Source organism: Coregonus clupeaformis, chromosome 16 (genome assembly GCF_020615455.1).
Source record: "Coregonus clupeaformis isolate EN_2021a chromosome 16, ASM2061545v1, whole genome shotgun sequence".
Classification (NCBI taxonomy): domain Eukaryota; kingdom Metazoa; phylum Chordata; class Actinopteri; order Salmoniformes; family Salmonidae; genus Coregonus; species Coregonus clupeaformis.
In genome coordinates, this window is record NC_059207.1 from 17,033,964 (window position 1) to 17,610,679 (window position 576,716).

General features: G+C 43.2%; 13 protein-coding genes across 32 annotated transcripts; 6 read left to right on the forward strand and 7 right to left on the reverse strand.

Annotated features, from left to right (window-relative positions):
* The first annotated feature begins 56,188 nt into the window (after nt 1-56,188).
* LOC121584530 (protein FAM222A) lies at nt 56,189-138,681 on the forward strand. The gene is made up of 3 exons (XM_041900451.2): nt 56,189-57,147; nt 101,250-101,404; nt 136,541-138,681. The coding sequence occupies exons 2-3, from the start codon at nt 101,299-101,301 to the stop codon at nt 138,061-138,063; spliced, it is 1,629 nt and encodes a 542-aa protein (XP_041756385.1). The 5' UTR covers nt 56,189-57,147; nt 101,250-101,298; the 3' UTR covers nt 138,064-138,681.
* A 15,527-nt stretch (nt 138,682-154,208) lies between these two features.
* On the reverse strand, nt 154,209-183,857 carry LOC121584531 (transient receptor potential cation channel subfamily V member 4-like). Of its 2 annotated transcripts, XM_041900452.1 has the most exons (17): nt 181,661-183,857; nt 174,294-174,357; nt 172,336-172,814; nt 169,654-169,838; nt 168,316-168,468; nt 160,700-160,840; nt 158,273-158,571; nt 157,886-158,065; nt 157,479-157,637; nt 157,217-157,309; nt 156,815-156,888; nt 156,170-156,335; nt 155,995-156,061; nt 155,579-155,889; nt 155,162-155,289; nt 154,856-154,986; nt 154,209-154,706 (listed from the first exon to the last, which is right to left on the reverse strand). In XM_041900452.1, exons 2-17 carry the CDS (start codon nt 174,300-174,302, stop codon nt 154,606-154,608), a joined length of 2,676 nt encoding a protein of 891 aa, XP_041756386.1. In that variant the 5' UTR covers nt 174,303-174,357; nt 181,661-183,857; the 3' UTR covers nt 154,209-154,605. The 2 variants fall into 2 exon arrangements, with proteins under 2 accessions (XP_041756386.1, XP_041756387.1); XM_041900453.1 differs by lacking the exon at nt 174,294-174,357.
* A 4-nt stretch (nt 183,858-183,861) lies between these two features.
* On the reverse strand, nt 183,862-191,867 carry gltpa (glycolipid transfer protein a). Its single transcript, XM_041900454.1, has 5 exons — nt 191,667-191,867; nt 185,039-185,097; nt 184,802-184,935; nt 184,337-184,487; nt 183,862-184,082 (listed from the first exon to the last, which is right to left on the reverse strand). The coding sequence occupies exons 1-5, from the start codon at nt 191,767-191,769 to the stop codon at nt 183,900-183,902; spliced, it is 630 nt and encodes a 209-aa protein (XP_041756388.1). The 5' UTR covers nt 191,770-191,867; the 3' UTR covers nt 183,862-183,899.
* A 4,357-nt stretch (nt 191,868-196,224) lies between these two features.
* Nucleotides 196,225-202,540, forward strand: LOC121584536 (trichoplein, keratin filament binding). Of its 2 annotated transcripts, none has more exons than XM_041900469.1 (13): nt 196,225-196,330; nt 196,546-196,764; nt 197,050-197,260; nt 197,377-197,433; nt 197,831-197,899; nt 198,244-198,417; nt 198,950-199,062; nt 199,193-199,259; nt 199,367-199,539; nt 199,655-199,736; nt 199,846-200,031; nt 200,172-200,315; nt 201,667-202,540. In XM_041900469.1, the coding sequence occupies exons 2-13, from the start codon at nt 196,565-196,567 to the stop codon at nt 201,697-201,699; spliced, it is 1,509 nt and encodes a 502-aa protein (XP_041756403.1). In that variant the 5' UTR covers nt 196,225-196,330; nt 196,546-196,564; the 3' UTR covers nt 201,700-202,540. The 2 variants fall into 2 exon arrangements, with proteins under 2 accessions (XP_041756403.1, XP_041756402.1); XM_041900468.1 differs by having other exon boundaries at nt 196,559-196,764.
* Nucleotides 202,541-202,889: 349 nt separating this feature from the next.
* LOC121584533 (ARF GTPase-activating protein GIT2) lies at nt 202,890-243,675 on the reverse strand. Of its 10 annotated transcripts, none has more exons than XM_041900461.2 (22): nt 243,356-243,675; nt 224,660-224,793; nt 224,419-224,531; nt 224,000-224,105; nt 223,822-223,908; nt 223,369-223,499; nt 223,104-223,198; nt 222,651-222,696; nt 222,195-222,200; nt 222,057-222,108; nt 221,843-221,915; nt 221,475-221,572; nt 221,035-221,146; nt 219,180-219,319; nt 218,910-219,059; nt 215,892-216,164; nt 212,677-212,763; nt 209,088-209,170; nt 208,668-208,859; nt 206,484-206,615; nt 204,114-204,177; nt 202,890-203,912 (listed from the first exon to the last, which is right to left on the reverse strand). In XM_041900461.2, exons 3-22 carry the CDS (start codon nt 224,529-224,531, stop codon nt 203,700-203,702), a joined length of 2,253 nt encoding a protein of 750 aa, XP_041756395.1. In that variant the 5' UTR covers nt 224,660-224,793; nt 243,356-243,675; the 3' UTR covers nt 202,890-203,699. The 10 variants fall into 10 exon arrangements, with proteins under 10 accessions (XP_041756395.1, XP_041756390.2, XP_041756391.2 ...); XM_041900456.2 differs by lacking the exon at nt 243,356-243,675 and adding an exon at nt 241,958-242,683; XM_041900457.2 differs by lacking the exons at nt 222,195-222,200; nt 243,356-243,675 and adding an exon at nt 241,958-242,682.
* ankrd13a (ankyrin repeat domain 13A) lies at nt 243,029-259,418 on the forward strand. 2 transcript variants are annotated; one of them, XM_041900467.2, is made up of 15 exons: nt 243,029-243,313; nt 248,452-248,587; nt 252,831-252,955; nt 253,048-253,093; nt 253,186-253,329; nt 254,042-254,231; nt 254,332-254,398; nt 254,973-255,054; nt 255,370-255,431; nt 255,651-255,781; nt 256,235-256,392; nt 256,708-256,845; nt 257,252-257,421; nt 257,689-257,753; nt 258,684-259,418. In XM_041900467.2, exons 1-15 carry the CDS (start codon nt 243,215-243,217, stop codon nt 258,883-258,885), a joined length of 1,815 nt encoding a protein of 604 aa, XP_041756401.1. In that variant the 5' UTR covers nt 243,029-243,214; the 3' UTR covers nt 258,886-259,418. The 2 variants fall into 2 exon arrangements, with proteins under 2 accessions (XP_041756401.1, XP_041756400.1); XM_041900466.1 differs by having other exon boundaries at nt 243,031-243,313; nt 258,681-259,418.
* A 10,799-nt stretch (nt 259,419-270,217) lies between these two features.
* Nucleotides 270,218-295,980, reverse strand: LOC121584069 (sodium-dependent serotonin transporter-like). Its single transcript, XM_041899897.2, has 13 exons — nt 295,708-295,980; nt 294,358-294,492; nt 293,791-294,010; nt 292,967-293,105; nt 292,337-292,471; nt 277,731-277,834; nt 274,561-274,688; nt 274,345-274,457; nt 274,087-274,218; nt 273,731-273,830; nt 273,226-273,326; nt 271,946-272,113; nt 270,218-270,654 (listed from the first exon to the last, which is right to left on the reverse strand). The coding sequence occupies exons 1-13, from the start codon at nt 295,928-295,930 to the stop codon at nt 270,571-270,573; spliced, it is 1,782 nt and encodes a 593-aa protein (XP_041755831.1). The 5' UTR covers nt 295,931-295,980; the 3' UTR covers nt 270,218-270,570.
* Nucleotides 295,981-305,187: 9,207 nt separating this feature from the next.
* Nucleotides 305,188-420,976, forward strand: LOC121584289 (small G protein signaling modulator 1). Its single transcript, XM_045225953.1, has 27 exons — nt 305,188-305,300; nt 305,424-305,464; nt 330,665-330,740; nt 340,381-340,543; nt 340,808-340,960; nt 341,061-341,128; nt 341,296-341,441; nt 357,442-357,573; nt 382,717-382,841; nt 383,401-383,468; nt 383,701-383,864; nt 384,231-384,360; nt 384,458-384,613; nt 387,673-387,799; nt 388,377-388,441; nt 388,645-388,790; nt 392,546-392,674; nt 392,758-392,949; nt 393,239-393,310; nt 393,900-395,329; nt 395,372-395,519; nt 395,651-395,775; nt 395,944-396,026; nt 417,159-417,268; nt 417,533-417,629; nt 418,568-418,735; nt 419,542-420,976. The coding sequence occupies exons 1-27, from the start codon at nt 305,294-305,296 to the stop codon at nt 419,628-419,630; spliced, it is 4,410 nt and encodes a 1,469-aa protein (XP_045081888.1). The 5' UTR covers nt 305,188-305,293; the 3' UTR covers nt 419,631-420,976.
* A 3,189-nt stretch (nt 420,977-424,165) lies between these two features.
* On the reverse strand, nt 424,166-436,005 carry LOC121584537 (kinesin-like protein KIF27). Its single transcript, XM_041900470.2, has 14 exons — nt 435,151-436,005; nt 434,670-434,882; nt 433,582-434,510; nt 433,302-433,445; nt 432,980-433,162; nt 432,714-432,889; nt 432,114-432,244; nt 431,904-432,025; nt 431,080-431,142; nt 430,658-430,831; nt 426,658-426,873; nt 426,370-426,573; nt 425,554-425,752; nt 424,166-425,428 (listed from the first exon to the last, which is right to left on the reverse strand). The coding sequence occupies exons 1-13, from the start codon at nt 435,470-435,472 to the stop codon at nt 425,723-425,725; spliced, it is 2,907 nt and encodes a 968-aa protein (XP_041756404.2). The 5' UTR covers nt 435,473-436,005; the 3' UTR covers nt 424,166-425,428; nt 425,554-425,722.
* Nucleotides 436,006-436,301: 296 nt separating this feature from the next.
* Nucleotides 436,302-450,329, reverse strand: c16h9orf64 (chromosome 16 C9orf64 homolog). Of its 5 annotated transcripts, none has more exons than XM_041899903.1 (5): nt 450,311-450,329; nt 445,530-445,871; nt 442,995-443,251; nt 436,664-436,859; nt 436,302-436,589 (listed from the first exon to the last, which is right to left on the reverse strand). In XM_041899903.1, the coding sequence occupies exons 2-5, from the start codon at nt 445,864-445,866 to the stop codon at nt 436,360-436,362; spliced, it is 1,020 nt and encodes a 339-aa protein (XP_041755837.1). In that variant the 5' UTR covers nt 445,867-445,871; nt 450,311-450,329; the 3' UTR covers nt 436,302-436,359. The 5 variants fall into 5 exon arrangements, with proteins under 5 accessions (XP_041755837.1, XP_041755832.1, XP_041755835.1 ...); XM_041899898.1 differs by lacking the exon at nt 450,311-450,329 and adding an exon at nt 449,682-449,717; XM_041899901.1 differs by lacking the exon at nt 450,311-450,329 and adding an exon at nt 448,840-448,953.
* A 3,317-nt stretch (nt 450,330-453,646) lies between these two features.
* LOC121584538 (heterogeneous nuclear ribonucleoprotein K) lies at nt 453,647-463,370 on the reverse strand. 2 transcript variants are annotated; one of them, XM_041900471.2, is made up of 17 exons: nt 463,265-463,370; nt 462,102-462,169; nt 461,855-462,002; nt 461,380-461,477; nt 461,027-461,083; nt 460,032-460,075; nt 458,657-458,729; nt 458,352-458,465; nt 457,973-458,101; nt 457,523-457,866; nt 457,281-457,334; nt 456,856-456,901; nt 456,170-456,185; nt 455,716-455,748; nt 455,508-455,575; nt 454,924-455,093; nt 453,647-454,326 (listed from the first exon to the last, which is right to left on the reverse strand). In XM_041900471.2, the coding sequence occupies exons 3-17, from the start codon at nt 461,907-461,909 to the stop codon at nt 454,296-454,298; spliced, it is 1,332 nt and encodes a 443-aa protein (XP_041756405.1). In that variant the 5' UTR covers nt 461,910-462,002; nt 462,102-462,169; nt 463,265-463,370; the 3' UTR covers nt 453,647-454,295. The 2 variants fall into 2 exon arrangements, with proteins under 2 accessions (XP_041756405.1, XP_041756406.1); XM_041900472.2 differs by lacking the exon at nt 457,281-457,334.
* A 476-nt stretch (nt 463,371-463,846) lies between these two features.
* Nucleotides 463,847-466,746, forward strand: rmi1 (RMI1, RecQ mediated genome instability 1, homolog (S. cerevisiae)). The gene is made up of 3 exons (XM_041900473.2): nt 463,847-464,187; nt 464,456-464,671; nt 464,758-466,746. The coding sequence occupies exons 2-3, from the start codon at nt 464,522-464,524 to the stop codon at nt 466,387-466,389; spliced, it is 1,782 nt and encodes a 593-aa protein (XP_041756407.2). The 5' UTR covers nt 463,847-464,187; nt 464,456-464,521; the 3' UTR covers nt 466,390-466,746.
* Nucleotides 466,747-518,649: 51,903 nt separating this feature from the next.
* Nucleotides 518,650-561,516, forward strand: ntrk2a (neurotrophic tyrosine kinase, receptor, type 2a). 3 transcript variants are annotated; one of them, XM_041900474.2, is made up of 18 exons: nt 518,650-519,795; nt 520,760-520,834; nt 520,952-521,023; nt 521,215-521,283; nt 521,700-521,848; nt 522,997-523,133; nt 524,910-525,042; nt 525,361-525,663; nt 526,054-526,080; nt 526,319-526,330; nt 526,668-526,708; nt 527,012-527,111; nt 545,709-545,894; nt 548,712-548,842; nt 550,292-550,464; nt 553,261-553,507; nt 558,708-558,866; nt 561,075-561,516. In XM_041900474.2, the coding sequence occupies exons 1-18, from the start codon at nt 519,596-519,598 to the stop codon at nt 561,258-561,260; spliced, it is 2,400 nt and encodes a 799-aa protein (XP_041756408.1). In that variant the 5' UTR covers nt 518,650-519,595; the 3' UTR covers nt 561,261-561,516. The 3 variants fall into 3 exon arrangements, with proteins under 3 accessions (XP_041756408.1, XP_041756410.1, XP_041756409.1); XM_041900476.2 differs by having other exon boundaries at nt 553,261-553,501; XM_041900475.2 differs by having other exon boundaries at nt 526,671-526,708.
* Nucleotides 561,517-576,716: the final 15,200 nt, after the last annotated feature.

The following is a 576,716-nucleotide window of genomic DNA, read 5'->3' on the forward strand; positions in this document are numbered from 1 at the left end:
TGGATCTCCAGTTGGAACATAACTTGATCACCCGTACCATAGAAAAAAGGAGGGACAGTGTTTTGCTTGTCCATATGTATTCCCAAAGCTTTTGGTTGAATATGATCCTCCTCTTGGCAAGTGTTTATTTGTAGATTCTATAAGGGGGCAATATGATTTTGCCAATGGGTACTTGTGAGAATTGTATTGCATCTGATCCAGTCTCATGAGCCCCATATCCGACAGTATACCAATATACTCAAATCAAATCAAATTTCTAATCAAATCAAATGTTATTGGTCACATACAGATATTTAGCAGATGTTATTGCGGGTGTAGCGATTTTTTTATTTTATTTTTTTATTTAGGGGGTAGATCAGCTTTAGTATTGCAGATAGATTGTAGCTTCCATCAATGTCTGCATCACTTCCAATCCTCCATATATTTTTTTGCAAATACACTACCAGTCAAAATTTTGAACACACCTACTTATTCAATGGTTTTTCTTTATTTTTACTGTTTTTTACATGTATAATAATAGTGAAGACATCAAAACTATGAAATAACACATATGGAATCATGTAGTAACCAAAGAAGTGTTAAACAAATCAAAATATATTTTATATTTGAGATTCTTCAAATAGCCACCATTTGCCTTGATGATATCTCTGCATACTCTTGGCATTCTCTCAATCAGCTTCATGAGGTAGTCACCTGGAATGCATTTCAATTAACAGGTGTGCCTTCTTAAAAGTTAATTTGTGGAATTTCTTTCCTTCTTAATGCGTTTGAGCCAATCAGTTGTGTTGTGACAAGGTATACAGAAGATAGCCCTATTTGGTAAAAGTCCATATTATGGAAAGAACAGCTCAAATAAGCAAAGAGAAACAACAGTCCATCATTACTTTAAGACATGAAGGTCAGTCAATCCGGAAAATGTAAAGAACTTTTAAAGTTTCTTCAAGTGCAGTCGCAAAAAACATCAAGCGCTATGATGAAACTGGCTCTCATGAGGATTGCCACAGAATGAAGAATCTCAAATATAAAATATATTTTGATTTGTTTAACACTTTTTTGGTTACTACATGATTCCATATGTGTTATTTCATAGTTTTGAATTCTTTACTATTATTCTACAATGTAAAACATTTTAAAAATATAGAAAAACCCTTGAATGAGTAGGTGTGTCCAAACTTTTGACTGGTACTGTATATATATATATATATATATATATATATATAGAATATATATATATATATATATATATATATATATATATAGATATAGATATAGATATAGATATAGATATATATATATATATATATATATATATAGATATAGATATAGATATAGATATATATACATACATACATACACATACATACACACATATACATATAAATACATACATACATATACACATACATACATATAAATACATATACATACATATATATACATATCCTTAAAAAAATATATATTTTCCTTTATTACTTTCTAACACTACCACCCCTCCCCTAATTGGAATAAACTAGTGAACGACAACGCTTAGGCCTCTACTTCCATCTTATACATACTATGTACATTTTATGGACACAGTCTATTTAAAATAGTTCTATTTTGTTTGTTTTTACTCCTGTCCTTCCTCTACCCTCAACCTCTCCAATCTATTTCTGATGTCCATCTGGTTTGATTTCTATTTGCCATATCTTTCAAACTGTGCTCTTTCACAAAAGTTCTTAACCTATAACCTATATACGTTTTACGGATACAGTATGTTTTACATTAGTTATCATGTTATTAGTTGTTATTAGTCCCAACCTTCAGCTCCATTCAACCACTCCCATCTATCTCTTAACACCATCCATATTGGATTTCTATTTGCCATATATTTTTCAACTGTGCTGTGATGTTTCACAAAAGTTCTGAACCTTTCTATTCTCATTGTTTCTACAGATTGTAAATTGAAAATATTTTTTTTTGCTAAAAGTATTATTAGATTATTGATCGATTGACTATGACTTTTCAGATCACCCAGTAGTGCTATCTGCAGGGTTAGCTCCAGGTAAATATTACAATTCTTCAGCCATTCCTGGACCTGTGACCAAAAACAAGCTACATATGGACAGTACCAAAACAAATGATCAAATGATTTTGTCTCTTCGCAGCATAATCTGCAGAGCTGGGGAGGTTGTATCCCCCATATAAATAACATTCTATTGATTGCAATAATTTTTTATAATAATTTAAATTGAAAAATTCTAAGTTTTGAATCAGGCGTCGTTTTGCGTATCAGTTCATATGTATGCACACATGACTGTAAGTCGCTTTGGATAAAAGCGTCTGCTAAATGGCATATTATTATTATTATATTATTATAAACCATGTGCAATGGAATCGGTACGTCAAAAATCTCTTCCCAACTATTTTGCAATCTATGTAGCACGGCTGTAAATATTTTGGTCCTTAAATGAAACTGGTAGACTTTTTTATTTATCACAATTTTCTTTAACCAATTATGGTCTTTAATGCAGGGCCGACAGACAAGTTCCTTACTTTTTTCCACTTCCACTTTCCTCTTCTATTTTTGCGGTAATGCTGCAATTAATTGGTTGTAATTTTTGCAGACATTTCCATATGTTTTTGTTAGCTGCATATGCGACATAACTCCACCAGTCCTACCTATGATATTTTTTAATAATGTTTTTTTAAATAAATTAGTATATTTGAGTTTAACCACAATATTTGTTGCATTATTTGTTCTGTCCTTTCAGGTGGATTAAATTGAAATTGCAACCAACTTGGCTTGTTTTAAAAATAGTGATATTTGGGAGATTATTTACTTTTCAAATAACTGAAAGTGAGAGGTTGTAATCTGAATAAAGGGAAAAAGGCCATTCTTGAACATAGGGTGAGACATTCTTACTAATTTGCTAGAGAACCAGTTCGGATTTAAGTATAACTTTTGTATGACTGAAGCCTTTAGTAAGAGGTCTAATGCTTTAATATTTAATTATTTCTGCCCTACGAATTCATATTCATTATATAAATAGGCCCGTTTAATTTTGTCTGGCTTGCCGTTCCAAATACAGTGAAGGAAAAAAGTATTTGATCCGCTGCTGATTTTGTACGTTTGCCCACTGACAAAGAAATTATCAGTCTATAATTTTAATGGTAGGTTTATTTGAACAGTGAGAGACAGAATAACAACAAAAAAATCTAGAAAAACGCATGTCAAAAATGTTATAAATTGATTTGCATTTTAATGAGGGAAATAAGTATTTGACCCCCTCTCAATCAGAAAGATTTCTGGCTCCCAGGTGTATTTTATACAGGTAATGAGCTGAGATTAGGAGCACACTCTTAAAGGGAGTGCTCCTAATCTCAGCTTGTTACCTGTATAAAAGACAGCTGTCCACAGAAGCAATCAATCAATCAGATTCCAAACTCTCCACCATGGCCAAGACCAAAGAGCTCTCCAAGGATGTCAGGGACAAGATTGTAGACCTACACAAGGCTGGAATGGGCTACAAGACCATCGCCAAGCAGCTTGGTGAGAAGGTGACAACAGTTGGTGCGATAATTCGCAAATGGAAGAAACACAAAAGGACTGTCAATCTCCCTCGGCCTGGGGCTCCATGCAAGATCTCACCTCGTGGAGTTGCAATGATCATGAGAACGGTGAGGAATCAGCCCAGAACTACACGGGAGGATCTTGTCAATGATCTCAAGGCAGCTGGGACCATAGTCACCAAGAAAACAATTGGTAACACACTACGCCGTGAAGGACGGAAATCCTGCAGTGCCCGCAAGGTCCCCCTGCTCAAGAAAGCACATATACAGGCCCGTCTGAAGTTTGCCAATGAACATCTGAATGATTCAGAGGAGAACTGGGTGAAAGTGTTGTGGTCAGATGAGACCAAAATGGAGCTCTTTGGCATCAACTCAACTCGCCATGTTTGGAGGAGGAGGAATGCTGCCTATGACCCCAAGAACACCATCCCCACCGTCAAACATGGAGGTGGAAACATTATGCTTTGGGGGTGTTTTTATGCTAAGGACCAGGACAACTTCACCACATCAAAGGGACGATGGACGGGGCCATGTACCGTCAAATCTTGGGTGAGAACCTCCCTCCCTCAGCCAGGGCATTGAAAATGGGTCGTGGATGGGTATTCCAGCATGACAATGACCCAAAACACACGGCCAAGGCAACAAAGGAGTGACTCAAGAAGAAGCACAGTAAGGTCCTGGAGTGGCCTAGCCAGTCTCCAGACCTTAATCCCATAGAAAATCTGTAGAGGGAGCTGAAGGTTCGAGTTGCCAAACGTCAGGCTCGAAACCTTAATGACTTGGAGAAGATCTGCAAAGAGGAGTGAGACAAAATCTCTGCTGAGATGTGTGCAAACCTGGTGGCCAACTACAAGAAATGTCTGACCTCTGTGATTGCCAACAAGGGTTTTGCCACCAAGTACTAAGTCATGTTTTGCAGAAGGGTCAAATACTTATTTCCCTCATTAAAATGCAAATCAATTTCTAACATTTTTGACATGCGTTTTTCTGGATTTTTTGGTTGTTTTTCTGGCTCTCACTGTTCAAATAAACCTACCATTAAAATTATAGACTGATCATGTCTTTGTCAGTGGGCAAACGTACAAAATCAGCAGGGGATCAAATACTTTTTTCCCTCACTGTAAAATGGAATATTATTTTCTCATATAATTTAAAAAAAACTGTTCGCTAGGTGTAGGCAAGACCATAAGCAAATAAGTAAACTGGGATATTACTAAAGAGCTAATCAGGGTGATTTTTTCCACAAATAGACAGGTACAATTGAAGTCGGAAGTTTACATACACCTTAGCCAAATACATTTAAACTCAGTTTTTCACAATTCCTGACATTTAATCCTAGTAAAAATTCCCTGTTTTAGGTCAGTTAGGATCACCACTTTATTTTAAGAATGTGAAATGTCAGAATAATAGTAGAGAGAATGATTTATTTCAGCTTTTATTTCTATCATCACATTCCCAGTGGGTCAGAAGTTTACATACACTCAATTAGTATTTGGTAGCATTGCCTTTAAATTGTTTAACTTGGGTCAAACGTTTCGGGTAGCCTTCCACAAGCTTCCCACAATAAGTTGAGTGAATTTTGGCCCATTCCTCCTGACAGAGCTGGTGTAACTGAGTCAGGTTTGTAGGCCTCCTTGCTTGCACACACTTTTTCAGTTCTGCCCACACATTTTCAATAGGATTGAGGTCAGGGCTTTGTGATGGCCACTCCAATACCTTGACTTTGTTGTCCTTAAGCCATTTTGCCACAACTTTGGAAGTATGCTGATGAAATAAATAAAAGCTGAAATAAGTAATTCAACTGTATATATTTGCGAAAAATAATATATGGGGGATTGGAAGGGATGCAGACAATTACATTGATGGAAGTTACAATCTATCTGCAATATTAAAGCTGATCTACCCCCTAAAAAAAAAAAGAAGAAGAAAAGTGGCCTCCACTTTTTTAATGGACTGGATCTTTTTATTTCCCACTTGTATCCTGTTTCAGTAATAATGAAATCAGACCTTCTTGTTGAGTGTCTGATAATCTACCATTTACATAGGACTGGTTAAAACATGCTGATAACGTTCCTTTGAGTATATCAAAAAAGGTTTGGTATACCTCAACTGGTATGCCATCCAGCCCTGGAGTTTTCCCGGACTTAAAGGCTTTAATTGCATCAAGAAGTTCCTCCTCTGTAATTTCGCCTTCACATGAGTCTTTCTGTACTGCTATTAATTTTACATTATCAATAGAAAAACAATCCATACAATTAATTAGCTTCGGTTAAAAGAGATGGAGGAGACTGAAACGAAAACATATGCTTTAAGTACTTTGCTTCCTCCTTTAAAATATAATTTGGTGAATCATGGGTGACTCCGTCATTTGTTGTCACGCCCTGGCTCTTGGGACTCTGTTATGTTGAGCCAGGGTGTGTAGAGTCTATGTTTTGTGTTTCTATGTTCAGGATCTAGTTGATGTGTTTCTATGTTGGCCGGGGTGGTTCTCAATCAGAGGCAACGTGAATCAGCTGTTGCTTGTTGTCTCTGATTGGGAACCATACTTAGGTAGTCGTTTGGCATTTGTGTGGTGTGGTATCTTGTTCCGTGTATGGTTTGTGTTTTGTTACCAAGGACTTCACGTGTTGTTTTGTTCGTGTGGTGAATATAATAATGAAGTATGTTCGCATTCCACGCTGCGCATTGGTCCAATCCTTTTGACGATCGTGACATTTGTAACCAGTTTCAGTCAATTCTTTTTGGTAGCATTTCTATGTTGAAGATTTAAAAATAATTTCCCCATATTCCATCCAGTTTGCTTTATTTTTATAATATATTACACTTGATCTTTCTTGAATAAGTTCCTCCATTTCTTTTTGTTTTTCCTCTAACTTATTCTGAGCCTCTATGGGACAGTTTTAATTGCTATCTAATTTATATGTTCTGTTAGACCTTCTGGACTCTTTTGACCTAAATTGCTTTTGTTTTTGAGATGAGTACTGAATTGCATGGCCTCTAAAGGCACATTTTAAAAGTGTCCCATACAATAAGGGGATTTGCTGTACCTATATTATGTCGTTAAAAACAAGTTATCATCCAATAGGCTTTGATAAAATTTCCAATATCCTCGCCCACGTGGAAATTCAGTAAGAGTAATATATATGCCTATTATCTGATGGTCCGACCGCATTCTGTCCCCTATCAACACTTTTTAAACTTTTGGTGCCAACGAGAATAACATAAGAAAGAAGTCAAGACGAAAAGCTTGATTAAGCCTCTGCCATGTATATCTCACTAGGTCAGGATATTTAAGCCTCCATATATCCACTAGTTCCAATATATCCATTACATTCATGATTTCCTTAAGAGCATGAGGGTGATAGTTTGTAGTATGATTTCCTTTACTGTCCATTGAGGTATTTAAAACAGTATTATAATCTCCCACCATAATAATAGAGTCTTGTATTGCTTACAGGGTTGATAATTAATTATATATATTTTCAAAGAAGTGTGGATCATCAGTATTTGGTCTGTAAAGGTTAGTCAGCCATATCTGTTTATGGTCCAATAACATATTTAAAATAATCCATTTACCTTGCGAAATGCTTGTGTTCCTAGCTCCAACAGTTTAGTAGTATCTAACAATTCACAACAATACACACAAATCTAAAAGTAAAATAATGGAACTAAGAAATATATAAATATTAGAACGAGCAATGTCAGAGTGGCATTGACTAAAATACAGTAGAATAGAATATAGTATATAAATATGAAATGAGTAAAGTAGTATGTAAACATTATTAAAGTGACCAGTGATTCCATGTCTATGTATATAGGCCAGCAGCCTTTACGGTGCTGCAGGGTTGAGTAACCGGGTGGTAGCCAGCTAGTGATGGCTATTTAACAGTCTGATGGCCTTGAGATTGAAGATGATTTTCAGTCTTTCGTTCCCAGCTTTGATGCACCTGTACTGACCTCGCCTTCTGGATGGTAGCGGGGTGAACAGGCCGTGGCTCGGGTGGTTGATGTTCTTGATGATCTTTTTGGCCTTCCTGTGACATTGGGTGCTGTAGGTGTCCTGGAGGGCAGGCAGTGTGCCCCCGGTGATCCGACCGCACCACCCTCTGGAGAGCCCTGCGGTTGCGGGCGGTTCAGTTGCCGTAACAGGCGGTGATACAGCCCGACAGGATGCTCTCAATTGTGCATCTGTAAAAGTTTGTGAGGGTCTTAGTGGCCAAGCCGAATTTCTTCAGCCTCCTGAGGTTGAAGAGGTGCTGTTGTGCCTTATTCACCACCCTGTCTGCGTGGGTGGACCATTTCAGATTGTCAGTGACGTGTACAGCGAGGAACTTGAAGCTTTTCACCTTCTCCACTGTGGTCCCGTTGATGTGGATAGGGGCGTGCTCCCTCTGCTGTTTCCTGAAGTCCACTATCAGCTCCTTCGTTTTGTTGATGTTGAGGGAGAGGTTGTTTTCCTGACACCACTCCGCCAGGGCCCTCACCTCCTCCCTGTAGACTGTCTCGTCATTGTTGGTAATCAGGCCTACTACTGTTGTGTCGTCTGCAAACTTGATGATTGAGTTGGAGGCGTGCGTGGCCACGCAGTCATGGGTGAACATGGAGTACAGGAGGGGGCTGAGCACGCACCCTTCACCACCTGGGGGCGGCCCGTCAGGAAGTCCAGGACCCAGTTGCACAGGGCGGGGTTCAGACCCAGGGCCCTGAGCTTAATGATGAGCTTGGAGGGTACTATGGTGTTGTAGGCTGAGCTATAGTCAATGAACAGCATTCTTACATAGGTATTCCTCTTGCCCAGATGGGATAGGGCAGTGTGCAGTGCGATTGCGATTGCGTCGTCTGTGGATCTATTGGGGTGGAATGCAAATTGAAGTAGGTCTAAGGTGTCAGGTAAGGTTGAGGTGATATGATCCTTAACTAGCCTCTCAAAGCACTTAATGTTGACAGAAGTGAGTGCTATGGGGCGATAGTCATTTAGTTCAGTTACCTTTGCTTTCTTGGGTACAGGAACAATGGTGGACATCTTGAAGCAAGTGGGGACAGTAGACTGGGAAAGGGAGAGATTGAATATGTCCGTAAACATTCCAGCCAGCTGGTCTGCACATGCTCTGAGGACGCGGCTAGGGATGCCATCTGGGCCGGCAGCCTTGCGAGGGTTAACACGCTTAAATGTCTTACTCACGTCAGCCATGGAGAATGAGAGCCCACAGTCCTTGGGAGTGGGCCGCGTCGATGGCACTGTCTTATCCTCAAAGTGGGCGAAGAAGGTGTTTAGCTTGACCGGGAGCATTACGTCGGTGTCTGCGACGTGGCTGGTTTTCCCTTTGTAATCTGTGATTGTCTGTAGACCCTGCCACCTATGTCTCGTGTCTGAGCCGTTGAATTATGACTCCACTTTGTCTCTGTACTGACATTTTGCCTGTTTGATTGCCTTACGGAGGGAATAACTACTCTGTTTGTATTCGCCCATATTCCAAGTCACCTTGCCATGGTTAAATGCGGTGGTTCGCGCTTTCAGTTTTGCGCGAATGCTGCTATCTATCCACGGTTTCTGGTTTGGGTAGGTTTTAATAGTCACAGTGGGAACAACATCCCCTATACACTTCCTGGTGAACTCAGTCACCGTGTCCGTGTATACGTCAATGTTATTCTCAGAGGCTACTTGGAACATATCCCAGTCTGCGTGATCAAAACAATCTTGAAGCATTGGTCAGACCAGGGTTGTATAGACCTTAGCATGGGTACTTCCTGTTGGAATTTCTCAAATCAAATCAAATCAAATTTTATTGGTCACATGCGCCGAATACAACAGGTGCAGACATTACAGTGAAATGCTTACTTACAGCCCTTAACCAACAGTGCATTTATTTTAAAAATAAAACAACAACAACAACAAAAAAGTGTTGAGAAAAAAAAGAGCAGAAGTAAAATAAAGTGACAGTAGGGAGGCTATATATACAGGGGGGTACCGTTGCAGAGTCAATGTGTGGGGGCACCGGCTAGTTGAGGTAGTTGAGGTAATATGTACATGTGGGTAGAGTTAAAGTGACTATGCATAAATACTTAACAGAGTAGCAGCAGCGTAAAAAGGATGGGGTGGGGGGGCAGTGCAAATAGTCCGGGTAGCCATGATTAGCTGTTCAGGAGTCTTATGGCTTGGGGGTAGAAGCTGTTGAGAAGTCTTTTGGACCTAGACTTGGCACTCCGGTACCGCTTGCCGTGCGGTAGCAGAGAGAACAGTCTATGACTAGGGTGGCTGGAGTCTTTGACAATTTTGAGGGCCTTCCTCTGACACCGCCTGGTATAGAGGTCCTGGATGGCAGGAAGCTTTGCCCCAGTGATGTACTGGGCCGTACGCACTACCCTCTGTAGTGCCTTGCGGTCGGAGGCCAAACAGTTGCCATACCAGGCGGTGATGCAACCAGTGAGGATGCTCTCGATGGTGCAGCTGTAGAATTTTTTGAGGATCTGAGGACCCATGCCAAATCTTTTTAGTCTCCTGAGGGGGAATAGGCTTTGTCGTGCCCTCTTCACGACTGTCTTGGTGTGTTTGGACCATGATAGTTCGTTGGTGATGTGGACACCAAGGAACTTGAAGCTCTCAACCTGTTCCACTACAGCCCCGTCGATGAGAATGGGGGCGTGCTCAGTCCTCTTTTTTTTCCTGTAGTCCACAATCATCTCCTTTGTCTTGGTCACGTTGAGGGAGAGGTTGTTGTCCTGGCACCACACGGCCAGATCTCTGACCTCCTCCCTATAGGCTGTCTCATCGTTGTCGGTGATCAGGCCTACCACTGTTGTGTCGTCGGCAAACTTAATGATGGTGTTGGAGTCGTGCCTGGCCATGCAGTCATGGGTGAACAGAGAGTACAGGGGGGGACTGAGCACGCACCCCTGAGGGGCCCCCGTGTTGAGGATCAGTGTGGCAGATGTGTTGTTACCTACCCTTACCACCTGGGGGCGGCCCGTCAGGAAGTCCAGGATCCAGTTGCAGAGGGAGGTGTTTAGTCCCAGGATCCTTAGCTTAGTGATGAGCTTAGAGGGCACTATGGTGTTGAATGCTGAGCTGTAGTCAATGAATAGCATTCTCACGTAGGTGTTCCTCTTGTCCAGGTGGGAAAGGGCAGTGTGGAGTGCAATAGAGATTGCATCATCTGTGGATCTGTTGGGGCGGTATGCAAATTGGAGTGGGTCTAGGGTTTCTGGGATAATGCTGTTGATGTGAGCCATGACCAGCCTTTCAAAGCACTTCATGGCTACAGACGTCAGTGCTACGGGTCGGTAGTCATTTAGGCAGGTTATCTTAGAGTCCTTGGGCACGGGACTATGGTGGTCTGCTTGAAACATGTTGGTATTACAGACTCAGTCAGGGACATGTTGAAAATGTCAGTGAAGACACTTGCCAGTTGGTCAGCACATGCTCGGAGTACACGTCCTGTTAATCCGTCTGGCCCTGCGGCCTTGTGAATGTTGACCTGCTTAAAAGTCTTACTCACCTCGGCTACGGAGAGCGTGATCACATAGTCATCCGGAACAGCTGGTGCTCTCATGCATGCTTCAGTGTTGCTTGCCTCGAAGCGAGCATAGAAGTGGTTTAGGTCGTCTGGTAGGCTTGTGTCACTGGGCAGCTCGCGGCTGTGCTTCCCTTTGTAGTCTGTAATAGTTTTCAAGCCCTGCCACATCCGACGAGCGTCAGAGCCAGTGTAGTACGATTCAATCTTAGACCTGTATTGACTCTTTGCCTGTTTGATGGTTCGTCGGAGGTCATAGCGGGATTTCTTATAAGCGTCCGGGTTAGAGTCCCGTTCCTTGAAAGCGGCAGCTCTACCCTTTAGCTCAGTGCGGATGTTTCCTGTAATCCATGGCTTCTGGTTGGGGTATGTACGTACGGTCACTGTGGGGACGACATCATCGATGCACTTATTGATGAAGCCAGTGACTGATGTGGTGTACTCCTCAATGCTGTCTGAAGAATCCCGGAACATGTTCCAGTCTGTGCTAGCAAAACAGTCCTGTAGCTTAGCATCTGCGTCATCTGACCACTTTTTTATTAACCGAGTCACTGGTGCTTCCTGCTTTAGTTTTTGCTTATAAGCAGGAATCAGGAGGATAGAGTTATGGTCAGATTTGCCAAATGGAGGGCGAGGGAGAGCTTTGTATGCGTCTCTGTGTGTGGAGTAAAGGTGGTCTAGAGTTTTTTTCCCTCTGGTTGCACATTTAACATGCTGGTAGAAATTAGGTAGAACGGATTTAAGTTTCCCTGCATTAAAGTCCCCTGCCACTAGGAGCACTGCATCTGGATGAGCGTTTTCCTGTTGATTAATGGCCTTGTACAACTCATTCAGTGCAATCTTAATGCCAGCATTGGTTTGTGGTGGTAAATAGACAGCTATGAAAAATATAGATGAAAACTCTCTTGGTAAATAGTGTGGTCTACAGCTTATCATAAGATACTCTACCTCAGGCGAGCAAAACCTCGAGACTTCCTTAGTATTTGATTTTGTGCACCAGCTGTTGTTTACAAATATACACAGACCGCCACCCCTTGTCTTACCGGAGTCAGCCGTTTTGTCCTGCCGATGTAGCGTATAGCCTGCTAGCTGAATGTTATCATTGTCGTCGTTCAGCCACGACTCGGTGAAACATAATATATTACAGTTTTTAATGTCCCGTTGGTAGGATAACCGTAATCTTAAGTCGTCCACTTTATTTTCAAAAGATTGAACGTTGGCTAATAGGATTGATGGAAGAGGCAGTTTACTCGCTCGCCGTCGGATCCTTACAAGGCACCCCGATCTCCGTCCACGATATCTCCGTCTCTTCCTCACGCGAATGACAGGGATTTGGGCCTTGTCGGGTGTCTGTATGATATCCTTCGCGGCCGCCTCGTTGAAGAAAAAATCTTCGTCCAATACGAGGTGAGTAATCGCTGTTCTGATATCCAGAAGCTCTTTTTGGTTATAAGAGACGATGGCAGAAACATTATGTACAAAATAAATTACAAATAACGCGGAAAAACACACATAATAGTACAATTGGTTAGAGGGCTGTAAAACGGCAGCCATCTTCTCCAGCGCTGTTTCTGCCTATAAAATGGAGTCGTGATCTGATTTGCCGAAGGGAAGGCAGGGGAGGGCCTTGTAGGTGTTTCGAAAGGGGGAGTAGCAGTGGTCAAGTGTTTTACCAGAGCGAGTACTACAGTCAAAGTGTTGATAGGACTTCGGTAGCGTTTTCCTCAAATTTGCTTTGTTAAAATCCCCAGCTACAATAAATGCGGCCTCAGGATATGTGGTTTCCAGTTTGCATAAAGTCCAGTGTAGTTCCTTGAGGGCCGTCATGGTATCGGCTTGAGGGGGAATATACACGGCTGTGACTATAACCGAAGATAATTATCTTGTGAGGTAATATGGTCGGCATTTGATTGTGAGGTATTCTAGGTCGGGTGAACAAAAGGTCTTTAGTTTCTGTATGTTATCACAATCACACCATGAGTAGTTAATCATGAAACATATACCACCGCCCTTCTTCTTCCCGGAGAGTTCTTTATTCCTGTCTGATGTACTGAGAACCCAGCTGGCTGTATGGACGGGGACAGTATATCCCGAGAGAGCCATGATTCCGTGAAACAGAGTATGTTATAGTCCCTGATGTCTCTCTGGAAGGAAGCGGTGGATGGTGTGCACGCCTCCTGAGTCGGACTAGAAGTCCACTCCGAATACCTCTTCTCTGCCGGCGGCGTCTTGGAGCAGCCTCTGGTATAAGTTAAATTGCCCTGGGGGTACGAACAAAGGATCCAATTTGGGAAAGTCATATTGTAATGCTTATGAGTTACCGCCGCTCTGATATCCAAAAGAGATATAAAACACGGAGGAGTATTGAGATCAGCCAGCTCGACCCAGATCAAGGAAACACAGTTGGGGAAAAACAAACTTCTCCCAAGATGAAAAGAGTTGGTGTGTTGATGCAACCTCAAAATCAAAAGGCCACACCTACACTCTGTTCTTCCATCCATAGGATCATGTGATGTGATGACACCCGGGTAATGAAACTCATTTGTTTCCAATCAGAGAAACATGACTGGTGTTGAGCTCACGTCAAAGCTTCAAGGCCTCAGCACACACACATTGTCACATGATCTATTTCTGTCAAATCATCCCTCCCTTCCATGTTGCACTTTGTTCACAGTAAAAGACATCAAGCAGCGCCTCGTGTTTGGTTTTTAGAGCTACCCATGATGCATGTTTGTATATGGAGCATGTGTGTGTGTGTGGAGTATTTGTCTGCTTTTAGGCAAAAGTAGGGTGGATGAAGCCAGAGGACTCTCCATCTTAGCAGTGGCTTGATTTGTGTGTCTAGATTGAGAGAGGGTGTGTGTGTCCAAATGCAGCTCTTCAGGCTTGAGGCAACAGGTGAAGAGGTCTGTTTGTGGGACCTAGTCAGTAGGAGCCACCTGCTTTAGACAAATAGCTAGAACCTATGCTCTGTGAGTATTTGTGTTGTGTGTATGTGTGTGTGTGTGTGTCAATATGGTTGTTCAGACTCTAATGTTGACTTGGATTCCAAGCTCTGGAGCATATTGCACTGGGGCCTCATTTAGGACGCTTCTCTCCACTGTCTGACGCAGTTCCCTCTCAGTGCTTCAATCTGTTGGATCCTTGCTTTGGCTCGCCACTGAGGAGCTGCTTCCGGCCTCTCCTCTCCTCTCCCCTGTGCCTGTGGGATGGACATGCTGGCCTCCTCTCACCTCTCTTTCCTCGAGAGGGCCGTCAGTATCACTCTCCCTCTCTCAGTTCCCCCTCATCTGCCACATCAAAGGACCTCATTACGAGCTGTCATACCAGCCCCGCTCGAAGCTAACCTGCCTCTGCCGTCACATTTAAATAGCGACACATTGTATTTATAATAGGCAATGTCACGGCAACGTGCTCTCTGATGTCTCCCCCCAGCTCTCCCACGCTTTCTCCCCCACCCTTTCTCCCCCGTTCCCCCCACACCTCCACCCGGCCCTATGCACCCCGACAGACGCCCCTCTATAAAATTCTCTTTTATTTATCACTTGTTTGCTTTTTTATTAGGCGGCTGTGTAGAAGCCAAAGTCACTCGTCTAGTTTGATGCGCGTTGCGTCGTCTCTCGTCTGTGATTACGAATTGCGTCTTAAAAGAAAGGACGTTAAAAGAAACGACTAGAGTGGTGGTGCTTCCTGGGCCGTACATGATACTGGCGGTCGATTGGCCCTCCCCCCATCATATTCCTTATTGTCTCTCTTGCCCTGCTGTTTATATAAGACACCATGCAGGCATCTCACCTGGCCACCGTAGCCTACAGGGGGAGGGGCCTGCTTTGGCTTGACAAGGCCACCTGGAACCATTAGTTACCCTGGGCCCGCCTGTTGGTACCGGCTGCTGCAGCCAAGGGCATCGTTCACGGGAGTGGGGTTTCTGCTAGTGCTGCTCTCGGCCCTCATTTACCCACTTAATTTATTTACTGAAAGAACAGAGCAGTGCCACCGGCTCGGCTCAGCTCTGCTCAGGTTCCCGGCAGCACTCTCTATCCACACTGCAGCGGTGGCGGGGCCATTAAAGGAAAGGGCAGGGCCTTCAATGCGCCGTAAATTATCTCAATGGCTCACTTTGGCCGAAGCCAATGAGCACCGCCAATTATAAATATTAGGGTGATGACAGTGGGCTTTGGCGTAGGGGCCTTTTATCATGTCGCTTGTTTAAAGACTTTGGGTCCACAGTGGTTCCTGCTATGGAGTAGTGCAACTCTATGTGATGCATCTAAGATTGTCAAGGCCTTGGTTATTCCTCTCCTACTCTGTCCATGGCTCATACAGCCCTTCTAATGTATCTATCTCGCTGGCTGGACTGACATCATTCTCCCCATGCACAGACTGCCAATTAAATCAGCATGGTAGTGAAACCTGGAAGGCCAAGCGTTCGCTTGACTGACCCGGTCGCCTGTGGAGGTATGTGTGCCAGAGGAGTGTGTGATTGTGCAGGAGGTGTGTATGTGTGTGTGTGTGTGTGTGTGTGTGTGTGTATGTGGGGGCAGAAAGCACAACCACAACTCCTCCATCTGTCTCCAGACATGTATCTAAAAGTACATTAATAGATGGAGCAGTGTTTTTGGAAGGGGATGTTAAGAGGAATATTTATTTTTTCCTTGGAGGGCTTCTTTTGGCAGGGCTGTTACTCAGAGGCAGCACTCTTTCTTCTCTCTTCCTCTATTTCTTTCCCTCTCTCTTTTCATCTCCATTTTTGTCCCCCCTCTCTCTTGCACTCTCTCTTTCTGTTTGATAAACTATTGAGATTCTCAATTCCTATAACAAAGCACACAAGAAACCCCAGTAGCTGAGGAAAGGACAAGCGCATTCTCAAGGTGCTTTGAAGAGCAGAACAGAGCAGAGCAGAGCAGAGCAGTGCGCCGAGCCAGCAGATTAATGTCCTCGTAAAGCGGGGGAGCGGATTTTTGATGGAGGATTTTATGGATTTTGAGGTGGACCACCTCCTTCGGGGGATATTTATTTCCTCATTTGTTCTGCATACTTGAAGACATGAAAGGAAGAGAGGGAAAAGTGGGAAACACTCCTGGGTCATATTCATTTGTCACCAAACTGAACAGAAACAGAGAGGGACTACCTGGAGTTGTCCAATAAGAAACGCTTAATTTCGTTTTCTGTTGCATTTTCTTTTTTTTTTTTTTATTCTGTTACGTGCCTTAATGAACATTGCCCTGATTTGAGAGAACACAGGGGTTGACAAAGTAGGCTATAAAAACCATATCCACTAAATGACCACTCTTCTGCATGGAGCTCCCCCATGCACCTGTTGGGAGGGGGAGGATCCATGTCCTCTGCAACTCTTCTGCTTTGTCTACTGTGGTAGAGAGATTGGACACTGTCGTTGGGGTGGCCAAGCACATGCAAACAAACACACGCTGACACACCAGACAATGACCCTCTCATATCGCACCATAAAGGGGTAATCGTCCAGGAATGATTGGCCCAACAAACAATGAATCAATAGTTACTATGGAGATGGAGTAAAAAAACAGCCGTGGCCAATGACATGTGTAGGTAATGACATGATAATACTTCACAGATGGAACGGTTGTCAAGGAGTTACTGACCTTGATTCCTCCCACATTTCATTTCTGGCCTCTCATCTGGGAGTCTTGTGTTGACACAGAGGGAGTGAAGAGGGAGATCTCCTTCTGGCTCGCAACATCAACAGGCTAGTCTTTGGACATTTCATTTTAGATTTTGTGTGAGCGTTCCTTTAAACTTTATTTGAAAACATACTTAGGCCTACTGTTATTATAGCATTACTCTTCAGGCCAGAGCATTTGTTTATCAATATTGTTGGTACAGAAATATTTGTTAACACAGGTTTCACAGGTTTCACCTCTGAGGTTATTGTCACGCTAATATCATCAATACTGTCATAGTTAACATGGTCTCTTTCTTGAACAAACATGGACTCTTTCTTGAGTAAGGCAGCTCCAAAATGCAGGTGTTTCAGCCTAGCTCATTGCTTTCTGTGGTGGAGGGGCAGCCAGCAAAAGGACAGAGCGTAGGCGTTGGTAACCTTCTCTAGTTGCGCCGTGATTGGCTCAGTGTTCTGTCACTCATTGGGACACTACGTCACCGCAGAATCTACAAGGAGAGCTAGGCAGTTCAAGCCCCCTTGGGTGCTGCCATAGAAGTGCCCGTCCAAGAAGGTTCAAGGTTATTGGCCACAGATAAAAGGACGTCAAATCACGTTATATCTACCGTAGCTTTGATTGGACTGATCATGTCAACATCATACTTTCAAAATCTTAGCTAGAATGCTAACTAGCTAGAAAAGCAGTCATCATCATGAATCACGGCAACAATCTACTGGCAAATCCTTTTCAATCCTTGTCATATGAAGATAAATTATATACTGAACAAAAATATAAATGCAACATGGAACAATTTCAAAGATTTTACTGAGTTACATTTAAGGAAATCAGTCAATTGAAATAAATTCATTAGGCCCTAATCTACGGATTTCACATGACTGGGAATACAGATATGAATCTGTTGGTCACAGATACCTTTAAAAAAAAGTAGGGGCGTGGATCAGAAAACCAGTCAGTATATGGTTTGACCACCATTTACGTCATGCAGCGTGACACCTCTCCTTCGCATAGAGTCGATCGCTCTGTTGATTGTGGCCTGTGGAATGTTGTCCCACTCCTCTTCAATGGCTGTGCGAAGTTGCTGGATATTGGCGGTAACTGGAAAATGCTGTCGTACACGTCGATCCAGAGCATTCCAAACATGCTCAATGGGTGACATGTCTGGTGAGTATGCAGGCCATGGAAGAACTGGGACATTTTCAGCTTCCAGGAATTGTGTACAGATCCTTGTGACATTGTCACGCCCTGACTCTGGGGACTCGTATTTGTTGAGTCAGGGTGTGTATTTTCTGTGTTGTGTTTTGCTATGTTGATTTTCTATGTTTAGATCTAGCATGTGTAGATCTATGTTGGCCGGTGTGGTTCCCAATCAGAGGCAGCTGTAGCTCGTTGTCTCTGATTGGGGTCCATACTTAGGCAGCCTTTTAGCACTAGTTAGTTGTGGGATCTTGTTCCGTGTGAGGTTTGTTGTGTGTACCGTAGGACGTCACGTATCGTTAATTTGTTATTTTGTCGTGGTGTTTATTCAGCATATAAATAAACATGAATGCTTATCACGCTGCGCCTTGGTCCTTCTCGTTCGTCAACGATCGTGACAGACATGAGGCTGTGCATTATCATGCTGAAACATGAGGTGATGGCGGCGGATGAATGGCACAACAATGGGCCTCAGGATCTCGTCACGGTATCTCTGTGCATTCAAATTGCCATCGATAAAATGGCATTGTGTTCGTTGTCCGTAGCTTATGCCTGCTCATACCATAACTCCACCGCCACCATGGGGCACTCTGTTCACAACGTTGACATCAGCAAACCGCTCGCCCATATGACGCCATACACGTGGTCTGCGGTTGTGAGGCCAGTTGGGCGCACTGCCAAATTCTCTAAAACGATGTTGGAGGAGGTGGCTTATGGTAGAGAAATTAACATAAAATTATCTGGCAACATCTCTGGTGGACATTCCTGCAGTCAGCTTGCCAATTGCACACTCCCTCAAAACGTGAGACATCTGTGGCATTGTGTTGCGTGACAAAACTGCACATTTTAGAGTTGCCTTTTATTGTCCCCAGCACAAGGTGCTCCTGTGTAATGATCATGCTGTTTAATCAGCTTCTTGATATGCCACACCTGTCAGGTGGTAGGATTACCTTGGCAAAGGAGAAATGCTCACTAACAGGGATGTAAATACATTTTTGCACAACATTTGAGAGAAATGCTTTTTGTGTGCATGGAAAATGTATCTGATCTTTTATTTCAGCTCATTAAACATGGGACCAACACTTTACATGTTGCATTTTAATTTTTGTTAAGTGTAGATAAAACGGATCGGTACTCATCGGCCATAGGATATAAACGTTACACAAGTTGGAAATCGCAAATTCAACAATGAGTGCTTTGGAAGGAATCCGTGGCTAACCGCGATTGTCACAAATAACCGCGATTGTCGCAAAGCAATCACTATTTTGCTTCCCCTGCCTGCTATTTGGTGGAGAGGGTGTGTGGTCCAAGTCTGGATTTAAGGATTTAAAACATCTGTCTGATAGGGTCTCTTTTCCGAGCTTAAAAGGATAAACATTCATTCGCAAAACACCATGGGCCAGAAAAGGTTGAATATATTGGCCATGCTTTCAATCCAGCATGACTTCATCCAGAGAATGCCAGACTTTGATGAAAAAGTTTGATGACAAAGATTGCCCACAAGAAGGACCGCTGTGCTACCTTCCTGTTCAAATGAACACAGCACAACAACAGTGTCCAAAAATATGTATTGTATGCTGCTGCATAAATTATGTAATATGCCAGGGAGATATGTATACTGTAGCTAAGAAAGTAATACTAAGTGTATGTTGTGTAGTAAAATGTTAGTAGCCCATGTGTCTCACCCTAAGAATTTGGTCCCTCTCCCCCTCAGAACTTAGCCTACTGTTCTGACTTGGTGATGCACATGTAACCTATAGCCTGTTTTAGAGAAATGTAATCATTGAATATTGTAAGAGCTTTCATTGTCTGATTATATGCCCCCGTTATTATCCTACGGTTCTGACTTGGTGTACAGGGAGAATACTGTAAGAATGGCCCATGTTCTAAATTCTGTCGCTGTCCATTTCAAAAGTGCTGATCAAATAGGCATATTGACTACATCCGTCTTAGCTCGCTCATTAATGTCTTAATCGAAAATGTGGCTTGCCTCTTATCCGCTCATCTTTCCATTATGCCATAGTTTGTACATCTCAATTGTTATATTGCTTATATAGGTCTATATCATTAATATCTTATTCATCATTTTAGGCAGTTAGAATGATGCATTTCATTGTTTTGCTTACTTTGTGTATTATAATTAGCTCATGTGATTTTCTTCATGAGGAGGGGATACTATATAATGTTGTTGAGTCTGTAACCATGTTTGCCAGTGACAGTCTCTTCCATTCAAATATGATTTTTTTCAACAAAAAGTTCAGTAATAGACCCATGTAATTCCAGTTGATATTGCGAGGGTTGTTTAGTTTGCGCAAAGAACTGTCTGTGCGTCGGTATATTGTCTATAAAAGTGGATCCACGTGATTGTATTTTCCTTCCTTTTTAGACCACAAAGGCCTAGTTAAATACTTAAAATGGTAGTCTAACCAAATCTCTCTCTCTCTGTGTGGTGACTTAAAGAAGAGTAAAGTTAAGGCCTCAACATCTTGCTGAATTTATCTGAACTAACATCTATCTGAATTGCTGTCAGTGTCCATTTTGAAAGTGCAGAACGAATAGACCTACCTCATCCCAGCTCGTTTGCTTGCACTTGCTTATACTTAGAGCTAAGTGTTAATGATATAAAAACAAACGTTATGAATTTACTGAACATAAATGTAATAATGCTTGTGTATGGTTCAAAAGTCAAAACACATGTCGGCATTCGTTATTATTGAAGAAGAATGCGGTTCTTATCGAGTTCGACAAATCCACAAGGAGTCAGTAGAAACCATATTTATTAAGCAAGTCAGCCATATCAGCTATGGTTTTTAAAAAGGCAGTAAATTAGGCTGAATTAACTGTTTCGCTGCCAGACAAGGCTCCGCTAATAGCCAGGTGTAACGGTGGTAAGGATCAACTCCATGGTGCTGAAAGGAAAGCTCCGCTGTTGGGACAGCTTTATGTAGGCCCTAACAGTTTATGGGCACCATTTGTCACTGTCATGGTGTAATTCATGTATTGTTTAGTGTTGTCTTGTGTAGTGGCATTGGGGGTGTATGGTTGTGGAAAAACAAAAACCTGACTTTCTTTTTTTATTGCTGAAATTCAATGATGGAGGAGAGGCAAGTTGAAGCTGGGCAGGCGAGAAGGGGTAAGGAGAACTTCCTGTGGGCCTCGCAGCCCCAATTCAGTTATTGATTTTCTGTCCTCTCTTTCAATATCTGGAATGCGCCGTACCCAATAGATTATGACAAACGTGGCCGCGAGAGACCAGCAATCCTCTCTAATTGAACCTGATGGTGTACAGCTGAGGATCAAAGGTCGGGAAATTCAGTGACATAGCAGGTTTCTCTCCTTCTCTGAAAAACACTCCTCCAAGGTCCATAAAACAGGGGGAGAGGGAGAAAAGGTATTATCTCTCCCTCCATCCTTCCTCCCTTCCTTTCCTTTCCTCCGTTCCTCTCCTCAGACGAAGGCAAGCTAGACTCTTACTGCACCGCTGAGCACAATGGAGTCAGACTCAGGGCTTTACAATAACAACCTCCTGCCAAAAGTGCAACGGGAAAAAAACAAGGCAGAAGAAAAGCTCAGTGCTCTATTTTGATGAAAGTAACAAGCACAGCTTGTTGTAAATAGGCTTTCTGAAGCCCGAGGCAGCTTTTCTCCCCGGGGGACGTACTTTCTGCGTCTTTCCTGGGGTTGCTGTCGCCGAAAGGTTCTGTCTGGAAGCACAAACAAGAACTCGCTTCAGCTGTTTTGACAGGAGGAGGAAATCATCATTCAGTGGGACACGCTTGCTCGGAATTGCCATCCATTCAGGTTGGAAAACAAGATGTGCTGTTAAGGGAAATCCACAGCTTACCCTGTTGTTTAACGGCCGTGCGTGCACTTGGGCGGAGTCCTATTTTTTTAGCAACGTGCACCTTTTGGTAACATGATACCTCGCTGGTCCATGCGTTCCTAGACTCTTTTCTTGTTGTCTTGCTAGCTAGCTGGCTAAAAACAGCAAGCTAGCTAGCCTTTTAGCTTCCCCCATATGAAATAATCTGATTTATAATTAAATAATATGCACTGGCAGATATTCTTATACTTGCCAGTGTAACCTACAACATTATCCCAGTTTGATATGTTCCTTCAATGTATTTGCTCCCAAATCAGCTAAAAATAGAATGGCATCATGTTTGCTCACAGAGAAAAAGCACATTTTTACAGTTTAAGAATAGCCCATAATCACATAGTTATTCATTCTGAACAAATACCTTTTGGGGGGGATTCTAATAAGGCTAAAATGTTGGTTTGTTGTGTGAACAGTCGCTGAGATCATATTTTGTTATCAACGCAAAATAGGCTACGTACTTGATGCATAACAAATACCTTTTTTGGGGGGGATTCTAATAAGGCTACAATGTTGGTTTATTGTGTGAACAGTCGCTGAGATCATATTTCGTTACCAACGCAAAATAGGCTACTTACTTGATGCATAGCCTATCATAGTGCATTCAGAAAGTATTCAGACGGCCTTGACTATTTCCACATTTTGTTAAGTTACAGCCTTTTTCTAAAATGGATTAAACAGTTTTTTCCCCTCATCAATCTACACACAATACCCCATAATGACAAAGTAAAAACAGTTTTTTAGAAATGTTTGCTAATATAAAAAAATAAAAAAACGGAAATTCTACATTTACATAAGTATTCAGACCCTTTACTCAGTACTTTGTTGAAGCACCTTTATCAGCGATTACTGCCTCAGGTCTTCTTGGGTATGACGCTACAAGCTTGGCACACCTGTATTTGGGGAGTTTCTCCCAGTCTTCTCTGCAGATCCTCTCAAGCTCTGTCAGGTTGGATGGGGAGCGTCGCTGCACAGCTATTTTCATGTCAAGGACATTCAGAGACTTGTCCCAAAGCCATTCCTGCATTGTCTTGGCTGTGTGCTTAGGGTCGTTGTCCTGTTGGAAGTTGAACCTTCGCTCGCTCTGGAGCAGGTTTTCATCAAGGATCTCTCTGTACTTTGCTCCGTTCATCTTTCCCTTGATCCTAACTAGTCTCCCAGTCCCTGCCGCTGAAAAACATCCCCACAGCATGATGCTGCCACCACCATGCTTCACTGTAGGGATGGTGCCAGGTTTCCTCCAGATGTGACGCTTGACATTCAGGCCAAAGAGTTCAATCTCGGTTTCATCAGACCAGAATATCAAATGAGAAATGCCCATTTAGGGATTGAGGAGAGGTGCGGACTGTGGACCCACTCAGCAATGGGTTTCCTTTGATGTGGTGACTGCCTCCACACCTCCACAGGAAGACAGGGTCGACTGGACCATGTGACTCTCACCTCCATCCTGAGGGAAAAAAAGAGGGAGAGAAAAAAGTGATTGTCTCCAGTCAAGAGAGGGAGTAGTTGTTTTTTCTTTTAATAAATCTCCTCAAACCTCTCTCTTCAGTTACCTTTCTTCCCAGTGCCTATAAGCCCCTCTGATCCTTTCCAATAATAATGGCATTGCCAGCCAATCTCTCTGAAAATGGGTTCAGCACATGCCTAATCCCATTTAATTACTTAGACACACAAGGCTCAGGACACACTCCTCAGGTGGTGGCCCCCTCGGTAAGCATGGCCCCTGTTTGCAGCCCCCGTCCACCTCACTTCATGAATTATGGATCCCTGGCTGGCTGCAAGGCATAGGCGCCATCATTCCATCTGCACTGTCATAAGGCTCTGTATAAATGTGGTGTCTGTCTGGGGTTCGGGGTGCCTTATTGTGCGTGGTTATAAAAGCTTGCCACTCTCTCTCGCTCCCGGGAAGGGGGGGGGCACGGGTAATCACGTAGGCCTTCCAGCTCCCTGTCCCAGTGCAGCTGCGCCCGGCTCACGCTGGCCGGCATTATGGCTGACAGCCATCCTACCTAAACGAGAGGGGTAGAAATGAAAGGAAGATGGAAGCTGAAAGCAGGGGAAATAGGCTGAATCAGCCCAGCTTACTGGTGATTCATCAGCACAAATGTTGTTGCTTTTTTCCCTCAGTACGACAACAAAAAATAAAAAAAAAGTGGCCAGATGACAAAGTCCCCCCTGGTTTCTGTCTGGTAGCAGATGATGTAATGTTAATGTAACGTTGAGATGACTTCAAACAAACTTTCCCCAGGATGACAGACAGACAGGGATTTATTGGCCATTTCCGGAAAATACCAGACAGTGGCTTTTTGACTGCATTAATATAGATTCCTGGCATGCATGCCACGGCTATCTCATGCTATCTCTATGGCCTTTGTTGCTGCTGTTGATTCCCTCTGGCAGCCAGAGAAGCAGCAGGCTCAGAGCAGCAGAGTGGGCTGGATAAATCATGCTGTCTTCTCTTTATGAGCTCAGCTGAGTGGATCAGACCTCTCCTTTCCAGCTGCTATCAGATGGTCTCACTGCAGACAGGAACCTTTAGGAGCTTTACAGTGTGTGGATCCCATACCACATGCTCTCCGTCCAGTGAAGAAGAAGCAGATGGTCCTTGTTTATTTTTTTTATGAAAAAGAAGGTACTTTTTACACCTTTTTCTCATATAACGCGACCGAAGTCAGCATGCATGCGCCCGGCCCGCCACAGGAGTCGCTAGAGCGCGATGGGACAAGGACATCCCGGCCGGCGAAACCCTCCCCTAACCCAGACGACGCTGGGCCAATTGTGCGCCACCTCATGGGTCTCCCGGTCGTGACACAGCCTGGGACCGAACCCGGGTCTGTAGTGACGCCTCTAGCACTGCGATGCAGTGCCTTAGACCGCTGCGCCACTCGGGAGGCCACCTTGTTTATTTGAAAAGAAATTAAAACAACGAAACGTATGAAAAAATCTTCCTACTCACATGTTTCTTAAGGGTTATGCTGCATCTGTATTGTAATAGGCAACATGCTCTAAAGCTGTGGTAGTCACTAATATTTCTGAGGGAGCCACTTTTGTGAAACAACCCCACTGGGTGAGCCGCCATACCTATAGGAGAAGGGGGGTTGCGGGGTCACAAAGTCTAATTGATTCATACATGATATCAAATGGATTCACACATTATATTTAAGATACTATTAACATGGACCATCAAGCTATTTCATTATCTATTGTAGGACACTTGGGGGGTATCAGAAACACATTTCTAACAGTTAAAAAGAGTCTTCTAAATCTGAACTTATTGCCATTTATTTCAGTCAAAGATATAGCACAAAGATATGTCAAATCAGGTAATGGCACATTTCAGTCTGAAGGAAGTCTATGCTTTGGAGTGATTGAAATGCACCAGAAAGGTATTAGAAAGTTCAGGAAAACATCAGGGATGATGATGTTCATCAAGCAATCTTTGTGGAGAATGAATTCATTTCCCCAAGTCATCATGTGCAGATTCATCACTCTCCCTTCTAACGAGTCCGACAAAGCCTGTGTGCGTCGTAGATGGAAACCGACATGTGTTCATGAGAGGAATGGAATGGAGTCGCTAATAGCTCCAACCATTCAAAAGCTAGAGCCAAATTCATAGGATAACTTTTTTTCTAGATGCGCTAGAAACCGCTTTTACCGCTTCGTTTGTCCCAGGTGCTGATAGCGGATATCGAAAGGTTAGTCATGTAACCACGGTTCTATGAACTAAGCGGCTCATTCAGCTCACTGAGGAAAACAATTTGCACAACACATTCATTCAGATTATTGCCGCAAACTGCCAATTAAGTTGCCGAAAGATGCATGCGTCTCGCAAGGCGCGCAATGACTATGGCTGCTCTAAAGTAACGCAAGAGAGGGAATTTAATATCATCATTTGTATCCAGTCTGCTCCAACATCAGACGTATGCCAATTATATGTCTGTGTCTTATGTTAATATTTCTAATATTTCTACGCCCCAAGAAAATAAAAATAAAAGATGCTGACTGTTTTTTTGCTCTGAGATCGTCTGCTGCTTTCTTTTAGAGCCCTGAGTACATTTCATTGAGCCTGATACAGATGGGGGCTCCGGGCTCGTCTTGTTGCCCTCAGCAGCAGACAGACTTTGTCTTTGACTTTGACTTTATCTAATCTTTATCTCTCCAGATTTTGAACTAATCTGTTTCTCCCCCGTCGGCCTCTCATAAATTGTCATAAATCATCTCTGAACTCTGACCAAGTTCGCACAGAAGCTTTCATAAAGAAACAGGAAAAGGCTACAGACAAAAAACTGTCACATATCCAGAATTGCAGTTGCGAAACTAAAAGGAGTTTGATGTTTTATTTTTATTTCACATTTTAGTCATTTAGCACAGTGGTTCCCAACTTTTTTCAGTTATTGTACCACCAACTGAATTTTGCTCTGCCTGGAGTACCTCTGAAGTAGCCCCTCATGTGCATTTTACAAGTAAGCCTATGGTCTCATTAGTCTTCCAAAGTACCCCCTTTGGATAGGCCAAGTACCTAGTACCCCTGGTTGGGAACCACTGATTTAGCAGACGATCTTATCCAGAGCGACTTACAGTAGTGGGCAGGGGTTGGAACTGGTTCAGGGAACAGAACAGAAAACCGGAAAATACAAGTATTTCAAAAAATTGAAAATGGAACAAAAGTGATCCATACTGTTCCGGAACAGAACCGATATTTTGAAAGCATGGGAACCAGTTAATAACGTTCTTTTTTGTTCCAGGCTTTTTTTTGTGTGCCACAACAAAACGCAACAATGTGCCTATGCAAAGCCCTCACTCTGTCACTTAAAAATGTATTCCAGTGTCTGCCTGCAAGCTGAACATCTTTGCCTGTGCGTGTTTAGGTTTCCTGCCCCTCCCCCCTCCGAAGCAGAGGCTACTGTACTGATGTTACTTGATTCAGAAGATGGGGAGAGAGATTTGTAATTAGCTAGAGAAGAATGGATTAACTTTTTCAATGCTAGTTAAGGATACTATAGGCCTAGTTATCACGTTTCTTGTTGGATTTATTAACTACAAAAAGGTAAGACGTGTTTTTAATTCTGGTGCCGCTCTGCACACACCAGCTTGCTCAAGCTTGTTAGCTAGCTAGCTCCAAGGACATTCAAAGTTCCTCCATATAAGCCGCTCCTCCTAGGTATAATTCAGATAATGCATGTCAAAACAAGATGCAAAGCACTTCAAGCCTCCTCCTCAACCCTCTCTCGCTCTCTCCCCACCTGCAAAATTTCAGTCGCATTTTGCGCCATAGGCTACACTTGTCTGTCCATCACGCATGTAAACAACTAGCTTGCATGCTCTATCCGCACTGATTGGTGAAGTAATTTGATGAGCTAAATGTAAAAAACTGTTGATTTCACAGGTTAAAAAAGGAACAGAAAGGAAGGATATAAAGCGTTACTTTTTGGGGGTTGGAACCGGTTCTGAACTTGATTTTGCTGGTCGGAACAGTGGAACGAACCAACAAAAATAGTGGTTCTGTTCAGAACGAAACGTTTGGAAAATAGTTTTGTTACAACCCCTGGTAGTGAGTGCATACACTTTCATACTGGGCCGTGTGACTCGTTTTATCTCCCCCCATTCCCATATCTTTCTGTAGGTTTGTCACTTTAGTAGTTGTTTTTATTAGCCATAATACTCTCTTCTACCAAGTAGTAGTAAGAGCACAATAAGTCTGAGCCAGGAACAAGGACTTCTTATCTAAGTCACTGGTTCTCAGTATACCTCGCCTCTCCTTTTAGCTCAGATCCTTCAGCACTACACTCTTACAGGTTTTACAGTTCTCAACATCTAAGCTGGGACTATGAATAAATACAGGGAAGATGAAGTGGAAATATATGGAATAAATGGTTGATAATTCAGTGATGAGAACAGAAATCAGTAGACTTCAAAGCCTCTCTATGATCTTAGGTCGCAAAAGCATTCATGTTAGTCACAGGACATGCTTAAGCATAATAATAAATTATTCCACCATATCTATTTACATCAGGCTGTAATCCTACCACAGACCATGTCCATTAAAACTAGTCTGATTGCAATGAAGGAGCTTTGACTAATGGCTGCTTTCATGTCACCCACAGCAAGAGCCCTCCGCCACAGATGAGAGTTCAGCTTGTGGCTTGGATTCCATTGTCGGCCATTATTTGGAGCTAATTGCATTATTTGTTGGTTTGTTTTACCTTTACAACAATAAAACAAATCACGTTTATCACCGAAACTGATGATTATTATGTAGCAAAACCCATGTCTAATGGATGTAGCCTGCTACTGTAGCTGAAACAATCTCCTATTTTTTCAAGTGCTCTTCATTTTAACAAGTATCATCTAAAATGATTTTGTCATGGCAATGACAGACTCATTATGTTTTGTCCACTAGTTGCTTACTACCTCCACAATTGGTTGTAATTACGTTGGGGACACGGTTAACCCTTCGATTGGATGCAGAGCAGGCCTACTCCTCCCTTCATCGGACAAAGGACAGAAATACACAGAGCACTTAAAAATACCCCTCCAAAACACACACACATAAACATGCACGCACACGCACACACAAACCCATACCCTTTCTCTTAAAAAGGTCCATTGCGCTTCCCCAAAGCATCCAGTACTTTATTAACCAGGGTTGGTTGCCAGGGCAGTTAATCACTGCATTCTCTGTCAGCAGGTTTTAGTCAAATGGGCCCTGATGTTTGTTTGTTAATGGAGCAGTAAACAACTTATTTTATTACTTCCTCAGCAGCTCCCTCCCTCCACTCTGCTCTGCCAGCACCTGGACCATTCAACCAGCACACAAAGTGACATCAAAGGAAACAAATCTTCTCCGTTTAATAATACCAGAAATACTGTTCCCTTTAAAAATACATGTCTGGTTTTTCTAGCTGTAATAATCTGCTGGACTGTGCTGTTGGAGTGTAGATTGGAGTGTCATACAAAAGCAGTGCTATTGGCACAACAAAATGTATAGGGATGGTCAGTTTGGAGCAGCGAGCTGCGGTTAGCACCAACACAACTATACAATCATGGACACGTTATTGTGTGGTCAGACCAAATGTACAGTGACTACTGTGAAAACTCATGTCGGGTGTGAACGAGTACTTTGGAGGAGGCGTGTGCGTGCATGTGTGTCTGTCTATCTGTCTGTCTGTAACTGTGTGTGTGTGTGTGTGTCTGGGCCCAGAACCAACCAAACCCCTTTGAAGAGTGCACAGCTCAAAGGGCTGGAGAGGCAATCCGAGAACTTCACAGGCACAGGGGAAATTGCCTTGAACCTCGAGGTGTATGAAAGTGCAATTTGTGTCCCATCTGTTCTGCTTCGCTTCCATTAGGCAGGAGGGTGCTCTAAGAAAATGCCCACGGTAGGGTCCTCTGGGTACACAAAAGCACTCCTCCATTTCATTTGCCAAATATGGTATTGTCTTTTTTTATTTGCTATATTATTTTGAGCTTTATATGTTATTATTTCAATTCTCTTTGTAGTTTTCAAGATAAGAGTGCAGTGCATTTTTAGGTTGGGGAAATGTTTCAAGAGCTAGGCTCTGTTCCTTTGTGTGCGTGTCAAAAAGAGGAATTAATGGGGTTGTGGTATAAAAGTATTTCCTTACTCAATTGACCACCTATGGGGAGAGGTGAAGAGGAAGAAAAGAGAGAGACAGAGACAGACCCAAGGCCTCTATTGTGAAGAGTCCCTCCGCAACACAAAAAAATCCTGTCTGTTTCTCACAGGACAGTGCAAAGTGACTGGATTGGCTTCCTTAACTTTGTGCCCTTTCTTCAGATGGATTTGCATGACAGAAGTCAGGAGGGAAGTGTGTTGCCCGGGCAACGGATTGCCTCCATTTGCAGTTGGTTACTAGAGGAGGCTGAGGAGCTGAAGCCCATGGCATGCGGAAGGAGACAGGCCCCGAAGGGCCACATGTTTGTTAGAGCTCAGAGAATAGAGGACAAGCAGGCACAGATAGGACTCAACCAGTGCCCGAGCACCTGCTCTTTTGCCCTCCTATGAAAAAGTGCCCTCGCAGCTCGTGGATTGTAAAGATTTTATGATTTACTTTTACATTTTATTTTGAGTCACTTTTCACAATTTTAATTTGAAATGTAACGAAGTGCACATCAAACTAGCTAAGTTCATAAACTTGAATCTTCTGAAAATGTCCCCTCTCCCGCCCCAATCGCACACTCGTCTGACTTCTGCATGCAGTGGCCACTGGCTACGGACACCGGGTGGAGAGTTTGAATACTGGTAGGCTACGTTTGAGTTGTATCTGTCATGTGTGTCTCTCACTGTTAGGGGCATTTATAGGGCAATTCCACTGCTTGTTTGTAAGAGGCAGATGTCAGCAGCACCAGAACAAACTAAAATCAAGTAAAAACGAGACAGCTAGCTAGCAGATTCACATCCTCGTTCCATTCGCTCATTTTTTATTATTATTTATCAGCTGATAGCCACTCTTTTCCCGATGTCAATCATAGTCGTCTCTAGACTAGTTAGTAGGAGTCACTGGCACTTACTTGGTTACGTGTGATGAGTGATTGTGTTGTTGCAGAAAATTAAAAAGGCATATAAATGTTGACATTTTGGCTACAGAGACAGTTGGCATGGTATGAATTTAGAGTTATGAAAGTCGATTTTATTTTAGGGGGGAGGGGAACTGCGTTTAATGATATACAGTATTTATGTATTTTGGTACAATGTTCCACTTAGAGATAACCAGACCAACAGGCCCACTCAGGTTTAGTATATTAGTGAGTATCTTCTGTCACTATAGATACATTCAATTTAAAGGATATCAAAATGGAGAATCATGTTGCCCCTTGGATGCTCTCATACATAATCCAATCCAATTCTGTTGACTTCAGTGAGCTGTAACCAAAGATTTCCATACAATGTGATATATTCACCTTCATGCAGTAAATCAACATGTCTGAGCGAATCTAAAAATATTTCCTTGAGTCACACCCATCTGCATCTTCTCTTGCACCGTCATGGCATCGCAACAGAAACATAACCAACCTCTTTCTGTGGTCTGTGAGGTGAGACACGCTTTCCCGAAGAACCCAATTAAGAGGAGGTAGGGAGCGCATGCAGACCCCACGACCTCTGCACCGGGGGTATTAGCTAATCATAATAGCGCCTTTCAGGGAAACTCTCGTTTCGAGAAATTGATTTCCAGGTGTGAAACCCCGAGCTGCCCCAGGAGGCTGCAACACCTAAATCCCTCTTCACACACATATACCTGCCGCTAATTCAGAGGAAGATAGAAAATGGATGTGAAATAGAAATAGGGTTGCATGCATGGTAAGGGAGGAAGTGGAGTGGTAGAGTAAGTGTGTGTGTGTGTGTGTGTGCGTGTGCGTGTGTGTGTGTGGACGATTTAGCACCACAGTCTACATGGAGGAGAGTGCATACCGGCCCTCTCCTGCCAGCTGTGAAACAAATGGCTTCTAAATTGAATAATGCAGTCTGCGGGAGAAAGAAGTGGGATTTGCACACAAAGACTGACTGACAGATGGAGAGAGAGAGCGAGAGAGAGAGAGAGAGAGGGGAGGCAGCCAACCTTTAGCAGAGCCGGGGGGCAGTAAAATGGCAAGATAGATTAATAGATTGGCAGGGTCTCGCAGAAGACAGCATAATAATTCACCAGGAAAAGAAAGGAGAGATTTGGGGGTCAGAATTGAGCGGGAGGAGGTGGAATGATGTTGAAGATGGAGGTACAGGTAACTGCCAAAATAAAGGAAACACTTGCGTAAATGAGGGATACAAAGTGTATTGAAAGCAAGTGCTTCCACACAGGTGTGGTTCCTGAGCTAATTAAGCAATTAACATCCCATCATGCTTAGGGTCATGTATAAAAATACCCAGTTGCCCATTATTCTGGCTACCATGGCTAGAAGAAGAGATCTCAGTGACTTTAAAAGAGGGGTCTCAAAGGAGCATAGGGGGTTTAAAGAGTGTGTGTGTGTCTCAGTCACCAGATCTCAACCCAATTGAACACTAATGAGAGATTCTGGAGCGGCGCCTGAGACAACGTTTCCACAACCATCAACAAAGCACCAGTTTATGGAATTTCTCGTGGAAGAATGGTGTCACATCCCTCCAATAGACTTCCAGACACTTGTAGAATCTATGCCAAGGCGCATTGAAGCTGTTCTGGCGGCTCGTGGTGGCCCAACGCCCTATTAAGACACTTTATGTTGGTGTTTCCTTTATTTTTGCAGTTACCTGTATGTTTAAGTCAGGAAACACTTGTCAAGCACTAGTCAAGACCCAGTGCTGAGAAAAATAGATTAAAGAATGGCAGAAAATGTCAAGGGTGTAAAAAGATAGAAAAGAAGAGCAGGAAAGGAGAGGGGGACAGAGGGGAAATGAAGGTACATATGGAGAGCATGCGGATATTACGCAAATAAATATAGTTCCTGTTTCAGGGAGAAAGAAAAGTGAGGGAAAAGACCCCTCATTTTTCTCAGAGAGACAGATGCCAGTGAAGTTCTAAACTCCAGTGTTGTGTTCATTAGGCACCAAACGGAAGAAAACAGACTGAAACAGGGAAGGACTACCTGGACTTTCCTTTTCCATTTAAAAAATGTTTTTAAACATGTATACAGTGTGTCCTAATGAACATGACCCAGCTCACCACACAACAGAGGTGAACAGCGTTTTCTAGAGGATGTCTCCAAGATAGAGACAGTGGGATTAATGGAATGGAAATTAGCACCTGGCTCTCCGTTATTCAAAAAGCTCTCTTTTTTTTTAGGGCAACATCAGCTGAATAGCACAAAATTACTCTGGAAGTCAATTATATCCTGTGAAATGGGAAATTGACTATTTAATTGTACAGAGCTCTATCCTGTAACCATTTTTAATTTAATGTTGCTTGTTTCAACTGGGTTCCCCCTTGTGTGGTGATTGCATGTTTCTTTTCTGCTCCGGCTCTTTTGCGCTCCACCCCCAGGACCCAGATTCAAGCCCCGTTTCTCTGTCCTCATTCGTACTTTAAGTGCTTCATTTCCCGAAGTCCCACAGTGCTTGTTGCGCCGCTGCCAGAGCTGTTCATTGGGCACCAAATGGAAGAAAGAGGACTGAAACATGGACTATCTTGGACCAATAAGAAATGCCATTGCAAAATTATTTAAACGTTTTCCGTTGTACATGCTAATGAACACAATCCTGATGTATCTTTGGAGAGTATTTCTAGTGGCACAGTCATCTTAGATAATATTCCAAATGTTGTTTAATTTGTGAGCTTTCCATCAATTTAGCACGGAGCATCCGCTAGCATACCAAAGGAGCCACCGGAATCATTCTAGTCAGATTCTTCCGGCTTCATTCAGCATCATGGAAAAAGGCTGAAGAATAGATATGTCATCGGGGCATTGATGAGACTGCAACAATGTCTCCATCATCATCATCATCATACAAGGTTCCGTACTGAAAATGTTTCACACCCAGTGATGATGCTTTAGGAGCACATTTCACGCAAGCAATGTGGTCCAACCTAAAGGATAATACATTACTCTGCAGATATTTAGAAGTGTGGTCAGGGAGCCTAACCTTCATAGTTAGTCGTTCCACTCTAAACTAGGACAATTTGTGAGGATGTAGACTGAGGAGAAAGTATTAATTGGAGAGAGTGTTGGAGTGTTCTAGAGAGAGAGAGGTTGTCCCTAATGTGATTAGCTGTCTGGTTGAAATGAAACATGTGCCAATCATGAAACCAGGGACAAAGTAGCGCATTGTCCTCCGCATCCCCTGCAGATCTTTCTCTGTCTTTGACAGCTTTTGTTCCGCCTATCATCTCCAGCCCCGTCCTTTTTTAAAAGAAAGACAGAAGAGAGAGAGACGGGTGGGGGTGAGAGGGGGAGTGGAGAAAAGAGAGAGGGGTGGGGGTGAGAGGGGGAGTGGGTGAAAGGTGGGAGCACTCAAATACCAATGGCTCCGGGGGGCTGTCAGAACTGATAGTGCTCTATCACTTGCCAACGGAGGTACAAAATTGGGCAGAGCTGAGCGTTGCTCGAAGCAAAGGATGATGGAGCCTGACTGACGGAAATGGAGGAGAGGCAGAGGGAGGGTGGGAGTCTAAGCCCGACCACCTTTTTAACGGTTAACGAACAATTCGAAGCAATCCCAAAGACGGTAGTTTGATAAGATAACAATAACACTACTGAATAAAACACCTAGTTAATACAGAATAACACTACTGAATAAAACACCTAGTTAATACAGAATAACACTACTGAATAAAACACCTAGTTAATACAGAATAACACTACTGAATAAAACACCTAGTTAATACAGAATAACACTACTGAATAAAACACCTAGTTAATACAGAATAACACTACTGAATAAAACACCTAGTTAATACAGAATAACACTACTGAATAAAACACCAAGTTAATACAGAAACTCACTACTAATAAAAATGATATCTGGTAATGAATACTCAATATTCTATTCTGTTTATTATATTTATATTACATTCACTTTGGGCTTCTATGTTTTATCATATCCCACCATGACTGTGTTATTTTGGGAAGACAGCAAGAGTAACAACAGTAATTGGTGCCACTGTTTTGCCAGGTTTCTGTATGAAGAGAGCCCTCTCACCTGTCACATCCACCAGTGGCATGGATGTATCAGGGAACAATGGCCTTGTCTTAGAGGAGAGGGGCGAGCTGCTGCCACAGCTTTCACAATGAACAAACAATAGTTTTTTCTTTTTTTTGCGACAAAAACAGCTGTTGCTTTGGTAATAAAGTGCCAATTTGAGGGCTGTCTCTTACGACCCTGAGACAGTTCAGATTATTACGACCCTGAGACAGTTCAGATTCTTACGTGCAAAATACCCAAGACAAGTCCACTCCACCCCTACGTCTAAACATTTTACATGCTGACATAGCTTCCTGAATTGTTTCTTAAAGTAATTTACCTAATGCCTGTACAGTGTTTGCACATGATGTCTCTTTAGGTTATGTGTTCAACAATACAGACAGAGCGCTATGGAGAAAAGGTTGCATTTGAGCACCTATATAACCATATAAATTATGACTGATGTATCCTTTGCTTTGTATTCCACTCTCTCTCTGTGTAAAGCAGTAAACAGTTTTTAGCGCTATAGTACTGTGCATGAAGGAGGTTGACGTTTATTGGGATGAGTCTTGTCCTGGAGGCAGAACTGAGCAACTTCTTCTAGATGGGCTAGCTGCACCTTAGACACTGCTGCCCTATGTGAGGGAAAAAAGTATTTGATCCCCTGCTGATTTTGTACGTTTGCCCACTGACAAAGAAATGATCAGTCTATAATTTTAATGGTAGGTTTATTTGAACAGTGAGAGACAGAATAACAACAAAAAAATCCAGAAAAACGCATGTCAAAAATGTTATAAATTGATTTGCATTTTAATGAGGGAAATAAGTATTTGACCCCTCTCAATCAGAAAGATTTCTGGCTCCCAGGTGTCTTTTATACAGGTAACAAGCTGAGATTAGGAGCACACTCTTAAAGGGAGTGTTCCTAATCTCAGCTTGTTACCTGTATAAAAGACACCTGTCCACAGAAGCAATCAATCAATCAGATTCCAAACTCTCCGCCAAGACCAAAGAGCTCTCCAAGGATGTCAGGGACAAGATTCTAGACCTACACAAGGCTGGAATGGGCTACAAGACCATCGCCAAGCAGCTTGGTGAGAAGGTAACAACAGTTGGTGCGATTATTCGCAAATGGAAGAAACACAAAATAACTGTCAATCTCCCTCGGCCTGGGGCTCCATGCAAGATCTCACCTCGTGGAGTTGCAATGATCATGAGAACTGTGAGGAATCAGCCCAGAACTACACGGGAGGATCTTGTCAATGATCTCAAGGCAGCTGGGACCATAGTCACCAAGAAAACAATTGGTAACACACTACGCCGTGAAGAATTGAAATCCTGCAGCGCCCGCAAGGTCCCCCTGCTCAAGAAAGCACATATACAGGGCCGTCTGAAGTTTGCCAATGAACATCTGAATGATTCAGAAGAGAACTGGGTGAAAGTGTTGTGGTCAGATGAGACCAAAATCGAGCTATTTGGCATCAACTCAACTCGCCGTGTTTGGAGGAGGAGAAGGAATGCTGCCTATGACCCCAAGAACACCATCCCCAGCGTCAAACATGGAGGTGGAAACATTATGCTTTGGGGGTGTTTTTCTGCTAAGGGGACAGGACAACTTCACCGCATCAAAGGGACGATGGACGGGGCCATGTACCGTCAAATCTTGGGTGAGAACCTCCTTCCCTCAGCCAGGTCATTGAAAATGGGTCGTGGATGGGTATTCCAGCATGACAATGACCCAAAACACACGGCCAAGGCAACAAAGGAGTGGCTCAAGAAGAAGCACATTAAGGTCCTGGAGTGGCCTAGCCAGTCTCCAGTCCTTTATCCCATAGAAAATCTGTGGAGGGAGCTGAAGGTTTGAGTTGTCAAACATCAGCCTCGAAACCTTTAATGACTTGGAGAAGATCTGCAAAGAGGAGTGGAACAAAATCCCTCCTGAGATGTGTGCAAACCTGGTGGCCAACTACAAGAAACGTCTGACCTCTGTGATTGCCAACAAGGGTTTTGCCACCAAGTACTAAGTCATGTTTTGCAGAGGGGCCAAATACTTATTTCCCTCATTAAAATGCAAATTAATTTATAACATTTTTGACATGCCTTTTTCTGGATTTTTTTGTTGTTATTCTGTCTCTCACTGTTCAAATAAACCTACCATTAAAATTATAGACTGATCATTTCTTTGTCAGTGGGCAAACGTACAAAATCAGCAGGGGATCAAATACTTTTTTCCCTCACTGTACATAGACATTAAACACGGGTCACTTGAATAATGTTTACATACTGTTTTACCCACTTCATACTGTATTTTAGTCAAGGCTCATCCTATATAACTACTGCTGTACAAACCTTTTCTATTCACATACTGTCCATACTGTCTATACACACCATTATATACATATATATATTTATATTCCGTACTGTGACATTGCTCGTTCTGATATTTCTTAATTGAAATGTTTTGGGTTTATGTGTATTGTTTTATATTGTTAGGTATTACTGGAGCTAGAAACATAAGCATTTTGCTGCACCTGCGATAACATGCAAAATATGTGTTAACAACCAATCCAATTGTATTTTATTTGATATGCAAAGTCAAAATTGGCTATATTGTAAAATTCATAAAAACTAAAAATGGCTTTTTGGCCTTAATTTAGGGTTAGCAGTATGGTTAAGGTTAAGGTCAGATTGTATGACTTTGTGGCTGTGCCAGCTAGTGACCACTCTGCAGAGCTGCCTCCAGAACAAGATTCATGATGAAAAATGCTAACCTGCGTATATGACATCAATATGGCTATGCCTTGACAAAGATGAAAGCCCAGCTCCTGTTTTACGAGTGTAGAAAGGCCGTATGACATTTCACACCTCAGGCAAGAGGAGTCACACTCTGTCTGACTTTCCCATACCCTTTTGGTGTGCTACTGGTCACAAGTCAAGTCACAGGAAAGTCACTTAGGATACCAGACAAAAACATGTCAACAGTGTGTCATCATTAGTACATCTCAAATAAAAGTAATTCACACATTGCATGCATCTATCTATTAATTTACATGCAAGGGATCGCGTTGACGGACACAGGGATGTAATATCCTGGGACAATTCGACCGACTAGGTCAGTCAAAACCTTCATGAACAATTAGGCAAGACATTTCAAGTTGAATATTGCACTGGAATTAAATTATCTTTGAGAAATCTGTTACTATTGTGAGCACTGATGATAAAATAAGATTTTGCATTACTGAAGACTACATATTTGGATGTGATCTAATTCCAATGTAAGACAAATCTATTCAAATGTAAATGCATGTACACTAACACTGTACCCGACCTGCAATCAAGCATCCTGGATACAGCCATCACTCATATCATGGTGTGTACTTCCCATCAGTACTTAATAGTGGTGCTCTTGGTTTACAGGGAATCTGTAGTTGATTTACCCTGAGCACCCCCTAGCAATGTCACACAGGCATGGTCTGGAAACCTAAACGCATCACTGTTTCCAGAAACTGTCCCTTACCAGTCTTTACAGCTCACAAGTCATCTATAGCATACCTCATCCAGACTGATCCCACCCCCCCAACCAACCAACCTAATTTTCCACCTCTGTGTCCCCTAACCACTTGACACCTTTTCAGATTCATCCCCTTCAGTTGGCAGACAGCGTGTTTCACCCGGGGGCCACGATGCAGTGATCCCCGCCCAAATCAATGGCAGATAAATCAATGCTATCTCTTTCTTCCATGCCTCTGCCGCAATCGATTTTGTTGCTGTTACCTTGCTGTTTGTGGAGACTTGAACTTCGCTCAATTAAACTCCAGTTCACTTTGCCCGGGGAGCAAATTGTAACAGGGCAAGCCTTACATTTGAGTAACAGACAGAACATCTCAGCTAGAGCTTAGACTAACAGTATTTATGAGGTGTACCGTTAAAAAAAGGAACTGCACAACTTTAACTGTGGCTGGCCTGGGACGTGATGTCTTTGGGAGGTTAGCCCTACTCCCACTAATGTTATTGAAAAATTGATATACATTTACTGGGTCAACGATAAAGGTTATCTCTTGCGAAATAAGATCTCTTGCAAAATACATTGTATCTCAATGAGACTCATTTTTTTAAAATCTCATTTGTGGAGAAAACAACAATTGATAGCCTGGGTTACCAGTACATTGTATGGGGGAAGTTTTGTATTGCGTGTGGCACTGCTTTGTTGTGCAATACTTCCAGGTCTCTTGGCAGGACAATGTGATCTGCTAGGCCTATCATCATGCCTTTAGGTCACAGATTCAGGTATCATTGGGAATGATTTCCAGCCAATGCACAAGCTCAGACATGTATATATACATTAAAAAAAAAACAATGTTTAATATAGTCACAAAGAAAATTATTCACTGTGATATTGCCCTTGTCTCCTGCATAAATAATTAATTATTTTTATGTTCCCTCATGGTGCCTTGGGGGATTGGAACGGCTGAGTGTTTTCACAACGTATTTGTGTCCAATCTTCTCTGTATTGGGTGTACTCTAATCAAAGCAGATATTAAACATGCTTTTAATATTTGTTGAGACTCAATAATGTGGTCCTCTGTAGCTCAATTGGTAGAGCATGGCGCTTGTAACGCCAGGGTAGTGGGTTCGATCCCCGGGACCACCCATATGTAAAAATGTATGCACACATGACTGTAAGTCGCTTTGGATAAAAACGTCTGCTAAATGGCATATTATTATCTGCTAATCAAATGGCTTGTTTGCATGCCTCGCTCGGGCACAACAGTGCTCTGCTTGAATATTAATAAGATATTGAGTTGATTGGCTGCAGTGGTGGCCGCTGATTGGCTAAATACCCGGGGAGCGAGGTGGTTGAAGTTGTCAACAAAGTAGCATGGTATAAATATGATGCCAAGTTTTCAAACTACCGATAGTTTCTTTAAGATATATAAAGCGATCTGTGCATTTAAACAGCAGCATAAATCCTATTTTACTTTTGCATGTCAAAAACCGAATAACCAGTGCTGCAAATGCTGTCACTGTTTTGAACAGATTAGATTATAGTATTTAGAACGAGCAGCCAACTCGTGTCACGACAAACGAGTGCACCAGGGAGAACTCAACAAGCATGCAGATGCAATAAGTGAAAACACATTCTCTAACTGGGGATAGCTAGCTAACATAATGTCACAAAGCATGATGCGCTAGCCAGTTAACTTTCATTCTGAAATAACTTCCTATTTCCGAGTTAGTCAGATATTAGTTTAAAAAGACTTGGAATTGGCATGGGAGCTAACTAGTTAGCAAGCTACCAGCTAGCTATAGCTAGCTAGCTGCTTATCAAGGTACAGTTGTTGTCGGAAGTTTACATACACTTAGGTTGGAGTCATTAAAACTTGTTTTTCAACCACTCCACAAATTTTGGCAATTCCAGTGGGTCAGAAGTTTACATACACTAAGTTGACTGGGCCTTTAAACAGCTTGGAAAATTCCAGAAAATGATATCATGGCTTTAGAAGCTTCTGATAGGCTAATTGACATAATTTGAGTCAATTGGATGTGTACCTGTGGATGTATTTCAAGGCCTACCTTCAAACTCAGTGCCACTTTGCTTGACATCATGGGGGAAAAAATGGTGTAACTCCACAAGTCTGGTTCATCCTTGGGAGCAATTTCCAAACGCCTGAAGGTACCACGTTAATCTGTACAAACAATAGTACGCAAGTATAAACACCATGGGACCACGCAGCCGTCATACCGCTCAGGAAGGAGACGCGTTCTGTCTCCTAGAGATGAACGTACTTTGTTGCAAAAAGTGCAAATCAATCCCAGAACAACAGCAAAGGACCTTGTGAAGATGCTGGAGGAAACAGGTACGAAAGTATCTTTATCCACAGTAAAATGAGTCCTATATCGACATAACCTGAAAGGCCGCTCAGCAAGGAAGAAGCCACTGCTCCAAAACCGCCATAAAAAAGTCTGACTATGGTTTGCAACTGCACATGGGGACAAAGATCGTACTTTTGGGAGAAATGTCCTCTGGTCTGATGAAACAAAAATATAACTGTTTGGCCATAATGACCATCGTTATGTTTGGAGGAAAAAGGGGGTACTTGCAAGCTGAAGAACACCATCCCATCCGTGAAGTATGGGGGTGGCAGCATCATGCTGTGGGGGTGCTTTGCTGCAGGAGGGACTGGTGCACTTCACAAAATATTGTAATTTTTCCAACAATTGTTTACACATAGATTATTTCACTTATAATTCACTGTATCACAATTCCAGTGGGTCAGAAGTTTACATACACTAAGTTGATTGTGCCTTTAAACAGCTTGGACAATTCCAGAAAAGGATGTCATGGCTTTAGAAGCTTCTGATAGGCTAATTTACATAATTTGAGTCAATTGGAGATGTACCAGTGGATGTATTTCAAGGCCTCCCTTCAAACTCAGTGCCTCTTTGCTTGACATCATGGGAAAATCAAAAGAAATCAGCCAAAAGATTGTAGACCTCCACAAGTCTGGTTCATCCTTGGGAGCAATTTCCAAACGCCTGAAGGTACCATGTTCATCTGTATGTAATACCCTTGCTAAAACCAAGTATAGAGTTTATTTGTTATAATTAGATATATATTAGATTTAAAAGGTGATCAAATTACTCCTGATTTGTAATGTCGTTAATGCATTTCTTTTGAAGCAATGTTTCAAAAATATACAAGTGAATAGGTTGGTTTACTTTTAAGTTTAAGTTTCCCATGTATCTTGTTAAAGTTTTGACCAATAAGGTAACTTGTTAAGTTGTGGCCAATGGGAGAGTGGACTGGTTGCTGGGAGAGAAAAGAGAGGGAAAGGTTGAAAGAAGAGAGAGGAGAGACGTTAGTGGGGTTGGTGAAGGAAAATGACTAAAGGAAACAATACAGAGAACAAAACCATACCTACAGAGTTTTTAAGGGAAATCCTGATTTTATTTCTATAAGAGAGTGTTATTATTTCATTAAGAAAGACCTAGTGGAGACTGAAGCTGCCTTCGCATTGTGGAGACATTCGACATCCTAGAGGTTAGCCTAGCATCGTGCGAGACTTGGAGAGAATTGCTTGTGACGATCAACGAGTTCGGGTTTCCACGGGATGTCTGTTGCTGCTACGGAGTACTGGCTGCATTGATAGCTGTGTTTGCTGTGGATCTTGTGAGGACACCTGCACGGAATTGCTATACTTTGCTGAGGCATTACCTACGAGTAGTGAGTAACTACAAATGTGGGGTGGACTTCAGGACTTTATGTATGTCGTCATTTTTTTTGTTGCTCCAACACACCCAGGGTTTAAGCAAGCTTGCAAGTACTTTGGACATGGGTTGTGGAAAAATCATTGGGGTTTATTATTTTTATTTATTTTGATGTGGTACATTGAAAATGTGATAATATAGATCTTGAACCTTATGTCTGTTGTATTGGTGGAGTCATTTACTGTTTCAGTGTCATTTAATGCATGGGAAAGCATATCCTTATAATAATAACCAAGTCTATAATAATTTTATCTGAAGTTAATACCCTATTTGTCATTCACCCTAGCGAGTTTACAATAGGGATTCTTATTGGATATGTCCTTCTCACCTAATATCCCATGCTGTTCAAATATTCTAAGTAAGGTAATATCGTGAGAGTCAAATTCGAGCCTGGTGAGAGGGTTACATTTTTGGGGGCTTATCCGGGATCTTGGTTATTGTTGATGGATATTTTCAGAAAAGACTCTGGTGTCATTTTTTCTCCCACTGTTTTCACTGCTGACCTCTATACTAAGACTCTACACTGACTCACCATTTGACAATTTTGAATTGAAAATTTGGATTTCCTTCTGACATTGCTGTATAGGCATAAACCTACAACATGGATGTTGAAGAGATTGTTACCTGGTGTAGAGAGAAACAGCTAGTTACTAATCGTGCAGTTGTCCTTAGCAGTGTTACAGATGATGTGTCTGATGAGGTTCTGCTGGAAACGCTGACTTATGTTAAGGCTTTGGGTCAAATTAGACTGCGTGGTCGTTGTTCTTATTCAGCTGGTAAAAAGCGGTATGTTTTGGTAGAGATATCAAACAACCTTAATGAAATAGCTGTGCCAAGTGTTGTTGGGATACCTGGAGAGTTGGGTCCCTGGCCTGTACATGTAGTTTCACAAGTTGCATCTCCGCTGTCCTGGCGTCGTGAGGGATCTTGTTCCACCATTGGGGTGCCAGAGCAGCGAACAGTTTTGACTGGGCTGAGTGGGAACTGTGCTTCCGCAGAGGTAGGGGGTCCAGCAGGCCAGAGGTGGATGAACGCAATGCCCTCGTTTGGGTGTAGGGACTGATCAGAGCCTGAACATACGGAGGTGCCGTTCCCCTCACAGCTCCGTAGGCAAGCACCATGGTCTTGTAGCAGATGCGAGCTTCAACTGGAAGCCAGTGGAGTGTGCGGAGGAGCGGGGTGACGTGAGAGAACTTGGGAAGGTTGAACACCAGACGGGCTGCGGCATTCTGGATGAGTTGTAGGGGTTTAATGGCACAGGCAGGGAGCCCAGCCAACAGCGAGTTGCATTAATCCAGACGGGAGATGACAAGTGCCTGGATTAGGACCTGTGCCGCTTCCTGTGTAAGGCAGGGTCGTACTCTCCGAATGTTGTAGAGCATGAACCTACAGCATCGGGTCACCGCCTTGATCTCATGGTAAGGTTCAGAAACACATTCCAGAGTGAAGGAAGGAAGCTTTCAGCTTACCTGTTGAGACTTGACAAATTGCTGAACACTGTGTATCGAAAAGGAGGCATTGAGCTGTCAGAGATTAATCGCACACGCATTGGCCAAGTAGTGAGATGTGCATCCTCACATGACATGGTTGCGCTTCGTATTCACATGACCTATAAGCTGCGTGATCCACCAACCTTTACTGAGCTGCTGCAGGAAGTAAGGGAGGAGGAGGACATGATTCAAGACAGGAACACAACGAAGAGTGTTGTGAAGTCATCAGCTGTTGCTCCTGTTGCTACAGTTTGCGAAGAAGCTAATACCGAGATAGAAGTGCTGAGAAAAGAGCTAAAAGGTTTGAAAATTGAAATGACACGTCTCATGTTTGCTAACATCACAGCAGCTCAATCTGACACACAAAGGTCAGATGTTGCATTTAAAAGCAAAAAGAAAAGAGTAACTCCATCACAAGAACAGACACAGGCCGACAGTGTTCTGTTATAGATGTGGAGAACATGGCCATTTCAAGAGAAACTATGAAGGTGAAGAGAACTTGAGGAAAGTCAACACACGCCTGATCAAACAAAAGCGGTCTATGGGAAACTACAGAGGGACCCAGTAAAGGAACGGCCTGATGTCCCAGTGAAGATACGTTCCACAAAGTGCCACAAGTATGAAGACATGAAAGACATGCTACCTACAGGTGTAGTTGGTCCAAGTTCTGTCGTTTCTGTAGAGATTAAAGGTGTCTATGCTAAAGCTTTACTAGATAGTGGTTCTCAGATTACTCTACTTTACAGATCCTTTTATGACAAGTACCTGACACATTTGCCATTGATTCCTATAGGAAACTTAGAGATATGGGGCCTTAGCTCTGAGCAGTATCCATATGATGGCTATTTGTCGCTCAAGCTTGAGGTCTCGGGATCGGTTGTGGGCATAGCAGAGACCATTGAAGCACTTGTGTTGGTATGTCCAGATCCGGCCATGAAAGGTGACGTGTGTATTCTGGTCGGCACAAATATGTCTGTAGTGAAGAGACTTATGACTGCTTGCAGAGAAAAGGAAGGTGAAGGTTTCCTTAGCACACTAGAAGTTCATCCTGCTATCAAGGAGGCATATGAGAGGATGAGAGAAAGCTCAACTGATGATGATGAGAAGAGAAGAACGGTCTGGTTTGCACAGACAAAACCTTTCACCCTGCCACCTGGTGGGCAGGCGAGAGTTACTGGAATTCCAAAGTTTCCTGGGATACCTTCTACTCAAACCCTTCTGGTAGAGAGGCCTGAAGAACCCCGGTTCCCTGAAGAGCTACTAGTGAGGCCTGAAATCCAGACGGTTGCAGTTGTGTCGTCTAGAAGAATCACCCTTACTGTCAGGAATGTTTCGACAAAGGAGATCACCCTGAAACGAGGTATGCCTATTGCTCATCTGTTTCCTGTAGATGTTGCTCCTGGTGTTCCATTGAAAAGTAAGCAGGATTCATCTGAGAAATTGACGTCTTCTTCATTCAACTTTGGAGATTCTCCAGTGCCTGAGGGATGGAAGAAGAGGTTATGTGAAAAGATGATGGAACGGAAATAAGTGTTCTCAACACATGAGTTTGATGTGGGTTGTTCAAAGAGTACTCACCACACCATCAGAGTTACTGAAGACAAAACGTTTAGGGAGAGCTCTCACCGTTTGGCTACAGCTGATGTTGAAGATGTGAGGAAGCATCTTAATAACTTGAAAAGTTCTGGGATCATATCTAAGTCGAGAAGCCCTTATGCATCTCCTATTTTGGGGGTGAGGAAATATAATGGCACCATACGCATGAGTGTTGATTACAGGACCCTCAATAAGCGCACTGTTCCCGTACACAGTCCCACGTGTGGAGGATGCTCTGACATGTTTGTGTGGGAGCAAATGGTTCAGTGTGTTAGATCTCAGAAGCGGATACTATCAAATCCCAATGGGTGACGCAGATAAAGCGAAGACTGCATTTATCTGTCCAGTTGGATTTTACCAATTTGAGAGGATGCCACAGGGTGTGTCCGGAGCACCTGCAACATTTCAACGTGTCATGGAACAGACAGTTGGAGACATGAATCTACTCGAAGTTTACCTCAACGACATAATCGTGTTTGTAAGGATGCTGGAAGAACACGAGCAGAGGTTGCTCAAGGTGTTAGATCGCTTGAAAAGTGAAGGCCTAAAACTGTCCCTTGACAAATGTCAGTTTTGCCGCACATCTGTCAACTATGTTGGACATATCATATCCCAGAATGGAGTGGCCACAGACCCCTCAAAGATTGAAGCTGTCCCCACGTGGCCAAGGCCTGAAACTGTGACTGCTCTGCGTTCTTTCCTAGGATTTTGTGGATATTTACATTTTACATTTACATTTTAGTCATTTAGCAGACACTCTTATCCAGAGCATCTTACAGTTGGTGAGTACATACATTTTTTTTCTTCATATTACAGGAGATTTGTGAAAGACTACTCTAAAGTGAGTTACACCCTGAATCAGCTCTTATGTGGATATTTCCCCGCAGGCAAGAAAGGGAGAAAGTCCAAGGAAGAGGTGAAAGCCTACCTCAACCCCTCAGAACCATTTGGATCAAGGTGGAATGAGAAGTGTGAATTGGCATTCGAGACATTGAAGGAAAGCCTCACAAAATCTCCTGTGTTCTACATGTAGATGCTAGCCGCGAAGGGTTAGGTGGAGTACTGTACCAAGATCAAGGCGAGGGTCTGCGTCCTGTGGCATTTGTGAGTCGAAGCCTGACCACTTCTGAACGCAACTACCCAGCTCACAAGTTAGAGTTTCTTGCGTTGAAGTGGGCCGTGGTTGATAAACTACATGATTACCTGTACGGTGTCAAGTTTGAGATTAGAACAGACAACAACCCATTGACATATGTCCTCACGTCCGCAAAACTGGATGCCACTGGTTATCGTTGGCTGGCTGCATTGTCTACCTATGACTTTAGTTTCAAGTACAGGCCAGGCAGGCAGAACATAGATGCCGATGCTTTATCTCGCCGCCCTCATCAGCAATATGCAGTGGAACAAGATTTGAGAGACATTCCTGCATCCGGTGTTAGAGCCATGTGCCAGATGTCTAATGTTGTTAGAATAACTCCTGGATCATCTCATAGTAGAGTGATTGATCAGTTGGAAGCCTCTATGCATGATGTGCCTTAAGCATATTGTAACCTGAGCATGCTGACGTCTAACATGCCCAGATTGAGCACTATGGAACTTTCTGCATCGCAACAAGAAGACCCTTGCTTAGGAGAGATGTGGGTTGCTCTTAATAAACATGATATCCCTAGGGTGACCAAGACCAAACATCCACTCATCTCTTTGCTCCTGAGAGAGTGGGAGAAGCTAAAGATGGAAGATGGAGTTATGTACAGGATCACACATCCGCCAAACAAGACTCATCGTGCTCAGTTACGTATTTCAGAGAAGTTCAGAACTATGGTTCTCACATCGCTGCATGATGACTCGGGTCATTTAGGATTTGACAAGACGTATGGACTTGTCAGAGAGCGGTTCTACTGGCCACGCATTAAGATGGAAGTAGAAGAGTACTGTAAGTCCTGTGCTCGCTGTATACAGAGGAAAACACTTCCAAATATAGTTGCTCTGCTTGGTCATATGCAAAGTGATGGACCTATGGACCTTGTGTGTATGGATTTCCTGTCCATTGAGCCTGACTCCACTAACACAGCGAATGTTCTGGTCATTACGGATCATTACACGAGATACGTTCAAGCTTTTCCTATGAAGGATCAGAAAGCATCCACGGTCGCCAAGGTATTGTTGGAGAGGTACTTCATCCATTATGGTCTGCCCAAGAGGATGCATAGTGATCAAGGTAGCGATTTTGAAAGTCGGCTCTTCCATGAGCTACTGAATATGCTTGGAGTGGAGAAGTCAAGGACAACACCATATCATCCTCAGGAAGATCCGCAACCCGTGAGATTCAACCAAACTTTGTTGAACATGCTTGGTACTCCTACACTAAATAACAAATGGAGTCAGTATGTTGGGCATCTAGTGCACTCGTATAACTGTAGTCGGAATGAAGCGACTGGCTACTCGCCATATTTTTTACGTTTGGACGTGAAGCTAGATTGCCCATTGATATCTGTTTTGGAGTCTCGAGTGATAGCTCTTCAGAGAGAACTTACCTCAAGTATGTATCTGATATGAAGAAACAGTTACAAGCTACTTACAAACTTGCTGAGAGCACTGCTGGAAAGCAAAACCAAGAAAACAAACAGTGATATGATAAGAAGATTCGCTACACGCAACTTATGCCTGGAGACAGAGTCCTCATACGGAATCTAGGACTGCAAGGAAAACATAAGCATGCAGATCGCTGGGCCTCTATGCCATATGTGGTGGAAAGTCAGATGTCAAACTTACCTGTGTTTCGTTTGAAGCCTGAAATTGGAGATGGACCCATTAAGATTCTTCATCGGAATCACCTGCTACCACTGGGGCAGAAAGTGCTCATAGAACCTGTGGTTAACATAGAACCAACTCCTGGTAGAAGGACCCTGCAAAGAAGAGGAAGAGAAGGGGAAATTAAATGTTGCCTGGAAACTGTACTCCTCGGAATGATGAGAAAGTTGAAGAGGTTAAGAATCCAGAAGATGAGAAGGATTTTGACTCAGAAGATGAGGACATCGGAGTATGGTATGAAGTGCCTAATGCAAACTGTAGAAGCCGAGAAGTGGAAGAGATGTCGGAACCATTTAGCTTGGACTTAGACATAGTCTGGAATCAAATGACAAGGGAACCTGAAAGAGCAGACCAAGTTCTGGAAGTAAAAGAGTCCAGTCAAGAAGCTGAGGTCGCAACTGGAGTTGAAGCAGATGATAATGAGGCATCTAACTCAGTTGAAGATATTCCAGAAGAGGAACGAGAAGTTCAGGCAGAAGTGGACACTTCGAAGGAAATGGAAGGACCAGGGATAAGAAGATCTCAGAGAGTAAAGAAAGCTCCTGTACTACTTACCTATGATAAACCTGGAGTTCCAAGTATAGCCCCAGTTGTCAGATATTGTTCCACACTGTACAAGTGGATCGGATAAGGGAAACACAAATGTATCTCCTTTTAAATTATCTAACAAGTTTGTCTCAGCTGTAGGTTGTAGTTAAGAGTTGACACGTTTACTTGTTATTACATTTCACTTATGTTTACAAGTCATGAGGACATGCCTATTTTGGTGGGGGAAGAGTGTAATACCCTTGCTAAAACCAAGTATAGAGTTTATTTGTTATAATTAATTGGTATTAGATTTAAAAGGGGATCAAATTGCTCCTGATTTGTAATGTCGGTAATACATTTCTTTTGAAGTAATTTTTCAAAAATGTACAAGTGAATAGGTTGGTTTACTTTTAAGTTTCCCATGTATCTTGTTAAAGTTTTGACCAATGAGGTAACTTGTTAAGTTGTGGCCAATGGGCGAGTGGACTGGTTGCTGGGAAAGAAAAGAGAGGGAAAGGTTGAAAGAAAAGAGAGGAGAGACGTTAGTGGGGTTGGTGAAGGAAAACGACTAAAGGAAACAATACAGAGAACAAAACCATACCTACAGAGTTTTTAAGGGAAATCCTGATTTTATTTCTATGAGAGAGTGTTATTATTTCATTAAGAAAGACCTAGTGGAGACTGAAGCTGCCTTCGCATTGTGGAGACATTCGACATCCTAGATGTTAGCCTAGCATCGTGCGAGACTTGGAGAGAATTGCTTGTGACGATCAACGAGTTCGGGTTTCCACGGGATGTCTGTTGCTGCTACGGAGTACTGGCTGCATTGATAGCTGTGTTTGCTGTGGCTCTTGTGAGGACACCTGCACGGAACTGCTATACTTTGCTGAGGCATTACCTACGAGTAGTGAGTAACTACAAATGTGGGGTGGACTTCAGGACTTTATGTATGTCGTCATTTTTTTTGTTGCTCCAACACGCCCAGGGTTTAAGCAAGCTTGCAAGTACTTTGGACATGGGATGTGGAAAAAAGTATTGGGGTTTATTATTTTATTTTTATTTTGATGTGGTACATTGAAAATGTGATAATATAGATCTTGAACCTTATGTCTGTTGTATTGGTGGAGTAATTTACTGTTTCAGTTTCATTTAATGCATGGGAAGCATATCCTTACAATAATAACCAAGTCTATAATCATTTTATCTGAAGTTAATACCCTATTTGTCATTCACCCTAGCGAGTTTACAATAGAGATTCTTATTGGAGATGTCCTTCTCACCTAATATCCCATAATGTTCAGATATTCTAAGTAAGGTAATATCGCGAGAGTCAAATTCGAGCTTGGTGAGAGGGTTACATGTACAAACAATAGTACGCAAGTATAAACACCATGGGACCACGCAGCTGTCATACCGCTCAGGAAGGAGACGCGTTCTGTCTCCTAGAGATGAACGTACTTTGGTGCGAAAAGTGCAAATCAATCCCAGAACAACAGCAAATGACCTTGTGAAGATGCTGGAGGAAACAGGTACAAAAGTATCTATATCCACAGTAAAATGAGTCCTATATCGACATAACCTGAAAGGCCGCTCAGCAAGGAAGAAGCCACTGCTCCAAAACCGCCATAAAAAAAGCCAGACTACGGTTTGCAACTGCACATGGGGACAAAGATCGTACTTTTTGGAGAAATGTCCTCTGGTCTGATGAAACAAAAATAGAACTGTTTGGCCATAATGACCATTGTTATGTTTGGAGGAAAAAGGGGACGGCTTGCAAGCCGAAGAACACCATCCCAACCGTGAAGCACGGGGGTGGCAGCATCATGCTGTGGGGGTGCTTTGCTGCAGGAGGGACTGGTGCACTTCACAAAATAGATGGCATCATGAGGAAGGAAAATTATGTGGATATATTGAAGCAACATCTCAAGACATCAGTCAGGAAGTTAAAGCTTGGTCGCAAATGGGTCTTCCAAATCGACAATGACCCCAAGCATACTTCCAAAGTTGTGGCAAAATGGCTTAAGGACAACAAAGTCAAGGTATTGGAGTGGCCATCACAAAGCTCTGACCTCAATCCTATAGAACATTTGTGGGCAGAACTGAAAAAGCGTGTGCGAGCAAGGAGGCCTACAAACCTGACTCAGTTACACCAGCTCTGTCAGGAGGAATGGGCCAAAATTCACCCAACTTATTGTGGGAAGCTTGTGGAAGGCTACCCGCAATGTTTGACCCAAGTTAAACAATTTAAAGGCAATGCTACCAAATACTAATTGAGTGTATGTAAACTTCTGACCCACTGGGAATGTGATGAAAGAAATAAAAGCTGAAATAAATCATTCTCTCTACTATTATTCTGACATTTCACATTCTTAAAATAAAGTGGTTATCCTAACTGACCTAAGACAGGGAATTTTTACTAGGATGAAATGTCAGGAATTGTGAAAAACTGAGTTTAAATGTATTTGGCTAAGGTGTATGTAAACTTCCGACTGTAGATACACTACATGACCAAAAGTATGTGGACACCTGCTTGTCGAACATCTCATTCTAAAATCATGGGCATTTAATATGGAGTTGGTCCCCCCTTTGCAGCCCCCACTCTTCTGGAAAAGGATTTCCTCTAGATGTTGGAACATTGCTGCGGGAACTTGCGTCGATTCAGCCACAAGAGTATTAATGAGACCGGGCATTGATGTTGGGCGATTAGGCCTGGCTCGCAGTCGGCGTTCCAATTCACCCCAAAGGTATTCAATGGGGTTGAGATCAGAGCTCTGTGCAGGCCAGTCTGTATGTACCTCACTTTGTGCATGGGGGCATTGTCATGCTGAAACAGGAAAGGGCCTTCCCCAAACTGTTGCCACAAAGTTAGAAGCACATAATGGTCTAGAATGTCATTGTATGCTGTAGTGTTAAGATTTCCCTTCATTGGAACTAAGGGGCCAAAGACCATTATTCCTCCTCCACCAAACTTTACAGTTGCCACTATGCATTGGGGTAGGTAGCGTTCTCCTGGCATCCGCCAAACCCAGATTCATCCGTCGGACTGCCAGATGGTGAAGCGTGATTCATCATTCCAGAGAATGCGTTTCCACTGCTCCATGTGAGTCCAATGGCGGCGAGCTTTACACCACTCCAGCCGACGCTTGGCATTGTGCATGGTGATCTTATGCTTGTGTGCGGCTGCTCGGCCATGGAAACCCATTTCATGAAGCTCCCAACGAACAGTTCTTGGGCTGACGTTGCTTCCAGAGGCAGTTTGGAACTCGGTAGTGAGTGTTGCAACCGATGACAGACGACTTTTACGCGCTACGCGCTTCAGCTCTAGCAGGGCAAAATTTTTATGAACTGACTTGTTGGAAAGGTGGCATCCTATGACGGTGCCACGTAGAAAGTCACTGAGCTACTCAGTAAGGCCATTCTACTGCCAAAGTTTGTCTATGGAAATTGCATGGCTCTGTGCTTGATTTTATACACCTGTCAGCAACGGGTGTGGCTGAAATAGATGTAATTTGAAGGGGTGTTCACATACTTTTTTATATATAGTGTAACTGGTTAATTTGACCAAGAAAATCTACCAAACTATTTCTCAATGTTTCTAAAAATTACTGTAGCTGGCTAATACATTTTTATCATGTTTTGTGATACACCGGTTTTATGTTGTTTAAGTCCACACAACATGTCGCCCTGGCACCTACAGTAGAACTGATGAACAACATCGGGGGAAACAATCAAATTGGCCATGCTTTTTTGTCCTACAAGATCCTCGATGAGAAGGTTCTAGCTAGTGTATACCTCTGTCCTTCGACTCTTATTAGATGTAGTTGTCCGGTTTATCAGGTCCCAGGCTCCCATAACTGTTATGATTATTTATTTACAAGTTAATTAACATTTGCTTTAACGCCATCTGTACCTGATAGAGCAGATCTAGTCTCACGTGCGAAAGTAAGCCGTCTGGCGCGAGAGATTAATTTCTGTGAGGAAGACTAGAGCAGTCCCAGAAGTTTTGACTGAACAGACGCACATTTGAGCACCCCAGGATAGTCCATTTACTTTGTGCTGTTATAATTTATGCTATGAAATCCTGCAATTTCATTGGGGCAGTTCCTCCTAATAGCAAAGAGCTGGCAAAACAATCCAAGCAATGTTTGCACGGTGTCACGCCCTGGCTCTGGGGACTCTTGTATGTTGAGCCAGGGCGTTAGTTTTGTTGTGTAGTGTCTATGTTTCGTTTTCTATGTTCTGTTCTAGGTATTGTATTTCTATGTTGGCCGGGGTGGTTCTCAATCAGAGGCAACGAGAATCAGCTGTTGCTTGTTGTCTCTGATTGGGAACCATACTTAGGCAGCCTTTTGTGCACTTGTGTGTTGTGGGATCTTGTTCCGTGTTGGTTTGTGTTGTTAACCGAGGACTTCACGTTTCGTTTGGTTGTTTTGTATTTTGTATTCGTGTTGCCAGTACACTATTAAAAAGATGTACGCATATCACGCTGCGCCTTGGTCCAATCATTATGACGAGCGTGACACACGGCCTATGCACCCATGGAGGCGGAGCTGCTGCTGCTGGCAGGGCAAAGTAGTAAGTAACTGAACAGCTTGTTTTGAACAATATATTTTTGAAACTTTAAAAATGGACACATTTACCGCAATTTTATGAGCATTTATAACATAATTCATGAATTATGTAATATACAGTACCAGTCAAAAGTTTGAACACACCTACTCATTCAAGGGTTTTTCTTTATTTTTACTATTTTCTACATTGTAGAATAATAGTGAAGACATCAAAACTATGAAATAACACATATGGAATCATGTAGTAACCAAAAAAGTGTTAAACAAATATATATTATTTATTCTAGATTCTTCAAAGTAGCCACCCTTTGCCTTGATGACAGCTTTGCACACTCTTGGCATTCTCTCAACCAGCTTCATGAGGAATGCTTTTCCAACAGTCTTGAAGGAGTTCCCACATATGCTGAGCACTTGTTGGCTGCTTTTCCTTCACTCTGCGGTCCAACTCATCCCAAACCATCTCAATTGGGTTGAGGGCGGGTGATTATGGAGGCCAGGTCGTCTGATGCAGCACTCCATCACTCTCCTTATTGGTCAAATAGCCCTTACACAGCCTGGAGGTGTGTTTTGGGTCATTGTCCTGTTGAAAAAATGATAGTCCCACTAAGTGGAAACCAGTTGGGATGGCGTATCACTGCAGAATGCTGTGGTAGCCATGCTGGTTAAGTGTGCCTTGAATGCTAAATACATCACTGACAGTGTCACCAGCAAAGCACCCCCACACCATCACACCTCTTCATCCATTCTTCATGGTGGGAACCACACATGCGGAGATCATCCGTTCACCTACTCTGCGTCTCACAAAGACATGGCAGTTGGAACCAAAAATCTCAAATTTGGACTCATCAGACCAAAGGACAGATTTCCACCGGTCTAATGTCCATTGCTCGTGTTTCTTTGCCAAAGCAAGTCTCTTCTTCTTACTGGTGTCCTTTAGTAGTGGTTTGTTTGCAGCAATTCGACCATGAAGGCCTGATTCACGCAGTCTCCTCTGAACAGCTGATTTTGATATGTGTCTGTTACTTGAACTCTGTGAAGCATTTATTTGGGCTGCTATCTGAGGTGCAATTAACTCTAATGAACTTATCCTCTGCAGCAGAGGTAACGCTGGTTCTTCCTTTCCTGTGGCGGTCCTCATGAGAGCCAGTTTCATAATAGCGCTTGATGGTTTTTGCGACTGCACTTGAAGAAACTTTCAAAGTTCTTGAAATTTTCCGGATTGACTGACCTTCATAAAGTAATGATGGACTGTTGTTTCTCTTTGCTTATTTGAGCTGTTCTTGCCATAATATGGACTTGGTCTTTTATCAAATAGGACTATCTTCTGTATACCCCCCTACCTTGTCACAACACAACTGATTGGCTCAAACGCATTAAGAAGGAAAGAAATTCCACAAATGGACTTTTAACAAGGCACACCTGTTAATTGAAATGCATTCCAGGTGACTACCTCAGGAAGCTGGTTGAGAGAATGCCAAGAGTGTGCAAAGCTGTCATCAAGGCAAAGGGTGGCTACTTTGAAGAATCTCAAAAAAAAAAAATATTTAGATTTGTTTAACACTTTTTTGGTTACTACATGATTCCATATGTGTTATTTCATAGTTTTGATGTCTTCACTATTATTCTACAATGCAGAAAATAGTAAAAATAAAGAAAAACCCTTGAATGAGTCGGTGTGTCCAAACTTTTGACTGGTACTTAGGCCTCCTGTAGCTCAGTTGGTAGAGCATGGCGCTTGCAACGCCAGGGTTGTGGGTTCGATTCTCACGGGGGGCCAGTATGAAAAATGTATGCACTCACTAACTGTAAGTCGCTCTGGATAAGAGCGTCTGCTAAATGACTAAAATGTACTGTATGTTTTTTTTTTTTATAAATAAAAAATATATTTTGGTGGGGACCAATCACAAGTGGGGCAGGCTGCTGCTGATTGACTGGCTGGATTCAATGGACACAGTTAGTTGAGATAGGATTTTCTCTCACAACCCAGCCAGGTACGTCGATAAAGGAAAGGGCATGATAACTGGAGACTGACTAGAAGGGAGGAACTATCAGAGTGGTTTAACTAGAGGAGGATTCTCAGAGAGTAGGCTATTGTCCAGTTTCAGACCACATAAAATACCACATACCATATGTATCCTCCAGAGACCTGCTACTTTTTAGCCTACAGTGCTTTAAGAGGCTAGCATCAGTGAAAGTCATACCGAGTATTTTCAAAGGGAAGAGCCAGGACAGCCAGCAACATAACATGGAACTGCCTGTAGTAGGAGGATTGGTGAGGGATCAGATAGGGCAGAATTGATGACCTGGCTCAGGATGGATTTCTGGGAGAGCGGGCTGCCAGAGCTAGGTAATACTTTCAGGCTCTTATCGGCACTGGCATAAGCTGAGTGCTGCATCACCCACTTCCCAGCGTCAGCTTATTATGAGAGGCCATGATGTGATTGCCTTGTACTGCTTTTGTGTGTTCCAGCAGGGTCTGTGTGTGTGCCGGGTTGGCTGGACAGAGTGGGCTGGTGCTTGTGGAGATGGCCTCATGTCACTCATTGCAAACTCTATGGAGCTCCCTGCAATCAGTGTGGAAGGCATTTTCTGAAAGCAGAAATCCAATGACGGATAAAGTAGAAGGCCACGTCTCCTGAGTGGCGCAGTGGTCTAAGGCACTGCATCGCAGTGCTAACTGTGCCACTAAAGATCCTGGTTCGAATCCAGGCTCTGTCGCAGCCGGCCGCGACCGGGAGACTAATGGGCGGCGCACAAGTGGCCCAGCGTCGTCCAGGGTAGGGGAGGGAATGGCCGGCAGCTCAGTTGACAGAGCATGGCGTTTGCAACGCCAGGGTTGTGGGTTCGTTTCCCACGGGGGGCCAGTATAAAAAAATATATAAAAAAAAAAATACATGTATTCACTAACTGTAAGTCGCTCTGGATAAGAGCGTCTGCTAAATGACTAAAATGTAAAATGTAAATGTAGAAGCTGTTGGGGTCAGGAATAGAAGTTCAAAAATACAGAGTTGGTCAGGGAAAATGTATATAGTTAAGTAAAGTACAGAACCCCCCACTTTACACCACTGACTATACAAGGCACTGTACTGTAGCTTGCTACTGGATACAGAATTAGGAGTCCATTATTATGAGGGCTTTTATTATGAGGCCTATAATAAAGTAAGAAACGTCTATCCTTGTATTCCGTTTATTATAGGGCCTATAATACACGGATTGACATTTCTTACTTATAGTACAATGTTCAGTTGGGTCGGCTAGACTGAATTTCTCTGCTTTCTATGTAACTACTTATTTCACTGAGTGGGATAGACCTTTATTTTTCCGCGAAAAAATAATGTGGTTTCAAACTTGACGCCTGGACGCTGACAGCGTCACCGTGGTAACAACCTCAATTATCAATGATTGGCTAACCGGTGGGAACGTTTCAATTCCCTCAGTACAATGATTGGTTGGTGGGCGGTCTAAGGAGCGGTTAGAGTCTGCATCGTTCCGGGTTATTGTCAGTTTCGGCAGCTCTGCACAGGGAGAGGACCGCATCCCCAGGCGCAGTGAGCTGCCTTAAACAGACAAATATTTATTCGAACATTATCAATATCGCTTGGTATTTAGATCAAAGAGAGGAACAACGCAAATGAATGTTTGGAACTGGATTTGTCACCTCAATTGGAAATCAGAGTCTATAATCGGGAGGACAGAGGTTTCTGAGAGGCTGTAGACCAGACATCGTCGGAGAAAGTGTAGACCAACAGGGCTTCATCGCCAGGATTTAGTAGCACCTATTAATTTATTTCTCAAAACTGCATTTGTTTCAAAGTCTTGGAATCTGCACGGTTACTCGGTGCCATAGACAACGTTGAAACATTTTGTCTACTGGACAAATTCAGATTGATTAGACTAAGTAGGCGAACCACTGACCTATATGCGTAATTGCTTTGGGGAATCATTCGCATCCATCAATTATTTTGGATTGAGAATTCCGTTTTGTGACAAACCTTTTTTCGAGATATTCTCGGGGAAACGAGGAGAAGAAAAAACACGATAGCGGATAATTTTACAGGCTAGTTTCGGAGGGCGAAAGGTTGAGTGTAATATGCGTTAGGTGAGACCACAGTTTAACGGGAGAGATTGACACACAACACTCCTGGATTTGCCAACCTGTTATTTCTCGGGGTTTGAATTCACCGTGATTCAGCCCAGGAAACGAAACGCATCAGTTACAATAATATTGTTCATTGACGGAAAGAGCAATTATCTTAACCATTGGGTTTTCCAGTTTGGAATCTGATTCACTGTCTGAAAATGTGCATGACACTGGAAAGGGGAGAATAAACTGTATTGCAACAACGGGGGATTTTGGGATTTTGGAGAGCGGAATGAAACCTTTCTGATTTACCTCTGGACCGCAACGCTCTGAAGCAGACTACTCATCGCCAGCTAACCTGCATGGAATTCTAATTTGCACTACGAAACAATTTATGGTAAATATACTATTTTATCATCAGGTATCAAAACGGTAATCATAAATTCATTGCATGCGTAATTTGGGAATTGAGTTGCAGCTAATGGCAGCCAGGGTCATTCGGCGACATGTCTGCATATCATAATTGATGGATGGAGTGAAAGAAAGCTGGCACATTGTATAACAATTGATGGATAGTGTTGTAGGAAAATAGAATGAGGATGTAAAATGCTGGGTCTACGGTACAGAGATGTTGAAATGACTCTGGGGTAGGACAGGCTATAAAACCTCTGTTTTCATGCGTAGCCTAGGCTAACCTACAATAAAGGAAATGTTGTAAAATCGATGTCAGTTACTTAATAGCTTTAGGATCTGCTTTGACGTGTAGTATTTGTTCTTTTCAAGGATGAGGAGCAATTAAGTGTATTGTCGGAGGTATTCTACACAAGGAATTATTTTCTGTATGCCCCCATGCGTCATATTATTTTTAATGAGCGGTGGGGAAATAGTTTCAGCGGCAATTTAATGATTTTCACCCCCAAGTGTAACTGTCTCAGTTTCTTTAAATAGTTCATGACATTCACTGATGTTGATTAAGGGCACTCTTAGATGTTATCTTCCTCAAATAAAGTAGCATCACCAGTGCGTAATTCCTCAGAACTTTTCAGTTGGAGCTCGGCGTCATAGCCTATGTTCTATGTAGCCATTAAGTACAGGCTATACCCAAGTACATGTGCCACACACACACACACACACACACACACACCCACCATATCAGGCTACTGTAAACAGCAGGAGCTGACCTGAGAAAAAAAGTACATTTCTATCTGTTTAGGATGTAACATGGGGACCATTAGGCTACACACACACACCTCTTCATCGACCATAAGACACACACAGACACATGCACAGATAAGCAAAGGGATTTAATTTTTTCCTGTGTGACAATCCTGGAGTTTGTGGCTAGCTAACAGGCCTCGATAATCCATGTATTCATAGACCACTTCAGGCCTCTGCTTAAAGTATCTCTGCATTGTTTCAGTGACTGGATAGTGGAGTACAGTTGAGCACAGTGGACTTACCCTGGTCCCTTACTTGCTCATTGATAATCTTACATGGGACCCCTCTACATCCAGGGCCAGGCTCCTGGAGTCGCCAGCCCTGTACAGCACCTGCCATAGCATAGCACAGCGCCTGCTTGCTAGTATTGAATAAAACATTGGGTGATGTATGAGGCTTCACCCGAGGGGGAAGAGCCGCCTCATTTACTTCCTACACTTGGACCTATGACCTGCTGAGCAAATTGTGCTCATATTAGCTCTGAGACTGCTCCTCACCTTAACAAATAGTCTCCCTAGTATAATGCGTGCCTTAACTCAACATTATGGTTGGGGACAGGGGTTTGGGAGGATGGGGTTAGCTACTGGAGCTAGCAGGACCGCCTAATATGTAGACCAGTAAATTACCTCTTGGATTTAGTTTCAGCTCTGTTTTTCTTTTTTTGCCTAAATATTGTGACTCATAATACCTCTCTGAAGGCTGAATCAGTTTTACTTTGATTTGGGATTTTAATGCAAAGTAGGCCTAAGTAGCCTGAGAGTTTTTATTCAAAACAAAAATAAATCTACTATCTGATTTTAGTTTTTTTGGTCGCCTCATTTGCAGGATTCTAAATCCATACAGGAAATTATTAAAGCAAGGTTTTTATTGTTTAAAACGAAAGGCGGTTCCATCCAAACTCAACATTATGTAGGGTGAATGCAATAACACTAGCCTATTTTTCATTCTCCATCTTTGGTTAATTGCCTCCCAAAACCATCTAAAAAGCAGAACAAATGTGATACCGTTGCCTGAACTTTCAACAAGTATCCTTCTTAATGTGCAAAGAGTATTGGTTGAAGGACAGATTTAATTTGGGCTATAAGATATTAAAACGGAAGTAATATACTAAGCAAGCCCAGGCACTATATCAATTTCCAACACTGAAATCCTATTTCAATTTGATTGATTGATAGCATTGGGGTGAATGCACTGTACTCTTTGCTTATTAAAACTGCAGCCTTGAGTGAATAAGTAAGGTTTGCTCATGAATATCTTCATAATAGCTCAACTTTAATTTCCTGCTCTATGTATTAATATTTTTTGAATCCCAAAATGGTTTGATTGTCTTAATGCAGACCCAGAGGCAACAATACCTAACTACAGTGTGTGCAATGCCACTGAAAACATACCTTGGATGATATATATATATATATATATACAAAAAAATCTGCTCTGGCTTATCTTCAATAGATATTCATTTCTAAGATTACTGTGCCAGCTTGATTATTTGTGATTGAAAAAAATATATTTACAGAAATGTAATAGCACATTTGTTTTCCAGATAGAGGCATTTAGTTTATTCTGTATAGGATATATTTTCATTTAAAGTATGGAAAGCAGTGATCCTATCTTGTGGCTCAGCTTCAACAACCACTGACAATATTAAAAGTTGCTTCTTTCTTTCCAGGAAACACATTTAGGCAAAACATTTAGTGACACATGAACCTTTTCTCTCAAGGGCGTCCAAACAGCATCTCATTAAATATTGATCAAAGAGTTCCTCTTGCAGGGAAGTTACTGTTCTGTATATATTTGGTCCGACTACAGTGGGTACCATTGTTTGTGTTAACAATTTACATATGAATAAATACAAATGAAAGAAAGATGTTCACTTGAACATTTGTTTGTGTTTCGAGCAGTCCTGTATTGTTTGCCATTCTGAGGTACTAGTAGAGTACTATGCATATCCCCGTATGGTGGTAGTTAGGGGGTATGGAAGCTGAGTGTAGTCTGTCTCAAGTGGCTCTATAGCCCTCAAACTCAACTCTGGACCCCCAAGCCAGTTCCACTGCTTTTAATTTTTTTATTGTTCCCCTCTAATCAGAGACTGATTTAGACCTGGGACACCAGGTGGGTGCAATTAAGTATCAGGTAGAACAGAAAAGTAGCAGGCTCCGGACCTCGTAGTGTAAGAGTTGAGTACCCCTACTCTATAGCTTCTTCAGTGACACTTACTTCCCTGATCCTGTTGCCTTAGCACAACACAGCTTAAAGAGGGACTGGATCGATCGATGTGGCTGGTTTTATTTTCAAACAATGTGAGGACAAAAAAACTGAAGCGTGGTTTGTTTAAACCACTCTTGTGAAGTGCAAGGAACAATCATATGTCAGTTTACTTAGCTTCTTTTTCAGACATCCACACTTTGACATTCCTTAGGTCTTGAATGCAGTGGTTCTCAAACCTCTCCTCGGAGACCCCCAGACGTTTCACAATTTGGTTTTAGCTCTGGACTGATTCACCTAATCAAGGGCTTGATTATTAGTTGACAAGTTGAATCAGGTGTGTTAGTTCTGGAATAGATTAAATACATGAACTGGCTGGGGGTCCCTGAGGAGAGAGGTTTCAGAACCACTCCTTTGATGAGGCTCAAATTATTGTTGGTAAACGATAAGGTCGTCTTTGGACAAGAATGATGTACATGACTACATAAAAAAATAAAGAGATTTCTATTTTATTCATATTCTTTTTAATTTAGGTTTTTCTTTAACCCACCAGTCTATTATCACCCCCAATGTTGCCAATTGTTTTGGTCACTGATACCAGCCCTCTCCTTCCTACTGCCCTGTCTGATGGCACACATTTATTATTAATTTTATTTTAGAAATCTGGTGAGAGAAACATTGGATCTTTTTGGATTTAAGAGTGCAGAGAAAAGGAGTCCAGTCTTGATTGTTCTCAAAGCCATATTATATCTGTACCTTGAGGTAATCACCAGACATGATTTCCTTGACTTGGTCTGTGAGGACGAAGTGGTGATGTGCTGTATCCTAGCAGGCGTTCATCCACTGTAACCCATAGTGATGGCAGGCAGTGGGCTTTTCATCAGCCTCCACAAGAGTGGAACTATAACTTAGCCTGGTCCCCTAGCCTAGCTACTGCTTTAGGCAACTCTTCTATTGTTGTAATGTTTCATAATATGTGTGGCATGGCCACGATTTAAGAGTTGCCTACAGCACATCCAACAGTATGGGACCAGGCTAAGTTAAAACACTCCATTCCTCCTCATCATACGGAATGATTAAAATGCAGTTATGCATTTGAGATACAAGATGGTATCCCCAAGAGGACCTTGTCCCCATTGAAGATAGTTATTTGAATCCTATAAGGTTTCGGGTTTGCGCAGCGAAGATAAATATAGTGGAGGGGGCTTTTTTTTTTTACCTCTGGGGGTGCTACTGAGCCAAAAGGGTTCCCCTACCCCTCAGTAGTGTGTTAAAGCCTTCCCCCCCCTTAAGCCTGTGTGTGTATCATGGCCTCATCAACAATTATGCATGAAGGAAGTTTTGATTCGTTGTGGAGGCTTGGGTGCCGTTTGATTCTCTATTGTGTTTTCCCGTGTTTCTTATTATCTCCCAAACTCTTTATTGCCACTTGTTTCCATGCCAGAAGCAGCTAGGGATGTTTTTTATCTTGTGCGAGCGTCTGATTAATCTCTCTTCTCCCAATGCTGTTGTACTTTAATCTTGAATGGGCGCTATCTGATTCTCCTCGCCAATTGAGGAAGATCAAGCTTTAGTGGAACAAGGAACTGCACATCATCCTAATCTTCTCCTCTGCTGGATTTTGGTCGGCTACCCTCCCTTGGGGCTTTGTACTGTTTCTGCAAAAGCAGGAAATACATCAGCAAAATAAAGATGTTTTCTCTTTATGCTTTGGTCATTAATTCTCAGTTGACATTAGCCAGCACTTTACAGCTCTGCTGGTTCGTTCATTACCTGGCTGAAGGAGCTCTCAGCTCGAATTAACAGGGTCAATGATTGACAAAGTTGCAAATAGCCATATGACCTAAATGTGTTGAACATTTATTGGCCATTTTGAATTAATTTCCCTAATGATTATGTAGTTCTGGCAATGGGAGCCCAGTGCTCTTTACATATTGGCAGTTTTACATGGGATGGAGACCCTATGTGAATGACCTACAGTACCAGTCAAAAGTTTGGACACACCTACTCATTTAAGGGTTTTCTTTATTTTTACTATTTTCTACATGGTAGAAGACATCAAAACTATGAAAGAACACATATGGATTCATGTAGTAACCAAAAAAGTGTTAAACAAATCCAAATATATTTTAGATTCTTCAAAGTAGCCACCCTTTGCCTTGATGACAGCTTTGCACACTTGGCTTTCTCTCAACCAGCTTCATGAGGAATGCTTTTCCAACAGTCTTGAAGGAGTTCCCACATATGCTGAGCACTTGTTGGTTGCTTTTCCTTCACTCTGCGGTCCGACTCATCCCAAACCATCTCAATTGGGTTGAGATCAGGTGATTGTGGAGGCCAGGTCATCTGATGCAGCACTCCATCACTCACCTTCTTGGTCAAATAGCTTTACACAGCCTGGAGGTGTGTCGGGTCATTGTCCTGTTGAAAAATAAATGAAAGTCCCACTAAGCACAAACCAGATGGGATGGCGTATCGCTGCAGAATACTGTAGTAACCATGCTGGTTAAGTGTGCCTTGAGTTCTAAATAAATCCCCAAAAGTGTCACCAGCAAAGCACCCCACACCATCACTTCTCCTCCTCCATGCTTCACGGTGAGAACCACACAAGTGGAGATCATCCGTTCACATTCTCTGCGTCTTACAAAGACACGGCGGTTGGAACCAAAAATCTCATATTTGGACTCATCAGACCAAAGGATAGATTTCCACCGGTCTAATGTCCATTTCTCATTTTTTTGGCCCAAGCAAGTCTCTTATTCTTATTGGTGTCCTTTAGTAGTGGTTTCTTTGCTGCAATTCGACCATGAAGGCCTGATTCATGCAGTCTCCTCTGAACAGTTGATGTTGATATGTGTCTTACTTGAACTCTGTGAAGCATTTATTTGGGCTGCAATTTCTGAGGCTGGTATCTCTAATGAACTTGTCCTATGCAGCAGAGGTAACTCTGGTTCTTCCTTTCCTGTGGCGGTCCTCATGAGAGCCAGTTTCATCATAGTGCTTGATGGTTTTTGCATCTGCACTTGAAGAAACTTTCAAAGTTCTTGAAATGTTCCGTATTGACTGACCTTCATGTCTTAAAGTAATGATGGACTGTTGTTTCTCTTTGCTTATTTGAGCTGTTTTTGCAATAATATGGACTTGGTCTTTTACCAAATAGGGCTATCTTCTGTATACCACCCCTACCTTGTCATAACACAACTGATTGGCTGAAATGCATTAAGAAATGTACAAATTACCTCGACTAACCTGTACTCCCGCACATTGACTTGGTACCGGTACCCCCTTTATATAGCCTCGTTATTGTTATTTTATTGTTACTTTTTATTATTTTTTACTTTAGTTTATTTGGTAAATATTTTCTTAACTCTTTCTTGAACTGCATTGTTGGTTAAGGGCTTGTAAGTAAGCATTTCACGGTAAGGTCTACACCTGTTGTATTCGGCGCATGTGACAAATAAAGTTTGATTTGATTTGAAGGAAAGAAATTCCACAAATTAACTTTTAACAAGGCACACCTGTTAATTGAAATGCATTCCAGGTGACTACCTCATGAAGCTGGTTGAGAGAATGCCAAGTTTGCAAAGCAGTCATCAAGGCAAAGGGTGGCTATTTGAAGAATCTCAAATAGAAAATATATTTTGATTTGTTTAACACTTTTTTGGTTACTACATACCATATGTGTTATTGCATAGTTTTGATGTCTTCATTATTCTTCTACAATATAGAAAATAGTAAAAATAAAGAAAAACCCTTGAATGAGTAGGTGTGTCCAAACTTATGACTTGTACTGTATGTAATCCTATGTCCTTAGGGTCTAGATAGGCTTCAGCTGTATGGATGTCTTGTGGATTATTTTGTTTAATTAGAATGCAGTCGATTCAGACAAGCTACGGACTACAATTTGGCTAATCCAATTCTGTTATTATGTATCATTGAAAAACAATAGGCATTGTGTATGCTAGCCTGGCTTCGGGAGTGTGTGTGACAATGGCTACATTACTTTATTGTTGCCAATGGATACTACTTATATGGGGGTGACACAGCGACCGTTAGCTGTTGTGACAAAAGAAAAACATTCTGATGGCGTTGCTGTAAAGGTAATGACATTTCCACTGACTGGAGAAAACAATGTCGTCTGGTCGGCATGGTAATTGGAGAACACCCCTTTTCGTTTCCCCAGCTCAGCGTGAACGCAACACCCATTTAATAAAACTCTGGAGATTTGGATCTTTTATTGCCGGGCCTAGCAGTGGCGACACAGAATGGAAAGCCAAGGCGTGCACAGATAAAACTCAAATTTACCTGTTGAATTTTAACCAAGCTAGAGACTGATTTGTGAGAAGGCATGCGAGGAGGGTGGGGTGGGGGAGTTGGTACAGTGAGGGAAAAAAGTATTTGATCCCCTGCTGATTTTGTACGTTTGCCCACTGACAAAGAAATGATCAGTCTATAATTTTAATGATAGGTTTATTTGAAACGTGAGAGACAGAATAACAACAACAAAATCCAGAAAAACGCATGTAAAAATTTTTATCAATTGATTTGCATTTTAATGAGGGAAATAAGTATTTTACCCCCTCTCAATCAGAATGATTTCTGGCTCCCAGGTGTCTTTTATACAGGTAACAAGCTGAGATTAGGAGCACACTCTTAAAGGGAGTGCTCCTAATCTCAGCTTGTTACCTGTATTAAAGACACCTGTCCACAGAAGTAATCAATCAATCAGATTCCAAACTCTCCACCATGGCCAAGACCAAAGAGCTCTCCAAGGATGTCAGGGACAAGATTGTAGACCTACACAAGGCTGGAATGGGCTACAAGACCATCGCCAAGCAGCTTGGTGAGAAGGTGACAACAGTTGGTGCGATTATTCGCAAATGGAAGAAACACAAAATAACTGTCAATCTCCCTCGGCCTGGGGGAGATCTCACCTCATGGAGTTGCAATGATCATGAGAACGGTGAGGAATCAGCCCAGAACTACACGGGATGATCTTGTCAATGATCTCAAGGCAGCTGGGACCATAATCACCAAGAAAACAATTGGTAACACACTACGCCGTGAAGGACTGAAATGCTGCAGCGCCCGCAAGGTCCCCCTGCTCAAGAAAGCACATGTACAGGCCCGGTTGAAGATTGCCAATGAACATCTAAATGATTCAGAGGAGAACTGGGTGAAAGTGTTGTGGTCAGATGAGACCAAAATCGAGCTCTTTGGCATCAACTCAACTCGCTGTGTTTGGAGGAGGAGGAATGCTGTCTATGACCCCAAGAACACCATCCCCACCGTCAAACATGGAGGTGGAAACATTATGCTTTGGGGGTGTTTTTCTGCTAAGGGGATAGGACAACTTCACAGCATCAAAGGGACGATGGACAGGGTTATGTACCGTCAAATCTTGGGTGAGAACCTCCTTCCCTCAGCCAGGGCATTGAAAATGGGTCGTGGATGGGTATTCCAGCATGACAATGACCCAAAACACAAGGCCAAGGCAACAAAGGAGTGGCTCAAGAAGAAGCACATGAAGGTCCTGGAGTGGCCTAGCCAGTCTCCAGACCTTAATCCCATAGAAAATCTGTGGAGGGAGCTGAAGGTTCGAGTTGCCAAACGTCAGCCTCAAAACCTTAATGACTTGGAGAAGATCTGCAAAGAGGAGTGGGACAAAATCCCTCCTGAGATGTGTGCAAACCTGGTGGCCAACTACAAGAAACATCTGACCTCTGTGATTGCCAACAAGGGTTTTGCCACCAAGTACTAAGTCATGTTTTGCAGAGGGGTCAAATACTTATTTCCCTCATTAAAATGCAAATCAATTTCTAACATTTTTGAGATGCGTTTTTCTGGATTTTTTTTGTTGTTATTCTGTCTCTCACTGTTCAAATAAACCTACCATTAAAATTATAGACTGATCATGTCTTTGTCAGTGGGCAAACGTACAAAATCAGCAGGGGATCAAATACTTTTTTCCCTCACTGTATATGGGCAATTCGACTTTCCTTTCTACTCCTCTGCTCAGATCAGGGCAACAGTGGCTTTATGATAAACGTATGGGCAGTTCCACGGTAACAGAGTGATGTTGAGACTTTAAAATGAATGTCAAACACAAATCAATTATTGCAAAGTTAAACAAACCATACAACTCTATGCACAAGCACTACGTTTAACAATTTCCACTGAACATTTTACAAAAACACGTTTACTTGAAGTGTGCAGATGCAAAGTTTGGTAACAGAGTGACTGTTTGTGCTGTTTGCAGTCATTCGGTTACCAAACTTTGCATCTGCACACTTCAAGTAAATGTGTTTTTGTAAAATGTTCAGTGGAAATTGTTAAACGTAGTGCTTGTGCATAGAGTTGTATGGTTTGTTTAACTTTGCAATCAATGATTTTTTTTTACATACATTTTAAAGTCTCAACATCACTCTGTTACCGTGGAACTGCCCATACGTTTCTATCATAAACCCACTGTTGCCCTGATCTGAATTTCTGTAATTTTCTCCTGTGTTATTGCTTGTGTCAAGACAGGGTTGGAAATCCTTGTGATATTAGACCCTCAGGCCTCCTGGCTTCTCTGTGCCTGCTTCTACTCACATATAAAAAAACACTGGCATGAGGACACGTATGGACACACACACACACACACACACACTCTCCCTCTCTCTCCTAGCGCCTGTTTTATTACCTCCTGCCTGCTGCTGGAATTGCTTTCCTCCCCAGACTAAGCCAGGCAAAGCCGGCTTTATTGTGTTAACCTATTTGTGTGTCGAGAGCGATTGCCGCGTTCTTTATCTCTGTTTGTATTCTGACGGAGAGACGGCAACGAGGGAGGGGGGGGCAGTGGAGCCAGGCGAGCCACCAGAGTTAGACGGATGGCCGGTCACCTCGCTCCACTCCCGAGGATAATGACTAGTTGCTAAGCACTTCCCCCCCCCACCCGGCCCGACTGGCATCCAGAGTAATCACTTTTTATCTCTCAGAGATGTCATGTATAATTATAAACCCACCGCCATCCTTGGAAATCTGCCTAATGGATCTTTTCATTTATTTAGGTGAGTTGGGGTGGATATGGAATTAGAGATTTGGGTGGGGGTTGGAGCTCTATTGGTTTTCCTAGATTACAGAATGATGTAACAACCGTGTTTGGTGTGTGTTGATCCTTTTCTCTATATATAAGTTCAAACTGCCTGCTGTCGTATATCCGCTGAAGCATTATCTACTTGGTGGTCAGCAGTTGGTGGAGTTTGACCAGGATTATTCTACTGGCTAAATGCCATTCTCCGCATGAGATAGCTGTGCTGGGCATCCTCTCTCTCTTTCTCTCTCTCTTGCTCTTCAGAGACCAAATGGGATCAGGGTTCAGTTTTGTAGGCTCTTAGTTTTATTAACATTTTTATTGAGTTGAAGGAATTGCTGACCCTTGGTTGCATAATGAATTGCTGCTCTGCTTGGCAGAAATGACTGGCACGGCTCCAAGATTTTTTTAACCCAAGATTTTTTTCTTTGTCGATTGAGCAGGTAACTTGCTCTTTTGCTACATGTCAATACTTTTCCGGGGGGAAAACGTCATTCTCATTTCAACTCTCCATCACGGTTGACAACTCCACAGTGTCGCCCTCCCAGAGTGCAATGAACCTTGGCGTGACCCTGCAAACATCAAAGCAGTGACTCGCTCCTGCAGGTTCATGCTCTACAACACCCTACCTCACACAGGAAGTGCCGCAGGTCCTAATCCAGGCACTTGTCATCTCCCATCTGGACTACTGCAACTCGCTGTTGGCTGGGCTCCCCGCTTGTGCCATCAAACCCCTGCAACTTATCCAGAACGCTGTAGCCCACCTGGTTTTCAACCTTCCCAAGTTCTCCCATGTCGCCCCGCTCCTCTGCACACTCCACTGGCTTCCAGTCAAAGTTCGCATCCACTACAAGACCATGGTGCTTGCCTACGGAACAGCAAGAGGAACTGCCCCTTCCTACCTTCAGGCTATGCTGAAACTCTACACCCCAACCCGAGCACTCTGTTCTGCCACCTCTGGTCTCTTGGCCCTCCTACCCCTACGGGAGGGCATCTCCCGCTCAGCCCAGTCCAAGCTCTTCTCTGTCTTGGCACTGCAGTGGTGGAACCAGCTTCCCCTTGAAGCTAGGACAGCAGAGTACCTGGCCATCTTCCAAAGCACCTAAAACCATACCTCTTCAAAGAGTATCTTAAATAATCCCCCCCCCCCTTCCTGAACCAACACTTGCACTTTCTCACTTTCTAGCTCTGACTTTGCTGATAACTACTTAAAATTATTTACTATACCTGTGATATGTGGTTGTCCCACCAAGCTATCTGAAGATGAATGCACTGTAAGTCGCTCTGGATAAGAGCGTGTGCTAAATGACTAAAATCTAAATGTACAGTGGGGAAAAAAAGTATTTAGTCAGCCACCAATTGTGCAAGTTCTCCCACTTAAAAAGATGAGAGAGGCCTGTAATTTTCATCATAGGTACACGTCAACTATGACAGAAAAAATGAGAAAAAAAATTCCAGAAAATCACATTGTAGGATTTTTTATGAATTTATTTGCAAATTATGGTGGAAAGTAAGTATTTGGTCAATAACAAAAGTTTCTCAATACTTTGTTATATACCCTTTGTTGGCAATGACACAGGTCAAACGTTTTCTGTAAGTCTTCACAAGGTTTTCACACACTGTTGCTGGTATTTTGGCCCATTCCTCCATGCAGATCTCCTCTAGAGCAGTGATGTTTTGGGGCTGTCGCTGGGCAACACAGACTTTCAACTCCCTCCAAAGATTTTCTATGGGGTTGAGATCTGGAGACTCCAGGACCTTGAAATGCTTCTTACGAAGCCACTCCTTCATTGCCCGGGCGGTGTGTTTGGGATCATTGTCATGCTGAAAGACCCAGCCACGTTTCATCTTCAATGCCCTTGCTGATGGAAGGAGGTTTTCACTCAAAATCTCACGATACATGGCCCCATTCATTCTTTCCTTTACACGGATCAGTCGTCCTGGTCCCTTTGCAGAAAAACAGCCCCAAAGTATGATGTTTTCACTCCCATGCTTCACAGTAGGTATGGTGTTCTTTGGATGCAACTCAGCATTCTTTGTCCTCCAAACACGACGAGTTGAGTTTTTACCAAAAAGTTCTATTTTGGTTTCATCTGACCATATGACATTCTCCCAATCCTCTTCTGGATGCACTCTAGCAAACTTCAGACGGGCCTGGACATGTACTGGCTTAAGCAGGGGGACACGTCTAGCACTGCAGGATTTGAGTCCCTGGCGGCGTAGTGTGTTACTGATGGTAGGCTTTGTTACTTTGGTCCCAGCTCTCTGCAGGTCATTCACTAGGTCCCCCCGTGTGGTTCTGGGATTTTTGCTCACCGTTCTTGTGATCATTTTGACCCCACGGGGTGAGATCTTGCGTGGAGCCCCAGATCGAGGGGAGATTATCAGTGGTCTTGTATGTCTTCCATTTCCTAATAATTGCTCCCACAGTTGATTTCTTCAAACCAAGCTGCTTACCTATTGCAGATTCAGTCTTCCCAGCCTGGTGCAGGTCTACAATTTTGTTTCTGGTGTCCTTTGACAGCTCTTTGGTCTTGGCCATAGTGGAGTTTGGAGTGTGACTGTTTGAGGTTGTGGACAGGTGTCTTTTATACTGATAACAAGTTCAAACAGGTGCCATTAATACAGGTAACGAGTGGAGGACAGAGGAGCCTCTTAAAAAAGAAATTACAGGTCTGTGAGAGCCAGAAATCTTGCTTGTTTGTAGGTGACCAAATACTTATTTTCCACCATAATTTGCAAATAAATTCATAAAAAATCCTACAATGTGATTTTCTGGATTTTCTTTTCTCAATTTGTCTGTCATAGTTGACGTGTACCTATGATAAAAATTACAGGCCTCTCTCATCTTTTTAAGTGGGAGAACTTGCACAATTGGTGGCTGACTAAATACTTTTTTTCCCCACTGTATAGGCAGTTGGTGTTGCCTTAATAAAGCACACATTTGGATGAACAATTACGTCTTGAAGTATGTTCTTATTTGGGGGGGGCAGCAGAGTGGCCATCTCATCCACGTCTGTCTGGTGTTAGCTCAACTGTGAGCTGCTTCACTCAGTCTGGTTTCAGAGAGACGGTAGAGAGAGACTCAAGAAACCGTTACTACGTCTGTTGCTATGTTTTGACAGCTTCCCTCATCCGGGGAACTTCATACAGACATATGAAACATCCTCCCTCCCCCCGTGTGGTATGGTTCTGTGACTGCGTCTCCGGGAAGGAACAGCTGTCCAGCTGTCACCACAGCCAGCCAGTCAGCCAGCCAGTCAACCGCTCTCCGAGCTAGGCAACATCTGTAGAGGCTGAACATGCAAGGGGCACCGTGCCCCTAACCTAGTGTCTGAAGACCACCGTGCCCCTACTCTAGTGTCTGAAGACCACCGTGCCCCTACTCTAGTGTCTGAAGACCACCGTGCCCCTAACCTAGTGTCTGAAGACCACCGTGCCCCTACTCTAGTGTCTGAAGACCATCGTGCCCCTAACCTAGTGTCTGAAGACCACAGAAGTGTGTCAAGCATGTTCACCCTACATGACTACTGCACTGAGTCAGTAGACTTAACTACTGACTATAGAAATAGATTTACTAGAAGGGGGGAAAAGCACCTTGGACCACAGCAGTTTGACTGCACCCTCATGGGTACACTCAATATGGCGGACATGGTATTGACATATCGACGGGTTTTTCACATATAGTCTGTCACACTATACATTGCCACTGTAATACGCCCACCCTAGCAGACTTGTAGAGCGGATTGTTTGGCGACGCCTACATAGGCAACATCCATTCTGTACAGCATTAAAGAACCAAAATGAAAAATAGAATAGATCTGTGAACCTGTCATTTTGGTTGAGTCACGCATTGTAAATGAAACATTTTCATTTAAACCAACAACAACAATAAACTCCAATGCACCTTTTTTGAAGTGCCTACTATACGTATCATGTGTTCTTTATTTGATGGGTCTGTGTGTGATCCCTGTTTTTGACATAGCCAACGCTTGAGGAATTTGACAATGTGTCTGCAGCTCTTTCTGTTCACATTCCAAGCGGCATCCCTCCTAACAATTCTCAACCTGTGTGTGTGTGTGTGTGTGTGTGTGTAAACAAAGTCCCAGCGAGTGAGGTGTAATGGCCTGGAACTGACAAGAACCCACTGGGAGATTCTCTCCTTCGTGTAGCTACTCTCTCCCTCTCCCCTCCCTCGCTCCCAACCTCATGGCAGCATGGAGAGAGAGTGAGGACGAGGAGGCCCATAAAGCCGTCTGAGTGGGGAGAGCCGAGTGGCAGTCCCATCTGTCAGCCACAAAGCAAGATCTGAGAGGGAGAGCGCGCATAGGACTTCCTCCTGGGATGAGCCTGGGAGAAAGGGAGGAGAGCAGCAGTTCACTGAGCTTTCTTTCTATCTCTTCTTTCTATCACTGCCTCGCTTGCTTTTTGCTCTCCCCCTCTCTCTCTCTCCCTCTCTCTCATGCTGTCCGTCTTTAGCTTCTTTCATGCTGTTGGTGCAATGGCACATGGAAGAGGGACATCTTTTACAGATGTAGAATCTTAATTTGAGCCAGTTTGCTACAGCAGGAAAATAATCCTCAGGCAACAGGAAATGTGAATTATTATGTGGATTATAATTAATGGACATTTTTGTAAGGGTTGATATTTTTCTTAAGGGAAAATCAAGTCTGAAACTTCTATGTGGAAATTACAAACGTCAGAAAACATTGTAAACCTCAAATACACTACAAGTTGTAAATGTCCTGCATTGCAGGAAAGTTATCCTGCAACAGGGTGATCAAATTAAGATCCTACATCTGTATATCTATAGCACAGAATTCTATATGGACTGACTGAGAAGAGGTCAGTTCTAGGAGTGTCATGACACTGCCATCCACCTTCCTTGACTTGGACCGTTTTTGTTAGGAGCCAAAAGTAGTGGATGTACTATGGATGTACTATTTTAAAACAGGCTTTTCAGGCATAGACTGCTGGTTGTCTCCCTTTAGACAGACAGCTGCTGCTTAAACTGCGATGGATTTAACCAAAGTTTGATGGATACCGTTGACTGGAGCTGAGAGAGAGAATGCCTGGATGTCTCCAATTAAGTGTCACTTAAGGCTTGTCTCCAGTCCCATTTTCATTTTGTTCTCCATCTACGGTGATGAGGCCGTGCTGCCAATTGTCCCAGGGGATTGTGATTAAGATATTTGGTGATTACGCATCATTGTGCCGTGATTGAGGGGTGAATCTGGCATTTCAACATTCCATATGGCTGTGTAGTGGTGAAACCTCTCCTCTCTCCCTCCAGCCCCCATTCTCCACACTCCCCACCCAGCCCCTCGATGACAAGGAAATAGTCTGATCCTGACCTATGGTTTTAGCATTCAAATGTCTTCCATTGATGCTCCACTACTGTGATTGGCAGCTGGACCTGAAAGAACAATCGAGTGGTGGCGACGGAGGCAGCCAGTTGGTAACCTTGACAATGGTCTCTCGTTGCCTTGTTTTCACACTTTTTTTTCCTGCTGTCACAGAAACCCCTCCAACTGCATTTCTGCCACAACGACAGCATCCTATTAATATTTTAAAGAAGAGCAAAGGAGCAGTATTGTTTGCCGAGAACTGAGATGAGCTCATTCAGAGACCACACTGAAAAGGGAAAAAGAGAGGAAACAGGGGTGTGTTAGGTCTCATTTGTGGCAGGAACATTGAGCCTCGATATTAGAAATCTAATCTTGGTCTGCTGCTGTGGGGGCATGCTACTGTGGTCTGAGTGGAGTCAAAAGCAAACTGCCCCTACCTGATCCTCTAGTAAGGTCAACATTTTAGGACTCCCTCAGCCACTCCTCTCCTAAATGACTCCAGCAGGTGTCTGTACTCTGATCTGGAAGAAATCCCTGTATTTATAGCTAGTTCCAAGCATATATGGAATTGTTGATCAGTTTTCTTATAGGAGAATATAACTTTTGAAATAAACTGCTTTTGGATTGATACATTCTGTAGCAGCAGTATGTTTTAATATTTCTACAGTATATTCCGAAATGGCGGAGCATTGAGCCATCATGGTGTAGCCATCTCACTGAGACATGCAACAGTAACCAGGCCAACAAGTCATTTTGTGCATAACAGAACAGCGCATTTCTTGTAACCTACAATAAACTCTGTGGAGATCACAGCTGGTTCCATGTTGTCTACAACACAGTCCTTTTTTTTATTCTCAGAAGGAAGCTGTCTGGCTGGTGGTTACTAAGGGTTAGGTTTTTGTGTTTAATTGTTGCTATTACATGCAATTGGTGTTAATTTTCCTAACAGTGGGAAAACTGTTCTCTGAGTCCCAATTAATGCCCTTGTCAAAGAAAAGCCTTCTTGACACCTTCATTTGTCATGAAAGCCTCTGTGTGCACTGCTACTAAAGCCCCACTTCATTCAAGAATGGATGGTGTGAAAATATACAGAACAGAAATATACAGCAGCAAGAGTTATGCTGTTTTATCAGATATGGTGGCTCTAGTATGCTATCAGGGTACTTGTGTCCTTGTCTCCCCTGCTCTCCGCTCTCCCTGCTCTCCACTATCCCCTCTCCCCTCTCTGCTCTCCACTCTCCCCTCTCCCCTCTCTGCTCTCCCCTCTCCCCTGCTCTCCACTCTCCCCTCTCCCCTGCTCTCCACTATCCCCTCCCCTGCTCTCCCCTCTCCCCTGCTCTCCACTATCCCCTTCCCTGCTCTCCCCTCTCCCCTGCTCTCCACTATCCCCTCTCCCCTGCTCTCCGCTCTCCCTGCTCTCCACTCTCCCCTCTCCCCTCTCTGCTCTCCCCTCTCCCCTCTCTGCTCTCCCCTCTCCCCTGCTCTCCACTCTCCCCTCTCCCCTGCTCTCCCCTCTCCCCTGCTCTCCACTATCCCCTCTCCCCTGCCACTATCCCCTCTCCCCTCTCCCCTGCTCTCCACTCTCCCCTCTCCCCTGCTCTCCACTATCCCCTCCCCTGCTCTCCCCTCTCCCCTGCTCTCCACTATCCCCTCTCCCCTGCCACTATCCCCTCTCCCCTGCTCTCCGCTCTCCCTGCTCTCCACTATCCCCTCTCCCCTCTCTGCTCTCCCCTCTCCCCTGCTCTCCACTCTCCCCTCTCCCCTGCTCTCCACTATCCCCTCCCCTGCTCTCCCCCTCCCCTGCTCTCCACTATCCCCTCTCCCCTGCCACTATCCCCTCTCCCCTGCTCTCCCCTGCTCTCCACTATCCCCTCTCCCCTGCTCTACCCTCCAGGCCAGTTGGGTCGGGTACTCTCTGGTGGTAGTCTCATGGAAACCTGATCAGACCGGGATAGCTCAGCTCCAATCAGCCTGGCTGAGCTCCCTGAGACACCCAGGGCTGGGCCCAGCCAACCCCCCCACTGGAAATCACTGGAAATCAATACATTAATAATGAGGCACACAAAGCTCAAAACAATACAACCCACAACGTAAAGCTCTAGTGTGACACTGTTGCATCATTGCAGAATCCTACAGGACCTTAATCACTACTATAAATGAATCAATGCGGTATATGTGGTGTAAATGTTAACTTGTTATACACAAATATCCATGGTAGATTAACAGAATATAGGGTTGTTACGATGTTGTAATAATTGTTTGGTCCTCTCCTCCTGGAAAGTCTTTCTGTCTATTGGTTATTTCATGACTTCCAGAATCTAATGGACAGTTAATGCAAATCGAAATGCTTTGTGTGCACGTGTTGTTGTTATTATTAACACACGCTCGTTCTACTGGCGTTGGCTGCGGTGGCTCGCAGACGTTGGAAGACTGAAGAGAGGCTGTGTGAACACGGAATCTGGACAGCAGTGTTTCTGTTGAACCTTATCTCTGTGTGTGTGTGAATGTATACCAATGTGAGACTGCAAATGTGTTCGCTTGTGGTGAGGGGACCTCCTTTTTTGTTTTTCTGTTTGCAGTCGATAAGGTTCAATACAAACACTGCTGTCCCAGATTGTGTTCGCGAGCTGCTGCAGCCAGCGCCAGTAGAACACACTCACAATGCATGTGATCCCTCGACTCGAAAATATTCTCTCAGTTCTTTCCCTTTCAAAGGGTTTGCTATGCATAGCTCAACAATAGTTTGTGTAAAGGCATCTTCTACCTCCCTTTCTCTCCTGACCTCCCCATTGAGGCAGCACTCTTGTCCTGCCGCCCCATTGAGGCAGCACTCTTGTCCTGCCGCCCCATTGTTTCCACTGGGGATGGATGGGGGAGCCCATCCGCCACTCAATAGCCCCCCATCTGTCGGCTGCATGCCTGGGCGTCGTGAGCTGGGATTTGAGCCCATCTCGGGGGCTCTCTATCTCTGAATAAGGGTTTAAGACGGCTGCCGTGTGTGTGTGTGTGTGTGTGTGTGTGTATGTGGAGGATGAGAGGCTTTCATTGTGTCTGTTCACGGACCCCCCGAGCGACAGGGTCACCTTGTCCCCCAAACAAATGCTGCCCTCAGTGGCATTGTTGGCACTGTTTGTTTGTGCGTGCGTGCGTGCATGTGCGTGCGTGTGCCATCGGGAAGGGATAAAGTTGCCTTGGCTGTGTGCACATTTATCTAGCATCTCTCCCTTTAACATCACAGCCTATTCAGCTCAGGCTGTCTGGATCAAGCATTCAAAAGACATCTGAGATGTGAAGGGGGTGGTCCTCTGTAGCTCAGCTGGTAGAGCACGGCGCTTGTAACGCCAAGGTAGTGGGTTCGATCCCCGGGACCACCCATACACAAAATGTATGCACGCATGACTGTAAGTCGCTTTGGATAAAAGCGTCTGCTAAATGGCATATTATTATTATTATTATTATAAGGGGAAACACTCCTCCAAACTGATTTGCAGTTCAAACTGGTCTTAGTTAGCATTTAGGCTGCTGATGTCACTCTTTGTCTATTCACTGCTGATTTGAGGATCTATTGAAATGTATATTTGGTTTGTCTCTTCCGTGGGGCATGAGCAGCCTTATGCTGGGTTGTGGGAGGAAGAGAGAGAGTGTATCAGAAAGTGCAGGAGGCAGCCAGGGGGCAGGAGAGGCGGTCACCTGGTAAAAACAGGCTACCACAGAACTAGGTGTCCCTAGACACCAGCTGCCACCACTGTAAACTGACAAAAACAGCAAAGGCTACTTAGCAGGTTTACAGGTCCTCACCAATCCCCACAGTCACCAACCACTGTGCTGCTCCACTTTCAAACTGGGGTTAAACACCACCAACGGCACCCGCCTCCTCCACCCTTCTCGACACCCCCGCCGCACCCCCTGCCACACCTGCTGGTGGCAGCTCCACTGCATATACAGTGGGGAAAAAAAGTATTTAGTCAGCCACCAATTGTGCAAGTTCTCCCACTTAAAAATATGAGAGAGGCCTGTAATTTTCATCATAGGTACACGTCAACTATGACAGAAAAATTGAGGGAAAGAAATCCAGAAAATCACATTGTAGGATTTTTAATGAATTTATTTGCAAATTATGGTGGAAAATAAGTATTTGGTCACCTACAAACAAGCAAGATTTCTGGCTCTCACAGACCTGTAACTTCTTCTTTAAGAGGCTCCTCTGTCCTCCACTCGTTACCTGTATTAATGGCACCTGTTTGAACTTGTTATCAGTATAAAAGACACCTGTCCACAACCTCAAACAGTCACACTCCAAACTCCACTATGGCCAAGACCAAAGAGCTGTCAAAGGACACCAGAAACAAAATTGTAGACCTGCACCAGGCTGGGAAGACTGAATCTGCAATAGGTAAGCAGCTTGGTTTGAAGAAATCAACTGTGGGAGCAATTATTAGGAAATGGAAGACATACAAGATCACTGATAATCTCCCTCGATCTGGGGCTCCACGCAAGATCTCACCCCGTGGGGTCAAAATGATCACAAAAACGGTGAGCAAAAATCCCAGAACCACACGGGGGGACCTAGTGAATGACCTGCAGAGAGCTGGGACCAAAGTAACAAAGCCTACCATCAGTAACACACTACGCCGCCAGGGACACAAATCCTGCAGTGCCAGACGTGTCCCCCTGCTTAAGCCAGTACATGTCCAGGCCCATCTGAAGTTTGCTAGAGTGCATTTGGATGATCCAGAAGAGGATTGGGAGAATGTCATATGGTCAGATGAAACCAAAATATAACTTTTTGGTAAAAACTCAACTCGTCGTGTTTGGAGGACAAAGAATGCTGAGTTGCATCCAAAGAACACCATACCTACTGTGAAGCATGGGGGTGGAAACATCATGCTTTGGGGCTGTTTTTCTGCAAAGGGACCAGGACGACTGATCCGTGTAAAGGAAAGAATGAATGGGGCCATGTATCGTGAGATTTTGAGTGAAAACCTCCTTCCATCAGCAAGGGCATTGAAGATGAAACGTGGCTGGGTCTTTCAGCATGACAATGATCCCAAACACACCGCCCGGGCAACGAAGGAGTGGCTTCGTAAGAAGCATTTCAAGGTCCTGGAGTGGCCTAGCCAGTCTCCAGATCTCAACCCCATAGAACATTTTTGGAGGGAGTTGAAAGTCCGTGTTGCCCAGCGACAGCCCCAAAACATCACTGCTCTAGAGGAGATCTGCATGGAGGAATGGGCCAAAATACCAGCAACAGTGTGTGAAAACCTTGTGAAGACTTACAGAAAATGTTTGACCTGTGTCATTGCCAACAAAGGGTATATAACAAAGTATTGAGAAACTTTTGTTATTGACCAAATACTTATTTTCCACCATAATTTGCAAATAAATTCATTAAAAATCCTACAATGTGATTTTCTGGATTTTTTTCTTCTCATTTTGTCTGTCATAGTTGAAGTGTATCAATGATGAAAATTACAGGCCTCATCTTTTTAAGTAGGAGAACTTGCACAATTGGTGGCTGACTAAATACTTTTTTTCCCCACTGTATGAATATATACATATTTTCCACCATCGTATTATTAATTGTGCGGCGGGGCACAATAGATAGAGCTGTGAATAACCAGTCTATTGAGAACGAACGCATCGTCGGGAGAAACTCCCCCCTATCAGATCGTTTGTCATGAGCGATGGACAATTTACAACGAGAGCCTTTTTCTATTTATTCACTACTGTGATGTCACTGCTGTTTCCTACCTTCATCGCCATCCTCCCTATCCTCCCTCTCGCTCTCTCTCTCTCTCTCTCTCTCTCTCTCTCTCTCTCTCTCTCTCTTACCCCCTCGTCTGGTGGTGCTGCTCGACATTCCTTACTCTGTCTTATTCTCTGGGGGGCTGGCTAGCTTAAATCATCTTAATTGAATTGAAGGTGTGTCGGGGGAAACTTTGGTGAGCCAAGGAGGAAACGCATAAGCCACCTGGTTTCGCCCTGGCGCTGGGGAGGCTGTGGGCTGCTGTAATAAAATTGAGGAGGAGGAGTATGAGCGAAAAGGCTGTGTGTGTCTCACGATGCCTGGTCAGTACAGAGTGGAGCTGAGCTACTGGCTGGGGAAGATGGACCAGGAGGCCTCCATTACAGCAAAACAAAGGAGGCCGCTGCATTATGCTGCAGACTTCCTGACGCTGCGAAGAAAGGGGAAAGTGAGGGGGCTGTTGGGGCACAGTAGACGAGAGTTTGTGTGTGTGTGTGTACAGACGGTACTCTGTAGGCTTGGTCTGGATCGTTCCGGACCTCAGTCTTGTACAAACCGGGTTTTTATAGCTCGCATTCGGGGCCCTGATACCAATTATGCAAACTATAAAAAATGTAAGCAGGACAGTCTTTTTTAAATAATTTAATCCTAAAGTAATAGATTTTATAAAAAATGCATGAGAGGAGCTTTATAGATGAAACTAAAATGAGTGTCTATCAAAGACTCCAGTGAAGGATGCAGAGGGACTGGGCAGGAGGGAGCGGTGCTATCGCCTCATTATTCAAATAGGATGTGATTAGCATAGAGTGAAAGATGATTTATGGTCATTCCGGAGTCTGCATTGGCCGTACAACATTTACTGCGATGCGGCCTATGCAGAAGTCAGGGCATTCATACTACTTGCGCTGTGCAGAGCTGTTGCGACGGAAGTTGTCAAATAAGTTTGTTTATACAGGACTTACCGCCCCCACCTACCGTCAACCAATCATGTCAATGCAGAGCCATACGCATTGTTACAACATTTGGGAGGCGCACGGCGATGCGGTACGGAGCTTGATTTGGCCATGTTCGGTAGGGAAGGGGGGGGGGGGAATACATTTTCAACTTCCTGCCCGGGTGTTTGATTTAATATTGTTTGAAGTTAAGGGTCACTTTGCTTCACCCTGGGCGGTCTTTATCTAATGTGGAGTGGGTTGTGGGCAGGAGGCAGCAGCATCTGTGCAGTTGAAACAGGGCTCTCTCTAGCTAATCCTCTACCCAGGGATAACTCAGTGGGGTGAAGACAATTACCAGGCTGCTTTCTCATGCTAATGGATCTCCAACTAGATCTTCCAAAAAAGGGAAAAAATAGAAAAAATATGGGAGGGAGGCATGGTGGTGCAGGAACGACTGACCTAGCTATAATGGGTTTTTAGCTGACTGTGGATAGGGTCCCAGTTGTAATGCCTAGGGTCAGGAATCAGGAGTGAGGGTTTGTTTTGTTTCTGAGAGAGAAAAGAGATAGGTTGTCTATAGTATTTTGGTGTATGTGACGTCACAGACTTCAATGTTCAGAGCGGAGGTCACGCGTCAGACTGCCACTCACCCTTCCCATTATCTCCGCCCTCCAGCAAGGTGTCAGACTCAGGAGTGGTTTGAAATTAAATTAATATGCCGAAATTGATAGAATTCACTCCCTTGCCATTTCTGCTGGGAGGGGAAAAGAGTATTACAGTCTCCATCTGCACTAATTACTTGGTGTTGGCAGCACTACCTGTCTCCAGTGACGGACTAACCTGGGCGCAGAGCTGAAACTCACAGGGCTGCAGCCTGGAGTAGCAGCCACTATTCTGATGGAGAGGTGGCCACAGGAAGAAAGATGTCTCTGGGCTTTTTTACGCTGATGTTTTTGATGTGCCGGGAACACAGACTACCTTGAACTTCAGAAGTGACATCAATAAAGAGGATAACTTCAACCTAGTTCCTTCTATCTCTATCTCTCTCAATTCAATTCAATTTCAATGTAAGAGCTTTATTGGCATGGGAAACATATGTTTACATTTCCAAAGCAAGTGAAATAAACAATAAAAAATGTACAGTAAACATTACACTCACAAAAGAATAAAGACATTTCAAATGTCATATTATGTCTATATATACATTGTTATACTGATGTGCAAATAGTTAAATATAGGTTGTATTTACAATGGTGTTTTGTTCTTCACTGGTTGACCTTTTCTTGTGGCAACAGGTCACAAATCTTGCTGCTGTGATGGCACACTGGTATTTTACCCAATAGATACAGTGGGGAGAACAAGTATTTGATACACTGCCGATTTTGCAGGTTTTCCTACTTACAAAGCATGTAAAGGTCTGTAATTTGTATCATAGGTACACTTCAACTGTGAGAGACGGAATCTAAAACAAAAATCCAGAAAATAACATTGTATAATTTTTAAGTAATTAATTTGCATTTTATTGCATGACATAAGTATTTGATACATCAGAAAAGCAGAACTTAATATTTGGTACAGAAACCTTTGTTTGCAATTACAGAGATCATACGTTTCCTGTAGGTCTTGACCAGGTTTGCACACACTGCAGCAGGGAATTTGGCCCACTCCTCCATACAGACCTTCTCCAGATCCTTCAGGTTTCGGGGCTGTCGCTGGGCAATACGGACTTTCAGCTCCCTCCAAAGATTTTCTATTGGGTTCAGGTCTGGAGACTGGCTAGGCCAGTCCAGGACCTTGAGATGCTTCTTACGGAGCCACTCCTTAGTTGCCCTGGCTGTGTGTTTTGGGTCGTTGTCATGCTGGAAGACCCAGTCACGACCCATCTTCAATGCTCTTACTGAGGGAAGGAGGTTGTTGGCCAAGATCTCGCGATACATGGCCCCATCCATCCTCCCCTCAATACAGTGCAGTCATCCTGTCCCCTTTGCAGAAAAGCATCCCCAAAGAATGATGTTTCCACCTCCATGCTTCACGGTTGGGATGGTGTTCTTGGGGTTGTACTCATCCTTCTTCTTCCTCCAAACACGGCGAGTGGAGTTTAGACCAAAAAGCTATATTTTTGTCTCATCAGACCACATGACCTTCTCCCATTCCTCCTCTGGATCATCCAGATGGTCATTGGCAAACTTCAGACGGGCCTGGACATGCGCTGGCTTGAGCAGGGGGACCTTGCGTGCGCTGCAGGATTTTAATCCATGACGGCGTAGTGTGTTACTAATGGTTTTCTTTGAGACTGTGGTCCCAGCTCTCAGGTCATTGACCAGGTCCTGCCGTGTAGTTCTGGGCTGATCCCTCACCTTCCTCATGATCATTGATGCCCCACGAGGTGAGATCTTGCATGGAGCCCCAGACCGAGGGTGATTGACCGTCATCTTGAACTTCCATTTTCTAATAATTGCGCCAACAGTTGTTGCCTTCTCACCAAGCCGCTTGCCTATTCTCCTGTAGCCTATCCCAGCCTTGTGCAGGTCTACAATTTTATCCCTGATGTTCTTACACAGCTCTCTGGTCTTGGCCATTGTGGAGAGGTTGGAGTCTGTTTGATTGAGTGTGTGGACAGGTGTCTTTTATTCAGGTAATGAGTTCAAACAGGTGCAGTTAATACAGGTAATGAGTGGAGAACAGGAGGGCTTCTTAAAGAAAAACTAACAGGTCTGTGAGAGCCGGAATTCTTACTGGTTGGTAGGTGATCAAATACTTATGTCATGCAATAGAATGCTAATTAATTACTTAAAAATTATACAATGTGATTTTCTGGATTTTTGTTTTAGATTCCGTCTCTCACAGGTGAAGTGTACCTATGATAAAAATTACAGACCTCTACATGCTTTGTAAGTAGGAAAACCTGCAAAATCGGCAGTGTATCAAATACTTGTTCTCCCCACTGTATGGGAGTTTATCCATATTGGATTTGTTTTCAAATTCTTTGTGGGTCTGTGTGATCTGAGGGAAGTATGTGTTTCTAATATGGTCATACATTTGGCAGGAAGTTAGTAAGTGCAGCTCAGTTTCCACCTCATTTTGTTGGCAGTGTGCACATAGCCTGTCTTCTCTTGAGAGCCAGGTCTGCCTATGGTGGCCTTTCTCAATAGCAAGGCTATGTTCACTATTCTAGTTTGCTCTGTTTTTTTGTAAATTCTTTCCAATGTGTCAAGTAATTATCTTTTTGTTTTCTCATGATTTGGTTGGGTTTAATTGTGTTGCTGTCCTGGGGCTCTGTGGGGTCTGTTTGTGTTTGTGAACAGAGCCCCGGGACCAGCTTGCTTAGGGGACTCTTCTCCAGGTTAATCTCTCTGTAGGTGATGGCTTTGTTATGGAAGGTTTGGGAATCGCTTCCTTTTAGGTGGTTGTAGAATTGAACGTCTCTTTTCTGGATCTTGATAATTAGTGGGTATCGTACTAATTTTGCTCTGCATGCATTATTTGGTGTTTTACGTTGTACACAGAGGATATTTTTGGCAGAATTCTGCATGCAGAGTCTCAATTTGGTGTTTGTCCCATTTTGTGAATTCTTGGTTGGTGAGCGGACCCCAGACCTCACAACCATAAAGGGCAATGGGTTCTATAACTGATTCAAGTATTTTTAGCCAGATCCTAATTGGTATGTTGTATTTTATGTTCCTTTTGATGGCAAAGAAGGCCTTTCTTGCCTTGTCTCTCAGATCGTTCACAGCTTTGTGGAAGTTACCTGTGGTGCAGATGTTTAGGCCGAGGTATGTATAGTTTTTTGTGTGTTCTAGGGCAACGTTGTCTAGATGGAATTTGTATTTGTGGTCCTGGCAACTGGACCTTTTTTGGAACACCATTATTTTGTCTTACTGAGATTTACTGTCAGGGCCCAGGTCTGACAGAATCTGTGCAGAAGATCTATGTGCTGCTGTAGGCCCTCCTTGGTTGGGGACAGAAGCACCAGATCATCAGCAAAAAGTAGACATTTTACTTCAGATTCTAGTAGGGTGAGGCCGGGTGCTGCAGACTGTTCTAGTGCCCTCGCCAATTCGTTGATATCTATACAGCTGCGGTAAAAATTAAGAGACCACTGCAAAATTATCAGTTTCTCTAGTTTTACTATTTATAGGTATGTGTTTGGGTAAAAATAACATTTTTGTTTTATTCTATAAACTACTGACAACATTTTTCCCAAATTCCAAATACAAATATTGTCATTTAGAGCATTTATTTGCAGAAAATGACAACTGGTCAAAATAACAAAAAATACGCAGTGTTGTCAGACCTCGAATAATGCAAAGAAAATAATTTCATGTTCATTTTTAAACAACACAATAGTCATGTTTTAACTTAGGAAGAGTTCAGAAATCAATATTTAGTGGAATAACCCTGATTTTCAATCACAGCTTTCATGCGTCTTGGCATGCTCTCCACCAGTCTTTCACATTGATGTTGGGTGACTTTATGCCACTCCTGGCGCAAAATACAAGCAGCTCGGCTTTGTTTGATGGCTTGTGACCATCCATCTTCCTCTTGATCACACTCCAGAAGTTTTCAATGGGGTTCAGGTTTGGAGATTGGGCTGGCCATGACAGGGTCTTGATCTGGTGGTCCTCCATCCACACCTTGATTGACCTGGCTGTGTGGCATGGCGCATTATCCTGCTGGAAAAACCAATCCTCAGAGTTGGGGAACAATGTCAGAGCAAAAGGAAGCAAGTTTTCTTCCAGGACAACCTTGTCCGTGGCTTGATTCATGTGTCCTTCACAAAGACAAATCTGCCCGATTCCAGCCTTGCTGAAGCACCCCCAGATCATCACCGATCCTCCACCAAATTTCACAGTGAGTGCGAGACACTGTGGCTTGTAGGCCTCTCCAGGTCTCCGTCTAACCATTAGACAACCAGGTGTTGGGCAAAGCTGAAAATTGGACTCATCAGAGAAGATGACCTTACTCCAGTCCTCTACGGTCCAATCCTTATGGTCTTTTGCAAACCTCAGCCTGGCTCTTCTTTGCTTCTCATTGATGAAGGGCTTTTTTCTAGCTTTGCATGACTTCAGCCCTGCCCCTAGGAGCCTGTTTCGAACCATCCTCGCCGTGCACTTCACCCCAGCTGCCGTTTGCCATTCTTTTTGTAGGTCACTTGATGTCATCCTACGGTTGTTGAGTGACATTCGTATTAGTTGGCGGTCATCCCGGTCAATAGAGTCGTTTTCACCCTCTGCCGGTCTGTAGCTTTGTTGTCTCCAATGGCTGCTGCTTGACCTTGTTCTTATGAACCGCCGTCTTTGAAATTTTAAGGATGGAAGCAACCTGACGCTCACTGTATCCCTCAGCCAGTAAAGCCAGAATTGAACCCTTCTTTTCCTCACTCAAAACGTTCCTTTTCAACTCTTTTGGGATAGTCAATAGTTATTGTTTTATTAATATTACTTTTGAGGTACTATTAGCACTGTTTTTGCCATCCAGCTGGTCCTATTGCAAGGGGATAGTGATGACCACAGCAGTGTTTTTTATACTTTTCCTCGTTAAATAAGATTTGGTTCATGTGATCACCTAATCAGTACCTAATTCAGTAGAATGAGGTGTGCCTGTGTTGGAATTCGACAGACACTGGAATGGAATGGCTGTCATACATGTAGAGATGCTGAGGTCTCTTAATTTTTTCCACAGCTGTATATACAGTTGATGTCGGAAGTTTACATACACCTTCGCCAAATACATTTAAACTCAGTTTTTCACAATTCCTGACATTTAATCATAACGATGGTCATTATGGCCAAACAGTTCTATTTTTGTTTCATCAGACCAGAGGACATTTCTCCAAAAAGTACGATCTTTGTCCCCATGTGCAGTTGCAAACCGTAGTCTGGCTTTTTTATGGCGGTTTTGGAGCAGTGGCTTCTTCCTTGCTGAGCGGACTTTTAGGTTATGTTGATATAGGACTCGTTTTACTGTGGACATAGATACTTTTGTACCTGTTTCCTCCAGCATCTTCAAGGTCCTTTGCTGTTGTTCTGGGATTGATTTGCACTTTTCGCACCAAAGTACGTTAATCTCTAGGAGACAGAACGCGTCTCCTTCCTGAGCGGTATGACTGCTGCGTGGTCCCATGGTGTTTATACTTGCGTACTATTGTTTGTACAGAGGAAAGTGGTACCTTCAGGCGTTTGGAAATTGCTTCCAAGGATGAACCAGACTTGTGGAGGTCTACCATTTTTTCCCCTGAGGTCTTGGCTGATTTCTGTTGATTTTCCCATGATGTCAAGGAAAGAGGCACTGAGTTTGAAGGTAGGCCTTGAAATACATCCACAGCTACACCTCCAATTGACTCAAATTATGTCAATTAGCCTATCAGAAGCTTCTAAAGCCATGACATCATTTTCTGGAATTTCCCAAGCTGTTTAAAGGCACAGTCAACTTAGTGTACGTAAACTTCTGACCCACTGGAATTGTGATACAGTGAAATAATCTGTCTAAACAATTGTTGGAAAAATTACTTGTGTCATGCACAAAGTAGATGTCCTAACCGACAAGAATGGTTGAAAAACAAGTTTTAATGACTCCAACCGAAGTGTATGTAAACTTCCGACTTCAAGTGTGTGTGTGTGTGTGTGTACAGTGGGGGAAAAAAGTATTTAGTCAGCCACCAAAGAGCTGTCAAAGGACACCAGAAACAAAATTGTAGAGCTGCACCAGGCTGGGAAGACTGAATCTGCAATAGGTAAGCAGCTTGGTTTGAAGAAATCAACTGTGGGAGCAATTATTAGGAAATGGAAGACATACAAGACCACTGATAATCTCCCTCGATCTGGGGCTCCACGCAAGATCTCACCCCGTGGGGTCAAAATGATCACAAGAACGGTGAGCAAAAATCCCAGAACCACACGGGGGGACCTAGTGAATGACCTGCAGAGAGCTGGGACCAAAGTAACAAAGCCTACCATCAGTAACACACTACGCCGCCAGGGACTCAAATCCTGCAGTGCCAGACGTGTCCCCCTGCTTAAGCCAGTACATGTCCAGGCCCGTCTGAAGTTTGCTAGAGTGCATTTGGATGATCCAGAAGAGGATTGGGAGAATGTCATATGGTCAGATGAAACCAAAATATAACTTTTTGGTAAAAACTCAACTCGTCGTGTTTGGAGGACAAAGAATGCTGAGTTGCATCCAAAGAACACCATACCTACTGTGAAGCATGGGGGTGGAAACATCATGCTTTGGGGCTGTTTTTCTGCAAAGGGACCAGGACGACTGATCCGTGTAAAGGAAAGAATGAATGGGGCCATGTATCGTGAGATTTTGAGTGAAAACCTCCTTCCATCAGCAAGGGCATTGAAGATGATATGTGGCTGGGACTTTCAGCATGACAATGATCCCAAACACACCGCCCGGGCAACGAAGGAGTGGCTTCGTAAGAAGCATTTCAAGGTCCTGGAGTGGCCTAGCCAGTCTCCAGATCTCAACCCCATAGAAAATCTTTGGAGGGAGTTGAAAGTCCGTGTTGCCCAGTGACAGCCCCAAAACATCACTGCTCTAGAGGAGATCTGCATGGAGGAATGGGCCAAAATACCAGCAACAGTGTGTGTGAACCTTGTGAAGACTTACAGAAAACGTTTGACCTGTGTCATTGCCAACAAAGGGTACCAAATGCTTATTTTCCACCATAATTTGCAAATAAATTCATTAAAAATCCTACAATGTGATTTTCTGGATTTTTTTTTCTCATTTTGTCTGTCATAGTTGACGTGTACCTATGATGAAAATTACAGGCCTCTCTCATCTTTTTAAGTGGGAGAACTTGCACAATTGGTGGCTGACTAAATACTTTTTTCCCCCACTGTATGTGTGTGTGTGTGTGTATATATGTATATGTGTGTATGTTGAAGAGGGTGGGGCTTAAGCTGCATCCCTGTCTCAGCCCACAGCCCTGTGGAAAGAAATGTGTGTATTTTTTGCCAATTTTAACCGCACACTTGTTGTTTATGTACATTTTTTTTTTTTATAATGTCGTATGTTTTTCCCCCAACACCACTTTCCATCAATTTGTATAGCAGACCCTCATGCCAAATTGAGTCAAAAGCTTTTTTGAAATCAACAAAGCATGAGAAGACTTTGCCTTTGTTTTGGTTTGTTTGTTTGTCAATTAGGGTGTGCAGGGTGAATACGTGTTCTGTTGTACGGTAATTTGGTAAAAAGCCAATTTGACATTTGCTCAGTACATTGTTTTCACTGAGAAATGTACAAGTCTGCTGTTAATGATAATGCAGAGGATTTTCTCTCTCGCTCTCTCTCTCTAGCTTGCTTTCTCTCTCTCTAGCTCTCTCTCTAGCTGTCTCTCTCTAGCTCTCTGTCGCTCTCTCTTTCCTATCTCTCTCAAAGAAAGAGGCTAACTCTTTTCCAATCTGACATGCCCCCCTCTCCCCCAGGGAACAAAACTTCTCCAAATCCTTGAGAAGGAAGAGATGGACTAATAATCAGTCATCCCCAGCCGCTCTCACTCCACGATTGCTTACCCCAACGGTTAATCTTACCGCACACTCGTTCTCTTCGATTTGTCTTAGATCTCAGTGTTTTGTGAGTCTGAGACAGACAAGTCTACCGGTCATATTGGTCTCCATATCTCCTGGTTCCATGGGAACAGCTTGGTGGCGTTTCCGTGCCGTCTGTAGCCAGCAGGTGATTAAGATAAACGTGCATTAGGTCTCCCCTCCCTCACCGTCCAATAGGATTGTCTCTCGTAGCGCAAGCAGCTCGGCTTTGCTCGGTCAGGGCCAGCTTTGAGAAGGAGCACGATGACAACAGCTGGACACTTGAGCATTACAAGGTAGAGGGAGGACTGTTGAGATCCTTGGGTCTAAAAACGTGACTGAGTGTGTGTGTGTGTGTGTGTGCGTGCGTGGAGGAAAACACCTGCTAGGTTTCTGACTGTGTTTTGCTGTGTGCTCATTGCCACATAGTAGGGACCTGAAATCCAACAACACAAAAGTAAATTTGTCTGTCATCTGTCAGTTTTTTATTGAATGCAATCAGTGTCAATATTTAAACTGTGGACTGTTTGATTATCCCGAAGAGGGCCTCATCCCTGCACCACTGAACATTTGATATGTGACTCCCTCCAATCAGAGACCCTGCACTTGTGCTTTGTACCAATGAGAATTGGGGTCACCTTAGTACTAACACAGAGTTGTGTTGTTCAGATTTAAACATGAAGGAGAGAAGGAAAGGCATCACATTGTTTGTTTTTAATTATATTCCATTAATATATTGACCAACACACACATATTTCCAGACGTACATACAGTATTTTCAAACGGGAGCATTTTGTGTGCGTGTGACGTGTGGGTGCTCTTTAGGTCGTCCTCTGTTCATCTGCGTTTCATTTCTTCCTAAAATGACGTTGTCTTCTCTTTGATCTGTTGGAGCCAAGCTGAGAAACGACGGCACCAACGAACAAAACGGCGAAAGACGACGCTCTTTTCAAAATTCAAACGGAGCAGCGTGGGGGAGGTGGCAGTAGAATAGACCGTTGTTTGGTTGTTGTTGTTACTCCATGAATAGATCTATCTGTGACACAATTTCAGAGTGTGACCCTGGGATACACTCTGTGGGTTTTTTAAGACTAGGTTTGGAGACGAGGCCTTGAGAACAGTATGATAGGGTTTTACTGAAAGATAATCAGTTCCATAACTAAGTCTAGTAAAAGCCCTCTAGGCATAATTTTAAAGTTAGCTTAGCTTTAAACAAAAATCTAGCTATTTTTTTAAAATAATGTATTTTAAGAATAAAGAAAATGTAAGCTGATTTGGATGTTAAGTCCTACTTCAGGAGCGGCTGTCTTAGCATGTAGTCAGTTAGCGGTGTAGGCTATAGAGCAACCCAGTGACTCACTGACATGTCAAGAGCTGGAGACATCATGGGGGCCGTTACAGGAAAGTCACTTCTTTGCCGTGGACCACAGAGACTAAATGCAGACTTGCTCCGGTTTCCTCCGTTGTCTCTGACAGACTCCACTTTCGCTTTCATTTCCCACAGGGCAACAGCAGCATCTATAACTGTATTTATTTGTCATACATATACTGTAATACAGGGCTTGTTGCTTGGTCAGAGTGTCACAGTTGACTCATTTGGGTGGCCTTTTATTGGGCATTAATGACCACTAGCCCTGTGCTGATGCAGCAATTGGCCCAGAACTCAATTGCTATGACATGCGTGACATTAGATTAGTGTATGCAGGTGTGTAGATGACCGTCTACTCTCTGCGATTGGACTGACAGCATCTCGTGACTGATAAACTGAAGCTGACTGGAATATGGAACCAAAAGAGTACCGCTTTATTTTATTTGACAGCCCAGTTTTAGCTGGTACTTAGCATGGCATTAACTAACAAACTAGGCTGTGTGGTGACAATGGCTACTTTCTGGTAGGCATACTTACTTCAGAGGTAAGGTTTTCTAATTATTATCATACTGTACTACCATCAATAGTAACAATGAAGTTAATGCATCCTGCTGTGCCATCCTCCTTACATGTTATAGAAAATAATGTGTCGACTTCCAAATGGTTCCTGTAGCCTTTAGAACACAATGGCCTAATGTTGGTCTAGGGATTGGTTCTGCTGGTGTTTTGGGCTGTGTAGGACTGTTGGGTATAGACTGTGTTGTTATAGGGTCTCTTGTTTGTGGAGCTGTGGGGGTTTGTGAACAATGCTTTATTTAATGTCCCAGCGAGCCTGCCTGTCAGCAAATGTCCTCTCAGGATGTGTGTGTGTGTGTTTATACTTGTGTGTGTCTGTGATCTGTGGGAGTCTCTCCTTTTTCGTGTTTGTCTGTAGCTGTCCTATTGTGTGCTCTATCCACCGTAGAGTGTGTGTGTGTGTGTGTGTGTGTGTGTGTGTATAATTCTGTGTGTGGAGGAAAGTTAAGGGGAAGGGGGGTTACTGCCAGCCACTCCTAATGCGGCCTTTCATTCTCCGTCCATTCATGTGGCGGTATGGTGGGAGAGAGAAAGACAGAGGGGTTAGAAGGAGAGGGAGAGAGGGGAGCTAGGAGATTAGGGGGTAGAGGCAGTGCCTTGTTAAAGGAAAAGAAAGGGCTTTGAGTGTGTCTATTGGATTAACTTGTTTGGGCTGATTAACAGGGGAGACACAGCAGCTTGTTAAAAGCGCTGCATGGGGCGTCCCACAGTGAGCCGGTGGGTCACCATTCAATTAGGCCCCGCCCTGTTTAGTAAGCAGGCCCACTACCAGCCAGCCAGCCAGCCACTAGGCTCCCTGACCAGGCCTGCTATGGTGGATGAGGAGAGGGGTCACCACCAGGGCTGCACGCACACACACACACACAAACACACACACATGCACAGACAGATTGACAGAGAGACGCAAACACAAACTGACACACACACACACTACTCATACATTCCTACAATGGCTTCCACTGTTGGAGCGTGAGCGGCCCTTTTCTCGGATTGCTCTCCCCACCTGGCTGGATGCCTATCTAGACAGGGAGAGACATCTCCTGTGATCAATGCGCCACTTTAACAACCTTTAAACTGAGAGAATACCCCCTTTCCACCAGCACACAGTCTCTTTATTCCAGTTTATTCCCTCCTCTCCAGAGATGGATCTTCCACCCCCATTCCTAACCCTGTGGCAGTGGAGATGGCAGAAGGGGGTCAGGGGCCAATACTCCTGGCTTTGGACTTCTCCTCTCTTTGGTGTAATAAAATAACTGTGTGTGGACTTGATTAGCGAATAGGGTGCGGGTGGTTTCTGGGGGAGTATGTGCGTGTGCACTAGCAGTACCTTCAGGAGTGGTTAACCCAAACTTGCTCCCATGCAGACACAATCTGTTTTTAGGTTGTTAAAGGATGGGTCATTGTGAGTGCATAGATTTGTTTGGGTTTTTTGTTCAATTTTATTTCCTGCCACTGATGGACATCTGTTTAGGATTATAATAGGTGAAGAGGAGGGGATGAACGGACGGCGGGGACGTGACAAACAAGTCAGACTTCCTCCTCTCCTCTCAAAGTTAAGGCAGTAATAGGAGAAAATTGGTTCTTGGAATGGAATGGAAGAGGAAAGCGGTCTCTCTGAGAGCAAGATAATGACTCGGAATACATTTGGCAGAATAATGGAGGGGTAGTTACACAATTGTCTTTCATTTTAGGAGAGGGAGGGAGGGGGAGAGGAAATATGGAGGCATTCCCCATGAGGACGGTCTTTGGTCTCTATCTATGCTTTGTGCACCGCCCCCCCCCTACACCCCAACACCCCCCTGAACCACTAGCCTTTAAGAAATGGGCTGTGAGGGAGGCTTGTTGTGAAATTAGTATCCTCACAGAGAGGACACAGAGATAGGCTTTTAGCCTGTGAATGGCCAGTAATGAGCTCAAAGTGCCTGTGTGTTTGGGCCAGGCCTGCCTCTGTGTGAGTGGAAATTGTACTGCATACTAGTGGGCTTTTCTGGGGCACCTGGCGGGGATAAAGAGTGCTCTTCTTTTTCCAACCCCTTTTGTGTGTGTGCACATATTGAAATCAATAGGTCTTCTTTGACTATGCATACAGCACACGTTTGGCTTCAGTTGGTACACTATTTGTTAAAACAATTTGTCAAACAGATCCCCAGTAAGGTTCCATTTGAAATATTGATTAATTTGGTTGGTTGGATTGAGTGTTTTCAGAACTTTCTTTTTGTCTTTCAATCTGTGCATTTAAAATATATATTTTCTCTTAACTGTTTAGACCCCAATATAATTATAGAATGCTGCTGTAGATTACTGAGAATGTTCTAGATAAAGCAAATTCTCACATTTCAAACAAAGACATGGCTCAAAAACAACGAACAAATGACAATTACAAGTTAACTTAGTTTTTAAAGAGCACAACCTCTTCTTTAATGTGACCCCACATTCATGTCAATAGGAATAACACTCATTTTGTCTTCCATTGTGTAAAGACACTCACTATGACTGTAAGTCGCTTTGGATAAAAGCGTCTGCTAAATGGCATATTATTATATTATTATTATATTATTATTATATATTATATACTATCAAAAAACGACTAACACTCAACAAAAAAAAACTAAATTGGACTAAATTACTCACTCAAAATGTACCAAGTATAATATATTATACTTATAAATATTATTTACATAAATATTACATATTATCCAAAATGTTATAGTGGACAATATTCAGAAAGTATCTCAAACCCACACAAAGTAAGCTATTTGACTGACAACGATTCTTATTTCTGTAGAAATGCAAACAACTATTCAGAGACTATTTCAAAATGTAGGTAACCTCTCTCAATAAGATTTAGTACAGACCAGGCCTGACACAAAATGTAGAAATAGTAGCCTACTTTGACAACAATTCAGTGAATGCAACAAGTATTAGATAGAAACAGATGTAGAGAGAAGACACAAAACACAACTGTTCAGAGACTATTTTAAAAAGTACACAATTTCCCTAAAAGATTTGTAGGACAAATTCATATTTCACACTGTCACTTTAGTGTTTGCATTTAGCCTACAACATGTTATGGAACTTCGATGAGCACTGCCCCATCCTGAAAAGTTTCTATACATCTCCCACCCTTTGCCCTGCGTCCCCTCTGGATGCACACCCCACATCCTCTCTTCCACCATTTTCTGTCTGTGCGTCCAACATTGTAATAGCTCCTCAGTTGGTCAAGATGGTCAACCCCGCCCATTTTCTTGTTGTAATCCATTACAAGCTCTGGAACAGATATAAGTTCCAACCACTTTTAAAAACAATTTCAAAACCCCTGCCAATGTCAATTTAGTCACAGGTTGTGTGGTACAAGGGTGAATGGTGGGACTTGGGGCAGGTTCACTCCATGGAAACGTAGGCTCTGCTCTCAGGTGTGTTCTCCCTCTTCCCCTCCCTCTGCTTCCTCCACTCTCCTCTCCCTCCTCTTCACTCTCCTCTTCCTCTCTCCCTCCATTCTCCTCTCCCTCCTCTTCACTCTCCTCTTCCTCTCTCTCTCCTCTCTCCCTCTTCACTCTCCCTCTTCCTCTCTCCCTCCACTCTCCTCTTTCCGTCTTCACTCTCCTCTTCCTCTCTCCCTCCCTCCCTCCACTCCACTCTCCTCTCCTTCACTCTCCCTCCACTCTGCTCTCGCTCCACATCTCTATCCCTCCAATCATCTCTAACTCCTCTTCCTCCCTGCATTTTGCTGCTGAGCCCTGACTCTCCACATCACTTCCTTCGCTTTCACTGAACTAGAGGAACAGAGGGAGGGGAGAGGAGAGGAGCAACAAATAGGATATAATTGTGGTCAGGAACATAATCTCTCTCTCCCTCGCACACTGTCTCCCTCTTCCTTCCCCTCTTTTTTTCTCAACCATACACATACTCTCTTCCTAATGGGTTTTCCATAATAAATTGTGTGAAACAGTGACATGCCTCCCATTTCCTCTCGCTCTCTCTCAACTTGCTTTCTTGCCTGACAGACAAACTACGGAGTTTGCCAATGTTAGCTGATTAGTTACAAAGCTGGGACAGTTTCCAAATGAATTGCATCGATAGAAACAGGACAAAACAAGCAACTTGTTTGCTGGCTAACAAATATCCAACTCATCATATGAGCTCCACTGTGTGGGCATCTACCCTAACACAACGGCTAAGCTGTCAAATAATAGGAAAATTAGGCTTTGTAAAGCCTATGAATATCTGCTCCTAGCAAACATGACAAACCATAACCTAAGACCAACAGATAAACACAAATCACTCTAGCCTTCATTTCGGTGGCTAGTTAGATGGTGGTCTATATGGCTAGCTAGTGAAAGTGACAGCTGAGGTTGACGCTTCGTGAGTGCAGCCCAAATGTACCGCTACACAACTTTTGCATGAGACTAACTAGTTAGCGAGCTATAGCAAGCAGCTTGGGCCTTTTCCATATGAATTACATTGGTAGAAACAAGACAAAACAACAAACTAGTTAGCTGACTATATACAGCTAAACACACACTGCAACTATTTCATGAGACAGAGGGCAATCGTTGGAGCTCCACTGCTGATGTGCTCGCCTGTACCAACCAAGTTATCATGACAGGACTTGCTAATCTGAGAGCTATTCCCCAAGTTCAACAGCATCAAACATCGACAACACCAAACATATACAGTACCAGTCAAAAGTTTGGACACACCTACTCATTCAAGGGTTTTACTTTATTTTTACTATTTTCTACATTGTAGAATAATAGAGAAGACATCAAAACATTGAAATAACACATACAGTACCTTGCAAAAGTATTCATCCCCCGTGTTCATCCCCCATTACAACCTGTAATTTAAATGGATTTTTATTTGGATTTCATGTAATGGACATACACAAAATAGTCAAAATTGGTGAAGTGAAATGAAAAAAAGAACTTGTTTCAAAAAATAAAAAAAAATGAATAACGGAAAAGTGGTGCGTGCATATGTATTCACCCCCTTTGCTATGAAGCCCCTAAATAAGATCTGGGCAACCAATTACCTTCAGAAGTCACATAATTAGATTGCACACAAGTGGACTTTAAGTGTCACACCATCGAGAGCATCCTGACTGGTTGCATCACCGCCTGGTATGGCAACTGTTTGGCCTCCGACCGCAAGGCACTACAGAGGGTAGTGCGTACGGCCCAGTACATCACTGGGGCCAAGCTTCCTGCCATCCAGGACCTCTATACCAGGCGGTGTCAGAGGAAGGCCCTCAAAATTGTCAAAGACTCCAGCCACCCTAGTCATAGACTGTTCTCTCTGCTACCGCACGGCAAGCGGTACCGGAGTGCCAAGTCTAGGTCCAAAAGACTTCTCAACAGCTTCTACCCCCAAGCCATAAGACTCCTGAACAGCTAATCATGGTTACCCGGACTATTTGCACTGCCCCCCCACCCCATCCTTTTTACGCTGCTGCTACTCTGTTAATTATTTATGCATAGTCACTTTAACTCTACCCACATGTACATATTACTTCAACTACCTCAACTAGCCGGTGCCCCCGCACATTGACTCTGCACCGGTACCCCCCTGTATATATAGCCTCCCTACTGTTATTTTATTTTACTTCTGCTCTTTTTTTTTCTCAACACTTTTTTTGTTTTATTTTTACTTTTTTTGTTAAAAATAAATGCACTGTTGGTTAAGGGCTGTAAGTAAGCATTTCACTGTTGTATTCGGCGCATGTGACCAATACAATTTGATTTGATTTGATCTGTCACATGATCTCAGTATATATACACCTGTTCTGAAAGGCCCCAGAGTCTGCAACACCACTAAGCAAGGGGCACCACCAAGCAAGCGGCGCCATGAAGACCAAGGAGCTCTCCAAACAGGTCAGGGACAAAGTTGTGGAGAAGTACAGATCAGGGTTGGGTTATAAAAAAATATCAGAAACTTTGAACATCCCACGGAGCACCATTAAATCAATTGTAAAAAAATTGAAAGAATATGGCACCACAACAAACCTGCCAAGAGAGGGCCGCCCACCAAAACTCACAGACCAGGCAAGGAGGGCATTAATCAGAGAGACCAAAGATAACCCTGAAAGAGCTGCAAAGCTCTACAGCAGAGATTGTGGTATATATTTACATTTTAGTCATTTAGCAGACGCTCTTATCCAGAGCGACTTACAGTTAGTGAATGCATAATTTTTATTTATTTTTCATACTGGCCCCCCATGGGAATCGAACCCACAACCCTGGCATTGCAAACGCCATGCTCTACCAACTGAGCTACATCCCTGCCGGCCATTCCCTCCCCTCCCCTACCCTGGGCCAATTGTGCGCCACCCCATAGGTCTCCCGGTCACGGCCGGCTACGACAGAGCCTGGATTCGAACCAGGATCTCTAGTGGCACAGCTAGCACTGCGATGCAGTGCCTTAGACCACTGCGCCACTCGCCACTCGGGAGGTATGTGTCCATAGGACCACTTTAAGCCATATACTCCACAGAGCTGGGCTTTACTGAAGAGTAGCCAGATAAAAGCCATTGCTTAAAGAAAAAAATAAGCAAACACGTTTGGTGTTCGCCAAAAGGCATGTGGGAGACTCCCCAAACATATGGAAGAAGGTGCTCTGGTCAGATGAGACAAAAATTTAGCTTTTTGTCCAAGGAAAACGCAAGGTCTGGCGCAAACCCAAAACCTCTCATCACCCCGAGAACACCATCCCCACAGTGAAGCATGGTGTTGGCAGCATCATGCTGTGGGGATGTTTTTCATTGGCAGGGACTGGGAAACTGGTCAGAATTGAAGGAATGATGGATGGCGCTAAATACAGGGAAATTCTTGAGGGAAACCTGTTTCAGTCTTCCAAAGATTTGAGACTGGGACAGAGGTTCACCTTCCAGCAGGACAATTACCCTAAGCATACTGCTAAAGCAACACTTCAGTGGTTTAAGGGGAAACATTTTAAATGTCTTGGAATGGCCTAGTCTAAGCCCAGACCTCAATCCAATTGAGAATCTGTGGTATGACTTAAAGATTGCTGTACACCAGCGGAACCCATCCAACTTGAAGGAGCTGGAGCAGTTTTGCCTTGAAGAATGGGCAAAAGTCCCAGTGGCTAGATGTGCCAAACTTATAGAGACATACCCCAAGAGACTTGCAGCTGTAATTGCTGCAAAAGGTGGCTCTACAAAGTATTGACTTTGGGGGGGTGAATAGTTATGCACGCTCAAGTCTTCTGTTTTTTTGTCTTGTTTGTTTCACAAGAAAAAATATTTTGCATCTTCAAAGTGGTAGGCATGTTGTGCAAATGAAATTATACAAACCCCCAGAAAATCCATTTTAATTCCAGGTTGTAAGGCAACAAAATAGGAAAAATGCCAAGGGGGGTGAATACTTTCACAAGCCACTATATGGAATCATGTAGTAACCAAAAAAGTGTTAAACAAATCAAAATATATTTTATATTTGAGATTCTTCAAATAGCCACCCTTTGTCTTGATGACAGCTTTTCACACTCTTGGTATTCTCCCAACCACCTGGAATGCTTTTCCAACAGTCTTGAAGGAGTTCCCACATATGCTGAGCACTTGTTGGCTGCTTTTCCTTCACTCTGCGGTCCAACTCATCCCAAAAACATCTCAATTGTGTTGAGGTCGGGGGATTGTGGAGGCCAGGTCATCTGATGCAGCACTCCATCACTCTCCTTCTTGGTAAAATAGCCCTTACACAGCCTGGAGGTGTGTTGGGTCATTGTCCTGTTAAAAAACAAATGATAGTCCCACTAAGCCCAAACCAGATAGGATGGTGTATCGCTGCAGAATGCTGTGGTAGCCATGCTGGATAAGTGTGCCTTGAATTCAAAATAAATCACAGACAGTGTCACCAGCAAAGCACCCCCACACCATAACACCTCCTCCTCCATGCTTTACGGTGGGAACTACACATGCGGAGATCATCCGTTCACCCGCACAATGACACGGTGGTTGGAACCAAAAATCTCAGATTTGGACTCCAGACCAAAGGACTAATTTCCATCGGTCTAATGTTCATTGCTCGTGTTTCTTGGCCCAAGCTGGTCTCTTCTTTTTATTGGTGTCATTTAGTAGTGGTTTCTTTGCAGGAATTTGACCATGAAGGCCTGATTCACACAGTCCCCTCTGAACAGTTGATGTTGAGATGTGTATGTGACTTGAACTCTGTGAAGCATTTATTTGGGCTGCAATTTCTGAAGCTGGTAACTAATTAATTTATCCTCTGCAGCAGAGGTAACTCTGGGTCTTCCTTTCCTGTGGCGGTCCTCAGAGCCAGTTTCATCATAGCACTTGATGGTTTTTGCGACTGCACTTGAAGAAACGTTAAAAGTTCTTGAAATGTTCAGTATTGACTGACCTTCATGTCTTAAAGTAATGATGGACTGTCATTTCTCTTTGCTTATTTGAGCGGTTCTTGCCATAATATGGACTTGGTCTTTTACCAAATAGGGCTACCCCCCAACCTTGTCCCAACACAACTGATTGGCTCAAACACATTAAGAAGGAAAGCAATTCCACAAATTAACTTTTAACAAGGCACATATAACTTTTAACAAGGTATATATATATATATATATATATATATATATACAGTGCCAGTCAAAAGTTTGGACACACCTACTCATTCAAGGGTTTTTCTTTATTTTTACATTTTTTTACATTGTAGAATAATGGTAAAGAATTCAAAACTATGAAATAACACATGGAATCATGTAGTAACCAAAAAAGTGTTAAACAAATCAAAATATATTTGAGATTCTTCATTCTGTGGCAATCCTCATGAGAGCCAGTTTCATCATAGCGCTTGATGATTTTTGGGACTGCACTTGAAGAAACTTTCAAAGTTCTTTACATTTTCCGGATTGACTGACCTTCATGTCTTAAAGTAATGATGGACTGTTGTTTCTCTTTGCTTATTTGAGCTGTTCTTTCCATAATATGGACTTTTACCAAATAGGGCTATCTTCTGTATACCTTGTCACAACACAACTGATTGGCTCAAACGCATTAAGAAGGAAAGAAATTCGACAAAATAACTTTTAAGAAGGCACACCTGTTAATTGAAATGCATTCCAGGTGACTACCTCATGAAGCTGGTTGAGAGAATGCCAAGAGTGTGCAAAGCTGTCTATTTGAAGAATCTCAAATATAAAATATATTTTGATTTGTTTAACACTTTTTTGGGTTACTACACGATTCCATATGTGTTATTTCATAGTTTTGATGTCTTCACTATTATTCTACAATGTAGAAAATAGTAAAAATAAAGAAAAACCCTGGAATGAGTAGGTGTGTCCAAACTTTTGACTGGTACTGTATGTACTGTTTACTTACTTCACTGACCTCGACATCATCGCTTTTCAAAGTGCTAGGACATGTCAGAATCCATGTAGAAGGCTACCCAAAACGTTTGACCCAAGTTAAACAATTTAAAGGCAATGCTACCAAATACTAATTGAGTGCATGTAAACTTCTGACCCACTGGGAATGTGATGAAAGGAATAAAAGCTGAAATAAATCATTCTCTCTACTATTATTCTGACATTTCACATTCTTAAAATAAAGTGGTGATCCTAACTGACCTAAAACAGGGAATTTTTACTAGGAATTGTGAAAAACTGAGTTTAAATGTATTTGGCTAAGGTGTATGTAAACTTCCGACTTCAATTGTGTTATTGTTAGAAAAACAAGGCCCTTCGTGGCCGCTATAGTAATTTAAAGAAAGGCCTTCGGTGGCCGCTATGGGTTCTAAAGAGTTAACGGTAGTCATTTACTCATTTTAATTCCTTTCTTTCATATCACAATTCTAATCTATAAAGCTACGTACTGGAGCGAAGGTGGCTAAATGTTCATCTAGTGATTCACCGGGAAAATGAAGAACGGGGACAGGCATTTGACAGGCGTGTGAGAAATAATTGTTCAATAATCCGCTGTGCATCACGGCGGGAGATGGCAGCGTTGACAGCCCCGGTGAAATATTTGCCTGCGCTCTTTTGTTTTCATATGTGAGACTGGCCCTGATGGAAATGATACTGTTTTTCTCTCCATGCATTCCCGTCAGGAGACTCCAGCAGCACACACAGTCATAGAGAGAAGCGAGAAATAGCTTTAAAGATCATAGACAATACTGTTTTAGATCTGCTTGAGGTTCTGACCTACTGTTTTTACATTGTTTGGAAACTAAAAGGAGATGTGCAGAGTGTTAGTCTACATCTAATGAGAAGATGCAGTTTATACAGACAGTCAGTCTACATTATGTGAGGCATTTGCTTCTTTATGGTCATTAATTCAGCCCACGGTGCTTGTAATCACTCATCATTGTGTAATCCCTCATCATTGTGTAATCCCTCATTGTGTTGGGTGATAGCGATATGTGACTGATGAATTCAATGTAACCCAGTCTATGTGGATGAGGCTGCGCTGTGCTTGCTTGTGTGTGTTATGTGTCCTGTGTTTCCACTCTGATGGTCTTTTTGAGAGGCTCTGTTCCTCTAGCGGGGAGCTGGAGATTTCTAGCCTAGGGGGAGATTGATTGGTGCCATCACTGGACCTGATGCACTGTTGGCACTCCCAACCCATTTGCACACACACCACACACACACGTTTTGATCTTCTATCCTTGTGGGGACCTAAACATGTATTTCCATTCAAAATCCTATTTTCCCTGAACTTAACTCCTAACCCTAAAACTAACCCCTTACACAAACCCTAATTGTAACCCTAAACCTAACCCCTAAGCGTAAAATAGCCTTTGTCCTCATGGGGATGTGGGAAATGTCCCCAAGAGGGAGAATTTTCCTTGTTTTACTATCCCTTTTGGGGACTTTTGGGGACATTAGGTCTCCACAAGGATAGAAGAACCAACACACACACACACACACACACACACACACACACACTCATGAGTGCAATATGGCACACACATACAGACACATCTTGGTCCCCCAGGCCTTTGCTAACAGTCTCCCAGTGCGGTCCCATGTTAACTTGCTGCAGGTAGACTGCTGTTTTCTCAGCATTACCGTTTAGCTGTCTATAGATAATGCTATCAGTCACCACGGCACATGCTATGCACTGCTCTGGAAGGAGTATGTACATGTGTGTTAGTTAGACAGAGGTGTATATCATAGACAGAAGTCAGACTAGAGTAGATGTCCTATTTGTAAGTGGCAGAGTTTGGACTCTACTCTTCCCAACCTGTCAGAGGTTGGACTCTACTCCTCCCAACCTGTCAGAGGTTGGACTCTACTCCCAGTCCCAGTTGCTGGGCAGGCAGACAGTTGTAGGTGGCATAGAGCCAGTCCCAGCCCCAGTCCCAGTTGCTAGGCAGACAGTTGTAGGTGACATAGAGCCAGTCCCAGTCCGCCACTGAACTTCACAGACCTCCATGCCCATGGAGCTTTGCTTCTTCTAAATCCTCCTGCTTTTCTCACATTCTTTCTCCAACCATCTCTCTCTTTCTTCCCCAGGTTGGCCTTGGTATTCCCCCAGGTGTAGTTGTCTGCCCGCCCCCCCGCCATGCTGGCCTGCCTGCAGAGGAGGCAGAACCCTCCAATCCCATCCTCCCAGCACCCCCTGTGTGCCAGCAAGGCCCTGGAGCCGCCTCAAGCCCTCAGCCGAAAATGTGAGTCCACGACAAAGAAGGGTCAGGAGATTTGTAAGGTTGACGTTGTTGTTTCCCAGTGTATTTGATTTGGTAGAGAGAGACCTTGGGGTTGCCGTGTTATGTTGTTGCTCATTGTGAATAGAGGGACTGTTTAGCTGTGCTGACTGTGCAGTGTTTAACGTGCATCCCTGGCCCTGGGTGTGTGTGGGGTGGTGGTTGGTTCTTCTATCCTTGTGGGGTCCTAAAATTCCCAAAAGTCCCCATAAGGATAGTAAAACAAGGAAAATCCTCCCTCTTGGGGACATTTCCCACGTCCCATGTGGATAAAGGCTATTTTAAGCTTAGGGGTTAGGGTTACAATTAGGGTAAGTGGTTAGGGTTAGTAGGGGTTAAGGAAAATAGGATTTTGAATGGAAATTAATTTTAGGTCCACACGAGGATAAAATAACATAACGTGTGCGTGTGTGCGCGAGACCCTCAGTGTGTAAACATTTACAGTGTTTGGCCCCTGCCTCAGGCACCCAGTGGCCTGGCTGTAAAGCACCACAGCTGCTCTGTTTGAGCCCAGAACACAAACCTCCAACTTCCCTCTCATAAAACACTGTATATAATGGGACTGGCCATGGGAAGTTGTTATGGAAAACGGAAGGGGAAAGAAACTAGTTTGGACCAGCTAAGGATTAAAGAAAGCTGCCGCATTCCCCTGGAAGGTGACTTTCTGCCTAATTTCCCTGAAGCCTCGGGATTAGCCCTTTAGTGGAACGAGACTGTCTTGTGTGTCGGTGGTGGGGGGGCTGTTCTGCTTATAGAACGCTCCCAGAGTATTTAGTGGCATGGCAGTCCTACTACCTCACAAGCCGATTAAAAGGGAAGGCGGATGGAGAGAAGGAGTTAACCTAGCATTTTCAACCTCAGCTTACGAAAGCATAAACAAGCTACATGTTACAGTTCCACCTGCTAATAGCCCTAATTGTTAATAACATATCACTAGTAGTAAAACAAAAAAATCTACGAGAGAAAACATACATTTAGACATCCACATAACGCTATTTAACCGCGACTAGTGGGTCTGGCCTGCTTATGTACACATCTTCCTGTTGCATGTGTAACCCCTAGATTTTTGACTGTTGCTACTTTGCTGGACTGACACGCATACACAGGATCATCGGGTTCAGGCGAGTGCCCCGTTTATTGTAGTCTGGCAATAAAGCACACAATGTAGGTGTTTAAGTTAGAATCAGATGATTATGAATTTGCATTCCTCCAGCTCCGTCTTTGCCATAATCATAAATGAAAGGGTAAATATGGCTATAATAACAATGTGATCGTATAGTTTTACATAGAATAAATATCACAAGAACCAAAAAAAATTATTTTACAGTAACGTGAACCAACACTCAAGATAGGAGTACAACAACCAACTAGCTTCAGAGATGGCATTATAAAAATACATTTTCAACACAGTAAATAAATGACAACATACCTGGCGTGAACTCGGGACCTCTGCCTCACAAACTTACATGACCGCCCTCAAGCTAGCTAGTGAGGCGACGCAAGCGGGACACTTCAGCCCGAGGGGTAAGTATCACACATCCCCATGTACTACACATGATTGGTTCAACTGTCAAAGGGGAAAGCAAGGACAAGGTCACAGTGTTGCTTTTGTTTCAGATCTAAGTGTGTGTACGTTTTTCAAGTATGTGCCAAGGTTGAGAGCAAAGGTGTGTTTGTGTGTCCTGGTTCCATGGGGATGGAGCTGGTACTGTATGAGCTTCCAGTAATATATATATATATATATATATATATATATATATATATATATATATATATATATATATATATATATATATATATATATATATATATATATATATATATACACACACACACAGTGAGGGAAAAATGTATTTGATCCCCTGCTGATTTTGTACGTTTGCCCACTGACAAAGAAATGATCAGTCTATAATTTTAATGTTAGGTTTATTTGAACAGTGAGAGACAGAATAACAACAACAAAAATCCAGAAAACGTATGTCAAACATTTTATGAATTGATTTGCATTTTAATGATGGAAATAAGTATTTGACCCCCCTCTCAATCAGAAAGATTTCTGGCTCCCAGGTGTCTTTTATACAGGTAATGAGCTGAGATTAGGAGCACACTCTTAAAGGGAGTGCTCCTAATCTCAGTTTGTTACCTGTATAAACGACACCTGTCCACAGAAGCAATCAATCAATCAGATTCCAAACTCTCCACCATGGCCAAGACCAAAGACCTCTCCAAGGATGTCAGAGACAAGATTGTAGACCTACACAAGGCTGGAATGGGCTACAAGACCATCGCCAAGCAGCTTGGTGAGAAGGTGACAACAGTTGGTGCGATTATTCGCAAATGGAAGAAACACAAAATAACTGTCAATCTCCCTCGGCCTGGGGCTCCATGCAAGATCTCACCTCGTGGAGTTGCAATGACCATGAGAACGGTGAGGAATCAGCCCAGAACTACACGGGAGGATCTTATCAATGATCTCAAGGCAGCTGGGACCAAAGTCACCAAGAAAACAATTGGTAACACACTACACCGTGAAGGACTGAAATCCTGCAGCGCCCGCAAGGTCCCCCTGCTCAAGAACGCACATATACAGGGCCATCTGAAGTTCGCCAATGAACATCTGAATGATTCAGAGGAGAACTGGGTGAAAGTGTTGTGGTCAGATGAGACCAAAATGGAGCTATTTGGCATCAACTCAACTCGCCGTGTTTGGAGGAGGAGGAATGCTGCCTATGACCCCAAGAACACCATCCCCACCGTCAAACATGGAGGTGGAAACATTATGCTTTGGGGGTGTTTTTCTGCTAAGGGGACAGGACAACAACGCATCAAAGGGACGATGGACGGGGCCATGTACCATCAAATCTTGGGTGAGAACCTCCTTCCCTCAGCCAAGGCATTGAAAATGGGTCGTGGATGGGTATTCCAGCATGACAATGACCCAAAACACACGGCCAAGGCAACAAAGGAGTGGCTCAAGAAGAGGCACATTAAGGTCCTGGAGTGGCCTAGCCAGTCTCCAGACCTTAATCCCATAGAAAATCTGTGGAGGGAACTGAAGGTTCGAGTTGTCAAACGTCAGCCTCGAAACCTTAATGACTTGGAGAAGATCTGCAAAGAGGAGTGGGACAAAATCCCTCCTGAGATGTGTGCAAACCTGGTGGCCAACTACAAGAAACATCTGACCTCTGTGATTGTCAACAAGGGTTTTGCCACCAAGTACTAAGTAATGTTTTGCAGAGGGGTCAAATACTTCATTTAAAATGCAAATCAATTTCTAACATTTTTGACATATGTTTTTCTGGATTTTGTTGTTGTTTATCTGTCTCTCACTGTTCAAATAAACCTACCATTAAAATGATAGACTGATCATGTCTTTGTCAGTGGGCAAACGTACAAAATCAGCAGGGGATCAAATACTTTTTTCCCTCACTGTGTATATATATATATATATAAGAAAGGGGGGAGAAATGGAGAGTGAGAGAGAAAAAGAGGGAGGCCTCAATGGCTGTCTTAATCGATTCCCTCTCCCTCCAATTTGGACAGGATTAGCCCATTTCCTCCTCGGGCCTCTTATTGAAGAGCTGCCAATGGGAGTCAGAGCTGGAATCAATAGAGGAAAATAACAGTTTCTCCTTACCCTTCTCCCTCTCTCTCTCTCTCTCTCTCTCTCTCTCTCTCTCTCTCTCGCGCTCTGTCTCCGTCCACCTGTTAAACCCTTTGATTGAAAGATTACCACTGTGGCCATAATGAGTGGATTTGCGAAGAATGGCCTCCTTTCTGTCCCGCGGAGGTGAGACTGAGTGTTGGATTTCAGCATTGTACTGTACTCTACAGCCACTGGCCCTTCAATGAGAGAGGGGATTGTTCAGCCAGGCTCAAAAGGGGTTCGGAGAGGCAGATGTCAGCTTTGGCCAGAGGAACGTGGGCACACACACTGGGCTCCTTCGTGCAAAGCTAGGTCCCCGTCGATTGATCACCCGTGGCCCAGTTTGAGCTCAGGGAGGAGGAGTGGGAGTTGTGGGGTAAGGTGACCCTGGCTCTTAGTAGCCTGCTGATGCCTGTCTCTGCCTGCCAGACACCACCCCATCACAGAGAGAAAGAGGATGTGAGGGAGAGTATTACCTGGCAGTGGCAGGAGAGGTGAGCTGCTCTGCCATTTGCATCTGCTGTCCTTTGCAGAAAAGCAGTGAGTGGGGGGACAGTGAGGAGGTGGTGGTGGGTAGGAGGATGAGAGGGTGAGGGGGGCAGTGAGGTGGTGGTGGTGGTGGGTAGGAGGATGAGAGGGTGAGGGGGGCAGTGAGGTGGTGGTGGTGGGTAGGAGGATGAGAGGGTGAGGGGTCAGTGAGGGTACTAGAACCCCCCCTGCATGCCGAGCGGCTGCACAGTTCATTGATGCGACTCCCATTAAAAATCCCTCATACCCTCAATAAAAAAAAAGGACTTAACTGGCTTGGCCATCGGCGGGAAGAGTTCAGATGGGCTCGCCGAGAGAGAGAGAGAGAGAGAGATTTATTTCTCAAGCAAGAATTTGGCTAGGACTGTCTGAGTGGGGAGGGGAAAACAACTGAAAATTAGTCTATTAACTAATTTACTGCTTGGTGATGTCACCATGGAAGGCCAAAACTCCATCCCACCAAAACAGGCAAACATTTCAGGCGGTCTTTTCAAACAGCTCTTAAACTAAAAGGGCATTTTCACAGTATTATTCCAAACTCATAGTGTGGAAATAGTTTTTGATGGCACTGGGCCTTTAAAAATATCCTATTGAATTAGCCTCACTGGGGTGGCCTTTTGGATTTTTTTATCTCTTCTCTTGCTCTCTGGCCGTGGAATTAAAAGAGTGGGGAGGCATTACTTAAATTATAAATCATAGGCATTTGCTTTCAGCGTGCCCAAATTCCCCGCGTATGGGGCTGCACTCTCCCTGTGCCAGGACCTGTCATTTTTAATTAAATCTCCCCTTATGGGTGACATTTGTAGCGTGCCCCCCCCCCCCTCCCATCCTCCTCCCATCACGTCTGTCTGCTGCTATACGCTGCACTAGATGGATTCGTGAGAGGCAGGGGAGGACACGGCGGTGGAGCCAGGGTCTCTCTTCAAGCCATTCTCCTCCAGAGAGAGGGCACCCGGACCAGTCAGAGGAGAGGGAGGGAAGGCCCTGGGCCTGTAGGGGGAGAGGGATGCCACTGACCCTAGTTCCCTGTCTCCAGGCACCCAAGCTTGTTCCTCTCTCACCCATTCAGCCTTCAGGTCCCTACTGGTCTCTCTCCAGATAGGGATGTGTGGACAGAAAAGGGTGTTGAGGTTTGAGGGCTGAGAGAGAGCCTAAGAGGGCCCCAACTAAAGGCTGCTACTCACGCAAACGCAATGTCGTTTTCTACGTAGTTCTATGTACTTTTGTGCGGCTCAACTTTTGGAACGGACCGTATACGACACTCCGTAGCTCTGTTTGAAAGGGTGTGTAGGGCCCTTAAGTGGGCTGGGCAGCAGGGACCACAGCACATAAGCACTCAGCAGCCATTCAATTGAAGGAGAGGATAGCACTTCTTTATAGTCCCAGACAGAGGCTGCTGTACTCTCTCTACAGCAGGTCAACTTCACATCTCACCTAAATAAAAATGTAACAATTTGATGAGAATGTGAGAATGTAACAATTTGCTGAGAATGTAAGAATGTGTCCAGGTCATTTTATTTTCTTATTTCATCGTATGGTCTGTTTTGATGTCTGCAAGATCAGCAGGAGTGACCATGACGCTTGTGGCTATCCATATGGCGTGTTTGTGACAGCCCTGTCAAATCGGGTTCTGCACGTCGTGGGTTCTTCTTTTCCCCGGGCGGTCCGCCGTAGGTCCTGTCCTCATTAGACCGCACATGTCACAGCCGCTACTGTGTCTGCCCCGTGATTGGATCAGACCTCGGGCTCTGCCCCCGATTGGATCAGACTTTTGGCTCAATCTGTGTCGTGCCTCCAGTCAACAGCAGGCCCTGGCTCTAAACCCCATGTCCAGAAGGCATGCTGACATCATCCAGCAAGCCTCAAGAGCCAATCATGGAGGTGCATGGAGATGAATGTCCACAGAGAGTTTCTATGGCATCAGTAGAAATAGAACTAGAATGGGTCAAAATGAATGGGAATGTCTGTTCTAGTCATCTATTTCTATGCTGATATCCTAGGTTCACGACGTGCCTGTTATCCATAGACATAGAATGACTAGAACAGGAAATTAATGAATGGGAATCTATTTCTCTGTTGCTATTCTATGGGCCCTAGTCAAAAAGTAGTGCACTATATAGGGAATAGGGTGCTTTTTCAGACACAGCCTATCTACCACTCTCTCTCTGGTATTTGAGCCAGATGTAAACATGACAGTAGAATTACCCTTCCATATCCAATCGGAGCACTGTACCTCCACAGCCTGTTATGGGGAGAAAAAGGGAAAGGTTTTTTGTCTAATATTTAAATGTGGTCACGAGTGGCAGCAGAAATGACAACCTTTTCCCTGATTGCCTTTGAGCCCGGAGGGAGAGAGGACTGGAGTGGAAATGTAGAGAGGAGGAGAGAGAAAGAGAGGGAAGGAGCGAGAGAGGGAAGGAGCGGTGGACACGGGGAGAATCTGCATGCTCTTGACCTTTCCCCACTGATTGAACTGCCTCTTCCAGCTCCCGTTTGGAATTCCACAGACTCACTGCACATGGCCGGCCGCCATCATTATTCCACTTATTCCGCATTAGTGAACAGAGAGAGATGTCGGAAAGTGTCCTTTTCTCAAAGTGAGAGGTGATTGACAGCCAAGCGTTCCATGCCACATCCCCTCCCCCCACTTCCTTATATACTCTTGTCCGTCCCCTCCCTCAGTATCACTAAGTGTAACGGCCACTCACATAAATATATAGATATATATTTGTTTTATTCATGATGTAACTACTTCACCTGCGCTCGATTAAGCTTGCCTGGCGCCATTGAAACTAATGGGATAGTCCCAAAAGTGCAAACCGCGATCAAGCACTCAAATATGTTTGAAAGAAAATGACTATTTGAACCTGGGTCTGTGGTTTGGCAGATGGACACAGTCTGGGCATACAGTACACGCACCAGCAGCCTGTCTCATGCCCACTGGCACTCTGTTGTGCTAGGATGGTGGCGGGCATCTCAGCGCTGGCACTCAGAGGATAATTTCCGGCGGGCCGCATCCCACAGTGCCATGCCCCTTCGCTCTGCCTTCTGTTTATGGGGCACGGGAGTGGCGTGGGGGTGTGGAGTATTGTTTCTTCATAGGGCAGTGAGGCTCCAGGAAGCAGGCCACCACTCTAGTTTTGGCCACAGTGGGACTTGGTTTGGAAACGTACTGTAGGCTCCCCGTTCCGAGCTAGATGGCATTTGGGCATCGCAGGTGCACGGCAGTAACACATTCTATCGCCATGTGCTTGCTGTGAGATTCTGTTGTCGCTGAGATATGGCAGCCTATCACTGCTATGGGTAGGACTCTTTCTTCATCAAAATGTGGATCATAAACAATGCTGTAATACTCTTACTTCACTGCATTGTGTGTGCATGTGTAAGGGGGTTGGCCGTCCGAGGTATCAGGACTACAGCAGTGTACAGTAGCTGTGTCAGATGTGAGTGTTCTTGCTGACCCTGGCTGTCACTACTGCTCTGAGGATCCCTGAGGGCTAAAAGGAGTCATCCATCCAAACCACATTGTGCTTTTAAGTGACAGAAGGATTTATGTAGAGAAAACACTCATGAATCTCTCCTTAATCATATATCCAGACCAGTATCCATCCAGATCGGAAGTTTCCTTTCTGACCTGTATTGTCTCTCTCTCTGTCTGTCTGTGTCGCTCTCTTTCTCTATGTGTGTGTGTGTGTGTGTAACTCTCTGTGTCTCTGTCTCCTGCTTCTCGCTCCCTCTCTTTTGCCTCTGTTCTCTCTCCCCGGCTGTTCTCTCTCCCCGGCTGTTCTCTCTCCCCGGCTGTTCTCTCTCCCCGGCTGTTCTCTCTCCCCGGCTGCTGGTGTAGTGCAGAGAGTGGAGGGCCTTGTCTGTGCAGCGTTAAATATTAATTGGGAATCAGTGGAGGACTTGTCTCCTAAATGATAGAACAGAAGGGGCTTTTGCCTCAGGCAGCCTGCGGGCGCCTTTCTTCTCTCATTTACCTGCAGGCCAGCACCTTCTCCAGTCTGACAGCCCAGGCCTGCCCAGAGCCAGCCTCCCCTCCCCTCTTCTCCCTCTGCTGCTCTGCCTGCCTCCACTCTTATCTCTGGCTCTGTGTGCTCCTACATTCTCCAGTCCTCAGGTCCCGTACTCAAACTCTGGGTTATTTGTGTATGTGGAGGAGGGGTGTTGTGTGTTTGTGTCTGCAATCCGCTGGCTCTCTGCTCCCCTTGTGTAGGCTTTTGAGGAAATAGTGTAGCACAGTTGCAAATACTATTGAAGACAGCAGCCAGGACAGGAGAGGTGCTGTGTTGTCATCATAGATGATATAGCTGGTGTGTGTGTTTGTGTGTGTGTGTGTGGCTTTACACAGAGCTTCCTTTTGTCCCTCTTTATCAGGACTATCATCTGGAGAGGTGTGTTGTGATGAAACAAGTGCCCCAGTGCATGCTGGTCGTGGCCTGTGTGTGATCAGGGATCATTAGCGTATAAAAAGGCCATTACTACTGTTTTGGAAATGAAACCCAGTCTGGGTTGATGTTGAATGTTGGCTCTGTATCCCTCAGCACTGGAACGCAGCTTCTAACACAGGGCACTGGGGGCACATTGTGTTCGGGGGGGGGTGGGGGTGGAGTGGGAGTGGGGGGGTGGAGTGGGAGAAAAACAGACAGAGACGGGGAGGGAGAGATCAGGTGGCTAGGGTGACTTTGATGCCACAGGAATGAGTTCACAGGCTCGTGAGCACAGGCCTAATCACACATGACAATATCGGCTGGTGTGCCAGTCGCAACGCATAACAGCGCTGGTGCTGCTGACTCTGGTATTTGCTGATAAAGCTCTGCTTTCTAGACCATGCTGTGTGTACAATTAGGGTGGCTCAGGCTCGCCCCAGCCATACCACCCTGCCATACCCCCCCTCTCCTCCAGAACCATGCACTGTACCAGGCCCAGGCTCCCCTCGGGTAGACTCCATTTGAACCAAAGGACAGGCCGGTGGATAATATTCTATTATATCTAATCCATATTGCAAATGGAAAAAAAAAAGACTGGCATGTCTCGGTGCTTGAAATGAGGTCGGGGCTACAGGCTTTGCCGGCGGTGTGAGACTTTTTTTTCTAAAAGTTCGATTGGAACTCTGTTTTTGGGCATAGCTCTTCTTGTTTGGCCTGTTTTGTTTGTCGGGCGTCACGTGAAGTGTGGGGTTAAACATGTTGCCCCAGATTCTGTGTTTGGTGCACGGGCCTCCGTCCCACAATAGAGCCGACATGGCTACTGCTGACGGCCTGCATTCCTCCTCCCCAGCCAACACAAAGGGGGACCGACTCGGCCAGCTCTCTGTCTCTATCTGTTGGTCTAGCTAGCTGCTCAACCAGGGAGATGGAGGACTAGAATCACTGTTGAATATAGTCAGCAACCTCCATTTTTAATTGTGGGGAGTTTTTTTACTTTTTGGTTGCATGTGAAATTGCACCCTATACCCTATATAGTGCACTACTTTTGACCAGAGCCCTATTGGTGCCATTTCTGACACACCTCTGTCTATCCTCTATACAGTCTGTCCATGACATATGCTGCACAAACAACACTGAGCTAAGATGACCATCAACAAGAAATATCAATAAATATTTAGCAAGAAAAGCTTCATTTGAATATTCAGCCATAGGAATTTTCTGGTGGTGACATATGGATACGGCCTCTCTGGATAACAAAATCACTATTTAGGTACCATTATGACATGACCACCAGTGTTACTAGGACTACTCGTCCGTCTAATATTGAAAATGATAACTGCAGGGGCAGGAATGCTGGAGGATGTCTGCTTTCCCACGCTGTTGCTTTTCCTCTGCCGGCTTCGTTTGAGACAAGGCTCTACTCTGGGTTTGGCTGGGGCTCTGCTCTGGGTTTGGCTGGGGCTCTGCTCTGGGTTTGGCTAGGGCTCTGCTCTGGGTTTGGCTGGGGCTCTGCTCTGGGTTTGGCTAGGGCTCTGCTCTGGGTTTGGCTGGGGCTCTGCTCTGGGTTTGGCTAGGGCTCTGCTCTGGGTTTGGCTGGGGCTCTGCTCTGGGTTTGGCTAGGGCTCTGCTCTGGGTTTGGCTGGGGCTCTGCTCTGGGTTTGGCTGGGGCTCTGCTCTGGGTTTGGCTAGGGCTCTGCTCTGGGTTTGGCTGGGGCTCTGCTCTGGGTTTGGCTGGGGCTCTGCTCTGGGTTTGGCTGGGGCTCTGCTCTGGGTTTGGCTGGGGCTCTGCTCTGGGTTTGGCTGGGGCTCGGCTCTGGGCTCGGCTCTGGGTTTGGCTAGGGCTCTGCTCTGGGTTTGGCTGGGGCTCTGCTCTGGGTTTGGCTAGGGCTCTGCTCTGGGCTCGGCTGGGGCTCTGCTCTGGGTTTGGTTGGGGCTCTGTTCTGGGCTCTAATGCAGCCCGAGCGCAGACAAATGGAAAGTGACACTTGTGTGTGTAGAATGGTATTTGTGGTGACGCTTTGACTACAGATAATAAAGTGTTGGCCACAAGGTGATTTCCCTCTGCGAGCACCCTCAATGGAACTCAATTACTCTGGGTGAGGGAGAGAGAGGAGAGAGAGAGAGCGAGAGATAGGTAGAGAGAGGGAGAAAATCCAGACTCTTCTAAAATAATGCACAGTGTTAGCTACTAGAGGAAGTGAGGTTCAACTGGAGAGCGGAGGTTTGGATGATCTGTTCTAAACAGGATGGTGTGTGTGTGTTAGGCCTTCAATCCTCAGTCACTTCCCCTACAGCCCATAAAAGGCAGGTTGCTACATCAAACCAAAAAATTAGTTGTGATAGTTGATTCAGTAACATCTGGGTAAAGAGATGAATACCAAATAGAAAATAAAAACGATGGATGTAACTATATCGCTATATACAGAATATTCAGGAAGTATTTTATTCTAAAATGGATTAAATAAATAACAAATCCTCATTAATCTACACACAATACCCCATAATGACAAAGCAAAAACAGGTTTTTAGAAATGTTTGCAAATGTATTAAAAATAAAAAACAAAAATACCTTATTTACATAAGTATTCAGACCCTTTACTATGAGACTCGCAATTGAGCTCAGGTGCATCCTGTTTCAATTGATCATCCTTCAGATGTTTCTACAACCTGATTGGAGTCCACCTGTGGTAAATTCAATTGATTGGACATGATTTGGAAAGGCACACGCCTGTCTATATAAGGTCCCACAGTTGACAGTGCATGTCAGAGCAAAAACCAAGCCATGAGGTCGAAGGAATTGTCCGTAGAGCTCCGAGACAGGATTGTGTTGAGGCACAGATCTGGGGAAGGGTTCCAAAAATGTCTGCAACATTGAAGGTCCCCAAGAACAGTGGCCTCCATCATTCTTAAATTGAAGAAGTTTGGAACCACCAAGACTCTTCCTAGAGCTGGCCGCCGGCCAAACTGAGCAATCGGGAGAGAAGGGCCTTGATCAGGGAGGTGACCAAGAACCAGATGGTCACTCTGACAGAGCTCCAGAGTTCCTCTGTGTGGAGATGGGATAAACTTCCAGAAGGACAACCATCTCTGCAGCACCTCCACCAATCAGGCCTTTATGGTAGAGTGGCCAGACAGAAGCCACTCCTTAGTAAAAACCACATGACAGCCCGCTTGGAGTTTGCCAAATTGCACCTAAAGGACTCTGACCATGAGAAACAAGATTCTCTGGTCTGATGAAACCAAGATTGAACTCTTTGGCCTGAATGCCAAGCTTCACATCTAGAGGAAACCTGGCCCCATCCCTACGGTGAAGCATGGTGGTGGCAGCATCATGCTGTGTGTGTGGGGGGATGTTTTTCAGCGGCAGGGACTGGGAGACTTGTCAGGATCGAGGCAAAGATGAACGGAGCAAAGTACAGAGAGATCCTTGATGAAAACCTGCTCCAGAGCGCTCAGGACCTCAGACTGGGGCGAAGGTACACCTTCCAACAGGACAACAACCCTAAGCACACAGCCAAGACAACGCAGAAGTGGCTATGGGACAAGTCTCTGAATGTCCTGGAGTGGCCCAGCCAGAGCCTGGACTTGAACCCGATAGAACATCTCTGAAGAGACCTGAAAATAGCTGTGCAGCGACACTCCCCATCCAACCTGACTGGGAGAATGGGAGAAACTCCCCAAATACAGGTGTGCCAAGCATGTAGCGTCATACCCAAGAATACTCGAGGCTGTAATCGCTGCCAAAGGTGCTTCAACAAAGTACTGAGTAAAGGGTCTGAATACTAAATGTGATATCAGTTTTTCATTTTTAATAAATGTTCAAACATTTCTTAAAACCTGTTTTTGCTTTGTAATTATGGGTTATTGTATGTAGATTGATGAGGGGGGGGGGAAACAATTTAATCAATTTTAGAATAAGGCTGTAATGTAACAAAATGTGGAAAGAGTGAAGGGGTCTGAATACTTTCCAAATGCACTGTATGTAGCGATATGTATCAATGTTTTAGTGGAAAATAATGCAAAGATGAGGAGAAAATGATCTTGTCTACAGTTGTTAAAGCTAATCTATGACCGTGACGTTGATCTCATAGGCCTGAGCCTGAGAAGAGGAAATGTGATCAGTGCCAGGAGGTTGAAGGAAGGAAGCACAAATCCAACTTTTGCCAGGAAATTATTGGATTGGATCTGAGGCGCGATTGACTATAATGAAATAAAATATAACAATTAGGAGTCATGTTTGAGCTTTTTTACATTTTAATGTCTAAATCAATTTTTGACATAGCGCCATGGTTCTGTGGCTGGCTGTGATAGATCAGAGGGGCCTAAACAGGCTGTCAATAGAACACTCTAATTCCCCTCCAAAGCCTTTAAGGAAATATGTCTATATTTCTGTTACTAGTCAGGGTAGCCATCAGAGACCGGGAGTTCACAGATGGGGGTGGGGTGAGGCTGAAATGTCATTTTCTTGTATGTACTGTTTGTATGCCTATGCATCATCATAATCATCATCATAATTCAAGATATCTTTGTCGTCATGAACTTTGATACGAATCTGAACAATTATAGCTAGCCTACATACCAAATCTTTGAATGCATCTGATTTTTTCTGATGTCGTCTCCAAGCAAATAATCAACCAAATAATCAGCCATGCAATATAATACTCATCTTTAAAACAAAAACAATGTAGGTTAAAAGTGAAATAGAGGGACGAACAGTACAGATAGATAACAATAAAAACTGTAACATAGAGGCACGGAATAAGTTAGAGGAAAAACTAAAAGAAATGGAACATATTCAAGAAAAATCAAGTGTAATATAATATTGTAATATAGTCCCCTGTAGCTCAGTTGGTAGAGCATGGCGCTTGCAACGCCAGGGTTGTGGGTTCGTTTCCCACGGGGGGCCAGTATGGAAATGTATGCACTCACTAACTGTAAGTCGCTCTGGATAAGAGCGTCTGCTAAATGACTAAAGTGTAAAATGTAAATATAAAAAATAAAGCGAACTGGATTGAATATGGAGAAAAATGCACCAAATTATTTATTAATCTTCAAAAGCATCGTATTTTAAGCATATGTTTTCATTTCAGTCTCCTCTATCTCCACTAACTGAAGTTAATTGTAAGGATTTTTTTTCTATTAACAGTGTAAAATTAACGGCTGTACAGAAGACTCATGTGAAGGCCTAATTACAGATAAGGAACTTCAAGATGCAATTAAAGCCTTCAAGTCTGGGAAAACTCCAGGGCTGGATGACATACCAGTTGAGGTATATAAGATTTTTTTTCGATGTACTCAAAGGTCCATTATTAACATGTTTTAACCACTCCTAAAAAAATATTAGACTATCAGATTCTCACCAAGAAGGTCTGATTTCATTATTACTGAAACAGGACCCAGGTGGTAAATATAAAGATCCACTCCACCTAAAAAACCGGAGACCCCTTACACTTCAGTGTTGTGATGCCAAAATCTTAGTAAAATGCATAGCGCGTTGAAGGAAAAAGGTATTGTCGGATATTATTCATCCTAATCAGACAGTTTTTTTTTTTACATGGATGATACATTGGAGATAATATAAGACAAGTACTGGAAACTATTCTTTTTTTTTGCAATTTGGATCCCTGCACAGCCTCATAGAGGATCTAGATGATTTTTCGAACCTCTGGATTAAAACCGAATTATGATAAATGCACCATGTTCAGTATTGGATTGCTAAAAAATACAACTTTTACATTACCGTGTAGTTTACCAATAAGATGGTCAGACGGGGAAGTGGACATACTCGGTATTCATATCCCGAAATAAATTATCTCACTACAATACATTTTTATAGAAAGATAGCCAAACTAGATACGATTTTGCTACCATGGAAAGGACAACACCTGTCTATTTGTGGAAAAATCACCCTGATTAATTATTTTGTCATATCCCAGTTTACCTACAGTTAAGTCGGAAGTTTACATACACCTTAGCCAAATACATTTAAACTCAGTTTTTCACAATTCCTGACATTTAATCCTAGTAAAAATGCCCTGTCTTAGGTCAGTTAGGATCACCACTTTATTTTAAGAATGTGAAATGTCAGAATAATACTAGAGAGAATGATTTATTTAAGCTTTTAGTTCTTTCATCACATTCCCAGTGGGTCAGAAGTTTACATACACTCAATTAGTATTTGGTAGCATTGCTTTTAAATTGTTTAACTTGGGTCAAATGTTTCGGGCAGCCTTCCACAAGCTTCCCACAATAAGTAGGGTGAATTTTGGCCCATTCCTCCTGACAGAGCTGGTGTAACTGAGTCAGGTTTGTAGGCCTCCTTGCTCGCACACGCTTTTTCAGTTCTGGCCACACATGTTCTATAGGATTGAGGTCAGGGCTTTATGATGGCCACTCCAATACATTGACTTTGTTGTCCTTAAGCCATTTTGCCACAACTTTGGAAGTATGCTTGGGGTCATTGTCCATTTGGAAGACCCATTTGTGACCAAGCTTTAACTTCCTGACTGATGTCTTGAGATGTTGCTTCAATATATCCACATAATTTTCCTTCCTCATGATGCCATCTATTTTGTGAAGTGCACCAGTCCCTCCTGCAGAAAAGCACCCCCACAGCATGACGCTGCCACCCCCGTGCTTCACGGTTGGGATGGTGTTCTTCGGCTTGCAAGATATCCTCCAAACATAACGATGGTCATTATGGTCAAACAGTTCTATTTTTGTTTCATCAAACCAGAGGACATTTCTCCAAAAAGTACGATCTTTGTCCCCATGTGTAGTTGAAAACCGTAGTCTGGCTTTTTTCTGGCGGTTTTGGAGCAGTGGCTTCTTCTATGACATCATTTTCTGGCTTTTTCCAAGCTGTTTAAAGGCACAGTCAACTTAGTGTATGTAAACTTCTAACCCACTGGAATTGTGATACAGTGAATTATAAGTGAAATAATCTGTCTGTAAACAATTGTTGGAAAAATGACTTGTGTTATGCAGAAAGTAGATGTCCTAACTGACTTGCCAAAACTATAGTTTGTTAACAAGAAATTTGTGGAGTGGTTGAAAAACAAGTTTTAATGACTCCAACCTAAGTGTATGTAAACTTCCGACTTCAACTGTATATACTAGGCCCTGCCTACACCTAACGATATGTTTTTTAAATAATGTGAGCAAAAATATTCCACTTTATTTGGAACGGCAAGCCAGACAGATTTAAACGAGCATATTCATATCATTTATTAAATATCAAGAAATTATTAAATATTAAAGCATTGGACCTCTCACTGAAGGCTTCAGTCATACAAAAACTATTCTTAAATCCAAACGGGTTCTCTATCAGATTAGTGAGAATGCCTTACCCTGTGTTCAAGAATGGCCTTTTTCCCTTCATCCAGATTACAACCTCTCACTTATTTGAAAATGAAATAATCTCCTAAATATTGCTATTTTTAAAACAAGCAATAGAAAGCTGGTTGCAATTTCAGTTTAATCCACAAGAAAAGACAGAACAAATATTAGAAAAAATATTATGGTTAAACTCAAATTTACTAATTTAATTTAAAAAAAACATTTTTTTGGAAAGAAAAAACAAACGTTATAATCTTTGTAAATGATATCATAAATAGGACTGGTGGAGTTATGTCACACATGCAGTTAACAAAAATATACAGAAATGCCTGCTCAATCCAAAATTACAACCAACTGATTGCAGCATTACCTCAAAAATGGAGGAGGCAAGTGGAAAGGGGAGAAGGTAAGGAACTTGTCTGTCGGCCCAAAATTGGCAAAAGAAAATTGGGATAAATTAAAAAGTATACCAGTTTCATTTAAGGACCAAAAAATGGACAGCTGCGCCATACAGGTTGGAGAATAGTTGGGAGGAGATGTTCGATGTACCGATTCCATGGCATGAACTGATACACAAAATGACACAAAACGACGCCGAATTCAAAACAGTTTTTCAATTTAAATTATTATACAAAATTCTTGCTACCTATAGAATGCTAAACAGTGCCTTCAGAAAGTATTCACACCCCTTGACTTTTTCCACATTTTGTTGTGTTACAGCCTGAATTTAAAATAGATTAAATTGAGATGTTTTTGGTCAATGGCCTACAAACAATACCCCATAATGTCAAAGTGGAATTATGTTTTTCGAGATTTTCACAAATTAATTAAAAATGAAAAGCTGCAATGTCTTGAGTCAGTAATTATTCATCCCCTTTGTTATGGCAAGCATAAATAAGTTCACAAGTACAAATTTGCTGATCAAGTCACATAATAAGTTGCATGGACTCACTCTGTGTGCAATAATAATGTTTAACATTATTTTTGAATGACTAACTAATCTCTGTACCCCACACATACAATTATCTGTAAGGTCCCTCAGTTGAGCTGTGAATTTCAAACACACATTATCACAGCTCAGGCTAAGACCCAGATGCAGACACAGGAGGCGAATAGTACGAGTCTCAGAGTTTATTACAGTACAAGGGGCAGGCAATCGGTAGGTCAAGGCAGGCAGAGTAACCACAATACTAACCTAAATGACAGAGTGAAAAGAAGGAAGCCTGTTCAGAATAAAAATATTCCAAAACATGCATCCTGTTTGCAACAAGGCACTAAAGTAAAACTGCAAAAAATGTGGCAAAGCGATTCACTTTTTGTCTTGAATACAAGGTCTTATTTTTGGGGCAAATCCAATACAACACATTACTGAGTACCACTCTCCATATTTTTAAGCATAGTGGTGCCTGCATCATGATATGGGTATGCTTGTAATCGTTAAGGACTGGGGAGTTTTTCAGGATAAAAAATAAACGGAATGGAGCTAAGCACAGGCAAAATCCTAGAGGAAAACCTTGTTCAGTCTGCTTTCCACCAGACACTGGGAGACAAATTCACCTGTCAGCAGGACAATAACCTAAAACACAAGGCCAAATCTACACTGGAGTTGCTTACCAAGAAGAGTATGAATTTTCGAGTTAGTTTTGACTTTAACCTACTTGAAAATATATGGCAATACCTGAAAATGGTTGTCTAGCAATTATCAACAACCAATTTGAGTTGAAGAATTTCTAAAAGAATAGTGGGCAAATGTTGCACAATCATTTACATTACATTTACATTTACGTCATTTAGCAGACGCTCTTATCCAGAGCGACTTACAAATTGGTGCATTCACTTTATAGCCAGTGGGATAACCACTTTACAATATATATATATTTTTTTCTTTCTTTGGGGTGGGGTAAGGGGGGGGTAGAAGGATTACTTTATCCTATCCCAGGTATTCCTTAAAGAGGTGGGGTTTCAAGTGTCTCCGGAAGGTGGGTAGTGACTCCGCTGTCCTGGCGTCGTGAGGGAGCTTGTTCCACCATTGGGGTGCCAGAGCAGCGAACAGTTTTGACTGGGCTGAGTGGGAACTGTGCTTCCGCAGAGGTAGGGGGGCCAGCAGGCCAGAGGTGGATGAACGCAATGCCCTCGTTTGGGTGTAGGGACTGATGAGAGCCTGAAGGTACGGAGGTGCCGTTCCCCTCACAGCTCTGTAGGCAAGCACCATGGTCTTGTAGCAGATGCGAGCGTCAACTGGAAGCCAGTGGAGTGTGTGGAGGAGCGGGGTGACGTGAGAGAACTTGGGAAGGTTGAACACCAGACGGGCTGCGGCATTCTAGATGAGTTGTAGGGGTTTAATGGCACAGGCAGGGAGCCCAGCCAACAGCGAGTTGCAGTAATCCAGACTGGAGATGACAAGTGTCTGGATTAGGACCTGTGCCGCTTCCTGTGCAAGGCAGGGTCATACTCTCCAAATGTTGTAGAGCATGAACCTACAGGATCGGGTCACCGCCTTGATGTTAGCGGAGAACGACAGGGTGTTGTCCAGGGTCACGCCAAGGCTCTTTGCACTCTGGGAGGAGGACACAACGGAGTTGTCAACCGTGATGGCGAGATAATGGAACGGGCAGTCCTTCCCCGGGAGGAAGAGCAGCTCCGTCTTGCCGAGGTTCAGCTTGAGGTGGTGATCCGTCATCCACACTGATATGTCTGCCAGACATGCAGAGATGCGATTCGCCACCTGGTTATCAGAAGGAGGAAAGGAGAAGATTAGTTGTGTGTCGTCTGCGTAGCAATGATAGGAGAGGCCATGTGAGGATATGACAGAGCCAAGTGACTTGGTGTATAGCGAGAATAGGAGAGGGCCTAGAACTGAGCCCTGGCGGACACCAGTGGTGAGAGCACGTGGTGCGGAGACAGATTCTCGCCACGCCACTTGGTAGGAGCGTCCGGTCAGGTAGGACGCAATCCAAGAGTGAGCCGCCGGAGATGCCCAACTTGGAGAGGGTGGAGAGGAGGATCTGATGGTTCACAGTATCAAAGGCAGCAGACAGGTCTAGAAGGACAAGAGCAGAGGAGAGAGAGTTAGCTTTAGCAGTGCGGAGAGCCTCCGTGACACAGAGAAGAGCAGTCTCAGTTGAATGACCAGTCTTGAAACCTGACTGGTTTGGATCAAGAAGGTCATTCTGAGAGAGATAGCAAGAGAGTTGGCTAAAGACGGCACGCTCAAGAGTTTTGGAGAGAAAAGAAAGAAGGGATACTGGTCTGTAGTTGTTGACATCGGAGGGATCGAGTGTAGGTTTTTTGAGAAGGGGTGCAACTCTTGCTCTCTTGAAGACGGAAGGGACATAGCCAGCGGTCAAGGATGAGTTGATGAGCGAGGTGAGGTAAGGGAGAAGGTCACCGGAGATGGTCTGGAGAAGAGAGGAGGGGATAGGGTCAAGCGGGCAGGTTGTTGGGCGGCCGGCCGTCACAAGTCGCAAGATTTCATCTGGAGAGAGGGGGGAGAAAGAAGTCAAAGCATAGGGTAGGGCAGTGTGAGCAGGACCAGCAGTGTCATTTGACTTAACAAACGAGGATCGGATATCGTCAACCTTCTTTTCAAAATGGTTGACGAAGTCATCCACAGAGAGGAAGGAGGGGGGGGAGGAGGATTCAGCAGGGAGGAAAAGGTGGCAAAGAGCTTCCTAGGGTTAGAGGCAGATGCTTGGAATTTAGAGTGGTAGAAAGTGGCTTTAGCAGCAGAAACAGAGGAAGAAAATGTAGAGAGGAGGGAGTGAAAAGATGCCAGGTCCACAGGGTGTCTAGTTTTCCTCCATTTCCGCTCGGCTGCCCGGAGCCCTGTTCTGTGAGCTCGCAATGAGTCGTCAAGCCACGGAGCAGGAGGGGAGGACCGAGCAGGCCGGGAGGATAGGGGACATAGAGAGTCAAAGGATGCAGAAAGGGAGGAGAGGAGGGTTGAAGAGGCAGAATCAGGAGATTGGAGGGAGAAGGATTGAGCAGAGGGAAGAGATGATAGGATGGAAGAGGAGAGAGTAGCGGGAGAGAGAGAGCGAAGGTTGAGTAGGGGCAGAGTGAGTAGTGTTGGAGGAGAGCGAGAGAGAAAAGGATACAAAGTAGTGGTCGGAGACATGGAGGGGAGTTGCAGTGAGATTAGTAGAAGAACAGCATCTAGTAAAGATGAGGTCAAGCGTATTGCCTGCCTTGTGAGTAGAGGGGGACGGTGAGAGGGTAGAAAAAGGAAAGGAGTGGAAAGAAGGAGGCAGAGAGAAATGAGTCTAAGGTAGACGTAGGGAGGTTAAAGTCACCAAGAACTGTGAGGGGTGAGCCATTCTCAGGAAAGGAACTTATCAAGGCATCAAGCTCATTGATGAACTCTCCAAGGGAACCTGGAGGGCGATAAATGACAAGGATGTTAAGCTTGAATGGGCTAGTGACTGTGACAGCATGGAATTCAAATGAGGAGATAGACAGATGGGTCAGGGGAAAAAGAGAGAATGTCCACTTGGGAGAGATGAGTATTCCTGTGCCACCACCCCGCTGACCAGATGCTCTCGGGCTATGCGAGAACACATGGTCAGACGAGGAGAGAGCAGTAGGAGTAGCAGTGTTTTCAGTGGTAATCCATGTTTCCGTCAACGCCAAGAAGTCGAGGGACTGGAGGGTAGCATAGGCTGAGATGCTCTGCCTTGTTGGCCGCAGAACGGCAGTTCCAGAGGCTGCCGGAGACCTGGAACTCCACGTGGGTGGTGCGTGCAGGGACCACCAGGTTAGAGAGGCAGCAGCCACGCGGTGTGAGGCGTTTGTATAGCCTGTGCGGAGAGGAGAGAACAGGGATAGACAGAGGCATAGTTGACAGGCTACAGAAAATGGCTACAATAATGCAAAGGAGATCGGAATGAAATGAACTAAACATCTGGGAAAGCGAGAGAGCGGGGCCTCCCTCACTTACGTTTCACTGAAACACCCAAATATAACTCTCCCAACTTCCACCTAAGAAACTATAATTGTTGTAAACTACAGCGGTTCAATGTTTTCTAGGAATACACTAACTTTGTTTATTCAGCTAGCTAACAATCCAGGTTTGGAAAGCACTTAGAGGCTTAGAGACTTACCCAGAAAGACTGCCAAAGGTGCTTCTACAAAGTATTGACTCAGGGGTGTGAATAGTTATGTAAATTAGATATTTCTGTATTTCATTTTCAATAAATGTGCAAACATTTATAAAAACATGTTTTTACTTTGACATTATGGGGTGTTGTGTGTATATGGGTGAGATAAAAAATCTAATACATTTTGAATTCATGCTGTAACAACAAAATATGTAATAAGTCAAGGGGTATGAATATGTTTCAGCCTTATTCTAAATTGTTATTATTTCCTCACCAATCTACACACAATACCCCATAATGACAAAGCAAAAACAGGTTTTTAGAATTTAGCAAAGGTATTAAAAATAAAAAGCGGAAATATCACATTTACATAAGTATTCAGACCCTTTACTCTGGTGTTGAAGCCCCTTTGGCAGCGATTAGAGCCTTGAGTCTTCTTCGGTATGACTATACAAGCTTGGCACACCTGTATTTGGGGAGTTTCTCCCATTCTTCTCTGCAGATCCTCTCAATCTGCCAGGTTGGATGGGGAGCATCGCTGCACAGCTATTTTCAGGTCTCTCCAGAGATATTTGATTGGGTTCAAGTCTGGGCTCTGGCTGGGCCACTCAACAACATTCAGAGACTTGTCCCGAAGACACTCCTGCGTTGTCTTGGCTGTGTGCTTATGGTCACTGTCCTGTTGGAAGCTGAACCTTCGCCCCAGTCTGAGGTCCTGAGCGCTCTGGAGCAGGCTTCCATCAAGGATATATTTGTACTTTGCTCTGTTCATCTTTCCCTCCATCCTGACTAGTCTCCCAGTCACTGCCGCTGAAAAACATCCCCACAGCATGATGCTGACACCCCCATGCTTCACTGTAGGGATGGTGCTAGGTTTCCTCCAGACGTGACGCTTGGCATTCAGTTCAATCTTGTTTCTCATGGTCTGAGAGTCCTTTAGGTGCCTTTTGGCAAACTCCAAGCGGGCTGTCAGAGGAGTGGCCTCCGTCTGGGCACTCTATCGTAAAGGCCTAATTGGTGGAGTGCTGCAGAGATGGTTGTCTTTCTGGAAGGTTCTCCATCTCCACAGTGGAACTCTGCAGCTCTGTCAGAGTGACCATCGGGTTCTTGGTCACCTCCCTGACCAAGGCCATTCTCTCCCAATTGCTCAGTTTGGCCGGGCGGCCAGCTCTAGGAAGAGTCTTAGTGGTTCCAAACTTCTTCCATTTAAGAATGATGGAGGTCACAGTGTTCTTGGGGACCTTCAATGGTACCCTTCCCCAGATCTGTGCCTCAACACAATCCTGTCTCGGAGCTCTACGGACAATTCCTTCGACCTCATGGCTTGGTTTTTGCTCTGACATGCACTGTCAACTGTGGGACCTTATATAGACAGGTGTGTGCCTTTCCAAATCATGTTAGATGAATTGAATTTACCAGCCAATCAAATTGTAGAAACATCTCAAGCATGATCAATAGAAACAGGATGCACCTAAGCAATGTATGTCTGTTTTTTATTTTTAATACATGTGCTAAAATTTCTAAAAACCTGTTTTCACTTTGTCATTATGGGGTATTGTGTGTAGATTGATGAGGGAAATTTGTTTTTTTAATCCATTTTAGAATAAGGCTGTAACGTAACAAAGTGGAAAAAGTCAAGGGGTCTGAAAACTTTTTTGAATGCACTGTATGGGGGATACAACCATCCCATCTCTGCAGATTTTCTGCGAAAAGACCGAATTATTAGATTACTTGTTTTGGTACTGCCCATATTTTGCTTGTTTTTTTTGGTTCAGGAATGGCTGAAAAATTTCAACATTTACAGCTAACTCTTCAAAATCACCCAGCAGTGCTATTTGTAAAGTTATAGTCAATCGATCAATAATATAATAATACTCTTAGCAAAAAAATATATCTTTAATTTACAATCTGTAGAAATTATGAGAATAGAAAGGTTCAGAAATTTTGTGAAAGATCACAGCACAGTGGAAAAATATATGGCAGCTAGAAATAAAAACTGGATGGTCTTCAGAGATAGATGGGAGGGGTTGACGGTAGCTGAAGGCTGGGACTAAAAACAAACAAAAGATAACTAATGTAAAATATACTGTCCTTAAAATGTATATAGTATGTATAAGCTGGAAGTTGAAGCCTAAATGTTGTTGTCCATTCGTTTACCCCGATTAGGAGAGAGGTGGTAGGGTTAGGGGAAAATAATAAACCCAAAAAGTGCTAAACAAACCATCCTTTGCCTTGAGGACAGCTTTGCACACTCTTGGCATTCTCTCAACCAGCTTCATGAGGTAGTCACCTGGAATGCATTTCAATTAACAGGTGTGTCTTCTTAAAAGTTAATTTGTGGAATTTATTTCCTTCTTAATGCGTTTGAGCCAATCAGTTGTATTGTGACAAGGTAGGGGGGTGTACAGAAGACAGCCCTATTTGGTAAAAGACCAAGTACATATTATGGCAAGAACAGCTCAAATAAGCAAAGAGAAATGACAGTCCATCATTACTTTAAGACATGAAGGTCAGTCAATACGGAACATTTCAAGAACTTTGAAAGTTTCTTCAAGTGCAGTCGCAAAAATCATCAAGTGCTATGATGAAACTGGCTCTCATGAGGACCGCCACTGGAATGGAAGACCCAGAGTTACCTCTGCTGCAGAGGATAAGTTTATTAGAGTTACCAGCCTCAGAAATTGCAGCCCAAATAAATGCTTCACAGAGTTCAAGTAAGACACATCTCAATATCAACTGATCAGAGGAGACTGTTTGAATCAGGCCTTCATGGTCGAATTGCTGCAAAGAAACCACTACTAAAGGACACCAATAATAAGAAGAGACTTGCTTGGGCCAAGAAACACGAGCAATGGACATTAGACCGGTGGAAATGTGTCCTTTGGTCTGGAGTCCAAATTGGAGATTTTTGGTTCCAACCGCCGTGACTTTGTGAGACGCGGTGTGGGTGAACGGATTATCTCCGCATGTGTATTTCCCACTGTAAAGCATGGAGGTGTTATGGTGTGGGGGTACTTTGCTGGTGACATTGTCTGTGATTTATTTAGAATTCAAGGCACACTTAACCAGCATGGCTACCACAGCATTCTGCAGCGATACGTCATCCCACCTGGTTTGGGCTTAGTGGGACTATCATTTGTTTTTCAACAGGACGATGACCCAACACACCTCCAGGCTGTGTAAGGGCTATTTTACCAAGAAGGAGAGTGATGGAGTGCTGCATCAGATGACCTGGCCTCCACAATCCCCCGACCTCAACACAATTGAGATGTTTTTGGGATGAGTTGGACCGCATAGTGAAGGAAAAGCAGCCAACAAGTGCTCAGCATGTGTGGGAACTCCTTCAAGACCGTTGGAAAAGCATTCCAGGTGAAGCTGGTTGAGAGAATGCCAAGAGTGTGCAAAGCTGTCATCAAGGCAAAGGGTGGCTATTTGAAGAATTTCAAATATAAAATCTATTTTGATTTGTTTAACACTTTTTTGGTTACTACATGATTCCATATGTGTTATTTCATAGTTTTGATGTCTTCACTATTATTCTACAATGTAGAAAGTAGTAAAAATAAAAATAAACCCTTGAATGAGTGAGTAGGTGTGTCCAAACTTTTGACTTGTACTGTATATAAGGGGGATTGGAAATGATGCAGACAATTACATTGATAGAAGCCACAATCTATCTGCAATATTAAAGCTGATCTACCCCTTAAAATATATAAGAATAATATACTGAACAAAAATATATAAACGCAACATGCAACAATTTCAACAATTTTACTGAGTTACAGTTCATATAAGGAAATCAGTCAATTTTTTAAAAATCCATTAGGCCCTATGGATTTCACATGACTGGGCAGGGGTGCAGCCATGCGTGGGCCTGGGAGGGCAACGTCCCACCCACTTGGGAGCCAGGCCCACCCACTGGGGAGCCAGGCCCAATCAATTAGAATTAGTTTTCCCCACAAAATGGGTTTATTACAGCAGAAATACTCCTCAGTTAAATCAGCTGTCTGTGTGGCTGGTCTCAGACGATCCCGCAGGTGAAGAAGCCAGATGTGGAGGTCTTGGGCTGGCGTGGTTACACGTGGTCTGCAGTTGTGAGGCCGGTTGGACGTACTGACAAATTCTCTAAAACGACTTTGGAGGCAGTTTATGGTAGAGAAATGAACATTCAATTCTCAGGCAACAGCTCTGGTGGACATTCCTGCAGTCAGCATGTCAATTGCACACTCCCTTCAAAACTTGAGACATCTGTGGCATTGTGTTGTGTGACAAAACTGCACATTTTAGTGGCCTTTTATTGTCCCCAGCACAAGGTGCACCTGTGTAATGATCATGCTGTATAATCAGCTTCTTGATATACCACACCTGTCAGGTGGATGGATTATCTTGGCAAAGGAGAAATGCTCAATAACAGGGATATAAACAAATTTGTGCACAACATTTAAGAGAAATAAGCTTTTTGTGTGTATGGAACGTTTCTGGGATCTTTTATTTCAGCTCATGAAACATGGGAACAACACTTTACATGTTGCGTTTATATTTTTGTTCAGTATAATAATCAACCTTGTGATGAACTGCGATAGATGAGTGAACCTGGAATGTTTTTCCTTTTTCCTGATGCTGAGCAGAGAAAGCAGCAGGACTCTCATTTCCCCCCACATGCACTTGAATTGATTAGTTTCCCTGGCTGAGGGCATATTCAACATGTCACCCCCCCCACGCATGCTCCTCCATTCCGCTTTTTCACTCTCCAACTCTTTCTCCATCTCTCTCCTCCGGAAGCTCCTGCAGGGGAGCCAGACTTTTGATTGACTGGCGGCCGAGTATGTAGGACAGCTCTTATTATTGTTTTTACCTCTGGCAAGGAAGGGGGGGGGAGGGGTCTGGCCGACAGCCCCTGCTTTGTGTGCCCAATAGTCAATTAGAGGTGGCGCACCGCCGGAGACGACAGGGATGGGGGGTTAATTGCAGAGGACCTAACAGCTGGCTCTATCAGGTCCCATTGTGCGTTGCAGCAGTTGTCACGGCAATCGAGGACCGGCCTGTAATCGTTGACTAATCAGCCATGTGCCAGATGACACCTCCATTAGCACAAGGCAGGTATTGTTCAGCGAGCAAGCCGCCTCTGGCTCCCCCCTCCACCCCATCCCCCGGCCTGCGCTTCTTTTCACAGCCCCGCTTTTGTCTGGCGTTGGTAACAAGGGGGGGGGGGGGTGTCAGACCCTGATTCTATCTAGCCTAGGACCCAACAATAGGCACGGGTCAATTGTGTCCCCTTGCAACAATGCTTTTTCAAATCTGTCCATTCCCGAATGGCAATACGTTTGAACAAGTAAAACTTTTTCCAAAGTAAGTGATTCGGGCATGAGGGATTCGAAGGCCGTTCTAGCCATTAATTATTAACTTGAATAGCTCCATAACAATGAGGTGGAAAGGGCAAAGCGTTGCTTGCTTGCTCGCTCCGCGGAGGGAGGGAGGGAGGGAGGGAGGGAGGGAGGGAGGGAGGACAGATTTGAATATGCAGCAGCATGGTGGAAATGGAAAAAAGTAGATTAGCATGGCTTGGCCTAAAAGCTTTGTGGTTTATAGGGTGACAGGGCTGGGGCTGCAGCGGCTAATGTCCTCTGTGGCCCTCAATGGTGCTGACAGCTCATGCACATTTAACAGCAGCGACTCGTCTCTGGAGAACAGGTTCCCGCCAGTGAACCTGGTGGATGTTGCACTATGGCTGACCCTGTGTTTTCTTTCACCTTTCTCTCTCTCCCCCTACCTACCTACAGTGAGGGGGAAAAGTATTTGATCCCCTGCTGATTTTGTACGTTTGCCCACTGACAAAGACATGATCAGTCTATCATTTTAATGGTAGGTTTATTTGAACAGTGAGAGACAGAATAACAACAAAAAAATCCAGAAAAACGCATCTAAAAAATGTTATCAATTGATTTGCATTTTAATGAGGGAAATAAGTATTTGACCCCTCTGCAAAACATGACTTAGTACTTGGTGGCAAAATCCTTGTTGGCAATCACAGAGGTCAGACGTTTCTTGTAGTTGGCCACCAGGTTTGCACACATCTCAGGAGGGATTTTGTTCCACTCCTCTTTGCAGATCTTCTCCAAGTCATTAAGGTTTCGAGGCTGACGTTTGGCAACTCGAACCTTCAGCTCCCTCCACAGATTTTCTATGGGATTAAGGTCTGGAGACTGGCTAGGCCACTCCAGGACCTTAATGTGCTTCTTCTTGAGCCACTCCTTTGTTGCCTTGGCCGTGTGTTTTGGGTCATTGTCATGCTGGAATACCCCCATCCACGACCCATTTTCAATGCCCTGGCTGAGGGAAGGAGGTTCTCACCCAAGATTTGACGGTACATAGCCCCGTCCATCGTCCCTTTGATGCGGTGAAGTTGTCCTGACCCCTTAGCAGAAAAACACCCCCAAAGTATAATGTTTCCACCCCCATGTTTGACGGTGGGGATGGTGTTCTTGGGGTCATAGGCAGCATTCCTCCTCCTCCAAACACGGTGAGTTGAGTTGATGCCAAATAGCTCGATTTTGGTCTCATCTGACCACAACACTTTCACCCAGTTCTCCTCTGAATCATTCAGATGTTCATTGGCAAACTTCAGACGGCCCTGTATATGTGCTTTCTTGAGCAGGGGGACCTTGCGGGCGCTACAGGATTTCAGTCCTTCACAGCGTAGTGTGTTACCAATTGTTTTCTTGGTGACTATGGTCCCAGCTGCCTTGAGATCATTGACAAGATCCTCATGTGTAGTTCTGGGCTGATTCCTCACCGTTCTCATGATCATTGCAACTCCACGAGGTGAGATCTTGCATGGAGCCCCAGGCCGAGGGAGATTGACAGTTATTTTGTGTTTCTTCCATTTGCGAATAATCGCACCAACTGTTGTCACCTTCTCACCAAGCTGCTTGGCGATGGTCTTGTAGCCCATTCCAGCCTTGTGTAGGTCTACAATCTTGTCCCTGACATCTTTGGAGAGCTCTTTGGTCTTGGCCATGGTGGAGAGTTTGGAATCTGATTGATTGATTGCTTCCGTGGACAGGTGTCTTTTATACAGGTAACAAACTGAGATTAGGAGCACTCCCTTTAAGAGTGTGCTCCTAATCTCAGCTCGTTACCTGTATAAAAGACACCTGGGAGCCAGAAATCTTTCTGATTGAGAGGGGGTAAAATACTTATTTCCCTCATTAAAATGCAAATCAATGTATAACATTTTTGACATGTGTTATTCTGGATTTTTGTTGTTGTTATTCTGTCTCTCACTGTTCAAATAAACCTACCATTAAAATTATAGACTGATCATTTCTTTGTCAGTGGGCAAACGTACAAAATCAGCAGGGGATCAAATACTTTTGTCCCTCACTGTACCTACCTACCTACCTACAAATCAGCTTCTGTTGTAATTGCCCTAACCCTCTCGTCCTCACAGCCTCTTTTGATTTGGTTAAAGCTAATGCATGGTATGTGTTCATCGTTCTGTGAAGACATAATTGCAAACAGCCCAACCACAAAGTATTTTCCCCTCTTTTTTTAAACAAGGACATTTTCTTTTGCTTTGTTGGTGTAGAATAAAAGAGGGGATAGATGAATGTGTCTGAGAGTGAGAAAATACTGGATACTCTCATTTGATGTGTGACCCGTTGGCTTCTCATACTAACTAACTAGAAATGTCCCCAACCTGCTCATGATTTTAGAACGTTTGGAGCTCTGATAAATGGAAGCAAGGAAGGAGAGGATTTCAGCCAGTTCTTTCCGGCTTATTCCTTTGAATATTCAATTAAGCCACTAATTAGAATGCCAGACAGTTTTATGCTGCTCTGAATTTCATACTGCACTCTCTCTGACTCCCCATCTCTCTCATTTTCTCCTCTCCTATCTTTCTTCCCTCTCCCTCCATCCCTCCCTTTGCCTCCAACTCACCTAACTCCACGCTCTCCTGCTCACTCAGTCTGCCACTGCTTCTTGTGATCAACACAATTTGACCCCTCACTTGGAAGAAGTGCACCAAATTTGAGGGATTTTTTTTACAGTCTAATCCCGTTCCCAGTTCTCTCTTTATTGCTGTTTCATACCCAGTGGACCTCATCGTCAAAGAGTGGACCAACTCCATATTAATGCCCATGTGTCCACATACTTTTGGTCATGTAGTGTACCTAACTGCGCATTCGCATTCTCTGAAGATGCTGAAAGAAACAAATCATATTTCTCCACAAAAGATTTAGCCTGCATTTGGTGTATCATTTTACTGCAAGAAATGCTAAATTCTGCATGAGGTAATATTAAGGCTATGTGAGAGGTTATAGACTTACAGTCAGTTTTCAGATTTCAGTTTCCATTTAACCCATCTGAACAGTTCACTGATGTGCCATAGGCCTATTTGAAGTCCCCGTCTTGTGACTGTTGAATTTGTATAGTGCCTCACAATCATCACACGTAACATAAGCACTGCTCTTTTACAACTTCACCAAATCTTTATTTTCTTTTACTTTTCTGGCCTTATATTTTCAACTCTCCATTTCGCAGCTTTTCTCTTATTGAATTAAACCTTTTTGCCTCGTGGATTGACGTTAACGTTTTCTGCCCACTCCCAAAAGCATTTGATGATTGGGGTGTAGGCTATTTGGCGAGCATACAGTTATAGGCCCTAAAGATTAGGCTTAAGCACGAATGCCAGATAGCCTAAAATAACAAAGGAAAAACCTTAAAGTAGCCTATAGATATACACCTTGGAGTCAACATGGGCCAGCATTGGAGTCAACATGGGCCAGCATTGGAGTCAACATGGGCCAGCATCCCTGTGGAACACCTTCCTAATATTGAGTTGCACCCCCTTTTGCCCTCAGAACAGCCTCAGTTTGTCTGGGCATGGACTCTACAAGGTGTCAAAAGGGTTCCACAGGGATGCTGGCCCATGTTGACTCCAATGTTTCCCACAGTTGTGTCAAGTTGGCTGGATGTGCTTTGGGTGGTGGACCATTCTTGATACACACAGGAAACTGTTGAGCGTGAAAAACCCAGCCGCGTTGCAGTTCTTGACACACTCAAACCGGTGCGCCAGGCACCTACTACCAGACATATTTTTGTCTTGCCCATTCCCCCTCTGAGTGGCACACATACACAATCCAATCTCAATTGTTTCAAGGCTAAAAGAATCCTTCATTAACCTGTCTCCTCTCCTTCTTCCCCTTCATCTACACTGATTTGAATTTAATTTAACAAGTGACATCAATACGGGATCATCACTTTCAGCTGGATTCACCTGGTCAGTCTATGTCATGGAAGAGCAAGTGTTCTTGTTTTGTGTAAATTGCATGAGAATTATACATTTATGGATTTCTTAAAGGTATTGTTTTCTCTTTATTGAACCTGCCCGCGACCCACCTGCCCTTCATCCACACAATATTTAATGACCCTAAACCCGCCCGCCCTGCGGATATAACCATGGGGACTGCGGGTTATGAATCAACACGTGCATCAATCAATCAAATAAATGTATTTTTAAAGCCCTTTTTACATAAGCAGATACACTAACATACACACACACATAGCCTCTCTTACTCGGGTGCTTGGCGCTAATGAGCGATGGCATTTAGAGATGGCCCGCTCTGACACATGGGCATTGTGTGCCAGGCACTGGGTGATTAAGGGCGAAGGTCAGCCCATTAATTGCCTCCCTGCCATTTCCTCACCCTGTCGCGGGAGCCCAGCCCAGCTCTCACCACCACTAGCTGCACCCGGCAACGCCACTTTTCTCTTCACTTCAGGTAGTTTAATATTGTGGTATGGGGGTTGGATAGTCATTGAATTGAGGGTTTGGAGAGTGGTAGTTGTAGCATTTTGCTATAAAGCCGTGTTGGTCTTTCCAGTTTTTTCTCTGTTCAGTGATGCTGTTTCAGATGTACACGTGAGAGTGCCGGTCGTCGACTCATGCCTCGTTCTGAAGAAGAGAAAAAATAGTCTTCTTCCATCCCCAGGGGAAGTAATTCATCCATACAGGTCTGACGCGTGTTGAAATGAAGCGAGTGTGAAGCATTTAGCCCAGGAGGCATTGGAGGATGTCGCCCGCCCAGGCACCTGTTGTCGTCCCTGCCCTACATTTCAGCAGAGAGCACAAAGCATAAGATAGCAACATGCTCCAGTGATTGCAAGTGAAACACACAATCACAGCTGGAGGTGTGTGTGTGCAGGAAACCACTAGCCCTGTGGGGAGGCGGTAGGGGAGAGGATGCAGTGGAAGGGTGCCTCAGAGGGTGTTTATCAGCTAGTACCATCTGCACACTGCTGCTCAGCACTGTGAGAGCTGGCCTGAACACAGCCAGGCGCTCTCCTTTCTCCTCCTCCATGCCCTTAGTTTACTAATCCTGACATACTGCTCCTCCTGGGAGAAGACCGATGAAGATATCCTGGCAATGCACATCAAACATCATCAAAGTGTGTTTGTGTTTGTGGGCATGCGTGCGTGCGTGCGTACGAGTGTGTGCACAAACGAGAGGGGGAGAGAGAAACAGAGAAACCGAGAGAAAGGGAAAAAGGGAGAATGACTTGTGTGTGTCACAAACTGCAACAAATAAATTATTGTAGGCAACTAGAATTAGAAAGAGCACAGACACTAATTTACCTCATCCTCCTCCTCCTCGTTCTTCTACTCGTCCTCCTCCTCGTTCTTCTACTCGTCCTCCTCCTCGTTCTTCTACTCCCCCTCGTTCTTCTACTCCTCCTCCTCCTTGTTCTTCTACTCCTCCTCCTCCTTGTTCTTCTACTCCTCCTCCTCCTCATTCTTCTACTCCTCCTCATCCTCCTCCTCCTCCTCGTTCTTCTACTCCTCCTCATCCTCCTCCTCGTTCTTCTACTCCTCCTCATCCTCCTCTTCCTCCTCGTTCTTCTACTCCTCCTCATCCTCCTCCTCCTCCTTGTTCTTCTACTCCTCCTCCTCGTTCTTCTACTCCTCCTCCTCACCGTTCTTCTACTCCTCCTCCTCCTCCTCGTTCTTCTATTCCTCCTCTTCACCGTCCTTCTACTCCTCATCCTTCTACTCCTCATTCTTCTACACCTCCTCCTCGTCCTCCTCCTCCTCCTCATCCGTCTACTCCTCGTCCTTCTACTCCTCCTCCTCCTCATCCGTCTACTCCTCGTCCTTCTACTCCTCCTCGTCCTCCTCATCCTTCTACTCCTCCTCCTCATCCTACTCCTCCTCATTCTTCTACACCTCCTCCTCCTCATCCGTCTACTCCTCGTCCTTCTACTCCTCCTCATCCGTCTACTCCTCGTCCTTCTACTCCTCATCCATCTACTCCTCGTCCTTCTACTCCTCCTCGTCCTCCTCATCCTTCTACTCCTCCTCCTTCTTCTACTCCTCCGCCTTTGTGGGGCTGAGATGGGTTCTAATCCCTGTGGCCTGTGAAGTGTGAAACCCTTTGATGCCAGTTCGTTTGCCAAAGGCTCTGCCTGTTGACAAACAACGGGCGAGCCGGGGAGAGATGGAGGGAGACTGAGGAGGGAGGGAGGGAGTAGTGGGGCATTTCTCCGCGACCAGCTTGGTCTCATAGACTGAGTCCAGGTTTCTGTGGCAGGAAAAAAGACGGCACAGCAGTCAGGTGTGGAAAATATGGACTCGGTCACCGGGAAGGATTGGGAATTAGCCACCCTTTAATGAATTTCCTGGCTGTTTCTGGCAGGTTTTTTTGTTGTCTTTTTTTCCTCATGTGGCAGTAATTAGGAGGAATGATGGGGGTGCGAGGGGCAGCACAGGTCCTTGATATGCCAAAGCTGAGTATCTCTCCTCATTTAAACCATGTAATGATCAATTTATTTTCTTTTTTTATCCCGTGTTGTAAAGGAGATCAGAAAAAACTGCAGCTGTACCATTAGCATGTTTTTTTCTCTTTGGAGAAAATGAAATAAGACTTCTGTCAGTTTCCCCTACCTGTGGGAACATCAAAGTGTGGTGCCACCACTGCTGTCACCAGGGAGGGTTGGGTTGGGAGAGTTGTGCCCCAGTCAGGCAGCCTCGGTCCTGCTGCCCACTGATCTGGATGCCTATGGTCCTTTATGTACAAGTCCATATTCGGACATGTACAGTGTCCTTGTAATCTCTACGGTGTCTATATTAGGACATTCATACGTATGTACAGTGTCCTTATCAGGACACTCATACATGCTTGGTGATAGTCATACTTCATATTAGGAAGGTGTTCTTAATGTTTTGTTCTCTGTGTGTATGACACTTCCAACCCATTACATTGTGATCAGTTCATTTACAGCCATAAACATAGGATTGTATTTTTGTAATCCATTGTCTCTTGTCTTATTTAGGACCAATTGTGATGCTTGAGTCTGTTATTGCTGTCGTTGACTATTGAAAAGGTTGTGCTGTATAGGCCTAATATATTTGTCTTGAACCATCAATATGTTTTACTTTGACATACAGTATTTAATAGGCTCCTCCTGTCTTGTAGTCGGAGCAAAGGGACTGCGCTTAAAAAGCGTCTTCCATTTGGCATGGAAAATTCACAGACATGGAAAATTCACAGACAGGAATGCTATGCCCTCCCCCCCTCCCGCTTTTTAACTCCCAATTTATTTCCTTTATGATATGGATCTTGTAGATTGAATCATTTTCACAGTTGAAGGCCCATTGGATAGTAGAAATGAACTCCCCATGGTATCAGTAATGGGAGCGGAGAAATTAGAGATGTGACTGCTTGGCTGTGGAGTCTCTTTTTAAAATTACTTTGTGATAGGAAATGAAATGGAGTGATTACCGCTCACACAGCCCCTACCCTCGAAGCTCCTCAGGTTGCCACGACATTCACTGACTGGCACGGTTGTTTGGCGTCTAATTCTGGTGCTTTTTTTGTTCTCTTTTGCATAAAAAATACATTTTTGAAGGGGTAGCGAGTCATTGGTGGCAATTGATTTATCGTCGGTAAATTGAGTTATTTTCCCCAACACCCCTTTTTGTCGGACGTAGTTAAGTAGCCATGAAAATCCAATCTCGCCATGGCCCCTCACCTTGGTACCCCACCCCCCAACACTGACACGTTTTTTTTTTCTTTTCGGATGGACATTTTGCTGCTTGCCACCTCTACTCACGTCGGTTAAGCTCTTGCTACCTGAGTAAAGGCCAATAAAAGTATTCTTTGTGAGTGGACTCAGACATTGTGGAATTGAATTTTGGGGGTTGGAATGGCTGCAGGTACTTCAGGTAGCATACCACAACCACCATTTTCAATTGTGAGTGACACATGAGCTTGGTTATGAGAGTGGAATTCTGGTACTAGGCAGAATATCTAGCTAGTGTTACACCCATAGAGATGCATACGTATATGACTGTATATTAATGTGTTCAAATTAAATCTGTGGTTACTCCCCTATGCTACAACTTAGATCTAAACATTACAATTCAGAGATTTTAAAGCCAAACATTTTTGAGTTATGCTTTATCATGTTCATTCTTTAGCGTTTCGTAACCGCAGGGTTTGAGCACAAAACCAGGTTAAGAATTCCCTACAGATGGTTAATTGGGGTTTTAGTTAGGGTTTTCATCAGCCCAGCTACATGTAGTCGAATCACTGAGGAAGTTGCGTGGCCAAGGGCAAGACCCAGTAAGTGATACTACTTATAAATCTCAGCTGTGCCATGCTCCCCCCCCCTCCCCCAATATCCAAGGCTAACCCAATCACTGCTAAAGAGAGTCCAAATTAATTTGAAAAAGTACTAATTTAACAGAATTCATATACATTTCTTAAGATCGTCGATGGATATTCTTTCACAGGAAGGGGTGAAAATTAAATGAGGGAGGGAGGAGAGGAGGGATGGAACATTCAGTGGCTGTCAGTCCTTTCTTGGAGGGGGGGCGTATTAGTTTGATGTTACCTGTGCTGACGTATTAGTTTGATGTTACCTGTGGTGGCGTATTAGTTTGATGTTACCTGTGCTGACGTATTCGTTTGATGTTACCTGTGCTGATGTATTACTTGGTCACATGTTGGTTAGCTCTGTCCCTTGTTCTCACTCCCGTGTCTCTCTCTTTGTCTTACAGGTGAGCTGGTGGTTCCCATGCATTCTCCTCGCTACCCCAGCGTGGCTGAGCTGGATGCCTATGCCCAGAAGATGCAGAGCAGCCCGCTGTCCATCAAGATCTTCCCCACCAACATCAGGGTCCCCCAGCACAAGCACCTTAACCGGACTGTGAACGGCTTTGACACCACAGGTAGCCAGCGCTACAGCCCCTACCCACACCTCCACACTGGAGGCTACACAGGCCTCCTGGCCATTGTCAAGACCACTTCCTCCTCCTCTTCCTCCCCCTTCGCCCCCACTAAGGGCATCATCAAGAACTTGGAAGGCAGACGGACTAAGCTCTCCTCAGCCCAAATAGCTGTGGCCCCGTACCCACCCCCTAGCAGTAGCACTTTAGCCAATGGCCACGGCCAGATGTTGTACCACACTGGGCCCTCGAAGCCCCCTGAAGCCCCTGCCCTCTCCCGCTCGGTGCCCCCTAACGTCACTGTGGCCGGCTCTATGATCCCCGTGACAGGGGGGCGAGGCCTGGCCCAGCCCCTCTCCCAGTCCAATCTTCCCTCCATCCAGAGTATCATCTATCAGATAAACCAGCACTGCCAGGCCCAGGCTCTGCAGCAGGTGTGCCAGGGGGCCACCTCCTCCACCGCACCCTCCACCAACCCCAGCCCCTCCAAGCAGGGTGCGGGGGGTGTCATGGGGATCTCCTCCGCATCCTCAGGGGGCGGCTATGTGGGCGGCATGGCGCCCCAGCCTAACCTGGTGTACACAGGGGCGGGGCTGCCGCTGGCGGCCCACAGTGGCGAGGCCATGAAGGCCGGGGTGTACTCGGACAGTATGGACTACATCCTGTGGCAGAAACAACAGCCGCAACAACAACAACAGCAGCAGGCTGTGCTTCGCATGTACAGCGGGGGCAGCGGGGGAGGAGGGGCCATCAGTAAGTCCCCTGAAAGCTGTGGTGCCCCGGGGGGAGGGGGGATTATGGCTCAGGCCCAGGTGTTGTCGTCGTCGTCCTCCAGACCCTACCACCTGACGGGGGGCGTTGGCAGCGGAGGGGGCGCTGGTTGCCTGGACAAGGTCAGCTCCTCCCCTCTGAACTGCATGGGGATGCATGGCAACTTCTCTGTGGGCCAGTACTTTGCCCCGCCCTGGAACAGTGTGCTGGTCACCCCTGACAGTGACTGTTACAACCCCCACCAGGAGCTCCTGAGGACCACCACAGGAGGGCCAGCTACGGGGGGCCACAGGGAGATGGGCTACCCCCACCACCACCACCCCCACCATCACCACCACCATCACCATTACCCCGCCATAGACAGCGGGAGCGGGGGAGGCCTGTGCTGCAGCCTGCCCAGTAAGAGCCAGCTGTGCAACACGTCGGTGCTGAGCAGCAGCCTGCAGTCTCTGGAGTACCTGGTCAACGACATCCATCCGCCCTGCATCAAAGAGCAGATGCTGGGAAAAGGCTACGAGACTGTGTCGGTGCCGCGGCTGTTGGACCACCAGCATGCCCACATCCGCCTCCCGGTTTACAGATAGAGCGGGGGAGGAGAGGGCGAGTGCCAGGGCTCAATAATTAATTAATGATGTGAAATCTCAAAGGTGAGGGACAGAAGAGAAGATCTTGATTTCCTGGGGATGTACAAGTCTGTTGAGACTGGCACTGCTTGAAGCAGCTCGGGGACTCCAGGGAGGGAAGCGATGGTGTTAGACTGGATCCTGTGTTGGATGACAGGCTGGGGGGGTTTCTCCCTCCCAGCCAAGAGTGGTTATTTATCAGTAGGGGATAAAAGGGATTTCAGTGGTTTTGGTTATTGCCCGGATAGAAGATTCTCCAGATGTTCCGTTGTTTGGTTTGCCAACAGGAATTTGTGTTTGATTTTTTTTTGTTGTCTTTTTCTTTTCTTGTTTTGTTGTTAAGTTGACAAAACTTTTTGGTGAGAATCATAGCTTGATATGAAGTGCATACAGCCACCTCTGTTGTTCCCCCATCCAAATACAAAGCCAGTGGGGTGCGGTAGTCACATAGAAGGACCCAAAGGGCCAAGGTGTAGGGCTGCTTTCTAAACTCCAAAAGAAATACGCACACACATACAAACACACACATACATTTGCATAAACACGCATGCACACAAAAACGCATACACACCAGTACGCATACACAAACATACACATACACAAACATACACATACACAAACACACACATACACAAACACACACAATCTACTAAGAAGGTAAAAGAAAAACATGGAATCAATACTGTGCAAGAATCACAATATTGAATGGAAAATATATTACAATATTAGTAATTATTGTTGTTATAATTGATACTATAAATTGCACTGCTTGGAGTTTAAAACCCTTGTTAACTTTGGAGTTTGGAATTGGGTAGTTTCGATATGATATATTTAAGAAACTTGAAAACTTGAACCTATTTTTGTTGTTTTCTAGATTTGTGGGTATATTAAATGCATTGGCTGCTATGGGGGAAAGTGTCTCAATGCTTTTTATTGTTTCATTTGGGTTTTATTGGTTTATTTTGTTATTCCTCCTCGAGCTGACATGCCGTTTCTGATGTCCTGGTGTAAGGCATAGTCACTGCTTTGGTTCTATAAGAACCTAGCCAGAGAGCTCTCTTCTCTAACCAACACTGGAATCTGCAGTACATCTTGAAAACAAAAAATGTTGCAAAAAAAAGATGAGAAAAATGTCACTATTGAAGATTGTTATGATTGAGAGGTTGTCCACTATGACCTCTTGTGTGTGTTAGTTTATTTTTGTCCCCTAGACTCCCCCTCTGCCCCCCCTCCCTCCCTCCCCGCCCCCAACAAAGAAAACCCTAGTTTAGGTATCTGAAAATGAGGCTGAATCAGCTTTTTCCTATGAGAGGGCTTTTTACATCATTCCGTTATAGTGCTATTTCTCTCTTGCCTCACTTTTATAAGTAAGTATGGTAGAAGTGGGATATCCCTTTCACTATTGGGCCCTATCATTTTGAAGGAGTGTGAGCCGGGACCAAAGGTGAGTCTGTCCAGGGTACACCGATGTGCCCCATACCCCGAAAAACAAGAACAAAGTGAAACAATCATGCCCTGTCCTCTCGGGTGATGTGAGATGAGACAAGATTCACAGCTTTTTCCTAGTACGTTTCAGCCCATGGTTGAGATGAGTTGAGCACGGGTCATTCATTGACTTTAGGATTCAGAACATTTAAATATTTATTATGACTATGAGTTTCCCTTGAATGTGCTGCACTTAAATTACTGAGATGTCTAATGCCTTTTGGGACTCGAGTGAACTGAAGAAGAAGAAAAAAATTGGATCAGTGTAGCAGTCCTCTGGTCCTAAATTAGCATTTCCTTTGTCAGTCAAATTTAACTGGTAAATTGAATTTATTATCTGGAGAGAGAGCTGGGCTTTGTCATGGGGAAATACTGGCAACAGTGGAGATTTATGAAGTGCAATTATTATGACTGTATTAACGTTTCTCTGAGCTTACACCAAAAAATGTAAACTACAGTTGTGAATACATTCCCAATGTTCCCCAATCCCCATCCTTTTCTGTTTTCAGGTGTAAAATAAATCTCGTTTGAGAATATATTCAGAAGCCAAATCTTGGCTGTGAGAATTGTCATTATTTTGTTATTGTCCTAAAAAAATTGCCATGATTCTGGAGATGATCGTGTTTTTGGCAAGTTGTGGTGTGGCTAGATCTAAGGTTTATGTGTGTGGAATGTGTGTTAAAAAGGCTTCATAAATGCTTTTGTGGTCATTACAGAACTCAAACTAGCCTTTACATAAGGAATTTCTCTTTTAAATTTGCCACGTGTTCAAATAGCCTAGTATGAGTTGCATCCATTGTTCATATACTCTGAAAAATAACAATTATCGACCTAGTCTTTCTATCCCAGAATTTGAAGATATTCCAACACCATATCCCTAGATTTACTAGAGCCACAAAAAGGAGACAATTAAAAGTGAAACTGTGACTTTGTGATCGTTTGCGCCTCAACGCATGAGCAAACGTAATTGGCATTTTCCCATCAAGATAACCCGCTTTTTAATCAGATCCATGAGTCTCAATGTATACGCTCATAATGTTTGTGGAAGTCCCTGCAAGGCTGACAAAGCAAAGCTCTTAGACCAAAGAGTATCCCTTACTGTAAGTCACTCTGGATAAGAGCGTTTGCTAAATGACTAAAATGTAAATGTAATGTATCTGGACTTGCACTAGTAGTGTAAGTAATCCTCCTTAAAGGTCCAATGCAGCATTTCTGGGTAACAATTTAAGTACCTTACTGTGATTTGATTGTTTTAAATTAAAATGGTCAAAAAGAAACAAACATTTCTCAAGCAAGAATTTTGTTAACTGTCTGGGAGTGGTCTGAGTGGGGAGGGGAAAACAGAACATTCGCTGTTATTGGCAGAGAGGTTTAGAACGGTCTTTCTTATTGGTGTATTAACTAATTTAGCACATGGTGATGTCACCATGGAAGGCCAAAACTCCATCCCACCAAAACAGGCTGACATTTCAGGCGTTCTTTTCAAACAGCTCTTACACTAAAAGGGTAATAATTTTCACAATTTCACAGTATTATTCCAACCTCATAGTTTGCAAATGTATATAAAACACAGGAAAATCATGTTTTTGACTGCACTGGGCCTTTAACATTCCACAGTAAAATATTTTCATATTGTTTCAACAGCTTAGTACCCCCGCCACAGTTCTGTTTCTGGCATCGTTCTATTCAGTCTTGTTGAAATATTTTGACAGATTTACAGAAGATGCATCAGATCCCAAATCCCCTTCCCGTTGGCTTCTGCACCCATGCATTAAACCATGTCACATGATGTTGGAGGAGGGCTAGCGAGACTTCAGGCAGTGTGTGGAGCAGTTGGTGTCAGCGTTTTCCCACAAGGAAACGTTAGTGGTGATGGGCCTCCCATCTAATGGGAGTATTGGATAATGCCTGGGTGACGAACTGTGGGAGTGGGGGGAATTTGCCCACAGGATTGTAATGCACTAAACCCTGTTTTTCTGAGAGCAAGGGGATTATCTTGAGGGACAGAAGAATCCATAAAACCCTTTATCCATATTTTATTATATCTCTTATCCCATCGTGTATTTCTTCTCATGTTTTTTTTTTTTTTTAGATAATGACAAAATACAATCAAATCTACATTTTTTCCATATTGGAAAATTGAAAGGATATTTTAAGAAATAAACACCAACTGTGAGCTCACGCCTCTGCCCTCCGACGTCACTGTGGCAAACACTCAAGCTGACCACATGAGCCCCTGGGGACTTGGCATGCTGACGGATTGTATTTCTTCTTTTGGTATTTTCTGTCAGATCGTTGTCACCACAAAAGGAACATCTCAGAGCACCCTTCCAGACGGGTATCTCTTCGGGCCGGGCGTGTCATCTTCTGTCTGTCCCTTTTGGGAGGTTATTGTTGTGCATTGAAACGCAGATTGTCAACGTGCTTTTGAAACAGTGGATTACTCCTTAGCTCTCATCCTCTCTCCCGACTCCACAAAGACTTATATTGAGGCTTATATTATATTATATCCAAATATAAAGCTCTGCACTCCACAATGGCCGCTATCCTATCAAACTCTAGTCCTGTAGACGGTTAATTTCTTTAAACCATTTGCAACTCTCTGCTTTTTCAGAGTTGTACTTGTCATTATCTGAGGATAGAGAATAATACTGTGTTTGAGTTAAACATTCCAAAATAACGTTTCTTATCGTTCCATTCCATCGATAAAAATTGGGAGCATTTACCTTGGTCAATAAAGACGATTGTTTTAGATTGTTAGCATACAGTAATACTATTACAATGTATCTCTCATGCTTCATTGGGTGGGATAGGAGGCTTTATTTTGTGGTCACACACAGTCTCCAAACCATCTGTCCCACTGTCCCAGACTCTGGATAAAGGGGGGTTACTGTTGATGTAATATACCTTACCTTCTGTCGCACTGGCCCCTTTCTAGGATTTCTAGGCTCCCCACTTGGGACAATGGTTGCTCAGCCTATATTAGGATAATGGAATTACATTTTCAATAAGACTTGTGGGCGTCCATCCATGGGTCCATCCGTGCAGGGCCTCTCTCAGCTGCAGAGTGGCATATGGCATGTCATTATCTAAGCCCTAGCCCTCCCTCACCCTCATCCAGGGCCAACAGAGTTAACCAGTGCTTAAACAAACCCAATGTTAGGAGGACTGAAGGGATGGGGCAGTGTAAAGGGGGTGGGAGTCACTGAAACACAGCCACTGCAGCGTCGTCTCGGAGGGCCTTCCTCTTCCACAACACCCTGGGCTCTGAGGCGGTGAAGGCTCCTTTGAAATTTGAAAGATGACCTACTGTTTTTTATGTTTGAGGGGGATTTTTTTTCTGTTGGATTATGCATGGCTGTGGCTGCATGTGCCCTGGTCCTGGCTGGCTGAGGGGCTCTGGCCCTGGCTGGCTGAGGGGCTCTGGCCCTGGTCCTGGCCCTGGCCCTGGCTGGCTGAGGGGCTCTGGCCCTGGCCCTGGCTGGCTGAGGGGCTCTGGCCCTGGTCCTAGCTGTCTGGCTGAGGGGCTCTGATCCTGGCCCTGGCCCTGGCTGTCTGAGGGGCTCTGGCCCTGGCCCTGGCCCTGGCCCTGGCCCTGGCCCTGGCCCTGGCCCTGGCCCTGGCCCTGGCCCTGGACCTGGACCTGACTGGCTGAGGGGCTCTGGCCCTGGCCCTGGCTGGCTGAGGGGCTCTGGCCCTGGCCCTGGCTGGCTAAGGGGCTCTGGCCCTGGCCCTGGCCCTGGCCCTGCTGTGACAGATCTCACAAACAGAGAGAGAGAGATGGAGAGGCAGTGGGGGTCAGAGCAGGCCCCTGAAGCATTTAGTAATCAGGATAATTGCTACGTTGCCGCTGCTGCTGCTGGTTTCAGCCTCCCAGCCGGTGACTGTTCTCCCATATTCACATATGCTTTGTGAAACAGTAGTGTGTGTGTCTGGGGGTGTTATGATGCACACTGGATACTCACATCAAACCCCTTCTGCAAATCTATCAAGATCTCTGGCCAGGATTCCAACAAATCACACAACACCAATATCACACTGTCTTTTCACTGGTAAATTTCACTGGTAAATGCTGCAGATGTCGGCTCAAGCGTAAATTACCTTTATTAGTCAAGTGCAGTGTGATGTCGGTGCAGTTTGTTTGAATCCCGGCCTAGGACAGTCTTCAGTGAGGGGTATTGAAAGGTTTCCATTTGTATGAAGCACAAATGATATGTTCTTGTTTATCACCAGCCAGTTGTCCCTGGAAGGGCAGAGGTCAGTGGATATATAACAACCGCCTGCTCTTTTACTACAGAGAGAATGAACTCCACATCCTTTTTGCTATCTAACTGTGGCCAATGGATATAGAGAAAAGTTAATCTTACAGAATGTCTATTGATGCATTCCTCCAGTGCTCTGCATCTCAGGCATCTGAAGGGCACCGTGACACTGGCAGAGGGAAGATACTAAGTGTGAGACCAATGGGGGAGAGGTGGGGATTGAATCGCCCACAGATTTGGAGAAGAGTGCTTATGGACACTGGTGATACAGTTGACAGATTGGCATGTGAATATTCTGTTTGAATGTACAGTACTGTTGATTTTAGCATTCTCTTTCTTTAAATCATCAAAAAGCGATAAAACCATCCAAAAATAAACGTATAGCACAGATCAAAGATCAAATAAGTATAATGAGAGGGATGCCCTTATCCACGAGGCACAGCTTAGAAGCCCTTCTCTGCCAACGGAGTGTAGCTGGGCACAATTTTCAGGCGCCTACGAAGTAGCACTTTCCTCAATGTTACAACTGTTTGTAACAACATAAATGAATTCTAGAAGGGCCCCCAAATCTCTCATCTATTTCATGGGGTGGCTATATTGTTGTATCCAATCTAACATCTAAAAAGTGTTTGTTTGTTCTAATTGTATCTATTTATTGTTTGTGTGGCACTTTGTGTGGTTCCTGTAGACAAACAAGACAGATTCTAGAATGACCTCCAATGCGCCAGTGCTGCCAAAGTCTGAGGGTGCCACAACCTTGAGAAAATCATATACAGGGCATTCGGAAAGTATTCAGACCCCTTGCTCACTAACAGGGATGTAAACCAAATTGTGCACAAAATTTAAGAGAAATATGCTTTTTGCTCATGAAACCAACACTTTACATTTGCTTTAATATTTTTGCTCAGTGTATATGAATCTTGGATTTCGAATAAAATTCTGAATTCCAAAAAAATAAAAGCTGTAAAATCCTTTAGCCTTGGAATTTTCAACTTTTGAATGTGCCTACAGCAAAGCATCCCTGTGATTGCTTACCCCCCTCTATCCCAGCCCACATTTACAATCTCCCCCTAATCGCCCCTACATCCCCCCTCCCCACCCCACCTTTATCACATCCAATCTGCTGAGACTGCCGCTGTGTGCCCCCTCCCTCACTCACAATTCCACCCCCCAACACCCCCTCCTCCAGCCCAGGTACCATAGTGGATAATCTAATATGACTGTTCCCTGCTTTTTTGTCAATCTCAGGACTGAAATGTATTTATTTTGATGTAGATGGTAAATTTATTCTGTCCTCTGTTCTGTAATATTGTTTGACATTAAGTAAATAAAGTGGATGATGGCTTCTATGTCCACGGCTTTGGTTGTTTTTCCTCTCACAGTGGGTAGAAGGATATGTTATGATAATATGATTTCACTGCAATGTAGGCCCACTCATTTGAATATATAAAATACACACATTCTCTCTCTCTCTCTCTCTCTCTCTCTCTCTCTCTCTCTCTCTCTCTCTCTCTCTCTCTCTCTCTCTCTCTCTCTCTCTCTCTCTCTCTCTCTCTCTCTCTCTCTCTCTCTCTCTCTCTCTCTCTCTCTCTCTCTCTCTCTCTCTCTCTCTCTCTCTCTCTCTCTCTCTCTCTCTCTCTCTCTCTCTCTCTCTCTCTCTCTCTCTCTCTCTCTCTCTCTCTCTCTCTCTCTCTATGCCCCCTGTGTAAAGGTCTCTCCCATCAGGTCCTACTCAAGGGTGGGCAACACACGGATCCGGCCCGCAAGCCAATTCAATCTGACCCGCAAATTGCTTTTGACGAACAAATCGTTCCGGCAAAAAATCTATGCAGCCCTCCGCTGAATTTTGAAATCCTGATGTGGCCCTCGAGACAAAATTCTTGCCCACGCTTGTCCTAACTGATTACGGTAACCAAGGTAAGTCCATTAGTGGTGGGAGGCTGAAACTCCATGAACCACACTATGATCGCATACTGTTGACTGCTGCCCTCTGCAATCCACTGTGGCCTTTCACCTGATAGTCTGCAACTACACCTGAGGGACAGCATGTTGCTCTGTTTACAGGCAGGCAGCATTTGGGTGACTTTGGTACATCTACTGCTTCTCTCTCTCATCCATAGTTTGATCATTACTGTTGCATCATTAACCTTGGTGCCCTACGTGAGGAGAAAAGCAGTGTTGTAAAGTACTTAAGTAAAAATACTTTAAAGTACTACTTAAGTCGATTTTCGGGGGTATCTGTACGTTACTTTACTATTTATATTTTATTTTGCTTTTACTTCACTACATTCCTAAAGAAAATAATGTACTTTTTACTCCATACATTTTCCCTGACATCCAAAAGTACTCATTACATTTTGAATACTTAGCATGACAGGAAAATAGTCAAATTCGCGCACTTATCAAGAGAACATCCCTGGTCATCCCTACTGCCGCTGATCTGGCGGACTCACTAAACACACATGCTTGGTTTGTAAATGATGTCTGAGCGTTGGAGTGTGCCCCTGGCTATCCAAAAATAAAAATGGTGCTGTCTGGTTTGCTTAACATAAGGAATTAAAAATTATTTATACTTTTACTTTTACTTTTGTACTTAACTATACTTGAGCAATTACATTTACTTTTGATTCTTAAGTATATTTAAAACCAAATACTTTTAGACTTTTACTCAAGTAGTATTTTACTGGGTGACTTTCACTTTTACTTCAGTAATTTTCTATGAAGGTAACTTTGACTAAAGTATGACAATTGTGTACTTTTTCCACCGCTGGAGAAAAGTCCTGCAGTGGTTTGAGGTGAAAAGGGGGAAGCAAGAAAGTAGGAGTTTTATATAGTAGTGTGGTGGTTACAAAGGGAGGACAAAAAAATGAAGTGGGGAGGGGTACCTTTTTGATTGTGTAATGGGATAACATTCTTTCCTAGATGGGGATTTAAAGGGAGGGGGAAACAAATGACTTGGGAACGTCTAAAGATGGGCTTAGATAAAGAGAGGGCGAGATAAAGCAAGCTTTGGATTAAACTCTCTTTACACTCAATTTAGCAAGCTAGCCAAATGGAGGTGTCCTATAACTGATTATACAGTACATGATGGGGGGAGGGAGTGATTGGCAGAGGTTTTTCCAAACAAGGAATGACCCTGATTAGTTAGAGGTCAACTGAAAGCCATTGACCTCTCTCTTCCCTCGCCTCCTCTTGCCCTCACTTGCTCTCGCTCATACTATAAAGTAGCTTCCAGTAGAGAAAGTCAAATGTACGTGCATTTTTGTACTTGATTCTAGGCTTTGAGTTGGACAGAATTCTACACGCATGTTTATTACCTCTGGCTGTCAGGTGATAACTTGATCCAATCAAATAATGGTATTTCATCAGAGTGACCATGTTATAATTTCCCTTTCTTCTACTGTTGTTGGTGTGTACTGTATGTGAGAGCGTGTACAACATTAGGCCTATACGGTATGAGAGTGTTAGCGCATTTGGAAACACATCTACACCACAGAGTAGGGCCAGGATTAAATTCAAGACGCGTTAAAGAGCAGCGCTTTACACAGCGCATTGTACAGTGCCTTCGGAAAGTATTCAGACCCCTTGACTTTTTCCACTTTGTTATGTTACAGCCTTATTCTAAAATGGATTAAATAAAACATTTTCCTCAGCAATCTACACACAACACCCCATAACAACAAAGCGAAAACAGTATTCAGAACCTTTGCTATGAGACTCGATGTTGAGCTCAGGTGCATCCTGTTTCCATTGATCATCCTTGAGATGTTTCTACAACTTGATTGGAGTCCACCTGTGGTAAATTCAATTGATTGGACATGATTTGGAAAGGCACACACCTGTCTATGTAAAGTCCCACAGTTGACAGTGCATGTCAGAGCAAAAACCAAGCCATGAGGTCGAAGGAATTGTCCGTAGAGCTCCGAGACAGGATTGTGTCGAGGCACAGATCTGGGGAAGGGTAAAAAAAAAGCAGCATTGAAGGTCCCCAAGAACACAGTGGCCTCCATCATTCTTAAATGGAAGAAGTTTGGAACCACCAAGACTCTTCCTAGAGCTGGCCGCCCGGCCAAACTGAGCAATCGGGGGAGAAGGGCCTTGGTCAGGGAGGTGACCAAGAACCTGATGGTCACTCTGACAGAGCTCTAGAGTTCCTCTGTGGAGATGGGAGAACCTTCCAGAAGGACAACCATCTCTGCAGCTCTCCACCAATCAGGCCTTTATGGTAGAGTGGCCACTCGTCAGTAAAAGGCAACAGACAGCCTGCTTGGAGTTTGCTAAAAGGCACCTAAAGACTCTCAGACCATGAGAAACAAGATTCTGCGGTCTGATGAAACCAAGATTGAACTCTCTGGCCTGAATGCCAAGCGTCACTTCTGGAAGAAACCTGGCACCATCCCTACGGTGAAGCATGGTGGTGGCAGCATCATTCTGTGGGGATGTTTTTCAGCGGCAGGGACTGGGAGACTAGTCAGGATCGAGGGAAAGATGAACGGAGCAAAGTACAGAGAGATCCTTGATGAAAACCTGCTCCGGACCTCAGACTGGGGCGAAGGTTCACCTTCTAACAGGACAACGACCCTAAGCACACAGCCAAGACAACGCAGGAGTGGCTTCGGGATAAGTCTCTGAATGTCCTTGAGTGGCCCAGCCAGAGCCTGGACTTGAACCCGATCGACCATCTGGAGAGACCTGAACATAGCTGTGCAGCAACGATCCCCATCCAACCTGATAGAGCTTGAGAGCATCCGCAGAGAATAATTGGAGAAACTCCCCAAATACAGGTGTGCCAAGCTTGTAGTGTCATACCCAAGAAGACTCTAGGCTGTAATCGCTGCCAAAGGTTCTTCAACAAAGTACTGAGTAAAGGGTCTGAATACTTATGTAAATGTGATATTTCTGTAGTTTTTTTGTTTGTTTTTTATAAACTAGCAAACATTTATAAAAACCTGTTTTTACTTTGTTATTATGGGGTATTGTGTGTAGATTGATGAGGAAAATAACAATTTAATCAATTTTAGAATAAGGCTGTAACAAAATGTAGAAAAAGTCAAGGGGTCTGAATACTTTCCGAATGCACTGTATATGCCATTTAGCAGACGCTTTCATTCATAGCGTTTTGCAGTCATGCGTGCATTCATTTTGAGTACAGCTGGTCCCGGGAATTAAACCCACTATCTTGGCGTTGCAAGCGACATGCCAAGCTTGTAGCATCATACCCAAGACTCAATGCTGTAATCGCTGTCAACTGAACTATAATTTACGCTTGAGCCGACATTTGCAGCGTTTACCATGAATATGATATCAGCAAATGTTGAGGAAAATGCCTTTAAAAGGCTCATTGTCTGGCTGTCCAGTGCACTTCTCTATAAACGCGCCTTGGATTGAATCCCGGCCTCAAACTACAAACACTCCAGTTAAATGTTTAATGACACTGGCACCTCCAACCCTGAAAGTTGAGCTGTCGTTGTTTTTCTCCATTCCATCCTCCCCACCATCACTCCATTCCATCCTCCCCACCGTCACTCCATTCCATCCTCCCCACCATCACTCCATTCCATCCTCCCCACCATCACTCCATTCCATCCTCCTCACCGTCACTCCATTCCATCCTCCCCACCATCACTCCATTCCATCCTCCTCACCGTCACTCCATTCCATCCTCCCCACCATCACTCCATTCCATCCTCCTCACCGTCACTCCATTCCATCCTTCTCACCGTCACTCCATTCCATCCTCCTCACCGTCACTCCATTCCATCCTCCTCACCGTCACTCCATTCCATCCTCCCCACCATCACTCCATTCCATCCTCCCCACCATCACTCCATCCCATCCTCCTCACCGTCACTCCATTCCATCCTCCCCACCGTCACTCCATTCCATCCTCACCACCATCACTCCATTTCATCCTCCTCACCGTCACTCCATTCCATCCTCCCTACCGTCACTCCATTCCATCCTCCCCACCATCACTCCATTCCATCCTCCTCACCATCACTCCATTCCATCCTCCTCACCGTCACTCCATTCCATCCTCCCCACCATCACTCCATTCCATCCTCCCCACCGTCACTCCATTCCATCCTCCCCACCATCACTCCATTCCATCCTCCCCACCATCACTCCATTCCATCCTCCCCACCATCACTCCATTCCATCCTCCTCACGTCACTCCATTCCATCCTCCTCACCGTCACTCCATTCCATCCTCCCCACCATCACTCCATTCCATCCTCCCCACCATCACTCCATTCCATCCTCCCCACCATCACTCCATTCCATCCTCCTTACCGTCACTCCATTCCATCCTCCTCACCGTCACTCCATTCCATCCTCCCCACCGTCACTCCATTCCATCCTCCCCACCATCACTCCATTCCATCCTCCTCACGTCACTCCATTCCATCCTCCTCACCGTCACTCCATTCCATCCTCCTCACCGTTACTCCATTCCATCCTCCCCACCGTCACTCCATTCCACTCCACCCACCTAAACCCTCTGATAAGCTCCCAGACTGATGAGGCAGGCACAGGCAGCCGCCTCCACCAGAGCGTGTGGAGCTGGGAGACTCACTGCACACTGATTTCATGCACACTCACTCACACAGAAAAGAGGGGATCTGTGGAGCAGAAATGCTTCTCTTATTAGCAAAACTCATCCACCTGCACGCTACATTGAGTCCCTGGCAATTTCACAAGAAATCAAGAGGACAAACGCCCATAGCATGAGCCAATGGGCTGCTGTAGCTCTGCCGTCACTGTACCGTCAACCTGCCATTTAGACACTCTGAATCATCCCAAGTTTGGTCCTTCTCGGATTCGAGACGAAAGGTAATCTCACTAGCCACATTCCCCCATGATACCTGGGGCCGTATTCATTAGGCACCAAACGGAAGCAAACCGACTGAAACAGGGAGGGACTATCTGAACTTGTACAATAACAAACACTCAGTTTGTTTTCTGTTGCAAAGCCTTTTGCCACGGTGAGCCCTAATGAATACAGCCCTGGTCCCTGTTACTAACTCTCCCAATGGCTAGATTCATTCAGAAATGTCTGACCCGGGTGAGGTATTTCACATGTGCATATGAAAAGCTTTTCAGGGAATTACTTCAAAGGAAAGAGTAATTATGTTTGGCAAAAGAATATGTCTAAGTGACAATGAGTGATCCTGAAATAAACATGTCAGCATGGCTCTAAAAGGATCTGCTTTCTGGACTCTATCTATCTACCTTTAAAGATAGATACTCAGGTACTTTGGTGAATGGTAAGTATTTTTTAAACCTCCCACTTTGAGCTGGATGTGTCAATGTGTAGTTCATACATGCATAATCTATGATCAGAATTACTGTCTTATGTCAATTAGCCACGAAATCCCTAGTTTGAAAGCAACTGTTTTCTGGAAGCTTTGCGGCGCAATTTTCCATACATTTACTGTACCTCCACATGAGCCAGCCCCCTAGCAATTCGAGTGTCAGCCAATGACCTTCAGCCCCTTGCCATTTGAGTGACAGCTAGCAAGATGCACACACAGTAGAGCGAGAGAGAGTGCAATGACGTGGTGCACATATCTGCACATTTGTGACATACTACGCAATTTCCGGGGACTACTTTTGGCTTGTGGGCGCTACTTTCAGAACTGCTGGCTACATAGTATACAAAAGTACCAGACAATATCTTGGTGTGCGTGTATTACTATATTTATATGTGGGATATTGTTTTTCAACAGGAAAAGTAGCTGGAGTGTGTCTTTAAATGGCTATGAGGGATGTGGTAAATATCACGTTAGCCGTGGTTCATTTCATTGATGAAAGAATCACAGTACTCATTTCTTTCTCATTCTGTTCCCATAATGATCAGCATCTGTAGATATGTTGTGTTAGAGCTGAGTTGATGCCTTTAAAGCATGGCCTGATGTTGAGAGCTTTCATTTAACGTTGAGTGTCTTTAATTATAAATAAATGTTTGGCCATTTTTGACTGATATTCAATATTGAAAAAGTAATGAATGATCCAATGGCTGGGCAGGACACTTGATCTGAGTTGTATGCTGTCAATATCATGATGTACACAAACAAAAACACAAGAAAAGCAGCAGTGAGTGAGAAAGGCATGCGTGAGTGGAGTGGACTGAGCAAGACTGAAGCCCATATAATATAATCAAAGATAGTTTAGTATGAAGATATGTAGAAAGTGCTTCTCCAATAGAAATCCCCGATCACGATTGTAGGCGATGTCATGGCGACGTTGGCTAGCTAAACCCATGTACAGAAACACGTCATCGGGTCTAACGGTCATCTCACGCCAAACTGCGCATGTACAGGCTGTCAAATCAAAGGCACTCATTCGATGTAAAGCTGTTTTTGACAAACATGGAAATGTGTCAGTTTGTCACTTTCATGAGGTTGGAGTAATAACATGTTCAACTACTTAAGACATAGGCTCAAATCTAAGTTGTACCTTTAGATTTAGGGGAAATTAACAAGGAATAATTTTGTACTTCTCTCATTGACTTTTCAAACCCCAAACCCCGGTCTGGTCTACTTAGTCTGCTTCTCAAGTGTTCCCGGAAGGTGCCTCTGGGTTTAGATACTCTGTGATATCATCATCTTCAGACTCGTCAGGCTCTAATTCTAATGGCCTAATTGGCTAGGTGGCAATATCTGGACAAGGTGTGCTGCCAAAGCTACAGCTCAGTTGTATAAGAATGGCCCTATAACGACAGTGAACAATGTGTTACATACCGTCAACCAATAACAGGCCCAAACACAGGGACTGACCCCACTTATCTGCCACTTGTGGTGTTGCGTCAGAGACACAGTGACACATACGATGACGCAAGGCTAGTTCAGCATATGAGAGAAAACCACTTGCTTAACGGCTTCCTGTGCAAGTGTGTGGTTCCAGAGAGGGATATTGACGGTGACACTAGCAGGCCCTGGCCCTGGCCTAGATCATAAGAGGTGGCAGGGGGAGGGAGGAGGGCAGGCCAAGTTGTCAGCAGAGCTAGCTAGGTGCTCACACTGCTTAGATAAACCTGGAGGATTAGTGCCCCAGTTAAAGTTGGGGCAAAGAGGATTAGCCTCTCCTCCTGTGAGGTAGCAAGAGATTCCCTGTGTCCTTCAGCAAGGCTAGGGATGGAGGGATGGAGGGAGGGAGGGGAGGAAGGAAGAAAGGTGGGGAAGGAGATGGGAAAGAAATAGATGAGGCTCTGGGCCCATATTCACAAAGTGCAGCTATAGGTCAGATTTCCCTTTTTAGATCATAATGAATAAGAGTATATAGGAATGGGGGGTGGGCGGGGGGCGGGGACCTGATCCTATATTAGCACCCCTTATTGTGAATACAGGCCCTGCAGCACTTATGCCTACTACCTATCTGAGACATATGACTGTTTAACCAGACAACAGGAGAAGACATTGGAGCAAGGTGGATGGATAAAGGGGAAAAGCTTGGAGGTGCTTTGGAAGGTAGTAAGGCTTTGACTTATGTTGAAGAATGTGTGTTTAGATTGGAGAAGTAATTGGTCAGGGTCGTATTCATTTGGGCACACCGTAGCAAAACATTTTGCAGCTGAAAAACAGTGGTTCTTTATTGTTTCAGTTTGTTTTCTTCTGTTTGTTCCCTAATGAATACAACCTTTGTGCTATAGGGAAGTGAGGCCACTGAGCGTATTTAGGAATTTAGACTTCTGTTTCCATCTGCTGGCCAACATAAGGATTGCTGTTGATTGCAGATTCAGAACAGAAAGAAATCATATAGCTCATACAATGTGATAGTATGTCATATGAATAATTCATAAAAAGGCACTTTGTTGCAAAATTTACATTTACATTTTACATTTTAGTCATTTAGCAGACGCTCTTATCCAGAGCGACTTACAGTAAGTGAGTACATACATTTTCATACTTTTTCATTCTGGTAGGAATGTATAAAGAATTGTATAAAATAAAAACATTGAAACACATAGGAAGATATTCATCCAATAATGTCCCAAAAAGGCCTCAACAAAACACGATGGAAAAACTGTGTTCATTTACAATCTTAAATTTACATAACATATTCCTCACTGCAATAGCAATGCCTCCATCTTCAAAACCATTCCCTGGGTGATATTGGATCAGTAGCAAATATTCCGGTCTTAAATTAAGGTATATTTTCATTTTGGTAGAGCACCAAACTTCTAAAAAAAAACACATCTACATACACTCCCCAATGTATTTATTTGGACAGTGACGCTAAAACTTTTAATTTGGCTCTATACTCCAGCATTTTGGATTTGAGATCAAATGTTTTATATGAGGTGACAGTACAGAATGTCACCTTTTATTTTAGGGTATTTTCATACATCTGTTTTACCATTTAGAAATGAAAGCACTTTATGTATCTGGTCCGCCCAAGGGCACATCAACAGATTTTTCACCTAGTCGGCTAGGGGATTCGAATCAGAGACCAGGTAAAGATGCACCTTCCCCCTGGGTTAAAACCATCAAGTAGTATCCTCAGGTAGAGGAGACTGGTCATCACAGCAATTAATGGTTGGCTTTGAACATACACATTTTTTGAAAGATAGGAATCTAGCGTTAGATTGTCTTATAATACTTAAATACATATATTTGGCAACAGAGTTTTGTGCAAAGTGGCAAACTTTGTGGCCCAACACTTTTTTTGTCAGTCTGAGTATGATGACCTTCGATCTGCAGGTTCTTAACATTGGCCCTCCCTGGGGTGCTGGGCTCTAGCCCTCTGCACAGGGTCAGTGTCTGGAGGTCAGTGGCTCCATTTCCAGTACTAGGTCACGTGGTTGCTGCCCTTTATTCTGCTCCATAACCCGCGGCACCATCGTGGACCAACGATCTACAGGAGGTTGGGGAACAAAGGTCAAAGGTTGGCAAATGTGATTTACCTTGCCCTTATACACTGTACTGTATATTTGTCTTTGTAGACTGTGTATGTGCATTAGTGCACTTGAGCATTTATTAGAAAACAAAGTATTAGAGTGTCACCTCTCCTCAGGCCACGGACGGTTTGATGCACTGTACTGGAGCTTGGGAGGGTTTCTGTTATGTTCTTGCCCGGGTCTTCGTTGATTATGGCCAGGTTCTGATTCCAATGGCACCAGTTGACCTCGTCCACCCTGGGTGACCACAGAAGATGTTTGCATTTTGTGGAATTAATCTTTTTCACAAAATATAGCATATCACAAACGGCGTCCTATAAAGAAGACACTGGGCTGTCTGACTGACTGACCAATCAGACACGTTTCTCTAGTGCAGAGAGGGGTGAGAGTCCAGAGAAACGACTATGTGTACCTAAAGCACCAGCGGCAGTCGGGGGTGCCGTCCCAGTTCTTCCCCACTGTCACCATCTCCCCGGACCGAAAGGACTTCCGCAGACACACAGGGAAGGAGCGCTCAATGTCCAGGATGGTCGTAGCCCACTGTCATTAAAACATAACGGCAACTGACATGTAGTAGTGTTTTTCATAACATAGGCCTACTTAATGTGGCTCTGCCTAGATGATGCACTGTGCATAAGGCCATCAACAGAGGATAACAGGGTTGTGTTCATTAGTCACCAAAAATAAGACAGATTTTCTGCACTTTCTGTCCAATATGAAATGCTCGTTTTTTGTTTTCTATTGCAAAACATTTTCAACAATGTGCCCTAATGAATACAACCCAGGCGTTCACCAGGGAACCTGTCCATCAGCTGTCCTCCTCACTAACCTGCAGCTTCCAGATCTTCTTGCTCTCCTTGGACACCTGGCTCACCGTCTCTCCCATCAGAGCGATCAACATGTTGAGCAGTAGAACAAAGCTGAGGATGATGTAGGTGACCAGCAGGATGAGGAAGACAGCCGGGTACTGAGTCTTGCTGACCATGTCCAGATCGCCCATACCGATGGTCAGTTTGAACAGGTCCAGCAGGAATTTGCTGAAGGTGTTTGTGTCCCGGCACTGGGGGTAGGTGGGGCAGCCGCCTTTCTCCGGACACACCTCTTCCGGCCCGGGGCACACCGTCAGGAGGGACACAAGAGCTGGGGAGAAGATGGGAGACATAAGGAGATGAAAAGGGAGGTTCTCTTCTGTTTCAACTGGTCAACAGACTGCTGAGAAGAAGTGCTGATTAGAGGACACTGTACCTGACGCGTATCCAATCATGAAGAGCAGGTAGACCAGTAGAAACCGGAACAGATCTTTGAAGAGAATCTGAGAGCCAAAGAAGAAGGATAAATTGTGATCTGCCGTCTAGTGTCCAAATAGTCCATATTCATTTCATATTCAATGTGATGGATGAAAGAGTGAAAGAGTTGATACCTTCTGTATCATGATGCTGTAGGTGCCGGTGAGCTTCAGGCCTCTGGTGAAGTAGAGAGTGTTCATCCAGCCCAGGACCAACGCAAACACCATCACAGCCACATAGGCCTCCATACCCGACAGGTAGAGGGCCGCAGTCACTATCACCAGCAAAGAGTAGATGAAGCTAAAAAATATATAAGAGTTGGGCCATGTTCATTTGCCCCAAACGGAAGAAAACGGACCGAAATGGGGAGGTACTATCTGAACATGTCCAATAAGAAACACGTTGTACCCTAATGAATACGACCCTGATGTTAACATTCCAGGAAACAGCAATAATCATTCTCCTACCTACGTGATAGATACAGATAATATTTCTCGTACATGGGAGTGCCATTTGGCATTTAACGGGCACCATGTAGGCCCTCGCAGATGCAGTGCTAATGATGAAAACAAACATGCTTCGGAGCAGCGGTCAACATCCTCCGCTCTTTGTTGGGATCGTAGGTTTAATTAAAGAAGATGTCAACTATAAAACGTACCAGGGAAAGGGGGGCTTTAATGTGGAATTAATTAGACGACTCAATTAAAAAAGGATGAGAAATAAGCCTTGTGTACAAGTCAGAGGGAGCTACAGAGGGGGGAGGGGGGCTGGAGTCTTACTAGAGCAGCTGAAAGGATCCATTGACAAATATGGAGTTCACCGCAGGGCATTTCTTCAGTAAGAGGTCCTTAATCTACAAAGCAGAGAGAGAGAGAGAGAGAGAGAGAGAGAGAGAGAGAGAGAGAGAGAGAGAGAGAGAGAGAGAGAGAGAGAGAGAGAGAGAGAGAGAGAGAGAGAGAGAGAGAGAGAGAGAGAGAGAGAGATAGAACTATAGATTATTGCTTCAATGAATGTCAGAAAATAAACAAGATACATTTACAGGGGAGATCTAAGATTTATAGCAAAAGTGTGTGTTTGTGTACACATTTCGAGTCACCTTTGAAATAAGTTGTTTATTGTAGAGTCAACATTCAAAGCTGTCTGACTCTGATTGGATGCTTCAACCAGAAGAAAAAACTCACGTTGGTGAGGAAGAAGAAGACTCCAGAGCACAGGGTGACAATCTCCCCTACCAGACGCAGGTAGTCTGTGGAGGTGGTATAGGGGTACGGAGGCTGGGCAGGGACAAACAGAGTTAAAGCTTTGCTGGTGGTGACACCCATACTGTTTTCACAGTATACGTATAGTAATATAATAATAATGCTGACACTTTCATCCAAAGCGACTTTGTATAAGTACATACATTTTTTGTATTTGTATGTGAGTTGTTGGGAACATACGTACCGTTCCCTGGGATGGGCGGTAGTAGGCCACCAGGGTGAAGATGATCATGGTCACCAGGTAGGACACAACACTGATGTAGAAGGTGACGGCAGCAAACTTCTGCCACTTGGCTCTCAGCAGCTCGTTGATGGGCTCCACAGCCAGCATCTCATGGCGATTCTGTGGACAGTGCAGAAAGACATCCAGTAATGATAAGAAGAGAGTATGGTGTGAATGAGACATCATCTTATATCTTTCCTAGGACTATCTCAGTAAAACATCTATTACAGGTAGAAATAGAAAAACACACGTAGCCCCTGTCTATCACGCCCCATCTCATATGCTTAGGCACAAAACATGCACTGAAGACTTAAGTTAGCTCCCAGAGCTTTAAAGCCCAGGCTTTAGCTCAGCCTGCTATCACACACCTCAATGCGGCTGTTGTAGACCAGGATCTCTAGCACAGACACCTCCTCTCCACAGGTGTCCAGGGAGGAGAGGTCGTACAGGGAGGAGTACACGGGGCCGTATGCCCAGTCCTTAAACTTCCGCGAGAGGTGACGCGCTTCCTCGTCCTTGATCTCCCTGCGAATGATGTGCTGGAAAACCTGGGAGAAAATCATAATAACGAAGTTGACCTTTTTTGTCTGTTTTATAATGGATGTGATTATATTTTTCTGTCAATAATACAATACCTAACCCCTCGAAGCACCCCGCAATAGCATTCCCATTGGCGTTGCTAATGTTCCTCAAAATATCCCTTTAAGATTATAGTTCCACATACACGTGATATATGTGTTCGTTCTCAATCTCACCCCAATTTTTCCCAGCTTGGCCGCCATCATGAGGGGCGACATGCCATCATTGTTGAGCACGTCCTCCAGACTGCCTTCTGGGTAGAGCTTGGCACACTTGGTCAGCAGCACGTCGTACATCTTGGTGAGGAAGCGGGTGTTGTCCCGAGTGTTGTCGGCGATGTGCACAAGGGCGTGCAGCACTGTGTTGCCGCGTGAGTCCTGCCGTCGAAGGTCGGCCTTCTTGTGGGCATTCTCGGTCAGGTAGTGCACCATGTTTGGCTGGTTGGTGCACGCTGCCAGCGACAGAGGCAGCTCGCCTGGCCAAAGAGATACCGTCAGAGACACACAGCAACAAGCACATACATCAAAAGGATCCCCTTTTACGATGGAACCAATAGAAAAGTCCCAAATGTGCAACCCCGCCGACCTGGCAGTCAGGCAGTCTCTTTCCACTCTAGGAATTGATGCAAGTTCTTGTGGAACAGCAAAACACTTTAAGCATGTCTTTGTAAGGCTCTCTATACGTGGATCAAAGATTGGACTTAAATTCTTACACCGAAAAGAGCACAATTAAACACTACTTGTCTGAGGGAGGGGCCCATGTCTTGAAACTAGTGGGCCAAAAGCAGCTGCTGAAAACGAGCCGTTGCCATGGGTGACAGACTACCCTGTCACCTCTCATGGGAAACGCTCCTCTTCATGGATTTGCACGGGTGCTCGTGGAGTGTTAGCTAGCGCTAAATCACATTAGCTGTCGCCTCTCTGCCAGGTTTCCTGTTCACCTCAGCACAAAGCTCCGGTGCGGGATTTGGGAATGATTTGGGAATGACAGTCGCACTGGATATCATCCCTCGGGTGATGAGCATGGAATTTAATGCATTAATACATTAACAATGACAGTAGAGAATATTTTGGGGATATATTTGCGTACTAAAATATTCTCTCTTTCTACCTGTATCTCTATCTATGCCTCTCCCTCCATCTCCTTTATAACCCTTTCACATTCCTGAGCCAAGCAGAGCTGTAGGGTACTGCACTGGCCTGGTTACGCATCGACCATAGTTGCCGACAGTGCTTGAAAGGACTATGTCAAGGTAACGTATCCGAGCCAGCACAGTGCAGTTCGCACAGTGCAGTTCGGTTCGACAGGATAGTGTGAAAAGGGTATTTGTTTGTTGAACTTGAGGCTGGAAGGTCTAGTTGAGGTGAATGGGATGTAGTCTACTCTGGAAATAGTCGAATGTTGAGTTCAGGGTTGAGAGTTTCAGGGATACTGTCCAATCAGCAGAGGGCAGTATGGAGTGACATGTTTTATTTGGAGGCTTTCTGTCAATGTACTCTTGACCAGGAACCTCGGTGAAGTCAGCAAAGCATGGGCAGCCCACCCATCTGAAGTGGAGTGGGTATGTTTGCTTTTCTTCAGCAGCAAGACACAGACACCTTTCACCAAACTGCTCAGAAATACTTGTTGAACTTGTGACATGTTTTCTTTTCTTTTTTGGAGATGACTACTAATAATGATATTTTTGATGATATGACTTCAGACTAGTTTTGGATGATTATAGAAGTTTACCATTGGCCCATCAAACTATTCTGACTGTGTTTGCCCAGCCCAAAACGGCCACGTAAAAAGTAAAATGTCAGTTAATTTTACCATGGCAACTGAAAGCATTTTCCAAGAGAAACTAAGCACTACCTTAGCTGTGGTCCAGTAAGTATTTACTCCAAGTTATCCTACTGTGCAGCGATCCAGTCTTTATAGCACAAACCTTTGGGCATGTACAATAAAGGCACACTGAGATAGCTAGAAAATTACTTTTCAAGTGCACTACTTAAAGACACACTGACATGACCTCACAGTGTGGGGAACCAATGGCCCCCTGTCATGTAAAACATCAGACATATCATTGAAAACCATGAGAAATAGAATATAACTTTACTAGTATCGAAATACTGCCAAAGTTCAATAATAGACTAGGAGGGCATGAATGTTACTATACATAGCACCATATGGATACCTAAGAATTCTCATTATGTGATTAAACCATACTCCTGCAGTGTACTGTTACTTTAAGCATATTTAAAATAGATCTTAAAACACATATTTTTAGCTTTGCTATTCCTTAGGGTGCTTTTTAGTCGTTCAGTTTTTATTGTTATTCAATCGTTTTTATCCTCTAATGTTTGCTGTGTAGTAAATATTTAAGTTTTTATTTTCATTGTTTTTATTTATTTTTTAATTGTGAAGGACATTGTGTTGCATTCCATGACTGAAATGTGCTATATAAATAAAGCTTGATTTTATTTGATTAAGCTCCTGCTGACTGATAACTTTGGTTCTTGGTATGCCAATAAAATATTACCTCTTGAATCTGAATCTTACACAAAGAGTTTCTGTAGACAGTAGAATGGATCAGATCTGATTCTACCGTTGTGGTGTCTTACCAAAGTAGAAGTAGCCCCCCTCGTCCCTGGGTTGGAAGAAGCGTCCCCGGGCCTGAGCGTGGACATCCGCCCCTTTCTCCACAAGCAGCTCCACATACTGCTTACAGCGCCTCTCGATGGCGATGTGGAGCGCCGTCTGGCCTGGCGACACACACATTAGTCAGTCAACACCAGTGGCATGTATTCATGGATGCCAATGGAAGCCAGGCTTCCCCCAAAAAATTGACCAATAAAATAAAAAAATAAAAAATTATAATGTATCTTTCGTCTCTCTGTGTTTCATAATTTTCCTTCACTTCACAAGAGGCTGAATGTATCTCACAGGAGAACGCATCCGAGCGAGCGATACAGCGCCCCTCTGTCTCTCTAGATGTAGGCCATCTATCTGATGCTGTCTGGTCCAAACGAGTATGACATTGTTGCCGCCCGTAGCACTGAAGGCAAGGGAAGCCAGCGAGCATCTGGCCTCCCTTGACAATTTATTTTATTTTTTATAGCCAATCAGTGTTGAGCTCAACTGTTAATGGTCCTGGTGCACCAAAAAAAAGTGTCACGGGAAGCCAGCTTGGATTTGGCATCACTCCTATCAAATCCCATTGAGAGCATATGTCATTGACAGAAAAACTTGAATTGTTGCATCTCCGTTGTGTTGATGTCATTCGGTGACTAGCTAGCCAGCTAGCTAAAATGGGCCCTTTCGTAAATTAGCCATGGATGGAGATAGGGATTTGGACTTGTGGTTTTACTTAATTCTCTGTACTGGCCAATGATTATAACGATGATTCTGATCCAACCATTAATTCATACATTGTTGTGCCCCTGGCCTGAGAGGATGGAAGTTCAATATGTAGCTAGATGTAGAAGGCTAATGTTAACTTCACTGGACAGAGGTTGCTATCCGGTTTTGTGATAAAACAAAGGTGCGGTTGTGTCTTCTTATTGTCTCGGCCTTTAGGCCTATATATCACGGTTGCAAGGCATATTAATTAACAGGTTAAAGAGCAAACAACGATATTATCACAACACATAGGTTGCAATATGTCGTTTTCGGGAAGGGGGGCTTGGCTTCCCCAGTGATTTTACTCATGCACCGGTACTGGTCAACACATAGGGTAAAGGGGACAAGTGGTCGAATTGGGATAATTAGATAATTTGGTCTCTCACTGTCTACTGAGTCCCACCTTGAGCAATGAGGAAAGGTGCACTGACTAGCGGTGTCTGACAAAGACACAAACAACATCTCCATTCCAAGCCTGGAATGGAGATGTTCAACCGCTTACCTTTCCTATCCACGCTTCAGAGGACAAAGTTATTGTTGTAGCCAAGGTGATACCACATTCACTAACTCCCAGTATCATATAAATAAATGTGTATGTTTTTCTCTTAGGTTAACAAAGGAGACCCGAGTTCTTCTGCAGTGACCGAGCTGTAAATAGTCAGAGCACACAGGCATACAGCCATAAACACATTCCTTCTGGCTTGTGTATTCATTAAAGGGCCCCTGTGCCAACAGTAAGGAGACATATGGTTGCCATGGCCATCTGTCTACTACTTCAGTACTGTGTGGAGGTGGACTATGGCTGTGTCTAAAATGGCATCCTATTCCCTATATAGTGCACTACTTTTGACCAGACCACTATGGGGCATTTCAGACTCACGCAATGTGAGACATCCTGGCCAAATCCCATTTTAACAGAAAATCTTAACAACGCCAACATACTGAGGTGCTTCAGGACAGGACAGGTGGTCTGTGCATCTTGATTGGGGAGAATAGGGTGACAGTATTTTACACAGGAGGGCTAACGGGCTTAGACCTAAGACAGTGAATAGAAGAAACAGGTGTCCTGCACTACTGTTTCCAACAAATGCCAAAGCTGTAAGGGCACATCTTTGAGGTGTAACAGCCATATTATCCACCCTTCCTCTGTAAATAGAAGCCCCATAGAGAAGCCCTGTGTTGGGCCAGAGCCCAGGATGTGTGGGCTCTTTGTGCAGGAGGTGTCAGTGATGCTGTAGGTGGGTGTGGTGGTGGAATCAGGCGCAGGACGCAGAAGTACAGTCCAAAGACTTTAGTGAAATATCCACAAGAGAAACGCACAAACTAGCCCGAAGGCGAAAACTCCGCACGCAGGCAAAAACAAAACGGGCGCACTACACAGGTGCGACAAAACACTCCAACACAATGGAGAACAGCTCAACCGAGCAAACAGTAATACGTCCAGCAAAACGCACGACAGTAAAACAATCACACACAACACTAGACAAACACAACGAGAACTTATAGGACACTAATTACACTAAACGATAACAGGTGTAACAACAATCAGACAAAAGCAAACGAACATAGAAACATGCAACGGTGGCAGCTAGTATTCCGGAGACGACGAACGCCGAAGCCTGCCCGAGCAAGGAAGAGAGGCAGCCTCGGCCGAAACCGTGACAGTACCCCCCCCCCCCCTTGACGCGCGGCTCCAGACGTGCGCCGACTCCGGCCTCGGGGACGACCAGGAGGACGCGGAGCAGGGTGCGTCGGGTGCCCACGATGGAATTCCGTCAGGAGAGACGGGTCCAAAATGTCTCTCCTCGGCACCCAGCACCGTTCCTCCGGGCCGTACCCCTCCCACTCCACTAGATATTGGAGACCCCCCATCCGACGTCTCGAATCCAAGATGGACCGCACGGAGTACGCCGGTGCCCCCTCGATGTCCAATGGGGGCGGAGGAGTCTCCCTGATCTCACTTTCTTGGAGTGGGCCAGCTACCACCAGCCTGAGAAGAGACACATGGAACGAGGGGTTAATACTTTTATACTCAACAGGTAGTTGTAATTTGTAACACACCTTGTTCAATCTTCTCAGGACTTTAAATGGCCCTACAAACCGCCGACCCAGTTTCCGACAGGGCAGGCGGAGGGGCAGGTTTCTGGTAGAGAGCCAGACTCGATCACCAGGTGCGTACACCGGTCCCTCACTGCGGTGGAGATCGGCGCTCGCCTTATGACGACGGAGGGCCCGCTGCAGGTGGACGTGTGCAGCGTTCCATGTCTCCTCCGAGCGCCGCACCCACTCATCCACCGCAGGAGCCTCGATCTGGCTCTGCTGCCAAGGTGCCAGAACCGGCTGGTAACCTAACACACATTGGAAAGGGGTTAGGTTAGTGGAGGAATGGCGTAGGGAATTCTGGGCCATTTCGGCCCAGGGAACGTACCTTGCCCACTCCTCCGGCCGGTCCTGGCAGTATGTTCTAAGAAACCTACCCACATCCTGGTTCACACGTTCCACCTGCCCATTACTCTCCGGGTGGTAACCCGAGGTGAGGCTCACCGAGACCCCCAACCGCTCCATAAAAGCTCTCCAGACTCTGGAGGTAAATTGGGGACCTCGATCAGACACAATATCCTCGGGTACCCCGTAGTGCCGGAACACATGGGTGAATAGTGCTTCGGCAGTTTGCAGGGCAGTAGGAAGGCCCGGCATAGGGAGCAAACGACAGGCCTTAGAAAACCGGTCCACAACGACCAGTATAGTGGTATTCCCCTGTGAAGGAGGAAGGTCAGTGAGGAAATCCACCGAGAGGTGAGACCATGGTCGTTGTGGAACGGGCAGGGGTAGTAACTTACCCCTAGGCAGATGTCTAGGCGCCTTACACTGGGCGCAAACCGAGCAGGAGGAAACATAAACCCTCACATCCCTCGCCAACGTGGGCCACCAGTACTTGGCACTAAGACAGTGCACTGTCCGGCCGATACCAGGGTGTCCAGAGGAGGGTGACGTGTGAGCCCAATAGATCAATCGATCCCGAACCTCGAGCGGAACGTACTTCCGACCCTCCGGGCATTGAGGTGGACTAGGGTCGGTGCGTAACGCCCGCTCGAGTTCAGCATCGACCTCCCACACTTCCGGTGCCACCAGACAAGACTCCGGCAGTATAGGAGTGGGCTCCACGGACCTCTCCTCTGTGTCATACCGCCGAGACAGTGCGTCTGCCTTACCGTTCTGTGACCAAGGGATGTACGTGATCTTAAATGTGAACCGGGTCAAAAACATATTCCACCTCGCCTGGCGAGGGTTCAGCCTCCTCGCTGCCCGGATGTACTCCAGGTTACGGTGGTCCGTCAAAATGAGGAAAGGGTGTTGAGCCCCCTCAAGCCAGTGCCTCCACACCTTTAGGGCCTGTACCACGGCTAACAGCTCCCTGTCCCCTACGTCATAGTTTCGCTCCGCCGGACTGAGCTTCTTGGAATAAAAAGCACAGGGACGGAGTTTAGGTGGCGCGCCGGACCGTTGCGAAAGCACGGCTCCTATACCGGCCTCTGACGCGTCCACCTCTACCTGAAATGGTAAAGAGGGATCCGGATGCGCCAGCACCGGGGCCGAGGTAAACAGGTCCTTCAGCCTCCCAAACGCCCTGTCCGCCTCGGCTGACCACTGCAGACGCACCGGACCCCCCTTCAAAAGAGACGTTATGGGAGCTGCCACCTGTCCAAAACCCAGAATAAACCTCCGGTAGTAATTCGCAAACCCCAAAAACTGCTGCACCTCCTTCACAGTGGTTGGCGTTTGCCAATTACGCACGGCTGACACCCGGTCTACCTCCATCTTCACCCCTGACGCAGACAACTGATAACCCAAAAAGGAGACCGACTCCTGGAAAAACAGACACTTCTCTGCCTTGACATACAGGTCGTGCTCCAACAGCCTCCGCAACACTCGGCGCACCAGGGCCACATGCTCGACTCGGGTAGGCGAGTACACGAGAATGTCATCTATGTACACGACCACCCCCTGCCCCTGCATGTCCCTGAAGATCTCATCCACGAATGATTGGAAAACTGAAGGAGCGTTCATCAACCCGTATGGCATGACAAGATACTCGTAATGGCCCGAGGTGGTACTAAAGGCTGTCTTCCATTCATCGCCCCCCCCTAATGCGCACCAAGTTGTACGCGCTCCTGAGATCTAATTTAGTGAAGAAACGCGCCCTGTGCAATGACTCCGTCATGGTCGCAATCAGCGGGAGTGGATAACTGTACTTCACCGTGATCTGATTGAGACCACGGTAATCAATGCACGGGCGTAACCCACCATCCTTTTTCTTCACAAAAAAAGAAACTCGAGGACGCAGGGGAAGTGGAGGGCCGTATGTATCCTTGTCTCAGAGATTCGTCTATGTAAGTCTCCATAGCTCTCTTCTCCTCCTGAGACAGAGGATACACATGGCTCCGTGGGAGCGCAGCTCCTGCCTGGAGGTCTATCGCACAATCTCCCTGCCTATGGGGAGGCAACTGCGTCGCCCTCGACTTACTGAACACAATAGCCAAATCCCCATACTCAGGGGGAACGTGCAATGCGGGCACCTGGTTTGGACTCTCCACCGAGGTAGCCCCCTACGGAAACGCCTAAACATCGACCCACACACTGGGCAGACCACTCCATCAGAGCCCTCTCCTGCCACGAAATAGATGGGTTATGGGTACTCAACCAGGGCATGCCCAGCACCACCGGATACGCAGGCGAGTCGATCAGAAATAGCTGGATCATCTCCTGATGACCCCCCTGCGCACACATCCTAAGTGGCGCCGTGACCTCCCTGATCAAGCCCGCACCCAACGGACGGCTATCTAGGGCATGAACGGGGAAGGGGACGTCAACAGGGAGAAGGGGAATCCCTAAGGCTAAACAAAATGTCTTATCAACAAAATTCCCAGCCGCGCCTGAATCTACCAGCGCCTTATGCTGGGAATGAGGTGCTACCTGTGGAAAACGCACAGGTATACAGAAGTGTGCAACAGAGAGCTCTGGGTGAGTGGGGCGCCTACTCACCTGGAAGGACTCCCCAGTGCGGGACCTGTCGTCTTCTCCCCTAGGAGGCCATCCCCAGCACCTAGCCGCGGTGTGTCCTCCCCGACCACAGTTGGTGCAGGAGATGGACCCCCTCGTAATCCGACCCCTCCTCTCTCTAGCGCCAGCGCCCCCGAGCTCCATGGGGCACGGCTTGGAGGCGCTGGAGGGTGAAATGGACGGACCCCCCTCGGGACGTCCGCGGGTAGCTAGCAGGGTATCCAGCCTGATGGACATGTCGGCCAACTGGTCGAACGAGAGGCTGGTGTCCCTACAGGCCAGCTCCCTACGGACGTCCTCACGTAGACTACATCGGTAGTGATCGATGAGGGCCCGCTCATTCCACCCTGCATCCGCCGCTAGAGTACGGAATTCCAAGGCGAACTCCTGGGCACTCCTCTTCCCCTGCCGGAGGCAGGAACAGACGCTCCCCGCCGCTCCCCTCCGGGGGATGGTCAAACACCGCCCTGAAGCGGCGGGAGAACTCGTCGTACGTGATGGTGGTAGCGTCTATTCTCCTCCACTCTGCGTTGGCCCATTCCAACGCCTTGCCGGAAAGGCAGGAGATCAGGGCGGACACGCTCTCGTGTCCCGAGGGCGCCGGGTGCACGGTGGCCAGGTAAAGCTCCACCTGGAGAAGGAATCCCTGACACCCGGCAGCGGTCCCATCGTAGGCCCTCGGGAGCGAGAGTCGAACTCCTCTGGGTTCCGGAGCGGGAATGGGCTGACTTGCCGATGGTGAGCCTCGGATGGTGGTGATCACCTCCTGCAGGGCGGACCCCATCCGCAGGATCTGGTCATTCTGCTCGCGGACCCTGTCCTCCAGCATCGCCTGTGCTGCTGCGGCTCCTGCTGATTCCATTCGAGCAGGTGTGTGATTCTGTCAGTGATGCTGTAGGTGGGTGTGGTGGTGGAATCAGGCGCAGGACGCAGAAGTACAGTCCAAAGACTTTAGTGAAATATCCACAAGAGAAACGCACAAACTAGCCCGAAGGCGAAAACTCCGCACGCAGGCGAAAACAAAACGGGCGCACTACACAGGTGCGACAAAACACTCCAACACAATGGAGAACAGCTCAACCGAGCAAACAGTAATACGTCCAGCAAAACGCACGACAGTAAAACAATCACACACAACACTAGACAAACACAACGAGAACTTATAGGACACTAATTACACTAAACGATAACAGGTGTAACAACAATCAGACAAAAGCAAACGAACATAGAAACATGCAACGGTGGCAGCTAGTATTCCGGAGACGACGAACGCCGAAGCCTGCCCGAGCAAGGAAGAGAGGCAGCCTCGGCCGAAACCGTGACAGGAGGAGCAGCGCAGTGGAGGACTCAGCGTAGGTAAGGCGTCTCTATTAAGCCTGCTTGTATGGAGGTAATACTGGCTATGTGGGCATAGTAGGCCGTACAGTTCAGGTACATGGAGATCATATAGATACATTATTTAATTATATGATGGAGATACAGTACCTGTGATAATATCCAATTAGAAGGATAGGATCTACTTCAATCCTAGTCAAATGATCCTACAGTACTGGGTCATGTTCATTAGTGCACGCAACAGAAAACGTAAAAAAAAAAACATTTTGCAATGGAGACCGAAAGTGAGCATCTGTTATTGGCCAAGTCCAGATAGTAGTCCCTCCCTGTTTCAGTTCGTTTGGTGCCTAATGAACAGGACCCTGTTTTAGTGAAGCGCTAACATGAGTAGAGACTGGTGATGTGCAGTTCACAAACTTCCCATCACCAGTAGATAGCTCACCTCTGTAGTAGACATCTCTGAAGGGCGTGTTGATGAACTCATGGAGGTTGACTGTCTGCTCTGCGATGTTCATCAGCAGAGGGATGGTGTCATTCTGACCATTGTACAGGTTCAGGAGGGCTTTGGGCAGGCACGTCTTACCTGTAGAAGGTTCTGGAAGAAAATACAACCAAAAAAAGGATGGGTGGAGGGATACTCAGAGTGGACATGTACAGTTCTGGGCATTAATTTTTCGAAATACTTTGCTTCAGCAAAGTGCATTGTTAATGTGAAAAACTATCTTGCAGCCAGGGTGACACCAAGCGCCAAGTTCATAAGCAATCAGCTACTAAACTATTTCTGAAATATGCCCCTGACTGAGCAGTAACATCCACTTTGAAGGAAATGTTTTTTCACTGTGCGGCAGTACAGGTGAACTTTATGATGCACAGAACTGTACATAGAGAGAAACACAGCAGATACATATATTTAGAGAGTTAGGCCAACTTTTAGAATTTGTTTATATTGTTCTAAGTCTAGACATTCAGTAACATAGCACTGTTTAAATATTCCCCATGTAATGTTATTGGGGAGCTAACATGGCTGCCATAGAATGTTGAAGTGTCATGTAAATGTGTCATAATGCAGAAACCGCATTGCCCCAACTCTCTAAATACATGGCTCTGGTTCCCAGTTGAGAGAAGGGGAAGAGGTTAGGGACACAGAATACACAAAAATAGAGGAAGTAAAGAACGGTGATAAATCGTTAGCGATAAGATAACAAAGGAAAGGGAAGGGAAGCAAGCGTGACATTTCAATGAAAATGGAAACATCTCAAAATCATGAGAAACAGAACAGCCAAACCAAACGTTGAAGTACTGTAAGTTGTCTGCTTCTATTGTTGACTTTAGGTCTGTGAGTTTTTTAGCTAGTCTGTCAAGCCCACTTTAGTCCTTTTCTTCACCGAGGAGACAGTTTGCTGTGATTTCTCTCTGCTCTCTGTTATAAAGTCCCACCTCATCCACACACAAACACACAGCCGACAGGAAGCTGTCCTTGGACACGCCTCTGGCAGGACAAAAGCTCTGACATCACAGTAGCTTCATTCTCCCTACTGTTTGGAACCAAGAACAACAGGGAAGAGAGGAGGGGGGATACTGATAGGTCAGAGATAGATAACCGAGTCAGAGGACAGAGAGTTGAACCCCTAGGGGCAGAAAGAGAGGAGGTCTGTTTACTCTCTCTTTTCCTCCGACCTTTCTGCCTTTGGCTGTGAAAGCTGACATAGGCTCATTTGAGACAGGAGATATTTGGCACCAGAGGGCTCCACCCACCACACCACCACTGGGATCATCTCACCTTTGAATTCCTCGTCGGTGAGCCTCTTGTCGTGACCCTGCAGGTACTCCAGCAGGCCTGAGAGGGCCTCCGGGTCGGCCCGTGACACGCCATCGAAAAGCAGCGTGCGGTTAAACACTTTCATCACCTTGGGTGGATCTGAGCCCGGAGGGTCCACACCTTCATCGCAGGACATCTCAGTCTTACTGTGTAGGACCATAGACATACATACTGTATACTCACATATAACACATACATACTGTTTACTCACATATAACACATACAGTGGGGAGAACAAGTATTTGATACACTGCCGATTTTGCAGGTTTTCCTACTTACAAAGCATGTAGAGGTCTGTAATTTTTATCATAGGTACACTTCAACTGTGAGAGACGGAATCTAAAACAAAAATCCAGAAAATCACATTGTATGATTTTTAAGTAATGAATTTGCATTTTATTGCATGACATAAGTATTTGATACATCAGAAAAGCAGAACTTAATATTTGGTACAGAAACCTTTGTTTGCAATTACAGAGATCATACGTTTCCTGTAGTTCTTGACCAGGTTTGCACACACTGCAGCAGGGATTTTGGCCCACTCCTCCATACAGACCTTCTCCAGATCCTTCAGGTTTCGGGGGCTGTCGCTGGGCAATACGGACTTTCAGCTCCCTCCAAAGATGTTCTATTGGGTTCAGGTCTGGAGACTGGCTAGGCCACTCCAGGACCTTGAGATGCTTCTTACAGAGCCACTCCTTTGTTGCCCTGGCTGTGTGTTTCGGGTCGTTGTCATGCTGGAAGACCCAGCCACGACCCATCTTCAATGCTCTTACTGAGGGAAGGAGGTTGTTGGCCAAGATCTCGCGATACATGGCCCCATCCATCCTCCCCTCAATACGGTGCAGTCGTCCTGTCCCCTTTGCAGAAAAGCATCCCCAAAGAATGATGTTTCCACCTCCATTCTTCACGGTTGGGATGGTGTTCTTGGGGTTGTACTCATCCTTCTTCTTCCTCCAAACACGGCGAGTGGAGTTTAGACCAAAAGCTCTATTTTTGTCTCATCAGACCACATGACCTTCTCCCATTCCTCCTCTGGATCATCCAGATGGTCATTGGCAAACTTCAGACGGGCCTGGACATGCGCTGGCTTGAGCAGGGGGACCTTGCGTGCGCTGCAGGATTTTAATCCATGACGGCGTAGTGTGTTACTAATGATTTTCTTTGAGACTGTGGTCCCAGCTCTCTTCAGGTCATTGACCAGGTCCTGCCGTGTAGTTCTGGGCTGATCCCTCACCTTCCTCATGATCATTGATGCCCCACAAGGTGAGATCTTGCATGGAGTTCCAGACCGAGGGTGATTGACCGTCATCTTGAACTTCTTCCATTTTATAATAATTGCGCCAACAGTTGTTGCCTTCTCACCAAGCTGCTTGCCTATTGTCCTTTAGCCCATCCCAGCCTTGTGCAGGTCTACAATTTTATCCCTGATGTCCTTACACAGCTCTCTGGTCTTGGCCATTGTGGAGAGGTTGGAGTCTGTTTGATTGAGTGTGTGGACAGGTGTCTTTTATACAGGTAACGAATTCAAACAGGTGCAGTTAACACAGGTAATGAGTGGAGAACAGGAGGGCTTCTTAAAGAAAAACTAACAGGTCTGTGAGAGCCGGAATTCTTACTGGTTGGTAGGTGATCAAATACTTATGTCATGCAATAAAATGCAAATTAATTATTTAAAAATCATACAATGTGATTTTCTTGATTTTTGTTTTAGATTCCATCTCTCACAGTTGAAGTGTACCTATGATAAAAATTACAGACCACTACATGCTTTGTAAGTAGGAAAACCTGCAAAATCGGCAGTGTATCAAATACTTGTTCTCCCCACTGTACATACTGTTTACTCACATATAACACATACTTTAGGTGTTTATCTACAAGACGTTAGAAACATCTGCTCTTTCCATGACATAGACTGACCAGGTGAATCCAGGTGAAAGCTATGATATCTTATTGATGTCACCTTCTATCAGTGTAGATGAAGGGGAGGAGACAAGTTAAAGAAGGATTTTTAAGCCTTGAGACAATTGAGACATGGATTGTGTATGTGTGCCATTCAGAGGGCGAATGGGCAAGACAGGCGCACTGCTTTGTGTCAAGAACTGCAACACTGCTGAGTTTTTCATGCTCAACAGTTTCCCGTATGTATCAAGAATGTTCCACCACCCAAAGAACATCCAGCCAACTTGACACAATTGTGGGAAGCATTGGAGTCAACATGGGCCAGCATCCCTGTGGAACGCTTTCGACACCTTGTAGAATCCATGCCCCGACGAATTGAGGCTGTTCTGAGGGCAAAAGAGTTGGGTGCAACTCAATATTAATGTTTTGTACACTCAGTATATAGTTAGGTAAATTACATTTGTATGACGAACAACCTTGCCTGACACCTGAAGACTTGCGTTCGCTCCCCGAGCCGATATATAGGCTTTAAGCTCAGGGGGCTAACACAGTTTTGTGGTGTGCAGGAGACCAGGGTTCGAACCCAGTAGGTCACATCTGCACCCTGGAAGTGATCTACTATGCTCCTCCTAACTCTACATGTTGTTTAACAATCTATGCCTCTGCATGTGCTCATGAACCCCTGTGGCCACCATAACAAATAAGTTGCATTTTCAAACAGAAACAGAGGTACCTCCTCACCCTCGTAGGAGCTTCTTCCTGCGTGGCTTCTTGTTGTTGGTGGGACTGTAGGTACCATAGTCAAAGAGTGAGTCCATGGGGGCTTTCTTGGGGCCGGGCACCACGGGTGACTCATACATGGTAGACTCCAGCAAGTCCATGGGGTTGGCGATGCCCTTCTTAAAGGCACCGTGGAACTTCATGCGGAGGTTCTGTCGGCCGTCCCCTGGCTGCAGCTGGCCTGGCAGGGCTAGATCCTGAGCCGGGTCCTGGGGTAGGTCCGGAGTTGACTGGGAGCCCTCCTGACTCTCAAACAGGTTGGCCAAAGCCGATAGATCAGAGTAGGTACTATTTGCATCAGGCTGTCCCTCTCCAACTCCACCTCCTCCTCCCTCCTCTGAGCCCAAGGACGGGGCAGCCTTGGTCGCAGCCGAGGGAGGCGTGTCCTTCTCCGTCATGGCGACGTGATACCTTCTCAGTAGAGTGGCAGTGGAGCGGCCCTAAAACACATCACAGTAAAACACGCAGGTTATAACTCCACCCAGGCTATAGGTCAAAGACATGGGAGAGAAACAGTGGTCCAAACATATCCCTTGCATTTGGTCTCACTCAACTGTGAATGACCTGGGTCGTGAACATTAAGGCACGCAAGCAGAATTTTTTTTGCCATAGAAAACTAACAAGAAGGTCCAGTTAGTCCCTCCCTGTTTCAGTAAATGTTCTTCCATCTGGTGCTTCATGAACACAACCCTGAACAACTATCACTAATTACACTAAAAACAGTCACTTTAATAAAATAAGCCTTTGACCACAGCTGGTATAAGAGACTGAGAAAATATATGTCTAAAAGTGACTCTCCTGTATGTAGCCCTAATCCTGAAGTAACCAGGGCTATGTCCGAAGTGGCACACTATTCCCTATATAGTGCACAACAGGGATTCTACCCCAAGGGCCCTGGTCAAAGTTCACTGTAGCCCAGGTGTGTGTGGATAGAGCTCTGGCATCCTGCTCATCTTGTGGGCAACATTGATGGCACAGGATGTCCACCAGTCAGCCATTTGCAGCTGCTGGCAGCCTGGGAACATAATCTGTAAATACTGAGCACTGTATTGCCAGACACTTCCTGGCCCAAAGCTCATGTGAAGGAAGTGGTGCCGGAATTTTCAATTTGGGGTTGGAGAACAGAGTGGGATGATTCTGAATTTCCAACCAGCTTACTGACCAGAAAGAGAAGAGTTTACTGACCAGAAAGAGAAGAGATTACTGACAAGACAGAACAGCTTACTGACCAGACAGAGAACATGACAGAGGACCACTTCAAAGACACTATTGTCATGACAGAGTATTTTCTCCAAAGACCAAGGCACCACTTAATTTCCTATTACGAAATATGAAAATATAAAACAATGACATTCTTCTGCCATCATCAATATCTTTGGCAAAACTCTACATCACATTGTAATGCAAGAACCTTTGTTTTGAAATCATTATATTTTAAATAATTATAGGCTTATACATAAACAACTGTTTTGAAGTACCTTATGCAAGTAACCCATTACTCCATTCCAGTAATGTTACATAACATTACTCTTCCTCTTTGTTGCAGATGTTAATAAAAACTGTTGTGTTCATTAGGCACCAACGGAAAGAAAGAAAACTGACTGAAACAGGGAGGGACTCCCTGGACTGGTCCAATAAGAAACACTCATTTTCGTTTTCCATTGCAAAACATTTTAAAACGTTGAAATGTTTTAATGAACACGGCCCAGATTATTTTCCAAGCAGGGAAACAAACAATCACCACCTGACAGAGTCTGAATGGCTACACCCCAAAGAGTGCATTTTCTACTCAGGATGATAAGGAGATGACAGAAACAGAAAGCTGGTGAAGACCTTTGACTCTTCAATTAAGGGAATACCCAGGTGTGTTCTCTTGGGGTCCTGGGATCTATTCAGATGGACACTTAACCCCTCTGTACCTCATTCATCCCTTATGTCACACCGCGGTGCTGTATTCTTCTTCAGGGGAAACTCGAAGTGACGCTAAAAACAAAATCTGTGTTAGACCAAAAACTGAGGGCAACTGGCATTAATACAGACGGGTTGACTGGCAGGAGAGCATGACAGGGCAAACTGATGAAAGAGAAGGGTGTCACAGCGAGGTGAGGTTCTGGTCCACAGTCACTCCATAGACTGCTCTATTTGCCACTATGAGTGAAATGTGTCTTGTGGTTGGTGTTCTGGTTACCAAATATTGCTGTGGACAAAACCAGATTTATCCTGTGGGGGAATCATTGGAAACCCAAGTTAAGGTCTCCAGCCAAAATCAACCATACAGCTTGTCTTGTCATGTCTTCTGTATCAGGCCTTTACTATGCCACATCACCTTTTCTTTTCACAGACACATGTACGTGCGCAGGCATGCCCGCACAAATACACACACACACACACTTGTGATGTTCGGGTTGACTCATAACCCGCAGACCGGTTTATGGTCATTAAATATTGTGTGGATGAAGGGCGGGTGGATGGCGGTAGGGTTGAATAATTAATAAAGAAAAAAATACATATAATTTAATCTAGTGCAATTTATATCTAGGCCCAATGTTCCCTCGAGTGTGGGTGGCTCATATGACGGTGTCTGCAGTAACGTAGCAGGCATAAAAGAAAGCTACATCAAAGTTGATACTGTGATATTTCAAAACGTTTAAAACCATGATTTCAAAAGTCTCATTGAATGTAGGCCTACATTGAACACCACACATTAGCTGCTACTGTAGGCTGAATGATAGAACAGCTATTTCTATGTTAAAATGTTATGGGATGCATTTTCTCCATTGTTTTTTATGGTAGGCCACTCTGGTAGGCCTACATTATGATCAAATAGCCACAGTAACATAGATGGCCACTGTTAAAACTCTAACTTAAAGCGGGTACAGCCTCAGTGTTCACAGTAAACGTGCACTGGAATTTGCACAGAATTTTCACAATGTTCAAGTTTGCGCTCAGCAGACCTGAAATTTGCTCAGCGCCCCAAAAAATGTGAGGGAACATTGTCTAGGCCTATAGGCTACATTGAGGTTTTTCTTTCATTATTTTTAGGCTATCTGGCATTAGTGTGTAAGCCTAAACTTTAGGGCCTAACTTTACACCGGCAAATAGCCTACGCGCCAATCGCTAAAAGCTTTTGGGAACGGGCAGAAAAAGTTAATGTTGATCCACTGAGGCAAAAATGACAATGTCAGAGTCTAATTCAATAAGAGAAAAATGGAGAGTTGAAAATAATGAGAAGGGAGGGTCAGAAAAGTAATGTTTGGGAAAGAGTTGGTAAAGTGGTAAAAGAGGATGATAGCAGTGCCTATGTTATGTGTGACAGTCACAAGACATGGACTTCAAATAATCCTATGACACGTTAAGGGAACTGTAGCCTTCTGTTCAGATGGGTTAAATGGAAACTAAAATCTGGACACTGACTGTAGGTCTATAACCTCTCACATAGTCTTAATATTAACTCCTGCCTAATTAAGCATTTCTTGTAGTAAATTGATACACCAAATGTACATTTTGACTTGGGAACAGGAGTGGATAAATATGATTTATTTATTTCAGCATCTTGAGAGAATGCGAATGTGCAGTTAGGGACCCTCTGTTGAGGTGCTATCTTTATCAGCATCATAAAAGCTGATAGTATTTCAAACACAAAATATCCATCCAAGCTGAACTGAAATCTTATCAGAAACATGTTGGGTCGTTTTCACAGCTTTCTATTACCTTACAACCGTATTTCCTTACAACTGATCAAACTCTTTGGGACATTTTGCACAGAAAATCTTTCACGTTTTTTTTGTTATTGCATTTTCTCCCGTGTTCCTAAACGTCTTTGCTCCGCGAAAGAAGCACAGACGACAGAAAAAAACTACCGATGTCAACTAGATTGAAGCATTCATTCAATCATTTATGACATTATTCTGGTGAGCTGGGGTTTATTTAGTCTTCTGGGGCATGACAGAAGAGAAGCTACATGTATCTAATTATAGACAAGTTGACTAACAAATAGCCTACCAAAATGTCGGAAATTATAAGCAGAAACATATCTTAACTCTATTTTCTTAAAACTGCATTGATGGTTAAGGGCTTGTAAGTACGCATTTCACGGTAAGGTGAACACCTGTTGTATTTGGCGCATGTGACAAATAAAATGTGTTTTGATCTTATCTAAATTAGGCAAAAAACGATGCAGATGGGTTATTAGCAATTGCGGAGGGGTGCGGGTAAACAAACAGCTGACCCGTGCACCCCTAACACACACACACATACACACAGGACAGCAATGCTATGTCATCATTCTGGATTCTCCGGAATGTAGTCACCTTGTCTAGGCATGTCCTTTAACAGTGTGTTATACAGGATAACTGTATATTCTACCAGAAATTCCATCATTTGGTGTTTTGTTGATGGTGGTGGAAAACGCTGTCTCAGGCGCTGCTCCAGAATCTCCCATAATCGTTCAATTGGGTTGAGATCTGTTGACTGAGATATATATATACACACACACACACTTTAAACCCCCTATGCTTTTTATACATGATCCTAAGCATGATGGGATGTTAATTGCTTAATTAACTCAGGAACCACACTTGTGTGGAAGCACCTGCTTCCAATATACTTTGTATCTCTCATTTACTCAAGTGTTTCCTTTATTTTGTCCTCTGTAGCTCAGCTGGTAGAGCACGGCGCTTGTAACGCCAAGGTAGTGGGTTCGATCCCCGGGACCACCCATACACAAAAAAAAAAAAAAAAAAAATGTATGCACGCATGACTGTAAGTCGCTTTGGATAAAAGCGTCTGCTAAATGGCATATTATTATTTATTATTATTTTGGCAGTTAACTGTACATCCTTGGTATAAACCACAAACAAACTGTAGCATGTCCTTGACAGCACATTGGGTTGAAATGTAAACTAAGCAAAGCCAGACTCTTCCTCTGAGAGGAGCAACACAAACAGAGAGACTGGGGTCCAGTCAGGGAAAACAGAGGAGTGCCTCCAGGCCACCTCAACACAGGATTATCAGGCTTCTCCACTCCAATGGACTTCTACTGTGGAGGGTAAAAAGACAACAGGACGAAGAGAGGCTTTCGTTGATAAACTCTCTAAACATAGGGGTGACAAATGAATGAGTCATCCACCAGGCGTTTGAGACCATTCTCTAGAGTTCAAATGAAGAATGAGTCCGAAAACAGGCTAATACTATTGTGCTCACACCATTTGAGGCTGGTGTCACTTTAAATCAGAGAACTGTCTCATTAATGCAATGGAACTGTATCAAACACATCATTCATACCGTTCCATTCATTCCATTCCCGCCATTACTATGAGCCGTCCTCCCTTCACCAGCCTCCACTCGTTCACACAAACCAATGTATTGGTAATAGTAATGGTGAATGATTTGTGATGACATGTCAGCTGGGTCAGACTGAGGATAATGATCTCCTTAAAACCATGTGACTTCCTTAATCATCCTCATGGATTTAGTGCAGTGGTTCCCAACCTTTTTCAGTTACTGTACCACCAAGTACATTTTGCTCTGTCAAGAGTATCCCTGAAGTACCCCCTCATGTGCATTTTACCAGTTAACCTATGGTCTAATGAGTCTTCTCAAGTACCCCCTGTGGATAGGCCAATTACCCCCAGGGGTCCTAAATCAAATCAAATCAAATTTTGTTTCTAGATTGTAGGATAATAGTGAAGACATCAAAACTATGAAATAACACAAATGGAATCATGTAGTAACCAAAAAAGTGTTAAACAAATCAAAATAGATTTAATTTTAGAGTTTCTTCAAAGTAGCCACCCTTTGCCATGATGACAGCTTTGCACACTCTTGGCTTTCTCTCAACCAGCTTCATGAGGTAGTCACCTGGAATGCATTTCAATTAACAGTTGTGCCTTGTTAAAAGTTAATTTGTGGAATTTCTTTCCTTCTTAATGCGTTTGAGCCCATCAGTTGTGTTGTGACAAGGTAGGGGTGGTATACAGAAGATAGTCCTATTTGGTAAAAGACCAAGTCCATATTATGGCAAGAACAGCTCAAATAAGCAAAGAGAAACGACAGTCCATCATTACTTTAAGAAATGAAGGTCATCAATCCGGAACATTTCAAGAACTTTTAAAGTTTCTTCAAGTGCAGTCGCAAAAACCATCAAGCGCTATGATGAAACTGGCTCTCATGAGGACCGCCACAGGAAAGGAAGACCCAGAGTTACCTCTGCTGCAGAGGATAAGTTCATTAGAGTTACCAGCCTCAGAATGCAGCCCAAATAAATGCTTCACAGAGTTCAAGTAACAGACACATCTCAACATCAACTGTTCAGAGGAGACTGTGTGAATCAGGCCTTCATGGTCAAATTGTTGCAAAGAAACCACCACTAAAGGATACCAATAATAAGAAGAGACTTGCTTGGGCCAAGAAACATGAGCAATGGACATTAGACCGGTGGAAATCTGTCCTTTGGTCTGATAAGTCCAAATTTGAGATTTTTGATTCCAACCGCCGTGTCTTTGTGAGACGCAGAGTTCACCTTGTGAGACGCAGAGTAGGTGAACGGATGATCTCTGCATGTGTGGTTCCCACCGTGAAGCATGGAGGAGGAGGTGTGATGGTGTGGGGGTGCATTGCTGGTGACACTGTCTGTGATTTATTTAGAATTCAAGGCGCACTTAACCAGCATGGCTACCACAGCATTCTGCAGCGATACGCCATCCCATCTGGTTTGCACTTAGTGGGACTATCATTTGTTTTTCAACAGGACAATGACCCAACATACCTCCAGGATGTGTAAGGGCTATTTGACCAAGAAGGAGATTGATGGAATGCTGCATCAGATGACCTGGCCTCCAAAATCACCCGACCTCACCCCAATTGAGATGGTTTGGGATAAGTTGGACCACAGAGTGAAGGAAAAGCAGCCAACAAGTGCTCAGCAATTGTGGGAACTCCTTCAAGACTGTTGGAAAAGCATTCCAGGTGAAACTGGTTGAGAGAATGCCAAAAGTGTGCAAAGCTGTCATCAAGGCAAAGGGTGGCTACTTTGAAGAATATAAAATCTAAAATATATTTTGATTTGTTTAACCTCTTAAGGATCTGACCCTTTTTTTCAATTTTCGCCTAAAATGACATACCAAAATAAAACTGCCTGTAGCTCAGGACCTGAAGCAAGGATATGCATATTCTTGATACCATTTGAAAGGAAACACTTTCAAGTTTGTGGAAATTTGAAATTAATGTAGGAGAATATAACACATTAGATCTGGTAAAAGATAATACAAACAAAAAAACATGCATTTTCTATTTTTTGTTTTATCATCTTGGAAATGCAAGAGAAAGGCCACAATATAATATTGCAGTTAAGGCGCAACGTGTGTGTGCAAAGTTTCAGATTGATCCAGTGAAGCATTGCAATACTGGACTATTTTGTATCAAGTCTGCCCAAATGTACCGAAATGGTCAATTGATACATTTTCAAGTACATAACTATAGAGAACATACAAAAATGATATGGTAATACAAAATGTAAGTTTACACACTCCCAGGAATGTCATACACGAAGGATCATTAGCTTATACACTAACTTTCACACATCTAGATGGCCGGGCGGGGTGGGTGTGGAGCCAGAGACAGCAGGGGTTCAAACTGTAGAACCCAGTTCCTACATTTGAATATAAAAATGGATTTTATCAAACAAAACTATGCTACATTTTATCTCTAGGACCCTTAGGATGACAAATCAGAGCAAGATTACTGAATGTAAGTACATTACTTACCTTTAGAGGTAAATGTATCAAACCAGTTGCCGTGATAAGTTTTGTTGTTGTTGTGCACTCTCCTCAAACAATAGCATGGTATTTTTTCACTGTAATAGCTACTGTAAATTGGACAGTGCAGTTAGATTAACAAGAATTTAAACTTTCTGCCCATATAAGACATGTCGATGTCCTGGAAAGTTTGCTGTTACTTACAACAGTCATGCTAATCACATTAGCGCACGTTAGCTCAACCGTCCCGTATACGGGACACCGATCCCGTAGAGGTTAACACTTTTTTGGTTACTACATGATTCCATATGTATTTTCCATAGTTTTGATGTCTTCACTATTATTCTACAATGTAGAAAATAGTACAAATAAAGAAAAACCCTTGAATGAGTAGGTGTCCAAAATTTTGACTGGTACTGTATGTGATGGGATGTATAGACATTATGGACAGTATGTGGATAGAATATGTAGTATATCTGTAGAATACATAGGATAGAATAGTATATGTACAGCAATAGTTAAATAGGATAGGCCTTGACTAGAATACAGTATATACATATGAAATGAGTAAAACCGTTTGTAAACATTATTAAAGTGACCAGTGTTCCATTATTAAAGTGACCAGTGTTCCATGTCTATGTACATAGGGCAGCAGCCTCTAAGGTGCAGGGTTGAGTAACCGGGTGGTAACAGTCTAGTGACAGTGACTAAGTTCATGGCAGGTTACTGGGAGGAGGCCGGTTAGTGATGGCTATTTAACAGTCTGATGGCTTTGAGATATAAGCTGTTTTTCAGTCTCTCGGTCCCAGCTTTGATGCACCTGTACTGACCTCGCCTTCTGGATGATAGAGGGGTGAACAGGCCGTGGCTCGGGTGTTTCCCAACCTAGTACCCCAGATTAGGAAACACTGACTTAGTGGATATGACCCAGACCACTGGGGAAGGCAAGGGGGTCTGTCCGGGTGCAAATGGTTGTGGGAAAATGGGAGTTAGCCAAAACAGTTCCACTGTTGTTTCAACCACAGCCCCCAATTTAACAATAGGTTTCACATTCCCATTGATGCACGCCTGACTGTCAGGTTTCATCATAACAATAGATGAATGAGCTGAGAAGATGTTCACAACCGCAATGTCTTAATGTTATATTTTGGCTTCTTTGCCCATCTTTGAACAAAAAAGTTCCAATAACAAGCAATTAAAAGATGGTGTGGCATATTTTCCAGCAAGACCTTCAATATTTTTATAAATTAAATTCGACAGAAAAATTGCTCCGATTTGTCAAAAAAGTATTACATGCAGCTCAATGTTGGCTATTATAATCAATTAAAGATCTCTAGCATACGGACTCAAACATACAGCAACCAGACTATTATACTGTACAATATGGTTTCCAGAAATGTCCATCCGAAAATGGGCACAATAGGATAAATATCTCCATAAAGTGTTCTTCAAATACAGTTAAAAACACAAAATAGCCTACTCCCTGTTGAAAATAAATTAACCCTAAATTAGGTAAAACTTTTGATGCTTACCTTGTCCTATAATCAATGGACATTTTGTGCAGTGTAGTTGTTCATTCTTAACAATAGGAAAAGTTCAAAAACGTTTATGAACAAAACATTTGGATCGACTTCCTCCCGACTTTAGTAGTCTACTACACTAGCTACTTTTTTCTTCAACTATTTGGGAGAAAAAGTGATCTGATTTCACGTGTAGCCTAGTCCAATAATTATTCAGCCCTCCAGGCAGTGTGCCGAGTTACACTAAAGCAGCCTCTGTCCTCTGGTTTCCACCAAACGGTTTCCATGTCCGCGCATACAAGGTACGGTCGTATTTGGGTGGGGACTAACCGGACTAACCGGTACAGGGACTACTCCTAAAGTGGCAGTCCAGTCTCACTTTCACCTTATTTACTTTTTAAAAAGGCACAACTCAATAGGTGACGGGGGGATTTTCTATGTTCTCCTCTATTGCTCCTTTATTGTTTCTGCAAGAAAGGCTGAAGAGAACAACGACCTAAACAGCAAGGGGGGATGCCAATGACATCACATCAGACCAGCAACTCCTTGTCCTTGAAACTCTTTCAAGTTTTCAGTTGTGTCAAAAAAAACAAAAACACAATTATGATCAAAACATTAGTTTTTTTCTTCCCTTAAGTGTGTGTAAATTACTATATTTATACTTGGGATAAATCTGGAGTGCCTCAGTCAGTCCCACAAGAGGACTCCACCTTCTTTTACTTCTTTATGATATTGTGGTGTTTCTCTAAATGAATAATAAAATTCAATGAATTGGCTATAAATCACATGCATACAGATACAGCAATAAATCATCCTGGCTACCACCAAAAAGTAACACAGTAGCACCCCCAAGTGGATAATAAGACAAACTGCTCACCTGAACTGTTGAGTAGTCTGTAAACATTTCCGAACTGTTATTATTTTTTCATATTGAACGCTAAATTATGATTGTGAGATTACATTTGTATGATTACATAAATGATGTAGAAATGTCACCATCTGGTGGATTGATTTCAATGTGACTTAACAAGTAATGGTTATAAAACATTTCCTTTTCAACAAATTTTTTAACACTTAAAAATACTTATTTGAATCATGAAAAGTTTGAATCTATGAAACTTTTAAAACAAATCATCCTCTGACTTGACAGTAGTCTCTGATTGTGAGATTTATCATTTATGTAATCATACAAATGTAGACTGAGGAATCACGTTGCTGTACCAATGGAATTAGATCTTAGGATGGGGACTTAACAAAAACAAATAACACATGAAAAAATGACAGTTTACTTTCCTAATGATACAGAGTTGCATTACCAAAGTCAAATAATTAAAAGATATAAAAGAAAAAAATATATTTTCAAGTAGATGCTTTCAATAAATTACATACCAGAAGAGTTAAAAATTTTATCAATACAAAATAACTATTTGTATAATATTATTCAGATATCATGAGAAAACACAAAGATAAATAACACATTTTTGGTTTTGATTATTAATTTACCACAATCCTCTAAACTTTCTCAAAGTGCATAGGTTACTGATGTGACTGCAAACAATTACCAAAATCTAATCCTCCAGTTCTACTGTTAGTAGTTTTAAAAGAGTACTGTACAGTACTTTAAAACTGGCAGCTATGTAGTCGTGTTTAATAAACTCAATGAAAATGTACCTACAAAACAGAATAATACCCAAGTGACCTGGGTAAGATTAATATATATATAAAAAATTGTTTGGTGAAAAATAATAACAGTTCGGAAATGTTTACAGACTACTCAACAGTTCAGGTGAGCAGTTTTGTTCTATAAAATGGGGTCGTGTTCATTTGGGCAAGCAATGGCAGACATTTTATAACCTTTAGCAATGGGTCAGAAAACAAACATTTGCATTTCTTATTGGACAAGTCGAGGTAGTTCCTCCCTGTTTTCTTTCATTTTCTACCTAGTGACCACGACCCTGGTAACAATCAAACACAAATCACCATGTAAAGACTTGTGTCCTATTGAAAGCTATTCCCTGCAAGAAAGTTTGAGCCACAAAACAGTTGTCATAGAAACATACTGATTAAGAGCGGTAAGCAAAGGCACTCAAATGAGATCTTAAAAGAGCAGACTGGATGTGTGACAACACCGGATCACACACACACACACAACTCCCCCAGAAAGAAAACCATAGAGATCAATTATCACTGCTTGGAATTGTCCCAATGGGGGGGGCAGATCCTTAAGGAGATGGGGAGTTATCTGCTGTAGTCACACGGTGTAATCTAGCTCGGCATTCATCTTGGTGTACATCTCATAGATGGCATCATTAGTGGCAGTGAAGTTGACTAGAAATAGTCTGATTTTGTCCCGGCAGTCCTCTTCCTTGACTTCCTGCCCCTTGGACAGCGCCTTCAGGAAATCCACCTTGTAGGGCGCTGCGAACATAGCTGCCTACAGTGGAAGACATTCAAGTCACGTCAGTTCAAAAAGGCAGACTTGTCATAATCATAAACAAAGTTGACTTTTAGATCTAAGGGAGGTGACATCACTTGAACGATGGCCGCCACTGGCACAGCTAATTACCAAGTGATTTCAAATCGGCTAGACTATCACAGTTTCAGATAATGTGATAATAAACTGGCAATGGAGAAGCGGTGTAATCAAAGCAGTAACCTAAAGCAATCATGCTATGGTGAGACGCTTACCTTGAAGAGCTTCTGCACTAGCCAACCATGGTACTTCTTCAGGGCCAGCTCATAGGCTTTGGTGCAATTGACCCGGATGAGGTTGGGGTTGTTTTCGTCCTTCTCCCCATCCACCAGACTCTGCAGCAGGACCTGGATGAACCGGAGACCCCTGGTCAATGAAGAACAAGGAAACATACAAATCACATATCAGACAGTGGTACAGCTGCAGACAGACTCAACGGTAACACTTAAAGCCTTTCGGTAGATTGTTTTATTACCTGTTATAAGCAAGTATGAGGCTTTATAATGCCTTATAATAAGGATGATATAAATGTCCCTCCATTGAAATTGCAACTGAATCAAAATGTCTGGTACTTAATCAAGCTCATTATGAGATGCTAACGAGATGTTATAAGACAAGTCTTATAACGGCATCCTAAAGTGTTACCGACTCAAGCTCCAAAAATAAAACATTTGTCTGACCTCTTTAGCCACATAAGTGCCAGGGTGGCTCCCACTTTGGGCCAGTCTGCTCCATGCATCTCCTTCTCTACCTCCAGGATTTGTTGAAGGGTCTTGAACCTGCTAGGGTTGCTGTCATAAACTGCCTTGATTTTCTAAACAGGGATAGTACAGTAATATAGATGTTCGTTTCTTTATGGCTCCAAGGTTACCAGTTTGCACTTTGCCCATATGAAGAAGTTGCTGTAGGCTACTTACTGTGATGTTCCCTGCAATGTCAGCTTTAACTGGAGCAAAAACAGTAGAGCCAAGGCAGTCTGTAGAGAGATTTAAAAATACCATGTTTGCCCATACTGGAAAAGTAACATTCTGCACAATTCACATGTCAGCTTTGTCTACATTCCCAAGAGAATACAAGAGAGAGGGGTTAGGGAGAAATACATAGAAAGGTGTTAGGGAGAAATACATAGAGAGAGAGGGGTTAGGGAGAAATACATAGAGAGAGAGGGGTTAGGGAGAAATAAACTCAGCAAAAAAAGAAATGTCCTCTCACTGTCAACTGCGTTTATTTTAAGCAAACTTAACATGTGTCAATATTTGTATGAACATAACAAGATTCAACAACTGAGACAAACTGAAGAAGTTCCACAGACATGTGACTAACAGAAATTGAATAATGTGTCCCTGAACAAAGGGGGTGGTCAAAATCAAAAGTAACAGTCAGAATCTGGTGTGGCCACCAGCTGCATTAAGTACTGCAGTGCATCTACTCATGGACTGCAACAGATTTGCCCGTTCTTGCTGTGAGATGTTACCCCACTCTTCCACCAAGGCACCTGCAAGTTCCTGGACATTTCTGTGGGGAACGGCCCTAGCCCTCACCCTCCGATCCAGCAGGTCCCAGACGTGCTCAATGGGATTGAGATCCGGGCTCTTCGCTGGCCATGGCAGAACACTGACATTCCTGTCTTGCAGGAAATCACGCACAGAACGAGCAGTATGGCTGGTGGCATTGTCATGTTGGAGGGTCATGTCAGGATGAGCCTGCAGGAAGGGTACCACATGAGGGAGGAGGATGTCTTCCCTGTAACGCATGGCGTTGAGATTGCCTGCAATGACAACAAGATCAGTCCGATGATGCTGTGACACACCGCCCCAGACCATGACGGACCCTCCACCTTGATCCCACTCCTGAGTAGAGTACAGGCCTCTGTGTAACGCTCATTCCTTCAACGATAAACCTGAATCCGACCATCACCCCTGGTGAGACAAAACCGCGACTCGTCAGTGAAGAGCACTTTTTGCCAGTCCTGTCTGGTCCAGCGACGGTGGGTTTGTGCCCATAGGCGACGTTGTTGCTGGTGAGGACCTGCCTTACAACAGGCCTACAAGCCTTCAGTCCAGCCTCTCTCAGCCTATTGCGGACAGTAGGAGCACTGATGGAGGGATTGTGCGTTCCTGGTGTAACTCGGGCAGTTGTTGTTGCCATCATGTACCTGTCCCGCAGGTGTGATGTTTGGATGTACCGATCCTGTGCAGGTGTTGTTACACGTCGTCTGCCACTGCGAGGGCGATCAGCTGTCCGTCCTGTCTCCCTGTAGCGCTGTCTTAGGCGTCTCACAGTACGGACATTGCAATTTATTGCCCTGGCCACATCTGCAGTCCTCATGCCTCCTTGCAGCATGCCTAAGGCACGTTCACGCAGATGAGCAGGGACCCTGGGCATCTTTCTTTTGGTGTTTTTCAGAGTCAGTAGAAAGGCCTCTTTAGTGTCCTAAGTTTTCATAACTGTGACCTTAATTGCCTACCGTCTGTAAGCTGTTAGTGTCTTAACGACCGTTCCACAGGTGCATGTTCATTAATTGTTTATGGTTCATTGAACAAGCATGGGAAACATTCTTTAAACCCTTTACAATGAAGATCCGTGAAGTTATTTGGATTTTTACGAATAATCTTTGAAATACAGGGAGAGAGAGTTTGAATATGTCACGCAAAACTTACCCCCTGTAGTGTGGTGGTATTGGTCCTGTGAGATCTCTCCAAGGTACAAAAAGAGATGATTTTATGGATATACACTGAGTGTATATAAACATTCTTTCCATGACAGACTGACCAGTTGATTCCAGGTAAAAGCTATGATCCCTTATTGATGTCACTTGTTAAATCCACTTAAAATCAGTGTAGATTAAGAGGATGAGACAGGTTAAGAAGGATTTTTAAGCCTTGAGACATGGATTGTGTATGTGTGCCATTCAGAGGGTGAATGGGCAAGACAAAATATTTAAGTGCCTTTGAACGGGGCATGGTAGCAGGTGCCAGGCACACCAGTTTCCCATGTGTATCAAGAATGGTCCACCACCCAAAGGACATCCAGCCAACTTGACACAACTGTGGGAAGCATTGGAGTCAACATGGGCCAGGATCCCTTTGGAACGCTTTCAACACCTTGTAGAGTCCATGCCTCGACAAATTGAAGCTGTGCTGAGGGCAAAAAGGGGTGCAACTCAATATTAGGAAGGTGTTCCTAATGTTTTTTACACTCAGTGTATTTCCTTTTCCAGAGGCCTAGGGCCAATGGTGGGCCTAATTTCCTTAGCTATGTGATAGAGTAGATTAGAAACATTGCATTTGGCGTGATAGTAGGACCTACTGAAAGGGAGAAAGACAGACAGCGAGAGGGGGCTACTTGCTGTAGCCTTAATGAGCCATGTCTATTGAGGATTTTGTTTATAAAAAAGTATTTGTTTTATTGTCACATACACCAGATAGGTGCAGTGAAAAGTTTTGTTTTTTTACAGGGTCAACAATAGTAATACAGCGCCTCTGGAGCAAATTAGGATTAAGTGCCTTGCTCAAGGGCACAGAGATTTTTCACCTTGTCGGCTCGGGTATTCAAACCAGCGACCTTTCGGTTACTGGCCCACCGCTCTAACGGATAGGCTACCTTCTGCGGTAACAATGGGCCCCAACAATGCAGCCTAATAAGTCTGTATGCTTTGTCAAATATTTTTGAGAGCCATACATAGGCAAAAACAGCTTTTTCTTTAGGCCTACAAGACACACATGGTTTGAGACAAATAGTATATGAGCATTCTGAGCAGCATCCTGATCATGTCCTTGAATGCTTTTGAAATAAACTGGAAGGGTGACAGCAAACTCTTCTTGAACTTTAAAATCAATAAGATGCTAAATAATTCACTCTGCTCAGAGCATCTGACAGATTTCTGAAAGCATTTCCGAGACTCATTAAACTTTCAATAGGTCCTACTATCACGCCAAATGCAATGGTTCTAATCTACTCTATCACATAGCTAAGGAAATTAGGCCCACCATTGGCCCTAGGCCTCTGCAACAGGAAAAGGAAATATACTTAGTGTAAAAAACATTAGGAACATCTTCCTAATATTGAGTTGCACCCCGTTTTGCCCTCAGAACAGCCTCAATTCGTCAGGGCATGGACTACAAGGTGGCGAAAGCATTTCACAGGCCCATGTTGACTCCAATGCTTCCCACAGTTGTCAAGTTGGTTGATGTCCTTTGGGTGGTGGACCATTCTTGATACACACGGGAAACTGATGAGTGTGAAAAACCCAGCAGCAATGCAGTTCTTGACACACTCAAACCAGCGCGCCTGGCACCTACTACCATACCCCGTTCAAAGGCACTTCAATCTTTTGTCTTGCCAATTCACCCTCTGAACGGCACACATACATAATCCATGTCTCAATTGTCTGAACACTTAAATTATTCTTTACCTGGTCTCCTCCCCTTCATGTACACTGATTGAAGTGGATTTAACAGGTGACATCAATAAGGGATCATAGCTTTCACCTGGTCAGTCTATGTCATGGAAAGAGCAGGTGTTCCTAATGTTTTGTACACTCAGTGTATATACATAACATCATCGGTCTCTTTGTACCTTGGAGAGATCTCAAACAGGACCAATACCACCACACTACAGGGGGAAAGATTTGCACTGTTTTTTCTTCATAGCAAGGTGTAGGCTAGTTACTGTATAGTAACCTCCATAAGCACATTCCGTTTAAAGACTTCCAATGATCCAACAATTTGTAAGAATGTATTTTGCTTAGAAATGGGAGAAACTCCCAAAATATAGGTGTGTCAAGCTTGTAGTGTCATACCAAAGAAGACTTGAGGCTGTAATCGCTGCCAAAGGTGCTTCAACAAAGTACTGAGTAAAGGGTCTGAATACTTATGTAAATGTAATATTTCTGTTTTATATTTTTTATACATTTGCAAAAAAATCGAAATGCCTGTTTTTGCTTTGTCATTATGGGGTATTGTGTGTAGATTGATGAGGGGGGAACTATTTAATAAATTATAGAATAAGGCTGTAACGTAACAAAATGTGGAAAAAGTCAAGGGGTCTGAATAATTTCCAAAGGCACTGCACCTACATAATAGGGGGCTTGGCTAGGCCTGGCCAGTCATTTGGCGTAGACTAGTGGAGGACAGACATTCCAGCCATACATGGCTTAAAGTGAAGTACAACTGGGATCAGTTGTACTTCAGCCCCAGAAAATCACTTCTGACAAATTGCTGTCCATTGTGCTAGTGGTACCGATATCTTCTCTAGTTACAGAGAAGCTCTATGTACCCTTCTCCATTCACCAAAGATGCCCATCTCTCAGTTTTTACCACATTCAATGCAAAACTTTTCTCTCACTTGCTTCCACATAACGGTTTTGTGCTTGTGCCATGTCCAAACGGTGGCTTTGGAAGGTCCAGACTATGTAATAAAAAGCAGAAGTCATCAACTGTATTATCTTTTAATCATAGCATAATATGGAAATATAGAACTGAGTTAAGGGTGGTGGAAAAACAAAGATGAGATTTTAGGCCTATCCTCCAAAAGCTTTGAAATTCCAACATGATATGGGCTAGTCACAACTCAATATAGCAGTTATGCATAATTGATTTGTGACTGAGTATTACAACATTAAATAACACCAAATCCGTTACACCATAATAAAATAAAATAAAATAAATAGAAAACAAAAATTAATCATACAAAGACATATACTGTTTCTTGAGTTGAGGTCAAAAGGAAAGTTGGCTAAGAAATGTTAGGGTCAGTTTAAACAATGAGAACAAAATGGAAAGATATGAATATCAAAACCAAGGTTCTCAGGGGTTTCACATGGCTAATTCAATACTGTACCTTTGGTATATTAAAAACAGGATGAAGCCACACAAAGATGCCCCAATGCACCACACAGCCAGTGAATAGCCAAAGGAAACTCAACACTGTGCTAATCAATTTTCACAACTTCAAATCGAGGCCAGTTGATTAAATTAGGCATGCAAATGGTTTGTTGACTGCTTGATAAAGAGAAATACGATCCAAAAAAGATTGTCCCTTGTTTGGCCTCCCGAGTGGCGCAGCAGTCTAAGGAACTGCATCGCAGTGCTTGAGGCTTCACTACAGCCCCAGGTGCGGTCACAGCGGCCGTGACCAGGAGACCCATGAGGCGGCGCACAATTGGCCCAGCGTCGTCAGGGTTTGGCCGGCCGGGATATCCTTGTCCCATCGCGCTCTACCGACTCGTGGCGGGCCGGGCGCCTGCAAACTGACTTCGGTCACCAGTTGCACGGTGTTTCCTCCGACACATTGGTGCGGCTGGCTTCCGGGTTAAGAAGCAGTGCGGCTTGGCAGGGTGGTGTTTCGGAGGATGCATGGCTCTTGACCTTCGCCTCTCCTGAGTCCATACCGGAGTTGCAGCGATGGGATAATACTGTAACTACTAATTGGATATCACGAAAAGGGGGTAAAAATAATAAATACAAAATATAAAAATATTGTCCCTTGAGGCAGTTAATTGCTTGGGATTGACAGAGGTGTTTTGACAGATCACTACTCACATTCTGAAACCCCACAGGAAAATCAGACTACTGATTAATGAAACTAATGAAAGTCCCTTTTCTGGATACAGGAATCCCTCTTCGGACTCCTAGTATTGTCAGGTCAATGAAATGTTGACAACACTACCCTTGCATGCATTCAAAATATTCAGAGAACAGCAAGTAGCCTACTGACAAATGTATTGCCAACCACAATCTGATTATTCTGTCTTCAACCATGATGGGCTGTAGCAAATGGTGTGTTACTTTGTTGAAATAAATGCAACAGTGTAACGGGCAATATATTGTTTGTTGCAACAAAGTAGAGAGGAATTTGGGTAGTGGTCTATGCATAGGCTGTGGCTAGCCCAATATTGGACTAAAGGAGCCTAACATTACTCCTTAGTCCAAGGACCTTACATGTTCTGTTTAAAGGGCGAATTGTCTCTAAGCCAAAACAGCCAAATACTCCATATAAACGTGAATCGATTCTCAATTGCGGTATGGTTCTAGAAACATAAATAAATCCCTCTACTTTCATATCACATCAAAATAATTTCACAAATGCAAAATACACAACTACTGTAAATTGTTTTAACCGGTTTTAACACAGCCAACAGCATTTTTCAGTGACAACACCTTTGTGGCTTCTGTCTTCCGTTTACACACAGGTGTTCGGATACTCAGATAACTAATTAGCACAGGTATTCCACTCTTTCTTCGGTAAACAAGCGCTGTAACATTGAGATATGGCGGTGTGGGAACTCTAAACTTATAAAAGGTGTGTATCAATTTAACCTTTATTTGTATTATTATTATTATTGTTGTTGTTATTTCTCGCCGATATTAAAGATACGGTCAATGTTCAACCAATGTGTGTTAACCGAGTGCCGCGTGGCTCTTAACAAAACACCCCCTACAGAAGACGCCTTGGTCCAATGACTCTTGTGTAATGTAATGGAACTGAGTCATGATCAAGGGCTAGAATGTAACAAGCTAAAATCAGAGTTTGCAAACTACTTACCAAAGAATGGCGGAAGATATGACACCGACTCCAAGAATGATCTAGTGTCCACTTGTTTATCGGCTGGAAGCTGTTTAAATGGGTGCTCCATAAGAACAGCCATGGTCAACACTATAGGCTACACAAACCCTCTGACAACAACAGCGACTAGTGAAGTGATTTGTAAAACCCGGATCTGTCACCAGCGTGAGCTCTTGAGCATTTCCCAACACTGGTCTGAAAACTGCCTGGAAAGCACAGCAGCTGACCAGCGGTGCGTTCAGTGTGGCAGAACGGTGGGCAACGTTGAATTGAACGGACACGGTACTGCATGGGCGTAGGCCCATTCATTCCGCCAATTCTGTTGCAAAACGTTTCATAAACAGAAGCAAATGAAACGGTGAGGGACCTACCTGAATTGGTCTTATATCAACTCTAGTTTTTCTTTGTTTGCTTCCGTTTGGTTCTTAAATAGTAAATGGTTTCCTTAATGAATTCACCCCAGCTGATGACCAGTTTAAAAACATTGCAATTATAGTATAGTACGCTGCACAAGTTTTGCGATTTCAAATGGTCACACAGATATTGATCAGGCCACAGCTTGCCACACCCACTAAACGGGAGCAAACGTACCTGGGGTATATTCATTAGTCGGATTCCGTTGCAAAACGTTTTGTCTGTTGCACCCCACGCTGAATGCCCATTTCAACAGGTGGGTATCAGTGCACCAATCATGTGACAGAGGCGGGACAAAACACTACATGGCATTTTTCACAGATCTAAGGCTTTCACAGGCTAATCTGACAGCACTTTATATAAACACAACATTTCAAACGTGTACATTAACTGTTCTAATAATTGTGGTCCTCTGTAGCTCAGCTGGTAGAGCACGGCACTTGTAACGCCAGGATAGTGGGTTCGATCCCCAGGACCACCCATACACACACACAAAAAAAAATGTATGCACGCATGGCTGTAAGTCGCTTTGGATAAAAGCGTCTGCTAAATGGCATATTATTAAAGGCTGCCTTTTTAATTGCTGAATTGGTCAGATGGTTGGGTACTATCTCCCAAGAAAGCTTTAGTGAGGGTCACCCCCGGTGGTTGCTGCATTGGTGTCAGAAGATGGTTGACGCTCGCTCTTGTGGCCATCGAAAGGGACTTGTGAAAGTGAAGTACAGGGATACCTGCAACTGTCTAGCAATCAACAATACAATTAGGATAAAATTAGGATACTATAATCAAATTGAACTCATAGTGCACAATCTGTGCACTCTGTGACTTTTCATAGAGAAAGGAAGATAAAACCTTGTAGGCTACTTCTGGTAAATGTTCTTCTAAATCCTTGATTTAGCAGATACAGATGACAAAGGCCTACGATGATATGGTCACCATTAAAGATTTAGCCATGTATAAATAATTTCAGACAATGATGTGTCTCCACTTTAGGCCCAGGCCTGCTCCTTTCCCCCTTCTGATAACCAGGTGGCGAATCGCATCTCTGCATGTCTGGCCGACATATCAGTATGGATGACGGATCACCACCTCAAGCTGAACCCTGGCAAGACGGAGCTGCTCTTCCTCCCGGGGAAGGACTGCCCGTTCCATGATCTCGCCATCACGGTTGACAACTCCGTTGTGTCCTCCTCCCAGAGTGCGAAGAGCCTTGGCGTGACCCTGGACAACACCCTGTCGTTCTCCGCTAACATCAAGGCGGTGACCCGATCCTGCAGGTTCATGCTCTACAACATTCGGAGAGTACGACCCTGCCTTACACAGGAAGCGGCACAGGTCCTAATCCAGGCACTTGTCATCTCCCGTCTGGATTACTGCAACTCGCTGTTGACTGGGCTCCCTGCCTGTGCCATTAAACCCCTACAACTCATCCAGAATGCCGCAGCCCGTCTGGTGTTCAACCTTCCCAAGTTCTCTCACGTCACCCCCCTCCTCCGCACACTCCACTGGCTTCCAGTTGAAGCTCGCATCCGTTACAAGACCATGGTGCTTGCCTATGGAGCAGTGAGGGGAACGGCACCTCCGTACCTTCAGGCTCTGATCAGTCCCTACACCCAAACGAGGGCATTGCGTTCATCCACCTCTGGCCTGCTGGCTCCCCTTCCTCTGCGGAAGCATAGTTCCCGCTCAGCCCAGTCAAAACTGTTCGCTGCTCTGGCACCCCAATGGTGGAACAAGCTCCCTCACGACGCCAGGACAGCGGAGTCACTCACCACCTTCCGGAGACATTTGAAACCCCACCTCTTTAAGGAACACCTGGGATAGGATAAAGTGATCCTTCTACCCCCCACATTTTTTTTAAAAATAATAATTGTAAAGTGGTTATCCCACTGGCTATAGGGTGAATGCACCAATTTGTAAGTCGCTCTGGATAAGAGCGTCTGCTAAATGACGTAAATGTGCCCTTGAGCAAGGCACTTAACCCTAATTGCTCCTGTAAGTCGCTCTGGATAAGAGCGTCTGCTAAATGACTAAAATGTAAATGTAAAAAAATGATGCCCTTCTTTATGCAATGAGGAATCACAACCAGGTGACAGTGGGCCAAGAAAGGATTTGCATACTGCAGTAAATGTACTGTGGCATGTTCGGATGGGTTGCCCCAGCCGTGACTTGAACCCAGGTCACTGCTACTGTCAGTCCAACACCATACCTGTTGTACTCATAAGTGTATACACTGCCTGCCCTTGTCTTCAGAAAGATTGTCCCGTCCCACATTTCACTCTAACTTTAAGTCCTTTGATCGTGCTCCTACGTTGGGATATGCTGTCGAAGACTACCCCTGTACATTTCTCCCACTGAACCCTTTTAACTTGTTCTCGATGGCTGCAACCGAGGGTCATCCCTCTTCTGACACCAATGTAGGGAAGTCAGAGGGTTTATTCTAGGGTTGGGCGGTATACATATTTTCATACCATCGTTGCACACAAGGGGCGCTATTTCTTTTTTTAAAATACAATGTTTTTTTACGGTATTGAAAATCATAACATCAGTATGTCTAAATACCCCGGTATGCAGTGGAGGCTGCTGAGGGGAGGACGGCTCATAATAATGGCTGGAATGTAGTCAATGGAATGGTATCAAACACATCAAACATGGTTTCCATGTGGTGGATGCCATTCCATTGACTCCATTCCAGACATTATTATGAGCCGTCCTCGTCTCAGCAGCATCCACTGCTTATAGGTATATATGGTATATCGCCCAAGCCTAGTTTATTACCTTCAAATAAGGTATGAATTTGTTAGACCATTCCTGCCGAACAAGCAAACTATTAGGCTACAGCAGTTCTAATGGTTTCAATGTTATGTTCATCAAAGGGTAATGGTATTGGGCTGGGTTGGGTTTAATGGTAAATGTTACTAATCACACCTCATATAGAGATGTTTTCTAATAATTGTATTGAAAAATATACTACTGCCATGCAATGATTTATAATTGTATTATTTTATTAGGGTTGTCACAACATTTTTGTCACTAGCCCATTTCTCCATCAAAGTTTTGGGCTATTAGGAAAAGTCTTCATATGAGAATTGCACCATATGGATAGCCCTCTGAGAGCTGCCAATTGTTGGACTATTCAAGGAGAGTTGGGTTGAAGCATTAGGTTGCTAAGAGAAGGACAAACTGAATTGCTTTCATGGAGGACTGGCTTGACTACACAATTGACCACACAATTTATTTTCATCATGAGCAAAAGCTATTGGTTTCCACCCAAAGTTGCAAAGAAAATGTTGTGATCCATTTAATAAACACAAGAGACCAGCAACATGGATAAAATGATGTGGTGCCAGTAGCAGGAACAGGGGCATCTAGTGGGAAAAACCTGGTACTTTCACACTCATTTATGGTAAATAATGCAAGCAACTTCAATGGCTCATTTATCTAAACAGGGGGGAAAAAACCATCACCAGATTCACACGGAATACATTACAAAGGATGAAGAAGCAATACTCCAAACCGCATCTTTATACTCCTTGTCAAACATAGAGAACTGATACTGGTTGTTGGGGTGGGATTGGCATGGTGTGTGGGGGATCCGTGGGTGGCTTTTGACAATTTTATTGGATTCCTTATGTCTTACTCATTGTTAGGAAGAATTATGGTCCAAATCGGACATACTATATTTATTGAAGATGATATGAATCCTATAAAATTAAAAAATTGCCAATTTGGGTTCAATTAGCTTAATTTCTCAGAGATCTAATTACATTTCAACAAAATAATGTTTCAGGAATGCTAATCTTGTCTGTTTCTAACTACAGAAACGATTTCAGAACAATCTGAGATGGTGGGTGTCGAAATCCTCTTTCTTGTGCTTTTTGAGGAGGAATGACTCACCCATCACCTCACCAATCAATCAATCAGCAAATTAACCAATTTCAGTGGTTGGCAAAAATTCTATACACCCAGCTTGTCTAAAGCAAAAAAGTGGCATTCAAAACATGGACCTGGGTCAAGGTGCTGCTTGTATACTTGGCATACATTCATCAATCGCCAATCATTACAACGCCCTACTCGTCGCGCTGTTTGACCCTTGTGAGTCTCTGTAGTGTAACTAGGAAGTGAATTGGTTACTAAGCGAAACGGGAAGAGAAAGAAATCCAAGGATTTTCTACAGCCGCAAACTAACATAACTTTGAAATTATAGTTTGGAGCGGGAACGTTGACTGGTAAGCAATTTGATGCAAAAAGTATTTTTGTAAAGACAAATGTCGATTAGCACTTTACGCTAGCTAACGTTTGTTAGGACTTTACTGGTGGCGTCATCATATTTTGAATCTAGCTAGCTACGTTATCCACTGTAGCTAGCAAGTAACGGCTTTGTCCATTTCGATTGTCTAACAGAAACAGTTTTGTCAGTTTCTAAATAGCTAACTGAATATAGTTTTTCCGTCTAGATCTATATGGCTCTACCAACCCTCTCTGCCCACTGGCCGAGTCGAGTTCGTTCTCTGGAAAGCCAGATGGTGCGGCACTGCCGGCAGCGGGAACAGGAGGCACGGTGGCGGCAGCAATGGGAGATGCACTCGAAGTACTACAGACAACAGAACGTTGTAAGCAGTAAGCAGGCACACTGGAGTTCTCGTCAATCATACCAGCAGAGGTAGGCCTAATTCACAAGGGCTGTATTGTTCTTCCACTGTTTTGTTTGTACTTCGGAAATTGATCATTGACTGAGATACTATGATGGGAACTAGGATATGTTATAACTAATTTCATGCTTTAAAAATGTGCTGATTCTCCAGTCCTAACTAGTATTGATCCAACTTTTCTTGTAGTTGCAACAGTTCATCAATGATAACATAACACATCAGTAGATCAAATGGATGATACTTGAAAACCATTATCACTAGTTAATGGCGTATCTCCTTTCTCTCCCATTCATCAGTATGTCAGCATACCACAAAGAGAGACTGAAAGAGGAGCAGGTGGTGAGTCTGGAGCAGCGCAGGGAGCGTCTCAGGACCCTGCTCCAGGAGGAGCGGGACCAGCTTGAGGCTGAGTTACGGGATGTTGTCCCTGACAGGAGCACACTGACTAGGCAACTGGTGGACAAGACCGAAGACCTCCGCTCAGCCCGAGAGGAACGAAGGAAGAAGGTATAGAGGCATTAACCTCATCCGGTTTATTCCTCAAATATACTTAAGATACACAAGCACTGAGCTGGCAGAACGCATTACCATTGATTTTGTTGTTTTACTATTCTACCACACAGCTAGCAGAAGAGCTGTTGAAGGAGCACTGGAAGAAAAACAACCCTGAGTTGCGGAAGGTTAGTGGCCGATTGTATCTGTCTTTTAATGAGAACTGGAGGTTTAGGGATGCCATGTATAACCCTTGACAGTTCGTCTCAACAATTAGTGTTTCTTATTGGACAAGTCCTCCCTGTTTCAGTCCATTTGGTGCCTAATGAACACAACACTGGTGACGAAGTGCTGTCTGGTACATTTGAAGAGACCTGACACAGTTTTTTTGTCAAGAAGTAGACTTGATCTGGAAACCAATAGGGCTTGTGATGCAATTGTTCCATGTCTTTCTGTGAACCTGACTCCTGGATTGAGCTCAGAGTATAAAATAAACCCCACGGTATCCCTTCCCTTTAAGGTCAGGTTTATGTGTCAATGTCTCGTCTGTGTATCGAATCCTGATTGAACTGTTTGTGTCTACAGGTCGAGTCAACCTTACATAAAGATCATGTGGTGAGCCAATGGCAGACACAGACCTTGGAGAAAAAACAGGTATGCACTCTATGCTACAGCCAGTACTACCTTTCTGCCACAGGGTTTAGTTCACTTCTCAGTTAGTGCGCTTTAACTCAGAATTGAGTATTTCATTTCAAGATGGCTATTAGTATTTAAAGAGCATTCTTGAATCTGTGAGTACAGTATTTTATTACTGAAATAAAGTCGTGTTAGACTACTCTTTTCTCAGAGTGCAAAATAAGACCTTCCTTAAATGTGTGGATATCCACAATGCTTTTTAAAAATAAGACAAATAGTGTAGACATATCTTAAACTGATTCTCTATCATAGAAAGACAATGACGTATTAATCCAAAGTAATCCCTGCATTGAAACCTGCAGCACGAAGAGGCAGCCGAAGAGGAGAAGAGGCGCTTTGAGAACGAATACGAGAGGAGTCGACGGGAGGCGCTTGGGAGGATGAAGCAGGCGGAGGAGAGAAGAAGAGCAGAGGACAGGGAGAGAGCAGAGGAGCTCCGCAAACAGATGGAAGAGCTCAAGCTCCGGGAGGAAGAGGTAAGCAAGCAGCTGTCGTTCAGTCTCCGGACACTAGTTCTGCAGAGGAAGATAACGGTACTGTTACAAACCAGAAGAAGAAGCACCATACACGGTCTAGTGCACTGAGTAAAGCAAGACTATGGAGACCAGTCAGATGACATATTAATAATAATTTATTGTGTCCGTTTCAGAAAGTGTGTCTTGCATCTCATCTCAAACTCAACAGCACATCATCACCACATATACTGCATAAATACATACAATATAAATCATAAGCAAAATTACAACAACAAAAACAACACACGTATACAGTCCATGGGGTAAGCAACATTTCATACATTTCAGATTCATGGGGTGGTGGGCAGTTATTTGTTTAATTGTCTGATACTGGTGGGGACAAATTATTTCTGGGCTCTGGCGATTTTGTGTACATGAGATCTGTATCGGCAGCCTGTTGGTAAGACCTGGTCACCCTGCATAAGCCTAATTTGGAATTGCACTGTAAACGCTGGTAGTGTGACTGAGCCCCTTTGCTATCTCTGTTTTTCAGGCCAGGCATCTGAAGAAGGAGCAGGAGGCCCTGCTGTCCCAGCGCTGGGAGGTGGAGAAGCTGGAGGAGGAGAGAAGGAAGGTGGAGGAGTGCCACAAGAAATCTGAAATGGGGTAAGTGACTCTCCCATTGGAAGAGTTCAGTGAAGGATGATAACTATAAATAAACCAGCTAGACTGAAAAACTGCCTCAAGGCCAGTAGTAGTTGTTCTTGTGGTTTGATCGAATAGTTTCCTTACTCAGGCGATTCTTGACCCGCCAGTACCGCGCCCAACTGAAGAGGAGAGCCCAGCAGGTGCAGGAGGAGCTGGTATGTCTGCTTGTTTTTTTAATTGCTCAGCTGCATGTGAATTGACACGATGAGATCATCTCCCTTCACCAGTGACCACTGCTTGTAATGCCTGTGTCGTCCACCAGGAGGCGGATCGCAGGATTCTGGCAGCCCTGCTTGAGGGAGAGCAGGAGGACCAGCGTCTGGAAAGCGTTCGGCGGGAGAGGGCAGTGGCGGATGCCGCCTGGATGAAGCATGTCATCGAGGAGCAGCTCCAGCTGGAGAGGGAGAGGGAGGCAGAGTTTGACGTCCTGTACCGGTCAGTAGAACCACTCTTATCATGACTCCCCCTGCCAGTCTAGGTCTGACTATGGGGTGGAGATCTACGTTTTGTATTGCAAAGTTAAATGAATGGTCTTGTCCTGTCCTGTCAGGGAGGAGGCCCAGCGTGTTTGGGAGAAGCGGGAGGCGGAGTGGGAGAAGGAGAGGAGAGCCAGGGAGAGGCTCATGCAGGAGGTGAGTGGGCCTAGGACATGAGCAACACACCAAGGAGTGCCAAGCCTGCATCTTTGTATCTACAGAAGTCTAGAGAATCCAAGTGTCTCTCTCCTTTTCTCCCTGGAAGGTTCTGGCAGGGAGACAGCAGCAGCTGGAGGTCAAGATGCAGGAGAACCTTCAGGCTCAGGAGGAGTCTCTGAGGAGGCGCGAGGAGCTGATCGAAGAGCTGGAGCTGGAGCGGCAGACCAGACGCCAAGAGAGGGAGGAGGATGAGGGTCACAGGACGGCTCGGATGCAGGAGATCAATGCACAGGTTGGCTGGGGCCTTCAAACTCCAATTCTAAAAGGATGTATGAAAGGCTGTGAACAGCCTTTGTTGACCTGGGTCAGGTGTTGACCTGGGTTAGATGATGGAGCCGTCTGATGTGGCTCATTGTTGGCTCTCCCCTGCAGGTGGAGCAGCGGCGTCGGGAGCAGTGGGAGGAGCAGCGACGGAGGGAGCAGATGGAGGAGGAGGAGAGGGAGGCCCTGAGGCTGCAGGAGGAGGAGCTGAGGCTGGAGACCCATAGGATGGTCCAGCAGGGCTACCAGGACAAGGTACTGAACCACGGTCCTGTTCATTTGGGCACACAATGTCAACATTTTTACTTGGCAGCTATAGAGACAACAATCCATTTGGCAAATATACTGAACAAAAATAGAAACGCAACTGCAACAATTTCAAAGATTTTACTGAGTTACAGTTCATATAAGGAAATCAGTCAATTGAAATACATTCTTTAGGCCCTAATCTATGGATTTCACATGACTGGGAATACAGATATTAATCTGTTGGTCACAGATACAGTACATAAAAAAAAGATAGGGTTGTGGATCAGAAAACCAGTCAGTATCTGGTGTGACCACCATTTGCCTGATGCAGCGCAACACATCTCCTTCGCATAGAGTTGATCAAGCTGTTGATTGTGGCCTGTGGAATGTTGTCCCACTCCTCTTCAATGGCTTTGCGAAGTTGCTGGATATTGGCGGGAACTGGAACACGCTGTCGTACACGTCGATCCAGAGCATCCCAAACATGCTCAATTTGTGACATGTCTGGTGAGTATGCAGGCCATGGAACAACTGGGACATGTTCAGCTTCCAGGAATTGTGTTCAGATCCTTGCGACATGGGGCCGTGCATCATCATGCTGAAATATGAGGTGATGGCGGCAGATGAATGCCACGACAATGGGCCTTAGGATCTTGTCACGGTATCTCTGTACATTCAAATTGCCATCGATAAAATGCAATTGTGTTCATTGTCCGTAGCTTATGCCTGTCCATACCATAACCCCACCATGGGGCACTCTGTTCACAACGTTGACATCAGCAAACCGCTCGCCCACACGACTCCATACACGTGGTCTGCGGTTGTGAGGCCTGTTGGACGTACTGCCAAATTCTCTCAAACGACGGAGGCAGCTTATGGTAGAGAAATTAACATTAAATCCTCTGGCAACAGCTCTGGTGGACATTCCTGCAGTCAGCATGACAATTGCACGCTCCCTTAACTTGAGACATCTGTGGCATTGTGTTGTGACAAACCACATTTTTTAGTGGCAGCACCAGTGTAAATATCATGCTGTTTAACCAGCTTCTTGATATGCAACACCTGTAAGGTGGATGGATTATCTTGGCAAAGGAGAAATGCTCACTAACAGGGATTTAAACAAATTTGTGCCCCAAATTGTAGAGAAATAAGCTTTTTTATGCATATGGAACATTTCTGGCATTTTATTTCAGCTCATGAAACATGGGACCAACACTTTACATGTTGCATTTATATTTTTGTTCAGTGTATGTCTATTGCGGCCGATTTGGATTGATATTTCTTACCATGTTTGCTCTTAATTGCTAAAGCACTTGATTCATTTGTCCCATGTTCATACTCAGTCTTCCTCTAATAGATTCGTAGCAGACCCCGATCAGCCTGGACATGATGATCCTGTGAGGCCAAAAGACACTGCACAATCATATGTTTTTATACACATTTGTACAAAGAGTTAATCTTAAATACATCTCAAGTTTAAAATTGATCAAGTATTCCAATACCATGCTCGTCAGTTGCAGAAAGTGGTGGTTGTAGAGTTTGTTCCAAAATGGTGTGAGGGATAGCGTTACAATCTGGGGGCTGGTTTATGTTGATTATATTTTTAGGATTCTTCGAATTGTGACTTTTCATTAAAATAAATCACTGTTCCTTTCTTTGCACATTTCTCTGCACTCATGGACGAAGCACAACATCACACAAGAATATAACAAACAATTACTTGGTCATTAATAGACAGAATAATTACATTTTTACAAATACAACATGAGAAGGTTACAAGTATAAATTACATTTATTTTAAAAAAAGGCTCCCCCCCACTGCAGCTATGATAACTGCAGGACTGACACCTGTTGGAAGTCCATTCAGAACAAGTGAAGCACAGAGGGACGTTTCCTTGATCACATTTCAAGTATAACACAGCTCTGAACCATCTGCTGATGACGACGACCATCCGCTTGCAGAATTGTAGAGGAGATATCTACAATCCTATCCAATTAGTTGCACATTTAATAAAAACATAGCAGCATTACAAAACGGAGCACAAAAAACACACAGAAGAGGGGAAATGATGCATAAGCTGCAAATCTAGCTACAGTCACAGCACTAACACTGTTCTAGCACACAAGCAAATACAAGACCGGGTCTAGCATCTTAGATTGTTCAAAAAGATACATCACTAGAATTCAATACAAACAACATATTGCTGGTGAAAAGCATAATTTGCCCCCCTGAACAAGTGTTGATATGCAATAGTAGGCATAGATGGCTGTAGATGCATTTCGAAATGGAAGCAATAACACTTGGACAGGGGAGGCACATTTGCATTGCAGGGATACACAAATGTGCACAGATGAGAGATGGTTCAACATCAGTTCCAAATCTCCCAACATTACTTCCTACACTTGCTGGATTTTTATTAAATTATACATTACAATTCCATAGTTAGGTTACAGCAGGGATCATCAACTAGATTCAGTTGCGGGACAATATTTTTGTGAGCGGATGGTCAGGGGCCGGAACATAATTACTAATAATTTGTAGACTGCAAATTGACCGCAAGAAGCCCAAACAGATATGTTTGACTAAAGCATAATCATTTCAAACCTTGCTTACATTTGTATACGATCACGTGTCTCTCTATTATGCGTGGGAATACATAATGATATTACGTAGCTCCAATGTGTGTAAAGAGCATGTTATGCACTGATAACAGCATTATGGCTTATTCATAGTTTTCACAACATCCTCAACCACGTGAAATACTATAATGGGCTACTTAAATTCACTTCCAGGCCGCAGCTGGACCGGGGGCAGCCAGTTTGAGACTCCTGGTTCAGATAAGGAGCATCAAAGTGGATGACAAGCCTTTGTAAGAACGAGGGTATAGGCGATAGTTGGGAGTAAAACAACATGTCTTCTTTGTGGGCGACGGAGACATATCTAGAAGTATCTAGAACCACAAAAAAACTATCAAGAAGTGCGGTTTAGAAACTGCACATTAGCGACGAAGGATCTCCCTGGAACTCCACAATCATCTTGTCAGTTTTGGGCTGTACTGTGGATTCCTGTAGTAGATCACGACAAACCAAGTCCATAGAAACAAATCCACTAGTACAGCCTCTCCCTTCCAGTTAGTAGAGCTCCGGCCACTTTCCCATAGCTGAAGTTCAGTCATTTTGTCCAAATGTTTTCTTTAACTTTTAACACTCTTTATAATTTTGTACATTTGTCTTTAAATAAAAATTGACATGCAAATATCACCAACACTGATTTAAAAAAACAGAAAAAAACTACTTTTACAACAAAGTTAAAGGACGAACAATACGTGGAGACGTTTCGGGCCTTCAGATATCTAAAAGGCCTGCGACGGGTGGCGGTGGTTATGATGGTCAGTTGCTGTTCTCCTTGGTGGTAATGGTGACAAGCTGCTTGGCGGCCTTGGCGATGTCATAGGCACACTGGATAACCTGCTGGGTGACCAGCTGCATGTCGGGCCCTGGACCTCCCTCGGGGGGCGCTGCCTTCCGACACTCGCCCTGGAGACGGAAGGCGCTGGACGTCAACAGGCGCAGGGGGCCTCGCACTGTCTCTGAACGTGGTCTCTGAAAGGTGAGATGAGGTTACAGGTAACCAAGAAGGGGTTCAACACATCTGACCTGGGTTCAATCAAACTTTATTTCTATACCACATTTCTTACAGAGGATGCAATTCAAAGTGATAAACAAAATAAAAGGGGGAAAAAAGGGTTAAAAGCCCTTTGCATGTGTGTGATGGTGGTACCATGGAGTGTTCTGTGAGCTTACCTTGGGAAAGAGGGCGGCCATTTCCGTCACAGCCACATGTATTCTTTCGGAGCAGGGTATAAAGCTTTAAGAGGAAAGCACCAGGAGGAGATAGGTTAATAAGACAGACTTTTCATGTCATCATTATTTCATGAAAAAAAAAAAAAAAAAAACATACATTTAAATGTTTTGCAATCCCAAAACAACACTATTCAAAACAAGACAGAACTGAGTTTTTAGTCTAGGTGAGGAGGGGAGGCAAAACACAATTCAACACTCCCAGCTACATGCTGAAAAACTAACTGCCGTCCGTTTTTAGTGCTTGGCTAATCTATTATGCTATTCCAAATATTGCATTCTGGCACGGTCAAACTGCAGCTGCCATAATTTACATAGCCTGGGTGCCAATCTGTTTCTGCACTGAGGAGTTGGCAAGAGAGCAGAAACAGATTGGTACCCAGACTTTAAATCATGGGTAATATACAGTCGTGGTCAAAAGTTTTGAGAATTATTGGTCTTCACAAAGTTCGCTGCTTCAGTGTTATGAGATATTTTTGTCAGATGTTACTATGGTATACTGAAGTATAATTACAAGCATTCCATAAGTGTCTAAGGCTTTTATTGACAATTACATTACGTTTATGCAAAGAGTCAATATTTGCAGTGTTGACCCTTTTTCAAGACCTCTGCAATCCGCCCTGGCATGCTGTCAATTAACTTCTGGGCCGCATCCTGACTGATGGCAGCCCATTCTTGCATAATTAATGCTTGGAGTTTGTCAGAATTTGTGGGTTTTTGTTTGTCCACCCGCCTCTTGAGGATCGACCACAAGTTCTCAATGGGATTAAGGTCTGGGGAGTTTCCTGGCCATGGATCCAACATTTCGATGTTTTGTTCCCCGATCCACTTAGTTATCACTTTTGCCTTATGGCAAGGTGCTCCATCATGCTGGAAAAGGCACTGGTCATCACCAAGCTGTTCTTGGATGGTTGGGAGAAGTTGCTCTCGGAGGATGTGTTGGTACCATTCTTTATTCATGGCTGTGTTCCTAGGCAAAATTGTGAGTGAGCCCACTCCCTTGGCTGAGAAGCAACCCCACATGAGTGGTCTCAGGATGCTTTACTGTTGGCATGTTTTCCGGATGCCCCAAACAATCAGAAAGGGGATTCATCAGAGAAAATGACTTTACCCCAGTCCTCAGCAGTCCAATCCCTGTACCTTTTGCAGAATATCAGTCTGTCCCTGATGTTTTTCCTGGAGAGAAGTGGCTTCTTTGCTGCCCTTCTTGACACCAGGCCATCCTCCCAAAAGTATTCGCCTCACTGTGTGTGCAGATGCACTCACACCTGCCTGCTGCCATTCCTGAGCAAGCTCTGCTCTCCTTGAAGTTCTTGATGATCCGATAAATGGTTGATTTAGGTGCAATCTTACTAGCAGCAATATCCTTGCCTGTGAAGCCCTTTTTGTGCAAAGCAATGATGACGGCACGTGTCTCCTTGCAGGTAACCATGGTTAACAGAGGAAGAACAATGATTTCAAGCACCACCCTCCTTTTAAAGCTTCCAGTCTGTTATTCTAACTCAATCAGCATGACAGAGTGATCTCCAGCCTTGTCTTCGTCAACACTCTCACCTGTGTTAACGAGAGAATCACTGACATGATGGCAGCTAGTCCTTTTGTGGCAAGGCTGAAATGCAGTCAAAATGTTTTTGGGGGATTAAGTTCATTTTCATGGCAAGAGGGACTTTGCAATTAATTGCAATTCATCTGATCACTCTTCATGACATTCTGGAGTATATGCAAATTGCCATCATCAAAACTGAGGCAGCAGACTTTGTGAAAATTAGTATTTGTGTCATTCTCAAAACATTTGACCACGACTGTAGACAGGAGTGAGGATCAGAGCTGATCATGTGTGATGAACTATCAGCTATGACAAAACAAGAAAATTAAAAATAATAATAATGAGTCATTTTGATATTACACTACAGGGCACCATTCCCTAACATAAACACACAAGTTGATTAGCCCGCTTGTTATCATCTACTTTGGATGGACTACTAAAGATTCAACTATCTGCAGCTCTACTCTAACCACACGGAATACCAACTAAACAAACCGTGGGTACCTTGAATATCAAAAGTTTAGTTTTGAGGTAGTGGCGTTTGCAATGAAATAAATTAAGAGAGTAGGTGAGTGAGAGTTCTTTAGGATCAGCCTTTCACGTTAACGCCTAGCAGGCCACACATAGCAAAAAGAGGGAATCTGTCATCAGAATTGGGCAACAGAGGGGCAGGCAAGACAGAGAAGGTGTGTGAGAGAGAGAGAAGGTGTGTGAGAGAGAAATGAGACACTGTGCCTTTGAGGCAGGGACAGAGGCCAGTGAAGTACCAGGCGGCAGGATCGGGGGAGCGCAGGTTGAGGGGCTGCAGGGGAGAGGGGGCCTTCTCGGCCCAGGGAACCAGGCTGCTGAAACAGCCTAGACTGTGCCTGAGCCGGCGCACACTCTCACGCTCACAAGGTCTGCTTACAGGAATAGAGGGTGAGAGACCACAGGACCACAACACCCCCGAAAGAATGACACGCCGGAGAGGACACAGGGAGGAGGGGAGACAGGGAGGAGGGGAGACGGGGAGGAGAGGACAGGGGGAACGGGGAGGAGGGGAGACGGGGAGGAGGGGACATGGGGAGGAGAGGAGACGGGGAGGAGTGGACACGGGGAGACGGGGAGGAGTGGACACGGGAGACGGGGAGGAGTGGACACGGGAGACGGGAGGAGTGGACACGGGGAGACGGGGAGGAGTGGACACGGGGAGACGGGGAGGAGTGGACACGGGGAGACGGGGAGGAGTGGACACGGGGAGACGGGGAGGAGTGGACACGGGGAGACGGGGAGGAGTGGACACGGGGAGGAGAGGACACAGGGAGGAGGGGAGACGGGGAGGAGAGGACATGGGGAACGGGGAGGAGGGGACACGGGAGGAGAGGAGACGGGGAGGAGGGGAGACGGGGAGGAGGGACACGGGGAGGAGGACAGGGAGGGGAGGAGGGACACGGGGAGGAGAGGACACAGGGAGGAGGGGAGACGGGGAGGAGAGGACATGGGGAACGGGGAGGAGGGGACACGGGGAGGAGAGGAGACGGGGAGGAGGGGAGACGGGGAGGAGGGGACACGGGAGGAGGAGGACACGGGGAGACGGGGAGGAGAGGACACGGGGAGGAGAGGACACGGGGAGGAGGGGAGACGGGGAGGAGAGGAGAGGACATGGGGAACGGGGAGGAGGGGAGACGGGGAGGAGGGGAGACGGGGAGGAGGGGAGATGGGGAGGAGTGGACACGGGGAGACGGGGAGGAGTGGACACGGGGAGACGAGGACACAGGGAGGAGGGGAGACGGGGAGGAGTGGACACGGGGAGGAGGGGAGACGGGGAGGAGGGGAGACGGGGAGGAGAGGACATGGGGAACGGGAGGAGTGGACACGGGGAGGAGGGGAGACGGGGAGGAGTGGACACGGGGAGGAGAGGAGACGGGGAGGAGGGGAGACGGGAGGAGGGACACGGGAGACGGGGAGGAGTGGACACGGGGAGGAGAGGAGAGGGAGGAGGGGAGACGGGGAGGAGTGGACACGGGGAGACGGGGAGGAGTGGACACGGGAGACGAGGACACAGGGAGGAGGGGAGACGGGGAGGAGGGACACGGGGAGGAGGGGGAGACGGGGAGGAGGGGAGACGGGGAGGAGAGGACATGGGGAGGGGAGGAGTGGACACGGGAGAGGGGAGGAGTGGACAGGGAGAGGAGACGGGGAGGAGTGGACACGGGGAGACGGGGAGGAGTGGACACGGGGAGGAGAGGAGACGGGGAGGAGGGGAGACGGGGAGGAGTGGACACGGGGAGACGGGGAGGAGTGGACACGGGGAGGAGAGGAGACGGGGAGGAGGGGAGACGGGGAGGAGGGGAGACGGGGAGGAGAGGACACGGGGAGGAGAGGAGACGGGGAGGAGGGGAGACGGGGAGGAGTGGACACGGGGAGACGAGGACACAGGGAGGAGGGGAGACGGGGAGGAGTGGACACGGGGAGGAGGGGAGACGGGGAGGAGAGGACACGGGGAGACGGGGAGGAGAGGACACGGGGAGACGGGGAGGAGAGGACACGGGGAGACGGGGAGGAGAGGACACGGGGAGACGGGGAGGAGAGGACACGGGGAGACGGGGAGGAGAGGACACGGGGAGGAGGGGAGAGGACACGGGGAGAACACAGAAAAAGACGAAGAGGTGAAATCATAGAGGGAATAATAAAATAAGAGCACTGAACTGAGAAGAACACAAAATGCAGAGCTCCAGTAAACAAATCAGTGACAGCGGGGGAACTCAAGAAGAATCTAGGAAGTGGAGGTACTATGATGAATATACAAAAGGGAAAAGGTGAAGCTGTGATAATGAATTCTGTTAAACAAAAGGGGGATGACTATCTGGAACGTTTCAGTTGTATCTCCATAGAGATAGTTACAACATAGGAGTTGTATTTAATTTTGTTTTTTTCGATGTCGAGCTCATGGCCTGCCACTTCTTCCTCACCTGTCGTGCTTGTTCTCCTGCGCGGCGCGGAGCAGCTCCTGGATGTTCTTGGTGATCTGCTCTGTCTTGCGAATGACATCCTCGGTGCTGGGGAGCGCAGGGTCCGGCTCGGCTTCCAGATGGTCCAACTCAGGGATGGCGCTGCCCTCCCCGAGCCAGCCACTGCTCCTCAGCCTCCCCCTCCTGCCCACACTGCCAGGGGAATTAAGGACGTTACTACAATCTCTGCACCCCTACATCCAGACCTAACTTCCACCACCTGATGTGTAACACTGGACACTAACACTGGAAGCAGTGGTAACTTTGAAGTGAGAATTTCCAATCTGACAGTGTGACTTTGCTTTGTGTGGCTTGTATCAGTGAATTGGCTGTCCGTGCACACACAAGTGTGTGTGTGTGTGTGTGTGTGTGTGTTCCTACCCTGAGTCCTCCAACTCAGAGTCATTGGTTGTGTTGTCATAGTCACCGTCTGACATGCTGCTCTGTTTCTCCATCTTGGAGGCCTAACATGAGGGAGAGAAAGCAGAGTAAAACTTATTGTCACTGTGACATATGCCAATGAAAATGCAAGCAGGAAATGCCAATGCAATGCATCACAACATACAAAATAGTTTCTAGCGGTATAGCACAAACCATTACATCATACCTAGGGCTAAACGTAAATAGGAACTTTGACAGAAATGTTCTTAAACAGTTTCACTAACAACTTACAGTATAGTATGTATGGCAGTGACAAATTGAATGAACTAAAACCATGGGAAAGAAACAGAGAGACGACAATGCATGAAACAAGTCAATAACGAAAGCCTGGAAGCAAAACAGAGAATCATAGTGAAGCCTTTTGAATTTAATTGCCAGGGTTAGTAAAAAGAGGTTATCCGGGGTTCAAAGTGTTTTAGTTTTTTTGCCCTCAATACGAAACAACTGCACCAATTGGTAACATTTGCAAATTCAATGTCGATATGCTACTGTAATAGAAACCACACTGGACAAATGGAATGGTTGATTGATTGATTGGTACCATGCCAAGTTGGGATGTTAGGCTTGTTCAAGGTCTATGAAAACCTTTGAACTCCTGCGTGTAAAAGATGGAGACTAAACCATGGCGGAGAATGAAGGGCCAAATGCAGTCCAGGAAAAGCTTCAAACACTGCCGCCTTTTTAAATGCACATGCCAAGACAGATGAAGTCAGGGATGTTTGAGGAGAGAGAAATTACTGGATAGCTATCAGACACAGAGAAAACATCCTCCAATGAATTACATCAGAACCATGATCCATTCTTTTCCAGAGCTCTGATCCAAGACTTTCATTAAGAGTCATAATAACTTTCATGACATCATGGAATCAAGGTTCTGATTAATTCGGTCAAAAGCTTACACTGCACAAGTCTAGGGGGGGAAAGCACTGCGTCATCGACTAAGGCAATGCTGATGGAGATACTGGTTAACAAATGTGTATTTGACCATTTAAAGTCAGCTGTGGTCAATACGCCATACTACGTGCTCCATCCAGCCTGTAAGCATTGTGTGCTGCGTCACAAGACTGGAGGATAATAGCGTTGCTCTAGTATCAGATGGGAAGCTTGGGCGCACAGCACTGTCCCTGCACTGTCGTGTCCATGCACATCCCTCGCTCTTCCAGCAGAGAAGACAAACTATGTAGAAGAGGTGCGTTTCAAAGAAAAGATCAGAGACAAACACCCAAAGGGGGACACAGGCCACATACCGTAGTTACATACCCTTTCCAGCCTAGCCCAATAGACCCGCTCAAAAAACATCCTCTTCCTGTCTGCAGGGCAAGATGCCACGCCCCACACAAACACAATACAGCAAACTGCTGAAAGTGGGATTAGCTTATACAAGTGTTTTGTCAATTTCTTTACCACTGGGTTTGCAGTTCTGCACATAGGTCAGTCAAAGGCCCTGTCCAGAAACAACCCCTAGCCCCTACGCACTTGTGGAGATCTGAGAGCTCCCCCTTGCCCACTGATATGTTAACAATTCCATCTAACCTATTGCTTAAACCTTCACAAGATCTCCACAAGTGTCTAGGGGGTAGGGGCTATGGGTTGTTTGCTTCTGAACAGGTCCCACCTCTTAGTGCGGGACAGACTCCTGGATAACCGGTGAGTTTAGGTGTTACTAGAGGCGAGGGAGGGACTGGCGTGCTGGATGAAGCTTACTGGGCAACGGCCGTGTGCTGGTTAGAGATGGAGAAAAGAGGTCAAGTTTAAAAGTATAGCAAAATGTTGGCTTGGGAGGTGGAAGGAATTTGCATTAGGAATGAGGAATTTGGGAAAATGTCAAATGTGAAAATTCTCAATAGGCTGACTTTTTCAACTGTCCTCACGGAGGTGGGTGTGTGATCTTGGCGCATAGTGCTGCTTCAGTGAAAACCTTCTAGCTGATTGTAATAGGCATGAGGATGAGGACAGTGGTGGTGGAGATATGTATGGGTGGTGGTGGTGGAGATACACTATATATACAAAAGTATGTGGACACTCCTTCAAATTAGTGGATTCTGATATTTCAGCAACACCCGTTGCTGACAGGTGTATAAAATCGAGCACACCGCCATGCAATCTCCATAGACAAACATTGGCAGTAGAATGGCCTTACTGAAGTACTCAGTGACTTTCAACGTGGCACCGTCACAGGATGCCACCTTTCCAACAAGTCAGTTCGTCAAATTTCTGCCCTGCTAGAGCTGCCCCGGTCAATTGTAAGTGCTGTTATTGTGAAGTGGAAACGTCTAGGAGCAACAACGGCTCAGCCGCGAAGTGGTAGGCCACACAAGCTCACAGAACAGGACCGCCGAGTGCTGAAGCGAATAGCGCGTAAAAATCGTCGGTCCTCGGTTGCGACACTCACTACCGAGTTCCAAACTGCCTCTGGAGGCAAAGTCAGCACAATAATTGTTTGTCGGGAGCTTCATGAAATGGGTTTCCATGGCCGAGCAGCCGCACACACGCCTAGGATCACCATGCGTAATGCCAAGCGTCGGCTGGAGTGGTGTAAAGCCTGCCGCCATTGGACTCTGGAGCAGTGGAAACGCGTTCAGTGATGAATCTGGCAGTCCGACGGACAAATCTGGGTTTGCCGGATGCTAGGAAAACGCTACCTGCCTAATGCATAGTGCCAACTCCAAAGTTTGGTAGAGGAGGAATAATGGTCTGGGGCTGTTTTTCATGGTTCGGGCTAGGTCCCTTAGTTCCAGTGAAGGGAAATCTTAACGTTACAGTATACAATGACATTCTAGACGATTCTGTGCTTCCAACTTTGTGGCAACAGTTTGGGGAAGGCCCTTTCCTGTTTCAACATGACAATGCCCCCGTGCACAAAGCGAGTTCCATACAGAAATGGTTTGTCGAGATCGGTGTGGAAGAACTTGACTGGCCTGCACAGAGCCCTGACCTCCACCCCATCGAACACCTTTGGGATGAATTGGAACCGCGACTGCGAGCCAGGCCTAATCGCCCAACATCAGTGCCTGACCTCACTAATGCTCTTGTGGCTGAATGGAAGCAAGTCCCCACAGCAATGTTCCAACATCTAGTGGAAAGCCTTCCCAGAAGAGTGGAGGCAAAGGGGGGACCAACTCCATATTAATGCCCATGATTTTGGAATGAGATGTTCGACGAGCAGGTGTCCACATACTTTTGGTCATGTAGTGAATGTATGGGTGGTGGAGGTAGAGATATGTATGGGTGGTGGAGGTAGCGATACTTCACAACAGCTCTGCGAAGCGCAAGAAGTATGAATGTTCTGACTTCTGCGGAAGCCGCGTCGCAGCGTCACCAGGACCCTGAAAGCCGGGTCCTGGTGACGTCCCTGGAGACATATGGGTGGTGGTGGTCGTAGAGATATGTATGAGAGGTGGCTTGGCTCATGCAGCAGGACAGGGAGGGAGGGAGGGAGCAGTATACAGAGGACAAAGGGAGGGAGGACGGGGGCTCCCAGTGGATTTGCTGTGTCGAGAGGCACGGACCAAGTGAGGAAGTACTTAACCCTTTGAGCACTTTCGTCCCGTGACCAGGACAGGGTGGATGGGAAGGAGGGGAGGGATGAAGAGGTCACAAAAGCACCCCTTCCCATCTAGAAAGGGGTTCAAATTATACGTTTTAAAGAAAAATAAGAAAAATAAACAGTAGTTAGTGCTCCCAAAAACAAAGACTTCTTCAAACCACTTCATGCGAATAACAGTGTTTGGGAGCACTAAAATACAATTTTAATAAAACAAATATTTTAATAAAACAAATGAAGAGAACCATAAAATGTGATGATAAACAAGACTGTATGGCATGAAATTTGACTTTAACTGCATTACAATCATTGCCTCGTTGGATCTGGCAACACTGGACCTCAAATCCCATACCTAGAACATTTTAAACATCTAGACAATTAACATATTCTATCTTTGATACTGCATAGTACAATATTGTTTCATAGAGACAAGGGGAATTCCGGGATTTGAAAAACAACAAGGCAGTCACTCCACCACTTGTTCTGGTAAACACCTGAGGGATGGCGCTAGATAAATGCAACCATTCTCAAATTCTTAGACAGAGCTATATAATGGAAGGAAAGACCATCCATGAGGTCAAAAGTATAGTTTTAACCATGTTTTGAAGCTATAGGCTACAGCAGTGCTATTCAAATCTTACCCTACGAAGTCTGGAGTACTGCTGGTTTTCTGTTCTACCTAAACATTAAAATTGCACCCACCAGGTGTCCCAGGTCTAAATCACTCCCTTATTAAAAGGGATGAATGGAACTGGCTTCGACGGCCAGATTTGAATTTGAGGGGGCTACAGTGTTTGTTTACAATTACATTGTTCACAAACAACGGAGGAAAACAAACTTATATTTTGGGTTCTGATAGAGTAGGACAAATACACCACCCGGTTCATGAAAATGGTTGGCTCCACGTGGCCGTGGCTTGCTATATAAAGCAGGCAGACTGGCATTGAGGCATTCTATTACTGTTGGATTGAACATGAGAATGGTAAAAACGAGTGACCTAAGCGACTGAGCGTGGTATGGTTGTCTGTGCCAGGCGCGCAGGTTCCAGTATTTCAGAAACGGGCAGCCTCCTGGGCTGCAACAAACAAAAACATCCAGTCAGCGGCAGTCCTGTGGGCGAAAACAGCTCTTTGATGAGAGAGGTCGAAGAAGAATGGCAAGAATCATGCAAGTTAACAGGCGGGCCACAGACAGACAAATAACAGCGCAGTACAACAGTGGTGTACAGAACAGCATCTCGGAATGCCTCGTTGATCCTTGTCAGTCCTTAACCCAATAGAGCATCTTTGGGATGAGATGGAACAGGCTGTTCACAGCATGAATGAACCACTGTCCAATCTGCAGCAACTGCATGATGCCATCAGGTCAGCATGGACCAACATCCCTCTGGAACGTTTCAGATACCTTGTAGAACGCCTCAAAGAATTCAGGCTGTTCTGGAGGCAAAGGGGGGTCCGACCCGGTACTAGATGGGTGTACCTAATAAACTGGCAGGTGAGTGTAGATGTACCAATCCCGGAATGCCCCTCTTGAAATACCAGAACTAACAGATTAGTTCAATTTCAAAAACACCAAATTCTTTTCGTTTAAAAATAAATTAAAATAGACCAGGATTTAGAACCATAAATGATGTTGTTAGTTCAGGGGTTCAAACTTTTTTTTGCCCGCGACATCATTTCCATATAAATAAAGTGATGTAACCAACGGCCAATGTAAACTTTATTTAAACATTTTATTGGGGCTATGACAGTCTATTACAAATCAGTCTGACAGTACTTTTGACAGTATCTCAAGCTGAAAGAGGTATGGTTTGAAGTGACTGAAATGCATCAGAAAGGTATTGGGAAGTTCAGAAGATCATTAGGCAATGATTTTTTATGATCTTCTGTGTAGAAAAGAACACCATCATTGATGATGTTCTTCTCCCCCCAGTCTGATCTAGTGCCTGGTCTTGTCCACTCTGTTTTAATAAAGCTTGTGGGCATTGTAGAGGGAAACAGAAGACACATACATGAGTTTTATCTTTCAGTGATCGGGTCATAATATTTTGTAGCCTAAACAGTTCAAAAGATAGAGCCACATTTGTAGGAAGAAACAGAAACCACTCTGTTTATTACAACTACTGGAGGATACTGATGTAAACCCGGTTCTATCAACCAAGCGCAAGTTTCTCTCGCGACCCCATTTCCAAATCACCACATGGGGTCGCAAGCCTAGTTTGGGAAATGCTGTGTTAGTTTGTCATAGAGACATAAAAACAAAAAACTCTGAAAAAATGTGAATGGGATGTTAATGTTTAATGCTTATTTGAAATGACATTCAAATATTTCAGATTCAACCTAAAATAACAAGTGGGATTCTGACATCTTTCCTATTGTCTGAGACAATGTTTGAACAGAGAGTACTCCAAGGGCCCTGTTCGAATACCTTAAAATGCACCCATCCTTCAGTCTTTCCTTGAGGAAATCACTGATCTTACACAGGAAGATTGATAAAAGCAATTGAGTGGAAATGTTCACATATCTACTCACTTATAGGTCAGTGATTATCTTAAAAGGGATAGTTCACCCAAATTACAAAATGACACAGTTTCCTTACCCTGTAAGCAGTCTATGGACAAGGTATGACAGCAATCCATGCTTGGTTTGACTTGAATGGGATTTGTGCCACAAATGCTAACACATTAGCATTTGGAAACCGTGCCAGGGAAACTAAACCAAAGCATGGATTGCTGTCATACCTTGTCCATAGACTGCTTACAGGGTAAGAAAACCAATATGTAATTTTAGTGAACTATCCCTTTAAGGAAGGGAGAAGACAGATGCATTTTAAAGATCTTGGAACACGGCCCAGGAAACACTGTGGAAACCAACAGCCCTGACAATAATCCTATGAGATTGCAGCCATTCAGAGCAGACACCGAGTTGAGACTAGCTGTCTGTGACCTGTGTGCTTGGCATTGTATTGGCTGATTATCACAATCAGGTTCCAGGTGCCAAATAACAGCTACCGGCAAACACTACAGTACCCCAAAGAACAACAGAAAAATAAATTAAAAGCAGGAAGGAAATGGAACAGAGAAAAAAAAAGGCTGCAGGAAAAGATAGAATGAGAAAAAAGGTTGTGGTGGAAGAGACTACAAGAAGATGGAGATGGGAGAGCAAATGGCAAAGGAGGCTGGCTGGGGGATTTTTACTTACATGAGGTGGGAGGAAGGGTTGCAGGGTGGGGATACCTTCCTCTGGGTAGGGGGTCTCCCCCTTGGGGAGGTAGGGCTTCAGGCCTGAGCCAGTCTCATAAATAGACATGGACATGGGCCGGCTGGCCTGCGCTGATTGCCGGCGCTTCATGGCCGAGGGGCTGGAGGAAGAAGGGTCAGTGTACTCTGACCCGCTGCTGATGGGGACCTGATAGATATGGGTGGTTGGGCCCTGCCGCCTGAGAGACGTGTTCTCACTTTGCAGAGAATGTAGCTGGAAGAGACGGGTCAGCAAATACACTAAAAGGGCGCTTTTCTTATCAGCGAGCAAGGCGTTTCAGTTTTATAGCTTTAATGCATGCTTTATTCTCCACACGGCGAATCCTAACTTTCACTTAAGTTTAATTTCACTTGTCATAAATTGATGTCAATGGGAGACTAAGTGAAATTGTGACTAAAGTGGAAGTTAGGATTTGCCCCCATTTCTCTACCTCTAGATGGTTCACTTGAGGTGTTGGGAACAGTCAGCATCAATCTGTGCTAAACTAAGCCCAATGTTATAGGCTACTACTTATGTCTTTATAACATGCTTATTAACAGAGTTAATTGAATCAATCTTCTTGTTAAATCATGTCCCCCCTGGTGTTACTCATGCTAGGCATTCGAAAAACTCCACTCAAAAATCATAGCAAGAGGTAAGAGCAAGCAGAAAGGGCAGCAGGCAAGCCAGACAGTTCAGATCGCTCCAGTCTCTGTCTGAGATGATTGATAGATAAGATATATGAGCACCAGGGACAAAGATTGTGCGCCAGGGATGCCCAGGCAGTGGCAGAGAGGCATCCAGAAAATAGACCCTCTTAGATCTTGATAGTCAAAGAGGAAGAGATATGCCCCCATCAGTGTTTTGCATCTAATGCAATTGCATTATCTGGTTCATAGAGTTGGAAAGAGGGCACACCCCCACTTTTCCATTATTGCTCCTGTGACAGCACGAGGAGCACCATCGACTGGCTGATTCTGAATGGTCAGACAGCTAGCAACAATGACAAGAAGCTGCCTTGTGGGGAATCGTAGGTGGATCATTTCACCTTGTATCTTGTTGGTGATACCACGTCTTGTTTTGAGGTGTTTTGACTGATATCATGTCTATGCTAATATGGCTAAAATTCGCTAGCTAACCAACAACTGTAACAATGTATTTGAGAGACAAGTGCTCATTGTGCAAATGTATTTATGTTTTCAATAAACATTTGGAGACTAAATATAGTTTACATTTTGTCAACAGTCTAAGCCAACCCCATCCGTTTTGCCCCATAGTTGCACACGCGTGGGTATTGTTGCTAAACAACCAACCCGTCTATATTTTAAAGTAGCACATTTCTTATTCTTCTACTTCTGAGTTTACTCGTGGTTCATAAACAAAATGAAAAGAAGCATACCGCCACCTACTGTGCTGGAGTTTATATAGTCTGAACGGGCATAAACCCAAGTTTGGTGATTTACTGCCACCTGCCGTGCTGGAATGTTTGCTCAGGAGTATAATTCATTGGCTGATCCCTCCTACTGACCTGGATGGAATTCTGTGATCCATTTTAACCCATAGGAAGTCCCACCCAGTTGACTAGTTTAAAACAGTAAGCCCTCAACGGCGCTGCCCATTCCAAAACAGGCTTTTGCAAGTGTGCGCTCTATCCAACTCTATGGTCTGGTTGAAATCCAACAAAGTGTGCTATTTCATTCATAGAGGGCAAGGGGGAAGTTCTCTGACAGCTAATAAAGAGTATCCAATCAGTTAAAATAATGCCAGCCCACATGGCTAAATCACATACTGTACACGTCTACCACTAAGGAATGCCAGTTTGACTTGTACTGTTTGTCCCATAGAACAATAGTATTCACGACCCAGGGCAAAGGGGTTCAAAGCCACAATCCGGAGCCTGTATAGCTGCTGTGGCTACAAAAACAGCTATTCAAACAATAACAAAAACAGCTCACTACCTTGTAAAGGCATGCCCCATATTTCTATGGTTTCTCAAATCGGTCCTTTAAAGGCCGTTTGTCACAATATCTATGCTTTTTAGGTCGAACCGCGGCTGTTGATTTGGGGAAATTATAGTTTAGTCTACTCCAAATCAAGTGGTGGGGCTGCTGTTGAGCTGAAACACAAACTCCGGATTGTGGGATTTAGTATGATAAATTATCGGGGTCATAGAGGTAGGGAAGACTCCAGGTTAGAGCAAAACCATAGAAAAACATTTTGTTAACACCCACTGTGGAGCTGAACTCTGGAGTTGACTGTACTCCTGGGCTGTAAAGAATATTTTAAAAACCACAGCAGAGGACCAATGGGACCTTTTCGTTTGACAAGGCAAATGCTGCACCCGTGTAAAAGTAAGACGTGTTATCTCACAACTTCAAGTGGACTATTCTGATGAGCTAACATTTAAAAAAGTGTTTTAAAAATCCATTATTTAAAATGACCGATGCTATGCTTACTATGTTAGTCACTGTAGAAACGACGAGGGGATGGAAACTCACAGTGCGAGTGATGTCATGCTGATTACTTGAGCATGCCTGTTAGTCATACCATATGAAATAACACAGCTTTTACTGTATCAATCACTGTATACAGGGGCGGAGGGATATTTTTTCCACAATGTAGTGGAGCAAGAATGCATCTCTTTAACACAAGTAAAAAGAAAAAAAAGAAGAAGAATATGTCAAGCTATAGAAGCCATTGTCTGAACATGGACTGAAACATGCTGTCCCAAACGGTGGAGCAAGAGGGAGAGCAGTCTTGCCTTGCAGGAGAACCTCCCCAGCAGTCTGGTGGTTACTGGTTAGGACCCTCATTAGAACCCCAGTGTGTGAGGGGAGGTTACCGTGGGGGGAGGGACCAGAGCTCGGCTGACCAACCACAGTGCCGCCCCGAGTCCAGCCCTCCGTCTCATTGGCCAAGTGGCGGCCGGACCGGGCAGTGTTAGTGATCTGATTGGTGGATCTCTGCAGTGGGTGGTACCTTTTTCTGCATCAGCCGCAGTTCGTCGCTCAGGTTGCTGTTGACCTTCATCAACTGCTTGATCTTGGCCTCCGAGGCCGACAGGGCGTGCTTCACCTCCAGGAACTCCTGAACCATGACAGGCCCGTCTGACAGGTCCGAGTCCAGACTCTGTAGAGGAAAGTCAGCGATTGAAAAGCCAGACTGCAGGTGCTCATTTTCAGTACTACATACAGTACTGTACTTGAAATCCTTCACTTGGTTTGTGTGCAATGCCATCACGTTAGTTACCTTGGTTCGGTCCTTGCCCGAGGATGGCTCCTGATCTGTGTCCTCGTCAGAGGCCACGCTGTCGTAGTCCGGCTGGTCGTTGTCCAGACCCTCACTGCCGTGCAGGATGCTCACGCTTTTTAGGATAAGTTCAACGTTTTCTGTAACCACAAAGAAGCAAATGAGAAAAAAAAAAAAAAATGGGGCACTTTTCTCATTTCATATAAAGAACATTTGATTATGACCATAAGCCCTGTGTGTGAGAGAGAGCGGTAGTACAGTGAGGGAAAAAAGTATTTGATCCCCTGCTGATTTTGTACGTTTGCCCACTGACAAAGAAATGATCAGTCTATAATTTTAATGGTAGGTTTATTTGAACAGTGAGTGACAGAATAACAACAAAAAAATCCAGAAAAACACATGTCAAAAATGTTATAAATTGATTTGCATTTTAAATGAGGGAAATAAGTATTTGACCCCCTCTCAATCAGAAAAATGTCTGGCTCCCAGGTGTCTTTTATACAGGTAACGAGCTGAGATTAGGAGCACACTCTTAAAGGGAGTGCTCCTAATCTCAGTTTGTTACCTGTATAAAAAAGACTCCCGTCCACTGAAGCAATCAATCAGATTCCAAACTCTCCACCATGGCCAAGACCAAAGAGCTCTCCAAGGATGTCAGGGACAAGATTGTAGACCTACACAAGGCTGGAATGGGCTACAAGACCATCGCCAAGCAGCTTGGTGAGAAGGTAACAACAGTTGGTGCGATTATTCGCAAATGGAAGAAACACAAAAGAACTGTCAAGGTCCCTCGGCCTGGGGCTCCATGCAAGATCTCACCTCGTGGAGTTGCAATGATCATGAGAACGGTGAGGAATCAGCCCAGAACTACACGGGAGGATCTTGTCAATGATCTCAAGGCAGCTGGGAACATAGTCACCAAGAAAACAATTGGTAACACACTACGCTGTGAAGGACTGAAATCCTGTAGCGCCCGCAAGGTCCCCCTGCTCAAGAAAGCACATATACAGGCCCGTCTGAAGTTTGCCAATGAACATCTGAATGATTCAGAGGAGAACTGGGTGAAAGTGTTGTGGTCAGATGAGACCAAAATCGAGCTCTTTGGCATCAACTCAACTCGCCGTGTTTGGAGGAGGAGGAATGCTGCCTATGACCCCAAGAACACCATCCCCACCGTCAAACATGGAGGTGGAAACATTATGCTTTGGGGGTGTTTTTCTGCTAAGGGGACAGGACAACTTCACCGCATCAAAGGGACGATGGACGGGGCCATGTACCGTCAAATCTTGGGTGAGAACCTCATTCCCTCAGCCAGGGCATTGAAAATGGGTCGTGGATGGGTATTCCAGCATGACAATGACCTAAACACACGGCCAAGGCAACAAAGGAGTGGCTCAAGAAGAAGCACATTAAGGTCCTGGAGTGGCCTAGCCACATAGAAAATCTGTGGAGGGAGCTGAAGGTTCGAGTTGCCAAACGTCAGCCTCGAAACCTAACTGCAAAGAGGAGTGGGACAAAATCCCTCCTGAGATGTGTGCAAACCTGGTGGCCAACTACAAGAAACATCTGACCTCTGTGATTGCCAACAAGGGTTTTGCCACCAAGTACTATGTCATGTTTTGCAGAGGGGTCAAATACTTATTTCCCTCATTAAAATGCAAATCAATTTATAACATTTTTTACATGCGTCTTTCTGGATTTTTGTTGTTGTTATTCTGTGTCTCAGTGTTCAAATAAACCTACCATTAAAATTATAGACTGATCATGTCTTTGTCAGTGGGCAAACTTACAAAATCAGCAGGGGATCAAATACTTTTTTCCCTCACTGTAGGTCCATTATCGTCCAGTACTCTACCTTTGGGACTCGTCGTAGAGTTCCCCAGCTGTCGACGCTTCGCGTCACTTAATATGTCGATGACAAGAGTTGCAAATTCATGTGCATTGAATCTCGCAAGCTTTTGCCGTCCCTGGAGAAAAATAAAATAATGCATACTGTATCCTCTCCTACTGCATCTGATAACATTTCTTGATTTACATTTTATTTATTTATTATTCGTTTACTTGTTTGACATCTTACTGCATTGTTAAGAGCTAGTAACATTAGCATTTCACTGCACCCGCTATAACGTCTGCTAAACTGTGTACGCAACAAACCTTAATTTGAAACTGAGAACCGAGAATTTGTCATATTTAAAGGGGGAGAGAAAAACAGAGGGGGAAAATATGTAACTAAAGCTATATCAAGCAACAAAGTGTTTACTAGGGAGGGTGGTATACTGTGTGCAGCAGGCTTGCCTGGTTTCGTGTTGATGAGTACTCTGGGTTCACAGGAAGGAAAGGCACCACAGTGGTCTCTGTCACCAGCGTGCTGTGGTTCTGCGTTGCCAGCCATACTGTGCAGAACATAGGAGTGTTGCACATGGGCCGTGTTCATTAGTAAACGCAAACAGAAAACGTTCTGCATCGGGAAACAAAAATGTGTGTTTCTTATTGGATAAGTCAAGGTAGTCCCTCCCAGTTTCAGTCCGTTTTCTTCAGTTTGGTGCCTAATGAACACCATCCTGATGTTTAATTGGACATGGTGGACTGAATGCTAAGAAACATGCACTGATATTACTCCACTACTTCGCATCACTGTCTGTCTGTCCCTCAGTGTGTCTTACCTGCGTCCGTCTCCCGTCTGTCCACCTCGTCATACACATCCATCGCCAGCTCCTCAAACAAATGATTACTGAGCTGAAATGAAATTTGTGATTAGTGAGAAATCAAACCAGAACTAGTTTTATGAATATGCTTTCGTTACATTACATGGGTCTCTAGATTGCATTATGTAATGTATGATATTACAATCAAAACCTAAATCACAAGAACACTTACAGACTGGAGTTTCTTCTTTGCTGCCTTTGCCAGCTCTGATAAATCTAAACTGCTATAGATGGAAAGAATAAATATGCTTAGCCTCTGATTTTGAATGGGAGGGAAAATGCTCAAACCTCATCATGATCAAATACTTACATGTTCCTATCCATCAAAAGATAGCAATAAAAAAAGAGAACATGCTTAATTTGAGTTCAAATATCAGAACTATGCTATAATAGGTTAATACAATAATAAGACCAGAAAGGTCGATTTTTCTCAGATATGTATTTTTTATTATTATAACAACAATGATTTTGTTGTTTTAAATATGTAACAATGACTTTGGCCTATTTCCTCTCATGCTTGTTACAAAAAGCCACAGAACATGTCCTGGCAGGCCCTACAGTTGGATTGCACTGTCAAAGAAAAAAATCCTACAACAATCCCCATAAAGTGATATTTCATTTGTCTGGTCCCAGATCTGTTTAAACTTTTTTGCCAACTCCTATGGTTATTGTCATTTGCATGACAACATAGGGGTTGGCTATACAACACAAACAGTCTGGGATCAGAATACTATGTTATGCATTGAGCTACACAATGCTTCCTTACCTGTCGGCCATCTGTGGGACGATGAAGTGTTGGCCATTTTTATGATCTGAAAGCAAGCATGGACATAATATGGATTGTTGTGATTAGAACCCTCATGGGAGGTACCGTATGTGATGTTGAGTAACCCCCGAAACTAGGCTGCAAACGTTGAGTGTGTGTTGTTTTAGCAGGCAAAAAACAATGCCATAGAACAGAGTCAAAATTCTGAAGTGTGTGCCACTTCTGTGTATGTTTCACAGAGGTGCGTCTCTGCCCTAGAAACAGTCTTGAAGCATAAAAATAACTTTCAGAGACCCAAACTTCGCTTCACTGACGTGCTGCTTCTGTGGCTGGTGTAGCATGTATCATCGATTACAGTGGGTTTGTTTCAACTGCAGCTGACGGATGTTAGGAAAAATTAACAAGCAAGGCTTGCAGTCTAGTTTGAGAAGGCGAAGGACTTTCCTCACTTACCAGGCTTTCTCCCACAGAGATAGAAAGCCAGTCTGTCAGTAAGTTCATACTGAATCTCCACCAGCCTATCAGCCAGGTCATGGTAGCCAGTTTGCCTGAGAAACAGACACGATAGAAATCAGTTATGCCTCTTCTTGCCCATAAAGCCAGTAACAGCCAGCCTGGTCGCACAGCCACAATGTATTTAAATTTTTATGACTTGGATAAAATAAATTAAATATTCTGAATGGTGAACTATCCCTTTAAAGGATGGATGCTGCAGTACCTTGCATAGTCAATGGGGGTCTTGGCGCTGGTGTCGGGGGCGCCGGGGTCGGCCCCGTAGATTGTCAGCAGCTCAGCCTGAAACACCTGGCCTGCCTTGGCAGCCACATGCAGCGGCGTATTCCCTTTTTCCTGGAGGAAAGGTAAGACACCACCCACACGTGAACAATTAAAACTAGAGGGGGGAAAATACTTTATAGATAGGGTGTGAGAAAGGGTAAGGGTCTGTTCACACTGCTTGCGGCATAAACACTACGCCACAAAAGATTAAACCTATGAAAAGGCTTCCTTTATGGAATGTTTTTTTCCACGAGCAGTGTTCTATTAAGTTGCTCTCGTACCTCTGTAGCAAAACAGTAATTATGGTAGTAACAATGTTGTATTAACATGTTGTTAAGGATATGTTTTGAAGCTGGATGGGGGAGAAATTAGATGAGTGATCAGAGAGTCTTACTGGGTGAAAGAAGTTGGCCTGGGCTCCCAGAGAGAGTAGCCTCAGACATGTCTCCAGGTTACCAGTGCGGACGCTGGAGTGAAGTTGCTGAGGGAAAATAAAATCAACATCTATTAGTAAAATATTGCTAATTCAAGCCGGATAAACCTTCATTAGCACAGAGTGGCCGAGATCTCACCTTGCTTAAGTCCTTGGCTGTGAAGCTGTCGTCATCTCGACAAGGCATCCGGTGAACAAAAGCCAGCATTTGGTATTTGGCCTTTATGAACTCTGTCTTATTTGGGCTATGGGGATGACAAAAAGAGGACGGGGTAAACAGCAGAGAAATGGAGCAAAGAGCCTCGTGGGAGGATATTCAGCATTTCAATTTCAAGCAACACTCACTCTTAGGTTCCCATACCCTTGTCACGCTATTGTGCTGACCCAAACCAGCACTTTGGTGAATGTGTAACCAGGCCAATGCAGTTCAGCGTGATTGGTATCAGCTCAGTAGTGTGAAAAAGGTACTAGTGCAACTGGGCCAAAGGTCTCTCCTTCACTTGTGAACAAGTCTACACTCCTGGCTCACTTGGCAGCCATCAAACACTCATGACTCACTGTACTTTATCCTGAGGGTTGGCCTTGCGTTTCCCACTCATCACCGACGCTGGGTCCAGTAGAGAGTGCTCCCATATTGAATTTGCACTGTTGTTGTATAACATCTGAACCATCTGATTAAAAGACAAAGATATGATCAATTAAATGAAATATACCGACAGCCTGTTCTATCCCAAAAGCAGAAAAAGGGATACCTTTGACCACAGTAAAGGTGTGTGTGTGTGTGTGTTGGGGATCTTACTTGTAGCTGTGTAGGAGGCCATGGTGTGTGAGTCAGGTGACGCACTTGGGAGCTGTGTCTGCCCAGACTCCGATGAACACTACAGCACTCGTCGCAGATCAACACACCCCTGTTCACAGAGGCCCAGCGAGGCTCTAAGCAAAAAGGAAACAAATACATATAGTAAATAAATAAGACATTCATCTGAATATTTCCTCAATTGCAAAACCTCATTTGGCATTTGTAATGCCATGTAGTTGAATACACTGAGAAGGACCTGTGGGGCTAAATGCACTGAAACAGTGCTTGTCTGATTCTCATAACCTAGCCTTTAGCTTAATGATCACTCAACTGCCACTTTTCATATAATCTAGATTCTACATCAGCAGTCACTGTTTGAAATCCATCATCAAGCTAACACTTACACAGCTTTCCTTGGTTACTGGCACCTTCCTCATGACTAGGCCTTTCCACTGCTCCTCACATTCATTATTAAAATCTCTGGCATGCTGCCTTTGGCAGCCAGGCCACTTCACTTCTCACTCCGCTGCAAACTCACTCTGGCCCCAGCGTCTCCATTCTTGTGGCATCCCAGTTGGGCTACACTGACGGGACAGCCGTCCCAGATACACCCTTGGAATCTATACGCCTGAACTGATCCTGCTCAGATGCCTGTAGATAAAGGAAACCCTATTGAGGCTAACATGGAGACAACCTCAGGGCACATTATTCTGATAGCACTAACTTCTATTGACAGACATTTTTCAGAGCTGTCACATAATTACAATGCAAGTCATATAAGAAATAGCTCCTATAGGCCCATAGCCTTTATTTTTTTACGTTTTAACCCTAAACTTTCCGATCCCCAGTTCGTTACATTTTGGTAGTGAAGTCATGCAGAGCGCAAAGGTGAAGTTGAACCACACACTTCCATATATGGACAGTGTCAAAGAGACCGCTCCAAAATCTCATCCTTTTACGTGCTGTAGCCAATCATTGGTTGTAGCTGAGAGGGCAAAAGAGAAATTACTCTTTCACTAGCTAACTTCCGGCTAAACAACCACAAAATGTGTGTACATTACAGGATTGTGCACTTCACCGAGCAACGTATTGGGATTGTAGTCTCGTTCTAGGCTCATGGTGGGGTTATTGAAGGGGTCTGACGGGAAATAATGACAAAGGACTGAGCATGAGAGATTCATCGTACATCACACAGAGCTTCAAAGAGAACCGCTAACTGCAGAGAGAACTGAAACTTGTTTGAACTTGCACACCGTGCTATTGGTAAAGTAACAGCAAACACCCAGAGAGAGAGAGGGAGTGACAGGCCTACTGTGACAGACTGTATACAAACCATGGAACAAGACATAGCTCAGTTTTAGTCTCTTCAAAACACAGAAAAGTCAGTATTAAGGGCTGGTCGTTAGCTTTCTGACTTCCTACCTGAAGTATTTTCAGCAGCAGTCGTTTCCTTAGTTTAATTTCAAGGCGTGGCGCAAATGGCTCCAAAACATAGGCTAATTTAGACCCACGTTGTCAATTGAAACCAACAGGCCAGCTCTTTTAGGCAGGGGGCAACAGAAGAACCATGAGGACTTCCTCAATGCCCCTAGCCTGCATATCACGTGACCCGATAAGCACAAAGAGAGAAGTGATCAACTGATCTGCTGACCATTATCTCCATTAAGAGAACGTTCTGTTTTCTACAACTGAGCCCTGGAGTCAAAACTAAGTAGGCTAGGCTGTGTTTTTTCTAAACCCCTGTTTATAATGTTTGAGTTTGTTGAGATTTGAGAGTAGTAAGTCGCTTTGGATAAAAGCGTCTGCTGAATGGCATATATTATATATATTATTATATACGTTAACAACCCCCCCCCCCTACTGGCTACTTTGAAGAATCTAAAATATATTTTGATTTAACACTTTTTAGTTTACTACATGATTCCATAGTTTTGACATCTTCACTATTATTCTACAATGTAGAAAAAAAAACTTGAATGAGTAGGTATGTCCAAACTTTTGACTGGTACTGTAGGTTGACTGACAGCTTGACTGACAAACAAAACTGCAACCCATAAACAGACAAGCAAATTACAAAACTGATCGACTGGGTGACTGCCACTCTGAAATGATGAGTGGCAGTGGGGTTGTCACGTCTCTCTGGTGACAGCTGAAATGTGTGTGTGTTGGGGCTGCAGGCCAGTCACGCTCCGGCACCTGCTGTACCATTCTGCGTCTCTTCCTCTTCCTGCCCAGTGAGAGTTGGGTGCTGACAAGCCCACTCTTTCATCAACAAGTGTAAAGTGCTGCTAAATTAAAACTCACGCCTGTACCCGCTAAAAATATTCAGACCCCAACAACAACTGGTAACAGCCCCACAGAGGGGCAGTCCAGGCCAACTGGTGTCGGGAGGGAGGGACATTGACTAATTTTCAGTAGGACTGTCAGGGAATGGGATATAGGAATATGCTGGAATTGATAGAATGAACTGCAGTGAGTGGTAAGATACATTGGGTATGGGCTAGCCTACTTCAGAATGGCTCTAGGCTACTACAGAGCAATTCCACAATAAGAGATTTTTCACTTTAAAATGTGTGTCAAACTAAATCCAATAACTGCAAAGTTAAACAAACCATACAAATTTATGCACAAGCACTACCTTGAACAATTTCAACTGAAAATGTTACAAAAACACATTTCCTTGAAGAACAGTGCAGATGCAAAGTCTCAGCATAATTCTGTTACTGTGGAATTGCCCTACAGCTTAACCTCGTTGCTAAATTCAATTGCTAGAGAGAGAGCCGGCTGGAGGACGAGATTACATACAGCTAGGCCTACTTATTGTCACAATAATTAGGCTTATTTACTAACTAGGCTTTTCAATATTATTCTAACCAAGCAGCGTTCCTCTTTTAACTTGGTACATCAACAACTGACAATAGAAAGCCCCATCTACCACTATTTGTTATTTGCTTTGCTTTAGACAAACATTTTACAAAAAGGAAAAGTGCACATGCTTTAAGCCTAAACGGATTTAAAACTCCTTTCCTATGTACTGATAGAATAACTTAAATCAGAGCAGTGGAGGAAGATCATCAAATATGATTTGTCACATGCGTCAAATACAACAGGTGTAGACCTTACAGTGAAATGCTTACTTAACCAACAATGCAGTTAAGAAAAATAAGTGAAGTAAAAAATAGATAAGTAACATTTTTTATAACAAATAAAAAGAAATAACAAATAATTAAAGAGCAGCAGTCAAATAACAGTAGCGAGGCTATATACAGGGGGTACTGGTACAGAGTCAATGTGGGGGGGCACAGGTCACAAAGATGTGGAACATTTTATACAAAGTCAAATACAATAGCCACAATTCTCACTGCATCCTCAGCATCTAGTCAATTCACTCAACATCCTGTTTTTCTTCCTGTGCTAAATTGGACAACGTCATTCCAGTACGAAATGGACTAAACATTATGCAAAACAGCCCTCACAACACAGCAATGAAGCCATTAGACTCTCACAGAGAAACCGCATGGTACATGATTTCTACCCAATTCGGATGAGCTCTAAGGATGTTTCACGTATAGTCCTCCAAAAGAACCGATCTCAGTCCTCTTTAAAGAGAACTCTGGGGTAAAAAAATAAGCAAAAGAACTCAGTTCTCTTTGTATTCACACTGCCCTTGCATTTGAATGAGGACTCAACTCTTTTGCCAGTTCACTTTACCTATTTTGTGGTTCGAGTCCTCTTTGCATTCACATTGCTACGTTTAGAAAGGAACCAAGATCTTTTTACAACATTCACTCAATGCACTCTGGGTTTTTACAAAGTGCAGGACAAACCATTCCATCAGAACATGTTATTGGACAGCTAGATACCTACTTACATTTCGGAAGTTAATAGATTGCATTTAGTTAAAAGATTAGACATAATAATTGTAATCAGAAGATACTATTAACATGTAAATATTATTGGTAATGTCGTAGTAAATATATAATGTTATAGCTTGGTCTGACTAAAATCTTGTGCATGACCCATCTTGTGTTGGGCCTTTGTATTTAATACAATGCACAAAGACTTCTATCTTGTCGGCCTTATCAGCAGGTGGCTATGGACAACACCCACGCCATAGGTCTCTCAGTTCTCCCAACTCACGACTTCTTGCTCTGAGGACATACACACACACACCCCCACACACACACACATATACACACACACACACATCATCATTGTTAAACATACACACACATACACACACACACACACACACACACATATACACACACATCATCATTGTTAAACATACACACACATACACACACACACACACATACACACACGCACACACACACACACATCATCATTGTTAAACATACACACACATACACACACACACACACACACACACATACACACACGCACACACACACACACATCATCATTGTTAAACATACACACACATACACACACACACACACACACATACACACACGCACACACACACACACACACATCATCATTGTTAAGCACACACACACACAAAAACCCCCCTTCTCTTAGGCTGAACATCTGAAGACAGAGAACCCGACTCAGAGCCAATGCAATGGAGGTGACCTCGACCAACTCATCAGGACCAATCAGAAGATCAGAACTACTAGAATCAACCTACTTTATTTTATTGTATAAAATGTCAGCACACAATGTTTAGGGGCTCGCTCTCAGATATCTCCCTACGAGGTTGACGAACGGGTCCGTGCACGCGATTTACAGATATCTTTACCTCTGAATAAACTGCCTTATATTATACAATTATCCACCTTGTCCGAAAGTCTCTACTTGGTCTCCGTTCTCCAGTAAACTTGTGATCATCAACAAAATTGGTAGCAGAGGATGGTTTTCTAACTCTGAATTCGGTCCATAAAAGTTGATAGAGACAGGAGACAAGTAAGAGACGGATCTGAAAGGACGGGTGACCTGTCCGCAGGAGCAGCCGGAATCCAGCTCGCCTCAGGAAACTGATCTAAACCGACGTCAATACAAAGGTAAGCAGAACCTGTTAAAACAAAATCTGCATATTGTATTGTAGGATAAACCAAATTATGATCAGTAGTACTGGGCGTGAGTATGGATTACTGTTAAATTTATAACATATCTATTATGACTCAAAAGGCACATGTGTAAAGATATCTGAAATCTTAGGTTTTTACTGTTGAAATGTGACTCTAAGAGAAGAAGTCTAGTTACAGTGGTTTTATTTTCTGTTGAATTGTGATTCTCTAGTGAGGAGTCTATTTACAGAGGTTTGGTTCACTAGAAATGGACCCTTTTATTTTTACTGTTGATATCTGAAATCTTAGGTTTTTACTGTTGAAATGTGACTCTAAGAGAAGAAGTCTAGTTACAGTGGTTTTATTTTCTGTTGAATTGCGGCTTTCTAGTGAGGAGCCTATTACAGAGGTTTTGGTTCACAAGCGATGGACCCTTTTATTTGATCCACAAGAGAAGGATCTGGTGACTTGATAAAAAGATTCAGATAGTCGGGTTGAGTTAATTCCGTGAGAATCCAAGTCCAGAAAAGGTTCTCCCGACTAGACGCCAGTTGAATGGTTTAAACGACTGGGAGTCTCCTTGAGGAGAATCAAAAAAATAAAAATAAAAATACAAGTTCAGATAGTCGGGCAATTGGTTGACGTGGCACTCAACTATATGTACTGTGAGGAACTCAAACTGAATTCGTGTGTTGATGCTGATATGTAATGAAAAATGTAATTGTTGAAATGATAACCTGAATGTTGTGTAAGATTGGCCGTTTCATGAGACTAACTAGTGGATAACTTTTAAGAGGACCACCGAGTCCTATTTTGCCTGTTATGTAGCCGCTGCGCTAAAAGCTGACTTGAACTTTTTCCCTCTTGTGGTGTTGGTATTTTCATAATTCCTAAAATTAAATTGATAATTATTTTGGAAGCGCTCGAGTTTGTTAATATATTGTTCCAAAAGGGCGATTCTGATACCTTTTGGGAAAATATATAATAACTCGAATAACTGAAAAACAATAATAACTTTTGCTAAATAATTCCTAAAATTAAATTGATAATTATTTTGGGAGCGCTTGAGTTTGTTAATATATTGTTCCAAAAGGGCGATTCTGATACCTTTTGGGAAAATATATAATAACTCGAATAACTGAAAAACAATAATAACTTTTGCTAAATAATTCCTAAAATTAAATTGATAATTATTTTGGGAGCGCTTGAGTTTGTTAATATATTGTTCCAAAAGGGCGGTTCTGATACCTTTTGGGAAAATATATAATAATTCGAATAATTGAAAAACAATAATACCTTTTGCAAAATAATTCCTAATAATAAAGTATTGAACATTTTTTGTGTACGAGGGTGGGACATCAGAGATAAATCTCAGTCAGCGCCAAGAATACATTGCTGGATTCGGCCAGTGACGGGCTAAGAGCACCAAGATAGTCTAAAAAAACTGTATAACCATGGCAACCACTACCGTCCCAAAACTCAAGTTTAATGAATATCTAGATCAAAAAATACAGGATAGAGCGGGAGTGGTGCCGAATGGTTTTTTAATTCGATCTAAAAGTTGGTGCGAGAGGAAAAGGCAAATCATCGATCTAAAAACAGACGGAAGAGTGACCTGAAAATCCTGGAGAAATCAACTATTCGTCTTGGCTCAGGAAACCTGATCAGAGCGCGCTCTTCTAAAAAAGGTATGCAGAGCCTGTTAAAACGAAATCTTGCATATTGTATTATAGACCAATACCAAATTATGATCAGTAGTACTGAGCGTGAGTATGAATACTTGTTAAATAATTTTCCATCCTAATGAATTAAGGCATACATGAGATATCTGGTACTGTGTTTTATACTAAGGAATTAAGGAATAAGGAATAAGGAATAAGGAATAAAGATAAACGTATCCAGAATGTGTCGAACTACGGATTGACGCATTGGTGGATAAGATTTGACCCACAACTAGATTCCTAAAGGGACCCAGTTTGAACTGAGACCTTTTGCATAAATCCTATTAGGGGAGGTCCTACCCTATAGGTTGCGAGGAGGTAGAAGTTTAACTGTGGCAGAGTTCTAGACATTAGGTGGAGGGAGAGGTATGGTTTTGAGGGACGTCTGGACGCAGATAAACTCGAATCCATGCTTAAAACAGATACATAAGGTGTGTAAAGGAGAAATGAGCAGTGAGAGAGAAAGAGAGAGTTGCGAGGGAGGGGCTGGAGAGAGCGAAAGTGTGGCTTTTGGAGCGAGGAAAGACTGGAGTTGGCTGGGAACACCACGGGGTGATTATTTGAGAGGTGCCTGCGGGTTTCTGACGAGGGATGAGATGGGTGAGAAAGTAGAGAATATTTACATTTGCATTTTTGGTGATTTGGCAGACGCTCTTGTCCAGAGCGACTTGCAGGAGCGATTGGGGTTGAGTGCCTTGCTCGAGGGCACATCGGCAGATTTTTCGCCTGGTCGGCTCGGGGATTGGAACCGGCGACCTCTCGGTTCTTGGCGCGGCGCTACTGATCACTAAGCTGCCTGCCGCCCCATATGAGTTTAAGGTTGTGGCGTTGTTTGATCATGTGATAAGGTTTAATTTGTAATCGGACCATAACTAAAGTGGTTGTAGAAGTAATGTATAGGTAGGGGAGAGCCAATAGGGGGCTCCATTGAACTATTATGGTTTATTTGGCATTTCAATGGCATAAGGTGAAATCTGTATGCATGAGGGGAATTCGATTATGTATTATTATAGTATTATGGACACTCCGTAATAAATAAACTGAACCAAACAAGACGTTACTACAGCAATAGAGAATAGTTAATGTTGTTACGTTAGTTCTTAAACCCGATGATAGAGGAAAATGCAGAACGCTGTTAGAGTGTGTTTTATTTAGGCTACTAGGGTGTTTGAGACGGAAGGGCTGGCTAGACGGGGGTGATGACGTGGCTGGATGTGCGACGTGAAAGTATTTACTTTGTGAGAATCGTAGATGGTGTGGAGTGACTGGCGATGTCCCTGGTTCGAACACAGGTAGGGACAGTAGACAAAGCTTTCGCAGTGGGGCTATATACCTAGATTACTATGTGGATGTGAAAGGTTGAATTAGATAGCTTAAATAGAAGTATTCTAGAAAAGTCTATGAAAATATGTTATAAGGTTACCATGCGCTCTCCCCGAAGGAGCAAGGGGAGGGTGAGAGACAGTACAGTTCAGATGGTAGGAACATTATTAAATGTATGCTAATCAACGATAGCAAGTATTTGTTTTATTAATTAGGGCATAATCAGAGAGAACAGTTAAATAAATTGAATAGCGAACTGAAATGGTTTAGCGGGAAAATATAAATGTTTGGTACATTTAGCAGAGTTAGGGTAATCAATTAAATAATAATTGTATACTCGAGGAATTTTGAGTGGTTTTATAGATTAGTTATGAGGAATTAGATTGATACAAACAATTATTGATGGGTTAAGACTGGGGATAACCAGGAGAAAGAGATTAGCTCATCTCGTTGGAATGTTGCCAAGGGCTAGGGGAGCAGTAGTGAAGTTAGGCCGTATTTAGGTCATAAAAGTGAGCTACCAAATTAAGGCCTGGCTATTTGTGGTTGTTTTTCAAATTGGGTTTTCAAATAAAAAACAACACACCTAGTATGATGTTTATAAAGCCTTGTTTCAATTTTGGGGGGTTTTCAGCAGGTCAAGGGTTATAGGTCTTAAAGGTGCACACAGTGAATTTTATGGATTTTTTAGGTTTTGGCTGAGTTTGGGGTATATATGATTTCTTATGAGAATGAATGTCATGAGGACTTAATGAACACTTGGGATAACTAACATTTATGAAATATTTAGAATAATGGTAATTGTTTAGTATACTATGGGATTAAACAGTTCGTTAAATGATTTCAATGGCCTCTGAACTCTGTTTTAACATTCTGGTGTTAATTAATCATCCACACTAGTACATTCTAAAGGCATGAGAGGAAGACTTTAAGATAGTTTATTTTACTAAGTTGAGGGTAATTTATAGTACTGTGAAAATTGTGAAGAAGATTATAATTTGGTAATAATATATTTGATTTGAACCATAAATAACAGAAGAGAGAGTGGAGGAATCGCAATTGGATAATGAAATACCAATATTAACTAAAGTGATTGTTTAGGTAGGTGGTAATATTGACACATGGCCAAATCATGTGTCAAAGAGGGGGATGGTTGGATTAAATATTAAATATATACGAAGGAGAGGACAAAATACTTTATTAAATATATACGAAGGAGAGGACAAAATACTTAAAAAAAAAACAAACATGTATGATAGTTTATTAACCACACCTGTATGTCAGAGGTTTTGTGCCCCACAGGTGAACTAAAGGAGAAGGTGACCCACTCTATCTAACCAGGAGACTGAATCAGGCCTGGCGGGAAGGGCCCTACCAAGTACTGCCTTTGCCAGCAGAATAGCTGAGAGATCCATCTGGGTGCATGTCACACACTGTACAAAACCAGCTACACCTGACGAACAAACACAGAGTTAGGAGAAAGATCCGATCACCACTATGGTTCGGGGGTTGCCTCCTTAACGAAGATTCCCTTACCCTGTCTGATCATCCCTGTGTGAGTTCGATAGAAGGTAAAGCAATGGGTTGGCCTCTGGCATCTGACATGTTCTCAGGGCAAGGGTGGGGATTCACAGGTCTCCCGACGGTAGGTAGCTGTCTGATTGTGGGGGCCATATTCCTAACACACACACGGACCCTCCTGTTTCAGCCAGAAGTGGTAGTTAACCTAACACAAGTTGAAAAGGCATAGGAGACAGCTAGACGTAGGGAAAGGGGAAATTCTAGAGTAAACCTCTCTGAGGGAGGTAGTGAGACCGGGGCTGTGATAAAGATAGTGCAAAACTATGGACCTGGAGGAAGTAGTACAGGTGGAAACGGGGTATAGAAATCTTAACCTGTGGTTGGAATGGATTCAGTATACGGAAAAAAAAACTATGTCTAAAGAGGACTGTTTTGCCTGTAGGACAGCCAAACCAGGGATAACAACTACTCCGTTCCCCTTGACAGGCTTTAACTCTCTGTCAGGTTTTTCCTCCATGCAAGCCACCTGGGAATGTGGTGAAAGAGTCTTATGGTAACTTGCACTATCTGTTTCCCCCGATAACAAAGTCATCCCGACCTGGGTTGCCTCAGTTTGAAGTCACAGGGGATTCTTATTATTGTTTTTCTAGGACTAGTAAGGATAGGATACAGGGTAGGGCATCTTAGCTCCTGCTCCCACACAGAGAATGTCACACCTAAAGAGACCATGACTAAATCTCTCCTCTTTGTTGCAGCAAGAGGATTATAGGAGCCAAAACCAGGCCCGTGCTGACATCTGATGGATGTGTGGTGATAACTGATTGTGAACTCACCTACATACGCAAACAATCAAACGTGTCAGAGATTGGTGAGTTGTCACATAGAAAGTAGGACCTCCTCCCGGGATCCTTTGATGAAAGGATATATATTGATGGGATCCACAATCAGATCGCAGCTGGGTTTGAATCAAGTATTTTCTGGTGGTCAAACAATTAATAAAAATGTAGATTGGATAAATTATATTTAATATAACCAGCAAAAGATTTATTAACCACACTCGTGATGCAATAAAGGGATTAGCTGAGCAGACAGCGGCAACTAGCTTAATGACATGGCAGAATAGAATAGCTTTAGATATGCTTTTGGCTGAGCGGGACGGGGTTTGTGTTCTGTTTGGATATATGTGCTGTACTTTCATCTCCAACAATATAGCACCGGACGGGCCCGTGACCAAAGCGCTTGAGTGACCATCACCACGCTGGCGAACGAACTGGTTGAGAACTCTGGTATTGATAGCTCCATAAACGGTTGGTTTGATAACGTATTTGGTAAATGGAAAACTATTGTTGTGACTATTCTGGGTGAAGTTATGGCCTCTATGGGTATACTTGTTCTTTGTGGATGTTGCCTTATTTCCTGGCTGAGTGACTGGTTTGGTGAGTACTCTTCTATGGTGGTTACTGGATTTCTGACCCTAGTAATTGTGTTTTTGCTGTTAATGTGTTGTGCTGCTTGCATCGTCCCTTGTCTCAGGAGGTCAGTGGTAGGAGTGGTGCAGGCGTCAGGTATGATGCTGTTGTTACCGGCCCAGGATGATGCAGGTGACTCTGCTACTGACTCTGAGACCAAGCTGGATGATCCATGTTTTGCCTAGTAAAATACATACACGCATTTATTTTCAGTTCTTGCTCATTTATTACCTTACGTTTTTACTAACCACTGTGATTGTTTATTCTTCCTGATGTGAAGGTAAAGGATTCCTGGGTGGCTGGTAGCCAACTCAGTACATGTTAGGTGTAGGGGAGGAATAGAGGGTTAAAATTATTATTTTTATTTTCTATTAACATTAAATGTTGTGATTTAATTTCCATATCCTGTTATTCTTAAGGGTGATTATACTCTGTTTAGAGTGACACCATAAAATTGTTGGGTTTTATTTTTTGGATCTGTATGTGATGAATAGCTTGGAAGGAATGCATTAATGAGGAGCACTGTACTGATATGGATTGTTTCACATAACAGGCTGATAAGAACACTCTCTCTTTGTTGTCTGTGAAACTGTCCTTGAACATGGGTACATGGAGTACAGTTTTTGGGGGCTCGTCCTTTTGGGTGCTGACTGTTGTACTATTAATAAAAACGTCGATAGAATTAACTGCATACATTAATGTTAAAATTAGGCAATTGGACACAACAAGGTTTTGAGGCGGTGCATGGCCAGTTGGCTGCAACCTCTCTCATGGCTTTCCAAAATAGTATTGCTGTCGACATGCTCCTGGCTGAAAAAGGAGGAGTATGTGCTATGTTTGGTGAACAATGTTGTACCTTTATTCCCAACAATACAGCCACAGATGGCAGTTTGATAATTGCCCTGGAAGGGTTACGAACTCTTAATGGTAAGATGAAGAGCCACTCAGGGGTGGACACTTCAATGTGGGACTCTTGGATGGATGCGTTTGGTAAATATAAAACGCTTGTTTCTTCTATACTTGTATCCATCTCAATTTTGCTGCAATTCTAGTGCTTTGTGGATGCTGTTGCATTCCATGCATACGGACGCTGACAACCAGGATTATAACCACCGCTATTGATCCACATCCTGCAGATAACGGTCAGATGTTTCCTTTGCTTGCTATTGACGATGCTGACCAAGGATATCTGGATGATGAATAGCATTTAAGCTTTTTTGTCACGTCTCTTGTGAGACGTGAAGAGGGGGAATGTAAAACTTTATCTTCTGATAAAGTTTTCCCTATTTTGCCAAATTGCAGCATTTCAGCTTTATGTCACGTCTCTTGTGAGACGTGAGGAGGGGGGGAATCAAAACTTTATCTTCTGATAAAGTTTTCCCTATTTTGCCAATTACACTGTTAGCTTGTGTCACGTCTTAAGTTTTCCTTCTTTACTGTTACTTGGTCACGTCTCTGGGGAGACGTGAAGAGAGGGATTTGTCGTAGTAAATATATAATGTTATAGCTTGGTCTGACTAAAATCTTGTGCATGACCCATCTTGTGTTGGGCCTTTGTATTTAATACAATGCACAAAGACTTCTATCTTGTCGGCCTTATCAGCAGGTGGCTATGGACAACACCCACGCCATAGGTCTCTCAGTTCTCCCAACTCACGACTTCTTGCTCTGAGGACATACACACACACACCCCCACACACACACACATATACACACACACACACACACACACACATCATCATTGTTAAACATACACACACATACACACACACACACATATACACACACACACACACACATCATCATTGTTAAACATACACACACATACACACACACACACACACACACATACACACACACATCATCATTGTTAAACATACACACACATACACACACACACACATACACACACGCACACACACACACACATCATCATTGTTAAACATACACACACATACACACACACACACACACACACACGACACACACACACACACACACACATCATCATTGTTAAGCACACACACACACAAAAAAACCCTTCTCTTAGGCTGAACATCTGAAGACAGAGAACCCGACTCAGAGCCAATGCAATGGAGGTGACCTCGACCAACTCATCAGGACCAATCAGAAGATCAGAACTACTAGAATCAACCTACTTTATTTTATTGTATAAAATGTCAGCACACAATGTTTAGGGGCTCGCTCTCAGATATCTCCCTACGAGGTTGACGAACGGGTCCGTGCACGCGATTTACAGATATCTTTACCTCTGAATAAACTGCCTTATATTATACAATTATCCACCTTGTCCGAAAGTCTCTACTTGGTCTCCGTTCTCCAGTAAACTTGTGATCATCAACAGTAACATAATAAATAGGCCTAGCAGAAGAATAACTGCAGATTAAATAATGCTGTAATTTAAAATTGTACATCCAATGTAGGCTACTGTCCCTAGAATAGAAGTGAGCTAGAATAGATTTTGTACCCTGTTGTGATTCTCACCAAATACAGTGGGGAGAACAAGTATGATACACTGACGATTTTGCAGGTTTTCCTACTTACAAAGCATGTAGAGGTCTGTAATTTTTATCATAGGTACACTTCAACTGTGAGAGACAGAATCTAAAACATAAATCCAGAAAATCACATTGTATGATTTTTAAGTAATTAATTTGCATTTTATTGCATGACATAAGTATTTGATCACCAGTAAGAATTCCGGCTCTCACAGACCTGTTAGTTTTTCTTTAAGAAGCCCTCCTGTTCTCCACTCATTACCTGTATTAACTGCACCTGTTTGAACTCGATACCTGTATAAAAGACACCTGTCCACACACTCAATCAAACAGACTCCAACCTCTCCACAATGGCCAAGACCAGAGAGCTGTGTAAGGACATCAGGGATAAAATTGTAGACCTGCACAAGGCTGGGATGGGCTACAGGACAATAGGCAAGCAGCTTGGTGAGAAGGCAACAACTGTTGGCGCAATTATTAGAAAATGGGAGAAGTTCAAGATGACGGTCAATCACCCTCGGTCTGGGGCTCCATGCAAGATCTCACCTCGTGGGGCATCAATGATCATGAGGAAGGTGAGGGATCAGCCCAGAACTACACGGCAGGACCTACTCAATGACCTGAAGAGAGCTGGGACCACAGTCTCAAAGAAAACCATTAGTAACACACTACGCCGTCATGGATTAAAATCCTGCAGCGCACGCAAGGTCCCCCTGCTCAAGCCAGCGCATGTCCAGGCCCGTCTGAAGTTTGCCAATGACCATCTGGATGATCCAGAGGAGGAATATAGAAGGTCATGTGGTCTGATGAGATAAAAATATAGCTTTTTTGTCTAAACTCCACTCGCCGTGTTTGGAGGAAGAAGAAGGATGAGTACAACCCCAAGAAAACCATCCCAACCGTGAAGCATGGAGGTGGAAACATCATTCTTTGGGGATGCTTTTCTGCAAAGGGGACAGGACGACTGCACCGTATTGAGGGGAGGATGGATGGGGCCATGTATCGTGAGATCTTGGCCAACAACCTCCTTCCCTCAGTAAGAGCATTGAAGATTGGTCGTGGCTGGGTCTTCCAGCATGACAACGACCCGAAACACACAGCCAGGGCAACTAAGGAGTGGCTCCGTAAGAAGTATCTCAAGGTCCTGGAGTGGCCTAGCCAGTCTCCAGACCTGAACCCAATAGAAAATCTTTGGAGGGAGCTGAAAGTCCATATTGCCCAGCGACAGCCCCGAAACCTGAAGGATCTGGAGAAGGTCTGTATGGAGGAGTGGGCCAAAATCCCTGCTGCAGTGTGTGCAAACCTGGTCAAGACCTACAGGAAATGTATGATCTCTGTAATTGCAAACAAAGGTTTCTGTACCAAATATTAAGTTCTGCTTTTCTGATGTATCAAATACTTATGTCATGCAATAAAATGCAAATTAATTACTTAATCATACAATGTGATTTTCTGGATCTCTCACAGTTGAAGTGTACCTATGATAAAAATTACAGACTTCTACATGCTTTGTAAGTAGGAAAACCTGCAAAATCGGCAGTGTATCAAATACTTCTCCCCACTGTATGTTGTCGTCCTCACACTATTCAAACCCCACAACCGAATAAACAGTTTATATAGCTCTCTTAGCCGATAGAACAAATATGGAAAACAATTAATCTGAACTGAAAACTCCACAAATACTATAATTTCTGTGCATTCAAAAACAGCACACGTTTTTTTACGCGAACCTGCACATCATCTTCTCTCGTTTGTGGCACCAATGTGAGGGGTTATGGCAGGGAAAACGGTGTTGCAATAGTCTAGTGTGGTACGGGAATAATGACAAGTGAACCTGGGGAGCTTTGTGTTCACATTGCCCTAAAAAAAGAGAACCGCACCACGGAATTCAAGCGAACCGAACTCAGACCACCTCTCGAGATGGTCTCAGTTCGGTTCGCGGGCTCTTTTGAGGGATCTGTTCCTTTGGAGTGCTCACACACACTGCACAAAAAAATTATGCGAACCGCACTGAGTTCACAAAAATTATCTGAAAGGGACCAAGTGTGAAAGCACCCTAAATTGTTCGGATATTGTAATTATTCTATAAGATAACAATGTATGGTATTTGTAGTTTATTGTTTTGATAAAGAGAGCCTCTGAGTGAAGTGACAACACCATCATTCTTAATCTCAGGTTGACAGTCGGTTAATTTCCCCCAAAATTAACAGCAGAGATTGTAACTAGGGGACCCAACCACAGTTCAGATGTGGAAGAAGCGTGCACCTGGTCATCTGATCTTCTACTCATCATCATGAGTTTTGAAAACTTAAAAAGGTACTCAGCGATATGATGTAAATGCAGAAAATAAACAGCATAGTGTGTCAACTTCCGCAACAACTAAGAGCGTTGAAGCGCGAGGCTCAACTTCTCCGCTGTTTTGGTCCCGTGGCTACCACGCTGTAACAGCGTGAAGCGAACCTGTGCACATGTGTGACTGTGTGTGAGTGAAGTCTTGCATTAAGCTCATCTCAATAGCTGCAGTGCTGCTCGTGACAACATCATTTTGCTGAGTCTACCTTTAAGTTGTCAAAACTCATTCCGGAGGGCAATTAAAGGGAAGCACCTCTATCCAGGGTTTCCCAAACTCGGTCCTGGGGCCCCCCCTGGGTGCACGTTTTGGTTTTTGCCCTAGCACTACACAGCTGATTAAAATAATCAAAGCTTGATGAGTTGATTATTTGAGGACTGAGTTTGGGAAACCCTACTCTAAGGTAGTAGAATCTAAAACCATGACCATAGGGAAAATTCTTATCCTTTCTGGCATTATTCTTCAGAAATCTGCAGCCAGCCAGACACATGAAGACAATCAACACTAAACACCCACAGTCAGTGGTGTATTCATTACGTGAAAAACAAGAGTTTCTATTGGTCAAATTCATGAAGGTCCCGCCCCGTTTGGGTCCTAGAGTAAACTGTTTCTGTTGCAAAACGTTTAGCAACATACGAAACGTTTTGCAATGGAATCCACGTAATGAATAAACCCCTGGTGTGCAAAAATGCCAGGGCGAAACACACAACTACACCATATTGTAACAGTATTTTCTGATATTTGATAGAAAAGACACTTGATTGTTGTGTGTGTATCCCATGTCATACACTTACCTTGGCATATCAGTATCAGTATCATACCCAAATTTACACAATGGTGTGTCTGACACTGAACATAACTTCAACTGACAATCACATCAAATACATTGTCATTGTGGCAGCACTTTGATAGGAAATCATCTTTGAAATGGTTATGCCTGCAAAATCAAAAAAAAACACTGCATTGGAATAACCACACCATGATGACATCATGCAAACACTTGCATGACTCATGCACGGACTCAGGAGATAGCTCGGTGCATTATTTTACAACCAACGAACCAGCAGTAATTAACGTTACATTTTACACTGCTACATTGGGGGAAGACAATGCTTGTAACAAAACTGAAGGCCACAGTTGCCAACAACTCAACTATCCTAGTTACCTAGTTTATCTAACCTAATCTCATGCTTAATTTCAGCTCATATACGTGCTAACTTCAGAAACCAACACATCAGTCTATGTAGCTAGTTATAGCTAAATCTATTAGCCATGTTAATACTTGACAGGTATTCTGCCTGGATTATGTATGGTTTGGCTAGCTACAACTAGCTACTCACCTTTGAACAGTCAGTGACTTACCTGGCACACTGCAATCCGCGCAAACCTCACTATTCCTTAATCGTTTAGACATCCTTTGCAGAGATAAAAATGTCAATGGAATTGATGTGTATGTTTATTTACTCATTTGATGCAGTGGCAGAATTTAGCTAAGCGAATAACATAAAACCATGTGTTGAAAAAAGACAGATTAGTTGACTGGCGAGGAGCAAATAGAAAGTACAAAGAAATACTGTTTCCTCTTCTTAGTTTCTTGCTCCAACCACGCTACCGCTACTTAGCAGCTTGCAGACAACAAGCAGCTGCGATTGTCAGGACGGAAACTCTCTTGCCAAACTAGTCTGTAACAGCCAGAGAGGAAGAGGCGAGATGCGCTTTGCGTTAGCCGAGCCAGCTCGTCAAAGTACACTCTGGAATTACGAAACATATACAACGTGGACAGCGGACTGCAGCAAGACACTACGTAAAAATAATGTCTAATTCGGTGGCTGACAGAACGCAAACCGCTAGTGGATGATGATATAGCTACGGAGCGAACTACCGGTACATAATGTCAAATGGTCAGCCAAACGACTAGCTAGGTAGCTAGCTAGCTACTGACATCCCTTTAATTAAACAAATTGAGCAAACTAGCTAGCCGTCTGTCAAATATTTGTGTGCTAGTTACACTGAGCTATAATAAGAAGGCTAACTAGCTAGTTGTTGTTGTGGGGAACGGATGTGACGTTGTTGGTAAACGGGATTTTGGGAATTGTGTCATTGATTTGCAGTTTAATTGCGCAATATGCACAACTTACAGTATCAAAGCATATTTCTATATTTACCATACTTCATCAATTTATATTCACGAAAAAGTATTTGCCACAAATTAGTAAAGACCTGCTTCAGCTGGCCCCTTAGCGTAAATGGTCACGTCCTTGTTTGGAACAATCCATTTTTCAAGAAGGGGACTGTATTATTAGTAAATATTGAACTTAACTTGTCTTTAAGAAATATATACATGTACTTATATTTTCACAAATATAGTACAATATAGGTATTTATCCTCTGCCAAAATTAGCTTGTAGAACAAATAGTTTATTTAAAACACCCCCATCACAATAGTCTCAACTTGACACTTCCTTGTTTTTCGAAAGTTTTATTTTGTAGAAGTTGGCTAGCACAATTTGACATGAATTCTGTCGGAATATGGAGATTATTTGATTTACATTTCTTCAACTTTAAGGTTTAGCTTAGGTTGTCTGTGGCTCTACATTGAGAAGTTCGAACTAGGGGAAGATGTTATCCGAGGTCAACGAAGATTTTAGGGTGATGTTTCCACTACATTCCTTGGTCTGGGAAAATGATTACAGGAATTTGGAAAACGAGTCAACAAAGGTATGTCAAAATATGGACAATGAGTTAGCTATAACTACTCACCTGTTTGGCCGCCTTTAGCTAGCTACAGCTATATCTGCTTTAAAATGGCTGAAACCAACGTTAGCTACTTGGCTAACTTCTTGCTAGCTAACGCGTAAGCTACTTGGCCTGACATGCAGATCCATACAATTTGACTGGCGTAACTCCCAGGCTATGTATTCAATTGTATCCGTTCACGGAATGACACGTTGCATCAATGATCGTGATGATACACATTTATTTTAACATAACTAACTAGTCAGCCTTCTAGCTAATAAGTTTGACTTTTTGGTTTCACTTTGCATGGGCTATTTCCTGCTGTTCGACACGATACCAGGGGCGTGTTCATTAGTCGCAGACCGTTTCCGGAAACCGTTTCATTTAGGATCCAAAGATTATGGATATACTGACAAGATAAATGTCTCTCCGCCCTAACAATGGGAGTCGTTGTCCACAAAGTGGCACGGTGGGCTGTCTAGCTCCCTCCTGCCTATCCTTTCTTTGGATTGGTGGATACATCTTATTATTGTAATAATTTTTTGAATTTTCGATGAGGCTTGTTGACGTCAACCGCCTGTATTCAATGGAGAGAGATGCTACTACCTCATGCTATAGATATACATAGCCATCTCGAGACAACTCCGATAGTGTTTTTTTCTCAGATTTGCCGGGATGTCACGTGTCAAACTTATATCGGTACACTCGTAAAAAACGTAATCATTACGAAACTTCTATTCGATCAAATAAACACCACATAGCAATTAAGCCATTGTTTTATTTTTTTAAACCAAATTCGAAACTCTCATTGCCCTCCATACAAAAACTCCTTGCTTGGTGAGTGAAACTACAACAAAAAGCCTCCTGCTGGAGCGAGACAGATTTTCTGCCAAGTTGGGACTCTCTTTTCCTCTTCCTCTCCGGGCCTAATCATTACGCCAAACAGTTACAAAGCGTTCCTATTGGACAGGTTCAGCAAACAGGGCGGGACCTACGTAAATGTATCCAATAGAAACGCTAGTTTTTGTTGCATGGGGTAATGATTACGCCCAGAATTTGTCCCAATAGTAGGCAGGGAAACCCGTTTTTGTGATCTCGGGTCTACACTGAACAAAAATATAAATGCAACATGTAAAGTGTTGGTCCCATGTTTCATTAGCTGAAATAAAAGATCCCAGAAATGTTCCATATGCACAAAAAGCTTATTTCTCAAAAATGTTGTGCACAAATTTGTTTACATCCCTCTTAGTGAGCATTTCTTCTTTGCCAAAATAATCCATCCACCTGACAGCTTTGACATATCAAGAAGCTGATTAAACAGCATGATCATTACACACCTTGTGCTGGGGACAATAAAAGACCACTCTAAATTGTGCAGTTCTGTCACACAACACAATGCCACATATGTCTCAAGTTTTGAGGGAGCGTGCAATTGGCATGCTGACTGCAGCCATGTCCACCAGAGCTGTTGCCAGATAAATTAATGTTTTAGAGAATTTGACAGTACGTCCAACCGGCCTCAGAACCGCGAACTACGTGTAACCACGCAAGCCCAGGACCTCCACATCCGGCGTCTTCACCTGCGGGATCGTCTGAGACCAGCCACCCGGACAGCTGATGAAACTGGGTTTGCACAACCGAAGAATTTCATCACAAACTGTCAGAAACCTTCTCAGGGAAGCTCATCTGTTTTCTAGTCGTCCTCACCAGGGTGGTGACCTGACTGCAGTTCGGCGTCGTGACCGACTTCAGTGGGCAAATGCTCACCTTCAATGGCCACTGGCACGCTGGACAAGTGTGCTCTTCACGGATGAATCCCAATTCAAAAGTCAGTTAAGAACAAATTCTTACTTACAATGACGGCCTGCAGAAAGGCTGGGATTTAAAAAATAAATATAAATGTAGGACCAAACATATCACAACAGGCTCTGTCGTAGCCGGCCGCGACCGGGAGACCCATGGGGCGGTGCACAATTGGCCCAGCGTCGTCCAGGGTAGGGGTGGGAATGGCCGGCAGGGATGTAGCTCAGTTGGTAGAGCATGGCGTTTGCAACGCCAGGGTTGTGGGTTCGATTCCCACGGGGGGCCAGTATAAAAAAAAATAATAATAATGTATGCACTCACTAACTGTAAGTCGCCCTGGATAAGAGCGTCTGCTAAATGACTCAAATGTAAATTAATTTTTTTTTTAAAAATGAGACAACACTACATAAAGAGAGAACTAAGACAACATAGCATGGCAGCAACACACGACAACACAGCAAGGTAGCAACCCAACATGAAAACAACATGGTGGCAGCATTACAACATGGTAGCAGCACAAGACATGGTACAAACATTATTGGGCACAGACAACAGCACAGAGGGCAAGAAGGTAGAGACAACAATGCATCACGTAAAGCAGCTACAATGCACGGCCCCATGTCGCAAGGACCTGTACACAATTCCTGGAAGCCGAACATGTCCCAGTTCTTCCATGACCTGCATACTCACCAGACATGTAACCCATTAAGCATATTTGGGATGCTCTGGATTGACGTGTACGACAGCGTGTTCCACTTCCCACCAATATCCAGAAACTTCACACATTCATTGAAGAGGAGCGGGACAACATTCCACAGGCCACAATCAACATCCTGATCAACTCTATGTGAAGGAGATGTGTCACGCTGCATGAGACAAATCGTGGTCACACGGGATACTGACTGGTTTTCTGATCCACGTCCCTACCTTTTGGAAAAAAAGGTATCAGTGACCAACAGATGCATATATGTATTCCCAGTCGTGAAATCCATAGATTAATTTATTTCAATTGACTGATTCCCTTATGAACTGTAATTCAGTAAAATATTTGAAATTGTTGCATTTTATATTTTTGTTCACTTGTTCATCAAAATAAATAAATCACAGCACGTTTTTGTACTCATTCAGCAGTTTTTACCTGATTTAAGTACAATACCATTAGAAATTAATGTTGAAAGTTCAATTTATATTCCTAAAACTTAAGTTAAAAATGATGCTGTCGCTGCTTCCTGTTGACAAAACATTTTGATAAATAGCCCAATGTCAAAACTGTTTTAAAGTGTCCAAATCAATGACCAATATGCAGAAACAGATCGTTATATATTGAAAACATAAAATGTACTCTCTACACATACTGTGCCTTTAGAAAGTATTCATATCCCTTCACTTATTCCACATTTTGTTGTTACAACCTGAATTCAAAATGGATTAAATCGATTTTATTTTCTCACCCATCTACTACACACAATACCCCATAATGGTCCTGGATGTGAATACTTATGAAAATGAGATATTTCTGTATTTCATTTTCAATATATTTGCAAAAATTTCTAAAAACATGTTTTCACTTTGACATTATAATAATAATAATAATAATAATATGCCATTTAGCAGACGCTTTTATCCAAAGCGACTTACAGTCGTGCGTGCATGCATTTTTGTGTATGGGTGGTCCCGGGGATCGAACCCACTACCTTGGCGTTACAAGCGCCGTGCTCTACCAGCTGAGCTACAGAGGACCACTATTTCAAGGTCCTGGAGTGGCCTAGCCAGTCTCCAGATCTCAACCCCATAGAAAATCTTTGGAGGGAGTTGAATGTCCGTGTTGCCCAGCGACAGCCCCAAAACATCACTGCTCTAGAGGAGATCTGCATGGAGGAATGGGCCAAAATACAGAAAATGGGCCAAAATACAGAAAACGTTTGACCTGCGTCATTGCCAACAAAGGGTATATAACAAAGTATTGAGAAACTTTTGTTATTGACCAAATACTTATTTTTCACCATCATTTGCAAATAAATTCATAAAAAATCCTACAATGTGATTTTCTGGAATTTTTTTCCTCAATTTGTCTGTCATAGTTGACGTGTACCTATGATGAAAATTACAGGCCTCTCTCATCTTTTTAAGTGGGAGAACTTGCACAATTGGTGGCTGACTAAATACTTTTTTCCCCCCACTGTATGTGTGTGGCACAGAGGGAGAGAGTGAGAGAAAGTAGCCAAACTGACTCGCTACTTAACCTATGGCAGCAACAAGTTTGTTTATCTATCATACCATCGGTTAGTTCCTGTCTTGACTGCATCAAATCATTGTAAAGAAGTTAGTTAGCTACAGTAGCCAGCTAAGTTAGCCAGCTAGCTAGCTAAAGTAGTAAAGCTAATTGAGGCTATTTTGCTGTGCTCCCCAGTCCTTGTCTACAACAACTCCATCAGTGGAGGCTGGTGGGAAGAGCTATAGGAGGAGAGTAATGGAACGGTATCAAACCACATCAAACATATGGAAACCACATGTTTGACTCCGTTCCATTAATTCCATTCCAGCTATTACAATGAGCCATCCTCCTATAGCTCCTCCCACCAGCCTCCACTGAACTCCATTCATATGAAACAACAGCCTACCTGTTGGTTGATCATTGTAGCCTACTCCTCATTACTCCGCCAACTTAATTCCTTAATTTTTATTCCATTTTGCATTGATTAGAAATCTCTAACTACACAGAGAGCCTCTGACTGTAGCGCCGCTTTGATTGACCGACATAGATGCACTCATGAAAACTGTCATAAAACTGTTTTATTAAATTGTTGAATGTAATGGTCTATCCTTGTAAGCTATGTAGCAATGTCACATAGATAATTACATTTTAGACAAAGACTTTTCATTAAAAAAAAGTATAGGCCTATTCCTTTTCTCAAAATGAGTACTCTCCCAAGTAATCGAATACAAATGTCCATTCAGATATTCGAATAACCATGTCCATCCCTAGTTTAGAGTAAACTATTTCTGTTGCAAAACGTTTTGCAACCGACTAATGAATACACCCCAGGTACCCACTGATTCTTGAAGAATAGAAACGCCTCAAGCTTATAACTGTCTTTCCCTATCATAACCCAAATATATGGTGTTTTTACTCCATTGGAATTGTTTGAGTCTTTAACAGGCAATGTAGCTTCCAGCATAGAATTAGGAATGAGAAAACTAGCTAATAATTTAATAGGATCTCTATGCTTCCAGTGTGTATGACATCGATCTGATGTGCAATTCTCTTTAGGTAGCTTTTGAAGGCATTGCAATGTTTGTTTGTTTGTTTCTTTCAGAATGACATCGAGGCTGTGGATCCCAGGGGAAGAACACCGCTCCACCTGGCTGTGTCACTGGGACACCTGGAGTCAGTGAGAGTGCTTCTGAGACATGGCGCTGAAGTTACCAAAGAGAACACCAAGAATTGGACAGGTTGGGCAGGCTATTCTACATCACACACTACAGTTGTCCAAGTGTAAATGTTTATTATTAATATGATGAATTCCACATGCTATTTACAGTACCTTTTAGAAAGTATTCACACCCCTTTACTTTTTAGACATTTTGTTATGTTACAGCCTGAATTTAAGATTTTTATAAATTTTTACAAATTAGTTAAAAATTAAAAGCTGAAATGTCTTGAGTCAATAAGTATTCAACCCCTTTGTTATGACAAGCCTAAATTAGTTCAGGAGTAAACATGTGCTTAACAAGTCACATAATAAGATGCATGGACTTACTCTGTGTGCAATAATAGTGTTTAACATGATTTTTGAATGACTACCTCAACTCTGTACTCCACACATACAATTATCTGTAAGGTCCCTCAGTCAAGTAGTGAATTTCAAACACAGATTCAACCACAAAGACCAGGGAGGTTTTCCAATGCCTCGCAAAGAAGGGCACCTATTGGTAGATGGGTAAAGAAAAAGCAGACATTGAATATCCCTTTGAGCATGGTGAAGTTATTAATTACACTTTGGATGGTGTATCAATACACACAGTCACTACAAAGATACAGGGGTGCTTCCTAACTCAGCTGCCAGAGAGGAATGAAACCACTCTGGGATTTCACCATGAGGCCAATGGTGACTTTAAAACAGTTACAGAGTTTAATGGCTATGATTGGAGAAAACCAAGGATGGATCAACAACATTGTAGTTACTCCATAATACTAACCTAAATGACAGAGTGAAAAGAAGGAAGCCTGTAGAGAATAAAAATATGACAAAACATGCATCCTGCTTGCAACAAGGCACTAAAGTAAAACTGCAAAAAATGTGGCAAAGAAATTAGCTTTATGTCCTGAATACAAAGCGTTATGTTTGGGAGAAATCCAACACAACATTGAATGTTCCTGCGTGGCCTAGTTACAGTTTTGACTTAAATCGGCTTGAAAATCAATGTCAAGACTTGAAAATGGCTGTCTAGCAATGATCAACAACCAACTTAACAGAGCTTGAATAATTATTTTAAGAATAATGTGCAAATATTGTACAATCCAGGTGTATTTGTATTTATTATGCCAAGGCAGCAGCTACTGTTCCTGGGGTCCAGCAAAATTAAAAACATTACATTACATTTCACAACATATTAAGTGTGTGCCCTCAGGCCACTACTCTACAACACAAAATCCATGTGTACATCTGTGTATAGTGCGTATGCTATCGCGCGTGTGTGTGTCTCTTCACAATCCCCGCTGTTCCATAAGGTGTATTTTTTATCTGTTTTTTAAGTCTGATTTTACTGCTTGCAAGAGTTACTTGGTGTGGAATAGATGTCCATGTAGTCATTGCTCTATGTAGTACTGTGTGCCTCCCATAGTCTGTTCTGGACTTGGGGATTGTGAAGAGACCTCTGGTGGCATGTCTTGTGGGGTATGCATGGGTGTCTGAGCTGTGGGCTAGTAGTTTAAACAGACAGCTCGGTGCATTCAACATGTCAATAATTCTCACAAATACAAGTAGTGATTAAGTCAATCTCTCCTCTACTTTGAGCCAGGAGAGATTGACATGCATATTATTAATGTTAGCTCTCCGTGTACATTTAAGGGTCAGCCATGCTGCCCTGTTCTGGGCCAATTGTAATTTTCTTAAGTCCCTCTTTGTAGCACCTGACCACATGACTGGAAAGTAGTCCAGGTGCGACAAACTAGGGCCTGTAGGACCTGCTTTGTTGATAGTGTTGTTAAGAAGGCAGAGCAGCGCTTAATTATGGACATACTTCTCCCCATTTTAGCTACTGTTGCATCAATATGTTTTGACCATGACAGTTTACAATCCAGGGTTACTCCAAGCAGTTTAGTCTCCTCAACTTGCTCAATTTCCACATTATTAATTACAGGATTTAGTTGAGCTTTAGGGTTTGTGAATGATTTGTCCCAAATACAATGCTTTTAGTTTTTGAAATATTTAGAACAAACGTATTTCTTGCCACCCATTCTGAAACTGACTGCAGCTCTTTGTTATGTGTTGCAGTGATTTCACTTGCTGTGGTAGCTAACATGTATAGTGTTGAGTCATCAGCATACATAGACACACAGGCAGTTACTTAGAGCCAGTGGCAGGTCATTAGTAAAGATTGAAAAAAGTAAGGGGCCTAGACAGCTTCCCTAGGGAATGCCTGACTCTACCTGGGTTATGTTAGAGAAGCTTTCCATTAAAGAACACCCTCTGTGTTCTGTTAGACAGGTAACTCTCAATCTGTAGCTCAGCTGGTAGAGCACGGCGCTTGTAACGCCAAGGTAGTGGGTTCGATCCCCGGGACCACCCATACACAAAAAAATAAATAAATGTATGCACGCATGACTGTAAGTCGCTTTGGATAAAAGCGTCTGCTAAATGGCATATTATTATTATTATTATTATTATTACAATATAGCAGGGGATGTAAAGCCATAACACCTACGTTTTTCCAGCAGCAGATTATGATCGATAATGTCAAAAGCTGCACTGAAGTCTAACAAAACAGCTCCCACAATATTTATATGATCAATTTCTCTCACCCAATCATCAGTCATTTGTGTAAGTGCCGTACATGTTGAATGCCCTTCACTATAAGCGTGCTGAAAATCTGTTGTTAATTTGTTTACTGTGAAATAGCATTGTATCTGGTCAAACACCAATTTTCCAAAAGTTTACTAAGGGTTGGTAACAGTCTGATTAGTCGGCTGCTTGAGCCTGTAAAGGCTGGTTTGCTATTCTTGGGTAGCGGAATGACCTTTGCTTCCCTCCAGGCCTGAGGGCACACACTTTCCTGTAGGCTTAGATTGAAGAGATAGCCAATAGGAGTGGCAATATCGTCCGCTATCATCCTCAGTAATTTTCCATCTAAGTTGTCAGGCCCAGGTGGCTTGTCATTGTTGATAGACAACAATAATTATTTCACCCCTTCCACACTCACTTTACAGAATTCAAAATTACAATGCTTGTCTTTCATAATTTGGTCAGTTATGCATGGATGTGTAGGTTCAGAATTTGTTGTTGGCCTGTAATGCCTAAATTTGCTAATCTTGCCAATGAAAAAATCCTTAAAGTAGTTGGCAATATCAGTGGGTTTTGTTATGAATGAGCCATCTGATTCAATGAATGATGGAGCCGAGTTCGCCTTTTGGCCCAAAATTTCATTTAAGGTGCTCCAAAGCTTTTTACTATCGTTCTTTATATAATTTATCTTTGTTTCATAGTACAGTTTATTCTTCTTTTTGTTCAGTGTAGTCACATGGTTTCTCAATTTACAGTACGTTCGCCAATCTGCTGTGCAGCCAGACTTATTTCCCATTCCTTTTGCCTCATCCCTCTCAACCATAACATTTTTCAATTCCTCATCAATCCACCAGGATTTAACAATTTTTACAGTCATTTTGTTAATGGGTGCATGCTTATTAGTAACTGGAATAAGCAATTTCATAAATGTGTCAAGTACAGCATCTGGTTGTTCCTCATTACACACCACAGACCAGCAAATGTTCTTGAGTGGGCAGCTTGATGAAAGCCAGTCAATATTTAGGTCACCCAGAAATGGATTAAACAGATTTATTTTCTCACCCATCTACACACAAAACTCTTAGAGACTTACCCAGAAAGACACAGCTGTAATCACTGCCAAAGTTGATTGTAACATGTATTGACTCAGGGGTGTGAATACTTATGTAAATTGATATTTCTGTATTTCATTTTCAATAAATTTGCCAACATTTCGAAAAACATGTTTTCACATTGTCATTATGGGATATTGTGTGTAGATGGGTGAGAAATGTATTTATTTAATACATTTTGAATTCAGGCTGTAACACAACAAAATGTGGATTAAGTCAAGGGGTTTGAATACTTTCTGAAGGCACTGTATATGGCTATGCCTTCATCTGACACGCCTTGGTGTAGGTCTATTTGTTAGTTGTTAAATTGTGTGATCAAAATCACTTCCACATATGCACAGTGGGCGTTTCAGTAACAATTTCACACAACATGTATGCCTGAATCGGTAGGTGCCTCTATTCCAGTTGAAGTGAGACAGTATTTCTTTCCAGTGCTTCACACAATACCTCTTGTTACTACACACACAGCTTACTAGTTGATGCTGGCCAAAACAATTATTTATTTTGTATACATTTGTTATCACAGAAGTGTGTTATATGTTTAAAATAACTTCTCATCATAAACATGTTTGTGTGTAGTGCTGCAGGAGGCGGTCAGCACCGGCGACCCAGAGATGGTTCAGCTAGTGCTCCAGCGGAGAGACTACCTCAAAGCCTCTACAGCCCTGGGAGGAGTGCCTGAGCTTCTGAGCAAGATCCGTGAGGTGTTCTTACTCTCTCTGTTTGCTCCCCTCTCTGAAATGTTTTTCACTCATCACATTTAAGTAACTCATGCCTCTTTCCAATCCCCCCCCAGTCCCCGGATTTCTACATGGAAATGAAATGGGAGTTCACAAGTTGGAGTAAGTTCTAGTTGATAACCCCGCCATTAGATTGTGCTATGTGTGGATGTTTGAGACGTTGTTGTTTACATTGCTTTCCCATCTGTTCCCAGTCCCCCTCGTGTCCCGGGTTTGTCCCAGTGATGTGTGTCGGATCTGGAAGAGCGGAGCCAGCCTGCGTGTGGACGCCACTCTGCTGGGCTTCGAGAACATGACTTGGATCAGAGGTCGTCGGAGCTACATCTTCAGAGGAGATGGTAAGTCCCTTTTTCCCTGAGTAAGGCTTGCACACAACGGCGTCCTACTGACCACTGTTTCAGCAGGCCGTCTCATCTTTTACCTCGTCTTTTACCGTATTTTCCGCACTATAAGGCGCACCGAATTATAAGGCGCACATTCAATGAATGGCCTATTTTATAACTGTTTTCATAGATAGGGCGCACCGGATTATAAGGCGCATAGAATAGAAGATACTGCAGTCAAACGTTTGACTGGGGTTGCGTTATGCATCCACTAGATGGAGCTGTGCTAAAGGGAATGTCAACAAAACAGTCAGATAAAGTCAAACTTTATTAAGCGTTCTGACAACAATTTTGGGGTCTTTATACACACACAAGTGGTGTGGGACTGTGAGTAAGCACAGTACCGGTGTTTACTGACTACGGTAGCCGTAATGCTGCAAGCGGTGCGGCTTTGTAGTTTACCAGTCGTACTGAAACATTTCATTATTATTAAATTGTTTTTATTGGTTTTTCATACTGAAACATTTTGACAGAGCGCCTTGAGCGCCGTGTACAACCAGTATGGATCAACCAATTAACCAATTGATCCATATATAAGGCGCTCCGGATTATAAGGCGCACTGTTGTTATTTGAGAAAATTAAAGGCTTTTAAGTGCGCCTTATAGTGCGAAAATACGGTACTCTGTTAGCGTATGTTTCACAGTGTGTGCTTGTGCCCATTGGCAGATACCTGCACTGAGTTGTTGGAGGTGAACCATGACGAAGAGGTGGTGGACACGGAACGCTTTGACATCTCCCGGGAGATAGAGGATGTAACATTGGACTCCATGCAACCTGCCGAACAGGAAGTGGCCAAGCGGCTAACCACGCCCATCGTCAACACTTTTCTGGATACCAGGCACATTGCTTTTGAGAGGCAAGATTTTTTTGTTTGTTTTTTGTCATATGTCTTTGTTGAAGGACAAGTAAATTGTACAGGGTTTTATAGTAACAGGACTCTAAATTGTTTTCCACAGAAATAAGTCTGGGATTTGGGGTTGGAGGAGTGACAAAACAGAAGTTGTCAATGGTTTCGAGGCTAAGGTTTGTGCATTTATTATAGCATTCTTGCGCTGTTAATATTAAATTATTTTGTTGCTTGTCTAGGTTTGCTGACCTTACTCAAGTCCCTTTCTTTAAAGCTGCAATCAGCAGTAAAAACAATAACAAAGCATCCTCCTCACCCCTGTTTTGGTAAAAGGCTGAGGGATGGTGCTGGAGAGATGTAACCGATCTCAAATTCATAGACAGAGCTATAAATGTGTTGGACCGACCATCCATAATATCAAAATTATAGTTTTAATCATGTTTTGGGGCTATATAGTGTTTGTTTACATTTAAACAAGCTTATATTTTGGGTTCTGATGGGGTATGACAGTTGAACTAAGCTCATGAGGCATTTTTAAGTTATATTCTTCAAGAATCAATGGGTACATATAATTCATTTACAAATCCAAAAATTGATGTAGCAACTGCTTATTGCCCCTTTAATTTGACAATATCTACAGTAGATTGCCAGCTTTTTAAAAATGTTCAGTAGTGTTTTTTCCTTTTAGTAGCAGTAAAGGGAAGAATAGTATGCTGTATACTGCATGAGTTGTTTTTCTTTTCATTGCAGGTTTTCACTGTGAACAATGTAAACGTGGTGATCCGGACGAGGACAGAGCATCTCACCGATGAGGAGAAAACTAGAATAAAAAGTATGCACTCTATAATTCCTCTAGGTGGAGGTAGAGAGACAGAACAACAATTAGTCTGCGTCTGAAATGGCACTCTTTCGCTATGTAGTGCGCTACTTCTGGTCTACGAGAGATGGTCCTCATCTCAGTGTTTAATAAGCAGCAACTTTAGTCACAGTGTTACACTAGGAGACACTTGCACAGCTATAATAACCCAGAGAGAGTACACTGAACCAAAATGGCCTGGCTCGGTTTAGGAGGGGACTTGTTGGAGAACAGCCCTGTGTCTGACATCAATAACGCATCGTCTATATTGTCTCTTTTTTTGTCTTCTAGGTGAGAGGAATGTTCTGGAGTCTCTTCTTGGGACTGTGGAGCAGCAGATAAGCGCTCAAGGGGTAAGAGATCCGTAGACCAGGATTTGAGGTTATGGAGGATTATCTCATCTAATTGTTTTATTACTTAGCTACATAAACAGAATCGTACTTGCCTTTTTGACTTGTAACAGATTCAGTAAGAATGCTTCGTCTTGGTTCATATTGGCTTCAATGAGAACACTCAACTTGGTTTGTAATGGGTTCAATAAGAATGCGCGACTCTGTTCATATTGTGGATAGGACCTCACTCTGGAGTATGCAACAGCCACCAACCCCACCGCCATCACACCAGAGGAGTACTTTGACCCTGAGTTTGACCTTGAAGACAGAGACATTGGCCGGCCCATTGAACTCAGCATCCGAACCCAGAAGTAAGAAAATGATGCTGCAAAGCCTCCGAGAGAGCAAGGCTTTCTCATCAATATTCATGTCATCAGAAGTCTTGATTTTTTTTATAATGGTTTCCCTCAGTTCATATAAAGGTGTTGGTGTCTAGGTTTTAGCATAAGGGTGGTTGGATTGAGATGGGACTACATTGCAGTTCAGTTGGACTGCGCGTAATCTACAAATCACCCTGCATTCCAAATAACTACTCAAGATGTGATTAAGATTAGTGATTCTTCGCCTCCCGTTGCTCAAACTGATCCCTCAAACAGGATGACCGTATATTCTGGGTCGTATTCATTAGGCACCAAACTGAAGAAAACATACTGAAACAGGGAGAGACTACCTGAACTTGTCCAATAAGAAACGCATGTTTTTGTTTCCTTTGCAAAATGTTTTGCTCTGGTGTCCACTAATGAATATGGCCCTGATGTGTCCAGGTTCAAGGGCACATTGTGGATGAGCGAGGAACACCCTCTCTCCCTGGTGGAGCAGGTCACCCCTATCATCGATCTCATGGCCCGGACCAGCACCCACTTCGCCCGGCTACAGGATTTTGTCACCCTCAAGTTCCCTCCAGGGTTCCCTGTAAAAATAGGTACAGTTACACCTCCGTGGAAAAGAGTGACAAAATGAGAATGTTTACACAAAATGCTTGTGCCGCTCAGCTCATTCATCTCAGAGGAGCGCTGATCTAGGATCAGGCCCCCTGTCCATATAATCTTATTCTATGTGAACTATAAAGCAAAACTTACCCTAAATCAGCACTCATACTCTGACCCGCTTGATAAATACGGCCCCTGATTGAGAAAAACGGCACACACACATACTCACAAAGTACCACTATGAAAGGCATTTGCTTTTAAATAACGGGATCCATGAAGGTTACCCGTCTTTGTTTCCTCTCACACAGAGATTCCCCTGTTCCACGTGCTCAACGCCCGCATTTCATTTGGCGGTGTCAACAAATGCTGTACGGGCGAACCCCTGGACACGCCACCCTCGGCTGCCACGCCCACACCCTCGGAGGAGGAGGGCAGTGAAGATGCAGGTAGACACACTCATGCCTTTGACCCAGGTCAGGTGACTGCAGCATTCGTCCCCATGGGGTCATTATGAACAAAACAAATTACACATTTAGTAATTTCTCAAATTAATTTATTCAGTTGCTTCTGACAGCTAAACAACCAGTATGAATGTTTGTATGTTTGGGGGGCGGCAGGTAGCTTAGCGGTTAAGAGCGCCAGTAACCAAAAGTTTGCTGGTTCGAATCGCCAAGCCGACTAGGTGAAAACTCTGTCGATGTGCCCTTGTACAAGGCACTTAACCCTAATTGCTCCTGTAAGTCGCTCTGGATAAGAGTGTCTGCTAAGTGATGTATCCATATCAATTTCATTGGAAATGTCTATTGACAGCCTACCAATAATAACAACATTGTCTATTTCTGTTCCCTTCAGTTCCCCCGCTATTCCAGGTGTGTCCCTCTGTGTTTGAGGTGCCTGCACACTACCGCCACAGAGGAGGGGGCGGCAGCCGCCACATGCCCGTATCCAACCACGACGAGGAGTTACTGCAGTATGCCATCCACCAGAGTCTGCTGGAGTCCGGTGGTGGAGACCCGGGACAGGTCAGAGACGCCACACACACACACACACACCCCTCCTACTCATCTCGTTCACTCCCCGTCAGGTCCTCTTGCTCTCACGGCCTCCTCTGCCTCACTTCTCATCTTTTGACCTGGGGCCTGTGTCTGTTCAGGAGGCCACAATGTTACAAAACAGATTGTGTAGAACTGATATTATAGGGAATTATGTCCGTTACATTTCTACCAGTTCTATCTGCGATGTGCCAAGCATTTTACCTCACCTACTCCACCCTTTGTTCTGTCCTCTAGGAAGTGACCTGGGAAGATGCCAATGGGGACCTCACGGACCCTATGCTCAGTAGCCAGAGTGACAGGTAAATCAAATCAAATTGTATTGGTCGCGTACACATATTTTGCAGATGTTATCGCAGGTGCAGTGAAATGCTTATGTTTCTTGCTCCAACAATGCAGTATACCTAACAATATAAAACAATACACACAAATCCCCAAAATACAAAGAAAGAAATGAAGAAATATCAGAACGAGCAATGTCAGAGTCCTGCGTGTGTGTGTATGTGTGTGTGTAGTATAATGGTGTGTATAGACAGTATGGACAGTATGTGAATAGAAAAGGTGTGTACAGCAGTAGTTATATAGGATGAGCCTTGACTAGAATACAGTATATACATATGAAGTAAGTAAAACAGTATGTAAAGATTATTAAAGTGACCAGTGTTCAATGACTATGTACATAGGGCAGCATTCTGTGGTCCTCTGTAGCTCAGCTGGTAGAGCACGGCGCTTGTAACGCCAAGGTAGTGGGTTCGATCCCCGGGACCACCCATACACAAAATGTATGCACACATGACTGTAAGTCGCTTTGGATAAAAGCATCTGCTAAATGGCATATTATTTATTTATTTATTCTCTAAGGTGCAGGGTTGAGTACCGGGTGCTAGCTGAGTAGAACAGTCACTAAGGTTCAGGCCAGGTACACCAAGTATTCATGCACATCATTGGCTACGCTATTCAGTTGTCCAAAGTGACTTCCAATCAGCACATATATTTACAATATATCCACGGGCCCATGTTTTGGGAATCAAACCCACAGACCTGGTATTGCAAGCACGTGTCCAATCAACTTAGCATTAAAAGCATCATTTTCTCAGCTATGGCGTGTGTGCAGTATGTGGATAGGTGCATTTGAAAGGAAGTTAGTAGTTATTGACGATGGACAACTGTCGTCCAGGAAAGAAACATCCTTTCTTCTCTTTCTGATCCCTCCTCCACTGTTGTTCCAGAAGCAACCCAGAGGGGGCGCTGGTGGACTTGGGAGACACCACGTCGAGTCCGGCCAGCTCGGGCAACTCGGCCTCCAGCCCCGACACGGACCTCCGCATGGCCATGGAGCTGTCGGCCCGGGCCCAGGCGGAGGAGGAGAGGAGGAGGAAGGAGGAAGTGGAGGAGCTGGAGAGGATATTGCAGCTCTCGCTCACAGAGAAGTAAAAAGAGGAAAATATGAGAGAATGAAGGGTTATTAAGGCCATGTCTTGCCAGACCTGCATTAACTATTGATTGATCAAGAAGCAGCCACCACCACCACACCCCCTCCCAATCCACCATGACACCGGAAAAACCTCCATGTAACAACATTGTCATTAACACAACCATCTTTATTGAATACTTTAATACCTATTTTTGGTTAACAAAACAACATATGTTGCTATATTTTTTATTTCTATATAACACTTAGGCTCTGTCTCAAAAGTGTACACACTGTCAAATCCTTGATTCCTCCTGTCCTTTTAAGACAGAGTCATAGCCACTCCTCTCCTGAAGAGGGATCCATGTATTCTTTGAGATTATTTGGGGAAGGGTTTCATTTCACTGGAGTGTCAGGGTTGCAACCTGTGATTTGTATTAGTTGGGTGTTGCCAAGAGCGGGTTAAACCTGTGGCTGGTAGCACAGGAGGCTGGTGAGGGGGGGACAGATTACAATAATGGCTGGAATGGAATCAAAGACAAGGAAACCATGTTTGATGTGTTTAATACCGTTCCATTTATTCCATTCCAGCCATTGCTATGAGACTGTCCTCCCCAATTAAGGTGCCACCAGCCGCCTGCGACTGTTAGCTACTTTAGTTGTGGCTGTGGAAGGTTGTTCTTTCAGAGCTCTGGGTCATGTCCATGAGGCGTCAAACAGAAGCAAGCTGGACGAAACCGGGAGGGACTACCTGCACAATAAGACATGCAAATGTTCAGTTTGTCTTTGCAAAAGGTTTTAAAACATTTTCCATTATGTGCCCTATTATGAACAAGACCCTGGAAATGGCACTCCAGTGTTCACACAGCCATTTGACAGAGGTTCACAGCTAGACCGAAATATTTAATATCTCAGGGTTCTACAGTTCCTTTTCTTTGAAACTATAGTGAAAGTGCAGTATATTTGTTTATTGTAGACACATCGAACGCGGTTTTCTGGTCATCGATTTGGAATTGTTTCTACTTTGAACAGGATGGCATCAAACAATATCACTTGCTGGTGCTGCCGACCCTTTTACTTGTTTGCCTGACACTGCATAACTTGGGTCCTTTTCAATCAAAACGTGTAATTCCTGGGAAAAGATGAAAGTAAGATTCATCTTGCACTGCAAGAATTCATGTTTTGTATTCGTGTTGTAATTGACACAATATGAAAATGTGAAAGTCAACCTGACAATTCAAACATGCACAAGAAGACGGAGGTTCTTGACTTGCCCCAGAAACCACGTATTATTCAATTGGGTTTGTTATTTTGGAGGGGGTCCATCTTGTTGGCGATCACCAATGGTCACTGAGCACCATTAAGCATCAGCACCTCAACTCAACAAAGCAATAGCAGAAGCCACTGTTCCTGCCTGTGGATGATAAAGTAGCATACACACGGTTCAGAGGCACTCGCAAGCAACCAGGGTCGAAACATGGATCATTGTAGGCTATCCATTGGCGAGGAAATGTTTCCTTCCTTAAATGTTGAAGAATATGGCCATCAGACCTCAAACACAACAGGGTTCTAAGGACTGCTGTTAGGGCTCTCTTTTTTTATCTTGCAACTACAGACCAACCTATGGATGTGCAAGAGATCTGAGATCAAACATGGATGCCGGCTCAGTGTAGCATCATCATTTTGTACTGAAGGGAGCATTTCCTAGTCTGGGTACCAGTCTATTTAGCTATCATTCCACTCCTTGCCACTCCTGTCATATGCCAATGTCTTTGGCACATGACATAGAGTACAAAGAGTGGTATGTTAGCTAAACAGAGACTGGCAACCAGGCTAAGCATTCCCCTCTCACATGCCCAATCCTAAATGGACCCCTAGAACCTACCTATGCCCTATGCTCTTGCACAGATCTGATAAGAGCATTGTAGGGTCTAGTGATCCATTTGGGCTTAGGCCACAGACATGATTGGTTTGGGGGCGGAGTTGGGGGAGGGGGGATCAGTGTTATAATGCCACTCAGGCCAGACCTACTAAAGACACCAGAGAACATTTGAAATGTCTCATCTTTAAAGCTGTGATCCAGTAGTATTGCTGGACATAAAAGGAATTAACCAATGTAGTTAATTGCAATGATAACCAACAGCACTTTGGACATGTTTGTGATGCATCGTTTCATCTGTTTTCTGGCGGCTAGAGCTCAGAACAGCTAATGATCAAATTGCCAAACCGTAGGACGGTCTCTAATGTACAAGGGTTCGCTTTGATTAGATTTCTTGGGAACAGTCTTTGTACTGCTCTATTTGCTAGCAGGTAAGCTTATGTTTTAACATGTTAATAAGAATTTGTGAAAACATTTGTAAACTGTGATGTTGGTTTCAAAATGTTTTCCTTCTTAAATAAATGCACTTTATTTCAATTTGGGTGAACTGCGGCTCATTCTGTTACAAGTAAGTCTAATTCTTGCTAAGATAAACAGCAGATGGCACAAACCCATTCATTGTTCAGATCATAAAAGCACAATCCTGAATTAATTTTTCAGACAAATACCTGCCCTGATCATTAACCATTCAATGACCATAACTGTACATTTCACAAATTGTACTGTTAACTGACTTTAAACACTGGATTAATATGTCACAGCAATGCCCTGTGCATTGTTTCATCAATAATCATTGGTATATACTTTATGGTTGGATTATCCCATAGATCTATGAATTAATGGTATGTGTTGTTGGGCTAAATATAGTAACCGCCTTCATTCAAATCCTGACATCTGCTCAATGTATACCACACTGACCAATTAGAGCGTCTGAACTGTTTACAGTAATTCAATTGGATGCCATAAGAATATTATGGCGGATATACAGTACATGGGCACCATATTGTGTAGAAGGAATCAACTCTGAAAATGGAATTGAAAATTCTATTAGCCCTCTTCATGAATTGAGAGTGATTATTCATAATCAGACACCTGTCATCTTTCCAGATTTCACATGAAAAACCAAAATGATGGACACAAAATGAGCAACAAGGTATCTTCTCCAAATATTCCTATTCATTATGGATTTCATTACAATTTGACATTTCAGTCGAGGGATCTATGGTTTGGGGTAGATTTTCATTTTAGATGCTTATAGTAATGCTGTCACCTTTTGTGTCACCTAATGTGTTACTGATCCCTTCTAATTTTGACAGGCATGTGAGTGCCATTTGTGGGCGGCAGGTAGCTTAGTGGTAAAGAGCGTTGTGCCAGTAACCGAAAGGTCGCTGGTTCTAATCCCCGAGCCAACTAGGTGAAAAATATGTCGATGTGCCCTTGAGCAAGGCACTTAACCCTAATTGCTCATGTAAGTCACTCTGGATAAGAGCGTCTGCTAAATGTAAAATGTGAATCTCTTTGAAGCCAACAGCTACATCAGGGTGTCTTACATGTTTTCAGCATTATGCAACCGGTCTCACTTTTATGTCTGCTGCAACACTTAAAGATGTAGTCCGGGATCTTAAGCACAACAAATTCATAACATATTGTACGAATTGGATTATATATATTTTTTGTTGTTGCAGGAAGTAACATACACCATGGAAACCCATTTTATGAAGCTCCCGACGAACAGTTATTGTGCTGACGTTGCTTCCAGAGGCAGTTTGGAACTCGGTAGTGAGTGTTGCAATCGAGGACAGACGGCGGTCCCGTTCTGTGAGCTTGTGTGGCCTACCACTTCGCGGCTGAGCCGTTGTTGCTCCTAGACGTTTCCACTTCACAATAACAGCACTTACAGTTGACTGGGCAGCTCTAGCAGGGCAGAAGTTTGACGAACTGACTTGTTGGAAAGGTGGCATCCTATGACAGTGCCACATTTGAAAGTCACTGAGCTCTTCAGTAAGGCCATTCTACTGCCAATGTTTGCTCGATTTTATACACCTGTCAGCAAAGGGTGTGGCTGAAATAGCCGAATCCACTAATTTGAAGGGGTGTCCACATACTTTTATATATATAGTGTATCATACAAAATGGATGACGTAGTACACAAAAAAATGGGGACCCGTTTTGGCTCGTGAACACCACAACTACTGGCTGAAATTATGCAAAGGTTCTGGAGCATCAGAGGAAAAATAGGCTCATTCCTTGGAGATCCAGTACAAGTCAGATAATGTCATTTTTAAAGTTGGGGCATTTTTCATTTGAATATTTAAACAGTGCAGAGAAAATGAGACTACACACTGATGTAGCTCCCAAATGGTGAGAAGGTACTGTAGAAAATGGCACAATTTACCTTGTTTACCTTTTTGGCAGCTGTGAGAAGTCACTTTTTTTCAATTATCCATGTAAATGTATTTTATGTGTGTGCTAAAAGTAATTTGTTTCACTAATAATGGTGATAGATGGGTCAAAGAGCATTGACAACCTCTAGGCAAGCGGTCCCATTTTGTGAGATACGTCATGCTCTGTCACAGTTTGGTGTTCTTTTTCACGTGTTTATTCTTTAAAGGTCCTGAACAGTCATTCTGATTCCCATGTAAAATAGCCTTTTGAGTGACTAAAAAATCACACATAATATTTTGAGGCGATAGAAATGCTACAAAATTTAGAAAAAAATAACAATTTTTCTCTCATGGCTAACTTCCAGGAAGTTTAAAAAGACAGGCGGAATGGTCAGGCAGCTTATATGAGCTCGCCTTGACTGACTGCTCTTTTGAAACGCCTATGTCAAGAAAATTGGATGCAACTCAAACAACATGGAAATTGCATCAATGATGTAAAAAAAAATGTATACTTCTCCCGTTCGGCAACTCTCGTGATGCAGTTCACAGCAGCACTGCAAATTTTGGCACCAGTCGAGTAGCTTTATAAACCATGCCCCTCTGCAAACACACCTTTTCCAATGTTGGTTACAAGGCAGGACTTATTTAAATTAGGTAAGAGAATATCATGTTATCATTGATGTATTAAAATGAGCATTAGGGTGATGTATCCCCTCAATAGTCCTGCCTCCTGAATCCAAGTGTTTGACATGGGGAGGGGACCAGTAACTTTATGATCAAACTTTATCAGTGTAGAAGCAACAGTCATTTTTCATACTTTGGTCATCATACTTTGTTCTGGGGGTGTAGATCCCTCCCCTTCAGCATAAGGCACAAGCCCAAGTTAATTGGGCATGATCTTAGATCAGAACACCTACTCTGACAAGCTTTATAAATATGGGCCCAGATCCAGCAGAGCACTCTGTTTCCATGACTGTGGATTAAAGGGATGAGTTCAATCAACCTCCTTAACCTGTTTGTTTAATGAATGTAAGAACGAATATAAGTCTGATGCTCATTGATGAGTGTTCCCATCAAGAGCGCTAATGCACAACACACACATTTGTGTGGTGACCAAACAAAGAAGCTGTGTTGAGTGCCATGCCCCCAAGCTGTTTGTGTCTGTTGCTCTCTCTCATTCACATTTACACTGATTTGATTAGCCTTCTGATTATCAGTTTTTTTTGTACATTAGTAACTTTTTTTTTTTTTTTATGTATGCAATTTGGCAGAAGCTTTTATCCCAAACGCTTTGGCTCAATTATGCCTAACTCTTTGTGATAACCTTAATGAAAAAGCATTAAATTAACTATTTATAAACTATTATTAAATAACTTTAATTATTTGTTAACATTTAGAAACTTATAGCCGAAGCATTATTAATATTCATTAGCCATTAAAATATATAAAACACTTATAAACATTTATAATGGATTATTCATGAAATGTATTATAAAGTGTTGCTCAATCATTTGGGTCATTTGCACACAACACACCTGGAGAAATGGGAGACTGATAAATTAAGCTACACTATATATACAAAAGTATGTGGACACCCCTTCAAATTAGTGGATTTGGCTATTTCAGCCACCCCCGTCGCTGACAGGTGTATAAAATCGAGCACACAGACATGCAATCTCCATAGACAAACATTGGCAGTAGAATTGCCTTACTGAAGTGGAACCGTCATAGGATCCCACCTTTCCAACAACTCAGTTCGTCAAATTTCTGCCCTGCTACAGCTGCCACTGTCAACTGTAAGTAATGTTATTGTGAAGTGGAAACGTCTAGGAGCAACAACGGCTCAGCCGCGAAGTGGTAGGCCACACAAGCTCACAGAACGGGACCGCCGAGTGCTGAAGTGCCTCTGGAAGCAACGTCAGCACAAGAAATGGGTTTCCATGGCCGAGCAACCGCACACAAGCTTAAGATCACCATGCGCAATGCCAAGCGTCAGCTGGAGTGGTGTAAAGCTCGCCGCCGTTGAACTTTGGAGCAGTGGAAATGTAACAGTGTTGCTTCCGTCCTTCTCCTCGCCCCTACCTGGGCTTGAACCAGGGACCCTCTGCACACATAGACAACAGAAAACCCAATCTATGTTCGTTTTTTTTATCATGTTTTTTTCACTTCAGTAGTACCTTGTGGTGGGGCATTTAATACTCCAATATATCTGGTTAAATAAGCAAACATATAAATAATATAAGACAATATAAACAATACATTCAAATTCCATTAAATGATGACAGCAGCAGGAATATGAAGTCACCTTAACAAAAAAGATAAAATAATCATATCAATTACCATTTTATATGGCCTAATCAAGACACACAATAACATCCCACTGGGCACAGACAACAATTCAACATCTATTCCACGTTGGATCAATGTAATTTCATTGAAATTACGTGGAAACAACATTAATTCAACCAGTGTAGTCTATACTGGAGAGAAAAAAACTCAAATGAATAAGGTTTATATAAAAATGAGAGACCCCGTGGCTAATGTCTAACATTCCAGTTTATCACATCAGACAGATATGCGTAGACAATGGCTTTTTGATTGTTGATTCCCTTGATGATTTATTCCCTTGGATCCAGTCTGACAGTAGCTGCGCATGACGTCGCTGTACACTGCTTCACCGGCGATGCAATGGTTTATACACACAAACTGCCATGACAATCATCACCACCAGCAGGATAGATAAGACACTAATAAGTACAACTGCAATAGAAAAAAATACAATGTTACAAGCACATAAATGAAAAAGATTTTTGACCATTCGTTGCGGGCTCCGCCCTCTCACGAGAACACATTGCAACTACAGGTTAGGAGGTCATTGCAGAAAAAAAAACATGGCACTAATAGGCTACAATTAACATTAAAATAACAAAATAAAAGGTGCATACGTCTACACACGTTATTTAGAAGATAAGCCTACGTTCTTATTTTATTGTCATTCGTTGGACAACAATACGGCAGGTCGCTGTTGTCTAGGAACACGGGCCTACAATAGACTACACATTAAACCGCATAAAACCTTACCCAAATTTTGATTCTGTAGGACCACATACGGCCTTTCATTTAGTTTAGAGTCACCTAGTTGTCCGTTCCCGTTCACAAACACGCCAAAGGATAGACAATACAGAATAAGGCTTTGTCGACTAGGATACAACATGATCACGCGAGTGGGAAAATATGCTTCCACTTTCCCAGCATATACAATAATAGCAAAGACAGTACTGTATGAAGATAGACAGAAACGGCTTCTCCAATAGAAAATCCCTGATCACGCTTGTAGTTGACGTCATGGTGACGTTGGCTAGCTAAAATCATGCGCGTATGTGCAGACCGTCAAATCAAAGGTACTACTTTGATATAAAGTTTTTCACGAAAATGAATACGTGTCAGTTTATCACTTTCACAAGGTTGGAGTAATAACATGTTCAGCTACTTAAAACAACGAATCTAGGTTGTGCCTTTAGATTTTGAGAAAATGAACAACCAAGGAAGAACGTTTCACTTCTCAAACCCCAAACTCCGAACTGGTCTACCCATTGAGATGGGTCTGCAGAGTTTGATTCGCAAGCGTTCCCGGAAGTCTCGCGAAGCTCTCGTGATATCACATTAGCCTACACTGGGTCCTAAAGCCGCCAGGTAGGACTAAAATAAACAGTCTCTACTCCACAGTATTTCAGTTTCATAGCCTATCTATCGCTCAGTATCATCTAGTCCAGTGATTGTATTCAGTTACTTATTTAATTAGGCCTACAGTGTGACTTGCGGATAATATGTTTTTTAACTTCATTGTGATTTTAACTGGTACTGAATAGGAAATTGTGTAGAGGAGGGTTATCTCTGTTCTCTTATATTAGGAATTCTATAGCATAATAAACATCTGGTAAAGAAAGAAACCAATTCAGTTCTTATAATGCATATATAAGTGTGGACCCCCATCATTACATTCCCTACATTGCTGAAATGTCAAAGAGCAATGGGGTAAAGTTATAAAGGTTAAGATGCTCGGGGTTATAGAGACTTACATCATTACTGTGCATGACTGATGTATTTGGCCTTTACCTCATCATCTGTTGCCACGAGTAAAGCACATTCACCAGTACTAATACAAACACTATTTTCTTGTAATGAGCGCCAGAAGCGTAATGTGTTTCTGAAAAGTGTCTCTCTACCATATAGGGCTGGAAATAAATTTGGAGGCTTCCTGGCCCCATAAATCATCACTGCAACAAGGAACCTGTAGGAAACTGTAACGAAGCACTGTGGAACTAGACTTCTCCACCAGTGATTTTGTGCTAGGGGTAAGATGGGAGGGAGAAGATATTGTTCAGAGGCCAACGAGTTAGTGGGTTGATGTTACATTTTGCAAGGATGGGTGATTGTGGCAATTATACATTATGCTTGCTTGCTCTCTCTCTCTCTCGCTCCCTCCCTCTCTATGTTGTTTATTGTTGCTTAGGAGGTTTGACCGATGAGAAGGCATGCAATCAGGCTCTGGACCAAATGTCCATTTGTAAGCAATCACAGGCACATGTAGTAGGTTCCATCAATTGTCCAAACTCTGTTTTTGTCTTTAATGTTGTTATTTTTCTATCTTTGGAACATGAACTTAGATCTCAGGTTAATGTTGTATCTCTCTTCTTCCCTAAACACCAGATGGTTAATCTACTCTGTACTTGTGCCTCATATTGATTGATACCCTTGAAATGAAACATGACAGATTGTATAGGGTTAGCCTAGAGGTTAGAAAGGCAGGCCTGCAATCAGAGGGTTGCTACTTCGAATTCCAAGATCGAATCCCTGATCTGAAAATGACAAGAGACAAAATATTCCCCTTCATGTTATATATTATACACTGAGGGTGTCTGCCTTTTGTCTAACATTATGGCAAGCTGTGTAGATCCTCTGGTGACAGTGTAGTCCTTACATTTCTCCGCAGTGTTTCTTCACACAGTGAAGTAATAAGCAGATGGTAATATAGGAGCAGCCATTGAGCCAGCGCTCCTTTCATGTGTCTCTTCTGCAGGTCTGTTTGAGAGACAACTCTACTCCAACGGCCCACACAAAGGGGCTTTGATGTGTGGCGCTCAGCTCCCCTATGTAGAAATACCCAAATGAGGAATTGTGTAAACCCATTGATATTCTGTTCTCCTCATACCAGAGGTCCTTGACGCGATCAAGCCATGCTTAGCAGGGCTGTGTGTGTGTGTGTGTTTAATGTTTAATAAAACATTTCATTAAAACCATTTGAAGCTGTTCTATTTCGTTGTATGTTGATGATTTCTGGATATTGCAAATCAGGCTTTTAATTAGAATCGTTCATTAGGGGTGTACAGCGACGGCTACCACAATGACATGAGAGGGACAGCTATCAATAATGGACATCCCGGCTTCCGCACACGTTCAGCTCTGAACATTTACTTACATTTACTGTTTCAGTAAGTTGAACAGCAGCAAGCAATCAAATCAATGGCAAATAAAGTTCATTGAAATGTGGCACATTATTAAGATGGTTTTGTTGTTATAAAAATGAATAATTATAATATATAATAATGATAAGAAGAAGAAGAAGAAGAAGGATAAAAACACAAGGATGTAATACATATGTTTATATGTTTATTCTTTATTTTTTTACTTCTCATTACATGTATACGAGAAAGTTGCCGCCACATCCTACAAATACAGGGACCTGCTTCCTTTTCTATTTAGAAAGATGGACCGAAATCACAAAACGTTCCAAATATTATATAGCATAATTAAAACGGCGCATCACATTATTCTCTGGAGATAAATGAAACTAAGGTTGAGAATAAATGGAAACATGTTACAATCTCTGATAGGCTTTGATTTAAAAAAAAAAAAAACATTTGATTTGATTTGAGATTGAGTAACAGTTCAAACAGTCTTATCAAATAGAGAGACAAAAAAATGTTTTTTTGTTGTTGGTTTGTCTGGAGAGTCACAATATCAATACATATTATATAATGCTTTGACCTATCTACAATTTTTAGGCAGATTTAAGGCAGAAAACACTAGAAGTTGTTAATCCCAACAACAAACACTTGGGAGGAAATAAGTGAACACTATTTTGTAGTCCCTTTGCAACTGGTATTTACTAAGAAACTGGTAAAAATGGGTACCAACTGGTTCAAAACAATTGGGTAAGGCCCAGAAACCAAATACATAACAATAATTATGTAATTACCATTTCACCTTAATTTCCAAGTAAATTCCAAGTAAATAAAGGACTATGAAATAAAGCATAGCCAAAAAGGAAATACTTTTAGCAGCTTATTTGGTCTCATCTGCTAACTGCATTCTTTGAGGTAGGCCTAATCCTTTTAACTTGCATGTTGGTGAGGAACTATTGTTGATTAAAATCCACTGAAAAAATGTTTAAGACATCAACCATTCATCAGCCACACAGTATAACTTGTTTTACTTATCACACATAACAAATTACATTATCTTCTATACTTTGTATGAAAACCAGTTATTGACATGTATATTAATAAATATGTTCTGGTTATTAATCTTATTGAACTAATACTTCAACACACAAGATACTTCTCTTAAAAAATATGCGCTGCATTTTATGTTTTGGGATGTTGATGAGATATTTTCCAAAGCTGCTTCTCACTGTGGTTGCTTAAAAGGTTACACCATAAATAAATAAAAATACAATGGTAATTTAATGTGACTGGGTCATGTTTTGAACTCTTAATAATAACCTAGCAGAAATAAGTAATTGATGAGAAGTGACTGCATTGTGTCCTTCAGTCTTACAACCTTATCTTATTAAGATACTCTTAGTAAGATGATCTTTGTGATTGTGTGGTTTTCTCAAGCTGTAGAAACCTGTCTTGGGATCTTCATTTTTCTGTCCAAAATAAACTGACTGTATTTGAAGGATGCTTTCAGACTGAATATTCATTCATATTTCATTTTTTTTCTCTTTACATTAAAGTCCCCTGTTACACTTTATTTGGATAGCCATACTATCAACAAACTATCTGTTGATAAGCAACTGTCTGTTGATAAGCAACTGCTTGCTAAGGTTATGGTTAGGGTAAGGTTTAGAATAAGGGTTAAGGTAAGGCTGAAGGTGTTAGGGCTAGGTTTTAGGGTTAGGATAAGGGTTAAGATTAGTCTTAGGGTTAGGATTAGTAGATAGATAGTTGAAATGTTACTGATAGTCTGTAGATAGTCTGTAGGGCATCTACATATGTAATAACATACAATTTGTGTTTATTGTACTCATTGAGCTACAAAAAAAGGATTAGTTAAACGCTCCATGAGATTGATCTGTGTCTGCTGAGTTGGTTCTCGTTCAGGAGTCTGTTGGTAGCAACATAATGTGCCTGGCTGAGTTCTTGGCAACGTGGGTGCTTCTATGGAACAGGACTCATGTTGAGGGAGTCTGCGTGGATCTCTGGCATAATGGTCCTCTCAGGTCTCAGACACACAGCTAGGCGCTGGGGACAACAATGGGTAGACACCAAGGATGGGGGAACAAGAGAGTATGGTTAATTAAACCATTTGTCATCCACTTATCACATATTGATTCTGTATATATGAGATATATGCTGCTTTTTAGGACCACAACTTACACTGACCACACACTACACATCCATGTCTTGTCAATAGCCAGCACAGTGCATGACTGAACATACAACACCAGACTGTGTCAAGTCTTGTAGATTCCATTAGAGCAGTGCTTCTCAACTGGTTTACTCTCGGGACCCAAATTGAACCAGGTTGTCTCAGTCATGACCCAATATTCGCATCGCGAAAAATAATAGCCAAAATACAATTTGAGAAACTATTTGTAATGTAGTAAATGTAGCAATTATATGACAAGGGAACAACATTCCCACCTCTTTCATTGTCAATAATTAAATATTCAAATCAAATCAAATCAAATTTTATTGGTCACATGCGCCGAATACAACAGGTGCAGACATTACAGTGAAATGCTTACTTACAGCCCTTAACCAACAGTGCATTTATTTTAAACAAAAAAGTAAGAATAAAACAACAACAAAAAAGTGTTGAGAAAAAAAGAGCAGAAGTAAAATAAAGTGACAGTAGGGAGGCTATATATACAATAAAATAAAGTGACAGTAGGGAGGCTATATATACAGGGGGGTACCGTTGCATAGTCAATGTGCGGGGGCACCGGCTAGTTGAGGTAGTTGAGGTAATATGTACATGTGGGTAGAGTTAAAGTGACTATGCATAAATACTTAAATACTTAACAGAGTAGCAGCAGCGTAAAAAAAAAATATTGCCCATATTCTTGATGAAGAATGTTAATAAACTCACTGGTTTGAGACCACAAAATCAACCAAAATGGCGCTGCTAATAGCTCTATATTGAAAATACTGTGATTGAAGAAAAACATTTCAGAGATTAAATTATTTTAAAATGTAAGTTCATTATCATTTCTACCACAGAAGGTTGGTGGCACCTTAATTGGGGAGAACAGGCTCATGGTAATGGCTGGAGCAGAATCAGTGGAATGGTATCAAATACATCAAACACATGGTCTCCATGTGTTTGATGCAATTCCATTCACTCCATTCCAGCCTTTATTATGAGCTGACCCCTCAGCAGCCATCACTGATTTCTACACGGTTTCTATCTGGTTTAAGTCGTTTAAGTTCAGACAGGAGTATTTTTTGTTGTTGTAAGAAAACAAACACCTGCGACCCATTCAAAACCTCCCGCAACCCATTTGAGAATTGCTGCATTAGAGGGCCTGACCTGTTTCAGTGATCCGGGGGTCCACACCAGCTTGTAGACCATATAGATGGGGATCCACATGAAGGAGGAGGCACCGATGATGTAGCCCACCGTGATGCTCCAGTCTGGGTATTTGTAGTCAAAGAGTTGGAGTGGGGGAGGTTTGAGCAGGGAGCTCACTATTATATACTGTGAAAGCAGAGCAACAAAGACAAACAGTAATGTCAAGTCTCACACGCCACACTCATATTTTTCTCAATTAGAATTCACAGGTGACAATGGCATGCACCCTATTAGATGCCCGTTGTGCCACTAGAAATGTTACTCTTTATTTTGTGAGATGATCACAGACCATCTAGGGAGATGAGGGCAGAAACAATTTGGCCCATACAGAAAAGGGGGAATAATATAGAAAGCTAGCTCGGTGAAAATGTCAGCTCTTTCAGCAACGGAAGGCTAAGAGAGATTAGAGGAGATGTGTGCAAAGTGAAGGCAGGTATATTAAGTTATGCAGGTGAATGAAATTGACATTTACAGGAAAAGTATTGTAGAATATGAACAGGAGAAAACAAGATTTAAATAAGACATTGAGGCAGGAGGGAGTTGTGTGTCCCCTACTTCAGATTTAAGAATTGAAGGTGGAGAAGGGATCAATGCTGAAAAATATGGTCGATAACACTTTACTTAAATTCTGCAGGTATAACGCATTATGGTGTAGTTATAATACATTGTAATACTTGCCATGAGCATTTATGACCCTATTATAATGTCTTATAATAATCTCATAATGAGCCTGATTAAATAACAGCCATTTTGAGTCAGTTGAAATTATGATAGTACTTAGAGACATAGCATTTTACAAGCTGTATTTTAAGCCACTATAAATACATACATGCTTATTACAAGTTATAAAGCATTATACCTATAGGTTTTAAGCAAAGTGTTACCATACAGTCTCTGGCAAACGTCCAAATGAAATGTTAGCACATCTGATCCTACACTGACCATCCACCCATGTCATTTAACCTGCCATGTCCATTGGCAGGTTAGGGCAGGTTACCAGAAAGGGCCATGTGGAAGATTTGATGTTTGAGATCTTTGAGAGGTTTCCAAAAAACTGATAGGGAGCTGTAGGTCAGATTTGTGAACTAATGGATGGCTAACAATGTTAAATCAGTTTTAATTGTCTAGACTGACGGTATGATGACAATGCTTGCTTTAATGTGAATCCAGTAGTTCATTCTACAATATATTCCATCATTTCAAATCTTATCGGTTGTTTGCCCTCCGGTTGTGCTTACCGCTAGAAATGCAGGACTGATAGCCACCCAGCACACCTTCCAGAATAATCCCGGATAATAGCCTAACATGGATTTAATGTCATTGCTGAATCTTGTGATACCTGAAACAAATGAAAATTGAAGAGAGAGGGTTCAACAACACTATGATAAGAACTTGAAAAAATTACTCTAAAAATAACTTTGTCATGTGCAATCTGAAAAATGTATTGTCAGCAGGATGCATAATGCATTTCTTCAGATTTTACAACCACAACAAAACATGAATTTACATTTAAGTCATTTTAGCAGACACTCTTATCCAGAGAAATTTACAGTATAAATTAGGATTAAGTGCCTTGCTCAAGGGCACATCGACAGATTTTTCACCGGATCGGGGATTTGAACCAGCGACCGTTTGGTTACTGGCCCAAGGCAGTATGAATGAATATGTCTTTCTAATGCAAGATACTACTAGGGAGTATAGGAAGCGTAAACTGTAATATCACCATTAGTTCACCATTCTTACCATAGAACCAGGAAACGGCGATGGCCTCAAGAAAACCAACAGCAATGATGGAGGAACCCACCCCAAATTCCTCCAGCAGTTTCACCACATAGGCCCCACCCTGAGAGAAACACATGCTTGTTACTCGTGTGGCAAATGTATCATTCTAGACAAGTTACTCAAAGTAGTATGAATTGTTAATATACTATTAATTTATATTATATTATTTAGCCTGTATACAGTGCCATCTTGAAATGACAACTGTAGCATCAGCAGCTTCCACATCCTAGTCCTCAAGTGCCCTAAATAATATATTTTCTTAACCTGTTATAAAGTCTGTCTTCAAAGTGCTAAATTCTTATTTACATGTTACCTACATTGGTAAGGGTGCTGAGGGAGCCCAAAAAGCACACAACGACCAAGCCCAGTACAAATAGCTCCCGTCTGTGCGCCAAGTACTCAGGGTATTCATCCATCACAGCCGTAATGATAGCCTCCAGTCCTCCGAACTTGGACAGAAATTAGAGCGGGCCACGTCAATGAGAGTGATTACATACAACCAATAGAGATCACTTAATTTAGAGATAATCTGATACATCAAGTTAGGCACGTCTTCAACCTTCGTGTGGTCATACCGTGCTGTCAAGCCCAAGAGTGATCATCATCACGAAGAAGATGATGGCGAAGAACGTTGATCCTGTCATGTTGGCTATGGCCTCTGGATAGGTGATGAAGAGTAGGCTTGGACCTGGGGGGGGGTTACAGCAGTGTATAAAATATAACATACAAATACACTAAAAACAGGGAAAAACGTTTTAAATGGTTTATATAGAAGGGTTTTGACCACTTACCTTTGTCTCTGGCTACATCCTCCACATTCACATTTCTCTTCTCTGCCATGTACCCCAGCATAGTGAAGATCACAAACCCAGACATGAAGCTGGTCAGGCAGTTCACCAGGCTGGTCACTATGGCATCACTACAGCGTCACAACATAGAGGCAAATATGGTGCCTGTCTGATCATCACAAGTATTGTCATTCATATACCTTACTCTTGTTTGGTTGTGAACAGTCATTACATTGAGATTTTGTAAATGGGGCAACTGTCCACAAAATGGATTACCTTTGTCAGACATGTTCTTGACCAAGCTCGCTAGCCAGCAAGCAAACATAGACAGTGGACCATTGAGATACACAGTATTCTAAATGCCATTTTTTATTTCTATGGGGTGGGCATTCATTAGGATAACCCTGTCAGTAAGAGTAAGACCATTCACATTCTGTGTGATTCATGAATGTCTCTGAGAAGCAGCAGTGCCACTGTTTCCTCACTTGTACCACTTTTACACTATTAACCACATTAACCACGCACACGCCAGCCGTCTTACGGGGAGCTTACAATTCAATTTCTCCTTTTTAGAGCCCCGTCACCCATTCATCTCCCACGACGCTGGACTCACCACTCCCTCCTCCTAATTATAATGACATTGTCTTAAAGAGTTGCTGTGGGAAATCCGTTTGAGCCCATCTATTCAACACATCGTAAATAAATCCCTGTGATTGGCCGATGTTTCCTCCCTCCCCTCCTACACGGGGCTGATGTGTATAAAAGTGAGAGCTATAGTTAGCCTGCCCGAGACACATGTTTTTGTCACTGGATGTCAATGCATGACTGCCTTTTGTGAGAAAGATTGGAAACGCTATTGTGGAGATCCAGCCTTACAGTACAGGTCTACCTCACTGGTGTGTGGGGCATTCAGGAGGAGGAGCAACTACCTCTTCCACCCTGGACAAGCTTACCTCCTCTGAGTCATACTGGGTTTCACTTTTTAATTGTTTGGAGGTGATTGATGTGGTTGACAGTTTCATATGCTCTCACAGGTGTGGCTCGGTTGGTAGTGTGTGGTGCTAGCAATGGCAGGTTTGTGGGTTTGATTCCCAATTGGGCCACCCTTTTGTAAGTTGCCTCGAAGCGTCTGCTAAATGGCATATGTGAATACAAGCAGATATACTGTAGCTTAATTTATCAAAGTCTCCCATTTCTCCAGGTGTGTTGTGTGCAAATGACCCAAATGATTGAGTAACACTTTATATTACATTTAATGAATAATCCATTATACATGTTTATAAGTGGTTTATATATTTTAAATGCTTATGACTAATAAGGCTTAGGCTATATACGTTTCTAAATGTTAAAAAATAATTAAAGTTATTTAATAATAGTATATAAATATTTAATTTAATGCTTTTTCATGAAGGTTATCACAAAGAGTTAGGCATAATTGAGCCAAAGCGTTTGGGATAAAAGCTTCTGCCAAATTGCATACAGTGGGGAAAAAAAGTATTTAGTCAGCCACCAATTGTGCAAGTTCTCCCACTTAAAAAGATGACAGAGGCCTGTAATTTTCATCATAGGTATTCGTCAACTATGACAGACAAATTGAGAAAAACAATTCCAGAAAATCACATTGTAGGATTTTTAATGAATTTATTTGCAAATTATGGTGGAAAATAAGTATTTGGTCACCTACAAACAAGCAAGATTTCTGGCTCTCACCGACCTGTAACTTCTTCTTTAAGAGGCTCCTCTGTCCTCCACTGTTACCTGTATTAATGGCACCTGTTTGAACTTGTTATCAGTATAAAAGACACCTGTCCACAACCTCAAACAGTCACACTCCAAACTCCACTATGGCCAAGACCAAAGAGCTGTCAAAGGACACCAGAAACAAAATTGTAGACCTACACCAGGCTGGGAAGACTGAATCTGCAATAGGCAAGCAGCTTGGTTTGAAGAAATCAACTGTGGGAGCAATTATTAGGAAATGGAAGACATACAAGACCACTGATAATCTCCCTCGATCTGGGGCTCCACGCAAGATCTCACCCCGTGGGGTCAAAATGATCACAAGAACGGTGAGCAAAAATCCCAGAACCACACGGGGGGGACCTAGTGAATGACCTGCAGAGAGCTGGGACCAAAGTAACAAAGCCTACCATCAGTAACACACTACGCCGCCAGGGACTCAAATCCTGCAGTGTCAGACGTGTCCCCCCTGCTTAAGCCAGTACATGTCCAGGCCCGTCTGAAGTTTGCTAGAGTGCATTTGGATTATCCAGAAGAGGATTGGGGAGAATGTCATATGGTCAGGTGAAACCAAAATATAACTTTTTGGTAAAAACTCAACTCGTCGTGTTTGGAGGACAAAGAATGCTGAGTTGCATCCAAAGAACACCATACCTACTGTGAAGCATGGGGGTGGAAACATCATGCTTTGGGGCTGTTTTTCTGCAAAGGGACCAGGGACGACTGATCCGTGTAAAGGAAAGAATGAATGGGGCCATGTATCGTGAGATTTTGAGTGAAAACCTCCTTCCATTAGCAAGGGCATTGAAGATGAAACGTGGCTGGGTCTTTCAGCATGACAATGATCCCAAACACACCGCCCGGGCAACGAAGGAGTGGCTTCGTAAGAAGCATTTCAAGGTCCTGGAGTGGCCTAGCCAGTCTCCAGATCTCAACCCCATAGAAAATCTTTGGAGGGAGTTAAACGTCTGTGTTGCCCAGTGACAGCCCCAAAACATCACTGCTCTAGAGGAGATCTGCATGGAGGAATGGGCCAAAATACCAGCAACAGTGTGTGAAAACCTTGTGAAGACTTACAGAAAACGTTTGACCTGTGTCATTGCCAACAAAGGGTATATAACAAAGTATTGAGAAACTTTTGTTATTGACCAAATACTTATTTTCCACCATAATTTGCAAATAAATTCATAAAAAATCCTACAATGTGATTTTCTGGACTTGTTTTTCTCATTTTGTCTGTCATAGTTGACGTGTACCTATGATGAAAATTACAGACCTCTCTCATCTTTTTAAGTGGGAGAACTTGCACAATTGGTGGCTGACTAAATACTTTTTTCCCCCACTGTACATAAAAAAAAATATACTTCTGTACAAAAAAAATTCAGAAGTGTGTATTTACTATTATTCAAGGAAGTTTTAGTATTAGCGCTTACCGATAACAGTTGTTTGTGAAGGGGTTGTAGCTGGAGAGGGCAAGGAGCACCCCAAAGCCTGGCCCCAGGGAGAAGAAGATCTGAGCCGCAGCATCTACCCACACCTACAAAACACATGGAGATGAATTACACTCAAATGACCGAACCTGTGGGATTCTATCTCACTATATTCACTAAATAAGCACTTAGGAAATGTACCTGCAATCTCATACAGTTGAAGTCGGAAGTTTACATACACCTTAGCCAAATACAGTCTTACACAATTCCTGACATTTAATCCTAGTAAAAATTACCTGTCTTAGGTCAGTTAGGATCACCACTTTATTTTAAGAATGTGAAATGTCAGAATAATAGTAGAGAGAATGATTTATTTCAGCTTTAATTTCTTTCATCACATTCCCAGTGGGTCAGAAGATTACATACACTCAATTAGTATTTGGTAGCATTGCCTTTAAATTGTTTAACTTGGGTCAAACATTTCGGGTAGCCTACCACAAGCTTCCTACAATAAGTTGGGTGAATTTTGGCCCATTTCTCCTGACAGCTGGTGTAACTGAGTCAGGTTTGTAGGCCTCCTTGCTCGCACCCGTTTTTTCAGTTCTGCCGACACATTTTCTATAGGATTGAGGTCAGGGCTTTGTGATGGCCACTCCAATACCTTGACTTTGTTGTCCTTAAGCCATTTTGCCACAACTTTGGAAGTATGCTTGGGGTCATTGTCCATTTGGAAGGCCTATTTGCGACCAAGCTTTAACTTCCTGACTGATGTCTTGAGATGTTGCTTCAATATATCTACATAATCTTCCTTCCTCATGATGCCATCTATTTTGTTAAGTGCACCAGTCCCTCCTGCAGCAAAGCACCCCCACAGCATGATGCTGCCACCCCCGTGCTTCACGGTTGGGATGGTGTTCTTCGGCTCCCCTTTTTCCTCCAAACATAACGATGGTCATTATGGCCAAACAGTTATATTTTTGTTTCATCAGACCAGAGGAAATTTCTCCAAAAAGTACGATCTTTGTCCCCATGTGCAGTTGCAAACCGTAGTCTGGCTTTTTTATGGCGGTTTTGGAGCAGTGGCTTCTTCCTTGCTGATACTTTTGTACCTGTTTCCTCCAGCATCTTCACAAGGTCCTTTGCTGTTGTTCTGGGATTGATTTGCACTTTTCACACCAAAGTACGTTCATCTCTAGGAGACAGAACGCGTCTCCTTCCTGAGCGGTATGATGGCTGCGTGGTCCCATGGTGTTTATACTTGCGTACTATTGTTAGTACAGTTTAACGTGGTACTTTCAGGCATTTGGAAATTGCTCCTAAGGATAAACCAGACTTGTAGAGTACAATTTTGTATTTTTTTGATATATACAGTGGGGAGAACAAGTATTTGATACACTGCCGATTTTGCAGGTTTGCCTACTTACAAAGCATGTAGAGGTCAGTAATTTTTATCATAGGTACACTTCAACTGTGAGAGACGGAATCTAAAACAAAAATCCAGAAAATCACATTGTATGATTTTTAAGTAATTAATTTGCATTTTATTGCATGACATAAGTATTTGATACATCAGAAAAGCAGAACTTAATATTTGGTACAGAAATCTTTGTTTGCAATTACAGAGATCATACGTTTCCTGTAGGTCTTGACCAGGTTTGCACACACTGCAGCAGGGATTTTGGCCCACTCCTCCATACAGACCTTCTCCAGATCCTTCAGGTTTCGGGGGCTGTCGCTGGGCAATACAGACTTTCAGCTCCCTCCAAAGATGTTCTATTGGGTTCAGGTCTGGAGACTGGCTAGGCCACTCCAGGACCTTGAGATGCTTCTTACGGAGCCACTCCTTAGTTGCCCTGGCTGTGTGTTTCGGGTCATTGTCATGCTGGAAGACCCAGCCACGACCCATCTTCAATGCTCTTACTGAGGGAAGGAGGTTGTTGGCCAAGATCTCGCGATACATGGCCCCATCCATCCTCCCCTCAATACGGTGCAGTCGTCCTGTCCCCTTTGCAGAACAGCATCCCCAAAGAATGATGTTTCCACCTCCATGCTTCACGGTTGGGATGGTGTTGTTGGGGTTGTACTCATCCTTCTTTTTCCTCCAAACACGGCGAGTGGAGTTTAGACCAAAAAGCTCTATTTTTGTCTCATCAGACCACATGACCTTCTCCCATTCCTCCTCTGGATCATCCAGATGGTCATTGGCAAACTTCAGACGGGCCTGGAAATGCGCTGGCTTGAGCAGGGGGACCTTGCGTGCGCTGCAGGATTTTAATCCATGACGGCGTAGTGTGTTACTAATGGTTTTCTTTGAGACTGTGGTCCCAGCTCTCTTCAGATCATTGACCAGGTCCTGCTGTGTAGTTCTGGCCTGATCCCTCACCTTCCTCATGATCATTGATGCCCCACGAGGTGAGATCTTGCATGGAGCCCCAGACCGAGGGTGATTGACCGTAATCTTGAACTTCTTCCATTTTCTAATAATTGCGCCAACAGTTGTTGCCTTCTCACCAAGTTGCTTGCCTATTGTCCTGTAGCCCATCCCATCCTTGTGCAGGTCTACAATTTTATCCCTGATGTCCTTACACGGCTCTCTGGTCTTGGCCATTGTGGAGAGGTTGGAGTCTGTTTGATTGAGTGTGTGGACAGGTGTCTTTTATACAGGTAACGAGTTCAAACAGGTGCAGTTAATACAGGTAATGAGTGGAGAACAGGAGGGCTTCTTAAAGAAAAACTAACAGGTCTGTGAGAGCCGGAATTCTTACTGGTTGGTAGGTGATCAAATACTTATGTCATGCAATAAAATGCAAATTAATTACTTAAAAATCATACAATGTGATTTTCTGGATTTTTGTTTTAGATTCCGTCTCTCACAGTTGAAGTGTACCTATGATAAAAATTACAGACCTCTATATGCTTTGTAAGTAGGAAAACCTGCAAAATCGGCAGTGTATCAAATACTTGTTCTCCCCACTGTATATATAATATATATATATATATATATTTTTTTTTTGTCATTTAGCAGACGCTCTTATCCAGAGCAACTTACAGTTAGTGAGTGCATACATTTTTTTTTTTTATACTGGCCCCCGTGGGAATCGAACCCACAGCCCTGGCGTTGCAAACGCCATGCTCTACCAACTGAGCTACCTCCCTGCCAGCCATTTCCTCCCCTACCCTGGACCAATTGTGCGCCACCCCATGGATCTCCCGGTCGCGGCCGGCTACGACAGAGCCTGGATTCGAACCAGGATCTCTAGTGGCACAGCTAGCACTGCGATGCAGTGCCTTAGACCACTGCGCCACTCAGGAGAGTTTTTTCTGAGGTCTTGGCTGATTTCTTTTGATTTTCCCATGATGTCAAGCAAAGAGGCACTGAGTTTGAAGGTAGGCCTTGAAATACATCCACAGGTACACCTCCAATTGACTCAAATTATGTCAATTGGCCTATCAGAAGCTTCTAAAGCCATGTCATCATTTTCTGGAATTTTCCACGCTGTTTAAAGGCACAGTCAACTTAGTGTATGTAAACTTCTGACCCACTGGAATTGTGATACAGTGAATTAAAAGTGAAATAATCTGTCTGTAAGCAATTGTTGGAAAAATTACTTGTGTCATGCACAAAGTAGATGTCCTAACTGACTTACCAAAACTATAGTTTGTTCACAAGAAATTTGTGGAGTGGTTGGAAAACGAGTTTTAATGACTCCAACCTAAGTGTATGTAAACTTCCGACTTCAACTGTAATATCAGACTTGTGTTACAGGTGTGGGTCGCAGTTCCGGAGCGACCCACTAGGTGTCATCCTCTGACAACCATAGGCACCTCCTCACTCACAGTCGGGATTAATTATCTGCCAATTGGTGTTACCTGTGTCTATCTGATTCACTTGTGTATTTATGCCCTCACTTCCCTGTGTTCCCTTGCTCAGTTTTTTCTGTTAGTTCCTTGATGTCAAGCAGTACGTATCAGTGTTGGATCACATGACGGAGTTACAGGAGACCTATGTGCTCCTCATTTGTTTTCGTGAATAGTCCGTTGTTTTGTATCCTGGCTTTTGGACCACCAGTAAAGATCCTTGTTTCACCATCATTGCCTACTGCCTACTGTCTATCCTGCACCGCCAATATGGACCCAGCGGAGGCAGCACAGTATCATAGCGCATTGGCAGCGCAGGGAGCCATGCTGGATCAGGACGACCGCAGCCTGCAGCAGATCAACGAGAATCTCTGCCAGCTGACGATCGCCGTGCAGAGCCAGGTGGACACCCAACCAGCCCCGGCAGCCGGCGGAGCGGAAGCCGCGGCAGCCGGCAGAGCGGAAGCCTACAACCCTCCTCCTTCCCGACGGGGCAGGGCCGGGTGGCCTACATTATCACTCTGTTGACGGGTTGGGCCCTTTCCTAGGCTACCGCAGAGTGGGAGAGCCAAACTCCGGCGTGCTCCGACTCCTACCAGTTCACCCGGGAGCTACGCAAGGTGTTCGATACCCCTCGGGTGGTGTTGGGGCACGAGGCTGGGAGGCGGCTCACGGCTTGTCGGCAGGGTGACCGTTCGGTGGCGGACTACTCCATGGAGTTCCATACCTGGGCTCGAGAGGTAGGATGGGAGGCGGCCGCCCTGGTCGTACTGTACGCACAGGGGCTATCGGGGGGGGATGAAGGACAAACTCTCCTTCAGGGAGTTGCTTGAGCGAATGGACGGCCTCGTCAACCTTTTGGTGCGGGTGGACAATCGGTGTCGTGAGAGGGCGTACGAGAGAGGCATGACGCAAGGCTCGCCTCCGCGTCTCCCTATCACCCCGTAGGCTTTCCGCCGATTCAGGGAGGAGACGCCTCAGGAGGAGGCTATGCAGCTGGGTGTTGACCAGGATGGAGAGGCAGAGGCATCTACCCCAGGGACGTTGCCGGTACTGCGGCCACGCAGGTCACCACTGCGACTCATGCCCGGATAAGCCGGGGAAACGGGAGGGCTCGCTAGGATCGGGAGGGGTGCTAGCGAGCCGGAACTGAAACCCCAACCAAAGACTCCCAGACTTTTCTCCCCGTCAGGGTTCAATGGGCCCGCACTGCACGTCGGGCGCATGCACTGGTGGATTCTGGGACCGCAGGAAACTTGATGGACGCGGGGCTGGCCCAAGGGTGGAGCGTTCCATTACTCTCTCTCTCCGAGCCAGTTCTGGTCATGGGCCTGAACGGCCGGCCGTTGGGGTCGGGCTGCATCACCCGGTGCACTGTCCCCGTGCGTGTCCAGGTGGCGGGGGGGCTATGGGAGTATATCCAGTTTTTCATTGTGGACTCTCCGGAGTGTCCCCTCATCCTTGGGCACCCCTGGCTGGTTGCCCACAACCCCCGGATAGACTGGTCTACGGGGCGGCTCATCCTGGAGTGAGGCTCCGCCCCCGTCCTGTTCCTGTCGCCACCGACCACTCATCAGCCCAAACCACCATCCCAGACCACCTACCAGTCCTCACCTCTTCCCCAGGTCCCGTATTCCGTCACCGGTCCAGACCTGGCAGGCGTTCCCCGGGAGTATTGGGATCTGTGGGAGGTGTTTAGTAGGAGGCGTGCCAAGGGCCAACCTCCTCACAGGCCTTATGACTGTGCTATCGATCTCTTGCCGGGCGCCATTCCCACACGAGGGCGATTGCTTTCCTTGTCCCGGCCGGAGACGCTGGCCATGAGGGATGACCACATTGTCCCCAATGCCCTGATGGCTGCCCCAATTTCGTGGGGAATTGATAGGCTGGTCAGAGCAGCGCTACCGCGGGAGCCCGATCCGGGCATATTCCCATCGGGGAGGATGTACGTACCCAAGGCTGCGCGCTCGCGACTGCTTCAGTGGGCGCACGCGTCCGACCTCACCAGCCATCCAGGGAGCACCGGGACGTTGGAGTTCCTGCGTAGGAGGCTGTGGTGGCCATCTGCTGAGTGGGATACGCGTGCCTTCGTGGCTGCTTGCCCGGTGTGCTCTCGTCAGCCCAGGGCAGGGCTGCTCCGACCCCTGCCTATTCCCAAGTGCCCCTATTCCCCCGAGCAAGAGGAGGAGGTGGAGGTCCCGTCGGGCCATTTAGAGGGGTCCAGCAAGTCAACCCAGTGACCTACCACCTGCAACTTCCCCCCACCATTCGGGTGCATCCCACATTCCATGTGTCCCTCCTCTAGCCCGTTGCCACCTGTCCCCTGGCTCCCCCTCCTCGTCCTGTTCCCCCGCTGTGCCTCGTCTGAGGGCAGCCGGCTTTTACGGTGTACCGGATCCTGGACTGCCGGCGGGTGGGGAGGGGTCTCCTATTTCTGGTGGACTGGGAGGGTTATGGGCCGGAGGAGCGGTCCGGGGTGCCCAGGAGGGACATTCTGGACCCAGGGCTGATACAGCATTCCGTCACCTCCACCCGGAGGCGCCGAGGTGAACGGCTGAGGGACTAATTATCTACCTATTGGTGTCAGCTGTGTCTATCTGATTCACTTGTGTATTTATGCCCTCACTTCCCTGTGTTCCCTTGCTCAGTTAACTCTGCTAGTTCCATTATGTCAAGTAGTACGTATCAGTGTCGGATCACGTGAGTTACAGGTACTCGAGAAGTGTTCTCCCTGTGTCATTGTGTTTTTCCAGTCAGAGTTAGTATTTCGTATTGTTTGCTGTCAGCCTGTTTTTTGGAGACCTATGTGCTCCTCATTTGTTTTCGTAAATAGTCTGTTGTTTTGTATCCTGGCTTTTGGACCACCAGTAAAGATCCTTGTTTTACAATCCTTGCCTACTGCCTATCCTGCAGCACACCTGGGTCACACTTTACACCAACCCTTACAACTTGGTGCTTTGACCTGTATAGCATCCGTGTATTACTCAACGGAATAAAGACCTGTATCAAGCTACTGAAGCCTAACTTTAGTGCCTTGCAAAAGTATTCATCCCCCTTGGCGTTTTTCCTATTTTGTTGCATTACAACCTGTAATTTAAATTGATTTTTATTTGGATTTCATGTAATGGACATACACCAAAATAGTCCAAATTGGTGAAGTGAAATTAAAAAAAGAACTTGTTTAAAAAAAATCTAAAAAATCAATAACGGAGAAGTGGTGCGTGCATGTGTATTCACCCCCTTTGCTATGAAGCCCCTAAATAAGATCTGGTGCAACCAATTACCTTCAGAAGTCACATAATTAGTTAAATAAAGTCCACCTGTGTGCAATCTAAGTGTCACATGATCTGTCACATGATCTCAGTATATATACACCTGTTCTGAAAGGCCCCAGAGTCAGCAACACCACTAAGCAAGGGGCACTACCAAGCAAGCGGCACCATGAAGAACAAGGAGCTCTCCAAACAGGTCAGGGACAAAGTTGTGGAGAAGCACAGATCAGGGTTGGGTTATAAAAAAATATCAGAAACTTTGAACATCCCACGGAGCACCATTAAAATTATAAAAAAAATTGAAAGAATATGGCACCACAACAAACATGCCAAGAGAGGGCCGCCCACCAAAACTCACGGACCAGGCAAGGAGGACATTAATCAGAGAGGCAACAAAGAGACCAAAGATAACCCTGAAGGAGCTGCAAAGCTCCACAGCAGAGATTGGAGTATCTGTCCATAAGACCACTTTAAACCGTACACTCCACAGAGCTGGGCTTTACGGAAGAGTGGCTAGAAAAAAGCCATTGCTTAAAGAAAAAAAAAAAGAAAACTAGAAGGTACTCTGGTCAGATGAGACTAAAATTGAGCTTTTTGGCCATCAAGGAAAACGCTATGTCTGGCGCAAACACAACACCTCTCATCACCCCGAGAACACCATCCCCACAGTGAAGCATGGTGGTGGCAGCATCATGCTGTGGGGATGTTTTTCATCGGCAGGGACTGGGAAACTGGTCAGAATTGAAGGAATGATGGATGCCGCTAAATATAGGGAAATTCTTGAGGGAAACCTGTTTCAGTCTTCCAGAGATTTGACACTGGGACGGAGGTTCACCTTCCAGCAGGACAATGACCCTAAGCATACTGCTAAAGCAACACTTGAGTGGTTTATGGGGAAACATTTAAATGTCTTGGAATGGCCTAGTCAAAGCCCAGACCTCAATCCAATTGAGAATTTGTGGTATGACTTAAAGATTGCTGTACACCAGCGGAACCCATCCAACTTGAAGGAGCTGGAGCAGTTTTGCCTTGAAGAATGGACAAAAATCCCAGTGGCTAGATGTGCCAAGCTTATAGAGACATACCCCAAGATACTTGCAGCTGTAATTGCTGCAAAAGGTGGCTCTACAAAGTATTGACTTTGGGGGGTGAATAGTTATGCATGCTCATGTTTTCTGTTTTTTTGTCATATTTCTTCTTTGTTTCACAAAAAAAAATATTTTGCATCTTCAAAGTGTTAGGTATGTTGTGTAAATCAAATGATACAAACCCCCCAAAAATCAATTTTAATTCCAGGTTGTAAGGCAACAAAATAGGAAAAAAGCCAAGGGGGGTGAATACTTCCGCAAGCCACTGTATTCCTGTCTTTCTGTATGTCTCTCTGCCTGTCTTTCAGTCTGTCTGTCTGTCCAACCTGGACTCAGGGATCGACTAAACATAGTAAATGTACATTTGTATCCGATATGTTACCTTTCGTATGGTATGTATTAATTTGTGGATGTCCATCATCCATTTCGTATGATATGTTAAGTCCTGAAATTACTACAATATGTTACGAATTTGCAATATGTATGATATGTAACTAATTCCAATTTGTTCTGGCTAATGTTAGCTAGGTGCAGTGCCGTGCACAGACCGTTGGTGGAGCAGGTGCTTAAAGTGAAAAAAATACTCTGTGTGTACAAAACATTAAGCACACCTGCTCTTTCCATGACATAGACTGACCAGGTGAATCTAGGTGAAAGCTATGATCCCTTATTGATGTCACTTGTTAAATCCACTTCAATCAGTGTAGATGAAGTGGAGGAGACAAGTTAAAGAAGGAGTTTTAAGCCTTGAGACAATTGAGAGATGGATTGTGTATGTGTGTCATTCAGATGGTGAATGGGCAAAACAAAAGATTTAAGTGCCTTTGAATGGGGTATGGTAGTAGGTGCCAGGCACACCGGTTTGTGTCAAGAGCTGCTGGGTTTTCCACACTCAATAGTTTCCTGTGTGTATCAAGAATGGTCCACCACCCAAAGGACATCCAGCCAACTTGACACAACTGAGGGAAGCATTGGAGTCAACATGGGCCAGAATCCCTGTGGAACGCTTTCGACACCTTGTAGAGTCCATACCCCGATGAATTGAGGCTCTTCTGAGGGAAACTCAATATTAGGAAGATGTTCCTAATGTTTGGTGTACTCGGTGTATGAAGATTTTACTGAGTTACAATTCATATAAGGAAATCAGTAATTTGAAATAAATGCATTAGGCCCTAAGATAGGGGCATGGATCAGAAAACCAGTTAGTATCTGGTGTGACCACCATTTGCCTCATGCAGAGCGACACATCTCCTTCGCATAGAGTTGATCAGGCTGTTGATTGTGGCCTGTGGAATGTTGTCCCACTCCTCTTCAGTGGCTGTGAGAAGTTGCTGGATATTGGTGGGATTTGCTCAATGGGTGACATGTCTGGTTGGTTTGCAGGCCATGGAAGAACTGGGACATTTTCAGCTTCCAGGAATTGTGTACAGGTCCTTGCGACATGGGGCCGTGCATTATCATGCTGAAACATGAGGTGAATGGCGACAATGGGCCTCAGGATCTCGTCACGGTATCTCTGTGCATTCAAACTGCCATCGATAAAATGCAATTGTGTTCGTTGTCCGTAGCTTATGCCTGCCCATACCATAAACCCACCGCCACCATGGGGCACTCTGTTCACAACGTTGACATCAGCAAACCGTTCTCCCACACGACGCCATACACGTGGTCTGCGGTTGTAAGGCCGGTTGGAGGTACTGCCAAATTCTCTAAAACGACGTTGGAGGCGGCTTATGGTAGAGAAATAACATTCAATTGTCTGGCAACAGCTCTGGTGGACATTCCTGCAGTCAGCATGCCAATTGCACGCTCCCTCAAAACTTGAGACATCTGTGGTGTTGTGTTGTGTGACAAAACTGCACATTTTAGAGTGGCCTTTTATTGTCCCCACCACAAGGTGCACCTGTGTAATGATCATGCTGTTGAATCAGCTTCTTGATATGCCACAGCTGTCAGGTGGATGGATTATCTTGGGAAAGGACAAATGCTCACTAACAGGGATGTAAACAAATTTGTGCGTATGGAAAATCTCTGGGATCTTTTATTCAGCTCATGAAACATGGGACAAACACTTTACATGTTGCATTTATATTTTTGTTCAGTGTGTATATATATATATATTTACCTTAATTACGTTCATAGTTTTCTACTGCTCCTGTATCCAAATATTCCATGATTTGGTTTAACATAGTCCTTAATTTTCTGCAAAATCACACTCACTCATCACACATTGTAGGCTAAGCGAGCTAGAACCACAGATAGAGTTAGTTAACAGTAGGCTATATGCTAGAACCACTAGTGGGGTGGGCTATATCAGCTGATCATTGCGAATGTAGATGAATCAGCTAGTTAGCTAGGCTATGCTATCAAAACAACCTAGTCTTTATTTTATTTTAATTTGTTTTGCTACTAACAAACAGTCGAACTGCAGCTGCCCCTTTCCCTGTCCCTGACCATGAGACAACACATGCTAGCAACTCCAAAGTAACCTACTACTGGCGGTATTAATTTCAAACTCAATGCCTAGCACTAGAAGGGTGCAATTGCGGCCCGCAATGTGGGCATTCCTGCATCTGCGGGAACCCCTCTTTATACTTCTATTGGTCCATTTTTAAGCTAGGACTCCGGTACACAAATGGGGGGAGGAGGCGCTCCAGCACAGTATGTGGCGGTAATGCACCATAACGTTGGATGCCAACCACCGATAAACCCCACAGACTAAGAAGAAGAGGTTAGGGCGATAACGGTAGCTAGCTAGCTAGTACATCAGTAAACATTGTCCTTCACCCCCGCCTGTCGGTCACTGCTTTCCCGCAGTTCTGTTAATGACGGCGAAGGCAGCTGTTCGGCAGGCAGGAGCGAAGGACACTGGACTCCGGTACACAGCAGGCGGGAGGCGGAATAGGTAATGTTCGTTAACTAGCTAGCTAGGCCACCGGTAGACATTGTCCTTCACCCCTGCCTGTCGGGCACTGCTTTCCCACAGCTTTGTTAATGGCGGCGAGGGCAGGTTGTCACGACTTCCTCCGAAGCTACCTCCTCTCCTTGTTCCGGCGGGCTTCTGCGTTTGTCGTCACCGGCCTTCTAGCCACTGCCGCTCCTCATCATTCCATTTGTTTTGTCTTGTTTATTACACACATCTGGTTCATATCCCCTCATCAGTACCTGTATAAGTGTTCCCTCTGCCCCCCTTGTCTTTGTGTGTGATTGTTTATTGTGGAGGTTGCTTCTTACGGAGCCACTCCTTAGTTGCCCTGGCTGTGTGTTTCGGGTCGTTGTCATGCTGGAAGACCCAGCCACGACCCATCTTCAATGCTCTTACTGAGGAAGGAGGTTGTTGGCCAAGATCTCGCGATACATGGCCCCATCCATCCTCCCCTCAATACGGTGCAGTCGTCCTGTCCCCTTTGCAGAAAAGCATCCCCAAAAAATGATGTTTCCACCTCCATGCTTCACGGTTGGGATGGTGTTCTTGGGGTTGTACTCATCCTTCTTCTTCCTCCAAACACAGCGAGTGGAGTTTAGACCAAAAAGCTCTATTTTTGTCTCATCAGACCACATGACCTTCTATATTCCTCCTCTGGATCATCCAGATGGTCATTGGCAAACTTCAGACGGGCCTGGACATGCGCTGGCTTGAGCAGGGGGACCTTGCGTGCGCTGCAGGATTTTAATCCACGGTGGCGTAGTGTGTTACTAATGGTTTTCTTTGAGACTGTGGTCCCAGCTCTCTTCAGGTCATTGACCAGGTCCTGCCGTGTAGTTCTGGGCTGATCCCTCACCTTCCTCATGATCATTGATGCCCCACGAGGTGAGATCTTGCATGGAGCCCCAGACCGAGGGTGATTGACCGTCATCTTGAATTTCTTCAATTTTCTAATAATTGCGCCAACAGTTGTTGCTTTCTCACCAAGCTGCTTGCCTATTGTCCTGTAGCCCATCCCAGCCTTGTGCAGGTCTACAATTTTATCCCTGATGTCCTTACACAGCTCTCTGGTCTTGGCCATTGTGAAGAGGTTGGAGTCCGTTTGATTGAGTGTGTGGACAGGTGTCTTTTATACAGGTATCGAGTTCAAACAGGTGCAGTTAATACAGGTAATGAGTGGAGAACAGGAGGGCTTCTTAAAGAAAAACTAACAGGTCTGTGAGAGCCGGAATTCTTACTGGTTGGTAGGTGATCAAATACTTATGTCATGCAATAAAATGCAAATTAATTACTTAAAAATCATACAATGTGATTTTCTGGATTTTTGTTTTAGATTCCGTCTCTCACAGTTGAAGTGTACCTATGATAAAAATTACAGACCTCTATATGCTTTGTAAGTAGGAATACCTGCAAAATCGGCAGTGTATCAAATGCTTGTTCTCCCCACTGTAGCTAGTTAGGACACTGGTAGACAGTGTTGTTCGCCCCAAAAAACTCAGATAACATGTTTATTTCTCATTTGACCCCCATTTTATTCACATAAGCAATCAGGGGAAATCCAGAATATCAAAAGTGTCACACAAGCATGAAGATGTCATGCTCGAGGGGGGGTGTTCATGAAGGAACCAATGGGATGCTCGAGGGGGGGGGATGCTCTCACATGCCAGAACGCCCTGAATTGCGGGCCGCAATCACACACTATTGCCCGGTGCCGGTAGTTAGCTTGTGCTTGCAGGACAAGTGCATTAGAGCATTGCTGCACTCACGGTGGCAGAAGGGCTGGGAGGGGACTTCTTTCAAAATGTATGAGTTTATGAGAAATTATCTAATTTGATGGGGGGCAATTTGCTGCATTTAAAGTTACAAGAGAGAAAAGAGGCTAGAAATAAATGAAACATTTTTAAAAGGCCACCAATTAAAAGGGCACTTTTTTCATAGGAGGGTAAAATCAGGTGCTCCAGCACCCCTAGGGCTCTATCTGGGCACGTGCCTGGCAAGGTGGCTAGGTGGCTAACATTAGCTAGACTAGGGTTTAGGATTAGGGTTAGGGGTTAAGGTTATGTCTTTGAGGACAGGCTGGTCTGCCTGCCTGTCTGCCTGCCTGTCTGCCTGCCTGCCTGCCTGCCTGCCTGCCTGCCTGCCTGCCTGCCTGCCTGTGCCTGTCTGTCTGTCTGTCTGTCTGTCTGCCTGTCTGCGATAATCCTCTGCTATTCTAGAGATTTAAATGCTATGCAAATTATGTCCTCATTTTTAAATTGTTCCCTTTCGGACAGCTGATTCCCTCCAAGCATCAAATAATATCAAATCAAAACAAGCACAGTGTTTCTTGCTGAATACATAATAAGTACCAGGTAACACTTCAAATGAAAGTCTGCACATAATAATATATTACTTGTTATTAGCATGTATTTTATGTCTACGCACATTTTGCTGTTTTGTAGTCAGGATAATAATAAGATATTATAAAGGGGGTCATACATGCTGATGTCAAGTCTTGCAATGCATTGCACATCATAGTGCATTATACCTGCAGCATAAGCACAAATTAAAGGGTGTTTATTGAATTGAATTCCAAAATTGTAATCTTCTGTATTTTCCAATGGATTACTGTGACCTGTTGTGTCCAATGACACTTGTGCTGAATGATAGCCTCATACAAATCCTATTTCACAGCTGTACTGAGTGATCTGATGAGGAACATGCATTTGGAGAGGGAGAGGAGGACAAAAAGAGAAAGTGTATGTGTGATTGCGAGAGAATGGAGGGGGGGCTTTGTTAATGTAAAAAAAATCTCCACCAATTACGCATCTCATTATCGCGTGCTGTGGCTTATTTATGCATCTCATCTCATCATTATTCCCTTGAACCAAAGCACTCACTCATACTGAGCCAGCAACACAGCACTGGACCATCAGACACTAGAAATTAAAGGACATATGATATACTGTTCCCAATATACTAGTTGCAATGAACTCAGGCTGCCGTCCCCATCACCAGAAAGGCAAGTTTACAGATGCAGTATTTTTTGTGGCGCGCATGATGTGCATCACAGCACAGCATACTGCACTTGCCTGGGGAAAACCTTACTGCATTCAATTGAAATAACAAATGCAACACATCCTCTTCATCACCAGGGAAATTACATTATTTTGTATAGGGTTAACTGCGTTTGATCACTACTGTGCACTGCCTTTCTTTGACGGATTTTGACCCAGGCGGGTGCAGAATGCTGTGCTGTGACGTGCAAAAAAACGACTGCGTCTGTACAACCAAATAATGAAATAATTCTAACATCCCATGCCAAATTTTGCCCGCTCAGTCTAATATACCAACTCCCATTTGTAACAGTACCAAAATTATGAAACAATACTGTGAAATTCTTCAAGCTATTTGACAGTGTTTCCCGCTCCAAACAGATGATCATATGGAATTGATGTGATCATGTGGAATCCTCTCATAACTCACACTGGTCTCGAAGAGTTTCTCCCACTTGGGCTGGAGGTAGAAGACCACTCCCTTCCATGCACCTGGTAGGGTGGCACCACGGATCAACAGGATGAAGAGCACCACATAGGGCAAGGTGGCCGTCACCCACACTACCTGGCACAGGACGGGCAAAGCAGCAGCAGAGAGAGAGAGAGAGAGAGAGAGAGAGAGAGAGAGAGAGAGAGAGAGAGAGAGAGAGAGAGAGAGAGAGAGAGAGAGAGAGAGAGAGAGAGAGAGAGAGAGAGAGAGAGAGAGAGAGAGAGAGAGAGAGAGAGAGAGAGAGAGAGAGAGAGAGAGAGAGAGAGAGAGAGAGAGAGAGAGAGAGAGAGAGAGAGAGAGAGAGAGAGAGAGAGAGAGAGAGAGAGAGAGAGAGAGAGAAGAGAAGGGAAGAGAAAATGAGATTATAGCCTTGTGAATCACACTGGACATGGTATTGTAATGACCCTAGTCTATGAACGTCCCCAACTGAAATATCTCTCTGTGGCCAATGTGTTTACCTTTGGGTCGGATGACCCGGTACTAACCCCCACCTTTTTGCTATAGTATGCAACAATGCTCCGGTAATTGCCCCCACACCCCTTTCCCGGATGAGTGGCTTGGACTTGTTACCTTCCCTGATGTCTTCACTCCCTTCCAGAGACTGAAGTAAACAATAGTGAAGATGAGGAAGAGGCAGAGCATCAGCTGCCAGCGAACACCCCCCACGTTACGCAGCCCATCGGACTTGTGGATCTCCAGAACATTCCTCCTGTGTTGGAACAATATGTGAGTGGTGTATTTACAAGTACTACCTTTGGCTGTAGGCCTCGGCCTACCTACACTGCTAAAACTAAGGCTGCTTTGTGGATCGATATAGATCCTATTTGAGGGCCATTTAATACAGATATAGGATCTTAATTTGATCACCCTGTTGCATGAGGAAATGTAAAACTTGTAGTGTATTTGAGGTATAAAAATGCTTCTGAAGTTTGTAATTTCCACGTTGAAATTTCAGACCTAATTTTCCCTTATGGAAAATGTATCAAGCCCTACAAAAATATCCATTAATTATAATCCACATAATAATTCACATCCTATTGCTGCAGGATTATTTTCCTGCTGTAGCAAATTGGCTCAAATTAAGATCCTACATCTGTGTAAGCGAGCCGTTTAACTATTTTTGGTTAGCTAGATAGAGCACAATTTTTTCTAGCAGTGTGCTGAGTGCATTTCCAGTTTTCTATAAGCTTTACATAATCACAGCATGTTTCAACACTTGTAAGCAAGTGTTTGATTAAAAAACGAAAACTACAATGCACTATTATGAAATGTAAAAGATGTCGAAACATTTGAATGCAATGAAATGATAACAATGATGTCAACCCTTTGACGTGGCTTTTCAAGATCCAGGTAACAGTATTTCCCCGTGCTGTCTGCCACTTACATGCACTTACGTGTAAAATTCCTCAGCAGGTGACCTGGAGTAGTTGTTCCAGGTCACGTTGTCTTTCAGGAAGTAGTTGGTGCAGTTTTCAGTGTTCCAGGCATTGTCACAGTTGGTCCAGGGCAGGACACTGGCGAAGGAGGAGTAGAAGTAGAAGAGTGCCCAGGCGATGATGGTGTTGTAGTAGAAGGAGACATAGAGGGAGATGACACAGATCGCATACCCGATGCCTGAAACCATGGACAGATGGATCCGTGCCATCAGAGGTTAGAGGTGTCTCTCAGTGTAAACAGGCTTATTATGACATTTTGAAATGACCAATGACTTTGTAGTTATATGCCTAGTGTACATTTAATTTACTGTGGATTGTACTGTACTTTACCTTTCAATTGACCCACAAATAATTCCACAGTTACCTTGTGCTATAAATACATTGTTGAATAGTCAACAGTAAGGGTCCCCACGTGAATGTGAGAAGAAGATGTGTAGTATGCAGGTCATGTAAAGATGTGCGCTGGTGTGGGATCAGTGACTTGTGAGGTGGGTTGTGTATGAAGGTACATGATTCCAATCCTACCTTTGAAGATGGGGCATATGTGTTTCCATATGGATATGGCACCAGTTCTGTGGAACTGTCCCAGTGCCAGTTCCATGTAAAAGAGTGGCACCCCTCCAAAGATCGCCATTACAATGTAGGGGATTAGGAAAGCCCCTGTACCGAGACATAGAGGCAAAATCACAGGTCTGACTCATCACTTTAAGGAGATCACATTGTGTTGATGAAGATGTAGGCCTAAATAACAGCCAGTTTGAGACAGTTGAAATGTTATGCATAGAGATACATAACATTATTTATAAGCCTTGCTATAAGACATTATAAAGGCTCATACATTCTTATTAAACAGGTTATAAAGCATTATTTCTCTTTAGATACACTTGAACGACTTTTTTGTGTTTTATTCTAAGGGAAATCTTATTGCTCAAATATTTGGGTAACTTTATAGCGTCTACGTTATCATCGAAAGATGTGAAATGTCTTTACTTTTCAAACTGACCATCCGTCAAATGATTGGTAGTTTTTTTTTTTATAAACTGTATATCCCTACACATGTTATAACTTTAAACAAATATTTATTCAGAACAGAAGTTATACATGCAAATGGCTACATGGGCTACTTTTAGAGAAGCAGTTCTATCACTATGGTGGGTAAAATAACTGCATCAAGAAATACTCCCTCGAGTCAAACTGCAAACGGTATCCTTCTACAAATGTGGTGTAAACATAGCGGTAAATACAGATGAGAGACAAAAAAACACAGACAAATGTATTCAGCCAAATACATTAATCAGAGACTGTTTAATTCGTTTATAGGCTATAACCTCGATAGGATAGACATTTTCCACTTTCCGTTTTCCATAATAGTGATTAGATTAGAGGTAGGCCTATGTTTTGTAGCCTCATTCAGCGTCCAACAACATTTGGGACATCGAAACTCATCTCTGTTCGAACTAATCTTGGCGGATGAACTCTCCTAGCTAATATTCTAGGCTATATAGCTAATATTCTAGGCTATATTTCAATCAGAAACAGGAAAACCTATGGAATACATAGTTCAATATTTTACTTTTAAGATGAACTAAAATGTTTTATTTAAGTGTGTTTCAGTGAGTTTATTGGAGTGATTTTCAGGCTATAGAGCCTGTGAAGCTTATTTCAGCACCATGGACAGCACGCGGTATAGCCTGGCTACCCTGGTGCGCGCATAAGAGCAACTATCCTTTTCAAATCCTTCATTACAAACAGAATAATATTTATTAATGGCAGCCTATTATCATATCTAATATCAAGAAAGACGAGACCACATAAATGTAACTAAGGGCATCTAAAATATAAAGCAAATAATTAAATAATTAGAAAAACTCTTACCGCCTCCGTTTTGGTAACAAATGTATGGAAATCTCCACACATTTCCCAAGTCTACCGCGAAGCCAATGACTGATAAAAGAAAATCCATCTTTTTGCTCCATTTGTCTCGTGTGTCCGTCTGTGTGATCACAGGTACCGGCACAGGGTTGGTGTTGTAACCGGCGTTTGAGGGGCCCTGGGTGCTCAAGCTTCCCGCTGGGGCCGCTGAGTCTTGGCGGGTCATGGTTGGCGGATTATCAAAACTCAGTCCACCGTCTGAGCAGGTAAGTTTGAAAAAACTGACAAACTTCAGAGGCACTGAAGATTCTCGTATTGTGGGCGATGATAGGTCAGACTGGGAGGAGTAAATTGTCAATCACTAGGCTAGTGGAGTAGAACTCCCTCTGCGCACACTAATCAACAAAATGAGCTCCACTCCAACGTCGACGGTTTTAGGTACAATTTTGGAAACCTAGCCTCTTTAATGTTGAATTTAGAAGGCTTACTAGGCTATTTGATAAGCAGTTTGGTTGAATTAATGTTTTGTTTTAGGTTCCCTGAAGTCCAATATCATTTTTAGGTTACAACAAGTGTCTTGATGTATCTTGATTCATTTGAGAATGAATTTGAGTATTAGAGAAGGCTGTGGATCTAAATGGTGACTCATGATGGAGGGAAGGAGGAACTAGCTGGCTACTCAAACTCAATGTATGCAAATGTTATAATCTACAACATCTTTGAAGAGGTCCTGATGTTATGCAATGTCCCCTGTCAAAAGATTGGTAAAAGACGGCTAAAGAAGGTTGTGTGTGTTTGTAAATGCATGTGTGTACATGCATGTGTGTGTGTGTGTGTATGTGTGTGTGTGTGTATGTGTGTGAGAAATAAACCTTGACCATTTTGACCTCTTTAAGTAGACAAAGTCTCAAAAGGTCTTTGCTTCCTGAGTCTAGGGTAATGCTTTTGGAGAGGAGACAACAGCATAGACTAGAATCTCTGTGGTTTAACTGGACTAGTTAGGGAACCTAATTAAATGACCTTATAATTGAATCCACCGCTTTTAGCACTGGCCAATTTCAAAAGACCTGAAGAGTCCTAACCAAATGTACATATTGTTGTTATCTTGCAGGTCATTGAGTGGAGAGTGCACCAAACGAGGTTAGTTTGGAAAATGGATATGACAATGAGATAGGATGAGCGGCATTCAAAGCCATCATGAATTTGACATCTAAAGCCAAACGGTAGTTGTTGCTGTCTGACCTGTCATGCGGAGTTGTACTGTAGGCTACTGATGCTATACTATTGTTTTATACCATTCATAAAACAAATTATTTCATTTGAACATTTTGTAAATAATATTTTAGAGCTGAAAATACAATAATAATTCCAAGGCAACACAAATATTTACAGCAGGCCTACTGTATGTGTCAAACGCTGTCTTGTGTTTTGATAATCATTCATATCTCATGATGAGGACCTTTTCAACGGCTCCTGTAGCTCAAACATTATTCTATTTCAAACGTCAACTCACTGCCATCGCTGTGACAGGAGAATGAGGATAGGGTAAAGAGCCAGTCAAGGGGAAACATCATGGCTGCTCAGGCAAAGACTGGGGGGCCCTGAGGGTCAAAACACCACAGTCACAGATCCCACACTATATGGCACTGGCCATCTTCCACATACAGGCCTGTCAATCTGCGTTGGCACATGGTCAAAAGAACATCGGACTGACAGGGCCTCCCTGCACATGCCCTGGTGCCCATTAGAGACTGTCGACTCTGATCACACATGGACGTGTGCATGAGGGCGGCCTTACCCTCATATCTCAAGGGAGCTGTCACTGACATCGCCGCTCCCACAGTCCGAGTGATATGGATACGCACCATTGTTGTTTCTTTCTTATTATTTTTTGCATTTGTGGTTGCTGGCCTTGTTCTTGTTGGTCTTGGTACTCTTATACATGTATTGCTTCTTCTTCTTCTTCTTCTTCTTCTTCTTCTTCTTCTTCTTCTTCTTCTTTTCTGTCCCCATCCTCATTGGTGTCCACATTGTTTTTCTCAGATGCATCAGAAGCCCTGATTTTTAAAACAGTCTTCTGTGAACTCATCCCTTCTGATTCAGAGGAATGCCCTGTGTCTTGTTATCAATCTGAGCAGAGATTTCCAGCCATCTACTGGTGCTGTAGTCAGCCTGGATTTACAGGGGATTACAGACAGGTGATGGCATCATTTGGCTGCATTCCTATGAGTTTTAAGGGCATTAGGTACCAAACAGAAGAAAATGGACTGAAACATTCCAAACGCTTTAAAACATTTTCTCTTGTGTGCCTGAATGAATACAACCCTGTTGTGCTTTGTGTAATGTGCTGGTGTGAGCGCTGTGATGGCGTGATAATCAATGGGCCTCCAATCCATGAGTAAGCAGATGGGAGCTGGTACAATGTGTAGTCAGGCAGAAGTCCTGGCATGGTATTAAGGTTACTACATGATCTAAAGCAACAGTAATGAGTGAGTCATCCCAGGAAGGGAATCCCAGTTTTAAAGGCACACTACAGATGTTATGCTGTTGGTGGAAAAAGAGCAATCAAACAATAAGTTATTGTGATTACAACATGATAATAACTCTCATTATTATCGCATTCACCAGAATTCAGTGGAAGAAGAGCACTGTCCAAATCCTTTTGAGGCTGTGAAGAGGTATAATAATAATAATAATAATAATAATAATAATAATAATAATAATAATAATAATAATAATAATAATATTAGGGTAAGAAGAGGTATTCAATTTCATCGCCAGCATAGCCACTGACAGGAGCCCTTCAATGTCTATTAGATTTGTGAAATTTGAGTATCTAAGAGCATGGCTATTTCACATCCTTAGTTTCCTAGTTATCTAATGAAGCAAATAGTGTCAGGCTCACCAGAGAAGAGGGTTACAAAATCTCAGACAATATCGCTTTCCCCTGGCTTTATTTCAAAGTTCATTTCAAACTCAAGTGACCACACTTTGACCCTCTTCAAACGAGTATGTGAACATGTCTACATGTCATGATGTAAAGCATGTGTCTGCTCTTTGGTATTTTGACAGGCATCAGACTGTGGAAAGTCCAAGCTTTAGTGGGGGGATCAAACATCCTCAGAGGACAGGAAGGCAATGATAGAGAATGATGGTCCAGGCCCACAGAGTAGGAGGCCTGTGTCTGGCCTTGCTAAGCAATGTCCACTTCTTCCTCTGTCATCCTATATTACCTGCCTGCCCTTTCACCGCCTGATCTAGCTGACAGGTTGGCCCCCCTGGGCTCCACACCTGCAGCCAGGGGCCAGAGGGAACCCATGCTGCTTACACTCCAATGGGCTGCACCACCAAGGGTTTAGTCAAGTCCACACACATCAAATCTACTGTACTACCTGTCCTCATCCTTAGACAAGCCCAAACATAGAGTTTCACTTACCATGCTGTCAGTAAATTATATAAACTGAGTACACTAAACATTAGGAACACCGTAGTAAAAACCTCAATTCATCAGGGCATGGAGTCTACAAGGTATCGAAAGTGTTCCACAGGGATGCTAGCCCATGTTGACTCCCATTGCTTCCCACAGTTGTGTCAAGTTGGCTGGATGTCCTTTGGGTTGTGGACCATTCTTGATACACACAGGAAACTGTTGAGCATGAAAAACCCAGCAGCGTTGCAGTTCTTGACCCAAACCGGTGCGCCTGGCACCTACTACCATACACCGTTCAAAGGCACTTAAATATTTTGTCTTGCCCATTCACCCTCTGAATGGCACACATACACAATCCATATCTCAATTGTCTCAAGGCTTAAAAATCCTTCTTTAACATGTCTACTCCCCTTCATCTACACTGATTGAAGTTGATTTAACAAGTGACATCAATAAGGGATTATAGCTTTCACCTGGATTCACCTGGTCAGCCTATGTCATGGAAAGAGCAGGGGTTCTTAATGTTTTATATACTCTGTGTAATTATGGGCCCACCAATCAGAAGAAACTGCTGTAAAATAGTAGTGCCATCTAAAATTATGCAGTAGGAAATCATTGTAACATTCATTACTTTAGAATGACTCTAGCATAAACTACATACATTCAGGTTCTATTTTGGTCTAGAGAAAATCTCACTTTGACTCCTGAATAAATAATTTCCCATGACACTGTCACCATCTACTGGACAATGTCAACCCTGCAAGTTATTTCTCAAAAATGTCCATAACAAGTTTCAGGATTTCACCAATCAAAAGGTTCCAAAAAACAAAAAATAGAAAAAACATATTACCCTTAGTGCACAGACAATGCTGTAGCCTACAAAAGGAACTGATCTTAAGGAAATGCAGAAATAATCATGTTTTTAGTACTCTCAGATAGCATTTCAGTGCTTTTCCGTCCTGTATGTTTTTGCAGAACTCTTCCTTTTGAGACCATTGTTCCGTCGATACACTGAGGCTCAGCAGCTCCAGAAAATCTTTGAGGTGATTGGCTTGCCCAGCGAAGAGGACTGGCCCAGGGAGAGCCCCATCTCCTACTCCCATAGCTGGTGCCCCAGAGACCCCTACACCCAGCTCTTATCCAACCTGGGCCAGGAGGAGAACAACCTGCTCCTTCAATGTCTAGGGTTCAGCCCAACCAATCGCATCTCAGCTTCCAGAGCCCTCTCCCACCCTTTCCTGGTGTGCGCCTGGCAGGATGTGGAGAGAAGGGAGGAGAGCTGGGACAGAGGTTCATTTCCCTTGGAATCCTCTCACCTAGCCTATAGAACACTGAGGGTTCTCGTGCCGTAAGATCCAATGTACCTATATCGAAATGTAGAATTTTTGGAATGGAAATGGCCTCCTGTAGGTCAGTTGGTAGAGCATGGCGCTTGCAACGCCAGGGTTGTGGGTTCAATTTCCCACGGGGAGCCAGTATGAAAAATGTATGCACTCACTAAAAACTGTAAGTCGCTCTGGATAAGAGTGTCTGCTAAATTACTAAAATGTAAATGTATGTGAATAAATGGAGTTCAGAGGAGGCTGGTGGGAGGAACTATAGGAGGACGGGCTCATTGTAAAGAAGGAATGGAATATATGGAGCGATATAAAACACGTCAAACATATGGAAACCATATGTTTGACTCCATTCCATTGATCCCATTCCAGCCATTACAATGAGCCCGTCCTTCTATAGCTCCTCCTACCAGCCTCCTCTGGTGGTGTTGTATGTTCTGCACCCAGTGAAAACTTTATGGTATCAAAACATACAGTTGATGTCGGAAGTTTACATACACCTAGGTTGGAGTCATTAAAACTCATTTTTCAACCACTCCACAAATTTGTTGTTAACAAACTATAGTTTTGGCAAGTTGGTTAGGACATCTACTTTGTGCATTACACAAGTAATTTTTCCAACAATTGTTTACAGACAGATTATTTCACTTATAATTCACTGTATCACAATTCCAGCAGGTCAGAAGTTTACATACACTTAGTTGACTGTGCCTTTAAACTGCTTAGAAAATTCCAGAAAATGATGTCATGGCTTTAAAAGCTTCTGATAGACTAATGGACATCATTTGAGTCAATTGGAGGTGTACCTGTGGATGTATTTCAAGGCCGACCTTTGAACTCAGTGCCTCTTTGCTTGACATCATGGGAAAATCAAAAGAAATCAGCCAAGACCTCAGAAAAAAAATTGTAGACCTCCACAAGTCTGGTTCGTCCTTGGGAGCAATTTCCAAATGCCTGAAGGTACCACTTTCATCTGTACAAGCAATAGTACGCAAGTATAAACACCAATGGACCACGCAGCCGTCATACCGCTCAGGAAGGAGACGCGTTCTGTCTCCTAGAGATGAACATACTTTGGTGTGAAAAGTGTAAATCAATCCCAGAACAACAGCAAAGGACTTTGTGAAGATGCTGGAGGAAACAGGTACAATAGTATCTATATCCACAGTAAAACAAGTCCTATATCGACATAACCTGAAAGGCCGCTCAGCAAGGAAGAAGCCACTGCTCCAAAACCGCCATAAAAAAGCCAGACTACGGTTTGCGACTGCACATGGGGACAAAGATCGTACTTTTTGGAGAAATGTCCTCTGGTCTGATGAAACAAAAATAGAACTGTTTGGCCATAATGACCATCGTTATGTTTGGAGGAAAATGGGGTTATGTTTGGAGGAAAAAGGAGGTAATGGAGTGGCCATGGGTCTTCCTAATGGACAATGACCCCAAGCATACTTCCAAAGTTGAAGGACAACAAAGTCAAGGTATTGGAGTGGCCATCACAAAGCCCTGACCTCAATCCTATAGAAAATGTGTCGGCAGAACTGAAAAAGCGGGTGCGAGCAAGGAGGCCTACGAACCTGACTCAGTTACACCAGCTGTCAGGAGAAATGGCCCAAAATTCACCCAACTTATTGTGGGAAGCTTGTGGAAGGCTACCCGAAACGTTTGACCCAAGTTAAACAATTTAAAGGCAATGCTACCATATACTAATTGAGTGTATGTAAACTTCTGACCCACTGGGAATGTGATGAAATAAATAAAAGCTGAAATAAATAATTTTCTCTACTATTATTCTGACATTTCACATTCTTAAAATAAAGTGGTGATCCTAACTGACCTAAGACAGGGAATATTTACTGGGATTAAATGTCAGGAATTGTGAAAAAATTGAGTTTAAATGTATTTGGCTAAGGTGTATGTAAACTTCCGACTTAACTGTAGACTGTGTTTGCAGTAAACGCTAATCCAAATAGTTAGGCTATTTATAGCTCTGGATTCAACCAAACATTCAGTGGGTATACTAATGCTGCTCATGCTCCATTCCCCTTTGCTATATTATATCAAGAAGGGACTCTTTGTTTTTTCTGCCAGACATTGAAATTAAGACAACACATGGAATAAACACCACCACTTATGGGGCTTACTTTTCCCATCAAGGTACTCTTGAAGAAAAACAAAGGGATGAACTTCCTGATTAAAAAGCCTTCATTTTCTTGCCATTTCCTTCGAAAAAGTTACAAAACATGACAAACCAATGTCAACACGTTTCTGGCATTTACCAGCCTTCAACGGGGCATAAAAGTATTGTTTCTTCTTCATTTCAATGTGTTTGATTTAAGATGTTGGAAAAGGTACTGACTAGCCATGTACTCTAGGTCAGTGGTTTCCAAACTGAGGGATCGGCAGGGGAGGTGCGGGATCCTTGTCATGTCAGTCATTGCGTACCTTAGAGAGCTATTTACATCTTGTCAGAAATCAACTAGCCCATGTCAGCTAATGTTTTTTAGCTAGTTTTTTTAGCCCATAGATTTTGTTGTAATGTTTGAGTCACTCAAATATCACATGAATACATATTAGACATGGCAAAATGTATAGAATTGCAAGAAAATTAGCTTTAAAATGGCAACATTTTCTATGCAACCAATGATAAAATGTGTAGAATTGCAGGAAATAAGCTTTAAACCTGCAAAATTCTCTCCACCAACAAGAGGGGTGTGAACAGTTTGTGTCATGAACAGTGCTTGTACCCATAGAAATAGACGTGGTGTGTGCAGGGGGAGGGGGGATGTTCCCCAAAGCTGAAAGGGTTGCCTGAGTGAAAAAGTTTGGGAACATCTGCCTTGGTCTACCAAAATAACAGTTCAACATTTCACCACAAGATGGAGGAATAATAAAAGGAGAGGCTACTGAGTGTCTAAAACAAACACGTGGAAACCGCACAGTATAATCCTTATTATTCACTGAGTATACAAAACACTAAGAATACCTGCTCTTTCCATGATATAGACTGACCAGGTGAACCCAAGTGAAAGCTATGATCCCTTATTGATGTCAGTTGTTAAATCCACTTAAATCAGTTTAGATGGAAGGAAGGAGACAGGTTAAAGAAGGATTTTTAAGCCTTGAGAAAATTGAGACATGGATTGGGTATGTGTGCCATCCAGAGGGTGAATGGGCAAGACAAAATATTTAAGTGCCTTTGAAGAGGGTATGGTAGTAGATGCCAGATGTACCGATTTGTGTCAAGAACTTGTTTTTCATGCTTAACAGTTTCCTGTGTGTATCAAGAATGGTCCACAACCCAAAGGACATCCAGCCAACTTGACACAATTGTGGGAAGCATTGGGAGTCAACATTGGCTAGCATCCCTGTGGAACACTTTCGATACCTTGTAGACTCCATGCCCTGATGAATTGAGGTTGTAAAAAACTCAATTTTACTACGGTGTTCCTAATGTTTAGTGTACTCAGTGTATATCATTTACTGACAGCATGGTAAGTGAAACTCTATGTTTGGGCTTGTCTAAGGATGAGGACAGGTAGTACAGTAGATTTGATGTGTGTGGACTTGACTAAACCCTTGGTGGTGCAGCCCATTGGAGTGTAAGCAGCATGGGTTCCCTCTGGCCCCTGGTTACAGGTGGGGTTGTGTGTGTAAATGTTAATTTAGATATGGATATCCCCAGCGCTCAAGATTCTATTCACACCACTATATTTGTCCACAGCTTTTGGAACTCATCCTGACCACCACAGTTTTATTCAAGTCTAGAATAGACAACATGGTTCTGATTATTTTTATTGCAGTGTATAGTGCCCCGGGAACACTGTGGATTAATTCCCAGTGAGTCCAGATCAATATCTTTAAACAGGAATATTGATTTCTCATTATATGATGATGCCATTTACCCCCAGAGATAGAGGCTGTAAGACCAGGACACCAGATCTACTGGATCTGCTCAATTAGCTCTGCTAATATGTTTCAGGGGGTTGCTTAGCAACACATCTTATTGGTGAGGGAAGGCTTTTGTGTATTTTGTAACCAAATGTACTGCAGGCCAGGGCTCAGGATGTCTACATCTCTGCAGGATATGGTGAGGATGGATAAATGAGACATTTGAAAATGGTGGCCTAGAATTCTGTGTCCAAACAACTAGACACACATATAGGCCAAATGTACAAACATGTCCAATGCATATGATTAGGCCTATGCAGACAATACAGTATTTTCTGCTGTCTCTAGCTATTTTGACTTCTTCTCAGCTTTGTTATGGATGATGGTGCATCATCTGTAAAAACTGGCATGCATGTGAAAATGTGCATGAAGAATATGATGAGATCATGATAAAAGTTATAGGAATGCTTCATTATTATGGAAATGATTATAGAAATGAATGGTTCATGATATGCTGTTGACTTTATAAGGCCACGTGAAGAATACATGTCACCTGTTTGGAAAACATCAGGCTATTCAATAATGAATAGGCTACATTTAGCCTAAATGGTACTGTCTTTGACGTGTACTGTCACAGACAATGCAGAAGTAAATGTGAAACATCACGGCAAACATGTTTAAAATAGTCACTTATTCTTCTTGTGTATCATTTTTATTTTGCGTTTCTGGGAAAAGTCTATAGACTAAATTGAATTTAAGAGATTACTGTAGCTTTAAGAGGTGTGTGTAAAGTATCGACCTCTGGCTAGCTCTTTTGCGCCATACAGCCACATTGAGCTGATGGAAGCAGTGTGAAGGAGCTACGCAAAGTGGACCCGATTCCATAGCAACAACAACAACAACAACAACAACAATAGCAGCAGCAGCAGCAATGGCAGGTGAGAAAACACAGGACCGTATAAAACATAACCAAATATATATCATGTGCTGAAGATGTACATCTAAAAGGAAATGTGTTATAAAAGAAATGACATGACACCCTTTCTGTTATGTTTTACAAGCAGAGACGCGACAGAAGCTGCTGCGCACTGTCAAGAAGGAGGTGGGTTTTTTTTTGTTGCCATTCTGCAACAATTATCGAATAGGAAAAACAAACACTTTGGTTGTGCGTGTTGCTAAAATACACCCTCCCTGAGTAGATACGCTATGCTTGTTTTTTGTTCATTATTTTACTTTTGTGAGCACAGATTACATACTTCAAAAACTATTAAGATAGTAGGCTACTACATCCACTCGTGTATTTGCTGTCAATCTTTGCAAATAAAATGAACATTAGGACAAGGTATAATATCTATTTTGAAGTCGACCATATTCTTAGAAATAATTAAGTCTTTAATTAGGGGTTAGGGTATATAGTTTAACTATAAATCATCTATGAATAGAGTCCTGTCATGGAACTCCAGCTAGCCTATAGAATGCAGTCATGCAAAAAAAAAAACGCCCTCTAATGTCTTACTAGCATCTAATTATGATACTGACTAAATAAGCTATAGGTATGTTCAATCAATTGAAGAAGTGTTGCATAGAAATGTTTATAATCTTAAAGGTATAGTGCAGTTGTAGCTTATTTTCGACTTCCCAAAACCTTTTTTTAAACACAGAGCTCTTTCCCCATGCCTTTGAATGCACTGCTAACTGATACAATCCGTGTTAACTAGTATTGTTACATTCTACAAAAATGTCTAGCCAGAACGACTCGAGAAATGTAAAAATGGTTCAGAGGAAGATAAGCTAAAACTGCAAAATAAATGATTATCACTTTAATAATAACGGCTCATACATGTGATAACAAGTGCTACAGCATTATATGTGTCAGCTTTAAGTAAAGAGTTATCAACCCATTTGGATTAAAGAGTTCACTCTGACCTCATGATGCACAGTTGTGAAATCTTGTGAAGAACTTGCACTCAACTCTGAAGTGGAGGCTGAGGTTTCCCCTGTTGTATTTCTATTGTTATCATCAGCATCTTCTTCATCAAACAATTTCAATCTTTCCAGGATGTCTTTGGGTAAGATTGTTAAACGTCTCATACTTGGTGTAGTAGACCAATAATGGATCAGAGAAAGAAAGTTATTTTCACGGGTTCTTTGAGAAGTGATTGGTCGGTTTTGTCAGAGGACTCAGACTTTATCTTTATTGGTCTCATAGAAGCGCAGGACCTTGTGTCAAGCAAACAAAGACATCAAATTGTCCAAGTCTGGGTATGAGTGAAAGAGCGATTTAATCTCCCATAATTTACTCCTTCATAAAGGCCTGTCACCAGCCTTATCAGCAGAGCACAGACCAACCCTGTGATTAAACCTGCCTGTGTTAAGAGGGCCTACTGAGATTCACTTTCCCCAGGATCCCCCCAAGGTTTAGCTCCCTAGTGCTCAGCGCTTACAATGTAGCTGATTTTTTTATAAACTGCAGTGGAGCGGAGAGAGACCACAAGACCAGAGCAGTCTGTGTTTCTCCAATTATACAATATGATTGTTACACTCTCCAGCACACCTCTGAGGCACACAGAACAGCCTGAGCCAGTGATATGATTGCCCAGTAGCAACTATTGGAGTGAAAATGGAAGTAAACTGATCTAGATTAAAAAATAAAAAAGCACAGATGCCTCTGAAAAGCTATCTTTACGCCAGGGTGATATCCTCTGAAGAGAGCCTTTATGGTAGAAGGTAGAGCACCCTGCACAAGAGGTTGCTGAAAGGAAATGGAACTTGAATCACTAAAAGTGAGTTGATAAAAGCTTATTCTTTTGCCATTTCAATGCAAATAGTAGGCATAAAAGACAAAGGCAGTCTCCATCTGTTGAGCTTTTAGCTGAATGAACATTCAGCTGCTAGGCTACATGCATTGTAAGAAACTATGCCAAACGAAGGATACCACCAACAAATGTACATTTTAGTAATTTAGCAGACGCTCTCATCAAGAGCAATTTACAGGAGCAATTAGGGTTAAGTGCTTTACTCAAGGGCACATCAACAGATTTTTCACCTAGTCGTCTCAGGGATTCGAACCACCGACCTTTCAGTTACTGGCCCAACCGCTAGGCTACCTGCCGCATCACAAATGTGATGCAATAGGGAATGTTCACCTGGACATATAGGCCAGTACTCACTCTGTTTGTATTCATTCATTATTTCTCTCATGTCTTAGCTTGGGTACTGTTTGTCTGGTGGCTTGGCAGTGAATGCTGAAAAGCTCTCCCTCTCCAACTGGCTATGTGCCACTTTGTACAACGTCTACCTGGGTCTACACAAAAAAAAGGTGCTATATAGAACCTAAAAGGGTTCTTCGGCTGTCCCCATAGGAGAACCCTTTGCAGAAGGTTCCAGGTTCCAGGTAAAACCATGTTTCGTTCCAGGTAGAACCCTTTTCGGTTCCATGTAGAACCCTTCCACAGAGGGTTCTACATGGAACCCAAAAGGGTTATACCTGGAACCCAAAAGGGTTTCCTATGGGGACAGGCAAATAACCCTTTTTTCTAAGAGTGTAGGCCAGAACATTATGCTTCAGTGAAGGAAGCATGCTTAAGAATAGCCTATACTGGGCGTATCTCGGCGCTCTCTCTATCGCTCTCTCTTCCCCTCTGTCTCTCTCTTCCCCTCTCCTACACACATACACACATCACACACACCTGTGTTTACATAAGGAGAAAGGACAACGGCTCACCTTTCATTTGCTTTTCTCTATCAGTTACCTTTTTTAGCCTGGCTGCTTACTTAGGGACAGATCGAAATTGACTGGGGGGAGGAGCTGGACCATCAAGGTAGACTATGTCAATCTCGACAAACAGAAAATACATCCCTTCCTACCTTGTAGGCTTACCCAGTATCGAAGGCTTGGCTTGACAATCTCCGAATGTAATTAAACTTTTTGGTGTTTTGTAACAGATGTCTCTTTCCATTCATCAATTGGCCACTGCACAGTTTGGATTGATTGATTGATTTTATTTGTCAGTTAAAAAAATACATATATACACAAATATGTTTTTAAGTGACCAGGACTTATTTCCATTGTGGTTCCTATTTTTTACACAAATACAATTACAATTAGAGATGAAAAAATGCTCAACCTCCAGATGAGTATGAGGGGAGAGTTTAAGTACAATTCTTACAAGCTTGTTTGGCTGGTAGCTTATTCTTTAGATATTTGGGGCTGCTGGTGAATCATGATGTGCAGGCATAATCAAAGTGACACTGGACTAGCGCACTTGCCAGAGTCTTTAGGTGTCTATAGCTAGGTTTCCATCCAATTGGCTACAGATTTTCATGTGAATATTCTAAAATCTTCATAAAAACAATATGCCATTTCAGAGTTTCCTTTAGGAAACGCTGGACAACATGACAAGACTTTAATTTATCGGACATTTGAGAAATTCTACGGATATCCGTATTCAGATCCAACCTGGCGCAGCCATTACCATCAATGAATGAGGGATGTTGGCCAAATGAGCCACATTTATGTGTCCTTAAAAACAGCCTATAACTAATTACAAAACGTATGCAAAACTTAATAGCCAATTATTATTATTTTTGGCTACTTTCCTAAAACAAGAATTGTCCACCTCACGGTTCAGCTGTCAGAGATTTGAGCACTAAATGTATCAGGGCACTGCATGCATAGACCTATAGGCTAAGGTGTCCTCTGCATGATATTAATATATATACAGTACCAGTCAAAAGTTTGGACACACCTACTCATTCAAGGGTTTTTCTTTATTATTACTATTTTCTATGTTGAAGAATAATAGTGAAGATATCAAAACTATGAAATAACACATATGGAATCATGTAGTCACCTGGAATGCATTTAAATTAACAGGTGTGCCTTCTTAAAAGTTAATTTGTGGAATTGCTTTCCTTCTTAATGCGTTTGAGCCAATCAGTTGTGTTGTGACAAGGTAGGGGTGGTATACAGAAGATAGCCCTATTTGGTAAAAGACCAAGTCCATATTATGACAAGAACAGCTCAAATAAGCAAAGAGAAACGATAGTCCATCATTACTTTAATATAATAATAATTAGTCATTTAGCAGACGCTCTTATCCAGAGCGACTTACATGAGCAATTAGGGTTAAGTCAATCAATCAATCAATTTTATTTTATATAGCCCTTCTTACATCAGCTAATATCTCGAAGTGCTGTACAGAAACCCAGCCTAAAACCCCAAACAGCTAGTAATGCAGGTGTAGAAGCACGGTGGCTAGGAAAAACTCCCTAGAAAGGCGAAAGCCTAGGAAGAAACCTAGAGAGGAACCAGGCTATGAGGGGTGGCCAGTCCTCTTCTGGCTGTGCCGGGTGGAGATTATAACAGAACCATGCCAAGATGTTCAAAAATGTTCATAAGTGACAAGCATGGTCAAATAATAATCAGGAATAAATCTCAGTTGGCTTTTCATAGCCGATCATTAAGAGTTGAAAACAGCAGGTCTGGGACAGGTAGGGGTTCCATAACCGCAGGCAGAACAGTTGAAACTGGAATAGCAGCAAGGCCAGGCGGACTGGGGACAGCAAGGAGTCACCACGGCCGGTAGTCCCGACGTATGGTCCTAGGGCTCAGGTCTCTCAGTTGGCTTTTCATAGCCGATCATTAAAGAGTTGAAAACAGCAGGTCTGGGACAGGTAGGGGGTTTCGTAGCCGCAGGCAGAACAGTTGAAACTGGAATAGCAGCAAGGCCAGGCGGACTGGGGACAGCAAGGTGTCATCATGCCCGGTAGTCCTGACGTATGGTCCTAGGGCTCAGGTTCTCAGAGAGAAAGAGAGAACGAGAGAATTAGAGAGAGCATACTTAAATTCACACAGGACACTGGATAAGACAGGAGAAGTACTCCAGGTATAACCAACTAACCCCAGCCCCCGACACATAAACTACTGCAGCATAAATACTGGAGGCTGAGACAGGAGCGGTCCGGAGACACTGTGGCCCCATCCGAAGAAACCCCGGACAGGGCCAAACAGGAAGGATATAACCCCACCCACTCCGCCAAAGCACAGCCCCCGCACCACTAGAGGGATATCCCCAACCACCAACTTACAATCCTGAGACAAGGCCGAGTATAGCCCACAGAGGTCTCCACCACAGCACAAACCAAGGGGGGCGCCAACCCAGACAGGAAGATCACGTCAGTAACTCAACCCACTCAAGTGACGCACCCCTCCCAGGGACGGCATGAAAGAGCACCAGCAAGCCAGTGACTCAGCCCCTGCAACAGGGTTAGAGGCAGAGAACCCCAGTGGAGAGGGGAACCGGCCCGGCAGAGACAGCAAGGGCTGTTCGTTGCTCCAGCCTTTCCGTTCACCTTCACACTCCTGGGCCAGACTACACTCAATCATATGACCTACTGAAGAGATAAGTCTTCAGTAAAGACTTAAAGGTTGAGACCGAGTCTGCGTCTCTCACATGGGTAGGCAGACTGTTCCATAAAAATGGAGATCTATAGGAGAAAGCCCTGCCTCCCGCTGTTTGCTTAGAAATTCTAGGGACAATTAGGAGGCCTGCGTCTTGTGACCGTAGCGTACGTATTGGTATGTACGGCAGGACCAACTCGGAAAGATAGGTAGGAGCAAGCCCATGTAACGCTTTATAGGTTAACAGTAAAACCTTGAAATCAGCCCTTGCCTTAACAGGAAGCCAGTGTAGGGAAGCTAGCACTGGAGTAATATGATCAAATTTCTTGGTTCTAGTCAGGATTCTAGCAGCCGTATTTAGCACTAACTGAAGTTTATTTAGTGCTTTATCCGGGTAGCCGGAAAATAGAGCATTGCAGTAGTCTAACCTAGAAGTAACAAATGCATGGATTAATTTTTCTGCATAATTTTTGGACAGAAAATTTCTGATTTTTGCAATGTTACGTAGATGGAAAAAAGCTGTCCTTGAAACAGTCTTGATATGTTCGTCAAAAGAGAGATCAGGGTCAAGAGTAACACCGAGGTCCTTCACAGTTTTATTTGAGACGACTTTACAACCATCTAGATGAATTGTCAGATTTAACAGAAGATCTCTTTGTTTCTTGGGACCTAGAACAAGCATCTCTGTTTTGTCCGAGTTTAAAAGTAAAAAGTTTTCAGCCATCCACTTCCTTATGTCTGAAACACAGGCTTCTAGCGAGGGCAATTTTGGGGCTTCACCATGTTTCATTGAAATGTACAGCTGTGTGTCATCCGCATAGCAGTGAAAGTTAACATTATGTTTTCGAATAACATCCCCAAGAGGTAAAATATATAGTGAAAACAATAGTGGTCCTAAAACGGAACCTTGAGGAACACCGAAATGTACAGTTGATTTGTCGGAGGACAGACCATTCACAGAGACAAACTGATATCTTTCCGACAGGTAGGATCTAAACCAGGCCAGAACTTGTCCGTGTAGACCAATTTGGGTTTCCAGTCTCTCCAAAAGAATGTGGTGATCGATGGTGTCAAAGGCAGCACTAAGGTCTAGTAGCACGAGGACAGATGCAGAGCCTCGGTCTGACGCCATTAAAAGGTCATTTACCACCTTCACAAGTGCAGTCTCAGTGCTATGATGGGGTCTAAAACCAGACTGAAGCATTTCGTATACATTGTTTGTCTTCAGAAAGGCAGTGAGTTGCTGCGCAACAGCTTTTTCTAAAATTTTTGAGAGGAATGGAAGATTCGATATAGGCCGATAGTTTTTTATATTTTCCGGGTCAAGGTTTGGCTTTTTCAAGAGAGGCTTTATCACTGCCACTTTTAGTGAGTTTGGTACACATCCGGTGGATAGAGAGCTGTTTATTATGTTCAACATAGGAGGGCCAAGCACAGGAAGCAGCTCCTTCAGCAGTTTAGTAGGAATAGGATCCAGTATGCAGCTTGAAGGTTTAGAGGCCATGATTATTTTCATCATTGTGTCAAGAGATATAGTACTAAAACACTTAAGTGTCTCTCCCGATCCCAGGCCCTCGCAGATCTGTGCAGATCCAGGACAGCTAAGCCCTGGAGGAATACGCAGATTCAAAGAGGAGTCCGTAATTTGCTTTCTAATGGTCATGATCTTTTCCTCAAAGAAGTTCATGAATTTATCACTGCTGAAGTGAAAGCCATCCTCTCTTGGGGAATGCTGCTTTTTAGTTAGCTTTGCAACAGTATCAAAAAGAAATTTTGGATTGTTCTTATTTTCCTCAATTAAGTTGGAAAAAGTAGGATGATCGAGCAGCAGTGAGGGCTCTTCGGTACTGCACGGTACTGTCTTTCCAAGCTAGTCGGAAGACTTCCAGTTTGGTGTGGCGCCATTTCCGTTCCAATTTCCTGGAAGCTTGCTTCAAAGCTCGGGTATTTTCTGTATACCAGGGAGCTAGTTTCTTATGACAAATGTTTTTCGTTTTTAGGGGTGCAACTGCATCTAGGGTATTGCGCAAGGTTAAATTGAGTTCCTCAGTTAAGTGGTTAACTGATTTTTGTCCTCTGACGTCCTTGGGTAGGCAGAAGGAGTCTGGAAGGGCATCAATGAATTTTTGTGTGGTTTGAGAATTTATAGCACGACCTTTGATGCTCCTTGGTTGGGGTCTGAGCAGATTATTTGTTGCGATTGCAAATGTAATAAAATGGTGGTCCGATAGTCCAGGATTTTGTGGAAAAACATTAAGATCTACAACATTTATTCCATGGGACAAAACTAGGTCCAGAGTATGACTGTGGCAGTGAGTAGGTCCAGAGACATGTTGGACAAAACCCACTGAGTCGATAATGGCTCCGAAAGACTTTTGGAGTGGGTCTGTGGACTTCTCCATGTGAATATTAAAATCACCAAAAATTAGAATATGATCTGCTATGACTACAAGGTCTGATAGGAATTCAGGAAACTCAGAGAGGAACGCTGTATATGGCCCAGGAGGCCTGTAAACAGTAGCTATAAAAAGTGATTGAGTAGGCTGCATAGATTTCATGACTAGAAGCTCAAAAGATGAAAACGCCATTTTTTTTTGTAAATTGAAATTTGCTATCGTAAATGTTAGCAACACCTCTGCCTTTGCGGGATGCACGGGAATATGGTCACTAGTGTAACCAGGAGGTGAGGCCTCATTTAACACAGCAAATTCATCAGGCTTAAGCCATGTTTCAGTCAGGCCAATCACATCGAGATTATGATCAGTGATTAGTTCATTGACTATGACTGCCTTTGAAGTGAGGGATCTAACATTAAGTAACCCTATTTTGAGATGTGAGGTATCACGATCTCTTTCAATAATGGCAGGAATGGAGGAGGTCTTTATCCTAATAAGATTGCTAGGGTGAACACCGCCATGTTTAGTTTGCCCAACCTAGGTCGAGGCACAGACACAGTCTCAATGGGTATGGCTGAGCTGACTACACTGACTGTGCTATTGGCAGACTCCACTAAGCTGGCAGGTTGGCTAACAGCCTGCTGCCTGGCCTGCACCCTATTTCACTGTGGGGCTAGAGGAGTTAGAGCCCTATCTATGTTGGTAGATAAGAGGAGAGCACCCCTCCAGCTAGGATGGAGTCCGTCACTCCTCAGCAGGTCAGGCTTGGTCCTGTTTGTGGGTGAGTCCCAGAAAGAGGGCCAATTATCCACAAATGTTATCTTTTGGGAGGGGCAGAAAACAGTTTTCAACCAGCGATTAAGTGCTGAGACTCTGCTGTAGAGCTCGTCACTTCCCCTAACTGGGAGGGGGCCAGAGACAATTACTCGATGCCGACACATCTTTCTAGCTGATTTACAAGCAGAAGCTATGTTGCACTTGGTGACCTCTGACTGTTTCATCCTAACATCGTTGGTGCCGACGTGGATAACAATATCTCTATACTCTCTACACTCGCCAGTTTTAGCTTTAGCCAGCACCATCTTTAGATTAGCCTTAACGTCGGTAGCCCTGCCCCCTGGTAAACAGTGTATGATCGCTGGGTGATTCGTTTTAAGTCTAATACTGCGGGTAATGGAGTCGCCAATGACTAGGGTTTTCAATTTGTCAGAGCTAATGGTGGGAGCCTTCGGCGTCTCAGACCCCGTAACGGGAGGAGTAGAGACTAGAGAAGACTCAGACTCAGACTCCGACTCGCTACATAATGGGGAAAACCGGTTGAAGGTTTCTGTCGGCTGAATGAGCGACACCGGTTGAGCATTCCAACAGTATTTCCCTCCAGAAGCCATGAGAAAGTTGTCCGGCTGCGGGGACTGTGCGGGGGGATTTATACTAACGTTACTGTCTGTACTTACTGGTGGCACAGACGCTGTTTCTTCCTTTCCTACACTGAGATTACCCTTGCCTAACGATTGCGTCTGAAGCTGGGCTTGTAGCACAGCTATTTTCGCACGTAAAGCGATCGTTCTCCTGTATATTATGAGTACAGCGACTGCAATTAGAAGACATCATGTTAATGTTACTACTTAGCTTCGGCTGTTGAAGATGTTGATGAACCATGTCCAGATAAAGCGTCCGGAGTGAAAAAGTTGAATAAGGGAAAAAAGTTGCGATGGAAAAAAGGAAAATAACGTAAAGTTGGCAGCTAAAACGCACAGGAAAATGACTCTTCTGTCTCGGGATAAACGTCCGGGGGTGAAAAAAGTTTAACGAAAAAAGATGAGTGAGGACAAAACTAAAAAGTTGGTAAATTTGTTGAACACAAAGATTGATTAAACGTTTATTAAAAGTAAAACGTGAATAGTTTGGCAGGTAGCCAAGTAGCAACAAACAGCACAGCAGTACGGAGACAATGCGGAAGGGCACATGTGCTCAAGGGCACATCGACAGATTTTTCACCTAGTCGGCTCGGGGATTAGAACCAGCGACCTTTCGGTTACTGGCACAACGCTCTTAACCACTAAGCTACCTGCCGCCCTGTAGACATGAAGGTCAGTCAATATGGAAAGTTTCAAGAACTTTGTAAGTTTCTTCAAGTGCAATCATGAAACTGGCTCTCATGAGGACTGCCACAGGAATGGAAGACCCAGAGTTACCTCTGCTGCAGAGGATAAGTTAATTAGAGTTAACTGCACCTCAGATTGCAGCCCAAATAAATGCTTCAGATTTCAAGTAACAGACACATCTCAACATCAACTGTTCAGAGGAGACTGTGTGAATCAGGCCTTCATGGTCGAATTGCTGCAGAGAAACCACTACTAAAAGACACCAATAAGAAGAAGAGACTTGCTTGGGCCAAGAAACACGAGCAATGGACATTAGACCGGTGGAAATCTGTCCTTTGGTCTGATGAGTCCAAATTTGAGATTTTTGGTTCCAGCTGCCGTGTCTTTGTGAGACGCAGAGAAGGTGAACGGATGATCTCTGCGTGTGTTGTTCCCATCGTGAAGCATGGAGGAGGAGGTGTGATGGTGTGGGGGTGCTTTGCTGGTGACACTGTCAGTGATTTATTTAGAATTCAAGGCACACTTAACCAGCATGGCTACCACAGCATTCTGCAGCGATACGCCATCCCATCTCATTTGCGCTTAGTGGGACTATCATCTGTTTTTCAACAGGAAAATGACGGAACACCTACTGGCTGTGTAAGGGATATTTTACCAAGAAGGAGAGTGATGGAGTGCTGCATCAGATGACCTGGCCTCCACAATCCCCCGACCTCAACCCAATTGAGATGGTTTGGGATGAGTTGGACCGCAGAGTGAAGGAAAAGCAGCCAACAAGTGCTCAGCATATGTGAGAACTCCTTCAAGACTGTTGGAAAAGCATTCCAGGTGAAGCTGGTTGAGAGAATGCCAAGAGTGTGCAAAGCTGTCATCAAGGCAAAGGGTGGCTACTTTGAAGAATCTCAAATATAAAATATATATATATATATATATATATATATATATAAAGGAAGAGAAGCTTAGGCTTCCCCTAATCCCAGAGATATGCTGGTGGCATGCTACGACACCAACATGTATTTCTTAATGTCAGATGGCTACTGCGTCTGCTATACAGATATAGACGTACAGAAGGAGGGTAATTAGTTAATTTTCGATCCAAACATTTTGTATAAAGATGAGCATTATATTTTTAGATTATAGAAGTAACTCTGGTAGGCCTGTCAATTTAAATCTGTCCCTTAGGATATGGTTTCAGCCAGGCCACAACCAATGCATCATATAATTATGACGCCCAGTCTCGGGGAAACCTCTCGCTGTGTCTCCAGGTTAAAAGGGATTTCAAATCATACATGAATAGAAGACAATGCATACAGATGAGAATGTTTTAGAACAGGGGTCAACCCATTCAATCCAGCCCATGGGAGGTTTGAGTATGATTTATAATTTATACATACTTTTTTGAGGGGGAGGTGAAATGATTAGATAGAAAGTATGTAGAAATTATAACAGACCTATATATTTTCAAATAACTGCCCTTTTTCTGGCCCGGAAATAGATTTTGACATATGGTCAAAAACAAAACTGTGTGGCCCTCGAAAAATCGATGTGGCCCTTGAGCCAAAAAGTGTGTTATTACCTGGGTGAGACATATGACAGATCACAGGAAAGGAAATCCTCTGTTGTCATTGATAATGAGGTAATCACCCGGGTTCCCATGGCTACATGATTTTGCGTATTTAACCTATTTTACTCAGGGGAATGTGTTATCAAGCTTTGTGAATAAACAATGGTTATTACTAGTGTTGGCAGATTAATAATATATACTACAAAATAGTAATTAGTTGAACTACCTTTTTACCTAAGTAATTTTGATGTGAATGAATTCATCAGTCTTGTCTCAAGTCTATCACTTCTCAGTAAGATGTGAGTCATTCACTCTAAACATGCACAGTAGGAACTGTCACCTACAACCATTTTCTGTCATATAAAATCTGTGAACATGTTTTTGTGTAGAGACCATGCATGAGGATGCATTTGTAAGCCTGGGTGATTTGTAAGTCGCTCTGGAAAAGAGCGTCTGCTAATGAAAATGTAACCTTGGTAAGGCTTACATGATTGTGCTAGTTGTCTTTCACTATAACAGCCCATGGGTATGGGGAATGGTGTATGGGCTTTGGTCTGTCTTCCCTCTGTTCTGATTGTGGCTGTGTAGCAGGAGTTCATGTGAAGACTGTGTAAATCCTGGATCTACTCTGTCCAAGCCCCCTTACGTGGTAGTGGAGGGTTGCCAGGTTTGATGAGATATTGTCCCCACCGTGACAGCAGAGATATAGAGTGATACTTGAGAGAGAATATACTATAGTGTTCACGCTCACCTTTCTGAGTCTTTCTGAAGCAGCTGGATACACTGGTCCTAAGCCACAACAGGCTGTCTTCTGTACCAAATGCCACCAGGAATAACCTAACTTTGCGTAGGCTGGATCTCAGTGTCAAAAGCATCGATAAACTAGGCTACTCCAATTTTGCCAATCTAACAGGACTCAAAATATTCCATATTTTCCATTATAAAATCCCCAACCTTGAAGCTTGTATTATTCAACATTTTAGGAACATGAAGGTCCTAAGCATTGGAGCAAACAAATTCAAGACTTTGAGTGATGCTTTCAAGAATGGTTTGCAACAACTAGATATCTTTGATATGCCAGGCGGTTTATTAGAAACTATCCGTAATGGAGACTTTAAAAACTTGTGATCACTTAAAACCTTGCACCCCCCTACCATCTCCTAAGATTGCAGGTGGTCTATGCCTACCACCTCTTCCTGGCTTATCTCCACGATACCAAGAGGAGGAAGATCTGGAGAGCGAGTGGTGCTCTCGGGAGATCCAAGTGGCCAGCTTCCCTCTGTTTGATGAGCAGAAGGACGTTCTGATCCTGGAAATCCCAGACCAGCAGCTCTCTCCCTACCACCGCATGAGGACGCTGGTGAAGAGATGCACCTACTTGAGCTGGCCCAGAGCTGGGGAGCACACTGGGGTCTTCTGGGAAAAACTCAGTGGCTCTGGAGACCAGGGACTGCCCTGCTGAGGAGAACCCCATTCTGTCCGGGGTAGAAAGGGTATGATAGCGAGATTCTAAATTAATAGTAAATGGACCAGAAACTGTATTTAAAAAAATAGCAATGAAAGAGAAATAACAGTTTTTATGTATCAACTGCATAGCTATGATTTACAATATTAACTTTTATGTGTTCTATAATCAAGAAACTGATTTTGGCAAATATTATGCAATTTCCTGATGACGTACAGTATGATGATATTTTGACTTCTCTAGTTCTCTTTTCTACGCTAGTTTTTCTGTTTTGTCTTAATAACCCTGTTTTTTGTTTCCCATTTCCTTTCACTTCCCTTTTCTATTCACCTTTTTTCTTCCTAAATGTTCTTTAATTTGTTAAATGATTTTTGCTTCATGAAAGCCATGTTGGGATTGTTTTTGTAATTAAATTTCACAGATATCTGCCATCTTGTTTATTATGCCAGCTCTAGCTAGCCTATCTACTAGCTACTGTATCTACACTGAGTATACAAAACATTAACGCGGTCCTCTGTAGCTCAGCTGGTAGAGCACAGCGCTTGTAACGCCAAGGTAGTGGGTTCGATCCCCGGGACCACCCATACACAAAAATGTATGCACGCATGACTGTAAGTCGCTTTGGATAAAAGCGTCTGCTAAATGGCATATTATTATTATTATTATTAAGAACACCTGCTCTTTCCATGACATAGACTGACCAGGTGAAAGCTAAGATCCCTTGTTGATGTCACTTGTTAAATCCACTTCAACCAATGAAGGGGAGGAGACAGATTAAAGAAGGATTTTTAAGCCTTGAGACAATTGAGACATGGATTGTGTATGTGTGCCAATCAGAGGGTGAATGGGCAAGACAAAATATTAAAAGGGGAATTTCACCCTGGGGGGATCTGGGCTTGTTTTCATCATGTATGAGGGGGTGGGATCTGAAAATACATGTAGTCCTGCTTTGTGGCATTACGCGAAGGCTCTATGTTATACTGATTGCACTATACGTTTTTGTGGGTATAGATATGGTTGTCCTTGTTCGATAAAGCCATTGGACGTCTTTCAGCGATGTTCCTATAGGCGGATTCATTAGTATATACACAAGTAGACACATTTTTTCCAGTCTCTGAAAGACTACAACTTGTGTTGGGCGGTACTTCGGGCTCTGGCCCCCATCCAAAGCAGACTTTTTTGAAAAGTATAATTTTTTTCCTGCAAGCCACCTAGCTAGCTAGCTAACTTTAGTTTATCTACTGAAACCCATATTGTGCATTGCTGGCTAAAATACTACTGTGTGACAGTGGGGGGAAATACAATTATTTTTCTGTTCGCAAACTTAGCTAGCTATGTAGCTAGCTAGGTAGCTAGCTAATTAGCTAAGTTAGCTAGCTAAACAACTACCGGTAGCCATATCTATGACAGAAAATAGAATCGTTTTTACAATCAGAGATCTTTTGTATCTCGATTGTAAAACCTCTTCTCTTTTTTGTCATAGATATGGCTAGCTACTAAACAGCAAGCTACAACGTTTCAACCAGCCACCTAAAGCTAGGTTTACCAGCAAACGTTAGCACATGACTGGAGTTGGCTAGCTAGTTAGCCTGGCGCCTGCTAAGTTGTTATGCATTATGCCTCGCATTTGTAACTTGGTAACAAACGTGTAACATCAGCAAATGTAAATAATTTTACTGGCTAGCTATGTTGGTTATGATTATGACCTTGGATACATTTCTATCGCACAAAATTATAGGCATGATGCACTCACTAACTGTAAGTCGCTCTGGATAAGAGCGTCTGCTAAATGACTAAAATGTAAAATGTAAAACTCTAAATAACAAGTATTGCATATCCAGCAAGCCAGTTGTAGTGCCTGGGCTTCTTCCTGGAGTGGATTCTAGATGCATAAACAGAAATCCTTTGCCTGTGTGTGTCATTGTAGCGCAACTGTATCCCATGAACTGTATCCCTCTCGAGGGACTAGACATTATGCTTGATTTCAAAAAGATGACTCATGAAGAGCTAAATGGAAGTTTGATCATGACAACACTTCTCCCACAGCTTTACAAGCATAGCAGCAGGAAGTAGAGGTGCTGAGGGTGCTGCAGCACTCCCTGACGCAGCACCCTCAGCACCCCTACTTCCTGCTGCTATGCTTGTAAAGCTGTGGGAGAAGTGTTGTCATGATCAAACTTATATATATATATATATATATATATACACACACACAGTACCAGTCAAAAGTGTTGACACACCTACTCATTCAAGGGTTTTTCTTTATTTTTACTATTTTCTATATTGTAGAATAATAGTGAAGACATCAAAGCGATGAAATAACACAAATGGAATCATGTAGTAACCAAAAAAGTGTTAAACAAATCAAAATATATTTTAGATTTTAGATTCTTCAAAGTAGCCACCATTTGCCTTGATGACAGCTTTGCACACTCTTGGCATTCTCTCAACCAGCTTCATGAAGAATGCTTTTTCAACAGTCTTGAAGGAGTTACCACATATGCTGAGCACTTGTTGGCTGCTTTTCCTTCACTCTGCCGTCCAACTCATCCCAAACCATCTCAATTGGGTTGAGGTCGGGTGATTGTGGAGGCCAGGTCATCTGATGCAGCACTCCATCACTCTCCTTCTTGGTAAAATAGCCCTTACACAGCCTGGAGGTGTGTTTTGGGTCATTGTCCTGTTGTAAAACAAATGATAGTCCCACTAAGCGCAAACGAGATGGGATGGCGTATCGCTGCAGAATGCTGTGGTAGCCATGCTGATTAAGTGTGCCTTGAATTGTAAATAACTCACAGACAGTGTCACCAGCAAAGCACCCCCACACCATCACACCTCCTCCTCCTTGCTTCACCGTGGGAACCACACATGCGGAGATCATCCATTCACCTACTCTGCGTCTCACAAAGACACGGCGGTTGGAACCAGAAATCTCACATTTGGACTCATCAGACCAAAGGACAGATTTCCACCGGTCTAATGTCCATGGCTTGTTTTTCTTGGCCCAAGCAAGTCTCTTCTTATTATTAGTGTCCTTTAGTAGTGGTTTCTTTGCAGCAATTTGACCATGAAGGTCTGATTCACGCATTCTCCTCTGAACAGTTGATGTTGATGTGTCTGTTATTTGAACTCTGTGAAGCATTTATTTGGGCTTCAATCTGAGGCTGGTAACTCTAATGAACTTATCCTCTGCAGCAGAGGTAACTCTGGGTCTTCCTTTCCTGTGGCGGTCCTCATGAGAGGCAGTTTCATCATAGCGCTTGATGGTTTGTGCGACTGCACTTGAAGAAACTTTCAAAGTTCTTAAAATGTTCTGGATTGACTGACCTTCATGTCTTAAAGTCGTTTCGCTTTGCTTATTTGAGCTGTTCTTGCAATAAATTGGTATTTTACCAAATAGGGCTATCTTCTGTTTAGCCCCCCTACCTTGTCACAACACAACTGATTGGCGCAAACGCATTAAGAAGGAAAGAAATTCCACAAATTAACTTTTAACAAGGCACACCTGTTAATTGAAATTAATTCCAGGTGACTACCTCATGAAGCTGGTTGAGAGAATGCCAAGAGTGTGCAAAGCTGCCATCAAGGCAAAGGGTGGCTACTTTGAAGAATCTCAAATCTATTTTGATTTGTTTAACACTTGTTTTGGTTACTACATGATTCCATATGTGTTATTTCATCGTTTTGATGTCTTCACTATTATTCTACAATGTAGAAAATAGTAAAAATAAAGAAAAATCCTTGAATGAGTAGGTGTGTCCAAACTTTTGACTAGTACTGTATATGGCAAGATTTTTGTTAACACAAAAGTAGTGCACTGGGCCTTTAATAGTCCTGTATTAGCGGACCGATATAGCCATCTGCAGTGCGGGCAAAAAGTGTTTTTCTACCCCCCAATCTGTAACTACAGTTCTCTGCACTTGTGTGTCTCTACACCTGAGACACACTCAGACACACTGAACTGTACTACACTGTTCATACAATTTTTTTGTATGTTACTTTTACCATACAACATTGTTGTTGAATACCCAGTTCTCTTGAGTTAGCATTATTGTGTAGTGTACTCTCCTGTACAACAATACATGTACTGTCTAAGCACAACCCTGCACAACCAAAACCCCCTTCCTCATCTCAAAGTACTGTCTGTAAACCTCCCCCAGCCCATTGACTTAGACAGATCATTCTTGTTAATTGCAGGGGAATTTAGTAGACATGTCTTTGAATTGTTTTGAGAATCTGCAGAGAGAATTATGTGGTTGTGTCATTACTGTTGTAGTCTTGATTTTATACCTTTCAGTGTCCCTTGCTTGTTTCTGTCCCACAATCTTATAGTGCTCTATAACTGCAAGGTGTGCCCGCTCCCTCATGCTTGTGTACCCAGAAATGCCCCCGCTTTGGGGTATTTTTCAGCAGGGCACTGTGGAATGACTCCAGATAACCTGAGTTTTACAAAAAGAAAAGGTAAAAAGAGAAGAGGGGTAGACTAAATTGATTACATGGTCTGGAAGGTACTCTAGTCCTCAGGCTACCTCTAACCACCTGTAACACCATAACACAAACCATACAAACACTACCCAATTCATGTTTATACCATGCTTACTGTAAATTGAGCTGTCTTAGCCATCAGCTTGTAAATATTTTGGCCAACTTACCTTCACCTTGTGCAGAGCTAGGGGTTGGAAGCGCATGTTGGTGGAATCAGATTCTGTACCACTTACAACAAAATACACAACAATACACAATTTAACCACCCCACTAATTGTATTGATCTCTATTAGACTAGCTAGCTAAGCATATATAACATGGACATTTCAGTATTGTCAGCTTGCTGTTAGCTAACTAGCGTCACTAAATTGGCAGCAAGATTGCTAGCCAGCGGAGACTGGCTGAGAACCCACTAACTAACCATAGACAATTTATACACATTCATCATAGCTACCAACACACAGAGCGAGTTAGATAGCTATATATTGACATTTTTTGTAATGGAGTGTTTTCCAGACAAGGGTGGAATAGATGGCTACCAAATTGAGATACTCTTTATTTGGTAACATTAGCTAATGTCAGTCAAAGATAGAACGAACAAACAAACATGTTTACTCTGCTGAAGGTAGCTACCAGTCTAACAGTGACTACTATGGCATAGGCGAAATTGATTGACAGTGTGTATACCAAAAGATAGCTATATGATTTAGCTGATGGCTTTCAGAGTTCAATACAGGACTGTAGCAAAGATTTTTATAGCTAAACCAAGATAGACCACAGCCCGTCGTTTCAAATGGGAACAAATGAGTCATAGTGGGCAGAACAAGCAAGGTGGTGGGCAGAGCCAAGCATGAGCTAGCGAGATCCTATTGGTGCGTTCTAGTAACATTTGCATATTTCCATTAGGGAACGCCTACTCTGTGAAGTGTGCTTGTGCAATAACTACATTTGCCTTTGCACTCCTAAACAACGGGAAAAAAAAAACACTTTGGCAAAGGGTAAAGTCTACAAAACTTAGTCCACTCTGTTTGTAACAGATTCTAGTTTTGGGAACAGAAAACTGTATTGAGATCAAATGTTTCATAGATGACAAAGTTAGCAGAATGTCGGCCAAGATCCATCTCATTCCATCTTCTCCCACTGCCGGCCACTGGGCTTCCTCACTACCATATTTGATAGTGAGTGGAAACGCCAAGCGGATGCTTCACATTTATACATCCGGGGAAATATCTGTCTCATTGTTCTATCTGTGAGTGTAGCGTTAGCTAGCTAGCTAACTTACTCAGCTAGGCTAGCAAGCCAGCTAACATTAGGTTACCTTTAATTGAGAATCTTCCATTATGTTGTGAAGAAAAAAATAACAGCTGTCGTCGAAATGGATTCCCCATCAGTTCAGCCTGAAAATCCCTCTGATAATTTTTGGTCACCGCATCAATCCTGATAGCCATAAGCCACTGGCAGAATCTGGGTGAATCTCTGGTAGGTAGAATGGTGAAAGATAACTCATTTTTGCGCTTGTTTGTAAATAGCACAGCAATTCACAGAACATCACACGGGCATGATGAAACAGTGAAAAACAAATGTTTTCTGAAAAATCTTGCCTAGAGAAGTTCTGTGATTACTGCGTGAAGTAAACAAAGCCGTTACTCAAGTTTTTGGCCACGCCCCCTTTACCTAGCGGTCAGTATCAGCATTCGCTATGAACCCCGGACTTTGTGGTTCACTATTAGCAGACTAATACACAGGGAGAAACTTCCTGATTCTACCAGTAAAATTAAAATGTGCTAGTTCTAGCTTGTGGTTTGGATAATTGTGATGTTTATGATAAAAATGTAATGTTAATATAGTAATGACTACATGCCGTGGCAGAGCCAGGGTGAAATTCCCCTTTAAGTGCCTTTGAACTGGGTATGGTAGTAGGTTTGTGTCAAGAACTGCAACGCTGCTGGGTTTTTCACGCTCAGTTTCCTGTATGTATTGTGATGTCACGAGAGGCTGTGTCCTGGAGGGACGTTACATCCCCCTGAGGTGGCTGCAAACCCAGACAGCTATGGCTCCATCTGCTGGTATGGTCGGGAACTCCACCCCTCTATGGCCAATCTTCCCACGCAGCTGAAACAAATCAGGAGCTGATGAGCTGAAGGTTTGGGAAGGGAAGAGACAGTCTCCAACCTGGGCTCTCTGGAGGACAAGAGTGCTGCACGTCCACTTCCATGAGGAATATAAGGATTTGGAGATACTTACCTTTGGGAAATACTCACCTTTGGATATATGCACCTGTGGAAATACGTGTGGGACATTTGGAAGGACGTTTTGCTGGGTTGGCCACTAGCTGCAACGTGGAATACAGTAAGACTGGGGAAAAGTTATTTGAGCGAGGGAGAGTTATGATTTTGGATGTGGAAGAGACATCCCTGAACTGTTAACCCTTAAAGAGCCACCAGAGAACAGAATTGTGTTATACTTTCGTTAGTTTCCCAAGACCTTTAATAAAATCCTTGTTTTGGTTGAACCTGGTCTCCTTGCACTACTTGAGCAATCCCGCTGAAAGCTGTGTAGCCTCTCGTGACATCACAGTATCAACAATGGCAACCACCCAAAGGTAATCCAGCCAACTACACACAACTTTGGGAACCAATTGAGTCAACATTGGCCAACATTCCTGTAGAACGCTTTCAACACCTTGTAGAGTCCATGCCCCAACGAATTGAGGCTGTTTTGAGGGGAAAATGGGGGATGTTTTAGCCAACAGAGCAACAAAACTGGAACTCAGAGAAGGTGGTGTCACCAATGTACTCCAGCCAACATATTATGGGCAAGTTTCACATCCACAAATTGAAATGGCTGAGTTTATCCTTATGTGACTCAACCTCAAACTCCTGTTAGCTTGCTGAGTCTGTTACACTTTACACCCTTTTGAGCTCTTTATCCTCACAGAGACCATATGCACCAATGTGAACGTCTGGGTTCAAACACTGGGTTCTCCTGTACGCCAAAAGACTGTGTTTGCCCACTGATCTGATTCTAGGACATTAGCAAGTCTACAGGTCTTTGGCAAGGTTACTCATCACATGATCGTAGTTCACTGAACCACCTCTAAATTAAATCAAATCAAATTTTATTGGTCACATACCGTGGCTTGCGAAAGTATTCACCCCCCTTGGCATTTTTCCTATTTTGTTGCCTTACAACCTGGAATTAAAATGGATTTTTTGGGGGTTTGTATCATTTGATTTACACAACATGCCTACCACTTTGAAGATGCAAAATATATATTTTTTGTGTAACAAACAAGAAATAAGACAAGAAAACACAAAACTTGAGCGTGCATAACTATTCATCCCCCCAAAGTCAATACTTTGTAGAGCCACCTTTTGCAACAATTACAGCTGCAAACGTCAAACGTGTTAGCTTATTTTTTCTTTAAGCAATGGCTTTTTTCTGGCCACTCTTCCGTAAAGCCCAGCTCTGTGGAGTGTACGGCTTAAAGTGGTCCTATGGACAGATACTCCAATCTCCGCTGTGGAGCTTTGCAGTTCCTTCAGGGTTATCTTTGGTCTCTTTGTTGCCTCTCTGATTAATGCCCTTCTTGCCTGGTCCGTGAGTTTTGGTGGGTGGCCCTCTCTTGGCAGGTTTGTTGTGGTGCCATATTCTTTCCATTTTTTTATAATGGATTTAAATGGTACTCCGTGGGATGTTCAAAGTGTAGGATATTATTTTATAACCCAACCCTGATCTGTGCTTCTTCACAACTTTGTCCCTGACGTGTTTGGAGAGCTCCTTGGTCTTCATGGTGCCGCTTGCTTGGTGGTGCCCCTTGCTTAGTAGTGTTGCAGACTCTGGGGCCTTTCAGAACAGGTGTGTATACAGTGGAGAGAACAAGTATTTGATACACTGTCGATTTTGCAGGTTTTCCTACTTACAAAGCATGTAGAGGTCTGTAATTTGTATCATAGGTACACTTCAACTGTTAGAGACGGAATCTAAAAAATCCAGAAAATCACATTGTATGATTTTTAAGTAATTAATTTACATTTTATTGCATGACATAAGTATTTGATACATCAGAAAAGCAGTACTTAATATTTGGTACAGAAACTTTTGTTTGCAATTACAGAGATCATACGTTTCCTGTAGGTCTTAACCAGGTTTGCACACACTGCAGCAGGGATTTTGGCCCACTCCTCCATACAGACCTTCTCCAGATCCTTCAGGTTTCGGGGCTGTCGCTGTGGAATACGGACTTTCAGCTCCCTCCAAAGATTTTCTATTGGGTTCAGGTCTGGTGACTGGCTAGGCCACTCCAGGACCTTGAGATGCTTCTTACAGAGCCACTCCTTAGTTACCCTGGCTGTGTGTTTCGGGTCGTTGTCATGCTGGAAGACCCAGCCACGACCCATCTTCAATGCTCTTACTGAGGGAAGGAGGTTGTTGGCCAAGATCTCGCAATACATGGCCCCATCCATCCTCCCCTCAATACGGTGCAGTCGTCCTGTCCCCTTTGCAGAAAAGCATCCCCAAAGAATGATGTTTCCACCTCTATGCTTCACGGTTGGGATGGTGTTCTTGGGGTTGTACTCATCCTTCTTCTTCCTCCAAACACGGTGAGTGGAGTTTAGACCAAAAAGCTATATTTTTGTCTCATCAGACCACATGACCTTCTCCCATTCCTCCTCTGGATCATCCAGATGGTCATTGGCAAACTTCAGATGGGCCTGGACATGCGCTGGCTTGAGCAGGGGGGACCTTGCGTGCGCTGCAGGATTTTAATCCATGACGGCGTAGTGTGTTACTAATGGTTTTCTTTGAGACTGTGGTCCCAGCTCTCTTCAGGTCATTGACCAGGTCTTGCCGTGTAGTTCTGGGCTGATCCCTCACCTTCCTCATGATCATTGATGCCCCACGAGGTGAGATCTTGCATGGAGCCCCAGACCGAGGGTGATTGACCGTCATCTTGAACTTCTTCCATTTTCCAATAATTGCGCCAACAGTTGTTGCCTTCTCACCAAGCTGCTTGTCTATTGTCCTGTAGCCCATCCCAGCCTTGTGCAGGTCTACAATTTTATCCCAGATGTCCTTACACAGCTCTCTGGTCTTGGCCATTGTGGAGAGGTTGGAGTCTGTTTGATTCATTGTGTGGACAGGTGTCTTTTATACAGGTAACGAGTTCAAACAGGTGCAGTTAATACAGGTAATGAGTGGAGAACAGGAGGGCTTCTTAAAGAAAAACCAACAGGTCTGTGAGAGCCGGAATTCTTACTGGTTGGTAGGTGATCAAATACTTATGTCATGCAATAAAATGCAAATTAATTACTTAAAAATCATACAATGTGATTTTCTGGATGTTTTAGATTCCGTCTCTCACAGTTGAAGTGTACATATGATACAAATTACAGACCTCTACATGCTTTGTAAGTAGGAAAACCTGCAAAATCGGCAGTGTATCAAATACTTGTTCTCCCCATTGTATATACTGAGATCATGTGACAGATCATATGACACTTAGATTGCACACAGGTGGACTTTATTTAACTAATTATGTGACTTCTGAAGGTAATTGGTTGCACCAGATCTTATTTAGGGGCTTCATAGCAAAGGAGGTGAATACATGTGCATGCACCACTTTTCCGTGATTTATTTTTTTGAATTTTTTTTCATTTCACTTCACCAATTTGGACTATTTTGTGTATTCAAATAAAAATCCATTTAAATTACAGGTTGTAATGCAACAAAATAGGAAAAACGCCAAGGGGGATGAATACTTTTGCAAGGCACTGTAGTGAAATGTTTGTGTTTCTAGCTCCAACAGTGCAGTAATATCAACAATTCACAACAATACACATAATACACACAATCTAAAAGTAAAATAATGGAATTATTACACTTATGACAGATCATCTTACCTTCAGGGCCTGGTTTCCCGATAGCGATGGAACTTTGGTTTACAAGTGTTTTAACGATGCATTTTTCCTACAATAGCCGAATATGTTTTTCCCAAATGTCACGCCCTGGCTCTGGGGACTCTTATATGTTGAGCCAGGGTGTGTAGGTTTCATTGTTTAGTTTTCTAGGTTTGTGTTCTAGTTCTTGTATTTCTATGTTGGCCAGGGTGGTTCCCAATCAGAGGCAGCTGTAGCTTGTTGTCTCTGATTGGGGACCATACTTAGGCAGCCTGTTTGGCACTGTTATTTTGTGGGATCTTGTTCCGTAAGGTTTGTTTTGGTGTATAACCTAGGACTTCACGTATCGTTTGTTGTTTTGTTTTGATCGTGTGTTAAGTACGTAATAAAGATGTACGGTTATCACGCTGCGCCTTGGTCCGCTTCTTACGACGATCGTGACACCAAAACACCACGCAGAAAGAACATTCGCTAAGTGTGTCGAAAGAAAGGCAGTGCTGCTCTCTGATCAGCTTTCTCCATTCAAATGTTACCTTAACATTATAATTTTTCCACAATACTGACGACGGATCAGCTCCTAGAGCGATAATATCAGCTAATGGCTGTAAATATTGAGGCGGCTTATTCTAATGCTTACCCTATAATAATGCAATCAATCACAGATTCATTTGGCACATCATTGTGCACATGTTACACATCATTAAATATATTTAGGCAAATTACAGGCAGTAGCCTACAATTAGCAAAATAGAACTCAATTGAATGAACATTATATTTATTTCAATATTATTTAATTATATAGGCCTATGTAGCCTATACTGTAGGCTATTTATCTTTTACTGCAGTCATCCCAGTTTTCATTTGATGCATCTTTTTATCCTTTGCTTGTTTTTAACAATTGCAAAGACATTGGCAACTTTGTGTTTGTAGTCAACTTCGTTATGAAGTTATCGGCAGTCACAGAGAGACAGTTAAACATCTTGATTCTATGTTTAGTGGATATCGTACGACGCACTTAGCTGTTCTCCTACGAAGGTTCTAATGATGAACATAGCCTTCAGATGCTTTTGGGAAACCGGACCCAGGTCTGTTTAACCATACTAGATTTACAATCAGAGATTGCAACATAGAGGCAGTTAAACAATCAAGTCATTTGAAATATTTTGCTTCAATGGAGCATTCTTTTTAAAATCTGCCCTCTGTAGTGATATTCAAATGTATTCTATGTCTGCACAGATGTTTGTGTGTGCGTGTGTTTGTGGCTTTGTGGCTTTGTTCTCTAGGCAGGCTCCCCCTCTCTTCGTGCAGTGTAATATCTCCTCTGAGGAAAGACTCAATACAACAGGAAATGAGTGCTATCTGGGCTGCTCTATCTGCAGGCTGATTTCCAGGACACAGAGCAATGGCAGTGCTAGGAGATGTCCTCATATTCACCAGGGTCAGAGTTATCAGGCATCTGGGGCGCAGGTCTGATGTTGTCCCTGTGAGCAGCCTGTGTCCGGGTCAGCAAGGGGGAAACCCTGGTGTCGATAATACCAAACGTTTGTACTTTAAAACTCTCCTCCCGCTTGTTTTTCCGAGGCTGTGTGTTTGACTGAGGTTTATGCTGGTTGTGACGTCACCGAATCAATTGCAGGTGTCGTATAGTGCCAGCCTTGGCGAGACATGAAAAGCCTGCGACACTGTGCTCTCACCCTCTCTTTCTCAATTCACATCTAAAGAGGTTTGATTGTAAAGCCAGTCTGTGAAGTGGGCCCCAGAGGTGTGGGTAAATTAGCACCCCACTCACCCAACATCAACCCTCTTCAGCCCTATCCATCTGAGATCTGCTTAATGCAAGTTGGATGACTCATCCATTGAACTTGGCATGCACTCTTCCGGCTCTGCTTAATCTCTCTCTCTCTCTCTCTCTCTCTCTCTCTCTCTCTCTCTCTCTCTCTCTCTCTCTCTCTCTCTCTCTCTCTCTCTCCCCTGTCATTCACAGGTGAAGCAGATCATGGAAGAGGCTGTCACCAGAAAGTTTGTACATGAAGACAGCAGCCACATTGTCTCATTTTGTGGTGAGTTTCAACTATTGGGACATATTTGGTAGTATTTGCTCATTAATCACCTGCCCTACAACAGAAAAAAATCGAACATTTACATTTTAGCAGACGCTCTTATCCAGAGCGACTTACAGTTAGTGAATACATATTTTTTTATACTGGCCCCCCGTGGGAATCGAACCCACAACCCTGGCGTTGCAAACGCCATGCTCTATCAACTGAGCTACATCCCTGCCGGCCATTCCATCCCCTACCCTGGACAACACTGGGCCAATTGTGCACCGCCCATGAGTCTCCCGGTCAAGGCCAGCTGCGACAGAGCCTGGATTCAAACCAGGATCTCTAGTGGCACAGTTAGCACTGCTATGCAGTGCCTTAGACCACTGCGCCACTCAGGAGTAACCCAAACCTTTTGTCATTGTGCCAATCAGAAGGAACAGGTATCCTGTCAGACACGAGTCAGTCAGGTTTCATTGGTCAGGCTGTTATTCCAACATGCAGTGCATTCAGAAAGTATTCAGACCCCTTGACTTTTACCACATTTGTTACGCTACAGCCGTATTCTTAAATTGATTAAATAGTTTTTTTTCCCCTCATCAATCTACACACAATACCCCATAATGACAAAGCAAAAACAGGTTTAGACATTTTTTCTCATTTATATATTTTTTAAAACTGATATCACAATTACATAAGTATTCAGACCCTTTATTCAGTACTTTGTTGAAACACCTTAGGCAGCGATTACAGCCTAGAGTCTTTTTTGTATTTAACCTTTATTTAACTAGGCAAGTCAGTTAAGAACAAATTCTTATTTACAATGACGGCCTACACCGGCCAAACCCGGACGACGCTGGGCCAATTGTGCGCCGCCCTATGGGACTCCCAATCACGGCTGGTTGTGATACAGCCTGGAATCGAACCAGGGGGTCTGTAGTGACGCCTCAAGCACTGAGATGCAGTGCCTTAGACCGCTGCGCCACTCGGGAGGAGTCTTTTTGGGTATGACGCTACAAGCTTGGCAATCCTGTATTTGGGGAGTTTCTGCCATTCTTCTCTGCAGATCCTCTCAAGCTCTGTCAGGTTGGATGGGGAGCATCACTGCACAGCTATTTTCAGGTCTCTCCAGAGATGTTAGATCGGGTTCAAGTCCGGGCTCTGGCTGGGCCACTCAAGGACATTCAGAGACTTGTCCCGAAGCCACTCCTGCGTTGTCTTGGCTGTGTGCTTAGGGTCGTTGTCCTGTTGGAAGGTGAACCTTCGCCCCAGTCTGAGGTCCTGAGCGCTCTGGAGCAGGTTTTCATGAAGGATCTCTCTGTACTTTGCTCCGTTCATCTTTCCCTCAATCCTGGCTAGTCTCCCAGTCCCTGCTGCTGAAAAACATCCCCACAGCATGATACTGTCACCACCATGCTTCACCGTAGGGATGGTGCCAGGATTCCTCCAGACGTGATGCTTGGCATTCAGGCCATAGAGTTAAATCTTGGTTTCATCAGACCAGAGAATCATGTTTCTCATGGTCTGAGAGTCTTTAGGTGCCTTTTGGCAAACTCCAAGCGGGCTGTCATGTGCCTTTTACTGAGGAGTGGCTTCCGTCTGGCCACTCTACCATAAAGGCCTGATTGGTGGAGTGCTGCAGAGATGGTTGTCCTTCTGGAAGGTTCTCCCATCTCCACAGAGGAACTGTTTTCGCTTTGTCATTATGGGGTATTGTGTGTAGATTGATGAGGAAAATGTTTGATTTAATCAATTTTAGAATAAGGCTGTAATGTAACAAAATGTGGAAAAAGTCAAGGGGTCTGAATACTTTCCGAATGCAGTTTATGGTATAAGAACCGTACTGGTTTCCCTTTTTCTGATCCCTTAAAAGACTTCTATAAAACCTGACATCACAAAGAAAACCTGTCAGAATTATATCATTGCAACTATTGCTGGGATGCCTCTTATGTAACACAGCCAGGGAACAAGGTCGTCAAGCCCCGTCAAGAGTTTAGGTGATTTAACACTTTGTTGTTGGTAGAAAAAGGGCTTGTTGAAAGCATAAGGATAGGTGATAATGACTATCTGCTGTACTGCATTGGGGTGTGAAAGAATAATCTCACAGTCATTCTTCACAGGCTCATCAAGCCTCACCGACATCCTACCGAAGGATATTTTATCAACTGATAAAAGTGGTAGAGGAAAGGTCCAAATCTGCATATCACGTCAACCTCTGGGTGGAGGGTTTGAGGGTCTGCTAGCCAGGGCCATGTACAGACCTTTGCTCGGAGTAAAAAAAAAAGGGCACCTTAATTACATAAAATGTTCTGCAAAAACACACTCACTCATCACACATTGTAGGCTAAGCAAGCTAGAACCAAAGGTGAAATGTTAGTTAAGTATCTTTGCTAGAAGCACTACTGGGTTGGCCTTTATCAGCTGATCATCGCTAATCTGTGTTTCCTCTGGACATTTTTGTTGCAGTGTCGTTTGTAGAACAACTGTGAAAAGGTCCGCTCAGGTTGCTTTTTAAAAGGACATACTTCCTGCTTTATAATATAAATAATATGCCATTTAGCAGACGCTTTTATCCAAAGCGACTTACAGTCATGCGTGCATACATTTTTTGTGTATGGGTGGTCCCGGGGATCGAACCCACTACCTTGGCGTTACAAGCGCCGTGCTCTACCAGCTGAGCTGCTTTGTTTTCTTATTTTTTTATGTCATGAGCCAAGGCAAAATGTTTAGGCAAAAGTTACAATAAGTTAGCTTTAAAACTGCAGTGCATGTCAGAGCACATTTTCTCACAGCCTCATGGCAAAAAGTGTAGAATAGCATGAGATTAGCTATAAAACTCTCTGTCCTGTTGTAAAATGTATAGAATTGCAGCAAATTAGCCTTAAAACAGCAACATTTTCTCTCCGCCTCATGGGAGAATGTGCAGGGTTGAGACTTGACTAGGTGAGGGGTGAGGTCTGAGGAGGAGGATTGACAAAGTTCCTAATATGTATGCCGTACCACTGACTGGTGGCAGTCTCTCTAGGAAAGAGAATCTCAATTGCATACTCCTCGTGTCCTCTCTCCTCACCTCCTTCTCAAAACCCAATTGGAGGAGAAGGTCAGAGGGGCCGGACCACTGGCGTTCTCATCCAATGGGTTTTGAGAAAGAGAGAGGACGCCAGAAGTATGCAATTGAGATTTTCCCAGGGTCTCTCCAGTGACTAGCGCTCTGTCTCGAAGACAGTGCACTGAGTTTTTGTGCACAGGCAGTTTTGGCTGCCACAGTGGCACAAAGAGCTAAATAACCTTTAAAACTGTGTTGTACCTGGACATATTATTGAAAGTATGTTTGGTAGAAATACTATGATGTTACATTTTAGTTTTTGGGGGTTTGCAGTGGCGGCAATGATTTTGTCGTGACGTAGCGCCACAACTAAATGAATGCAGCGGAAACACTGTCGCTAATGTAGGCTAGATTCATCAGCTAGTTAGCTAGTCTTTACTTGATTTGAATTGGTTATGCTACTGATAAAGAGTCAAACTGCTGTTGCCCCCTGAGATAACACATGCTAGAAACTCCAAAGTAACCAACTACTGGCCGTATTAATTTCAAACTCACCGCTCTGCACCGGTGGGTAGCTCATGCATGTGACGAGGAAGAGTGCAGCAATGCATTTTTTTTTTCAAGATTCATGCGTTCATGAGAAATTATCTAGTTGATAGGCAATTCATTGCATTTAAAGTTACAAGAGAGAAAACAGATAAAAAAATAAAATAAAAAGTAATTTGTTTTTTAAAAACGTCACCAACCATAAGGACACTTTTTTCATAGGAGGCCAAAAGGGCAGGTGACACCCACGTCTCCTCCCTTTGCTCCCCTCCGTTGCTCTGATTCGCCGGTCTACTGAGCCACCGGTCTGAGCGCACCACCTCGGCAACACCGGAATGGAAACCCAACGCACCCTAAACACCTTCAGCGCACCTGCACCTCATCATCTCATCACCACTCCTATATAGCCCTGGACTGTTCAGTGTTGTGTTGTGTGTGATTGTTAGTGTCTTGTTGTGTACGCGCGCTTTGTTGTTCTCTTGCTCAGTGTTAAGTAAACCTTTACATTGTTGATTCCTGTGTCTGCGTCCTGCCTCTTCGTATCCTCAGTACTCGTCACACTAGGGCTCTATCTGTGCACGTGCCTGCTGCTAGCTGATAACTGTGTGATCAATCTCCAAGGAAAGGCTCTTCCTCCCCCACTACAACAGGAGAGTAACCTGCCCATTAACAGACCTGGAAGTAAGAGCTTTCCCTTTACTTCATATACCGTGGTGGCTGTTAGTTTTAGCTCCCCCTTGCATCCCCCCATGGACTCTCTGTGTGACGTTGTCGCTCTTTACTCCCACATGTTCTACTCTGCTCTATCAGGTTTTACATCAAGCTGTCACACAAATGTGTCTGTGTGCAGAGATCACAGGATGGAGATGGAGGGCGAGTGGAGGGGAGGGGGAAAGGGAAGGCGTGAGGCAAGGACTTGCTCAGGCAGGTCAACGGGGAGTAATTAGCCTCTATCATCATGGTCACATATTCAAGTCGCCAAGGCAGGAGAGCCCGGGAAATGTCAAATGTTAGCCACTTGCCCGTCCCTTCTTCCTCACCAAAATAGCTATTATTTTCTTCCCTTCACATTGCTGTGAGAGAGATAGTCAAACATGGAATTAGAATACTAATTTAATAGGATCTCTGTAATTCAATTGTTAATGAAGCCAAGCTTTAAAGGTGTATCTTTCTCAAAGTGGTCATACCAATTCAATAAGGATATGGCAAGAGAGCAGACACAGACTGACACCCAGGGTAGGCATGATGTTGGCACATTGAAGAATTCATCTAAGCCAATAGTGTGGTTGGCCATATTTAGAATGTGTTGATTGTGTCATAGTGCTGAGAATTCCTGGTCAGTGGCAACACAGACAGTCTGAGTCCCCTAATGTGTTCTGTTGCCACAGATACGGGGCTGATTAGGGGTCATTACTTCAGTAGCTGTAATTACCTTAGAAATAAGAGTGCCTGTGTGGAAAGTAGACAGGGTCCAGCCACTTATTTCCTATGTGAGTGCTTTAACCACAGGGTTTATATGACACAATGGATATTGCTTTGGTTGCATGGCTCCCGGGGTTATGTTAGGCCTAAGTACCACGAAGCCAAGGAGGTTTCACCCTCTGGAAATGCTGATTTCTTTTCATTATTGGAGTGTAATTTCTAGTAGTTTGAAAGACAAGGGGAATCCTATTGAGACATCTTTGTCACGGAACTACGTTTCTCGCTCCTGTAATAATAAGGAAGAAAACAGAGGTGCACCAAGATAAAGAGAAAGGAAGGACGAGAGAGAGAGGAAAGGTGGAGTACATACTGTATTAGTGAGTGTATACACAACACTGCTCCAACATTAGGATTACAAAGCTACAGAACAGTTGGAAAATATAGTAAATATATACACTACAGTCAAAAGTTTGGACACACCTACTCATGCAAGGGTTTTTCTTTATTTTTTCTATTTTTTACATTGTAGAATAATAGTGAACACATCAAAACTATGAAATAACACACATGGAATCATGTAGTAACCAAAAAAGTGTTAAACAAATCAAAATATATTTGAGATTTGAGATTCTTCAAATAGCCACCCTTTGCCTTGATGACAGCTTTGCACACTCTTGGCATTCTCTCAACCAGCTTCACCTGGAATGCTTTTCCAACAGTCTTGAAGGAGTTCCCACATATGCTGAGCAATTGTTGGCTGCTTTTCCTTCAGTGCCGTCCGACACATCTCAAACCATCTCAATTTGGTTGAGGTCGGGAGATTGTGGAGGCCAGGTCATCTGATGCAGCACTCCATCACTCTCCTTCTTGGGAAAATAGCCCTTACACAGCCTGTAGGTGTGTTGGGTTATTGTCCTGTTGAAAAACAAATGATAGCCCCACTAAGCCCAAACCAGATGGGATGGCGTATCGCTGCAGAATGCTGTGGTAGTCATGCTGGTTAAGTGTGCCATGAATTCTAAATAAATCACAGTGTCACCAGAAAAGCACCCCCGCACCATAACACCTCCTCCTCCCCCTCCATGCTTTACGGTGGGAACTACACATACAGAGATCATCCGCTCACAAAGACACGGTGGTTGGAACCTAAACTCTCAAATTTGGACTCCAGACCAAAGGACACATTTCCACCGGTCTAATGTCCATTGCTCGTGTTTCTTGGCCCAAGCAGGTCTCTTCTTCTTATTGGTGTCATTTAGTAGTGGTTTCTTTGCAACAATTCGACCATGGGGGGCCAGTATGAAAAATGTATGCACTCACTAATTGTAAGTCGCTCTGGATAAGAGCGTCTGCTAAATGACTAAAATGTAAAGAAAATGAAGGCCTTTTGTCTTGCAAAAGTATTCATCCCCCTTGGCGTTTTTCCTATTTTGTTGCATTACAACCTGTAATTTAAATTGATTTTTATTTGGATTCATGTAATGGACATACACAAAATAGTCCAAATTGGTGAAGTGAAATGAAAAAAATAACTGGCTTAAAAAAGTATGAAAAATAATTAACGGAAAAGTGGTGCGTGCATATGTATTCACCCCCTTTGCTATGAAGCCCCTAAATAAGATCTGGTGCAACCAATTACCTTCAGAAGTCACATAATTAGTTAAATAAAGTCCACCTGTGTGCAATCTAAGTGTCACATGATCTGTCACATGATCTCAGTATATATACACCTGTTCTGAAAGGCCCCAGGGTCTGCAACACCACTAACCAAAGGGCACCACCAAGCAAGCGGCACCATGAAGACCAAGGAGCTCTCCAAACACGTCAGGGACAAAGTTGTGGAGAAGTACAGATCAGGGTTGGGTTATAAACAAATATCAGAAACTTTGAACATCCCACGGAGCACCATTAAATCCATGATTAAAAAATGGAAAGAATATGGCACCACAACAAACCTGCCAAAAGAGGGCCGCCCACCAAAACTCATGGACCAGGCAAGGAGGGCATTAATCAGAGAGGCAACAAAGAGACCAAAGATAACCCTGAAGGAGCTGCAAAGCGCCACAGCGGAGATTGGAGTATCTGTCCATAGGACCACTTTAAGCTGTACACTCCACAGAACTGGGCTTTACGGCAGAGTGGCCAGAAAAAAGCCATTGCTTAAAGAAAAAAATAAGCAAACATGTTTGGTGTTCGCCAAAAGGCATGTGGGAGACTCCCCAAACATATGGAAGAAGGTACTCTGGTCAGATGAGACAAAAATTGAGCTTTTTGGCAATCAAGGAAAACGCTAAGTCTGACGCAAACCCAACACCTCTCATCACCCCGAGAACACCATCCCCACAGTGAAGCATGGTGGTGGCAGCATCATGCTGTGGGGATGTTTTTCATCGGCAGGGACTGGGAAACTGGTCAGAATTGAAGGAATGATGGATGGCGCTAAATACAGGGAAATTCTTGAGGGAAACCTGTATCAGTTTTGCCTTGAAGAATGGGCAAATATCCCAGTGCCAAGCTTATAGAGACATACCCCAAGAGACTTGCAGCTGTAATTGCTGCAAAAGGTGGCTCTACAAAGTATTGACTTTGGGGTGGGTAAATAGTTATGCATGCTCATGTTTTTTTATATTTTTTTTATATTTCTTGTTTGTTTCACAAGAACAAATATTTTGCATCTTCAAAGTGGTAGGCATGTTGTGTAAATCAAATGATCAATTTTAATTCCAGGTTGTAAGGCAACAAAATAGGAAAAATGCCAAGGGGGGTGAATACTTTCGCAAGCCACTGTATTTTGATTTGTTTAACAAATTTTTTTGGTTACTACATGATTCCATATGTGTTATTTCCTAGTTTTGATGTCTTCACTATTATTCTACAATGTAGAAAATAGTAAAAAGTAGGTGTGTCCAAACTTTTGACTGGTACTGTATATGAAGATTACGTTGTTTTATGAACTCTGATTACTCCGTTTTTATTTAGATTTTAAAATACTGTTTACAGTTGATGCTATTTTAATACATAAGTATAGTTTAGTTATTCAGTGCATTAATGGACATGGTATGGTAATGATTTTAATATAGGCTAGGTTATGTCTGTATTGTACAGCCGGTGGGCAAAGTTGGTTGAAACTACATTTACATTTTAGTCATTTAGCAGACGCTCTTATCCAGAGCGACTTACAGTTAGTGAGTGCATACATTTTCATACTGGCCCCCCGTGGGAAACGAGCCCACAACCCTGGCGTTGGAAGCGCCATGCTCTACCAACTGAGCTACAGGCAGACATATTTTAGGGAGTCATGGTCAGGTTTTATACGGATTGAAAAAGGGAATTTATTACATGTATTTTTGTAGTCCTGAAAAATATGCCTTTATCCTGGTGTAATCTGGTTATTTGATGTGGTTTTGTAAAAATAAAAATGAAGAGAGAGAGAGAGAGACTCTCAGCGCTGGAGCACTCCATCAGCAGGGGTTTCCATGACAACCACGGCCTTCCCCATGCTAACAGAACCACAGGATTAGTCCTGAGAGAGAGCTCAAATGTCAAAACTGCTCAAGCCACTGCCACGTAGGCCTTATAGAAAGATGTCTGTTCGTGTGTGTGTGCACTTGTGTTTACTGGATAAGCTCTCGGCTTAGGAAAATATAATTATGTTTAAGGATAACGTAATAAAAATAATTGGCATATTTGACCTACTTTTCATAACAGCCTCAAGCCGCAGAGCTTTATCTGAAGTGTCCATCATACGGCTCAGTCACAATTACACAGAAGCTAAGTACTATAATATGCAGATTCTCAATGGGTGTTGACAGATTTTTATCTATGACCATGGATCATATTTTTTACAACACAGTATGATGGTGGTTACATGGTGGAGGTGTTTTTTTTAGAATGTGGATCCCCCTACTGACACTACATTTGTGTGCATCACAGTGTGACAAGTACTGAGAATACGAAGAGGCAGGACGCAGACGCAGGAATCAACAATGTAAAGGTTTACTTAACACTGAGCAAGAGAACAACAAAGAGCGAGTACATGACAAGACACTAACAATCACACACAACACTGAACAGTCCAGGGCTATATAGAGGTGGTGATGAGATGATGAGGTTCAGGTGCGCTGGAGGTGATTAGGGTGCGTTGGGTTTCCATTCCGGTGTTGCCGAGCTGGTGCACTCAGCCCGGTGGCTCAGTAGACCGGCGAATCAGAGCGCCGGAGGGGAGCAACTGGAGGAGACGTGACACACAGGAGGTTGGTGGCACCTTCATTGGGGAGGACCGGCTCATAGTAATGGCTGGAACGCAATAAATTGAATGGTATCGAACTCATCAAACACGTAGTTTCCATGTGTTTGATACCATTCCATTCACTCCATTCCAGACATTATGAGCCGTCCTCCCCTCAGCAGCCTCCTGTGGTGTCCATTCATCATTGTACGTCTTATAATGTATTTTAACTCACCACCAGCATCATACAGTGATATTACATTTTTTATAAAGTTGAATGAAAGATTAAAATAGAGAACATAAAAATTCATAATGGTGACAAGTTTCAGTGAACTCTCCTAAACTGTTTCTCATCTATATTCTGAAATGTAATATTATTTCTGTGCCTGTTTGTGTGTGTTTGTGTGTGTGTGCAGCTGCTGTGGAGGCGTGCGTTCTCCATGGGCTTAAGCGGCGAGCGGCGGGCTTCCTGCGTAGCAACAAGATAGCAGCGCTCTTCATGAAGGTGGGGAAGAGCTTTGCCCCGGCAGAGGAGCTGTGCAGGAAGGCTCAGGAGCTGGAACAGATCATGGAGAGCAAGTGAGAGCGCACACACACACCACCGGATCCCTGTACAGACACAGACCATAGCACTCAAAAGCAAAAAGCTGTTACTGTATATTACTGCTAACAAGTCCTTAACACGATCTCCGTCATATGGGACAACTCTACTCACACATAATTATAGTTTACTGATGCAATGCAGGTGTAACATAAGAAATGATCACTGGTATAAAATTGCCATGGTTAACCAAAAGTAGCCTCTGAGTTCCTCCCTCCCTCTCCCCTGTTTCTACATTGCAGACGGAACCAAAGTTTGCCCAACCAGGATAGCTTACGGAGACTGTCCAGGCTGCCCAGCCTCAGCCCGCAGGTGGTCAGAAACCTTTGGATCCGCACGGCCCTCATCGAGAAGGTGCTGGACAAGATCGTGCTCTACCTCGTGGAGAACAGCAGGTGAGTCACAGGAGGGTGAAATGGCATGGTCACCTGCAGGGAGGAGGAAAAGCAAATCCAGAAATGCACGGCTCACCTCCATCACGTTTTTATGTTCCAGTAAATTCTACGAAAAAGAGGCCGTTCTGATGGATCCGGTGGACGGACCCATTCTGGCCTCTTTGTTAGGTAATGATTCCACATTGTTAAGCTTTTATTCACATACATCTCATCTCAGACAGTATACCAGTGTAGTAGGGGATTTCCTCTCACACAGGGCACCAATTAATGTAAGTGATTCTCCTCACACTGGCCACCGATATGTCTTTTCACGCCATTGTTCTGTACTCTGGCAGTGGGGCCCTGTGCCTTGGAGTACACAAAGATGAAGACGGCGGACCACTTCTGGACAGACCCCTCGGCCGACGAGCTGGTCCAGAGACACCGCATCCACAGTGGCCACTGCAGACAGGACTCCCCCACCAAGAGGCCTGCCCTCTGTGTAAGTTTCCTGGGAAGGGTAGGGGGTCTAAATATTGTCCCACTACTCCACCAAACAGGATTGACCATGACCTGGTATACATTGCTCTATTGATTATTTAATGTCTTTGTTTTGCTGACACTGCACACTATTAGCTCAAACGTAGCGGGGATATCCGTGACCAATCCTGTCATTGAAGCCTCCCCCAGCCTATCTCTTTCAGTAGAAGAAGACCTGCTGTTGTCAATGCATTAAGGAGCACATTACGTCCCGTGGGAGAGGACGGAGTGTATTTTCTGGAACTTTTCACATTGTCATTGACCCCTGCAGCTAGAAACATCTCACCACATAGCACATTCTCATTCTACGTTGACAACTGAGAGTGGTTTATTGCAGCACTGTATCTTTTGTACCCTAGAGGCAAACATAATGGGCTTTGTCATCAGAAACAGAGTGGGAAGTGGTTTTTCTTCAATCAACCAAACACATTTTTGATGTTACATCATTTGAGCCAGTGTTAAGTTGAGTCAATTCAAATCTGGTATTAGGAACAAAAGAGGTCAATACACGTCTTCTAAAATAGACTAGTATTTTAATTAATGCAAACCACTTCAATGGTAAATATGATGTTCGTATATACGGGTCCACTGAAATACCACGCAGGGCACTCAGAGAACTAAGCCATTGTTATGAGTTCTTCTTAAAATACTCTGACAGAGATAGTTCCCGCTCCCTGCTGGCCAATCAGAGTAGAGACTGAGCGTGGTTTAGACTTACTCAGCCTATCCGTTGGCGCACAGGCTGGTCCCAGACCCTTGGCGCTCCACCGTTGCACACTGTTGCCAGGCATAAGTTGTTATCATCACAACCTGTAGAGTCAGCACCTTTTTGCAGTACACGTCCTTGGACGGTTCACAGATCACAAAGAGGCAGTGTTCGTGTCTGTGAGAAATACAAGTCTTATCTCATCCTACCCCCTAACGTTCCTCACATGAATCACAGCTTGTTATGTGAAACAATTTATATCAGTACAGTACAAACCCATTATGTTTAATCATTAATGCATTCCTTCTAAGCTAGTCATCACATCTAGATCCCTACAATCCCCCTTTTCACACCCACTGGGTGTGAACCCAAAATAAGAAAACCCAAAATAAGAAATGTCAGGGAAATTTAGGATTCCCCGTATTGACACCCTCTAGGGTGTCACTCATTAAAATACAATACAAACAAAAATAATCACACTTTTATTAATAGGCAATAATGATAATAAAAAGGCCTTCAGTCCTTCCATCTACCCCCAACTGGTACTAGGTTGGCTACCAGCCATCCAGGAACTTCAAACCTTCACATAAGGAAAGACAAACATTCACAATGGTTAACTTGATTAATAAAGCATAAAACACAGGATTAATAGAACACAAAACACAAGATTATTAAAACATAAAACACAAACAGGGAAGTACATGTTGGCCCCCTTTAGACACCCTCTAGGGTGTCACTCCACCAAGCCTGGTAGGTCATATCCGTCATTCCTTAGGTCGGAGTCCGGGATTGGGCCGTATCTCACCATCTGTTGGGAAACCGCCTTCTCCATCTCCTTTCTCACCAACCCTCGGACACAGGGAATAAGACAACATCCACAAAGAACAAGTATACCCATAGAAGCTATAACTTCACCCAGAATAGTTACAACAATAGTTTTCCATTTACCAAATATGTTATCAATCCAACCGTTTAGGGAACTATCAATACCAGAGTTCTCAGCCAGTTCGTTCGCCAGCGTGGTGAGTCCCTGAAGCGCTTTGGTCATGGACCCGTCCGGTGCTGTATTGTTGGAGATGAAAGTACAGCACATAGATCCAAACAGAACACAAACTCCGCCCCGCTCAGCCAAAAGCATATCTAAAGCTATTCTATTCTGCCATGCCATTAAGCTAGTTGCCGCTGTCTGCTCAGCCAATCCCTTTATTGCATCACGAGTGTGGTTCATAAATCTTTGCTGGTTATAGTAAATATAATTTATCCAATCTACTTTTGTATTAATTGTTGACCACCAGAAAAGACTTGATTCAAACCCAGTTGCGATCTGATTCCTAGCTTTGAATTCTTCTGGAACCCCTCGAGGTACTCCTATCCCATCAATATATATCCTTTCATCAAAGGATCCCGGGAGGAGGTCCCACTTTCTACGTGACAACTCACCAGTCTCTGACACGTTTGATTGTTTGCGTATGTAGGTGAGTTCACAATCTGTTATCACCACACAACCATCAGATGTCAGCACGGGCCTGGTTTTGGTTCCTAAAATCCTCTGGCTGCAACAAAGAGGAGAGATTAGTCATGGTCTCTTTAGTTGTGACATTCTCTGTGTGGGAGCAGGAGCTAAGATGCCCTACCCTGTATCCTATCTTATTAGTCCTAGAAAAACAATATTAAGAATCCCCTGAGACTTCAAACGGAGGCAACCTAGGTCGGGGTGACTTTGTTATCGGGGATACAGATAGTGCAAGTTACTACAAGACTCCTTCACCACATTCCCAGGTGGCTTTAACAATTTAATCATGGAGGATAAACCTGACAGAGAGTTAAAGCCTGTCAAGGGGAACGGAGTAGTTTTTAACCTTGGTTTGGCTGTCCCATAGGCATAACAGTCCTCTTTAGACATAGTTCTTGCTGTATACTGAATCCATTCCATCCACAGGTTAGGATCTCTATACCCCGTCTCCACCTGTACTACTTCCTTCAGGTCTATAGTTTGCACTATCTTCACCACAGCCCCGGTCTCACTACCTCCCTCAGAGAGGTTTACTCTATAGGGTGCCCCAGTTGAAGAGGATATCTCACTTGTCAGGTCTGTAACCTGTTTTAGCGTAATTCAGACTTTCAGACAGTACCTACCCTTATATGGGTTGCACTGCCATTTCTGGTAATTCCCTACTTTCACAATACTACACCTGTCCTTAAACTGTGTATGGAGATTGACATATCCCCCCCGCTCGGTATGAGCAACTACATAGTCCCAGGATGTACATGGTGACATACATATATATCTCCCATCCCTTACGATACTACCAGCCAGTAGTCCCCAACTGGTCCACAAAGACCTCAAAAGGTGATGTCCTTCCCTAAAATCCCTAGTACTTCCCCTTTCCCTACGTTTAGCTGTCTCCTATGCCTTCGTAGACTGTGCTCAGGTATTATTTTATCAACTTGTGTTAGGTTAACTACTACTTCTGGCGGATCAGGAGGGTTTGAGTGTGTTAGGAATATGGCCCCCACAATCAGACAGCTACCTACCGTCAGGAGACCTGTGAATCCCCACCCTCGCCCTGAGAACATGTCAGACGCCAGAGGCCAACCCATTGCTTTACCTTCTATCGAACTCACACAGGGATGATCAGACAGGGTAAGGGAATCTTCGTTAAGGAGCCAACTCCCGAGCCCTAGTGGTGATCGGTTATTTCTCCTAACTCTGTGTTTGTTCGTCAGGTGTAACTGGGTTTACCTTTTTGCAGTGTGTGACATGCACCCAGGTGGATCTCTCAGCTATTCCAATGGCAAAGGCAGTGACCAATATAACCTGATAGGGCCCTTCCCAACAGGCCTGCTTCCAGTGTTTCTTCTTTAGGGACTGGATGCTCACCAGTCTCCTGGTTAGATAGAGTGGGTCACCTTCTCCTTTAGTTCACCTGTGGGGCACAAAACCTCTGACATATGGGTGTGGTTAATAAACTATCTTCACACATACATATTCAGCTCTCAATTTCTATTCTTGTTGGGGTTTTTTTAAAAGTATTTTGTCCTCTCCTTCGTATATATTTATTATTTAATCCTACCATCCCCCTTTTGACACATGATTTGCCCACGTGTCAATATTACCACCTACCTAAACAATCACTTAGGTAATATTGGTAATTCATTATCCAATTGCCATCCCTCCACTCTCTCTTCTGTTATTTTATGGTTCAAATCATATATATTATTACCAAATTATAATCTTCTTCACACTTTTCACAGTATTATAAATTACCCTCAACTTAGTAAAATAAACTATCTTAAAGTCCTCCTCTCATGCCTTTAGAATTTACTAGTGTGGATGATTAATTAACACCAGAAAGTTAAAACAGAGTTCAGAGGCCATTGAAATCATTCAACGTACTGTTCCATCCCATAGTGTACTAAACATTACCATTATTCTAAATATTTCATAAATCTTAGTTATCCCAAGTTTTCATTAAGTCCTCATGACATTCATTCTCATAAGAAATCATATATACCCCAAACTCAGCCAAAACCTAAAAAACTGCTCCTCTAAGACCTATCACCCTTGACCTGCTGAAAACCCCCCAAAATTGAAACAACAAGGCTTTATAAACATCACACTAGGTGTGTTGTTTTTTGTTTGAAAAACCCAATTTGAAAAACAACAACCACAAATAGCCAGGCCTCACTTGATTTGGTAGCTCACTTTTATGACCTAAATACTGCCTAACTTCACTACTGCTCCCCCTAGCCCTGGGCAACATTCCAATGAGATGAGCTAATCTCTTTCTCCTGGTTATAATCTAAAGATGGTAGTAAACACAAAACATGATACAGATATCCCCAGTCCTAACCCATCAATAATTGTTTGTATCAATCTAATTCCTCATAACTAATCCATAAAACCACTCAAAATTCCCAGAGTATACAATGATTATTTAATTGATTACCCTAACTCTGCTACATGTGATCTCATCTCAAATGATCCATTATCAATTATTTGATCAACCCCCTAGGAAAATCTGTCTCTGTCATATTTAATTTTTTAGCCAATACAATCACGGTTACATCAAAAGTAATGCAATTTCTATATTAGGGTGTAAGGTAAATTATTCCTGTTTTCTTTTTTCAGCTAAACGTTTTATATCCCTCAGTTAATGGTATTTTCTCCCTAATATATCTTCATACTCTTCCTCTTTCCCTAAATGAGATTTAATCCCTTGCCTTTCCTCTACTATCCTTCTATCATTACTGGATCAATGATAATAACTGTAATAACTATCAATAATAATTTTTATAACTATTACACATTATATTGTGCCCTTTTTCTGATAATGTTATAATTGTAGCCTATTCCATCACTTTAGTTGAAAATATAAGTTTGTTTATTTAACAAATCTAGGACCCACCACAGGCTTGCGCTATTCCCCCAGCACAACAGCCAAAGCCACTTGCATCCCCTGTTCCCCGTAACGAAAATAAATTATCGTTCTAAAATTTACCAACTATTTGTATACACCACTGGCGTCAAGGAACCCATCGAATAAAGTAATAACAATTAGAATTTATCAAAGCACTGCCTTCCAGTCAAGTATCTAGACCTCTACTTGAAATCCCATAGTTCAATCTAACTCGCTTGACTGTCTCTATTTAATTTTTTCTCCCGCTAACCAGAGCCATAAATTACTCTCCTTTGTCCTTGTCATGTGAATTTCTATCTCTAATTCAACCTAAGCTTGAATCATTACCAGAGGTTGTAAGGCTCTGGTTTTAATCATCAATGATTCAAGGTCCATAACCACGAAGAATGATTTTTTGTATGTTTATTCATGGAGAGCTCTGGCGCCAAACACACAAACATACGATTTTATACCTCCTGAACTTGACTCCTCCCACCTTTGTCTTTATCTAAACAGTTTCCGCCTTCCCCTTCACCCTTGAATGTTTAGTACCGCCCCCTCTGTTAGTGGGTTGACACTACATGATAATTCTAACATTTATACTGTATTTGGGGTGAAATCCTTTAGTCATTATTCTTAAAATCCAAATTAATCTAACAAAACTTTGACTAAATATTCCCACATTCAGGATAAATGTATTTTACAAGCATGATTAATCTCAGAGATCACATCAGAACTAATAAACATTTCATCCAATTGCGGTCTTTCAGGGTCCAAATCCTCGTCATCCACCAAGCCTGGAGGATCGTTTTCACATTCCCCTGGTCAGAGTCCGGAGTCAGTCCATCTCTCATCATTGTTTAGATACTGCATTTCACCAACGCCTGACTCACCAATCCTCGGACACAGGGAACAAGACAACAACCACATAATACAAGAATACCCATACAAACACTGATCGCTCCTAAGATGGTGGCTGCTAGGGTTTTCCATTTACCAAATATTTCATCAAACCACCCTATCCATAATGTACTAACTTCTGAGTTCAGTTCATCCTTCACTTAGTGCAGTTAATTCTGTAAGAGCTCTGGTGACTGTCCCATCCAGTGTGGTGTTGTTAGGGATAAATGTGCAACAATGGCTTATCTTTCTATAGACACCGGCCCTTTCTGCCTGATCTAGAACCAACCTCTACTAAGTTATGAGCGGGATGGCGGATAATCGCTCAGAGATCCCCTTTACTGCATCTCTAGTCTGGTCAACAAATCGTTGTTGGTTGTAATAGATATGATTTATCCAATCCATATTTTTGTTTATTGTCACCCACCAGAAAAATGTTGTAGTAAAACTCTCCCATATTTGATTCATAGCTTTGTATTCGTCTGGAACACCCCTGGGGATGCCTTTACCATCTATCCAAATTGGGCTATATCCTTCCTGACCTATATTTCTCCTCCTCCTGATTATTCTTCCTTTCACTGGTCTTTGATGACTAATTCTTACAGGTTGGACCAACAATACTGGTGCACAAGTACCCACCCATCCCTCTGGTAATGTCTGCCGAATGCTCCCTTTGTTAGTGCATGCCCACCACACATCAGTCAGAGGGATGGTTAGGCTCCTAATTTTTTTCCTCCCTTCCTTATCTAAATCAGTCACATTAATTATCTCCTTACAGCCATCAAAATCACCCAAGTTACGGGTGCCATTTCTATGTCTGTAACACTGGTATTCGCCAGGAGTTAAAGTGAATCTAGGTGGGCTGGCCGAGTATGTCAATTTTGCCAGCCCAATCCCTGTGCAATTTGGCTCTTTTTGATTGGACCCCAGGTCTAAAACACAGGGAAACATTGCCTTTGGCATTGGGGCGGTCAACATTGTCGGTCGCCCAATGGAGCATGCATAACAATTGGTCTCCCCCAAGGCCCTAGCGGTATATTTCATCCACTTTAACCAGATATTCTCATCAGGGACCCCCTCCACTTCCCCTTGGTTCCATTCTTGGAGGAGAAAATCTTTCATAGTGGACGGGTTAGTCGAATTGACTCCGTCATCCCTTGACTGATCTACTCGGTCTATTGCTGTTAGTGGATTAATGACAGTACCTGTGCTTTCCATATCTTTTGACTCCATCAAATGTAATCTTAGACAAGTATCCCATCCGTATTTGTCCGCAGCTCAGGGTCACCCATATTCCCAAAAACCGCCAACCCTCTCCTGTCTTGAGTCCTTCTGCTCGGTACCACCCCATACTCACACCCTAGGAACACACTACAGTGATGATAGGTCTGGGTAGGAGATCTTCATTGACAGAGGTGACCCCCGGACCCTGTGGCCCAGTTCTGCTCTTCAACTCTGCGTGTGCTAAGTGGTGCTTGTATGTGGTCTTACCTTCTTGCAGTGGGTAACATGGACCCAGGTTCCTCTTTCTGCTATTCTAATGGCCAAGGCGGTGACCAACATAACCTGATAGGGCCCTTCCCAACAGGCCTGCTTCCAGTTTTCCTTCTAGTGACTGGATGCTCACCAGTCACCTGGTTAGATAGTGGGTCACCTTCTCCTTTAGTTCACATGTGGGGCACAAAACCTCTGACATACGGGTGTGGTTAATAAACTATCTTCACACATGTTCAGATTAATGTAACAATTTCTGACTGCATTCTCTTTTTAGACTGTATCTAAAAGAAAGTTGTTGTTTTTTAAAGTATTTTGTCCTCTCCTTCGTATATTATTTAATCCTACAATTAGCCTCTTCCCCCCTCTTGACACATAGTTCTGCTTATGTGTCAATATTTATCACCTTCCTAAACATTCCCTTAGGTAATTTATCAACCAATTATAATATAATAATATAATATGCCATTTAGCAGACGCTTTTATCCAAAGCGACTTACAGTCATGCGTGCATAAATTTTTTGTGTATGGGTGGTCCCGGGGATCAAACCCACTACCTTTTGCCATGCCTTTCATTTTTTAGATTGTCTTTTGCTTCTTTATTGCTCCTCCCACTTCCTTTGTCTTTATGGCGGCTAAATTCGACTTTCATTCAGTTCAGAATCAATTAGTAATCCAATCAAACAATCTCTTATCTTGTAAAAACACTTATGTTTAGTTCAACCTCTGTTCTACCCCGGCTCTCCCGGGCTTGACCTGAAGACTGATTGTTGGACATGACAAGTCCATATTTAGGTCACCTAAGTGTTCTGCCTAGCAACAAAGAATAAAAAACCTCTATGTTCGTGATTAACCCAGTTAACTCTAATAGCCCACCAAAAAAAAAAAAAACATCATCTTTAAATCACGACCAATGTCATATCCCTCTTTACTCTCTACCATTTGGGTAACATCCCTGATATATGTATGAAAAGCTAAGACTGTTTGGGAAGAGAGCAACAACATAAACTGTTCTTCCTCCTCAGAGTTCCAAATGATGTTACCATGGGCTGCCATTGCCTTCCCATAGATAAGATCACTTAATTTACCCGTATGCAGTACATAATGGAGTACCCAAGCTTTACAGCAGTCTATCCTTACCAAAAAGCTCATCATTCTTCATCTAATTTTTTTTCTTTCTAGTCCCTATCTACCTGATCCTATTGCTAAATCAATGATCTAGGCAATAGTTGTCTCGCCTTAGATTGTACATTCCTCTGATTACTGCAGCTTATTCCATTAATTTAGTTTCAAATATCACCCAATAAACCGTTCCATCCCACAGCATAGTAAACACCACCTATGAACTGTTGAAAATCCCCTAAATTCAACATAACAACCCTTTATAAACATCATGCTGGGTGTGTTTTTTTAAATTTGAAAAACCCAATTGAAAAATAACAATCAAAGATAGTTAGGCTCAACTTAATTTGGTAGCTCCCTCTTATGACCTAAATACTGCCTAACTTCACTACTGCTCCCCCTTGCCCTGAGCAATATTCCAATGAGATAAGCTAATCTCTTTCTCCTGGTTATACATTTTGTTAACCTTCAATTACCATCCGTAATCTAAAGATGGTAGTACACACAAAACATGATACAGATATCCCCAGTCCTAACTCATGAATAATGTTTGTATCAATCTAATTCCTTATAACTAATCCATAAAATCCCTCAAAATTCCTCGAGTATACAATGATTATTTAATTGATTACTCTAAATCTGCTACATGTGATCTCATTTCAAATGATCCATTATCAATTATTTGATCCACCCCCTAAGAAAATCTCTCCCCCTTCTATTCTGGAGTTCTACCTCTACCAGCTATTTCCCCTAGTGGCCATTAAATACTCAGCTCCCGTATGTTATTTTTCTTACTCTATCCTGTCTACTATTCCGCTCATGATGGATTGCATATCTCTTGACCTCGGCTAACGAAGTAGTTCCCCATCCCACTAAAGTCCTCTTAAAATTCCAGCTTATTTCTGGTCTCATTCCACTAAGGAATGCAATTTTTTAGCTGCTGATGGTACGGAGTATCATTTCTCTGTCCCTGGGAAGGCTCAGGTATGCCACTTGGCTGATGGTCTCACTGTCTTCCTGTTTACATTCATGTACTTTGGAGAAGTCAGCATGTCGATGGTAAGGTTCCCTTAAATTATTACACAACTCAGTTATTTTCCCAACATATTGCCCATCATTTGCCCATGGTAGGACTGCTCCATTGGCATCCCCTGAAACCCACTGCCCCCGAACAGCTGCCCAATCTTTCCCAACTAGGGTTCTGACTGCCCTCTCAATTTCCCCTGTGTTTAGCTTAAAGCTTGCTGCTAGACTCTCCAAATCCCTCCTGAACCCCTCTGTTCCTGTCTTAGGGTGCACTACACCCTCTATAGCTCTTACTACCTCTTTCTCTCTATCTAACTCTACCCTTAACCTGCCTATTTCCTCTCTACCCTTCTATCATTACTGAATCAATGATAATACATTTACATTCTAGTCACCCAGCAGACGCTCCTATCCAGAGCGACCTACAGTTAGTGAATACATTTTTTTTAATTATTTTTTTCTCTGCCCCCCCGTGGGAATCGAACCCACAACCCTGGCGTTGCAAACACCATGCTCTATCAACTGAGCTACATCCCTGCCGGCCATTTTCCCCCCCTACCCTGGACGACGCTGGGCCAATTGTGCGCCGCCCATGAGTCTCCCGGTCGCGACCGGCTGCGACAGAGCCTTGATTCGAACCAGGATCTCTAGTGGCACAGTTAGCACTGCAATGCAGTGCCTTAGACCATTGCGCCACTCAGGAGCTAATAACTGCAATAACTATCAATAATAATTATAATAACTATTACGAATTATATTGTCCTTTTTCTGATGTTATAATTGTAGTCTATTCCATCACTTTAGTTTAAAATATAAAGTTATTTATAACAAATCCAGAACCCACCACAGGCTGCCGCTATTCCCCCAGCACAACAGCCAATGCCACTTGCTTCCCTGTAACGAAAATAAATTATCGTTTTAAAATTTTCCAACTATTTGTATTTTCCCGCTAACCCATTTCAGTTCGCTATTCAATATCTTTAACAGTTCTCTCTGATTCGGCCCCAATCAATAAAACAAATGCTTGATATCGTTGATCAGCATACACTTAATGACATTCCTACCATCTGAACTATGTACTGTCTCACCTCCTCCCCCTCTCCTGCTCCTTCCTACATTATGGGGGAGGCGCGGGAAACTTCCCTACAATCTACCTTCTTAGGAAATAATGTCATTCGTACTTGTAACATATTTTCATAGACCTATCTAGAATACTACTAAAGCTATCTTATGCAACTTTTAATACACGTAAAAACTCTCTCTCTCTCCACCCATTCCCTATTGAATAAGTGCGTCTTCCTAGTTACCCCATAACCACGCCTCAAATCTTTTATTCAGCATTTAACCAACCAAATACTAAGTAGTATCCGGTTATCATTCATACCCGCCGTTGAATTCCCTCCTACACACATATTTCACCTTATGCCATTCAAATGCCCAACACAACATAATAGTTAAATGCAACCCTCTATTGACCAAAAATGCAAATGTAAATATTCTCTACTTTCTCACTCATGACGTACGTCTACGTTTGAGCGCGAAAATTCATACATATGCATCGTTGGAATTTTATAGATACCTCTCAAAAAATTGCTTTGTGGTGTTTTTAGCCAATTCTTAATTGACACCAATCATTTTTTCAAACATTTTACCCGTTGAACCAAAGAATTGACTGTCCTATTCCTTTTCCCCTGCAGTCACGATGGTTAAATATTCCTTTGTTACCGTTAAAGCACGTTCGCGCTTAAAAAAACACTCGCTGTCTCTAGCCCCTCCTTTCGCTGTTTTTTCAAATTCATTTTATATGCATCTGCCTACTAACTTTTTTACTTCGAGATGCCCAATAAATTCATACCTCTTCTCCCAAATGGATCCATAAAACATATTTCTTCGATCTCTTTAGAAGTTTTATTTCCCATGGTGGAAAAATAAAAATCCTCCCTTTAGTAATAATTCCCAGAATTATTCTTCTAGGAGCTATTATTTTAGTGCGTCTCTTGAGCCAATGTATGATCTGCTTTTGTAATTAACCATTTAAAATTATTTAACCCCTAACCCAGAGTTTTTTATTTAAAACTCCGGTTTCATGAAAGGGGTCGATAACCATTTTTTCTCACGCGACCTAATTTTTAGCTCCTCCCTTGAAACAATTATCACGTCTCCCGATGGATTAAGTCTCACACATATACGACCTTATACAATCATTTGCTAAACTTATTTGCAAAGTTCTAGCAAATCCCCAGTCGTATACGCTACTCCCGACTCATCTATCTCACACAATGATAATTATCTCCCTGTTTATACTGTTACACTGCATCTCGCACAATGACAATATTAACTAGTTTACATTTGTGATGGCCATTCACTCCATGTCATTTCGGACTAGTTTATTTTTGTAATAGCTATTTACTTAGGGTCATTTTCGGACCCTCCCCAGTCGTAATAATTATTACCTTCTTTGAGATTTTGGTAACTATTGTCTGCCCTTTACAAGAATTCCTATTCTTATACAAGTTCAAATCATTTCCCCAAATCCATGAATAAAAACTACTGACCTTTTCCTTGCAGTTTGGATTTAAATGCTTTTTCAAACTCGTTAATGTCTTTATCGTTCATAAGAGTAATCACCGGCCTGTTTATAACCTTAACGTCGAAGGCCAGGACTCTTTCACGGATGCTATCACCCGCCCGTGCACGGGTTTCGGTGTCCTTAGAACGATAAAGATGTATTAAGCTCCGCTCAAAGGACCAATCTGTCATGTGAATTTCTATCTCTAATTCAACCTAAGCTTGAATCATTACCAGAGGTTGTAAGGCTCTGGTTTTAATCATCAATGATTCAAGGTCCATAACCACGAAGAATGATTTTTTCTATGTTTATTCATGGAGAGCTCTGGCGCCAAACACACAAACATACGATTTTATACCTCCTGAACTTGACTCCTCCCACCTTTGTCTTTATCTAAACAGTTTCCGCCTTCCCCTTCACCCTTGAATGTTTAGTACCGCCCCCTCTGTTAGTGGGTTGACACTACATGATAATTCTAACATTTATACTGTATTTGGGGTGAAATCCTTTAGTCATTATTCTTAAAATCCAAATTAATCTAACAGTCCTCAACTCAATTTTCACAGCTCTATCGCCATTTCAGTTCGCTATTCAATTTCTTTAACTGTTCTCTCTAATTAGGCCCTAATTAATAAAACAAATACTTGTTATCGTTGATAAGCATACATTTAATGATATTCCTAACATTTGAACTACGGGGAAGGCGCGGGGACCTTGTAACATATTTTCATAGCTTAAGTAGAAGTATTCTAGAAAGGTCTATCTAATTCAACCTTTCACATTTCCCAATCCACATAGTAATCTAGGTCTATAGCCCCAATGCGAAAGCTTTACCCACTGACCCTACCTGTGTTCGAACCAGGGACCCTCTACATACATCGCCAGTCACTCCACACATTCCGCGATGCTTTCAAAGTAAATACTTCCAGTTCATAGAGCAAGTGACGTCACCAAATGAAAACTGCACTAGCTTTCACCTCATTCAGCAACACAAAGTAATGCGCTCTCTCCCTTCACCCATTCCCTATTGAATAAGTGAGTCTTTCTATTTAACCCCAAAACACGCTACAAATCATCCATTCAACATTACCAAACCAAATACTCAGTAGCATCCAGTCACCACCCACACCAGCCGTTTAATTCACTCATACACACAGACTTCACCTCATGCCACCGAAATGCCCAACAAAACATAATAGTTCAATGGAGCCCCCTATTGGCTCTCCACTATTTATACATTACTTCTATAACCACATTAGTTATGGTCCGATTACCCATTAAACCTTATCACATGATCAAACAACGGCACAACCTTAAACTCATATGGGGCGGCAGGCAGCTTAGTGACCAATAGCTCCGCGCCAACAACCGAGAGGTCGCCGGTTCCAATCCCCGAGCCGACCAGGCGGAAAATCTGCCGATGTGCCCTCGAGCAAGGCACCCAACCCCAATCGCTCCTGCAAGTCGCTCTGGACAAGAGCATCTGCTAAATTACCAAATGTAAATATTCTCTACTTTCTCACCCATGATGTACGTCTACGTTCAGGTGAGCAAGTTCATACGTATATATCATCAGAAACCCACAGGCACCTCTCAAACAATCGCCCCGTGGTGTTCCCAGCCAACTCCCAGTCTTTCCTGACTCCAACAGCCACACTCTCGCTGTCTCCAGCCCCTCCCCTCCTGTGTCCAGTCGGAACAGGCTTTGTCTGCTTTTCGTTTTAGCGTTTCCAATATTCTGCCGTTATTTAAAGTACGTTAGTCTATTTATTTAAATCAAATTATTCCCACCTAATTAGTTAAAGTCGGTGCATATTTATATTTCAACGATAAACCAAATTATTTCAGTCTTATTATTTAACCAGTATTTTGCAGGGTCAAACATCAACCATTACAGTTCAATTATATCAGTTCAAACGTTTCAGTTTAGTCATACTAGTTATTCATTATTTTACCTTTATGTTCCCAATTGTTATTAACGGGTTATATGGTTTAAGCAACCACAAACCCAACAGTTATTCACAAATTATACAGTTTGGACAGCCACAGACGTCTTTAATTCCTAATTAGTTTTCTATCAAGGTATACAGGTTTATTAATTTTAATAACCCATATTCACTCTTTTATTTCGTCTGGGATCATTCGCACCCTCATTCATACGACACCCTATACTTTAAAGTGCCCCTCTGATCCTAGCCGTATCTAGCCCTCTGATACGTGTCAGTAGTGCAACACTATCAAAAATGTAAGTGCCCCTTATGATCCTAGCCGTATCTAGCCTTCTGATACGTGTCAATAGCGCAACACTTTTAACCAATAATTCCCTACACCTCCAGTTCTCACCACTTGTGATCCTAGCCTGGAGTCGACTAAAATGTAAGTGCCCCTTATGATCCTAGCCGTATCTAGCCTTCTGATACGTGTCAATAGTGCAACACTTTTAAGCCAATAATTCCCTACGTCTCCAGTTTTCACCACTTGTGATCCTAGCCTGGAGTCGACTAAAATGTAAGTGCCCCTTATGATCCTAGCCATATCTAGCCTTCTGATACGTGTCAATAGCGCAACACTTTTAAGCCAATAATTCCCTGTACCCCCAGTTCCCACCCCTGGTGGTCCTAGCCTGGGGATTTCAGTATTATTCCCGATCCTAGCCGTACCTAGCCCTCTGGTACGTGCCGGTGAACAATACTCTATAATACCATGGTTTTAACACTCACATTTACCATACATTTGCATATCACAATAGCGACAATATTTCTTATTTACTCAGAATAATTCATAATTTAGTTCACTTACATCAAACAGGTGTTTCACAAAATTAATTTGGATAAAGCCAATGTGCAGAACTTTAGTTATATAACAATAGGTGTCTGCTTACCTGTTTTTAGTAGTCCGGACTCTTTGTGAAACACACTGTCAAATGACAGAGATGTCCAATGGGCCGGACAATACCCAGCGAAGTCCCTTCTACCAGATCACAGTCGGTGGTCACCAATTGTTAAGTTGCGTCAATTCAAATCTGGTATTAGGAACAAAAGAGGTCAATACACGTCTAGTATTTTAATTAATGCAAACCACTTCAATGGTAAATATGATGTTTGTATATACGGGTCCACTGAAATACCACGCAGGGCACTCAGAGAACTAAGCCATTGTTATGAGTTCTTCTTAAAATACTCTGACAGAGATAGTTCCCGCTCCCTGCTGGCCAATCAGAGTAGAGACTGAGCGCGGTTTAGACTTACTCAGCCTATCCGTTGGCGCACAGGCTGGTCCCAGCCCCTTGGCGCTCCACCGTTGCACACTGTTGCCAGGCATAAGTTGTTAACATCACAACCTGTAGAGTCAGCACCTTTTTGCAGTACACGTCCTTGGACGGTTCACAGATCACAAAGAGGCAGTGTTCGTGTCTGTGAGAAATACAAGTCTTATCTCATCCTACACACCAGTGTAGTAGCCTGAAATCAATACATGGCTGAAAGGGTTCTAAGAGCTGTATAAGCTGGGTAACATTATAACACTTGATTAGCCGTTGCTAATTCATTCCCAGTGGGTGATCATTGTGGTTAACAGTATGAAATAAACTAAATGTGCTCAATGGTGGATGAACAATATGGCATGATACATTCATTTTGCACCAGTGATGTGTTAAACTAACTGGCCAATATATGGACACTGGATAGATGGATGGGTGGATGGATTGGGATGGGGGTAAAAACATACACACTGTCTGTGTTTCCAGATCCAGAAGAGGCATTCCAGTACCAGCATGGAGGAACGGCCCTCACCTTCAGCCCGGGACTACGTGGAGTCACTGCATCAGAGCAACAGAGCCACCCTGCTGTTTGGAAAGAACAACGTGCTGGTGCAGCCGGTAAACAATTCATCCTCCTCCCATTTCTAGGAGGCGTATCGGTTTGAGTGTGTCAAGAACTGCAACGCTGTTGGGTTTTTCATGCTGAACAGTTTCCCATGTGTGTCAAGAATGGTCCATCACCCAAAGGACATCCAGCCAACTTGACACAACTGTTGGCGTCATTGGAGTCAACATGGGCCAGACGAACTGAGACTGTTCTGAGGTCAAAAGGGGGTGCAACTCATTATTAGGAAGGTGAACCTAATGTTTTGTACACTCAGTGTATCTATAGAGAGATTGGCCATATCGCAGTTTCTGTGGAAGATGATCTCTCAGTGCCACAACTCCTCCATATTTATGATAGCTTTCAGAAGCTCTCAAATATTCAGTGAAAGCAAATATGCCATTTGTTAACAACACAGTATACCTATTTGGAGACTTGGCGAATGCCAATCTGTAAAAGCCGCATCAGCTCAGTAGGAGCCTATCTCCTGTTTCTGTAGCATGAGGCAGCTTGTATATGGTGTCAAATCCGATTCAAAAGTCGAATGGGCGCGAGATGACGGGCGTGAGCAAGATGAAACATCATTGCGCGAGCAAACACTTGAGTCGAGAGAGAAGAAATGTGGTCGAGCGAGCAGAAGGGTCCCACGAGCGCAGGCCAGCGTGGTGCGCGCAAATTAAACTTGAAAGCTTGCGAGTGTGATTTTGCGCGAGCACAACTGCTTTTCCACATGCAGTAAATTAATTCGAGAGAGGAGATATTTGTTCGCCTGAAGAAATACTTACTACATGTCAAGACTGCACTCTCACAAATACTCCGCATCCCCACACGGATGTCTTTTCTCCCTCTCACACCAATTTTCCAATTTTGCTCTCCAAAATCCATTTTGCTTTCGCAACTGCTTACTGTAATTGTATAATAGGTATAATTATAATTATAGCCAATGAACATAACCTGTAGCAATCTACTGAAACGCAATTGGTCAGGTTTTTTGGACCAATCACGGCTTGACTGCTATCTAATCTGATTTTTTACCATAGAGATGAAAGGGGACGGTGAAAGGTGAACGATGTCTGACAATAGTAAAGAGGTAAGTTCCATCGTTTTTCAGTAGAGAAACTAGCTAACCAACTATGATTTCAATATTGAAATTGGGTAAGTAGTTATTTGGTCTTCTGTTATTAAAGCAGGCTATTGATGAGGCAAGCTAGGTTAACATCAGCTAGCTAGGAAGCTAACTAGCTAACAGTAGCTAGCTAGCTAACGTTTAACCATGTGGTTTAACCAAAGCCAAGGTGGTTTCGTTTTCTATACCCTCACTGGTTTAAATAAGAGCATTGTACCTAAATCGAGGAGGGATTTAGTAGAGGAGGAGGACTTGGAAGACCAGCATGACTGGGTGGCAGAAGAGGGGGAGAGGCAGGGAGAGAACAGACAGGGATGGGGGTCAGTGATTGAGGAGGGAGAGCCAAGAGAGGTCAGGCTCTGAACCAAATAATAGCCAATATTGTAAACCATTAACCACATACTTTGAAATCCAATCTGATTTAAATAAAGATTTGATAACTTACTCTGTCAGTTTTTGTGCAGTTGCAATAAATGAGAACGACCTTAAACCATTTCTCTCTCTCCATCCCTCTTTCCATGCAGGTCCACTGTCACGAATATGTGGTGGTGAAGTTGTTCTCTGCTCAGCTGACAGAGACAGGAGATACAGGAGTCCATTCTGTTCCATGTAGGTTACCTTGGTTCTCCTCTATGCACAGCACTCTGGGGACTTCCTGCAGGTAACCATGACATCCACCATACTGAGAGTTGCTCAAATGTATTTGATGCGGTATGAAGGCATTGTGCAAAGGACATTTGTCACGTAGAAAGATGATGACCAGCTGCTGTCTATTGGTTAGAAAGATTGTTCTATACTGAATGTATGTGATAGTCATTCCTAAAGAATATGAGCAGTGTAGGTAAGGGAAGAAGTGAAAACCTAGAGGAGGATAGCTCTCCACGAGGTGGGTTGGGCATAAAATGACAGCAAGCTGTTCAATACTGAGCCATGCTGACTGACAAGTGGTGTGTATTGGTACAGGGCAATTATACCGTAAGAGTGATTCTGACATACACTTTAAAATGTATGTCAAACAAACCAATGATTGCAAATTGTTAAAAGTAGTCCTTGTATGGTATGTTTCACTTTGAAATTATTGGTTTTTGTTTGACATACAGTACCAGTCAAAAGTTTGGACAAACCTACTCATTCAAGGGGTTTTCTTTATTTTTACTATTTTCTACATTGTAGAATAATAGTAAAGACATTAAAACTATGAAATAACACATATGGAATCATGTAGTAAGCAAAAAAGTGTTAAACAAATCAAAATATATTTTATACTGAGATTCTTCAAATAGCCACCCTTTGCCTTGATGACAGCTTTGCACACTCTTGGCATTCTCTCAACCAGCTTCACCTGGAATGCTTTTCCAACAGTCTTGAAGGAGTTCCCACATATGCTGAGCACTTGTTGGCTGCTTTTCCTTCACTCTGCTGTCCGACTCATCCCAAACCATCTCAATTGGGTTGAGGTCGGGTGATTGTGGAGGCCAGGTCATCTGATGCAGCACTCCCATCACTCTCCTTCTTGGTAAAATAGCCCTTACACAGCCTGGAGGTGTGTTGGGTCATTGTCCTGTTGAAAAACAAATGATAGTCCCACTAAGCCCAAACCAGATGGGATGGCGTATCGCTGCAGAATGCTGTGGTAGCCATGCTGGTTAAGTGTGCCTTGAATTCTAAATAAATCACAGACAGTGTCACCAGCAAAGAACCATAACACCTCCTCCTCCATGCTTTACGGTGGGAACTACACATGCAGAGATCATCCGTTCACCCACACCATGTCTCACAAAGACACAGCGGTTGGAACCAAAAATCTCAAATTTGGACTCCAGACCAAAGGACACATTTCCACCGGTCTAATGTCCATTGCTCATGTTTCTTGGCCCAAGCAGGTCTCTTCTTCTCATTGGTGTGAGGAGGGAGAGCCAAGAGAGGTCAGGCTCTGAACCAAATAATAGCCAATATTGTAAACCGCTAACCACATACTTTCAAATCCACTCGGTTTGTTATTTTTTATTAAAACAAAAAGGCTATTCATAAATACGAATACAGAACTTGTTTTTGCATGGATTCTGCTTTTAACAGCTAGGACCGCTATTTCTTGTCCCGGAATCCCGCTTAAGAGACAGGTTGAAGTCTGCTTGACAGAGACGCTAAGCTGCTAGCCATCAAGCTAACGAAGTTGGTTTTACAATGGAGCCCTCTTTGTCTGGAGAACTAATTGAACGGTTCCAGCGCTGTAGGAGCTGTATCTATTATGCTTTGTTTCGGGACAAACCGGATCACTCTGAGTTCCAATGCGGCAATTGTTTACTTGCCGAGGATTATAGGCTTGAGGTGGCTTCCTTGATCACGCAGGTCACCAGCCTACGTAAGAAACTGGGGAAAACGCTGAGTGGAATGTTTACATTTTCTACGCCGGTGGCTGGATGGCGTTCGCGCTTGTTGGATGCATCTCCGCCTTGTAGTTTGTCGTTATCTGACTGGCCGGTGTTGCCCAGAGCTCCCCCATCTGATAGCGCCGTCGAAGGAGCACAGCATGAGGAGAAAGGCAATCAACGATGGTCGCATGTTACGAGCCGTGGAAGCCGAAGACAGCGACTTCCCGTAAAGCAGTCTACACTCCCAACGAGAGGCCTGGAGCGGATACAAACAACAAATAGTTTCGCCGTCCTGGAGCCTGATCTTCCTGCACCTTCGTTGCTGGGGGTGCCTGTGTCTGCGGCCGCAGTGCCTACTACTACGATTTTAAAGTCGACGTCGACAACCTTCCGTCCCTGCTCTGGATCGAGCGGGGCTTCTCCACCTGTCGGAGGCATGCATCCTGTGAAGCGTGGGAGTGGGCGGATTTCCTCGTCCTTCTCGCCAGCCGTGATTTTGGGCAGCTCCATGGTAAGAAATGTGACCGTTCCTGGTGCAAGAACTATCCCGGAGCTCGAATAAATGACATTACTAAGCTGCTCCTGAATGTACTACACCAGGACATGGAAATCGATTCTATCGTAGTCCATGTGGGTTTTAATGACATTATGAAGGGCAGCTCTGAACAGTTGAAACTGGATTTTAAAGCGCTGATTGACTCTCTGCTAGACACTAACAAAAAAAACAAAATATCTTGCCCCGTGCCCTCTCTGAATCGTGGCATTGAACGCTTTAGCAGGATTCTTGCTCTTCACAACTGGCTACGTGATTATTGCAGCTCAATGGGTGTAACTTTTGTTGACAATTTCGATACCTTTTGGAATCAAAACACGTTTTATAAGGAGGATGGGATCCACCCAAATCATTTGGGTTCCTGGATCCTTTCACAGCATTATAAGGATGCGTTGAGACAATGACTTAACAATGACCCAAGTCCAGCTCAGCTAATCCCTACCATTGTGACGCAGAGTTGTCAAAACGCTTCAGCAAATGTACCTTACACCAGCGGCGTTGGTAGACACAATATTTGTAACCTAATTTATGTCCCTCTAGCTGCCCTGAATGCCTCTGCTGATCCTACAGCTATTGTATACAGTAATCATGTGCCTAAGATCCAGATTTATACTGTTAGCACTGAGCCGGTGTGCCCAAGGAGGAAGTCCACTGTGTGCAGCTCACCCTGCACTAACATAAAGAACATGAGCACATCTACTGCTGCTAAGCTTCCCAGTAAAGCATTAAAAACAAATAAGCATCCCAGAAGAAAAGTGCTCAAAATAGCCCACGTTAACATATGTAGCTTAAGAAACAAGGTTCATGAAATCAATAATTTGCTAGTAACAGATTATATACATACAGTGGGGAAAAAAAGTATTTAGTCAGCCACCAATTGTGCAAGTTCTCCCACTTAAAAAGATGAGAGAGGCCTGTCATTTTCATCATAGGTACACGTCAACTATGACAGACAAATTGAGAAAAAAAAATCCAGAAAATCACATTGTAGGATTTTTAATGAATTTATTTGCAAATTATGGTGGAAAATAAGTATTTGGTCACCTACGAACAAGCAAGATTTCTGGCTCTCACAGACCTGTAACTTCTTCTTAAAGAGGCTCCTCTGTCCTCCACTCGTTACCTGTATTAATGGCACCTGTTTGAACTTGTTATCAGTATAAAAGACACCTGTCCACAACCTCAAACAGTCACACTCCAAACTCCACTATGGTCAAGACCAAAGAGCTGTCAAAGGACACCAGAAACAAAATTGTAGACCTGCACCAGGCTGGGAAGACTGTATCTGCAATAGGTAAGCAGCTTGGTTTGAAGAAATCAACGGTGGGAGCAATTATTAGGAAATGGAAGACATACAAGACCACTGATAATCTCCCTCGATCTGGGGATCCACGCAAGATCTCACCCAGTGGGGTCAAAATGATCACAAGAACGGTGAGCAAAAATCCCAGAACCACACGGGGGGACCTAGTGAATGACCTGCAGAGAGCTGGGACCAAAGTAACAAAGCCTACCATCAGTAACACACTACTCCGCCAGGGACTCAAATCCTCCATTGCCAGACATGTCCCCCTGCTTAAGCCAGTACATGTCCAGGCCCGTCTGAAGTTTGCTAGAGTGCATTTGGATGATCCAGAAGAGGATTGGGTGAATGTCATATGGTCAGATGAAACCAAAATATTACTTTTTGGTAAAAAATCAACTCATCGTGTTTGGAGGACAAAGAATGCTGAGTTGCATCCAAAGAACACCATACCTACTGTGAAGCATGGGTGTGGAAACTTCATGCTTTGGGGCTGTTTTTCTGCAAAGGGACCAGGACGACTGATCCGTGTAAAGGAAAGAATGAATGGGGCCATGTATCGTGAGATTTTGAGTGAAAACCTCCTTCCATCAGCAAGGGCATTGAAGATGAAACGTGGCTGGGTCTTTTAGCATGACAATGATCCCAAACACACCTCCCGGGCAACGAAGGAGTGGCTTCGTAAGAAGCATTTCAAGGTCCTGGAGTGGCCTAGCCAGTCTCCAGATCTCAACCCCATAGAAAATCTTTGGAGGGAGTTGAAAGTCCGTGTTGCCCAGCGACAGCCCCAAAACATCACTGCTCTAGAGGAGATCTGCATGGAGGAATGGGCCAAAATACCAGCAACAGTGTGTGAAAACCTTGTGAAGACTTACAGAAAACGTTTGACCTGTGTCATTGCCAACAAGGGGTATATAGCAAAGTATTGAGAAACTTTGTTATTGACCAAATACTTTTTTTCCACCATAATTTGCAAATAAATTCATTAAAAATCCTACAATGTGATTTTCTGGATTTTTTTTTCTCAATTTGTCTGTCATAGTTGACGTGTACCTATGATGAAAATGACAGGCCTCTCTCATCTTTTTAAGTGGGAGAACTTGCACAATTGGTGGCTGACTAAATACTTTTTTTCCCCACTGTATTCTGACTATCTCTGAAACTCACTTAGATAATACCTTTGATACAGTGGTAGCAATACAAGGTTCTAACATTTACAGAAAAGATAGAAATGCCAATGGTGGAGGTGTTGCTGTTTATATTCAGAACCACATTCCTGTGAAGATTAGAGAGGATCTCATGTTAAATAGTGTTGAAGTAATATGGCTACTGGTTCATCTGCCTCACCTAAAGCCCATTCTGGTGGGAAGCTGCTATAGACCACCAAGTGCTAACAGTCAGTATCTGGATTACGTGTGAAATGCTTGATAATGTATGTGATATCAATAGAGAGTTGGCGCCCCCCCCTTGGTTTGTGCTGTGGTGGAGACCTCTGTGGGCTATACTCGGCCTTGTCTCAGGATTGTAAGTTGGTGGTTGAGGATATCCCTCTAGTGGTGCGGGGGCTGTGCTTTGGCAGAGTGGGTGGGGTTATATCCTTCCTGTTTGGCCCTGTCCGGGGGTTTCTTCGGATGGGGCCACAGTGTCTCCGGACCGCTCCTGTCTCAGCCTCCAGTATTTATGCTGCAGTAGTTTATGTGTCGGGGGGCTGGGGTTAGTTGGTTATACCTGGAGTACTTCTCCTGTCTTATCCAGTGTCCTGTGTGAATTTAAGTATGCTCTCTCTAATTCTCTCGTTCTCTCTTTCTCTCTGAGAACCTGAGCCCTAGGACCATACGTCAGGACTACCGGGCATGATGACACCTTGCTGTCCCCAGTCCGCCTGGCCTTGCTGCTATTCCAGTTTCAACTGTTCTGCCTGCGGTTCCGAAACCCCTACCTGTCCCAGACCTGCTGTTTTCAACTCTTAATGATCGGCTATGAAAAGCCAACTGAGAGACCTGAGCCCTAGGACCATACGCCGGGACTACCGGCCGTGGTGACTCCTTGCTGTCCCCAGTCCGCCTGGCCTTGCTGCTATTCCAGTTTCAACTGTTCTGCCTGCGGTTATGGAACCCCTACCTGTCCCAGACCTGCTGTTTTCAACTCTTAATGATCGGCTATGAAAAGCCAACTGAGATTTATTCCTGATTATTATTTGACCATGCTTGTCACTTATGAACATTTTTGAACATCTTGGCATGGTTCTGTTATAATCTTCACCCGGCACAGCCAGAAGAGGACTGGCCACCCCTCATAGCCTGGTTCCTCTCTAGGTTTCTTCCTAGGTTTTCGCCTTTCTAGGGAGTTTTTCCTAGCCACCGTGCTTCTACACCTGCATTACTAGCTGTTTGGGGTTTTAGGCTGGGTTTCTGTACAGCACTTCGAGATATTAGCTGATGTAAGAAGGGCTATATAAAATAAAATTGATTGATTGATTGATAGAGAGGTATACTTTCTGGGTGATTTAAATATTGACTGGCTTTCATCAGGCTGCCCACTCAAGAGTAAGCTTCAAACTGTAACCAGTGCATGCAACCTGGTTCAGGTTATCGGTCAACCTACCAGGGTAGTTACAAACAGTACAGGAATTAAATCATCATCATGTATTGATCATATCTTTACTAATGCTGCAGAGATTTGTTTGAAAGCAGTATCCAAATCCATTAGATGTAGTGATCACAATATAGTAGCCATATCTAGGAAAACCAAAGTTCCAAAGGCTGGGCCTAATATTGTGTGTAAGAGGTCATACAATAGGTTTTGTAGTGATTCCTATGTTGTTGATGTAAAGAATATATGTTGGTCCGTGGTGTGTAATGAGGAGCAAACAGACACTGCACTTGATACATTTATGAAATTGCTTATTCTAGTTACTAATAAGCAGGCACCCATTAAGAAAATGACTGTAAAAACTGTTAAATCCCTGTGGATTGATGAGAAATTGAAAAATTGTATGGTTGAGAGGGATGAGGCTAAATGAATGGCAAATAAGTCTGGCTGCACAACTGATTGGCAAATGTATTGCAAATTTAGAAATCATGTGACTAAACTGAATAAAAAGAAGAAGAAACTACACTATGAAACAAAGATAAATGACAAAGAATGATAGTAAAAAGCTTTGGAGCCCCTTAAATGAAATTTAGGGAAAAAAGGCAAACTCAGCTCCATCATTCATTGAATCAGATGGCTCATTCATCACAAAACCCACTGATATTGCCAACTACTTTAATGATTTTTTCATTGGCAAGATTAGCAAATTTAGGCATGACATGCCAGCAACAATTGCTGACACTACACATCCAAGTATATCTGACCAAATTATGAAAGACAAACGTTGTAATTTTGAATTCCGTAAAGTGAGTGTGGAAGAGGTGAAAAAATGATTGTTGTCTATCAAGAATGACAAGCCACCGGGGTCTGACAACTTGGATGGAAAATGACTGAGGATAATAGTGGACGATATTGCCACTCCTATTTGCCATATTTTAAATTTAAGCCTACTCTTGAATGTACACAGAGCGCAAACATTAATAATATACATGTCAATCTCTCCTGACTCAAAGTGGAAGAGAGATTGACTTAATCACTGCTTGTGTTTGTGAGAGGTGTTGACATGTTGAAAGCACAGAGCTGTCTGTTTGAACGACTGGCACACAGCTCAGACACCCATGCATATCCCACAAGACATGCCACTAGAGGTCTCTTCACAGTCCCCAAGTCCAGAACAGACTATGGGAGGTGCACAGTACTACATAGAGCCATGACTACATGGACCTCTATTCCACATCAGATAACTGATACGAGCAGTAGAATCAGATTTAAAAAACAGCGGGGACTGTGAAGCAACACAAACATATGCATACACACACATGATAACATGCGCTCTATACACACACGTACACATGGATATTGTGTTGTACAAAGCATCCACCCGGCCCCTGTTTCGGTAAAAAGCTGAGGGATGGGGCTGGAGAAATGTAACCACTCAAATTCATAGACAGAGCTATGGATGCAAGGACTGACCATTGGTCCTCCTTCTATAACCCCATTGGAGGAGACGACCCAAGGTTCCTCACCTCAGACATCCTCCAATTGGTTTTGAGAAGGATGCGAGTAGAGAGGAAGTCAGGAGTTGAGCAGAGATCAATTGGGACAGAGCTCATGTCATTGTTTTAGATGGAATCTGATGTTGAATGATACATTTATTCTGTTTTGCACTTATATCTTTGTTCTACTTGTGCTCTTTCCACAGATGGCTCTGGCTTGCTGATAACATCTGATCAGATGAGACTCTATGCAATTTGACTCCTACTGACTGTATTCAATAAAACTTCCAATGCCAAATTGAAATAATTTGAGATTCTGTAATTGATAGACAATGGTAGTTCCCAATCACACTATTACTATAAAACAAATATGTGCTATGTTTGGTGAATGCATGGTGTTGTTTTGTCCTCAGTCCTCCTTTGAATACTGTGTGCACTGATTCAGTTCTAAACGACCATCATCGAGTCCATCCTCACCTCCTCCATCACTGCAACGGATTGTCCGGTCGGCTGAGAGGGTAATTGGCTGCCACCTGCCCTCCATCGAGGTCCTGCACAACTCCAGGGCAAGGAAGCGTGCAGGAAAGGTCATTGCTGACCCCTTCCACCCCATCTTACAAAGACTCCCCTCTGGCAAACGGTTCAGGTCAATCACGACCAAAACCTACCGCCACCTAAACAGTTTCTTCCCCCGTACCGTGGCCCTCACCAACCGTCCACATGGTCCACGATGATCCTCTCATCCATGGACTTCGCACTCTGCATTATTCATTCACAGACTATGCACCTTGCACTATCATCCCAGAACTGCACATTACTCTTTGCACATCTCTTACATTTATAATGGAGCTTACTTAGTGTTCATAGTGTACATACTGTATGTTTCACAGAGTCAAATTCCTGTACATGCAAATAAAGCTGATTCTGACATGTTAACCTGAGTTTAGCTGGTTTATCATATGTCAGTTTATCTTATATTATTTGGGACTGGTTATGTACTGGATGAACTGTAGCAGGTAGCAGCTTCTCCCCTTTGTGTCTTCATATAATTCAAAATCTCCATGTGTGTGTGTGTGTGTGTCCTTGGGCTAAATACCCTAAATATTGGCTCCTGCCTGCAATTAGTGGACTCGTTTTATGGTGTTTGCTAGAGCTGATTGTCTGCTTTTCATTTTATTTGCTTACAGTTCTATATTTACTGTATAAAACATTTTTATTTTTGACCTGTTACAATTATGTTCTGCTCGCTCAAAGTCACACTTGCAAGCTCTCAAGTTTAATTTGCGCTCTCGACTGGCCTGTGCACTCGAGGGACCCGTCCTCTGCTCGCTCGACCACATTTCTTCTCTCTCGACTCAGTGTTTGCTTGCGCAATGATGTTTCACCCTGCTCGCGCGCGTTCGACTTTTGAATTGGATTTGACACAATATAAGTACACCCCCTGGACACGAAGCTAGTCAATTGCAGGGCCTTGCCCCCAGTCTATTTCCTTAATGCTGAGTGCCAAGCAGTGCATAATTTGTAAATCGGGAGGATGCCGGAACAAAAAGTGAGTGCGAGAAGGGGGTGACCTGGAGAGTTCTGAGGTACTGGAACGCATTAGAAAAAAAATACCTTTATAATAAAGCATTGCATGCATATCATCGCTTTTGCATTGTGGCATAGAGCAGTAGAGTAGAGGCACTTATAGAAGTTGCACACATTGGGAATATCTTTAGTAGCCTAGGGTCGGGTGAAAATGTTGCCGTTTATAAACGCATTTCATGCAATTCTACATCATTTTACATGACTGGAGACAGGTAGAATATTTTTTAATACCACACAAATAATTGAAATGGCAGGTTACTTTGACACTGAAAATCTGAGATCAATAAAAACGACCTTGTCTTGAATCTATCAATAACCTTGGCCTAGGTGTGTGGAGACACATATTGTAGGCTACAATGTGGGGAGGAAATTATAGTCCTAAAAATGCTTTCCAGTTTCAAATTGCAGTTGGCTCAAAACAGGGCAGCACGGCTGGCCTTTGAATGTACACAGAGAGCTAACATTAATAATATGCATATCAATCTCTCCTGGTTCAAAGTGGAGGAGAGATTGACTTCATCACTACTTGTATTTGTGAGAGGTATTGACATGTTTAATGCACCGAGCTGTCTGTTTCAACTACTGGCACACAGCTCGGACACCCATGCATACCCCACAATACATGCCACCAGAGGTCTCTTCACAGCCCCTAAGTCAAGAACAGACTATGGGAGGCGCACAGTACTATATAGAGCCATGACTACATGGAACTCTATTCCACATCAAGTAACTCATGCCAGCAGTAAAATTAGACTTAAAAAATAGATAAAAATGCACCTTATGGAACAGCAGGGACTGTGAAGCAACACAAACATAGACACATGCATATAAACACATGATAACATACGCACTATACACACATGTACACATGGATTTTGTGTTATAGATTTGTGGTAGTAGAGTAGAGGCCTGAGGGCACACACTTAATATGTTGTGAAATCTGTTATGAATGTATTGTAATGTGTTTTAAATTTATAACTGCCTTAATTTTCCTGGACCCCAGGAAGGTTTTGCTGGCCTTGGCAGCAGCTAATGGGGATCCATAATAAATACAAATACTGACTCACCCAATGATGCTCAGCCCACTGGCTGGTGATGGCCGATCCGCTCGTGCCAAAAGCCCATCTATCTCTCTCATTTGTAAAACAATAAAAGTTTATGAAATATTTTGGTAGCCTACAGCATAGTCTTCTCTTTTCAGCAGGAGCCATTTGCTTTCCAACCTGTGTTTTCCCTCAATTGTATTTGAAATATTGCGAAAGGCCTGTTTTGTCCTGCATGCTGTTTTTTCACTGACAGATTTGCAGCGCGTTCCCGACTGTAGGCTATGATTCTATAAGGAAATAAATGATGAAGTGCAACATTGGAAAGATGAGAGTTGCAGGCTCATGTCTATCAGAGCAGAGAGAGGGAGAGAGATCATAAAAAGTTAATCTCATTCTAGTTATGTAAGAGATACTGGCGCACTTCTCACACAGCCACGGTCACGCGTTGGTCTCAAACATAGGTTACAATGTTGCGCAAACCATAAACCCGGGCCGGCCCAACACGAATCTAATCTTAGAATACTTTTTCAAATCTACTTTTTCACATTACTTTTTTTGTGGGGGCAGGAGAATTTAACGAAGAGTCAACTCGAATGAACTTGATCGCTTTTATTATAATTTTTACTTTGCAAAAAGTGAAAATTATATTTCATGCCTCGAGAGGTACCGGATCCGGAACAAAACAGTCAATAACGGAGAGGTGCCGGATCCGGTTCCGGCTCAAATTAAGCACTGGTGCCAAGTATGATTATTTATTTATTTTTTATGTATGCACTCACTAACTGTAAGTCGCTCTGGATAAGAGCGTCTGCTAAATGACTAAAATGTAAATGTAAGTAGAGAGGCATCAGGTCCCATTTCTATAGTCTTTGGTATGATTCGGCCGGGGATCGAACTCCCAACCTTTCAATCTCAGGGCAGACATTCTAAATTGGTGAAGTTCACCACTGAGTTGGTGAAACTGAAAAAAAATGAAAAAAGAAAAAAAGAGGGGAATAAATAACTCAATATTGGCTCTGTATACTTTTAAATACAGTTATTAATGAATAGTGTGTGTCTGATCTTTTTTATTTATTTACAATACAAAACATACACATACAGACACCTGCCCAGACCCGCCTTCTCACACCCCCATCTCCGGCGCCCGCATCACTCTCTGCCACATGGCCTCAAACTGCACAATTTATTTTTCTCTCTGTCGCACACGCACTTTAAACATTTAGATAATAAAGCTTTTTACCTTTCCATTGTGTTAACAATAGAGGAGGATTGGTTGTTTTCCAGTTTTTAAGTATAGGTTTTTTCAAGATAATTGATGAGAAAGATATTGTCCAACCCATCGGGTATCTCACTGCACCCTCATATGCCATGTCTTGAAATATGCAGACAGACGGATTTAAAGTAAATTTACACTGAGTGTATAAAACATTAGGAACACATTCCTAATATTGAGTTGCACTCCCTTTTTCCCTCAGAACAGCCTCAATTCGTCGGGGCATGGACTATAAGGTGTCGAAAACATTCCACATGGGTGCTGGCCCATGTTGACTCCCACAGTTGTGTCAAGTTTGCTGGATGTCTATTGGGTGGTGGACCATTCTTGATACACACCAGAAAGTGTTGAGCGTGAAAAACCCAGCAGCATTGCAGTTCTTGACACACTCAAACCGGTGCGCCTGGCACCTACTACCATACCCCGTTCAAAGGCACTTACAACTTTTGTCTTGCCCATTCACCCTTTGAATGGCACACATACACAAGCCATGTCTCAATTGTCTCAAGGCTTAAAAACCCTTCTTTAACCTGTCTCCTCCCCTTCATCTACACTGATTGAAGTGGATTTAACAGGTAACATCAATAAGGGATCATAGATTTCACCTGGATTCACCTGATCTATGTCATGGAAAGAGCAGGTGTTCCTAATGTTTTGTACACTCAGTGTTCATTGTAATACTTCTAACAGCCAACTTTCTAACCCCGCCCATAACTTTTGGACTTTATAACATAACATAGCATTCCCAGAACATTGCTTATTGAGTCATTGTTAGTTTTACACTTAAGTCATGACTCTGCTGTTGTGCTGTAGAATTTGTGAATTTTGTCTCTTGTATAATACATTCTATACATTAGTTTGTAATGGATTATGCTGTACATTTTCATTAACTATTATTGCGTTAGTTATGTTCCAACATTCCCTCCATCTTGTGTCAATGTCAGTTATTTTTAAGTCTTGGTTCCAGTAGTTTATAAGAGGTTGTCAGTTGGATAGGCTTTCTGCAAGGTTTTGTATATCTTGCCTATCATATGAATATCCTTTTCTGACTCAAATAGGATTCCCTCAAGATTGCTCTGATGTCCAAAAGATTTAAAAAAAAAAAAAAATTGATATGAAACTATTAAGTTCCATGTATTTGAAAATATCTACATTGATCAGTCAAAAATTGCTTTTTAATTCTGTCATGGAAGTAAATGTATTTCCTATTACCAAGTCATTTACGGTTTCTATGCCTTTAGTTTTCCATGTCGACCAATTTATCGGTGAATTCTGAAAAGCTATCCAAGGATTGTTCCATAGGGTTGTATTTTTAGGGAGTGATATTGGTTCTTGTAGAATACATTTCATTTTCTTCCATATTGTTATAGTGTTCTTAGCTATGAAGTTGGTAATGTTCTTAGATTTATCCTTAGAAAATAGACATGTAAAACGATTATGGGGATGAGCATGCGCATCTTAAATACAGTATGAACCCATTGTTCCTCTTTAGTGCATTTAACTATATGTCGCAAGTAAAACCCTTGGGTGGCGAGTTGATACAATTCCAAGTCTGTAAGGTTAAAACCACCCCCAGATTTAGGAAGATGTCAAACTTTCCATTTTATTCTACGAGTTTTATTTGCCGATATTAAGTCTGTTATGACCGAGTATACTGTTTAAAATAATGTCTTCGGTGGGGTAATTGGTTATAATTTCTTCATAGTTCACTTTATACAACCGGGTGGGTCTAATCCTGAATGCTGATTGGTTAAAACCGCATTCCAGCCGGTGTCTATTCCACAAGTTACCACCAGCGAAATCTATGACGTTAAATGCCTATTTACACTGTTCCATCTGACTGCGCAATCAACTGTCTCATCTTTTAGACTAACATTTAGTTTTCAACAGTGGAGATTTGTATAAAACTTGCTGTCTGTCTCTCCGACATTTGCAACATTGTTTCAATATTCAAATTCGATCTCCTGCTGTCCCATAGTATTGAACGTGTCGGGACGAGACAGAAAGGCAGGCAGCGTTTCACAGCCGGTCGAAATCATGAACCAGCTTGCATCATTTTTATGGATATATTGTTAGAAATTGCGTAATTTAAATCTGGTATTGGAATAAGAGAAAACATAATCAAGAGATATTCAATCCAAGCTAAATTTATTATATGCAAAATGTATGTATGATAAGTATGATGGTTCGTATACGGGCTCACTGAAATACCACGCAGGGCAGACAGAGAACTAATCCATTGTTACAGATTCTTCTTCAAATACTCTGACAGAGATAGTTCCCACTCTCTGCTGGCCAATCAGAGTAGAGACTGAGCGTGGTTTAGACTTACTCAGCCAATCCGTTGGCGCACGGGCTGGTCCCAACCCCTTGGCGCTCCACCGTTCCCAGGCATAAGTTGCTATCATAATAACCTGTGGAGTTAGCACCCAAAAGACACCATTCCACTGTACTACGTTCAAGGACGGTTCACAGACAACAAAGAGGCAGTGTTCGTATCTGTGAGAAATACAAGTCTTATCTATAAGAAATACAAGTTTTATCTCATCCTAGCCCCTAACGTTCCTCACATGAATCACAGCCTGTTATGTGAAACAATTTATATCAGTATAGTACAAACCTATGCTTATCATTAATGCATTCCTTCTAAGCTATTCATCACATACAGATCAAATTATGAGAAAACAAATCCCAACAATCCCCCTTTCCACACCCACTGGGTGTGAACCCAAAATAAGAAAACCCAAAATAAGAAATTTCAGGGAAATGTGGATTCCCCCTTTTGACACCCTCTAGGGTGTCACTCATTAAAATACAATACAAACAAAAAGAATCACACTTTTATTAATAGACAATAATGATAATAAAAAGGCCTTCAGTCCTTCCATCTACACCTAACTTGTACTGAGTTGGCTACCAGTCACCCAGGAACTTCAAACCTTCACATAAGGAAAGACAAACATTCACAATGGTTAACTTGATGAATAAAGCATAAAACACAGGATTAATAGAACACAAAACATAAGATTATTAAAACATAAAACACAAACAGGGAAGTAAATTTTTGCCCCCTTTAGACACCCTCTAGGGTGTCACTCCACCAAGCCTGGTAGGTCATATCCTTCATTCCTTAGGTCGGAGTCCGGGATTGGGCCGTATCTCACCATCTGTTGGGAAACCACCTTCTCCATCTCCTTTTCTCACCAACCCTCAGACACAGGGAATAAGACAACATCCACAAAGAACAAGTATACCCATAGAAGCTATAACTTCACCCAGAATAGTTACAACAATAGTTTTCCATTTACCAAATATGTTATCAAACCAACCGTTTATGGAGCTATCAATACCAGAGTTCTCAGCCAGTTCGTTCGCCTGCGTGGTGAGTCCCTCAAGCGCTTTGGTCACGGACCCGTCCGGTGCTGTGTTGTTGGAGATGAAAGTACAGCACAGAGATCCAAACAGAACACAAACCCCGTCCCGCTCAGCCAAAAGCATATCTAAAGCTATTCTATTCTGCCATGTCATTAAGCTACTTGCCGCTGTCTGCTCAGCCAATCCCTTTATTGCATCACGAGTGTGGTTTATAAATCTTTTGCTGGTTATAGTAAATATAATTTATCCAATCTACATTTTTATTAATTGTTGACCACCAGAAAATACTTGATTCAAACCCAGCTGCGATCTGATTCCTAGCTTTAAATTGTTCTGGAACCCCTCGAGGTACTGCTATCCCATCAATATATATCCTTTCATCAAAGGATCCCGGGAGGAGGTCCTACTTTCTACGTGACAACTCACCAGTCTCTGACACGTTTGATTGTTTGCGTATGTACAGTGGGGGAAAAAAGTATTTAGTCAGCCACCAATTGTGCAAGTTCTCCCACTTAAAAAGATGAGAGAGGCCTGTCATTTTCATCATAGGTACACGTCAACTATGACAGACAAATTGAGAAAAAATAATCCAGAAAGTCACATTGTAGGATTTTTTATGAATTTATTTGCAAATTATGGTGGAAAATAAGTATTTGGTCACCTACAAACAAGCAAGATTTCTGGCTCTCACAGACCTGTAACTTCTTCTTTAAGAGGCTCCTCTGTCCTCCACTCGTTACCTGTATTAATGGCACCTGTTTGAACTTGTTATCAGTATAAAAGACACCTGTCCACAACCTCAAACAGTCACACTCCAAACTCCACTATGGCCAAGACCAAAGAGCTGTCAAAGGACACCAGAAACAAAATTGTAGACCTGCACCAGGCTGGGAAGACTGAATCTGCAATAGGTAAGCAGCTTGGTTTGAAGAAATCAACTGTGGGAGCAATTATTAAGAAATGGAAGACATACAAGACCACTGATAATCTCCCTCGATCTGGGGCTCCACGCAAGATCTCACCCCGTGGGGTCAAAGTGATCACAAGAACCACACGGGGGGACCTAGTGAATGACCTGCAGAGAGCTGGGACCAAAGTAACAAAGCCTACCATCAGTAACACACTACGCCGCCAGGGACTCAAATCCTGCAGTGCCAGACGTGTCCCCTTGCTTAAGCCAGTACATGTCCAGGCCCGTCTGAAGTTTGCTAGAGTGCATTTGGATGATCTAGAAGAGGATTGGGAGAATGTCATATGGTCAGATGAAACCAAAATATAACTTTTTGGTAAAAACTCAACTCGTCGTGTTTGGAGGACAAAGAATGCTGAGTTGCATCCAAAGAACACCATACCTACTGTGAAGCATGGGGGTGGAAACATCTTGCTTTGGGGCTGTTTTTCTGCAAAGGGACCAGGACGACTGATCCGTGTAAAGGAAAGAATAAATGGGGCCATGTATCGTGAGATTTTGAGTGAAAACCTCCTTCCATCAGCAAGGGCATTGAAGATGAAACGTGGCTGGGTCTTTCAGCATGACAATGATCCCAAACACACCGCCCGGGCAACGAAGGAGTGGCTTCGTAAGAAGCATTTCAAGGTCCTGGAGTGGCCTAGCCAGTCTCCAGATCTCAACCCCATAGAAAATCTTTGGAGGGAGTTGAAAGTCCGTGTTGCCCAGTGACAGCCCCAAAACATCACTGCTCTATAGGAGATCTGCATGGAGGAATGGGCCAAAATACCAGCAACAGTGTGTGAAAACCTTGTGAAGACTTACAGAAAACGTTTGACCTGTGTCATTGCCAACAAAGGGTATATAACAAAGTATTGAGAAACTTTTGTTATTGACCAAATACTTATTTTCCACCATCATTTGCAAATAAATTCATTAAAAATCCTACAATGTGATTTTCTGGAAAAATAATTCTCATTTTGTCTGTCATAGTTGACGTGTACCTATGATGAAAATTACAGGCCTCTCTCATCTTTTTAAGTGGGAGAACTTGCACAATTGGTGGCTGACTAAATACTTTTTTTCCCCACTGTAGGTGAGTTCACAATCTGTTATCACCACACAACCATCAGATGTCAGCACGGGCCTGGTTTTGGTTCCTAAAATCCTCTGGCTGCAACAAAGAGGAGAGATTAGTCATGGTCTCTTTTAGTTGTGACATTCTCTGTGTGGGAGCAGGAGCTAAGATGCCCTACCCTGTATCCTATCTTATTAGTCCTAGAAAAACAATAAGAATCCCCTGTGACTTCAAACTGAGGCAACCCAGGTCGGGATGACTTTGTTATCGGGGGATACAGATAGTGCAAGTTACTACAAGACTCTTTCACCACATTCCCAGGTGGCTTGCATGGAGGATAAACCTGACAGAGAGTTAAAGCCTGTCAAGGGGAACGGAGTAGTTGTTAACCTTGGTTTGGCTGTCCCACAGGCATAACAGTCCTCTTTAGACATAGTTCTTGCCGTATACTGAACCCATTCCAACCACCGGTCAAGATTTCTACACCCCGTCTCCACCTGTCCTGCTTTCTTCAGGTCTATAGTTTTACTCTATAGGGTGCCCCAGTTGAAGAGGATATCTCACTTGTTCAGGTCTGTAACCTGTTTTAGCATAATTCAGACTTTCAGACAGTACCTCCCCTTATATGGGTCGCACTGCCATTTCTGGTAATTCCCTACTTTCACAATACTACACCTGTCCCTAAACTGTGTATGGAGATTGACATATTCCCCCCCCCCGCTTGGTATAAGCAACTACATAGTCCCAGGATGTACATGGTGACATACATATGGTGATGTCCTTCCCTAAAGTCCCTAGTACTTCCCCTTTCCCTACGTCTAGCTGTCTCCTATGCCTTCGTAGACTGTGCTCAGGTATTATTATTTTATCAACTTGTGTTAGGTTAACTACTACTTCTGGCTGATCAGGAGGGTTTGAGTGTGTTAGGAATATGGCCCCCACAATCAGACAGCTACCTACCGTCGGGAGACCTGTGAATCCCCACCCTCGCCCTGAGAACATGTCAGACGCCAGAGGCCAACCCATTGCTTTACCTTCTATCGAACTCACACAGGGATGATCAGACAGGGTAAGGGAATCTTCATTAAGGAGCCAACCCCCGAGCCCTAGTGGTGATCGGTTCTTTCTCCTAACTCTGTGTTTGTTCATCAGGTGTAACTGGGTTTACCTTTTTGCAGTGTGTGACATGCACCCAGGTGGATCTAATAGGACTTGATAGGGCCCTTCCCAACAGGCCTGCTTCCAGTTTTTATTATTTTAGGGACTGGATCCACACCCAGTCTCCTGGTTAGATAGAGTGGGTCACCTTCTCCTTTAGTTCACCTGTGGGGCACAAAACTTCTGACATACGGGTGTGGTTAATAAACTATCTTCACACATACATGTTCAGCTCTCAATTTCTTTTTTTTTTTTTTTTTTTTAAGTATTTTGTCCTCTCCTTCGTATATATTTATTATTTAATCATACCATCTCCTACCATACCATCCACCCCCCATTTGACACATGATTTGCCCATGTGTCAATATTACCACCTACCTAAACAATCACTTAGGTAATATTGGTAATTCATTATCCAATTGCCATCCCTCCACTCTCTCTTCTATTATTTAGTGGTTCAAATCATATATATTATTACCAAATTATAATCTTCTTCACACTTTTTCATAAATGTTTAGTTATCTCAAGTGTTCATTAAGTCCTCATGACATTCATTCTCATAAGAAATCATATATACCCCAAACTCAGCCAAAACCTAAAAAACTCCATAAAATTCACTGTGTATGCTCCTCTAAGACCTATCACCCTTGACCTGCTGAAAACCCCCCAAAATTGAAACAACAAGGCTTTATAAACATCATACTAGGTGTGTTGTTTTTTGTTTGAAAAACCCAATTTGAAAAACAACAACCACAAATAGCCAGGCCTCACTTAATTTGGTAGCTCACTTTTATGACCTAAATACTGCCTAACTGAGATGAGCTAATCTCTTTCTCCTGGTTATAATCTAAAGATGGTAGTACACACAAAACATGATACAGATATCCCCAGTCTTAACCCATCAATAATTGTTTGTATCAATCTAATTCCTCATAACTAATCCATAAAACCACTCAAAATTCCTCGAGTGTACAATGATTATTTAATTGATTACCCTAACTCTGCTACATGTGATCTCATCTCAAATGATCCATTATCAATTATTTGTTCAACCCCCTAGGAAAATCTGTCTCCCCTTCTATTGTTCCTGTCCCCCCTGCTTCACCAAAGATCCAGAACCCACCACAGGCTGGCGCTATTCCCCCAGCACAACAGCCAATGCCACTTGCATCCCCGTAACCAAAATAAATTATTGTTTTAAAATGTACCAACAATTTATATTTTCCCGCTAACCCATTTCAGTTCGCTATTCAATTTCTTTAACTGTTCTCTCTGATTAGGCCATAATTAATAAAACAAATACTTGCTATCGTTGATAAGCATACATTTAATGATGTTCCTAACATTTGAACTATCTCTCACCCTCCCCTTGCTCCTTCGGGGAAAGCGCATGGTGACCTTATAACATATTTTTATAGACCTTTCTAGAATACTTCTATTTAAGCTATCTAATTCAACCTTTCACATTTCTCAATCCACATAGTAATCTAGGTATATAGCCCCACTGCGAAAGCTTTGCCTACTGTCCCTACCTGTGTTCGAACCAGGGACCTTTAGATACATCGCCAGTCACTCCACACCATCTGCGATTCTCTCAAAGTAAATACTTTCATGTCGCACAACCAGCCACGTCATCACCCCCCGTCTAGCCAGCCCTTCCGTCTCAAACACCCTAGTAGCAAAAATAAAACACACTCTCTAACAGCGTTCTGCATTTACCTCTATCATCGGGTTTAAGAACTAACGTAACAACATTAACCATTCTCTATTGCTGTAGTAACGTCTTGTTTGGTTCAGTTTATTTATTACGGAGTGTCCATAATACTATAATAATACATAATCGAATTCCCCTCATGCATACAGATTTCACCTTATGCCATTGAAATGCCAAATAAACCATAATAGTTCAATGGAGCCCCCTATTGGCTCTCCCCTACCTATACATTACTTCCATAACCACATTAGTTATGGTCCGATTACCCATTAAACCTTATCACATGATCAAACAACGCCACAACCTTAAACTCATATGGGGCGGCAGGCAGCTTAGTGATCAATAGCGCCGCGCCAACAACCGAGAGGTCGCCGGTTCCAATCCCCGAGCCGACAAGGCGAAAAATCTGCCGATGTGCCCTCGAGCAAGGCACTCAACCCCAATCGCTCCTGCAAGTCGCTCTGGACAAGAGCGTCTGCCAAATTACCACAAATGTAAATATTCTCTACTTTCCCACCCATGACGTACGTCTACGTTCGGGTGAGCAAGTTCAGAATATCCATCGTCAGAAACCCACAGGCACCTCTCAAATAATCACCCCGTGGTGTTCCCAGCCAACTCCCAGTCTTTCCTGGCTCCAAAAGCCACACTTTCGCTCTCTCCAGCCCCTCCCCTCGCAACTCTCTCTTCCTTCCTCTCCTCTGGGAGTAGGCTATTTTGAGGAGCTGTGTTTCGTGTTAGTGTTTCCAATATTCTGTCGTTATTTAAGGTACTTTCGTCTATTTATTTAAATCAAATCATTCCCACCTAATTAGTTAAAGTTGGTGCATGTTTATATTTCAACGATAAACTGAATTATTTCAGTCTAATTGTTTAACCAGTATTTTGCAGGGTCAAACATCAAACGTTACATCAAATAATCAACCAAAAAGCCTCAACCCAAGCACCTAAAACCAGTATTATGCTATGTCAAACATCAAACATTAAATCAAATAATAAACCGAATTGCTTCAACACAACTATTCAAAACCAGTATTATGCTATGTCAAACATCAATAACGGGTTATACGGTTTTAAGCAACCACAAACCCAACAGTTATCCCCAAATTATACAGTTTGGACAGGCACAGACGTCTTTGATTCCCAATTAGTTTTCTATCAAGGTATACAGGTTTATCATTCACACTCTCATGCATACGTCACCCCTGTCTTAAAGAATTTTAAGTGTCTCCTTTGAACCTAGTCATATCTAGTCTGAACTGATATGTGCCATAGCGTCGCACTGCCTATTTATTTAAAGTACCTCCTATGGGTGTCTTTTGTTAACTTTTGCACAATTTAAACTTTATTTCCTAATTGTAATTCTCATTATTTACTGTTTTAAAATATTGTTTGTATTCTCAGCCAAAATGGTACACAGTTATTACACAGTTAAACGTAGTATACAGTTATCACACAGCAAAAATAGTACACAGTTATCACACTCACTCACAATACACAGTCATAATCCTATCACACAGTCAAATATGTCACACAGTCATAAATGACACACTTACACTCGACACACAATCGTAATTCTTTGTCACACAACTAAAGTTTCTTAGGACACACAGATAACAAAGGTATACAATGGGGCACACAGCCTCCTCTACTATGGGGCACACAGCCACCTCTACTATGGGGCACACAGCCACCTCTACTATGGGGCACACAGCCACCTCTACTATGGGGCACACAGCCACCTCTACTATGGGGCACACAGCCACCTCTACTATGGGGCACACAGCCACCTCTACTATGGGGCACACAGCCACCTCTACTATGGGGCACACAGCCACCTCTACTATGGGGCACACAGCCACCTCTACTATTCAATGGGTTTAACCATCAGAATTATCAAACATTTGCATAGTATATTATGAAATCGAAATAGTATACTGTAATCGTTATTTATAGTACAATAGGGTTCACTTACATCAAACAGGTGCTTCACAAAATTAATTTGGATAAAGCCAATATGCAGAACTTTAGTTATATAACAATAGGTGTATGCTTACCTGTGTTTTTAGAAGCCCGGGCACTTTGTGAAACACACAGTTCGACGACAGCAATGTCCAATAGGCTGGGTGAATTCCAGCTAGGCTGGGTGAATTCCAGCTGAAGTTCCGCTACCAGATCACGTCGGGGTCACCAATTGTTAGAAATTGCGTAATTCAAATCTGGTATTGGAATAAGAGAAAACATAATCAAGAGATATTCAATCCAAGCTAAATTTATTATATGCAAAATGTATGTATGATAAGTATGATGGTTCAATATTCAAATTCGATCTCCTGCTGTCCCATAGTATTGAACGTGTCGGGACGAGACAGAAAGGCAGGCAGCGTTTCACAGCCGGTCGAAATCATGAACCAGCTTGCATCATTTTTATGGATATATACAAAAAAAATTTACATTGAAAAATTGTCAAACGAAACGCGGCTAATTTGCAGTCTTTCCAGCTTCAGTTTGAAGTGATTGTGTTACTGTAGCTGTGTTGTTGGCTAGCTCCTCTGAACAATATTGTCCTGACGAGTGAGCACATTCTCTGTGCCAGGCGAAATCGCGCCTCATTAGCTCATTGTTATGGATGTATCCAAATGAATGTCACTAAAAAACAGCTTAAACAAATACAAATGAAGCTACTTTGCTGTTATTCTTGCGTTATTCTTGTTATTTTTGACGTGACTGTAAATTAGCCGTAGTTGGCTAGCTAGCAAGGGATACGAATGCTGCCAGCCAGTATGGCAATGGAACATTTAGAACGACGGCTGGGTCGCGTCTATAGATACAGAACAAAAAGACTGAACGGCTGGATCTCGTCTATAGATACAGAACAAAAAGACTGAAAAACTGGGTCGCGTCTATAGATACAGAACAAAAAGACTGAACGACTGGGTCGCGTCTATAGATACAGAACAAAAAGACTGAACGACTGGGTCGCGTCTATAGATACAGAACAAAAAGACTGAAAGACTGGGTCGCGTCTATAGATACAGAACAAAAAGACTGAACGACTGGGTCGCGTCTATAGATACAGAACAAAAAGACTGAACGACTGGGTAGCGTCTATAGATACAGAACAAAAAGACTGAACGACTGGGTCGCGTCTATAGATACAGAACAAAAAGACTGAACGGCTGGGTCGCGTCTATAGATACAGAATAAAAAGACTGAACGACTTGGTCACCTCGGTAGATACAGAACAAAAAGGACGAACGACTCTCTAGCAACCCTATATTTGTGTCAGGACTATATCTTGTGGAAGGAAGAAATAGTACAAATAAATTCATCAAAATAACGTTTTTAATGAAAATATGTCAATCATTATTTGAATATGTTGGTAACCCATTGTGTAAAAGTGATAATGCCCTCGAAGCCGGTGTTTGTTGGATATATTGGCACGGTTTGTCTATCCAACAAACACCGGCTTCGAGGGCATTATCACTTAATTAGAAAACAGATCCTCAAACTAATATCCGTCTTGGCATTACAGAGGGATGACATGGAGGCTATCCCAGGATACCTCTCTCTCCACCAGACTGCTGACATCATGACACTGAAGTGGACGCCCAATCAGCTGATGAATGGCGCTGTGGGAGACCTGGACTATGAGCACAGGTGTGGAGAGCAATTCACTAATGATCATATCTCTCACTTATGTACATCAAGATGGCACAACAGGGTGATGAATGTTTATAGGAACACCATACACAACCTGTGTGTTTAAGTTGATGTCTACAGTTGGTGCAGCGGTTCAGTGTGACTGAATCATGTAGCGTGTCTGTCTGAGTGTTACTCAGGAGGTCTCTGTGTCCTGAGGTCAACTCTGGAGAGGGGAGTATGATGAGGGTTGTTTTTAGGGACAGCAGGGGACATGTTCTTGCATACTTCAAGGCAACCAGTCATATAATTTTAGTGACTGGTTCTTAGCCCGTAGTGTTGTCTGCTGTGTATCGCTTAAGCTTTTATTAAAGAGCACTTTTGGGAACAGCAAACACTCTACCTACTTATGCAAAATACTGAACCCCAACTTAAATCGTTTCTACGTTCAGTTACACAGATTGTATTCAGAGAGACATACAACACACATATCCCTATGGCCATCTTTGTTGTTTAACTCAGTGTGACAAGGTGAGTAATGTCTCAATAACTCCGGCTTTGATTCCATCTCTTTCAGTGTGTACTGGGACTACGCTATGACCATCCGTCTGGAGGAGATTGTTTATTTGCACTGTCATCAGCAGGGTAGGTCCACCAACGGAGGCTAGTGGAGGGAGACATTGGGAGGACAGGCTCATTGTAATGTCTGGATTGTTATCGGCGCATCTTGTATGGTGCTCAACTGCTAGCTACTGCTATCAACAACAGCGAGTTCTGGTTCATTTACAGAGTTGTTAATATCATTTTTGATTTTTACCAAAAATGCTGTAATAAGACATTTAAAAGGTCCATAAAAGGTATAACATTTTCTCTGCAGTGGACAGTGGGGGCACGGTGGTGCTGGTGAGCCAGGACGGCATCCAGAGACCCCCGCTGCGCTTCCCCAGAGGGGGGCACTTGCTCCAGTTCCTCTCCTGCCTGGAGAACGGCCTCCTGCCCCACGGCCAGCTGGACCCTCCGCTCTGGTCCCAGAGGGGAAAGGTCATCCCTATTTCATTTGATTATTACATTGTTTGACAAATCTTGAGTTATTATGGCTCCATGTACGTGTGTTAGTACATGTGTTAGACTGCTTAAAGCCTATATAATTTCTACTGGGCAGAATAAATCATGAAAACCACCCACACAAGGCTGCTTTAAGCCAGAGCTTATTACGTATGGCTTATATAAGCAGTCCTTCTGTTTGGTGAAAGTGTGGATGTTTTACAAATCTAGGTTATTTAAAGACCCTGTGCGATCAAAATCGTCATTTAAAAAATGTCTTAATTAACAAAGAATGCTGTTAATCATTTTAGATTTTTTTTTGACATTTACTGTCTCTAACATTCCCCTAATTTCTGATTACAGGGGAAGGTGTTCCCTAAACTGAGAAACAGGTGTTCACAGGGATCCTCGGACTCTGTGTCTGATAAGGAGGAGGACGAGGCCACGGACTATGTCTTCCGCATCCTGTTCCCCAACAGCCAATCAGAATTTGGTAAGTGACCTCGACCCCTCGTGTGATCACTTCAGGTGGCCTTGGAGTGATGTTTTTTGTTTTTAAAAAATCAAACTGTCCTCATTGTCCATTCCAGTGACTATAACCCACCCTCCCCGTCTTCCCCCGGGGGCTCCTCTCCTGTCCCGCTCCTTCTCCCACTACCTGAGAGGACAGCCCCCAACCAAAGGGACCCTGGTGGTCCCTAAGCGCTCCTGCAGCTGTCCCGGAGAACTCACCACAGGGAACAGCTGTAACGTTACCACACCTCAGCTTCTCCGTCTGTCTGTCCGTCCACTTGCTTTGCTTCAATCACTGCCTCTCCCTCTGTCTCCTTCCTGCAAAGCTTATAAATGAGTCTCCTAATCAAGCGCTCTCTGTCCCCTTTCCTTAACCTCAGTCCCTCTTGGACAATCGGTGGACGATTGACTGGCCGCTGGCCTTCCAATTGAAAAAACACAACGTTATTTTCGAGGTACACAGTGGTTTACAGTAGTAGCAAAAGCAAATATTGAGCAAGCAAATTGTCACGCTTAGGGCCGAATTCTAACTTCAGATGCACACACTTAACATAAACATTTTGTATTAATCATGCCTTGATGTCAATGGAAGATTTGCCTGAGAACTTGAGTTAGCATGTGCCCACAAAGAGAATAGAGAAACATAAAGACCAATAAGAATGTGTCCTCATTACCATGCCAACAGACCGTTGTTCACCCTCCGCAGATTGAAATGCCTTGATTCCCCAAATGTCATTGTTGATGTGCTTGATTTGCTCTCTAACGTCACCTCTATGGCAGTTATTAACCCGTCCTCTAATCTAGTGACAGATCTAGCCCAATCTGTCTAATTCAGCTGTGATCGTGTCTTGAGAATTATCTCCAGAGGTGTCCAAATCATGACGGGACCATGTGATTCTGGCTGGGAGTTTGAACCTGTGCAGTTACAGTAGAGCACAGAGTTTCAGACCAGGGTCAAATACATATACTGATGTAGGATCTTTATTTGATTACACTGTTGCAAAAGAACCTTCTTGCAATGCAGGACATTTAAAACTGGTAGTGTATTTGAGGTTTAAAAATACTTCTAAAGTTGGTAATTTCCACTTTAAAATTTCAGACTTGATTTTCCCTTACAAAAAATGTATCAACCCCTACAAAATGTCTATTAATTATAATCGGATGCCTGAAGAAGTCCTAAGGGACAAAACATATCAATAAAATCACCTAGAAGCATGAACAGCAGTGTGCAGCGTTTTCCTTTTTATTTTTCATGAGTTCACCTATCTCCAGCACCTGCAAAAAAGTAGCTGGATGTGCGTATGGTCTTTAGATTTTGTACATTAATTATAATCCACATAATAATTCAAATGTCCTGTTTCTGCAGGATTATTTTCTTGCTGTAGCAAACTGTCCCAAATTATGATCCTACATCTGTATGTCAAATACTTTCAAATACTTGAGCTATGCTTGATTTAGTTTGCCCAGTACAATGGCAACTCCAAGCTAAATCAAGTACACCTCAAATTAGGGTTGGGCGGTATCCAGATTTTCATACCGTCATACCGTTTCTGTACCATACCGGGGTATACGGTATTACCGGAAGTAGACCCAAAAACGATATAAAAGCAAAAAAAGAAATGTCCCTTTTTCAGGACCCTGTCTTCCAAAGATAATTCGTAAAAATCCAAATAACTTCACAGATCTTAATTGTAAAGGGTTTAAACACTGTTTCCCATGCTTGTTCAATGAACCATAAACAATTAATGAACATGCACCTGTGGAACGGTCATTAAGACACTAACAGCTTACAGACGGTAGGCAATTAAGGTCACAGTTATGAAAACTTAGGACACTAAAGAGGCCTTTCTACTGACTGAAAAACACCAAAAGAAAGATGCCCGGGGTCCCTGCTCATCTGCATGAACGTGCCTTAGGCATTCTGCAAGGAGGCATGAGGACTGCAGATGTGGCCAGGGCAATAAATTGCAATGTCCGTACTGTGAGACGCCTAAGACAGCGCTACAGGGAGACAGGACGGACAGCTGATCGTCCTCGCAGTGGCAGACCACGTGTAACAACACCTGCACAGGATCGGTACATCCGAACATCACACCTGCGGGACAGGTACATGATGGCAACAGCAACTGCCCGAGTTACACCAGGAACGTATAATCCCTCCATCAGTGCACAGACTGTCCGCAATAGGCTGAGAGAGGCTGGACTGAGGGCTTGTAGGCCTGTTGTAAGGCAGGTCCTCACCAGACATCACCGGCAACAACGTCGCCTATGGGCACAAACCCACCGTCGCTGGACCAGACAGGACTGGCAAAAAGTGCTCTTCACTGGCGAGTCGCGGTTTTGTCTCACCAGGGGTGATGGTCGGATTCACGTTTATCGTCGAAGGAATGAGTGTTACACCGAGGCCTGTAATCTGGAGTGGGATCGATTTGGAGGTGGAGGGTCTGTCATGGTCTGGGGCGGTGTGTCACAGCATCATCGGACTGAGCTTGTTGTCATTTCAGGCAATCTCAACGCCGTGCGTTACAGGGAAGACATCCTCCTCCCTCATGTGGTACCCTTCCTGCAGGCTCATCCTGACATGACCCTCCAGCATGACAATGCCACCAGTCATACTGCTCGTTCTGTGCGTGATTTCCTGCAAGACAGGAATGTCAGTGTTCTGCCATGGCCAGCGAAGAGCCCGGATCTCAATCCCATTGAGCACGTCTGGGACCGGTTGGATCGGAGGGTGAGGGCTAGGGCCATTCCCCCCAGAAATGTCAGAGAACTTGCAGGTGCCTTGGTGGAAGAGTGGGGTAACATCTCACAGCAAGAACTGGCAAATCTGGTGCAGTCCATGAGGAGGAGATGCACTGCAGTACTTAATGCAGCTGGTGGCCACACCAGATACTGACTGTTACTTTTATTTTGACCCCCCCTTTGTTCAGGGACACATTATTCAATTTCTGTTAGTCACATGTTTGTGGAACTTGTTCAGTTTATGTCTCAGTTGTTGAATCTTGTTATGTTCATACAAATATTTACACATGTTAAGTTTGCTGAAAATAAACGCAGTTGACAGTTTGAGGACGTTTCTTTTTTTGCTGAGTTTATATATTATTATGGTATTGAAAATCATACCTTCGGTATTTCGAAATACCCCGGTAAACGGTATATCGCCCAAGCCTACCTGAAATATTTTCAAGTATTTTATTTATGTATTTGACGTGGGTCTAATGTGTTTCAAACCTCATACTGTGTGCTAACCATGGGATGTGTGTGTGTGTATGTGTGTTGTTCTGTGGTGCAGTGGCCCCAGAGCTGATGGACCAGGAGGCCAACATGTGGCAGCCCGCAACCAGGAAGTCCTCCTGCTCGTCCTGTACCCAGGGCAGCTTCTCAGACGGAGGGCCTCCTAATGGGTGCAACCATGAAAGGTCAGAGACAGACACACACACTGCTGGTTACCATGACATCATCCCTGGCCTTTACCGATCCCACTGGCCTGAGAAGGATACAAGATCCCCAGACTCCGGTTCAAATACTACTTGAAATCTTTCAAATACTTTGGCCATTTCCTTTAGCCTGCCTGGAGTGCCAGGGGGGCGGGGTACGCACTTTCCAGACTTTTCTATTGGTTCCATTGCAATAGGCACGCTTAATCAAGCACAGATATAATATTTTAAATTATTTCAAATAATATTTGAACCCAGGTCTATTACATGTTGATGTTGTAGTGCATGCATTTATCTCATCGTTTGAAATGTACTGTTTTATTACGCAATTACGGTTTTGATGTCCTTGTGAATGAAGGACATCTATTGAATTCATATTGTAATTAATTTGAGGTAATATTTCATAAATAATCGGGAACACTGGACAGTTACTTTAAGATGTTCTTGTGAATGGAGAATAGTGACTGTTTGGGTTAAAAATGAAAGTCTTGGACATGTTTAAGAGGAAGTGGAGCCAGTATGGAGGACACTTTGACTTGTGTGCTGTTTCCCTATGCAGAGCCCCTTTGAAGCTGCTGTGTGACCAAATGAAGCATCAGATCATCTCCCGGGCGTTCTATGGCTGTATGTGATTGTGAACACAACTCTTCTATCTTCTGTCCCCCTTGATGATTTGCAATGGATTTTAATTTAAAACAGCTCATCAATTAGTCTAGAATCCAACTATTAATTAAATGTCAGACGTGTGATCGCCTTATTTAGATACTCTATCACATAAAATCTCAGAGGGAGGATAATTTGATAGCGGTTGTGTTTTTGTATTCCAGGGCTGGCTTATTGTCGTCACCTGTCCACCGTACGTACACACCTCTCGGCCCTGGTCAACCACACCATCGTGGCGCCCGACACGCCCTGCGATGCCTTCGGGGGCCTCACTGCCGAGGTGTGGCAGAGGTTCCTTCAGGACTGCACCGTAAGCAGCATCACCGTCACATCATTAGCAGTGTCGCTAAGGTTGTCACTTTAGTCATCACACACACACTGTGCAGTACCAGACAGTCCAAGCCCCCTGGTGACGAGATACGCACACACACACAGACATCTGTATTCATCCGTTAATCATCACATTGCTCCCACATTCTTAGTCACACAACCAACCGTATGCAAGCGTGACTAATGCCCTGCCAGTCAGCGTAACAACAGCACACATTTTCATTGGAGGGATTTTGTTGAATAATCAACCAATGGGAGGGATTCAGTTGACTCATAATCTCTCTAGTTCATCCATGTGTGTCCAATCTGTGTTTGTAGAGTTCTACTGGCTGTAGTCAATCTTGACATTTTTCTCACAATTGTAGTTAAGTATTATTCATTATTAAACAGGGGATTAGGGCCCACACTGACATCCAGTGGTACACAACCATTCTGCACGTTGATTGATCAAATCAAATCAAATGTTATTTGTCACATGCGCTGAATACATTTACATTTACATTTTAGTCATTTAGCAGACGCTCTTATCCAGAGCGACTTACATATTTTTTTTATACTGGCCCCCTGTGGGAATCGAACCCACAACCCTGGCGTTGCAAACGCCATGCTCTATCAACTGAGCTACATCCCTGCCGGCCATTCCCTCCCCTACCCTGGACGACGCTGGGCCAATTGTGCGCCGCCCATGAGTCTCCCGGTCGCGGCCGGCTGCGACAGAGCCTGGATTCGAACCAGGATCTCTAGTGACACAGTTAGCACTGCGATGCAGTGCCTTAGACCACTGCGCCACTCAGGAGACTATACAACAGATGTAGACCTTACCGTGAAATGCTTACTTACAAGCCCTTAACCAACAATGCCGTTTTAAGAACAATAAAAGTTACGAAAATATTTACTAAATAAAGTAAAAAGTAAAAGAGTAACAATAAAATAACAATAACGAAGCTATATACAGGGGGTACCAGTACAGAGTCAATATGCGGGGGTACAGGTTAGTCGAGGTAATTGAGGTAATATGTACATGTAGATAGGGGTAAAGTGACTATGCATAGATAATAAACAGTGAGTAGCAGCATTGTAAAAAAGGGTGGTCAATGCAAATAGTCCAGGGAGCCATTTGATTAACTGTTCAGCATTTTTATGGCTTGGGGGTAGAAGCTTTTAAGAAGCCTTTTGGACCTAGACTTGGCGCTCCGGTACCGCTTGCCGTGCGGTAGCAGAGAGAACAGTCTATGACTAGGGTGGCTGGAGTCTTTGGCAATTTGTAGGGCTACTGGAGGGATACTGGTGAAGAATTTAGTAGCTTGCGAAAGTATTCACCCCCCTTTGCATTTTTCCTATTTTGTTGCCGTACAACCTGGAATTAAAATGGATATTTTGGGGGGTTTGTATCATTTGATTTACACAACATACCTACCACTTTGAAGATGCAAAACATATTTTTTTGTGAAACAAACAAGAAATAAGACAAAAAAACTGAAAACTTGAGCGTGCATAACTATTCACTCCCCCCAAAGTCAAAACTTTGTAGAGCCACCTTTTGCAGCAATTACAGCTGCAAGTCTCTTGGGGTATGTCTCTATAAGCTTGGCACATCTAGCCACTGGGATTTTTGCCCATTCTTCAAGGCAAAACTGCTCCAGCTCCTTCAAGTTGGATGGGTTCTGCTGGTATACAGCAATCTTTAAGTCATACCACATATTCTCAATTGGATTGAGGTCTGGGCTTTGACTAGGCCATTCCAAGACATTTAAATGTTTCCCCTTAAACCACTCAAGTGTTGCTTTAGCAGTATGCTTAGGGTCATTGTCCTGCTGGAAGGTGAACCTCCGTCCCAGTGTCAAATCTCTGGAAGACTGAAACAGGTTTCCCTCAAGAATTTCCCTTTATTTAGCGCCATCCATCATTCCTTCAATTCTGACCAGTTTCCCAGTCCCTGCCGATGAAAAACATCCCCACAGCATGATGCTGCCACCACCATGCGTCACTGTGGGGATGGTGTTCTCGGGGTGATGAGAGGTGTTGGGTTTGCGCCAGACATAGCGTTTTCCTTGATGGCCAAAAAGCTAAATTTCAGTCTCATCTGACCAGAGTACCTTCTTCCATATGTTTGGGGAGTCTCCCACATGCCTTTTGGCGAACACCAAACGTGTTTGCTTATTTTTCTCTTTAAGCAATGGCTCTTTTCTGGCCACTCTTCCGTAAAGCCCAAGTTATTTTTTTCATTTGACTTTTTTTCATTTGACGCCAAGGGGGATGAATACTTTGCATGGCACTGTATCTAGATAAGACACTGGCCTCTTCTTTTGATTTTTATACACGTATATGTTCTTGTTTTTATGTGCCAGTGTCTATGGTAACATTAGTGTATTCATGTGTGGGTATGTCATCGTGTGTGTACTGTACAGTATGTTCAGACCTTTGGCACGCCAGACAGGCTCGATCAAACGTTCAAAACTAGTAACTGAATGTGTTGCGGCTCAATGACTGAGGCCTCTCCCTCCCTGCTCTCCTTCCTTGCTCTCCCTCCCTGTTCTCCCTCCCTGTTCTCCTTCCCTGTTCTCCCTCCCTGCTCTCCCTCCCTGTTCTCCTTCCCTGTTCTCCTTCCCTGCTCTCCCTCCCTGTTCTCCTTCCCTGCTCTCCCTCCCTGTTCTCCCTCCCTGTTCTCCTTCCCTGTTCTCCTTCCCTGTTCTCCCTCCCTGTTCTCCTTCCCTGCTCTCCCTCCCTGTTCTCCCTCCCTGTTCTCCTTCCCTGTTCTCCTTCCCTGTTCTCCCTCCCTGTTCTCCCTCCCTGCTCTCCCTCCCTGTTCTCCTTCCCTGTTCTCCTTCCCTGCTCTCCCTCCCTGTTCTCATTCCCTGTTCTCCCTCCCTGTTCTCCTTCCCTGTCTGCTCTCCCTCCCTGTTCTCCCTCCCTGTTCTCCCTCCCTGCTCTCCCTCCCTGTTCTCCCTCCCTGCTCTCCCTCCCTGTTCTCCCTCCCTGTTCTCCCTCCCTGTTCTCCTTTCCTGTTCTCCCTCCCTGCTCTCCCTCCCTGTTCTCATTCCCTGTTCTCCCTCCCTGTTCTCCTTCCCTGTCTGCTCTCCCTCCCTGTTCTCACTCCCTGTTCTCCTTCCCTGTTCTCCTTCCCTGTCTGTTCTCCCTCCCTGTTCTCCCTCCCTGTTCTCCTTCCCTGTTCTCCTTCCCTGTTCTCCTTCCCTGCTCTCCCTCCCTGCTCTCCCTCCCTGTTCTCCTTCCCTGTTCTCCTTCCCTGTTCTCCTTCCCTGCTCTCCCTCCTTGTTCTCATTCCCTGTTCTCCCTCCCTGTTCTCCTTCCCTGTCTGCTCTCCCTCCCTGTTCTCCCTCCCTGTTCTCCTTCCCTGTTCTCCTTCCCTGCTCTCCCTCCCTGCTCTCCCTCCCTGTTCTCCCTCCCTGCTCTCCCTCCCTGTTCTCCTTCCCTGTTCTCCTTCCCTGCTCTCCCTCCCTGTTCTCATTCCCTGTTCTCCCTCCCTGTTCTCCTTCCCTGTCTGCTCTCCCTCCCTGTTCTCACTCCCTGTTCTCACTCCCTGTTCTCCTTCCCTGTTCTCCTTCCCTGTTCTCCTTCCCTGTCTGCTCTCCCTCCCTGTTCTCCTTCCCTGTTCTCCTTCCCTGTTCTCCCTCCCTGCTCTCCCTCCCTGTTCTCCTTCCCTGCTCTCCCTCCCTGTTCTCCTTCCCTGTTCTCCTTCCCTGCTCCCCCTCCCTGCTCTCCCTCCCTGTTCTCCAGGCCTATAAGGAGCAGGAGCTGTTGCGCCTGGTCTACTTCGGTGGTGTTGACCCTTCGCTGCGTAAGGAGGTGTGGCCCTTCCTCCTGGGCCACTACCAGTTTGGCATGTCTGAGGCTGACAGGAAAGAGGTTGGTGTCACCCTTGCCATCCGAGGTCACCACCAAACCCCTTGATCTCTGAACCCTGACCCTTGCTCTGTGACACTGTGCAGGTGGATGAGCAGGTGCGGGCGTGCTACGAGCAGACCATGAGCGAGTGGCTGGGCTGCGAGGCCATCGTGCGTCAGCGGGAGAAGGAGCAGCACGCAGCGGCGCTGGCTAAATGCTCGTCCGTCTCGGCCAGTGTGGATAATCCAAGCACTGTGCAGAGGATGATGCACCGTGACTCGAGCGTCAGCAATGAGGTGACACACACACGCCCGCCTGCCCACGCGCACACATAGTCTCGTGGCACACAGGATACCCGGGAGACCAACGTGTTGTCTTGACCAACATGTTAGATCTCCAACGCCTCAATAATATGAAACTACAAAGCATATCGTGTAATGTTAATTTGAGGCACCAATAATACACTGACTTTACGACAGTTACATATCATTACATACAGGCCTACAGTAATACTTGTTCACATTAGTATTTTGTATGGATAGCATTGTTCCAGGGTTTTATTGACCTGTTTTCTCCCCATACCAGTCCTCCCAGACCTGCAGCTCAGACAGACAGAGCCTGGCTCGCCTGCAGAGTGACTCCGACAGCAGTACCCAGGTACCCATCTAGACAGAGATCCTCTTAAATATATAAAATGTTAAACGCATTCTATATGTAATTCTATGCCCCTCTACACATAATTAACAGTAATTAATTATTTATAATTGATGAACAATAAGAATAATAACACAAACAGAGCTGAATACAAACTCACTTGTATACACAAAGGCTGCTTAGTCCCACAGGACTGAAAATAGAACTATAGGACAATGTCCTGAGCTTACCCATGGTGTACAATGATTTTGGTCCACCAATCACTGTTCTAGTGGAAATGTGTTGTATTTTGGCTTCAAGTTCAAAAACGAAGAGCACCTCCAAAAGCTAAAAATAGTTCCATGACAGTTTTTGTCATATTCATACCAAAAACACCTTTCATATTATAACTGTACGATTCCTATTGTTCCAAAACTATTAAATTACTTTAGTCTTTTACAGTTATATGGATATTTCTATATTATGTCTAAAGTTATCTTTTGCTTTTTTGAACCAATATTATTCAACCCCACACTCTCTCTCCTGCTAGTTCTTCACATCCTCCCATCCCTTCCCTTGGACTAGCCTGCTTCCCTTTGGCTTGTTCTTTCAGGTGTTTGAGTCTGTGGAGGAGGTGGACCAGATAGAGACGGAGCCCAAGAGCGAGGAGGCCAAGCCGGTTCCCAAGATCCCCAATGGAGGAGGCCTGCCCAACGTGACCAGCTCCCCAGACTCGGGGCACCCCTCCTCTCGCAACTTCTCTGTCACCTCGGGCATGTCAGACCGCTCTCTGAGCACAGAGGACAGCACTGTGCCTGACACCAACCCCAAAACCACCATCAGTGCTCCTCCACAGCTGGCCCCAGCCCAACAGATCCCAGTCAAAGCCCATCAGGAAGAGTCGGAGGCAGATTACCCAAATGCCCAACCCCTGGCCCTGCAGGAGGAGGACCTCCAGGCCAAGGACCCGCCAGATAAGGAGGAAAAAGAGAAGGAAAAGAGTGTGACTAAAGTGGACCGAGAGACTGAGGGCACCGAGACAGAAGTGCCAGAGGTGGAAATGGAAATAAATACAGAGACAGGGGAGGACAAGGCAGCAGACCCAGGTGAGCTAGAGAGCCTGAAAATAGAGGAAAAGAAGACCTCCGTGACTCTATCTAATGAGAAAGATGAGGTAAGGACCTCTGAAAAGGAGTTACCGAAAGCAGAAGTGGATGCTGTGAAAGAAACAGTGGAGTCCAAAACAGATGACTCCAAAACCAGGGAGGCTAAAGAGCCTGAGGCAGAAGTGATGAAAATGTTGGATGGAGAGCCAACCATGCAAGTACACACAGAGGAGATGCAGTCACTGGAACCTGGGGAGTCAGGAGAAACAAGGGAGAACAAAGGACCAGAACCAGAGTCTGGAGATCCAGAAGAGAATAAGACATCCCAAACAAACCATAGAGAGCCAAAAAGGGAGAATACATTGATATCAACGGTGACTGCAGAAGCAACGGAGGACACGACATCAGAACAGGAAGATGAGCGATTTTCAGAAACTGAGGCTGGAGAAACAAAGAGTGCTGAAACAACAGAAGTAAAGGAAACCGATGAAACAACTATTGAAAAGACAGAAACTGAGAAGGAAGTAGAAGCCAATCAGACTTTGAAATCTGAAGAGGTAGCCGAAACAAAGGTGTATAAGACAGTGTCACTGGAAGAGGTTGCAGAGGCAAAAGTGGAGGAGATAAAAAAGGCAGTGGGAAAAAGAGAGGAGGCCATACTATCTGAGGCCAAGCTGCCAGAGTCAGAGAAGAATAAAAGCCCTGTTGCAGAGACCAGGGTGGCAAGAGCAATGGAAGCACTGGGTAGCACCTCCAGGCACGAGGAGGCTCTGGCCACCACAGAATCTGACGAGTCTCCTTCGGCCATTGAGACGGAGGAGATATCCTCGGCTAAAATCTCCATGGCCCTACCATGGGACAGGAAGGGCCTGTGTGAGAGCTCTGGGGTCGGGGCTGCTCTCTCTGAGGGCTCAGTTTACCATCTGGAGCTCTGTTTGGAGGAGGAGGAGGAGGAGGAGGAGGAGGAGGAGGAGGAGGAGGAGAAGGGCAAGCCCAGCCCTGAGGGCACAGAGTCCATCATGTCTGAGGAGTCTGAGATGGAGAGCCTCTTCCCCAAATTTGACTTCCTGACTGTGGGAGGAGAGCTGAAAATCTCTCCAGTGTCATCCATTGGAACCACATACTCTGTAGGCACTTGGCATTTCATTTTATAGAATATATGTTTTGAATAATCGAGATGTATTTAGGTGTTTGGTTTTACAGCTACAAGTAAGTTATTCTTTAACATGTGTGTGGGGGTTTTGCACCTTTGTTGTAGCAGGAGCTTTTGGACATGTACACGATCAACCTGCACCGCATTGAGAAGGATGTCCAGCGATGTGACAGAAACTACTGGTACTTTAGCCCTAACAACCTGGAGAAACTGCGCAACATCATGTGCAGGTAAAATAAAAACAATGCAATTCATGATTCTCTACTCCTCTTTTGTAGAAAGGTTTGTAAATAATCTAGGACTCATTATGTTATGTGTGGAGCGCAATGAATAATTGGAAAATTGGAAGAATGAATGAGTCACACTATACAGTACATGATGCTGACTTCTCTTCGCAGCTATATCTGGCAGCACCTGGAAATTGGCTATGTGCAGGGCATGTGTGACCTGCTGGCTCCCCTCCTTGTCATTCTGGATGATGGTGAGTTAACACTTTGAGTCAAGGCTGTGAGCTGTGTTGTGTTCTTCCCTCACTCTCCTCCTTGGTAGTTGTGATATTGATTCTGCGATGGCAGCTAAATGTGTCAGTACTCATCTCGAAAACAAAAGCAATTTAGGTCAAAAGAGTTTATACTAACAAAGGAAATAGAAAGTCTAACAGAACAGATAGATGGCAATAAAAACTGTAACATAGAGGCTCAGAATAAATTAGAGGAAAAACAAAAAGAAATTGAGAACCTTTTTAAGAAATGTAATCAAGTGTAATATATTATAAAAAGAAAGCAAACTGGATGGAATATGGGGAAAAATGCACACAATTATTTTTTAATCTTCAACATAGGAATGCTACCAAAAATAATTTAATGAAACTGGTTACAATTGACGGAGTCACCCATGATTCACCAAATGATATTTTGAAGGAGGAAACAAAGTACTTTAAGCATATGTTTTCTTTTCAGTCGCCTCCATCTCCTCTAACTGAAGCTAATTGTAGAGATTTTTTTCTATTGATAATGTAAAATTAACAGCCATACAGACTCATGTGAAGGTGAAATTACAGAGGAAGACTTTAATTCCAGGAAAACTCCAGGGTTGGATGGCATACCAGTCGAGGTATACCAAACCTTTTTTGATATACTAAGAGGACCGTTATTAGCATGTTTTAATCACTCTTATGTAAATGGTAGATTATCTGACACTCAAGAAGAAGATCTCATTATTACTGAAACAGGATACAAGTGAAAAATATAAAGATCCAGTCCATTTAAAAAATGTGGGGCACCTTACACTTCAGTGTTGTGATGCAAAAATTCTAGCAAAATGTATAGCGCATAGAATTAAAAAGGTATTGTCGGATATTATTCATTCTAATCAGACAGGTTTTTTACATGGAAGATACAGTGGGGAAAAAAGTATTTAGTCAGCCACCAATTGTGCAAGTTCTCCCACTTAAAAAGATGAGAGAGGCCTGTAATTTTCATCATAGGTACACGTCAACTATGAATCCAGAATCCAGAAAATCACATTGTAGGATTTTTAATGAATTTATTTGCAAATTATGGTGGAAAATAAGTATTTGGTCACCTACAAACAAGCAAGATTTCTGGCTCTCACAGACCTGTAACTTCTTCTTTAAGAGGCTCCTCTGTCCTCCACTCGTTACCTGTATTAATGGCACCTGTTTGAACTTGTTATCAGTATAAAAGACACCTGTCCACAACCTCAAACAGTCACACTCCAAACTCCACTATGGCCAAGACCAAAGAGCTGTCAAAGGACACCAGAAACAAAATTGTAGACCTGCACCAGGCTGGGAAGACTGAATCTGCAATAGGTAAGCAGCTTGGTTTGAAGAAATCAACTGTGGGAGCAATTATTAGGAAATGGATAATCTCCCTCGATCTGGGGCTCCACGCAGGATCTCACCCCGTGGGGTCAAAATGATCACAAGAACGGTGAGCAAAAATCCCAGAACCACATGGGGGGACCTAGTGAATGACCTGCAGAGAGCTGGGACCAAAGTAACAAAGCCTACCATCAGTAACACACTACGCCGCCAGGGACTCAAATCCTGCAGTGCCAGACGTGTCCCCCTGCTTAAGCCAGTACATGTCCAGGCCCGTCTGAAGTTTGCTAGAGTGCATTTGGATGATCCAGAAGAGGATTGGGAGAATGTCATATGGTCAGATGAAACCAAAATATTACTTTTTGGTAAAAACTCAACTCGTCGTGTTTGGAGGACAAAGAATGCTGAGTTGCATCCAAAGAACACCATACCTACTGTGAAGCATGGGGGTGGAAACATCATGCTTTGGGGCTGTTTTTCTGCAAAGGGACCAGGACGACTGATCCGTGTAAAGGAAAGAATGAATGGGGCCATGTATCGTGAGATTTTGAGTGAAAACCTCCTTCCATCAGCAAGGGCATTGAAGATGAAACGTGGCTGGGTCTTTCAGCATGACAATGATCCCAAACACACCGCCCGGGCAACGAAGGAGTGGCTTCGTAAGAAGCATTTCAAGGTCCTGGAGTGGCCTAGCCAGTCTCCAGATCTCAACCCCATAGAAAATCTTTGGAGGGGAGTTGAAAGTCTGTGTTGCCCAGCGACAGCCCCAAAACATCACTGCTCTAGAGGAGATCTGCATGGAGGAATGGGCCAAAATACCAGCAACAGTGTGTGAAAACCTTGTGAAGACTTACAGAAAAGGTTTGACCTGTGTCATTGCCAACAAAGGGTATATAACAAAGTATTGAGAAACTTTTGTTATTGACCAAATACTTATTTTCCACCATAATTTGCAAATAAATTCATAAAAAATCCTACAATGTGATTTTCTGGATTCTTTTTTCTCATTTTGTCTGTCATAGTTGACGTGTACCTATGATGAAAATTACAGGCCTCTCTCATCTTTTTAAGTGGGAGAACTTGCACAATTGGTGGCTGACTAAATACTTTTTTCCCCCACTGTACATTGGAGATAATATAAGGCAAGTATTGGAAACAATAGAACACTATGGAAAATATGGGAAACCAGGCCTGCTATTCATAGCAGACTTCGAAAAGGCATTTGATAAAGTACGACTGGGGTTTATATATAAATGCCTGGAGCATTTCAATTTTGGAGAATCTCTTATAAAATGGGTCAAAATCATGTATAGTAACCCTAGGTGTAAAATAGTAAATAATGGCTATTTCTCCGAAAGTTTTAAACTGTCAAGAGGAGTGAAACAAGGTTGTCCACTATCGGCATATCTATTTATTGTGGCCATCGAGATGTTAGCTATTAAAATCAGATCCAATAATAATATCAGAGGATTAGAAATCCAGGGCTTAAAAACAAAGGTGTCATTGTACGCTGATGATTCATGTTTTCTTTTAAATCCACAACTAGAATCTCTCCACAGCCTCATAGAGGATCTAGATACTTTTTCTAATCTCTCTGGATTACATCCAAATTATGACAAATGTACTATATTATGTATTGGATCACTAAAAAATACAATTTTTACATTACCATGTAGTTTACCAATAAAATTGTCTGATGGTGATGTGGATATACTCGGAATACATATCCCAAAGGAAATAAATGATCTCACTTCAATACATTTTAATAGAAAGTTAGCAAAAATAGATAAGATCTTACTACCATGGAAAGGTAAATACCTGTCAATTTGTGGAAAAATCACCCTGATTCACTCTTTAGTATTATCCCAGTTTACCTATTTGCTTATGGTCTTGCCTACGCCTAGCGAACAGTTTTCTAAATTATATGAGAAAAAAATATTCCATTTTATTTGGAACGGCAAGCCAGACAAAATTGAAAGGGCCTATTTATATAATGAATATGAATTCGGAGGACAGAAATTATTAAATATTAAAGCATTAGACCTATCACTAAAAGCTTCAGTCATACAAAAGTTATACTTAAATCCGAACTGGTTCTCAAGCAAATTAGTAAGATTGTCTCACCCAATGTTCAAGAATGGCCTTTTTCCCTTTATTCAGATTACAACCACTCATTTTCAGTTATTTGAAAAGGAAATAATCTCCCAAATATCACTATTTCTAAAACAAGCCATAGAAAGTTGGTTGCAATTTCAATTTAATCCTCCAGAAACGACAGAACAAATAATGCAACAAATATTGTGGTTAAATTCAAATATACTAATTGACAAAAAAACTTTATTTTTTGACAAAATGTTTAAAAAAGGTATAATCTTCGTAAATGATATCATCGGTAGGACTGGTGGAGTTATGTCGCACATGCAGCTAACAAAAACATATGGAAATGTCTGCTCTACCCAAAATTACAACCAAATAATTGCAGCCTTACCGCAAAAATGGAAGAGGAAAGTGGGGGAGAAAGTAAGGAACTTGTCTATCGGCCTTGCATTAAAGAACATAATTGGTTAAGGAAAACTGTGATAAATAAAAAAGTATATCAGTTTCATTTAAGGACCAAAGGATTGACAGCCGTCCCATATAGATTGCAAAATAGTTGGGAAGAGATTTTTGACGTACCGATCGCATGGCATAGTGTTTATGAACTGACACGCAAAACGACACCGGATTCAAAAATTAGAATCTTTCAATTTAAATTATTATATAAAATTCTTGCTACCAATAGAATGTTATTTATATGGTGGATACAATCTTCCCAGCTCTGCAGATTTTGCTGTGAAGAGACAGAATTATTAGATCATTTGTTTTGGTTCTGTCCATTTGTAGCTTGTTTTTGGACACAGGTCCAGGAATGGCTAAAGGATTGCAATATTTACTTGGAGCTAACCTTGCAGATAGCATTACTGGGGGATCTGAAAAGTCATAGTCAATCGATCAATAATATAATAATACTTTTAGCAACAATGTTTATTTTTTATTCACAATCTGTAGAAGCAATGAGAATAGAAAGGTTCAGAACTTTTGTAAAACATCACAGTACAGTTGAAATATATATGGCAAATAGAAATCCTATATGGATGGTGTTAAGAGATGGATGGGAGGTGTTGAATGGAGTTGAAGGATGGGACTAATATCAAATAACAACAAATAATAACAAGATAACTAATAATGTAAGCATACTGTGTCCATAATAAGTATATAGGTTGTATGTTGGGAGCTTTTGGGAAAGAGCACAGTTAGAAAGATATGGCATATAGAAGCAAACCGGATGGACATCATGAAAATGATCGGAGAGGTTGAGAGTAGAAGAAGTTCAGGAGCAAAAACAAATAAAATAGAATTATTGTAAAATTGACTGTGTCCATAAAATGTAGATAGTAAGTATAAGCTGGAAGTAGAGGCCTAAGCATTGTTGTTCACTAATTTACCCCAAGTAGGGAAAGGATGGCGGGGTTGAAAAGTAATAAAGGGGAGTGTATATATAAAAAACATGGGGGATTGGAAGTGATGCAGACAATTACATTGATGGAAGTTACAATCTATCTGCAATATTAAGCTGATCTACCCCCCCAAAAAAAAACAAAAAAAACATTCAACACTAAAAACATTCAAGATAGTTTTTTCTTCTTAAATTTGATCTGACTTGATCAGTACTGTTTTAAAGGGGGGCTGAACTCACCAATTCAGCATGTGTTTTTCGGCTGCTCATTAAGAAAAACTAGATTTGTGTCTTGGGGGTGTGGTTCGATGTGGGTGTGTTATGTTCTCTATAAGGTACCCTGGCAGTTAGTTTTGTTTGTCCCTATGTAGTCATGGTAGCAACATTTCACCCTCAAAATAGTCCGAATTAATATAAGATAAATCAAGAAATCTGTAATTAATTTAGACGTTTTTGCCAAGGTGGTCTTAGTCGTGCAATTTTACATCTAGCTAAGGTGCAGTATTTCTCAAGTAATTTTTTTTGCATGAAACTAAAAAATCTTCCCAGCGTGAAATAGTTCCCAATCGTTCTGATTGTGACGTCATGCTGTTAAGTTTCTCCCAGCGTGGAAATGTTCCCAGTTCAATAATTGCATGCGCATCTCTTTATGTGGATGGCTGAGCTCGTGCAGATGTTTCTCTCACACGGTCTCTCGACCTCGAAAAACGATTCTGTGGGCACACACATTTGCTTCACAGATATGCCAATCAATGGTGGCCAGGAGTATTGACACTGACCAATCAGAAGCTTGTTGAGGCGTGAGGTCAGCATATAAACACGCGGACTCGCGAGTCTAAGTGCTGAGGGTTGATGTGAGGAGAGATATTTTGTGATTGCAAAGACTTGGGCGCTTCGGGAGGATGTAAGAGAAACAGCCGCAAGAGCACAGCCATCCACATAAAGAGATGCACCTGCAATTATTGAACTGGGAAATTTTTACTGGAACTCTATTGGAGGGGTTCGAGCATGCGACACCATTCTTCCATGCGAAATTAAGACATTTGGTGTTTTGTTGATGGTGGTAGAAAACGTTGTCTCAGGAGCCGCTCCAGAATCTCCCTAAAGTGTTCAATTGAGTTGAGATCTGGTGACTGAGAATGGTCATGGCATATGGTTTACATCGTTTTCATGCTCATCAAACCATTCAGTGATCACACCTGGAAGAACAACCTGGTCTCAGAGCATTTTGTATTATTCTGTATATCTGAGAAACTCCTTTTAGTACGATATGTTACATTTCGTATGGTATGTATGCTTTGTGGAGGTCCATCACCCATTTCGTATGATATGTTACGAATTACAATACGTACCAAATTTGCAAAACGTACAATATGTTACGAATTTGCTAAACATATGATATGTTACGAATTCGAGCTAGGTGGCTAACATTAGCTAGCTGGCTAACGATAGCTAGGCTAGGGGTCAGGTTTAGAGGTTAACGTTAGGGTTAAGTTTAGGAGTCAGGTTAAGGTTAGGGGAAGGGTTAACCTCTTAAGGATCGGACCCTTTTTTCAATTTTCACCTAAAATGACAAATCTAACTGCCTGTAGCTCAGGACCTGAAGCAAGGATATGCATATTATTGATACCATTTGAAAGGAAACACTTGAATTTGAAATTAATGTAGGAGAATATAACACATTAGATCTGGTAAAAGATAATACAAACTATTATTTTTTTGTTACATCATCTTTGAAACGCAAGAGAAAGGCCGCAATATAATATTGCAGTTTAGGCGCAATTTAGATGTCTGTGCAAAGTTTCAGATTTATCCAGTGAAGCATTGCAATACTGGACTATTTTGTATCAAGTCTGCCCAAATGTGCCGAATTGGTCAATTGATACATTTTCAAGTACATAACTATAGAGAACATAAAAAATTATATGGTAATACAAAATGTAAGTTTACACACTCCCAGGAATGTCATACATGATGGATCACTAGCTTATACACTAACTTTCACACATCTAGATGGCCAGGCAGGGTGGGTGTGGAGCCAGAGACAGCAGGGGTTCAAACTGTAGAACCCAGTTCCTACATTTGAATAAAAAATGGATTTTATCAAACAAAACTATGCTACATTTTATCTCTGTGACCCTTAGGATGACAAATCAGAGCAAAATTACTGAATGTAAGTATATTATTTACCTTCAGAGGTGAATGTATCAAACCAGTTGCTGTGATAATTTTTGTTGTTGTTGTGCACTCTCTTCAAACAATAGCATGGTATTTTTTCACTGTAATAGCTACTGTAAATTGGACAGTGCAGTTAATTTAACAAGAATTTAAGCTTTCTGCCCATATAAGACATGTCTATGTCCTGGAAAGTTTGCTGTTACTTACAACAGTCATGCTAATCACATTAGCGCACATTAGCTCAACCGTCCCGTATACGGGACATCGATCCCGTAGAGGTTAACTAAAAGGGTTAAGGTTAGGGTTAGGGGAAGGGTTAGCTAACATGCTAAGCAGTTGCAAAGTAGCTAAAAAGTAGTAAGTTGTTGAAAAGTTATCCGTGATGAGATTCGAACAGGCAAGGTTGCTAGACGTTCAGGTTTTACCCCGACCAACCACCCTACTTTTGTTTTTGCCTTAAGTAACCATGTCTTATGTAACTATACCAAACGTACAGTGGGGAAAAAAAGTATTTAGTCAGCCACCAATTGTGCAAGTTCTCCCACTTAAAAAGATGAGAGAGGCCTGTAATTTTCATCATAGGTACACGTCAACTATGACAGACAAAATGAGAAAAAAATATCCAGAAAATCACATTGTAGGATTTTTTATGAATTTATTTGCAAATTATGGTGGAAAATAAGTATTTGGTCAATAACAAAAGTTTCTCAATACTTTGTTATATACCCTTTGTTGGCAATGACACAGGTCAAACCTTTTCTGTAAGTCTTCACAAGGTTTTCACACACTGTTGCTGGTATTTTTGCCCATTCCTCCATGCAGATCTCCTCTAGAGCAGTGATGTTTTGGGCTGTCGCTGGGCAACACGGACTTTCAACTCCCTCCAAAGATTTTCTATGGGGTTGAGATCTGGAGACTGGCTAGGCCACTCCAGGACCTTGAAATGCTTCTTACGAAGCCACTCCTTCATTGCCCGGGCGGTGTGTTTGGGATCATTGTCATGCTGAAAGACCCAGCCACGTTTCATCTTCAATGCCCTTGCTGATGGAAGGAGGTTTTCACTCAAAATCTCACGATACATGGCCCCATTCATTCTTTCCTTTACACGGATCAGTCGTCCTGGTCCCTTTGCAGAAAAACAGCCCCAAAGCATGATGTTTCCACCCCCATGCTTCACAGTAGGTATGGTGTTCTTTGGATGCAACTCAGCATTCTTTGTCCTCCAAACACGACGAGTTGAGTTTTTACCAAAAAAGTTCTATTTTGGTTTCATCTGACCATATGACATTCTCCCAATCCTCTTCTGGATCATCCAAATGCACTCTAGCAAACTTCAGACGGGCCTGGACATGTACTGGCTTAAGCAGGGGGACACGTCTGGCACTGCAGGATTTGAGTCCCTGGCGGCGTAGTGTGTTACTGATGGTAGGCTTTGTTACTTTGGTCCCAGCTCTCTGCAGGTCATTCACTAGGTCCCCCCGTGTGGTTCTGGGATTTTTGCTCACCGTTCTTGTGATCATTTTGACCCCACGGGGTGAGATCTTGCGTGGAGCCCCAGATCGAGGGAGATTATCAGTGGTCTTGTATGTCTTCCATTTCCTAATAATTGCTCCCACAGTTGATTTCTTCAAACCAAGCTGCTTACCTATTGCAGATTCAGTCTTCCCAGCCTGGTGCAGGTCTACAATTTTGTTTCTGGTGTCCTTTGACAGCTCTTTGGTCTTGGCCATAGTGGAGTTTGGAGTGTGACTGTTTGAGGTTGTGGACAGGTGTCTTTTATACTGATAACAAGTTCAAACAGGTGCCATTAATACAGGTAACGAGTGGAGGACAGAGGAGCCTCTTAAAGAAGAAGTTACAGGTCTGTGAGAGCCAGAAATCTTGCTTGTTTGTAGGTGATCAAATACTTATTTTCCACCATAATTTGCAAATAAATTCATAAAAAATCCTACAATGTGATTTTCTGGATTTTTTTTCTCAATTTGTCTGTCATAGTTGACGTGTACCTATGATGAAAATTACAGGCCTCTCTCATCTTTTTAAGTGGGAGAACTTGCACAATTGGTGGCTGACTAAATACTTTTTTCCCCCACTGTAACATATCATACTAATTTGAGTGTCTTGAATGTACTTTTACTATGCTACGTCTAGTCTATGAGACCAGGCTGGGAAGAGACCACTCCCATCAGGATAGAAGTGCTTCACCATATGTTGAAAGTGATCACTCAGAATGGCTGTGTATTTATTGGCGTTTATCTTGCCCTCTAAGGGGTTGAGTGGCCCTAAACCAGGAAAATGTACCCCACACCATAACAGAGCCGCCAGATCCCTCATTTACTCAAGTTTTTCCTTTATTTTGGCAGTTACCTGTAGCAGGCACATTGAGCAGGCAGGCCATGTTAGCTAAATCAGCTTATCAAGTCAATGGCGAGTGGCAAAGTGCTTCGTTGCCATTTTGTTGTTCAAATTTCTCACTAACTATTACCGTAGTGTGCGTCTGTCTGGCAGTGTTTCATAGCGAATCATGTTACAAAACCGGTTGTGGCGGGACACAAGATGCTTGCGAATGGGTTTAGAATTTTGAAATATTGACAAGTGTGCATTGTCTCAATTCTCATTTTGCCCACAACAGTGGCAGAATCAAGTGATCACTATCAAACACATCAGCAAGTTACTTTGTCGTGTATCGATGTGACGTACTGATATGATGCCACCACGTCAGTAAATAATGCTGGGATCTTGTTACAAGATGGTCATGGAGTAGAGACATGTTGAAGTTTACCTCTGAGTCCAGTTGATTCAATTCAGTATAATATCCTAACTTGGGACAAGTTGTAAATATAGGGTTGAACAATGGCGACGAGGATAATGTTTGAAAATGATAGTTAAACCTGAAAAGTGAGTTAGAGGGTCGACAAGATGGAAAGCACTGTGCCAAAGTTTGACTGCTACGGTGAACCTGCTACGCTAAGTCCACGCTGGGCCAGGTGGTTGATGGCATTTCAGCTGTTCACAGATGGTAAAGGATTAATACTATCCGGTGACGTGAATGCAATTGCAAAACAATGGAGGAGAGCTTTGCTGCTGGGACAGATGTGCAGGACATTTTCTCCGCACTCGCAGACACCGGAGAACCAATGGACTATGTCAGGGTTGTGACTGCATTGAATGTATACTTATCGTAGTGGTTAAGAGTGTTGGGCCAGTAACCAAAAGGTCGCTGGTTTGAATCCCTGAGCCGGCAAGATGGGAAAATCTACCGTTCTGCAAGGCAGTTAACCCCCAACAACAACTGCTCCCCGGGCGCTGATGATGTGGACGTCGATTAAGGCAGCCCCCTGCACCTCTCTGATTCAGAGGGGTTAAATGCATCAGACACATTTCGGTTGAATGCATTCAGTTGTGCAACTGACTAGGTATCCCCTTTCCCTTGTGCCACAGGTGAACACGGCATTCGCGAGACAGACATTTTATCAACTGACACAGAAAAGTGGTTTGTTACTCATCTTAGACAAGCAGCACTACCTACCAGCCAGCTCTAGCCTGGACAATTATCGGCCGGTCTGCACATCGCGCTATCGAGCCAGAGCATATCGGCTTTTCTGCCGGAATCACTGGACCTTAACACCGGATCATCGCAACTAGCTAGCTGCAACCGAGTGGCTGTTGTTGTTGTTGGCTAATCACCACTGTCTGAAGCTAGCCCCAGTTAGCCTTGAGCTAGCCTCGAGCCAGGCCCATCTCCCGGCTATCTACATCTCTGTCAACCGGACAGGACCTCCTAGTGTTGCCACGGAGCCCCACCGATCCATCACGACTGGTCTGCCGACGTAATCGTCTGATGTGGTTTCAACAGGCTTCCCGTTGCGATGACCACGAAGATCCATCTGCTAGCCTCGGCCCACTAGCACGCGCAATCAACAGCCGTGCCTCCTGCTCGCCTGTGCTTTAGCAGCCTACGATCTGCTCCCGGACTTACTTAGTGCTGTTCACTGGACCTTATGATCACTCAGCTACACATCTAATGCCTGCTGGACTGTTCCTTTACACGGTATCCCATCCTGTTTATCTGTTTAGCCTCAGCCCAAACTTTCGTTGCCATTACCAGTTGTTGTCTTAGCCCTCTCGAATAACACCTGTGATTGCGTTATGCCTCTCTCCCATGTCAATATGCCTAGCCATTTGCTGTTTGGGTTAGTTCTTATTATACAATTTCACTGTAGAGCCCCAAGTTCAGCTCAACCAGCCTCAGAGAGCTCCTTTGTCCCACCCCCCAAAACACGCGGAGACCGGCTCAATCGGTACCTCCAGTGATGCTATCTCTTTCATAGTTACCCAATGCTTAGGTGTACCTCCACTGTACTCATATCCTTCCATATCCTTGTCTGTACATAATGCCCTGAATCAATTCTACAACGCCCGGAAATCTGCCCCTCTTCTCTGTACCCAACGCACTAGAAGACCAGTTCTTAAAGCCTTTAGCCGTATCCTTATTCTATTCCTCCTCTGTTCCTCTGGTGATGTAGAGGTTAACCCAGGCCCTGTAGCCCCCAGTATCACTCCTACCCCCCAGGCGCTATCATTTGTTGACTTCTGTAACCGTAAAAGCCTTGGTTTCTTGCATGTTAACATCAGAAGTCTCGTCCCCAAGTTTGAGTTATTCACTGCGTTAGCATACTCTGCCAACCCTGATGTTCTAGCAGTGTCTGAATCTTGGCTCACCAAAAATTTGAAAATTTCCATTCCAAACTACAACATTTTCCGTCTAGATAGAACTGCCAAAGGGGGCGGAGTTGCAATCTACTGTAGAGATAGCCTGCAGAGCTCTATCATACTATCCAGGTTTGTGCCCAAACAGTTTGAGCTTCTACCTTTCCAGAAATAAGTCTCTCACTGTTGCCGCTTGCTACAGACCCCCCTCAGCCCCCAGTTGTGCCCTGGACACCATATGTGAATTGCTTGCCCCCTATCTATCCTCAGAGTTCGTACTGCTTGCTGACCTAAACTGGGATATGCTTAACACCCCGGCCGTCCTACAATCTAAACTAGATGCCCTCAATCTCACACAAATCATCAAGGAACCTACCAGGTACAACCCTAAATCCGTAAACATGGGCACCCTCATAGATATCATCCTGACTAATTTACCCTCTAAATACACCTCCGCTGTCTTCAACCAGGATCTCAGTGATCACTGCCTGTCCGTAATGGGTCCGCGGTCAAACGACCACCCCTCATCACTGTCAAACGCTCCCTAAAACACTTCAGCGAGCAGGCCTTTCTAATTGACCTGGCCCGGGTATCCTGGATGGATATTGACCTCATTCCCGTCAGTAGAGGATGCCTGGATGTTCTTCAAAAGTGCTTTACTCTCCATCTTAAATAAGCATGCCCCATTCAAAAAATTCAGAGCTAAGAACAGATATAGCCCCTGGTTCACCCCAGACTTGACTGCCCTTGACCAGCACAAAAACATCCTGTGGCGTACTGCATTAGCATCGAACAGCCCCCGCGATATGCAACGTTTCAGGGAAGTCAGGAACCAATATACACAAGCAGTTAGGAAAGCAAAGGCTAGCTTTTTCAAACAGAAATTTGCATCCTGTAGCACTAACTCCAAAAAGTTTTGGGACACTGTAAAGTCCATGGAGAATAAGAGCACCTCCTCCCAGGCTACCCACTGCACTGAGGCTAGGAAACACTGTCACCACCAATAAATCTATGATAATCAAGCATTTCAATAAGCATTTTGCTACGGCTGGCCATGCTTTCCACCTGGCTACCCCTACCCCGGCCATCAGCTCTGCACCCTCCGCTGCAACTTGCCCATGCCCATGCTCCCCCCCGCTTCTCCTTCACCCAAATTCAGATAGCTGATGTCCTGAAAGAGCTGCTAAATCTGGACCCCTACATATCAGCTGGGCTAGACAATCTGCAGGTTTTCCTACTTACAAAGCATGTAGTCTGTCATTTTTATCATAGGTACACTTCAACTGTGAGAGACGGAATCTAAAACAAAAATCCAGAAAATCACATTGTATGATTTTTAAATAATTAATTTGCATTTTATTGCATGACATAAATATTTGATACATTAGAAAAGCAGAACTTAATATTTGGTACAGAAACCTTTGTTTGCAATTACAGAGATCATACGTTTCCTTTAGGTCTTGACCAGGTTTTCACACACTGCAGCAGGGATTTTGGCCCACTCCTCCATACAGACCTTCTCCAGATCCTTCAGGTTTCGGGGCTGTCGCTGGGCAATACGGACTTTCAGCTCCCTCCAAAGATTTTCTATTGGGTTCAGGTCTGGAGACTGGCTAGGCCACTCCAGGACCTTGAGATGCTTCTTACGGAGCCACTCCTTAGTTGCCCTGGCTGTGTGTTTCGGGTCGTTGTCATGCTGGAAGACCCAGCTACGACCCATCTTCAATGCTCTTACTGAGGGAAGGAGGTTGTTGGCCAAGATCTCGCGATACATGGCCCCATCCATCCTCCCCTCAATACGGTGCAGTCGTCCTGTCCCCTTTGCAGAACAGCATCCCCAAAGAATGATGTTTCCACCTCCATGCTTCACGGTTGGGATGGTGTTCTTTGGATTGTACTCATCCTTCTTCTTCCTCCAAACACGGCGAGTGGAGTTTAGACCAAAAAGCTCTATTTTTGTCTCATCAGACCACATGACCTTCTCCCATTCCTCCTCTGGATCATCCAGATGGTCATTGGCAATCTTCAGACGGGCCTGGACATGCGCTGGCTTGAGCAGGGGGACCTTGCGTGCGCTGCAGGATTTTAATCCATGACGGCGTAGTATGTTACTAATGGTTTTCTTTGAGACTGTGGTCCCAGCTCTCTTCAGGTCATTGACTAGATCCTGCCGTGTAGTTCTGGGCTGATCCCTCACCTTCCTCATGATCATTGATGCCCCACGAGGTGAGATCTTGCATGGAGCCCCAGACCGAGGGTGATTGACCGTCATCTTGAATTTCTTCCATTTTCTAATAATTGCACCAACAGTTGTTGCCTTCTCACCAAGCTGCTTGCCTATTGTCCTGTAGCCCATCCCAGCCTTGTGCAGGTCTACAATTGTATCCCTGATGTCCTTACACAGCTCTCTGGTCCTGGCCATTGTGGAGAGGTTGGAGTCTGTTTGATTGAGTGTGTGGACAGGTGTCTTTTATACAGGTAACGAGTTCAAACAGGTGCAGTTAATACAGGTAATGAGTGGAGAACAGGAGGGCTTCTTAAAGAAAAACTAACAGGTCTGTGAGAGCCGGAATTCTTACTGGTTGGTAGGTGATCAAATACTTATGTCATGCAATATAATGCAAATTAATTACTTAAAAATCATACAATGTGTTTTCTGGATTTTTGTTTTAGATTCTGTCGCTCACAGTTGAAGTGTACCTATGATCAAAATTACAGACCTCTACATGCTTTGTAAGTAGGAAAACCTGCAAAATCGGCAGTGTATCAAATACTTGTTCTCCCCACTGTATATACATTTACATTTTAGTCATTTAGCAGACGCTCTTATCCAGGGCGACTTACAGTTAGTGAATGATCCATCCTGCCCTGCCTTTCGAAAGTATTTGAAAGCCAAGTTAACGAACAGATCACCAACCATTTAGAATCCCACCGTACCTTCTCCGCTATGCAATCTGGTTTCCGAGCTGGTCATGGGTGCACCTCAGCCACGCTCAAGGTCCTAAACAATATAATAACCATGATCGATAAAAGACAGTACTGTGCAGCCGTCTTCATCGACCTGGCCAAGGCTTTTGACTCTGTCAATCACCACATTCTTATTGGCAGACTAAATGGCCTTGGTTTCTCAAATGACTGCCTCGCCTGGTTCACCAACTACTTCTCAGATAGAGTTCAATGTGTCAAATCGGAGGGCCTGTTGTCTGGACCTCTGGCAGTCTCTATGGGGGTGCCACAGGGTTCAATTCTCGTGCCGACTCTATTCTCTGTGTATATCAATGATGTCGCTCTTGCTGCTGGTGATTCTCAGATCCACCTCTACGCAGACGACACCATTTTGTATACATCTGGCCCTTCATTGGACACTGTGTTAACAAACATCCAAATGAGCTTCAATGCCATACAACACTCCTTCCGTGGCCTTCAACTGCTCTTAAACGCTAGTAAAACGAAATGCATGCTCTTCAATCGAACGCTGCTTGCACCCACCCGCCCGACTATAATCACTACTCTCGGCGGGTCTGACTTAGAATATGTGGACAACTACAAATACCTAGATGTCTGGTTAGACTGTAAACTCTCTTTCCAGACTCACATTAAGCATCTCCAATCCAAAATTAAATCTAGAATCTGCTTCCTATTTCGCAACAAAGCCTCCTTCACTCATGCTGTTAAACATGCCCTCGTAAAACTGACTATCCTACCGATCCTTGACTTCGGCGATGTCATTTACAAAATAGCTTCCAACACTCTACTCAGCAAATTGGATGTAGTCTATCACAGTGCCATCCGTTTTGTCACCAAAGCCCCATATACTACCCACCATTGTGACCTGTACGCTCTCGTTGGCTGGCCCTCACTACATATTCGTCGCCAAACCCACTGGCTCCAGGTCATCTATAAATCACTTCTAGGCAAATCCCGCCTTATCTTAGATCATTGGTCACCATAGCAACACCCACCTGTAGTATGCGTTCCAGCAGGTATATCTCACTGGTCATCCCCAAAGCCAACACCTCCTTTGGCCGCCATTCCTTCCAGTTCTCTGCTGCAAATGACTGGAACGAACTGCAAAAATCTCTGAAGCTGGAGACACTTATCTCCCTCACTAACTTTAAGCATCAGTTGTCAGAGCAGCTTACCGATCACTGCACCTGTACACAGCCCATCTGTAATTAGCCCACCCAACTACCTCATCCCCATATTGTTATTTACATTGTTATTTATTTTGCTAATTTGCACCCCAGTATCTCTATTTGCACATCATCTTCTGCACATCTATCACTCCAGTGTTAATACTAAATTGTAATTATTTTGCACTATGGCCTATTTATTGCCTTACCTCTATAACTTACTACATTTGCACACACTGTATATAGATTTTTTATTGTGTTATTGACTGTACGTTTTGTTTATTCCATATGTAACTCTGTGTTGTTGTTGTTTTTATCGCACTGCTTTGCTTTATCTTGGCCAGGTCGCAGTTGTAAATGAGAACTTGTTCTCAACTGGCTTACCTGGTTAAATAAAGGTGAAAAAAAAGATAAAGGACAATCAGATTAGAGATGCCATACTGAGCAAGTGTTATACGGAATATGTGCGCAGAAAGCTATTGGAGGAAGGCTAACATTAGCGCGGTCACTAGAGCTAGCCACACAATGTGAAAGAACTGAAGTGCAAATGTCCACCATGCATGTGAGTACGGATGCGAAGGATAATGAGATCGTGCATCGTGTTTTCAAAAAGGAGAAGAAATATCACAAACGGGGCGGAGACAGAATGCAGATGGAAAAAACAAATCAAAGAAAGTTTGCTACCGTTGTGGACATGATAATTTTGCAAAGGACTCTGCTTGTCCAGCACGCGGGCAGACCTGCAAGAAATGAAACGGAAAGGATAGTTTTGCAAAAATGTGCAAGACAAAAGATAACTCGAAACAGATTGTGAAATGTGTTGATTCAGAGGAACAAAACAGAGACTATGCATTTGTAGTAAATGAGAACTGTAACTCAGACAGGATCACGTTCTCAGTGGGAGGCGAAAATGTATTAATGTTAATTGATTCTTGGGCCACGAAATAACATAGTAGATGAGAGCACATGGGAAATGTTGAAAGCCACGGAAATCAGGTGTCGTTCATTACTGACTGATAAAAAGCTATATGCACACTCATCCAGCGAGCAATTACCAGTAGAAGGGCTTTTCATGCCAAATAAAGACAGACAAGCGCAGCACACAGGCTGAGTTCACTGTGATATGTGGACACGGAGAGCCGTTGCTAGGGAAAGAGACTGCCATTAAATTGGGTGTGCTAAAAGTGGGTGTTGACATAGCAGCAGTAACAGATGTGAAAGCACAGATAAAACAGCAGTACCCCAACACAAAGCAGATCAACCTACATGTTGATGAAAATGTGATACCAGTAGCACAGGCCCTTAGGCGTGTACCATTTCACCTGAGAGAAGCTGTGGAGAAAAAGATCAAGGAACTACAAAACATGGACTTAATCGAGAGAGTGGATGGTGCCACACCGTGGGTGAATCCGGTGGTGGTAGTGCCAAAACCGGACGGCGACATAAGACTGTCTGGACATGAGACAAGCGAACACAGCAATCATACGTGGCAGGTACCCAATCCCCACAGTAGATTAATTTTTGCAAGGAATGAATGGGTCTGTCATGTTCAGTAAACTGGATCTTAAATGGCGCCACCATCAATTGGAGCTAAAACCAGGGCTGTGGACTGACTCTCAACTCAGAGAAATGTCAGTTCAACATGGACAAGTTGGTGTTTATGGGCATGCTACTCTCACAGAAGGGCATCGGTCCCACAGCTGAAAGGGTGAGAGCAGTGGTCGAGGCCAGGGAGCCTGAGACTGCATCAGAGGTTCGTAACTTTCTAGGGTTTGTGGGCTAAAGCAATAGGTTCATTCCCCAGTTCTCTACACTCTCAGAGCCTCTGCGGAAGTTGACCAAGAAGGACACAACGTTCCACTTCGGACCGGAGCAGAATAAGGCATTTCAGACATTAAAAGAGAAACTGTCTGAAGCAGACGCAGGACCAGTAGGCCTAGGAGCTGTGCTCGTGTAAGAACAACACAGAGAAATGGTTCCAGTCTGTTATGTGAGCAGGAGTCTGTCAGAGTGTGAACGCAGATATTCACAGACTGAGCGTGAGGCCCTTGCATTGGTTTGGGCTTGTTAAAGGCTTCGCCTGTATGTATACGGCAGGGAATTTGATTTAGTGACTGATCATAAGGCATTAGAGGCTATTTACAGTCCTCACTCAAAGCCATGCGCTCGCATCGAACGGTGGGTGCTGAGGCTCCAACCTTATGACTTTTGTGTTGTCCACATACCAGGCAAAAACAACATCGCTGACCCTCTGTCTCGTCTACTCGGAGAGACTGCAGTGAATGAATCACACACACATGAAGCAGTGGAGTATGTGAGATTTGTGGCTGTGAACACAACTCCAAGTGCAATGACCAGAAGGTGATATCATGATATTGTGCAATCTACCACCACAAGGCAGTCAGGCCTCACAGACAAATCAAACTGCCACAGAAGCTAACATACTTTGTCATTAAATAATGATCCTGCACTGTAATGGGTAAAGAAAACAAGTATAAACTGAAAAGTGGCAAGTACAAAGCAATAATGAAAAGACTCTGAATGTTTGAGTTACGCTGTGAAAAAGAAAAGGTGCAGAATGTTTTGTTACAGTAAGAAAGTAAGCGGAAAACCGAACGAGTAAGAAACTGGGAACAGATTTCAGTTGTTTATTGGTAACACAACGGTTGCTATGCAGGTAAAGAAACAAGTGTTCTTATGTATGTTAGGTTGACGTTGAAGTTTATATCCAAGTAAAGGGGGGAGGTGGTGTATTGATGTGACGTACTGCTATGATGTCACCACGTCAGTAAAGAATGCTGGGATCTTGTTACAAGACGGTCATGGAGTAAAGACATGTTGAAGTTTACCTCTGAGTCCGGTTTATTCAATTCAGTATAATATCCTAACTTAGCACAAGTTGTAAGTATGGGATTTAACAATGGCTTAGGGGCCAAGTGTTCTTTTAACATAACATAGGCGTAGGGTTTTCTCATGTAAACAAGTCTGAGGCGCATGCGTAATGTGTGAGGTCTGTCTCATTGTCTGTAGGTTCTGCGTACAATTGGATAGAGTGCAATCAGCGCAGCTGTTTCTCTGTGCATTACAATTCTCCCTAGGCGTTACAGTCCTGTGTTAGTGGGCATGATCTAAATCAAAACCCAACCCTCAAATATCCAATGGCTCTAGGAACGTAACAGCTTCCCTAAATCTCGCAAATATCTGTTTTGGAAGATACTGACTTTATGACCAAAATATGCTGTTTATACACTGCTCAAAAAAATAAAGGGAACACTTAAACAACACATCCTAGATCTGAATGAATGAAATAATCTTATTAAATACTTTTTTCTTTACATAGTTGAATGTGCTGACAACAAAATCACACAAAAATTATCAATGGAAATCAAATGTATCAACCCATGGAGGTCTGGATTTGGAGTCACCCTCAAAATTAAAGTGGAAAACCACACTACAGGCTGATCCAACTTTGATGTAATGTCCTTAAAACAAGTCAAAATGAGGCTCAGTAGTGTGTGTGGCCTCCACGTGCCTGTATGACCTCCCTACAACGCCTGGGCATGCTCCTGAACAGTCTGTGGTGCAACGTGGCGTTGGTGGATGGAGCGAGACATGATGTCCCAGATGTGCTCAATTGGATTCAGGTCTGGGGAACGGGCGGTCCATAGCATCAATGTCTTCCTCTTGCAGGAACTGCTGACACACTCCAGCCACATGAGGTCTAGCATTGTCTTGAATTAGGAGGAACCCAGGGCCAACCGCACCAGCATATGGTCTCACAAGGGGTCTGAGGATCTCATCTCGGTACCTAATGGCAGTCAGGCTACCTCTGGCGAGCACATGGAGGGCTGTGCGGCCCCCCAAAGAAATGCCACCCCACACCATGACTGACCCACCGCCAAACCGGTCATGCTGGACGATGTTGCAGGCAGCAGAACGTTCTCCACGGCGTCTCCAGACTCTGTCACGTCTGTCACATGTGCTCAGTGTGAACCTGCTTTCATCTGTGAAGAGCACAGGGCGCCAGTGGCAAATTTGCCAATCTTGGTGTTCTCTGGCAAATGCCAAACGTCCTGCACGGTGTTGGGCTGTAAGCACAACTCCCACCTGTGGACGTCGGGCCCTCATACCACCCTCATGGAGTCTGTTTCTGACCGTTTGAGCAGACACATGCACATTTGTGGCCTGCTGGAGGTCATTTTGCAGGGCTCTGGCAGTGCTCCTCCTGCTCCTCCTTGCACAAAGGCGGAGGTAGTGGTCCTGCTGCTGGGTTGTTGCCCTCCTACGGCCTCCTCCACATCTCCTGATGTACTGGCCTGTCTCCTGGTAGCGCCTCCATGCTCTGGACACTACGCTGACAGACACAGCAAACCTTCTTGCCACAGCTCGCATTGATGTGCCATCCTGGATGAGCTACACTACCACTTGTGTGGGTTGTAGACTCCGTCTCATGCTACCACTAGAGTGAAAGCACCGCCAGCATTCAAAAGTGACCAAAACATCAGCCAGGAAGCATAGGAACTGAGAAGTGGTCTGTGGTCACCACCTGCAGAACCACTTCTTTATTGGGGGTGTCTTGCTAATTGCCTATAATTTCCGCCTGTTGTCTATTCCATTTGCACAACAGCATGTGAAATGTATTGTCAATCAGTGTTGCTTCCTAAGTGGACAGTTTGATTTCACAGAAGTGTGATTGACTTGGAGTTACATTGTGTTGTTTAAGTGTTCCCTTTATTTTTTTGAGCAGTGTACTTTGTAGTCAATTTTAACACTAGAATCAATATTTCTGACTAATATCGATGCAACAGGCCGTTTTCAACCAGATATATATATATATATTTTTTTTTTGTTCAGCTGCTCTATAACACACACACAGACACACAACAACGCTTAGTCAAACAACAGTCTGTCAATGAGACTCATCATAGACTATCACTATATCATACAGAGGTATTGAGAAGTAAGGAAAGAGTACAATGAATAATACTATAAAACAGAGGACAGGTTCTGTTGTGCCTCAGGGTGGACAACTGAAATGGTGATAGAAGAGGACCGCTCAACATTTCTGTCTGTCTTTCCTCTCTCCATCTTTCCTCCCTCTCTCTCTCCCCATCTTTCCTCCCTCTCTCTCTCCATCTTTCCTCCCCCTCTCTCTCCCCATCTTTCCTCCCTCTCTCTCCCCATCTTTCCTCCCTCCCTCTCTCTCCCCATCTTTCCTCCCTCCCTCTCCATCTTTCCTCCCTCTCTCAGAGGCCATGGCCTTTAGCTGTTTCACTGAGCTCATGAAGCGGATGAATCAGAACTTCCCCCACGGCGGGGCCATGGACACTCACTTTGCCAACATGCGCTCTCTCATCCAGGTGAGGCCACAGAGGCCCTTTGTAACGTCTATATTTCTATACATATTGGCATGCATCCAGTACTTTTCATGAATAGAAAGATACAGTGAATATAACACGTCTAACTTTATGGTCTCAACAAACCTCCATCCTCTCTTCCCGAACCTTTCCCTCTACTCCCCAACCCATCTCTTTTCCTTAAACTGTCTGTCTGCCCTCTCTTTTCTTTCAACTGTCTGCCCTCTCTCCTCCTACTACCCCCTTCCTCCTCCTACCCCTCTGTAGATACTGGATTCGGAGATCTTTGAGCTCATGCACCAAAATGGCGACTACACCCACTTCTACTTCTGCTACCGATGGTTCCTTCTAGACTTCAAGCGTGGTAATAATGACATCCTGCTATGAGGGGACTTATTACTGTGGGGGCAACTCCACGGTAGCAGAGTGATGCTGAGACTCCCATTTTTCACTTTAAAATGTATGCCAAACAAAAACCAATGATTGCAAAGTTAAACAAACCATACAAAAATACATTTATTTGAAGAACAGTACAGATGCAAAGTTTGGTAAGAGAATGAACGAACAAACAGCACAAACCGTCATTCTGTTACCAAACTTTGCATCTGCACTATTCTTCAGATAAATGTGTTTCCTTGAGCATAAAGTTGTATGGTTTGTTTAACTTTGCAATCATTGGTTTTTGTTTGGCATACATTTTAAAGTGTTAAAATCGGAGTCTCAGCATCACTCTGTTACAGTGGAATTGACCGTAGCAAATGGCAATTAAACTTAGGGGAGAGCGTGTTTTCATACTGTCGACCAAATATAAAACGGACAGGAAGCAACGCAAGATAACAAGAATTAGTTATAATGATCCGCTTCCACATCAAGGATATGGCAGGCAGTAAGATCACTCAGGAGAAAGTGCCTTCAGGAGTTGGTCATGAATAAGAAGATGGGTCACTATTGCGTGAAGGACACGTGAGGGCACTTTGAATATGAATCAATGGCTATCTATCTCATTATCAATCCTAGCCTCTCTCCCACCTAGGTGTTTATACCCCTCATATTCAAACACACTTCTCTGTTCACTAAAATCCAAGAGCCCTGAACTCCAATCCCAACCATCCTGACTCATGATTCATCCTCATGTACTGTACTTGCATTCTGAATCCCAAAGTAAATTTCATCTAGCCCAATCAGAGGGCAAGGTGGACCTATTACCATGTTACTTATACCTTATCTAATTCTATCAGATTTAGATTTCCCCCCCATCCCCACACCTGATTCCTGCATCCCCCTGTACTTTTCTATTCTCAGAGCTGGTGTATGACGATGTGTTTGCGGTATGGGAGACCATCTGGGCAGCGAAGCACGCCTCTTCCGGCCACTTTGTCCTCTTCATCGCACTGGCACTGGTGGAGGTCTACCGGGACATCATTCTGGAGAATAACATGGACTTCACCGACATCATTAAGTTTTTCAATGGTAAACTGTCTAACAATGAATCAACAATTCATTCAGTTGTTTGTGGAGCATTGAAGGTATGTCTCCATGCACTTTAAAAAACGATAGGTGTGTGCGTACTATACCTTTTTAATGGTAAACTGTCTGCTGCCTTGCAGCAGCTAATATGAAATACTCAACTAGGGCACAAGCTGTAGATTTACAGATTCATTGTCAATGTAGAGCATTGCATTTCAATTGCCTAGAGAAAGATAATAAACCTAAAATTGCTTTTTGTTAATGTCCAACTTTGTCAATAGCTGAAGGGGTAATAGTAACCTTGAATGGGTACCTGTGCTGAGAAAATAAATGGTTCAATGAATAACACACGCAATTGACCCTTCGCTAAGCGACGCCCCCTTGGTTACTGTTGCAACCTCAGACAATATTTTCCCAGGAAGCCCAATTCCCCATTTAAGCCAATGAAGAAAACCCCTCACAATGATCTCAAACTGTGTTTTTAATACAAAATTAAATTAAACACAGACTACCCTGTGCTAATCAGTAGACTCTCGGGTTTGTTGTGGTGGACTGTCGTTACAATTGCTTCATGGGAACCTGGTAAAATGATGTTTGTAGTGTAGATAGCCACTGGATGGCTCTGATTATGAACTGTCAGCATGCCGTGAAAGGTCATACTCCAGCTCTGAGAATAGAGTTACAGGGGGATGCAGGAGTCAAGGGCTTACCCACACACATAAAATAAATATGGTGTTATAGCCTTGTGCATTGATGCTGGCAGTGGTTCAGCTGGTATGACATCGTCATCTTCTCTCGACTCCTTTCAGAAATGGCCGAGCATCACAACATCAAGCAGATCCTGACCCTGGCCCGGGACCTGGTGTGCAAGGTGCAGACTCTCATTGAGAACAAGTGATCTCCAGGAGCCGTCCACTTCTCTTCTTTATCCTCTTCCAGTTTCCACTTAATCTGTGTCAAGGCATCCTAGTCTGAACAGCTGCAACAGAACAGATAGATCAGGGTTGTGTTTATTAAGGCACCAAATGGAAGAAATGGGACTGAAACAGGGAGGGACTACTTAGACTTTGTTTTCCGTCGCCAAATGTTTTTTAATGTTTTCCGTTGCGTGCCCTGATGAACATGACACAAATGCACTCAGATTAGGGGTCACCTCACACCCTATTCTACACCACAGCCTTCTTCACAGGGTCACCACCACTGTTCACTACCTTCTCCTTATCTATGGTGGCAGGTGACCTAGTGGTTAAGAGCTGACTAGGTGAAGAATCTGTCGATGTGCCCTTGAACAAGGCCCTTAACCCTAATTGCTCCTCTAGGTAACTCTGGATAAGAGCGTCTGCTGAATGACTAAAATATCAAATGTATGTGATACCAGCCAGGGTATACCATGTAATGCTATACCAGTACTTTGTCATTTCAGGTTTTGTCATGGAACACCAAGTGAATGATTACTTTTACCTCCAGTTGTTCTGTCAGTGAAATGGTTTGGTTTATTTTGTATTAAACTGTGACAAATATTTAGTCATAGGATTTGTATGTGTTATGCCTTGTAGACATACTGTTGATTGAAGTGGGGTTAGAATATTCGTACGCAGGGCTGGTTTTACAGACCTAGATAAAATTATTTTACTAGAGAACTGAATATCAGTTAAACATGAATATGGACTATAGATAGTCCTGGACTATTTTAAGATGTGAAAGTTACCAAGTGCAATTCAGTACAGGAGTAGGCTTAACCTGGTCCAGTGAAATGTCCATAATGTTGGAGTTTAAACTCATTAACAGACTCCATCTGGAGCAGTAGTTTACCTGAGTAAATTAGGTGACATGTAGGGTACCTACCAACCTGATGTGCCAAAGGCCAATGCAGGAAGCAAATTAAATCAGCTTAAATGCTATACTGTGTTGAATAAGTAGACTACCTCACAAGTGACCCTGTCCCAAGTAAGTTGTTACTGCATGTAGTTTGGTAGGTACTGTAGGTGTTACCTCACAATCTATTTTTGAATTCCTTTAAATTGAAATTAAGTAAAACAATTCATTGGTTTGCTTAAAGCGGCAATCAGCAGTTGAAACAATAATACACCCGTTTCGGTAAAAAGCTGAGGGATGGGCTGGAGAAATGTAATCACTCTCAAATTCATAGACAGAGCTATGGATGGAAGTACTGATCATCCATGAAATCAACATTATAGTTTTAACCATGTTTTGAGGCTATATAGTGTTTGTTTACATTTACTTTGTTCACAAACATTGGAGTAAAACAAACTTATATTTTGGGTTCTGATGGGCTACGATAGTTGAACTAAGCATTTATAAGTTATATTCTTCAAGAATCAATGGGTGCATATCATTAATGTATAAGTTTAAATGGATGTAGCAACCTCAGATTGCCCCTATAAAGGGTGGAATGGTTCATTTTTACACAAAGACACGAAAAGCCAAGACAGAGGTTTTCTTTGCTCTTTGGTTTGATTAGGTGTGAAATAGGAAAGAATTACTCCCATTGTAGTCAGGTCCTAACAGAGACGTGCCACTGGTCTGTATACCCTGTAAACCTGTGTGTATGGGCATGACATGTGGCACTGCACACTGGTAGGAGGCATGAATCTGTTGAAACCATGTCGGCAATTTAGTAATGGGCAATGTTTTGATCATTTCCCATATTCTGCCTTGTTTGTCTATTCTGTATTATGTCTGTATACTGTTGTGTGTGAATTGTACTGTAAGGAAAACTAAACAAAAGAGGCAAATCTAATCCTAGTCAAAACGTATATTTATGATACATAGAGAAAAACGTATGTGATTGTACACGTGACTTATTGTTGTCTGGGCAGAAATGGATACAAAAAGCAATTTAACGGTCCTCTTATTTCTTATCCCATTATTTATACAGTGGGGAAAAAAAGTATTTAGTCAGCCACCAATTGTGCAAGTTCTCCCACTTAAAAAGATGAGAGAGGCCTGTAATTTTCATCATAGGTACACGTCAACTATGACAGACAAAATGAGAATTTCTTTCTCAAGAAAATCACATTGTAGGATTTTTTATGAATTTATTTGCAAATTATGGTGGAAAATAAGTATTTGGTCAATAACAAAAGTTTCTCAATACTTTGTTATATACCCTTTGTTGGCAATGACACAGGTCAAACGTTTTCTGTAAGTCTTCACAAGGTTTTCACACACTGTTGCTGGTATTTTGGCCCATTCCTCCATGCAGATCTCCTCTAGAGCAGTGATGTTTTGGGGCTGTCGCTGGGCAACACGGACTTTCAACTCCCTCCAAATATTTTCTATGGGGTTGAGATCTGGAGACTGGCTAGGCCACTCCAGGACCTTGAAATGCTTCTTCCGAAGCCACTCCTTCGTTGCCCGGGCGGTGTGTTTGGGATCATTGTCATGCTGAAAGACCCAGCCACGTTTCATCTTCAATGCCCTTGCTGATGGAAGGAGGTTTTCACTCAAAATCTCACGATACATGGCCCCATTCATTCTTTCCTTTACACAGATCAGTCGTCCTGGTCCCTTTGCAGAAAAACAGCCCCAAAGCATGATGTTTCCACCCCCATGCTTCACAGTAGGTATGGTGTTCTTTGGATGCAACTCAGCATTCTTTGTCCTCCAAACACGACGAGTTGAGTTTTTACCAAAAAGTTCTATTTTGGTTTCATCTGACCATATGACATTCTCCCAATCCTCTTCTGGATCATCCAAATGCACTCTATCAAACTTCAGACGAGCCTGGACATGTACTGGCTTAAGCAGGGGGACACGTCTGGCACTGCAGGATTTGAGTCCCTGGCGGCGTAGTGTGTTACTGATGGTAGGCTTTGTTACTTTGGTCCCAGCTCTCTGCAGGTCATTCACTAGGTCCCCCCGTGTGGTTCTGGGATTTTTGCTCACCGTTCTTGTGATCATTTTGACCCCACGGGGTGAGATCTTGCGTGGAGCCCCAGATCGAGGGAGATTATCCATTTCCTAATAATTGCTCCCACAGTTGATTTCTTCAAACCAAGCTGCTTACCTATTGCAGATTCAGTCTTCCCAGCCTGGTGCAGGTCTACAATTGTGTTTCTGGTGTCCTTTGACAGCTCTTTGGTCTTGGCCATAGTGGAGTTTGGAGTGTGACTGAGGTTGTGGACAGGTGTCTTTTATACTGATAACAAGTTCAAACAGGTGCCATTAATACAGGTAACGAGTGGAGGGCAGAGGAGCCTCTTAAAGAAGAAGTTACAGGTCTGTGAGAGCCAGAAATCTTGCTTGTTTGTAGGTGACCAAATACTTATTTTCCACCATAATTTGCAAATAAATTCATTAAAAATCCTACAATGTGATTTTCTGGATATTTTTATCTCAATTTGTCTGTCATAGTTGACGTGTACCTATGATGAAAATTACAGGCCTCTCTCATCTTTTTAAGTGGGAGAACTTGCACAATTGGTGGCTGACTAAATACTTTTTTCCCCCACTGTATATTCCAGTCAACCACTGTGTATTATGTTCTTCTGTTCTTTTAATCAAATTAATGTTTTTTGTTGTTGTTTTGGATAAATGCTTGGCCTGGCCACTGAAATAAATGTGTATTTGCAGAGATGAGGAGAACTAAGAATAGAGTCCAAAGAATGACGTATTCACTCTTGCTTTAAAAGTTGGAAGATGACGGTGAATATCATATAACATAGCTCAGCTATTGTGCTCCGTAACAATTGCCACTCATGGTTGCCAATTCAAGGGTTGGGTGGATGCTTAGATCTCTGGCCAGTAGGAGTAAGATGGATATCGTTATGAATTTGGCCATGGGAATCCATCTAAAACAGGTGAATCTAGGAAACAGATGAAGTATTAGGGGTGTATTACTTTATCTTGATGTAGCCTCGCTGTTGAGATTTATGTAGGGGATTATATGTGTGTGTCCATTCCCTTACATTAATGCTAATCGTAAATGAAGATATCTCTTTAATCCCCGTTCCTGTTTTTCATTGCCTGCCTAGGTAGGACATCACTTCAGTTTTACCAGTGTTGTTTTATGAATGTGTTGACATCTATTGCCTTGAGTGTTGGTGGTTCTCTGTGAATGCAAACTGCTGTATGTTACACCAGAATAATTCTTATTCTGGTGTAACAAGAATTGTATTATCTTGTAACGTATTTATTTGCAAACATATTTATTCATTACGTTTCTGCTTTTGTATGTAAAGCTAATATACTTCATATTTTGTGGTCGGTAATAAACAAAATATTGAAAACAATCAAATTCTAAATATAAATGAAATTGTATATGTATTTGTTAAAAAAAAAAGGAATGATTCTTATTTTTCCAATTGCCTTTCTAATGTAGCTTTATTTCTGATCTTGAGAACTACATCTTGAGAACTACATCACACAGGTATGAACACACAGGTATGAATTACGGCTCCAACAAGAATGACCTTTTGAATATAATGTTTTTATTTTGAGGCCCACTGGATCTTTAAGCTTTTTGTTTTGCAACAGAACTGTTTTAGAAGGGTGGTGGTGGATCACTAACCTTGTTTATCAGCCAGGCTACTTGGGATCAGACTAACATTTTTGGGAATATGATATTAGAGCCATGTATTAGTTATATACATGTATAAGTTATATTTTTCAAGAATCAATGGGTACCAGTAATAACATTTACCATTGAATAGCAATAACTATTGCAGATTGCACCTTTAACATTAAACAGCAGTCTGCAAAGATAAATGTACATCCAATTGGTAAACCATGCAAATGAACAGGTTTGATTCAATCAATTTGATTTCAACAGTTGTTCAACACTAAAATAACCAAAACCACACCCAAGGAAACAGAGTAAATCACAGGTAAACTATATTGCATGAATGACCAGTGGCTTGCTTTAGTTTGGAGTGGCCCGAGGGTCTAGAACACTGCAAACACACTACTGTATAAAACACACACTCTTATAAACAAAGACATCTTAAAAAGTTAAAAAATAATATATATATATATATATTTTTTAAATATAAACTATTTTCTAATAGACATTATTTTGATATCCATTTAGCTATATGGGCTCATCTGATCTCTGACTAACTGATGAGTCTCTGCAGTTTGAAGTGCAATTCAGTCAGATTTTAGTGCTGTAAAGGGCAGAGAGGGCTTTCACTCCGTGCTTGGAATCACTCGACGTGTCTCAACAGTTTCACAGTTAGTGGCTTCCGTTCCTTGCCTCCTCTCCTTCATCCACATTGATCCTATCGACTTAGATTCACCTGACCTCTTCTTCTAGATCAGTGTGGACGAATGAAATAAGTGGTCGATATGTGCTTGAGCCTCCTGGTCAGTAAGTGTTTCTGGGCACTTCAATGGAGTCCTCCTGGAATGAGCCTCTGCTGGCCCTCAGGGCAGAGCGCACCCTAGTGCTGCAGAGGTCAGAGGGTAAGAGCTGCCTCAGCTCCCTACGGGACAGACGGACAGGGGCCAGCTCCACTCTAGGAGTCTGCAGGCTGAGGCTGTCCCCTGCTCCGTCACTGGCCTCCTTCCTGCCCTGTGTCTGCAGGTCTGGAGCCTGGGGGGGGAGGGAGTCTGTGACCAGCTCTCGGAGCTTCCTCTTCAGCTCACGACTGGAGCTCTTATAGAAGAACAGGTCTCTCTCCAGCTGCTGCAGCCTAGCCTGGACCGCCTGATCACTGTCCCCTGAGCCACCCTCTACACACAAACACAAAATTAGCAGTAAGAATACTGTAAAACACACAGGAACACAATGAAAGGTCAGGAATACCACACTCTCAAACATTTACCACATTGATGCACACACACACGCACACACAGACCTCGTCGTTGCTGCAGTAGTAACTGTATGCTGTGTTGGTGCTCTCGATTCTGCTCAGTGAGCCGGCGGTCTGTGTCCAGAGTGAGGCGCTGTAGAGCTGCCTCCATTTCCCTGGTCGCCGCCTCCTTCTCTCCACTCTGCAGCTGCAGCTCCTCACAGCGCAGCTGCAGTCACCGCTCCGACTCCCGCAGACACAGCACCTGGAGGGGCCAAGGGAACGCTTTCAACTTTTGCCAGCTTAGTAGGAGGCTGATGGAAGGTTAGAAGTGTAGTGGATGTCTTATTTTTGCCCATGTAAAGCTTTGAGATTACACTGCAATGAAAAGCACTATACAAATGAAATGTATTATTATTATCATCATCTCTTGAACCAGTCCCACTTCTGCCCCAAACCTTTTTCAACCTCTCAAATCTCAATCCCAGCCCCCCAGCCTTTCCTCAAATGAGGGTTCTAATGCAGAGTGTACTGTCGACCAGATACTACTTTGTAGTAGGCATCACCTAGTTCTCCCTTTGTGGGTGTTTATTCAAAACAGCATGCAAAATAGCATGTTCCACTATCCAGTACAGTCTCAAAGCTGACTAGGCTAGCTAGACCCTCCCTCTCCCGATTGGTTATCACACAGCAAAGTTTCTGACGATGATTTGCATCTGATTTGAACTTTGCACAACTCTGGTCGTATCGCTTGCCAATGGTCAAAAGTATCCTCATGTGGCCTCCCTCCTTCTAAAATGACTGAATTACGGTAGTTTGGTGTAGCTGTTCGCTCAAAGTAGTTTGTGGTGAGTGTGTTTGTGTGTGTGTTGGGACTCTGACCTTGTTGAAGTATTTGACCAACAGTGCAGAGGCCTCTGGAAGTGGCAGCTCCCTCAGCGCCCTCATGACGTCATTGTCTCCGTAGGCGGGATTAGACGTGTCCCCGAGCTCTCTCTGTCTCTCCTGGATGGAACGGTTCTTAAACTCTACTGCAGCATCCAGCGCCTCCAGGGCCTCCTCCAACTGCAGCAGAGCATGCTCCTCCTACACACACACACCATTTATCAGCCCTCTGCAGTCAGAGTGACACCCAGCCGGAAGGAAGGTGTTGAACGTTGAGGAGCTCACCTCTGGCGTGAGCACACTGCCGTCTCTCAGCTGCGTGTCCAAGGTGTCCCTCCTCTGGCGCAGGCTCTCCCTCTCCTTCAGCAGCTCCTCCATAGACACACCACACAGCCCCTCTGTCGGGGAGGACTGTCTCCTCCTTACCCCTCCTCTCTCCTCCAGCTCCTGATCCAAAGCTCCCAGACGAGCCGACACTCGCAGCAAGTCCTGACTCAGAGCCTGAGGAATACACATGAACGTACGCACACACACTTTCAATTGCAGATAACAACACTTGAATGCGGTAACTTACACAAACAAAAATATGATATACGTTTTTTTTAAATATATAAATATACAGTAAATCAAATCAATTTTTATTGGCCACATGCGCCGAATACAACAGGTGCAGACATTACAGTGAAATGCTTACTTACAGCCCTTAACCAACAGTGCATTTATTTTTAATAAAAAAGTAGAATAAAACAAAAAAGTGTTGAGAAAAAAAGAGCAGAAGTAAAATAGAATAACAGTAGGTAGGCTATATATAGAGGGGGGTACCGGTGCAGAGTCAAGGTGCGGGGGCACCGGCTAGTTGAGGTAGTTGAAGTAATATGTACATGTGGGTAGAGTTAAAGTGACTATGCATAAATAATTAACAGAGTAGCAGCAGCGTAAAAAGGATGGGGTGGGGGGGGCAGTGCAAATAGTCCGGGTAGCCATGATTAGCTGTTCAGGAGTCTTATGGCTTGGGGGTAGAAGCTGTTGAGAAGTCTTTTGGACCTAGACTTGGCACTCCGGTACCGCTTGCCGTGCGATAGCAGAGAGAACAGTCTATGACTAGGGTGGCTGGAGTCTTTGACAATTTTGAGGGCCTTCCTCTGACACCACCTGGTATAGAGGTCCTGGATGGCAGGCAGCTTGGCCCCAGTGATGTACTGGGCCGTACGCACTACCCTCTGTAGTGCCTTGCGGTCGGAGGCCAAGTAGTTGCCATACCAGGCGGTGATGCAACCAGTCAGGATCCTCTCGATGGTGCAGCTGTAGAATTTTTTGAGGATCTGAGGACCCATGCCAAATCTTTTCAGTCTCCTGAGGGGGAATAGGCTTTGTCGTGCCCTCTTTACGACTGTCTTGGTGTGTTTGGACCATGATAGTTTGTTGGTGATGTGGACACCAAGGAACTTGAAGCTCTCAACCTGCTCCACTACAGCCCCGTCGATGAGAATGGGGGCGTGTTCAGTCCTCTTTTTTTTTCCTGTAGTCCACAATCATCTCCTTTGTCTTGGTCACGTTGAGGGAGAGGTTGTTATCCTGGCACCACACGGCCAGGTCTCTGACCTCCTCCCTATAGGCTGTCTCATCGTTGTCGGTTATCAGGCCTACCACTGTTGTGTCGTCGGCAAACTTAATGATGGTGTTGGAGTCGTGCCTGGTCATGCAGTCATGGGTGAACAGGGAGTACAGGAGGGGAATGAGCACGCACCCCTGAGGGGCCCCCGTGTTGAGGATCAGTGTGGCAGATGTGTTGTTACCTACCCTTACCACCTGGGGGCGGCCCGTCAGGAAGTCCAGGATCCAGTTGCAGAGGGAGGTGTTTAGTCCCAGGATCCTTAGCTTAGTGATGAGCTTTGAGGGCACTATGGTGTTGAACGCTGAGCTGTAGTCAATGAATAGCATTCTCACGTAGGTGTTCCTCTTGTCCAGGTGGGAAAGGGCAGTGTGGAGCGCAATAGAGATTGCATAATCTGTGGATCTGTTTGGGCGGTATGCAAATTGGAGTGGGTCTAGGGTTTCTGGGATAATGGTGTTGATGTGAGCCATGACCAGCCTTTCAAAACACTTCATGGCTACAGACGTCAGTGCTGGTAGTCATTTAGGCAGGTTATCTTAGAGTCCTTGGGCACGGGGACTATGGTGGTCTGCTTGAAACATGTTGGTATTACAGACTCAGTCAGGGACATGTTGAAAATGTCAGTGAAGACACTTGCCAGTTGGTCAGCACATGCTCGGAGTACACGTCCTGGTAATCCGTCTGGCCCTGCGGCCTTGTGAATGTTGACCTACTTAACAGTCTTACTCACATCGGCTACGGAGAGCGTGATCACATGGTCATCCGGAACAGCTGGTGCTCTCATGCATGCTTCAGTGTTGCTTGCCTCGAAGCGAGCATAGAAGTGGTTTAGCTCGTCTGGAAGTCTTGTGTCACTGGGCAGCTCGCGGCTGTGCTTCCCTTTGTAGTCTGTAATAGTTTTCAAGCCCTGCCACATCCGACGAGCGTCAGAGCCGGTGTCGTACGATTCAATCTTAGTCCTGTATTGACTCTTTGCCTGTTTGATGGTTCGTCGGAGGGCATAGCGGGATTTCTTATAAGCGTCCGGGTTAGATTCCCGCTCCTTGAAAGCGGCAGCTCTACCCTTTAGCTCAGTTCGGATGTTTCCTGTAATCCATGGCTTCTGGTTGGGGTATGTACGTACCAGTCAAAGGTTTGGACACACCTACTCATTCAAGGGTTTTTCTTTTCTTTTTACTGTGTTAAACAAATCAAAAAAAGTGTTAAACAAATCAAAATATATTTTAGATTTTAGATTCTTCAAAGTAGCCACCCTTTGCCTTGATGACAGCTTTGCACACTCTTGGCATTCTCTCAACCAGCTTCACCTGGAATGCTTTTCCAGTCTTGAAGGAGTTCCCACATATGCTGAGCACTTGTTGGCTGCTTTTCCTTCACTCTGCGGTCCAACTCATCCCAAACCATCTCAATTGGGTTGAGGTCGGGTGATTGTGGAGGCCAGGTCATCCGATGCAGCACTCCATCACTCTCCTTCTTAGTCAAATAGCCCTTTCACAGCCTGGAGGTGTGTTTTGGGTCATTGTACTGTTGAAAAACAAATGATAGTCCCACTAAGCGCAAACCAGATGGGATGGCGTATCGCTGCAGAATGCTGTGGTAGCCATGCTGGTTAAGTGTGCCTTGAATTCTAAATATATCACAGACAGTGTCACCAGCAAAGCATCCCCACACCATCACACCTCCTCCTCCATGCTTCACGGTGGGAACCACACTTGCGGAGATCATCCGTTCACCTACTCCGCATCTCACAAAGGCATGGCGGTTAAAACCAAAAATCTCACATTTGGACTCATCAGAGCAAAGGACAGATTTCCACCAGTCTTATGTCCATTGCTTGTGTTTCTTGGCCCAAGCAAGTCTCTTCTTCTTATTGGTGTCCTTTTAGTAGTGGTTTCTTTGCAGCAATTCGACCATGAAGGCCTGATTCACAGAGTCTCCTCTGAACAGTTGATGTTGAGATGTGTCTTTTACTTGAACTCTGTGAAGCATTTATTTGGGCTGCAATCTGAGGTCCAGTTAACTCTAATGAACGTATCCTCTGCAGCAGAGGTAACTCTGGGTCTTCCTTTCCTGTGGCAGTCCTCATGAGAGCCCGTTTCATCATAGCGCATGATGGTTTTTGCGACTGCACTTGAAGCAACTTTCAAAGTTCTTGAAATGTTCTGGATTGACTGACCTTCATGTCTTAAAGTAATGATGGACTGTCGTTTCTCTTTCCTTATTTGAGCTGTTCTTGCCATAATATGGACTTGGTCTTTTACCAAATAGGGCTATTTTCTGTATACCCCCCTACCTTGTCACAACACAACTGATTGGCTCAAACGCATTAAGAATGAAAGAAATTCCACAAATTAACTTTTAACAAGGCACACCTGTTAATTGAAATGCATTTCACGTGACTACCTCATGAAGCTGGTTGAGATAATGCCAAGAGTGTGCAAAGCTGTCATCAAGGCAAAGGGTGGCTACTTTGAAGAATCTAAAATCTAAAATATATTTTGATTTGTTTAATACTTTGTTGGTTACTACATGATTCCATTTGTGTTATTTCATCGTTTTGATGTCTTCACTATAATTCTACAATGTAGAAAATAGTAAAAATAAAGAAAAACCCTGGAATGAGTAGGTGTGGTACTGTATGTCAATTTCTATGCCCTGCTCTGTGATTACCTGGCTGGAGCGGAGCCTCTTGATCTGCAGCTGTTTCCTCTCCTGGACACAGGCCTCTCGGTGCTGCAGCACCTCTTCTCTGTGCCTCAGCTCCTCCTCCAGCTCCTGCAGTCTCCTCCTCCTCTGCAGAGCACCCTCCTCCTCTTGCTCCAGCCACGTACGTCTCTCAGACAGCTGGGCATCGTACACGGCCAAAACGAACATGTCCACATTTCAAAACACACAAACACAATTTGACTATTTTAAACTATGTTGAATATCCAAATGTGGTCTAAGGAATCACCATGACTGCATGGTGAACATTGAAATAGCCTTTTTTGCCATAACACACACATCCTGCAGGGAGGGGCAGCCGACCCTAAACCTGTGATAATTTGCAGATGTCATGTGGGCTCACTTATAATTCTGGAAAGTCATTCTACCTTTTCCTCAGAGTCTTTACAGGCTCCATTTTGAAAGACAGCCATGTTGTCTGTCCCCAGGTCCTGCAACACAGCAGCATCAAACCCTGTAGCATGCTGTTCAATTATTGAAGAACCACATTAATGACAGTATCGATTTAGGTTTTAAGAATCAAGATAAAGTGACTCTCAGGAGCATTCGGTTTTGCAATTGCATTTATTATTTAGGATTTGTGTGCCCATGAAAACTGTTTTCACCCCGCAACATAAGAAGACACTAAATGTTATGTTGTTACACTGCATTTCTGAGATCTCTATACAAAAAAAACTGGCCTACAGCTAGATCCAGGATTCAAGTTCAATGTCTAATTTAACTGATTTTTGCTTAATATATGATATCAACAATTTACACTGCCATAAATGCAAGGACAGAAAAGTAAAGTTTTTCTCACACGATTTTGGACAAATCCATCAAGACACCAACCATGATAAAGGAGTAAACATAGGTTTTAAATAAACTCGTGAATTTTATTGAATATATCTATGATCCCACCATATATCTTAATGTAATGGCATGACAAAATATATTTGATTATTATCAACGACTTATCAACAGCTGTAACAAGTTGTCCAGTGTAGGAAATCCTCACTGGTACCCTAGTTTATAGATAGACCAAAATGCTTTAAGACTGATTTGTGAGTGCTCTACAAATTCTTTATGAATACTCTATGAGTGCTGTATTAATGCTTTATGAATATTCTATGAGTGCTGTATAAATGCTTTATGAATAATCTATATGAGTGCTGTATAAATATTCTCTGAATGTTGTATTGTTAGCACTGACCTTGGTCCTGTGTAGATCCCTGGAGCCACTGGTTTGCAGACTAGCCCTGATCTGTGTCTCCGCCTGCATTAGGCGCTGCAGGTTCACCGTCTGACTCTGCCTCACTCTGCGCTCCTCGCGCTCTACGGAAGGCACAGGCCGGGCTTAGCAATGAAACAGAAATCACAGGAAATATAAGACTCTTAAAGTGTCATATAACACTGTATTTACCTGTAGGGAGTTTTGACGGTTGAGGTAACTGGAGTACGTCCTGAATCTGGTCCAAACTAGTATTTTGCGTCTGGTTCTGGTTAAAACAGGCTGGGTTCTGTCTGCTTGTCCATGTGCGGTTCATAGAGCACCTGCAATATAGTTCAATATTAAGTAAGTATTCTGTCCTGAGGAAGCAGAACAATTACATAACTCAGAAGAAGGAGGTCATGGTGCATTTCCACTGAGGATTTACCCCGGTGCTGTACCAATTGTGTTTCCACCTCCACGGCCCGGCTCCTTGGACTCACTGGACCATGGCCTCAGTGGACCTGCTCTAACTTGGGGCAAGGGCATGTCCACTGGGGCTTTTAGGGCGGCATTTAAAAAACAATGGCTAATTGTGAACATCGGTTTACGCCTTTAACGGTTAACACCGTCTCACAAAGCAACTGTTTAGATTAGGCAGAGGTTGTTGATTCTGCTCTTCAAAAGTCCTCACTGTCAGCTCTAGCTATGGAAACACAATGTCCCTAGTATAACATCAGGGTGTGTATACACTAGTGGAACAGCTGTTACAGTCCAAAAACAGCATTACATTATTATATCAGTCTTTCTCACCTGAATCCCTTACTCCCTCCCTGCTCCTCTTCCTCCTCTTCCCTCCTTTCCTCCTGTGCTCTTTGTGGGCAGAGGACCTCGTCTCTCTCCTCTATCTGAGCCAACAGCAGCTGACTGCGGGTCTTAAAGGCAGCCATCACCCTCTCCAACGAACAGGCCGGAGGACTAGTGTGGATCTGCATAAGAGACACACAAAGACAAACTTAGCCATTGTCGCACACACACACACTCGCACACACACACTCACAGTTGCTCTGGACACATACCTTCCTCGTACCACAATGGCCATGGCCTTGGCCCTGGCTGATCTGGGGAACACTGTGAGGTCTCCTCGCCGACTTCCCAGAGGCCCCGGTTTCCAGCGAGGCTCCCGAGGATCCCATCCTGGAGGTCAGGAGGTCACCGTGAAGACGATCGATTAACAGCTGCTGCTCCACCAGCTGCTCGCTCTGCACACTCAAACAACGGAAACCGTCAGTTGTCAACCAATGTAGAAATGCCCCATTCTATCTTTGCCTCCACGTTTCTTAATTTCTCGCTATCCTCCAGCTCAGCTCAGAGTCTCTGTCATTCTCTCTCTCTCCTTACCTGTTTGCGTCTGTGCTCCCTCTCCTCCTGTAAGGACTGGAGGTGTCTCTGTTTCTCCTGTAGCAGTGTCTGCACCTGTTTCTGCACCTGCTGCAGCTCTGCCTCCCTCTGGTCAAACACCTGCTCGTCTATAGCCAGAGTATCCTGATGGAGGGAGGGAGAGTAAAAAGGAGATAGGGAGGAGAGAGAAAGAGAGAGTTAGAATTCATACCTCTATTTAGAATACGGTGTGAAAATAGATAATACTGAGGAAACAAAGCTGAGAAACAGAGCCCACTACCTGGCACTTCCTGAGCTCTCGTCTGAGCTGGAGGATGGTGATGTGGTGAGGTTCGTCCCCTGTGTCCCCCACAGGGTGTTGGTGGTCAGTGTGGCAGGAGTGGCTAAGCTCCTCGTGTCTTTCCAGCCATTCCTGCAAGCGCTGCTGCAGAGCAGGACTCAGGGTGGAACTCTGGAGCACCTCCAATATGAAGGTAGCGTCCTGTGCAAGGCAGCAGTACTGGGGCTCCTCCACTAGGCCCGCACCCCTGTCATCACGCTCTTCCTGAGGGGCCTGTTTGGAGCTGTCAGTCATAGTGACCCCTCCCCCTGTCTTATTCCTCTCTCTCAGTGCCTCTTTCAGAGTCTGGACCTCTTGCTCCAGCTCCTCCACACGAGCCTCTCCAGGCTGCCAGCCCGGACACACCCTGGCAGGACACAACCCAGGCTGGTTCTTCACGTGGCGTGCCCGTGAGGCAAACTGCAGCACGCTCAATGTCTCCGTGACACTGTGGTGGGAGGGGCTGACGCAGGCCACCATGAGTGTGTGGGCGGTGCCACCCAGTGAGTCCCGGAGGAGGCGTGTGATCTTGGCGTCACGGTACGGCACATGGTTGCCACGACGATGGGGGTCGGAGAGTGCACGGATGACGTTGCCCAGCGCTAGCAAGCCGGTGTTAATGTGGACAGACTCTTTGAGGCGCAGGCCCGTGTTCCCAGTGCGCGCAGCCCTCTCCGACCCAGCCAGATCCACCAGGTGGAGTTTAGAGGAACGGACAGAGCCGTCGTCGTGGTTATGCTGCGTCAGCTGCACGGTGACGATGGCGTGAGAGCGGCTGGAGCGCTCGTTCATCTGAGTGGGGCCAGTGTGTCTCAGGGCATTGCCAGCCTCCAGGATGCTCTGCAACTCCTCAGCTGAGGTAATCACAGTCTCTCTGGCCCCCACCACAACTGAAACACACATTCACTACAGTCAGATTCCATACAGCATGTATGTTCACACACCACCAGCCTCAGTACAACCTCTATCAACACTGTAAAACACATTTAATTTGGTCATACTGGATCCACACACACACATGCCCTAGCACAGTCAGTGAGGGGTGTTACCTATGTTGCCCCTGTCGTCCTCTCTGATGTGCAGCTCTCTGTGTGCGGTGTGGAGCTCTAGCAGGTCCCTGAGCTCCTCCCGGTACAATTCCACATAGGACACCCTCACATCTGCTGCAGCCCTGACATCAGCAGCCCTCCTCTCCCCCAGGAGCACAAACAGTTCCGCTGCAACCTGACCAATGATCCCACTTTCCTCCTCTGGCAGAGATGCTAACAAGGGTACAAGTATTACAGAGGGAGAGCAAGTTCCATGGTAAAAACACAAAAGCAGAGTTGTGATGATAATATAAAGTGGCCTATGATCAGAAAGTTCTCTGCATTTGCCTAAGGTTTTCCTCCTGTGCCAGTGACAGCTCAGTTTAGAATTGTAGTGGTAGTTGATTATTCAAGGACTAATGTCAGAACATCATCGTCCCTCAATGCACTTGGTGTCTGCATGATGTCAAAGAGTACAGTTGCGCTCATACTGTTAACTTACCAATATGTCCCCCGCCAAGGGTGTACGTTTTCCCAGACCCGGTTTGTCCGTAGGCGAACACTGTAGCATTGTAGCCGTCAACGAGGGATGCCACCAGAGATTTGACACATGACTCGTAAAACTGATCCTGCGATGCGGTCGGTCCAAAGACGTGGTCAAAAGAAAATGTTCGGTCGCTACCCAGCATCACCTGGGCGCTGTCGGGCACCACGCGCACACACACCTGATGATTGTGTAGCACTTCTTTGGGAAGCAGCGGTCTGACCCGAACCGCAACCCGCACACACACCTCTCCCATGACCAAACCGGACGCTGGTAACATTATATACAAAATGAGTCACTTTATTTAACTCTATGGAGTTTCACACAGACCCTCACTTCCTTTCCCTGATGAAGGCATGTCTACAGAAAAAGTCTTAACTTGCTGACTTCAGCAACCACGACTTTCTCGCACTTCGAACCGTGACGCTAAAAGTTGGCATATGGCGTTGTTTAACAGTAACGTTACTTGAAACAACAAAGTTAAACTTCAACTGACCCTTGATTGCTGGGTTACCTAATCACTGTAGCTAACTCGTTTTCCGTTAATCTTATCGTCCGTCTCGGTTTTTGTTGTTCTTCTCGTCTGACTTCTATGTCCGTTTTATGGGTCACTAGTTACCACAGCCACAAAGTCATAAACCCCGCCTATTTCTACAATCTCTCTTCTTAAAATCTGATTTTAAACCTAACCCTAATTTTCACCAACCTGCTACCAGTCCAACCCTAACCTTAAATTAAGACCAAAAAGCTCATTTTTGTTTTCATTCATTTGTACGATATATACTTTGTGGATGTAGTAACTAGTGAAAACGGTTTTTGTTGTCTCTCCAGTTGCCATGGGATACCACCGATAAGTCAAGGAAGCTCACGCTTTCTGTCCAAGAAAAGACACTCGTTGTAAAAGACACAATCCGCTGCTACAGCGCCGCTCTATGCCGTGGTCGTGCTGCTGCAGGCAAATTCAAAGTTCTGAAAGCATGTGGAAAGAAAGTGATGTGATATTGTCTTGAAAATGTTGGCTATATTTTATTCTTAGTATGGTCATCCTAAGCCAGAGATCCAAAGCCGCAGTTCTTTGCGTAAAGTGAAACAATAAGGACAGGACATCATTTTGATTTTCCAATGTTTTTAAATCACAAAAATAGTCAGTTTCTCTGTGTAGGCCTGTCAGTAATATATGCAACGTGTGTGGTGTATGGGAATGTGGGCCATCTCTTTATGGTGCTGTTTGGCATAAGGCCAGAGATAAAAGTCGATGATGGCAGAGTTGATATTGCAGCTTTGGCCATCTCGCTCTTCAACCAGACTCCACAAGTGTGCCTTGATCCTCTCCACACACCAGATAGAGCAGCCACGAATCTCCACCTCTCTCCTGTCGCCTGAGCTGAGCAACTCACCTGAGAGAGAGAGGAGGGTCAAAGGAGGCTCCAACACACAAACACGCACAGCATAGAGGGGAGAAAAGACTAACCGTTCCTCAATGTCTCCATCAGGGTGTCTGAGTAGCGCAGTGCACCCAGGTGGACCAGGGCCTGTGGTACTCTGTAGTCAGCAAACATGGTGAGGAAGTCCAGGTTTGGGATGTCCCCCTCGACCCTGGCCTCCATGATGCCCCAAAAATCAGCCACCAGAATCTGAGCTCTCTTGTATAGTGAAATCCTCTTTCCCTGAGGTAGACAGATAGACAATTCATTTACATTTTTAGTCATTTAGCAGACGCTCTTATCCAGAGCGACTTACAGTTAGTGAGTGCATACATAATTTTTTATTTTTTCATACTGGCCCCCCGTGGGAAACGAACCCACAACCCTGGCGTTGCAAACGCCATGCTCTACCAACTGAGCTACATCCCTGCCGGCCATTCCCTCCCCTACCCTGGACAACGCTGGGCCAATTGTGCGCCACCCCATGGGTCTCCCGGTCGCGGCCGGCTACGACAGAGCCATAGACATACAGTACCGGTTAAAAGTTTGGACACATCAACTCATTCCAGGGTTTTTCTTTATTTTTACTATTTTCTACATTGTAGAATAATAGTGAAGACATCAAAACTATGAAATAACACATATGGAATAATGTAGTAACCAAAAAAGGGTTAAATCAAAATATATTTTATATTTGAGATTCTTCAAATAGCCACCATTTGCCTTGATGACAGCTTTGCACACTCTTGGCATTCTCTCAACCAGCTTCATGAGGTAGTCACCTGGAATGCATTTCAATTAACAGGTGTGCCTTGTTAAAAGTTTATTTGTGTAATTTATTTCCTTCTTAATGAGTTTGAGCCAATCAGTTGTGTTGTGACAAGGTAAGGGGGTATACAGAAGATAGCCCTATTTGGTAAAAGACCAAGTCCATATTATGGCAAGAACAGCTCAAATAAGCATAGAGAAACGACAGTCCATCATTACTTTAAGAAATTAAGGTCAGTCAATACGGAAAATTTGAAGAACTTTGAATGTTTCTTCAAGTGCAGTCGCAAAAACCATCAAGCGCTATGATGAAACATGCTCTCATGAGGCCCGCCACAGGAAAAGAAGACCCAGAGTTACCTCTGCTGCCGAGGATAAATTCATTAGAGTTAATTGCACCTCAGATTGCAGCCCAAATAAATGCTTCACAGAGTTCAAGTAACAGACACATCTCCAGGAATGGCTGAAGGATTGCAATATTTACCTGGAGCTAACCCTGCAGATAGCACTACTGGGTGGTCTGAAAAGTCATAGTCAATCGATCAATAATATAATAATACTTTTAGCAAAAATGTTTATTTTCAATTTACAATCTGTAGAAACAATGAGAATAGAAGGGTTCAGAACTTTGGTGAAACATCACAGTTGAAAAATATATGGCAAATAAAAATCCAATATGGATGGTGTTAAGAGATAGATGGGAGGTGTTGAATGGAGCTGAAGGATGGGACTAATAACAACAACTAATAACAACAAGATAACTAATGTAAAGCATACTGTGTCCATAATAAGTATATACAGTTGAAGTCGGAAGTTTACATACACTTAGGTTGGAGTCATTAAAACTAGTTTTTCAACCACTCCACAAATTTCTTGTTAACAAACTATAGTTTTGGCAAGTCGGTTAGGACATCTACTTTGTGCATTACACAACTAATCTTTCCAACAATTGTTTACAGACAGATTATTTCACTTATAATTCACTGTATCACAATTCCAGTGGGTCAGAAGTTTACATACACTAAGTTGACAGTGCCTTTAAACAGCTTGGAAAATTCCAGAAAATGACATCATGGCTTTAGAAGCTTCTGATAGGCTAATTGACATAATTTGAGTCAATTGGAGGTGTACCTTTGGATGTATTTCAAGGCCTACCTTCAAACTCACTGCCTCTTTGCTTGACATCATGGGAAAATCAAAAGAAATCAGCCAGAAAAAAATGGTAGACCTCCAAAAGTCTGGTTCATCCTTGGGAGCAATTTCCAAATGCCTGAAGGTACCACGTTCATCTGTACAAACAATAGTACGCAAGTATAAACACCATGGGACCACGCAGCCGTCATACCGCTCAGGAAGGAGAAGCGTTCTGTCTCCTAGAGATGAACGTACTTTGGTGCAAAAAGTGCAAATCAATCCTAGAACAACAGCAAAGGACCTTGTGAAGATGCTGGAGGAAACAGGTACAAATGTATCTATATCCACAGTAAAACTAGTCCTATATCGACATAACCTGAAAGGCCGCTCAGCAAGGAAGATGCCACTACTCCAAAACCGCCTACGGTTTGCGACTGCACATGGGGACAAAGATCGTACTTTTTGGAGAAATGTCCTCTGATCTGATGAAACAAAAATAGAACTGTTAGGCCATAATGACCATCGTTATGTTTGGAGGAAAAAGGGGGTTCTTGCAAGCTGAAGAACACCAACCCAACCGTGAAGAACGGGGGTGGCAGCATCATGCTGTGGGGGTGCTTTGCTGCAGGAGGGACTGGTGCACTTCACAAAATAGATGGCATCATGAGGAAGGAAAATTATGTGGATATATTGAAGCAACATCTCAAGACATCAGTCAGGAAGTTAAAGCTTGGTCGCAAATGGGTCTTCCAAATGGACAATGACCCCAAGCATACTTCCAAAGTTGTGGCAAAATGGCTTAAGGACAACAAAGTCAGGGTATTGGAGTGGCCATCACAAAGCCCTGACCTCAATCATATAGAACATTTGTGGGCAGAACTGAAAAAGCGTGTGCAAGCAAGGAGGCCTACAAACCTGACTCAGTTACACCAGCACTGTCAGGAGGAATGGGCCAAAATTCACCCAACTTATTGTGGGAAGCTTGTGGAAGGCTACCTGAAACATTTGACCCAAGTTAAACAATTTAAAGGCAATGCTACCAAATACTAATTTAGTGTATGTAAACTTCTGACCCACTGGGAATGTGATGAAATAAATACAAGCTGAAATAAATCACTCTTTACTATTATTCTGACATTTCACATTCTTAAAATAAAGTGGTGATCCTAACTGACCTAAAACAGGGAATCTTTACTAGGATTAAATGTCAGGAATTGTGAAAAACTGAGTTTACATTTTTTTATTTTACCTTTATTTAACTAGGCAAGTCAGTTAAGAACAAATTCTTATTTACAATGACGGCCTACACCGGCCAAACCCGGATGACGCTGGGCCAGTTGTGCGCCGTCCTATGGGACTCCCAATCACGGCCGGTTGTGATACAGCCTGGAATCGAACCAGGGGGTCTGTAGTGACGCCTCAAGCACTGAGATGCAGTGCCTTAGACCGCTGCGCCACTCGGGAGTGTAAATGTATTTGGCTAAGGTGTATGTAAACTTCCGACTTCAACTGTAAGTTATTGGTTGAGAGCTTTTGTGAAAGAGCACAGTTAGAAAGATATGGCATATAGAAGCAAACCAGATGGACATCATGAAAATGATCAGAGAGGTTGAGGGTAGAGGAAGTTCAGGAGTAAAATAAATAAAATAAATAAAAAAATAACAAATACAGACACATCTCAACATCAACTGTTCAGAGGAGACCGTGTGAATCAGGCCTTCATGGTCGAATTGCTGCAAAGAAACCACTACTAAAGGACACCAATAAGAAGAAGAGACTTGCTTGGGCCAATAAACACGAGCAATGGACATTAGATCGGTGGAAATCTGTCCATTGGTCTGATTAGTCCAAATATGAGATATTTGGTTCCAACCGCCGTGCCTTTGTGAGATGCAGAGTAGGTGAACGAACGGATGATCTCCGCATGTGTGGTTCCCACCGTGAAGCATGGAGATGTGATGGTGTGGGGGTGCTTTGCTGGTGACACTGTCTGTGATTAATTTAGAATTCAAGGCACACTTAACCAGCATGGCTACCACAGCATTCTGCAGCGATAAGCCATCGCATCTGGTTTTCGCTTAGTGGGACTATCATTTGTTTTTCCAACAGGACAATGAGCCAAAACACACCTCCAGGCTGTGTAAGGCTATTTGACCAAGGAGAGTGATGGAGTGCTGCATCAGATGACCTGGCCTCCACAATCACCCGACCTCAACCCAATTGAGATGGTTTGGGATGAGTTGGACTGCAGAGTGAAGGAAAAGCAGCCAACAAGTGCTCAGAATGTGGGAACTCCTTCAAGACTGTTGGAAAAGCATTCCTCATGAAGCTGGTTGAGACAATGCCAAGTGTGCAAAGCTGTCATCAAGGAAAAAGGGTTGCTACTTTGAAGAATCTAAGATCTAAAATATATTTTGATTTCTTTAACACTTTTTTGGTTACTACATGATTCCAGGTGTGTTATTTCATAGTTTTGACATCTTCACTATTATTCTACAATGTAGAAAATAGTAAAAATTAAGAAAAAACGTTCAAAGAGGAAGTGTGTCCAAACTTTTGACTGGTACTGTACATATACATGTGTGTAACCGATGTGGAATCACTTGCTATTTCTTAATTCCACTACAACGATGACTCATAGCTGGAGCTCAATTACCCATAGACTGTATATATAAATTATATACAATTACCTCAAGAGAGCTGAAGTAGGGTCTGCACCCCTATATTTGGCCAGAAGGGGGAGCTCTGAGGTTACACTTTGCCTTATTTCTGTCACTGTGTGTAAAGTTTAGTCAAAACGTAAAATGTCTATATTCCACTGTATAATCAAAAGTATGGTAATGAATGTATAGCATAGATAACATACTGTATTGTGTGTAACTGAAACATGTTTTTAACCCTTGCTTCCACATGGCACCATTTCCACATTACTCTTACCGCATCTGAGGCACATTTGTGCTCTTACTCTCTACACATAAGGTGAATTCGGAATGAGTGGGACATCCTATGAACTGGGACAGCTTAATCCTGACGCGTTTATTTCTTGGTTAATAAGCCCTTGCAGAGAAACCACAAGATCAACATCACATCACTTTATTGGTGTGACATCAAAGAGGGAGGCAGTGCAAGCTTCAAACAGGAAGCTCACCCGTGAAGCACAAGTTAAGATCAGTGACATAACTTTTTTTCTGTTTTGATGTTAAGGTTATAAAACGGTCATAAATAATGCACTGAGCCAAATTGTGATGTAAAATGTGTATACTATGTACTGGTGCATCAAAATACATTAAAAAGTTGCCAATATTATGTTTCAATTTTGTAATTCAGTGATTTTTTTAGTTGTCCCGCTTTACCAACCATAGCTAGCTAAAGTAGGACATCATGGAGTAGCTAAAGTGGGACAGTCTTATAGCCTTTTCCAATGGAGGAAAGAGATCCAGTAGGGACTCCTGTACTTAGGTTAGGCGGGACTCTGGTTATTGTAGTACTATATACTGTTAATTTTTTCTTGTAGTAATCTTATTAGCACAGTTATTTGAGTGAATTCAGAAAAAGTGGGACACTTTTTGTAACCTCTTCTGACATCTATCTAACATATTAGCCCAACACATGATATATTTCTGAAATCCTCAGATGTTCCTTATCACACAAAATGTAATTGTCATTGGGGTCCAATTAGGACTATAATAATGGTGTCCCAGTTTATCTAACCTGCTGTCCCAGTCGACCAAATGCAAACAAAAAATATGGTTTTGACTCAGTGTACACAAATGAGTGTGTCATGCCTCCTGTGAATATGATATAAAAATCCCTACCTTCAGGCTATGCTCAAAACCTACACCCCAACCCGAGCACTCCATTCAGTCACCTCAGGTCTCTTGGCCCTCCTACCCCTACGGGAGGGCAGCTCCCACTCAGCCCAGTCCAAGCTCTTCTCTTTCCTGGCACCCCAATGGTGGAACCAGCATCCCCCTGAAGCTAGGACAGAAGAGTCCCTGCCCATCTTCCCAAAACATCTGAAACCCTACATCTTCAAACAGTATCTTAAATAATCCTCCTCCTCACCTCAATCCCCACCACCATTAAAAAACATACAAAAACTTGCACTTGACCACCCCACCCCACCCCACCCACACACACACACTTCTAGCGCTGACTACTCATTGCTACATTATTGAGGCAAGATATATTTTCTATGCCTGTATTTTCTATGCCTGTGATATGTGGTTGTCCCACCTAGCTATTTTAAGATGAATGCACTAACTGTAAGTCGCTCTGGATAAGAGCATCTGCTAAATTACTAAAATTTAAAATAAAATAAAATGTTTGTGTGATTAGGAAACATCTTGAGGATTTCAGAAATGTATCATGGGCTAATATGTTAGATAGGTTACAGAAGACAGAAATGCAAAAAGTGTCCCACTTATTCCGAATTCCCCCTACGTTATGTTGAAGAGTTTGTGTTTTGTGTATGACCTTGTATGTGGCCTCGTCCCTGTATGAGGGCAGGTTGTCTACGATGAGCTCCACCATCTTCTGCGCATCGCTACCGGCTGGGCTTATGAAGCTCCGGAAGCTTCCTCCATGCTGCAGGAGCACGCGTCCCCCCTCTGTGAGGACCCGGTGACGCTCCACAAGCATGGGCATGGGCGTGTCGTTATCAGAGCGCAAGACACGGCCCAACTCCTCAACACTCATCTGGGAGAAATAGGACGGTTCTGTGATGGGAATACCTATAGAGGGCATGGCATCTTGATTAGCTGCGTTCAGATGGACGATAGGTCATTGGAAATGTTACTGAAAATGTGTTAAGAAGACTGAACAGTAATTCTTAGAACAGGCAAGAGTGTAATTTACTTCCAAGGTTTTATCATGCATGCATTCTGCAAACAAAAGCAATGTACAAGCAAACAGCACAGAGCAGTGTGTGTATGAGAGGACAGGCAGCCCTAGATAGAACAGATACAGTGGGAAAAAATAGTATTTAGTCAGCCACCAATTGTGCAAGTTCTCCCACTTAAAAAGATGAGAGGGGCCTGTAATTTTCATCATAGGTACACGTCAACTATGAAAGACAAAATGAGAAAAAAAAATCCTGAAAATCACATTGTAGGATTTTTAATGAATTTATTTGCAAATTATGGTGGAAAATAAGTATTTGGTCACCTACAAACAAGCAAGATTTCTGGCTCTCACAGACCTGTAACTTCTTCTTTAAGAGGCTCCTCTGTCCTCCACTCGTTACCTGTATTAATGGCACCTGTTTGAACTTGTTATCAGTATAAAAGACACCTGTCCACAACCTCAAACAGTCACACTCCAAACTCCACTATGGCCAAGACCAAAGAGCTGTCAAAGGACACCAGAAACAAAATTGTAGACCTGCACCAGGCTGGAAAGACTGAATTTGCAATAGGTAAGCAGCTTGGTTTGAAGAAATCAACTGTGGGAGCAATTATTAGGAAATGGAAGACATACAAGACCACTGATAATCTCCCTCGATCTGGGGCTCCACGCAACATCTCACCCCGTGGGGTCAAAATGATCACAAGAACGGTGAGCAAAAATCCCAGAACCACACGGGGGGACCTAGTGAATGACCTGCAGAGAGCTGGGACCAAAGTAACAAAGCCTACCATCAGTAACACACTACGCCGCCAGGGACTCAAATCCTGCAGTGCCAGACGTGTCCCCCTGCTTAAGCCAGTACATGTCCAGGCCCGTCTGAAGTTTGCTAGAGTGCATTTGGATGATCCAGAAGAGGATTGGGAGAATGTCATATGGTCAGATGAAACCAAAATAGAACTTTTTGGTAAAAACTCAACTCGTCGTGTTTGGAGGACAAAGAATGCTGAGTTGCATCCAAAGAACACCATACCTACTGTGAAGCATGGGGGTGGAAACATCATGCTTTGGGGCTGTTTTTCTGCAAAGGGACCAGGACGACTGATCTGTGTAAAGGAAAGAATGAATGGGGCCATGTATCGTGAGATTTTGAGTGAAAACCTCCTTCCATCAGCAAGGGCATTGAAGATGAAACGTGGCTGGGTCTTTCAGCATGACAATGATCCCAAACACACCGCCCGGGCAACGAAGGAGTGGCTTCGTAAGAAGCATTTCAAGGTCCTGGAGTGGCCTAGCCAGTCTCCAGATCTCAACCCCATAGAAAATCTTTGGCGGGAGTTGAAAGTCCGTGTTGCCCAGCGACAGCCCCAAAACATCACTGCTCTAGAGGAGATCTGCATGGAGGAATGGGCCAAAATACCAGCAACAGTGTGTGAAAACCTTGTGAAGACTTACAGAAAACATTTGACCTGTGTCATTGCCAACAAAGGGTATATAACAAAGTATTGAGAAACTTTTGTTATTGACCAAATACTTATTTTCCACCATAATTTGCAAATAAATTCATTAAAAATCCTACAATGTGATTTTCTGGATTTTTTTTTTCTTTGTCATAGTTGACGTGTACCTATGATGAAAATTACAGGCCTCTCATCTTTTTAAGTGGGAGAACTTGCACAATTGGTGGCTGACTAAATACTTTTTTTCCCCACTGTATAGGACTGTAGCGCTCACCCTCTTCTAGGCTTGGGCGATATACCGTTTCTACCGTATACTGCGGTATTTCGAAATACCAATATCTTCAAAACCGCTTAATTTGTTGTTATTTGGGGGGGTTGCGTGCTACGCCACTGCCTATAGCTATAAGTTAAGTATAACTATAAGAAATCTAAGAAGTGTCAAATAAATGATATCCAGCTCAGGGCTCCAGCTATGCATTTGGTTTGCTAACTTGCTAGCTAAGTGGCTAGATGTAAAGATCAAGCTTCTTGGTTATAGCAGACATTCAATCCCCTCCTGGATCAAGATCCCTGTTGCCTAAAATGTTTTGTGCATAAAAATTAAAATAAATAAAATAAAAAATTATATAGCGCCCCGTGTGTGTACTTCCAGTAATACCGTATGGTACAGAAACAGTATGAAAATCTGGATACCGCCCAACCCTACCCTCTTCCATTGCTCTGGTGATGGCAGCACAGAGGGTCATGTAACCGCGGTAGGTGGTCCCGCGGTACGTCACCTCACACTGCTGGTCCTCCCGTTCGGGCCAGAAGGAGAAGTTCATCGTGTCGACTACAAACACCCAGTTCAGGGCGTGGTCGGAGGTTGGGGAGGGGGCCAGGGGGTTGGCCTTCTTCCACCCACTGGCTGTGAGCTCCTCGCTCTTCCGCAGGGCGTAGAGCATCTCTGCTACCCTCCGCACACCCTCCTCCTCCACAAACACATCCCGACTATGCTCTACCACGAACCGGCCAGACTCACGGGGGGGCAGTGGGGCCTCCATCAGCACTGCAAATACAAAGACCAGTCACATCATCATCGATGTTCAATGTTCCACTTCACAAACCCTCTCTCTACATACACTTTTAAAAAATAGGTACACTGTACCACACTGTACCTTGACAAATTAAACATACCACCAGCATTGCAAACATGGTAGTCTACGGTTCAAAACCACCTTCACTCTGCTATGTTTGTAAAAAGAAACAGGCTTTATAAAATACATTGGATTGATTGATGTTGAGTCATGCTCCCCTCTTTTTATGGGAAAAATAAATGTTAATCTTTAATGGAAAAAGCACAACCCTGAATGACTCAAATGCAATATATAGCCCGGTATAGTCATACACAACTAATCCTGCATTCATTACCATGTGGGAAGGTGGTATTTACTACATATGACTGGGAAAAATCTACTTGAAAGCCTCTCCAACTTGTAATTACTAGTGGGAAATTCATGGTGCATTCAAGGCAACTGGGATCTTCAGGTCGGAAAGTCGGAGCATTAGAAAGAGACAGAGTTCCTGAGTTGGAATTCTGAGTTGGATGACCGTTCAAAACTATTTTTCCCAGTCGGAGCTTGCAGTCGGAGCTTGTTTTTTCCACGAGTTCCCTGGTGTTGAACGCATTGAAGCCGAAAGTCAGAGATTTCCGAGTTCCCAGTTGTTTTGAGCGGGGCATCATCCATCCCTAAACTCCGACTTCTCCCACATGCTGACCTGACATCACCTACTAGGGAAATTACCTCGATAACAGCATTTACCGCAGTTAAATGCAACAAAACATTATTTATAAAAAGTAATCTATTCATATGGTTAAAATGTATTTACAAGCATGATAGCTGTACTTTTAGTTGATGGTTGAAGCAGCTTGTTGTCCATTAGCCAATCAGCGTTGGTCAACGAGTTCAAAACACGTGAATGCATCCAACTGGTATATAGGACTTTACAGTCGTGGTCAAAAGTTTTGAGAATGACACAAATACTAATTTTCACAAAGTCTGCTGCCTCAGTTTTGATGATGGCAATTTGCATATACTCTAGAATGTCATGAAGAGTGATCAGATGAATTGCAATGAATTGCAAAGTCCCTCTTTGCCATGAAAATGAACTTAATCCCAAAAAAACATTTCCACTGCATTTCAGCCCGGCCACAAAAGGACCAGCTGCCATCATGTCAGTGATTCTCTCGTTAACACAGGTGAGATTGTTGACGAGGACAAGGCTGGAGATCACGCTGTCATGCTGATTGAGTTAGAATAACAGACTGGAAGCTTTAAAAAATGAGGGTGGTGCTTGAAATCATTGTTCTTCCTCTGTTAACCATGGTTACCTGCAAGGAAACACGTGCCGCCATCATTGCTTTGCACAAAAAGGGCTTCACAGGCAAGGATATTGCTGCTAGTAAGATTGCACCTAAATCAACCATTTATCGGATCATCAAGAACTTCAAGGAGAGAGGTTCAATTGTTGTGAAGAAGGCGTCAGGGCGCTCAAGAAAGTCCAGCAAGCGCCAGGACATCTCCTAAAGTTGATTCAGCTGCGGGATCGGGGCACCACCAGTGCAGCGCTTTCTCAGGAATGGCAGCAGGCAGGTGTGAGTGCATCTGCACGCACAGTGAGGCGAAGACTTTTGGAGGATGGCCTGGTGTCAAGAAGGGCAGCAAAGAAGCCACTTCTCTCCAGGAAAAACATCAGGGACATACTGATATTCTGCAAAAGGTACAGGGATTGGACTGCTGAGGACTGGGGTCAAGTCATTTTCTCTGATGAATCCCTTTCCGATTGTTTGGGGCATCCAGAAACACCTTGTCCGGAGAAGACAAGGTGAGCGCTACCATCAGTCCTGTGTCATGCCAACAGTAAAGCATCCTGAGACCATTCATGTGGTGGTTGCTCTCAGCCAAGGGAGTGGGCTCACTCACAATTTTGCCTAAGGACACAGCCATGAATAAAGAATTGTACCAACACATCTTCCGAGAGCAACTTCTCCCAACCATCCAAGAACAGTTTGGTGACGACCAATGCCTTTTCCAGCAATGATGGAGCACCTTGCCATAAAGCAAAAGTGATAACTAAGTGGCTCGGGGAACAAAACATCGACATTTTGGGTCCATGGCCAGGAAACTCCCCAGACTTTAATCCCATTGAGAAAACTTGTGGTCGATCCTCAAGAGGTGGGTGGACAAACAAAAACTCACAAATTCTGACAAACTCCAAGCATTGATTATGCAAGAATGGGCTGCCATCAGTCAGGATGTGGCCCAGAAGTTAATTGACAGCATGCCAGGGCGGATTGCAGAGTTCTTGAAAAAGAAGGGTCAACACTGCAAATATTGACTCTTTGCATAAACGTAATGTAATTGTCAATAAAAGCCTTTGACACTTATGGAATGCTTGTAATTATACTTCAGTATACCATAGTAACATCTGACAAAAATATCTCATAACACTGAAGCAGCGAACTTTGTGAAGACCAATACTTGTGTCATTCTCAAATATTTTGACGACTGTACAACTGGTAATTACCACCTTTCCATTTGGTTATGAAGGCAGCATGAGTCCACTGTGACAGGAAATCGAGTAAACTGTTTTAACCAGACTTGACGCAAGTAATGCCGGGTTCAAAACCACAGGGAACTCGGAAATCTCGGACTTCCAAGCGATTTGAACGGTCATCCAACTCGGAATTAGAGCTCAGACTTTCCGACCTGAAGATCACTTACGTCATGATTTGACCTCGTCTTTTTCCGAGTTCCCAGTTGTTCTGAACGTGGCATAATTACCCTCCATCATGTGAAATGAGACGTGACCGTCCATTGTACATGCTAAATTTTTACGTACTTTTTCGAATGTAGTATTACTGGATTGTTAAAAGAAACATCAGTTAAAAGTGCTAGGAAATCACCGATGTCCACGACGATACAATTACTTTTTAAAATGACCAATAGTGTAGTTAGCCTACAATAGCTACTTACGTTGACTTTAGACTTAGCTAAAGTAGCGGCACAGATAGAACAAGGAGCGATAGTGTGTTAGTTATTTTTTTTTTTTATACAATGCGCGTGGAGCGATAGTGACAGTAGGCCTATATCCGGTCTCTGTCATTCATTGACAAATCAAAGTGCCTCTTTTCCATACGTCAAAGCAACATCAACCAATTAGATTGTAGCCTACGTCAGACGAAGGCGGAAAAACAAAGAGGTCGCTTGTAATGGTTTCCTCAGATCCACTATCTTTGTTGTTTCGAAAGACTTTACAGTACCAAAGGATCAGTGGCGGGGCATTTGCCGTTTATGATGAGGGAGGTTTTTTATTTTTTTCATGAACATGGCCTTATTTCTATTACAGCATGTTGGATGACTGTCGTTCATTTTCCATTCACCCAGTTCAATGTAACATCGATAGGTTTAGGCTACTACATGATACTTGAATTTTCCCTATACCCATCACGAGGTTGCTACAACCTACCCTATGAATGAACGTTTACAACGTAGGTGCACACAGGTCGAGAGAAACATTTGAGTTGACAGAGTGACACAAGGCCAGACAGTGACACATTCAATACCGCCTTGCACACTCTTGCCTGCATCTAGCTTATCTAGGGTGTAATCATTAGTCCAACAGTTGCAAACAAGAGTTTCTATTGAACAAATTCAGGTATTTTTTATCCCCGTTTCGTTTGCTTCCGTTTAAGAAACGTTTTTCAACAGAATCGGTCGGAATGAATACACCCCAGATCACGCATAAACGGAGTTCACTTTCATAACAGCCACGTCGTTGTATTCATTCTAGCCTCTATGCACTCTCCTCCTCTCACCTTTTCCCTTTGTGGACTTCAATGAACAACACATCAGCTGTATGTGACCAGGCGAAAAAACCTTTCCAAGCCAAACCATGTCATAACCGCTACACAAAGCCTACAATCGTTGTCCCCATATTAGCTAAAGTAACATCCTAGTCAACATAGCTAATAGAACTAATGCATTAGTAAACCCGCTAGCTAATTTCCCCCCCAACATCGGACACCCCCTAACTTCGGACCCTCTCTAGCGGTTGGAGGACTAAATCACCTCGAGCTCAACATTTAAATGGACTGGAAAATAACGGAAAGTTTTGCGACTAAAGACACCCTTCTAGCTAGCTGACCACCGATTTTCAGTGCAATTTATGTAAGTTAGGTTAGGTTGAGAGTTTTCAAAAAAGTTATATAGGCTATATATACACATTTTGTGGGACACGCTGCATATTGTAAAATTCGACTGCGCGACAGACCACACATAATTTACTATCCAATTTTTTACCTCTGAAATATAGCAAACGAATTTTCTAATGTTGCTAGCTTAGTTGCTAAATGTTGATAGAACTGCTAAGACAGCAAAAAGGAAAGAAATTGTAAGCATTAGATAATACATATCACGAAAACAGCTGAATGTTGTCAAGCTTTACCGTATCAAAATTGGAGTCCTCTGACGGAGGCGTTTAGCACAATCTGCAAAAATGTATTTGGAACTTTGAACCATGAACATTTTGACACCGATCACTGTTTGCTATGTTTAATCTTACAACAGCTACATAGAGGCAGTATTTAGTCAAATGTTACAATGTATGCATCAATATTAAACTAATTGGAACACTAATTTTCATTACAGATAACATCAAACAAAAAACGTGGGTACACTTTCAGTTATTGTGAAAACTTGAATCACCTTTCAATGCCTTAGCTTTGAATTGTAAATGTTTATACATATTCGGATTGAGTTGTCTTTCTAAAATATGTATAGTATGCCAAGTTATTTAGCTACATGTATTTACCACCACAGCATGGAGAAAGTCAAGAGGAAGCAGTGGAGTGAGGTGGACATGTTCCATGCCATGGAGGACTGCGGGGCAGGGATGGCTATCTATCTGTCCAGTGTTGCCAACTCCTCAATAAGGAAAGTAGCTATTGGCTGTCCTAAAAGTCGCTAGAAGTCGCTAAATGACGTCATCACCTAATTTGCATAATTGGCCATGTGCATGTAATTGTGATGGACACTGTAGGAGAGAGGAATGACATTGTGGGAGAGACAAAAAGTGAGTAAAAAACACCCTAAATATGTTTAGAACTACAAATGAACTTTCTTCCGTCGATTCTTGTTTTTTTTTATGTTTTACATTTACATCCCGCCCTGAATTAACCCAGGGCGGGATCAGCCAGCGGAGGCTTCCCGCATGCGCGATTCATTTGCAGTTCTGGACGCGGAGGGGTGAACATCTCCTGCTCTGACTGCAGCGCGAGGACTGGGCCGCCTGTGAGTGCTTTGGGAAGGGGGTGGGGCCCACGGCAGCACCCGCTGCTCGTTGAGAAGAGTAAGAACGATACGTGCTTTCACATCAGTCTCCAATAACACCAGAAAAAGTCGCTAGATTTGTCGCTAGTCGCTTTTTTGAAAATGTGTCGCTAGAGGGGTTTGAATACTCGCTAAATAAAGTCGCTAAGTTGGCAACACTGTAAACCCGCTACAATCATGAAGTAAAGGTACAGTGTATAGTCAGTATAAGCAGTTAGACCAGAGGGCCCCGGTGGCAATAAATTAATAAAACCAAAAGCTTACCTTGACTTGGATGAGTTCCAGTGTTGTGTTGGATAGTCATAGCCAGCATAGCATCCCTCTGTTTGAGCCGGGTGTTTGAGTAACTAAACTAGCCAGATGCATTTGCTAGCTAAGTCAGTGAAACATGAAAAAAAGGACAATCTCCCTCTCTCTCGCTTCTCCTTCATTTTTGAAGAAATTAATTTGTTAAACTGTTCAACTATTGTCTTTCTCTTTGAGTCAACTACTCACCACATTTTATGTACTGCGGTGCTAGCTAGCTGTAGCTTTTGCTTTCTGATCCTTTGATTGGGTGGTCAACATGTCAGTTCATGCTGCAAAAGCTCTAATAGGTTGGAGGACATCCTTCGGAAGTTGTCATAATTACTCTGTAAGTCTATGGAAGGGGGTGAGAACCAACAGCCTCCTAGGTTTTGTATCAAAGTCAACGTACCAAGAGGAGGTACACCATGGTGCTACCCTACAGAGTGCTGTTGAGGCTACTGTAGACCAATGCAAAACAGTGTTTTAATCAAATATTTGGTGACATTAATATATTTAGTAGTTTTATAAAAAAAATAGAACTTTTTCAATGTTTTACCATTTTTATTTTTATGAAATTCACTGAGGATGGTCCTCCCCTTCCTCCTCTGAGGAGCCTCCACTGCAAAGGATATGCCATTTCAGTTTGTTGTTCCTAATCCAACCTTAATCTGTCGTAAAATTTTGTGACCATTTTATTATTATTAATTGTTAGTTTAGTCATTTTTCGTTATTTTATTAGATTTTTCATTTTTTCCATTATTTTATCAGTAAAGTGAAACAAGTGGCAGCTGTTTAGTTTGGATTCCCATGCTATATTGCACCCTATATCTACTATTGCACCACCACTACAGTAAAATCAGCTATAAAAAAACAAACATGATGAAATGGTTTGGACCTTGAACCCTTTGCTACTATAGACCATGACTCAGCAACAGTGAAATGAGCATGAACATAAAGTTGAAAGATTGTGTCTAAATAAGGTCTAGACGAGGTGCCGTGGTTACATGTGGTCTGCGATTGTGAGGCCGGTCGGATTTACTGCCAAATTCTCTAAAACATTAGAAGTGGCTTGTGGTAGAGAAATTAACATTCAATTCTCTGGCAACAGCTCTGTTGGACTTTCCTGCAGTCCACATGCCAATTGCACACTACCTCAAAACATGAGACATCTGTGGTATTGTTTTGTATGACAAAACTGCACATTTTAAAGTGGCCTTTTATTGTCCCCAGTACAAGGTGCACATGTGTAATGATCATGCTGTTTAATTAGCTTCTTGATATGCCACACCTGTCAGGTGGATGTATTATCTTGGCAAAGGAGAAATACTCACTAACAGGGATGTAAACACATTTGTGCACAAAACTTGAGAGAAATAAGCTTTTTGTTCAGCTGGAAAATTTCTGTTACCTTTTATTTCAGCTCATGAAAGATGGGACCAACATTTTACATGTTGCGTTTATATTTTTGTTTAGTATAGTTAACACCATCTGCTCTAATTTGCTCACGAAAAACTAATTCAAGAATATCTAAATGCATATTCCCATGAAACTGATTGATAACAAATTATTGTCACGTAGATGCAGTTTTGACATTTCGTGAAGAATTATAATTGACAGTGACAGCCTATTTTGAAATTAAGTATGCCTAACTTGGCGTTTGAGGGTTTTAAAAATAAAACATTTTCTTGAGACAATGTGTGAGCATAGGCAGACGTTGCAATTGGAGGATGTATTTTATGAATATTCTACATTTTAGTAATTTAGCAGACGCTCTTATCCAGAGTGCATAATTTTTTTTATTTTTCATACTGGCCCCCCATGGGAATCGAACCCACAACCCTGGCGTTGCAAACGCCATGCTCTACCAACTGAGCTACATCCCTGCCGGCCATTCCCTCCCCTACCCTGGACGACGCTGGGCCAATTGTGCGCCACCCCATGGGTCTCCCGGTCGCGGCCGGCTACGACAGAGCCTGGATTCGAACCAGGATCTCTAGTGGCACAGCTATTCAATAGGCTACCTCTTGTCAGTACAAAACTGAGGGGAAACATTTTTACAGCCAGGAAATGTCATGAATAATAAGGATACTTGTGTATTTATAATCCCTCACACCCCATGCATCCTGAAAATACAATTAATGAACTGAAAAACATGACCAAGAAGTTCAATTTCCTACATTTATTTTTAAAAAATCATAAAATGTTCCTTATAACAACAACAAAAAAGCTTACATTCTGCACGTTGCACTGAGTGGTGGTAAGGGGGGTGGGTGAGAAACTCCAACGCAAACAGAAAGAGAACACACACGGGACAGGCTTACTCCACTGACAAACACACACACACCATAGAAATCAACCCATCCAAAAAAATTAGATAATGTTCACTTGTCTATCGGACTCCAAATATTTAGACAAATGTGTGTTTTAAAAATACAGATAAGAGATGGAGGAGTAGAGAACTACACTAAAAATGCAGAACGTCTACATTAAGCACAGGAATGTTGGCCCTTTAAAAAATAAAACATTAACAAAATTCCCACAAACCGGGACAATAAGATGGGGGGGGTGGGGGATTTGCTTCAATCTGTGTCTCCTGGGTTTAGAGGAACTGACCAGAGTACTGCTTCACACTGAAATATAAAGAGTAAAAAAAAAAAAAAAAAAAAGAGAAATCACAGGAGTCAATTAAGATGATATATATATATATATATATATATATATATATAGATGGAGGGAGGGATTGGGGGTGGGAGAGGGGGATGAGAGTCAGAGACAGGGAGAGCACGGGATGTGGGCGTAGTCTGAGGCGAGGGTTAGTCCTGGTGTCCGAGCAGGTGCAGTGCGCTGAGGGAGGAGGAAGGGAGGCAGGGTTAGTCACCATGGCTACGAGGCAGTGTTAGCATATTAGCATCTGCGCAATGAGACACGCTGATGGTTGCCGGGGAGACAGAAGAGGAGGAGCCTGTGCCATTTGGCAGACTGTGATTTGTTGTCGATTCATCTAACTAAACACAACAAAATCACTAGTCTTCCACACAGCAACAGGCAGGGAAGAAGTCCACTCCCTGCTTCTCACTGAAACGGCTCTTAGGTCATAAAATCACATTTCACCAATCACATTCTTTAAAAAACAGACATTACCAACGAAAATATTTATCTCCAGTTTTGTATCGATATAATAGTTGTACAAGTATTCTGTAAAATTAGTTTTTAATACACAGCCATTTCACAAGCTAAAACCACCTGCACACATTGCATGGGAGGAGAGTGGTTAGTCACCATCAGCAGACAAGATAAATATAATAAGACAGTAAAAGGTGGGGGGGATATACATCTACACACATATTTTGAGATCAAAAGGTGTGTATAAAAACAGGGAGGAGAATATATAGAAAGGCAGACATGATCTCTCTATTCACTCAGAGGGCATCCAGAACTTGCCTATTCTGCAATAGGTACTGAGCGTTTTGGATCTGGTCCTGGGTGCCGCTGATGGTGATGATGCGGTCCTCTGAACCCTCCAATGGCTCATCGATCTTAATGGAGGCGCCAGACTCATGCCGGATCTGCTTGATCCTCTGGCCTCCCTTACCGATGATGGAGCCGGCCAGCTGGAGAAAACACCACCACAGTCAACAGAACATCATGCACAAGAAAAGTGTGAAAATATGTGTGTGTGAGAGAATGCGGGTGTGAGAGAATGTGGGTGTTGTGTTGCATTAGGGTTTCATAGGCCATGGTGGGTGAGACTGACCGAGTCATTACACTGTATGTCATGTATCAAACTCATTCCACGGAGGGCCGAGAGTCTGCAGGTTTTCACTCCTCCTTTGTACTTGATTGATGAATTAAGGTCACTAATTAGTAAGGAACTCCCCTCACCTGGTTGTCTAGGTCTTAATTGAAAGGAAAAAAACAAAAACCCGTAGACACTAGGCCCTATATAGAATGAGTTTGACACCCCTGCTGTATGTGAACAGAGTATGTGAGGTAAAGAGGAGTCACCCCTCTGATTATACACTCACGTCTTTGGGGATCGTCACTTGTGTGGTGATGACTGGCCCTCCCATATCATTATAGGAACCGCGTCCACCTAACACAGACGAGGAGAGATCAGAGAAAAAGCTTGAGTAAGTGTGGAGGTTCTATTAACAAAACCGTAACATATTTAATGATACCATGACCTAACAACATTGAATACCAGGCTGCCAAGGCGCGTTTCTATAGACTCACCAGACTGATAGGAGTTCCAGGACGAGCTGTTATCTTTTTGAAAGGAGAGAGACCGAGAAAATAGATCTACACTTAGGGAAGTTGGCCGTATAGGTTGAAGTTTATTAGAAAATATGCTAAAATCCACATCCACAGCAGACTGGTACCATAAACAAATAAGTATTTACCAACCTGATACACAGAGTAGAGCAACACATTTTAAAGATGATATCCCATATAAACAGTTGAAATAACAAAACAAAGATAGTAGACTAGTAGCCTTGGGGTAAAACAATACGCTCAAGACTGTTGAGTAAGTGTATTAGTAGCCTTATACAGCAGACCAGCTGAAATCAGGTTCTAGAACATACACTGGAGAACCACTAGCCATCTATGTGCCACTGGAAACAGCAATGAAACAGAACTCAGACTGGCCTTCTAGACAGAACCACATAGGAAGAACAGAACAACTCACCATATCCACCTCCACCCTGCAGAAAGAGAAAAGAGAAAGGGGGCAGGGTTAAACCCACAACACACATTTCCTAGTGATCTGTTGTATACACTCATGGATGCATGCAACCCCAGCCTTGCATGGTCAGGATTGAGTTGCCCAGTTTGTCCAAAAGCCCCTATTTGATGCTGTAGAACACTCCCCATGCTTGCATCTCTACCAGCCACTCACTCCACAGCTTTCACCTGCTATTCAGAGGCTCCTCAGTCACCAGGGCAACAAGCAATTCAAAAATCAGTTGCCGAGCAACTGGAGGCAGTTTCTGCCAGCTCTCAAAGAGAGCCCACCCATCTGACAACAAAGCGTTATTATTAACACCTAGCAACCACAGCATAGTTCCCCCCCATGATTGCATAGATGGTAGTGGTCATGGTGGTATGGGTAATTATTACTGTGGGTAAGTTACCCATTACCTGTGTTTATGGTATGGTTTACTGTGGTAAAGTCATGTTTATTACATGTTTAATGTTAGTGGTAAATGTATTGTTGGGATTTATTGTGTGGTTAGCTGTGGTCATGGTGATGTGGTTATTATCAGCCAATTGCAATCATTGTCTAAGACCAACTGGCTTTTCAGCGTATGATGATGCTTTCAGACAATAAATGCCAAGAGGACTGCTGCATGCATTTAGTCATGTGTCACTAACCATGTTATCGCCATAGCGATCTCCTGGTCTCCCTCTTCTGTCACTGCTGAGATAAAGAGAGAAAACGGAAGTCTGACTTGAGGAAAATATTGACACGGCAGAGAGTGCTTGTCAGCAGAGCTCTGATCCAAGTCAAACAACAGACACAGTCAGAGAAAAACACAGCATTCACACAAAAGTAAGAGGTGATGACAGACTGATGGCAGAGATGAGACCAGTAATCAGAGGACCAGTCTCACGCAAGACAGACTGACTACAGCACAGACTGACCACAGTGTTGGCTGGCTGGCTGACCACAGTGTTGGCTGACCACAGTGTTGGCTGACTGGCTGACCACAGTGTTGGCTGACTGGCTGACCACAGTGTTGGCTGACTGGCTGACCACAGTGTTGGCTGACCACAGTGTTGGCTGAAGAAGTACTTACTTTTGTCTGTCATCTGCACTGCCCCGATAGGAGTCATAGGAGTAATGATCATCTCTGCAAATAACGTGGATATGGAACACACACATGAGGCCACACACACACACTATGAATGAAATACATATTTAAATGGGATCATATAATTATATCTGCTGAACTTTTGAGAGCAAACCGATGTAGACAAAGCAAAATTGATTGAGAGATTAGAAGAGAAATGGCAATGAGCGGTGGTGTAGCTCTCTTACCCTCCTCCTCTTTGGGGTGGGGCCAGGGGCAGGTTGCGGCCACGGCTCCCCCCCCTTCCCCCTCTTCCTGGGTGGGGTGGTGGGGGTCCACGGCGGGGGCTCATCTCCTCATATTCCCTGCGGGCGGGGGGCATGGGCCCACCTCGACCCCCTCGCCCTGAGGGCATCCGGTCAAATCCTCCGCCACCTCGTCCCCCTCGCATGTGGAAGCCCCCCATGGGGCGCCGCCCACCACCGGCACCACCACCCCCACGCTCCTCAAACATCATGGTGAAGCCACCATAGTCGTATGTCTCGTCGTAGAAGTTGGGGTCGTAGGGCTGGGTGCGCCCTTTTATGGGAGCCTGAGGGGGACAGGATCACACAATTTCTAGAGTCGACTGGCTGTGGTATTTACACTGGTATGTGGTATGTTAGCAGCTCAGTCAATGGTTAGATAAGAGTACCAACCTCAGCGATGAGATCCAGCATGATCTTGATGCACTCGACGACACGCTCAGACTTGCCGCTGACCAGAACCACTCGGTCTGTGGACTGGGGACAGCACTCCTGGAACAGCTTGATGTTGGTCTGGGTGTTCTGTAACGGTCAAAGTCAACACTGGTCAAATTAGACAAAGCAATGTCATACGTCTGAGAAGAACCCACAGAAAAACTTTGAATCAGGGTAGGCTCAAAACTAAATACACTTTTTGAAAAGGAAAATGTGCATTCTTATGGGACAAGTTCAGGTTTATCTCCCTGGTTTTAAGATGTTCTCCATTTTTTTTAGCTACTGAACATGACCCAGATGAGAAGATATGAGTGTGAGAAGTTCAGAGTAACTGTACCTCTCGTAGCTCTTTGATCTTGGCTCCCTTCACACCAATGATGCTGCCTGCCAGGCTCTGGTGGATCAGCAGCCTCAGCTCACAGTCAAAGTCCATCCCATTGTACTGTTGGTACTGAGGAGGATTGGGGGCAATCAGAGAAAAATACTTTAGCGTCACCATATTCAGATCTGTGCATTTGATATCTATAGGTTTTGTTTTATCAACACACTCAATATCTAGCTGTACCACACAGGACTATCATTGAAAATGGTAGGCGGCCATTAGGCTCATCTCATTCTTCCTCATCCCCAACCCAGGCTCACCTCCTCCAGAGTAGGGATGATCTTGAGCAGGATCTCTCCAACAGTCTCGATTTCCGCACCGATGCTCAGAATGCTTTAGAGCCACCAATCACAGCACAGGACATTCCCAGGAGGACCAATCAAATGGTGACAAGGGGCATAGAGGAAACAAACAGTATTTCAGAGCTGAGGTCAACTCTCCCTCAGCAAAACTTCAACCATACCGTCTAATAACGAATGAAGACCCCATTCCCTCCCACCCCCGCCGTGGGGGTTAACCGGGTGGCACTCCCATTGAAATATAATTACTAGAATGGACACTCCCATTCAAGTCAATGTTCTGTGATGAGTGGACCAGCGGCCATATCTAGCAATTATATTTCTATGTGCACCCCCAAAATCACAACTGAGGGATAGAAATGGACAGCCCAAAACCCTTTGATATCTACCCATACATACACAAATAAAGACTGGGGGGAAAAAAAAGGAAAAGCAACCCCCTTCAAAGTATCTGACAAAGAAGAGGAACACAAAAAAAAAAAAAAGGTAAAAGGAACCCAAAGAAAGCAAGTGTGTTTTAGTGACCACTAGAAGAGGGAGGGGGAGGAAAGGTTGGTGAGTGGTTTGCACCAATGGGGCCTGCTGCCAGTGCACTAAAGGAACTGTACTGTAGCTCAACATGGGGGAGAAAAATTAAAAAGAATCAAAGGCCAATAAAAAAAAACAAGATGACAGAGTAGTAGGCTAAGCCAAAACAAAAGAATCAAACTAAGGAACACTTTAAAGTTAACTTAAAGATGGGTGAGAGTTGGCAGGGCAACAGTGAGTTATGCTCCTCACTATTGGACAGAAGGATGTTGAGGGAAGGCATGGGCCACAGGGATGAGGTGACAAATAAGTTCACGTTCAACAGTTCCAACAATGGAAAAGGCAATATGAAGAGTAAAGACGAGAAAAATACATACAACACTTGAACCCTAGCGGCTCTATGGCAGAACATACTTTACAGTCATTACAGTGGTCAAACCGCCCCCAAAAATCAATGTGGGAACAAGGAAGAGGGGATGGGGGGGAATGTGAGAAACTAAACAGATCAGTACACCAATTCTGAGAGGGGAAGGAGGGAGGTGAGGAACGTGGAAGGGAAAGATACTGTCACTGAAATAAAATATAGAATATTGAAATACGGTCATTAGAACAGAGGCAGGTTTAAAGTATTTGTTGAAACCCTCACTAAAAACAGAGGCTTATAATGCTGTCACTGAACAAATGGAGGAAGGTGTACATGTTTGTCACAGGAACAGAGGCAGGTTTTGATATTGTCACTAGAACAAGGCAGGTTTGTTTGTTTATTTCCTGTAGTCAGGCAGTGAGAGGGAGGAGCTTAGGGACATACCGCTCAGGCCCACTGCTGTCTGGGACTGACACACTGGCATTGAACTGCAAGGGCCGTGGGCGTGGTATGGGCAGGGGCCATTCGAGCACACAGATGTCAATCAAGTAAGGCGCCCATTTAGGGAGGGGCACGATTATGGGCAGGGCCAACCAGGGTGTCAGGTGGGCGGGCGCAGGAGGGGCGATCCAGAACATGGGCAACAGAGGAAGTGGGCAAAAATAAACAAAAATAAAAAACAGGAGGGGGAAGAGGGAGGGGGAAGAGGAATACATTTTAATACAGGCTAATATTCTTCATTGTGATTTCATTCTCTGAGTGTTTTTTTAAGAGAGCAGAGGTAGAGATAGAAAAGGAAAAGGTATTGAGCTAGAGATGAAGACCGATAGAATGAGAGCAGAAAAGGAGGGGGAGATGTAGAGAGAATGGTGAGAAAGAAGGAGAAGAGGAGAGAGGGAGAAGAGTGGAGAGTAGAGAAAGAGAGAGGTAATGACATTCAATTAGTTGAGAATTGGCCAGGCTGTTTATATACACAAGACATTTCCTATGGCTTTCGGTGCTATACCCTAAAATACACTGGGCCATACACTGGGCCCACTCAAGTATTAATGACAGTCTTAGCAGTGCTGATGCCTGGTAGTAATAGCACTATTCATTACGCAAAAAAAGGCCAGGTATTTCATATCAATTAGCGGGGGCCATTTGATTACAATGACATTACACTTTGGAGGGTTATTACCACAACTGGTGTAAAGCAGGTCTCAATTAACATCATATCCTTGCATTAACCGTCACCCCAAAATATCATAGATTTACTTCCAACCATAGTTAACAGACCCATTTTCTTAATGCCAACCTACCAAATGTAAAATGCTCAACTTTCGCATATAAAGTACTAAAATCATACATTCCCAAAGTACATCCCAGTATAAGGGGGCGGGTACTGTAAATATACCCAGCGCTTGCTCCAATAAAAAGAGTGGTGTAAATGTACTCACGTCTGTGCGCAGGGATTTGATGTTTTTACCACCCTTCCCAATCACGGCTCCTGCATTCTGAAGGAAAAAGAGATTAGTCAGATGACATCCAACTTATTGTGATATAACGTCAAAAACATCCTCAAGACATCTCCATACTACATAATCGAAAACGGACCTTGCCGCCATTAAAATCGGACACTGAACCACCGGGTGTAGAAAAATTAAAAAAGTTATTAAACTCCCAGATCTGGTCAAATAAAGGTTCAATAAATAATTGGGGAGGAAAGAAGACAGGCTATATTGCAGGAAACGCCATGAGGAGATTGTGGGTGTTGAAGGGATTGTGAATGAGGAACAGAAAGCGGACTGACTTTACTCTGTAGGAGTATGCGGAGCTCCACCATGTCCTCTGTGTTCCTGGAGCGTTTATAGGACTGCTCCTCATCAGCGTCCTCCGCGGGACGCTTACCTGAGAAGGAAAAACACTGAGTTTAATCTCCCACATACACAGGTTCTTTAGATTTGCATTCAGTTGATGTAAAAACAATACACATTTAATACTAATTTCCCACTCATTGTACTTGCATGTTAAAACAGTATAGATTTAATAGGTATGGCTTCTTCACTACACACATCTGCTCTGAACTTTTTGGGCACATATCTGGCAGCTACAATTTAGGAATTTAAATGCTTATATTTTAGACCATTGATAAATTTAAATAAGTCATGAATACAGGAAAGGACATACACGGTGCACCACACAGCTTACATTATTTTAAATAACTATACTGTTCATATTCATATACTAGTAACATATAATTAAAACAGGAAGGGATTAAAACTCACCGTTGGTCTCTGTGTTGCTGAATGAGGTATCTTCTTGTTCAATTTCTGTCTCCATTATCAGTTAACACCGGGCAGGGTAGACCAGGCACCTCGGTCCTGGGAGCAGGTAAGGGCGGGGAGCAAGGAGAGGGCACCTCGGTCTGACTGGCTGTGGAGGGACATGGTCGATGTAAGTTGATGAGAGCAGGATTTTGAGTTTTCAGAACTGACGAAACAGGCAGATGAGAGCCTGGTAACCAACACTTACCGCTATTTATTGCGAGAAGATGGGCGTGTTATGGGCGGAACGAAACAAGTCTCAGAACCGCTGCTAACCTATTGAAAAAAAAGCGAAGGTTGGTTACCGTTAGCTAGTGCCATAACTAAACGTGCCCGAGAATAATTTTACACGACACTTGATACGATTACAAAACTGTAATAAATGCGGATTAGCGTTTGGTAATGACACATTTCATAAAATAAAACAGCAGATGTGATGAGGTGTAGCATCTGGAATAGCATTGATTCAAATTAATGCGTGCGTTGAGCTCTTTAAAATTCTGGAAGAGGAAACCAGATGACAATTTACATTTACGTTACTGAACTGATCATACTAATGCGGAATGAAATGATACACATGCGCAGTTAATTTATGTATCTAATGAAGGTCAATCGCATGAGTGAAGTTTCAATCCCGTTACATTTGACAACATATTCGACCTGGCACCATAATATCGACATCTGAGTGGGGACAAATGGGAATGTCAATGCAAACAGGGCTCGTCTCAGAACCATCTCGTACCAATAATTATCTTGATCTTAGCTACACTGCACACATGTTTAGCTAACTACAGTAAAAGTAAGCGTCTGCTCATCCGGCATTCCATTTAATGATGTGCGCATAACGTTTGAGAACCCAACTATGTAGGTAGCTCTCTAGGCTAGACGAGAAAATGTGCACGCTAGCTAGCTAGGTGAGTAAGAACAAACTAGCATCCATCTTGTGAAGCTAGCAAGATCATTCCTTGGCTAAAGATGGCTAGCTAACGTTAGCTTCTGTTGTTTAACTAACTAGCCATCGGGCTGCTAGTATTATGTAGGTAACTACATTCATGCTGGGGGCATGAATAAACAATCGTGTAACTTAGAAGAAACCTATGAAAGACATATCTACACTTGACGACTTATATTCTAAATGTAGCCGTGTAAACTAACTAGCTATGAAAACAGCTAGCTACAGTAACTTGCTAACGTTACACCGGATATAATAATTAGCTAACATTTGCTAGCCAGTAAGCCATTGCTGGCATTGCTTTGGTCATGTAGTTACGCGAATGCTTTCAAATGTTTTTGCTCATACCATCGCATTAATGTGTAATCTAATGTAATTTATTCGTTACAAAGATAAATAGAAATGTGTGTAAAACAGACCTGTGCTACACCTGGTATCGCTACTCGTTTTCGACCTTTCTCACTCTGAGGAAGAACGCAAGCACACAAAAAAACTGCTCTGAAAATGTGCACTGAAGAAAGAGGTAGCCGCTTCGATTGAATTGAAAATAAAGAGCAAGCATTGGATAGCTCGTATGCCAATCACAAGATGGAGGCGTGTCTCAAGCTAAAGTTGTTGTCACTCATTCTTCCGAGGTCCGTGCTGTCTGGAATCCTTGGGACGTCCATACCCCCCCTCCCCTTTGGAGTTTAAATGTAAAATAGTTAAATAAAGGGTTAGGGTTAGGTATGGGTTATGGTTAGGATAAGGGTAGGAGTTAAGGTTAGGGACGTCCCAAGGATCTTAGATTGCACTGATGATGCCTTCCGGTTTTCACTACCACAGCCACAAGGTCAAACTTGGCTATCGTTAAAATTAATGAAAACAAAAATGTGCTTTTTGGTCATAATTTAAGGTTAGTGTTAGGCATAAGGTTAACAGTGTGGTTTGTGTTAGGGTTAAGGTTAGATTTAAAATCTGATTTTAGGAAGAACATTTTAGAAATAGGCGGGGTTTATGACTTTGTGTCTGTGGTAACTAGTGACGACCCCATTCTTCCGTACCTAGATAGTTTGGTTGATTTGCAGCATGCTTCGCGTTCAGTCTTGCTGATAATGTGAATACTTACTAGTTATGTTCATATAGGGATGTATCTTGCTAATGCTATCATAGTTCTAACATGCAGGTATCACATATTTAGTATGTTTCGCGCAATGTAAAAAAAAAAGTATTATGGGAGCTCGCATTAGCTCCTCACAAACATTTTCACTCTACTCTGCCGCCAACTTTTGGGCGCCTTGGCGAATCGCCCAACGAAAAGCAGCGGTACTAGAATTCTCATACAGAAAGACTCCAAACCATTGTAAGTAAATGAAGGTTTCTCAATTTTTGGAAGTGACTTCTGTCACTGTTTTGATGATACTAAGTTACTTCTCTGACTGAGCTTCTTGCTTTCACATGCATGCATGAACACTATAGATTTCTGTTTCTTCAGACTACTGAAATTAATGTTTTCTTTTAGATACGCTCCAATCCCATTGAAAACACCCGTCCCGTTGTTATTATATCTCAGTGCACCCGACCCTGCATGGCCAGTGAGTCTGCTCTCTCTGTCTGCTGGCACTTTGTAGGTCTATGAGAAATTGCCTGTAGGTTATCTGGCTACCTGTCAAGTGGCACCACCTGGCAGAGAGGGGATGAGCCCTCAGGGTGTGCGAGAAATCCAGGCCTGGCTCCATTCCTCTTGGCAGGTCCAGGTGCCTTTCGCCTGGTTAGAGGCATGCGTGGAGTGGCTGCAGCAGGAAGGAGGAGGGGCCCCCCTGCCTCAACACCAGCTTAATCAGCAGGTACTATTTTATTAACAATTTTTCTCAACTCCGGTACAACTGAATTTAAGCTCTTTACACAAAACGTAACATTTGTGTCGTTGCAGGTCCTGGATCAGTGGCTGCTGACCGACCTACGTGACCTGGCCCACCCTGTGCTCCCTGAAGGGCTATCTCGGGCCCAGAAGTCAGAGCTCAGCGGCAGCTTCGGCGTGCAGCTGGACTCCCTACTGGACATTAGCCAGGCTGCCTATGGCCAGCTTCAGCGCTGGAGGGGTACTGACTGCACCAACGAGGCTGTGTCAGCCATCACCCAGGCCACCCAGCGGCCCTGGGAGGCCAAACCCACACGCATGCTGCTGCTGCAGCTCACTGATGGCGTGCAGAGCCTGGAGGCCATGGAGTACCAGCCCATCCCTGCACTCAGCACCACCCTCAAGCCAGGAGTCAAACTGCAGCTGCAGGGCCAAATAACCTGCCGGCTAGGGGTGCTACTGCTGAAGCCAGGCAACGTGAAGGTGCTGGGAGGGGAGGTGGAGGAGCTGGGTGAGAGGCACTCCCAAGGGAAGGTGCTATGCAGGGCTCTGGGACTGCCTGAGGAGGAGCCACAGGGTCCGGCCGAGCAGCCAGAGGTCCCACTACCAGGTAACCAGGAGGCTGACAACCAGGAACCAGACGACCTGGAGCTGCTGGCCAGCCTGGAGACCCAGGAGAGGGAGGCGGGGTGGAGGGTGGAACCCAGCCTGGAGAGTGGCTACAGGACCCGCAGTGAGGCATCCTCTGCCTCTTACAGAAATGCATCGCTGCAGAGTCGGTGCTTTGAAAGCCTTGCAGATTCTGCACTCGAAAGCCCTTCACGCCATGAGGCCCTTGAACTGGACAATTTGGACATCCCAGATGAGGACTTTGATGACCTTCCCCTGGATGAGCTTGACGGTATCATTTTCCAGGAGAGCCCAATCCAATCGACAAACAACAGGAGGGATAATCAAAGAGACGACCTGAGGAGAGGGCAGGAAGAAGCCTCCAACTCCTACTCTCCCCCATCAGATGACATGAGAAACGAAAGCCATTTTGACTCCCTTGATGAGAGGGATGATCCTGTTTTGGACGAGGACATGAGCTGCTTCTTCCCACCGGAGCCAAAAGCTCCTAGACAGGAGCAAATACTAGATAGTACCTGTGTCAGAGAACTGGGAACAGGCCAGCCCTCTGTGGCAGGAGCAGAGAGGCTCTCGACCAAAATCTCAGAGAGTGCGGCGACTGTGACGCTCGATTCACCCCCGTTTACGTACCTGTGTTTGCTGCAACAGGTTGCGAGCCCCTCAGGCCTGCTGGAGCGCGTGAGCGAGGTGTGTGTGAAAGCCTTCATCGTCACCCTGCAAGGGAACCTCAAATGCAGTAAGGGGGAGTGGCGGGTCAGCGCCTCCATCTCGGACGGAACTGGTTACATGGACGTGGACCTCTCAGACCAGGTTCTGACGGGCCTGCTGGGGTTTTCAGCGGCTGAGAAGTCGAAGCTAGACCCAGCCCGGAAGGATGCAGGGATGAAGGCGTGTCAGCAGGGCCTGGTGGACATGTGCTGCGTGATGACTCTGAGGTTGGACCCCGCCGGTAGGAAGGCTGTGGTCCTCAAGGCTGATGCAGTCACAGAGGAGGACTGCCGAGCCCTGGAGGAGCGAGTGAAAGGCAGGCGTGGGCAGGAGGACTCTGGGATGTGGACCAGTGGAGGCTGCTGAGGGGAGGACGGCTCATAATAATGGCTGGAATGGAGGGAATGAAATGGAAGCCATGTGTTTGGTGTATTTGATACCATTCTACTTATTCCACTCCAGTCATTACCATGAGGCCGTACTCCCCAATTAAGGTGCCACCAACCTCCTGTGATGTGGACTAAGGAGGACTGTGATCGACCAGGCTTTGGGGGATTCTGGGTTGTGATGACTGCCTTGGATGTAAGTGGGTTTCCAGCTCTGTCTGTCCCTGGTCCACTGTCGAATGTGCTTTATGGTGCCTCTGTTGTAAAAGTTAATTCATACAGCCATTTTAGAACGTTCAAGGGCAACAATGTTAATAAATTGAAATTATTATTATTAGCTTTTTTTTTGTGCCTTTCGTCTGTGAAGGAACAAGAGCTTATTACAGTACTAGAGGTCTTTGAGTAGTGGAGTGGTGCTCAGGCCATGGGGAATTGGCTCTGTTCCCCCGTAAAGAAACAGAGTAATAGTCGGCCTTGGCTCATTGCTATTCTGTGTTGTGCACAAGCATCCAGATCTTTCGTCTGACTTCATTAAGCCCTAACCGAAATTAGTAGCCTGCGTTGCATGTCATTAGCCTGATATGTGTTAATGACTGGGCACACTGTGAAAAGGGTGTAGTCCAGAGTAGTGAGCACCCATAGGCCTAGGGAATTATCTGCAGAATGGGGAGATGGGCTTGGTTGGGTGGGTGGATTAGAGGGAAGCCACACATTGGTACACTGTTCTAACTGTTCTATTTCTTATTCATATTGTTACATGGATGAAATTGTAGGCTGAAAGGGGTATTTGTAGTCTTAACACCATATCTATTTGGACAGTGAATCTAAACATTTGTATTTGTCTCTACTCCAGCATTTTGGATTTGAGATTTAAATGTTTCATATGAGGCGACATCACAGATTGTCATCTTTTATTTGAGGGTATTTCCATACATATCGGTTTTACCGTTTGGAAATTATGAAATCACTTTATCTAGTCCCCCCATTTAAAGAAGCCATAAGTATTTGGACAAATTCACTTATAGTGTGTTAAAGTAGTCAAGTTTAGTATTTGGACCCATATTCCTAGCACGCATGACTACTCCAAGCTTGTGACTCTACAAACTTGTTGGATGCATTTGTCGTTTGTTTTGTTTCCGATTTATGTTTTGCCCAATTAGGAACTGAATGGTGAATAATGTATTGTCATTTTGCGGATGCTATCGTGATTACGGATAATCATGAATTAATCATTAATAAAGATCAACCCCCCCCCGCTAACCTCCCCTGTTATTGGTAATGGTACGGGTGTTATTATGTTTTTGTTGTAGCGTCTCACTCATCATTATTCATGATTTAATTCATGAGTGTTCAGAATCATCTTATCTACTCACTTAAAAAAGAAAATTAATCCAGTCATCAATCACCATTCAGTTACTGTTGGACAAAACAACCCAAAACAAACTGCAAATGCTTCCAACAAGTTTGTAGAGTCACAAGCTTGGTGCAGTCATTGAGTGAAAGGAATATGGGCCCAAATACAAAACTTTTGACTACTTTGATACACTATAAGTTCATTTGTCCATATAATTGACATCTTCACATGGGGGGGACCAGATACATAAAGTGCTTTCATTTCCAAACGGTAAAACAGATATGTATGGAAATACCTTCAAATAAAAGATGACAATCTGTGATGTCACCTCATATGAAACATTTAAATCTAAAATCCAAAATGCTGGAGTAGAGACAAATAAAAATGTTTAGCATCACTGTCCAAAGAAATACGGTGTTAAGCCTACAAAACCCATTTTTCAGCCTACATATTTCATCCATGTAACAATATGAATAAGAAATAGAACAGTGTACCTAAAATAAAAAATGTTGGAGTATAGAGCCAAATTAAATATTTTAGCTTCACTGTCCGAATACATACAGATGGGAGTGTATATGCCGAGGATGATTACAAAGGCTCAGCTGGTTGGCGTGTGGTGCTTGCAACAACAGGGTGGTGGGTTTGAGTCGCTTGAATTAAAAACGTCTGCTAAATAGCAATACCGTATTAATGCATAGATACCTTGATCTACAGACATTGTTCATGCACTACACTCTTATTCATAATACATAACCTAACTGGTACTATAACAGGTCATAATTTGATTAATAGTCTGAACTTCATAAAATAAACACTTGTGTCCTAGCAAGGCATCTTTCCCCTGTTTTTAGGAGTAGTGTGTGAATTATTTTAGAAGAAACATCAGAACATTTTGACTTTGCTAATAGAGGCCATTTGCAATGTTAGTTCCCTGATTTTATACCACCCCCCTGCTCCACCCCCTCTTTCTGTTGCAGTCTGTAGGGGATAATCAAGGTAGGAGTTAAAAGTGCCTTTATGTTCTCCAGCGAGTTTGTATGTTCCCGAATTACAGGTGAGTGGTGGTGGGCGCATGGGAGACGTGCTCATTTCTCTAATGTGCGTACCACAGATGTAGTGTACCCTTTTGGTCCTTTCATTTTTATAGGAGAAATGTACATCAGAAAACCAAACTAATACCCGCAGCTGTAATTTACCTTCCCTATTAGAGATGGGTAATGAAAAATCTACTTAGGCCTGGCCTCTTTGTCTGAGTTCCATGAAGATCAGCAAATGGGTTTCTCTGCCCGAGCCGGCCCTGTTTGTGTGTTTCCAAGTTGAAGATGCGCGCCAATAGGGAATAGAAATTACAGGAAAATTGGTCTCACTAAACATTTGGTACATTATTTTATCCAGACATTGATGGAATGGGAATTATTAGGATCTAGCAGAGATTGGGTTCAAGCAGAGGCAGAGCCATATCTTAACTGACTCTGGGTTCAAGAGGTGAAATTCTGTGATGTTTGTTCATCATTCTAGTACAGTATGAGTCATGCTAATGATGTGACCATCATGAGATTAGTTTTTAGGTAAACAAACAAATGTTTTTTCTAAATGAAGACAGTTTTGAGTTTATTGTTCCTAATTTCTCATATTTGCATGTTCTATGAGCATCTATGATTTATGCTTGTTTACCATCATTGGACCTGAATAGTTTTTTGTATTGACTATTAAAACAATAATAATAATATGCCATTTTGCAGACGCTTTTATCCAAAGCGACTTACAATCATGTGCGCATACATTTTTACATATGGGTGGTCCCAGGGATCGAACCCACTACCCTGGCATTACAAGCGCCATGCTCTACCAATTGAGTTACAGAGGACCACACAATGCAAACATCTGACGACTGACAAATGTATGACCATAGGACACTTGTGTCATGAGCAAAAATATTGTTGGCTATGGCAGAGCTGATTTGTTGCAATAAAGCACAGTAGGATGAAGTGTACTGCAGTATTGCCATAGAAGATGATTGAAGAACTGCTCAATAAATGGTGTACATGGCAAACTTTTGACATGAAGTCTGATGTTTTGTGGTACAACTCACTGGAATATAGCGGTCCAAAACAAACCATCCTGCCTGAATCTCTCTCTCTCCTATGGAAACAAAACAAAAAAAATTCGAAAAGGAGTGATGGTGTGGGGTGGGTGGTAAAAATTATTGAACAAAATTAATTTTGTATTTTGCTTCCATTCATTGCGGCAGTGCATAGTTAACCTTACCAGACTAATGGGAAAGCCATACCCTGGGCGCGCTGAAAGAGCTGTGACAGCACTATAATACAGAGACCTACTGGGCACAGACGACAATTCAACGTCTATTCCACGTTGGTTCCACGTCATTTCATTGACGTGGAAACAAGGTTGATTCAGCCAGTGTGTGCCCAGTGGGAATGGCTTTTCCTCCCTTACCCACTTCCAAGGCACAGTCAGTCCATTCTCACACCATATGTAATAATTACATACATTTGAAAATGTATGAAAAGATTGAGAGAATGGGTGATTAAAAAAAAAAAAAGACAGAATTCATTGGCCTCCACTTGTCCTTCTCTAAATGGGAGAGCGGTCTGTCAAGCTCATCAATTGGAGGGTAATTGAATGAAAATGGTATAAATCATGTTAAAGTTGACCTGACACCACCTCAACCCCCCTTACCTTCCCCATTCTGAATACCTGGAAGCCCTGTGTCATGTTCATTAGGCACCAAATGGAAGAAACTGACTGGATTTTGTGATTAGTTGAAAAATGTTTTTAAAGGTTTTCCGTTGCGTGCCCTAATGAACACAAACCTGTTCTCATGTGTTAGGGAGGAGGACATGATGTGATGGAGAAAAAGTGAGGGTCATAGACCTATGCAAACTGTCTTTTATTACATGGCTCCTTTAGGGAGTTGACACAGACCCCCTTACGCAACCCACTGAACTGTCCATGTAGATATTGATCAAATCTCTGAAACCAGTACCAAATTTCACGTGCGCTGGCGGCTACTTGTTTTTTTTCTGGGGGCTGAGGTGTTCAAATCAACACTGTACAGAAGCATTTGTTATGTTTGTGTGTGTGTGTGTTGACATGCCTATGTGTGTTTAGTGGTACTTTTTGGTGCTTATTGGTTTAGATATTGCCTTTTATTCATGGCTGTATATTAATCAAATAAAATTGTATTCGTCACTTGCGCCGAATACAACAGGTGAAATGCTTACAGTGAAATGCTTACTTACTTACATTAATGAAAAGGTAATCAGGAAACCATTGAGAAAATGATAAATTAAGGGAAACATTATACCTCAAAAGGAACAGTGTGTTAGAGAGAGGGGGCTATAGTTGACTCCAACCCTCTTCTAATTCAGTCACCTTTCCCCCCATGGTCCCTATATCTATGGTCCTTCATCTGGACTGAAGCAGGTGTGGTTGTTAACATTGTTCTTAACAGTGAGGCACCAGGAGCGGGAACATCATGTCTACGAGTGCCGCACAGCTGGAGTGTCACAAGTCACCAGAGAGCCCGCTGCTAATCACTTAATTGTCGCCACACACCAGCACTCTGTAAACAACTAGCGCTTTGGCAACAGAGGTTAGGCTGAATTATACGAACATAATTATGATCATCAGTGTCTCCCTTGGTCAGAAACACAGTCACTCTGTCTGGGGACTTGATTAGTGTTATTAATCTATTACATCGAAAATGTAATAGCTAGCAACCAATAGTCTTATCAATTAGAAGAAATTATCATATGCTTGAGAATAACTTTTAAACTACCAGTGTTTGTTTTCTTAATAGGAAATGTTGGCACATCTTGTTTAGAAAGTGGTCCCTTCTGCTGATTCAACTACTTTGGTATTTTCTGTAAGTGACACTGAAATAGAGCAGAAAGATGGTCTACTCCTGGAATGAGATGGAGAACTGCCCAAAGTCTAATTCACTGGAGAGGAGTCATTGATGATGGCCTTTAGCCCAAGCAACGGTGTTTCATCATTCCAGGTCGCTCTAATATAAATGGGACTTAATCAACCGTATATTTTGGGTTATGCCGGGGTAAGACAGTCAGTTGTACTGAGCTTATATACAAGTTAGATTCTTCAAGAATCAATGGGGATTAAAATGACCAACAGGAAATGTGCCGGATTATGCCTTTAAATGACAACCTTCAGACATGTGAGGCAGCAGGAGACAGAGCTGGATGTTGCATGGACTTCATATCAATTAGACCATGCAGGAAGCTTCTCCTGTGGAAGAAGGAAACAACCAAGGGCACATGTCCTTCCAGAGGCACCAGATGCTCTTTACCAAGGCCTCGGAAAACGGAAACTAACATCTCTGATTTGAGGGAAACATCTTTGAGAAATGTTCCTTTGCAGTAATTGAGATGCCTTTCAGATGGAAATCCAATTAATAAGCTCTCCTAAAATTCCGCCCTACGGTCATAGAGGAAGAGGGGGGAAGAAAATGAACTGGCTGATTGAATGGTTGTCTGCATGTGTTCCCTGAAAAAAAGACCAAGGACGGACGCACACCCGTGTATGAGCTCAACCATGATGTCAAAACACTTCTCCATCACTTCCTGGAGTTTGTGTGTGTGTGTGCCCTGTGTAACCCTGTCCTAGGGCTGAGTGGACGCATAGGCAGATCAAGGCCAGAAGTATGTAGTAGCTGCTGTATAACACCAGACAGAACAATACATTCTGTAGCCACTTCACATGCACATAGACCCAGACCTGTTAGGGTTTTAAAGATGCAGTCTGGGGCCCAGTTGCATAAAACATCTGAAGTTAATTTTCCCATTATCATTTCCCTTAAGGTTTCCTTAACTATAAGTATGTTGCACAAAACATTTTAAGTCGAATTTCCCCCTTAAATTAAGTGAAAACGTTAAGGGTGCCCATGAGGTCCCTTACGTGCTTCATTCAGTATAGATATCAATGTAAACAGCATTTGTGGAGGTGAATGTTGCTTTCCTCTGCCCTGGTTTCAAAAGGAAAACATCCTCCAACTAGCTAGCTACTGTAGCTAGCTATCTACAGAACTTAGCTAAACAATGGAAGGTGCACCCTGCACAATCCATGACTACAAAGCTAGCTGGTTAGCTAGCTACCTACTCTGTAAGTTAGCTTGATGTGCTAGAAAGTAATAGAAACAAGTTAAGAAAAAAGTAACTAAAATAAAGTGTTTTATTATCTTCTGAATCAATTTGTTTCTCCTGTCTTGAATGTAGAGGTTCTATTCTGCCATCTTCCAAAATACACGAGATCTCTTTGACAAGAAGTTCAGTCAGTGAGTCACATCGTCTCCATGGTAACCAGAGACTCTTTCTGCCATACATGCCTTCAAACTACCATAAAACCCTTAAATGATGCCCTTACCTACAGAAATGTTTGAGGGGCTCTATGCAACACCCTTAAACAATTCCTTTAGGTAAGGGAAAATTATTCCTTAAGGGGAACACTTAAGATGTTTTATGCAAGCTGGCCCGGGACCTTAAGCACAACAAATTCGTAGCATATTGTACGAATTGAATTCGTAACATATCAAACGAATTGCAATTTTTAAAATATATATATATATATAAACTCAGCAAAAAAAGAAACGTCCTCTCACTGTCAACTGCGTTTATTTTCAGCAAATATTTGTATGAACATAACAAGATTCAACAACTGAGACATAAACTGAACAAGTTCCACAGACATGTGACTAACAGAAATTGAATAATGTGTCCCTGAACAAAGAGGGGGTCAAAATCAAAAGTAACAGTCAGTATCTGGTGTTGCCACCAGCTGCATTAAGTACTGCAGTGCATCTCTGTAGCTCAATTGGTAGAGCATGGCGCTCGTAACGCCAGGGTAGTGGGTTCGATCCCTGGGACCACCCATACGTAAAAATTTATGCACACATGACTGTAAGTCGCTTTGGATAACAGCGTCTGCTAAATGGCATATTATTATTATATTATTATTATTATTATTATCTCCTCCACATGGACTGCACCAGATTTGCCAGTTCTTGCTGTGAGATGTTACCCCACTCTTCCACCAAGGCACCTGCAAGTTCCCAGACATTTCTGGGGGGAATGGCCCTAGCCCTCACCCTCCGATCCAACAGGTCCCAGACGTGCTCAATGGGATTGAGATCCGGGCTCTTCGCTGGCGATGGCAGAACACTGACATTCCTGTCTTGCAGGAAATCACTCACAGAATGAGCAGTATGGCTGGTGGCATTGTCATGCTGGAGGGTCATGTCAGGATGAGCCTGCAGGAAGGGTACCACATGAGGTAGGAGGATGTCTTCCCTGTAACACACAGCGTTGAGATTGCCAGCAATGACAACAAGCTCAGTCCGATGATGCTGTGACACACCACCCCAGACCATGACGGACCCTCCACCTCCAAATCGATCCCACTCCAGAGTACAGGCCTCGGTGTAACGCTCATTCCTTAGACGATAAACGCGAATCCGACCATCACCCCTGGTGAGACAAAACCGCGACTCGTCAGTGAAGAGCACTTTTTGCCAGTCCTGTCTGGTCCAGCGACGGTGGGTTTGTGCCCATAGGTGACATTGTTGCAGGTGATGTCTGGTGAGGACCTGCCTTACAACAGGCCTACAAGCCCTTAGTCCAGCCTCTCTCAGCCTATTGCGACCAGTCTGAGCACTGATGGAGGGATTGTGCGTTCCTGGTGTAACTCGGGCAGTTGTTGTTGCCATCCTGTACCTGTCCCGCAGGTGTGATGTTCGGATGTACCGATCCTGTGCAGGTGTTGTTACACGTGGTCTGCCACTGCGAGGACGATCAGCTGTCCGTCCTGTCTCCCTGTAGCGTTGTCTTGGGTGAATTTTGGCCCATTCCTCCTGACAGAGCTGGTGTAACTGAGTCAGGTTTGTAGGCCTCCTTGCTCGCACACACTTTTTCAGTTCTGCCCACAAATGTCCTATAGAATTGAGGTCAGGGCTTTGTGATGGCCACTCCAATACCTTGACTTTGTTGTCCTTAAGCCATTTTGCCACAACTTTGGAAGTATTTATTTATTTATGCTTGGGGTCATTGTCAATTTGGACGACCCATTTGCGACCAAGCTTTAACTTCCTGACTTATGTCTTGAGATGTTGCTTCAATATATCCACATAATTTTCCTTCCTCATGATGCCATCTATTTTGTGAAGTGCACCAGTCCCTCCTGTAGCAAAGCACCCCTACAGCATGATGCTGCCACCCCCATGCTTCACGGTTGGGATGGTGTTCTTCGGCTTGCAAGCTCCTTCTTTTTCCTCCAAACATAACGATGGTCATAATGGCCAAACAGTTATATTTTTGTTTCATCAGACCAGAGGACATTTCTCCAAAAAGTACGATCTTTGTCCCCATGTTCAGTTGCAAACCGTAGTCTGCCTTTTTTATGGTGGTATTGGAGCAGTGGCTTCTTCCTTGCTGAGCGGCCTTTCAGGTTATGTCGATATAGGACTCGTTTTACTGTGGATATAGCTACTTTTATATCGGTTTCCTCCAGCATCTTCACAAGGTCCTTTGCTGTTGTTCTGGGATTGATTTGCACTTTTCGCACTAAAGTACGTTCATCTCTAGGAGACAGAACGCGTCTCCTTCCTGAGCGGTATGACGGCTGCGTGGTCCCATGGTGTTTATACTTGCGTACTATTGTTTGTACAGATGAACGTGGTACCTTCAGGCGTTTGGAAATTGCTCCCAAGGATGAACCAGACTTGTGGAGGTCTACAATTTTTTTTCTGAGGTCTTGGCTGATTTCTTTTGGTTTTCCCATGATGTCAAGCAAAGAGGCAGTGAGTTTGAAGGTAAGCCTTGAAATACATCCACAAGTACACCTCCAATTGACTCAAATGATGTCAATTAGCCTATCAGAAGCTTTTAAAGACATGACATGTTCTGGAATTTTCCAAGCTGTTTAAAGGCACAGTCAACTTAGTTTATGTAAACTTCTGACCCACTGGAATTGTGATACAGTGAATTATAAGTGAAATAATATGTCTGTAAACAATTGTTGGAAAAATTACTTGTGTCATGCACAATGCAGATTTCCTTACTGACTTGCCAAAACTATGGTTTGTTAACAAGACATTTGTGGAGTGGTTGAAAAACGAGTTTTAATGACTCCAACCTAAGTGTATGTAAACTTCCGACTTCAACTGTAGGTGAATGTCCACATTTACCATTAAAAAGCTCTTTAAACATTTGTAAATATCTGGAATAACTGAATGTACCCATGTGCGCTGTGAAATGCTTTTAAAAAAACATTAAACCGACATCTCCCAATACTTCATGAAGGAAAGTATAGGCCTACTTTTACACCAACTCGACTTGCAGTGCCCTTTGTAAAAATGTAACAAACAAAAAAACATCAACAACCAGTAGGTTGGATCTGTCTAATGTAGGCCTAGGGCCAAAGTAAAGATGTGATATAAATTCACCATCAATTAAAAGCACTTAGTATAGTGCTCTGGGTTGAAGAGTGCATGCAATCTAAAAACAATGAACAAACCAACTGGTTAGGCCTCGAGAATTAGTGAAACAGAGAACACATAATGCATTTCCGAGAGATTGTGCGGGCTAGAGCAGGAACATTAATGCTAAAAGGGAAATAAACAATGATTTAGGGTTAGACGCCACTCCTCTGTTCTGCACACAGCATGTGGCCAACCAGGCCCCCCACTTATCCCGGGGAAACGTATATGAGCTCACAGTGGGAAGCTGAGCGCCCGTGCATTTATAGGTAGTCAGACACTCGGCTTGTCAGAACCCGGATTTTGGAATAAACACTTCTAATCTAAGGTGATACAGGGAATTGCAAGTGCCACACGGTTCCCAGAACAAACAAGCAACACGAATGTGCATGGGGCCAAATAAATGAAAAGAATACACATTTTATATGAATTTACAGTGGGGAAAAAAAGTCTTTAGTCAGCCACCAATTGTGCAAGTTCTCCCACTTAAAAAGATGAGAGAGGCCTGTAATTTTCATCATAGGTACACGTCAACTATGACAGACAAAATGAGAAATAAAAATCCAGAAAATCACATTGTAGGATTTGTAATGAATTTATTTGCAAATTATGGTGGAAAATAAGTATTTGGTCAGTAACAAAAGTTTCTCAATACTTTGTTATATACCCTTTGTTGGCAATGACACAGGTCAAACGTTTTCTGTAAGTCTTCACACACTGTTGCTGGTATTTTGGCCCATTCCTCCATGCAGATCTCCTCTAGAGCAGTGATGTTTTGGGGCTGTCGCTGGGCAACACGGACTTTCAACTCCCTCCAAAGATTTTCTATGGGGTTGAGATCTGGAGACTGGCTAGGCCACTCCAGGACCTTGAAATGCTTCTTACAAAGCCACTCCTTCGTTGCCCGGGCGGTGTGTTTGGGATCATTGTCATGCTGAAAGACGCAGCCACGTTTCATTTTCAATGCCCTTGCTGATGGAAGGAGGTTTTCACTCAAAATCTCACGATACATGGCCCCATTCATTCTTTCCTTTACACGGATCAGTCGTCCTGGTCCCTTTGCAGAAAAACAGCCCCAAAGCATGATGTTTCCAACCCCATGCTTCACAGTAGGTATGGTGTTCTTTGGATGCAACTCAGCATTCTTTGTCCTCCAAACACGACGAGTTGAGTTTTTACCAAAAAGTTCTATTTTGGTTTCATCTGACCATACGACATTCTCCCAATCCTCTTCTGGATCATCCAAATGCAATCTAGCAAACTTCAGACGGGCCTGGACATGTACTGGCTTAAGCAGGGGGACACGTCTGGCACTGCAGGATTTGAGTCCCTGGCGGCGTAGTGTGTTACTGATGGTAGGCTTTGTTACTTTGGTCCCAGCTCTCTGCAGGTCATTCACTAGGTCCCCCCGTGTGGTTCTGGGATTTTTGCTCACCGTTCTTGTGATCATTTTGACCCCACGGGGTAGGATCTTGCGTGGAGCCCCAGATCGAGGGAGATTATCAGTGGTCTTGTATGTCTTCCATTTCCTAATAATTGCTCCCACAGTTGATTTCTTCAAACCAAGCTGCTTACCTATTGCAGATTCAGTCTTCCCAGCCTGGTGCAGGTCTACAATTTTGTTTCTGGTGTCCTTTGACAGCTCTTTGGTCTTGGCCATAGTGGAGTTTGGAGTGTGACTGTTTGAGGTTGTGGACAGGTGTATTTTATACTGATAACAAGTTCAAACAGGTGCCATTAATACAGGTAACGAGTGGAGGACAGAGGAGCCTCTTAAAGAAGAAGTTACAGGTCTGTGAGAGCCAGAAATCTTGCTTGTTTGTAGGTGACCAAATACTTATTTTCCACCATAATTTGCAAATAAATTCATAAAAAATCCTACAATGTGATTTTCTGGATTTTTTTCCCTCAATTTGTCTGTCATAGTTGACGTGTACCTATGATGAAAATTACAGGCCTCTCTCATCTTTTTAAGTGGGAGAACTTGCACAATTGGTGGCTGACTAAATACTTTTTTCCCCCACTGTATATGCATCAATATTGGCTGTCCAATGCATTTCCCCCCATTGGCGCAATAAAGTTGATCTTATTTAAAAATTAGAATGAATTTGTCTGAAATGTGCCATAAAAATTATAGATAATCATGACCCTGAACTAACTTGTAGAAACGGATCTCATTTTCGGACACTTTTTAGTTATCTGTATCTTTTATTTGCACTTCTTAGTTAACGGTCCCTTTAATTGCAGGCGCCTCTGAGCCCAATAGGTGTGTAGAGATCGCTATGTATCAGACTCAATGGCGCTGCCCATGTTATACAAGCTTTTGGGCACTAGAGACATCTCTATGATTTGAGCGCACCTGCAACCCATTCACTTGTTAAATACCTTCCTTTTGTTTATTAGTTCAGTGCCAAACAACCCATGCAGGTGTGAAGAACTCTCCCGCAAGTATCCTTTTATTTCTGTGTGTCACAGTATCCGAAGAGTGTAACCCAAAATATTGTTTACATTTTCCTTAATTTGTCATGCATATAGATGCACATTTCAAGATACGCTGTTGTATAATTAGCGGTAGGATGTTGAGTTGTTGCCACGTGTGGATATGAAAAGGAATGTTTCCATATGTATTGAAATGATCTGATTTATAAATGTATGAATATATTTTGTAAATGTTTAGGAAAGAATTTAGGTTATGTGAAATACTGTATGTATGACGACGAATATGTTTTGAAGTAAAATATCCTAATGAAAATATGTTGTATTTTTAGCACACACTTATGGAAATGAAATGGATAATTGAAAAGACAAAATAAATGGGAGATGCAACTCTCTAAACTCTCTGCCCTACCCTTGTCCTCAACTCTCTTCCCTACCCTTGTCCTCTAAACTCTCTGCCCTACCCTTGTCCTCTAAACTCTCTGCCCTACCCTTGTCCTCTAAACTCTCTGCCCTACCCTCGTCCTCTAAACTCTCTTTCCTACCCTTGTCCTCTAAACTCTCTCCCCTACCCTTGTCCTCTAAACTCTCTGCCCTACCCTTGTCCTCTAACTGGGACACATGCTCTTGTATCAGCTCCTACCTCGCCCAGTGCATTCAGAATAGACAACCTGCCATAACAAACTAGACTCTGTTTTGAATTAAACCCATCCTTCTGTTTAGGCATATGGGTTTCTCCAATATAATTTAATATTAAGCACCAATTCCACTGAAAACTGCCATGCAATTAAGTGTTAAATGTTTCCGTTTTTAAGCATGTTTTCTGCAGTAACACACATTTTGCCATAGGGCAGAGAAACATTTTAGTAATTTTCTAACACATTTCATGCAATTCTACAAATGTTGCCATGTTAATGATATCTGTGTGAGAGTGACTAACAAAATCAATGTGGGCCTCCTGGAGGTCAGGGCACGTGCCTGGTCAGTATTCGGCCATGATTACTACAAGTTTAGATAATTGACTAGACCAACTTACCAATCAAAATTGTTAGCTGACGTGGCTAATTGATTGACTGTCAGTATGTCTGTTATGCCTGGAGCCGGCCCTGGGTTAAGCGCTAGAAGTAATAGGCCCTACAAAAATGATTGGATTATTTATCAAGAGTTTAATCTTCTAGACAAATACAAACGAGTGAAGAGAACTAAAAAGGTATTTACAATATGCCTACATAAATGTAGCCTATATAAATGTATATTTGCATTAGTCACCTCACTTGCCCATATCATTTTGTATTACAGCAATGCAGCAGTATTAACAAAAAAGCTGTATACTTGTTTAACCAAATGCTGTGTTTGTAATTAAAGGTAACACCAAAGAGTCACAGTTTGGTAAAACATTTAAATGGTAGGCCACTCATGGCTTCACACTTTGCAATAATGGCACCAAGAGCTCAATTTGCATGTTTAGTTGTATACTTGTGGCAGGTTGCAAGTGAACTTTAAAAATCATGTTTAACAGTGCATACCAAAATAGCCTATACAGCAGATGTCAGGGTGATACCATGATACAGATGTAGGATCTTAATATTTGAGCCAGTTTGCTACAGCAGGAAAACAATCCTGCAGCAACAGGAAATGTGGATTATAATTAATGGCCATTTTTGTAGGGGATGATACATTTTACGTAAGAGAAAATGAAGTCTGATATTTCAAAGTGGACATTTACATTTCAGAAGCCTTTTTAAAACTCAAATACACTACACGTTTTAAAATTCCTGCATTGCAGGAGAGTTCTCATGCAACAGGGTGTTCAAATTTAAGATCATACATCTGTATTGTCCTTCCTAGACCATGTACGTTTGTACCATCCCAACCTCTCTTTCGTGTGTGTGTGTATACATTGAACAAAAATATAAATGCAACATGTAAAGTGTTGGTTTCATGAGATGAAATAAGAAGCCGATTAAACAGCATGATCATTACACAGGTGCACCTTGTGCCTTATGATAAGCTGTAGACCACACTATTTACCAAGAGAGTTTTCATCTATATTTTTCATAGCTGTCTATTTACCACCACAAACCAATGCTGGCATTAAGATTGCACTCAATGAGCTGTATAAGGCCATAACTAAACAGAAAAACGCTCATCCAGAGGCAGTACTCCTAGTGGCCGGGGACTTTAATGCAGGGAAACTTAAATCCGTTCTACCTAATTTCTACCAGCATGTTAAATGTGCAACCAGAGGGGAAATAAAACTCTAGACCACCTTTACTCCACACACAGAGACGCATACAAAGCTCGCCCTCCATTTGGTAAATCTGACCATAACTCTATCTTCCTGCTTATAAGCAAAAACTAAAGCAGGAAGCACCAGTGACTTGGTTAATAGAAAAAGTGGTCAGATGATGCAGATGCTAAGCTACAGGACTGTTTTGCTAGCACAGACTGGAAAATGTTCTGGGATTCTTCAGATAGCATTGAGGAGTACACCACATCAGTCACTGGCTTCATCAATAAGTGCATCGATGACGTCGTCCCCACAGTGACCGTACGTACATACCCCAACCAGAAGCCATGGATTACAGGCAACATCCGCACTGAGCTAAAGGTTAGAGCTGCCACTTTCAAGGAGCGGGACTCTAACCCAGACGCTTATAAGAAATCCCGCTATGCCCTCCGACGAACCATCAAACAGGCAAAGAGTCAATACAGGACTAAGATTGAATCGTACTACACCGGCTCTGACGCTCGTCGGATGTGGCAGGGCTTGAAAACTATTACAGACTACAAAGGGAAGCACAGCCGCGAGCTGCCCAGTGACACAAGCCTACCAGACGAGCTAAACCACTTCTATGCTCGCTTCGAGGCAAGCAACACTGAAGCATGCATGAGAGCACCAGCTGTTCCAGATGACTATATGATCACGCTCTCCGTAGCCGATGTGAGTAAGACTTTTAAGCAGGTCAACATTCACAAGGCCGCAGGGCCAGACGGATTACCAGGACGTGTACTCCGAGCATGTGCTGACCAACTGGCAAGTGTCTTCACTGACATTTTCAACATGTCCCTGACTGAGTCTGTAATAACAACATGTTACAATCAGACCACCATAGTCCCTGTGCCCAAGGACACTAAGATAACCTGCCTAAATGACTACCGACCCGTAGCACTGACGTCTGTAGCCATGAAGTGCTTTGAAAGGCTGGTCATGACTCACATCAACACCATTATCCCAGAAACCCTAGACCCACTCCAATTTGCATACCGCCCCAACAGATCCACAGATGATGCAATCTCTATTGCACTCCACACTGCCCTTTCCCACCTGGACAAGAGGAACACCTATGTGAGAATGCTATTCATTGACTACAGCTCAGCGTTCAACACCATAGTGCCCTCAAAGCTCATCACTAAGCTAAGGATCCTGGGACTAAACACCTCCCTCTGCAACTGTATCCTGGACTTCCTGACGGGCCGCCCCCAGGTGGTAAGGGTAGGTAACAACACATCTGCCACGCTGATCCTCAACACGGGGGCCCCTCCTGTACTCCATGACTGCATGGCCAGGCACGACTCCAACACCATCAAGTTTGCCAACGACACAAGTGGTAGGCCTGATCACCGACAACGATGAGATAGCCTATAGGGAGGAGGTCAGAGACCTGGCCGTGTGGTGCCAGGATAACAACCTCTCCCTCAACGTGACCAAGACAAAGGAGATGATTGTGGACTACAGGGAAAAAAAGAGGGCTGAGCACGCCCCATTCTCATCGACAGGGCTGTAGTGGAACAGGTTGAGAGCTTCAAGTTCCTTGGTGTCCACATCACCAACGAACTATCATGGTCCAAACACATCAAGACAGTCGTGAAGAGCACACGACAAAGCCTATTCCCCCTCAGGAGACTGAAAACATTTGGCATGAGTCCTCAGATCCTCAAAAAGTTATACAGCTGCACCATCGAGAGCATCCTGACTGGTTGCATCACCGCCTGGTATGGCAACTGCTCGGCCTCCGACCGCAAGGCACTACAGAGGGTAGTGCGTACGGCCCAGTACATCACTGGGGCCAAGCTTCCTGCCATCCAGGACCTCTACACCAGGCGGTGTCAGAGGAAGGCCCTCAAAATTGTCAAAGACTCCAGCCACCCTAGTCATAGACTGTTCTCTCTGCTACCGCACGGCAAGCGGTACCGGAGCGCCAAGTCTAGGTCCAAAAGGCTTCTCAACAGCTTCTACCCCCAAGCCATAAGATTCCTGAACAGCTAATCATGGCTACCCGGACTATTTGCACCCCCACCCCATCTTTTTACGCTGCTGCTACTCTGTTAATTATTTATGCATAGTCACTTTAACTCTACCAACATATACATATTACCTCAACTACCTCAACTAGCTGGTGCCCCTGCACATTGACTCTGTACCAGTACCCCCCCTGTATATAGCCTCCCTACTGTTCTTTTATTTTACTTCTGCTCTTTTTTTCTCAACACTTTTTTTGTTTTATTTTACTTTTTCATTAAGAAATAAATGCATTGTTGGTTAAGGGCTGTAAGTAAGCATTTCACGGTAATGTCTACATCTGTTGTATTCGGCGCATGTGGCAAATACAATTTGATTTGATTTGCTGGGGACAATTAAAGGCCACTCAAATGTGCAGTTTTGTCACACAACACAATGCCACAGATGTCTCAAGTTTTGAGGGAGCGTGCAATTAGTATACTGACTGCAGGAATGTCCACCAGAGCTGTTGCCAGATAATTTGATGTTCATTTCTCTACAATAAGCCGCCTCCATCGTTTTAGAAAATATGGCAGTACGTCCAAATAGCCTCTCAAGCACAGACCACATATAACCACTCCAGCCCAGGAGCTCCACATCCAGTTTCTTCACCAGCAAGATCGTCTGAGACCAGCCATCCGGACAGCTAATGAAACTGTGGGTTTGCACAAACCGTCTCAGGGAAGCTCATCTGCGTACTCGTCATCCTCACCAGGGTCTTTACCTGACTGCAGTTCGGCATCGTAACAGACTTGAATGGGCAAATGCTCACCTTCGATGGCCATTGGCACGCTGGAGAAGTGTACTCTTCACGGATGAATCCCGGTTTTAACTGTACCGGGCAGATGGTAGACAGCGTGTGGGCGAGCGGTTTGCTGATGTCAACGTTGTGAACAGATTGCCCCATGGTGGGGTTATTGTATGGGCAGGCATAAGCTACGGACAACGAACACAACTGATGGCAATTTGATTGCACAGAGATACCATGACGAGATCCTGAGGCCCATTGTCCATTGTTGTGCCATTCATCCGACGCCATCACCTCATGTTTCAGCATAATGCACGGCCCCATGTCGCAAGGATCTGTACACAATTCCTTGAAGCTAAAAATGTCCCAGTTCTTCCATGGCCTGCATAATCACCAGACATGTCACCCATTGAGCATGTTTGGGATGCTTTGGATCGACGTGTACAACAGCGTGTTCCAGTTCCCGCCAATATCCAGCAACTTCTCACAGCCATTGAAGAGGAGTGGGACAACATTACACAATCAACAGCCTGATCAACTCTATGCGAAGGAGATGTGTTACGCTGCATGAGGCAAATGGTGGTCACACCATATACTGACTGGTTTTCTGATCCACGCCACTACTTTAAAAAAAGGTATCTGTGACCAACAGATGCATATCTGTATTCCCAGTCATGTCAAATCCATATATTAGGGCCTAATTAATTTATTTAAATTGCCGGATTTTCTTATGAACTGAAATTGTTGCGTTTTATATTTTTGTTCAATGTAATATTGGCTTCTCTCTGTTCTCTAGCTTTCTTTATCCCTGTTCCCTTCCTTCCTTCCTCTCTCCAAACTATTCTGCTTTTGCTGTCTGCATGCACACACATCTGAACTTCAGGAAGTGATGGAGGTGAATAGTAGAATGTTCTTTGACCCAGGTAAAAAAGCCTGGCCATTGGGGATGGACAGACAGACACCTGGTCAGCTGAATCGGCATGGAAACTTGCATGTATACCAAAAGAGAATACTGTAGTGCCCCCTTGTGGTCACAAGCTATATAGGTCTCAGGAAACTAACTAATAGAAAGAGTATTAAAAATAATCTAAAAACAGCAGCACTAATTAAATCAATATGAAAATTATGGAACATACACTTTCAATGCTTTAAAATATCTTTACATTTAGATAAATATACATTTCATTACTAACTTCCTCAATTGAAAACTATATCAGAATTTCTACACCTGTGACAAGAAAGAGGTCAGGGTCCTTCCCCTCTCTATGTCCCTCTTTCTCTCCATCTTCTCTCCATTCTCTTCTCTTGCCTCTCAGGGGTAGACCAGGCTGCAGTTGAAGTGTGGGAAGGAAAGGGTGGGGCAACAGCCATTGAGCGAAGCCGTACTGAATCATCCTCCCAGAGTCACGTTAGAGGGGCTAACCACTACACTGGGACAACACACACACACACACACACAGTGACATTTAGCAAGGTTGATAGGACATGGACACACACAAACACACCCTGCCCCCCACAAACACACACACTGGTGGTACCTGTGGCAGATCTCAAGTCTTCGCAGCAGCTCTGGGATATTCGGCATACCTGGGAACACACACACATACAACCATGATGTCACCACCAAGGATAATCCATAATGATGACAAGATATACACAGAGTATACCAAACATTAGGAACACATTCCTAATATTGAGTTGCCCCCCCCATACACACAGGAAACTGTGTGAAAAACCCAGCAGCGTTGCAGTTCTTGGCACAAACCGATGCGCCTGGCAACAACTACCATACCCCGTTTAAAGGCACTTAAATATTTTGTCTTGCCCATTCACCCTCTGAATGGCACATATACAAAATCCATATCTCAATTGTCTCGAGGCTTAAGTATCCTTATTTAACCTTTCTCCTCCCCTTCATCTACACTGATTTGAAGTGGATTTAACAAGAGACATCAATAAGGGATCACAGCTTTCACCTGGTCAATCTGTCATGGAAAGAGCAGGTGTACTTAATATTTTGTATACTCAGAGTATATCACACACACTGTTTGGAAAGATACCTGCGATGCATGCAGTAATGACGCATGCAAATGCGCCTGAGATAAAAGCTCTGATGGCACACCTGGAAATATCACTCCTCCGCTCTGGGGCCATAGCCGCTATAGCAGTAGAACTTTACATCAGCCAGTACAGCCACAACAAACCAATATACAGAGACACAGCGTTACAGCAGAACACAATTGAAATGGTTTAGCATACAGTAACATAATAGCGACATTCTAAGAACCTCACTAATGACACATTGTTGCAACATTACAGTGATGTCGCAACAACACTTATCTCAATAGGATAAAACAGACTAAATTGGGCATTAGGTTACACTTTATTTGGATAGTCCCCTATAGATGACAGTAGTTAAATATCTACTGAACATCTACAAACCATCTATACTAAACAAAAATATAAACGCAACATGTAAAGTGTTGGTCCCATGTTTCATGAGCTGAAATAAAAGATCCCAGAAATGTTCCATACAAAAAGCTTATTTCTCTAAAATGTTGTGCACAAATGTGTTTAAATCCCTGTTAGTGAGCATTTCTCCTTTGCAAAGAGAATCCATCCACCTGACAGGTGATTAAACAGCATGATCATTACACAGGTGCAGCTTGTGCTGAGGACAATAAAAGGTCACTTTAAAATGTGCAGTTATGTCACACAACACAATGCCACAGATGTCTCAAGTTTTGAAGTGTGCAATTGGCATGCTGACTGCAGGAATACCCACCAGAACTGTTCATTTCTCTACCATAAGCCACCTCCAATGTTGTTTTAGAGAATTTGGCAGTACGTCCAACCGGCCTCACAACCGCAGACCATGTATAACCACGCCAGCCCAGGAACTCCACATCCGGCTTCTTCACCTTTGGGATCGTCTGAGACCAGCCACCCGGACAGCTGATGAAACTGGAGAGTATTTATGTCTGTAATAAAGCCCTATTGTGGGGAAAAACTAATTCTGATTGGCTGGGCCTGGCTCCCAAGTGATATGGGCCTATGCCCTCCCAGGCCCACCCATGGCTGCACCCCTGCCCAGTCATGTGAAATCCATAGACTAGGGCCTAATGAATTTATTTCAATTAACTGGTTTCCTTATATAAACTGTAACTGTATATTTTTGTTCAGTATACTTGGGGCTATCCAAATAAAGGGTTACCTGGGGGAGATTTCATTATGTAATGAAAAGCGCTATAAAAGTTTAATCAATTATTATTATTATTATTATTATTATTATCCTTGCTACAGAGAGCACTCGTTATATCAGATATGACCTGATAATATCAGAACTGATTTAGAGAGGGTATGATTCAATGTTCCAAAAATATTCCCCCCATTTATGTAGTTTGATGTACCTTGAGGATGAGCCACTGCATGAAGTCAAGGTAGTAGAGCGTAGTGTTGACAGTGCTGGAGAACACTACAATAGGCAGAACCTGAAGAGAGAGAGAGAAAAGACGACTGTTATGTTTCTCTTCTTTCCTCTTTATCTCATTTTCTCACAGTCACGTATACAGACATGCTCATATGATCCTCTACCTTGAATGCAAATAAGTGATCTGTGTATTTGTCGCCAAAGACAAACTGAGAGCCGGTGTTAGTGTAGGACAGAAACACCTGGGTGAGAGAGGAGAGATGTTTCATCACAGACTGAAGTATTGAGGGAAGTCTTTCCTAACAGGTCAACTCTACTGTTTGTCTGCTGAGTGTACTTGGATAAGGGACTGGGGACTGCAGACAGGGGACAGAGAAATGTGATTATGCTGATGAGTGACATTAGCTATATGGTCCAAATAAAAACAAGGGCTTTTGTGCTGGCTATTATTTGCAATATCAGTGATACAATAGTTTTACATTTTGCCTTTTGTCTGAGTTTCCCTGTATAGTATACAGTACCTACACTTGATGGCCCAGCCAGTCTAGAGCAGTGAATCATGCTTTGGTTCTGAGGATGATGAATCCAAATAAGAACTGCAGTGCCACACCCCACAGTAAAGTTAGCACTGACACCTACACACAGTTAAACGCACAGACTTGCAGGGACACGTGTACGCACAAGATCTGTCAGGACTACAGCGAATGGTCTTTGGAACCATACAGAGTTGAAGCATCAGGGTGTGTGTGTGTGTTCTCACTTTGCCATACACTGAAGGGGTTCCTTGAGAACACCAGCATGAGCAGTACAAAGCAGGCGAGACCGGAGAAAGAGACTAGCTGCCATGTTCCCTGTTTGGCCGTGTCAAAGACCAGCCAGCACACCACTGCCACCAATCGCAGCATACACATCACCCTGCACGCACACACAGACAGACAATCAAAGAAAGAAAGACAGACAGACAGACAGACAGACAGAAGAGGTAGAGGCAGAGGAACAATAATTGGAATCACCAAGAAGGATGACAAAATACAGGAGAAATGTGATATTATACAAAGAAGAGTGAGTGAGAAAGAGAGAAAATGCAGCTCTCTCCCCATTTGAGCCAGACCCTTTGTGTGCTAAGGGTGCTCCTGGCAGGTTGCAGGGTGTCCCAGAGGCGGGGTCTGTAGCGACCCATCAGCTAGTCCCACAGCAGGAAGATCACAGCCAACAGGGCCAGAGCCCGCTGCAAGTTCAGCACGCACGCTGCAATCACCACGGCAACGTAACCTGAAACACACACAGGCTGTGTTCGAAATGGCACCCTATTCCCTATCTAGTGTACTCATTTTGACCAGGCCCACTTCGGACAATCCCACAGACATTGCTGTATGAAACCTAGACAGCTGCAAAGTCACACAGACATATGCACATACAGGGAGGTAAGAGAAGGCATCAACTGTGGAGAATATCTGTTGAGATAGGAGGAAGGTGTTGGATATAAACATAAGTACAGACAAATACTCACAGTTGTGATGGTGATGGAATGGACACAGTCAGCCATGACCCACATCCCTGAGACAGCAGATATATGCGTAGTCTGTTGAGGCTCTCAACCAATCCTTACCTTTGACCTGCTCTACCAGGAAGGAAATTAATTTCAGGGTCATGTTCATTAGGTACCCAATGGATGTAAACAGATTGAAATAGGGAGGGAAATCATACAATGAGAAACACTTATTTTCAAATCACACCCACCCTCAGTGAAGGAAAACCCACTCACCCTGATAACCTCTGCAAACACTAGGTTAATTATCACATGTGGGGGTGAATTGAATCACCAAGCGTTCACTAGTCAGCCGCTCAAATGAATGCAAAGGGGAGGGGTGACAGTGAACTGGGGACACTGCACAGACTACTGAGACTCTTGTGGTCCTGTGTGAAGTTGGTAGATCATGGCGCTAGCAACACCAGGGTTGTGGGTTCAATCCCCTAAAACACCAATGACGTAGAAACAAACATTTCACTCTTATCAGAGTGGGCTGATGTAAACGGAGTCATTCAAACACTTAAGATACATGTCAGTGAACTTACAGTAGTGAGTGCATACATTTACATACTGGTCCCCCGTGGGAATCAAACCCACAAACCTGGTGTTGCAAGCGCCATGCTCTACCAACTGAGCTACACGGGACCACTTGAGCTCTCCTTGTCTATTCATATTCTGTATTATGTCATGTTTCATGTTTTGTGTGGACCCCAGGAAGAGTAGCTGCGCTTTTGCAACAGCTAATGGGGATCCTTATAAAATAAAATAAAAATTCCAAATACAGTGGACTGGTCACTGACACAGCCCTCTGGAAACTGCAGTTACAATATTTCAGTAAAAGTAGATACAAACCAACAATGACTGTTGCAGGAAACACACCCAATCTGAACTTATATACATGATAGAAATTCACCCCCTTGTAGTTACAGGAAATGTCATCATCAAACACCAAATGCAGTATCCGGTAATACCTATACTGTATTAACAGCTCATCACATGTCGGACTGATCAGAGGCCTGTATTTATTGTGGTCATTTACATGCAACCAAGACAAGGCCCAACACCAGTCTGATTGTAGACATGTGTTCTTCCAGATATCGGTGGACACCGTCCATTTTCTTTTCCAAGAACCTGGAGGGATATCACACAGTCAGCTGACTGAATTTTTAGGAATTGCTGGAAAATGAATGACAGTTGATAAAACCAGAACTTTTCTTTAGCTCCTCTGTGAACGCTGCATCTTCTGATGGTGGATGAGCAGCTTCCACATCAATGCAGACAGTGTCATGTGACAGACAGACATACAGACAGACAGACAGACAGACAGACATACGGTGAGTTTAATTTGATGTTTATTAATTATTAATCTGTTCAAGCAAAACGTCAATGTTTGTTTTTCATCTTTATCCATTGATGTCCAGCAACTTTGAATGTAGAGAGTGCCTCACCTTCTGTCTACATTCAGAACCCACATATGTTAGGCAGAAGTTTCTCTGCTTGGGCTGCTCTACTCAATGACGAGACATGAGAGAGCACTTGTTAGCTACTTTTCCTCACTCTAAAATCCGACAAAACTCAAGGAACATTATTATTTTCTGGAAATAATCTCTCCTGTCTTCTATTTGACGAGGTTGAAGCACTTCTGACACCATGTTATGATCTTAGTCAGATATGACTGTAGTGCGCAGCAGAGCACGAGCAAATGGCTCAGCTTCAAAATGTTAGTGATCAATTTAGTGATACCCGAGCCCTACCCGTACCCTAGTTATTGATGAAAAAACAGGCCCAACCGGCCCTAACCCAATGTATAATGTCGGGGCTCGGGTCGAGTAGCAGAGCTATACTATTGTTTGAAGAAAAAAAACATGTACCTCTCTTATCAGAGTTTTATCTCTTTGAAATGCCATTGGTTTCAGGCAGTGAATGGAGAGTAAACAATTGAAAGTGTAAGAAAGAGTGTATGAAAAACTGAATTTGAGCACTAGTAAATTATACTGAATGAAAGAAAGGGTCAGCAAGTGAGGCGACATTCAAGTCTACAGCGAGTGCGTATAGAGAATTTGGATTGTGTATTTGTCGGTAGGCTTGTGTGTGTACCTGTGTATCTACCTGTGTATGTGTGTGTCTAATGTCTATGTGTGTGTGTGTCGAGTATGAGGATGTGTGTACCGTCCTTACCTGAGAGTCGAAGGCCTGGTTGTCCAGTCCATTCCTCTGGCTCTTCTCTGGTAAACCATTCAGCTCCATAGTAAACACTGACTGACTGCCAGGCAGGAAGCTCTCCTATAGGAGACCTGCTCTTCACCTGCTACAGACTGGATAATCTTTCATGCGAACAGGGAGGTGTTTACCCTACACACTCATCTACACTCAACCAATGACTCGGTCCTCTGTTCCAGTGAAGTGCTATTTCACTGCCGTCTGCTTCTCTGTCATTGGGTTAAAGGGTTAAAGGTAATTTTGGGATTAGTTCAAACACTAACCTCTCACATAGGTGGACTGAGGCTGGGGAGGGTGAGGGACCTGCGGTCAGGTAGCGCTATGCTATCTCTTTGGGCACGTGCAAGTGTTTAGATTATATTGTTTTGTGTGAGACTTTTGATATTATGTTTAGAATATAATAGATTAGAATAAAGACATCTATTTTACTAATGACTGTTTTCAGTAACACACAAAAGCAAACATAAAACGCTTCTCTCTTGGTTGTCTTTCTGTTTTCCTGGTAGCATATTGCTCTTTTTTAAGCCATATTTTCAGACTGTGTTTTACTTTCCATGTCTCTCTGTTGCTTTGTGACAACTGGGTTGTGTACATTAGGCATCAAATGGAAGAAAGTGGACTGAAACGGTGAGGGACTTCCTGGTATTGTCCAATACGAATCATTAATTTTCTTAAATATGTTGCAAAATGTTTAAAAACATTTTCAGTTGTGTGCTCTTATGAACACTGCCCTGATCTGAAGGGATTAGAGAGGCAAAAGCAATATGTCTGAGATCCAGCTAGTCGTTGGTTTCTCCATTTCAGAGGCCAGGAAAGGAAGATTGAGACAGCCATATCTTATGTGGCATGGGACCCAGTCAGGCAAACCTTGACAAATATTGGTCTGCAGTGTCATGAGTAGTTATACATAAATCCTATACATACTAACCTAGATAGTAAGTACAGAGGGATTGTGGGAATCGAACCCACAATCCTGGCGTTGCAAACGCCATGCTCTACCAAATGAGCTACACGGTATTCATCTCCCTTGGCGTTTTTCCTATTTTGTTGCATTACAACCTGTAATTTAAATTGATTTTTATTTGGATTTCATGTAATGGACATACACAAAATAGTCCAAATTGGTGAAGTGAAATGAAAAAAATTACTTGTTTTAAGAAATTCAAAAAAATTAATAACGGAAAAGTGGTGCATGCATATGTATTCACCTCCTTTGCTATGAAGCCCCTAAATAAGATCTGGTGCAACCAATTACCTTCAGAAGTCACATAATTAGTTAAATAAAGTCCACCTGTGTGCATTTTAAGTGTCACATGATCTGTCACATGATCTCAGTATATATACACCTGTTCTGAAAGGCCCCAGAGTCTGCAACACCACTAAGCAAGGGGCACCACCAAGCAAGCGGCACCATGAAGACCAAGGAGCTCTCCAAACAGGTCAGAGACAAAGTTGTGGAGAAGTACAGATCAGGGTTGGGTTATAAAAAAATATCAGAAACCTTGAACATCCCACGGAGTACCATTTAAATTCATTATTAAAAAATTGAAAGAATATGGCACCACAACAAACCTGCCAAGAGAGGGCCGCCCACCAAAACTCACGGACAAGACAAGGAGGGCATTAATCAGAGAGACCACAAAGAGACCAAAGATAACCCTGAAGGAGCTGTAAAGCTCCACAGCGGAGATGGGAGTATCTGTCCATAGGACCACTTTAAGCCGTACACTCCACAGAGCTGGGCTTTACGGAAGAGTGGCCAGAAAAAAGCCATTGCTTAAAGAAAAAAATAAGCAAACACGTTTGGTGTTCGCCAAAAGGCATGTGGGAGACTCCCCAAACATATGGAAGAAGGTAATCTGGTCAGATGAGACTAAAATTGAGCTTTTTGACCATCAAGGAAAACGCTATGTCTGGCGCAAACCCAACACCTCTCATCACCCCGAGAACACATCCCCACAGTGAAGCATGGTGTTGGCAGCATCATGCTGTGGGGATGTTTTTCATCGGCAGGGACTGGGAAACTGGTCAGAATTGAAGGAATGATGGATGCCGCTAAATACAGGGAAATTCCTGAGGGAAACCTATTTCAGTCTTCCAGACATTTGAGACTGGGACGGAGGTTCACCTTACAGCAGGACAATGACCCTAAGCATACTGCTAAAGCAACACTCGACTGGTTTAAGGGGAAACATTTAAATGTCTTGGAATGGCCTAGTCAAAGCCCAGACCTCAATCCAATTGAGAATCTGTGGTATGACTTAAAGATTGCTGTACATCAGCGGAACCCATCCAACTTGAAGGAGCTGGAGCAGTTTTGCCAAAAATCCCAGTGGCTAGATTTGCCAAGCTTATAGAGACATACCCCAAGAGACTTGCAGCTGTAATTGCTGCAAAAGGTGGCTCTACAAAGTATTGACTTTGGGGGGGTTTCTTCAGGTTGTAAGGCAACAAAATAGGAAAAATGCCAAGGGGGGTGAATACTTTCGCAAGCCACTGTATATATATAAAGACAATTGAGGCGAGAGCATTGGAAATGCTTTTGGCGATTGACCTGCTTCTGTTTTGTGGGTGGCACTGTGTGCTGTTTTTAAAGGATTGGTCCTGGCCTCTCAGGGGGCCTAGGGATCCAGGGGGACGGGGGTGGTATGCCGATCACTGGGATGACAACCCAACTTGGGATACGGAGGGGCTTTAGCAGGGGGAATAGTGGAGAACAATTGGAGGGTTACTTAGTAGCAATGCAAATATCATGGCACAGCTATATGGACACTCAATCACTATGGTACTTTTTATTGGTAAATTTACAGACATATATTATGATAAATAGATTTGAAACCTGTATCTCATTATGGTAAGTGGTGAAATAAGTATAGACAGTTATAATTGTAATGGCTTAGCAGATAATAACAAAAGAAGAACAATATTTACAAGAGAATGAATATAATATCTATTGATTACAGGAAACATATTCAACAATTCTAGATGAAGTTGTGTGGGAGAAGGACTGGGGTGCCGAAATATACTCAAAAGGGGTGATGATATTAATTAACAGTCATTTTGATCCGAATGTGCAAATTGTCCAAACAGATCCGCAAGGTAGATGGATGATTTTAAATATGTTATTGGACCATAAACAGATATGGCTCATTAACCTTTACGGACAAAATAATGATGATCCATGCTTCTTTGACAATATATATAATAAATTATCAACCCTGCAAGCAATGCAAGACTCTATTATTATGGTGGGAGATTATAATACTGTTTTAAATAGCTCAATGGACCGTAAAGGAAATCACACTACAAACTATCACCCTTATGCTCTTAAGGAAATCATGAATGTCATGGATACATTAGAACTAGTGGATATATGGAGGCGTAAATATCCTGACCTAGTGAGATATACATGGCGGAGACTCAATCAAGCTAGTCGTCTTGACTTCTTTCTTATGTAATTCTCGTTGGCACCAAAAGTTTAAAAAGTGTTGATAGGGGACAGAATGCGGTCGGACCATCATATAATTGGCATTTACATTACTCTTGCTGAATTTCCACGTGGGCGAGTATATTGGAAATTTAATCAAAGCCTATTGGATGATAACTTGTCTTTAACTAGGACAGATGAATTTACACAGTGGCTTGCGAAAGTATTCACCCCCCTTGGCATTTTTCCTATTTTGTTGCCTTACAACCTGGAATTAAAATTGATTTTTGGGGGGTTTGTATCATTTGATTTACACAACATGCCTACCACTTTGAAGATGCAAAATATTTTTTGGGTAAAACAAACAAGAAATAAGACAAAATAACGTACTACTTTGTAGAGCCACCTTTTGCAGCAATTACAGCTGCAAGTCTCTTGGGGTATGTCTCTATAAGCTTGGCACATCTAGCCACTGGGATTTTTGCCCATTCTTCAAGGCAAAACTGCTCCAGCTCCTTCAAGTTGGATGGGTTCTGCTGGTGTACAGCAATCTTTAAGTCATACCACAGATTCTCAACTGGATTGAGGTCTGGGCTTTGACTAGGCCATTCCAATACATTTAAATGTTTCCCCTTAAACCACTCAAGTGTTGCTTTAGCAGTATGCTTAGGGTCATTGTCCTGCTGGAAGGTGAACCTCCGTCCCAGTCTCAAATGTCTGGAAGACTGAAACAGGTTTCCCTCAAGAATTTCCCTGTATTTAGTGCCATCCATCATTCCTTCAATTCTGACCAGTTTCCCAGTCCCTCCCGATGAAAAACATCCCCACAACATGATGCTGCCAACACCATGCTTCACTGTGGGGATGGTGTTCTCTGGGTGATGAGAGGTGTTGGGTTTGCACCAGACATAGCGTTTTCCTTGGTGGCCAAAAAGCTCAATTTTAGTCTCATCTGACCAGAGTACCTTCTTCCATATGTTTGGGGGGTCTCCCACATGCCTTTTGGCGAACACCAAACGTGTTTGCTTATTTTCTTCTTTAAGCAAGGCGTTTTTCTGGCCACTCTTCCGTAAAGCCCAGCTCTGTGGAGTGTACGGTATCGTATATGAAGATTATGTCTTTGTTAAATGTTTTTCATGAAGAAATGGAATGTTGTTTATGTTAGTATATGTTTTAGTGTAACGTCACATACCACAGACCGGAAGTGTGTTGTAGACAGGTGTGACTGGGGATTGGCCAGAAGAGGGAGCATCAGTGTTTATAAATAGGGGGGAAAACGAAGAAGAAAGTCAGAACGAGCAGCCATTCTGAGGCGTCACTCTCCGGGTGTCATGTCACCTGTAACTTATGCTGTAAACTCGTGATTTTAATAAAAGCCTCTAACACGATGCAGCATAAACGGACTCTTTGTTGACAGCAATAACTGGCCACCACTCATCCGATACGACATAATGGCACCCCAGATGGGACTGGTCTGCGCCTCTTCTTTGTTTCAGTCAACCGCCAAGCTAACTCGCTTTGAAGCATGGCCAAACAAGGGTGAGTTTTTCTTACCGCTTCGGAGTTTGTTAGATTGGATACGACTTGTGTACACTGGAGAGATGTACCATTACGACCTTGCCTCGGGTGGCGTTATTGCTGTTGACTAGAGTCTGTTAAAATATATTCCATTGGTAACGGTAGGCAATGGGAAATTTAGAGCATTAAACGGTAGGATTTAAGTATTGAAAGGGTACAATTAAGGCAGATATGCGCATTCATCTTTAGGGCACTGTACCGCTTTAAGACCTCCAGGGGGGGCCATTTTAGATGTTGGGCCGGCAAATCCGTTTGAACGATAGAATGGGCAGATGGTGGGTTTTTTAAAAGGAAAACTCTGATTAATGAGGTTTATCTGATTGTGATTATGATTCGACTTTCGTCCGACGGGATGTCTGATTGGGTCTGATTTCTCGGTGTAATGGTCATTAAGTCACGGTAGCAAAAAACGGTAGGATAAATATGTTTAAAGGGAATAAGGGCAGTGCAGGATATGTCTTTGTGTAGTAGGCCGCAGTTAGCTAAAGGCTAAGGCTAATTCTAAATGCTTGATTATATGTTTCAGGCCACGTGGTACATCGTGGCTAAGGCTAATGCTGAATGCTAAATGTGTTTTGTGTCACAGTGTATCTAAGGCTAATGCTAAATGTGTTTTGTGTCACAGTGTACCTAAGGCTAAGGCTAAGGCTAATGCTAAATGCTAATTGTGTTGCGTGCTACATGCTAACATATCCTTAGAGACCCCATTGCGATGGATTAAAGTCTCTTAAACTTGTCTCTGTGCGTAAGTCAGGTTATATGTTTTGTGAGCTCTGTTATGTGTAATTGTGTGAGTATAAGGTATAAAATAGTGAAGCTGTAGCGTAATGCTATCGTTCTATGGTGAAAAAGCATGGGGTTAAATGGAGGTGCGCATGTGCATGATTTTACGGCGCTAAAACTACGACATGCGGTTGTGCTAAGCCTACAAAACACTGCATTATGGGTAAAGGTCATAGGTCCCATCTGGGGGCTGCAGGGGGAGACAGAGAAATGGACACAGACAAAGAGGAGAGATTTTAACACGAGTATTCTAGTTTAAACTGCGGTTGGTTAAAGATGAAACTTGTTTTGTGACCTATTGAATTTATAAATTAAATATATGTTGACGGAGTATAATGAATTAAATTAAATGACGGATTAAAATAAAATAAAAATGTTTTTGAGCGATCTATTTAGTTCTGAGGTTAGTCTTAGAGTGAATAATGGGTGAACGAAGGAATATTGAATATGGTTGAAATAACTCAGTGATTGCATTAACTACTAAAATGTGATTCTGTGTCTCTGTTTTTCTGTCATCTGAGAGGAGCAATACGATACGACAGGAGAGAGGAGGGGCTAACGTGTGACTGACGTGTGTCACGTGACAAGGTGTGACGAGGCAGAGGATCAGATCAGGCTAGTTCACAAAATCATCCTAACAAAATATGTGATGTTATGACAATTTTACATAGGCTTGGCAAATGATTCATTAAAAATTGCATTTTGGAGGCTCTGTATCACTGGGGTTTGATGGGAGTTGTGTTGGGAATCAAGGACTGACATTATTCTGTAAATTTAAGATAATTAGGTGCCTATAGAGCAAGGGGGTTTATGGGAATTGTAGTATTGAAGGGTTAGAGGCTTTGTTTTTGGGGATTGCTTTGAAGTTGACTAACTTACTTGCATTTGATGGGTTGTGGTAAGATAGCCAACACTAATTGATAAATTGGTGACATAGAATATAGAAATAAAAAATTGGTTTTAAATTATTCATAATTTTTAATTGAGTTTTTAATTGGTTTTTTTATTTTTAATTAAATGGTTTTTGAATAAGGCATTTAATTGAATGTTTTAATATTCATATTTTGATTGATTTATTTAAAAGAAAAAGAAAAAAAGAATTTTTTTTTTTTTTTTTTTGGAGTTGTTAGGGTTATATTAATAATTAGAGGGGGGAAGCCATAGGCTATACAGTCTAAAATAAGATAATTCATAATAAAGGAATATAAAAGGGTTGATATAGGGGAAAAAATAGTAATCCTTTAACTAAAGTAGTGTTAGAAAAACTAATGGCAGAAGTTAGTACACCTTTCTCACATACGGATTCAGCAAAAAGTACAGCTTAGGGATGTTTATCCTCTGCTTCCGGTGATCATCCAGGAGGGTGATTGTTGCATCAGAGATGAAGATGAATAATAGATAGAGGACAAGCAGAAACGACGATGAAGATGAATCAAAACTCCAGAAGGAAGAAAATGTGATGTCTGGAAGAAAAGAGGGAGGTTAAGGAGGATGGAACTTAAAGAAGATGAGGATGATGAAGATGAGTGATGATGAAGAGGTCATGGGTGGAGATGACTCTGTGATCTCTGATGGAAGTTGAAGGAAGAAGGATACACGAGATTTGATCTCTGATGAAAGCAAAGATGAAGAAAGCGATGAAGATTTGGAGATTAAGGGTGCTTTATGTTCAAGAGGATTTTATCCTACAATGACTAGCAAAGAAGAAATAGATATATAGACCGATGTTTATCATGCCTGGATAAAGCAAATAGTTTAGAAGAAGTAACACAGATGAAGATACAGAAGAGGAGAAACTGCTGAGAGGATCCCAAGAATTGGAGAAGAAGAAAGAACAGGACGAAGAAACTCTGAGAACTCAATCATACAACGGGTGGAGAAGAGAAGCTTTGGTTATGAAGAATCAGAGTGAACCAAATCAACAATCACTGCTACAGCTTCAACTGAACAATATCAAATGCAATTGTACCAGCCAAGGGGGGTACCAGATGTTCCATATCCACAGCCAGTTTCTGGACAGACACAGAATTGGAGAGGAAGAGGACGAGAAGACTTAGAAGGAGGAGGAAGATTTCAGCTACACTTCCAGCAACTTTCAGAAGACTGTTATAATTGTGGACAGATTGTGTACTTTACCTGTGATTGCAACAAGTCAGGAGAAAACAACAGAGGAAGATAAAGGAGCAAGTGAAGATCACCTGTTAGTGCCTAGAAGATCCGGAAGGGGGGTATCAGCTGAGAGCATCGATTAGAGAAGAAGAGAAAATAGCTAACAATTGAAGTAAAAACAACCGACCATTAGAAGTGATGGTGAATAGTGGAAAAACTTATCTGGGTTCAGCCTAAAGAGGTTAAACATCTCACTATGTAAAATTAACTAATTAGGATAGGGATTTGAGGTAGTAAAACAGTTAATTACTCTTAAGATACTAATATTAGAAGATACTGTTATTGCAGTATTGGAAAGAGATGCATTGTTTATTCTGGGTTACATTCTTACACTAAGGGATTTCAGGCTAGGCTAAAAGGTGTTTAGTTTGCCAAGTCTGTGTGTAAAGAAGTCAAAAACAGGTGGGGACTTTTCCAATCACATAGTCTACATTTGGTGGTAAAGGGATTTTGTGAATAAATCAGTGGAAAAGGTTTTTAAAAGGTTAGGAGGAAAAGATTAGATTAAAATAAGTTAGGAGAACTAGGTTGAAGGAACTCTAAGACAGTAAGCTAAGTTTCAAAGTTAGTAGTAAGAGAGAGAACAATGGTGAATGACACTTTAGAGTAGGAAGATCAAGGTAATTATAGGTGTACTTTGTATAATCAAAAGTTTGAAAGTCAGGGATTAGAGATAGGACTGAGAGTTGGGGAAAAAGTGACACTAGTGGTGATAGATGGAAGTACAAGCAAAGACAACCAATTCAGCACCAATGTTAGGGAAAAATACTTATTAGGGTTAGGATGGGGACGTTCCTCCCATATGGAGAGATAATTATGGCGAATAAGTATTGTTATCAGGATCAAGAGTAGAAGCTGTGGCACCTAATTAAAGGAGGTATAGTTTAGAAGAGGGTTAGGAGTGACTGTTCACTTATGTTGCGTAATGTTACAGAGAAAGGTCAGGGAGAATATATGTATACTTATTTAGGGCAAGCATTAGAAGTTGTTCCGGTTAAGAATTATTGGTTAAAAGGATATGTAATTCGTAAAGTGACGCTTATGATGGAAGATTTCAAATCTGTTGAAGTTTCACAGTCACCAAAGGAGTTCAGGAAGAATATGTTACAGTAGTCACTCCAACAGTAGATAATACACAGAGGATAACGGGAACTTTCGCACTAGAAGTAATTAAGGTTAATACATCAACTACTTTAATGGTAATTTTGGAAGGGATTAATGATACGATGACAATAGCAAACGTAGGAAGTATGACACTGACAACAACTTTTCTGAAATTAAAGGGGGTAGCAAGACGAATAGGGTTAAAATAGGAGAACAGATAGTAGTAGAGAGAATAGTGATACTATCATGGAGGACAGAATGAGGTCTTTGATTTTAATGACAGACAAGGAGAGGTATCTGATCAGTACCGCTCGTTAGGGGAGAGAGAAACTAAAGGGAGTGGTTTGATTCTTCTGTTGTGAAAGTTAGAGATAGATGGGCAGGTTCCAGCAGCTCATTCTGTAAGATCAGTGAGGAATCTTGAGGGTCCATGTCTGGTTAGAATTCCAGTCAAACATGTTAGAGACGGTCGTTCGACCTCTATCAAGTATGTGTCAATTTTATGCTTTGTCATGACTGTGGTATCAGCAACAATCAGTAACAGATAAAATAATGTCGTTGTCAAAACATTTGTTTAAGTCTAGGGTTAGGTGTTATTGGATTAAGTGAATTAACTTGTGTGAATTTGTTAGATGGAAAGTAAAATCAGGTAACAAGCAAACCCTGAAGCATTTGAGGTGTAACCATGGAGGGCTAAAAGTTGTTTGTTCTAATAAAACATATGAGGTAAGGGGTATGTTTATGGGAATATCAGATTGTGATGATTATATGATGACTTTGGATAAGCATGAACATAAGGTTAGAGATGACAAATATAATGTAATTTTTATGTACCAGTTAGTAGGAACAGCAGGACTTTGATGGTTAAAAGATTAGCTTTTGCCTGACAATGTGACTATGGGGAATTTTAGAGATATTTGGAGGGTTTGTGGTGATAAAGCATATATATTCTTACACTATGGATAGACAGGATGTTGTTACATGTCAACGTTGAAGCTTCCATATGAGGTTTTTACCATTATAAGAGGGATAGCACCAGACACAGCTAAATCTAGGGTTAAAAGGGTGACATGGCTACATGTCATAGTCTTCAAGCCTATCATTGAAGGATAAATCTAAGGGAGAAGGGGGGACTTTTTCCATGGTATGGTGTAACATTTGGGAAGATCCTATTGATGATAATAGTTATACTTTTAGTTCAGATAGTTATATATGCATTGAAAATATAAGGGATGCATTTGGGAGATCTGAGAGAGCAGAAGTCAGCGAAATCTTGGTTGCAAGATCAGTTAGGCCCAGTAGGGGCAGTGATGGGTCAGATTTTAGTTTCAGCTTTGATAACACTGTGTGATGTTTGTAATTTGTTACTGACCTTTGAGAAAGCTATGATATTGAGATAGGTTGGAGAGTGATTCCTGGAGACAACACTCAGATGCCGGTGTTGACTGTTCCTGATCTGGATAAAGATGGACAAGTGGAACTGATGGATAAATATCATTTTTGATTATTTGATCATTTTTCAATTTTTTTTTCAATATTAGGGTGATGTTGGTATGATTTATGAATCAAAGGGGGGAATGGGTTTATGTGATTCATGCATCATTTATATATAATTTCTATATTCTTAGGTGATATTGATGTTCAATTTGAAAGTGTTTGTTTTGCAAAAGATACTGTTTGGTTTTTTCTTTTCTTCCAGAAGCATTTGGGGGAACATGTGGAGATTGAAATACTCAAAACAGGGACAATATGAAGGGACAATATGACTGGAGGAGATGAAACAAGGAGGGTGTGGCCGATTCCATCATCAACAGTCCATTGGAAGATGAGACTACGGGGAGATGAAGTGTAGTGGACTACATTCCAGTGTCTGCAATGAAATATAGACATGTGTAATACATAATTGTGTCATATTCTTAGGGACTAATTTTTGTAGAAGGATATTTGATGTTATTGAATACATGTGAGGATTTTAGATGTTTTTGTTTATTTCGGTGATGTTTAGGGACAGAGAGGCTAGGCAGGGAGAGGTTCACTGTACGGTCCAATGGGTTGACCAGCCTTACAAGTGGATGTTTTTGGATAGGATTTTGTTTGCAGGGGCTTACATGTGTATTTAATTGCATCATAGTTTCAAATGCATTTACATGGGTTATGAGTTTATCTGGAGTACCGAAGGTGGTTGCCTGGGGCAGAGGGACCGTGAGAGAATTTTACTGTCTTGATTGATGGATGGAAGGTTGCCGGACAGTTTTTCGCTCTTACACTCCATAGAGATTTGTTCATATTTCATAGTAATGTATTCACACTTCATAAACAGTTATTTCATAGAAAGGTATTTACACTCTAGAGGAGAATGTTTTTGGTTTAATGGTAAACCTACTCAATAAGATAAATTGTTACTAGTCATAATCCTATTCTGTTTGTTTTCGAGACTGTTCGTCTCGAAGGGGGGAATATCGTATATGAAGATTATGTCTTTGTTAAATGTTTTTCATGAAGAAATGGAATGTTGTTTATGTTAGTATATGTTTTAGTGTAACGTCACATACCACAGACCGGAAGTGTGTTGTAGACAGGGGAGACTGGGGATTGGCCAGAAGAGGGAGCATCATTGTTATAAATAGGGGGGAAAACGAAGAAGAAAGTCAGAACGAGCAGCCATTCTGAGGCGTCACTCTCCGGGTGTCATGTCACCTGTAACTTATGCTGTAACCTCGTGATTTTAATAAAAGCCTCTAACACGATGCAGCATAAACGGACTCTTTGTTGACAGCAATAACTGGCCACCACTCATCCGATACGACAACGGCTTAAAGTGGTCCTATGGACAGATACTCCTATCTCCGCTGTGGAGCTTTGCAGCTCCTTCAGGGTTATCTTTGGTCTCTTTGTTGCCTCTCTGATTAATGCCCTCCTTGCCTGGTCTGTGAGTTTTGGTGGGCGGCCCTCTCTTGGCAGGTTTGTTGTGGTGCCATATTCTTTCCATTTTTTTATAATGGATTGAATGGTGCTCCGTGGATGTTCAAAGTTTCTGATCTTTTTTTATAACCCAACCCTGATCTGTACTTCTCCACAACTTTGTCACTGACCTGTTTGGAGAGCTCCTTGGTCTTCATGGTGCTGCTTGCTTGGTGGTTCCCCTTGCTTAGTGGTGTTGCAGACTCTGGGGCCTTTCAGAACAGGTGTATATATACTGAGATCATGTGACAGATCATGTGACACTTAGATTGCACACAGATGGACTTTATTTAACTAATTATGTGACTTCTGAAGGTAATTGGTTGCACCAGATCTTATTTAGGGGCTTCATAGCAAAGGGGGTGAATACATACAGTGGGGAGAACAAGTATTTGATACACTGCCGATTTTGCAGGTTTTCCTACTTACAAAGCATGTAGAGGTCTGTAATTTTTATCATAGGTACACTTCAACTGTGAGAGACTGAATCTAAAACAAAAATCCAGAAAATCACATTGTATGATTTTTAAGTAATTAATTTGCATTTTAATGCATGACATAAGTATTTGATCACCTACCAACCAGTAAGAATTCCGGCTCTCACAGACCTGTTAGTTTTTCTTTAAGAAGCCCTCCAGTTCTCCACTCATTACCTGTATTAACTGCACCTGTTTGAACTCGTTACCTGTATAAAAGACACCTGTCCACACACTCAATCAAACAGACTCCAACCTCTCCACAATGGCCAAGACCAGAGAGCAGTGTAAGGACATCAGGGATAAAATGGTAGACCTGCACAAGGCTGGGATGGGCTACATGACAATAGGCAAGCAGCTTGGTGAGAAGGCAACAACTGTTGGCGCAATTATTAGAAAATGGAAGAAGTTCAAGATGACGGTCAATCACCTTCGGTCTGGGGCTCCATGCAAGATCTCACCTCGTGGGGCATCAATGGTCATGAGGAAGGTGAGGTATCAGCCCAGAACTACACGGCAGGACCTGGTCAATGACCTGAAGAGAGCTGGGACCACAGTCTCAAAGAAAACCATTAGTTACACACTACGCCGTCATGGATTAAAATCCTGCAGCGCACCCAAGGTCCCCCTGCTCAAGCCAGCGCATGTCCAGGCCCGTCTGAAATTTGCCAATGACCACCTGGATGATCCAGAGGAGGAATGGGAGAAGGTCATGTGGTCTGATGAGACAAAAATATAGCTTTTTGGTCTAAACTCCACTCGCCGTGTTTGGAGGAAGAAGAAGGATGAGTACAACCCCAAGAACACCATCCCAACCGTGAAGCATGGAGGTGGAAACATCATTCTTTGGGGATGCTTTTCTGCAAAGGGGACAGGACGACTGCACCGTATTGAGGGGAGGATGGATGGGGCCATGTATCGCGAGATCTTGGCCAACAACCTCCTTCCCTCAGTAAGAGCATTGAAGATGGGTTGTGACTGGGTCTTCCAGCATGACAACGACCCAAAACACACAGCCAGGGCAACTAAGGAGTGGCTCCGTAAGAAGCATCTCAAGGTCCTGGAGTGGCCTAGCCAGTCTCCAGACCTGAACCCAATAGAAAATCTTTGGAGGGAGCTGAAAGTCCGTATTGCCCAGCGACAGCCCCGAAACCTGAAGGATCTGGAGAAGGTCTGTATGGAGGAGTGGGCCAAAATCCCTGCTGCAGTGTGTGCAAACCTGGTCAAGACCTACAGGAAACGTATGATCTCTGTAATTGCAAACAAAGGTTTCTGTACCAAATATTAAGTTCTGCTTTTCTGATGTATCAAATACTTATGTCATGCAATAAAATGCAAATTAATTACTTAAAAATCATACAACGTGATTTTCTGGATGTTTGTTTTAGATTCTGTCTCTCACAGTTGAAGTGTACCTATGATAAACATTACAGACCTCTACATGCTTTGTAAGTAGGAAAACCTGCAAAATCGGCAGTGTTTCAAATACTTGTTCTCCCCACTGTATATATACCACTTTTCCATAATTTATTTTTTTGAAATTTTTTGAAACAAGTTATTTTTTTCATTTCACTTCACCAATTAGGACTATTTTGTGTATGTCCATTACATGAAATCCAAATAAAAATCAATTTAAATTACAGGTTGTAATGCAACAAAATAGGAAAAATGCCAAGGGGGAATACACTGTAACTGAATTTTTCCAACATAACATAGGTACAGCAAATCCCCTTATTGTTTGGGACACTTTTAAATGTGCCTTTAGTGGCCATGCAATTCAGTACTCATCTCGAAAACAAAAGCAATTTAGGTCAAAAGAGTCCATACTAACGAAGGAAATAGAAGGTCTAACAGAACAGATAGATAGCAATAAAAACTGTAACATAGAGGCTCAGAATAAATTACAGGAAAAACAAAAAGAAATTGAGAAACTTATTCAAGAAAGATCAAGTGTAATATGTTATCAAAATAAAGCAAACTGGATGGAATATGGGGAAAAATGCACCAAATTCGTTTTAAATCTTCAACATAGAAATGCTACCAACAATAATTTACTGAAACTGGTTACAAATGACAATCACCCATGATTCACCAAATTATATTTTGAAGGAGGAAGCAAAGTACTTTAAGCATATGTTTTCGTTTCAGTCGCCTCCATCTCCTCTAACTGAAGCTAATTGTAGGGATTGTTTTTCTATTGAGAATGTAAAATGAACAGCCATACAGAAAGAATCATGTTAAGGTTAAATTACAGAGGAGGAATTTCTGGATGCAATTAAAGACTTTAAGTCTGGGAAAACTCCAGGGTTGGATGGCATACCAGTTGAGGTATACCAAACCTTTTTTGATATACTCAGTGGACCGTTATTAGCATGTTTTAACCACTCCTATGTAAATGGTAGATTATCAGACACTCAAGAAGAAGGTCTGATTTCATTATTACTGAAACAGGATACAAGTGGAAAATATAAAGATCCAGTCCATTAAACAAATTGGAGGCCCCTTACACTTCAGTGTTGTGATGCAAAAATTCTAGCAAAATGTATAGCGCATAGAATTAAAAAGGTATTGTCGGACATTATTCATTCTAATCAGACAGGTTTTTTTACATGGACAATACATTAGAGATAATATAAGGCAAGTACTGGAAACAATAGAACACTATGAAAAATCTGGGAAACCAGGCCTGCTATTCATAGCTGACTTTGAAAAGGCATTTGATAAAGTACGACTGGAGTTTATATATAAATGCCTGGAGCGTTTCAATTTTGGAGAATCTCTTATAAAATGGGTTAAAGTTATGTATAGTAACCCTAGGTGTAAAATAGTAAATAATGGCTATTTTTCCGAAAGTTTTAAACTGTCAAGAGGAGTAAAACAAGGTTGTCCACTATCGGCATATCTATTTATTATGGCCATCGAGATGTTAGCTATTAAAATCAGATCCAACAATAATATCAAGGGATTATAAATCCAGGGCTTAAAAACAAAGGTGTCATTGTACGCTGATGATTCATGTTTTCTTTTAAATCCACAACTTGAATCCCTCCACAGCCTCATAGAGGATCTAGATACATTTTCTAACCGCTCTGGATTACAACCAAATTATGATAAATGTACTATATTATGTATTGGATCACTAGTAGTCCCGTGTAGCTCAGTTGGTAGAGCATGGCATTTGCAACGCCAGGGTTGTGGGTTCGTTTCCCACGGGGGACCAGTATGAAAAAATAAATACAAAAATAATTGTATGCACTCACTAACTGTAAGTTGCTCTGGATAAGAGCGTCTGCTAAATGTCTAAAAAATACAATTTATACATTAACGTGTAGTTTACCAACAAAATGGTCTGATGGTGATGTGGATATACTCAGAATACATATTCCAAATGAAATAAATGATCTCACTCCAATAAAATAAAATTGACAGTTAGCAAAAATAGATAAGATCTTGCTACCATGGAACGATAAATACCTGTCTATTTGTGGAAAAATCACCCTGATTAACTCTTTAGTATTAACCCAGTTTACCTATTTGCTTATGGTCTTGCCTAACCCTAGCGAACAGTTTTTGAAATTATATGAGAAAAAAAGATTCCATTTTATTTGGAACGGCAAGCCAGACAAAATTAAACGGGCCTATTTACAGTGGGGGAAAAAAGTATTTAGTCAGCCACCAATTGTGCAAGTTCTCCCACTTAAAAAGATGAGAGAGGCCTGTAATTTTCATCATAGGTACACGTCAACTATGACAGACAAAATGAGAAAAGAAAATACTGAAAATCACATTGTAGGATTTTTAATGAATTTATTTGCAAATTATGGTGGTAAATAAGTATTTGGTCAATAACAAAAGTTTCTCAATACTTTGTTATATACCCTTTGTTGGCAATGACACAGGTCAAACGTTTTCTGTAAGTCTTCACAAGGTTTTCACACACTGTTGCTGGTATTTTGGCCCATTCCTCCATGCAGATCTCCTCTAGAGCAGTAATGTTTTGGGGCTGTCGCTGGGCAACACAGACTTTCAACTCCCTCCAAAGATTTTCTATGGGGTTGAGATCTGGAGACTGGCTAGGCCACTCCAGGACCTTGAAATGCTTCTTACGAAGCCACTCCTTCGTTGCCAGGGCGGTGTGTTTGGGATCATTGTCATGCTGAAAGACCCAGCCACGTTTCATCTTCAATGCCCTTGCTGATGGAAGGAGGTTTTCACTAAAAATCTCACGATACATGGCCCCATTCATTCTTTCCTTTACACGGATCAGTCGTCCTGGTCCCTTTGCAGAAAAACAGCCCCAAAGCATGATGTTTCCAACCCCATGCTTCACAGTAGGTATGGTGTTCTTTGGATGCAACTCAGCATTCTTTGTCCTCCAAACACGACGAGTTGAGTTTTTACCAAAAAAGTTCTATTTTGGTTTCATCTGACCATATGACATTCTCCCAATCCTCTTCTGGATCATCCGAATGCACTCTAGCAAACTTCAGACGGGCCTGGACATGTACTGGCTTAAGCAGGGGGACATGTCTGGCACTACAGGATTTGAGTCCCTGGCGGCGTAGTGTGTTACTGATGGTAGGCTTTGTTACTTTGGTCCCAGCTCTCTGCAGGTCATTCATTAGGTCCCCCCGTGTGGTTCTGGGATTTTTGCTCACCGTTCTTGTGATCATTTTGACCCCACGGGGTGAGATCTTGCGTGGAGCCCCAGATCGAGAGAGATTATCAGTGGTCTTGTATGTCTTCCATTTCCTAATAATTGCTCCCACAGTTGATTTCTTCAAACCAAGCTGCTTACCTATTGCAGATTCAGTCTTCCCAGCCTGGTGAAGGTCTACAATTTTGTTTCTGGTGTCCTTTGACAGCTCTTTGGTCTTGGCCATAGTGGAGTTTGGAGTGTGACTGTTTAAGGTTGTGGACAGGTGTCTTTTATACTGATAACAAGTTCAAACAGGTGCCATTAATACAGGTAACGAGTGGAGGACAGAGGAGCCTCTTAAAGAAGAAGTTACAGGTCTGTAAGAGCCATAAATCTTGCTTGTTTGTAGGTGACCAAATACTTATTTTCCACCATAATTTGCAAATAAATTCATTAAAAATCCTACAATGTGATCTGGATTTTCTTTTCTCAATTTGTCTGTCATAGTTGACGTGTACCTATGATGAAAATTACAGGCCTCTCTCATCTTTTTAAGTGGGAGAACTTGCACAATTGGTGGCTGACTAAATACTTTTTTTCCCCAATGTATATAATGAATATGAATTCGGAGGACAGAAATAATTAAATATTAAAGCGTTAGACCTATCACTAAAAGCTTCAGTCATACAAAAGTTATACTTAAATCCGAACTGGTTCTCTAGCAAATTAGTACGATTGTCTCACCCCATGTTCAAGAATGGCCTTTTTCCCTTTATTCAGATTACAACCTCTCACTTTCAGTTATTTCAAAAGGAGATAATCTCCCAAATATCACTATTTCTAAAACAAGCCATAGAAAGTTGGTTGCAATTTAATCCTCCAGAAACTACAGAACAAATAATGCAACAAATATTGTGGTTAAACTCAAATACACTAATTGATAAAAAAACATAATTTTTTTAACAAATGTTTAACAAAGGTATAATCTTCATAAATGACATCATAGGTGGGACTGGTGGAGTTATGTCGCACATGCAGCTAACAAAAAAGTATGGAAATGTCTGCTCTACCCAAAATTACAACCAAATAATTGCAGCATTACCGCAGAAATGGAAGAGGAAAGTGGAAGGGGGAAAAAGTAAGGAACTTGTCTGTTGGCCCTGCATTAAAGACCATAATTGGTTAAAGAAAATTGTGATAAATAAAAAAAACTATACCTGTTTCATTTAAGGACCATAGGATTGACAGCTGTCCCATATAGATTGCAAAATAGTTGGGAAGACATTTTTGACGTACTGATTCCATTGCAAATTGTTTTTGAACTGATACGCAAAACGACGCCGCATTCAAAACTTAGAATTTTTCAATTTAAATTATTATACAAAATTCTTGCTACCAATAGAATGTTATTTATATGGGGGATACAATCAACACAGCTCTCCAGATTTTGCTGCGAAGAGACAGAATCATTAGATCATTTGTTTTGGTACTGTCCATTTGTAGCTTGTTTTTGGTCACAGGTCCAGGAGTGGCTGAAGGATTGCAATATTTACCTGGAGATAACCCTGCAGATAGCACTACTGTGTGATCTGAAAAGTCATAGTCAATCGATCAATAATATAATAATACTTTTAGCAAAAATGTTTATTTTCAATTTACAATCTGTAGAAACAATGAGAATAGAAAGGTTCAGAACTTTTGTGAAACATCACAGTACAGCTGAAAAATATATGGCAAATAGAAATCCAATATGGATGGTGTTGGGAGATAGATGGGAGGTGTTGAATGGAGCTGAAGGATGGGACTAATAACAACAAACAGTTACATTGATGGAAGTTACAATCTATCTGCAATATTAAAGATGGTAGATCAGCTTTAATATTGCAGATAAATTGTGGCTTCTATCAATGTAATTGTCCGCATCATTTCCAATCCCCCATATATTTTTTTGGTTAATATATAGTTTATTCTGAAAGTATTCAGCATTCACTTTTTCCACATTTTGTTACGTTACAGCTTTATTCTAAAATGGATTAAATTGTTTCTTTTCCTCATCAATCTACACACAATACCCCATAATGACAAAGCAAAAACGGGTTTTCAGAAATTTTTGCAAATGTATAAAAAATAATAATAAACGGAATTATGCCATTTACAAAAGCATTCAGACCCTTTACTCACTACTTTGTTGAAGCACCTTTGGCAGCGATTACAGCCTCTGGGTATGACACTACAAGCTTGGCACACCTGTATTTGGGGAGTTTCTCCCATTCTTCTCTACAGATCCTCTCAAGCTCTGTCAGGTTGGATGGGGAGCATCGCTGCACAGCTATTTTCAGGTCTCTCCAGAGATGTTCGATCGGGTTCAAGTCCAGTCTCTAGCTGGGCCACTCAAGGACATTCAGAGACTTGTCCGGAAGCCACTCCTGCATTGTCTTGGCTGTGTGCTTAGGGTTATTGTCCTGTTGGAAGGTGAACCTTCACCCCAGTCTGAGATGCTGAGCGCTCTGAAGCAGGTTTTCATGAAGGATCACTCTGTACTTTGCTCCGTTCATCTTTCCCTCGATCCTGACTAGTCTCCCAGTCACTGCCGCTGAAAAACATCCCCACAGCATATTGCTGCCACCACCATGCTTCACCATAGGGATAGTGCCAGGTTTCCTCCAGACATGCGCTTGGCGTCTGCTAAATGACGTAAATGTAAATGTAAATGTAGAGTGGCCAGAGAATCTTGTTTCTCATGGTCTGAGAGTCCTTTAGGTGCCTTTTGGTAATCTCCAAGCAGGCTGTCATGTGCCTTTTACTGAGGAGTGGCTTCCGTCTGGCCACTCTACCATAAAGGCCTGATTGGTGGAGTGCTGTAGAGATTGTTGTCCTTCTGGAAGGTTCTTCCATCTCCACAGAGGAACTCTGGAGCTCTGTCAGAGTGACCATTGGGTTCTTGGTCACCTCCCTGACCAAAGCCCTTCTCCCCCGATTGCTCAGTTTGGCTGGGCGACCAGCTCTAGGAGGAGGCTTGGTGGTTCCAAACTTCTTCCATTTAAGAATGTTGGAGGCGGCTGTGTTCTTGGGGACCTTCGATGCTGCAGAAATGTTTTTGGTACCCTTCCCAAGATCTGTGCCTCAACACAATCCTGTCTCGGAGCTCTACGGACAATTCCTTCGACCTCATGGCTTGGTTTTTGCTCTGACATGCACTGTCAACTGTGGGACCTTATATAGACAGGTGTGTGCCTTTCCAAGTCATTTCCAATCCATTGAATTTACCATAGGTGGACTCCAATCAAGTTGTAGAAACAGCTCAAGGATGATCAATTTAAACAGGATGCACCTGAGCTCAATTTCGAGCATCATAGCAAAGGGTCTGAATACTTCTGTAAATATGGTATTTCTGCGTTTTATTTTTAATACATTTGCAAAAATGTCTAAAAACCTGTTTTTGTTTGTCATTATGGGGTATTGTGTGTAGATTGATGAGGAAATGTTTTTATTGAATCAATTTTAGAATAAGGCTGTAACGTAACAAAATGTGGAAAAAGTCAAGGGGTCTGAATACTTTCCGAATGCACTGTATATGTATTTATTTTTTATATATACAGTGCTATGAAAAAGTATTTGCCCCCTTTCTAATTTTCTCTACTTTTGCATATTTGTGATACTGAATGTTATCAGATCTTCAACCAAAGCCTAATATTAGATAAAGGGAACATAAGTGAACAAATAACACAACAATTACATATTTATTTCATAAACAAAGTTATGCAACACCCAATTCCCCTGTGTGAAAAAGTAATTGCCCCCTTACACTCAATAACTGGTTGTGCCACCTTTAGCTGCAATGACTCCAACCAAATGCTTCCTGTAGTTGTTGATCAGTCTCTCACGTCGCTGTGGAAGAATTTTGGCCCACTCTTCCATGCAGAACTGCTTTAACTCAGTGACGTGTGGGTTTTCAAGCATTAACTGCTCGTTTCAAGTCCTGCCACAACATCTCAATTGGGATTAGGTCTGGACTTTGACTAGGCCATTCCAAAACTTCCAATTTGTTGCTTTTTAGCAATTTTCATGTAGACTTGATTGTCTGTTTTGGATTATTGTCTTGCTGCATGACCCAGCTGCGCTTCAGCTTCAGCTCACAGACAGATGGTCTGACATTCTCCTGTAGAATTCTCTGATACAGAGCAGAATTCATGGTTCCTTCTATTAAGGCAAGTCATCCAGGTCCTGAGGCAGCAAAGCATCCCCAAACCATCACACCACCACCATGCTTGACTTTGGTATGATGTTCTTACTGTGGAATGCAGTGTTTGGTTTTCACCAGGCATAATGGGACCCATCTCGTCCAAAAAGTTGACTCAAGTTTGCCAAAAAGCACCTGGATGATCATCAAGACTATTGGAAGAACATTCTATGGACAGATGATTCAAAAGTATAACTTTTTGGACGACATGGTTCCAGTAATGCCTGGCAAAAACCAAACTCTGCATTCCACAGTAAGAACATCATACCAAAGGTCAAGCATGGTGGTGGTGGTGTGATGGTTTGGGGATGCTTTGCTGCCTCAGGACCTGGACGACTTGCCTTAATAGAAGGAACCATGAATTCTGCTCTGTATCAGAGAATTCTACAGGAGAATGTCAGACCATCCGTCTGTGAGCTGAAGCTGAAGCGCAGCTGGAACATGCAGCAAGACAATGATCCAAAACACACAATCAAGTCTACATGAAAATTGCTAAAAAGCAACAAATTGGAAGTTTTGGAATGGCCTATTCAAAGTCCAGACCTAATCCCAATTGAGATGTTGTGGCAGGACTTGAAACGAGCAGTTAATGATTGAAAACCCACACGTCACTGAGTTAAAGCAGTTCTGCATGGAAGAGTGGGCCAAAATTCTTCCACAGCGACGTGAGAGACTGATCAACAACTACAGGAAGCATTTGGTTGGAGTCATTGCAGCTAAAGGTGGCACAACCAGTTATTGAGTGTAAGGGGGCAATTACTTTTTCACACAGGGGAATTGGGTGTTGCATAACTTTGTTTATGAAATAAATGAAATAAATATGTAATTGTTGTGTTATTTGTTCACTTATGTTCCCTTTATCTAATATTAGGTTTTGGTTGAAGATCTGATAACATTCAGTATCACAAATATGCAAAAGTAGAGACAATTAGAAAGGGGGCAAATACTTTTTCATAGCACTGTATATTTTCCTTTATTATTTTCCCCTAACCCTACCACCCCTCCCGTAATTGGAGTAAACAAATGGACAACAACACTTAGGCTTCTACTTCCAGCTTATAGTATATTTTACATTAGTTATCTTTTGTTTGTTTTTAGTCCCATCCTTCAGCTACCCTCAACCTCTCCCATCTATCTCTGAAGACCATCCAGTTTTGATTTCTATTTGTCATATATTTTTCAACTGTGCTGTGATGTTTCACAAAAGTTCTGAACCTATATACATTTTACGGACACAGTATATTTTACATTAGTTATCTTGTTTATTTAAATGTTTTGTCCCACCCTTCAGCTCCCCTCAACCCCTTCCATCTATCGCTGAACACCATCTAGTTATGATTTCAATTTGCCATATATGTTTCAACTGTGCTGTGATGTTTCACAAAAGTTATGAACTTTCTATTCTCATTGTTTCTACAGATTGTAAATTAAAGATAAACATTTTTGCTAAGAGTATTATTATATTATTGATCAATTGACTATGACTTTTCAAATCACCCAGCAGTGCCATTTGCAGAGTTAGCTTCAGGTAAATGTTGCAATTCCTCAGCCATTCTTGAACCTGCGACCAAAAACAAGCTACAGAGGGACAGTACCAAAACAAATGATCTAATGTTTCTGTATCTTTGCAGCAAAATCTGCAGAGCTGGGATGGTTGTATCCCCCATATACAGTACCAGACAAAAGTTTGTACACACCTACTCATTCAAGGGTTTTTCTTTATTTGTACTATTTTCTACATTGTAGAATAATAGTGAAGACATCAAAACTATGAAATAACACATATGGAATCATGTAGTAACCAAAAAAGTTTTAAACAAATCAAAATATGTTTTATATTTGAGATTCTTCAAATAGCCACCATTTGCCTTGATGACAGCTTTGCACACTCTTGGCATTCTCTCAACCAGTTTCACCTGGAATGCTTTTCCAACAGTCTTGAAGGAGATCCCACATATGCTGAGCATTTATTGGCTGCTTTTCCTTCACTCTGCCGTCTGACTCAATTGGGTTGAGATCGGGGGATTGTGGAGGCCAGGTCATCTGATGCAGCACTCCATCACTCTCCTTCTTGGTCAAATAGCCCTTACACAGCCTGGAGGTGTGTGGGGTCATTGTCCTGTTGAAAAACAAATGATAGTCCCACCAAACCAGATGGGATGGCGTATCGCTGCAGAATGCTGTGGTATCCATGTTGGTTAAGTATGCCTTGAAATATAAATAAATCACAGACAGTGTCACCAGCAAAGCACCCCCACACCATAACACCTCCTCCTCCATGCTTTACGGTGGGAACTACTCATACGGAGATCATCCGTTCACCCACACCGCGTCTCACAAAGACACGGCGGTTTGAACCAAAAATCTCTAATTTGGACTCTAGACCAAAGGACAAATTTCCACCAGTCTAATGTCCATTGCTCGTGTTTCTTGGCCAAAGCAGGTCTCTTCTTCTTATTGGTGTCCTTTATTAGTGGTTTCTTTGCAGAAATTCGACCATGAAGGCCTGATTCACACAGTTCCCTCTGAACAGTTGATGTTGAGATGTGTCAGTGACTTAAACTTTGTGAAGCATTTATTTGGGCTGCAATTTCTGAGGCTGGTAACTCTAATGAACGTATCCTCTGCAGCAGAGGTAACTCTGGGTCTTCCATTCCTGTGGCGGTCCTCATGAGAGCCAGTTTCATCATAGCGCTTGATGGTTTTTGCGACTGCACTTGAAGAAACTTTAAAAGTTCTTGAAATGTTCCATATTGACTGATCTTCATGTCTTCAAGTAATGATGGATTGTAATTTCTCTTTGCTTATTTGAGCTGTTCTTGCAATAATATGAACTTGGTCTTTTACCAAATAGGGCTATCTTCTGTATACCCCCCCCCCCCCACCTTGTCACAACACAACTGATTGGCTCAACCGCATTAAGAAGGAAAGAAATTCCGCAAATTAACTTTTAAGAAGGCACACCTGTTAATTGAAATGCATTCCAGGTGACTACCTCATGAAGCTGGTTGAGAGAATGCCAAGAGTGTGCAAAGCTATCATCAAGGCAAAGGGTGGCAATTTGAAGAATCTCAAATATAAAATATATTTTGATTTGTTTAACACTTTTTTGGTTACTACACGATTCCATATGTGTTATTTCATAGTTTTGATATCTTCACTGTTATTCTACAATGTAAAAAATAGTAAAAATAAAGAAAAACCCTTGAATGAGTAGGCGTGTCCAAACTGTTGACTGGTAGTGTATATAACATTCTATTGGTTGCAAGAATTTTGTAGAATAATTTAAATTGAAAAACTAGTTTTGAATGCAGGGTGGTTTTGTGTATCAGTTCATAAACCATGTGCCATGGAATCGGTACATCGAAAATCTCTTCCCAAATATTTTGCAATCTGTATGGCACAGCTGTCAATTTTTTGGTCCTAAAATGAAACTGGTATACTTTTTTAGTTATCACAATTTTCTTTAACCAATTTTGGTCTTTAATGCAGGGCTGACAGACAAATTCCTTAATTAATCCCCCTTCCATTTTTGCAGTAATGCTGCAATTAGTTGGTTGTAATTTTGAATAGAGCAGACATGTCCATATATTTTTCTTAGCTGCATTTGTGACATAACTCCACTAGTCCTATTTATGATATAATTTACAAAGATTATACCGTTTTTATAATTGAGTTTAACCATAATATTTGTTGTAATATTTGTTCTGTCTTTTCTGATGGATTAAACTGAAATTGCAACCAACTTTCTATGGCTTGTTTTAAAAAATAGCAATATTTTGGAGATTATTTCATTTTCAAATAACCGAAAGTGAGAGGTTGTAATCTGAATAAAGGGAAAAAGGCCATTCTTGAACATGGGGTGAGCCATTCTTACTAATCTGCTAGAGAACCAGGTCGGATTTAAGTATAGCTTTTGTATGACTGAAGCCTTTAGTGAGAGGTCTGTTTGCATTAAATTTACTACAATGGATAATTGGGCAATGTCAAAAATATTCAAATTCATAGTCTGCATAGTAGAAATTAAGGACTTTGAATTAATTAAACAAACAATAAAACAAGATGTTCATCATTTAGCTTAAAGTGCATTTATGAACCATGAACATAGATATTGAGAGCGTATGATCTAAAACATATTTTATCAATTTGTTAATCATGTCAGATATGTATTTTTGTAAAACGTTTATATATATTTTTTATATACAGCCACAGTTTGGCCACAGCCACAGCCACAAGGTATTTTCTAGTCCCCAGTGATCCACTTTGTGGGCATGTGTACTTGCTAAATGGCCACAGAGGAGCAGTACATGATTGGTAATGTCTTTAGTACCGTGGCGATAAGCTACAGTACCTTTGCCAGTCCAAGCTGTAGGCCTAATTTGGGGATAATACCACAGATGAAGGGATAGTTAGTTATAAGCAGAGTCATATATGGATTTGGTTATGGCCTAAGTGTTTTTTTTTTTTTTTGGGGGGGGCCCCCCGGAGGCCCAGATAACATATGAACACATCATAAGCAGGACTTTTTTATTTTTTATTACAGGAAATTAGCTTTAAAACTGCTACATTTTCTCTCAGCCTTATGGCAAAATGTGTAGAATAGCAGGGAATTAGATCAGGGATTCTTGAAACTTAATTTGTATAGTGGATTGTCTTTCATTCTGTTGCATTATTTGAGCTTTACATTTACATGTAGGGGAATTTTATAAGGGAAAATGTATATATTTTTTAATTTTTTTAATACTTTCAATATTATTCATTTCCATATCGACTCTATGCCTGGAAATGCCACTGTCCGGAGCAAAGGATCCCAATGTCAAACTCTCAACGAAAAAAAGTGTTAAAATGTATTTATCTAAAAACTTTGAGTCCTAAAAGATGTCTGGAGATTTTGTTAACTTTGTCAGATTTGTCTAAAATCCTAAATTAATCAGATATGAGCAGGATTGGCTATACCATAAGGATCCTTTATTCATGTCCTCATTACATGTAGTGCAACAAGACCACTGATGGTTTGTAAAGTTCTCTAGTTTTGATAGATTTAAACAAACAATATTGGAATAACTCTGGTCACAACCATAAACTGTCAACTCCATCTGCCTGACAGATTAAAATAGAATATGAATTTTGATTCAAATATGTTACATTAAATTAGGTTTCAGAGTCATAAAGCAACTGAAGAAAAACTAAATTGCTGCTGTGTATACCACTTGAATGAAGAAGAAAAATGACATTTTTGTCAACTCTGTAAAACATCAACGCCGTCAGATTTTTGTCTAACATCAACTCCGTCAGAGTGCTGAAAGACCTGATAGAATGGTTATTTTTTATTGGGGATTTTCAAAAGAATACATTTCCATATTTTACAAATGTTTGTATTGAACTTGTATTTTTAGAGGCAAAAATATGTATGTTTTGAGTGTCTGTTGTCAACTCCGTCAGTGGCTTGTCAACTCCGTCACTGATGGCTAACCCCCTCAAGATTGATTTTCCTTGTAAATATTTAGAAAAATATTGTAATCACTATTCTGCAACATAATGCTTAAACGATTGAAGTATTTGCTGTGCTAGACCTAAGGGATAATGTTTGCTTTATAAACGATGTTTTATGATCTAAATCTAGAAAAACATGCCAAAATGCTAATGAAATTAGCCCTGGAGCATTTAATAGTGCTATGAAACAAAACAAAAAGAGGTTTGGAGATTTGTATTACATATTTGAATGATCTAATGTTAGAATTAAACTATCAAGGCCTTTAAACACTTGTTGGACAATAATTCAATCTGTAAAACTGAAGCGTTTTATTCTAACATTATTCTATTTTATTCTAAAGTTTCATCCATTTTAGAATAAGGCTGTAAGTTAACAAAATGTGGAAAAAGTCAAGGGGTCTGAATACTTGGTCTGAATACTTTCTGAATGCGCTGAATGCACAATAGCCTACACCGTACTGTGCCCAACCCCAAGTTGGAGACACCCCTATAGATTTGTAGAGACAGATTCAGCTCAGCTAACCTAACGTAGCAGGCGTAGAAAGACACCTGAGCGGAGTTCCCCCTTCCGGATGTTAGCATTTTCTGTCGACTCCTCATTGGCTACAGCTCAGTTTGTGTAAACTCCTCAATTCAGACGAAGGCTACATCTTGTGCGTCACTGCGTACGTCACATCGTGTCTGACATGGGAGAGCGCGCGACTCAGAACTGGTGTGTGTGTGTGTGTGTGTGTGTGTGTGTGTGTGTGTGTGTGTGCGTGTGCGTGTGCGTGTGCGTGTGCGTGTGAGTGTGTGTGGCGGGAAGGAGCCAAGGAGGCAGATTTATGACTCCATTTGTAATGAGTCCAGCGGGTGAATAACATCCCTCCGCTGCAGTCAGGATTGATTCAGTGCATATGCTGGCGAAAAATGTTGATCGTTATGAAATACAGACTAATGATTTAATAAGGTGATGGAGGTTGGTATACAGCAGCTAAAGAGGGAATGATTGGTGACTGAGAGTAGGCTAGTGCCCCCATGCCCCGCTGTTCCAGTGGGATAAATCAAATGGGATTTTAGCAGATGCACACCTGGGTGCGCTGTCATTTAGGTTTTTTTATTAACACACGACATTCTATTCGCATACACTCAGGCTGTAAACCCAGCCCCATATCTGTCATGTTCCAGGTTATGCTATTTGTCCGTTATACAAGGACACAAGGCTAAAGACAAGGCATCAGGTGAATGACGCGGAGGAGAAGAGAGCGCTTTAACCCTTGACCATCTGGAACAATCGCAGTAGAATTAGAACGACGGCTGGAGGGCGTATTCCTGACGGCGTCGACGATCTATAACATATGCGTTGACGCTGGTACCCGCGCCGCCTCTTCCTCAGTGCACTGACTGAACAACGCGACAATAGCCTAAACGGTGTGTGCTTTCGGCTCCATCGTCTCTGTTGGTTATCTATTCATCCACGGCTCTGAATCTGGCAGACCTGCACAGGACATGGTGTTTTGTGTGGAATTAGGCCTATCAATGTCATCTGTTTGAGAGGCGGGAGAGAGAGAGAGCGGGAGAGAGAGCGAGAGACGGCGCAAAGGAATCCTTGGCATACACACACGTCGGTGTCTCAATGTGATTTTGAGTGACTGGCTGCATTCTTGTGGAGACGAGCGGAACGGATAAACCCATTTTCGCCGTCTCACCCATTTGCGCGGATAGCGGCTGGTGCATGCCCGTCTGGGTTGAGCATCTGACCGCGTCTCTTTCTGCTGGAGCTTGGCTGATCCGAGCTGTCCTGGGTCGGGCGTGGAAGGAGCCGAGATGAGCGCCTTTCGGAGGAGTAGCGGGGTGTCTCTATTGGGGTTGTGTTGGGTATTAATGGGACTGTGGAGGCTCGGGGCCGCCTGCCCCGCGTCCTGCTTCTGCAGCGGGACCAGGATCGCCTGTGTGGAACAGGAGCGGGGCATCATGGCTTTCCCAGTGCTGCAGTCTGAGCTGGAGATGGACAACATCACCGACATGTGAGTCACTGTCAATGATCCATCATCAACGGACCCACCAAATATGACAGACATAGCCTGCCTGCCTTATTGACACACAATCATGAGGTGAAAAAAGGCTATGCGTTTTAGGCTATCAAAATGAGTAGAATTGAATGTTCAATCGAATGGTCAATTCTCAGTCAGCAATTAGGCTATTTGAATTGGCTAATAAAACCTATTGTATAGTTTTTCAGGAGTGATCTTTGGAAAATAAATAAACAAAAATACATAATTATGGACTGTGTGTGTGTGTGTGTGTGTGTGTACAATCGGAACCGATTGACACTCCACAGTGGCCCCGGGAAGTCACAACGGAGTGTGGAGAGGTGTTGTCCTCCTCCAGCAGAAACCCAGACAGTAGCCTAATCCAAATATTAGCAAAAGACTAATACCCCCCCAGACGCTTGGCTCCGATAATGGGCCCAAAAGCCTAGAAAGCCTAGAATGTTCTATTCTGAGAAATGTATATAGCCTAGGCCATTTTGCTTCTATTGTGAACTAAAACTAATAGGCCTAGACTAAATTAATCTCCACCCACGTTTCAGAGCTGTTCAGATTTAGCATAGCCTAATTGAAGACAATCGGAGAATCATCTGGGTTATTTTAGGGCTACAGCATTTAGAATGCATGATGTTAGGAGGACATGATGGGAGCTTCTCTTTCTCAAGACCATAGCCGACCCTTTGATATACATAGCCTACTGTAAACGTTATAGGATTATAAAGATACAATACAATAAAAGTAGCCTAACAATGTTTATTTTGTTTACATAATAGTCGACTGTTAAAAATGACAACAATTAGAGGACTTGAGTATGGGTCTATAGGAAGGATCCTGTGTATTTCCAAACGAACTTGACATAAATCTTTAAACAAAAACTCCCGTCAGTGTAGGCCTACTACTTACTATTCTCTAACCTTTTTTCCCAATTTAATTTTAACAGATATATTGCAAATCAGAGTAGCTTCTCATCCATCAATGACAAAGACCTGCATTATTACCGGAACCTCACGAATCTGTAAGTCTGTTATGTTATGTGATATCTTATATTTGTGGTCATGATGGAGCCCAGATTGGATTGGTGTCAGCATCCTAGTGCAATATGATGATGTTATAGTGTATATTTGCATTGCAGAACTGTGACTAACAGCAGGCTTACCTATGTGTCTCGACTGGCCTTCCAGAACAACCTCAAACTTCAGTATCTGTGAGTGGCTTTTATAAGGCAAAATTCATCTCAATGTGAAGGTCAAACTACAGTTCTTACAAAAATAATTATATCTTGTAAGACAGACAGGAACAGTTGCTGGAATGGTTGTACAGTTTAGCATTTCTTTTGGATATGCTGTATATGTCTTTCAACTAATTATCGATAATAATGTTCATTCTGATTGACAGGAATCTGAAAGACAACAACTTGTCATCTCTGTATTGGAGGATATTTCGACATTTAAACATATCAAATCTGTGAGTTGCTTTTCAAATCAACTTTATTCACTCTGTCTGTCTGTCTGTCTGTCTGTCTGTCTGTCTGTCTGTCTGTCTGTCTGTCTGTCTGTCTGTCTGTCTGTCTGTCTGTCTGTCTCTCTCTCTCTCTCTCTCTCTCTCTCTCTCTCTCTCTCTCTCTCTCTCTCTCTCTCTCTCTCTCTCTCTCTCTCTCTCTCTCTCTCTCTCTCTCTCTCTCTCTCTCTCTCTCTCTCTCTCTCTCTCTCTATCTTTATTTCAGTGTTTTATGCACCCCTGACTGACAATGTGTCATCATAGATTTTAAAAAAACATTAGTGCATGTGTGCGCATCTGTATGTGCGCATACCTGCATACATGTGTGTGTTTGTGTCAGTGTGTGATTCAATATTCAACACTTTGTTTCTCTGTGTGTGTAGGATTCTTTCAGGGAACCCGCTGCACTGTTCCTGTGAGAACATGTGGATGAAGCTGTGGCTGGGAGAGGAGGCTGATGCTCAGGGGCTCAAATGTATAGAGGAGGGTGGTGGGAGGAAACCTCTGACCAAGCTCAACCCCCCTCACTGTGGTAATGGCCCCAAAATACACACACACATGCACGCTCATACACACACGCACATCTCCCAATGATCCTCAAAACACACACCATGGATCTTATTTTTTTCCCTAAACCACTCCATTAGGCTGCTATTTTCGCCATCGCCATGGTTACGTGCGGGCCCCTGGAGAGACGGCAGGGGGACCCCTGTGTGAGTGACATATGAAGACGACTCACGGGAGAGGCGTGTGTACGATGCCCCAGGCCTGCCAGGCAGCAATGAGAACCTTGCAAACCCCCTTTTTCTGTCATTCTCTCTCTCTCTCTCTCTGAACTTCTCTTTTTCAGGGTATCTCTTTGTCTTTCTTTCTCTGTTCATATCTCCCTCTCTCTCTCTGTCATCCTGTACTATATGAAATCCACAGCTCAGTGCTGTAGTTTTCATGTGTTGGAAACAGAAGTTATCTGAGACTAAGCTATGACCTTCACTGCTGCCGACCAATATTTATATTGGAGATGTTGATGCTGTAGGTTTTAGTGTCTAAAACTGATTACAACCAGTAAACAACCATTGCAACCAGATTAGCCCACGGGCTGTGCTGTTAATGATGGACACATTGTAAAGGCATACTGTGCTTTACTAGTGTACTGTAGCTTTGTTGAGTGGGTAGGGTTAACACTGCAGCTGGCAGTGCTTGTAAGAGAGTAACTGAGACTGCTCAAGCTGTAATGGTTGATTTACTAAAGGTGTTTAAGATGGTATGGTCTGAGTGCTGAAATTAATAGTTTTCTGGGTTCTAGAATCATTGAGAGCGTTGCCATGCTGATAAGAGTCTTGGCGATGTCTATTAGTGGAGATAAGAGATCTGTCCATTTTATCAGCCAGGACTGTCGACACTGGCCCTTCCTCGCCAGACGCTCCCATGCCCTTGGCTGCGGCTAAGAGGCAGCCAAGCTTCTGAATGGACACATGTGGGTCACCTTCAGGTCACAGTCCCATCCCCTCCACCTTTGGTTGTGTTGTTGTCTCCTCTTAGAGAGGCTCCAAATTGTGTCTAATCAATTTTATCTGAGTTGCGAGACACATGGAGTTGTAATCTGTGTGTGACCACCGCTGTGTGTGTGCTGTGATTTTTAACTAAGATTGCATTGAATCTCCCCTTCGTTGTCGTTGGCAGTGGTTCCCATGGCAACTCTGAGCCCATCCAAGGTGATGGTGCAGGAGGGTGCTGATGTGGTGTTGACATGCAACACCTCCGGAGCGCCCTCTCCTGAGCTCATCTGGAACATGACCCCACTCGTCTCCTACAATGAGGTCAGTCACCACCGTCGCCCACCACCAAAAAGCCCATGGCTGCATCTCAAATGGCACCCTATTCATTGTATATTGGGAATAGAATGCAGTTTTAGATGCACCCATGAGTAGGGCCAGGAGTTTTACTGACCACGTGACCTGATCCGGAAAAACTCTGTGCCCATGTTACTAGGGCCTCTAACTTGGGCCCAGAGTTGGTTCTGCTCATGTAAGACTCCTGGACCTACCCATCAGCAACAACACTAATCCACCAGTTAAAGGCACATTCCTTCTGTTAAAGGGCGACTGCACTTCCTGATTTGGCCTCGTTTTAGATTTGGTTCATTAAGAAATGCTATGACTGATTTCAAACGTGAGTTGGTTTCGGGGTGTGGTTTGATGTGGTGGGAAGAGTTAGCCAAATTATTGGTGTGCGACCGTGGCAAAGTTGGTTTGACTTTGGATAGATCTGGGGATAGTTAGGGACCGTCCATAAATTACACAATGTAAATGGGACAACATTTTCATGTTGCACATCTTTTAGTTTCCTCATTAAATGATTTCAATATTTGTATATGAAGTTCTACAATTTGTAGTTGGTTTGAAGTTTTTAAGTGATTAAAATTGGGAGCTATTGACCATTTAAAAATATTGTCCCATGTACATTGTGTTATTTACTGATGGTCCCTAACTAGCCCCATAGGGATATCGAATGTCAAACCAAATTGACCATGGGCATTATGATCAGGTCGTGTGCAGCTGTGCTCCTAATTGATGATTACTTCATAGGTGCTGCCAGCTGTGGGCATGTGGGCAGGATTAAAATAAACCCAACCCAAGGAAACTGTTATGGTACCCTTCATTCCTTGACACAATTTTTTCCGATCATCTCGCAAATCTCAATTTTGGACGAGACTGACTTTATGACCAAAATTATACTATTTACACTTTGTAGTCAATTTTGAAAATAGAATACATTTTTCTAACTCATATCGATGCCACATGGACCATTTTCAAAACGAGAAGTTGCTTTTTAGGGGCAGTCGCTCTTTAAGACAGAGGACCTGGCAGCCTGTTTAGTCAGAGGTGCAGATGTAAAAATAAGTAGGATATACAAATGCAGAAAGATTAAGATAAAAATTTTTTTATAATAATGAACTTCAAAAACATACTTACTTGGCCAATAGCAGAATTACCTCAGCTCGAGGAGGACTAAGGCAAAACGCCTATAAACTCACACGTCTTTGAGTATATGGTAGAGCTATAGCATCAACATGTTGCCTAGACAAGCAGCTCTCCCTGAATGAGGTGAACAGGGATCCTAAAAGGACCTACCCTTACCTGGAATAAACCATTCACACCTTTAAACAGGTACATTCTTAATGAACAGTGATAATATACACTTTAACGGCAATACTGTTTCACACTATATATATATATATTTTACAATGGCCATGGCCAGCTGTATATAATGCAGATATTTTAACACTGAGGCTTTTAACACCAATTATTCACCAGCTTTGGCCTATAATGCTACTTGCTAATCTAGGCGTAGCACCATTTGTTTAGCATAGGCGCTCATACAGAAGAACCAGCACAATGCCAAAAATGAACAAGACACTAGGGAAGGATATCTGGATAGAAATGGTTAACAATAATCTTACAGTAGCACTAAAAAACAGCAATAGGTCTTGTGTTTGCAAAATAGTAGCAAAATAGTAGTGGATGTGTAAAAGCATTGGTAATGTGGATGAGGTGGGTGCTTGACTCACTGTGTCTCTGTGTGGTCCTCTGCAGATTGAGGCCTCAGGGCAGGTGTCTGAGCTCCATCTCTATAACCTCTCCTCACTGGACAACAACTGTAAGATCACCTGCAGCGCTGAGAACATTGTGGGCGAGAATGAGTCCTCAGTCTTCCTCGACATCCTCTGTGAGTTCCAAACATTACTCTCTAGACAAGGAGGGGATAGGATGAGAATAATCCGTTGTCTTAACTAGTTCCCTCTTCTAATGTTTTTTTTCCGGACTTTGGCTTCTCCCTCAATCTTTGTCACTCACTCACCCGTTCACTCCCTACCTACCTCCCTCCCACCCTCCCTCCCTCCCTCCCTCTCTCTCTCTCTCTCTCTCTCTCTCTCTCTCTCTCTCTCTCTCTCTCTCTCTCTCTCTCTCTCTCTCTCTCTCTCTCTCTCTCTCTCTCTCTCTCTCTCTCTCTCTCTCTCTCTCTCTCTCTCTCTCTCTCTCCCAGTTCCCCCTAACATCAGTAAGTTGAGTGATGCCTACTCGGACCACCACTGGTGCATCCCATTCAGTTTGTCTGGGAACCCAAAGCCCGAGCTCCGCTGGCTGTTAAACGGGGAGCCGGTAAATGAGGGACCCTACATCATGACTATGATCCATGACTTCTCTGAGAGGGAGTACCACGGCTGCCTGCAGCTGGACAGCCCCACACACATCAACAACGGACCGTACACCCTGCTGGCCAGCAACAAGTACGGACAAGACCGCAAGACCGTCGAGGCTCACTTCATGCTTGACCCCTTTGATGGAGGTATGTGGTGTGTAGTGTGACCACTCTCTGAATACCAATTCAACCCCTATCCCACTTGTGTCAATATGAGAGGATTGGATAGTCTGCAATATGGCAACAATTCCACCTGGCCTATCAAAGGGCAAGATGGAGCTATTACCATATTGCTAACACTTATCTGTCCAATCCTCTCAGATCTACTCAAGTGCTTAGGGGGTAGGGGCTAGGGATCGAATTGCACTTAGGACAGGGGTGTCAAACTCAAATCCTAGAGGGCTGTGTGTCTGCTCATTTCTGTTAATTATTTTCAATTGGTGTCCAATTAGACCTAGACAACCAGGTGATGGGAGTTCCTAACTAATCTATGACCTTTATTTCTCAATCAAGTACTTTTTGTATTTTACTCAACAGGAACAGTGACAGAACCACTTTACTATGGTGAGTGGCTCTTCAAATATTTACATGCAACATTGACTGTCTGAATCACTCATTGAACTGTTGAGAATTATACAGTGTTCTTTACTTTTATGAATACCAGATGTCCTGACACTAAAGATGATTGACTTGAGAAATACTTTGAAGACTGATTTCTGAGGTTTGCTTTTTGTGTTATTGAGTGTTAATAGTTTATTTTCTCTTCCCTCTCCTCATGTCACACTGGACCTGGGCACCACAGACCCAACTACAGGTGTAGTGACTGTCCCTTCACATTACCCAATCACACATCAGAGCTTAAAAAGCACATAGGCCTATGTCACTCTGACACACTCATAGAGTGAACACTTTACTTGAAAGGTACCTATATAAGGACTTCATAACACATTCATTACCCAACCCATATATACTGCATTCATAAGCAGCAAATGCTTATGTCAACAACCGCAAGACATAATACAAATATTGTTATGAAGTGCTTATGTAGGTACCCCTCAAGTAACGTGTTACCCACAGGGACACACATTTGATCAACTTCATTATAAATGAGGGATACTGTAGCATCTGCTGTCTTCTCTGCTCTTTGAAAGCAGAGGACACACCTCTAGAGCCACCGGAAGACAGAGTTGCTGTAAGTCACACTCTTAAGTCACCTCTTTATGTGTATGTTTTGTGTTTGTGGGAGCCTGTAAATGTTGTGGGAGCAGTGCTTATAACATTTTGTTTATGTTTTTATACAGTATGTTTTACCACTACTTATATTAGTCGTACTACTATATAGTATGTTTATAGTTGAAAGTGTGTTTGTTTTATATTTAATGTTTTTATATGGTAGGTGTCATGTATCTTGGTGGTAGTAAGCTACACACTGTGACACATTGTATTTTCGAGTGGTAGTGGTGGTCCTAGCTCAACACCTATGTCATTCTTTCAGGTATATGTGGTCGTAGGGATTGTAGCAGTAGCCTTCGTGGGTTTTCTATTGATGCTGGTCATCCTGAAATTCGGGGGTAACTCAAAGTTTGGAATCAAAGGTAAGTCCCTTTACACAGTACGCTACTGTAGTCAATCATTAGCATAGAAAGACAGGGGCTTTCTCTCAAATCTGAAATGGCACCCTATTTCCTAAATAGTGCACTTATTTTGGCACTGGCACAGTATAAGAAGTAGGGTACCATTTGGGATAAAACCATAGAGTGGGGTCTGAATGGTGGTAAAGAGGTACTCAGTCGTTTCTAGTGAATAACATGCATGTGGATCTCCGTCTCAATGTCTCATTATACCTTGTTCCACACTAATAACCCCACAACCCTGTATTGTGCGTCGCCCATGCAGGTAACGCTGCACTGTAGCCCATCACTGTCTTTACTGATGCTGCTGTTGTTTAACGCAGAGGTACTTAAGAGGATTTAGATACTAACCGATATTAGGAATAACAATAGAGGTGTAAACTGACTCACTCAAATCGCTTATGTTGTATTGTTTGTACTAATAATTCACCATACTGGGAAATGATATGAGGATCAAAGTGTGACTATGCCTTCTAAAATACCTTTTGAACGCTATCCTGAAATCCTCTATCTGCAATGGATTGAATTCCGACCTGAGTGTGTATGAGTGTGTGTATTTTGGATCAGATTGTGTGTGTAGGAATTTGGGAGGGCTGCCTCAGTGTGGTCAGTTATTTTGGTACTGATTGATTTATTGCCCCTCTGAGGGGGACGGTTGTGACAGAAAGAGGGAGAGGGGGAGAAGTGGTTTCTCCTTTCCTCTGCGGAAGTGGAGGATGAGGTTCCACTGGAGGCGTCAATTCCTCTCCTTCCTCTGTACGTGTATGTGTGTGCTTTTCTGTGCGCAGGCGCACACGTGTGTGTATCTGAGTAGGAAGTTAGCTTGAGTTTCCGCATTGTCTGCAGGAACGTTCATAACGAGTTTCTGTCTATTCACTACATTTTATATTATTTCCTTTCTGATGGAGGAATGACACTCCTGTCACTCAAAATCATGATCCACACTAAAAGCAAAAGTCTATGTGAGACTTGAAATGCTCAAGACACTCACTTTTACTTTTAAGACACACATACCGCATCCTTATAAAGACACATTGGAGCCAAGTAAAGACTGAGTAGCCTATGACTGATCTCGTACTGTGTATGGCTACAGAAGTGCTGCCTACACAAGGGGCTTGCTCGCTTTGAGGCAATCAACACTGAAGCATACATGAGAGCACCAGCTATTCCGGATGACTATGTGATCACGCTCTCCGTAGCCGATGTGAGTAAGACTTTTAAGCAGGTCAACATTCACAAGGCCGCAGGGCCAGACGGATTACCAGGACGTGTACTCCGAGCATGTGCTGACCAACTGGTAAGTGTCTTCACTGACATTTTCAACATGTCCCTGACTGAGTCTGTAATACCAACATGTTTCAAGCAGACCACCAAGGACACTAAGATAACCTGCCTAAATGACTACCGACCCGTAGCACTGACGTCTGTAGCCATGAAGTGCTTTGAAAGGCTGGTTATGGCTCACATCAACACCATTATCCCAGAAACCCTAGACCCACTCCAATTTGCATACCGCCCCAACAGATCCACAGATGATGCAATCTCTATTGCACTCCACACTGCCCTTTCCCACCTGGACAAGAGGAACACCTACGTGAGAATGCTATTCAGACAACTAGACAACTAGACACACTTTCTCTGGATGCCTCGGTGCACAACCCACACACACATACTACCGCCAGTGTTCAACACCATAGTGCCCTCAAAGCTCATCACTAAGCTAAGGATCCTGGGACTAAACACCTCCCTCTGCAACTGGATCCTGGACTTCCTGACGGGCCGTCCCCAGGTGGTAAGGGTAGGTAACAACACATCTGCCACGCTGATCCTCAACACGGGGGCCCCTCAGGAGTGCGTGCTCAGTCCCCTCCTGTACTCCCTGTTCACCCATTACTGCATGGCCAGGCACGACTCCAACACAATCATTAAGTTTGCCGACGACACAACAGTGGTAGGCCTGATCACCGACAACGATGAGATAGCCTATAGGGAGGAGGTCAGAGACCTGGCCGTGTGGTGCCAGGATAACAACCTCTCCCTCAACGTGACCAAGACAAAGGAGATGATTGTGGACTACAGCGAAAAAAAGAGGGCTGAGCACGCCCCATTCTCATCGACAGGGCTGTAGTGGAACAGGTTGAGAGCTTCAAGTTCCTTGGTGTCCACATCACCAACGAACTATCATGGTCCAAACACACCAAGACAGTTGTGAAGAGCACACGACAAAGCCTATTCCCCCTCAGGAGACTGAAAACATTTGGCATGGGTCCTCAGATCCTCAAAAAGTTCTACAGCTGCACCATCGAGAGCATCCTGACTGGTTGCATCACCGCCTGGTATGGCAACTGCTCGGCCTCCGACCGCAAGGCACTACAGAGGGTAGTGCGTACGGCCCAGTACATCACTGGGGCCAAGCTTCCTGCCATCCAGGACCTCTATACCAGGCAGTGTCAGAGGAAGGCCCTCAAAATTGTCAAAGACTCCAGCCACCCTAGTCATAGACTGTTCTCTCTGCTACCGCACGGCAAGCGGTACCAGAGCGCCAAGTCTAGGTCCAAAAGGCTTCTCAACAGTTTCTACCCCCAAGCCATAAGACTCCATTAACAGCTAATCATGGCTACCCGGACTATTTGCACTGCCCCCCCACCCCCACCCCATCTTTTTACGCTGCTGCTACTCTGTTAATGATTTATGCATAGTCACTTTAACTCTACCCACATGTACATATTACCTCAACTACCTCAACTACCTCAACTAGCCGGTGCCCCCCGCACATTGACTCTGCACCGGTAACCCCCGTATATAGCCTCCCTACTGTTATTTTATTTTACTTCTGCTCTTTTTTTCTCAACACTTTTTTGTTGTTGTTGTTTTATTTTACTTTTTTATTAAAAAATAAATGCATTGTTGGTTAAGGGCTGTAAGTAAGCATTTCACGGTAATGTCTACACCTGTTGTATTCGGCGCATGTGGCAAATAAAATTTGATTTGATTTGTATTTGTTCTCACCGCAGTCCTTGTAGGTAATGTAGCCTGCTCATAGGCTGGTGTACAGAAGTGTAAATAAAAAGACTCTCCCAATCTACTAACATTTAGCTAATACACACACACACACATACACAGATAGATAGGGCAGTATGGGCGATACAAAAGGTGTGAAGAGACCGTAGTGAGCCCTGTTCTGTTTGTGCTCACTCAACTGTTCAGGAGCATGTGAGACAACTAGACACACTTTCTCTGGATGCCTCGGTGCACAACCCACACACACACACAAACACACACATACAGTAAAAGAGTGGAATACATAATAAAATAATACATTTTAAAAATTAATATCAGCCTGCTACTGCTCTACTGTCATCAATAAGACGTAGAGTACAGTAAGGATCGGAGGTTACTCTTTTTTTACTCGACACTGTCTTATGTGCGTGTAGATTTAAGTTGTTCATGTATTTTACACTTTGTGAGAGTCAATATGAATGTGTGCGTGCGTGCGTGTGTGTGTATGTGTGTGTCCAGAGAGTTAAGGAGGCAGATTTCTGTGTTACTAATTCAGAAAATGTTAGTCTATGTATAGAATAAGTTCTAAATCATTTTCTGTGATGGGCGTCAGAGAAAAAAACGTTTGTCAGGTATTGGTCAAATGTTCTAAATCTGTGTTTGTTTGCCAAGATACATTTTAATTAGAGTATCTGTCTAAATTGGTCTTTACAAATATGTTGTTACATGACAAACAGACTTTAACCTGTTCCTCTGAACCTTAAATGCCCAGTGCTGTCAAATATGTGATTTTCCTGTGTTTTATATACACTGGGTGTACAAAACATTAGGAACACCTTCCTAATATTGAGTTGCACCCACTTTTTCCCTCAGAACATTCTCGATTCGTCGGGGCATGGACTCTACAAGGTGTCGAAAGCATTCCACAGAGATGCTGGCCAATGTTGACTGCAATGCTTCCCACAGTTGTGGCAAGTTGGCTGGATGTCCTTTGGGAGGTGGACCATTCTTGATACACACGAGAAACTGTTGAGCGTGAAAAACCCAGCAGCGTTGCAGTTTTTGACTCAAACCGGTGCGCCTGGCACCTACTACCATACCCCGTTCAAAGGCACTTGTATCTTTTGTCTTGCCCATTCACCCTCTGAATGGCACACATACACAATCCATGTCTCAATTGTCTCAAGGCTTAAAAATCCTTCTTTAACCTGTCTCCTCCCCTTCATCTACACTGATTGAAGTGGAATTAACAAGTGACATCAAAAAGGGATCATAGCTTTCGCCTGGATTCACCTGGTCAGTCTATGTCATGTTCATAATGTTTTGTACACTCAGTGTATATTTCCACACTATAAGGTTGGAATAACACTGTGACATTTTGGTGGGATGGAGTTTTGGCCTTCCATGGTGACATCACCAAGCAGTAAATTAGATAATAGACCAATAAGAAATAGAGTTCAAACCTCTCTGCCAATAACAGCTAGTTTTCAGTTTTCCCCTCCCCACTCAGACCACTCCCAGACATTCCTAGTAAAATACTTGCTTGAGAAAGTAAGGTACTTAATTGTTACCCAGAAATGATTTGATACTGAGATAAAAAACAGCTGCATTGGACCTTTAAAACAATCTTGGTTGGTTTGATAATGAACTTTTCTTTGGAATGGCAAAAAAGAGAGAGAAGAGAGAGGGAGCACTGTATGCTTATCAATGATTCAGGAAGGCAGGTATCAGTTTTCTCTGGGTTTGGAAGAGTGCTGGATGATCAATACATCTCTCTCAAGGTCAGAAGTATCTCTGATAGGACTCGACAGACTATGCTCACGCTGCGTGTTCTCCTCCTCCTGCAGAGCACACTTAGGCCCCGTTCCATTCCTGCCTTCATGGACCTCCCTCGCTCCCTGCACTACCTTTGTGGGGATCTGTACAGAACAGGGCCCATGGTTCCATAGGTCTCCAGAGGACCACAGGCACATATAGTGGAGGTGGTTCAGTGAACTACACAGGCACTACGGCGATGAGTAACCTTGCCATAGACCGGAAGACTTGTGCTCCCAGAGCTGATGTAGGCTTTAGCTCAATGGACTATCCGTATGGAAGTACGCAGATTACCTAGGTTCAATGCCTGGGAGGACACAAGCATGATGCAGGGACACACACACAAACACACACACACTCTTCCCTCTGAGTGCTTGAGACATGTGTGGAATGCTTTTGTGACAGCCTGTGGGAGTTTGACGTCACTCGTCTCTCCTTGGTCAATCACAGATAAAGTGCCCACTTGAGGGGTCAGAGGTCAATGTGTGTGTGAGAGATGTGCCGACTGGACAGACAACAGCAGATCTCTTCCCTCTCCCATAGCGACAGGAAATGTATTGTTGTCGCTGAGTGTGTTAGAGTATTAACTCATGGCCTAGTCACAACCTTCTCTTCCTTTTCCTAGAGCAATTTGTCCTGCTCAGGCCACATGGGAAGGATAAACTCCTGGCTCTATGACATGCTGGGGCCATATTTGCGAACATTAGAAAAGGTTTACGTTTAACCTGGACCTCCGTCTCAAAATGCGCATCAGCCAATTTAAATTGACGTAGTTTGGCGTGATCCAACGCTATATGTCAACTTTTCCCATAAGATAACCTGGCAGACTTAGCCCTGTGATTGTATCCGGTTTAAATTCCGTATCAGCCAATTAAAATCACAGACGTAGTTGGACGTGATCCAACACTTGTTTATGAAAGCACACATAACAGAAGTCCAACGGTACGTTCGGGTACTAGATCACATGTTTAACTGACTGGTCATATACACGTGAGTGTACAAAACAGCTGTTCTTAATGTTTTGTACACTCACCGCCTAGATCCTCGTATTTGTCGCAGATTGTGGCAAGGGTTCAAATCCCACATTAGTTTTTTCCCCCTTTGAAATGTAGAATTACATTTATTGTATTAGTGTGTTGAGAAGAAAATAATACATTTAATGAGGAGCTTCTTGTTGGAGTCCTTCTTGCAGACTGACACGGAGGCTACTGGCACTGCTATATAAATAATTGTCGCTACTATAGGCTATATTAAATAGACGTGTAGGCTACACTTACATTTATATGTATTATTATAATCATCCACTTAGTCACATATGTGTTATTTTAATCAAGCATCGAGGACCAGCAGTGAACAGTGTTTTCCTTAACGAAAATGCTTAATGCGAGGGGGGCTCGAACCCACAGTTAATGTGCACTGTCTTTTTAAAGTCAACTGCTTTAGCAGTGTGTGTTACCAGGAAGCAATGATAAAGATGGTACAGTGGGGAAAAAAGTATTTAGTCAGCCACCAATTGTGCAAGTTCTCCCACTTAAAAAGATGAGAGAGGCCTGTAATTTTCATCATAGGTACACGTCAACTATGACAGACAAAATGAGGAAAAGAAATCCAGAAAATCAAATTGTAGGATTTTTAATGAATTTATTTGCAAATTATGGTGGAAAATAAGTATTTGGTCAATAACAAAAGTTTCTCAATACTTTGTTATATACCCTTTGTTGGCAATGACACAGGTTTTCACACACTGTTGCTGGTATTTTGCAGATCTCCTCTAGAGCAGTGATGTTTTGGGGCTGTCGCTGGGCAACACAGACTTTCAACTCCCCTCCAAAGATTTTCTATGGGGTTGAGATCTGGAGACTGGCTAGGCCACTCCAGGACCTTGAAATGCTTCTACGAAGCCACTCCTTCATTGCCCGGGCGGTGTGTTTGGGATCATTGTCATGCTGAAAGACCCAGCCACGTTTCATCTTCAATGCCCTTGCTGATGGAAGGAGGTTTTCACTCAAAATCTCACGATACATGGCCCCATTCATTCTTTCCTTTACACGGATCAGTCATCCTGGTCCCTTTGCAGAAAAACAGCCCCAAAGCATGATGTTTCCACCCCCATGCTTCACAGTAGGTATGGTGTTCTTTGGATGCAACTCAGCATTCTTTGTCCTCCAAACACGACGAGTTGAGTTTTTACCAAAAAGTTCTATTTTGGTTTCATCTGACCATATGACATTCTCCCAATCCTCTTCTGGATCATCCAAATGCACTCTAGCAAACTTCAGACGGGCCTGGACATGTACTGGCTTAAGCAGGGGGACACGTCTGGCACTGCAGGATTTGAGTCCCTGGCGGCGTAGTGTGTTACTGATGGTAGGCTTTGTTACTTTGGTCCCAGCTCTCTGCAGGTCATTCACTAGGTCCCCCCGTGTGGTTCTGGGATTTTTGCTCACCGTTCTTGTGATCATTTTGACCCTACGGGGTGAGATCTTGCGTGGAGCCCCAGATCAAGGGAGATTATCAGTGGTCTTGTATGTCTTCCATTTCCTAATAATTGCTCCCACAGTTGATTTCTTCAAACCAAGCTGCTTACCTATTGCAGATTCAGTCTTCCCAGCCTGGTGCAGGTCTACAATTTTGTTTCTGGTGTCCTTTGACAGCTCTTTGGTCTTGGCCATAGTGGAGTTTGGAGTGTGACTGTTTGAGGTTGTGGACAGGTGTCTTTTATACTGATAACAAGTTCAAACAGGTGCCATTAAATCAGGTAACGAGTGGAGGACAGAGGAGCCTCTTAAAGAAGAAGTTACAGGTCTGTGAGAGCCAGAAATCTTGCTTGTTTGTAGGTGACCAAATACTTATTTTCCACCATAATTTGCAAATAAATTCATTAAAAATCCTACAATGTGATTTTCTGGATTTTTTTTCTCAATTTGTCTGTCATAGTTGACGTGTACCTATGATGAAAATTACAGGCCTCTCTCATCTTTTTAAGTGGGAGAACTTGCACAATTGGTGGCTGACTAAATACTTTTTTTCCCCACTGTACATGACAGCTATTTGACAAGTCCATAAGGCTTTTTGACTTAAAAAATAAATAATATTATGATGTACGACAAACTTAATGTTGTATAGACCTCCTTTATCTTTTTTTCCGTAAAGGCACATGGATGTGTGTGAAACGGATGAGCAAAAACATGGGATTTTGTCATATATGCAAAAACGTGCCTTTTTGAATTTTGTCTAAGGTTAGTAGCTAGTAGCCTAGTCAAGGATGCATCATCATGCAATATTGTCACTCTACACTGGAGACAGAACAAGTGGAACAAAAGTAAACCTTGAATTTGGAGGTTTAAAATATCCATCTGGTGGCCAAGTTGAGGCCAAGTTGACCTATTCTAAGAAATGCCATTGGTTGGTGGATATAAAGTCTAAGATCTTTGATAGGCTGATGCGGAATTTGTTACAGGAAATAATAATGGTAAGCTGGTGAGGTTAGCATAGGGCTAACGTGTGCCAGGTTATCTGATGGGACCAGCTACACAATGTAGCATTCTATCACGTGCAACTATGTCAACGATTGTAATTGGCTGATGCGCAGGTTAAATACATTTTAAAAATCTAATGTTCGCAAGTATGGACCCCATCAGTTTTACTTGGGCTCATCTAGGGCTGTGGCGGTCACGAAATTTCGTCAGCCGGTGATTGTCAAGCAAATAACTGTCGGTCTCACGGTAATTGACTGTTAATTAACATAAACACATTTAGCATCTCCTGGCTTCCACACATAGCCTACAAGCCACTGATGTAGTCCTTTGGAACATCTACATTTTAAAAAGTCACATAAATCCATGTAATATAGCCTACACCTTCTCAATAAATCCATTATTTATTTTAGACAGGTCTAAAGAAGCATGATATGAAGAAAATGTAGTCTATTTCAGAAGAAAAGAATAGCATACATATGTTAGGTCCTGATGTGCTTAATATTAGGAAAGTAGAGAAATAAATATAGTAGGCCTAGTCTATAGAAAGCTGATGGGATCCTCCTCTTTTTAGTAGAGGCCATCACTCTGTTTTCTCCCTCAATTGCATAGCCTATAGAAATGTTGCGCAACATGAGCTTATGGGCTCTCATGAAGTGTTTGATTAGATATTCGATTACATTTGCATTGATGTCAGAGTGATTAGAGGGACAATAGAGTGCTGAGTACCAGGCAGTTAGCAAGTTTGGTAGGCTACTAATGACCATCAGCAGCATCAGAGCTTGGAGAAGCCTAATTACCGTGACTAAACGGTCACGTGGAATTTGACTGCCTTCATGACTCCTGACCGCCGGTGTGGCGGTAATACGGTCACCGCAACAGCTCTAGGCTCACCCCTATTGCTGCCCCTTTGCATCAATGCTTTTATTTTGGACCTTGATCATTTTCAGCAATGTAAATGTCCTGTAATTCAGTCCATGTTAATTAGTTAGTATTTATGGAGCAGCTGTGTGTCATGCTGCTCTGAGGTACTCCTCTGTCCACGTCTCTGTGCAGTCACAGCTCTATACAGCGCACTGGGCTGTGCTATTGGGAACTGCACTACAGTAGATAAAGCTTAATTTATCGACTGATCTCAGGCCTGTCTGTCTGAAGCAGATGCCTCTCAGGCCTATTGAGTCTTGGGCCTTCACATTACACTGTTTCGCTAAGGTCAGCAGCTCTGTTCAGGCGCTCAGTCACAGTGTGTGTGCGTGTGTGTGTGTGTGTGGTGTTCTAGTACTGAGTGTTCCCTAGTGGGGAGAAATCATTTACATTTACATTTTACATTTTAGTCATTTAGCAGACGCTCTTAACCAGAGCGACTTACAGGAGCAATTAGGGTCAAGTGCCTTGCTCAAGGGCACATTAACGTCATTTAGCAGACGCTCTTAGCCAGAGCGACTCACAAATTGGTACGTTCACCCTATAGCCAGTGGGATAACCACTTTACAATTTGGGGGGTTAGAAGGTCAGCTTAAATCAGCTGCAGTTAGTTGCGTTCAGTGAAGGGACTATTGAATACTAAGTAGTAATTAGTGTAAACTGGGACAGATGTCTACCAATTGACTGAAATACTAATTTGTGTTGATGAGTATCAAAGTATTCAGTGTTGTTGAGTTGTGTTGATCAGGATCCGGTGTTTCTGAGTTGTGTGTAGTAGTGTTGAGTTCTATTGGATGTTATTGAGTTGCATCGAGCAGTGTTGAGTGGCATTGAGTAGTTTTCAGGAGGACTGCAATATGACATAGAAGGGGGACGGCCCCAGTAGCCCACTGCATGCTGTTGCCATGGATACGCATGTCATCACCAACGTTGCTCCAAATATGAATCATTATTGCTGGCCAAGCTTAAAGAGTGACTCACCATCACACGCTCACACACACACACGATTAGTGGAGATGGATACAGGTGTGATGAGTTGGCAAGGAAGGACCGTGGCCAGAGAGTGATGTTCAGAAGATTTTGATGGGACTGCCGTGAGCCATTAGGACACCTAGGTTGTGTAACATGTTTGTGTGAGTGTGCAGCAGACAGTTGATGGTTTCGACACAAGGAACAAAAAACATTCCAATCCCTTCTTACTGTTCCAGATGGCAATGAGGGGATTGTTTTTGGCTGTCTCCTTGCCCTCTACTCCTCCACTCCCTGACAGATGGAAAATAATAATGATAATCTGTCAGCTCCCATTCTGCCACTTCGATTCATTTCCAATAACAAGCCAGGGGGCAACCGTTGTGTGTCAGCCATAAAAGTCTGAGAAGAACAATGTTGTGTTGTTTTCTGGGGTGTGATGACACAGTGTGTCTTTACATGTCGTGGTTAAGCCTTGGGTGAGAGGGAAAACAGTTGAAGGTGGATGTGTGTAACTACCTGAATGTGTACGTCTCTAAATTGCCTTGAATACTTGCACCATGCTTATAGTACTGTTTAGCTCTGCGCTGTAAACCCTTTAACATTCACATCCTTACTGTATATATACACTACCGTTTAAAAGTTTGGGGTCACTTAGAAATGTCCTTGTTTTCGAAAGAAAATCATTTATTTTGTCCATTAAAATAACATCAAATTGATCAGAAATACAGTGTAGACATTGTTAATGTTGTAAATGGCTATTGTAGCTGGAAAGGGCTTATTTTTAATGGAATATCTGCATAGACATACAGAGGTCCATTATCAGCAACCATCAGTCCTGTGTTCCAATGGCATGTTGTGTTTGCTAATCCAAGTTTATCATTTTAAAAGGCTAATTGATCATTAGAAAACCCTTTTGCAATTATGTTAGCACAGCTGAAAACTGTTGTGCTGATTAAAGAAGCAATAAAACTGGCCTTCTTGAGACTAGTTGAGGATCTGGATCGTCAGCAATTGTGGGTTCGATTACAGGCTCAAAATGGCCAGAAACAAATAACTTTCTTCTGAAACTCGTCAGTCTATTCTTGTTCTGAGAAATGAAGGCTATTCCATGCAAGAAATTGCCAAGAAACGAAAGATCTCGTACAACGCTGTGTACTACTCCCTTCACAGAACAGCGCAAACTGGCTCTAACCAGAATAGAAAGAGGAGTGGGAGGCCCAACTGAGCAAGAGGACAAATACATTAGTGTCTAGTTTGAGAAACAGACGCCTCACAGGTCCTCAACTGGCAGCTTCATTAAATAGTACCCGCAAAACACCAGTCTCAACGTCAACAGTGAAAAGGCGACTCCGGGATGCTGACCTTCTAGGCAGAGTTGCAAAGAAAAAGCCATATCTCAGACTGGGCAATAAAAATAAAAGATTAAGATGGGCAGTCTGAGATATGGCTTTTTCTTTGCAACTCTGCCTAGAAGGTCAGCATCCCGGAGTCGCCTTTTCACTGTTGACGTTGAGACTGGTGTTTTGCGGGTACTATTTAATGAAGCTGCCAGTTGAGGACCTGTGAGGCGTCTGTTTCTCAAACTAGACACTAATGTATTTGTCCTCTTGCTCAGTTGGGCCTCCCACTCCTCTTTCTGTTCTGGTTAGAGCCAGTTTGCGCTGTTCTGTGAAGGGAGTAGTACACAGCGTTGTACGAGATCTTACGTTTCTTGGCAATGTCTCGCATGGAATATCCTTCATTTCTCAGAACAAGAATAGACTAACGAGTTTCAGAAGAAAGTTATTTGTTTCTGGCCATTTTGAGCCTGTAATCGAACCCACAATTGCTGATGCTCCAGATACTCAACTAGTCTCAAGAAGGCCAGTTTTATTGCTTCTTTAATCAGCACAACCGTTTTCAGCTGTGCTAACATAATTGCAAAAGGGTTTTCTAATGATCAATTGGCCTTTTTAAATGATAAACTTGGATTAGCAAACACAATGTGCCATTGGAACACAGGACTGATGGTTGCTGATAATGGGCCTCTGTACGCCTATATAGATATTCCTTAAAAAACCAGCCGTTTTCAGCTACAATAGCCATTTACAACATTAACAATGTCTACACTGTATTTCTGATCAATTTGATGTTATTTTAATGGACAAAATAAATAATTTTCTTTCGAAAACAAGGACATTTCTAAGTGACCCCAAACTTTTGAACGGTAGTGTATATCTATATGTACTGTTTCTTTCCACCTGCCTCTGCACTGGACTAATTCACTAAGCGACCTTAACCCACCACTCAGTGCTGTTGATCCCACTAACTCTACTAAGCACTGATGTCTACCAGCAACTGGGACCTACTTTCTACTTTTGGGGGATGTTTTACAATTAGGTATGCGTAGAATGTATAATTTCTGATCACACATGATTTGTTTTATTATTTTGATCACTGTCATGATTATGATGTCATTTATGTTGCTGCTCATTTTAGTTATTTTGTTTGTGTTTTCCTTCAGGCTTTGTGTTATTTCATAACGTTCCCATGGAGGTGGTTGGGCGCTAGGAGAGATGGAGTCCCAAACACACAGAGAGACACAGAGAGAGAGAGAGAGAGAGAGAGAGAGAGAGAGAGAGAGAGGAGAGAGAGAGAGAGAGAACTAGCAGGAAGGTGTCATGTAAATACAGTTTGATGGTTGAGGTGTACACTGCACAGTAAAGGTGAGCTATAGGTCCAGTAGAGGTGCCGGCCGTCCAATCAGGAGGAGGTTTGGTGGTGAGACCCTTAAAGCCTCTCTGTAGATGAATAATGCAGAGCACAGGGGTCGAGATGAGACAGCCATTAACCTACATCTGGTCCACATCCACACACCACCACCACCCACCCTGGAAGACTGCGTGTTAAATTAATTATCAAAGTAGAATTCCCCCAGCATGCATACACACACACATACACACACACACTTACAGTGCAAACAAACATAGCACACACATACTACTTTACACATTTACAAACATAGAAAACACACACACTTACATGTACCCATATAGTACACACCTAGCCATGCATACTGTATATTCTATACATATCTCCACATGCTAACACATGATCTAAAACATACAGGGTCATACCTACATCTCATCACCCATAATACTTTCATCATACATAAAAGTGTAAAACACACACGCTCATTAAAACTTCAGTTCAAATGGAAGTCAGGTTTGATGTATGGAGAGTATTTAATTGAGGATGTTACAGGGTCACTGTTGAGACACTTTTATCAGACAACTTCCATGAAATACAGTTACAAACCATTACACTTCAATAGGAAAACCATTAACCTTCTTTTACCAGGACATATAGTATATCAACATGTATTGCACATATTTGTACATATTTAAGTGCTATATTTTTTGGAAGAGAAATTAGATAATCATTCTAACACTGGGAAAGTGAAATACTGTATTAACTAACGTTTATTAAACTGGAAGTGCATCTTAAAATTGTTTTTCTATTGGCATATGTGTATACACTCCAATATGCAATATAAAATGTGTTTTTATACTTGCTGGAATATCCAGGGTCAAGAGCCTCTTGTGAGTGTTTTATGTGGTTGTGCTATACATGATGGGATTGATTGCTGTAGTGTTTTACATCATATCCTAGAGGCATATTGAGGCTCACTCATAGACAATAAAAACAATTGGAACACATTGAATACAATTGAAGTGAAAGCTTTTTTCTGGAGTGTCCTCCCTCTCTGTCGTTCCTCCTCCTGTTCAGAGTGTGTGTGAGTTTTGGTTTTGTAGAAGCTCATCCACACATTCTGACCACACACTGACCCTGAGCGATGCAGTGACATCACACACACACACGCATGCGCGCACACACACACACACACTTGCTGAAATGGGGCATTTAAAGCCCTCAATGACCATCGGACTGGACTGTCAAAATGTAATCCGTCCACTCCTACGTGTGAATTAAAGTTGCCAGTCAACATGCGGCACATCATGGAACCTACAGAGTGCAGCACCACACACAGCCTTTCATTCCCAAGACAAACAATGGACGGCTAATAGTAGGAGGAGAAACTATGTATGTTCTTTGTCTGTTTCTCTTTCTCTTTCCTTCTCATTATTCCTCCTCTCCTTTTCTCTCGTCACCTTCGCATGTTTTAAGTGAGAGGAGGTGAGCCGGTCTCCCTGGCGTCACATGAAAAGTTGAATGGGGTTTGTTTATTAAAAATAGAAAAGCACTGACAGAGAGAGTGAGAGAGTGTGAGAGAGAGAGAGAGAGAGAGAGAGAGAGAGAATCTATATTTTTACATGGAGGGGGAGGTCAGTTAGGAATCTGATATGCTGCAGACTGCGGCTAGGTCCTGTTCTGTCAGGTAGTGAGAGGGCTGGATTCAGAGCCTGTCATTAAATTGCAGTGTAAATGAAATTGTATCCTTCCTTCCATCTCCATTAGTCTTCATCCCTTCATCCTTCTCTCTCCCCTGTTCAATTCATTAATCTGTCCATCGACCCCCTCCTCATCTCCTTTCCCCCCATCTCTCCATGCTCATAACCTTCCTTTCTCTCCCCCTCTCCTCTCATTCCTCCATACGTTTTTCTCTCTCTTCCTATCCCTCCATCCCTCCTTTCCTCTGTGTCTGTGAGCTCAATAGATCACTTCATGTGTTCAGCGAGGTTAGCTGCTGGAGGGCAAGGGGACGGGGGCGGGGGCGGGGGCGGCTCACTGGGCCAGAGGGATGACAGGACATTTAACCGGTCATCACTGCCGGTTAGCACTGAGCGTGTCTGAAGTGGACGAGAAACACATTGTTCCTCCTGCCTTCGTTTACATATCTATCTCAAATACGTGGTCCTCTGTAGCTCAGCTGGTAGAGCACGGCGCTTGTAACGCCAAGGTTGTGGGTTCGATCCCCGGGACCACCCATACACAAATAAATGTATGCACGCATGACTGTAAGTCGCTTTGGATAAAAGCGTCTGCTAAATGGCATATTATTATTATACGTCGTACCCCTGCACACTGATCTGGTACTCCCTGTACATATCTCTATTCTTGTGTATTGTATTCCTCTATTGTGTACATATTTTTCTTTTTATTATAATTTTATAAGCAAGCATTTCACAATCAAGTCTACACCTGTTGTATTTGGCACGTGGCAAATAAAATGTTATTTGATTTCCTCACACCAGGGTTTAAGAGATCATCTGCATCTCACCTCGTTTTAACGACACTGATAGACATGATGTCCTTTTAAGCCGTTTAATACACTCCACATGTCCATAACCCCAGCAGCCCTTAAACCCCATGTCCAATAAATGGTATGCTGCTGTCAGTCTGTCTGTCTGTCTTTCTTAAGGAGGAGCGCCCAGCGAGCCAGAGGAGATCAATATAGTAACAGAGTCTCCAAACCCCAGCCCACCCCTGCATTAGAGCAGCTCTGTCTGTTAAAGTGTGTTAGGTCAGGACCTGACCCCACTTATGACCTCCGTGGCCCACCGACCTGTAGTGTTTATAATGATCTGACCCTAGACCTCACCGCTAATGATGAGTCCCCCCGACACACACACTTACAGACAATAACCTGCTTGGGATGCAGTGTGTGTGCGTGTGCGTGCAAGCGTGCGTGTGTGTGTGAAATAAATACACATTTTAACCACATGCCCTCTCTCTAATGTCATGGCTGAAAACCATAAAGCGCTAGTTACTGTAGTATCTGGTGTTTGATTGAGATACAGGACTAAGAGAAGTTGAATGCTCCCAGAATGTGTCAGGCCTAGAGTGTGTTTCTGTGATGTTCAGAGAGGTGTGTCTGTAGGCCGCCTGACGTCACTGTCTCTGGTAAGTCATTTACGGTACATCACCTAACTGTCTGTTGTCTACCAGACTGTCTGCACTGCAGGTCAACCTGATTAGACTAGCCATTCTCGCTGGATCACTGCTCTCAGTCAGAGAAAATCCATACATATGTCTCTTTTTACACTGCCCAGAACAGTGGAGTCCAGTCAGATGGACGCCTCTCCGGTCTCCACAATGCATTGCAGTGCAGCCACTACTGTACAGTGCGGCTGCATCATGGCTCTTCCAGAGGAGGTGGAGGAGGAGGTGTAATGGTGGCACATAATTTGAGCACCCACGGGGGAGAGAGAAGCCTGTTTGCGGCGAAACCACTCAGTCATTATCGGTGGAGAATCAAAGAGCTCCCCTGTATAGCTCTACTGTCAGTGCGCCGCTTGAAACTCCACGGACGGTAGCCACTGCAAATAAAAGCAGACCAGGACTGGACGAAAAGAGGTCCGATGTTTTGAGATTGTAAAGTTTAGATGGATTATCAAATCACCAGGAGGCAAGCCTCACTGTTTTTCATGAACTAGGACCCCATAGAGGTTTTCCTGGTCAGGTCTCATGGGAAGGAAAAAACTCCAGGCCCTAGTCAATAAGAAATAAGGTAAATCATACCACTAGGTAGTTCTTCCAATAGTTAACTCGTTAACCACTGCTCCACTAGGGTTAGCCCTCTTGAGGGAGATTGTAACTAGCCTACCTTGGTAAGGGTCACTACAATACTTTTCATGAGTCTTGTAGTCATTTGTCAGAGGTTGTGTTGCTTCCTTTCAATACAATGCTGGAGGTCATGGGAGCTAGTTTGGACAGATATGTCCTTTGACTTCATTATACATGTTTCACCACAATCCGGTGATCAGGATGCATGTCAGCATCCACCCACACTGTCACACACACACACACACACACACACACACACACACACACACACACACACACACACACACACACACACACACACACACACTCTCTTATAAGCCTACTGAGAGACAATCCCTCTTTGTTTCTCTGTCCTGTTCTTCCTGCTTAGGAATGCACTACTGCTATTCCTCTACTGCTCCAAAACAACACTGTGGTGTGTGTGAGTGCGTGCGTGGGTGTTTAGAGATTGAGACTGTGTGTATGAGAATAAAATATTAATTGTTTATTTTGGGGTGGAAGCGGAAACCAGAGAAGAAACAACATTTGGTCCATAGATAAATGATAAACATAAAGGAATGAGCTCAGGCTCAGAGTCCGACCGTCACTCTCTCCGCATTCACAAAGTACTGTATCAACACATTCTTTCTCATCGTGATCTAAACTACTATTGTACATTCATTACCCCTGAGGGGATACAATTGAATTACATGTATTGAGAGAGTTTGGTGTCACGCCCTGGCTCTGGGACTCTTAAATGTTGAGCCAGGGTGTGGATTTGCTATGTTTAGTTTTTCTATGTTTTTGTTCTAGATCGTTTGATCTATGTTGGCCAGGGTGGTTCCCAATCAGAGGCAGCTGTAGCTCGTTGTCTCTGATTGGGGACCATACTTAGGCAGCCTGTTTTGCACTAGTCTTTGTGGGATCTTGATCCGTAAAGGTTTGTTGTGTTATAACCTCAGGACTTCACGTATCGTTTGTTTGTTGTTTTTGTCGTTAAGTACGTTAAATAAAAGTATGTACGCTTATCACGCTGCGCCTTGGTCCGTGTCTTCAGTCAACGATCGTGACATTTGGTCCCTAACTTCCACCAGTTTAAAGACCATGTTTCTTTTCGTGGGACAGATGAGAAAGACGCAATCCTTGACATTAACAAAAATGTACTCAAACATACCTTATTTAACAATATTTGAGTATTACCTGTGGTAACATTGCATATAAAATGCCGTTATACCCATATTGCGTACTTTGGATATGGGTTTTGACATGCACATCTACAGACGGATATAGTGTCTTAGGTTAGGGAGGTTTTTTAGGGACGTATAATGTGTTCTTCTTGGAGTAGCCCGTTGATAATATCATGATGAATGAAAAAAAATAAAAATAATGATAAGAGCGTCTGATAAATGACTAAAATGTAAAATGTAATGATGATAATGTGATCAGTGATACCTCATATCTCAGAAACTCATGAACAAGGAAGGATATGGTGATTGGTATGGAACTGAGCTTCATACTTTTTGTAAAAACAAAAACATGCCTCTTCCATTTATTTTTATTTCATTCTTCCACCTTAATTTTCCTCAAACACCACCTCTTCTCTTCTCTTCTCTTCTCTTCTCTTCTCTTCTCTTCTCTTCTCTTCTCTTCTCTTCTCTTCTCTTCTCTTCTCTTCTCTTCTCTTCTCTTCTCTTCTCTCCTATCCTCTCTTTCTCTCTTCCTCTCCCTTTTACTTTCACTCACACTTAATTCCTCTCCTCTCTCCTCTCCTCTCTCCTCTCTCCTTTCCTCTCTCCTCTCCTCTCTCCTCTCCTCTCTCCTCTCCTCTCCTCTCCTCTCTCCTCTCCTCTCTCCTCTCCTCTCTCCTCTCTCCTCTCCTCTCTCTCAGGTGCGTCGTCGGTGATCAGTAACGATGACGACTCAGCCTCTCCTCTCCACCACGTGTCCAATGGCAGTAACACTCCATCCTCCTCTGAGATGGGCCTAGACGCGGTCATCATCGGCATGACCAAGATCCCCGTTATCGAGAACCCTCAGTACTTCCGCAGCAACAGCATGCTCAAATCAGACACTTGTGAGTACAACAAGACCATGGCTTAGACACACACGCACAGACACACACACACGCATGTATACACTCACACAACACACATACAAATGGCTTTCTTTTACCAACAGTTCCTTTTAATGGGTAACAAGACATAGCCTACTAGGCTGTAGCAAAGAAGAATAGTTTGCAAACTAGGAGATCTCAGAGGATCTGAGTGCTGACGTCACCATGAATCTGTTGCACCAACACATAGACGCCATCTAAGAACCCACACCAGAATGTACGTATGTGCTGGTTGCCTTAGCAACACTCTCTCCGCTGCTATGGAAATGGCACTGGAGCTGCTGATAAAATGTGTTGAGTGGGACAGGCAGCGCTCCGTGTGTGTGTTTGTGTGTGTCAATCCCACTTGTCAGCTGTGTAGTTGTATCTATCTAATCCATCAAATTGAAGGTCATGCCTCTTAAAGAGGACACAAGTTCCTGAGCAGATGATTTGCAGAGGCCTCTACAATAGGAATGTGTCTCTGTGTAGGTCTGAGTTACACACAGTGTGTGTCTCCGCTGTCTTCTCCTGTCTGGGCCAATGGTGAGAGAGCTGTGGTCTGACTTGTGTCTGCAGCAAATCACCAAAAGAGATTTATGAGCCCCAGAAAAACATAAAATGTCAGTCAATACTGTACAGCGTGTGTGTGTGTGTGTGTGTGTGTGTGTGTGTGTGTGTGTGTGTGTGTGTGTGTGTGTGTGTGTGTGTGTGTGTGTAAATGTCGTATTCAGTTTGATGAAGAAGAGGGAAATAGTGTAGGTAAGGTATTATGTCAGGGGAGTGGGTGTGACTCTAATATCTTAGAAACAGATCAATAGCCTCCATTAGTTTGTCCACTCCATTAGAGTGGACAAAGCTCATTAAGAACGAGAGATACACGCACACACACACACACACACACACACACACACACACACAGTGCATTCGGAAAGTATTCAGACCCCTTGACTTTTTCCACATTTTGTTACGTAACAGCCTTATTCTAAAATGGATTAAATTGTTTTTTTCCCTCATCAATCTACACATAATACCCCATAATGACAAAGCAAAAATAGGTTTTTAGAAATATTTGCGAATTTATTAAAAAAATATTCAGACCCTTACATAAGTATTCAGATCCTTTACTCAGTACTTTGTTGAAGCACCTTTGGCGGTGATTACAGCCTCAAGTCTTCTTGGGTATGATGCTACAAGCTTGGCAGACCTGTATCTGGGGAGATCCTCCCATTCTTTTCTGCAGATATTCTCAAGCCCTGTCAGGTTGGATGGGGAGCGTTGCTGCACAGCTATTTTCAGGTCTCTCCAGAGATGTTAGATGGCTGGGCTGGGACATTCAGAGACTTGTCCCGAAGCCACTCCTGCGTGGTCTTGGCTGTGTGCTTAGGGTCGTTGTCCTGTTGGAAGGTGAACCTTCTCTCCAGTCTGAGGTTCTGAGTGCTCTGGAGCAGGTTTTCATCACGGATCTCTCTGTACTTTGCACTGTTCATCTTTGCCTCGATCCTGACTAGTCTCCCAGTCCCTGCCGCTGAAAAACATCCCCACAGCATGATGCTGCCACCACCGAGCTTCACCCTAGGGATGGTGCCAGGTTTAGTCCAGACGTGACACTTGCCATTCAGGCCAATGAGTTCCATCTCGGTTTCATCAGACCAGAGAATCTTGTTTCTCATGGTCTGAGAGTCTTAAGGTGCCTTTTGGCAAACTCCAAGCGGGCTGTCATGTGCCTTTTACTGAGGAGTGGCTTCCATCTGGCCACTCTACCATAAAGGCCTGATTGGTGGAGTGCTGCAGAGATGGTTGTCCTTCTGGAAGGTTCTCCCATCTCCACAGAGGAACTCTGGAGCTCTGTCACTGACCATCGGGTTCTTGGTCACCTCCCTGACCAAGGCCCTTCTCCCCCGATTGCTTAGTTTGGCCGGGCGGCCAGCTCTAGGAAGAGTCTTGGTGGTTCCAAACTTCTTCCATTTAAGAATGATGGAGGCCACTGTGTTCTTGGGGACCTTCAATGCTGCAGACATTTTTTGGTAACCTTCCCCAGATCTGTGCCTCGACACAATCCTGTCTCGGAGCTCTATGGACAATTCCTTCGACCTCATGGCTTGGTTAGTGCAGCTCGATGCAGCTTCAAAGTCTAGCCCTCCACAATACAATAGCCTGAGTGGTGAGCTTTTCTTCAAATGCATTTCTTAATCAGATCAGAAATAAATCTTGACGGTTTGTGTCCTGTTTCTCTCTGAAGACAGTAACCTACTGATTAATATGTTTTGGTGTTCTCCACTGTCCTTGCGCTATAGAGGGAGCACTGGGTTGAGTTAAGTGGGTACAGAGCATCTGTCTGCATGAAAACAACTCTGGGACAAAGCACTGGGAGAATCCCACTACTCTATCACCACCAGCCAGATTTCAGCATTTGTTCAGTCAAAAATCGCTATTTCAAATAGACTTTCAAACATCTATTTCTGACGATTCCCACTTGATAGCTATTACACATGCTGAGAGACAAAGCTGAGCTAGCGCTGTACAACATGATGTTACTATAATCACAATAAAAAGACAGAACACAAAACTAATAGTGAAACTTTCACTTTCAGTTGAAAACACAGTGATAAGACAATACAGCTCATCAAGAAAACGAAATAGTAGATAGATCATTCAGTGCAACCAATGACGGCTCCCAGTCCCCTAATCCAACCATAAGACATAATCTCTTCTCATCTAAGATATATACTGATTACGGCATTCATATTAGGAAGTCACACTGATATATGTAATAACTAGGTTCTCTCTGTGTTGCAGTTGTCCAGCACATCAAGAGGCACAACATAGTGCTGAAGAGGGAGTTGGGAGAGGGGGCGTTTGGGAAGGTTTTCCTGGCCGAGTGCTACAACCTGTCTCCTGAGCTCGAAAAAATCCTGGTGGCTGTCAAGGTAACCCAGCTCTTTCAAGTCTATCACAACCCACTGTAGGCTACATCATTTGGCCAATTTCCAAATGGACCTCTAGACTCTACCCCCTAGATACTCCTGTAGGAAAATCGGCCAATGGCCTGCTTCCACCAAGAATTCCAGCATTCAAAGTATGTGGTGAAATTAGATCTTATAGGAGAGTTTTCATTAAAAAAACATGGCATGGGAGAGAACCCCTTCCCCATGACTTCCTGTCCTTCCTGTGTCCCACCACATTCTAAGTGTGAAGTGGGGCTTGAGTGGCAGGGCAGTATGTCCTGTATCTACAAGAAACCTGCCATTGAAGATGATAGATTTCCGAGTTGCTGCTTCTACGGTCTAACATACTCATATCCACTAATGGTAGTAGTTTTACAAGCAAACATTGGACAGGCATGCTGCCATATAGGCTAAGCTTCCATGTTTATGGTCAAACTCACAAGGGAGCCATCGATCACGATACGGAACAGAGTGACATTAGCTAATGCGTTGGCAGTCATGCAAAGATGCTAGCAGTCACACAGGCGATTCAATGCTCCAACGTTCCGGCGAACATACAGTGTCATAGGTAAATCACATTCAGGGGTGAGTTTCCTGAAATCTTTGTAGCTAATTTGGCACTTTTATTCCTCTGAACAACCCAGCCCCAAGAAAGTAACAATGCCAAATCAATGTTTAGCGGTCAATCTTCTATATGTGAATGAACTTCAGAATTTGTCAAAGCACTTTAATGTTCTTGTAGTGGCGTGGGTCTGGGTCGTTAAGAGAAACAAAGTACCATGTCAGCTCTGAAGCTTTTGGGAAACTCATCCATTTCCAGTTCTGTTCTGATCAAATTGACGAGTTCTGTTTCCTGAAATCTAATTGGTTGAAGATGGGGGTGGAGGAATCTATTTTTCTGCCATCTCAGCGTTCTAGCTGGGGGTCAGAACAGAGGGTCATCCTTTGGCTTCCTTAGCTCTCTCCTGTTCCTATTACATTTCCTGAAACACTCTCTCTCTCTCTCTCTCTCTCTCTCTCTCGCCTCTGCACTTAAATCGCTATGACAGATTTCATGATTTACGATCACTAATGCAAAGATCAGAACACGAGAACTAACCACACTACTTCTGTAAATAATACTGAGCTTGCTGTACATAAGTATACAACATCTCTGCTTGGTCATTACCAATAAGCTAAAATTGTGGGCTATGGTTAAGTTCCTATAACTCACTTTTACTTTAAGAGTTACTTATGTCTGCACTTGGTGGACTTGAGCCAAAAACATCTTGTGGCAGAATATTCCCCTCCCAGTAAAAATGTATTGCCAGTAAGTAGTCTCCATGCACAGTGTGCAAAATGTTTAAGTATGATGTTTTCGGTGTCTAAAAAACTCAGTTCTGAGTAAACATAGGTAGTAACCTGTGTGCGTGTGTGTGTTTGTGAGTTCAGACCCTGAAAGAGGCCAGTGAGAATGCAAGGAAGGACTTCCACCGGGAGGCCGAGTTGCTGACCAACCTGCAGCACCAGCACATTGTCACGTTCTACGGTGTGTGTGTGGAGAGCGACCCCCTCATCATGGTGTTTGAGTATATGAAGCACGGGGACCTCAACAAGTTCCTCAGGTAAACCATTCTGTGGGCATGTTCATATTAGGGCCCAATTCAGACTTAGGCAATTTACGCCTTTCCTACGCACGCCTTTCCTACGCACTTCTCAGTAGGTGGTATTCAGACTTGCCTTATGCATTTGTGTAACGGGCTTTGCAGGCGTGGTTCCCTTGCGCACTGAAGACATTTAATTCAACTGCTGAAAACTCTCCCACTTGCTGGCCAACAGATTTTCTCCTGGAGTTTTAATTCAATAGGGTTTTCAGTACATTTACCTTAAGCCATCCCTTTAAATACGGTGTATCTTTAATTTTATCGACAGACTCACTAAAATACATAGAGAGAACAGGTTCAGAATATTAGGGATCAATGAAAGAAAGCCATCTAAATATATGCATATTCATCTCAGTTTCAGCACCAACTGGTAGATAAAAAAATACTCTGATCTTGTAGATTATTTAGGCAAATTTTGGGGTTAGAAAAGAATGTATGAATCATAAAAAAAGCCTTTATGCACAAAATATATTGATGAATCCAAAATACAGTGGCTTGATTCATCCTGAAAGTTGTCATATTCAAGTTCAAACCATGAAATATTGGAAGGTAGAAAGCAGTGTACAATAAGGGTTGAACAATAGTCCTAGAAATCTACCCTATTCCTCACTAATCATGGAACTGTATGACAACGGTCCAGTCGTCGTGAACCGTGCACCAGGCTCCAGGTTTAACATTCTAGGTGTGGTTTGAGTTCCATAATGATTCAAATAGGCTACATGTCCCAAATTATTGCACAACGTTTAGCCTAATAGGATCCACTAATGCTAGCGAGCTTCAAGAACAACTACATGGACATGACAGAGGAAAGAAAGGTAAACTGAATGGACCATTATAAATGTATGTGGGTATTACTGACGGTGGCTCCCGATAGTGGCTACTATTTAACATGATACAAATTGTAAAATAAAATGGAGAAAAACCCGGGCATATAATTAAAACATTCTAAACTGCATACATCAACTTGGCAGTGTCGGCCCCACAGAAACCCATAGCTTGGATCTCCAAATTTCATCCACACAAATTATGAGGGCATACAATACAAATTCTGAATAACGGCACAGCTATTTATACCCTACTTCACTGTGGAAAAGGGGCCGCAATACATGTCATGTTGATATGATTTTCAGTTTGCTTCCATATGACTGGTTTCTCATTCGTCTCCTGAGATCATAAGGAAAAATCATCTAAAACAATTGCTATGTGTATTTACAATCCACTTCTCCAAACGGATTACTCATTTACCTAGCTCTTATCAATAGCTCCTATCAATTTATAAATTGCAGTGCATGGAGAATGCTGTTACTTACAGTTGAAGTCGGAAGTTTACATACACCTTAGCCAAATACATTTAAACTCAGTTTTTCACAATTCCTGACATTTAATCCTAGTAAAGATTCCCAGTTTTAGGTCAGTTAGGATCACCACTATATTTTAAGAATGTGAAATGTCAGAATAATAGTAGAGAGAATGATTTATTTCAGCTTTAATTTTTTTCATCACATTCCCAGTGGATCAGAAGTTTACATACACTCAATTAGTATTCGGTAGCATTGTCTTTAAATTGTTTAACTTGGGTCAAACATTTCGGGTAGCCTTCCGCAAACTTCCCACAATAAGTTGGGTGAATTTCGGCCCATTCCTCCTGACAGAGCTGGTGTAACTGAGTCAGGTTTGTAGGCCTCCTTGCTCGCACACGCTTTTTCAGTTCTGCCCACAAATGTTCTATAGGTTTGAGGTCAGGTCTTTGTGATGGCCACTCCAATACCTTGACTTTGTTGTCCTTAAGCCATTTTGCCACAACTTTGGAAGTATGCTTGGGGTCATTGTCCATTTGGAAGACCCATTTGCGACCAAGCTTTAACTTCCTGACTGATGTCTTGAGATGTTGCTTCAATATATCCACATAATTTTCCTTCCTCATGATGCCATCTATTTTGTGAAGTGCACCAGTCCCTCCTGCAACAAAGCACCCCCACAGCATGATGCTGCCACCCCCGTGCTTCACGGTTGGGATGGTGTTCTTTGGCTTGCAAGCAACCCCCTTTTTCCTCCAAACATAACGATGGTCATTATGGCCATCAACGAATAGCGGGTTAATAGCATGCTATTGTCATGCTTAAGTTAAAGGTCCGAATACGCATAGAGAGATAAATGCATAAAAGAGATATACGTTCCATTTCCGCGCGCTTAAAGCTGCACTTTGCCATTTCCTGGTACACAAAAATTCTAACAGTTTGCCTAATTTCAGTTTATGTGACAAAACAAGCAAGTATAGTGTAGAGAATCATTGTACCATTTAAACTGCTGTGAAATGTATTTTCCATAACCAAAAATATTGTATTTTTAGCTGTTTGAAGCTGGTGCACCAAACCTAAAGTACAAGACGCAAAAACGATACTTAAGAATGGGAAGCATAGAAATAACACACATAGAACAGATCTACAGCTTCTTAGACTTGCTTTCAATGAGAAAGACAGATCTATAACTCACATTTCTATGTGAATTTGGTCGGGTCGCACAAAAAGTTAGATATTGCAGCTTTAACTCGGGTCGGAATTCCTCCCCCTACTACATAAAAGCCCAGTAAATCTCTATTGACTGAGGTTTGTCATGATCTATTTCAATGAAGCCATTACAGGAAGTGAGTTAAAACTCCCAACGCAAATGTATAAATAAAGTTGAAAATGAATGTCACCTTTCAGGTTGTGATTCGGAATTTCAATGGAATTCCTCTCCCCTCCTCTCATTCCGTAGGGCTCACGGTCCCGACTCCGTGATGATGGGTGACGGTCCGACCAATAGGCCCGTGGTACTGACCCAGTCCCAGATGCTGCACATCGCCCAGCAGATCGCTGCAGGCATGGTCTACCTGGCCTCCCAGCACTTTGTCCACCGAGACCTGGCCACACGTAACTGTCTGGTGGGAGAGAATCTGCTGGTGAAGATCGGTGATTTCGGCATGTCCCGAGACGTGTACAGCACGGACTACTACAGGGTAAGTGTATGTGTCGCCCTCTTTTTTCTTGGCCCACTACTACTTCCCTTTGCATGGGCCTCACTCTCTCCCTGCATGGGCCTCACTCTCTCCCTGCATGGGCCTCACTCTCTCCCTGCATGGGCATGAATCGATCAGTAGGCCCTGGGCCTGGTATGTTTAATAGCTAGAAGAAGAAAGCTGCATAGAGCAGTGTTTCTCAACAGTCTATGTCTGCCTATGCCTCAGAACTGCTTCAATATTATTGAATTGGTACCAGCTAACTAACTAACCAAGTATTTAACTAACTGATTGATTGGTCGGTCAGCAACAACATCCTCTATGGACTGTCCCGAACGGGAGTTTGAGAAACACTGCAGAGGCCTTATACGTAGATGTCAGTGTATAGATGTCACAGACCCTGTCTCTTCCACACATTCTCCACCCGCTTCCCTGCCTCCCCCTCTCTTTGATTTCACTATTAGTGTGTGACAACATACAACTGCTATCCACCTCCCCACACCGCCCACACCTCCCAGACACACACACACACCCTCTCAGTAAAGTTAACCACTGGAGGAGTCGCCATAGCAACGGGCAAAGGCAGCACAGAGCATAAGTTATATCAGACAGTCCCTATGAAAAAAAGTAATTAAAGAACTTATATTAGTATGCAGCTCCACTACTAGAGAGAGTGAGAGCGAGAGAGAGTGAGCGAGAGAGAGAGAGAGAGAGAGAGAGAGAGAGAGAGAGAGAGAGAGAGAGAGAGAGAGAGAGAGAGAGAGATGGGGAGATAAGGGGCAAGTGAAATAAATCAACACAAATAAAGATGCAAGAGAGGAGGGGTACAAGAGAAAAGAGAAGAGAAGGGGGGCTTCAGAGTGGAGAGGTTGAGAGAAGGAGAGTGTGGAGAGAGACATGAGAAAGGAGAGAGGAGCCAATGATAGATAGAGATATGCAGAGAAAGAGACTGAGAGCTGTTTTCCCCCAAGAGTTCGGTGAAAGAATGATGAACATTGATGTCATAGGAGGGATCAGAAGGTAGACCAGCACAAGTTGCTTCCTGTCTAGGGATGATGCCTGACAGTGGCTGCATTTGAAATGGTACCCTATTCACTATAGTGCCCAGTGATGTCACATTGTGCCCTTCCAGGGCTTTGATGGACAGCTGCGGAAACCAACCAACCATCCAACCAACCCACCCACCCACCCCAGAGCAGCCTCTTTTATAATTTATCTTTAATCCACATGAATACAAAATCTGTATGCTCTTTAACTACAGACCGACTGATAAAAAACAGGAATTCCCAGTAGAATGACCATCTCCATAGAAACACATGGAAATTCAGTTCAGTCTACTGGAACAAGGAGGAGGAGGAGTCTCCTAGTGAAACCCCTCCCACGCAGCCAGTCTAAAGCATCCCAAAAGCTCTCTTTCAAACCCGCCTGGTTGCCATGGATACCGTGGCCTCTAAACTCTTAATTCACAATTCCTCGTTTTCTTCTTCTTTGAGGTTTTCTGGCACAGACAAGCAGTGGGTTAGTTATTTATGAATATTTATAAGTCTGAGAGCAACATGATTTTACCGTCTGACTTCAATATTCAACATATTTCCAAGGGGGGATAAAAGTCAAAACTCTGCGGTTAAGTTTAGGCCTTCATTCCGACTGGTTAAGGTAAGGGTTAAGGTTGGGATAGGGTTCAAATAAAAATTTTAATAAACTAGTGCCTAGCACTGGGATTGAACCCACGATCCTCAGAGCCGTAGCTCGCATTTTAAGCCCTTCCTCTATCCCCACCTACAACGCCCTAGCAAGCCGAGAGCCTACTAGATGATATTGTTAATAGGTGCTCATGTTGCCACTAAGAATACTGAAGTGGATCTGCTGTGACCTGGCTGGAGAGAGCGAGAGAGAGAGAGATAGAGAGTTTCGGATGGTGAAAGATAGTCTCTCCGCTCACTCAGAATATTGAGCTCTAAAAACCATTGGGCCCTCTGAACAGGCTAGTAAAACTCCTTCTCTTAATATTTAATGAACTCAGGATGTTAAGAACAATTAATCAGGGGCTTTTCTACCTCACAAAGTAACACACATTCACACACAGAGAAACACAAACAAGCACACACACTGAAACACACTCACGCATGCACATATACGCACACATACATTTGGAAAGTATTCAGACCCCTTGACTTTTTCCACATTTTGTTTCGTTACAGCCTTATTCTAAAATTAATTCAATTTGTTTTTTTCCTCATCAATCTACACACAATACCCCATAATGACAAAGCAAAAATAGGTCTTTAGAATATTAAATACTGAAATATCACATTTACATTGTTATTCAGACCCTTTACTGAGTACTTTGTTGAACCACCTTTGGCAGCGATTACAGCCTCGAGTCTTCTTGGGTATGATGCTACAAGCTTGGCACACCTGTATTTGGGGAGTTTCTACCATTCTTCTCTGCAGATCCTCTCAAGCTCTGTCAGGTTGGATGGGGAGCGTCACTACACAACTACTATTTTCAGGTCTCTCCAGAGATGTTCGATCGGGTTCAAGTCCGGGCTCTGGCTGGGCCACTCAAGGACATTCAGAGACTTGTCTCGATGCCACTCCTGCGTTGTCTTGGCTGTGTGCTTAGGGTTGTTGTCCTGTTGGAAGGTGAACCTTCGCCCCAGTCTGAGGTCCTGAGTGCTCTGAAGCAGGTTTTCATCACGTATCGCTCTGTACTTTGCTCCGTTCATCTTTCCCTGCCACTAGTCTCCCAGTCCCTGCCGCTGAAAATCATCCCCACAGCATGATGTTGCCACCACTGAGCTTCATCGTAGGGATGGTGCCAGGTTTCCTCCAGACGTGACGCTCGGCTTTCAGGCTAAAGAGTTAAATCTTGGTTTCATCAGATCAGACCAGAGAATCTTGTTTCTCATGATCTGAGAGTCCTTTAGGTGCCTTTTGTCAAACTCCAAGCGGGCTGTCATGTGCCTTTTACTGAGGAGTGGCTTCCGCCTGGCCACTCTACCATAAAGGCCTGATTGGTGGAGTGCTGCATAGATGATTGTCCTTCTGGAAGGTTCTCCCATCTCCACAGAGAAACTCTGGAGCTCTGTCAGAGTGACCATCTGGTTCTTGGTCACCTCCCTGACCAAGGCCCTTCTCTCCTGATTGCTCAGTTTGGCCGGGAGGAAGAGTCTTGGTGGTTCCAAACTTCTTCCATTTAAGAATTATGAATTTTTAATACATTTGCAAAAATGTCTAAAAACCTGTTTTTGCTTTGTTATTGTGGGGTATTGATGAGGAAAAACATTAATTTAATCCATTTTAGAATAAGGCTGTAACGTAACAAAATGTGGAAAAGGTAAAGGGGTCTGAATACTTTCCGAATGCACTGTACACACACACACACACACACACACACACACACACACACACACACACACACACACACACACACACACACACACACACACACACACACACACACACAGAGACATAAACACAAGCAAGCACATACACACAAGCAACAAGTACACACACAAACACAAAAAGTGGAGACACTAAGATCAGGAGCGCAGCATTAATATTTCAAACTAAACCTCACTAACTAAATGAGACACTCACTGGATGTTGGCGTCAACCCCACTTGACCGTGAATCCATCGCAACAATCATACACACACAGTATCTTTCCTTGGAAACTCAAGTGGGGTTTGAGTTATGTGAAAACACTTAAAGTGAATTATGTGTTGAGGAGGAGGAAAGCGCCTTTGAGAAGGCGGACTAGAGCTAGATTGGTTTTCACAGAAAAACACACACCGGTGATGACTATCTCTTGGCTTTAATGGACTGGTAAAGTAAAGGCCACTCTGACGGAGAGAGGAAGAGACCATTCCGGGCTGAGTGGGCGGCAGACAGCAGTGGCCAGTCACAACTTCCTGTCTTGCACAGTGTCTGGGACAGTACAACTTTAGCTTCAGTCCTAGGCATTCAAAAGTCCACCTGTATTGCAGCACAGTAATAAAGTGGATGGAACTGCACCGTCAGGGTCAGGGTCAGGGACATATTTCAGAAATGTATTTTATTACATGGGTTATTGTTAGATGATTGCTTGTTTGTGACATTAACTATGTACCTTGCTGCAGTAAGGCATTTTGAAAAACTGAGCATAACCTTTTAGTGCTCAGAACTATATTTGTCTGTGTGTTAGACACAACAATTGGACAAACAATGTACCCTATTATTTTACCATTTGTCATTTTAAATAACTATGTTTCTTTTATGTTTATTTTGTTTGCACTTTATTTTAGGGTACTGTTTCAATCAGGGGTTGGACCCAAAATTATTTTCCAATCATTTCGTTCTGAACAGAACCATTCTTTTTTTTTGTTCCATTCTACTGTTCCGACCAGCAAAATACAATACTGAACCGATTCGAACCAAAAAAAAGTAACGGTTTATATAATTCCTTTCTGTTCCTTTTTAACCTCTGAAATATAAATATTTTTTATTCATTTAGCTCAACATTAAATTACTTCACCAATCAGTGAGGATAGACTAGCTTTAGCTTGCTATGTAGCGGGCAAGCTATAGTTGTTTAGCCTACATGCATTGGACAGACAAATGTAGGGCGCGAGGGTGAAGGAGAAGGCTTGGCTTGAAGCGCTGGGCGTCTTGTTATGACATGCATTTTCTGAATTAGGCCCACAGAATTATCTACGGAGGAGCGGCTTCTATAAACAAACTTTGAATGTCTTTGAACTTCCGAGAGTTTGCTTAACAGTGGACCCAAGCTTGTGTGTGTAGAACGGCACCAGAATAAAAATAAAAACCTATCTTATCTTTTTGTAGTTAATAAATCCAGTGTGAAATGTGATAAATATAGTATCCTTAACTAGCATTGAAAAAGTTAATCCATTCTTCTCTAATAAAAAATCGCACTCCCTAATTTCTGAATTATGCTTGTAACTTCACTAGGCTACAGTAGCCTATGTTTCGTAGGGGGAGGGGCAGGTAGCCTGCACACACACTGGCAAGGGCTTTGCATAGGCGCTTTGTTGCGTTTTTCTGTGGGACTGGAAAACAATGCCCGGAATGTAATTTGCAGGTCATTAATGTTTAATTACCATTTTACCAAGTAGTTTCACAGAAAATATCTTGTCATTTCTGTACCGTTCAAATAAAGCGTCCAGGCTGACTGTGTGTATGTGTGTGTGTTGGTGTTGTAGGTGGGCGGTCACACCATGCTGCCCATTCGCTGGATGCCTCCAGAGAGCATCATGTACAGGAAGTTCACCACGGAGAGCGACGTGTGGAGTCTGGGCGTGGTCCTCTGGGAGATCTTCACCTACGGCAAACAGCCCTGGTACCAGCTCTCCAACAACGAGGTCTGTCTCACCTCTAAGCTAACCTTAACCCTAACCCCAACCCCAACTCCAACTCTCTGACTATACTCTACCTCCATGTAGCCTGGTTGCCAGTCTGTTTCTGTTCTCTTGCCACCACCTTACGACAGTTCCATGAGGAAGTGGCAAGAAAGGAGAACAGACAAGCATCCAGGCTACCGCTAACTGGAGTCTACCCTCACATTAATTCCTTTGACAAAGCTTTCCAACAGAATGGCCAATTATATTTTACAGTACCTTTAACCCCCAACCTTGACCCTACCCTGGTGGTGACTGGATGGAGTACAGCTACGACCGGAAGTTACTTTTCGTAGCAGGTTAGGACAACATTTTAGCTAACCCTTTTCGTTACCTTAAACTCATTCTCCTAACCTGCCACGTTAATTCGTCTAACCTGCTGCGTAAGTTTTCCTAACCTGCTACGAAAAAATAACTTCTGGTCGTAGCTGTGTTCCACCTAGTCAGAACCCCCTAACCCCTAACCCCATCTCTGGTTACTTCCCTAAAAAAAAGCTGTAACCCCCCTAACCCCAAAGCCAAATTGACCCCTAGCCTTAGCTTATACCCCAAGGTATAGATCTGAAAGGCTTCCATCTGTCCTATCAGATGGCAAGATGGAGCTATTTCCATACTGCTTGTATATCAGATACTTACTGATCTATACTGAACAAAAATATAAACACAACATGTAAAGTGTTGGTCCCATGTTTCATGAGCTGAAATAAAAGATCCCAGAAATGTTCCATATGCACAAAAAGCGTATTTCTCAAAAATGTTGTGTAAAAATTTGTTCACATCCCTGTTCGTGAGCATTTCTCCTTTGCCAAGATAATCCATCCACCTGACAGGTGTGGCATATCAAGAAGCTGATTAAACAGCATGATCATTACACAGGTGCACCTTGTGCTGGGGACAATAAAAGGCCACTCTAAAATGTGCAGTTTTGTCACACAACACAATGCCACAGATGTCTCAAGTTTTGAGGGCGTGTGCAATTGGAATGCTGACTGCAGAAATGTCCACCAGAGCTGTTGCCAGAGAATTGAATGTTAATTTCTCTACCATAAGCTGCCTCCAACGTTGTTTAAGAGAATTTGGCAGTATGTCCAACTGGCCTCACAACCGCAGACCACGTGTAATCACGCCAGCCCAGGACCTCCACATCCGGCTTCTTCACCTGCGGGATTGTCTGAGACCAGCCACCTGGACAGCTGATGAAACTGTGGGTTTGCACAACCGAAGAATGTCTGTACAAACTGTCAGAAACCGTCTCAGGGAAGCTCATCTGCGTATTCGTCGTCCTCACCAGGGTCTTGACCTGACTGCAGTTTGGCGTTGTAACCGACTTCAGTGGGCAAATGCTCACCTTCGATGGCCACTGGCACGCTGGAGAAGTGTGCTCTTCACAGATGAATCCCGGTTTCAGCTGTACCGGATGGCAGACAGTGTGTATGGCGTTGTGTGGGCTAGCGGTTTGCTGATGTCAACGTTGTGTACAGAGTGCCCCATGGTGGCGGTGGGGTTATGGTATGGGCAGGCATAAGCTACGGACAATGAACACAATTGCATTTTATCGATGGCAATTATCGTGACGAGATCCTGAGGCCCATTGTCGTGCCATTCATACGCCGCCATCACCTCATGTTTCAGCATGATAATGCACGACCCCATGTCGCAAGGATCTGTACACAATTCCTGGAAGCTGAAAATATCCCAGTTATTCTATGGCCTGCATACTCACCAGACATGTCACCCATTGAGTTTGGGATGCTCTGGATCGACGTGTACGACAGTGTGTTCCAGTTCCCGCCAATATCAAGAAACTTCTCACAGCCATTGAAAAGGAGTGGGACAACATTCCACAGGCCACAATCAACAGCCTGATCAACTCTATGCAAAGGAGATGTGTCGCGCTGCATGAGGCAAATGGTGGTCACACCAGATACTGACTGGTTTTCTGATCCACGCCCCTACCTTTTGTTGTAAGGTATCTGTGATCAACAGATGCATATCTGTATTCCCAGTCACGTGAAATCCATAGATTAGGACCAATTTATTTATTTAAATTGACTGATTTCCTTATATGAACTGTAACTCAGTAAAATCTAAGAAATTGTTGCATTTATATTTTAGTTCAGTGTACATAAAGTGAGCCTAACCTTGTGTCTTTCTCCCCCCACACACACACAGGTGATTGAGTGTATTACACAGGGGCGTGTCCTGCAGCGGCCTCGCACCTGTCCCAAAGAGGTGTACGACCTGATGCTGGGGTGCTGGCAGAGGGAACCCCACATGAGACACCACATCAAGGAGATCCACAGCCTACTGCTCAACCTAGCCAAGGCCTCTCCTGTCTACCTGGACATCCTCGGCTGAGTGTGTGTGTGTGTGTCTGTGTGTGTATGTGCGCATGCTTGAGTGTGTGTTTGAAGCTACAATCAAACTCTTTAAGGCAATCAGATGATTCCCCAACTATTCCCTTGTGCCCTACCCTCTCTCTCAGAAGATTCCCCAACTATTCCCTTGTGCCCTACCCTCTCTCTCAGAAGATTCCCCAACTATTCCCTTGTGCCCTCCCTCTCTCTCTCTCTCTCTCTCTCTCTCTCTCTCTCTCCCTCTCTCTCTCTCTCTCTCTCTCTCTCTCTCTCTCTCTCTCTCTCTCTCTCTCTCTCTCTCTCTCTCTCTCTCTCTCTCTCTCTCTCTCTCTCTCTCTCTCTCTCTCTCTCTCCCTCCCTCCTCCCTCTCTCTCTCTCTCTCTCTCTCTCTCTCTCTCTCTCTCTCTCTCTCTCTCTCTCTCTCTCTCTCTCTCTCTCTCTCTCCTCTCCCTCTCTCTCTCTCTCTCTCTCTCTCTCCCTCTCTCTCTCTCTCTCTCTCTCTCTCTCTCCTCTCTCTCTCTCTCTCTCCCTCTCTCTCTCTCTCTCTCTCTCTCCCTCTCTCCCTCTCTCTCTCTCTCTCTCTCTCTCTCTCTCTCTCTCTCTCTCTCTCTCTCTCTCTCCCTCTCTCTCTCTCTCTCGTACTTTATTCCTACTTTTACTCTGTCTTGCATCTCTTTACCCACCATCTCTTTTCTTCCTGCTCAAGAGACATTAAGAATGGTTTGCAGTGGGAAGGCTTCTCCCATTTCTTCAAAGGCGTTTTTAACGGCGCCTAAATGGTCTACTGTAAATGGCTAAGAGGTCTGTACTGTAGTCTATACGAGCAGGCAGTGGGAGGTGCCGTTTGGTCCAATTGGTTTCTGGAAACTCCATCCTTCTGTAAATAAAACCCCTGGAGTCCAGAAGAGGGACCGCCATTTCTTCTCTGTACATACAGGACATACAGCTACCAGACATCGGAGCCCAGCGATGTCATGCAAAGACTTGAGACGCATCGCTCCATCTGAGGAGACATGGAAGCAACCAGACTATTATTTCCCCTGTCAACCAAGACATTTCCCCTCATGCTGACAAACAACAACAAATGAAATGCTATAACTCAGTGGTATTCAAAGTCAGGGCAACATTGGGGTCGCGGGGGAACTGCAGTGGGGTCGCGGGGGAACTGCAGTGGGGGTCGTCAAAATTATTATTTAATATTTGTTGTAGGAGGGAGGACAAAGGGAGGACAAAGGGAGGACAAAACAATTAAGAGCACAGATTATTGTATGGGACAATATACAAACGTTTTTGAGAATGATAATTTGAAAAAACAATTTTTATTCAGTATATGTATTCATTAGTTTATTTTCATTTAGGTAAGAGATGAAAATGCAATGAATTGAATGTTAATTGTTGATGTAAAAATCACAATTTTATGATTTTAAGGTTGTGTCATAAAATTTGGGGTGGTGTCGCGAGAACTTCTTAGGGAAAGAAATGGGATCCTCAGAAATTCTGACTGAAAAAATGGGGTCCCTACTGAAAAAGTTTGAATACCACTGCTATAACTGAGAGAGTTTGGGCAGGGTCTGTGTGAGATGGTCCTTTCATTGTCAGATCTCCGTTTAGGCGTGGTTGGGTCAACTGTGGTAGAATCATGACACACATCTCCAACCCCTACTACATAAACACTCAAAAGGCTTCTGAAGGAAATTTTATTGTGCATGTTTTATTATTTTAGCCCTGGCCACTGTGCTTTAGCCACACAGTCCCAGCCCCTGTCAGTAATGGTGTAATGTATATTTAATTAAGGAGCTAATGTTGGCCATTAGCAAAGTCTCCCCTCAGACATTTAAGACATTGTTTTATGGGAGGGAAAGGAGATGAGGAAGTGGAGAAGGAGAGAGAGACAGCGAGATAGAGAGGAGTGAAGAGGGCGAGGAAGCAGGCCTGAATGTCTGCAGGGAAATAGAGAGATAACATCCATCATAGTGCGGTCTGACCGGTTTTAGAACCCACAGCTCTTTACTTCACACACCTCACATTCCAATGGGCTCCCCCACACACACACACACACACAGACACAGATTGCATTTTATTGGTTTGGTCAAATGGCCATTACTATTGATATTTGTTTTCTTCTATTTATAATGTTTTATATATACTCTATGTTCACCATACTTTATTTTGTATTTATTTTTCTGAGGTCTAAGTCAATTCTTTGGTCTGAATCGAGGTCTGAATCAAATTCAAAGTGAGTGATGTAATTGATTATGCTGACAGTATTGTGTGTGTATGTCTGCATCCATAATAATGCACTACTTTTGACCAGGGCCCGTATTGGGCTGTGGTCAAAAGTAGTGCACTATAATGGGAATGAGTGTCATTTTAGACACAGACTGTGTGTGTCTGTTTGGGTCCTTGCACACAGTCACTGTTGCATTTTCCAGCCTGCCACATGATACATACAGTAGGTCCAATAAATACTATCCATTCCACAAAGAGAATGGATGTCCTTCTGTGCGAGAGCAAATGGAACAATGTTATACAGGTATTCAACATTGGTCATACAATGATGTTGTGCATTACAAAGCAACATTGTGTGCATGGGCCTTCGTTGTTGGTGTAGTTCGCAGTGAGAGAACTGCCAGTGTGAGAAAGAGCAGTGTGAATACGAATGTGCCATCGAACTAAGGAACCACTCTTAATGCTCTGTGTGGATCTAACCTACATGAACTGGCTAAAGTGGGACATGGTAATGGTTGCTAATGAGGGAAGGAGCTATCAGAGGACTGCAATGGAAGACGTTTCTATGTAACTCTCTTCCATCACAATGGACCCAGTCTGTCTACTGTATATCCTGGTCAAGTTACTGTTACTAATGGAGCCTTCCCAGAATCCTCTCTGTTGTAGGGTCCAACTATTTCCACCTACCGATAGGCTCTAGGCAATGGGCGGCACCAATCGCAGTGCTATCGATCTCGTTGGTCAGAAATTGACATCTCAAAAGGGACCGACAATCACAACCCTCAACAAGTGACCTGTTGTATAGTTACAAACCTCCTCTAGTTACACATCTCCATTAGTTACAACCTCTATGCTGTGTACGTGATAGTCCTAAACATTGGTCTTCAGCAGTGATATACCATATTACTTTTCTTAGATACAAGAGGACAAAATGAACAAAACTGTACAAATGTTAATACCCCCTCAGACTGTCACTCTTTAGATTGTAATCTTCTTAGTCTGACAAGGACAAGAGAGATGGACAGTTGCCATTGGCCACATGACAATGTCTTCTGTCTCACGGATATACAGTATTTTGCTTGCAAACAACCCTATACAGCCCCATACAACTCCATACATCCCTATACAACCCCATACATCCTTATTCAACCCCATACATCCTTATACAACCCCATACATCCCTATACAACCCCATACATCCCCTTACCCCACCCCCATGCATCTCTATACAACCCTCCACCAATGGAACTGAAAACTGTGACTGAGCATTATCCATATCGCTCCTCTCTCGAATGTATCTTCACTGTCCCTTTCTTTCTTCTTTCTTTGTGTGTTCTCTGCCAGCTGTTACACTGTCCAACTGTGACATCCCTGATGGGTCAGTGGGAGGAGTGTGTGTGTGTGTTTGTGTAGGCGTGGAGCAGAGCAGGCCAGTTGCAGAACAAAACGTGCTGTAGACAACCCATCTGGCTCTGATGGCTTTGGCCTCAGTGCTGTGACAGGTGTTCCATAACGTGTGTAAAAATAATGTGATCAGCTTTTCTCAATGAAACGGACGACTCTGTTGTGACACGGTGTCATTAATAAAAGTATTATGTCTTACCTCACCCTGAGCAGATCTGATGTCTGGTGTCTCTGTGTGAATGAGGGAGTGTTAGCATGATGAGTGTGTTGGGAGTGTTTGAGTACAGTAGCCTATAGAACACACTTTAAAAGATCTAGAACTTACCAACGAATGGCCTTTACAGGGCCTACACATTGATGCTTTACAAACCAGTTCTAATGTCACAAAGGATGATATAACAGGTCCTTACATCTAGAGATTTGCCAAATGTGGCATAAGCTTTATAAAACCCTTTATACTGTGACATCTGTTTACAAATAATTTGTGAAGCATGTATATATATCTGATAAAGGACTAATGAAGGCTTCATCTTTAGTTTGTTTATTAGCGTGTGTCCAGCCTCTAGATCCTGTGCTCTCACACACACAGCCAACCCTATTATAGTTATCACAATGGGGTCTGACCATGTGTGGATGAAGTTTCGAGAGAGTTTCTAAATCCCTCACACAATTAAGACATTTATATAAGTCGCTCTATTATCTTTTTACACTGAACAGAAATGAAATGAGAAACATATAACAGGGTAAAATCATCCCCTGTATCGATGTGCATGCTGCGTGTGTGCAAGCACAAGAGTGAGGGATAGGATAATTATCTTTGGTGTGTATAACATAGTATCTCTGGACTCAGCACTCTGCCCTCATAAAGAAGACTTTTAATCAGTGCACAGAGTAGTGAGGCAGAGAGAGAGGCCATAAACGCAAATCAATGTCACAGAGACACACAGAGGAAAAGCCAACAAACTCTCACAGTCTCACTTCAAAATTAGACGTTCATCCATGTTTCATAATTCATAAGGTTAGGCATTAAAGTGGAACTGACAGCATTTTAGCAACATTAAATCTTATTAAAATCTGTTCATATACACTCCCAGGAAGAATATGACACATTTAAAAACATTTTCTGACAAGCAATCACTTAGATATGGTCATTTTCATACATTCTTAGAAAGTTTGGGAATTACGTATACTAAGGCATTTGTGAAAATTCTATAACAATATAGAGTGGGAAAGCGGCCCTGTGTTTGGACAATTAATAGACACTGCAGTAAATAAAACCTAATAAAAACATCTGTCTCGTCCAGGACCGGAATCTACGCAGACCGGTGCGCCTTAGCCAATCAGAGCTACGGTAGGCCTTTCAAGCAGACCACCATAGTCCCCGTGCCCAAGGACTCTAAGATAACCTGCCTAAATGACTACCGACCCGTAGCACTGACGTCTGTAGCCATGAAGTGCTTTGAAAGGCTGGTCATGGCTCACATCAACAGCATTATCCCAGAAACCCTAGACCCACTCCAATTTGCATACCGCCCCAACAGATCCACAGATGATGCAATCTCTATTGCACTCCACACTGCCCTTTCCCACCTGGACAAGAGGAACACCTACGTGAGAATGCTATTCATTGACTACAGCTCAGCATTCAACACCATAGTGCCCTCTAAGCTCATCACTAAGCTAAGGATCCTGGGACTAAACACCTCCCTCTGCAACTGGATCCTGGACTTCCTGACGGGCCGCCCCCAGGTGGTAAGGGTAGGTAACAACACATCTGCCACACTGATCCTCAACACGGGGGCCCCTCAGGGGTATGTGCTCAGTCCCCTCCTGTACTCTCTGTTCACCCATGACTGCATGGCCAGGCACGACTCCAACACCATCATTAAGTTTGCCGACGACACAACAGTGGTAGGCCTGATCACCGACAACGATGAGACAGCCTATAGGGAGGAGGTCAGAGATCTGGCCGTGTGGTGCCAGGACAACAACCTCTCCCTCAACGTGACCAAGACAAAGGAGATGATTGTGGACTACAGGAAAAAAAAGAGGACTGAGCACGCCCCCATTCTCATCGACGGGGCTGTAGTGGAACAGGTTGAGAGCTTCAAGTTCCTTGGTGTCCACATCACCAACGAACTATCATGGTCCAAACACACCAAGACAGTCGTGAAGAGGGCACGACAAAGCCTATTCCCCCCTCAGGAGACTAAAAAGATTTGGCATGGGTCCTCAGATCCTCAAAAAATTCTACAGCTGCACCATCGAGAGCATCCTGACTGGTTGCATCACCGCCTGGTATGGCAACTGCTTGGCCTCCGACCGCAAGGCACTACAGAGGGTAGTGCGTACGGCCCAGTACATCACTGGGGCAAAGCTTCCTGCCATCCAGGACCTCTATACCAGGCGGTGTCAGAGGAAGGCCCTCAAAATTGTCAAAGACTCCAGCCACCCTAGTCATAGACTGTTCTCTCTGCTACCGCACGGCAAGTGGTACCGGAGTGCCAAGTCTAGGTCCAAAAGACTTCTCAACAGCTTCTACCCCCCAAGCCATAAGACTCTGAACAGCTAATCATGGCTACCCGGACTATTTGCACTGCCCCCCACCCCATCCTTTTTACGCTGCTGCTACTCTGTTAAGTATTTATGCATAGTCACTTTAACTCTACCCACATGTACATATTACCTCAACTACCTCAACTAGCCGGTGCCCCCGCACATTGACTCTGCAACGGTACCCCCCTGTATATATAGCCTCCCTACTGTCACTTTGTTTTACTTCTGCTCTTTTTTTTCTCAACACTTTTTGTTGTTGTTGTTGTTTTATTTTTACTTTTTTTGTTTAAAATAAATGCACTGTTGGTTAAGGGCTGTAAGTAAGCATTTCACTGTAATGTCTGCACCTGTTGTATTCGGCGCATGTGACCAATAAAATTTGATTTGATTTGATTTGAAACAAGCCATTGCCACACAGAACTGCCATCATTCACTTTGAACTGGACTATGTGTTTAGAGGCAGTTGCAACAGTGCGACTTTAGATCATTAGAACGCATTCGCCAAAAACCACACAATACACCTGAATGGATTTCTGCAAATACCCTATACAGTACCTTCGGAAAGTATTCAGACCTCTTGACTTTTTCAACATTTTGTTAGGTTACAGCCTTATTCTAAAATTTATTAAATAGCTTTTCCCCCACATTTTTGCGAATGTATTAAAAATAAAAACGGAAATATCACATTTACATAAGTATTCAGACAATTTACTCAGTACTTTGTTGAAGCACCTTTGGCAACGATTACAGCCTCGAGTCTTCTTGGGTATAACGCTACAAGCTTGGCACAACTGAATTTGGGGAGTTTCTCCCATTCTTCTCTGCAGATCCTCTCAAGCTCTGTCAGGTTGGATGGGGAGCGTTGCTGCACAGCTATTTTCAGGTCTCTCCAGAGATGTTCGATCAGGTTCAAGTCCGGGCTCTGGCTGGGCCACTCAAGGACATTCAGAGACTTGTCCCGAAGCCACTCCTGCATTGTCTTGGCTGTGTGCTTAGGGTTGTTATCCTGTTGGAAGGTGAACCTTCACCCCAGTCTGAGGTCCTGAGCGCTCTGGAGCAAGTTTTAATTAATAATAATATAATAATAATACGTTTTCATTAAGGATCTCTCTGTACTTTGCTCCGTTCATCTTTACCTCGATCCTGACTAGTCTCCCAGTCCCTGCCGCTGAAAAACATCCCCACAGCATGATGCTGCCACCACCATGCTTCACCGTAGGGATAATGCCAGGTTTCCTCCAGACGTGCCGCTTGGCATTCAGGCCAAAGAGTTCCATCTTGGTTTCATCAGACCAGAGAATCTTGTTTCTCATGGTCTGAGAGTCTTTAGGTGCCTTTTGGCAAACTCCAAGCGGGCTGTCATGTGCCTTTTACTGAGGAGTGGCTTCCGTATGCCCACTCTACCATAAAGGCCTGATTGGTGGAGTGCTGCAGAGATGGTTGTCCTTCTGGAAGGTTTTCCCATCTCCACAGAGGAACTCTAGAGCTCTGTCAGAGAGACCATTGGGTTCTTGGTCACCTCCCTGACCAAGGCCCTTCTCCCCCGATTGCTCAGTTTGGCCAGCTCTAGGAGGAGTCTTGGTGGTTCCAAACAGCTTCCATTTAAGAATGATGGAGGCCACTGTGTTCTTTGGGACCTTCAATGCTGCAGAATCTTTTGGTACCCTTCCCAAGATCTGTGCCTCAACACAATCCTGTCTCGGAGCTCTACGGACAATTCCTTCGACCTCATGGCTTGGTTTTTGCTCTCACATGCACTGTCAACTGTGGGACCTTATATAGACAGGTTTGTGCCTTTCCAAATCATGTCCAATCAATTTAATTTACCACAGGTGGACTCCAATCAAATTGTAGAAACATCTCAAGGATGATCAATGGAAACAGGATGCACATGAGCTCAATTTCGAGTCTCATAGCAAAGGGTCTGAATACTTATGTAAATAAGGTATTTCTGTTTTTTGTTTTATTTTTATTATCAAAAATGTATAAGAACCTGTTTTAAAGCTTTGTCATTATGGGGTATTGTGAGTAGATTGCTGATTAAATGTTTTTATTTAATCAATTTTAGAATAAGGCTGTAACATAATAAAATGTGGAAAGGTCAAGGGGTCTGAATACTTTACGAAGGCACTGTATATACAGAAGTATGTGGACATCCTTTCAAATTTATGGATTTGGCTATTCAGCCACACCCGTTGCTGACAGGTGTATAAAATCGAGCACACAGCCATGCAATCTCCATAGGGAAACATTGGCAGTAGAATGACCTTACTGAAGACCTCAGTGACTTTCAACGTGGCACCGTCATAGGATGCCACCTTTCCAACAAGTCAGTTTGTCAAATTTCTGCCCTACTAGAGCTGCCCCGGTCAACTGTAAGTGCTGTTATTATGAAGTGGAAATGTCTAGCAGCAACAACGGCTCAGCCGCGAAGTGGTAGGCTACACAAGCTCACAGAACGGGACCTCCGAATGTTTGGGGAATGCCCTTTCCTGTTTCAGCATTACAATGCCCCTGTGCACAAAGCGAGGTCCATACAGAAATGGTTTGTCGAGATCGGTGTGGAAGAACTTGACTGGCCTGCACAGAGCCCTGACCTCAACCCCATCGAACACCTTTGGGATGAATTGGAAGGCCAACCGCGAGCCAGGCCTAATCGCCCAACATCAGTGCCCGACTTCACTAATGCTCTTGTGGCTGAATGGAAGCAAGTCCCTGCAGCAATGTTCCAACATCTAGTGGAATGCCTTCCCAGAAGAGTGGAGGCTGTTATAGCAGCAAAGGGGGGACCAACTCCATATTAATGCCCATGATTTAGGAATGAGATGTTCGATGAGCAGGTGTCCACATACTTTTGGTAATGTAGTGTATGTCAATACCACGGGAGTCCTCTTCCATTTGGGGACTTTACAGTCCTATTGACCATGAAAAGGTAGGCTCTCTCCCCCTCAGTTATGCACATCAACAAGATCAACAACTAATGCTAGCCAGACCAAGATGAGCTAAAATATAACGAAGGAACATTAGATAAACCCCCTCAAACTTTTTCAGCTAGCTGACCGTCAAAATTGAGCACTGATAAACGATGGGGAATTGTAGCCTACTCGTCCTTCTGCAGCTTTCCTGCCTGGCTAACCAAGCACCCAAGCTAACTGGCTAAAGTTGGCTAGCTTGCTAGCTAGCTACTTCCATACACAAATGAGAGAACACCTCACTCTGAACATTTTACATGCCATAGCAGAGCTGGTTGACATGTTATCTAGAGTGTTCGTGACTAACTATTGTTTTGCCTACGTTTACTGACACCGGTCATATTCAGCAGGTGTTGCGTAAATTCATCAGTTATTCTGTGCTCTGGCACACTCAGACGAGAGTTCTCTGAAATCGGAGTAGATAGCCAGAGTGAATTACAAAAATCAAGAGATATGCTAATTGGATAACAGTCGTTCAAGTTCTTGCTAGCTAACCAAATGGCACCTGCATCTCAAGCTGTGTATACCCGCTGAAAAACGATATGAGGGGGAAAAGTCCGTCACTCACCCACTCCTCCAATGACATGACATCCTCCTATTGTTAGCTAGATAGCTAGCTAGCTGTTAGGCTCTGTGTTGTTAGCTTGCTACATAAATAGATATGCTAGCCTATTAGCCACGTTATGACTGACTTGTGATCATTGCCCTTGCTTGTTTGAATTTATTGACATTCCCAGCCTTAGTTACATTCGTCTGGTTTTGTCCAAAATATTAAGTCATTTAACCTCTACGGGATCGGTGTCCCTATACCGGGACAGTTGCTGCTCAATATGCGATATGTGACAAGAATGGCGTTGTAAACAACAGCCAACTTTCCGGGACATAGACATGTCTTATATGGGCAGAAAGCTTAAATTCGTGTTAATCTAACTGTAGAGTCCATTTTACAGTAACTATTACAGCAAAAAATACCATGCTATTGTTTGAGGATAGTGTACAATAACAAAACACTTTTATCACGGCAACTGGTTTGATACATTCACCTCTAAAGGTAAATAATGTACTTACATTCAGTAATCTTGCTCTGATTTGTCATCCTGAGGGTCCCAGAGATAAAATGTTGTGTAGTTTTGTTTGAAAAATCAATATTCAAATGTAGGAGCTGGGTTCTACAGTTTGACCCCACTGCTGTCTCTGGCTCCACACCCACCCCCGCCCGGCCATCTAGAGGTGTGAAGGTTAGTGTCTTTTCTGTAGGGAAGCTAATGATCCATCATGTATGACATTCCTGGGAGTGTGTAAACTTTAATTTTTTATTACCATAGCATTTTTGTATGTTCTCTATAGTTATGTACATGAAAATGTATACATTTACCAATCCTGGCAGACTTATGTAGTGTAGTGATGTAATTCTTCACTGGATCAGTCTGAAACTTTGCACACACACTGCTGCCATCTTGTGGACAACATCTAAATTACACCTAGAATCCTACATCACTATCTGGCCTTTCTCTTGCATTTCAAAGATGATAAAAAAATAAAAAAATAATAATAGAAAACGCATGTTTTTTTTGTTTGTATTATCTTTTACCAGATCAAATGTGTTATATTCTCCTACATTAATTTCACATTTCCACAAACGTCAAAGTGTTTCCTTTCAAATGATATCAAGAATATGCATATCCTTGCTTCAGGTCCTGAGCTACAGGCAGTTAGATTTGGTTATGTCATTTTAGGCAAAAATTGAAAAAAAGGGTCCGATACTTAATTAAACTGAAAGTGCATCCCGAATGGAGGCGGCAAGCAATGTACCAGGCCAGATGTGATTTACAATAGCAATATCTTTTGGACTACCAATAAATGTATTGGTGAATTATATTTATCATGCATCCATCTATTCTGCCAAAAATGCCTTAGTGTACGTCATGGAATGTTGAGTTAAATATAACCTATTTTTAAAACCTTGAATAAAGTTGATTTTGTAGCATAAACTGGGAATGTGATATTTTTTTTACTGATATTATGATTGTCTGTTTGTTTCATATCTGCAAAGTAGTTAAACCGCTGTCAGTTCCACTTTAACTCTGAATGGTTAAGGTAAATGTGAAGGTTTTGGGATAGGCTTAAAACAAAAATATATTTATATCGCTGGATTTGAACATGCTACCTTTGGAACCACAGGCAGATGCTAACGCCCATCCACCATCCCCATCATCCTAGCAAAACCAAAGCCTACTTGAAGGTACCAGCGCTCACTGTTGCCCCTAGTGGCCTGTTTCCATGTCAACTCCTGATGTCCTTAGACAAGGATGGACGTGGAATACTGAATTGTATCACAGGTGACCTGCCTGGGAAAAGCTATCTGTGTGTACAGGACAAGTAAATAGTCAGCACAGAGTACACACTGTCCTCACACTGCTATATCTCGATGGCACATCATCCACACCCAAATAATCATTCACCATATTAGCTCCACACACAGACATACTGTACAGTGGCTTGCAAAAGTATTCACCCCCCTTGGCATTTTTCCTATTTTGTTGCCTTACAACCTGGAATTAAAATTGATTTTTTGGGGGTTTGTGTCATTTGATTTACACATCATGCCTACCACTTTGAAGATGCAAAATATTTTTTATTGTGAAACAAACAAGAAATAAGACAAAAAAACAGAAAACTTGAGCGTGCATAACTATTCACCCCCCCAAAGTCAATACTTTGTAGAGCCATCTTTTGCAGCAATTACAGCTGCAAGTCTCTTGGCCTATGTCTCTATAAGCTTGGCACATCTAGCCACTGGAATTCTTGCCCATTCTTCAAGGCAAAACAGCTCCAGCTCCTTCAAGTTGGATGGGTTCCGCTGGTGTACAGCAATCTTTAAGTCATCCCACAGATTCTCAATTGGATTGAGGTCTGGGCTTTGACTAGGCCATTCCAAGACATTTAGTTTCCCCTTAAACCACTTGAGTGTTGCTTTAGCAGTATGCTTAGGGTCATTGGCCTGCTGGAAGGTGAACCTCCGTCCCAGTCTCAAATCTCTGGAAGACTGAAACAGGTTTCCCTCAAGAAACCTGGACGGCAGGTAGCTTAGTGGTTAAGAGCGTTGTGCCAGTAACCGAAAGGTCACTGGTTCTAATCTCTGAGCCGACTAGGTGAAAAATCTGTCGATGTGCCCTTGAGCAAGGCACTTAACCCTAATTGCTCTGGATAAGAGCGTCTGCTAAATGACTAAAAAGTAAGAATTTCCCTGTATTTAGCGCCATCCATCATTCCTTCTATTCTGACCAGTTTCCAGTGCTGACTAACCACAGACTAGATAATAATAATATGCCATTTAGCAGACGCTTTTATCCAAAGCAACTTACAGTCATGCGTGCATACATTTTTTTTTTGTGTATGGGTGGTCCCGGGGATCGAACCCACTACCTTGGCATTACAAGCGCCGTGCTCTACCAGCTGAGCTACAGAGGACCACATAATCAGGTACAACAATCTCACTAATGGTTAGAACAAATCCACTTTTTGGCTATATCTGGTGTAATGCATCATATTTTAGCCTACATGTTGTAATTGTAAACTGTCCCTGACAAGTATATTGACTAAAATAAAGTAAAATACATCTTGCCAAAAGGCACTCCAGGAAATATGTTAATGAGACATGTATTTTAAGCTAACACAGTATTTTAAATTTGGTCATAGCAAAATAAACTATTTTGTGTGATCAACTCAGCTATATGTGTTGCAAAGGTAAACTTCAATATTTAAGTTCACACAACATTGTTTTTCAAATTCAACTCACATTGAGCAGAAATCATTGGGTTAGAGGAGAATTTAATGTCAAGTCAACAATTTCCCAATTTTAAGTCCAGCCAACTTGAATATTTAAGCTACATGGACTTTTCTTAGTTGCATTTTTTTACAGTATAGGTGGAGTGGAAAAGGAAGGATAAATTGGAGGGAGAGGAGGGAAAGGGCTGGGGGTAGTCGAGGACCTCTTGTCCCCATACAACCTCTCTTCTACAGAGCACCCCTGTGCCTCTCTCCATTGAGATGTTGTGTGTAGTGTGTAGTGTGTGTGTGTCCTAGCAGATGTGGTGCCTCCAATGCCAATGAAGGCAGTTTGACTGGAGCTCAAGAGAGACGGCTTAATGAATGTTCACAGCATCACCATGGAAACATTTGTTTGATACTTTTTAGACCAGAGAACGTGCAGTTGGCACTCTCTCTGTGTGTGTGTGCGTGTGCATCTGTGCACGCACGCGTGTGTCTGTGTCTGTGTTGGGAGAAGGCACTAGAACAAAAAGGTCCTTCAGTGTTAGAGAGGAAGTTAGAGACGCCACCTTTTGGTTGAAGTGAAAAGTCATCAGTTTACTATGAACGTGTTCCTCAATCTTTTACAGTTTCTTTTATCGCTTTAGTAATATTTTCACAAGTAATGTGGTGATGTTTTTAGGGGGCCCAGTGGGCCTGTCTAACTTAGGTGTTTTGCTAAATAATTATAATTATCTGGCTAATAACGGGGGCTTTGAGGGAAAAACATGGTCCGGTGTGTTAGAAATGACGGGGCCGATTTCTGGTCCCAGTCCGCCCGTGTATGTACTAGGGCAAAAAACAAAACGTGCAACCTTGGGGTCCCCAGGACTGAGTTTGGGAAACGCTGTCGTAGGGTAAGAGTTGAGTACCCCTGGTATAGAGAAAGACAAGAACACTCCAACAGAAAGCAGAAAGTGCATTTTTATGGGGAAGGGGACTAGTCTATTGAAGCATTCCTCTGTCTTTCTGAGACTTTACTTTCTGACTGCACTTCTTTTGTAGCTTTTTAGGTGTCTTTGGTCAGTGCGGTTTGTGAGAAAAGCTCAAATCAAAGTCCACGCCACAGTACTCTCCCACCGAGCAAACATTGAACATCAATTTCAAATGCATAATTTCATTACTTGAAAATACAAAATCTTACAGACTGTGGCTTTATAATGAGACAAATACTGTGTACAAATGTATGTACTGAAAATATTAAATACATTTTACTGTATGCATCCATTTGTTTACCTTGTGACTGCTAAAAAGAGAATATAAATATTGAGGAGACTGAGAAAGACATGAAATCACCACGGCGACAACAAGAAGACGATGATAAGAATATAGATTGTCAGTGGACATGCACTGAACATTAGCAATACTAGAGAGACAAAGAGAGAGAGAGGGAGGGATGGTCTTTTGATGGAGATTGATGTACACTGGTTATGACTGCCCTGTGCCAGGAACATAATGAGACAACTGATCAATGACCCGGTCGATGCGAGCTGTTTTGACATTGTACATTAAGCACTAACTAATTGCTAGATTGCTAAATGCTTTTAAAAAACATATCCAAGACAATCAATAATGCAATCTCACACACTCACACACACTCACACACACACTACCGCCAGGGACAGGCAAGTAGAGAGGGGTTGTTGTGGTCCATGAACAGAGTTGTGGTTTAGGACTAACTGTGATTTTGGTTGGGTTTCATTCTCAGTGGAATTGTTGATTTGGTTCACAGCTTGGGTTGACCGCCATCCATTTAAAGAGCTCAATGGAAGTGAAAGGTGGTTTAACGTTAAATGTGTGGTTGCGTGAGTGTATGAGTTCTTGATAATTGCGTACTGATGATATCGTAGGCCAGGGAAAGTGAGAACATGTTTTATCTGAGAGTAACAAGGTCAATGTGAGTAAGAGTGTGTGTGTAACATGATGAGGGACATTGTGAATTAAAGCCAGTCAATCCCTTTCCTTACAAGAAATAGGAATTGAAAAATCCTTTCATTTTTTAAAACATTTTTAGTCATTTAGCAGACACTCTTATCCAGAGCGACTTACAGTTAGTGAGTGCATACATTTTCATACTGGCCAACCATGGGAAATGAACCCACAACCCTGGCGTTGCAAACGCCATGTTCTACCAACTGAGCTACAGTTGAAGCGGAGTGGTGCTTCAGTTGCTGGAGGACTCCCCCTATTTATAAATGTTTAACTGTACAAATGGCATTACAGTTCAGCTACACAGGTTGCTATTGTTGTTCAGAGGAGCACATAAACCAGCCTGTAAATAATGTGAAGTGCAGCTCGATTCAGTAGTTGATGACAGGGTGGGGGTTGTCAATTCATTTAATTGAAATTCGCTTCCTGAATGGAAAATTGCCCATTGTTTTCTATAAGGCTTGATCGAATTGAACATTTAATTTACTCCACCTTGCTTCATAGTGTGGCTGACATTTTTTGTTTTCAACATGTGAAAATCGTGTAACTTCCTGTGT

Coding starts and splice junctions, on each gene's coding strand:
- LOC121584530 (XM_041900451.2), top strand. CDS start 101,299: ATGCTGGCCTGCCTGCAGAGGAGGCAGAACCCTCCAATCCCATCCTCC. Junction 101,405..136,540: donor TCAAGCCCTCAGCCGAAAAT/GTGAGTCCACGA, acceptor TTTGTCTTACAG/GTGAGCTGGTGGTTCCCATG.
- LOC121584531 (XM_041900452.1), bottom strand. Junction 169,839..172,335: donor AGGAAGAAGCTCCTACGAGG/GTGAGGAGGTAC, acceptor GGTCCTACACAG/TAAGACTGAGATGTCCTGCG. Junction 157,638..157,885: donor TCTACAACAGCCGCATTGAG/GTGTGTGATAGC, acceptor CACTGTCCACAG/AATCGCCATGAGATGCTGGC.
- gltpa (XM_041900454.1), bottom strand. CDS start 191,769: ATGGCTGTTCTTATGGAGCACCCATTTAAACAGCTTCCAGCCGATAAA. Junction 184,936..185,038: donor ACATTGCAGGGAACATCACA/GTAAGTAGCCTA, acceptor ATCCCTGTTTAG/AAAATCAAGGCAGTTTATGA. Junction 184,488..184,801: donor GCACTTATGTGGCTAAAGAG/GTCAGACAAATG, acceptor TTCATTGACCAG/GGGTCTCCGGTTCATCCAGG.
- LOC121584536 (XM_041900469.1), top strand. CDS start 196,565: ATGGCTCTACCAACCCTCTCTGCCCACTGGCCGAGTCGAGTTCGTTCT. Junction 199,063..199,192: donor CACAAGAAATCTGAAATGGG/GTAAGTGACTCT, acceptor TTCCTTACTCAG/GCGATTCTTGACCCGCCAGT. Junction 200,032..200,171: donor TGCAGGAGATCAATGCACAG/GTTGGCTGGGGC, acceptor TCTCCCCTGCAG/GTGGAGCAGCGGCGTCGGGA.
- LOC121584533 (XM_041900456.2), bottom strand. CDS start 242,009: ATGTCTAAACGATTAAGGAATAGTGAGGTTTGCGCGGATTGCAGTGTG. Junction 209,171..212,676: donor GGGACGAAAGTGCTCAAAGG/GTTAAGTACTTC, acceptor CCCTCATGTTAG/GCCTCCAAGATGGAGAAACA. Junction 208,860..209,087: donor TCTGAGTTGGAGGACTCAGG/GTAGGAACACAC, acceptor TTCCCCTGGCAG/TGTGGGCAGGAGGGGGAGGC.
- ankrd13a (XM_041900466.1), top strand. CDS start 243,215: ATGTTATCCGAGGTCAACGAAGATTTTAGGGTGATGTTTCCACTACAT. Junction 255,432..255,650: donor AGCAGATAAGCGCTCAAGGG/GTAAGAGATCCG, acceptor TATTGTGGATAG/GACCTCACTCTGGAGTATGC. Junction 256,846..257,251: donor GGAGGGCAGTGAAGATGCAG/GTAGACACACTC, acceptor TGTTCCCTTCAG/TTCCCCCGCTATTCCAGGTG.
- LOC121584069 (XM_041899897.2), bottom strand. CDS start 295,930: ATGACCCGCCAAGACTCAGCGGCCCCAGCGGGAAGCTTGAGCACCCAG. Junction 274,458..274,560: donor GGATGTAGCCAGAGACAAAG/GTAAGTGGTCAA, acceptor ACCCCCCCCCAG/GTCCAAGCCTACTCTTCATC. Junction 272,114..273,225: donor TCAGTCCTGCATTTCTAGCG/GTAAGCACAACC, acceptor CTGCTTTCACAG/TATATAATAGTGAGCTCCCT.
- LOC121584289 (XM_045225953.1), top strand. Junction 382,842..383,400: donor GACCTGGACTATGAGCACAG/GTGTGGAGAGCA, acceptor CATCTCTTTCAG/TGTGTACTGGGACTACGCTA. Junction 383,469..383,700: donor TTTGCACTGTCATCAGCAGG/GTAGGTCCACCA, acceptor TTTTCTCTGCAG/TGGACAGTGGGGGCACGGTG.
- LOC121584537 (XM_041900470.2), bottom strand. CDS start 435,472: ATGTTACCAGCGTCCGGTTTGGTCATGGGAGAGGTGTGTGTGCGGGTT. Junction 432,890..432,979: donor GCCATTGTGGTACGAGGAAG/GTATGTGTCCAG, acceptor TCTCTTATGCAG/ATCCACACTAGTCCTCCGGC. Junction 430,832..431,079: donor GTAAAGACTCTGAGGAAAAG/GTAGAATGACTT, acceptor TACGATGCCCAG/CTGTCTGAGAGACGTACGTG.
- c16h9orf64 (XM_041899898.1), bottom strand. CDS start 449,715: ATGTGTTGTTCATTGAAGTCCACAAAGGGAAAAG. Junction 445,872..449,681: donor GAAGTCCACAAAGGGAAAAG/GTGAGAGGAGGA, acceptor TTGTATTTGCAG/TGCTGATGGAGGCCCCACTG. Junction 436,860..442,994: donor GGGACGAGGCCACATACAAG/GTCATACACAAA, acceptor TGTCTACCTCAG/GGAAAGAGGATTTCACTATA.
- LOC121584538 (XM_041900471.2), bottom strand. CDS start 461,909: ATGGAGACAGAAATTGAACAAGAAGATACCTCATTCAGCAACACAGAG. Junction 457,867..457,972: donor TGCTGGATCTCATCGCTGAG/GTTGGTACTCTT, acceptor TGTCCCCCTCAG/GCTCCCATAAAAGGGCGCAC. Junction 455,094..455,507: donor AAGTGACGATCCCCAAAGAC/GTGAGTGTATAA, acceptor TGTTTTCTCCAG/CTGGCCGGCTCCATCATCGG.
- rmi1 (XM_041900473.2), top strand. CDS start 464,522: ATGAGCCCTCAGGGTGTGCGAGAAATCCAGGCCTGGCTCCATTCCTCT. Junction 464,672..464,757: donor AACACCAGCTTAATCAGCAG/GTACTATTTTAT, acceptor GTGTCGTTGCAG/GTCCTGGATCAGTGGCTGCT.
- ntrk2a (XM_041900474.2), top strand. CDS start 519,596: ATGAGCGCCTTTCGGAGGAGTAGCGGGGTGTCTCTATTGGGGTTGTGT. Junction 525,043..525,360: donor AGTCTTCCTCGACATCCTCT/GTGAGTTCCAAA, acceptor TCTCTCTCCCAG/TTCCCCCTAACATCAGTAAG. Junction 525,664..526,053: donor GCTTGACCCCTTTGATGGAG/GTATGTGGTGTG, acceptor TTTACTCAACAG/GAACAGTGACAGAACCACTT.